This window comes from Passer domesticus, chromosome 3 (assembly GCF_036417665.1).
Source record: "Passer domesticus isolate bPasDom1 chromosome 3, bPasDom1.hap1, whole genome shotgun sequence".
NCBI lineage: Eukaryota > Metazoa > Chordata > Aves > Passeriformes > Passeridae > Passer > Passer domesticus.
Genome location: NC_087476.1, coordinates 53,608,174 through 54,184,889, shown reverse-complemented (window position 1 = coordinate 54,184,889; position 576,716 = coordinate 53,608,174). Strand labels below are relative to the sequence as shown.

At 37.9% G+C, this 576,716-nt stretch overlaps 3 protein-coding genes and 1 long non-coding RNA gene across 18 annotated transcripts in view; all 4 read left to right on the top strand.

Moving 5' to 3' along the window:
- The window catches only part of LOC135298096 (uncharacterized), a 2,814-nt gene extending 1,604 nt beyond the window's left edge, over positions 1-1,210 (top strand). Inside the window, exons 3-4 of one of the 2 annotated variants that reach the window (XR_010360068.1) lie at positions 1-238; positions 1,052-1,210. The exon at positions 1-238 is cut by the window's left edge and continues 114 nt beyond it. This is a non-coding gene — a long non-coding RNA (uncharacterized LOC135298096). Of the gene's footprint in view, positions 239-616; positions 760-1,051 lie in introns of those variants that run through there. The other variant, XR_010360069.1, reaches the window with a different exon arrangement.
- Positions 1,211-36,426: 35,216 nt separating this feature from the next.
- Positions 36,427-44,248, top strand: LOC135298095 (vesicular inhibitory amino acid transporter-like). Its single transcript, XM_064415842.1, has 2 exons — positions 36,427-36,612; positions 43,097-44,248. Exons 1-2 carry the CDS (start codon positions 36,484-36,486, stop codon positions 44,246-44,248), a joined length of 1,281 nt encoding a protein of 426 aa, XP_064271912.1. The 5' UTR covers positions 36,427-36,483.
- A 48,623-nt stretch (positions 44,249-92,871) lies between these two features.
- PTPRK (protein tyrosine phosphatase receptor type K) lies at positions 92,872-475,452 on the top strand. 13 transcript variants are annotated; one of them, XM_064413114.1, is made up of 35 exons: positions 92,872-93,169; positions 175,817-175,939; positions 220,324-220,595; positions 263,789-263,870; positions 265,705-265,820; positions 279,824-279,998; positions 310,936-311,229; positions 383,666-383,968; positions 393,401-393,510; positions 394,687-394,888; positions 397,760-397,865; positions 404,633-404,906; positions 407,762-407,798; positions 439,113-439,248; positions 440,336-440,377; positions 442,533-442,563; positions 446,177-446,345; positions 448,461-448,496; positions 450,939-450,950; positions 452,226-452,410; positions 454,135-454,222; positions 455,041-455,117; positions 455,310-455,327; positions 457,712-457,748; positions 459,550-459,647; positions 460,358-460,474; positions 461,173-461,327; positions 462,444-462,579; positions 464,420-464,569; positions 465,143-465,316; positions 467,872-468,003; positions 468,231-468,356; positions 470,345-470,508; positions 471,722-471,857; positions 474,181-475,452. In XM_064413114.1, the coding sequence occupies exons 1-35, from the start codon at positions 93,058-93,060 to the stop codon at positions 474,232-474,234; spliced, it is 4,479 nt and encodes a 1,492-aa protein (XP_064269184.1). In that variant the 5' UTR covers positions 92,872-93,057; the 3' UTR covers positions 474,235-475,452. The 13 variants fall into 13 exon arrangements, with proteins under 13 accessions (XP_064269184.1, XP_064269185.1, XP_064269183.1 ...); XM_064413115.1 differs by having other exon boundaries at positions 439,110-439,248; positions 442,533-442,562; positions 446,185-446,345; XM_064413113.1 differs by having other exon boundaries at positions 439,110-439,248.
- An 18,535-nt stretch (positions 475,453-493,987) lies between these two features.
- Positions 493,988-570,609, top strand: THEMIS (thymocyte selection associated). Of its 2 annotated transcripts, XM_064413111.1 has the most exons (7): positions 493,988-494,160; positions 507,787-507,945; positions 515,723-516,181; positions 518,934-519,976; positions 555,810-555,960; positions 565,719-565,869; positions 570,056-570,609. In XM_064413111.1, exons 1-7 carry the CDS (start codon positions 494,070-494,072, stop codon positions 570,063-570,065), a joined length of 2,064 nt encoding a protein of 687 aa, XP_064269181.1. In that variant the 5' UTR covers positions 493,988-494,069; the 3' UTR covers positions 570,066-570,609. The 2 variants fall into 2 exon arrangements, with proteins under 2 accessions (XP_064269181.1, XP_064269182.1); XM_064413112.1 differs by lacking the exon at positions 570,056-570,609 and having other exon boundaries at positions 565,719-565,873.
- The last annotated feature ends 6,107 nt before the right edge of the window (positions 570,610-576,716 follow it).

The following is a 576,716-nucleotide window of genomic DNA, read 5'->3' as shown; positions in this document are numbered from 1 at the left end:
TGGGGAGCCTTCCCCTTATTTTCCAGGCCAGGACATAAACTCAGGCTGTCATCCTGGTTCCATGCCTGAGTCATGCAATTATGATTGCTCATGCCTCCCTCATTCCACCTCCAATCCACACACTTGCCTTTCTGACCTGGTCCCTGACCTGTCTGAGCACTATGGACTGGACTAGCAATCTGAGGCCATGTCCAACCATTGTTCCAGTCACCAGACCTGATCTGCTTTCCCCATTCAGGTACTTGGTTCTTTTCATCAGGGCTGCTGCCTTCCCTGCCTTGGTGTTGTCCTGAGGTTCAGGTTTGCCTCTGCTTGCAGAGCAGCCCCCTCCTGCTGCTCCAGACACTGACAGGAGTTTATAGGGATTCCAGTGCTGCCTGCAGCAGGAAAGTGACCTGAGTAGGCTCAGCCCACTGTGGCTCTCCAGGGATGTCCCAGGAAGACTTGTACCACCAAGTCAGGGACTGAGAGCAGGTTGTAACCCCCTTCCATGGGTGGAAGGCCCATGTTGTTGAAATGCAGGAGACAATGAGTCAGTTCTTGAATCACAGTGCTCTCTCTCTTGCCACTCTGTCCTGCTGGAAAGGATGTAGATCCTTGTTACAAAGGACCTGAATCATGAACAATATACATACAAACCCCTTTGTATTACTTGGCATAGAGGGTGTTTTCCAGCATGGTGATCGAAGGCAATGCAATAAAAAGTACAGCTTTAAGGAGAGACAGCCTTGACCTGGTAGACCTTATAAACAAAAAAGGGTAAGATCAGCAGGGTTAAGATAAGCAGTGGGTAGGAAAAAGAGAAGGAAATAAAAGACCTGAATTTTGGCAGAGCAGATTAACAGCTGAGATTTTTGAAGTATTTTTAAATAAATGTGTTTGCTACTATAGTAGTTTATTCCAAAATATATTGTCTGTTTTTGCCAAATGCTGTCAATATCCAGTTCTGTACTCATCTAGTGCAGCCTATCCTAGCTTTAACTCTCAGTAAGTGCTCTTCAGGCAGCCTAAACATTAAGTATCAAAATATTCTCTTTTTTTGTCTATGAAGGTTCACTTCCTGGAGGCACCTGGTTTCCTGTGAATATCAACTTCCTTTTCAAACAAAATGACAATTTACAGGCATATTTATTGCAGAGGGAAACTTGATCTAAGTGCTTGATTTGAAAGAATAAAGAAAAATTAAATAAAATAATACATTTAAAACATATTGCATTCTTATAAATTTGAGATTTATTGGTAAATGCTGGGTGTTTATAATTTTCAGTACCAAGTTCAGCCTTTTTTTCAGTTAAAATATATTTGGGTTAGTTGCCTGAATTGTTGCTAAAACAGATGAAAGCAAATCAGAATGAAATTAGCACTGTCAACCATTGAGGGAATGGGTCTTTTTTATCCCTGTGCTGCATGTGAACCTGATTCTGAAAAACAAATTCTTTTGGCAGGATTAGCGTGAACAACATTGAAGATCATAATCAGAATGAATGAAATAATGATTTTTTTTCTCTTACCTCATAAATGGAAATGAAAAAATGTAATTTAGAAAGTACATTTATGGAAGTTTAGTCTTCTGAGTAGCAAGCAAGGATTACTTTGGCAAGCTGTGTAGGCATTTATATCTGAAAAGCAAATGGAATTTAATTATTTTGACAAATCACTGTGGTTTTCAAGATTCATCACTCATGAAGAAAAATTAATATGCTTAATAAGTGATCATTCTTGTTCCAGACTAGCAATTCCAAACTTTTAAATGCTCTTTTCTTAATTCTAGTTAGCACATTAAGCATGGAATTAAATTTAAATGTTTTAAATACATAATTTGAACTATAGAGGTTTATGTAGGAAATGTGTTGCAGTACTGGTCCAAGCAAAGACTGCTTCATCTCTACTACCAAGTATTATTTTGCACTGTCTCAGCTGTGTTTCCAAGCAACATGAATTCCCTCTTTTTGATGCATTTCATCTCAGTTTCTGTCACACTGAGCTCTTACCTCACCTTCCACTGTGACACAGTCTGCTGTTGGAACTTCCCAAAAGTTCTTGACTGAGTGCTGGTGTACTTCATAACTAGATTGGGGCATTTGAACAACAGCAGCACACAGATCCATACCTACATTACAGTGTTCTCCTGGATCTGCTCAAATGGCTGCCCTAACAAGAATATTTTTGGGACATCACAGCATCAGTCATATCCATACTTTTTCTGGGGCATCTCTGAATATCATACCTCGTGTGACTTCACAGTCATGGCTGAGAGGAACTCAAGCATTAATGTTTACTGATAGTACAGTTTCCTCCTCCAGATTCTGAGATGATCCACAGTAAGCTATCACTTTCAATGTATCGAAGTCTCTCTTCCAGGACTTAACACTAGGTGTGGATATTTCTGGTCCATTGAAACCTAAGACAACATTATCAGGTTCCAGAGGGAAAAATGCCCAGCTGTTCTCGGCTTTAAGCAGATACACATTCCTTCCAACATCCGTGGAAAAAAATCCCTGGCTTATATAAGGAACTGATAGAAGAGACAGCTGCTCACAATACTTTAGTTTCTCTCAGTCACATCTTATCAGCATTAGACACTTCAACCATGTTTATGATACCCAATATTTTTGAAATGCCAAACAGACTATCTTACTGCATTGATACGCATTGCATCTACCTCCACTGATACATATTTGCCATTGCTGAATGTTTACAATGTTAAGGTCCACCAGGGCTGCATGTGATACTGGTTTGATGATGTGTGCCCTTTGTAACCTAGATAAAGCAAATGAGGAATCTCACTCACATAGTTGTGGTAAGAATTAACATTTCCTAGATCTTTGCCCACCTCATGCTGTGTTAATAGCCTTATGGATCTGGTTCCATGAGAAAAATATCAACTATTGTAGCATCTGTAGCTACAAAGTTTCCACTTGTCCTGATGTAAAGAGTCCTCCTCTTTATATATTTTTCCTTGGTCTGTTCAGCCTGGAGAAGAGGAGACTGAGAGGCGACCTTATGGCATTTACAACTTCCTGCTGTGGGGAAGAGGAGGGACAGACACTGATCTCTTCCCTCTGGTGTCCAGTGACAGGACTAGAGGGAATGGCCTGAAGTTGTGTCAGGAGAGGTTTAGGTTGGCTATTAGGAAAAGGTTCTTCACCCAGAGGGTGTTTGGGCACTGGAAAAGGGTCCCCAGGGAAGTGGTCACAGCCTGACAGAGCTCAAGAAGTGCTTGAACAATGCTCTGAGGCACATGGTGTGACTCTTGGGGTGTCCTGTGTGGGACCAGGAGTTGGGCTGGATGATCCTGATGGGTCCCTTTTAACTTGGCATGTTTTATGGTTTGGTGATTCAGTGACTCAGGGACTCCTATCCTTTCTTCTGTTCTTTATAATTTCTTTATTTCTCCTCCTTATTACAGGCAGAAAATTGGCTTAGCTGGCTAGAGTAGGGAAAGAACATTTCTTGTATCCCAAATGGTAACTTTCTGCTTTACTCTCACTTGTAAAATAAGCTCACAGCACCAAGCCCAAAGCCCCTCTCCCATCCGTATGTAGCATCCTGCTGTTGTGTATGCCCAGTCCTTTTAAAGAAGCCCAGGTCCTGTGAGAGCTGGATGAAAAACGTCATTTTGTTCAGTGCATAACATAAGGCATGGTGGGTGGCTGCCCACAAATGCAACAAGTACAAAAATCTGTCTGCAGGCTGCTTCCCACACATTTCCCAATCTTTCCTTGCTCCCCTGATACCATCCTGAACCTGGAGCCTAGAGTCAGGACATACTTCCCCACCTTTTATTCTTTTATCATCTTCTCTGAGGTCTCTACTTCTAGACTAAATACTACTAGAAAGTGCAGAAAGCTGTGGAAGACCTCTCTTGTTGCAGGGACAGCAAGGAGAAAGGAGAGACAGAGAGGTGGGCTTTGAGGTATCAGTGCGTCAAGAACAGGTTTATGTTCTCATTCCCCCTTCAAATGTTTTGTCTTGTAGTACCTCTCTACATAAGAACAGAACAGAATCTTTTTTGTAAACTTGTTTGCTGAGAAGAACCAGCCAATTTTCATACCAGTCTAGTCATGTGATTTGGAAAAAGAGACTGCAGCTCAAGATGCAGTAGTGGTGCCTGTCTCTAAGGGGCCCATTGATGGACTGAGAAGATTTACCTGCCTGAAAGCTCAATTTCAGGCTGGTGGCACTTGTCCTTAATGGGTATTAGCAGAGCAGCAATGCTGGAAACAGGATTTTTGGCTGTCAATTTGACAGTGAATTACTTCTGGTGACTGAAGGCCTGAGGAATTCAGTCCCTTGCTCCTCTACACTTTCTTTTGACTGCTTTCTGGGATGGTCTGACACTCTTGCACAGCATGCCAAGAAGGTCTCCTACTTGACAAAGAAAGAAATGGGTTGAAGAAATAGAGGGTTCCAAGACAGAAAACAGCTCCATTGAGGACTGTTAAAAAAGGTCAGAAACAGGGGCCTAGCTGTGTGGGGACAGGCTGTGTCTAAATAGGGGATTCAGATTTCTGCAGATGCAGGTCAACAATAGGTGTCATGCTTGTGGGGTGGTATTTTAAGCAAAAATCAGTAGTGAGTTTTTTCTACTCTGGGATAGAAATACAGCTCTACATTAGCCTGTGTAGAGTTGATGCCTTAAGTTTTAGCTTTCATGTTTTTCAGATTCTGTACTGCCTCAGTGTGTGACTCTGAACTTCACATAAAGTGTTATCAAGTCTTCACAGTTTAGTAAGACAAAACAATCCTTTTCCATCCTGAGAACCAAGGACACCATTGCAGCTTCTGGTCCAAAAAGTGTAAACTACAGCAAATTGAAGAAAGCAAACAGGGAGGATGGGACTCCATAACCTGAAGCTGTAATTGGACAATTAACCCCAACATGTAAATGGACCAAAACTTATGAAAGTGTGAAAACTCGTGACCACTCGTCCATCTTGCATCCATCTTGGGTAGAACCACAGCCAGGCTCTTGTAATGCCCAAGGTATATTCTTTGAAGGCCTTTAATAAATTCCTACTTTATTCCTTTAACTCTGTCTAAACTCTGTTCCATAGTAGCCTCTTTAGGCATTTAGCTCATATAATTTGTTCAGGAAAAAGAAAATCAGCTCATTTTGTGAAATAAGAAAATCTCAGTGGGAAAACAATGAGCAGTCACAAACCAGTTATATATAAGAATATTACTTTTAAACTAACTTTCATATTGTTTTCATGTGTTGAATGACCTGAATCATTCTAGGATTTGTTTACTATGATCCAGTTTTCTTTAGATATAGTACTGTAAAGGGAATAGTGATCCTTCTTTAAAAAGAAAAGTTCCTAGCCCTTTTATTTGTAAGGAAAGGATTTTAAAAATGTGTAAGTGTACTTACACTAGATTTAAGGAAATGAGCAACTGAACTGTACTTCTGTATCATGATACAATGAGCTTTACCTTTGTGCAAGCTGCAATATACACAACATTGTGTGAAGTTAGAAATATCTCTGGACACATCTTATTGCTAACCCCTAGCTCACTCTGAAGACCTTTAGTCAGGTCTGTTCATAACGAGTGCTATAGGTGCACAAGACTTGCAAAGAGGTGAATAGTGAGAGCAGAACACACAGAGATTGATAGAGAGGGGAAAAAATTTTGGTTTACAATCCCTCTCGGAAGGCCAAAATTGACTCTAAAGTAAACAGACTAGCTTTGTATTAGCTATACCAACAGAACCATTTTTAGCACAAATAAATATTTTGCTGGTCTCTGCCTAGGAAATAAAAGTTGGGTTGTGTTTTCAGCATTCAAAAGTCAGTCCTTTTGATAGCTTATTGTGAAAAAACATGATACAGATAATAGTGCTAGTTACATTACACTGTGGATGCATTACCTTAAATCAACAGCAATTTAACAACTTTTTGTTACAGATTTTCTGCATATGCCAATAATTGTTATTACAAATCTGAGAAACTGAGAGTATCTTCCAGGTAAAACAACCACATCAATAGGTATTTTTTGCCATTCCTCTGGCTAACATGGAACATTGTGTGAAACCGAATATTGGTTTTCAACCTTTTTTCAACCCCCCTCTCAGTTGCAGCTAACAATCTCTGGTTGGGAAAAGTGATGAAAATAACTTTTAAAGGTATCATAAAATTGCAGGTGTTCATTGGTCCTTAATTTTTCTCTTCTCTTCTCTTCTCTTCTCTTCTCTTCTCTTCTCTTCTCTTCTCTTCTCTTCTCTTCTCTTCTCTTCTCTTCTCTTCTCTTCTCTTCTCTTCTCTTCTCTTCTCCCTCTCCCTCTCTCCTCTCCTCTCCTCTCCTCTCCTCTCCTCTCCTCTCCTCTCCTCTCCTCTCCTCTCCTCTCCTCTCCTCTCCTCTCCTCTCCTCTCCTCTCCTCTCCTCTCCTCTCCTCTCCTCTCCTCTCCTCTCCTCTCCTCTCCTCTCCTCTCCTCTCCTCTCCTCTCCTCTCCTCTCCTCTCCTCTCCTCTCCTCTCCTCTCCTCTCCTCTCCTCTCCTCTCCTCTCCTCTCCTCTCCTCTCCTCTCCTCTCCTCTCCTCTCCTCTCCTCTCCTCTCCTCTCCTCTCCTCTCCTCTCCTCTCCTCTCCTCTCCTCTCCTCTCCTCTTTTCTCTTCTCTTCCCTTCTCTTTTCTTCCTTTCCTCTTCTTTTTTTTTAGCATGCATTTCTTATTGTTTAACTTTGCCTATCTCTATCAGCAAACACACTGTATGTGGGAGGAACACAACACACAAATTCAGTGCTGCTCTAACTGCAGTGTTAACAGTTGGAGTTCTTTATGGTCTTGGCATACATAAGTCAGTGGATGCCCATGGAATGCACCCATGATGCCCAGGGAATTGGCTGATGTCATTGCACAACATCTCTGGATAAACTTTGATCAATCATGGCAACTGCAAGAAGTGCCTGAAGACTGCAGGAAAAGGAAATGTTACTCCTATCTTGAAGAAGGGCAAGGAGGATCCTGGGAATTCATGCCAATCAGCCTCACCTTGATGCCTGGAAAGGCAGTGGAGTAGCCAGTCCTGGAAACTGTTTCCAAGCACATGAACAAGAAAATCATATGGAATGGCCAGCATGACTTCACCAAGTTAAATTCATGTTTCACCAAATTTATACCGTTTTACAGTGAAATTTCTGGCCAAGTAGATGAGGGGAGAGCAGTGGGTATTGTCTGCCTGGACTAAAGGTATCCTCAGCTGTGTTAGATGAGGTATTGACCTCAGGTCAAGGAATGTGATCCTTCTCCTTTACTCAGCATTTGTGAGGCCAAACCTGGAAAGCTGGGACTGCTTAACCCAGAGAAGAGAAGGGTGAGGTGGGCTCTTATTAATATATGAAGGCAAGGTGCAAAGTCAGTGGATCCTGACCCTTTTCAGTGGTGCCCAATGGCAGGACCAGAGGAAATGGGCACAAACTGAAACACAAAAGGTTCTGTGAATATATCAGAAAACACTTTTTTACTCTGTGAATGACCAAGCATTGGCACAAATTGCCCAGGTGGATGTGGAGTCTCCATCTTTTTATTCAGAAACTGTCTGGACATGATCCGGGCCAAGCAGCCCTAAGTGATTCTGCCCGAGCAGAGGGGTTGGAACTAGAAGAATTCCATAGGTCCATTCCAACATCAACCATTCTATAATTCAGTGGTTCTTCTCATAGGAGTAATTTAGACTAGAAACCATGGAAGCTTAAAATAAAACTTGATAAGTGTAAGAAACAAATTACTAATGAGAAATTTGTCCATAGTAGGACAATACTAGAACTGGCGATAGTGCAAGTCTCTCATTCATGTGTGTCCTACTTTAACAAATTCAGTAATACTTTTCATTAAAAATACATACTGATAGAGGTAAAAATGAGATATTTTAAATATTATAAAATTATTTATGTTGTTTAATCATGCAATGATATGTGTGTTATGCATAATTTAGGCTGCTTTTTTTACTTAAAAATAATGAGCTAGGTATTTTACACACACACAGACAAAAAAAAATCTTCCCTATAATCAAACCACTTTGTCAACTCTCTTTATGTTTAATGAGCTGGTTCACTTAGAATATACAGCAATATCCTTTTTTTTATGGCTAGATGTATAATATAAGGGATCTCAATAACAAAGAAAGAGCTGTAGGAGTTGGCCAAATGTGAGCTTCAGCAGAGACTCACAGAAATACTGTTTTTTCCATTCTCATTTCTGACTTCTACTGCTATCCCCTGCTCAGATTCATATTTTCCTCAGCTCCCTTCTATGAAATTGGAGTCAGCAGCTGGATTTTCTACATACCCAACCCCTTCATGAGTCTGAATTATTTTATCATCTTATGGACCGACCCTCAGAAGTGAAAAGTCATGTGCTTGTGACTCAAAGGGAATTGTTCATGAGGGTCTGTGATTTGGCAAGAAGTGCTCAGTAATTCTGTGTTTAAAATATGAATGACTTCTTTATACACAATTTTAGAAGTAACAATAAATCTATTGTATTGCTATTCCAGTGTGTTGTAACACAGCCTGTGCACCAGCTGTTCTTGTTTACAACATGAGAAAAACCTACATCATAAGGCTCTTGTTTAAACAGAAAGCATATATTCTGATCATGCTATAAGCATGTAATTCTTATGAAAAATTATATGGTCTAATCATATTAATTGATGATTATTTAGATCTAATTAGCTTGAGGTTGAGTGATTCTTGATCTTTCATCTTATATTTTCCATATATGTCTGCACATGGGGATATTTATACCGATTTAACTTAGAAATAACATGTTTATTATTATGCTTGCTCTACTAAACAGGTAGTAAGGTGCTAATGTAGAATAAATTGGTTTGGTTTAATTGAGTTAATTTGCACCTTCTACTGTCTTCTCAAAATCGGCCTATTTTTTAATCTAAAAGACTGTGTCGACATATGCAATATGTAGAGTGCCCTTCTATTTATGTAATACTGATAATAAGCCACCACACAATTCCTCTTAAACTCTCAGTAATGAAGTGCTGGCATGTGTCTGATTTTTCTCCACATGGTTTTAACGAAGAGCTTTTCAGTTTTACTAGTACATAATTAGAATATATGCATAAATCCCACTCTATTGCTCCAATGTAATTAAAGATCTTTCTTCAAGAAGAAAATTATAAAGCTTTTCTAAGCAGGGTTGCTGAAACCTGAAATCCTTGACTAAATGCATTTTTATGCATGAATCAATCTTCTGAAATAGTTGTGAAAACAATTAATAATGGTCTGCTTAAGAGAAAGCATCTTAGTTGTTTAATGTGGGAGAGAAGTTTCTCAACATTTCCTTCTGCACAACTTTCATCGCAGTGTTCAGAAAAGCAGAATGTTCAGGCATTCTGCTCATGTAGAAGGTACAAAACTCCTTTGTGCTAATTAGCTTTAAATAAAACTCCTTTCAGGTAAAGACGTTTGCATTTTTTTGATGTCTTATAGTATACACACCAGTAAAGTATATAGCAGAAGACACACTCTTACTCCAAAAATAGACATTATAGAGCTATATTAAGTAATGCTAATTTGTTTAAACTTTACCTCCTTTTGCCCAGGGTGCAGCAGAGGCAGCTAACAGCCATAACACTTTGCACATCTATTTCTGGGCTTCTTTTCTTGCCTGGGTTGGTTGGAGAACTTCCAGGAATTTGTCTAAGAATTTTGAGATGCCGCCTGCTGCTGGAAAAGTGTGAGTACTAGAGCTTTGGCATCTAGCAAACTCAGTTTATAAAAGTATCTGTTAGTCTTTCCTGCTCAAAAGATGCTTAGAGCTTTTGTCTGCAACTGACTCCTGGTTATGGAGTGTCAAACTCCCACAGGGCTACAGCTATCAAGAGACCTACCACATCTAGGGTGCATCAAGTAGTAACTAATGACACATTGTTTTGTGCAGAAGGGTGCTGAAAAGCTGCTTAAAACAGCATGGATCTGGAAGATAAGCCTGGGCATGTGCCACAAGACATGGATCCTGTCATCAGCTCGAGCAGCTAGTGGTGCAGCAGCGGCCTTGGCTCAGAGCTCTGAAGGGCAGCTGTGCCATCCAGGTCTCTGGGGCTTCAGGCAGCACCTGGTGCTTCTCCCTGGGCCAGAGCAGGAGAAGATGGTCTTTGCCTGCAGGGGATGTGCTGTGGCTCAGAACCTACCTTGCCAACGGGAGAAGGCAAGCAGAATGAGTGGTGTCAGAGAGTGGGAAAAAGATTAACAGGATCTTCACAATGATTCTGCAGAGACAAAGGCTCAAATCATCTGCTGCACAAGAGAAGCAGAAGCTGGAAATTTTCTTTAGTCTTCCTTTTATCACTAAAATTACAGAAACTTTTATTTTCTATAAAAGCTGTCCTGGACATCCCTGACTGGATTTATTTATGTCAGAACTTTAACTTTCCTAACCAGATCCCTGGCAGTTTGGACAATCTCTCTGTCCAGGTCACCTTGCTTGTACCTCTGTAGGCTTCCTTTCTATGTTTGATTTTGTCCAGGACCTTCTTGGTCATCCATTAAGGCCTCCTGGTGTTTTTTCCTGGCTTTCTCTTTCTTGGGATGATTCCAAGCTTGGAGGAGGTGATCTTTGAAGATTAACCAGATTTATTGGGCTCCTCCTCCCTCTAGGGTTTTATCCCATGATGCTCTACCAAGCAGATCTCTGAAGAGGCCAGTCTGCTCTCCTGAAATCCAGGGTAGTGAGCTTGCTGTGTGCACTGCCCCAAGGACCTTGAATTCCACCATTTTGTGGTCTCTGTGGCCAAGGCTTCAGACTTCCTACTTTCTGATGCCTCCACAATGCCAGTAAGATCATTGCCCTGCAGATGTATGCACAACTCTAACTCCTCTTGTTTATGCCCCATATTACGTGCCTTTGCATAGCTCATGAGGCTGACTTGGCAGCTGGAGTAGCTGAAATTCCTTTGTGATGCTTTTCAGGGGCTCTCATGCTGGTTTGATCTCTCTGCAGATGCTGGACATCTCTTACTGGTACTGGCATCACACTGGTAGAAATGGAATTGACTGACATTCCTCTTCCCTGGAAATTTTAAAGTTATTCTAAAATTTAGTTTTATGTAGTTAATTTCAGTTTTAATTACTGTATGATCCTATTATGATCATTCCTATCCTATTTCCTCTCTCATGTTCCCTTACCAGCAGCTGCACAAAATGTGAAAATATCTTGAAGATTTCATGTAGTTACTCTTCAACTCAGCACAAGTCTCAGCACAGAGACTTGAATGATCCCACATTTGGTATTTATTTTTAATCAGAAATGCATTTTGGAATTGGACACTTCCCAAAGCAACAGTGGTTTAAAAAAAATCATTAAGACAAAAAAGAGACAAAAAGAAATAGAATGCCTTGTTTTTTAATTGAGTTCTTGAGGAAAGATCATTGCTAAAGGGAAAAGCAGTAGAGATAAACTGCCTATGAAGAAGCTCAATGCATTTCTAACCTAGGGAGAAGAGCACAGCAGTTTTATAGTCAGGAACAGCAGAGGTTCTATTCATCTGTTTTCTGCCTTTTTTGTTTTCCCTGCTTATTCTCATTTAACCACCTGTAAAAGTTTCTATAATTTTGATTTAATTACTCCATACTGCTTATTCTAATCTGGGTAAGTGCTAATATTTAATTTCAGTTGCATAATACAAGCGAGTTAACATCTCAGAGCATGTCTTTAACTGTCACAGCAAAGGACAACAATTTGCTTTGCAGTTTTTCCTTTTTTTTTCATTGATGGATGTCTGTATTGTGAACCTATGCTATTTCACTATTTATCCACATATCTGAACTTTGTCTTAAAAGTCCCAAATCATCCTTCAAAGTCTAAAATGTGTCTCATCAAGAATGAGAGTAAAATATTTGGTTTCCAAATGACTGTAAGCATCACAACACTAAGTAATCATCTCTATAATTTCAACTGCTCCTAAAAATTATGATTTTATGGATAACACTAAATGAAATGCACAGACAGATGACAATAATGCCATACATATACGTTACACCTGTGTCTTCCCCTATTGATTCCTTGAAGAAAATACCTATCATGAAGACATAAAATAAGTGACGAAACTCTTCCTGTAAAGAATGAATACTTGAATGCAGACGCTATAGATGAGCACTGAGGGAGCAGGACTTGCTGATGAAGCAATACAGTTGGACCTGGGAGACTACAAATAAATACAAAATATTTCAGCTCTGGTGGAAACACATTTGCTTTCCTGAAAGAAAAGTAAAAAATCTGTTATGCTCTGGAACATACGTACAAAAATATCTAACATGGTTTTCACGTTGTACATCTCAGTTATTTCTGAAGTGGAAATAATTTTATGTGCTATGTAAAGAATTGCTCCTGACTGCTGCTCTTCATTGTCACGGCAATTTTATTTCTCAACAACTTTCTCAACTTGAATCGTAGCCATCAACTTCACCTGTTATTTGTAGATGGGTTTTATTGCTTTCCTATCCTTCTCCCTTAAGTGGCAGATTGCTTCATCTGAACGTTACATTTCCTGGTAGCAAACTCTTGATCTTCACATCTTCACAGTTCATTTCACAAGGAAGGAGAGGAGGATGTAAGTATCCACCATCCACTCCCCACTTACCTACATCATGGGACTTTTTCAGACATAACAGACTATGTATTAGTTGTAGTGTGTGCTGTTAATATATGGCTTGCTGGATTAAAGGGCAATAAGGTGTGACTGATAGTTCTTTTACCATACCCTCTAAAATTAGACTATAAATACATCTTTATTTCTGTAAAGCTATCATTTAAATTCAGCAGAACAAGAACAAAACTGAATTAACATACCTTCTGTTGTCACTTAAGTTTAAATTCATATTATTTCATCAGTCCAGTAAAAGAATTATGCCATTGAATCTCTGTATACGTACAGTTTCTAACAGTGCTCTGTGACACATAGATATTTCCCATAACCTGAGATCCTTTCCCAGTTCTGTGAAACAGGTGCACCACTACAGAAGGGTGTATCTGTTTTAAAAGTGAACCTAAAACACAGTGCTGAAGAGCTGTAAATGTTATTTATGATTTGCTATTGTAATCCTAATTTAGCTCCTTTATGCATCATTACAATAGTAATTTACCACATAATCACATATTTTCACCCCATCTTATCCTGTGCTGAAGGGATAGTCTCCTCGTAGCAGAAAGTTATTCAGAATCACTTTTTAGTCCACATTCTTGCACTCAAGAACCATGAAATTTCTTCTCTCTATAAGATGATAAGGTGACAATTTAAGAAACATAAGCATTCAACTTCCTAAATCAATGAGAGCAAATTACTTCCAAATAAGTTAGGTTTCAAATATTGTGCTTATTGCTTTGGAAAATTAGTGAATCTTTTTCTACTATAGCATTTAGCAATAGGGTGAATTATTTTAATTTAAATACATTTATTTACATGTCTGAGGAAATTATTAGCACAGATTATTGGCAAAAAATGCCAAAACTATTGATAAGTTGTAATGTTAAATTTAATCAGTATCTGGTGAGAGCAGTAAAATGGGCTACATTGTAGCAGCAGTTTCGAATTTAAATAATCATTCCAGAAATGCATAGTATGGGGGTTCACTTTACCTGCCTTCACATGACTACAGTGCAGACAGGTATAGAACTCAAAGCCAGTAATTCAGGATTTCCCTTATATACAGAGGGAGAAAATGGCCAATTTCATGCCAGTGACCTATGGCATCCAACCTGCTTGAAGTACCAACTTTAAGCCTAGACAAACAATTCCTTAGAAGCATCTATTTATTCTACTGATTATAACAAAGGGGCCTAAATGGGTAGCTCAGAAAATTTCTCTGCTTTTCAGAGGAATACCATCCACATTAATTTATGTAAAAACTGTGATGCAACTCATCAAATTGTAACTTAAGTGCTGCAGACAGAGAGAAAATACACTTCTCCATGAGCTGTAAGACTGCCTTCTCTTTTCTGGATATCATCAGCCGTCTTAGCCCCATAATGCTAATCCTTTCCTAGATAATGGTGATTTCTCTTCAGTGAGCTAGCCAATGGGAAAATATAAACCTCTAGACATTTAAGGACTACACCATGATACATATGGACAAATGGCCTGAGTAAAGGTCAATGCTTACTTCTAGCATGTACATCTCTTGAGAGCTTGATTTGTAGTACAAATGTTCCTAGAGGGTCATCCCTGGGATATGCATAAATAGCTACTCATGATAAAGTATCTTTCTGTCTTTTTACTTGGCATTTTCTCTGATCCTCGCAAATTGCATTTCTTTTTCCAGCAGAATATCCTTAACTGTGAAAATTGCCAGAACTGGTTCTCTTTCCCGCTAATGCAAGAAATAGAAAGAATATTAGTGTGTAGGAACTTTGAGAAACCCAGAGAAGAATCCACAATTCTGGTTACCTACGAAGATTTTGTGGCATGTCTTAGAAAATATTCCATGTAAAGTAACAAAAATCTTCATACTATGTAATCCTGTCCTTGAACACTTGATCTTTCCAGTTTCCTTTCTGTCTCCATGCATGGTCTCAACTTCTCTTACACCATGAAGACCTATGTTTCTAACAATCTTCATTCCTACTATTTTCTTATGGGCTTAATTCTTTCCATGTCCTTTAGGCTTTGAATAGTGCCTTCTCTTTCTCTAACAAGAAAGATCCTCTTCAAATTCTGGTTCATGATCAAATTCTTTCAAGAAGCTTTCAAGTACTCATCTGTTAAGTGTAACCACTCCATTCTTTCCCTTTTCTTTTAAGTTGGTATCACAATAATTCTTTTCTCTCTGGATTACAGTTTATCTTCATAGGACAGGGAGGTTATCTTTCATGTTCCTCTAAAGTGCCACATGCATTTACACTCATATACTTATATATATTCACAGGCTTGAACATAATTTTGAATAACTATTTAAAGAGTTGCCAGAGTAATATGCAAAGAGCACTCCACAATACAAAAAAAAATCTTTACAAAAGCCAACAAATAAACGTAAGTGAATGTGAAGAAACCTTTTCAAGCACATGCAATCGATTCCTAATGTTAGCTTTCATCATGTGCTGTGCATTTTCTGCATCTGCTTTTCAAATTTGTATACGTGGCAGAAACAGCTGGAGATGAATTTTGCTAAGAAACCTGAGCATTCAAAGAAGCATCAGTTAAAAGTGTGAAAAAAACCTGTTGCAAATACTTATGTTATGGACCCACAGTACTAAAAATATAAATCTTTATTTCACTACCAAAAAATTTCCCCATCTCAGCCATTATTAACCTTCACCACTCAAAGGCTGGATGGATAGTCTGTAATTTTTTTCTGGATATATTTGTCAAACTGAACAACCTTTTGTTTCAGATACCTTTTCATTTTGCACTGTCATCTCTATTTTAGTTTAAAGTCATTCAGGCATCACCAAAAGCTGGATTAATACATCTAAAAAGTTTCTTTACCAAAAAGGACCCTATTGAGTTTCTGGGATAGTCAGGGTGCACCTAAACTGTGTAACACAGACCCTCAGCAGTGCACCTCCATTCCTGGTTGCTCCATCATAAAGCTTTGGAGTTCCATGGGAAGACACCATAGGTATAGCTTTGCCTAAGACTATCATGTTCTCAGACCCAAACTTATACATAGGCCTTGTGCATATTGGCATGAAAAGACTGAAAAAGCCCTTTAGTTGCCAGCTGATTCCACTATGGGAAGTAATAGCAGTATGTATCCTCTGAACATTTATTTATTTATTTTTCTAGATAAAATATCGCACATACCTGGAAGTTCTGTGTTTGCCCCAGCTACCCTCAGGACTAACAGTGGTGACTATTAAGGATTCCTTTTTTGTGGAGAACTTTTCTCCCTTGTGAAACAATGTTGCTAAGTAGCAACAATAATCTTACTACTCCAATACTTGAACCAGACCTATCTCCCACAGCATAAGTGAGCTTATAAAGATTCAACATTAAATAAATGCATTGCTATGTAGGATAAAAGCATACGAGGCTGATAAACTGTTATGTTGGCCTACTTTTTATTATGGTTCTGAAATACTCTTCTTGATGAGTATAAGTAAGGGTTCTACAGTCAAACAAATATTGAATAAAACCATGGCCAACACAAATGGCAGCTCTGAAGACCCTATTTCCTTGGGCATAAGCAACTGCACTACGAAGTTCTGCTGACCAAGAAGGATGTGTTTCCCAAGCCTATTCATGTGCTCCTCCTGCTCCTGAAATTCAGCCCTGTCAAGCTTATGATTCACAGTGACAGTCTGCTGCTTTCCAAGAAAATTTGAATCTTAGGTTAGGTACCGAAATAGAAATAGGTGAATAGGTGCCAAGGACAATGATAACCACACTTATGGGCCTACCATAAATCAGGAAGTTTTTCCTAAGATGAGAGATAATTTTTAATTAAACTTAAAATACTGACTTGTGTGGATAAAGAACATCTGTAGAAAGAATGTCTAGCAGAATTACTGCATGGGAAAAGTAAAGAACCATTCAACTGAGTCCAGTTCTCACTTGTTGCTTTTACTGCTTATTTTTGATGGCTTGGAAGTAGCACAATAAATATGAAATTTACTCTACTCATCCAGACAGCAGCTTTTAATGCAATAATAAAACTGGTTTTGATATATCTTCCTTTGTTCATTATTTATGTCAGTGAAAGAACCAGTAAATGTACAGTGATGTAACTAAGAGCATAATTTTCCCTATTGGCTGGAAAAGTCAAAGCTGCAGGGAATGAAATATAGGATGAAAAGCCTGTGCCCAGCAGAGGAAGAAGAATAGACTCCCAGATTTTCATGTCTCTCTTCACTTGTTAAACTGTATCCCTTTCATAAAAAAGCTGTCTCCTAGTAGTTGATTTTAAGACACTTAATCCAAAGGTGGCTGCTAGGATCTCTAAGCAGCATTAAACAGAGATAATCATAAATATTGTACAATGATGAGTGAAGTTGTCCTGTGCTATGCTGTATGTAAGAAATAAATAATGACATTTCTTTGATATAAGTAATCCAAAAAGTATACCAAGTTTGGGATAGCTAATATAAATATTTTATTACAATTCAGATAGTTCTGGAAAACTTTTAGACTTACTTGACTTTGTTTTGGTCAGTAGGGAAGCAGTGAACTTAAACCAACTAAAAGCTATTTTTAAAGAGATTTTACGTTACTTTTGAAGTTCTGTGTAACCATGATAAAACAATTTTAACTATTATTTAATTTTTCTGACTTCTGGATGTGATGCATCTGGCAGATGAGAGATCTGAAAATGGGATTCCTTCCAGTGCTGTAGGAGGGCCTTGGATAAAACTGGATAATTAATCTCTAAGCCTGTGCAGCCAAAATAAATGGTTCTATACCTAGAGATATCTCTGTTTCTAAACTTGCTTACACTTTCCTTGATTTAGATAGCTGCATGAAATCCTAACTAACCTACAAGGAAAAACAAACAAACAAAAAATTAAATAAAATAAAGACTAAAACTAAAACAAAGAAAAACAAATACCCGCCAAAGAGCTGACTCAATAATTCTTTTGAATAGAAAATAAAGATCCTACTAACACCAGATAAACAATGCAATTTCTTAGGTAATAGTTCATTTGTAGCAATCATCATTTACATTTGATGGAATTCAATTTCTCAGGATGTTAAAATGGTTCTTATCTCCATTTAATTGATAAAAATATCTTTTAAAATGCTAATTTTCTGCTCCATGACAATGTGCCTTTTGCATTAGATAAAGCCAATGACAACAAAATGGTCCTTTCCAGAAATGTAAACATCCATTTACATTTTTGGTCCTTTCCAATAATGTAAATAGAAGTAATGCTTCAGAACAGACTGAAAAATATGTAATAATGGTTACCACTTCCCAGGATTCCATTTGTGCATCTTAGACCATTCTATATATATTAGGAAAGTTACCATTGTGATTTTTTTCTATTTCTATTTGCACTATTTTTTTCACATTATACATACTGTTGCTAGGTTTACTTAATTTGTAAAAGACAGATCAGTGAAGGCTGTCTCCATGTTTATTTAATCCTGAGCACATAAAAAAAGGAGACAACAAGGCCTTCATGATTCCTTTTGGAAATGGTCAAGTCCTGAGAGCTGCTAATGAGACTGCAGTTCATAAACAGATACAGTATGGCAGAAAAGTCCCAGATTTAGAATTCTTGTTCAGAAATATAAAGTCCTAAAATTGTTTTGAGAATTCCTGTAATTTCTTCTAATGGGAAGGACATGCTAGGGCACACAAGGACTGCTACTACCCTCCCATGCTCCAAGGTCCCCATGCTGACCTTTTAAAAGTGAACACTTTTTTCAGCATGGTCAGCAGTGTTGTACCAGTTACTCAGCTGTTAATTTAGAAAAGCTTAGCTGTTAAAACCCAGTGGTCTTTAGAAAGGAGGAGAGAAGGGGAATGTAGGGCAGGTATAGCAAATAACTAGAGTGGGTACAAATAAACCTACAACAGTGTAACCCAATTCTCTCAATATTTACCTATCTTCACAAATTCCATGGGCCATGCCAAGAAGGAAGAGGATACTTTTGTAAATATTATTTTTAGGATTTTACAGTGTGAATAATTGCAATATATCATTCACATTCATAAAGTAAGTGAATCATAATACCTCTAAGTCTTTTCGCTAAATGTTCCTGGTAACAACTAGAGTTGCAAACAAGCCACTTTTCTTTTTCATGCTACTTAAGCTCCATTAAGAACATTTTTAAAGTTCTACTGACCTCTGTAGACACTAAACCGCAGCAGAAAATCTCACGTCTGGAAAAGCAAACTTGTTTACATGCATATTCTTAGTCAGTCCATCAGCTCTAGATTTTAATGAAGCATTTTTTTCCCCCTTCTGGCAGAACTATTTATTTGTATTAGAAACATGCATAATTTCCGGGAAAATATTCTTGCAGCCACCTGTAGACACTTCATGAATGACTGATCTACATAGATGCCATAGGTAAAAAGAAAAATAAATTGAATTGTAAATCGAAGCTTGCAGACTACTAAATCTTGCTGTGTGCTACTCTGGGCAGTATGTTGAAGACCCTGGAGATATTTCTTTAGCTGCCATTTGAAACAGGCACAAATAAATGAACCAAAGACAGCCAAGTCCATTAATCACAGCTACACTATCAAGTCTAACCTACCAAAAGGACTGACAACGTACAACTGCCAAAAGAAATAAAGACATGTAATGAAAGATTTTACTTTTATACTTGGTATTGAGGATGGCTCACCTGAAACAGACTTTTTCATCTCTTTTCAAGTGCTTTAGAGAAGCACCATCTCTCTTTTTGGGACTGGTGAGGTGGGACAGCTGCCTAGACACCGATGAAGAGCACATGAATTTTGCTAAAAGCGATGAACTGAACAGAGCTCACAGCGAGAACAGAGAGGAACCAGATGGACCCCTGAAATTTGAGCTTGATATTTGTCACCAGGATCCAGAATACAAGTCCCCAGCTCCCTTGCCACATGCCCAGGTCAAACTGATCACCAGCTGGGAAGCAGGATGGAATGTAACAAATGCCATTCAGGTAACCTTTTATTTCCACTCATAATTTGAAACACCTGGTCATCTCTTAGCCTGCTGCATTTCACTTAGCTGTACCATCATTTTGCGTATTCTAAAAGGTTTCTGTGAATTTATTACTCACATATTTGAATCTTTCTGCATAAGATTAGCACTCTGATAAAATAGAGTTCCAAAGGGAAAAAACTATACATATGTTATCCAAAGTTTAAAAGTGTTTAAATTAGGTAAAATTGAAAAGGTGGTGATTGCACCTGTTTTGGCAGTGCCGCCATTATCTTTAATAAGCATATTTGAATTCAGTGACAGAGATGTTTGATAGAAATGTGAGGTAAACATCTAATAAAAAGAGGATGGTAAGAGCCAGACTGACGTCAGACATAAATTTACTGACATGTAAATTAAACTAGAAATAAATTGAAGCACGAAGCACAAGAAGTGTAATAATACTTGTCAGTGTCAAAGAAAATAGGTTGAATAGACTTAAAGTATTTGGTCTCAGCATTCTGTGTGGAATTTGAGTATCTTTCCAAATCCTTAAATTTAGCATTAAATATTTCAGAATCTTTTTCTCACTTTTCATGATTCATTTCCTTACATAATTCTATCATTACCACTAACTTTCTGTCTGACATAGTAAGAAGAAAGCAGCATCCACAGACACATTTAAGTCCCAGTAACTGTTGCTTAAACACTTTTTTATGCCACTTCAATTATAGAAAAATAATCCTTCCAGCATCACACAAGTTTGATTGTGCCGATGAACATTTGTTTACATATCCAGTTCATCCCTCAGCTCTGCAAAGGAGGAGAAAAAGGACGTATTTCTAATCCTGGTGTATTTTCAAACATGAGCACCACCACATGAGAGCCAGTGCAGTAACACGGCACTGTAGCATATCATACTGTGAAAGTGTTCAGCTGTGAATAAAAGTGTGAAAGTACTAAAATACCCCAACTGCATTCTAGTAACTCATTTTATCTTCAATATCCCTCAGCAGCATCTAGCCAGGACAGGAGTCTGGGATGAGAGCCCATTGTCTCTGTGAGTTTTGCATTTGATTTCACCAAAGCCAAGATTTCATTCTGGAAGTCAGTTTTGTCAATATTTTCTGTATGACCTATGACCATTGTTCTCCTTTCTGAAAAAACAAAAAATAATAATGATTCTGTAAATACATGGAAGTTCCAAAAATCCTAAATATTGTTGTGTACAAAATTACTGTTAATTATTAATAATATAGGTTTCAGTTAAAAAATAGACTAATAACACATTTTAAAACACAATCAAATATGCAGTTGCTAATTAAAATCACAAGAAATTCAAGCTAAATTATCCAGATCAGTAGCTATGGTCCTCAAACTCAAAACTCTCAGTATGCTGAGTGTTGCCTGCTATGGCTCTCTCATTGGTAAAATATTTTCAAAATTAGCATTAAAAGCAGTTGGCTACAGCTGTATTGAGGTTTCCTCCTAAGGTAGGCTGAAGGTTGCAAAGCCTGGAAACTGCAGTTTCATTAATAATATATCCAAAGTGCCCTAATTACACATCATTAAACTGTGTGCATGTGCAACCATGTATGTGAATCTATGTACACATATTTGTATCATTTCTATTTCCTAATACCTGGGAAACAAATCAGACAAAGGGAAGGGGAAAGTAAGGAGAGGAGAGAGGGGAGAATATTGAATGGGCCTCTGTCAGTAGAAAACAACAGTTTAAAGACATTTCTATGAATAGCTTTGAAAAGAATAGTCAGAGCTGTGAACAGAATGATTAATACAATCCAAACCTTCTTGACTGGTGAAGACAATCTTTGATAAAATGACAGTTGTTTTGCCCTACACAGAGGAAAGGGCAGAAGTGTTTTGCATGGCAATTAGAGGTAAACATTTCAGCAGAATTTTGAAACATTCTGAGCAGTTATTCCAGTGAATACAATTAGTCTAAAAATGAAAATATTTTGCAATCCAGATTTATTATGGGAACAATTAAATATTTGATCTCTGAAATGAAATACAAGGTATTCCTCACAGTGTTTTAAATACGTCTTTTCAAACAAAGAAGAGATTTTTATTTTGTTCTTAACTTGAACTGAAAAAATATGCACTTTTGGTGCTGATACTGTATGTGTAAATGATTGCTTCAGACATTTAAGTTTCCAGGGAAACATGTTTCATATTCCAGCCCTGCACAGGCAAATCAAAACCTGTGTTTGGTTAATCTGGGTGAGGACAGAGACCATAAAGCTCAGTTAATTCAAATGGGAAAATGTACAGCATCATCTGGCAGAGGGATGCAAGTTGCATTTGTTTGTATGTAGCAGTAAAAGGCCAAAATTATTTGTAAGACTTGTACAGTGGTGCTGGATAGATAAGCAAAGCAATAGTCACAAAGAAGAAGGTAGTTAAATTCTAATGGTACAGTATTTCACAGCAGAACCAAAGGACAATAAAGACTATTTATTTGCCAGTCACATCCAGTAAGGTTTTTGCAAACACTATGGAGAAAGCCAAACTAAAAGAAAAAGGCATTCATTGTATTGTGTCGTGAAGGGGCACAGGAGAATGGAGGAAAAGCTAGAGAGAAGGAGAAGTGAAATAATGGAAAGAAGTGAAACAATGTTAATCTCACCTACAATTTATACTGTGTAATTTATAGCTGTAGTTGATACCATTGTGAGTCAATCTCCACTTAGGTCTCAGGTGGATCTAACACTGAAAAAAGTCAACCACTTTACCAGGAAGTTTCAAGTGACTTCCTGTACTATGATGTCTGAACAGTCTTTAAAATACAAGCTAATATAATTACACAGTTTTTCTCTGAGTGTTTGTTAAAACATAATGTATCAAATCTGAAAAGCAGCCCAGCAGAAAAGGACCAAGGGGGCTGATCAACAGCAGCTGAACATGAGCCAGCTGTGCCCAGGTGGCCAAGAAAGCCAATGATCTTCTGGGCTGTATAAGCAATAGTGTGGCCAGTAGGATCAGGACAGTGATTGTCCCTCTGTTCTCAGCACGGAGGAGCCACACCTCAAATCCTGTGTTCAGTTTTGGGGGCCTCACTACAAGACAGACATTGAGGTGCTGGAGAGTGTCCAGAGAAGGGCAACAGAGCCAGGGAAGGGTCTGGAGCACAAGTTCTGTGAGAAGCAGCTGAGGGAGCTGGGGGTGTTTTTCCTGGAGAAAAGGAGGCTCAGATGAGGCCTTGTGTCTTTCTACACTTACCTGAAAGTCAGTTGTAGCCATGTGGAGCTACCCAGCCAAGCAGGGGCAGAATGAGAGTACAGAGCCTCAAGCTGTGCCAGGGGAGGTTCAGACTGAGTGTTAGGAATTATTTCTTCACTGCAAGAATTGATAAGCATTAGAAGAGACTGCCCAGTGAGATGATAGACTCACCATCCCTGAAGGTGTTCCAGAAACAACTGGACATGGCACTTAGTGTCACGGTCTTGGTGAAAAGGTGGCAATGGGTCAAAGACTGGACTTGTTGATCTTGGAGTCATTTCCAACTAAAATCATACTGTGAAATCATACTGAACATTCTCTTTGATTTGATGCATCTGACACCTAATGTTTCCAGCATTCATATCTTTCCTTTTGCAAAAAATTATGTTGTAAAAATATTAGAAATACCTGGAGCAGGCAAAATTTTCTTATTCTATGATCAGAGAAACACAATAGAGTGCTTGACTACTATAAGTGCTTCTAGGAGTAACAATACTTAAATTAGCACTATTAATCATTATTTTTCAATGTGTCAATAATAAATTACCAATTATTGCAGTAGTAATCATAACTATTCTCATTATATTTCTATTCTGTATATTAGTTTAGGAAAGACTCAAGACTTCAATAATCTTAATTTTAAAGCCTGAATATCCATATATCTTTCACTTCATGACTTTATAACCATATTTCTGTACTGAGTTCCAATTTAGTTCATTTTAACTTCAGTAACTCCTAATATAGCTCCTAAATACTTAACTGGAAAACACATTGATGCTGAAGAACAAAATTAGCAGACATGACTCTAAAGATATAAAGGCAAGCATCTGAGGGATGTCTAAACACCCCTCACATTAAGCTTTACTGACACAAAATTTGAGCATTTTCTAAACATAAATTTGTACATACTTGTGCGCTTAGAAAGCAGGTCATTAGATGTATAATGATATAAATCCTCTCGTCCCGAACCTTAAATAATTTAGTCATGTTTGGATAAATAGCCACTTGGATTTTAACTGCAGAACTTGATCTTAAGTATTTATTTTCCAGACATGAGAACAGGGGTCAATCTTTTCTTGAGCACAAAGCAGTAACTTCCTTGAATTATACATTATATATTGAAGCTGAAGGTATATGCATTGAAGCTAAAGTCATGCTCTGAACTGAATTATAGACATCTGAGAGAAACTAACTTCTGCATTTCCTATCAAGATGTGGTACTGAGAATTGAAGGGAGATGCCCAATGCTGATATCTAAACTAAGACCAGAAAGCAATTCAAGTTTCCAAATGAAACGTCAAAAAATGACAGCACAAAGTAAAATTTCAAGATACTAGGACTATTGTGGTGCACATAAAAATTCCAGATAATGAGTATTATTTTAGCTGAAATGAACTGGCAGTACTCGCAAATTTATTTTTCCAAGGTTTGCAACCACAAACTCTTATAGCCAGAACTGCAGACCCCAAAAAATCCTGGTGAGAGCCATCTAAATTCAGATCTGTTTTTTCTATGATAGAATGCACCATTATGCAATGCAATTGATAAAAGATATATTTTAGGGGAGAAGACTCTGTAACTAATGTTTGTGCCCTGGTTTTCCCTTCTGATTTTCCCTTGAGGGGAAAAAAGATTCCAGACATACGTCACTACTTTGTATAATGCTTTATTTCAGCTCAGACCCTGTGGTAGGCTTCTTTTGTGCATATATTCATATAGTGCAGAGAAGGCTGCATTCAGGATATATATCTTCTTTATTCCCAACCCTATTTCATATCACAAGAGCTCTTTATCAAAAATGTGTTATCCTGCAACAAAAAATAACATCTAATTCAGTGAAATTTCTTTATTTGACATGTAAGCCCAGTGCAGCAGACTGGTTTTGAGTTAACTAACTGCCATTTCCATAAATCACATTAGACAATGCACTTCATCAGTCTGCTTTTTCCTTGGTCAGCTGCAAACACTAAAAAATGTTATGAAGACAGAACTCCCAAACATAGAGAGGTGGCTCACTGAAAATTGTTCCAGGAATAAATATTTGGATAATTCTCATGTGATATAAGCCGCTGTTTTGTAGGTTTTGACTTTTATGGTGTCATGTTTGGGCAATGACCAGGTGTGAGGGAGGGACTGTTGCGTGGATTTATATCAGCATAATCTACTGTAGCTATTATGGAAACTTTAGGAGTGTCAGATTGGTTTTCTTAAGCCACTCCATATCAGATTTTCTCTCAAGTAGAAACTGTGATATAACAGTTCACAAAATCATTCCTTGTACATACAGATAGCCCCAACATAAGAACTACTGGGTAAGAAAGAACTATACTAACTCTTGAAGCACCCCCCCCAAAAAAAAAAAAAGCATGGGTTACACTAGCAACAGAACAAAGAATTGTAATTCTTTAAGCCTTCTAGGTGTTAAAATGATATATTAAAATATCTTTAGAAGTTAAAGCAGTACTTAGATCATGCTTATCCTCACCATGTGTTCAAAATTGCATTTCTTAACAGATGAGTCACAAGAGAGTTACAGGAGGTGTCTCTCTGTGTCTTCTTCATAAATTATTCTAATAGTGTCAGTATTTTGCTTATGACTGATATACTTTATTATATAATTTATTATATGATCTATTTAAGCTAATTAGCATATGTGATTTTTATGTCATATGAAATGAGAGGGAAACAGTCTAAAGTATAATACTCAAAAAACCCACGGTATTTAATATGCAACCTCAGTCTTACATCTGAATACTGTGATTCCACTGAGTTTAAGATAGATATATTTTAAATATTTATTATAACCAATACCTTATTTTATATCTTTAACAGGTTTTTACCTGAGTTTTACAGACATACCTGTCTAGTGCTTCATTATTTTGATAACAGTAACCAGAAGCACTGCTGAGCTTAAAGAATATGAATAATTCTGTTCAAAACCTCAAATTATAACCTTACATTTCAAGAAAGTATATATTTGGCACTTGATTTTTAGCAATGTCAATTATCTATCATTTCCAACAACTTTAGCAGAAACTCTTCTTTCTTTGTAGTTTTCAAATCTGTGTATTTCAGCATCTAAATTTCAAAGCCACTCTATTATCTTCAGTTTACTCCTAACAGCAATTAAGTCACTTCAATGCATAGTATACTTATCTGGGGGTTCAGTTTGTCACAGTCTGGTAAAGAAAGTGCTGGAGAGTTTGCAAGTGGCTATTTCTTGTAAGTGAAGATTCTCATTGACTGCTTTCAGTTGTCATATAAATTTAAAAATTGTTTCATCTGGAAAATCTACTACTATGAATATTTTAGAACAGTTATTTTATAGATGTCAGTCCTCCTACATGAAGCAGCTGTTAATAAAATTGTGTGCATATAAAAGGACAAAAGAACTAGGAAATAAGCATACAGTAGTGTGGCAAGTAAACTGGGAGAGATTAGCTCAACTCTTTTCCTTGTAGTGGTACTTTCCAACAAGTAAGAACATGAACTTTTGCATTAATTGGAATTTGCAAGATGTTTTAGCATGCTGCCAAATTCAGCTTGCCAACAGATGTCCCTAGTGAGGACATCCAGTCCTAGAATAACGGAAGATCCTGACATGAAGAAGAGCCATAAGGACCCATCCTTGGGTCCAACATCTTGCTCCAGTGCAAGGTGCAGTACTGCCTCCAGCACTGGCAGAATTCCCTGGGTGGATGCACTGGAAGAGTCTGCCTGTATTTGTACTATTTTATATCTCACTCAGCTTAAGTGCTTATCCATCTAAGAGCTTTAAATCCTACCATTATTCAAAGGCCAACTACTATCAGTGGTGTTCCTAGAGCTTAACAGACAGTCTGTCAAGTGACAGAGTATGATTTACACGCTCATTTACATATATTAGCAAAAAGAATGTGTTCATTTCTGTTTGTCCCATAACACATATGAAATAAATGGTACATGTAAGTACCTAGAAACCTGGACATTTTGCCTCCTGCTCCCAGGCCTCTTTTTTTAAATTTTCATTTCATTATTAGGGAACCTCCAACCACCTGGAGATAGCCAGCTCTGCTGGTGTTAATGCCTAAAAAAGCTTTGCATTGGTGCATAGATAACTTAGAAGCACACACATACACGCTACACCATTCTTTTTACTTTTCACTGAAACAATTTTTTATAAGGAAAAGTCTTACATGAATTAATACATAGGATCACAACCAGCTTCCTCTTCTCTGTACTGCTGTCCCTAACAGGGCACACAGCTAATGCTGGCAGTCTCTCCTGAATGTCTGCCTTGTGCCTTCCTCCCTGAGGTCATTGCTTGCACCAGACTCAGGCTCTTGGGGCTCTGCAGACAGAGGTGATAGACTTCACATCCTTCTCCACCTGTGAGACTGTGGGACTGAAGCAGAGCAGTGTTTTCCTGGGCGAGTTCGAGTTCACATCTTATTTAGATCTCGCTGCTGCATGCATAAAATACTGGTCTGCCTTTCCAGCAGCCAAGCATCTGAACAGAGCTCCTTGTCTTCTATCCAGTGTTTGCCCACATCAGAATTCCTTTACTGCCTAAGTCCTTGTCCTTGCTACCATGCAGACCTATCATCTGGCATCATCTTTCAAGCCTCTTTCTACATCCTCACACTCAGACTAGATCCATGTCCTGCTTATTTTTACTGTAAAGCCAAACTAGTACACAGTCTGGTTTATCAATCCAAAAGGCCAAAACTGATTTTAGCACTTAAAATATGGGCCACAGTAATGCACTTTTCCCTAACCTTTTCAAGCTCACTCCATGCATACCCACCTGGAAAGCTGATGCAGTTCCATACCTCATGAGACCACTAGCTCTTGCAAGAAAATCTTCACCAATCAATTCAAATGTAAGTTGCTCATCTTTTCTATAATAATCTACCATTATTCTTCCCGCATCTATTGACTTTGATCTCTCTTCTTCCAGTTACAATTTTCAATTTGGTAAATACTTAAACAAGCATTCCTCTGAACTTATACGAAAATATTCCTCTGATACTTTTACAAATGCCCTTTTGATGAAAATTGCACAGTTACAAGCTACACTGAAACTGCCATTTGCTCTCTTGACTCACAGTATATGGTATTGACTCAAGATTTCCTTGACTCCCCTCTTTGCCTGTATTTGTGTCCTGGTTTAGGGCAAATCTGTTAGGAAACTCCCTAAAGGATCCCTTTAGAAAGCAGATTCAATCGACCCCTTCCCTATCTGCTTTGGGAAAAGATTTCCTTGAAGAAAAGTGGGAAAAAACCTGTTAATACACAGGGAAAGTATATGTTAATAACTAGCAAAGTATTCACAAGCATTAAAAATTAATAATATTAAAAAATAAAACCTGTCACTGTTCTGAAGGGATGGAAAATTCAGAAAATCCTTGTTGTGGGCTGTAGCTTGGCTCACTCGATCTGTCATCAGCTCCTCCTGTGCTGGACAATGCCATGTCCTGGGCCCTGGTGGGCCACAGGTGAGTTCCCAGTGTTTTTCTGGGGTTTTTTGGTCCAAAGCAGGTCTGAACAGTTCCAACAAAAAGAAAACCCACAATCAGTGGAACTTCTCTGCCTCAGCTAGCTAAAAAAAAAACCCCAAAAAAACAACCAACTAAGAAGTAAAGGAGAGCTCTCTCCTGCAGTCCAGAAGGATGGGGGGAGCAAGTTCAGTTTCTGCAAACAAACTGTGCACTTCTTTTCCCCCCTTTGCCCTCAGAACCAGTCTTAAAGGTGCAGAACTTAATATCCAGCATAAACAGAACATGAAGGTTGGGGATACAAGCATCATGAAGTCACCCTAGGACGACTCGTTTCTTGTTATCTTACCCCTGTATTTTAAGTACTTTGGAGAAGGCATCTTTTTGTGCTTTGTTTGCACATTGCTTTACACAATGGGATTACTTTCAAGGACTTCCAGGTGCTCCAATAATGCAAGCAATTTTAAAAGTGAGTCTCAAAATGTTTCCTATTTTACAGAAACTCTTTACAAAATAATGATTGTTTAAATGTAGCCTGTGATAAATCAGCTTGACATTTGATTCAGTTTCCTCTCTTTTCTCTATAAGGAATTGATTCTCCTAGCTATTGAGGCTCATTGTAAGGGCTGAGGACAAGATAAATCAGCAAAAGAATGTGATAAGTATAACTTTAGAATACTCAGATATTAAAATGGGCATTCCATCTTAAAAATCCAGATGGCCAAGAAAGAAAATGACAGAAATATGATATCAAAGATAAATGGATAGTGGCATTATGAAAATTATACCCTTTGAAACAATAAATGTTAGCGAAAACAAAGGATCAAGTAACTGTCAGCTGCTTGAAAGCAAGGATCCCTTTATCCCATGGAAGAACCCAATGTGCCACAACTTGTTGCAGAACAAGGATCTCTGGCTCCCTCAGGTGAAGGGAATAGCTGATGTACTTTGCCACTATACTAAAATCAAATTAATCTACCATACTCTTTGGTGTCATCAATCCCTGCAAGCATTTTTAACAAGTTGAATTAAAACAGATGGTGTATTTTTCCTTCTCTTTTTTAAATTCATGGCAGGTCACATGGTATTTAAATACACTGTTATTGGGCAACTTTGAATTTCTGTATCTATTTGGCTAGTTCATTGTTGTGATGTTGCATTTGACAATTAACTTTCAAAACAAAGTCTAAATTACCTCTTACAAGTATTCACCAGCTTTCTGTGGTTGAGATAATTTGTATACTTGTTCCTCTCTATAGCATATGCCATTGACCAACTATCACAATTGGAAAACATTCTTCTTAAAAATGTTGTTTCTGCCCCTATTCTTAAACTTGTGATGTATGCAACCTCAGCAAATTTGCGTTAATAAACTATATTGGGTCAAGTAACTGCTCCCAGCATAACAGTCCTCCCAACAGCAGGAACATATTTTGTCATATGGTATTCCTTTCCTGTTTTTTTCTAAGCTTCCTTCACTTCCATTAGCAAATTTGCAGAAGGGAACTTATTTTTTTATGAAGTGAAGGAGTGATCCATAGGGTTCATCAAGAAATAAAAGTTGACAAGCTCAGCCCTTGTAAGTGCATATGGGAATTTAAGGCTAAAAGAAAAGGACATCTGATTTATTATAATGTGCTGGTAGAATCGGAAATAGTGATGTTTCTCTAGCAGACTTTCCACATGGCAAAACTTCTTCTACACAATCCATAGAAGGTTAATCTACAGTTTACTTCAGTGTATATAATTCCTGACAGCAGTAGATTGAAATGAGCAAATGGAGTTATTTGAGAAGATAAAATATCTTAAGCACAGTATTGAATATGATCTATTGTAATCTAATTTTAGCACAGTAAGCTGTATAAAACATTTTGTCCCCAAAGCTTAATAAAAGAAATTTTCTTCTATTTGTGTGTCTTCTTCCTCTTCTCCCCACATACACCATGTTTCTTGGAAGGCAATGTTTCTCTGTATTCTTGGCCTGTGGCACTAGTTTTGCCATATGTACAATGTTTTGTTACTAAATAGCTAGCAAAAAAAAAGAAATTTAATATTTACTTCTCAAAAATGTAAATATATGAGTCAAAGTGAGGAAACATTCACTTCAGTTCGTACACACAGACTGCTATCCATTTCAGTTTCTCTCAGTCCATTTCTTGAATTGACACAAAAAACAACACCAATAGATAATATTTTGTAGTCTCTACAATAAACATTTTTTATTGTTTTATGTTATGAGTAGCAATGGTCATTTCAGGCCTTTTTCTTTACTCTACATAGATATTTCTATTCATGATGGGTTTTGTTGCTGTTTTCAGCTCCAGAATCATGTTTGATTCAGGCTAGTTCCTCCCTGATAAGCAGAGAACTTTTTCTTTTTGGTTTTAAAACCATTTTACTTTAATTATTTCAGACTAAATCTGGATATTTCAGAAATTGTGAGTAGTTCTACTGAAGCTTGAAAAAATATGGATTGAGAATAAGAATTACATGCAATATAGACTCAATTTTTATAGGGAAATTGTTTATTTTGTTTATAAGAAGTTTTGGGTTTTTTTCTGTTACAAAGCGTGTTATTGCTCTCATTTTACTGTCAGTCTAGAAGCTGGCACTGAAGTTTATTCTATCTCACTACATTTGGAACCCCTGCTCTTGTCTCATTGTCTGCATGATTTCTGCAACTCCAAATGACATCTCCTCAGCCACCTTCCCTTGAGGGACTTGAAAATCTCCCTCTAAGATTTAATTGGAATCTGGAGTTTAAAATGAGTTCTCCACTCCTGCCCCTGTTGCCTTTACTTTCCTGCTGATTTCTTTCACTTTGGCTGGAAAACCAACTGCTCTCAGACAAAGCTCTTCTTTTTGTACTTTTTGTTGTTGTCATCTCAGGCTAAAAATAAAATACCTTTAGAAAGCTGTAGGCTTCCCTGTGCTCCGTGGATGGGATTTCAGAGACTCTTTACTATCTCCTAAGTTGTGAGGAGCTGCCATTCCACCCCTGAAGGTTTCTTTTCCTAATCAGAAAGCTGCATAATGCATGCTTTCCCTCTAGCTTTCTCCTTATTCCTGTCTTATGCTTAGAGTTAGGTTTTTTTCATACCCAGTCATTTTTCCTCACAGCCTCTTGCCCATCATATTCTCCTACTCCTTGTTTCTACCTCATATGGTTCACAGTCTTATGTTCTAAAATTCTGCACTTTGCCAAACAGCCTTTTATTGCCCTCTTCCTGCTGCTTCCCTTGGTGCAATCATGTTACCAAACTATCCAGCCTCTTACACCATCTCATGGCCTTTGTAAAGGAATTCACCTGACTCTCAAGATGACAGAGTGACATCTGTCACACCTCTGGTGGAAATTCCCAAACCAAAAAGTGCCCTACACTGTGGGAACAAGTAGCCACCTTTTGATCCTTATTTCTATCCATTCTTTCTGGAGTTGCCAGATCCCTTCCAACTCAGATATTCTGTGATTCTGTGATTAGCTTAACTTTTTGCTTTGTTTAGGAAGGAAAAGTTAGGAATCCTCTTCCTAGTAAGAGTGCATCAAAGCAAGGAAAATTTGTCATGTGTGTCTCTTCTACTGCTGTGTGCACTCATTCATTGAACGTCTGTTTAAGACAGAAGTTGGGTGAGATTAGCCCAATTCATAGATGCTAAGAAGTGATAATTGCCTTGGGTACCAAAGACAGTATAGAAGGTAGTCACTTCAGTAACTTCAATTATAGCCACTGAGTTTTCACCTAAAATTCATTAATTACACCTTGTGAATAAATTCTGATTTTGCTAAAATTTTGAATGTAAGAAATTAATGTCATTTAGGAGAAAGGAACAGAAACTAAATTCAGCCTTGAAATCAATTTCTCAAATATGAAATCACTACAGATCTCAGCACCAAAATATGAACAAAAGAGAGATCCAATAGAGCTGGGAAGTTTTCTCTGCACTATCAGAATGATTCAAGTTAAGGAAAAAATACAAAGGTCTTTTTTATATACAAGCTTTTACAGCAAATACTTAGCTATCTTTCTTTTTTTTTTTCTTTTTCTTTTTTTTTTTTTTTTAATAATGAAAGGAATGTTTTTATTTCATCCCATACAGGCAGCTGTTGTATGTGAAAGTTAAGAATAAACCTGAGGTCCTCATCAAGTGTCAAAAACAATCAAGGTCCCCAGTTTGTTCCCTCAACTTTTGTCTTTCCAGTGCAACTGCAGACTAAGAAGATAAATGAAAAAAAAAAAAAAAAAGAGAATAAAATAAAACAAAACAGACACAGAAAAGGAATATTAGTTATTTTTTAACTCCAGTCCTTTTTTCATGTGTCAGTAGAGGTCAAGGACCTCTATCACACTTTGCGCAACAGAATGAGAAATACCTCTGCACGTAGTGATACTTCAAGTATTTTACATCTAGAGACCTTAAAAAGATGTTTTCAATGTGTATTTTGTATGTCATGTGCCCAGTTTCACAATCCAGAACTGTATTACTTTTTTTCTTTTTATTGAAATGAGAGTTTACCTGTCTTTGCTTTTATGATTTTTACTCATAGCATGCCATAAAACCCACTCTTTTCTGACCATTTCTTTTCTGACCATTATTTTTTTTCTTTGTTATTAATCATGCCTGCTTGGGAATGTTTGTCTAATCTACTTGAAATTAGGAGAATTATTCTACTTTGTTAAACATAAGGAATTATGTCATTGTAGGACAGAGACACCTCCATTATGTGGATTCATTTGCAACCTCAGCTTTATCTGTATCTGTTCATGATGAATTATCAGGCAGTAAAATCAGCTGCTGCTTCTTTTAGCCTAAAGGTAAAAGCCTTCATGGGTGCCACTGAAGTTTAAGTGAGCTTAAGAGAGGAAAAGCAGTAGAAATTTGTTGTGTATACACAGCCTAATGGTAAACCAGGATTTCTTTCTCATGTGTTCCAGAGGAATACAGTATGATACTCTGTATCATTTTACTGATTCCTGGAGACCAAACATAATTGTATACCACTGTCTTTCATCCAGAGTATTAACTATATTCTCCCCAGGCTGTGCTCTAAGACGAATTTCCCCTTTATATACTGAACTCTAGAAGTCATTATAGCTTGACTAAGAATCCACCTAAATTTGGTGGTTAGGTCTGTGCAGAAGAAAGAACAGGATAATATCATCCAGGGGAGAATTCAGTCACTTTTTATTCACAAGAAATCCTATGCCAATGTTCAGAAAATATAATTCAGCTTCTAGTAGATGTAACCTGGCTTCCTTTTCAACTCTCAGAGGTGAGTAAGGTTTGTTCCAAATGTAAAATGCTTTGTAGTATGGAGTTGTTTTCTTCCATTTCTTCTTCAGCGTTGCTGAACTGTGGCTTTTCCCATCAAGGCAGCATTCAAGAAAACTCCTAATGAGCCAAATTCTTTCTCACAGCCTGAGTTTGAACTTTCTATGCACTTTAATTCTTCCTTTTGTTATGTCAGTGAACACTCAAATATAGTTATTTGACTCCCCACTGCTTTGCTTTGCTTGTAGTCTCCCAAAACCCCCCTCTGCTTCCCCTCAAGCTCTTTTGACCATATATTCATGGAACTCAGTTGCATGTTGCTGTACTGGATGTTTGGATCACTTGCCAACCTTCAGGTGAAATCCTGGTCTATAATGAGAAAAATAAGTAAGCAGCCAGGGAGTCCATGTTGCTCACCACAACCGACTTTCAGAATAATGTTTATTTTAGTTTTAACTGCCTCACTTTTTTAATCTCTTTTTCCTCTTTGATACATAACACATAATAAGAACCCTCATTCTTTTTTTGAAAGCCTTCTTTCTCCTTTGGGAGAAAGCAAAATAATGTTTTCTTAAAAGGTAATTTGCTTGGGAAATTTTCTTTGTGTGATTCAGTTCATTCTTGCAGAGAGCTCTGGATTTATGCAAACTAACATTTTCCATCAAACCATGAGGAATTAAGCATCAAGCATACCTCAGGTTTGGAACAAATATTTAAACCAATAGCAAAGCCTATGGGAGCACCTGTCACATTTAATAGCAGCAACTTCTCCCCCTTATTTTTCAAGACATTTTCTTTCCTCTGTCCACTTATCTTTAGGAGATTCTTAAGAGTAATATGTCCACTAAAAAGAGAAAGAAATCAGTGGCTTCTGTCAGTCAAATGGACACATGCATTTTGCTGTGCAGACCGCAGCTTCTTTACCTGCTTACCTTATCACAGTATCTCATGAGCAGCCTGTATCTGCCTTATCATCTACTTATGGTACCTGAAGGATTGACAGGTAAGCACTTCTAAAGTTTCTGTCAGTATATAAGGGAATTGAAGGCATTAATCACAGAATAAACACCTTAGTCACTGTCCTCTCTGCAGGTGAAACAGGCTGGCACTAGCAGAGAGAAAGAATAAGAAAAATCAGGAAAAACAAGATTTCTGAGGTCTAATTCAACCATCCCTAAAGTTAAAGGAAGATTTTTAACTGACATTAGAAAAGATGGATCTGCTGCTAAGGTCAGACAGGCCATATTTGAAGTTTTCCACAGAACAGCTCATAGTATTTTTGAATTCAAACTCAGCTGATCTGTGAAGAAACTGTGAACCGAGAGGGAAAGTAGATGAATTCTTTTCCTGACATCTGTAGAGCAGTACCAGGAGTTTGGATAGCCAGTCAGAGAAATGGAAATTCTTACTGCAGAGAAGAAACAGGATATATATATTGCAAATACATGATGATCTATGCAGCCAGAATTTAAAAAATAATTACATAAAACATGTTTACCTAAAAAGAACAGGCAAAAGAAATGAGGGTGGCACTCTATATTAGAGAGATTATCTGTATTAGAGCTATTGTCTGGAAAGAAAAATGGTACTGTTCTTGGAGACTTCAGTTTTAAAGACCCCTGGTAGACATTGTATGCAGTATGTAGTAAAACATCATTGAAGTTTCTAAGAATTATAGATGATAATTATCTAACACAAAAGGTATTGAACCTAGTATAAGATAATTCTCTTTTGGGCCTCATTAAATTGGATAAAGAGGAACAAATTGGAGGATCTAATTACATTAATTATGGGAAAACAGGGGACACTAATATATCTACTTGGTACTTCAAAAGTGAATTTTTCAAACCTGGAGAAAATTATGAGAGATAATTGATTAGGAAGAATAAATACAGACAGCCCATTGGGAAAGAAACTTTTAAGCTGTTTAAAAAGAATTTATGTGATGTCCAGAAGCCACATCTCATAATTAAGAAACAGTATACCAATGTGTCAATACCCCTCCTACTTCAGGAGTAAAGTGGATGTATCAAATAATTTTTTTTACAAAATATATGTATAGCAAAAGGGAGAAATAAAAGGTGAGCATAATAATTATATGTTATGAATAGTAACAAAGAGAGGAAGTAATGCATTTCCCAGTGATTAGGACAATAAGAAAACAATTTTTAGGAATCAGGAAAAAAAAAGACGTTGTGTTTAGTGTAAAAATTTTAGAACAGAGATACTAAGCATGTCAAAAATTAAGTATAAATGGAAGTGTGTGTCTATGTGACTGTGTATGTTTGTCTGAAAGCACTAGCAATAACAGCAGAACAAAGTAAAAAGGGAAGGTATGTGTTAACTGCTAGGGAGCAGCACAGAAGTGATTTCATTTAAAAGGAGATGTAGAAAACTCACCTATAGATAAGTGTTAAGGGAACCAAGCAGAACATAGTATTTATAAAACATGCATATAAGGTAAACATCACTTCTGTTAAAATTAAGGAATTTTGCTACATATTTATGAGGGATGAGACAAAATAATGAGGCAAAATATATAAAACTGCATGGGTTCCAGAAGAGTATAGAAGGTAAATCAAAAGTCTGCTTGTCATCACTATCCAAGATGAGCACCAGAGACATAATGAGCACTGGACTGATGGCATCCCTTCTCCCGCTTGGTGCACAAAAATGATCCTGGCTGAGTCACTGAGATACAGACACCAGAATATGTGGATGTAAGAATGGGGAAAATTAACTTAGAGCTTTTCTACTGTAAGATCACCTTCTTCTTCTCTGAGATCTCTCACTGAATTTTCCAACACTGATTTCCTACATTACTTGAAGAAGGTTCTAAGGATCTTCCTAATTCTGAAAAGTAGATGCAGCTGTTCATAAGTAGTTCCTGGAGAGAACCAGGAGGACATGCTCATAACACAGGAGAAGAGTGCGGTATTCTGTAGCTTTTCAGGATAAGCATTATGCTATTTTGCATAAGACATGTTGAAAAGTTAAGTCTCAGAGTTTCTACAGTGTATGCACACTTCATTCTCAGCATAGACATTTCTGAAAGGAAATTCATCTCTGCTCCACTAACTACCTATCTTAAGGTAGGTCTGAATTTTAAATTGATGTGCCTAATTTTTCCAAGCTTAGACTTGGACAATTAACTATTAGATAACCACATTTAAAATGGATGTTAAAATGTATCTCAGTAGAATTTTGAAGGTAGAATGCCCAGCAAGTTTTCACTTAGGAGACATAACAAAGACACATCTGGCCAGGTAATATTCTTGTTCAATGCTTGGTGCTACATGTGAAATTTTCAGGAGATTGTGGATATCATCCCAATATTTTAAAAACTATAGAAATCCTGACTAGTGAAACTGGCAACAATGCTGAGAAAAAGAATGTAATTGTTACTACATGTTTTAATTGATTGAGAATAAGAAGCTAAAAATATAATTAGTGCCAATCATTATGTTTCTAGAGAAAGAGTTCTTACAGTCCTTATTAAACACACTTCAAATAATTCTTTTATGACATTGTAATTTAGGCAGTGAAAGATAAATAATATATTTACACTTTTAAAAGGAATTTTGACACATTAATACACAACATGCTGATTTAAAAATTAGTGCAACCACAGAGTACATCTTAAATGGATTAACAACTGCCTAAGTGACAGGTTCCCAAAAAGTAACTGTCAATATGTATGTATTGTCAGAGGAATGAGTTTCCAGTAGTGTTTAGGAGGTTACCTGGGGGTATTACCCCAGGTATACCTGGTCCAGTATTATTCAATGTAGTCAACAGTGGTTTGGAAGAGGATACAAAATCACTGGTGATCATGGTGATGTCTGAGTAAGGAAGAAGACCACGGAGGTCAACAAGCAAGTAACTTTCTTATCACGGCATGAGAGTAAGGGATTTGCAGTGGTTTTTAATTTATCACTAACAAAGCTCTTTTTCTGTATAAATACCACAGCCACTAAGGCTTGCATCTGTTTGGGAAAGTTATTTATTTCAAAGAGCAACAAATGTTAAACAACATAATTAATTATTGAGTGGAATTGTACTGAGAAGCAGGGATCTTGAATTTAACTTGCTGCTCTTCCAAGAAGATTCAGGTAGGACAATCTCTGGTATAGTTTCTATGTCCAACCCATGTTCCTGTAAGGAATAAAATGCATAGCTGGAGAAAATAGTCAGAGTCAAATGAACCATTCCAGTGGAGTAACTACAGATGGTGAGAAAGGCAATCAGAGCTAATTTGGCAGTCTGGCATATCAGCGTGTATTCTGCATATAAGAGGATTGTCCTAACGGCATAATTCTCAGTTAAGTTCTTCTTCATTTCTTAATTTATTTTTCCATATGATTAAGTCTTAAAGTGAAATAATTTCCTTTATCCTTTTTATTTAGCATTACTTTTCACCCCATTTAATTTCATTGTCTTTTGGCATGCCTCAACTCTGACCATGATTTGATCTTCTTTACTTTTTAATTGTCTTTCAATTTGCTTTGTTTTTTCAAAATGTCATATTTCAGGCTAAAACAGCCTATGAAACAGAATATTTTACTTGGATCTAAAAGCATTAAAACTGAATATTAAGGAATTTTGATATTTTTCTCTGGCTGCCTGTCCATGCTCACTTTTCAATTTTTTTAAACACATCTTATTCCTTGGGGACGTGCTTGTCCTGAGGCAAAGGAGTATGACATAATATCTTATAATGTCATATCAATCATATCATATTGCTATAATAATAACAGAAAGCTCATTTTTTGCATTCAGCACTGGTCCAGATATCACAAATATCAGGTATTTTCAAATGAGCAGCCAGCCTTGCTGGTGTGGGATACACACGTGTAGTTTAAGAATTGTAGTCAAACAATCAGCAAAGTTTCATGTGTAGTTGAAATTTGGAATTCCTGTTCTTGTTTTTTTTTTTTTGCAAAATCAATTGTAAGTGGGTTGGTGACTCCTGGTGACACCTGTCATGCCTGGATACTTCTGCTTGGGGGTATTCTGACAAGGCAAGGAGCTACTAGCTGATTCTGACTTTTTCTTTCATGCCCTTTCTTCTCTTCTCGTTATTTCTTCAAAGGCTGGTCACCAGCTGAGCCCTCAGTCCTTTCTCCTGCATTGGCCCAGCTGCCTACAGCTAAGTCTGCTCTGGGTGTTTGACAAGGACCTCCACCCAGACACACTCATTGACAAAGAGCAGTGCACTTCCATCCTCAGTCTAGGCTGAAAATACCCAAGTCTTGCAAAATTGGCTTGCGACACAAGGGAAGATGCAGCCTCTTGGGCAAGTTTGGGCTTCTTTCCCACCCAGGGTGAATGGAGTGATGGTAAATAACACAACCACTCAGGATGCTCCACTGCAGAGGATTGTTTCAAAAACTCCATCTCCTCTGTCCCCATATGTGTGAGTGCTTTTCCCCTCTGATAGTCTGTTCCATAAACAGATCACCTTAAAAGAGCATATTTAAAGCTAACACATTTGACTTTCCTCAGTTGGAGATAAAAGCACTCAGACTAGAACACTTCTCAGACAGAATACTGAATCTAAAAGTTATGAGGCAATTTAGGGAACTGTTCCTTTTGCTGCCCATTTTTAACTGATGCCTCACAGCTAAGGCAGTCTGTGTCATAATTTGGACATGAGAACACAGGATCAGAAAATTAAATAAGTGCAAGTGCCAGGATCAGGCTGAACAATATGTGCAACGACAAGTGGTGCAAGAATTACTTGAGTCCCTTTTCCACTAGCAAGGAATCAGCAAAATTTTGCCATGCTCTATCTGCACTCTCTGTGCACTCATTTCTTGTGAAAGGGGCACAAAAGGCACCTTCATCAACATCCATGAAAGGATTTTAGGAGAATCTCAAAGGAGAATACTATGGAAGAGGAATTTTCCACATAAAAGTCACTTTTAGTAATGCTCTAAAGTTGCTGAACAGCTGCAAGCCAGAGAATACAGACTGATGACTGTACCTGTTATACTACATTGACAGTAAAATAATTTATTAAAGATATATATTTTTTTAGATAAACTATTTAAACTTGATAATGTTCGGGAAATTGTCCTAATAAAAAGTACTGCTTTGGAAAGGTAAGAACAGGACAGCAGATACAAAATGAGTTTTTAGGTCTAGAAAAGTTACATTTGTTCTTTGTAAATGAGTTCTTTGTACATGAGTTCTTGTAACCATAAACAATATTTTTGGTTATTTTGTAGAATTTTGTTATTAGTATTTTTTATTTCAAATAGAAAATAATTCCTGGAAAGGTAGAAGAAGCACGGTCCTTCTACTCCAGACATAGTTGCTGTACTGGCATAGTCAGTGTTCTCTCCTTTCTCTTCACTAACCATACTCTGTATCCAAAAAGCTGCAAAACCACTTATGTCCACAATGTTTGTTTTCATTAGTAATTGAGAGCTGAGGTTTACAAACTCTGAAAAAAAAATATGTCAAAGACATCAGCTGCAAGAAAAACTTAGAGTTTCTGTAGAAATGTTCAATTTAGAAATTCTAGACAACCACTGCTCCATAATTTTAAGACAAAAATGTATATAGGGAAAAATGGGTTTGTTTAATAAGGTCTGAACTCACAAAGTGAAAATAAATCAAGCCAAAACCCCCCACATCTATCAACCTGTGGTCTGTGTTAGGTACTGAATTATTTAGTACAAACAACAGCAAGGAGATGTTAGAGGTCAAAATTATGTTATGCTCTGATTAAACTAACAATTAAGCATGGAAAAGCAGGCACCTGTGTGGAGGGCTGTACATGGCTGTGATAACATCTCTCAAAGTCTTCTGCTTTGGTTGAGGCTGGGGCTGTCTGTCCTTAACAGGACTGAATTCAGCAGGGGAGAAGCCACTGTGGGTAAGGCCTGTGCTGGCACTCACCTGCAGCTTAATTATACAATGACCCTTAGGGTCAACAGATACTGTTTGAACTGCCAGTTGCTGATTAGACAGCAAAATAATAACACTGTGAGTCGGGAACAAATGAGATAAGCTTGGTAGGAACTGCACTGAATGAAAAAACCTCATTGTTCTTATGTCAATATGGAAGATGACTCTGTAGCTTCATCTTCTTGAATTTTTCATATACTTGGTTTATTTGTGATGCTTTTAAACTCAATCTGTTATGCAAATGTTCTCCAAGGATTGTTTTCATAGGAAAGAAACCAAAATCTTTTCTTTAGGCAGCTATCTAACTTTCCAGTCAGTGAAAGCTGTGATTAAAAATGGCATCATATCAAAAGCTACTGTTACATATGTGATACCTGCAGCCTGAATGCAGCCAGATATCTAATCTTTTTGAGAAAATAGACTGCTTGATGGCAAAAAATGGTAGAATTTTGAACAGTTATGTGAAGTTCCTGTACAAAACAAATGCTAATTACACTGCAAGGTAATTGGGTGATGAGACCTGTATTAGAATGAAGACATTGAGTGGAGAGATTTGGGTGACTAAGTACCACAAGCTGTGTAGTTGAACGTGCCAGCTCCTAAATGAAACGGCATCTGTGACTTATAAAAAACCAATGTTGTAAATGAAGTCATGGAAAACAACCAAAAGAAGTATCTGGTAAATTACTTTATTAATATTTCAGTAATAATAACTGAAGTACTTCTGTTTCAACACATAAAAGCATAAACCTTTCTAACTGAAATATTTTAGTGTATGTATTTAATTCTTCCAGCTCTAATTCAATTGAAAGCTGAATATACCTGCTTCTAGAGTGAAGCCTGGTGAATTAGGCAATGCTGCTCTTTCATATAATAGGTACTCTGTTTTTCTCATTGGCTTAGAGAAAAAAACACTTCTCTAATTTAAAGACTTCTTTCTTTCATGATTGATGCTCACCCCACAATCTGCCCAAAAAAGAATGGCAATTTTGTGGCTAGAAGAGGAGAATACTTTTTATATGTCAATGGTTATTTAGTGCTTTAAAAAAGGCCTGTCTTCAGAGCCCTCCTTATAGAGGAGACTTGGGAATACTTGAATCACTTAGAAGTGGGATGCTAGGTATAAGCCCTACAAAGCTGAGACAGGCACCTGCCCTCTTGATGAGCTCCATCAGAGATGGGCTCCTAGACTGTCATCGCAGAAATTTCTGATAGGCATAAAACCTGAGGGAGTTGATGGAAAACACGAAAGGCAGAAGCATGTCTGAAACTCTGCTTCCCCATGGCCCCTCATGGCCTCATGATCATGATTGTGGATGGTGAAGTGTAAGATTAAGATTTATACCATTAAGCTCACCTCTTCTGCTTTGACTCCTGAAGGTCAACAGCACAACCCACTTGGGAAGTGAGAGAAGAGTGGGCCACCCCTTCTGTGGGGAGGGGTTTCTCTTGGGGGTTCATAGGTTTAGCAGAGCAAATAGGGTTGCTCAGGTTTGGTTAGAAATAAAACCTAAGCGTGTGGTCCAAATCAACTCCTTCTGTCAGGCCAGAATAAAACACATGAACAAACTTACATCATGTCATGGGTGCAGTAAGAAATGTTGAAGAAAAATTTCTGCAGAACTGCTTGCATTTCTGCATAACTGTGTTTTGTTTCCTCCTTACTTTTCTTCAGTTGTCATGAATAAAAATGCCTGACCAATCTGACTCATGTGCAATTCCTAATTTCAGGTTTGTAACACAAAAAGAGAAATGTCACAAAAGCATCTTTCTTAAATCGGATGTTTTTATTAATAACTACTCTTCAAGGCTTTTGTTGGTTTTTGCTGATGGAAATGAAACCACATAGAAGTGTAATTTGTCCCTTAACATAGAGAAGAAAGGAAAAAGACACAGAAGTGCCCATAATGTCCTGTGAAAGTAAAATTCCTTCTTTATTTTACTAGATAAAACAAATAAAACTATGATTTTTTCAAAAACTGCTTAGTAAAAAAATGTTTTGCATGTATTTTTAAACACCTGAATAAGTTTGCACAGTCTAGAATCTCAGCAGTTAGAAAAATCACTTTATCAGAGGACTTAGCAAAAGCAAAGCCTATGTGAGGCAGACAGAAACTATGGAGGAAGCACAAGCATAGTCTGATGCACTCTAATGCCATCTTCTCTCCAGAGGTCTGTTAAAAATTTTTAGACTGAAGGGAATTGTCATTACTGAATCCATCTACACTGCTATTTTTAATTGGAGTGAAACTTGTACAGATGATGCTACAGATGCTTAATTTTACTGATACTGAACCTGTTTCATTAATATGCATGTTGACTGAATAACTAACTACGAACCTTCTAAACTGTGCTTCTAATCACATCAGCGTTAAATATTAACTAGAAAGCCGACTCTATCATTCAGTCACATTCTCATTTTCCCAGCTTATCATTATATGTGTGTTGATAGAAGTAGTTACTTTTGCTGGTAATTTCATTTATCATAAATAAACACATTTCTCATGGTTGTTACTTACTCAGCAGAATGGAGCAGTACTTGTACCATGCAGGTGGGTGAAAGCAATATTCAGAGGAGGATGGGTTTGGGAGTGCAACTTCTCGGAAATGTTTTGCCCGAGGGATTTTGTGCTATCTTTTCTCTCTCTTCTTCCTCTTCAGGGAATATTTGTCCTAGGATTGCCGTATGCTCTCCTCCACAGTGGATACAGTGGTCTACTTCTTATTGTCTTGGCTGCAGCATTATGCTGTTACACAGGCAAAATTCTAATTGCTTGCTTGTATGAAGAGAATGAAGATGGGCAAGTGACAAGAGTGAGAGACACATACGAAGATATTGCAAATGCCTGCTGCAAAAAGCTGTCTCCCAGTCTAGGTGGCGTAGTTGTCAATGTGACCCAAGTGGTGGAACTGATCATGACATGTATTTTGTATCTGATTGCTAGTGGGAACTTGCTGTCACACAGTTTCCCGTATGTACCCGTGACTGAGAAAACTTGGTCTGTAATTGCATTTGTTACTCTGTTGCCTTGTATATTTATCAGAACTCTCAAAATTGTTTCCAAACTCAGCCAGCTTTGCTCTTTGGTTCATTTTGTTATCATCTTTGTAGTGATAACTTACTGTCTCACACAAATACATCAGTGGTCCTGGGCAAAATTCAGACTCTCCCTTGAATTTGAGGACTTCTTGGTCTCTGTAGGGGTGATCATTTTCAGTTACACTTCACAAATATTTCTTCCCACACTTGAAGGTAATATGAAAAACCCAGGGGAATTTAGGTGTATGCTAAATTGGACTCATTTTTTTGCCTGTATCTTGAAAACAACCTTTGCACTTACTGCTTTCTTGACCTGGGGTGAAAAGACAAAGGAAGTTATTACTGACAACCTGCCATCATTTCTTGAAACCCTAGTGAATTTATGTCTCTTAACCAAGGCTCTTCTTTCTTACCCTTTGCCCTTTTTTGCAGCCACAGAAATTGTGTATTCTTGTATTTCTAAAGACAACCATTCCAATTATAGATCTCCACTACTTGCTCTGACTGTAAGAGGCTCATTTCTCTTGTTAACTCTGTTGATGGCCATGTTCACACCACATTTTGCCCTGTTGATGGGTTTGTCAGGCAGCGTAACAGGTGCTGCTATGACTTTTCTTCTTCCTTCTCTCTTCCATTTAAAACTTAAATGGAAAAAACTGTCCTTCTTAGAGAAATGTGCAGATATCTCTGTTTTTATTTTGGGCTTCCTTTGTAGCCTTGCAGGCATAGTTTGCTCAATAAAAGGGCTGCTTGAAGTATTTGGAGGAGTATAAAGATTTCCTGAAAGACAAATAAGGAGTAAATCTTATAAATGCTCTTACCGTGTTAGTCAGTATATATGAGATTTTGTCACTAGGTAGAATTAAGCATCTGTGTAAATGTTTGCAGATTCAAGTCTTTAACTGGAAAATTATCTCCAAGCAAACTGGAAAATAACATTCAAAAAATTACAAAATTAGGCCTCTTTAAATCATTAGAAAGAAAGGTTGGAGATGGTTTAATATGAACATGACTGTAAATAATTCTACATGGTTTTAGTCATACATGGCACTCACATCCTGAAATTACTATGGCAAGTGATTTCACCAATTTAACCAGAATTCTTCATAGGTTTAGATACTGTTCAGTCTCAAAGCTATCACAATTAGCTTACAGGATGTGAGTGAGAGATCATTGAATCACAGAATTCTATTGTTAGATCTATTATTGAAAATGGTTGAAATATTATTTCACTTCGTTGGCAGACTGCAATTCAACATGTGAACAGAACAAATCAGTGAATTTTGGTTTTTATGTAAGACAAATTCTACTACTTGTTTTGTAAATGAATAGGCAAAAACAGAGCTCAGTTTAGAGCAGCTTTGAAAGCCTGCTTTTATCATGACTTCAAATGGGAATATAGTCAGAGTAAAGAGGGCATTCTAACAGTTCAAAGTCATGGAAAAGAGATTTTTTTCTGAAATAAGCTATAGCCAGTGACTGCAGCACTTTGGCAAGTCTAACCCCTAAGATTCATGTCTCTGCAATGCAACTGCTCTATTGGTTGCATTACTAGAAGTCTTGCTGGTAGCATGAAAAAGTTATACAGTTCACTTTCCCTCTTAGGCAGGAAATTTCTTTGATCTGTTAAAAGCTCAATGGAGTAAATCAAGTTCAATAAACAGACACACAGTTAACTTCCTGTACAATTTGGTAACTCTTTAGCTTTAAAAGATATCGGTTAATAAAAAATCAGCACTGCAATGTATTTCGCATTAGTGACAAAGCATTATGACGAGAAGCAATCTAATCAGAGTTCTCTAATGAATACATGTTATCTCATCATACTAAATCTCTGTTATAATACTTAATTAAAGTAATTATTTCAAAGAAGAAAGTGTGCTTTTTTGTTATCAACAATTTCACACAACCTTGTACTGCGTCATATGGAAATGTCTTTGAACGTCAGAGTAAAACTGGGTGATGAGGAGCCCAGCAGTATCTGCTTAACTGAGCTATTTTTGCTATGTAGTTTCTCAGCATTAATGCTTCTATCCTGCATGAGCAACAGTTGCCTCTCAAGGCTGATTTGCTGAATGATAAAAGAATAAAGAGAGGAGTTCTGGAAAGCTTTGTGTGCCACCCTGCTCCTTCCCTGTCTGCTAGTGTACACATGTCATATGTAAAAGTGATGAAAAGTTTATTAAAACAGATTAATTGCATTGCTACAACATTATCAAAACCCTGAAAATAACTAGTATCTCAGAATTTTATTACTTCTTCCTGCAATATGTCAAATGCTGCGCTCAAATCCACAACAATCTGAATGATATTAAAATTTGTGCTGGAACAAATAGGAGACTTTTTATCTTCATGTAAAATGCCAAAAATACATTGCCCATTGAAAGAGTTGAAAGCTTATTATTACTGTGATGACATAGTCAGAAAGATATTAATACTTGGATGATATTAATCAAAGGATTTCATTACTTTTTGTGTGGAGAAGTTTCATAGATTAAAAAACGCATAGGAGCAGTATTTGTTCTGTTTATCCTGTATAAATCTCTGAGGACAGAGGAGGTTTTCCAAAGAGTTTTGTAAAAATTCTTTCTGTTACTTTGCTTAGGAACTCTCAAAAAAAATCTCTTTTCCCATTTCCTATTTTTATGTAATGTCTTTTGTCTCTAACTCTTCAAAAAGTCTTGGGATTGCCTCAGTGCATTTGCTGTTGTGGAAAGCTTGAAAACCAGGATAAGCAATTTATTTTGTGGCAGTTTTAGGAATTCCCTAACTCATCACTGTGATTCAAAATTGGCTTTAGTTGTACTTTCTTCTCTTAGCCTTTTCAAGATGTCAGTGCCCACTCCTTTCAAGCCAAAGATGATCACTCCCCACCTAAACATTCTCCCTCCTATGTAAGGTCTTTCCTACAAGGATAAATGTTTCCTGCTTTATAAAATATGTTCTATTATTGTCCTTATTTAATAATTTATGTAATTTCTGTTAACATCAGGAAAACAGCAAGGGCTATGATTAACAAGTCAATACAACTGTAAATGCACAAAAATGAAAGTCATCCAAGTGCAAGACCTGAAGAAGTCACTTACAAAAGGCACCAGATTTAGAGGAAAAGCATAAAAGTTCAAGATTTTTTGTGGTCACCTCTCAGCAATTTTGAAGTGTGCCATTGTTGTGGGATACAGAAGATACATGAGTTTGCTTTAAAGCCATGCCCAGACATCTTGGTGGGAAGCTGTCTCCTGGGCTCAAGATAAAGTGAACCTCCCAGCCTGGAAAGGCAGAGATGCATACACATACACTACAGACTAAGCCTGTCTGTGGTGCTCGGCACATGATAAATACAAATATTCCTGTTGTAAGACTAACTCACTGGATTTAATTTCCTAAAACACACAATTACATATTTTTAGATATAAACTTATTTCTGAACATTTGCCAGTGGCAAAATTCTATTAATAGGATATGTAAAATATTTGCAGCTTTCTATATTAGACATTAAAACATGATCTATAGAATATGTTTAGTGAATCTGGAAAGTTGATGTTACCATAAATTATGAACCAAGAGGATCTGCATTAATCTAAGTAATGACTACTTAGAAATTTTGTCACTGAATTTATGCTACCTATCATTATAATCACTGAAGCTAGGAAAGTAAAAGACTGACTAAATATGAATGTATTATTTTGGCCACTCCTGGATTATTAATTGTAATATGATAGTGCTTTATCAAAATTAATTTTAAAAGCAAAAAACTGACAGTTGTGAACACAAAGAAAATGCTACGGAGAAAAAATATGTGCTGAAATAAAACATTTTCAAACACTCTTGCTGCATTTCTTCTGCAAGTAGAAGTATGAATAAAGGAACCTGCTTCATTTCAGCAGCAACAATACAGGCATTGCCCAAAATGCTTCTCCCATTCTGTAGGGAATACCAATCACAATTCCTGCTTCTGACAGTAGTAATGTAGATTTAAGTCAATCAGATTACCCTAAAATGAAAATATAGGGTCAGTTAAGTTATTGTAGGAACTTCAGGTGTTTATTTATGAAGGCTTTTCAAAGTTGAAATCTGAAATTAGACTGAAAACCTCACTCTACTGACTCACTGGGAGAAAAATAATTTACTTAAGTGGAACAATGTTCTACTACCCTTGCAGTCCATTAACAATACTTAATTTGCTTTTACACCAAAGTTTAGTTATCACTTTACTTCCTTACCATAGTTTCTTTTCCACATTATTCCATCTCTTCTCTTTTTCCAGCAGTGAGATAAATATTTTTCCTGCCGTTACACTAAAATGTTACAGAGATGTCAGAAGAGCTACTGAAAAAATTCTTGAGGCTAACACTATTTCATTAACTCTTCATCCTTGATTGCTCACTTTAATTTTTTTGTGAATTCTGTACTTCATGTAAAAAATGCATGTCACAGTAACTGGTTATTGTGAAAAATTGATTGTATAAAAATGGAACAAATAAGGTGTCCTGCAAATACTTCATTAAACCAAGTTATAATTTTCAGTACTTTTTTTCAGAACTACCATATTTTAAAAACTGATAGCTGATTTCTAGGAATCATTTATCCAGTTCTTCTCCATTATTAATAATTATCCAGATGATATACTGGTCTTAGAAAATATTCATCTTCAAAAATGAAGTAGAAAAAGAAATCTATCTCAAAAATATTTTTATAGTATTCCGAGATTTAGTTGTCCCAAGGATTCATATGGGATATAAAATGTCAGAAAATTTATTGTGCTGTTTAGTTGCTGAAAATGAATGTAAAAATACACAGTCTAAAATCTACCTAAATATTTTTGTTCTCAGCATAAGTATTTGTTAAGCTGTTGACACGCTGAGGTTAACAGTTCTTCATTCCCCCTCAGCATCATTACCTTTATGTGGTCACCCCTCAGATGTCTAATATATTTCTGTTCACACTGTCTCTTAGAAGGGTGAGAGTTATAAGGTCTTCATTTTACAGTTTTGAAATGAATTCTCAGAGCAGAGATGAACCCAAGAGGGAACCCCAAGGAATCTCTAGGTTAATACTTGTTATTATACAATCCCTTCATGGTGATTCTGACAGTCAACATTGCTCATCCTTTATTTTGTCTCCTTTGTTGGTTTGTGCCGGTATAACATGAAGGTATATAGCACAGCAAGCAGCCCATTATGCAGCATAAATATTTAACTGAAAGCTGCCTTTCTCAGTTTTTTGTTTTTTGTTTTTTTTTTTAAGACAGAAACATACAATTATATAGGTAAATAATTATATATAGAGGGATGCAGCACATGGGAGAGGAATTAAAGGCAGAGTAAATACAACACAAAAAGCAAGAGGGGAGATGACAGGAAAATGTGGTGATAGACCAGAAGAGGAAAACTGAAAACTGGAAAAAGTTTGAGAAGAAGTAAAAAGGAAAAGAAACATTACAGAAATTAAAAAACGTGGAAGGAGAAAAGGGTAAGGCAAAGTGAGAGAATTCATTTAAAGTATTATTTAATATAGTCTATAAAAATTTTCTACAGTTTTGCACAAGCAGTGATTCAAACTATTCCAGTTAATATAAGTCAATATATTCTGTGTGTGTGAGCAGTTTTCCTTTCTTTCACTTCCTCAAACCTCTTATGAATTCAAAACATTTAAAATAAAAATCATTCTCATTTGTGTGGACTTATCTCTATGTTTAATGTTTTCTGTTACCCAAAGGAAACTCGAAAACATGTTAAATAAATAGTATTATAAACAAATTCTTTTTTCTCTGTGTGTCTTTATCTATTCCTCCTCTTGTCCTCTTCTACAGCAATGATTCAGAGGTATGCACCGCTTCCAGGCAGCTATTGCCTTGCAGGCCCAAAACCAGTGCAAAAAAAATCTTAAAATGGGTAAAAAATATTTCACAATGACCACCACAGAGGCTTTTTAGCACTTGGGCCAGAAACACAGCTAATATCCCCATAGAAATCCCTGTCTGGAAATGGCTTAGATTGATTTAGGTGTCTGTTAGCAAACTCCAGCAAGGTGGGAGTTAGGAAAGCTAACACTGAGATGTCATTGTACTGTACCCCTGTTGCTCCTCAGGTGACTCAACATGTAAAATGGCAAATTGTACCAGCATATAAAATAAAGTATCCTCTTGAGCTCCTTCATGCTCACAATGGGACCTATTTAGACCATTCCCCAAAATCAGCAATGTGTGGGAGCAAGATCCAGTTTCCTCCAGAGAGTATGTAATAGGTCAGTAGGAAATCAGGCTGCCTTTGGATGCAGCATGACTACTGATCCAAATTCTGCACGGATGCTTCAATGCAAAGTTTTTGCTCCTAGATTAAAAGGAGTTTTACTATATGCTTTCTGTGCTAAGATAACATGCTAATGATGGTACAAAGAATTGTAAGAAAGCAAGGATTTATTAAATTAAATTAAAAGTAACAAATTAAACTGGAACTATAAAGTGAATCTGAACTTCACTGTGTGCAAAATTGAACATAATTTAAATCATAGATAAAATTGAAAGATTTCATCAAGGTTATCCTTTACCCTGATCTTCTGGCTTTGGTGATAGATACAAAGGGATTGTGCTCAATAATGAATGTTCTTGTGTCATAGGCTATCATCTACAGTGCCATTTACTCTTCCAACATAAGCCATAAAAATGATCTTACTCAGGGTGGAAAACAAAGCAAAAAAACCCAAAAACAAAACAAAAAAAAAACCAAAAAAAACCAAAAAAAACCCCAAACAACAAAACAAAACAAAAACAAAACAAAAACAAAACAAAACAAAACAAAAACAAAAACAAACAAAAAAAACACAAAAAAAACCAAACAAAAACCTAACTAAACCAAACCAAAACAAAACCAAACCAAAAAAAAACCTAAAAAAAAACAACCAAAAAAAAAAAAAACCAAAACCAAAAGACAAAGAAAAGTAAAAATTAGCAATAAATGCTGAGTGTAACCTACCTTAGGCCAAGAGCCCAGAGAACAAGGGATGTAGAGCTAAGTCAACAGGTGACCATATTGCTAGCACTTTAACAATGACAATAATTTGCAATAATAATGTAATGAACAAAGATGGGGTGAAGGCAGAAGGATTAAAGGGGAGCACACAGCACACATAAGCCATGCTACATCTAGCAAATTCCCAGTGCAGCTGCTTCAGGGATATTAAGCCTCCTGCAGACAGCTGCATCCCCCTGTTGCCATCTGTGGCTTGCATCCCTGGTGCTGCTGCTGCCGACGACTTGCACAGTTGCAAAGGCCTAACCCTCCATCAGCAGAAAATATCCACTCCCACACCTTCTTGCAGGGAGCATGGCTGCCACCTGATCCATAGGATACAAGGGCTTTCCTGAGATTTAATCAGCTGTTAATTAATCCTAGGACTGATGGCTAGAGAGAGGAATGCCTTGCCAGCTGAGACGTCAGATGGGAACATAGGGTAGGCATTAAGTTATCAGTTTTATTAGACGCACTAATCTCATTGGTACTGACTTGCTAATCACACTTCAGGAGAAAGTTTTATTACAAATGGTCTGAGAGGAATCTGAAATGGGTCACATTTCAAACTTGGGCCAATGTAAAACAATCCAAATCAAAGTGGATCAACTGACTTCTGAACAACTTCCAAATGCACATAGTGAAACAGATCAGAAACACATGATTTTTAAACATTTTTCCCCTTTCTTCAGTCTCACCCTCAGTCCCTTAGGACTTGCAGTCAGAGACTTATTGTGCCATTGTTACCCCTTGCTACCTAGAAAAAGGCTTTCCCATCATAGTTAAGGCCCAATGTGGTGTCTGCTCCCTGTTCTTCTTGAATAGATCCTCATTCTCCACTTGTGTGCCTCTCTAACTCACACATCACAAACAGCTCACCTCTGTGTGTTTTCAATACCTTTTAGGAAACAAACCACTTCCCTAAACCTCTGTGGGCTGCTCTTGGCCTGGTGTAGCAGCCAAGGCAAGGGAAACACAAGCAGGCAGCCTTCTCTCTTAAATCAGTGGTGCTGGTTCAATGTGCTGCTTTTGCATGGTAATCCACAAACAGGTATCTAAACTCATGGGCTGGCTAACTGGCTAACACGGATGGTCATTTGAATCTAAAAAAAAAAAAAAAGGGATTTTCCCATAGTCTTTCTAATTGTATCAGCCACACAGCTTGCTGTTATGGGCCCAACCACCATACTGTAGAAATAGAAGCCATGCAAAACAAGGTACTACCAAATAAAATATGTATGCTTTACTTACTGTGCATAAACCAAATCTGAGCTTGATAGTTTACATGACACAGTGCACATGCACACTCTGTGCATGAAACATGTGAGACCATCAGGCCCTAAGACACCAATTCAAATAAATTAAGCACTGTGCTCTGAAAAATCTGTGACCCAACGAAATAAAAATTTTAAAAATCAACATCATGGAAGTCTTATTTTTAAACCTGCCATAATACAGCCATACAGAGTGCTCCAGGCCAGAGTGCATTGTATCAGTTTGGTCTCGAGTACAGCACTGCTGTTTTCAGAGCCCTGGAGCAGCACCAAACAGGGCAAGAGGATACAAATTGCAGGAGGTTTGAGAGTCGTTAAGCCCACGGATCTCAACGTGTGAAAGGCTGGATCAGAAGTCCTAAAGAAGTCTTATACTCCTAGGATGGACAATATGAGCAGCTCTGAAGGACACTTCTTAAATAAATGTCTAATGCAAAGCATAATCCCTGCTGTTTTCCATCCAGGCTTAACTTCAAGATCCAACACCTCAATTATGCCTCAAGGCTACAGTGTAAGACTTGCTTGCAGGCCTAACCTGTTTACTGTCCCTGGGAACAAAAAGATGACCTTGATTTTAAATTACTCTTCTGTTTTAACTCCAGAAGCTGGAAACGTGTTTATTTGGCAAGAACTGCAGATGCAGCAAATGCAACACCTTACTTGCTGTTCAGCTTTTCCTTCTATGCAGCATTTTAGCCTAAGGCCTGATTAGGATTCTTTTAGGGTGATTGGATATGGTAAGCTCCTGGAATAGCACTAAGCCAGTATAATTGGAAGAGGTCTTAGAAGAGATACAGCTTCTTAATGACATATGGTCAAAAGGTTGCTTTGAAAACAAGAGGTCTTTCTGACTTCAGTTTTCAGGTCTACAATTTCTTCTGGACTCAACCTGTGGTTCGGAAACTTTCTTCTAAAGGATCAATAAAGGAAACAAAGCTTTTGAATACTTACTTTATGTGATAGAATAGTGTATTGGAGCACTGAAAATAACATTTTAATGCCTGGGACCACTGTATTTTACTGCTTAATGTTATTAAAACTACTGATAAAAGATTTTTTTATATCAGTCATTAATTTCTGATACATAATATCTTATATATACGAACCACAATTTACCACTGAACTGAAATAATCCTGTAATATACAAGATAAAGCACAAAATGAAATTGGATAAGAAAAAATAGGTTAAGAAAAAATAATTTTATATGTTTCTGAAGACAGATGCCATTGATGTTACAGGGAGAGGTAGTTGTAAATGAGAATTACTAATATCGATCACATTTAAAGGTATGATTCAATCACAATATGGTCAGAATCTTACTTTTATGCAACAATGGATATGTACAGTATAACTTATTTAGAAATAATAGACCAAAGTTATATTTATTTCGCTGAAGATTTCTCCCCCAAATCAAATAGCAGAAGCAGAGAGCTCTGGAGAGAGATAGGTACAACAAATCCACAAACAAAGACAGGGGTCTTTGATAAAATATGGATTTTCCCTGACTATAGTATAAATCATAGTCTTTGAAAACCTTAGCTTTATGGAAAAATGCTATTGCATTTCATTTCATATAGGAAGCCTATAATATATTCTCCTTTAAAGTTTTTGACAAAAAACAGTTGACAAAATCATCCAGGGCTCTTTTATGATGCAGCCTAATACATGAAAGGCAAAACAGAGAGCAATCTGCTGTTTTAATTACATGCTTGAAGCAAACGCAATATCTGCAGCTTTAGCAAACATTGACCCTTTAACTGAATGTGCCCTACTAACACATTAATGCCCATCTGGGAAATAATCCAATGAAATAATCCAATCATACCAACAGAGAACGACTGTTGGCTTGGCAAGTAAGGGCTCATACACTTTGGTCAGTAGTAGGATGTTCTCAATTATCTTGTTGCCAGAGCTAATAAAATTCCATAGAATTCTTCATCTTCATAAGCAAATTGAAAATCCAACAGAGAGGAAAATTTTCTCCCTGTTACCACACCAAAGTTTACTGCCACCAGTTATGCCTAAACTACAATGAAAGATTCAAAACTTTCCAATTTTGATGTTATGATGGCTAACAAAGCCATAGAACTGGCTAGTGTCTCACAGAGAAGTAAAAGGTCTCTGAAACAGGGAGATCCAGCCAACTGATATTGATTATTACATTAATTTAGAGCCACTGCATCCTGGTAGTAATCAGGAAATTTCAAAGTGCAGAGAAGGAGGTACATTGCTGTAAAATACACTTGCTGGCATAAATACAAAGCTGGCAGACAAATAAAAAGAGAGGAGCAGGTGAGTGAGAGATTGGCCATAGATTGTCCCAAGATTGGAGAAAGCAAGCTTGTCTTTCTGTTTCCTACCCAGATATTCTATTCATTCTGCCTAAAATGTCATGATTTAAAATTGCATATATAGGTCCCTACCTATTGGTCAGTTCAACTGGGTTTTTTTAGAAATTGATTGTCTCCAAACAAAAAAATGTGAGATCACATTCCAACTATTTGGTTCATAGGTCCTGCTAGCAAAATCTCCATTCATGGTAGGCTTATGGTTTGTTTGAATTTTGATTCTAGAAACCAAGAAAACATTTAGTTAATTCCTCTAAGGTCTTCAGCAACCAACAGAAGATAATAGCTTGTATTTATTTTAACCTTAAAAAGCAAGGGTTTTCATGAAACTCAAGCTCTCATCAGTAAAGTGCAAATGATAAAGTAGCTTTTTATTCCTACTACCTTCATCAGAAACTGTAGAAAGTGGCCACACTGAAGATACGAGACCTTCTTTGCAATTAAAAATCCAATTTGGCAACAGAATTGCATAGATAAATCAAGAATTCATAGCTGTGTAATATTTACAGTTCCTAAGCATTAAAGGAAACCGAATTTTGCTGTATATTAAAACACCAAGCAACTATAGAAAAGCTTTAAAAATTTTCATTTTTAAAAATTTTTCACCCACCCTCACTCAAATGATTCCTTTAGGATATTTTGAAATATTTTATTTTTGCACTATCCTGATTACACAGAATCTCACACACAACTTCCTTAGAGGCATACTGTTGTGTGCAATTATGACAAATCAGTAATTCATTACAGACCAACACTTAATTTTTTTTTTTTTTTAAATTTCCTCAAGATCTGATGAAGTAGTTTGTATTCTTGGGAGACCAAATATTAGCAGTAGCCATGCCACTCCCTTCATACCTAAAATCTAGCCACATTTAAGCCTAAGACAAAGAGAAGGTAGATTTTGAATGAGAGTCTGCATAAATAAACAGGCACGAGAGACTTCAGAAATTAACCTTGATAGCCCTTATAATTTTGTATGAAACATTCCCATGCAAATGAGGGACTGTAACTGCAGCTCATAGCATGAGATCAAAAGTCCATCCAGAAGTGTAACACCCCTTTGTCAGTGACCAAATACAGATATCTTGGTAACGGTATAAAAACAAATCCAGAATATGCCAACACTTATCCACAGTACTTTTTCAATCACCAGTGGTTAGTGGTTCAGCAAATTCCTGAAGGAGAGATATTATCGTTATTGGAGTATTATCTGGTGAATTTTTCTTGTGTTAATTAGCTTTCTGAACAGCTGTACAATTTTAATATCAAAATACCCTGTGGGGAAGAGTTCCACAGTATAACTAATTTTGTTAATTTTCAACCTACGTCTCAAAAATATCATTGGAACTCTCACTTGCTTTTGTAGCAGAAAAAAAAATATTACTGACTGTCTTGTCCAGGCCATGATGACTGTACAAAATTAAGTTGTCTCTCCTGGGCTGAACATTCCTAAACGATTTTGTTGCTCCTCTTATGGAAGCTATCACTGCTATTGTCCTTCCTTGAACCTTTTTCAGCTCTGCCCTGTCCCTTCTGGGCATGAGAGATAGGAGGGAAGATCAGAAACCTAACATGGTATTTTGAAAGTGTACATAACCTGACATGCTGTTTTGTTCTCTATTTGTGTAGTAATCATTTCCTGCTCTTTTATTGGTAGCATTGTTCCTGCTGTGGTGGCCCAAGGACATACCAAAGCAAGCAACTAGGAAAAGGAGGTAATATGTTTATCAAAACAAACAAAAAGAAAAAAAAAGATACTTTTGGCATGTGTTTCACAAAAGGGATCATATGATGAAGAACAAGTGCAATACCTAAAAATTGTTTTATTTTATACTTGTTCCTCTGACTTTTACTGAACATAAAACTGACATTTTCACAGAATTATGTTACATACCCAAGACCTTTTTTTGTTGAGCTGCAGTATGAAGTACAGAGTTTATGACCCTACATAATTTTTTCCACATTGTGTCTTACTTTCCAGAAATCAAAACCATAGAATGACAGAATCATAAAATATGCTGAGTTGAAAGGGACCTCTCAGGATCATTGAATCCAGCTCCTGGCCCTGCACAGGACACTCCAGGAGTCATATCATGTTTCTGAGGGCATTGTCCAAATGCTTCCTGAATCCTGTCAGGGTCTTTCCACCTTTGAGGGATTCTATGGCTTCTCACAATTTAGTGTCCTCAGCAAATTTACTTAGTACTCCTTTGACAATAACTGGTCCTCAGTCTCAGAATCCCTAACTGAAATGATTGCAAAAAGTTATTGTCACAGTCACCATCTTCTGTATCTTTCGTATAGAGGTGATTTTCAGGAAGATAGTTCAGCTATATTTCATCCTCAATTTCCTTTAGATCTCCATGGTAAATACCACACGGTCCTGGCAGTTTGCTCCCTGGGGACAGCATAGTGCTGACTCGCCAGCTGGGGTTAAACCACCACAATTTGTTTTACAACCTCCTCCACTGACAGTTCAGTTTAAATGAGATCTTCAGACTCGTCCTAGTAAACATGACTTTTGGAGTGTGATTTCTTGGATCTTCCACACTGAGGAAATGTGCAAGAATTCCTTTGGATTTTGTGCTGTAACTCCTCCTCTCACTGATATGTCAATTGACCTTGATGACTCCAACAGACGATCCCCATGCTACAGGACTTTGAGGAAGAGTTTCCTTTTAGTTTTATGCATTCAGCAAATAGTCCCTAAAACATTAATTGCTGGCCTGTGATTTATGTCACAATATTTAAATTGCTAATTTTCAGGTTTTATTCCTTTTTGCTTGCTTGGCTATCCGTGAGTTTTTTGAAGGATATTTTCTTACTTCTTTCAGCACTTCTTTTACTCATTTTCCATCAAAATCAAAACTCTAAAATGACACATTTAGGTGAGAAAAACAGAGAAGTTCCCTTTGTGTATAATTATTTTTAAGCCCCACCCCCCCCATATTGCTATTTCTTTTATTGTCTTTATTCACTACTTTTTTAAGACTGTTTATTAGTTTTGACATGTCATATATTCACAGTAATTTAGTTTATTTTTCTGCTCATCCTTTCCTGCCCTCTGAAAATTTCCTGCTCTTAATTTGGTATAAATTGCTGCATTTCTTTGCTCTCTGGCTTTTTTATCTTCTGTTGGCTGGAATCCACGAAGCACATTTTTAGGTTCAACTATGTCAAATGCTAATTGCAAATGCTTCAAGTCAGATAATTGTGATTAACATGCAACCATTAATGCATCAGAAACAGAATGTGTCATGTAAGTAAGAATTTTTCTGAACTGCTGCACACAAAGTATATGCTGCAATCTACACACTTAAATGAAAATCAAGAAATAGCTATGAAGTGAAAATACCTCGGGGAGACTCAGGTTCTATTGAGAGCATTCTCCTGGGGGACTGCAAACATTTCAGGCACAAAAAAAAGCCATTGATTGAGATCTGAAGAGAAACAGAATTCTAAAAGTTCCCTTTAGGAGTCTTATTCTCCTGTATCCTTAGCACCCTACAGATAAGCATCAGGTAAGTTTAATGTCTTCCTTCAATTGGCTCAGCCACAGAGAAGAAGCACTGTTCTAAGAGAACATGTATGAAATGCCCAGCATAAGATGACTCACATACTAAGAAGACCTCAAGATCTTGCCTTTATCAGAGACACAGAAAACAAATTTTCAAAGGATGGAGTGTCTGAGATGACTAATGTAATGAATTACCTAATCAATTTTCTGCTGAAGGACTAGGCAATTTCCTGTCTAGACTATATTGTAGAAGTGCTTGATACTAATTTTCAGCAAGCGAAAGAATAGCTGTCTGTGGCTATTTTCTGTTCACACAAAACTTGCATAAAACGCTGCAAGTTTCTAGTAGTACTGAGCTGACTAAAAGGCAGGATACACAATAAAACATAGCATCTTGCTCTCCTCATGTTTCTGTTGAGAGCAGGCAGTGTTTCTTTCTGACTTACCAATTGAAAAAATTGTGATACTAAAGCCAACTTTGCCTCAGGTCCTCTCTTACAATCTCAAGGATGCACGATTGAGCTGTGATACTCTCCCATCTGTTATACCAAATTAATAGAACTATTTGTGAAACAAAATGCCTTTTGAAAGTAAAGGTATCACAATTTGACTGATAAGCTGCTTCCTTTGCTCAGCCATGTTTGTGCCTATTATTAAACTAGAATTCAAAGAACAAATTAAAACAATTATTTTTGTTTCTGTACTGGATTTATCTCTTTAGTAATATACTATTACTTTGCAAACAATTCCATTTCTTTATTTGTCACACACTTGTTGCCACTATATATGTTCTACTGGGTACTTGCTAGATCTCTGTTACAGGAGAATCACTTCTTCAATGTTAGTGTTAGTTAATTGAAACAATTAATTCTTGAATTGCGGCACTTCCATGTGTTTTTCCTCCATTACATATATTTGGCTAATGCCATAACAGAAAAAAAAAAGGCTTCAAAATTACAAAGTTGACTTAGGAGCACTGTGATCTTGCTGAAGAATATTTGTCATGGTTTCACAATATTTTATTCTGACATCAGAAGCTGATTTCCAATACAATAAGAAAATTTTCAGAGGAAAATCCAAAAGAGAAATATTTGACATCAGTTCAAGGCTGAAGGACTGAATGGTAGAAGTGCTCTGAAATTTATTTTAAATGTTGAGAGTATTCAATAAATAGAAAGAGATGCTAAATGCTTTTCAAATGAATCCCACTACAAGTAGGTTAGAGGTTTTTTGAGGGTGAGGAGGAAGGGGTATTGGGTTGGTTTTTTGCAGAATTTTTGAAATAAATACATAAGGACATGAACAACCTAGGCTGGAAGGGACATGTGGGGATCATTTTGTCCAATCTCCTGCTCAAAGCAGATCCAACTCACAAGTCAGGTCCAAAGTGGATCTGCCTTTGTCTTCTCTGCATCCTGAGGCTGAGGACTCAGATCTTCACTGCATCTGCCCTTCTGGCCTCTCAGCTTGGTCACCTGAAGGCAGAATCTGGGGCAGTGAAACACTGAGCTGAGCTGGGGATCATTACTGGAGGAAGAAGGATCAGACAGGATGGCAGATCCCATACAATCTAGGTACCACAATCTTTGTCTCAGGAGCCAAGGATACCTGCTCCAGAGCTGCCTCAGAGCTGTGATGGACAACTTCCCTACAACCTGAAAGGTGGTAACAAGGTCGTTTCACTGTTTTAGAGATCTTTTTTCCTAGCATATTACTTAGCAGAGTGTTGGATATCCTTTGAAAAGTGAACATCACATGAGATAAAGTGATAGGTTTATAATTTCTGAGCTGCATTTCCATAGGAGGTTTCCTTTTGGTAATTCAGTAGGTTGTACATTTCAACTTGTATTTCCTTGTCTTTGCAATAGTTTAATTTCACAGTTACAAAAAAGGAATTTTTTACATCATTTTAGGACCAGGAAAAGAAAAGAAATTAGAAAGAAAAGGTCACTTGTTAACAATGGTTTTGTAATCTTATCCTGAAATTATGGTTATTGTTATGACCTTACAGAATATCTGAAAGCGTTTTGCACCACAAAATGTGGAGCTATTTGAGTTAGTCTGCAGACAGTAGACTCTGAGAGAGAAACAGTAACACACTTAACAGAATTGAATGCATTTTTGACAATATGCAACTACAGATCTTTTTCCTGACATATCTAATCAGTCCTATTCAGAAAAAAAACCCAAAACTTTAGCTTTAGGGATAACCATGCTAGAATAAAAAATGTGTGGACTTCATGGTTTAAGCCTGTGTTAATGAACAGATTAAATATTCACTTCAGAGCCATTGGGAGCCATTTAGAACAAAGCTGTAAGACAGGTAGCTCTCTACTATCTCAGCACAAGCAAAGAAAGTGTATTTCTGACTGTAAAAGTATTTTCAGCAGCTCTAAAGATCAAGCTAAAAGAGTATTTGAGATTTTTCAAACTTAATTACTATGTTTTGTGATGACAGAAGGAGTAACATAGGCTGTCAGCATACATCTTGAAATTAAATCTCCATGCTATGTAAAATAATACTCTTCCACTTCCATGGCACTACTGTGGACTTGCTGAAATGAGATACAAAGGAATAGCACAGTTAATCATATTCTGGTGTCAGAATATTATTAACTTATTTTTCAGAAGAAGAGGTGAGTTTAAGAATCAAACTTTCAACACCACTTTCCTAGTGAAAATTGATTCCCAGTTATAACCTTCCTGCTAAAGAGTCAGATTACATTAAAGGAGCACCTATACACATCTTGCTCTTGTATCACAGGAGCAGGAACTGTGGTTGCTTGATGCCAGAATGAGTGTGACTGCAAGTACCAGTGGAACCAAAGCTGAGCTATGGTCAACTGGTACATCTCAGATTTCTACCCATCTTCAGACCAAATCTACTCAGGGTGAATTAATTTCAAATTTTAGAGTTTGTTTGCTTGCAAGTCTCTCAAATACTATATCAAAATACCTGCCTACTAATGCAGGGGTGACACAGCCACTTTAAATATGTGCAAGAATACGCTATACACACTGAATAGTGGCAGAAGTGTTAAAAATATGGTGTTGTGTATGTGTATGCATGAGGCAAATTGATTGGCAAACCAGTGTCAGTGTCAATGCTATCTTTGCATTAAGCACATCCACACCTTGACTGGGCTTGGAAGCAGTGCGAGGGCAGCTCCAGCATACCAGTGGCAATATATATTTCACAGCTTTGGACCATAAGAAAAGGTTAAATTCTCCTTTGACTTGTGCACTATGCAGTCATTTAAATCTGATGGATTGAGCACAAACAGGAATCAGAGAAGCAGTGGGGCAAGTAAAAACAGTTATGCTGGAGCTGGGCAGTGGGTAAGTTTACATCAGCTGAATCACCTCAAGAAGCTGTCTCCTCTTCCTCTCCAGGTGCTTGGTCCCAACCCCTTGACTCTCCCAGCACCGTGCTGGTATGAGTACTTCTTCAGCCATTCATAGATCCAGCACAGATTCCAACTGAAAAAACTGTCCTTTGATGGTGGGGTGGGATTATTTGTTTGGGTTTTTTTGATCCAGGTCAGTCCCCCTTATGGTTCCCATGCAGAGCCATGCAAACCTGAGAGTTGGCACAGGAGCAGAGGCAGCAACATCACTGCTGCCGACACCAAATCACCGCCTGAGGGAGTGTCTTGTTCCAGCAAAAGGTGTGTCCAATAGCCAAATACCAGTTGCAGAGAAACCTGTCAAAACTGGAATTACATATGGCATTTCCCATAACAGCAGAGAAAATTACTGGAATCTCTCATCCCAGGCAGTAATGTGGTTGATATCACTGGACTCCACAGCCCCAGGCCTGCATTTCTGCAGGCTGGCATCATTGAACTTACGTCCACAGGTGGAAGTCTTGTAAAACTATCTTAGGAGAATAGGCATGCATGCACACATTACACACATACACACACACACACTCTTGTGCATGCTTTCCACAAGAGAAAAAATCTATACAAAACCTCTTTGAGGTCTGTGAAGCTCTCTAAGGAAGTTGACAAAATGTTTCAAAATAAGCCTCTGACACTTTAGCCTTCACATTCTAACTGACTGGTTGCAAATTTTTGGATTGCTAAAGGAGCAAAAGTATAGCAATTTTTGTTGCCAAAAACCATTGCAATGATCACACTTGACTGCCATTTCCCTGACTGCATCATGTTTTATATGCTCTGTGCATGAAACAGTAGCAGTTCATTAGGTACATTACAAAAACATCTGCCTTCAGTAAGAGAGAGAATGCTCTTGTACTGCATAGGAAAAGTCTATGAATGAAGCTGATATAATTAACATCCAGTTTGAAGACACCACTTACTAAAGAAACAAAACCAGAAACTATATAGTAGCCAGTGCATTACTCTGTATATAGATATTTTTCAGCCATCAGTATCCATTTTATTCTGGACTTGTTATTTTTCTCTTCTAAGTTAGCACAGTTCTTTTCCAGACACAAAGCTATATGCAGACATGTACATTTCATCCTGGTGCCAGTATAGATGATACTAGATGATACCAGTATAGATAGCAGTAGATGATATCTCTGGAGCAGATCAGAAGCTGAAGGAAATTGGCTTCAATGTATCCCTGACAGTTTATACCAGCTGAGAGACAAGATTGCTCTCTCTATGTGAAATGGAGTTTCAAAGACACATCAGAGCACTTTTATAAAATGGCCTCAGTTTCTTCAGCAAAGAATTATCGTTATACTCCCCATCTCTCCAATATGTGATTTTCTACTTTTTCTTTCATTTCTTCTAACAGTTAATTTTGGGGTTTTTTTAACTCTTCAATTTTCTGTGATATGAAGTTGAATTTGACTTGCCTTGTTAAGGTTTGTTTGGCCGCTTAGATATAAAAATTTATTTAGGCCAATGCAAATAATGCATATGCACCTAGAATGTACACACATGCTCCCTATAGCCTACAGGATCATTATACACCCCAAATGGTTAATAAGAGCTGTCATACATTGAACATGCAATTACTTAAACCCCACTGAATACATGAAACATTCACTTCTCTGATGTTCAGGATCTAATCAGGACTTACAGTCTCAAAACCTCCACAGATTAAGCACTTACCTGTTGGGGATGGACATATTTGATTCCACACCTCCTCGGTCACAGTTTCCAGACCTCCATCTCCCACACTCAGGCAAATATTCTGACCAGGCTAGAGAGCCTGGAAGGTGCAGCTGTGATGGCTGTGTCGCCTGCACTGCTGATGGAAGTGGGGCACTGTGCAAAGAAACACTTGGTTCCTCTGGGGCTGGAGCACATTCCTCTGCAGCTGAGAGGTAAAGACATGCAGTGGCAGGAGAAGATCCAGGGCAGTTTCCTCCCTTCTGAATCAGTGGGAGATTGTGCATTTTGAGGGAGACTCTCAGCCTGCCAGAGCTACCTTAAGGCAGCCTCTGACCTGGAGCCTGGCTCACTCTGCATGGCACAGGTCACGGGTGCTCCAGAGCAGATGTACAGGACTCCACACTATTTCCAGCTCTGACACGAACATAGAAAGGCGCACTATTTCACAGACCTTAGAGACTAAGATGCAGTCTGCACAGGAATTTTTCTGAAACAAGATTTTGAACTCTAACTTTCTCATTATTAATTTTCCATAGTTATCTCCATCCATTATCCAGACAGCTCCATGTAACAGGAATCTGAAAGGCTTGTTTTATGGTATAGATTCAAGATTATTCTTTGTCCATCACACAGAAGTTTACTGTACTCGGTACTCCTTGATTTCTAAAACAATTTTTTTTTTTTTTTTTTTACTTTTTATTGACCTGTGTTGGTTACATGAACCTTTTATTCAAATACAATACTTATCCAAATCTTTCTGATTTCTGGATTCCTGACAAAATATTTTAAATTCCTTAAAATATGAAAGTACACCAAAGTAGCTGAGCACACACTGAACCTTAAGCATTCTCTCAAGGCAACCTCTCTTCAGAGGGACTCTTAAGAAACATGGTTTAAGTACATGTTAACAATTGGTTTGCTCACTAGAGGATGTACTGCAATAGATCCCATCCTGCTTTGGTTGAAGCCAGTATAAAAGGATATTGTCTAAAGCGGTGACTATTGAATTAGTCTGTTATTCTCTCTGCTTTGAGACTAATCTGGGAAAAATTCTGCTGTGCTTAATTTCACCATAACTCTTCAGAAACTCATAAAACTTTTTCCTTACACGTTAAAATACAAAGTATCATATAATGAAAATATTTTGTACCTCCATTTTCTTGAATGCAATTTCATTTAAAAAAAAGACCCAAAACCAAACCAACAACGTACAAGGAAGCTTCCTTCCCTTAGGAGGTCTTAAAATAACTAATAATATGAATTTATATCATCTTTGTTGAGCAAATATATTAGAACAAACTTTGTACCATGACCTGTTTGGAACAGAATGATTAATCCCAGGTACACTGGCTGAGATCACCAATGCAAACTACTCTGATGGTACAACACCACCTATGACTTGAGTATGTTTAAAGTCTCCTGATAAAGAAATGGGGTGTTAGACTAATTAATACTTATGAAGTGCCCTGACTGCCTAGGATGAAATCTGTCAAAAGAGTACATGCTTTTTTCTTATTATTTTGAACAATGAAAAGCAAAGAAATTTACAGAATTACAAATAAGTGCTTGTTAATCAAGAGCTTTAATTAATGAAAAATAACAGGAATTTTCTGCACTATGTCTGTAAATATCTGCAGAAGAAACAAATATTTAGGGTTTTTTGCACAGTTATTGATCTCTACCAGAAGTGTCATGGAATCCTTAACTCTCACCTTTCCTCAGCTACAGCCTATTTTTGATAGCAGGTGTAAGAGATTCTAATTCTGGTCTATTAAAATTAAAGAGACTGATATTCATACATTAATGTTCTCCTTTCACTACTGTGAATATATATCTGTTTAATGTATAGAACATAGAGTCATTCAATATTTGTTTAATGGCCATGTCAAAAGATCTCTTTACTAGTTGGTTCAATGCATTCTGTTCTAATTTATAAAAAAATTGGGTCTTCTCTGCAGAACTTGTATTCCCATGCTCATTTTCCCTTTCCCCACATGCTCATTTCGAGATTCAGACATTAGGCTTCACCTGACAGTGACAACTGTGCACACCCTTCTATTGAAAGCTAATGGACCATCACATCCTATTGTGTAATTTTCTCACCATTCTTTGAATTCTTCAGGATGAAGGTGAGGATGGCTCTGTAGCAGGCTGCCTGTAAAACTTCAGTCAAAATGGACCATCTGTGCACCTGGATTTGGAGACAAATGCTTTTATTTTCTTTTTGTAAATTCTTCTAAACTATGTTGGAGACCTAGCACTAAAACTTCAGTGCTGGCATTCTGTGATCTACACCAAATGCTTTTTGGAAACCTGTCCCTGATACCACATATCACTGATGTGATCTCTCATGTGTTTCTTCACCATGATATGTATGAGATGTAATACAGGGGTTTACCCAAGAGAAAGCAAACCTTGCTTCTGTCCACCACTACTATGCATGTTTTTTAAAAAATGACGCAGGTTATTACACTGAGTTTAAACTCTGAGAGATTTTTTTTTCTAGAATTTAGACAGCAAACAGCTGGCCAGTGCAGTCTACAAGACAATACACCGTTTTCCTACTTTGGACACAATCTACCTCCTAACTGCAACAGTCCGAGAAAGATCCAAATAGAGGTACCTGACATTCACTGCAGAGGGAGAAAAGTTGTACAACTGCTACAACTCAAAATACCACAGATACCTTTTTATCTCATTTTATCTCAGTTAAGAAGAGGGAAGAATCTGGCAAACTAATGTGCAATGGCCTGCAAAGTATTTACTGCCTGCACAAAAAATTTCCCATTGGGAAAGTTCAGGCTTTCAAGAAGAAATCCTGCAGGAAATAGCTCCTTATCCAGCCACAAACACCACTCACACAATGCAGCTCTGTTGCTAAAGGGATCCAACATTACAGAGAAATTTATCTGTTACAGAGGTTTTCTTGCCTCTTACTGTTTTCTGCAGATCTGTGCAGTTTTTAGTGTATCTGTGAGTTAAAGGAATCTTGGGCACTTGCTGTATCAACATCCCAACTCTCAAGCTTCAGCTCTCTTATCTAAAACCCATTTTCTAACTGTAAACTTACTATTTATATATATATTGATCCTATATAGGGAAAAAAATGGCCAGTGCAGTTTCAAGTGGCACAAGTGCTCCTTTCTTTGATAGATTAGTGAACGGAATAATAGATTGCAATGTAGGATTTTTCCCCCACTGAGTTTAATTTCACTCGGTTGTGTTCAATATTATTAGAATTTTTACCACTGCACCTGATATATGGCCTGTGATATCTCACTAACAGAGTGCCTATCATGTGTGTATGTGTGCATGAACACTGGCTATTTTATCTACTGTTTCACATAAGCTTAAAAAAATACAGGCGAAGCATTGCTTCCTCTGCAGCTGCATAGACCACAGACTCTTAATTAGTCCTGAAATATTTGGAAAGGCAAAGGCAGCTTTAACCGTCTGAATTTAAGATTCTTGATTTCACAGGCCTTTTGCTTATTAACTTGGTTTGAAACATATAAGATTGTGCTCTTAACTGTACGGCAATGCTGCAGTTGAGGTTACATGAGGGTTTGGTAAGCATAAGACTTGTCCGAAAAATCTTTCAGCAGTCTCTGGCTCTGGTTAGACAGAGTAGGTTTAGAGTGACTTTCCACCATTATATTGGAAGCAGGCTCTCTCTTGTGTGTTTTATTAAAATAATTTGCAACTAAAATTAGCTTCACAGACAGAACTCCATTGCCACCTTGCTCATGCCTTCTCTTGCCAGCCCTTGTTTTTCTTCACACTACTGGAACACATTTCTTATGTTTTTTCAACAGTTTGAGTGCTTACGAGATGAGATGTACTTCAGATTTTAAGTGGGAAATTAGTTAATTATGGATATTTTGCTTTTTTGGAATAAACACTGCTTTTTAATCTGTTTTTATGTCCAGGTTTTAAACCTTCTTCTCCCTTGTAATCTATTGATTAAGGCTGCCAGTTTTGTTCAACTAAGGATGCCCAAGGATACCAGTTTAGGCATTAAGATCACTTACATTCTCTCAAACTGTCCACTTAAAATCTTTGGCAAAACTCTTTTGTTTTCCACAACACCAAGCAGAACCTGAAAGTTAGGTGTTCCCTTTCCCTAATGATGACTTTTACAAATAATGTTTCTTTTCTGGAACTGTGTCTAATGCATGTAAAAGGCAAAGAAGAGACAGAGTGATCCCTCTAATTACATCATTAGCACCGTCAGAGTGCTTATCTGGAAGGTAGACACAGGCCTGGGGACAATCTTGATCTGCATGGAGAACTGGCAGCTATGACTGCGCTTGGCAATACCAGGATATACACCACACCCCTGGCAGCAAGAGAAGAAGCTGTTTCCCACTAGTAGCTCCTTCTCTTACAGCCCAGTAAGTCAACGTGCTTAATAGGCACAGGGACCTTTCATTCATGATTGGCGGTTGGTCTCTTAATTTATCACCAAATATATTTCTCACTAGGTTATAGGGGTTTGGGTGTCTCCTGCTCTCTTCTTTGAAGATTTTCTCTTGTGCACAGAAATGGATATATGGTGAATCAGAGAGCATTTTGCCTAATAATGTGCCCATAGACCTCGTAGTCTTGGGAGGCTTCTTGGTTGCCCTATAGCCTGTGGTTAACACATTTATTTGAGAAACAGAAACCACTTTCAAATTCCTGCTTCAGCTCAGGTAAAGGGCTGATCTGTACTTTGCTGGATGCCCCCATGATCTGTGTTCCTCAAGTCCCTCTGTGAGCAGGGCTCTCAATCTCTCAATTCTCTGCTGTGTTAAAAGTCACTGAAAATTACAGGCTTCAAATTTCTCCAGGAAGTTAGGAAACATTTTGGATGTCATGTTGCTCATCACAAGCAAAACCTTTGGGACCCAAAACAGAGTAGCAATAAAAAAGACATTTTATGTTCCACACTCTCCAATAAAGACAAGGTAATATCTGCTTTGGAAGGAAGGGCTCAGAGGAGTAACCTGAGACCCTTTGCACAGGACAACAGAGACATGCTGCTATTTGGTAAGGTCCAATTTAAGCCTCCATAGCAGTCTCACCCTGCAGCAGTTCCCAGTGTGAATAAGCTTCCTGACAGAGGATGAGTGAAGCCACAAGAATAACCATCTGCTGTCTCTCCACAAGCCAGTTCACAAATTCTTTGGGGATCCTGGACTCCATGAAGGTGCACTACACTCCTCCTGACCTGGGGAAAATGTCATTGGAATTATTTGAGTCATGACTGCACTAAATTTCTCTCAGTTGCTTTCACTGTATGATTTTGTCTCAAATATAATTATTGAGAAAATGACCTATACTCCTTCTCCCTTCTGTATGTCTGGGATAATATCCAGGCTTATTTCCTTTAGCAAATAACTTTACAGAGGGAGTTCAACTTCCTGGTTTTCCAGATTAACTCAGGTTAATTAATAACAAATTCTTAGTCATTAAATTGTGGATAATTCATTTGGGAAAAATCCCCTTTTGTTTCATCTCATTCTTTCATCATTGTCCAAAGAGAATTTTCATTTCATAATGACAAAACTGAAACAATTCTCTTTTGATTAAAATCAAAAAGTCATGTCATACTTATTTTCATGCATTCCTGCAAAGCTCTGCAGGTACCAAACCCCACGCCTAAATCAGCCTCAGTCCCAACAAACAAACTGAAATTTGTCCCTTTCACCTCCCCCTTCTGTTTCCACAGACTGAGGACTGCTTTTATGTGACTTTTTGGAGCAACTTGTGAGTCAAGCATTGAGAGATCTGAATCTAGATCCTCTACTCAGAAACAACCAGTTATGGGAACCAGAAAATTTACTTTCAAAACATATATTTTGCATTACAGTACTTTTGGAGGACCCCAGTTAAGGAATACTTGTGGAATACTTCAAGTGAGTAGAAGTGTCCCAAGTTGTTTATTTGTGGTTTCACTTCAATGGATTTAGTGACATTTTGGCAGTGACTGACAATTTAAGTATTAAACCTGTCTAGATATAGCACAGACAAGGTTATATTAATCAGCAAGGTAAACAGTGAATTTGACGTACTTGAGGCGCTGCAAAAATATTAATGACTAAAAGATGGCACTCTCAATTCAAGTAACTCCAGTTCCAGGAATCTCCAGTAACAGGGATATGTGTACATGTGATGGGTAAAACTCTGTTTGTGAAGGAGGATCATAAATCTTATGTTAAAGCAGTCTCTTTCCACCACAGTATACCTTAATGTTCATGCGAAACAGAACCCTGTTCCTAATGGCTCTATCCACAAAAAAAATTCAATCACTTTGTGTTGATTGCTTCCTCTGGATACCAAAATTCCCTTTAAAGAGAGGCTGTTAAATCTTTCGACTTTTGTGTTTCCTGTCAAGGCACTGAGGGAGGTTTGGGACTGCAAATACTTTCAACTGTCTCAAAGCTTGTTACATAGGAAGTGAGACAATTCACGGGACAGAATACTTTGTACTCCTGGCAGCAATATCTTTCCTTGTTTAAAGCTGCCTTGTTTGCAGAAGGGCCGCGCATGGGTGTACATGAAAGCAACTAAAGCTGCTGTTCACAAGGTTCCCTAAATACATTAACCTTGCCTTGGAATGGGGCAGGGATTTACTTTAATGGTTACTGCAGGAGCAATGACATTCTTGAATTGAACTCTCGCTTACATCAATATTTAACTTTGAGGAAGGTTAGAATTCAGAGAGATATTGCTTTCCCCCCCCCTTATCTTAATTGGTATCATCCTCCTCTCCTGAGATACTTGAAGGTTTTCACGAGAAATATTTAGATCCCTCTTTCCATATTCATTGAATATACTGATATTATATTTTATTAAAGAGTCTCAAATAGCTTACATCCTCTTCTTAATAACCCTATGCTTTACAAGCTTCTGTTTCCTCAAGCTACAGACAAATCCTATTACAGGGAGTAGATTAAACTGGGCCTTGACAGATCTTTGCAATTCACTGACAAAAAAGGACAAGTTGTCTTACTAATAAGACGACATCATGATCACACTAATATTATGCATCTCAGTGCTCTCAGATGCAAAAACTTTTATGCAAAACCCCTCCAGCAGGCACATTACCCAAATAGAACCTAAGCAATTTTCTTCTAACAATAAGCTAAACTATCTAGTAGAAAGAATTACTTCAGTTTCATATTGTACACGAAGGAGCCATCAGTCAACAGCTGCATGCTTGATCATGCCCTCTGGCTCCACATCCACAAGGGACCCAGCTCATCCAGATTTTCTTTTGCCACTATGAATGATGTGTATACTTTTGTGTACAAACATGAGCTCTCAACAGAGGGCAGAGACAGGGCTACAGAGAGAGAGCACAAAGAAGCGTTTTGTTCTATTTTCTCTTAGGCTCCACAGTGTAGCAGAGGATAGACAGAGGTGGTGAATGCAAGGGAAGAGAATCACAGTGTGCAGAAAAGAGTTGTACCCTTTAAAACACTCTGAGCTCTCTAGTAATCCCTAATTCACAAGGATTTCAACCAAGATTTTTTTAATCAACTAAGCCAAGTGATTGGGTTCATGCATTCAGATATTAAAAGGGGACATGTGATTTCTTCAAATTATTTTGTTGTGTTCAAGGATAAAGGAAACCGATGGCATCACCAAGAGAGTAGCAGACCAGCTTTCAGGGCACCAGTCTGAGAAGAACCTCTTGCAGCAATCCTGTTATCCAGGATTTCACACTCCTGGAGAACACCCATGACAATTAGTGATCTTTGATTCCTTGGATGTCACTGTAGAAAAACAAATAAATTATTATGGTTAATAAAACCATAAATAGGATAGGCTTCTGAGATTCTGCTCAGACTTTCTTCATGTTGCTCTTAACTGAATAGGGCATAAAATTCACATGGAGTTATTTCAGGCAGGGATTATGGCTGGATGGAAATTAGAAGCATGGTAATGAACCTTCTCCATCAATATAAGCCCCTTCCTTTGGAAAGATTTGAGATAAGTTATAAGTCTCAGGTACTTTTTCTGTGGAGCCCCCAGGAAACCCAAGAAATCTCATCTCTCCAGGCAGTCTGAATGTGCAGCTGGAAGAAGAATATATTCCTTATCGAGCAACACGTTTGAAATCTCTATTAACTTATCTAGTGTAGTATCTTTACCTTTCTAGAGTTATAAAATGGTACAGTTGTCATAATGCTTTCTTCACAGACTCCTGTGTAGACTGTGCAATGAAGGCAGGTAGCATAGAATGGCTTCAGGATAAATACGAGAGAGAAAAACAAAATTAACACATATTAAAAAATCAACTTTTTACATGTCTGAGTCTCCACACAGGAGTGTAATTCATTTTTTCTGTTCCTTTTGATAGATATGTATTTTTGTTTTGCAACAGACTGGCAGAAAAATTATCCTTTTCAAGTGATAGTTCAATAAAATTTGGGCCAGATATATAAAATTTGAAACATATATATGCAGCAGTATAGGATTCTATTGCCAGATCCATTTAGTTGTATTCAGCCTCATCATGTTTAGTCTATTTTAGTTACATTTACTGTTTAAGACTGGCAGTGACTTAGGTTTGTTATTTTCCCCCTCATGCTAGTCATACTTTACTACTGGCTTGAGTTTTGTCCAATATTTTTTGCCCATGATCTTTCTGTAGACTTTTTTTTTAATAAAACATTGTATAAAAAATTCAGGAATTCAAAGTCATGGTTCCCATGGCAACATTAAGTCCTTCACATTGTATTGTACATGCACTAAAAATAAGCATGTAATAAAGTACTGTATTTTGTATGACAAGGGGAGCAACTGAATGAGGCCAAGTGTAAAGTCCTGAATGTGGGCCAGGGCAATCCCAAATGCAGGCTGGGCACAGAATGGATTAGAAAGAAGTTCTGAGGAGGACTTTGGATGTTGGTTAATGAGAAGCTCAACATGAGCTAGCAATGAGTTTGCAGCTCCTAAAGCCAATCATATCCTGGACTGCATCAAAACAAGTGTGAAAGGAGGTGATTTTCCCACTCTACTCTGCCCTCCTTGGACCTCACATGGAGTACTGCATCCAGCTCTGGGGCTCACAACACTAGAACGTGGACCTGTTGGAGCAGGTTTAGAGGAGGGCCATAAAGATGATCTGAAGATGAAGCATGCCTCCTCTGAAGACAGACTGAAAGAGTCAGGGTTGCTCAGCCTGGAGAAGAGAAGACTTTCGGGAGACCTTACAGCAGCCTTCCACTAGCTACAAGAGAGCTGAAGAACAATTTACAAGGGCATGTAGTGATAGGACAAGGAATAATGGCTTCAAACTAAAAAAGAGTAGATTTGGATTAGATATTAGGAAGAATGTGAGGCTGGTGAGGCAATGGAACAGGTTGCCCAGGGAAGTTTTGGATGCCCCATCCTTGGAAGTGCTCAAGGTCAGGTTGGATGGAAAGGAGTAACCTGGTGTAGCGGGAGATGTCCCTGGTCATGTCAGGGGGATTGGAATTAGATGATCCCTAAGGTCTATTTCAACTAAAGCCATTCTATGATACTGTGAAGTAACTGAAGCTTTCATTTTACTTGCCTGGGTTTTACAGATTGAAGCTCCCAGTCCCAGCATTGCAGAAATGTGATTTTACACTGACACAGATCTATAACTTGCAGCATCTATTTACAGCGAGCACATACAATCTGCCACATGGGCAGCACTCATTTTCACCAGCTGAGCTTGGGACCATCTGCGCCTGTACATTTGGGGGGTGTGCTGAGTCTGCAAAGGGGTAGGGACAGCACGTTCCTGTGCAACACATAGGCATGCTGGGGAGTTCCCTTACAGCTTCAGCAGTGCCAGAAAGAGGGGGCAGGAGCACTGCAGACCTCGCCCAACCTGTCATTGGCTTATCATCACAAATACCAACAGGAGCATCAATACACTGATAGGCCAACCTGCTTTTCTCTGCAATTTGCAGCCCCTTGGCAGTTGGAAGATATTTCTAAATGGAAAAATATTTTTTAAAAGTAACTATAAATTCCACAAAAATCAAGATCTACAGTGTCTGGAAGGGCAAAATAAGGAATAGCAGCATAAGCAAAGATCTCCCCTTCATATTGGGAAAGGAAGAAGCATTTTATATATACTTCTTGTCTTCAAAAGGACTTAAATATAATCAAGAACTTGTGGGCAGAGAAATAGATTCTGTGATAATTTTTCTCTCCAGAAATTGTAGAAACCAGAACCCAAAGTCCATAAGCAGTTTCAGTATTTCTTTTATATGCCAGGCACTATACATCTTATATAAAGGTATCCTCAAAATCATCCAGGTATCTGATGTTCAGTCACTGAGACACAATTTCCTTTTATCTCCAGAACATGTTCATTCATGTTTGGTGTCCTTCATTTTGGACCATCTCATCTTTAAAGGAGGTGTTGTTTTCTCATGCACTGAAGATGCAGCCTGAAATACCACATGGTTCTAACTGATGACAAGGCTCTGAGATGCTGTAGGGCTACTAATGCATTCCATAAACCACACTAATACAGTTTTGTTCAACCTGCAGTTACTAAATAAATATTATCTCTTGCATTGCTCCATTTAAAATAAATGGATATCTGAAGAGTAATTGTGGCATGAGGTGAGTTTAGCTTAAAAACAAACAGCTCTTTGGGTTTCAGGTTGGTTTTTGTTTGTTTGCTTGCTCGTTTTGTTTTGAATGGTTCTAAAAACCATTATTATTCAGAGAAAGACATAAAAACATACATGGTGTAAATGGTTACAATAAGGATCACAGGCAGCAGGCAGAAAAACAGGATATATTTGTTTCTGGAAGAGGACAGCGAGACACTATCTCTACTACAGCAATTTTTCACGTGTTTTTAAAAGAGGCAATCCATACCTACCCTTAACTTTCCTAATACTTATGTTTTATGAAATGAGTTTAATGTAATTACTGTATCTTCAAAATATTATTCCTGTCCTACAGGGCAGCAGCACTTTCTGAACATTTCCATGTGACTGGTATGATGTTTGGATTTAGTGAAGTACATTTTGACTCTGAAACTAGGTTTGACTCCATTTGCTACACCTCTAACATGAAACAAGGGACATCTCCTACATGTTTAATGTCCAGATTATTTAGAGGCCTCTGAATTTGTGAATTTGTGAATGTGTGAAATTCATGAATGCGTGAAATGTTTTGCTATGAGTCATCAGAAAAGAGAACTGACTTTAGAGCTCTTCGTGATGTGTCTTTATGCTAATGATGATGGGCGAACTTCTCTCAAAACCCTGTGTAAAAATGACACACTTGTGAAACAACATATATCAACAGAAAAATAAAACCCTGAAGTGCTGTGACCAGCCCAGCTTCTCACCTTCTTCTACAGTAATTCTAACACTACTTCCTGTAATACAGTAATTCTTAGCATAAACTCCTCAGTTTTGGAGAGTTCATTTCTTTTCACAGTCTTTGTCAGTTAATTTACTTAAGAATTTTCTCCCATCTATGAAAACACTGAATGCACTGGCCAGGTTTATGCAACTGTAAATATTCATTGAAAGGTGTATATGTATGTTGGGGGGCATATCTATTACTTCTATACATAAGGTATAAAAAATTAGGGGTTTTTTTCCACAGAACAAATATTTCAAGTAGTGGTATTCTATGTAACAGGCTCTGCTGATATATCAGAAGTTTTACTGATGATTGGCATAAGTTTTCAGGAAACATAATGCTAGACCGGCTCCCCTGGAGTGTGTACCTCAAATGAACTCAGATGTAGAAACATTTTCCCTTTTCCAAAGAGAAAACTGTGATGGCAGCTGGATAGCAGGCCTGTTTCACACAGATGTTATTGAAAGCAGTGTTTGCATCCTAAATGCAAATCAACATATGGCATACTAGGTATAATTTTATTTTTCTATCTTTGCCGCTACTGTCTAAAGTTGTTTGTAGCTGGCAAGGCTGAAAAAGGAGCAAGCTGGAAAATATTCCAGAGCAACTGCTGTGTAGGACACAGGGATACACTCTCTTACAAATGGATGAAGTATTTTAAGACACTCGTGGTGTTCTACAAGCCTAGTGGCATGGATCACAAGTTCACACCTCACCTGCTTCCCTGCAAACTTGGTCTGCTTCAGGTAACTGTCAGATAAGTCTTACCTGCATGTACTAAGAGGACACTCAGTCATCTTCTGTTCCTGTTTGGTAGCAGACAGTGAGAAGCAGTGATATCTTTCTGCTCCAGTTAGCTATGTCCTGACAGAGATCCATGCTAGCTGCCACTTAAGGAAAATAAAATCAAAAGAACATTAGAATATTTTCTCCTTGTCTGTTGGATTTTTTTAACTGTACAGCTCCTATCAGACTAAATGTAACTGTAAATTCAGTGTAATTACATGAATTTTAACCTTTGTCATGTAAAGCTTTTATCCCATTGGACCAAGGATATGCTCAGCAGGGATAGCTTTATCACAAAAGCCTATGGAGTTAGGATGGTTAAGGCAGTGCAAACACTTAACATACAGAGCCAGGTATCTGACAGGACTAGTCAGTGAGAACTTGGCTAGTGATTCCCTTAATCAATCATAAACAAAATACCATTTTAGCAAATTTACATAGTGCTTTGCAAGGGAAATTCTCCATCTGGTACTCCTCCATCTCTACAGTATTGACCTCAGCTACAGGACATTCACACTTTCCACATGTTCTGCTCCACTCCTAAAGGACTCTATCATAAGATGTCTTTTCAGTCATTTACCAGGTGAACTTCTCCAGACTTTGCCCCTTGGGAGGTATCTCATCACTCTCTTTGCTCTGAGGCCCACAGTCCTTACTGGACATCCAGCTCCAGTATAGAAAAAAGCAAGAGGCTGTTGCTCTGCACCCTTCCTGCTCAGCTTCCTGCACCCTTTCCAGCTTCTGCTCTTTGCTGCCATTGCATTTTCTTCCAACACTCTGGAAAACCTGGTAAGCTTTTTTCTCTTCTTTTGATTCTTTTTTTGTAGTTTCCCATCTATTTATGTCCTCTGGGAGACTCTTGCAAATATCTCAGTTTCTTACTCCCAAGTGCCTTACAATTCCTTATAAGAAAATGTGGGTATGATAACATATTAATTCACTGATGCTTGTGCACTTTTAATTCTTCTGTATGTTTAATTCTTTCTTTCTGTATATTGATCTCTCGTTTCTCTGTAGTTCCAGGGGAATATCATGAGATCCATGCCAAGAGCTACTTTTTTTAGTTCAGATCATCTGATTCTTGTTAATTACTTAGGGGAAAATGATCATGTAAGAAACACCTGGAAAGATGTACAGATGAACTACTGGACCTCAAATGAATATTTCAAAATATTATAATTGAGCAACATACATTTGTGACCTATCATTTCTAGTAATTATGTAAGTGCCAAAGTGAGATCCTTTTATGTAAAAAGGGCTACTACAAACGTCATACTTGTTTCATTTGAAAGTACTAGAGGAAATACATGTTATTTGAGTCAAAGAATGAGAAACTTCTGAGGAAGAGGTAAGTTACAGAAACAAAACTCCAGTGTTGAGAATTACCTACTGCTACAGAGATTCAAACTGCAGTAATGAGGTCATTAATTTAATCTTTAATTTCTATGCTTTGCGGGTTTAGTTTTTGTACATATTTGCACAATACCACACTATAAGTGGGTGCTTCTATAATACAGTTCACAGTTAATAATGGATATCTGAAGTGAGGCTAATGCAGAGAGAAGAAATTACAAACAACTCAAGCAGCTAATATGTTGACCATTAATTAACAGGAGTGATTCATTCAGTGTTGTAGCCAGACATAAAACTAGACTGGAAGATGAAAGGGCAATTTAGAAAAAGACTATAACTTACACAGTTATCAGCTGCAATATCTGAGACCTTGAATACTGGCCTAATTACAGCTCATCTGAAAGGTATCAGGGCCTTATCCTCTACAGGAAGTATTAATAGAAAATTACTTGCCTTTCAAAGCCAGTAAGCCCATCTGCAGGTCCTACATCAGCTCCTGCTACACATATATCATTTTACACATGGGTGGTCTGTCATATGATGATTGACTCAATCTTGTCAAGAAAAGGGATAGAAAAAATAATCACTTTGTGTAGAAAAGACCACTTGTGACTTTGGCAGGTGAATCAGTACATATTGCCCAACACCAACTTAATTGCAAAAGATAATATTTTCCTCAGTTCTTTCATTTTCATAAGCATCAGCCAACATGCTTATCCTTTCTGTGTTAAGTAATCCCCTCTCAGATTATGATTCCTCCATATTTTGCCCACTGGGACCAACCATAGGCAACACTAATATTCAGTGGCACAGTCCTTTGCATAGCAAAGTACTGAGTAGCACTCTGCCACATGCCTGCAGCTACTTGCAGCTGAGGTATTTTTCGTTGTCAGCAAGATCATCACATTTCCACCCTTTTAGTAGGGCCATATGTATGTGTGTTCAAAGGCAAATGAAGAGCTCTTCTGCCAGGATATTGGCACCCTGGATTATGAGCAGAAACAGTGATGAGCAGGTGGTTTGAATACTAAGACTTTACCAAGCTTAAAAAAATAAAAGGGCTTTTGCCCAGGATTAGGATATTAACAAAATGGTGTAGGATGATAGTCTCTCAGACCATGGCCAGGATATTCAAATTTCATCCAACTGTAATTTTGATATTTTTTCCTCCCCAAAGGCTGAACACTGACCATATGATTGAGGTACCCAGTTGAGGTGTAGTAGCTGGTCACAAGGACTATTTCTAAACTTGCTCATCTTAATTCTCTTGCAAAGGAAAAAAAATCTCTGTTCTAGCCTCTCAGAATTCATCTGAAACAAAAAGTAGGAGGTACTACTACACCTAATGGGGCCAATGCCTACTCACATTAATTTACAAAACAGATGCTTTCCAAAAATAAGGCACACGAAGGAACACAAACACCTAGTTTCAAGATCAATGTCAAGGCTATGTTTTAAAATAACCTTTCAGTGTACCTAAATGTCACCAAAGCAGAAAAAAAAAAATAATCAAAGAATCAATGACTACAACCTTACTTGAATAGTAAAGAACTGGCAGATATGAAATCTGAATATTATAACTACTAAGAAGAAACAGTAAGTCTCTCAGTGCGGGACACTTTTTTGTTTGTGTTAATTATATTAATTAGAATTAGAACTTCCACCACTCCAATTTCTAGCAGCTGTGTTTGTTAGCACTCTATTGTTAGCACTCACGAAAAATATTCCAATAGAGGGCACCAAGAAAATGACTTACAATCTGAACACCCACACAATCCTGTCACATTGGAAAGACTGCAGACAGCATAACTAATAAAGTTATTGTGCTATTTTGAAAGAATAATAGCATGTTTGAAGAGACCACATTAACCCTGTTGTAAAGTATTGATTGCACTCTATAGTAAAGGAAATGAAACAACAAAGACATAGTGCTTTAATTCTTTTCCTGTTTGCTCTTGCTAGTTTTACTCTTTTTCAATTTACACCTATATTTGAGACTACAGAGACACTTTTTCAGCAGCTTGATGTTTTTAGGATTACAGTTCAATTCAAGCACGTAGTTGTGAATATGAAAGAAATTCCCATCTAAATTTGTCTGAATCCTGTTTATCGTGTTTCTTTCCCTTAAAAAAAAAAAAAGTCAATTAAAATGTCAAAATATGTCAGCTGATTGGTTCTGGGCATTTCAGTTTAGACATGTTATCAAAAAAAGGTATAATTATCATTTCAGTCTCTAAGAAAATGCTCTAATTTTGTATTAGTACATTACAAACAAGCAAAGCAAGTAGTGCCTCCTGCAACAATTTGCTGCTGTTTTGAAAGCACATCTCCTTGCTTATATCTAAAATACAATGCCACAGTATAAAACTAATACAGATTAGTCTGAGGCAAACATTCAGGATGATTTTAAAATTTAACATTTTCACAGCATTTAAAGCACTGGTCCTCTCATTAAAATATTCAGATTCAGTTACTTCTACTAGGTTTGTTTAAATCTGATAAAAGCTACTTTCTTATTCTGTGCTAAACAGTGAAATTTAAAGAGGAAAATTGAATTAGCAGAGAATGATGGACAATACGAGCACCACCTTTCATAAACACCAATACATAAAAATCGGTTATCACTGTCATATTGTGAATGAACAAAATTTGTAACCAGTCTCTGAGGTGATTTCATATATACAAAATCACCTCACCTTTTTTTTATCTCCTCGAATGGTTCTTTTAAGAGCACGATTCCTGTAATTGCATTTCCTTCCCTTTCTATGAGAGTATCTGTAAAGACATTTGGCATCTCATCAGCAAAAACAGCAGATGGAGAAAGGCCTTCCTACGTGCTCTGTCAAGGGAATTGCAAGTTTAGGTGGGGTTTTAATAGACATCAAGGATTTAGTGACATGCCAAAGATTGCATGCCTTCACTGTGCTTATTATTTGTGCCTTTCTCTTTTAATAGAAATGAAAACAATTACTGTGCAGAAAACATTTAGCTTCTTTCTGAGAGTATCATACCATATGGTATGGGGGATGTATAGCTGACAAAATGAATGTAAAAATGAAGCACATACACTTCAGATGATGCTAGTTGAACTAAATTTATGCTTGAAATTTTAACTGAACTGATAGAAAAGTTTACAAATAGCAAAAAACTTCCTATGTAAAAAGCACTTCAAATAAAACATTAAAATACTTTTTAGTGAGTTTGACTTTATTTAAAAATGGCCTTGGGGACCAAAGAACATTTAAACAGACAACTAAGTAAGCACTGTAATTATAAGAATGAAAATCAGCAGAGTTTTTTCCAAATAACAGTTTTGTTATCACATGATAGCACATGAAATTGCAAACAGAGCACATACTTTTCTCAGTTACTGGGAAAAGAGATTTTCCTGATAGGACATGAAGTTCATAGATGAGGCATGAAGATATCTGTACTGGCCATTCAAGGACAAGGGAAAAATACTTTTTGTAGGAGACAAAATTCACAGCTTATATCTTGCATATTTCTCAGGGAGACATTAAAAACCCCTTTATCTGATGACTTAAACCCTCACAAAATTTACCAAAAAAACCCCCAAACTATCCTGAATTTGCACTTTCTCTGAGTAAATAAATGTGGCCCCAGAAAGTTCATTAATGTTTTCAAAATCCTACAGGACCTGAAATTGGTGTCAAAATTCTCCATCAAGCATAGATGTGAAATGCTTGGGCTGGTACAGATTCTGGAGCTGGATGAAAAGATTTTGTAAAGGGCTTTCAACAGCCTAGTCTCTTTCAATCTTTCATGGTACAGGTTCCCTTTTTGTCTCGTAGAGCAGAGAATTTCTGTCACACTCTAGAATTCAGTGAGGAAATACAGGAATAAGAGAACTCAGCATTAGGCAGACCTTCATTGACATGGTGACAACATTCACATCCTTGCAGCAAATGTTTTTTGTAGAAAGTGAGAAAACAGAAAGAAAAAAAAAAAAAGAAGATTAAATAAGATTTTGGGACTTTGGGAATAGCGTAGCATTGAAATATTATTTACAGTGTTATAAAAGCACAGGGGAGTTGTACCAAGAACACTGCAGCTGCAGGAAGATCTCTTGAATTAGGTTTCAGACAGCTCAGTATCTGGGTGCACAGGGGAGAAACACAAGCTATTAATTGCAATATTAATCATACATTATCACTGTAGTATTGCAAGGAAGTATGTCACCTCATGTCCAAGACCAAATGTCAGTAATTTCTGCAACTGCTTAATTCCTTGCACCAAACTGATGCAGAACCTTATCTTCAGGGGGGAAAAAAGGAAAAGGTGTATTTCAATTGGGCTGCCTGAGCAGATCCCCAACCAAAATTCACAGCAGTCACAGAGTTGTATACTCACCAGGCCTAGAGCACAAAGAAAGGTCTTGAGGAGTTTCTCTGGTAACCATTCCTACGTATGTTTTTTCCTGACTTCTCTTTATCTTTGATTCCAAGATTAGCTACCCTCGGTATCATTCTCTCCCTCACCGATGCCTGCCGTCCAAGGGCAGCGGCATGCCCAGACAATGTTCTCCTTTTACTGTCCTCACACCAGAATGATGATTTAATTTTGCCTTCCTTGAAATAGGAATGTACAAAGAAACAAATAATTTACGTTTCTGGTGTACCACTTCCCAAAATGATACTAAAGCATTTTATGATCTGTAAACCTCCTAATCTACACCTCTGAAAATCTTTTGCAATGGTCAGTCTGCAAACATACTCATGTGCTCAGGATGCTCTGCCCACTACTCCTGAACTCACTGAATTTTGTAGCCATACAAGAAGAGTCATAAAAACCTCATGGCACATCCCCATCCATTTCAAAGAGGCACCAAAGCACAGAAATGAATGTGATCAGTCCCATGTGTCATCAGCCAAGATTGCTTTCCCCATACAAAAAAATGCAGAAAATAACCTTTTTCTTTTCCTTTCAAACAGGGGATACTCAGAGTAGCTGAAAGGCTTAGGTGTTTGGGTAAAAGCTATTGAGGCATTTGTCTATGAAATACAGTTGAAATTCAGACCAGAAAGCTGATGCTCTCAGACATCCAGATCACAGAAACTGCCATTGCTGTGGTGGGTAGCTTTGGCAAAGACAAAGGACTGTACAACCTGAATAAGTAAGCCTCTACCATCCTGTATGTTACTCTGGCCATGCAGAAATACATTGGTAGAGATCTCATGGAAAGTTGCATTTTTGTTAGTTGTGCTGTATCTGTACTGGGGATAAACAGAGGGCTTTCAGTCTCCCAGGGCTGTCAATCTGTCGTCTTACACACACAGAGAGAACAGGTTTTGCCTTTTAAAGAAAGAACACTGTGAACAGAAACTCATCATTAATCAAGGCTTATTTCTCTGTGTGAAGGAAAAAAAAGGCAAAGTCAAGTCACCATCTCCACATTTGGAGCTCTATTCCACTTCACAAGCTGTGGGTAAAGAATATAAAGTAGAACCAGAAAGTTTGTCCTTAGAGAGAGGAAAAAGAAACACTTAGGTCTCTGTGTGGGATATTGCTGGTCTGTGGAAGCTGAATAAACTTGTACAATGCACAATGCGATGACTCACAGTGCTTGATGGAGGAGCACTGTATGCTATCCATCAAACATTTGCTTCAAGACAATCCTTGAAACTTTGAACACAGCAGGATGAGTAGATCACAAACCTCTCTGTAATCCCTGCATGCTGCTAGGCACTCTACCTGCCTTATAGCAACAGTGGTTATAAAAAACCCTCCATGTGCTAACCTGAAATAAGCTAGTGGCACTGCTTATTATTTATGCCTGGATAGGTAGGCTTCCACTTTGTGGTCCCAAAGACTTGTTGGAGTACTCATTGGAAGCATAAGCCAACAGAATAACCTATCTGCTCCAGGTGTTAGAAATGCAGATTTCATTGTAAATCAGGCATGATTCAAATCCCTGACAGTTCATGATTAAAAAATTACAGTAAAATAATTTTAACTTAAGTGCTTGCTAACAATATATTCTTAATAATTTTATTACTGACAACCCTCTCTGAGATCTGTAGTATGTAGATAAAACAGTAATTAGTGTAGGCAAAAGCAAAGACTAATCTGGAGAGATATTAGCAAAAGCAATTTTTGGAACTTAAAGGTTGAAACATTTTCAAAATTAAGTTGATTAGTCATTGAAACCCGTTATGAGGCAAAGTATTGGTTAAAGACTTAGATTCTACAAAAAATAAAGACTAGAATCTTCTTCAGGCCTCTAATTTAGCTGAACACAAGGGTGGTCATTTAAAAGAGAATATTGTTGGATGACACTACTATTGGTGCTGTTACACATAAAGCACACAAATGGTCCATTCTAGTGGCCTTAAAAGGTAAATTTTGAAATCTCAATATTTTCACCATTTTGAGTGATTTAATAAGTATTTTTCTCTTCCACAGAGTTTGAAAATGCCCTCAGAAAAGGTGCAGGGGAAAGCAGGGAGGTAGGACAGGGAGTTATGAGATCTGGCCCAATCTAGAAAACTATTATCATCAGTCATGATGAATGAGGCTCTGGTTTCAGTGGGACTGTTCACAGTACCACATGAAGAACCTCTGTTGCTGGACAGAGCTTTCATTGCTTATATAACAACCAAATAACCAGACCTGAATCTCTGCAAAATGCATCATCTGAGTGCATTGAAAAACAGAGGGAACATATATACTCTAATCTATATATGTGTGGATGTTACTTGTAACTTCAAATGCAAAATTATAGAGAGATGTGAGATTTTAAGAAGACTATACTCCTTAATAAATGAAATATTTAGCACTCTGGAATTAACAATTCTAATCATAAATGCCAGGAACCACTTTTGAACTGCTACCATAGCTAATTACTCCGGTGGGAAAGGAAACAGCAGAAAGGGCATTTCAGCTGTGCAAGGACAGGTTCTCTCTGAATTTATATTTTGTCCAAATAAAACCTGTAGTTAGATGGAGTTCATGGGAATCTTAACCCTTTCTTCTTAGGAACTGAAGTGTTTCTGATAATTGTATTTTTCTTCCTATTGAATAAGCTAGTGATTTTATCCAAGACTAACATAATTTATATTTATCGTTTTCTTTTTTAGTTTATAATTTTTTTCCTCTGGGAAAATGCTATAATGATATTTTTGTCTTAGTGGTGTTATAACCAGTGCTGTCATTATAGTGGTGCCACACAGTGAGTAGTCATTAAGTGCTGGCACTCAGGTGGGCACTGGAAATGGAGTAAACAACAAGCTACCTCTTCTCACTGGGACACTAAATGAGACAAACATGCCAAATTATTGTGAACAGGACCCAAGAGGTATTATGGCATTTCCTGGAGGCTGAAATATTCCTGACTGAGAAAACCTGAGGATCAAGTCCACTACAAGTTACTATGAAACATTTTTGGGGGCTCAGATTCATTCATAATACTACCTTTGAGGTATCTGAGATTAAAAGACAGCCCTGCTCTTCTTTGGAGTATGAGCAGCTGAGAATGGGGAGGAATAGACTACAATGTGGAGAAAACCAGACTGAGATCCTACGCATTGCCCCAGGTCTCCTGGACCAGTTTTGAGTTAGGAAGATAATAAACCACCCAAACCCAAGCTGAAGCTGAAAAATGGCCAATCCTTCATATAGAAACACCACCTTACAAACTATATCAGTGTTACTACTGCCATCAGTACTATAAAGATGTAAGATTCCTTTTTGTATCCTAAAAGTCCCTGCCTAGAAGAGTTGGCAGTTCAAGAATAGGATGGGATAATGCGGAGTGCAACAGTAAAATGTCTTGATCCAGTTGTCGAACCTGTAGGAATTACCTTCTAATAGGCCAAGGGAAGATCTATAAGCACATTTCAATCTGCAAATATTGCTGAGAACCTGAGGACTGTGGTTTGTTTGAAGCAAGTGGCATCTGGAAGGAGTTAGGCAAAACAAAGGATGTGAGCTTATTTATAACACATAAGATGATGGTAATGTACAGTATATTTGTTACAGATTATGCAGCTTGACATTGCATTTGCTATAGGTATTCTTGAACTGTTCTACTGTCCTCTAGTCTGTCACTGTCAAGATAAAACAGACTAATACAACTCAGCTGAGTAAGCAAAAGTCATAAAAATAAATAATCATCCCAGCACAGACAGAAAAAAGAAATCAAGTTCATTATTATATCTTTCAGACAATTCTACATAAAATGTAAAGTAATTTTGCTTTTATCTTTATTGAAAGGAAGAGAGTTTCAGAATCCAGAGATACTTTTTAAAACTAAAATAAACAATTGGGGCAGGTGAAACAATTCTCTCACATAAATGCCTGAATTAACATTTTTTTCAAGATACAAAAAATTCTCTAACAAACTTCCAGGTAAACCCCACTAATTCTGATCTACAAAGTTTTTACTTTTCAACACTCTCCAGACTCAAATAAAATTGTAGTTAAATGTATTACAGTATCCTGTTTCAGGTAGCATTGTCTTCCACAATATTTTTTGCTCCAACTTTTCTGATTTGTTCCTATGAAGTTATTCTAGGGAAGGAAGAAATCCTCCAGGTATTACACAACTAAAACTGGATAGAAAAAAATTAAATTTTAAATTTAGAACTATAAAAGAAAATAAAAAAAGGAAAAAAGAGAGAAGAATAGAACAACTTTACACACTGCTTCAACATCCTGAAATAAAGTAATTCAGAGTGAGTCACTCAGTTTCCATCCAGCAAAGAGAGAGTATGGTAATTCAACTGCCAATAAACTCTTTGGGCAGAAGGTAGCCTACTTTGGATAAGATAAATACACATCTATTCCTGGAGTAGGTACCTTTTCCACTACAGTAGCTTATTTTAAAAACTGAGAATTGAAAACTTCAGCTCTAAAATGAAGGAACATAAAAGCAGAAACTTAGGGTGTTATGGTAGATATCTGAAAGTCACACTGAGATCTTGGAGTTAAAGTACTCAAAAATGAGGTAGTAATATTCTAAGAACAACCACAATATAGCTGTCAGACCCCAGAGACAAAGTCTTTATGAGTCTGTAAGATTTACCTGATGAGACTTTCCACTTTTGAAGAGAAGTTTAGTAGCAGACTTATGAAAGACTGCTCTAATAGAGAAAGCTTTTGTGGAGTGACATGAGCAATCACTATACCAGACATCAGTTATGACTTGTGAGTCTGCTGAGTATGTATTAATATGTCTTGATTAATTTCCCTTGGGAATGAAATCTTCCTAAAACTGTAGACAAGATGGCAACCATGATTTTTTAGCAATTGTTTCTGCAAAAGTATTTTCAGAGCATTAACAATTCCTCAGGCTTGTATGAGATGGAGAAATAATTCAATATCTATTCCTCCTTCTTTGAGAGGTCATACATCCCTACCCCAGCTGAAAAATTTACGTCACAGGCTGAAGAAGACAGGGCTATATTTTGTTTAGCATCTTTCCCTGCCCAGATCTCCTTTTCTCTCTGGGTAGCATCAGAAAACCTCTGACAGGTGTGAACTTTCCTTTTCTGGCAGGCTGTCACTGATCAGCAGTATAGCCACAGATATGAAGTGCACATAGATGGGACCCAGTTTTGCTTTCAGTTGGAAGCCAGTGATATTGAAAAAATAAATATGAGTATAGTCCTGGACTTAAAATATCTTTAATCATATTCCTGTTCCCTTGAGTATGGACTGATTGATTGCAGATTCCAATTTTTATTCCAGGCTATCATTAAAACTTGTGAGGGTACGGTTGAATCATATACTATGCTTCTTCAGCCTCTTTCTTATTCAAATCATAGCCATCTCTTGGTTAACAGGAAGAACCTGAATTAATGCCTTTATAATGTCTAAATGTGCCAGAGTATTGGCTAATGTTTTTTATATTGTCACTTACTCATGTTTGTTTATGCTCAGGGTTGCTTTCTTTAGACCATTTTATATTCAGGCAGACTTCTCAACACCCTCATATATATCAATTTCCAATTAACAAGAAGAGGTGGAAAGAAAAATTTGGATCTCACAGAAATTTGGAACATGCCACTATAAAACCAACAGTTATTACAGGGAGACTAATTGCTCTCCTTCAAGCCAAGCCTAGCTTTCTTTCATTTTGGTAACAGGTTTTACAGTAACCTGTATAGGACATTTATGCCTGGATAAGCCAAAAAAAGTAACTACCTATCCCATCAGACCTTCTTAATACTACAGAGTTCTGCATTACATAAAAGTCGTTTATGATTGATAGGTTTTACTTATTTCACTTCAAGGTTTTCTGATATATGTCTTTCAGATAGATCAACAATGTGCTGTTGAGGATCTAATGGTAATCTCAAGAATGGTATATCCATTAAGGCAAGGAAGACTGAATTCTCAATTTATTGTACTTTTAAATAATTAATTTGCCTCCAAGCCCCCTTAATAAACTAATCACTGAATGTAGCACAACTGGACATATCAGTGCTGTGAGAGGCCTTGAGGCTACGGATTACTTGTATGCCTTTACTCTCCCTAGATAAATCACACCATTCAAATGAAGTTGTTGAACTTTTTTTTGCCAGTAAAGAGTCCCATGGTTTGACATTTACAAATGCATTTCAGGTGTCTCTTTCTATAAGATGCCTCCTCTACAACCTCCAAATCTCTTAACCTTTGGGGGAAACAACAAATCAACAAACCCTGGATAAAGAGATATCATAGAATCATAGGAAGGATCTTAAAGATCGTCCAGTTCTAACGCCCCTCCCATGTGCAGGGATGCCATCCACCATACTAGGTTCATCAGGGTCCCACCCAACCTGGCCTTGAACACTTCAGGGATGATTTCTCTGGACAACCTGCTCCAGTGCCACACCACTATCACAGTAAAGAACTTCTTCATAGTATTTAATTTAAACCTACTTTCTTATAATTTGAAGCCATTTCCCCTGTCCTGTCTCTACATACTCTTGTAAGTAGTCTCTCTTCATCTTTCATGTATACTATCCTCTAGTAAAGGAAGGCCACAATTAGGTCACTTCAAAGCCTTCTCTTTTCCAGGCTGAAAAAGCCAGATTTTCTTAGCCTGTCCTCATAGGAGAGGTTCTCTCTTGGTGAGAATCTTAGTGTCCTTTCTCTGGACTTGCTCTAATGTCCATGTCCTTCCTGCGCCAGGGACCCCAGAGCTGGATGCATGTTCCAGGTGGGGTCTCACCAGGGAGGAGCAGAGTGGCAGAATGCTCTCTCTTGCCCTGCTGCCCACGCTGCTTTGGATGCAGCCCAGGACATGATTGACTTTCTAGGCTGCGAGTACATGTTTCTGGGTTATGTACAGCTCCTCATCCAACAGCACCCCAAAATTATTTTTAAGTGTTTCAATTCACTGGCAATTCACAAACTGCATGCTCCTTAAAGGTTCTCAAGATGAAATTACCCAGTTCTGCATCTCTTTTTTATGCACAAAAATATCTCCATGTTTCTTGCATTAATCACAACATGTTAAGCCTGGGTTAAAGGTGGATGAAAAATGCAACTTTATTTTGCATCATGCTGATTTTAAGTTTGGTTTTTTTTTATCTATTAACTTTTTACAAACATTTTATTAACTGAATTTTAAACGTGTATGTTTACTCAAGCTACAAGTATATGCAGGTTTACCTAATAAGGAAACAGAAGTGTGATTTATCCTCCTGATCACAGACAACTATTTAGCCCCAAAAGCTGCTGCTAAAATTATAGGCTCTAGAAAACCTATCTATATATTTTCCTTTTATATTCATTTTTCTACCATCTTCTTGTTTTCACTGCATCAGATTAACACCTGCAAGACCTCATCCAACTCAACCACTCTCTACTGTAGTATATCTTTGTCTACTGCACTTCAGTGGCAACAAATGCTCTAAGGTCACCTCTCCATTTTTCTTCATGGTTTCTCACGAATCTGTGTGCAGAGCACATTGAGTATCGTTCTGGAGCTGTTCCAAGACCTGAGTGAACAACTTCAACAGAGTTCAAGCTCAGCTTTAGTGTTGTGGACTTTAAAGCTCTTCATGCTTTCAAACCACTGCAAGCAGCAGGTACAGGTGCAATAATATTAAAAAATTGGGCAACCAGTATAGCAGTGCAATGTACCTTTGTGAGTCCTCAGAAACTTCTAAAGTCTTTCTGGTGTCTTTTCCAATGGCAAAAAACAATGTTTCCTCCTATGTTCCTAATGAAGAATATGAGCATGAAGCTGTGATGAAAGGCATAAGGGTAGAAGTCAACTGGTAAAAGGCTTATAGGCAATGTGGAAAGGCAGATTTGCTTAAACACATACATACAGAAAACGTGTTGCAAGGACTTGTTTAAAACCAAGTGGTTCTGCGAAATTTAATGCCTTCATAATCACTGGTCGATGAATCACTCAGATATTCTGAGTTTCAGCTATTATCTGTCTTCCAAACACCAGCTCTCAGTGTCCTTTGCTTTAGCCAAATAGTGTCTTACAGAACAAGACCCTACTAAAACAGAGACTTGTACAGAACTTTTTCTTTGATATTTGGACAAACTCAGGAACCAGCTTCTTTCTGGGCTGGACCCTAGCATGAGGAATGAAGAGTACGATGTAATTTTGAAGGGATAGAATTCAGTGAAACAATTTATTTCAGGACAAGACCATGCCTCGCTCCTTCTTGAAGGCTATTACCATGCTATGTTTCAGCTGTCAACTATTTTGTCTGCTCTAAGGAAAAATAAGACAGTATTTGGTCAATAACAGGGAATGTGCTCTTTTTTAAAAAATCACAGGCTGTTTAATCAAAACTGCAGAAATGACAAGCAGACCCAAGCAATATCCCAGCTCTGGATGGGTGATGGAAACTTCTACCCTGAAAGGTGAAGATTGCCGAAAATGGTAGTCAAGTGAGAATGGGAGGCTCAGGATGGGAAATTATAGAATGATAGAATAGAACAATAGAATCTTTAAGGTTAGAAAAGAGTTCCAAAATCACTGAGCCCAGTCTTTGACGGAGCAAAATGCCACACAGCAGTCTCTGTAGTCACACAAGCTTATCACTATCTTTAATGACAGGCAGCTGAAGAATGTGAGCAAGAGTTGCAGAGATACCCTTGCCACTGGGCAGTTCACCTGTCGTGTGTCCTGGTACCATGTATGTGTGTGGTTCATGTACCACAAGTAGCTGGGTGAATATGGGATGCTTCTAATTGGAAGGTATTATTCAGGTCCACCTGTGCACACTGATAGATCAATGAATCTCCATACTTTTTAGATCTTCTGACTGCCCCACATTTAATTCCAAAAACCAGCTGCGTGAGGGGAGGCTGTTGCAAGGAGTCCGTAAGGCTCTCAGCATGGCCTCTTCCTCTTCAGTCCAGATATTAATGGTTTCTTAAGACAAGTGTTGGCTGCTGATTCTCTGTCAAATTAGCATGTTCTCAAAAAGGCTCTGTGAGTACTAGGTTTTAAAATAACACATTTAATTGAAATTTGAAGTATATTTCATAGAGGTATTCTTTTCAGAAGTCAAAATGCCATTAAACACCTGCCATGGGCATTGTTGTATAACACCAAGAAAACCTCGATCAATACAATTCTCAATATTCTTTAGGATCCCCAACCTCGAAGAGCCAGAACTTCAAGGCCTGGGTTCCTGCTAAGGCTCACGAAATAAATGAGCAGATTTTCTCAAAGGAAGCAAATGTGCAGAGAGGTGGAAAGTTGGATGGGAGCAGCAGGATAATGAGAATACTTGACTATCTTTTTTTAAAAAATTTCATTTAAATCTCTCCAAATCTTGTTGCGCTCTAGGACAATGGTTAAAGGTTCCCAAAAAAGAAAAGAAGGAAGAAGGAAATATTTTTCCTGGTTAGGAATATGTAATTTACTATAACATATCTAGATTTTACATATTGTTCAAATACCAAAGAAAACGTAGATTCTATCACATAGCTCTGAAATATTGCTAATTTAAGATATTTTGCTGTGAAATGATATATTGTGCTAGACATCTGTCAGTCACTACAGATATAATTAAGTGATAGCCTGTGTTAAAAAAATATGTTATGACAGGCTTAGCAACACCCAAAACTATAATGGGAAAGTTTTAACTGGGAATGCAAAGAGGATAGAGGCATCTAGTAGAGTTTCAGAACCAGTTTCTTGAAACTGACAGAGATTTATTTGGCACTTTATTTAGATGTTGCAATTATTAAGATAAAGACCGTACCTTCCTTACGTTCCAAATAGCCCTCAGGCTGGAGGGAAAGATTTTACTGTGGGGTGTCTCCATCTTTCTGCTTTGTATTAGACTTGCATTTAACATAAAGTTTGTTAGCTCAGACACTTTTTAAAAGACACGCAACAGGTAATATAGATTTGCTTGCTCTTAATTGAAAATGTGAAAACTGTAAAATATTTAGAGCTCCAAAAATATAAAAGCTGGAGTAAAAATAAATTCATTAATGTCATATAGCATAAAAAATATCTCAAACCTGAAGTGCAAGTACTTGTCAGGATGCCAAGTACAGTAGAAGGACACACACAGTGAACTACAGATGCACACACACCTAAGGGAAAAGTGGAGTCACGTGCATACCTTACCCCTACCTCTCAAGCCTGAACTCTCTAGTCAAGGAAAGAGTAGCAATCAAAATACTTTTTGTTGCTTTTTAATAGTAATGGAATAATGGGAAAGGATGAAATCTCAAGAGACTCTTACTGGAATGTATGTAAGCTGTCTGGATGTAGCCCAGATGATTGTACATCATCAGTGGGTTCTATCACCACAGAGCAGTGAAATAAACAACAACCTGGAGCTGCACATTCACCATCACCTAACAACCTCTCCCCCACTCCAGATGTGGCAATCTGCAGTGCTGCTCACCAGATAGCTGCAAGCCTGTCATGGAGGTAAAGGGGAAGGAGACATTAGTCTTCCTCTCCTCTGCCCTCCCAAACAACTCACAAGTTATCTGGCTTGAAGCCACTTTTACAGTGTTAGCTGTATAGCTCCCAGCATGAAGGCAGGCATCAGATACCCACGTACTCCCTCACACCAGTATGATTTGGTACATCTTTTTCATTAGCAACAGAAATGGTCATGTATCCTCAGGCATCAGAAGCTGTGCTGGCACACTTCTTTTTTTTACCTTGCTCAGAAAAATTTCCCATCTGGTACATGGCCCATCCTTCCTGAAATACTGGGTGTCATGAGATCATCTCACACAGCTCCCATTCTTCTTGAAGTTCCAACAAAGAGTCGGTGTTCACCGAAGCACATCATTTTACAGCTCAGGGTAAGCTTGCAATTGGTTTTCAGCCGCTCCACCCAAAGGAAGGACAGGGTTTTCCAGGTGTAGAGTTTTTTTAGTGCTGGGCGTGTGTGAACTACATGGTATTTTGTATAACACTTGTGATTCACTTTATTTCTGCTGTGAAAATCTAAGGGCTTGTGGGGCTTAAAGGGAAACCTATCAATTGCCAGACAATGGCTGGAAAGGATTTTGAATCACAGCAAACCTTGATGAACCTGGATTGAATTTTGAATTTGCAATAAAACCTGTATCTTTCCAGTGGTTTCAGTTTCAGGTGAAATCATTATACAACCACTCTAATTACAAGTTGTCATGTGAAAAATAAAATCTAATAATAAAAAGGTTAAAATAACGTGAGGAGATTATGTTTATTTAAAGATAAATTCCAGCACTGGTGACTTTTTCTGTTATTCCAAATGCTTTTTGGAGTCCTAAGCTCTGGAGGCGTAAGGACCTGCAGTGCTTTTAGAAACAGAGAACAAGGCCTTTATTGCAGGGCATACCTGAGGTCTGGATCAGGAGAGAGTATCCTTTGTCACAACCCACGGGTGTCAGAGTCGCACAGCTGCACACAGACCTGTCTGAAAGGTCAGATAGCGATCACGCGTGGAAAGGATAGGATAATGGCAATACTGTTTATTGCCATTCCAACTGAGAACAATGAGCCTTTACTGGCGTTAGGAGCCAGACAAGTGTTGCCAAAGAAAGCAAAACCACGAACCCTGACTCGAGGATACAGCCAGGCTGTTTGATGCGCGCTGATAATAATACCACGCTTGCCACTCGATCCATATCGCGTTTCCAAGAACGGGATGAGCCAACAGATCCCACCCGAGGCGTGGGGACCGTCCCCCGAAACCAGCGCCCGAGACCCGCCGCCCCCGGCCGCGCTCCCTGCCCCGACCTCCCTCCCCTCCGGCTCAGCCGGCGCCCTCTCCCTTCCGCCCCTCTCCTCCTTCTCCTCCAGAAGCAGCAGGTTTCCCTCAGGAGGGAGGCTGAGAGCGGGGGGCTCGCACAACCGCCTGTAGCTGCTCCTGTGCCGCGCTGAGCCGAGCCGAGCCGAGCGGAGCCGCGCTGAGCCAGGCGCGCCGTGCCGGAGAGGGCGGAGAAGAGCCGAGCCGAACCGCTCCAGGGGAAGCCGATCCGAGCGGAGCGGAGGCGATCCGGGCAGCGCCGATCCGAGCCGGTGCTGCCCCGGTGCCTGCAGCAGGAGGCGCTGCCGGGCGCCGCTGCGCCCGCGCCGGGCTGCGGGCCGGAGTCCCACATTCCCCGTGCCAAGTGCCGGGGAGCGGGGGTTGGACGTGCGCGCTCGGCTCCTCCCTCCCGCCCCACTCGCCCAGCAGCAAAGTAACTCCGGAGTACGAGGGGAATCGGTGCCACCGCCGCCGCGCTCGTCGCGCCGCAGACGGCTGCCCCAGCGGGCGGCCCCGGGGCCAGCGGGCGCCCCTCGGCGCGGGGGGCTCCTGGCGAGGCGCCGCGGCCAGGGGGGCGGGCGAGGTGCGCTCCGCCCGCCGCCGCGGGCCGGGGCAGCACCGGCCTCTTTCAGAAACTTCTCCGCAAGTCGGCATGGGCAGGGGGGCCGGCGCCGCCGCCTCGCTGCCGCTGCTGGCGGCGCTCGCCCTGCTGGCCGGCCGCTCGCCCGCCCTGCTCGGGGCGGCCCGGGCCCAGCTCTCGGCAGGTGAGTTCTTGCTCGGCGCCCAGGTACGGGCGGGCGGCGCGGCGGGGTCGAGCCGTGCCCGGGCTGCCTGCCGGGAAAGGGAGGGGAAGGAAGGGGAGAGAGTTGGGAAGGGTCGCGCTGCTCCGGGACCCGACTCTTGCCCCACACCCCCAAGCCCTCCGCTCTACGGGGCGCGGTGGGAGACCCACGCGTGTGCGCAGGCTGCCGGCGCGGGGCTCGCAGGGGCGGACAGAACGCGGGCTTCGGGCACCTTACAAACTCCCCTTCCTCACCTCCTCCTCCTTCCCTCCCCAGGCCAGCCTCCCAGGTGCCAGCGGGGTTGGAGCTGTTGTCGCCCCTTCCCCCGCTCAAACTTTTCCCGGCGTTTCCCTGCCTGGCGCGGAGAGCGCAGCCCGGCCGCTCCCCTCGCCCCGAGGCGTCGGGCAGGGAGACAGAGGTGCCGCCGGCCACCGGGATCCCCCCTCCCAGCATTAAAAAAGAGTGGTGGGTGAGAAACGGGAGGGAAAGCTCCGATAGGGTCGGCGTCTGTTTTGTGTGAAAGCCGCGAATTTCTCGCCCCTTCCTCCCTGGCCGCCCAACGCCGGGGGTTTTGCGGAATTAAAGCCCGCGGGGCCGGGCGGTGGGAGCTGCGGCCGGCGCGGTGCTGAGTTGTTGGTCCCGGCGGAGCCTCGGGGCAGAGAGCCTGGGGCTGGAGCGGCCACTCCTGGAAGAGGGGGCAGCATCTCCCGTGCTGTGCCGGGGTGATGCGGGGGACACTGGGGACTCGTGTGCCGGACCGTCACCCCCACCTGCTCCGCTGTAGTTTGTGAAGCACCCTTCGTTTGCTTGGGTGAAGCTTTATTATGAACGTGCTCTTGTTGTTTGCGGTGAAGTATTACACCAAGGACTAACTGACTGGCTGAAATAGACTTAAGACTCTCGTTTTTCTTTCTTTCCTCTCCCCCTCGTTTGAATAGTACTTGCATCGGGTGCATCGGTTGAACAGGCATTTGAGATCTTTATCATACGATACTGATTTGAAAACTGCTATTAATGAAAGTATCTACACTCTTGAGACTTTAAAGGACTGATGTGTAGTCGGGGGCTTTTCTTCCTTTCCTCCCGGTCCTCCTATAAATTAGTTTTTAATTGAGACATTTGAAATGTCATCGATTACGAAATATGCTGAAGGAGTGCTGATCTGAGCAGCTTACATCCATCCCTGTGTCTGAGTTTGGTGTGTATAATTTAATGTCTCTGTATCAGAATTGTGAAATTACGTAAGCATCTACGAGCCCTTTACCAGGGGAAGGGAAATGTACCATCCACACAGCTGGTATGTTGTAGGAACAACTAAAATAAAACATTCCCATGCGTAATATCTTTGCATTCAAAATCATAGTTAAGTTAGACTAGTGATTTTTGCTTTACTCCTAACTCATCAGGCTAGTGTTAACACCAAAGGTAACACTTACATAAAGATTTTTCATAAGCTTGTTCACTGGTGTAAGGAGAGTAGGAAGTTCTAATAACTTATATGATCTGTGGTATTTTGTGCTGAAAATGTGGCATGCAGCCCATTTTGAATTGCAAGTACAAGCAGTCAGGTTGGTACTGTGGTGTATGTGTTAGGTAAGTGGAAAAGAATGTTCAATATCCTTCTGACCAGAGTAGGTGAAGCTTGTCAAGGAGTTGAACAATTGTATCTAGGAAACACAAGATTAATTTTTTTTTGGTGTGTATAGCATGTCAGCAGCTAGAGACTTTAGTTTCTATTGCCAAGGATCAAGAATACTGATGTGTTGCACCAATCAGATGTTTGTTAATCAGAGACACTCAGACCTTTTTGAAGGTTTAGTGAAATACAGTTGCTAGTAGCTGGTTCTGTCATTGTGCTTGGTTTAAGGTATGGTTCTTGCTCTCTTATTAAGCACATTTGATATCCACAAGTAGAGATATGCCCTACTGAATTTAATAACTGCCCCAAAGTTTGTTTCATTACTTATTCTAAGCCAGTCCCAGGAGTGTGTGTGTGTGTTTGTGATTCTGTTGATGAAACTTCTTTATTTTGGTGTTGGTGGATGCACACACAAAAGTTTGAGCTCACTTGTCCCAGTCACAGCCTTTCTATAGCCTGAGAAGTTTCTCTGTTTGTTGCACACTGGAGCATCTGTTTTATACCTAGGCATCTCCATTGTTTAACATGAGTACTGTTTTGCAGTCATCTTTCTTTGACTGCCTTCCACCATCCTCACCCTAATATGTGAGGTGAGGATGCACAGCACGCCTTGGAAAAGCCTGTGCTTTTCCAAGTTAAACTAAACCTAGCTGATTCTCAGCTCCCTTTTTATTAATATTCTTCTCATCGGAATTGCAAGAATTGAAAACTGTTAATTTTCCTTTGTCATTAATGAAGGTATTAAGTCAGTCTGGACCTTTTACAAATCTCTATCTCATTGTAATTTGATTTTTATTTTCTTTTTATGATGCTCTGTACTACTCCTGAGCATGAGCGATAGCAAAATCTAGAGCTCTTCATTAAATTCTTCATAAAAACTTTGACATGTTTATTAAGGGTCTAATCAAATTACAGAGTATGAATTTTTTGAAAGTTGGCCTTCTTCGGGAACCGTGTGTGATAGTTTGCCGTCTGTTCTTCCTTCTAATGTATTCCGTGAAAGCAAATGAGAAGGAGCTGCAGAAACTTGGGAAAAAGAACAAGATACATTTTATAATTTGTTGCTGTCTTAGAAATTGTGCTTGTATATCTTCTCCGCCCCCCCTTCTCACATAATCGAGACATTGTATCTTTTGTTTTTCTCCTCAGATTTCAAATGAAAAAAACCCCAAGCAAACAAAACTCCAAGCAGCTTCTCTCTGCCCTCCTCCCCTGCCCCCTTCCCCCCAGCCGCAGCCCTAATCCGCAGTGTAATGTTTTCTGGTCTCTGTAGATTGTTTCTTTACACCGCTGCTTTCCATGACCCTTCAACTTGGGTGCGTGCCTGTCAGAATCTAGGCCAAAATGTTTTGGCAGTGTGTTCTCTGTTGAAGTCTAGCTATTCCTTATATAGCACCTCCTTTCATCTGCAACTCCTACAGTTCGATAAAGAACAAGTTCGGCTTGTTTTCACAACTCAATCACTTTAAACTTATATTTTTTTAAAATTTTATTTTTAGCAATTTGCATATTTTCAATTTTGAAGGAAAAAAAGGAATATTTAAAAAAATTTGAAGAATGCTGCTGGCTTGTCAACTGCTGATAGAAATATGCATTGCACTGCCTCTGATGGTGTCTGTGCAAGAGTGTGAGGTTTATAACTACTAAATAAAAGATATGAGGATAGAAACTCTAGATGCATCTGCTTACCTGAAATTATTTAACTGTGATATTTCAGACCATGGGGACAGTCAAGCATAAAAACCACAGTATGTTTTATGATTTCAGATAATTTATTAGAATAGTTAGACTTTTGTGTGCATAGTTAATGTCACAAATTAACATGCAAGGGTAAATATTTCTAAGTTAATATTTTCCCCTTCCCCTGATAAAATAGTTATAATCTGTTTTTGGGAGTGAATCTAACTCAGAAATTTGATATGATAAATTAGAAGATATTATTTGTTTTATAGATTTTTTCCATTAAATATACTTACTGAGAAATATATGAAAATTTTAACCAGCATATCTATTGTTTGTAATCGTGTAGTATAAGAAACTGAGAGCTCTTTGAAAACATTTAAAAATACTTTAAAGTAATTAAACTCAAATTAGCACTTTGCTGCCAGAACAGCAAAAGATGCTTCAGTCATATTTTTCCTTGAATGTACTACAATTTCCATATATGCAAGATATACAGGAGACACTGGTGGAGGTAGGCATGCATGCATAAGAAACTTATCAGCTGCTTTTTTATTTCCCACCAAGCTGTTCAAATGTATCGACAAATTACACGGAAAATGAGTGAAATTAGAAGTGAAATTATTTTCCTGTTTTCATCACTTGCTTCTCAAATCTTTTCTTCTCTTTTGTACGTTAATCTCCTTCCATAGCACTGTGGGTTCACAGATCACTTGCCTATCTGTATTTTCAGGTGCCATATTATAGTTATACAATAGATATAAATTTTCTAATTGGAACTGAACAGATTCATGTGAAATTGAAAGCACCCAGAACACAATGACCCCGGAAATCCCTATTAGGCCCTTTTGTCTGAGAATCACTGTACTGCCTGATTAGTGTGGTAGTGATATACACAGTGCACCTTAAACCAAGGAAGGTGTCTTGCTCCTATTTAGGATCTACTTAGAATAATAAATAAAAATTAAAAAATCCCAAGGGCAGGGGTGAGGTAAGAAATTTGCACATGATTGGGTGAGAGGTCCACCTGTCCAGTATCCAGTCTCTGATGCTGGGCACTTGGGGAGAGGGATTTTTGGCAAGGTGAGTGACTTCCTCTGAGTACTGTCTGTCACTCACAGTGACAGAGTGCTGGTATTTTATACCCTAAGTGAACTATGTAACCGTGATTGTGCCGAATGACATTTTCAGCCTGTATTGCTTTTATTTAACTTGCTTTGTGGTAAGGAATCTATAAGTTGTGTGGAAAAAGCTACATACAAGCTTTGTTTTTTGAAATAGCTTGTTGTATTTCATATATCCTAGCTCTTGTATGAAAAGATGAATAATAATTTCTCCCATTTTACCTTCTTCATGCCACACAGGGTTTTTCCACTCTTATCTCAACTATTCCTTTTCTAGTCAGAAAAGTCCAGCTGTAGCCACCTTCTGTGAAGCTATCATTCCATATCTTCTTATCAGCCTTCTCTTTCTGTTCCAGTTCTACATTGCTCAGAGCATCCATGAGACAGCTGCCTGATGGATTTATATAGTGCTTAATAATGATTTCTGTTCCCTATCCTTAGTGTGATCATTCCTGTCATTTGCTTGGCTTTTTTGACCATTTGTCTCACGCCTGGTTGTGAGCTGACACTTTTATGGAAGTATTTCATTACTGAAGAGGTGAGATATTGCATTAAATGCAATAGTCTGCGGAGTGGCTGTGCCAGTGGACAGCAGGACTCTTGGGAAGGAGAGAGTCTTTAACCAGCCCTTTTGGAGGAAGGAGAGGTTTTGAGCCAGGCTCTTGAAGGACCTGTGACCTCATGCTGAATGTTTGGGACAGTTTAATGCTTACCACTATGGTTTGCCTCTTTCTCTTCTTGATATGCTCTTGTTAATACAGTGAGTTTAAAGGAGTTTACATGTAAAGATTGGCAGTATCTGGATTAACATGCAAAGATATCTTCAGTACTGCTGTAGTGTTGCTTCTTGGTCTCGAGTCTTTATGATCTCTATCCAGTCATCCAGTCCTCCAGGTCATCTCACCTCTCAGGAGCTGGTATGTGACCGAGTGTCTGCAACTGTTTTGGTGAAATCTCTACTCTTCCTTTTGCAACACAGATTATGTTAAATGTGTATAGGAAGCTTCCAAAAAAAACTACTTCAATTCTCTTAGCTGAGTCAATTAGGACATAACTTGTGTTTTCAGGTGCTGATGGAATCCCATCTGCCACAGCTTATCATTGTCATGAAAAATGCTTTTGTAGTGCTGCTCCCAGAAGGGTGCACTCTGATTTGGAGCTTCGTTTGCAATCTGCCTATGCTATTAAGCTAATTTAAATTACTGCTGCCATGAGGGGGGCATTTCTATCACTTGAGTGGCTCTCGGGTCTTTGGCTATGCTAGGTCTGGCCACCAAGTGGCCTGTGGATGAGCTGGTCTAGCTTTCTGTGAATTTCCTTGAAGGGAGGATGGGGCTTGGGATTAGTTTCCTATTAGTTCACTGGCAGATGTGCAGCCACCTAAACCTGACACAAGGGAGGATGCGGGTTGGTGGTGGGAAGGCTGGGTTTGACAGCTGCGATCGCAGTGCAGCTCATGTGAGGTGAACCTGGCACTGGTCTGAGTCACAGTGGATCTATGCTCTGCTCACCGGGCCAGCACTTCATCCACCCAAGGAAGTACAAAGAACAGGCAGGAGGACATGGACTGAGGGGAAAAAGAGGCCTGGTGCTCATTCTGGAGGGAAGGTGTTTGAAGGTGTGCTCTGGCTGACTGCACACCAACTGATGGCAGCGTCATGCTAGTGTTTCTGACATGCAGCTTTGAGTAAACTGGGCTTAAATGTGTTCTTTCGTTGTGATACATAGCTAAAGTGTTTATTATATAATTGTGTAAACAAGGAGTGGCCTATTCATAGTACTTAGTAGAGAGCAGTTGTGATGTCAGGTAATAGAGGACTTGGTGGAGGAGTGACACCTAGATAGCAGCTAGAATTAGAGGATGTTGTGACACCCAGTTTGGGGCACAGCAGGAACTGGTTTAAAGCTGGTTTCTGTGATTTCACATCTTTCCATGCATGATCTGTCCTTGGCCATCCTCTGGGGTATTTAAATAGGATTGCTCATGAGATGTGAATGTGGGTTGAAGAAGAAAAATGGCCATGGTTTCTAAAGGCCAGAGTGAGCCAGCTGGGCAGTGGCAAATGGCGTTGGTGACAATTCCATATCATTAGGCTGAGCATAAAATCCTTCTACACATAATTTTGTAGGTCAGAAAGGTCATTACCTTGTGCTGCTTCCTGGTAAGCCTTGACTACAGATGGCTTTAAACCACTAGTTTAAAACTATGCAAACTACCCAGCTGAAGTTACCTATAGTGCATACCAACTTTGTAGTTTTGAGTCACTTAGTCTGCTCTAACTAGGAAGCCATATAGTTGAAAGTTGTGTTTGCATTTTAAGTAAGAGATTTGAGGGATTTAATTTCTGGAGGATTGGTGCTGTGAAAAAATTCAATTCTTTGCCTGGTACTAAGGTGATATGAGGTTATTTTTGTTAGCTAGTGTATGAAAGATTAGACCTTTCAGTTTGTCAGAAAGTCATTTACTTCTGTTGCCACTTACTACAAACATGTGATTATGTTTATTAATTGAGTAGCAAAAGAGGCCATTTCTCAACTATCATGTCATGAAATTAATTCTACTGACTTATGAGACACTGTTGAATACTTTAAATCCAAGTTCTGTTGCAATTAAGTTATGGTATGTTCATTCTAATTATTACACACTGGTTACTCAATTTATTTTGAGGTGGAGTTGTATGCTTTCTTTTGTGTGTAAACACTTGCTCTGTAACAGTAAAAATGACTGATGAATAATAACCAGAAGAGAAAAATACTGTGAAGAATAGTTGTGGCTGTAGTTCAAATGAGTTCAAAACTGCTCAGAGTTAAATTTTTGACTGGATAACTGACTTACTGAACTATTTTTTGTATTACTATTTCCAAATAGAAGTTGTGTTTCTTTGTGAGTCCTATAGTATGGTTTATAATATTTGCTGGTTTTAAATGATTTATGATTTGAAGTAAAAAAGAAAAGTCTATTGAAGCACTGAAATTTTAGACTACTTTTGTCTTTTTCACTACAGTGAAAAATTAAAATTACAAGACCTGGAAGAGAGTTGACCTGTTGCTATTAATTAGAAAAATGCTTTGATTTTATATTTTGACACTCCATTATATCTGTATGGTATCTCTGTGGTGTTAGGCTGGAGTAAGATCAAAGTGGTATCCCTTGTCTTGGTTCTCCCAGTGTCATCCTATTTGCCTGTTCTTTGTAAATGTGAAAGCACTTATCAGCCATGAGAGTGCTGAAGAAATGTGACTGAGTTCTTGACTAAATTATCAGTGCTGACTGCCATCACTCTATTTAAAATACTTTAAAGGGATGATTTCTTATAAAAATACCAAAGGCAGTCTTATATTTTGTTCAACTTCTGATTCCTTAGAAGAAAAGCACTTTTACAGTTGTACAATATACTTTTTTCAGTCATCTCTCCAATTAGTATCCTCAAGTCTGAGTATCATGCATTTTAAGTAGACAGTACATACCAAAGCATTATTGTGTTAACTTCAGTGCTATTTGTCATAAGTTTTCCAGAGAAGATAATGGTGTTGATTTAAAGATAATGTTAAATAAACAAAAACCCCCAGTCCAGTCTCGAAATTACCAAACGGTCAGTCCCGTAATCCCTTCCCCCATACCTGAAGAAAGAAGTGGATTGTCATTTCCCCCACTGTTCTTGAACTCCTTGTCCCATGGTGGCTCATCCTCCTCCCGCCCCCCCCACCCTGGCCCCAGAAGGGTGAATCTTTAAGTGACCTTAAACATGCAGCCCCCTCCAGCTCCTTTTAAAAATCTCCTTGGCTCTCCTTGGTTTTTGTTGGAAGAGTTCAGTGTTAGAGTTTCATGCCATAAGTGAAGGAAGGTAGATGAGATTCCTTTCTCAGAATGGTTAAGTATAAACAGTATATAGAAATAGTTGACTATAAATATCACTTTTCATGAAGTTTTTGTGTGTTCCTTTGGTTAGCTATATCTGTCTTTTGTTGATGTGATAACGTTGTTTGGTGCATTCCATGTTCACTTTTCAGGCTGGTCAATTTCCAGTTAAAAAAGGCTTTCCACTCTCTCACAGCAGAAGTGTAATAAAATGGTCTTTTCCTTAGAATATTTGTTTGGCTTTTCTGAATTGACTTTTTGCAGTTTTTACCAGCAATCAGTCCCGACTCAATTTGTGAATATACTAGAAATTGCAAACTCATTCCACAGGCTTGCCAGCTCTTCAACATATGAATACTTTGTGTGTGTGGTCTTGTTTAGTGCAAAAGGTCTATTTATATTAAGTTTTTTTCATTTGTAAATCTCTGCGGGGTTGGCTTTCCTTTTTTTCCTACCTTTCCTTTCAGACAGCATGACAAACTATTCAGAACCCCCACCACAAACAAAATCCTTCATGTTCTTGCTCTACTTACTTATAAGAGTGTAAGTAGATATGTAAGGGTGGAAAGACATTTTCCAGGTGAGAGCAAAACCCTTGGCATGTAATGGTTTGGATTTCTGAATCAGTTGAAACGAAGCTTGGTAATGAAAGGGATTATAATTTTCCTGGTAGACACAGGCTAAATAGATGGGTGTAATGTCATAGCATGTAAAGATTTAAAGGTGGGGTTTTTTTCTGACTGAGGTGGCTGAAACCTGAAAGTGAGAAGTTGTTAATCAAATTGGGGTTTTTTTTAACTTTTAACATTTTTAAACCACTTCTGTTAGTAGTTACTTACTCTATATGCTGTTATTAGCCGATGTGGTTGACTTTTTCCTTTGATAAAGTTAGTTTAATGGTTTAGTGCTTTGATTCTTCTTACATAAGTGGGAAAGTGTTGCATTCCTAGGTGGTGTGTTATTCACAGTAGTTTTTTCCTTCCCTCCCTTTTTTCCCCCCCTTCTTTCTCCTTTCATTTGAAATACCTGCATGCTGACTTCGTTAAGTACTGTATCATTGGTTAACAGCTCCTTCTGAGTCATGTTGAAGGTATGAAGTGCTTCCAGGTCTGCAGTTCTTTCCAGGGATGAGAGAGTTCCTGGCTAGTTTGTGTATCCTGTTGTCTGCACAGCAGCAAACTACCAGAGTCAGTTTATAGGTTGTTTTAAAGGCATTGAAATGGATATACTAAACAGCTTTTTTGGGGGGTGGTGGTTGTTCCCTCTGGCTCACTTACCTGTATTTTTTTGGGTTTATACTCCAAATGCTCAATCCTTTTGGTGATTTATTGGTGTTTCTGTCAAATGTTTATCAAGGAGCTGAGTTAAATCACCAGCATTTTGGAAGGGCAAGATTATGCTCTCGTTTAGAGAGACTGCACAGATGTTCTTTATGACCATTCAGAAGAGGGGAGTCGGTACATTACTTTCAGATTGACAGAAACCATGTATTTTAAAATCCTTGGTCTGAGCTTTATGGGCTATGTGACGAGGCTGTGAACCTGAAAGAGTAGCATGTGTGATTAATAATGACATTTGCAGACCCTAGGAATACTGGAATAATCTGTTGGATTGCTTTGCTTGCATAGTGATAGTATCCAGATGCTAAGCGTAAACATCTCTCTCTGTTTGCTTAAGCATGGAAATGGGAATGAAAACAAGCACTAGATAATTTGAGTTTCTGGGAAATAATTTTGACCATCCATCTCTTTAAACAGCTATTAAGTAAAAAGCAGCCTTAAATAATTAATGGGCCAGTCTTATTCTGTGATGAAGAAGTTGAAAGAATTAGAAAATTGTTTTGTAGCGGAAGTGCATATGTGATTAAAAAACAACAAAAAGACTCCCATTGCACTTGGATGTGAAGCATTTGCATTGTGAACCTAAACGTAAAAAACCCCCAGCATTAGCAAGTGGAAGCAAAAGCCAAAGAAAATGCTCAAATTTACTAAGTTTGTATATTAGGCAGTCCCCAGAGAATACACAAGTGAATGAAGTTGGTAAATATTTATTTATTTCCCTAATAAAATAGCAATTTTATTCACTTTTGAAGTGCACAGCAGTACTGATGTTGATTACCTAATAGACAGTTTGTTAAGTTCTGACCAAGTGCTGTTTCCTGGGCACTGCTTGTGTACTGCTTGCAACAAAGCTGTAGTGGAAAGTAGTTTTGGAGAATTTCTTGCCTTGAATAATACTTTGAAATTGGGAAAACAACATAATCTTACTTTGATTTGTGAAATATAAGGGAGGCATTAGTGCACTACTCCTTTGTCCTTAAAGGAAAAGCAACTGCTCTCGTATTTGTTGGAGGACAACATTAAGTATTGGGCTCACAATTTTGTAATAAATAAGTCCTCAAACCATACAGATCCCAAGTCCTCGTACATGTTCTTCCACATCAGTTACTGTCTTGTGGTTGAGAATTGAATCCAGTGATGGTGGCAGCATTTCAGCTGTGCAAACAAAATAGATATGAAGAAGAAAGTGTAAAATTAAGAAGGGACAAAAGGGATTTGTGAATCCATTGCAGAAATCTTGAAGTTGATGTGTTTCTTCAGTACTCTGCTATGAATGAGCAGGATGCCTTTTTTTTTCCTCTATTAGACACAAAATGTGAACTGAGTATGAAAGGACAATAAGCCCATCCTTGTTGCTGCTCTCCAACTTTTGGTACTTTAGGAATAACTCCTACTTTATCATTATCTTGTTACACTAACAGGTTTGTGGGCAGTAATACATAAAATACTAAACAGCTCTGCTCATACTGTATGTTGAGTGTTTTGCCAGGTGAAAGAGGTCAGGAAAAGAAATCAGCCTACCTGCCTGTGCGATGACTGAGTTATGGCTAGGCAGGGGCTTTTGGCGACTTTCTTGAACATTCTCCAGTTTCTTCCACATGTCTGCTTAGCTTTTGTTTTATTGCTGTGGGGTTTTTTAAACTCCTAGATCAGGCACCTTTATCTTCCTGTTTACTATATTAAAAAGGCCCTGTCAAGCAGGAATCCAGGTAAAACTGGTTTCTTTTTATTTCCTAATCCGTTTTTGAGACATTCTGCATCCAAGATGACTGTGTATTGTTTATCATAGTATTCTCCTGTCCTTCTTTTACATTCTCTCTTATCTGCTTGTTTACTATATCTCAACTACAGTAATTAGGCATCTGAATAAATTTGCATTTCTTTGGATAAGAATTAAGAAAGAGCAGGCAGTATGTGGTCTCAGTACTTAAGCAAAATGGGTCCTTCTATAAAAGATTGCTTTTTCTATGTTTAGGCCCAGAGAAGTTGCTATTTCCTTATACTTTTGCAGTTCAGAACACAATTTAGAAAAAGAGTGGGATTCTGTAATCTGTCAGGGGAAAAAGTAGAGAAAGTGTAACAACATTAAGAACATTAGAGTTGCACATATTAAAAACTTCTGGCTAAATAAGTTGTAATTAAGAGGATTTGCCTTTAGCAGTATAAAAGATAAACTACCAATGATTGTATCTTCTATGTAAATGTTCAGTAATTGATGTATAGCTTATAAATGGACCCAGTGGCTGTTTGATGAATGTGTTTATGCATGGTAAAATATATAAATACATCTAGGTCCCTGGAGTATTTTTGGTTTCTTTCATATATGATTGATCAGTTTACCTAAGAGACAGACTAGTTTGTTCTCAGACACAATTTACGGATTCTGGCATGATGAAATGTTATAATAGCAGGAGATAAAATGCATGGGCAAAGAAGATATTCTTAATGGGGGACTGTAATCAGTGTTTGAAAACTGGGTAATGGACTGCAGAAGACGGCAGCCTAACAGACAGACAACAATAACAACCATTTATGAAAATGCAAATGCATGGTAAAATTAAACTAAGTCAAAGCATGGATAAATGTTCTGAAGTGTATTTCAGTTTGCTTTCCAAAAACTTTGGAATGAAAGACTTGAACAGCTAGCAAGTAATCCTTTTTTAATTCAAGCTTTTAATTTTAATGTCTGTGAATACAAACAGTAAAAAAAAATGATTTCCAAAAGCAAAGTAAGGCTATGTTTCAGTAAAGTTATCTGCACTGTATTTTGCTCTTGGAATCTTCTTATGAGCTGCTTCAGCAAGAAGTTAGAAGGATCTTGCCAGTTTTATCTGTGACACTAGTACCTGTCAGGGCAATTCTGCTTTGCTGTGTCTTAGACAGACTATGGCTGTATCTGCATTGACAAGCAATTTAGTGCAATAGATGCTGGTTGCTGAATCAAAGCCTTAGAGATAGTGAGACACTTCGAACCATTGCATGTTGTATAGGCAGGCAGGGTTACCTCAGATTTCATGGTCTTCTGTAGGCTCATTTTTTCTTGTGTGTTGGGTTCCTCATAGCAGACTATGTATCTCATGGTACATAGTCTGCTAACTTTGAATCAAGCTTCCCTGAGAATTGTTGGAGCATTTCAGATGTGGAGCTACTGGCGTGCTTGTTTCTGTCTGTGGTGGTGAAGTTCACATGTACAAGAACCGTGCTGAGAAAAAAATTAATGGTAAATGAGGCAATCAAGGCATTTATTTTCCGTCTCTTTTGAACCAAATTCCCAATACAGATACAGCGTATTAAAAAAAAAGAATAAGACTAGACAGGTCTTCTGCTAGAGAGTGTATAAAAATCAGTGGGACAAAAAATCGAAGAGCATGCTCTGAAAAAGTAGCAATATTTTTGAAATTGCATCAACCTTTTCATAAACATGCCTCTGTTGTGGTTTTTAAATGTTTGGCTAGTAGGTTTCTCAAGTGGTGAACAAATAAGAGATGAAGATGATGATGATGTGTTAATTTAGTGATGAGTGTTTTCAAGACTGAGAAGCTAACCTGGCAGGGAAAACTGAAAGCATGTTTAGATAGTGAAATTAAATACTGTATTCAAACAATGCTTTATATTTGCTAGGAAGAGCAAAGATTGGTCTCAAAACGTTTGAGGCAGATATCATGCAGGCTAAAGATCTCTGGTTCTGTTTTCCTCTCTGAGATTGTGTTGCCCATTATGATGCTAATATTTGAGAGACCTGAAATACTTTTGCCTCATGATGTTCCTGTGATTTCTGTTGTCATGCAACCCCCATTTAGGACAGAGACGTGACTGTCAATTGGAGAATTTACAATAAGGCATTATGCTTTAATTTCTTATGTTCTACCTTATATTCCAGTTTGTTACCTAGATGTGGGGTTATCCCATCCTGCAACAGGTGAAATTTTATATGAAGCAAGGCTAGACAAAATTATACCCCACTGAGAGAACTAGTCCTTAATAAGGCAAGCATTGTCACTGTGTTTGCAAGTAGCATTGAAGGTAATGACACCAATAACATCTCAACCTGGTAATAACATCACAATGATTTTGAGGGAAATGGTTAGTGAAAGGGACCAAAAGCGTAGTTTTTCCTGTGAAAAATCTCTGAAAAGAGGTGTAGGGGAGGGGAGAGAGAGAGAGAGAGAGAAGACTTCTTGATAAAAATGAAGCAGAATATATTAAACTTGAAAATGGAATATAAATCATAGGAAATTAGAGTTAAAATAACAATTGGCCACAAAGGGGGAAGCTGTGTGCTAAGGCCAGTTGAGATGTCTACCCCTATAGAGTTTAATATCTCACTATGTGTGAAGAGTGCAACCTGGAAATGAGATTAAAACAGGAATTGACCAGAACCAGGAGATGAACCATTGCACCTTCCTGGAGGTGTCCACCCCCATGGAGATTAATAACACACAGACTAAGGAAAATGTGTTTTGCAAAGAAGATAAACATTCATTCTCCATATCAAGCAGATCATCTCATAGGACTTGGATAGGAAATAGCCTTGACTTTCTATCAGAGACTTATGCTCTGTTGTCAGATTCTTCCAAGGCCATTTGAACATTTTACTTTAGCAGACTTGGCAACAAAACTATTATTTAATGTTTTATTAATGTTGCAAAGCATATTGTGGCAAGTTCACCCTTCTTATATTTAATCTTCCTTACATGATATCTAATAAGCAGATCAGATTTCTGATTAAGCAATGGGGGATTGAAGTCATTATTGACATACAAGGCAGTTTTTTTCCCTACCTCTGTTAGTGCAACATCTCCCAAAAGCATGGAGTTTGAGATGAGATTGCCCTTTAGAAGGAGAGAAGTGCAATCTTTTCATAGTTTATCTGTTAGAAAACAGTGGAATTTTTTTTTGTTTGTTTAACAGTTCAGTTAAATACAGTATTTAACACTTGACTTTCCCCCTTTTTTAATTTTTTGAGTTCTAGTGACTTTTTTCAAAGAAGTCAGGGAAGTGGAAGTACCTTAAACTAGTCATCTCAAAATACAAATCCAGATGAGGTATATTTGGTTGCACACTGGGTATATCTGATGATGAGGACAAATTTTCAAATCTTTGCCAGCATCCCCAGTTTTTAGCACCACATCTTTCAGGCATATAGGTTTGCTTTGTCTAGAAGTCATGTGGTTGTCAGCTATCACAGGTGTGTGTTTCACCAGGCACTCAAAAGAAAAGCGTAATTGTAATTAATGTTATAGCAATACCTACACTACCATTTTTCAATTTTCAATATAGCAATACCTACACTACCATTTTTTCAATTTTCAATGTCACTTTTTTAATGGAGGGTGACCAGTGCTCCAGTTTCTGTTTGGGGCTGTCTGTTGTTGAAATGGCACAATTTATAAAGTGAGTCCTGGTGTCTCTTTCTTCTGCTGTGGTAATCAGGACACCTGGGATATTTCTGCAAGCCAGAATAGTTTTGGATTGATGATTTAATTTTGAATAGACTTGTGAAGGCCATCTGGACCAAGAATATCAGTATATCAGTGCATGGGCCAATCTTGGCCGCAGGAATACCTGTGGGTACAGGCTGGATAGTGGCTGGATGATGTCCTGCAAGGAAGGGATTTGTGGTTGATAGCTGGCGGGGTATACGTGTGGGCTTTTTTTTTTTCTGTCATTGTTTGTTTTGTTTGCTTCTGTGGGGCTTTTAGTAAAGTTTTTGTTTTTCTAAGCAAAGTGAAAGGCATACTGGACTGCAGTGAGAGGATTGTAGCCAGCAGATGGTGGCAAGATGCTGTGCCCCACTACTCAGTGCTGGTGAGGTAAGATTGTAGTATTTTGTTGTTAATTGTACCTCTTGACTTCTCCCAGGTCCTGAAGGATGTGGAGAAGCTGAAGGCTCTTGGGAAGTTACTGAGGTTGGGGCCTGGATGGTGTGACCTAGATGGTGTGATCTCCAAGGGGCACCTGAAGGGAGCTGGGCTTGTTTAGTCTCAAGATGAAGAAGAGTAAGGGGATAAGCTTGCAAGAACTTGAAGGGTGTTTATGAAGATGACAGAGATGATCTCTTTGATAGCAGCAAGTAATCAGCAAGGGGCAGTAGACACAAATTGCAGCTTGGGAGGCTCAGCTTGAATCTTATAAAACTTTGCTCGTGTGTAGGAGGGTGGTGGAGCAGAACAGACTGCCCAGGGCAACCCCAGTCCACTGGGGCTTTCAGTCCTCAGCTAGACAAAGCTGTGACTGATGTTATAGTCTTGGTGATAATTCTACTTTGAAGGGGGTATTTGGCCAAGGATGGCCTCCAGAGGTGTCTTGCAAGCAACACTTTGATTCTAGTAGAAGTGTAGCCTGCAATTTCATGGGGTGTGGGAACAGGTTGATGCAGGTTGAAAGTGCTCCAGCCTGGCAAAATGGCTGGTTGGTCTCTGCTCCAGAGACATTTTCATAACCTTTGCTTCTTCTCTCAGCAGTCAGACTGGACTTTTATTTCTTTTGTGAAATGATACATTCACAAATAACCCAGGAATAGCTTTGCAGAAATACATGGAATTATTTGCCTTTTTTTACTTTCTCCCCCACCTGTAACTCCATGAGTTGGGCAAGATTTATGCTTCTGCGTGCAAACTCATTTATAAACTTGATTCACCCTGCAAGTCTAGCATGAAGACAGCAAAGCTTTGGCGTTTAAATTCTTGTTACTGTTGTTTGGAAAGTACATCTCTCCTAGTAAGAGGATGTCTGGAAGTTTTTCCATGTGATTTCCATTGTTCCACAAAAGAAGCATCTTGCAGTTGTATTCAATGCTTGCTGAGGTAAAGCCCCTCAAGCCTGTTTGACCCTTGGCTTCTTGAAGAAGGTGGTGAAATGAAACTTTCCAGCATGGAGAACATCTTATGTGAATTTTTATGCCTGTCACAGAAATGTTTCTAGATAAATTTCTCTCTGTTGTCAGACCGTTTCTCAAAGCATGTGTGAAGGTGATGTGTCCATATGTGACAATAAGGTCAAATCAAATAAATTCAAATTAAAAATTAATTTAAAACAGTTTAGTTAAATCATGTTAAAATTCTGTGTGGGTTGCTTTCATTCAGTATTAAAATGTCGTATTAAAATTCAGTTTAGTATAATTCACCTTAGGAATGGATTACAGTAAATTGGATTAAAGTAGACTAATTCTGGGGAAAGAGGCTACACAAGTTTTTCAAAGTGAAATAAAATGAATTTAGAGATAATTTAGACTAATTTTCATTGTTGCAATGTGTCATCCTATGGTACATAAACACTCTTTTGTCAAGATTAAAATAAAGTAGGTACATGATTCAGCCCTTCCTTGCTCTGCTGGGAAAAACATCAAATCTGTATTTTAATCTTGAGCCCCCGTTTTATCCTTCTCTTTTTGGAAGTCTCTGAAGGCCCTGTTAAACTTTTCTCCTCAGTATATCAGGGAGATACATTTTTCATGTTCTCCAATGAAGTTACTTGAGAAGAAGTATGTACTCAGATGATATATTGTGCTTATTCAAGTTGAGCTGTGTAGACTGTATAGCTTTTAGTACAAGGCTATTTTTAAAGTTATCAAAAAGGAGGTGTGTATGAAGGGGTGTCCCCAGCAAACACCAGTCACTTAACTAAAGGTATGGCATTAAGGTCTGCCAGCAAGAATGATTTATCATTTGTGTAGTGCTTCCTTTGAGAAGCCTTGGCTTTAGCCTCCGAGATACTTCAGATAGCTAAGGTCCCCAAGGCATCTAGTGATCTGTTTTGGGGTGGTTTAAGGAATGGTTATCCATGACTGTCTGCTCCAATACTCCAGGTGAGAGCTTGAAACCAACATGTAGATCGTGGAGAGGGAAGTGTGTTTAGTCCCTTGTGACCACAGTGGAAGTACAGTGGATGGCTGTACTTCTGCCAAGGTGGCTGTGCTTCTGCATAGCAAAGGGGGGATTTAACTCCTTCAGCTGCTTTAACCAATCCTGAGGGAGTTCAGGCAGCGAGCACGCTGTGTCGGCAGATTCTGAAAGGGATTAGTTTAAGTCTACTTGAAGCTGTGTGATCTGAAGTTGTTACAGGCAACCTTCTGATGGTTAAAAATCAAGAAACAAGCTTCTGCTTACCAAGGAAAACATGCCCCCTCTCCCAAACCCTCAAACTCAAACAACCCACAGAATAACACCTTTGTGCATAGTGTGTTTGATGTGATGTATATTGGTATTTGTGAAACACGCTTAATTCATATTGCCAAAACTTTTTGAGCTAATATATTCAGTCTATTGGGTATTTGGGAAAAGTAGTTACCTGTTTATATTTGTTTTAACATATGATACATTGAGTGATGAATTTCGTGAATTCAGAATTTGAAATGGAAGCAGTTTTTCATTCCAGAAATATAGATGCTTTTGTTTCGTAGAAGATCAGTGCAAAATTTTGTAGTAATTTTCTGTAGGTTCAGTGTAAAATATTAATATCAAAGTAAGTACTTTTGATTGGCTATTGTGTTTCTTAGTGCCTAACTACAAAATTAAAAGAGCGGATTGAGCTCTCTTTCACTTAGCTAGCACAGAATTCTTCAGCAATTTTCTGTGGACGAGGTGCCTTCTGTTCTGGGATGCATGCTACATGTACAGATCATCCAGTGTCAATTAGTTAATATTGCTTTTACTACATTTGAAGGAACAGTCCCTCATTTAAAGTGTTTTCAGTTCAGGGCTTACATTACACTAACCTTTGAGACAGCTATGATAGTGGGATTTTACTTCCACTTCTATATCTCATGTGTACATTATTGTGTACTGTCCTGCTTTGTCACTTTCTGTTCCTCTTTTGTATACCATATTTCCATTCTGATGAAGAGTTTGATGCACACTCTGGAAAACTGTAGAAGACTAGCAACCTGTTGTCATGAAAATATATGCTGAGGGCAAATATGCAGATAATCACAAAATGTTTGCTTTAAAGTTCTGCTTTGAGAAAGATCAGGAGCTTAAATTGCTTTTAGGTCGGGGGGGAAACTCTCTCTCCCATTGGTTGCTAGTAACATTTCTCATTGAAAGTTATCTGTTGACCCAGATATGTTTTATTTTTTATTTTTTCTGTACAATACATTATTGATGATCACTTCTTGCCATTCAAAAATTCAGGAAAAATGATGATTCGGGTGCTTTTTTAAATAGGAAACTCCACAATATTAATGAAAATGAGGACAGTATGAGAAGCCAACAAACAACTGAAGCACCAAAACTAGGAGATTGTGTTTAGTAGAATGGCTGTTTTCATTTTTCTTATTATTATTCTGTATTTTTCCCTGCTCTCTGTGATTTAAAAGAAGTAGAAAAAAAATGTTAAAACACTACTTATTGGCCTAGACCTTTGAATCCCATTCTTAAATACTGGCAGTGTTACATCTTATTGAACATCCTTGAAACTTTCAGTTACCTGGAATTTCTGAGGAAATCATTCAACTCTAGAGGGTTTTTCTTGATTATTCTTTTTAAACTGAGTGTGCTTAGGAAGGTTAAGCAACCCATTCAGTGACTACTTCAGGACTACACAAACCAATTAGCATGAACTTTGTGGTTTCCAGTTAAAACTTCTCATTCACAAGAATAATCTATCCCATTTTTGGCTTGCTATTTTGAATAAAAGAAAAAACTTCAAGGTTTCAAAACTGAATTTGTAAAATAATTCCGAATATGGTGTGTAGGCTTCCAAATTGCTAGCTGAAGACTGGTTTGTTTAGAATGATGTCAAAACGAATTAAATTTAAATTCCATTTGGTTTCATGTATTGGAGGTTGTTCTTTTTACAATCTTGAGCTGTCCTAGGATTCTGTAGTAGTAGTGCATGCTGCTTGAATGAGTTAACACTGCTGGCAGTTCAAGTAGAAAGAAAAACCTGAGGAGAAATTATGTTCAAGTGGGTAGCCACTTGCAATATGATACCAGTCTTGAAATTCCTAGAGCCAGATTAGTATGATCTGCTTTATTCCTACAAATATGGACCTTGGGGCTTTCTTCATTGTCAAGTGAGTATTTTGAACTCACAGTTCACTGTAGAGCCATGTGTGTTATGGATATTACATACTTCTTAGCTTGAGCAAGGAGGGAAAGAAATGAGAAGTCAGAATGTTTTTGTTTTCAGGCTGGCCTCTAATGTAGAGAGAGAGGCAATTTGATAGAGCATTTGACATTGTTAGAAGAAAAAAATAATAAAAAAAAATCTGCTTACATTCAGGAAGGTTGGTATTTTATTTCTCCTTCTGTTTCTAGGAGCATCTTAATTAAACAAGAAATCTTTCAAGCATTGCTGAAGCAATGCTGCAAAATTGTTATACCTGTTTTCTCTGAAACTATAATTGCCTGTAGCAAATTTGTGAATTAAAAATTATTCACTCTCCAGTTTTTACATGAGACAAGGAACATTTTAAAAGTTGTCAATAAGGTGCACATAAGCATCCCTATGTAATTTTTACTTCTCTGCATATTAGTTTGTTATTATTACTCCTGCTCTGTTTTGTCTTCTAATTATTGAGCACTCATTCAAGTTGCTTTCACTAACGCAAACAGAAGGGAAACCAGGAGAGAAACCATGAGTCAACTGAAATGATTACTTTTCATGCTGGCAAGTTAAAATTGATTTATTCAGGTGCTATGTTTCTGCATTTTTCTAGGATCATCATCTGCAAGTTTGATTCCATCCTGGGGCTGTAGATTTGTCTGGCCTAATGTATAATTTGGAGCTGATTTTACAGTGTATTTTTGGGATTTGTTGGAGTACCAGACTGCCCTGACACCACGGATTTGTGCTTTTGCCTGTCTTCTTTGGTATTTCTGTGGCCTTTCTGCTCAGCCACCTCTCAGGGTGGTAACCAACTTCCCTGTGAAGACACTGGAAAGAAAGTGGGAAGAGACTGGCTGAAGCTTGACTTGTGAGCTGTGGAAGGTGGTGTTACTCATGGTAGCTTTAGGCTGTCATGAGACTTTGGGCTGAACTTTACATACAGGTTTAGTGCTCTGGAATGTACATGGTTATGGTAATTGTGTCTTCAATCCTACTTCATTGCTACAAATGGAATGTGGAAGTAAGGGGTTTTTAAACTTCTCCTCAAGCTTGAGTAGATTTTGACTGCTGTCTAAGTAACTCAAACATGTGAATGCATCTGGTTTAACATGACAAGCAGTTTTTCTTTTTCTGGTTTTCCTTGAGATGAGGTTAGGACTAGGTTCCTTGGCAGATGACCTGAACTGGCGCTTCTCTTGGTGTCTCTCTCTTCCCCTTTCCTTGGCATGAACCTTACTGTTCCTGGTTTGCCAGTCCAGCCTGATAATCCAGCAGGAACCCATTGCTTGAGGTGCCACTTAGGTGGAAGGGAGGGCCAGGAGCGATGCTGTTGCCCTCTGATGCTGTTGCCAGGGCCAGCGGCGATCCTGGCAGTGCAGGGCTGTTTCCCGACCTGGGAGAGCTCCAGATCCTTGGCTTTGTGGCTCAGGTGAGCAGGAGTACTACACAAAGGGTGAAGGCCTTGGTGTGCCACTAGGTAAGGGCGATGAATATTAAATCATGCCCCTAGGTTTTCCCTTCATCTGTTATCCAGTTTACTGACAGCCCTTTCAATTTTTTCCCCATCAGACACGTCTGGGTAGCTTTGTAGGGCTCCAGAGTTAAGGCTGTGTGTTTGCTTTAACTTGGGTTGACTGCTTGCTGTTGGATGGAAAGGATCAAGTGCCCACTCCATTTTTCTGGGCACCCTGCAGTTACAGCTGCAGCTAAAAGGTTGGAAAATCTCCAGAATTCTCTATCCACTTCTGGGGGAAGGATGCAATTTATTTCATTCTGAAACACTGTGCAATGCTTGTTGCCAGAAGTCCTAGAAGAAAACCAATAAATTGTGCTCTGTCATATTCAGCCATATGCTGGTTTAACCAACTCAAATGCCAGTATTCTCTGTAAGCCTCTATGTAAACCTCCTCCTGTGTTATGTCTCCTGTGGTTTCTTTGACACTTTGTTAATATCTGTTTTCAACTGCTCTAAAAGGTTACAGTGTTACTTTAAAGGGTTTTGCATGCTTGTACTGGTGACGTTATTTTTCTTCTGTGATTTCAAGTGGTAAAAGGTCAGAATTGGTAATCAAATCTACATTCCTCACTGAAGTAAACTTAAAATGTGTGCTTCCCCTTTCACCAATTATTTTGTATCAGTCTGTTTGTAACTTTCCTTGGATAGCATGTGGAAACCTTTTATAAGCACGAGCATGCTAGAATTAGTGTGCCAGCATGCTGGAAACATTTTTCCTATTGGATATTTTTTTCCGAAGTAGTCGTTCTTTAGGGTTAGGCAAATAGGGAAGCAGACTGTTAATGATGTTACTAATTTTGTGCTGAAATACTTGAAAAGGACAGGCTAATGAAAGAGTTGAAGTGAAACTCTTTTTATTTTTTTTTTTATTCAAGGTAACTTTGAGATCCTTCTGGATGACATTAGTCCTGTCTGAAGGTTTCTGTAGTGATTCATAAATTTGAGACCAGGTAGTATTTTTTATAAAAGGAAATCTGTTCTTTGGCATTGTAGCTTAATAAGTCCTTTTCTATAAAAGACTGAAAGTGCTACCTCTTCTGGATGAATCACCCTAATTATATCTTTCCACTGTAATTGCACGTGTAGTATTATTAGGTGGTATTAAAGATGTAAATGATAAACATTGCAGATTTATTCTTCAGGATGTGGTTTCAGGGCTCTGTTTTCTGATTTCTTGGTCTTGACAATGTTGCATGGAGGTAAAGTCTGCTGCTTCTAATCACACTTTTGAGTTCCATGTGCCATTTGGTGCAAACCAGGTTGTAACTGCAATGCTTTGCACAGATTTGTACTTTTCTTGGAGCAGTCGAGGAGGGATAGTGTTATGGAACTCAAACCCCGGAGTTTATTAACTGAACAGTTCAGAAGTTGTGACTCTGTCTAGGATTTTTATCTGTGGCATTCTGGGTTTTTGAAGGTGTCTGAAGTAGGCAAGTAATAGTAATTAATTTTGATAGTCTGATTGACAGAGATATGTGGTCAGGGCCTGCTCTGTACAGCCATTCTGTGTTACCAGCACTGATGTTACCATTAACATGTTACCACATATGCATTTCCTAGAGCTGAAAGTCTTTTTATTCTTAGTGATTCTATTTATTTATTTATTAAGTAAAAAAGTCTTGCCAGGGCTGCTGCAGTCTTAAATGATTACTTTGTAGAAAATTAGACAGGAAACATGTGTCATATTCAGTACTGACCTTGAGGACATAAATACACAAGCATCTGATTTTGACAGGCTGCTCTTAGAAAACGCTACTTTTAGAAAATATCTTTTCCTGGCTTAATCGCCTGAATTTTTAACATTGTGTTCTATGCCTAAACTTTGAGTCAGATTTTGTAGTTGAACAGCATTTAGAACAGAATCCCTCTATTGAAATGTCATGGTGATCACACTGTGAACAGAAACTGGATTTGAACACACAGATTTGAAACTCCTGGCTTTTTCTGGTTGTGTTTGAGAAGGATTGGATATATCTAGGAGAAACAACAGAAAGCTTTGTATTATTGTTCACTATTGTGCAGGCAAAGTAGAATCTGTGCTGTTAACTTATTCTTATGGTTGTCACTTGTGTCCAGTTTGGGAAATAAAGGGGTTTTCTGTTCTCTGGGAAGAGACAAGCCTAGCTTGGAGAGGTTGCTGTACTTGTCAGTACAGTCTGGATTTTGGTTCTCTTTATGGGAGAGACAGAAAAAATTGTGACGTATCTGAGAGGTGTTTGTTGAGTTTGTGACAACCTAATCAATATTGGCAATATTCATTAATGTTAAATTTTGTTGTTAAATACCAAAGTTCATTTTATTGTTAAATATCAAAATTCACTAATGTTAAATGTGTAATGGCAAATATTGTTTTGCCCATAATTGTTCAAAGACAACTTTTTTTTTTTTTTTAGTCCTCATAATATGCACTGGAGACTAAATCAGAGTAAGTTAGCTCAGTGTTAAATGGAGCATTAACTGTTCTACCACTCAGACTCCTAAAAACTGGGATCTCTGGTCCTCAGCAGTGGATGTAAAGGGTCTGTGAAGAAGGTGAGGGTAGTGTCTGGGTGGATATAGTAGCATGCTTTTTGAATATGGCATAATTTTGCTACAAAATTCCTTCTAGAGTTACAGTTTTAGACTGTCCTCATCTGTTTGGAAGATTAAAGCTGGTTCTACATCTTTTAAGAGACAGGTTTTACAATATTGTCTGCTAGTGCTAAGTAAGGCATTATTTTAATGCTTCTGGGCATTTTCTCATCTTTCCTATTTAATTAATTTTAGTTGGTCATTAATTCTATGTTGATCCCTTTGTTCAAATCACGGAAGGAGGATGAGACCAGTAGAATTTATTTAAACTACTTATAATGTTCCCATTGTCATCAATATAATAGCTGTATGCTTTATAAAAGCTATGAAATTTGATGCAATAGCTTTCCTGTTTTTTAAAGAAAGTGTGTGGGATATAATAATTTCTCTCAGACAATATCTGCAAATGAGTAGCAGAATGCATGACAGAAGAAGCGAAAAAGTGTTGAGAATAATGCAGAGAAATGCATTTTGAAATCTCTTGTGTTACAAATGCAAAGTGTCTTTTGGAGGTAACAGAAAACATGAAATTGTAAGTGCTTACAAGCTGTGGTTGCAAACTTTGAAATTTAGGAGAATGGCAATTTTTTTTTTTTTAAACAGTCACTTCAAAATACCTGATTCTGATTAATGGGTGGGTACTGTGCTTCACTGCAGACAGTTATTCTTTCTTTTGGGTCTGCAGTGGGAAAACCTCTAACTGGGAGCAGTGAAGAAGTAATCTTCCTCTTCACTGACTGCTACACTTTATCTATGGAAGAAACCCTTTGGGAACTTGCTTTTATATGTTACTCTTGATTTTTCCTTTCACTCTTCCATTTGGCTTTTGTTCTTGCAGGCAGTGGAGTAAAGTTTGGAAGTTACCAAGTTTCATAACTTTTGAGCACTGGTACAAAGTCTGAGGACTTCTACTGTGAGCGGTGGTCAAAGTAAAGATAAAGAGAGAACCTTAACTATGTAACTACTAAGTTTTGTCACAGATTGAAACCTGGAACTTGTCTAAACTTTCAAATACTTCTAAAAAAGCAATTTGGGAGGGAGTTTGTGTGCATGCTTTTGTTGTTTCTGTAGAGTTGTAAGTGTGAATGGCATTTCCTACAAAAAAAAAAAGTGTCTGATTTGCCTTCTCTAAAAAGCTTATGAACTGAAACACAAGAGAAGCTCTGGAGCAGTAGCTTAAATCAAGGAGATAAAAGAGCAAGCAGGAAAACAGGTATAATCTGCATCTGAGTTGAGATGAAATTCCTTATTTTATTCTCAGATTTTAAAGGTAATTTTAATCAAAGCTTAGTAGAAAACCTGCCTATTTTAAGTAGCAATTTTTATGGGAAACAGGATAGCTGAACATAGAGCAGGCTATGAGCACATAATTTGTTATTCAATGTGCAAGCACCTATGAATGGACTAACTTAAATTAGTAGAGGAGGCAAAAGTGCCATTTTTCATAGAGATTGAATTTCCAGGACAGCATTAACATTGTAAACATTTTAGCAGAGGTCAGTGTTAGCCGAACAGTGATTTATAGGGAATGGCATAATTTTCTTTTTGGTCAACATACAAAGTAAGGTTTAATTTCCATCTGTATTTGCTTATTACTTGTAAGTTATTCTAGTGTTTCTAGCTAGTGTTTCTTCCACTCCCTCCTGGTCCCTCACCCCTCCCCCCACCCTACAAGCATTCCAAAGATAGCCCAGAAATACTCTTGGGTAAAATCAACTTGAAGGCTCTGGAGCGCTTGTTGTAAGGAAGAGATTAGATTTGTTTGGACAGGAATGTAGAGTTGAGTTGCTCATAGCGTGGTGTCACGCAAGTGCATGTAAATTGTTCTAACAAACAAAGTTGGACACATTTTATTTTACATGTGATGTTGTTACAAGGTCTCTTTCTATAAGTAGCCTATGTTTGTAATAGCGGAAAGCATCAATTTCAGATGCTTGTAAGTTTACACTTGTAAATTACAGAAGTGGGTGGCTTATTTGTATGTTTGTTTTCTTTTGGGTTCTGTTTCCTTTATATTTTTGTTATGAGACATGGTTAATTTTTTTTACGAAAAAAAATTGTGTAATTATATGTGTGCTATATATAAATGCAGCATTAACCTGATGTTTAACCACCAAATCAATATGTTTTTCCAGATGTTAAAGAAGTATTATTTTTTCAGGCATTGCACATGTGAGTACTATCTTTTTTTTTGTTGAGATAGTCTGAGGTGGTAGTCTTAGGTACAATTAGGTACAACCACAAGAAATGAACAAAACCCAAGAAAATAATTTTTCTGATACAAACACATGCATTTTCATATACTAGTTTTTTGACTGAACTTTAATTTGTCTTGGAATTTCAAGCTTCATATACACAAAAATTTTCTTTAAAGCTGGGTCCAGCTTATTTGCAGAAGCAAATCCCTTCTGTAACCAGTAACCAGGAAGTAAAATGAGAAAAAAAAAATCATCGGAGACGAAGCTTTAAGAAAAGACTTGAGATGAGTGCTTTGCTTCTCCCTGCCTTGCACAAAAGTGTCTTTTTCTTCTCAAGCAATTTAATTGTGGGCATAAAGGGATTTTTGGTGTTCCCAAATTGTGTTTTCCTAACTAGCTGGGACTTATGTGAATGACGGATGGGGAAGGCCTTGCCTGCTGCTGAGGGGTTTAAACTTTTTGCTGGAAGAGCTCATGCAGCCAGGAAGCTGAGTGAAAGCTGTAGGTGTTGGCAGTGGAAGGTATTTCCTTCTGGTACTGCATCCTGTTCTCTAGGGATGCCTTCAGGAAGGCAGGGGACAAGAAGAGCTAGTGGATGCATAAATATCCAGGTGGCCTCTCCTCAGCTTGCAGGCTCTCAGGCTTGCTGTGGAGCAGGCATTTTGTAGATACCTGCTGAATTATTTTTTGACACAGAAAATGCTGCTTCGTTTTTTCCCATTTCACTAGAAACTAATAGTGAAGTCTGGAAGCTGCTGAAGCTGCTGTTGGAAGCTCAGTTGGCTTGAGCTTGTCATACTCTGTTTTCATGTCTCCTCAGTTTTTTGGTTTTTCTTCTGCCTTGATCCACCTTTCTTTCCTCTTTTGGTTGTTGGAAGGAAAAGAAGCTTTAGAAACAAAAAAGAAAAAAAAAAAGGAAAAGCTCTCATCTCCTATATTTCTCCAGTTTGCTTTTTGTAGTTTGTTTGGATATTTTTGTTTACTTGTTTACTTTTGTTCGGGTTTTTCCTGCCAGCGAGTTTCTCTCGAGACCACCTCTATCAGCCGCCCGTCTCCCGGCTTTCCCAGCATCTCCGGGAGGCGTTCGGGGCTCCGCGGGCCCAGGAGGTGGCGGCAGAGAACTCGCCGGAGCCGCGGGCTGGCGCGGCCCGGGCCCCGCGCCCGCGGAGCTGCGGCCGGAGCGCCGAGCCCGGCACAGGGGCCGTGCCCTCCCGCCCCTCCGGGAGCCCGTGAGCACGCTGCGTGTAACGGCAGGTTTTTGTTTGGCTGGCTTTTTGTTTGTTTCTTTTTTAATTTTTTTTTTATTTTTTTTTATTTTTTTTTTTTTAGGTTCAGATTTTACTAGCACAAACTAGGGAGAAGAGAGGCAGCACAGCAATAGGTGCATCTCCGTGTTAATAAACGTATTCCTCCTAACCCAGAGTACAGCGTAGACAAACAGTGATGGATAGCTTATTTAAGGTTTGGTGAACTTTTCCTGTCCTAAATTCCCGAGCTGTTCTCATCTGTTCCTCGTCTTGCAAAATTGGAATGGCTTGAATTTTGTTTAACCAGCCATCCTCTTTTCCCGCAGGTTTGTAGAAATTCATGAGTTGGAGGTGTGAAACTGGAGAAATGTTAAAAGTTAAGGAAAACCCATTAGTTTTATTGGAAAGCTGAAACAGTTGGGAGTTTGAATGAGCAATCGTAGCAGTGAAGTACCTCCTCTCCTCCCACTTCTGTCTTCATGCTGTCATGAAAATGTAAATTTTATTTGACCAATTTAGCAGCCTATGCAAGCAACTTGTGCCGGATGAGTACTAGTTCTCACAGCCTGTCTTTCCCAAGCACACAGCCTGTTTGGGAAAGGCCGTTCTGCACACTGGTACAGATTAAGATCCCTTGGCTGGTACATCAGTTGTGTGCCTGGTAACTGAGAGCACCATGCTCTGTTTTTGAATTCTGTCTAGAGATGGGCACAGGGAAGGAGATGTTAGTGGTGTAGGGCTGCTGCTGTCTGCAGACAGGACGTCCCCAGCCTTTGCAAGGGCCAGTGACTTAGGTGTGTCCCCTTACACCTCCAAAATGTGGGGGAGGCTGGAGCTGACCTCCTCAGCCTTTGGTGGGTGAACTGCAAGGGGATCCCCTCTGACTGTCCAGATATTTTTTCATTATCTTCACTCTATGGGGCTATCTACACTAATTTTTAGGGCATTTTACTTATCAGATTGAATGATTTAGTATTTTGCAATCTATTAAAGAAACAGTGTAAACAAACAGTATCTTCAGTGCTAACTTGAATATAAGTGTTAGTTGTATATGCTGAGCCATTTTCTGTTTGACTTCTAGGACTTTAAAAATAATTTCCTGTTCAAAGTTATAATTTGCATAACTTGTTATTTAATAATTGTGATGTCTTATGTTTTCTGTCATCTGTGTCTAGTGTTGAATTGCTTCCACAGAAGAACAAAGTAGTTCAGTTTTTGTAGTTTCCCTTTTCTGCTCTCTTCCCTCCATTTTGAAGTTTTGAAATGCTCTAAAAGGCTCTCCTGGAAAATCAATTTGCTGTTTGTGTTGGTTTAATGCTTAACACTCACTGTGTGTCCTTTGTACCCACAGCTGTGGAATGCTCTGCTGCAGTTGAATTTGTGCATTTTCTGACATGCAAAATACAGTGAGAAACTTCCTTATGAGAGGAAGTGATTTAGGTTTGTTTTCAGTGTTTAATATTTTTGAAAGTATGTTTCAGGATTAACAAAGATTCGTGTCCAATCTTGTACAACTGTTCTGATGTTGCAGTTTGATAATTAATTTTATATTCCACTTAGTAAACCTGCAACCACTTTGGATTTTAGAACAGAAGTGCTACTACATTTATATCACTACCTGCCACCTCTGTTAAGGGGAAGCCTGAGGTAGGAAGGAATAGAAGTTGGGGTGTGCTAAGCATTATAAAAATTGAGTGATATAGTTTATTTTCTTGATTGTTATTTCTGTTGGTTTTTTTTCCATGCTGTAGGGAGGGGTGAGCTATCATTCCAGGATCACGTTAATTAATGCTTCTTATACTTTGTGTGGTACAGCAAGACTGACAGGTCTGTTTGTGAACTTGCTGTTTGTCTCTGTTATGTCTTTTCAGGTGACTTGCTCATGTAGAATCTGCTTTGTCAGAAGAAGAAAAGGAAGCTCAGGGAGGCAGTGGGAATATTGCATAGATATTTCGAGCTGCAGTCACTATTTAGGATAAAAAAATTTTATAAGATTTTTTAGGGGTTTATCCCCCTACATTAAACTTGTTTCAAAAAGCAGGAATACCATCTAACAGCTAACTTTTTTTTTTACTGTAGTTTCCAAACTTCCAAGTTTCTAGCAGTTTCTGAATATGAATATTGCTGATAATTTCACAAGGTCCATCAATTACTTTGAAGTAGTTACTGTCCTTTTACAGTTACCAAAAATAGCAATAAGCCAGGAGACAACAGGAGAAGGAAACCTGGTAGTTTTTTGCATGTATCTTGGGACTAGCTGAGAATGTAACTGTGAGGAACAAATGCCTAGTGGCGAGGCTTTGAAGAATATTGTAAGAGACGTTAGTTAATTTAAATTGGAATTTAATTTGGCAATAGATAAGGGATATTTGCAACATGTTTATAAAGAAGACAATCTTTCTTTACAGGTATGCCAAATTTCAAGTGGGGAAATTAAAATTAGTTTTAATAAAAGTGAAAAAATCTAAATACTAACTGTGGCTCTAGTTGTAAATCCTTTAAGGGACTTAGTGAAATTGCTAAAAATGGGAGTTGTGCATTTAAGCTGCTGGAAAGAATTCTGTGGGTCTGAGAGTCTTGAGTGCTCCTAGGCTACATGAAACGTACAGGGTAGAAGAAAAGTCCATGGTGCCAATGCTGCCCCATAGAGAAGTCTCAGCAGTAACAAATTTTGAACTGAGGGCAGTTGTCAGTGGCTGGTAACAAAAAGGAAGAGTTTACTTTTGAGATAAGACTGGGAAATTTACAAAAACTCAAGGTGTGGAAGTGTGTGCTTGTGTATAAATGTACTGCAGACATTAGTTGGTTTTGGTACCAGCTGTTGTCATTGAAATGGGCAACTTCTGAAACTTTTTTTTTTCCTCTCTTGATGCTGGTACTTACTGTCTTTTTCAAGGGTTATATCAGGAGAGGATTTCACCCAGTGCATGCAAGAGGTCATAGGGTATAAACAGTACAAATGTGTGATATTGAGACACAGAGCTGCATGCTAATAAGGACAAGCCTGGACTTTGAAGGACTGTGTTTGTGACCTCTGATGTGCCTGCAGGGAGACACTACACAGACTTGTGCATTGTTTCCAACTAATCAGGTCTGTGCAATAATACCTCTAAAGCATTACAGTGTTGGAGTGAGCCTGCCTGGATGTTTCAGTCCACAAATACCTCGTCAGCATTGTCTAGTGGTGCTCTGGAGAAAAACAGGTTCAGGCTGACAGCAATTATAATACAGTTAACGAGGAGGGTGCAGCTTAAACTCAGACCTTGAGGGTAGAGTCCACTGTAATAGGATTTTCAAAGTATGTCAGAAGATATGAGATAAAAAGATATGCTATTGATAGAGGCTTTCATAGCAGCTAATCAAAGGAGGTAGTTATCATGAAGAGCAGCTGCTTATACAGAGTGCTTTCAAAGACAAATGAAGAGGTTGAACTGTGCAGTGAAGGGCAGTGCTGCACTATCCTTTAAGAGGGGAAGGTGACTCTTTAATACATTAACCAACCTTCTGGAGTCAGAGAGTGAAGAAAAAGTATTAAACCAAAGATGGCCTACTTTAGTAATTTTCACTATATTCACATGTACTTCTGAGACTTTGATGTCTATTGGCTGTGGACTGCTAGAGAGCTGGGTAGCGTTGTACTGGAGACGTACTCTACAGATTGCAATGAGCAAAATATTTACCATTTTTTCATTTATTAAGATTTGGAATACCCTTAGAAGTGCTTTGATAATATAGGGAGAGGAGTGAAGCAATAACTCAGGTTATCTTTGTGTATTCAATGGTTTTATATTTTTGGCATGACTTGAATAACATTTTTGTTTTGCCCCTTTTTTTTTTTTTAAGAGGTTTTACAGTATGTCCCACCTTTTTTATTCCTGAAAACCGAGTTGCTGGAGTCTCTTCTTATCACTCTGGTATGAATCTTAGTCTTACGACTGAACATGAGAAAGTTTTTTTTTCCATAAACCTGGGGATAGTATGTAGTTAGTAGCCTCACACATCTGTGTGTTTCAAAGCCTTAACAGCAAAGTGACTGACTTCAAGGAGGGGAACACTGCAAGACTTTTAATCCCTGCAGGGAGTTTCATGGCAGCATTTGCTGTACTGCTAGTCCAGCTGTGGTCAACAGTGCTATCTTCAAGTCTGCTGAAAACAGGTTGCACTAATTTTAATGAGACATAAGTTAAATGGACCAAAGTTATACCTGAAACCAGTTGTGGAACACTTGGAGACCTGTGTCCAGTCTCCTAGAAAATAAGATTTACGTTATTTGTAGAGGACGCTTTTTCTGTGGTGCCTGCAGTCCCAAGAAGTCATAATTCAGTTACATATTTAAGTGAAATATGGCTGCAGATCTTGTTGGAGTTCAGCTGTGCAGCAACAATGAGAAGCAGCAATTGGTGATAGTGTCTGCTCAGAGCAGTGATAACTTGACACCTCTGAGGAGAAGGCCCAGAGCAGGGTGATGCAGTGCAGTTCTAGAAGAGTTACCCTTTGTACATTTGGTGGCAACATGTGCATGTGACTGTCACTTCAACAACTCTTTCAGTGCAAAAAATAGTTTGTTGTTTTTGAGAAAATATTTTCAACCTAGCTATAAAATTATTGCCACTAGGGTGAAAACCCTGACTGCCTAAAGCTGACTTTCATTTTTGGGTTACCTACTGTTTTACTTGCCAAATATATCCAAAAGTGTGTACATTGAAGTTTATAATGCAGTCTCTGTAATGCAGAATTACTCTATTCTATGGTTGGTTGTTTTGTGTTTTTCTGTAGTTAGGATAGTGTCTGCATTTGTGGAGTGTGCTGTCTGGTTGGTTTTCTTCAAAGGAGAAGAAATCAATGGAATTAATAAGGAAATGGTAGCCACCTTCAGATAAGAATTTCTTAGAAGAAATTTTTTCAGATGCTTGTTGCATGTAGCAGAAGATGTAAACAGGTGGAAATACCAGGCCCATTTCAATGTTGGCTGATAGCATGCATAAGTATAAGAAGGAATTATTGAAATTCTTCTGCTGGTCACTGTGAATTTATAAAAAAATTGATGCTTAGTAGCCAAGCAACATAAATTTGACCTTCTGTTATTTGTACTTTGACCTGTTACATAAACTATTTGATTGTACTAGGAAATGAAGCAAAGTTTTTTTAAAAATTAATCCCAGACACACCAGACATGTTCCAAAGACAATCTTTAAGGATTGTCAGCAATATTTGTTTTTGTCACCTGATATTGGAAGCAATATAATGAAATAGCTGAAAACTCTATATCTTTTCTGTGATCTGCTATGTCTCAGACCATGGAAATAACAAGAGATTAGTGTTAATGTTACTACACTTTGAAAAGGGCAAGTGATCAACTTAAATTTAAAACATAGGCAGCCAACAATATTTTTGAACTTGGACCAAGAATCATGTGTAGTTGACACTGTAATGCATAGGAGACACTTTCCTGTCTACAAAGTAATGGAAACAGGAATTACTGTTTGTTTTTTGTTGGGTTTTTTTTTTTCCCCAGAAAATAAAAATTGTACCACACAGTACAGGAAAACATGTTATAGAGTAGGAAACATTTCATTGTGGTATACAGGAGATGATTTTTTTGGGGTCAATTTTAAGTATATGTAAATATAGAGGTGTGTAATAAGTTGTTTGCATCCTGGAATTGAAAGACTTTTATTAGACAGTTCAGACATACCAGTTACTTTTGCAATTGAGAGGAGACCTTCCTTTTAATGATATTTTAAAATGCAAGTGAAATGGGAATTAGTAAAAAATTTGATGATTGACCAAATACTACTTCATAATATTATAATGTGCTAATGTTAGGATCTTAAGTGTTCAGTTTTTGAGTGCTCTCTAAAAAGCTCATTTTACTTGGGAAAATTTTTGTCTTGGGAAATACTTTATTCTCTATTTGAATACTAGTTTTTATAACTTGTCATGTACTTTTCCACTCTGAATGCATCAGTCAAATACTTTTGTAATACATTGGAACAGACTGCAGCATTTTTTTATCTATAGATTAAGGCTGAGCTTTAAATTGTTGATTTAAGTTATATCTCTGAACAGATTTTTTTTCATCTTTAGAATAAAACAAAAAGCCCGAAAATGAATATGAATTGAAACACCTCAACAGTTATGTTTATCACTGTAGACTGTTCATCTTCAGCATCTTCAGATATGTAGGTGTTAAGAAAATGGCATTCCCTTTGTACCTTCATTTAGTAAAATCCCCTTTAGTAAAATCCTTTTTTCTCTCATGTTTACCTTTGCCCCTCACTCAGCCCCTTCCCCCAGGTTGAATATATTCATTAATATAATGTGTGGAATTAATCACTGTGTAAAGATTTGCAAAGAGCATTCTAATTGTGATGAAGCAGTTGACATTCTTCATGTAGAAAAAAATGAAGACACCTCAAAAAAAATCACTTACAGTTTTAAAATCAAGTTTTATATTTCAGTCATCTTCAAACTGGGTTGAGGTTATTAATTGTTCTCTCTGAATTTTATTTAATTATGTTAATCAAGGAATAGCTGAAGAGTAGCTAACTATTAAGCTATTCCTAATGGCTATTCTATTAATAGCTAAGGGCTAACATAACAGTTAAGCTCACTGCTTTCTTTTTTCCTTGCCAAACTGTGTCTCTTTTCCCTTGCTTCTCTTGCACTATATACAGCTGATCCCACTGACTGAAGATGCTAACAGAGAGTAAAGCATTTCCCACCAGTTATTCATAACACTGGTATAATGATATATTTGTTTTATGCAATATGCTTCTAGCTATGTTTAACTTTCCCCTATTTCTAGAGATAGTGTTTAGAACTTTTTAAATGAGCTTAGAATCAAGTTTCTTCCTCCAACATAGTATGACTGAACCATTTAAAATTAGCAAAATATGTTCCAATAAACTGAAACACCTGTGGCAATTGCCTGAGTGTGTAGATATAATTCTCTTCTTCTAACTACAAAAAGATATAGGTCAGAAATGTACTTAAATACACCATGTCCATGATTCATGTGTCTCATAGAAAATGGAGAAAACCTAAACTGAAAAATGTTGTTGATTGTCCTATCAAAGAATTAATTTTGTTGTATTTTTCAGTCATTTGTTTAGTGAGTTGTTTGGTAAGTCAGATTCCTTTTTTCTGCTCAGGCTAAAAGCTTAAGAGGTTGAAGAATAATCTCTCAGTATACCATTAATGGGCTTGTCCTTGGTATGGATGCTTTAAAAATGCATTTTTAAAATTCATGGAATCTTTAATACAGCACCACTGCTGTTGAACCCATCATTTAACAGGAGTTGGGGAACTTCACACATTCTGTCACCCATGCAGTTAAACCTTTTGATATTTGGCTTATCTGAGCCAGGAAGTTGTCTGTTTTAATTTGTAAAATATCTGTGACTAAAGGTGGTCTTTTGGGGAAAGGTTAAAAGTTCCTTGCATTAGGAAGTGTGGCATCCTTCCACACAGATGTAATATTTGCTGAAAGGAATTAATATATGCTTCTGGTGGAATCCTCAGCTAGGCTGAAGGCTACCTATTCTCAAGATGGATTAAAAAAGAGCCAGGGAGAGTATTCTGTCTGCTACTTATCACAGTTGGGTGAATACAATCTCCAGCTGTTAGTTCCACCTTCCAACTCTCAAATCCTTTAGTTTTACCTGTCTGCTCTTTCACTAAGCCTATGAAATATAGATTTTAAAAAAATAGTTAACCTGTTTTGTTTTTTGAGAAGAAAATCTGGCATAGGGAACACTCACACTTCTGTTGCTCTTGTGGCATAGATTAGGAAGTGGGATTTAAATGATTTCCTAGCAGTGAGGCAAAGGCCAGTGATGAAAGGATGGCCAGTCTGCAGTGCAGGTGTATGGGGAGACAGGTATGCTGGAGTTAGACCACCTTCCTCACTGTCTCTTCCTGGAGACATCTACTCCCAGTGATTATATTTTGGATTATTTTACTGTTCTGTACTTGTCTGTCCAGGACTTCTGTTTTTTTCCTTAATAAAGAGCATGAAAGAACTTGTAGGGCTACAAAAGGAAAGATTTATATAGTTTGTAAGTAGATCTTTCCTCTTTATAATGGCAACAACCCCAACACAGGAAGTTTTATGGGAGTAGGAAATTTACTGGGGACATGGTGGTACTGGTGGAGGAGGATCCTGAAGGATGTTTGCAGTTCTTGTTGTGCAATGAAAACTTGTTGTTTGTACATACTGTATGTATTGCTGCCAGAAGGGGAGGGTTTTGACTTCTGTTCTACTTGTTTGTGTTGTTTCTCTGATGCCAGTGGCAGGATGAGTGGCTCTGTCCTCAGAGTTTTTCAGGGACAGTGCCTCCTTATGCTCACTGGCCTCACCAGAACTAATGCAGCTTTAGCATAGATCTTGACAGGCTTGAATGCTTGTCAGTGTTGTTTTCCTTTTATTCAAATTTGGCATCTAATGCATTCAAAGACATGCTGGCAGATCACCTAATTGAGAGTTTTGTATTTGCTTGGTTAGAAAGATTTGCTGAAATAGGATATGCTTGACAGATTGGTTGCAGGCCTCCTAGGGGGAGAGATGCCATTATCAGTGGTTTAAATGCCAAATTGTATGAGTGTACAGCATAGTTGTAAATATGGATATATTTTCATCACATCTCAGATTAAAAAGGATTTAAACTGTGGTCTCAGTCAGAAAATAAAAAATAAGATATTGGCACTTTTCTGATAAAATGGGCTGTGTAATTATTTAGATCTGTAGCCATTGTTAAGTTTAACCCATCTTATTTCCATTGGCCATTTTGTGCTCTAGATAAGTATTGTGAATGGGAAATCAGAAGTTGTAGATACAGGGATTTTAATGCATTTATTCATTGTCTGGTGGCACACAAATAGTGTCTAAATTTATCTGATTGTTTCTCAGTTTTGTGGCTTCAAGGAAGTTGGGGAATTGATTGAGGAGTAAGACAAGTACTCCGGAAAAGAATCTTTGTAAGGCAAACCCGCTGTTGTTGCAGACTGCAGGTTTTTCACTTTTGCTACATAGTCTCAAAGGAGAATTGGTGTGTGATGCTCAGCTTGACAGCCAATTCTGTGCTCTTGTGGGATTGCTAAGTGAAATTGGCTAATTGATAATGAGGCTACTTATTCTTTCTTGTACTTTACAGGTTTTTTTGTAATAACTATTGCAAGAGGTTTGGGACATGTCATAGTCTTAATGAATGTAGATAAATAAAAAGGTACTTGCAGTCTTGTTTTGGCTTCAGAAAGTAATTTTTCAGTAATCATGGTTGTAGAAACAGGGTGTCGAAAGTTATTTTGTAGAAGTCTGAGACTTATTTTTAATAAACAAAAACAACTAGACAAAACTATTCTGAATTTCTGTGAAATTTACTTGCAGTAAACTATCATGAAGGCTTTATTTCTGTGATTCAGGTAATGGGATATTGGGCTTTTTAATTTGAGATCACAAGTGCTTATGTGGTCTGGTTTAGTAGTGAAAACGGTTACACATGATAGGGGAAATGAGATGACACAACATCCCAGAATGGTTAATCCAAATTACCATTCAATTGCAGAGGAATGGAAGAACAAATATACATAGAGAGGATGAATCATTATCTTGCTTTTCTAAATAACTCTTTCCCAGAAGTGGTATTAGCATGGTCACACATGAGGTTTTGTCTTGGAGTTCCCATGTAGGTTTAGATTTTAAGGGATAAAAGAATGAATCTGGCTGTCACCCTCTTGACTGGGGGTACTAAATTATAAATAAAAATGCTGCTTTCCTAAACAAAACCATTTGGATGCTTGTGGATAATGAGATGTCCAACTTCATAATAAACTTTCATAATAAAAATAAATCAGTATTCAAATACATATTAGATTTTTCCTATGCCACATACCATGAACTAACAAAACCTGATGGTTTTCCTGTAGTCTTCTCCTTTTTGAGCCCAGAAGGAGGAAACAATTAATGATCATGTGGTGTCAAAAAGTCCAAGGCAGTTGTGGAACAGTTATCTGTGAACATATTTGGAGAGTGAAAAGTAGCTAGTGTTGACTCAGATAGCACAATTGCCTCACACACAGCATAATTTCTCTTTCTTTTTTTATTCCCTCAGGCCTTGCAAAATTGTTTTGTATCTTGAAACATGTTTAATGGAGCTATTAAGAATCAATGTGTTATGTTTTGGAGCTGCACTGCTATCATGGGATACCACCAATGAACCAAATCACTGAGATCATAGTACAGACCTAAATATTTAAAAACAACTTCTAATGGCATTTTTTTTTATTGAGATGATTTAATATACAGAAAATCTTATTGTGATGAAATGTCAGTTTGAGACTTTCTGGATTAATTTAGCCTGTTGAAATCACAGGTTTTTAAAAAATTTTAAAGTAGTCTGGCTGTTGAATTAATATGTCAGCTATTACAGGTGGTTAGATCTAATAAACTGCTGGTAGTACTAGATAAAGTGTTCTTTATCATTGATGTCATTTTGGAAAATGGAAAGAAATTCTGAATGTTTATGTTTAAAGAAAATAAGGCTAGTGTGGGATACATTTGATGTGTAACTCTAGACATGACACAATATGAGCAGGTTGGGCTCTCTCCAGTCTGTTTAAATGTTCATGGTGATTTCTGTTTTGGTGGGTTCGTGTTGTCCTGGCTGACTTTGCTTTCAGTACCCAGGCAGGGAAGCACAGATCAACAGAGTTTTTCTTGATAAGTAGGCTTGGATGAAAAGCGTGTAAGGCTTTCTACCCATTTTTTTTGGTGGTCCGAAGGGCTGAGAGGTGGTGCAATGGGAGAAGGCAGCATCTGCCATGGGCCTCCATTCTCTTATGCTTTCCTCAGATGAAATGAATAGTAAAATTAGGGGTTATATCCTCTTCCTTCTTAGCAGCAGTTTGTGTCCAACTTCCCTGTGTAGATAAAGCTGTAGGTGTTTGAGCAAGTTGTCACAGGCTGAGGTAGGGCATGAACTTCAAGCATGCCAACAACTATATACCCTTGTGTATCCTCTGGTGCTTGTGGAAAGAACCTAGTGCCTAAGTTATGTTGAAACGGGATTTAAGGGATAGTCAAGGAAGCAGGAAGAGAAGAACTGGGAACTGTTTCTTTCCTTTTAATGTTGCACAAGGTTGAAGCAGAGCTACTGAGTAACTGCAGCAAGGAATGAGAGACTGTCCTTGTTCCTGATTCTGAGTAGGGGTAGTATTTTTACCCCCAATTACTTCTGCTGTGAAAGGAATGTTATTTCAATCAGCAGGATTAAAAGCAGGACACTTCGTCCTCTTCCATAAACAAATACAAAATTATATTGTCTTTGCAGTCTATGAAGAAAATGGTTTGGAGGTTTGTAAGGCAGAATAACCCAGATAAAATATCTTTAAAGTTCTCTGGGATGCATTGAATATAGGGGGAGAAAAATAGTTTGAGTTTGTGATAGCTATAGGTGTCTATAGAAAGACTTATGACTGTGTTCTTGTACTGAAAATATGCAGGCATGAGATGCTTTTTAGGATGCAAAACTGGATCATAGAACACTGAGAAAAGAATTTAGTGATCCTAAGCACTTGTTGCTCCTGGATGCCTGTAATCTGCCCTGTAACTGGGCAGTGTGCTAGGATAAACTGACTCTAGGAGTTCTGCTTCCTTATTTCTTCTTTGCAAAGAAAATGCAAACTGTGGAGAAATAAGTGTGGTGGTGGTGGCAGAAATGTGTGACTTAAAAAAGAAAAATCAGACTCATGAGCAACCTGTAACATATATGAAAAATTTGGTGTTAGTGTCTTGGTGTAGCTATATCTGTGATGTAAATTTAAGCCTCTCAGAACATAATTTAAACTGCCTTGTATCTGGACAGTATTTCATTTCAGGATCTGCTTTAAGAGTATAAATTCAAATATTTTTGTCATGATTCTCATGTTATTTTTCCATCAGGCTATTGAAAGGTGATTTTGACTGTTTCTTGGAAGAGTCTACACTGTGCTTAGCTGTCATGAATTTTTTTTTCTTATTTTGTTTTGTTATCCCTCCAATTAACAGTTTAAACATTCAGAACAGTTAAAGACAAAATTTTCAGGGGGCCTTTCTGAGCCAGGATGCATTACTAGATTAGTTTAACTGACATCAGGTTACCAAATCTGTTTTGCTAGGGTGTGTGCATTTGTGTGTTGCAAGAAAAGTCAGTTTTATTCTCTTCAGAAGGTCTTTTAATACTTAGGATTTATGGTACTGCTGCCAGTGGGATAAGTTTAGAAAACTTTTTCTGCATAGAAACTTAACCTAACCTCAGAGAGTGGTAGCAAATTGAATGATTTTTCATTGCTGTTTGTTAACAATGCCATCCTTCCTTTCTTCCAGTCAATTTTATATTGCTTATATGAAGTTGGTGCCTTCTGCTTTGTCTTAGTTGATACTTTACTGAAACTACTGACTAGTACCTAAGATCACTGTTGTTTTTCAGATATGAAAATGGGTAGGCATTTGTATAATAGGTGTTTGAATTCTCTTAAGGACTTGTGATATTTGGAGAGTGTTCCCTTGTGTTTTGCCTTGAACCCTACAGTTAATTATGGTACCCTTTGTGAAAAAAATATTTCTGAATGATTTGGGGATATGCTAGCAGGTAGATAGTGAAAATTTGCCACTGAAATGGTCAGAAATTTAGTTTATATGCAGGATCTTGAAAAGCATCAAGTCTTATAATACTTTGACTGCTGGTATACTCCAGATTTCTGTTTTCTGGTTCTTTACAGTGTTTATGTACAGTTGAAATATTTTCCTGCTTTAAGAGTTTACAGTTCTGCTTTAAATAACTTCAAATGTTAGTGGATGCTTTGATACTTCAGAAGAGAAAGATTAAGTGCTGTGTGTGATACAATGGTACTGTGTGCCAGGGAAGTAATGAAATACTAAAGAGGTGCTCAGCATTCCATGTGTACTTGCCTAATCTGACTGTGTGACTGCCAGATGTTTCAAGGGACACATCTTTCTGAAGTCTGACTCCTCCAGTGAGCTTCTGGGGTGAGGGAAATGGTCTATGTCATTAACCTTTGATTGTATGTATAGCACTTGACACAACAAGGCAATTAAGTTTTTGACAATGCTTTTTTAATGTCAAAGTTGTATGCCACTCAGAAACAATCCCCTTTCTTTGGGGATATAGATATGTTTCTTTGCAAGCCAGTTCAAGACTGGCAGTGCACAGATCTATTCTGTCTGTCAGAATTTAGGGAAATTCTGGAGGGTGCACGCTGGCATTATACTGCACTTGGCCAACAGGAGGTAAATAACAGTTAGAAGCAAGAGCGGTTTTATAGTCATAAAAAGCAGTGGTGGTAATTTTCATGCTATGTGTAACAGAAGGTGTTTAATTAGGTTGCAAGTTTGCAGTGGGGTTTTTTGGCAATTTGTTTCTCATCAAGTCATAAATCCCTTTCTTCATATAAAACTAAAGCTATTTTTGTTTGTGGTTTAATGAGCTACAGTTTATGCAATGACGAACCCATCATTGTTCACTTATATCTGAATGACAATATAGAATTTTTCCCCTCCACCCTGCATTACCAGTATTGGGATACCTGATTTATATCATGTATATATTGAAGTACAGGAGTTGTGTGTGGACTGTTTGTGTAAGCAGATAAGCAGTATGTATGGGAAAGGTGCATTGTTGCAGGGACCTGCCTTTTAAGCAAACACAGCTCTTACTTTGATAGTAAAATTCAAATATTTTGTTTAAACTCACATCTTAAGAATAGAGATATGTGTTTTAAATAAAGCTAAGGGAAAGTGATAGGTTGGTTAGTAGAATTTCTCTTATGTTGTGGAATGCATTTATTTTTGCAAAGTTTATTTTCTTTCAAGTGAGGCTTGTCTGGCAAAAATTTCAGGAAAGCGACTTTGGAAAGAAATTGATAAATTACTTTTCTGCAGATTGTACTTTCTGCCCTATGATTTACGTTAATGGATTACCTGGTTAATAAAGTTACCTAGTGACCTATCCTGGCCTTGCTGTTGACTGTGGGTGGGAAGGGAACATGTTAAGTGGCAGCCGTCGTGCGAGATCTTTTGCTCCATGGGTGCTGATGTTTGGTACTTTTCCATTAGCTGGAAGCCCAGATATGGCTGTCATAGCACTCAATGCTTGACTCTAAATTTTTATCTCCATGATAGTAAAGTGCCTCAGAGAATAGAAACAAGTACAGTGCTCATGAAGTGTGTCTTGCACAGTGTATGCCTGACCTTATTGTGTAGGAGTCCATGAATCTGAGCCAGCCCACTCCTCAGATGGTTTCCCTGAGCTGTGGCTGTACTAAGGCTTGCTCTGTACAGGCAGGATTGGTGTAAGGCACTACTGAATTGTAGGATGAAACCTGTATGGTTTTGACCAAGAGCTTACCATTTCTCTACTCACAATTACCTAATTTAAGTAGCTTCTTTTTCTTTTCAGTTTTTTCCCCTTTTTATTTTTTAATTTTTTTTTCTTCCTCCTTTTCTGAGTAGCTTTGTCACTGAAAAGGTCAGGAGAAATACAGTGATGAAAATTTTCTAATTTCTGTATGCAATATGAAGAATAGCTGTGTGCTCTGTTTCTAAGTTTGAAATGATATGCAAAGATAAAAGCACAGTATTTTACAAAAGAAAGGATATGGTGGTTTTAGCTTGCTGCCTATCCCATCCACATCTTCTGGTGTTAATTTTCATTGTGAGCCAAGGGCAGAGATATTGACTGTAATCAATTCACCTTCTCTTATTTCTCCTCCTCTGTGTCACAATTTTTTCCCTGTGACCTGTGCCCTTGCTGTTCTATAGATGGATAGAAGTGTCTTATTGAGCAATCTGTAAGATGAAGCATTCCCTTATTTCTGTCTCTTTCCTCTACAGCTTCCACCCTGCCTTGTTTAAGGAAAAAAAAAAAAGAAAAGAAAAAGATAAAGCCTGTGACACAGAGCAAAAACATGAATCTATAAATAACTATTAAAAATGTCTGTGGCTGAGCAATGCAAAATTATGTTAAATGTCAAAGGATTTTTCCTTTCACCTTTGGTGAATCTTAGTGGTTATCAGTACCAGTATTTTTTCCTATTGAAAACAGTTTCTAAACTGGAACATGTCAGTTTACAGGAGCTTTGTATCACCTCATTAGAAAAACAGGAATGCTTCTAAGAGGGAAAGGAAATATGAAGAATCCCAGATGCAATCAAAGCTAGGAACAAGTTTTCTAACTTTAAGAGATAAAGAGAGTTCTTACAATTTGCAAGGATGCAGAGAAGTGTTCCCTTCCTGCTGAAGCTGTTCTTGATGAAGAGTCTGATCTATGTAGCTGCTTGTAATTGCTGCCATGCAGAGGTGACTGCCCTCGTGCCTTCTGCCTCCCCTTGCTACACATTTGCTCTTGCCCACTTGTCCAAATCAGTTGTGTAAACAGGGTTTGTCCCCCAAAGTTTTATTGTCCCCCACTGTTTTATTTTTAGTCGGTAACTAACATATGTAAAGAATTCCAAATGGCATTTTTTCATAAATGGTCTGCCTTATTTAAAGGGCTGGGGGAAAGAAGAAAAAGAGAAGGATTTATGGATCTTATGATGATATTTCCCAGCACGTCAGCATGAGTGGTCCATACTGGGTAGTGTGGGGTACAGCTGCCAGTTAGTGTGCTGTCTCTAGTCCTGTTGGATGGGACAGGATGTGATTGCTTTAGAGAGGTGGAGGGGGTGTTGTTCTATTTTTCGAATATTAGAGAAATCCTTCTTTTTAGTGCGAGACTGTGTATCTCCTGGTTTCCCAAGGAAGGCTCTAACTTGAAATTCGGTGACCTCTGACCACTGTGAAGAGAGGCAGCTTGCTTGATACCACTAGGAGTAGATGCATAGATTCTTCCTCCTCTTTTGTGTGTGCGCCTGTGATTGATGTTTTTCATTGCTGATCCTGACAAGTGGCACTATTGTACTGAGGTGAGGTAGAGAGAAATTGTCAGATTGCTTAAATCCCTGTGAAGGCTGACAGCAGAACTGTGGTGGAGGAAGAGGGAATACAAATAACTGTGAGGCTGATTTCCACCTCCCTCCCCCCTTCGTTCTGCCCAGCCCATGTCTTTTTGAGTGTGAGGGTAACACAAGGCAGTTCCATGTGGGAAAGTTAAGGAATTAATGTGCCATGTCTCAGTGTTACTGTACTGGGGCTAAACAGATGGTGTAATTAGCCTACAGCGGTGAAGAGCTATTTTTCTGATAAGATAAAAGGAAGTAGTTGTAGGTGGTAGAAGAAGAGTCTCTTAAATTGGCAGGGCTTAGAATGTTTTAATACAAATGTATGAAGTGTATGGGTCTTATAGTTCCTTCCCAATTGCAGTTATTTTTTCTTTATATTTTTGTTTGTTGTGTGGTTTATAAGGGGAAAAATATTTTGTTGGATTATTTTTCAACAATTTTACCAAGCTGATATGGAAGAGTGAAGGAATAAAAATCAGACATCCTCTTTGCTTGGTTAATGGTGATCGTATCTCTTTGGAGCAAGCTGGGGGGGGGAGAATCTTCCTTCCTTGATGAGCACTTGGGAGGCTGTTGGAGGACGATGTGGGTCTGTAGGAGGTCTGTTCTTGACTGACCTCCACATGTTCTGGGTTTTGAACTTGTTTGCTTTTTATCTCTGTTTCTGGCTTATTTTTGGTTGGGATATTTTAAAAAGGCAGGAGCAATTATAAATAAAAGTTAGAAGAAATAAACAAGATTAAATATGGCTTGAACAGTTTGAAAAAGAAAGCATCTAAATGAGAACAGTGGAAAAATGAAGGAATGGCATCAGGAAGAGAGGAAAAATGTTTATATTGGGAGAAAATACATCCACAACTGGATCAAGATTCAGTTCTTGCTCATTAGTTTGTAAGTCCTTTAAATTGCTTTTGCTTGCTTAAGAAAAGATAACACGCATAATTGCTTTTTAATCCCAGGTCTTCATGTTTTGACCCTAAATTAGTAGGATCTCATCTATCAATGACTTATTCTGATTTCAGTATAGTTTGGTTAAAAATGGCTTCTTAGATATATTTGATAAAGGACCTGGTGTTGGTGAGTAGGAAATGTGGCCAAAGCATTTGCATTGAGGTTTTTTCTTTCTGATATTTTTCTTTCTTTTTTTCCCAGGAAGCAGTTAGGTTTGGTACATTGGTTTTATTTGCCTTTGATGATAGAGGCTGCTTTCTGTTGTGCAGTTGTAGCTTCTGCCTGTGTTCAGAGCATCTAATTTATCTGTTTACTTGAAGGAGAGAGTATATAAAGTCTCCCAATACGCTGTGATTTTTTTTCCTTTTCATCAAAAAGATCCCAAATATCCCTCAAATTGAAATTTGAGCCTTATTTCACAAATCTTGTTTTTATGTCCTCTTTCCTGGGAGAGGTGGTGGTTGGGGAGGGCTGTGTTTTGATGGTGATCTGTATTAAAATACTGCTTCAAGAATATCCACAGAATTCTGACCCCCACTACTCTCCCTCTGCACCACCACTCTTGCGCATCTTGTAGTCTGAAGGATACCAGAAGGTAGTGATAACCTACAAGGTGACTTCCATGCTTCCTTCAAAGAACATACCTACATCCAAAGGGAAAGAGAGCAGGAGGGGGAGGATAAAAATAATAAAGGAATGCAAGAGGCTTATCCTAAACATTGTTTAGTTGTTAATGAAACCATTAAGGCACTAGTTTGTACAGCGTGGCTTTTGGTTGTTTGTTTTGTTTGGTTGGCTTTTTTTTGGGGGGTGGGTGTGTTGGTTGCTTTTTCCAAAAAGATTTATTAGACTTTCCATTAAAAATGGTTGAGGAAACATGGTAATAAATTATTTTAATGAAATCCCTACATTATGAACATCAATTTGGTGTCCATTATGTGAATGAAGGTCATAACTTCTTTTAGGCAGCTGTCATTGTTACAAAACTTCCCACCATCACAACCTCATTTCCTCTTACAGCCATGGGGAATGAGGAATGAGCACACCCAAGTGGATACAACCTCTGGGCACCACTTACTAAGAGTATTGCATCTAGTTCTGGGTACTCCTGAACAGGCAGAGGGGCCAAAGGATCCCAGGAGCAGCCTTTGGGTTGAACTGCAGCTCCTTGCTCTTGCTGATGCTGGCTGCCTACTCCCCTTGGCTTGGCTGTGCTCCCTGGGCACCTTGTTCCTGGGCAGGTGTGGCAGGTCAGAGCTCTCAAAGGTAATGGGAGAAAATTTTTGAATTTACCACTTGTCTGCACTTTGACTCCATTATTTCTTCAAAAAGGACTATGGATTAAACAAATTAAGGAGGAGGAAAAGGGATAAGAATGGTATTTCAGGAGAGAAAAAAAGCACATTTGCAAGGAATTATATATAAGGTAATAATACGTTATGGATATTTTTGAAAGTTCACTTAATTCCTGCCTTTCAAAAAGGTTTTAACACCGTAGCTGACATTTAGGTACCTAGTTTTAATCAAAGAGAGAGATGGTTGGATTTAGGTTAAATATCATTCCTGTCAGCTCCTCTTTTGGTTTAACAAGAGTCCACTTGTGTGCATCAATACATATGTAGATGCATATCTATTTTTAAAATATACATACTTGTACTCTATGTAGTATACATATAAAAATAATTTTATGTAAATACAAATCATGTGTGGGAGGATGTAAATTTCTTTTGCCTTTCGTGAGGATAAAAGCTTGAGAAATAGTGATTATGTTCACTTTTATTTGTAAGAAATCTATTGGAAAATTAAAAGATATTTATTGCATCTTCTTCTGGCATTGAGAAGGATGAAGAGCAGAGTTGTTCCCTGTCCAGGTAGTATCCTAACAAGTTATGGTGAATCTCAGGGAGGTTACTTGTGCCCCTCACTTCATCAGTATGGCATACAGTCTGTTATTAAGCTACAGAATAAATTCAGAATGCCTATCTTTTTACTAGATATATATGAATTTATAAAAATTTGTGTTCCTCTTTCAGCTGTTGAATTTTATTTTCTACTGCCCTAATGTGTGTAATTTTTCAACTGAAGATTTTCATGAATACTTTTAGTTGATAAGACTGTCAGTTTAGGATCCCTGTTAGATGGGGGAAAAAAGGTATTTTTGAGCTTGAATTCTCCAATATTCAGATGTACAGGAGGATGCTTAGTGGCATTACTTTTCCTGCTTGACAGTGTATGGACTAAAGGCTTATCTTGTCACAGATACAAATACTTTGTGGACCAGAGTGGGTTCTCTGCATCTGTGCAACACTTCTGCTTTTGAATTATGGTGTTTTCTCCACCACTGCTTGTTGAACAAGGCTGAATAAGGTTATGGAAGTTGTTTTATGCTTTAAGTTAATGAGCTCAGTGAGAGGCAAAATGCAAAGGCTGAAGAGGTCAGAATCAATCCTTGGCTATTGATTAAACACACCTTGCAAACTCATCTGAGCTTAATTGAATCTCTTGATTTAAACATTATATAACTGTGGTATTTTTTTTAGTTCACTGAAAGACCCAGATGTCTGCTTTGACAGGCTGAAAAAAATTTAGGCAAATTTTCAAGGTTGAAATGCTGTCCTGAAGTTGATCTGTTCTGCATTTTGTCATGCCATGCTCTTTGCCCTGGCACAAACGTGAAACCAACTGTCAGCTTGTGCGGAACAAACACCCAGGCTGTCTTTTGAAAAAGACAAATGCATCACTTGTAAATAATACAATATAACAAGAGTTTAGAGATACTGAAGGGCAATTCCAGAGTCACTTTTATTTAATGTCTTTTTTATCTTTAAATACAGGGATTATTTTGGGGAGTGTGTGTATGTGAGATAACTACTGGAAACATTCACTGTAGCTGTGTATTAGCCCATTGCTGAACACAATGCATTTCATTTTTAGTAACCATTGCTTGCTCTTAAATTTGTGTACAAGCTAGTTTGGAGCAAATATTTCTGTTTAATTACTTTTGATACATTTACCTTGCTTAACTTCTCTACTTACTGAGTCTTCCTCCTCTCTCCTCTTAATGTGAGGACAAAATTGCAGTCATGATGGCAACTTTCTAGATAAATTTATGTGCCTGTGGAGGAAGTGATTTAAACTACACTTGGTGTAGTTCACAGAAATTGCTGTGTCCCTGTGCAGCTTTGCTCAGGTTACCTGAGAGGTGTTGTGAGGCCAGGGCAGCCCCAGAAAGTTGGAGGTCATCTACTGCAGCTGGCAGGTTTGGACATGCTTCTGCTAGTGTTATATAGCATCCTTACATCAATATATGGAGAGCTGAAACATTTAGGAGCTTTTACATATGTCCTCATTCTAGAAATCCACCAGAATTACCTACTTTGGCGGAAATTCCTCAATAGACTGGGAATAACTGCACAAGAGATTATTTAAGGTGTTTTTAAGAGACTTGCAATAAATCTCTCATGTCTTTAAAATGTGGTTCAGATTTAAAGTGAATGCTGGCTTTTTTTAGGGGTAGATACCTTATGTTCTCATTTACTATTAAAGGTGTATCTCAAAAGAAATAACAGGGAAGTGTTGCTGTTATTATGTCCCAAATAGGCTGTAGACTCTGCCTTCTGTTGTCTCCTGTAAGAATTTTGAGTAGTCAACTTTGATTCACTCAATACACTGTGCTAGTAAACTTCTGGGACTATTGTATTTCAAAAGGATGACAGGGATGGTGGTGTGTTAATCTGGAACCACCCCTTTTATCTAAAGCAATCCAGTAGCTCTCATTTTGGGGAGCTGTCAATGCTATGTGCTGTTCTCTTTTCTGGGGACCTGGAACAGTGCAAGAGAATGGGAAAGGGTAAAAGAGTTGCAAAAATGTGTAAGAAACCAGATGCTTGTTATTTTAGGTAGAGGTCTGAAAAAATCTACAAGGTCCAAATAGGCAGAGCCATCTGATTTGTCCTGGTTTTAAAACACAAAATATGTTTAGGAAGTTGATTTTTTTTTCCTTCTGTTTTAGAACAAAGTCATGTTTTCTACATAAGGCATTTTTTTCATCCAAACCCCCTCTTCTGTAGTAATTTTGAGGCATCAGGGGAAAATCAAAACCAGAAGGCCAGACCAGGTGTGTTGATGCCCTTCTTTTGTCCTTGACATTGGCACATTGTATGGTACACAAACGTGACATAGCCTTTGAATGCAACACCTGGCCTGGTTTAAACATGTGTAATTGGTCAGCTGTAGGGTAAAGAAATTAATTTTTAAAGTTTAAAAACATCTTAATTACGATGATGATGATGATGTGGTTTTTTATCTCTGCATGTGCTGAAAGTAGTTGGGAGTGATTTTGTTCTTCATGGGTCTGTTGAACTCTTCTTTCAACCCCCATTGCTTTGTGGGTGACGTTGAGAAACACTGCTGAAGGAGTGGGCTGGAGTGAATGGTTGTGTCACAGGACACTTGCTTATCCCAATTCTACCTTTTAATTAGGTTTTAAAGTGCTCATAAATTTAATTTCATAAGAACAACTGATGGGTGACAAGAAAAGTATGTGATGAGGTAGCACATGTACTTTTTTGTGCCCTAAGGAAATGGAGTGGGATTATGACATTTTGGGCAGATCCCAGCCAGATTTGTGGACAACTGGGGCAACAAAATTTTTTGAGACAGAAATAGAAAGAGGGCGATTCATAGGCAATGGTGTCTGGAATAGAGAACAAAGAAGGATGAATCAGCAGGGAAAAGAAAAGCGATGAGGTTTACAGAGATCACAGCTTTACAGTGAATGTGAAAGGGATTACAAAGAAGTTTGGGCTGGGAGACAGAAGTCATATAAAAGTGTCAAGTATATAGCATTGGTTTTGCCAAGAGAAACTGTAAGAAAACAATCTGGTCTTGCAAGATCTCGGGGTAAAGTATTGCCCAGTTTTCTAATACAGAAAAGTAAGTAAGCATTTCCTACCACCTCCTTCTCTTGTTCCCCTCACTGCCCCTGCTCCCTTTGCATGCTGAGTTTCCAGTCATCCTTAGTCACTGGCAGGATGTCAGGATTTCCTTAGGAGCTTTAACAGCGATTTCATGGTGTCTTAAAAGTGGGTATATCTATTTATGGAAATCTTAAAATATTCTCAGGACTTGACAAAGGGAAGTTTGTAATTTAATTTATGTGTGTTAGCTTCAGGCTGAACAAACAATGAAGTTCTTTAACCTTGCATGTGCTCACTTGGTATTAATAGGCTTTCTTAAACAAATGTTTAATGTGTGAACCAAGGCCACTTTAAACCTGTGGAAGTATCTGTGCAGATTAAAGTTGTTTAAGATTTGTCTTTGGAATTATACATGCCATTTTCCAGATATTTTGTGTTGGAGCAGCTTGATGGGTGGGTAGAGTAGAGTAATCATGATTTGAATGGCTGTAGTTTACAGTGATGTTCTTGCTATTTTTGGCCAGAGGCAGATTTCTCTAACAGTGGCTTAAAAGCACAACATTGCACATGTTCACATTTTGAAGGCTTTTTGCATTTTTCATATGCTTTTTATATCATCTCCTATCATGCAAAACCAAATGCTTTTGCCCTTTTCCAGAGTACGTAGAAAAACTATTTTTAAAAGTTCTTTTCCATCTGTTGGTTTCACTTATTAGCAGAGAAGAAAGACAGTGAAGGAGGTGGAAAGGAATACAGCAGTGCAAGCTGGTATTTAATTCAGCTCAACAAACAAGCACATTTTTAATTATCTTTATGTAGCTGTTTCATTCAAAATTCTCTTAAAGAAAATCTTCCTTCTGTTTTGAAGGGTCTAAAATTGTCTAAACATGTCAGTGCAGTCTTCTTGACTTACATTAGTGTTTGTTAAAATTAGAAGTGAGACTGCCCTGCTGGTGATTCTTTCTTCCCCTCTCCCTCTCTGTGAGGAACATGGAAACAAAACTGTTCCTAACTATTCAGGATTTTTCTTCTTTAAAAAACCTGTTTTTAGACAACATCTCACAACAATTTAAATTGAATTAATAGCAAACATGCCAAATGTTCATCTATATGTATTTCCTGGCAGAATTTCAGAGGGCTCTTTAGAACCAGCAGGGAAGTAAGTCACTAAACCTTTCCAGTTAGAATTGGTTCACAGTGATTTCTCCACCTCTTAAGCCAACATATGTGGTCACATAAGGAGGAAGCAGTATTTACATTTTCACTAGTTCTCTGCAGTGATGGACTTCATTAAGTGACTCAAATTTCAGTGAGTTGTGGAACATTCAGCCACTTCAGCATTTCTTTAGATTTGAGTTGATGATGGAAAAAGGGATTGCATGCTTACTGCTGTATGCTTGTTTTCTCTGTGCCCCACCAACAGTTTTTCTTATCATTTACGCTAGTCTGCTGATTTTGTCTCCCTGGGGGAGAAACAGCCTTCTTGACTACCTGGTTACCACTGTTTCCTGATATATTTGTGAGTCAATATGTTTGCTTATTTTTAGAGAAGTGGAAGGAAACAGGGGAGGCCAAGGATGACAGGAACTGAGAGGAAGATGGTTTGCAGCTAGAGTTTCACCTTTCCTGTGGTGGGTGGCAGTGGGTCAGGCTTTTCCCTGTCTCTCCTGCAGGGTTCAATGGCAGGAATTGGATTGCTTGCTTTTGAACTGCTCTAGACAAGGGGTATTATTTGGAGGCACCATGATGACTGAGGAAAACTGTGTGTGGAGATGGGGTAGGATGGTGTTGGGTTAAACAGCTTTGGATCTAGCCAGGCCTTTTGTCTCTGGTTACTGAAAGCTTGTTTGTGTATGTGTGTGTATCTCAGCATATCTGTGATGTGTTGCTAGTCAAGTAGCATATATGAATTCCAATCCTTAAATTAAGGCAACAAAACAATTATACATTTCATAATAAATATTGCTAAATGGTAGGATTTGGGAAATTCTATTCTAGAGTCACCTAAAAATCATAATGTCTTTTTGCTCTTGAGTAATGCCTGGGAACCTTATAAGGAGGTGGCAAGTGTTGGGTGTGCAGTTGAACATCTTATCTTTCTTTTCCCCTAGTACTGTAAATTTAGTGAAAATATTTCTGAGAAACGTTGCATTTAAAATTACATGGCTCTCTCCAAACTGATAAAGAAACATTTACATGTGCTGCTATCAGGAGCATATATAATTTTAATTATATTTCCTGCCCACCCTCAATTTTGAATAGCACATCTGGGAGGTAACTGGGAAGAGGGCAGATGAGAGGAAGATGATTGTGTCAGAGAAGTTTATAAGGACTCTGTCTTGGAAACTCTTTTGTAGAATTCTTCACTTTGATAGAAGCAGTTGAAGACTTTTCTCGTGTTTGAGATCCCACATCCTTTATCCTTCCTGTGGTAATGGAGAACAGATTCATGGCTGAGGGAAATTGTTTGCTAGGCAATGGCTTCTTCCATGTTTAACTGTGTGCTCCCAGATATTCCTGCTCTAAGGGGTATCCATTCTGGCACCAGTCTAATCTCTACCCTAACAGAACTCTCTTCAGGCACTGCCAGAACCGTGTCTGTTTTGTTGGGACAAAGCTTCTTGATCTTCCTTGATCTTGATCTAATGCAATTCAGATGCCTTCATCTGGATTCTGAATTACTGTCTGCTCAACTCAGTCCTTGGTGATAGGCCAAAAGAGTGTATTTTGCCACACTGGAAAGATAATTTTATGAAATGATGAAGTCAAATGTCTTCATGCCAATTCCATGCCCTCAATACAAGTTTTGTTTCACACTTCCTCTTTCACATGTGTTTTTGAAAACAAAGTTTAAAGAAAGGACCAGGAGAGATGAGGTTCATGGAGTAGCAATATAGAAACTGTGGAGAAGGACCCATCCAGCTGAGGTCATGGTTTGCAATATCGATTATGGAAGCAGAGTGAATCTATGCTTGAGACTCTGTGCTCTCACAAACTTCAGGTTAGCATGATAATTCACTAAAAGTGGACATGTGATCATTCCTTTCATTTACAATATAGTATAGCATTTTTTTGCATAGAACATAATTCTGATAGGGTGAACAAGCTGAGAGACTAGTGTTCAGTGAAGAGGAAGGTTATGAAACACCTGCTCTCCTCTCCCAGCCCTCTTGATGCTTTTCATGTCATTTGATCCATTCTCTGTGGCCTAAGAGAGCTCTTATAGAACTGTTTAGAAAGCATTTGCATCACACAGTTTCCTCTTACACAGTAAGTAAACTTGAAGTAAAAATCTGTGTGACTGTGGAAGGTGGAATGGGCAAACCTAGTCATTTGAAGTGATGTGGAAAATCTTCTACCAAATTTGTGTGACTCAGATTCTACAATCTGAATGTAGAATAGGCTCCTGTATGTTAAGTAAAACAAGGCTTCTCTGAAAGATCTTACTGGGCTTCTCTAGGTTTGCCTTTGGTCATTTACAAGTTGAGTCAGGTATTACAGGTGATGAGAATAAGTGACGGCATAACTTGAGGATCATGAAATGTGGTTAATTTCAAACCACATAATTCAGCCGGAATTGAAACTTAACCGCATTTAAATAGATGGGCTGCCAATTTATTTTCTAATGCAGACATACCAGCCTTCTGCTACTTATTGTCTGTATTAAAGCCTTCTCAATGTTTGTGTTTGTCAGATTGCATGTGACTGGCATAGTGCAACATTGCATGGTTACAGCCTCTCTTCTTGCTTGCAGCTTTGTAAAGTATAGGCAGGTTCAGTAACTTGGAATTTGGGCTTCTCTAGGATTAATTATGATAGATAAAATCTAGGCCTGCACATGATTTGCTTTCTCTACCAGTTACTGTGGGGTGGCAGTCCCTTGTGGAGGAAAGTTTGCAGGCTGCACATGGATGGTGGAGGGAGTGGCTGAGGATAGGCCAGGGGGATGTTGTGCACTCACAGCTGCCTTCCCTGGCACAGAGGCATCTAGAAGGCCTTTAGGAAGCCCAGGTTGAGGACTGGTATTAGAGCAGCAGAAAAGGCTGTAATAAAAATCTGTTGAAACCTCCTGGCTTGTTTTTTTTTTTTGGGTAGTTAGGAATTGTGGATTCTCCTTCTCAGCTCCAGTCTGGTCTGGTCACCTGATGAGACTATAGAAGGCTCTGCAGCTGCATTTCTGCATGAGTTTTTACTGGCAGTGCTTACAACCTTAGACCAGGGTGTCTCCCCTAAAATGGTATTAAAAATTACAGGTGTCCAGTGTGTATTGGCACTCATCCTAGTGGAGCTCCACAGTGTTTGGGAAGGAAATGTGAAGCAAAACACTGCCCTAGATCATACTGAGGTAGTAGAAACTTGCTATAGGGGAAGGAGTGGTTCTTCATGCCGAGAAACAGTGTTTCTGTTTCTCGAACAGCCAAGAGGCTTAGGTATCAAGTACTGTTCATCCTTCAGGATGAACAGGTCTACATCCTCCCTTAAATGTAATCTCTTACTTTGTGAGGACAAATGGGAGGGCACTTTCAGAACAAAGGTGATTTGCTAAATGAAGAAATATGCTATTTCAATTTCTTAGTATAGGAAAAAAAATTATTTTCTTGTACTTAATATTTTCTCAACAACACCTACCTATTGCTCTTTGCTGTTCCTGTTCCTTCTAGCTGGTTTTTGGATTAAAAAAATATATCTTCAGATATATTAAAAATCATGAAAGTTTTTATGCCTGCTAGCTTAATATTTAAGTTTGCTGGAAGGGTGAAAATTTTCTTTGTTGCCTCAGTGTTACACACTGTATGCTTGCAGTATTTTCTAATAGACATGAAACTATGGTGAGGTTTTAAAATAATTTTGAGTGGCAAAATGCAAAGGTTCAGGTGTACCCTGTTGGCATGAATGTTCTGAGTATTGCTTTTTCTCCACCCATCCAAAGGATGCCGTCTTTGGACTTGACTTGTGACTTCCAAGATGCATATTAGATGTGTGGGTTTTTTTGGTTTTTGGTTTTTTTTCAGTTCAGCATTTTAAAGCAGACTTGAACTAAACAGCAGTCCCGATTTTATACGGACTGAAAATCTCTGACTTCCACCATCCACCCCCTGCCTTTTTCTCTCCTTTTGTTCACATTGGCAGTAATGGCTTTACTCTGTTCTTTGTTACAAAGGTAGTATTTTTTATACTTTGTGCTCTTTCCCTGTATTTCCTCCTGTTGCCTTCAGAAATGTATAGTTTTTTCTGCCCCTTACTACTTTATCAGATTATCATCTCTGCTTGTCTATTCCTATACTATTATATACTCGAGTAGCAACTTCTTATACTTCTCTCTTTTTGTCAATTCTAAGTGAAATACATTGTGCTACATAGTTACACTTGTAATTTATTATGGGTTATTTTATATATATATATATATATATATATATATGCAAAGAAAAACACTCCAAGGAGTCTTCTGTTTGTTTGGATCGTGAGGACATAGCCCTTGCCACGGGTGCGCTCATTTAGGGTTTATGACTTGACCCTTCTAACTTGAAAGACTTTCTTCTTGGGTTTGAATATGTGTAGGTGTTTAATGAATGTTAATCCTGTGCAAATGAAAGATGAAGAAATGTGCATGATGATATGAGCCTTTAATTCAAATTTCAGCTTAGTAAAGCTTTGTATAGGCCCTTGAGAAATTTGTTACTCCCTATTATGCCTGATGAAAGTACAACAGATTTTAAATAGCTTGCATTGTTTGCTCTTCCATGACCTGCTCACTGCGATATGGAAAGCAGATACATAGCTGTCCAAATCTGATTTGGAGTTAATCATATCTATCTTAATTTCATCCTGAGTCTTAAAAAGATAGGACTCTTTGTTTAACAGTCAGGTGGACTCAGTTGTCTAACTGGAAAAGGTAGTCTGTCATGTCTTGTGTCTTTTACCAGTGAGTTAAGGATGATGTTTTTCTAGGTGTGCTTCTAGTTCCTCTTTGCTTTTGTCAGCTGGAGAATAGCTTTTCTTCCCTAGTTAAAACTTCTTTAATTGAGAATCATGGAGCTTTCTTCAGTAAGCAAGGCAGCCGTTGTTATTAAGCCTTTTTTTTCTCCAATAGTAAGCTCTCTCTTAATTGTTTTTATAATTTATTTTTTAATGATTCTTACTGGGTGAAGTCCTTTGATGGGGCTCTTTTCTTGTTTATTGCAGAGACAGTCTAACCTGTGAGAACTTGAACAGAACAGAAATTGTTGGGAAGGTCTTCATGCTTTTAAGGGGATGTGAACTTCTAATTGACAGTAAATATTCTTAGATACAATAGTCTGGCTTAAATGCACCTTCGTTTTTCTGCATTGCTCTTCAGAACTAAATGTAAATGCTGAGTGTTGATTATTCAACTGCAGAAACAAATGAAGTGGTTGATCGGTTTCCAGGTGCAGTTGCTGTTATCAGGCTCCTTTGAGTGCATGTGAGGTGTTGTTGTGTGGCCACAATGGTGTCTTTGAGGTTAGAGTATTCCACAATGGTAATACCATGTATGCTGCTGAGCTGCTGGGTGAGGAAGTAATAGAAGTTGAGCTGAACACGTGACACAGGTATCCTTGAGGCTGTGGTAGGAAGCCCTGCAAGGATTCTTCTGTGGTTTTTTTTCTCTATTTTCCATTCTAATGTAGTCTTCAGGCCCTGCACACAGCAAACCACCACTGGGACCATATGTATACTGCCTGTACTTGGCTTCAGGGCTTTTTCCAGAGAGGTGGACAGCAAGCATCCCTTACCCCCAACTGTGGTGTTCCTTGGGCCCAAAAGAGGAAGAGCACAATCACAGGCAGGGGCCTGAGGGGCAGTGGTTTGAGAAAGTGGTGCTGTATGCAGCTGTGCAGTGCTGCAAATCCTCATTATCCTCTACCTCCTGAATCACACTGCTACCGTGGTATTGATGTATAATCACCCATAGTGCGGGAAACAGTGTTAATGTTTATTGGCTTTGTCTTTACTCTGCTTGTTCGTGCCAATTCTCATCTATAATGCAGATTGCACAAAGACACATCAATGTGTAATGAATACTGAACATCTGTACGGGATACTGTTGAGCACTTTTTTGGTAAAAGTGTTTGGCATGCTGGCTGACTATTTAAATACCCACAAAGGAATCTTGTGATCTTGCTGTGTTTTACAAAACTTGCCCTAAATATTTAAAGACAATTTTGGGCTTTCAAAAATAGCTTTATTGGGCGTTAGCACAACTCTTGAGTTTGAATTGTACTTTTTCAGTAGGCATGTGTTTAAAAGAGAAAAGTAACCCCAAATTATTATATCCTAAACTGTATGTGATAAAATATACCTCGACTATGTAACATGTTCAGTATTCTTCTTGTTGATGCTCACTTGAATTTCAATGCCATGCACAAAAGATCTTTTTTCCTGTTTTTAAAATTCCAATTAGCCATTAGTCTTACAGATCGTTATTTAATGGGTAGTGTATTAATGGACTTCCCACCCTAATTACTAAAATGAATGCATCACAAATGCACTAGTCAATCAATGCACTAGTCATTGACATCAATCAATGACTGAATGTGTCTGTTGGATCTTGAACTCTCTTCTTTTTCACTGAATTGTCTCAGATATCCTGAGAGTTCGTCTTCTGTTTTTTTTGTCACACCTCAATAATATTTAGAGAGACAAGTTGTAAACATTTTGTCATTGAACTCAATGCTGTTCTTGACTTGTTACCATTAACTGTTCTTTTTTATCATAATTGGAGTTGGTGATTTTATTGGATGAGTAGAACCTTGTTTGGTTCTGCCCCATAGCTCTTAAAGCTCTATTAATGATGGTAAGGTGTGAGTTTGAAATACGTGAATGTGTGTATCAGTGTGAATAGCTGATACCCATCTGTCAATTAGATACATATAAAGGCACTTATATATAGGCTTATGTATATTTAAAGCTCTGGCCTTTATTGTTCTTATTCTGCTTTAAAGTCGTTACTTTAGACTTGAGATATGAAATTCAGCAATAATGCACTGGATTTATATCAAGGTTCAAGCTGGACAAAAGTTGTTGTAGCTATTTTACTGAAACCAGTCAAAAGATGCATACTATGAGCAGTAGCAGGAAGACATGATAAGGGCTGGTTCTCTATGTGCAGTTTTCCTCCTAAATACTTAGGATATATTTCAAAGACCAGACTAAAAACCATCTTCTAGGAATTGAAGCAAGAATATGGAATCTCATTGAAGAAACTGAAATTCAGTAAGAGGATTAGTACTGTGGCTTGTAAACAAGAATAACAACAACAAAAAAAAACAAGCTACTTAAGCAACCTGTGCCATTTGACTCTGTGAACCAAAGCTGTTTTCTTTTTCCAGGTGCATGCTAAGGTGTGGGCAGTGGGAGGTGGTTGCTTGCACTTTGCCTGCTGTGAGCCTATTTGGCTCATTTATCTTCTAGGTCAGGTGTCTGCCTGGAAAACCCCAGAGTACTGAGCTGGATCAAAGAAAAAAAAAATCTGTTTTAAGTTGAAACCATTCAGTGCTAGAAGACTGTGAATATAATAAACTTGCTCTTGAAAATACAGGGAGCTGGTAAAGCCTAGTTTTTACCTGGATCCTAACTGCTGAGCCAGTGGCCACATGGGCAGCTAAAGAGGTTTTGTGTGGAGGGTTGCACGTTAGGTTGCTGAGCACTTTTTTTTTTTTTTTTTTTTTTTTTTTTTTTTTTTTTTTTTTTGTCATTGCTAAGAACGTTATGAATTGTTGCTAAGAGTTACCAAAAAATCTTCAACAATTCCAGGTCAAATAGACTTGAAAGAAGATCACTGGCTATCGTACAAGGCTCGAGTGACAATAGTGCAATAAGGCAGCATAATCCTAGCTTTCAAAAGACATCCATTTTCTTCCCCTCTCATGTGGATTGTTCTGGAAGTGCTGAATAGCTTCTTAATGAGTCATAGGTTGTAACCCAGTCTGTGCTGTGTGTGTAACCCTCTTTCCCCCTTTGGTCAGTTATCACAGAGCTGACACAACACGACTCTTTCAACATAGCTTCCAGTCAATTATTTTGAGGCCTTGGAGTCAGCCTGTATCAAGAGCTGCTGATAAGAGTGCAGGTTTTGCAAAAATGTTAATGGAAGATAGGGAATGTATTTTTATCCCTCCAGGCAACCTGTCTCCTTGAACCATTGCTATCCCCTGCTAAGAAGAGAAAATGACCTTCATAGTATAGCAGCTTTTTGTTACTAAAGTTATATTTCTATATTTCACTTTTCAGAGGAGCCTTTGAATTTAGAAGTAAGCATTCTGATGTTTCACAAGCAGGCTTCATAGAAATGAGGTTTTTCCAATGTTTGCATCTTCTGAATGAATCATTGAGTTTATTCTCTAAAATGAGAATAAATGTTTTACTCTGGCCCAGCCATAGATAGACTAGATGCATCTATCAACAACTCATGATTTTTTTTTTTTTTGAGGAAGATATTAAGGTAGATGTGTCACTGGCTTTTTTTGTGTGTTCTTAGGTGTTATTTTTAGAGTGGCAATATCTACCAATAGCACTGGAGACAGTACTTGCTATCTCTTAATATTACTGAGAAGTTACATCTCTGTATCCCTAAATAAATGTGATAACCATTTTCAGTGACTTAGGCTAGTTAAAAAAAGCATGTTATGTTACACACTAAGGAGATGATGCATATAGCTACACACCCCAAATAAGTGTGAAAGGAACATATCAGTGTTGTAGCAAGCAATCAGTTATTGGTTCCCTGGCTTCTTGTGGTTTCAAAATCCATAGTTTGTGTATATGAACCTAGTAGATCAGCATTGAGGAGTTGAAATTGTTGTACAATCCACTTGGCATTTTGAAAAATCTGTCAGAGAAAATACCTAGTAGGTCAAATTTTTGGACTTGATGTGAATGTTCTTTTTCACTTAAATGATATGAAACATGGATATAGGTTTGAAAGCATTTCTGTATATATAAAGCAAGCAGGTTTATTCAAGCTGGATTTTGTCTGAGGAGATAAACTTTTGATGTGAATACAGAGAATGATGTCTGGATGAAGCAGAGTTCGATAAAGCTGTAGTAAAAACCTGTTGTGATTCCAGGTTGGACTCTTTTTTTTTTTTTTTTTTTGTAAATCTTTTTGCATGGCTGGTATAACCGTGCTGTAATTTTGCTTCTGCTCAAGTGTTGTTTGTGATACTGGCAATGCTGTTTTATGATCATTTAACTCTGAACTCCTCCAGCTGCTTTTGGAAGTAGTTTTATATACCACCATATAGTAGATGTTAATCATGCAGACAGTGCACAGAGCTAAAACATAGAGACGTGCCATGCTAAAGTGATTATTGTTTCAGATTATTGTTTCAATAATCAGTTGATTATTGTTTATTTAACCTCTGAGGGTTGCCTTTCATAACATTTTTCATGGCTTTATCTGAATCTTTTTCATCTGATTCCTTCACTTATGCAGAAATGGAAACGGTAAGGAAGGGTTTCAACCTAGTGGAATGCAATGTAATTTCATTTAGAAAGGTTTAGCCACATAAGTATGTAGACAAAGATGTAGTGGACCTTGATTATGGCCTAATGCACTAATTAAATATTTGAAGTGTGCTTTGATTTTCTGCATTTTTTTTTCTCTGTATCCTTCAAGTAATGTCATGGCCATAGAAATACTATAGGTTTCTGAAATTTGATTAGCTGCTGTAAAAGTATTCTTTGCTTTGAAACAATCTCCTGTGAGATGCGTAGTGACAGTAAGCTGAGGAACAGACTGTGAACTGTGCAGACTCCACTCTAATAACTGTTTCTTAGGTGCTGCAGTTCTAGACATGTCATTTAAGTAACACCAGAAAAAGTATGGAATGGCAGGTTTTTTAAACCATGGAAAAGTCCAAAAATTGTATGCTTCAGAATTTTCTGTTGTCAGCAGGGCATTATTCATCTGTTAATTGAATATTTCAGAGTAAAGAGCTGTCAGTCATATCCTGCCTTATTCCCCCCCCGTCCCACATCACCACAGATAAACTCTTATTTTCACACATAGAAGTTACATTTACTTTTTAAAAATGAAATATATTTTTCAGGTGTTCAGGTACTGTTTTATTTCTCTATGGTCAATCTGCTTTATGGTAACTTTTCCACTAAACTTTTGGAGGTTCATTAATTTTGTCATTGTTGGTCATTGTCTCTTTATATTCATGACATGAATCCAACAGGGCTGGATTTGGGAATATCTGGCTGGTGACAATAGAAGCAGCAGTTTGAATATTACTGTTTAGTTTCCTCTGAAAATGGACCATGTTGCCTTTGGGGCTCTGTGCATTGGAAATATTCTAACCAGTTATAAAACTGGTTGGAACACTTGTGTAGATCATGGTCTCTTCAAGCAATGCTGGTTTGCCTGACCTGTTTTCTCTTGAAATTGCTCAATAAAATGACCCCAGACTGCAGTGTTAATATGCTGCTTATTGCTCTTCAAACACATTGGGAATCTCTTGTTCCACGTAGAACTGTTCCTATACAGTTCTAGATTTGAAATCGCTTTGCCTTTATTTCTTCTTGTTTCAGTACAATATGTTGTCAAGCTTGTCTTCTAAAAGGTCAAGAGGATTTGTAGGCGTGAGCAAAAATGTGAGCCTGCTAATTAGGGAAACCAATGTAGAATGTACCTATTTAAGGCTTTTATCTGTTACTAAATTGAGTTTGAGTTGTCTTGATTTTCATGTAAATTTAGGTCAGACCTGCAAAACTGTTCTGACCAAAGATTTGTTCATAAATCTGGTATTTAGCTGATAGCACAGTACTCTATATTAGGAGGTCAGGGTTCACTTCACTGTTATTACTGCTAATGTAAATCTGGCCATTTCTCTGTGTTATGTTGGCTTTTTGAGGCTTTATTTTTTATTTTGATGTGGCAAACCACATAGGAATGCTTTATGACTTTGAGCAAAATATTTTAAGGTTTTTTCCCCTGCTTATATGGGGGAAAACTAACCATTAAGTCCTCATGGCAAGGAAGCATCACAACTTTTTGTTTGAGGCTTCTTCTCCACTTCTCCATGGAAAACAAATCCCAAAAAGTCACCACAGATGGAAGGAAACATTTTTGGCTGGGCTGTGGTATAAAAGTATTATTGTTTACTGGCTTTACAGTTATACCTTATGCACTGAAAGTTGTCTTGTTTTGATAGGAGTATTTAACATATTGAATCCCAACTGATCTTTTTTTCCTGCTGTAATTCCTAGTGTAAGCTGTTATGGCCATTTTCCAGAAGTGATGACAGCTCTCTGCTGCATTTTCTTCCACACAGATGACTCATCCTGGGTATGCCTGTAGAGTGTTTTGCATCAGATATGGCTGAGCATGCTCCAAGCCTGAGGAACATCACGTCAGCTTCTATCCAGGGGCTGTGCTGACCCAGTGCAGAGCTCATTCCAAGCTAATATGATTTTTTTTTCCAGTCTGGGCTTTTTAGCTCAGGTTGGCCACCATGTTAAAACAGTGGCTTAGACTGCTGGCAGGGCAAGCTTGCTTTTGGTGTTGAACCAGGGCAGAGCAACTCCCTGTCTGCCCAGTGTGGATGTGCTGGCTGTATTTAGTGAGCCTGAAAATCACTGCTTTCCATAACCTGATGTTCTATGGTTGCACCAGATGGCAGACCTTGGAGGAGCACATGCAGGGAGGCCTTAGGGCTGTGGGCACATGGCTGAAGTGGCAGTTTCATCCCTTTAGTAGGTAGTTAGTGAGGAGCTCACCTACTTTTGGAGAAGCATAGATTAATTTTGTGTGTGTTACTTAGGAAGCTGTAACTGCAACACTTACTTGATAATGGGAACACAGTTTTTCTTATTAGAAAACAGAATCTTTTATGTTTGTGCTCATTAATAGAGATTTCACTGTTCTTCCTGGACTTGGCTTTGTCTCTTCAATAAAAAAGACTCTGGATTTCGGTAATTAGTGGGATTTGCACTTGAGAATAGATGGTATTCAGGTGGTGGTGACAAGTCTTTAGTTGCATATGCATTTTTATTAATAAAGGACATAATTAGGCTTGGTGTACTTTACTCCGTTAGCAAAGTTCCTAGCCTTAGAAATCAAGACGGCTAAGCTTTTCAGACTGTCTTGTTCTCTAATCATTGACTGTCAGATACAAAATATTTTAAGCCATAGCTACAATTCTTGTATTGGACACTTTTATTCTTGTTGCCTTTACATTTAAAATGTTAAGTTTTTTTTCTGTCAATTTTTTACAGCAACCCCTCCTTTCCTGCAAGCAACACCAAAAAAAATCCCCACTCTACTAAAACTCTAAAGCTGTTATACTTTACTTTTCCAGTTGTAACATGTAACAGTACTAACATGATATTGCTGAAAGACAGAACTTGGTTTTCATCACAGGATAAAACACAGAAATATCTCCTCTTTTAGATGAGGAATAAACATGGGCAAACGCTTTTATAGTTCACAAGGAATCTTAAAAACATGATGTAGATAAGATCTCATTTTTTTGTCATACATGAGAACACTTTCTTGAATATTGCTATGCTTTAGCACTAAGTCAGTCTCCTTCACTTCTTCACTTCTAGGCTGAATCTATACTGACCTTTTAATCAAAAGCTAACACTGCTGGTAATGTCCTCTAGGATGAAAAACTGCTGTTCTGTGTGCCCACATTTTGCTTGTAGGACAGAACACACCACTGATATTTTCTATTTTGTAATTTTTACATTTAAGTTGCTGCTATTTAAGATGAATTCTAGAAATAAAATTACAATTCTTAGTATGCAGACAGGTAAAATGGAAGACAATCACAAGTGCTACATTTGGAAGAAAAGTCAGATTGAAGAGAAATCTGTGAGAGGGTTTTGTATGCTATCAAAGCAATTTTTCCCTGTCAGCTCACGCATTATGGAGGAAAAATTGTGGAACCCTGATAGAAAGTAATTCTTACTCTCTGTAGCATACTTCCTTTCCCTTCCAAATTTTTTGCTTTCCTCTCTCTGCTTAGTAAGCAAGAAGGAAGTGCTAAATGTAGAGTAAATTGAGTTGGAGTCATTTAATGACCATTCAGTTGCTTTCACTTACTAACCAGGAGAGTGGGTGGTCAAGTAGGTGGTTCTATCAAATCTCCTGTATGTAGTGGAAGCTTCATGTTCTCTCTCACTTTCTTCCAGGAAAGTTTTGTACTTGTGACACAATAATGAAGTATCTACAACATATAAATAAATTTTGTATAGTTTGATGAAAGTTTCAACAACAACAAAAAAATGCAAAAAAATGTTTTATTTTCTATCAATTTAGAACTCTCTGCTGCTCTTTTCTCAGCAAGTTGTGAAGCTATAATCAGTGACTGATACATAGCCAAAAGCATGGTAGAGACCATAATCTCTGGAAGTTTCATATTCTGACACTCCAGAAAAGCTAATTAGGAACAGCAGTGGCCCAGCAAGGAGCTGTTGCAGTAGTTTGTCATCAAACCTCAGGATGTATTGTAGGCTTTGAGATGAACTGAAACAAAACTGATTGTTTAGGAATTGTTAATCCACCCTGTCTTTAGAAATTCCTCTAAAGCAGATACTACCTACTAATCTCTCAAGAGATAATTTGAAAACAAATGAATATATAAGAATAACTTTGGATTTTTTAAACCTTATGTTATATTATTGAAGAAATACAAGTGTAGTACAGGTAGTTCTTAATAAAAGCTGTGACTGTGCTAGTTTTTAGAGGACTTGGTTCTCACAAAAATAAAACAGAATAGGAATAATTAGAACAGAGTATTTCAAATACGGTAGGTGAAAATCTACAAGCCTTTTACAATGAAGCTATATTGAGTAATGGTCTGTTGAACCAAAGCAGTAACTGCCTCTGATCATCAGCCCTCTGTCAGTGCAAGGGGAGTGAAACACCAAGAAAAAGTGTCTTATTGACAGTGCCCTGGGTAAATTCCATTTTATTAAGAATGTTAGTTGTAAGTATATATTTTTGTTCATTCTAATATTAAGTATTTGATTAAAAATAGAAATGCAGAAATTTTACCACTATTTGATCCTTGCTTATATTAGGAGGATAGGAGGATATATAAAGCATTTTTTTTTTCTGCAGAACAGTATCTGAAGTCTTCCTTTTATAAATGAGTAGGCCTAAAGTTGACTAAAGCTACTTGTTACTTTTGTAATTGGTGTCTTTAGGCACTGACTGACTTAAGACTTGCTCATTTAATTGGGAGTTTGACATTTATTGTGATAATTCGTCATGAAGTAATTAACAAGAGTGATTCTAACTAGAAATATTTTTATTGATTTTTTCCAAGTATTCATTCTGTTTGATTTGTGTTGATGACTTATATAAAAAGAATTTGATGTCAAGTCTTTACTTGGAAAAAATAAAGTATAGCATCTAATGCTTATTCACTTCATTATCCTTCTCTTGCACATTTTAATACTTTCTTTTTCCTTTCACCTTATCCATTTAAATTAAGATACTGCTGATAAAGAGGAGCACCTCTCCTCCTACCCATTCCCTTCTATTTTTGACAGCCTGAGCTGAAGAAGGCTGCTGCATTTGAAGCATTGCCATGTGTGTAAATAGCCCCTGTATGCATAACATCTCAACTCAAATATCTGTGTTAAAAAGTTCTTGTAATTTTAGCATCAATCTGCACTTATGTATTCCTACTATATTTAATACTGAGTAACAACTAAGGCTTACTTCACATTGATTATACATATTTCAGGCAGAGCTGACGAGAGGACTCTTTGGCAGGGTTATGTCCTAGGGCAGAACTGTGTCACTCCAGTGCTGCTCCTCATCTTCTTTCTCTTCTTGAACTGACACTTTCTTGTTCTTGAGTTCTTTACATCAGCAGCAATGTTCACTGCCCCCACCCATAGGCCAACTAGTATATTTGTACATCCAGTATATTCAAAACTCTGACTACTTTCTGTCAGCTGGTTGCTTGCAGATTAAAGCACCAGTGTTTGCATCTTATAGAAATGTAAGAGCATTTAATTTTCATTATTTTCCTCTTCAGAGGAAAGAAAGATGAATATGAAGCAATTAGTCTAGCATATGAATTGGTAGCAGGAGGTTTAAAGGTGACCTGAAAATGTTGATTGAATAAACTTAATTCATTTATGACTGTATAATTTAAAACTAATTCAAATTAGATCCTCCTCTGCTGACTTTCTGAAATTAAGAGTTGTGAATTTCTGGTTTGCAAGACCTAAAAGAAGCAACAAAGAATTAAATTACTGTATCAAAGAATGAAGATGTCCACTTGTTCATGACAGCAAAAAAGACAACCCTCTTCAAAGTAGCATTCATATAAAAACTTCCTAGCCTAAGAAAAAAGGTCTTTAGTTTTTTTTTGTCTTCTGCCATCTGAACTGCTTCTAATAGTCTTTCACTATTTCTAAACAAGTATGATTGGATTTGGTGGTATATAGTTCATATATTCTTCTATATTTCCTCTCTATAATGTACAGATTTAAAGATGATGGGGTGAGCTGAGGAAATGGCCTCACTTTATCAGTATGGTGAAAGTTTCTGTTCTTAAACCCCGCTGTATCCTGACAGTGCTATTCCTACTCTGGCAAAGGAGATTTGAGGATTAGGTGGGATCCTGTCTTTTTGTGGTTTTTATTTGCTAATTGATTCAGAGTTAGTGAAGATTCTGTCTTCTGTTGTTTTTAGAAGTATTAATTGCAAACCTGTCATGTGGGGGATATTCATATGTCTTGAATAATATCTGAGAACACTTATCTTGCCTAACAATTTCTGCACAAAATATGAGAATGGATTTGGACCTGTATGCCTTTTTGCAACTGAATGCTGAAGCAAGGAAAATATTTTCTGACAGTCAGTCTCCTTCATGTTGGGTTGCCTGTTATCTAACAAATTAATTTATTTCTAGCACTTTAGCTTTTTAATATTTTCTAATGCTCTAATTTATGGATTGAATGTAGTAGTATTGAGTGGGTTGAAGTAGATGGATTACAAGGTTGGTAGCAACCAACCAAATATTTCTGGCAATCAGCTTTCAAATTTCGTTACTGCTGCTGTTGATGTGTGTATAAAAACCAAACCACAGCATTTTTTGGAAATGAAATTTCTTGCATTAGCCTGTGACTGCTCTGGGTTGAAGCCTGTGCTGAGTTTGTTGCTGGCCATATCTGTGTACAGCTGTGCTACACTCAGCTGCAATGCAGCTGGGTCCCAGGCTGCCTGTGTGCACTGAGGGCCTCTCTGGCCAGCATGCAGGTGCTTTGGAAGCATCCTGAAATAGTGAGGCTGAGTAAAACCTCATTTCTGTGTTGTTTCTTATCCTTTTCTAGTGAATTGCCACTGACCGTCTGTGACGTGACAAAGCTGGCAGTAAGTAAGAAAAAAACCCATGATGTTTGATACCAAAACAGATCTGGGTACAATAAGTCAGATGAGCTTTCAATCTCTGTGACTGTTTGAGCAAATGTGTATTCAAAGTGAGCAAATGGCAGAGCAGTGTGACTCAGCAGTGGCATCTGGGGTAGGGATGCCATCTGTAGTCTGAAATGACATTCAGAGTAGTGTGGAGTTGCACGACAGCTACACGTAAGGTAGGTGGGCCCAGACTGATGCAGGATATTCAGTCTGTGGAGTAGCAGCACTGAGGAGCAGATGTCCAGAGAGTATGAGGGATCCCTGGGTAGATCCAATATCGCTGCTGTGTAGGCTATTATTGTGATTTTTGGGCTTAGAGGGAGGGTGCCGCATCCAATTTTATCAGGTGGCCATAGTAAGTCAGAGACCTACTGAGAGCGTTGCTGAAAGAGAACAGATGTGGATTGTTTTTTTAGAGCTCTTTTTTTGAAATGCTCTGCTACTGATTTGCAAAAGCATTACTAGAGATGGAAAATATGCCAATTGCAGTAAGAGCACGCTGTAACTGCCAGTTTGCAATTCCTGCTTCCCTCAGGTTTTAAAACATATTAACAATAGTTATCCAGACAGAAGATAACTGCTGTGTGGATTGAAGGGTAACACCAATTAGAGCTTTGAAAATGTGGAGCGTGAATCCTCATACCCACTCTTATGGGGTCTGTTCTGTTGAGCTATTCTTGCAGAGACTGAAAACAGTTGCTGGTATTGCAGAGTAGGAATTTAGGGGTTATTCTGAATAGATTTGTTAGTGGACTGTCTCAGGGTACCTTCTAAATGGCATCAGTCATCAGCATTTTCTGATATGTCTGCAAAATGGTGTGTCAAATTTAGGACCTCAGAACACAGGCAGTGCTAAAAATTAGTTATGCCATGTTGACTAGTCTATGAGATGGATTATTAGAGAATCTTGCAGCAAATTCTGAGGGGTAATTTTGTTCTAGAAATGTAACTCACCTTCATATAACTGATCTGGGTGTCCCTGAAAATGAATTTTTACATACTTTTTTGTTTTGTTTCTTAGTTCAAAGGGAAATGTTTAGAGAATGGAGCTAGGCTCTTCTCAATAGTATTTATCTCAGCTGAGCAATACAACTAATATCATAAACTGATTCACAGGAAGTTCCACCCGAAAATGAGGATGAACTTCTTTATGGTGTAGGTTACCATGCACTGGAACAAGTTGCCCAGAAAGGCTGTAGATTCTCCTTCACTGGAGATATGCAATAACCATCTGGACAGCATTCTGAGTAACATGTGGTAGGCTGACCTGCTTGAGCAGGGGGATGGCCAGATGATCCACTGTGGTCCCTTCCAATCTGACCCATTCTGTGATTTATCCTGATTTGAATGTGATTGTTTCTGCCATCAGAAGGTGATAGTTTGCTTTAGTGAGAGCACTGTGGACAAGAAAGATGTTGAGCGGATGGGATCAAAATGGTGTTGGCATGCCTCAATTTTCCCCTAACCCCTGCAACATATCTCCCTGGATCACAAAAATGAAGGCTGTCTCTAAGAGCTTGCAGCTGTAATTACGTGTTGGTGTCTACCAAGTTAACTCTAGCTGGTACTAATCTGGGCTGGAAGATGAGGAACTGTTTTCGATATAACTGGTCTGTATAAAAATCAAGGCAAAAGCCTAATGGTGTGTGGGTCACTAGTCACTACAAAGAAGGTCCCTCTTTTCTTTGGATAATAAAGGATGTGCTGGCAAAGTCAGTAATTTTCAATTCTCCTTGCTCTGTAGGTGGTATGAGATGCAAGCGGTGTAAGACTGAAGAATAATGCTGTTGGCCTCTCAGTCTGGCTCTCAGCTTGGAGCTGTACTTGCACTTCATTCTCAACTTCAGAGATGGTATCAGGGCAGCTATGACTAAAATACCTTCAAAAAAGTCTGAAACGTTGCATTTTGTTAGCTACCCACAACACTTGTGCCTTTGCCAGGTTGACCATTCTGACTCTTAAACAAATGTTGTTGGCAACTAAGATGAGTTGTACAGTAAGATTTCCCCTTCTCCACATAGGTATCCAATGGGCAATTAAAAGGAAGAAGCATATACAACCAAAGGGTTTGCTTTCCCTATCCTCTGTGCTTTATCATCTCCCTCTAAACACATCTGCCTTATTTCTTATTCTAGCAATGAGTCTTGTAATCTCTCTTTTTGCTTTTTGGGCTTATTTAACCCCTCGTTCCCTCTTCCCCTCTGTTTTGTTTTAACTGTATGAACCATAGGAAAGCAAATCCAACAACAGCAACAGAGGAATAGGTTTCTGCCAGTTGCTGCCATGAGTTTTGTTGAGTTGAATTGGCTGGCTTTCTTTAAGTGGGCATAAACAGTGAAAGGTAACAAAAATAAAGTTTGTTCTTTGAAAATGGAGAGAGAGGAAGTGAAAGTGGAATGCAGCCAAAGTGATGGGCTGTAAAAAGAGTCTTTTCAGCAGTGCTGTGAATAGATAAATGTGGGAGAAGACTCACTTGTCAAGGGCAGAGAAGAGATGCCAAAGTGATCAGGTTAAGGGGAGATGAAAGCTGGAAGAGAGTGTGTCTCAGAGAAGCTTTTTAGTTCTCCTTCGAAAACTGGGTATAGCAGGAGTGAAGGAAACATGAAGAGGCTTGAAGGAACATGTCAATGTTGAATGACGGTACCTGTGATACTTGAGAAAAGAAGTGCTGACCTGAGATCAAGTGTGGAGTGAAAGAGTAAAAGGGTGGTTGTAACTTGTGCTGCTCTTCTCTAAGATTGTCAGAAAGGCAGGCTGAGGTTCAGTTTAGACAGAAGGAGACCACTTTAGATGAGGGGTTTGAAACAGAAAAAGGGTTTGCAAATATATTTGTACATGAGGACACCCAAAGATGAGATGCAAACAAAAAGACCATGAGTCTGTCTTTGTTCCTTCAAAGTGTATGCAAGGAGGGGACAGAACCTCAATTTTCAGTACTTGTCACTTCTTTTTTCTTAACAAATTGTGGTATGAACAAAACATAGTTGTTTTTCCATTGTCTGATATTGTTTTGGGGTGGATTGTGATATGGCAAAAAATGAGGGAGGAAACTTTTGGTCACACTTTACTTATATCCCTCTGGTACTGAAGTGTTTCATATCAAAATCAGCAAAATTTTTATTATGCTTGTTACTTCATTCATTGCATCCAGATTATGTGTTGACTATTAAGTATTGATTTTTATATTGTATTAAAAATTTTTATGCTGTTCTTGGGTTTTGGTCTCTGTGATGTATTATGTTCTGTATTTTAACTTTTAAATGATAACTTGGTACTGCAGAGCCAATTTTGAGCTTTAAATTATAATAGAGAAAAATTAAGAAACAGAGAAGAATTCAGCTTTTGTGGAGAGGCTAGTGTTTTTATTTTAATTTTTAGTTTCTAAAAAAATTACTTATAGTGACAAGTGATACAAGCATTAGGACACACATTGTCCACTGAAACAGTTCACATTTTTTTCTTCTGGCTTTAAAAAACCAACACAAGCCCCAGATGTGAAGCTCTTTGAATTGTTATCTCCTTCTATGAGGTTTTCATTGTCAGATGAGATATATTAGGAATTTAAAACATTATACTTTTTAGCAGCTTATCCTGCTGCAGCCTTTCTTTCCTTTCCCCAGAAAATTGCATGCTGTTTTAGGTAATGGCATACCAAAAAATGCTTTGTCATATACACCTTTGTGAATATACTACCAAAGGATAACTGAAAATATATTTTGAAAGCATGGGCATGTAATACTTGTACAAGTTCTAGTTGAATATGTAAATGCCTTGTCTAATTTGAAAAAAGAGGAGTTAGTCCGATGGGGAAGTGTGAGATTTGTTTTCCTCTTTTTTCTTTACAAATGTTCTCTAAGCCTTTATTATTTCTATTATAACCCTGAGGAGATAGAAAACTAGAACGACACAAGAATTCTGGATGTGGCTTATAATTTTGTGAAGAAATGTTCAGTATTCTTTTCTAAATTTTCTATTTTCACTCTTGAATTATCTTAACTTAGCTATTATTCAGCATCAAGCTCATGTTTTCCTGAAAATATTTAATTCAGCCTTAAAATCTAAAGACTGAGTGGCACATTTATGCTCTGACTAGTACTGGCAGTGTCTATCAGTGTCTACCAGGACAGTTTTCAGTCGTAGTTTTTCTTGCACTTAGCTTCTGTGCAATGGCAATATGAAGAGGGATATGGTTTCACTTGTGTGCTGAAGTGGTAAGATTGTCAGAATAGTGTTTCTCTGTTCTCCTTGCTGTGCTTTAGGCACTGTGCCTTCAGGACACGCACAGATGATTGTCTTCAAAAGCTACGACTTCATTGCACTGTCTAAAGTAGATCTAACCTTCAGGCTGACACTGTTTTAAAAAGCCAACCCAGTGAGAATGCTTTTCCCTTTAAGAAGTGGAGAGATTAAATACAACTTGTACCTGCTTCAAAAATACTATAATACAGTTAAGTATTCTTGTAATAGTTTTATTGAAACTCAAGTGGAGATTTGCAGATAAAACCACAAGTTTAAAGTACTTGAGCTCAACTCCCTGAGAAGCCATAAAATAACATTACATTTATTTGTTAAATTGTAGTATTTCTACTATTCTGATTGTAAATATTTCTACCCTAAAATAGTGATTTCTTGCTAGAAGTTTGTGTCTATTGCAATTTCTTTGTCGAGAGGGTTTTTTTAATTGCACACGTAAAGCTAAGTTTGATGGCAGATCAGTAAGTTTTGTCCAAAATGGTGTGATGATTTTGCTGTCTGTTCATCAGAGGACTTGCTGAGGACCAAATCTGGTGAGAGAAGTGGCACATTATTTGCTACATGCAGAATTTTTATTCTGCATGTAAGCAAATAATATGTAAGTTATAATGAGTTCAACAGCAAGTAGTGATTTGGCTACAAGATATAAAGGAAGAAAGTGAGTTGTTACCACCGTGTACATTTCTCTGAGTGTGTTAAAGAGCTTTGCTGTCAGATTACTCTCTCCCAGTGTAATCTACCTAAAATATTTTCCCTACAGTTAGGAAGTATTTTGATAAATTTTACTTTGCTGAAGAATGAAGTAACAACTAATACAAAGTAATGCGTGAAATGAACCATTCATTTGATTCTGTAGGACACCTGTAAAGGAAGACTCAGATTTGTAAGTCTAAAGAGGAAAGGTAGAAGACAGAAGATAAAGGACAAATCTGTTTCTTTGTGTTGGCTGTTCTCAGCTTGTTTATTATGAAAAGTTTACATATAATTCTGGTTTTTATCTTAGATTTTCCGTGATACTTTAGTCCATCTTTTAGCATAACATTGCAGAAGGCAATGTTATAGTTGTTTTTGTGATTGAATAAAAGTTGTTGAAGCCAATAAGGAAATGCAGAGCTTCAATTTGACACTAGGGAAAGTATGAAGCATTGCTGAGTGTCTTAGGTTGCAATTTCAAACCAAGACACTGAGAAAAGTTTAAGATAAGACATCATTTTAGTAGGAGATTGTGCAAGGGGGACACAGGAAAAGTTAGCTGCTCCATTTAACCTTGATTCTGGGAAGGTGATAGAACAGCTCATACTTGAAGCCATTTCCAGATCTCTGAGGGACATCAGTAAATACTCTCTGCTTAGACATCAGTGAGGTTGTCAACGATGTCTTACAAACAGGGAGAGTGCCACAGAGCACCAGGAAATACTTATAAACACTTAAAATTTTTTTGTTGTTCTTTTGTTTTATTTGGGGTTTGTTTGGATTGCTTTTTCTTTTAACTTTGTGGGTTTCTGCACACTGGCACAGTTTGCTCAGGAAAACTGTGGACTCTCCACCCTTGGGGATATTGTCTGGACATGGTCATAGGCTACTGTCTCCATCTAGATGGCTTTGCTTGAGCAGAGGGGTTGGACCCCAGATGGCCTGCAGTAGTACCTTCCACACTCAACTATTCCCTGATTTTGTAGACTGGGGCCTGTTATATCTTGAATTTGTTATTTGTTGGTCTGTATATCATTGGATCTTTCACTATATTTGGAAGCTTGGCTGATTCCCACGGGTATAGAAAACTTTACTGCTTTCAAAATGCATTCAAATACATTCAAAATACACTGTTGTTCTTTCTAACCTTCCTTTCATCTTGCTGGATTCCATGAAAAGATATGCCTCATATTAAAGTACCTACCACTTTTCTTACTACAAAATAAGAAACTAGAGCAGTGTCTTCACTTCTGGCTTTTAGTTTGGCAGTGCCTGAGTGTGTGAAGGTATATTTTTAAACTCAGTATTGCTCATTGCCCCTCCTATTCATGTGCCCAAGTTTTATGATTGATTCACTGCTAGCTTAATTCTTTATGTACCTAGATGTTGTTTCTCAAAAGATCTCTTCTGAGAGGGTCTTGTCATCCTTTTTAGACTCTGGATTTATACGATGACCGAACTCTTCCATCATCTCTCTACCTTCTTGGACTTTCCTCCTTTTGAGACTTAAGAAATGACCTTTTGTAAATCTTCTGTCATTTTCAATGTCAGAGCTCTTCCATTTCCTTGCATTTAATTTGATCTTCCTTTTTGCATGGCAATTTAATATTTTATACACAGTCTTATGCTCACCTCCCCTTAGGAAGTCCCCAGCTTTCATGTTGTCCACATAAATTTTGAGCTCTGTACCCTATCTGTTCCTTGAGCTCCTTTTAAACTTCAGTCTGTATAACTTATGTACTCTTCTCTCATTTACTCATTTGTCTGGTTTCTGCACTGATGCTGTGGTAACTAGTGTTTGTTGTGCTCAAAGAGGAGACTTTTTTTTTTGTTGAATACTTGCTCCTATGTCTAGTTGGAAGCTTTTGCTTTTGTCTGTTGAAGAACTTTTAATAACTAATATTAAAAGAGATGGGTAATAGAACAAACTTTAAATAACTTGTATTGTCACACTATTTTATGGCTACACTGTCAAAGTTTTAATAGGGTGGGATGAGGTGTTAAAAACCAGTGCCATGGAAAGGGATCTGGGGGTCCTAGTTGGCAGAAGGTTGAACACGAGTCAGAAGTGCCCTGGCAGCCAGGAGGGCCAAGCATGTCCTGGGGTGCATCAGGCACAGCATTGCAGCTGGGCAAGGGAGGAGATTGTCCTGCTCTGCTCTGCACTGGGGCGGCCTCACCTCAAGTGCTGGGGGCAGTTTCAGATGCCACAGTATAAAAAAGGAGATTAAATTATTACAGAGTGTCCACAGGAGAGCAACAAAGATGGTGAAGAGCATTGAGGGGAAGCTGTATGGGGAGTGGCTGAGGTCACTTGGTCTGTTCTGCCTGGAGAAGGAGAGACTGAGGGGAAACTTCATTGTAGTTTTCAATATCCTTGTAAGGGCAAGAGGAGGGGCAGGCACTGATCTCTTCTCCGTGGTGACCAGTGACAGGACCCAAGGGAATGGCCTGGGGTTGTGTGGGGAGGTTTAGGTTGGATCTTCAGGGTTTTCACCCAGAGGGTGTTTGGGCAGTGGAACAGGCTCCCCTGGGAAGTGGTCACAGCACCAAACATGCCAGTTCAGGAAGTGTTTGGACAATCCTCTCAGGCACAGGGTGTGGCTCTTGGGGATGGTGCTCTGCAGGGCCAGGCATTGAGCTCAATGACCCTGATGGGTCTCTTCCAACTCAGTTTATTCAGTGATGTGTAGCTGTTAGGCCTGTTTTTGTGGTTGAGTTGGTGGCATGATTAGTAGAGATAGAGATAGAAGTTGAAATGTGAACTTATTTCTTCCTTGTTTTAGCTTTTTTTTTTTTCCCTTGGACAGTAAGTTACAAAATAATCTAACACTGAATGTAGAAAATTCTGTGATTTAATGTACTGTTTGTAGGGCTGTCTTCATTTAGCACTCCTCTTGAATTTAATCTTGTTCTTATCCATTGCTTTTTAAAACTATATTGTGCAAGTGTTTAGGAGAAATGCCAGAGACTGTGATATCTACATTAGATTTTCTATAGATAAGCACTTGCAATGTTTTGGTAAAGGTGGGGTTTTCAGAAGCAGCATGTAAGATCACATAACGGTTAAAACATTGAAGTGAATAATTTATTTTTGGAACTCCCAATTGTGTTCTTGAAGAGAACAGAACTTGTTTGCTGGCGTTTTACTGTTGCTAATGTTTTGAAAATATGTATTAACTTTAATGATTTCACCCCTCAAACCCCCAGTTTTTTATATTATGATGGTATAATTTCTTGTCACCAGTGTAATTGGTCAGAATTTTGCTCAGCGTACCGCAGGAATACTGAAGCTTGCAGCCTGTAAACTGAAATGTGAAATAGCTTTGTTGTTCTGTGGATGTTTTAACTTGTATATTGATGAAAATCTGTACATCATTTCATGAAACTGTAAATTCCTCTCATGGTTTCAGAAATATCTTGTGAACTGAAATGGAAACTGTCTTGATAACTTCAGTTATATAGAAGTGATCTGCATATGGTTGTTTGCTCTCTGCTGCCTTGGACATGTCAAGGAAGGATGAAAAAGACATTAAGCATTTGTGACTTCTCACAGGTACCTGTTGTCACCTCTCCAGTAAAGAACAGAAGAACTCCTTTTCCCTGGCAAAAGGAAATTTAAAGACACTTTTGTTTAGATTATATTTTGCTTAGTTTGGAAACTGAAAGACAGAGAGTGTAATAGAGACTGTTCTTTTCTCCCCTTCGTCTCTTTTGTTTTTTTCCATTCTGTTCACTGCTGGTAAACTATGGAAAAGATTCCTCTTGGCAGTGAATATGAAGCTTTTTGAAATCAGAGATGTACAAGCCTTTTCCAGCCTAGATATAAAGAGTGACAGAGACTAATTTAATAGAAGAAATCGAATAAATGGCATGGTCAGGTAGACCACATCTAATTGTGAATCTTCATACTCATCCAATATTTGAGGCTAGGATAAATGCTGGCATTAATAGTGAAATCTTACCCTGAAGAGTACAGGAAAGAATGTCCACCTGAGGCTTCATGCATTCTCCATAATTTGCACCTAATAATTATCCAGTTCCTATCTTTCCATTCTAAAATTAATTGTTAAATTAGCTATTCATTAATAAGGAATGTGGAAGACAGACAATGAAAAGGAATATGTATAGATCATACTAGATTGTGAGCTGTTTAGCATTTTGTCCCCTACTGTTCTCCTTGGTTGTGGCACTACTTAATGACTTTTGGAGGGTGGGATTTGTTTTAATTTCACAGTGATTTATAGCGAACAGTGATATAGGAGAGGTTTATCCACTTTCTTGTTAGAAAAATTTATACTTGTAGAGATGCTTAGATTATTTGACTGTTAAAACAACACCAAAAAAGCCCTACACCTAAAATATAATATTGTTAATTTAGGAATAATTTGCCATATTTCCTATTTTGCTGTTGGTGTTTACATTCTTGAGACTTGAAGTTCCATGTTGAAGTTCCTAAGATAAGAGGTGATTAAAACTTCCTGATTTAAGAATAGGTCTAGAAAAATCTGAAAAAAACATTTGCAGGTAGTTGAGTTTAGTTGATTTTTATTGCTATTACCTGAAATCAGCTGTTTTATGTGATGAATTTTAGTACTACAAAATAAGATATCACTCTAAGAAAGATAAATATTCTTAGTATTTAGTGTGACTTCTCCCTGTAGTGGAGAATCTGTAATTCTCCTTAAATGCAGCTCTTTTCTTGTTTGTTTTTAAACATTAAATAGTGCTGCTGATCTTCTGCCTTTTTAGATGCCATAGGTTAATTAAAGTTGTTTCAGTGTCACATTTCAGTAGGTAATACTTAATATAAGCTTTTTAACATAAGTCATTAAGATTTATTCTCAAACTGCATTAACATCAATTCTTAGTATAGGCTTAACAGGTGTCTGAATGCTCTACAGTCAAGGTGTTTTAAAATGCTCATAACAGAAATTATGTAGTGCCTTTAGATGATGAAAACATCCTGTGCCTCAAGGTGTACTTTAATATAAACAGGTAAATGATTGTGGTATGTGCGTGATTTTTAAAAGCAGAACTTCTACCTGGATGTATATGACAGAAAAGACACCTGCTATAGCACCTTTATCTTCAACCTTTGAATTCACCACTCAGTGTGAGAAGGGAAAAAAATTCACAGGACTTTTGCCTGACATCACAGATCAGCACAATTTTTTACTGGGTTTTTGCCATGGAGCTATCTACTTTGATAGATTTAGAGCTATTCATTATGCTTTTACAGCAGGTGGTGGAGAAAAATAAAAGCATGCTCTTGAATAAAATGAGCACGTTGTTCCAAGTAGTCAGTTGAGCTGAATGAGAAGAGTATTTTAATCCCTACTGTGACCCCTTCATACATGGAAGTTCCAAAAGAAATCATTGGTAACTGAGCCCTGTGCACAGGAGAAGTTGTGCTGGCAGAATATTTTTGTGTGCCTCTAGTACAATGCTTCTCTCGTGCTCTTGTTTGTTGTTTTTTGTCCTCCTGTGTTGGTGATCTGCCTGGTCCTAGTGGACAAACTTCTGGGCTTGCAACCAGCTCCTTAAAATGGAGGAGCAGGAACTTTAAGATATTACTATTGTGTTTTGCATTTTGCATAACACCAGAAGTGGTCAGATGCAAAAACAGATCTCAGAACTAAACGGTAAAGCTGGATGCTTTCAAGTGTCTTTCTGCACATGCCATTCTGAGGCTGAAAAAAATCCTTTGCCATGTTGATAGGCTAGAGAACGAAGCAATGAAGGACACTTCTAATATCTAAATATTGAAATGGGCATACAGACTTTTTGCATGCTATTAGGGAATAGTATCTTTTACCTGGAAGTCAGTAGATCTCCACTGACTAGTAGTGCACCATCCCTATAATGCTATTCATAATACATGTTATGAGTATCTTTAATTTAATTTAATGTTGTTGTGCAACTGAATGTTTCTATTCTAAATAGTAGAAGTGACATAATCTTTAGGGAGTGCAGTGGGAACTTGGGAATTGTTAGATAAAGATCAGTTATTCAAATTCTCAATCAGTTTTTCTTTTTAGCCCGAGCTGATGAGCTGGGAGTCCACAGTAAAGTTGTAATGGACATCAATTTATCAGTGGCAGTTATTGACACATGCTTCTTCTAGTCTTAAGCTTATTTATGTTCTAACCACATGGAGAAAAGATCTGTTTAGCTCTTCTTTCCTGGGTTGTTATAAAAGGAGGTAGGATAAATCAAAATCATAGGGCAATGTCAGTACTAAGTGTTGCTGCTAAAGAATTATTATTATAATTTAAAAAAATATGCAATTTCTCTTTAAATGTAAATAAATCAATAATTTGAAATAGCTTTTTATGGCTATTTTGGGTTTGTGTGGCAAAGTTTTGGTGGCTAGGGGGTTCTGTGAAGACAAGGGTAGCTTCTTTAAAGAACTGCCAGAAACTTCCCCTGTGTTTGATAGAGCCAATGCCAGGCTCCAAGAAAGACTCTGGCTGAGCCCGTCAGAGATGGTGGTAGTGCCTCTGGGATAACAGATTTAAGGAGAAAAGTTTTTTGTGACAAAAGGTTTTTTAAGATTTAATGTTATTTTTCATTACACTGCTTGAATTTGATTGGTGATAAATTAAGTTGGATGTGGTTTGCCCACAATGGTAATTGGTAAGTGACCCAAAGGTCCTTCAAAATATTTTTCTCTCCCCTGATGGGGGGGGACTGATAGAGCAGCTTTGGTGGGCACACGGTGTTGTGCCAGGGTCATGCCCCCTCAATAAATGATGTGTAAATTCTTGACTAAATGATCTTTATTAAATCTTCATTAAATTTTGGTTAATTTGGGGGATTTTATGATTAATTTTGAGATTAAATTTAGGTTAATCTTGATGACCTTGTTATTAAGCAGAGCTTTAATTTATTTTCTGAGAGTTCAGTGTGGGATATTAATCTTTCTTTTTATAATGAACATTTAAGATTCTTTATCTTTCGTGAATGAAAATGGACATGTAGGCAGGAAATTTTTTTGAGGCTAGTCTGATTTATCATTTATCTTTTAGAAGGACGTTGAAGGGGGGTGTGTGAGTTCTCGGTCTGTTTAAGCTGAAGTTGATAACCTAGTGCAGCTTATGAGAAAAGATAATGGATACAGTGAATCATTGTTTTGCTTGATTTCCGTCAAATGTAAATGTTTCCCAAGTACTTCACAAGCAACTGAACAAATTTGATTGATCCAAAATAAAATTAGTAGTTTGACAAAATAATCGCAGCCACTGAAAATTCTGTCTTCTTAGTTTTCTATTTCAGTTGTTGGTGGGGTGTTTGTTTCTGATGGACAACCCGCATTTTCTTTTGGTTTGTCTTTGATTGTTGAGGGTGATTGATGGCTGCTGCCATCACTGCAGGTGTGGCAGTCCTTGGCTCTGGCTGATGCTGTCCCATCTAGCTCTTTTGGGCTATGTCCTGATGGCAGTGTTGGAAAGGAGGAGATAGTACTGACTGCCTTGCATCCCAGTCCTTTGGTCCTCATCAGGTCGCTGAGGTCAGACCGGTCTGGTGTATTACTCTTGATCACTGCTGCTGCTGCCATTTTTTTCAGAAGCGTAATAGAAATCTAAGGTAAATGTGGATTTAGGTAGTGCAAGATCCAAAAGCATTTGAATGTCAGCGCTGTGCTTCCAGCCCAGAGATTGAGCAGAAGTGTACAAATCACTGTGGCAGGATATGTGTATCGGTAGGTGTGGACAAATTCCAGTAGTGGGGTAGTATTGAAGAAAAATTTTAAGTTATACATCAGTGGTAGCTAAAGGAATGTGGTGGCCATAGGTAATGGGGCAGTGGTTTATAGTTTTGTTGAGTTTTGGGGGAGATTACAAATGGCTTAGTAGGAGATTTATGATTTGTAATTTGTAGGATATTAGCAGACTGTTGTCAAAATGTTAGTCAACAAATATGAATGGGTACTTGAGTTCAGCTGCTGAACTTCATTGGAAGGTAGTGCATGTTCATCAAGCTGATCCACTATCTTCTCTGAGCAATGCTTTACGTTATTGTGGACAGTGGCCCAGTAGCTGAATTAGGGTGCTAATAAGTCCTGATCTATTGTGTACTTTTGTCAGATGTTTGTTATGTTTGAGTGGTTTAAGATTTGATTTTAAAATGTAGACAGTTTTGAACACATGGCTAGCAAAAAATTCATCACTTCAGGTTTCACCCACCCACCACTTCTTCTCCTTGTGTTTTCCACACAGCTTGTTCCACTAGGTTTGTCTCTTACTGCCTGGAGTTATTGAAATAGCATGCAGGCAATTGACTGTTAAAACAGAGAAGGTGAGGTCTGAATTTGCTCATGTTTTAAGTCTTAAGGAGTAGTCTGCAGGGGGTTTGAAATGCTTGGCCTGTCTTGTGTTGTGCTAGATGCAACATTACAGCATTTGTTGTTTACTTGCCTTGAAATGTCTCGGTATGTTGGTAAGAGATAAGGTGGCAGTGTGATCCATGAGGGGAAGCCATTGGTTCAAGCAATTGTTACAGGGTTGAATTGGTAGTGGGTTGTTAATCTATCCTGAAAAACTTTGCTCATGTGCACATGATAAATGCACATTTGCTTGTTCTGTGGGTGCAGCCATGATGTGCACACAAGGAGGTTGGGATTGCTTGCTGTGTATTAACAGGTGCGTTGTTATTGCTAATCAGAACTCTGATAACTGAAATTAATAGTGGGTACAAAGACAAGCAATTAAGGACATTCATCTTCCAAATGAGTCTAAAAGATTCATTGGTAGTTTAAATTTATATACTGAGGGCACTCAAACCATTAAAAAGGGTAATGGGTGCCCTGCAGGCATGTGCTTCAAAGCCATATGTCATTTCGGTGCTGGGACAGCAGACTGATAACTTCCCTTTAAGGGAAACTGCTATTCATTTATCAGTAAAATGTTGAAGGAAATGTACATTTTTTTGCTGTAGAGCGATCATAGAAGTGTAAGTTAAATCAAAGTGCAAGATTTATGTTGTAAGTCTTTTTGGCTTTATCATAATAGATGTTAATTAGAAAAGTCTCTCACTGGTAACAGAGGGCACTGGAGTTGGAACATTGAAAAGTCTCTGACACACAAATATTTCTCTCGTGCCTTGCAGTCTTTGACACTGATGTAGTAACCAGCTTAGTACAGGGAATAAAATGTTGTGGTGCTTTTGTTGCTGCTGTTGATGCTCTGCTTATGTTGCCAGAGGGTGATGTTTGAACAAGTGTTGTTAATACAGAGATGCATATGAAGTTTTAGGGGTTTGCAGTACAAGGATTTAGCACAAATTTTACTCCAGTGTAGAATTTTCTTTCTGTCCTGGTGTTGTTCTTTCCAGCTGAAACATTGGGTAAAAGGTAATTCCGGGAGTACCTGGGTACCCATCTGGCAATGGGTTTTGGTGATGTAGGATTTTCTAAAACTTGGTTTTGTCAGTCATTCAAAATGACAAATACTTTTACAGATTTGTGGGAGCTATTTGAGTTATCCCTAACTGAAGATGCAACATGATCTCTTGGTGTGGGACAGCATCAGATTTGCTTATGGAATTTAGCAAAAGGAACCTTCTCTTCCCTAGATATGAGCTCTGTTCGTGCAAACTTTGTCTATTAAGGTGATACTGGAATATGCTGTTTTGGGTGGGTTAAAACCATTTTCATTCTCAATTTGGTGACATACATGCACATTTTTCCTTTCCTTTTTATCTGGCCTTTCTGAGTTCCACCCTATGCATGTCTTGTACAGAGGGCAAGAATGAGCACAGGCTGTAGCTCTCGATGGTCCTCAATCTCCCCTTTTCCACCTCCACCCGTTCATCTCCTGAGTGCAGTGTGAGCTGGTGAGACTCTGGCAGGCTGGGAAGGGTGTTGGCTCTTTGTGCTAAGGTGGTGACTCATCATAGGCAACACTGGAATCTATTGTAATAAGGGGTTTTTGTTTGTTCTCAAAGTGCTTGTACCATATTTTGTATTTAAAAAGACAGACAACAAAGTCGATACAAATGCCCCAGTTTTTCTAGAAGCATCTTAGTAAAAGGAGCTTTTGTTGTGATGAGTGTTGTTATTTGGATTGATGTGCCCAGGTTCCAGAGAACAGGGGGAAGAGCATGCAAGAAATATCTCTCATGACTTTCAAAAATTTTCTGCAAGTCAAGTCTTATATAACTTATCTGGATTAAAAAATACCACCTAAGTAGTGATGAATGCACTGTTTTCTCTTTCAGTCTCTCCTGCTATTGCCTTTTGTTTTTGAGTAGGAGGAGCAAATTCTGGGGCTGTGTGCCATGCATAGAGATAACAGCTGCTGCAGAATTGCATGCATGACATCTGTATTTTCTTGCCTTTGCGCACTGCTTTTTCTTTGACCAGGCTCTTTTGATTCCTTTGTTTCTTCATTCTCAAACCTTGATCTTTTTCTGAGATTGTCATGCTTTCTTCTCTTTTCCCAACCTACTTAATGGCCTTGAGTTAAGAATGGAATAAAAAACTTACTGAATGAGACAGGGCAGACATTATTGTGCTACATGGGAATTCTGTCTTTTTTTTCCCCTCCAATAATTTGCATTCCTTCCATTCTTCTTTCCCTCTGTCACTTCTCACAACTTTTGTTGTAAGGTTTTCATGTCAGTTGTTTGTGTGACCCTGAAAAAATGCCTTGCTATGTTATGCTAGATTGATTTAGTAAATCAAGATTACCCAATTCATTCTTCAGCAATTATTTATTTTCCAAGTAATTTTAATTAATTTTTCTGACTGTCTTGGGCACAGTATTTATCCTTGTTGTTAGTGTTCGGACTGCTTTTGCTTTCAGAGTTTTTGTTTTTCATCTTTGATCTTGGTCTATTATTTTCAGTTTCCCTTGTGGTTTAGATAGCATGTTGCTTTTTGTCACACAGACTCTGAGATAGGTTTCACTTGAATTGGTGACTTCAGGCTATGATTTGCTCTGACAGAAGGTGCTCTTGGGGGAAATTGGTTGTGTGGAGTAGTAACGTTTTTACCAAAGAGAGGGCAACACTGATGGGTGAGTTGTTTGCAGGTGTTAGCTTTGTAAATGCAGGCCTGTGAACTGTGGTACAAAGCTGCGTGGGCACTGCAGTTGTGGTGGGCCCCAGAGAAACAGCTCTGATTGACTCTTGGAAGGTCTCCTCTGCTTTCAAATAAACTAATAACAAATTTCTTCTCTAGGAGGATGCACGTTCGATGATGGTCCTGGGCCCTGTGACTACCACCAAGACCTGTATGATGATTTCGACTGGGTGCATGTCAGTGCTCAAGAGCCTCACTATTTGCCACCTGAAATGCCTCAAGGTGAGAAACCTCACAGATACTGAAGGATAACTTTCTTTACAAACTTGAAGCCTCATTGAATATAACTTCAAGGTCATGATCTGAGATCCCCACTTCAACCTTTGTGATGGAGATCATATAAAGGAACAAAAATAATAAATATAGCAATCTTGGTAATTGAGAAGCCTTCTTAGACCAAATACCCCTTTAAAGCTGGGGTGAGGCATAGAGAAGGGTGAAGGGAAGCCATAATTTCCTCTTTATTCTGTGTGGAATTCCTGTTGACTTGACGTAAAATTCTATGTTTTATATGACAGCCAACATATCGATTCAATTATTCAGGTAGGCACTAGAAGAAATGGTGAAAAAAGGGATACATGCAAAAACCCATACACTGATTCCTTCTTTCCCTTCCCACCCCCCCCCCCCCCCCCCCCACCTCCTATCATCTGAAGGTAATCAGAAAAGCTTGATTTATGGAAATATTGCTGTTGTTAATTACTGTTTAGGACAGGTAATGAATAACTGAAGAGGCACAGCCTACATGACCTTGCCTGCTCACCTTTGATGAACAGCTTAATCGGCGCTTCCCAGACAGCATGATATGCTGAGAGAATGAAAGCATTTGAAATTCAGCTACATTTTCCAATTAATAATACATTAAGTAATTAATCATGCAGAGGAGGAAAAAAGGTCATGGCTATTTTATTTGTATCTAAAAGGTTTTGTGAAGTGAGGGATGTGTGGAGAAGGAGTGAGAAATGTTGCCACACAGAACTAACCTCACCTCTGCACCATTCCTTCCCCTGCATTTTGTGTACTGTTGTGAATTATTAATGGTGGCTGATCTATATAATTTTACTTCTTAACTGCTACCTAGTAGGTTCCCCCTGCTTTGGAGTCACTGATATGATCAGGTGTTACTATGCTCAATAACTTGCAAAATAGGTTAACTAAGCAAGACCCACACTTTAATGGACTTTTTGGTGCTTCAGTTTTGCATAAGGAAGAATAAACTTTAAAACCTCAACATTTGTGAAGGTCTTCTATTAAAAAAAGTTGAAAACAATATCTCCCCTAGTAAGGCCAAAATTAGTTACTATTCAGTTTACATTTTCAGAATGTACATGTTTTTTATAAAAGTTGGAGGTATCTTAATTGTGATGGAAAGACCATTCTGGGGAAAATTTGGTAATTTGGTATTTTTAGACCTTTGGCACACCTTGTACAGAAAGAAGAACAAATTGAGGAATTGTATTTTGAATGAATCTAAATGATACGATCACTTCATGCTTATTCCAAATAACATACCTGTCATCCTTAGGCAGTTGTCAGAGTTAAATGACACAGTGTTCTCTGGCATGTGATTTCTTTTCAGTTCTGTTATAGACTCATTTTTCTCTGAGCATAGCACATGGATTCTTTCAGAGCAAGTTTTTTGGGGTTTTTTTGCATCTGTATGCGAAACTGTGGCTGCTCAATAAAATCTATCAGAATAAAGGAATTTTTCAGAGATAGACCAAAAGAGATACAGAAAAGAGATACTCTTGGTTAGAATGCTAGACTTCTTGTGTTTGGTGACAAGCTTGATGTTTGGTGACTGAGATGTGGGCTAAAACTAAGCCTCAAATCTGTTCTGGTCTGATGAGCTTCCCCTTAAGAAGTTCAGAGTCTTCAGATTCTGAAGATGCATGCCATACATAAATATTCAAGTTCATTTGTGTTTGAAATAGCATGGTTTTAAATTAAGTCTGAAAAGGTAACATGGGTCTAGAATGAGTGCCGAATTCTTCTGGTAGATGTGCAGGAAATGGAACAGCAAGAGGTTCAGGCAAAAGCAGAAGGGAATTAACTGTGTGCAGTCATCTGCTGTGCAGTGTTTTATCATTGGTGGTCCTGATTACTGCTCATAAAGAAGTTACCCAAGGTAGAATTAGATGTGGTAATGAAAGTATAGGTCAAATACTACTGCAGTTTTCACTATGAAAAATGCTGTGTTGTATAATGTGTAGAAGAAGCTAGGAATCTCTTAGGGACCACTTTTTTTCTCTTCTGTCAGTGACAGCAGAGAAGGGAAGGAGTATCCAGAAAAACTAAGCAGCTAAGAAACTGAAGTCCTAGAGTAGGGGCTGCTTTCTTTCCATCTCTTCTCAGGCTCTGTAGTCCTTCACCTAGGTACAAAGCTCTGATCAACACCTCCTTTACATGGACACATTTTTGTAGTGTTTGTCTTTTACATCTCTTTGGAATGCAGTAAAGTGGGGCTCCAGGTATGGGTTTGTCTTAGGAGGAGCGCTCTTTTACCACTGCGATAACAAGAGAATACCCTTACAGTGAGTATGCAGCTTTCAGGGCTCTAACTTCACCACATTCACAGAGAATCATTGCAGTTATAGAGGATTATACTCAATTTTCAAATGACAATTTTCAGCCTTCAATACCTTCAGAAAGACCTATTACAAAAAACCCCAAACAACAAAACTCCCCAAAATAAAGCATAGAAGAGAGGCTAGGATGTGTAAAAAATAGTAAAAGGGGGAAAACTGATAATTGCTAATGTTATAGCAAGTGCTAAATTGATAAGTGCCAATGTTTTACTTTTGATTCAAGGCGGGTGGTAGTTGAGATCGGTGCTGTGCTTTGGACAGTGATGATGAATCATGGGAAATTTCAGACCTAATGGCACGTGCTTCAGAGTGCTAGGAAAATATGAAAACTTCTCCTAATGGAAAACATTATATTAGTGTAGCAATAGTAAATGTTATTTGTAAAGCAAGTGTAATTACCTCTGAGTAATTAATGCAACTTCAGATTTTTTTTTTTTAGACTGACCTACATTGGATTTCTCAAGCTTTGAGCAGAGGCAAAAGCCACTTATCTTCTGTTATGGGAAAAATAAATGCAGTACATAATGATTATTTAAAAATAAAGTGACCACCTAAAGCAGGGACTCGAGTACAGATTTCAATACCTACTTGTAAACTGTCCGAACTGCAATGTATGTGATAAAATCTTTGGATTACTTATTAAGACATAGGAAAACACCTGGGAAAAATCCAAAAATTTCCAGTATTAGCTTTCTGAAAGCACATAAAAGTGACTATGCTAGATCAAGCTAAAGATCTGCTGATTTTGAGTGTAGCCATTAGCAGTTGCCTAGGCAAGAAGTTGTGACAAAAAGGTGCTGATCCATGCCCTGAGTGCTCTCCTACTTTCCAGTTGTTTGGCATTTAGAAATGTTCTCAACTAGAAACAGTCTTTATTTATAATGTTCTCAAGGAGGCTATGGTTTTGCCCTGTCAGTCTTATTTTACTGTGTATGGGCCCCTTGAAGGCTTCTAGTATCTGCTTTGGGCTAAAAGACAGTGTCAGATTTTGTTGTGGCACATGGGAAAATGCAGCTCTTTTTTTTTTTGGGCTTGTACATGACTTCCCCTTTAAACATGTTTGTCTTACGTACAGAAAATATGCAAAGCTGAGTACTAATGGTCTCCCACACTTCAATTTTTTTAAAATACCTCTTAAATAAAACACAGACTTTTCTCCAGACCATCATTCTAGGTCAAATAGTCCAAGACTACTGAGATGTTCCGTAAGTGAACATGGTTCTGCAACTGTACATTTGTGCTTTGTGGGAAGCAGGGCTGATAAACAAGTGTTGTATTTTTGTAGACACGGTGACAAAAAATGAAGTCCAAATATTTGACTTGTGGTCTTGGTCCATCTAAAGAAAGACATTTTCTAGATGTTCAAAAAAACCCTTTAGAGCATGTATTCTGTTTTCATATGTGTTGTTTTTATACATTATGTTATACAAGATAGAAATTGGAGAATGCTTTTAAGCAGAAATCCAATTTTGTCAATGGATATTTTCCAGTTATTTTAGGGGATTATTCATTGTGTATGGATAACTTAATTTTGCGGTTAACAGAGTAAATAACAGTGCTTTCTTATACCACTGGAGATGTGCAAAGGGGGATTTTGTATGTATTAATAATACATTTACTGATGGTTTTACCCCTAGATAGAGAAGATAGTTTATTTACCCTGTTTGCTTTGCCTGTTAAAAGCAATATTACTCTGAGGCTATGCAAGGTCAGGGCATGAGAGCTTGTAATGGGCTGTGTGATGGGAGCCACTTAATGAAGGACTTTTTTAATGTGAGGGCTGTTACCCTCCTGGTTACAGTTGCGTTTTGAAGAATGTCTAAATTATAGTGGACAGTACTGATGTGCTGAGATGGACATCTTATTTCTGATCTCTCAGATGGATAATGTGCCTGTATTGGATGTGTGCTAATGTTTTAAAACTGATTTTATAGAAATCTAAGTAAACTAAATTAACAGCTGTGAGGGAAGTCTTAGTTGCACTTGTCATCTAACATGACTAAAAAAACCCCAGATTAAATCTTTAAAAGTGTTCCTTAGTATTACAGAGTTTTGCAAATACCAACTTTGTTACAATAAGAGTATTGCAGAAATAATTTTTTCACTTTACAGAAATTGTATATAGCCTTTTATGCCTCCCCACTGAAGAACAAAGCTAAATTCGCTACTCTGAAAAAAAAAAGAAAAGAAACAAAACAATTCTGAAAAGTAAAACACCAGCACATTCTGGTTTAGGCTGGTATTCTGGGGGAAGCCTAAACACCTGTTTCAGAAAGGAGTGTGTATATGGTGAAAGGTATTGGAGATGGGAGGAAATGCGCTGACAAAAAGGCTGTACTTCCATGATAATTTCTTTTTTATGGTTTTTAGGTAGAATATCTGACTGCTCATTGCCACATCCTGTTGTACCCAGAAGCATTCTCTTGTTTCTGCCTTCTCCCAGTTGTTTTGATATACATATGGTTGTGTGCTTGTGTGGATTGTACATTTAAAAAAAAGTGTGCAGCATGGGTCAGGTAGTTCATTGTGCATCTGAGATTTGCTATGCTCATGTAGCTGATGAGGACCACGTTAGGTGGTGGCTTGAGCACCTGAAAGAAATATGAAAATGACATCCTTAGATTTGTGCGAAACTTAAATGTTTCTGTACAAATAATGTTGAGTATTTGTTGTGATCTGAAAGGTCAGTTGTGCTCTATTTGAGTTCTGCCTTGTACAGAAAGGAAATAACTTTTGTGTCACCTGCATGACGCAAAATGAATTTCAGCACAGGAAGCATTTATGAAATGTATAACTGAGAGAGGGTAGACAAAGGTCATGAAATTTGTGTTTTAATATAGATTTCATATGGATTTAGCTCAGGAAGGAAAGCTGTAATGTAAATGTCATATAGATGAGACTTCTGGCCTTTCACTTCACTTAAACCTGAATTTTTCTCCTGTAAAATGAATCCACAAACCCATGAATAAATTTAAATTATGTGGATGTGTTAGGGTATAGTCAGACAAAAGCCAACTGTGAAGCAGTGCCTAGTGAAAAAAAGTGTGCTTCTTGAGGCGTGGATAGGAGAGCTCAGCAGCAGAACTCTCACCATGTCCTGGGTTACTGAGCTCTGCTGCCCCACACGTATCATGGCAGCTTGCTGTTTTGTGCTACAGAAGGGTGAAGTTCAAGCAGGGTCTTTTTCTGGATCCCTTTATTTTTATAGACAGGCAGACAAAGTTTACTAGTCCATTGAGCAGCTGAGAACTGAATTTTCAATATTTTGTTGCTCTGTGACTTGCATTGTTGGTGTAAAGATCAGAGAAACTATGAGCAAGAGAATTTGTTGACTAGTTCATAGATTGGCAAATGCAATCCAGGAATGTAATGGTTTTAAATTTTGATAATTGTATGTTTACCTGGATCATTACATTATAAAACAAATGCAAAATCTTGGGTCTGTGTTTGGGGCTGCTAAATAATTCTGATTGTCTTTCTCCCTTTTACATTTCTTTATGTGATAGAATATATATATTTTATTTAAGGTGGCTTTATTCTTTTTGGCTTGGACACTTAAGTCTTCATATTCTCCTTTACCCCAAAAGTTGACTGATATTTATCTCCTGTTTAACTTGTCAATGCACTGTGGAGCTGAATTTATTTAAAGTACTTCCTTGATCAGAAAAACATATTTTCCTGCCTTCCTTGTTCAGTAAGCTTTGTGCTTGCTTTTTTGTCTGTTAGTAGCATCTGTAACAGAAAGAAACCTACCTTGTTAGTCCAGTGCAATTAATGTCTGCCTAAAGAACACGTGTAAACATCCTGATCCTATTTGGCTCATTGAATACAGTGCACTATCCATCTATTGACCAATTTCAAGAATTCCCTGTTGTTCTCAAATACTCGGCATAAAGTGAACGGTGGAGGGGCACAGGGAAAGATTTACAGATATTGCACAGTGTATCAGTGCTTTTGTACATTTAGATAAGACATTTTTTCATCAAAAAATTTAGGCATGAGTTTACGAAAAGTAGAGTTTTTGTAATAATAGTAATAACTTTTGCATAGGAGTAATAAATGTCTTGGGTTTTCATTCATTGACACAGATTTCTTGCTGAATTTACACAAAATCGCTTGACCTTCAAGGCCAGTTACTATATCCGCATATCTACACTGATTTGGTTGGTTTTGCTTTTTTTTTTCCCCCTCTTCTAAGTTATAATACTGTTTTGTTCAGCCTTCCAATTCCATCCAGTGTATAAAATGCAGCCTTCTGAGAAACTGCTCCTTCTTTTTCCTCGTTCTTTTTTTTTTCTAGTCCAATATTGGAAATATATTAGGATGTGGCTCTGAATCTGGACTACTAAATTAAAACAAGCGGAAAAATCTGCTTGTTACAGATAGAGTTTCAAAGTAGTAGGTCAATCTTGGACAAATCCACCTTTGTTACCATCAGAGCATTTGTAGCTGTCTTCCTGCTTGTTACACAGCCTTCTGTTGAGTGCTGCAGCTTTCTAGCTTCTGGTATCTGCATCTCAAGGAGTTCAGATGGGATTGTTCAGCACTGTGAGCAGGGAGACATGACCAATTCTGGTTGACTTGCCACTCTTGGTCAGAAGCCTGGGCTGTAAGGGAGGTGTTTCATTGCTTGTATAAAGTCAGCTGCTGCTTCGGTATTTGTGGATGTCAGTAAGGGGCTTTACCTGGAACTGCTGTTTTGGTAGCATTGTGAAGGGTGAACAAAAAGAAAAATGTTGCTGTGCTAGCCTTTCAGAATTGAAGGAAAAACACGGTTGCATGGCACCTTGGTAGCCTGGAAGGTGCTACAGGTTATTTGAAGCATTTAGAGGCATTCAGAGCTTGCAAAGCTAGAAGTCCAAAGCACAGCAAGAAGTGCTTATTTGGTTTCTCACAGCTTACCTGCATGGAAAGGAGCAAGCCCTGCTTTTGCTCCTCTTTTGTGTCACCTGCATGACAGGCAACTGTGTCTGCCTGTTGTACCACTGTGCTACCATCATTTTCACTCTCAGCCTGCTCATGTGTGTGTATATATGTATTTATTTTTTCTCCTGAAGATAGCAGTTGCCTCACCTTCAAATATTCTGGGCTGTTTTGGAGTGCAGTGGAGGGTCAGACCCAAGCTGAAGTACTGCTGCTTCTCACATGGCATCATTTAGTCCAGAGCACGGGCGGAGTGTGTGTGCTTCTGCTTACAGAGGAAGGAATGGGGTCTGCACATCGGGTAACCTTGAACCCTCTGTTTGGCACCCTTTGGCTGGACCCTCTCATAGACAAGATAAAAGGCAGGCAACTAGTGTATGTGAAGTTATTTTATGTTTACATGGCTGCTTCAGTTTGCTGTAAGTGTAGGTGGCATCCTTCGCTGTCCCTGTCTATGTCTGCTCCTGTACTTTAGCTTTAACATTTCTGTAGGTTGCCCTGACTGGAAACCTTATTGCTCTGCATTCTGCTCCCACTCATTTGTATGCAATTTTTAGCAGTAATATAACCACATCTTGACTTATAGGAGATGGAGAAGAAGCCAGATTGGAAGTAGAGGAAAAAAGTAAAATAATTTTACTATTTGGAAGACGATAAGTAAAAGCAGCACCTAGGAACTATTTGGAAAGGAGAGTGAAGGACTTGATGTCTGAAAAAGACTGCTGTTCAGACAAGACAGAAAAAAGCCCTGTGATAGAATGAGTAATGTACAGTGGTTGCTAATGCAGATTATTACTTCTGAAGCAGTAAACTTCAGAAAGAAATGCCATGTATTTCTGCTGCTAGGGTGCTGTGATAACCCTTTGTATATGGGTACCTCCCCTTCCCTGGGCTAACTTCTGACTTTGGTCACAGTAGATATGAAGGCCCTTCATGGAAGGGAAGCTGTGAGATTCTTTGAATTCAGACAAGAATTCACTGCAGAGTAAGAGCATTCCCAATTTAGTACAGGATCTCTATTATGCAACTGTAAACTAATATCTGAATTACCTACAAATCTAGAACCTGAGGAATGGCAACCCCAACAACAGAAGAAGCAATGCCTATAAAAACAAACAAAACCCTGGATATAAGAGGAGATAAAATTCAGTAAGCCAAATAATAGCAAAAAAACCCCAACAAAACAAAACAAAAAAAAAAAAAAACAAAGGGAAGTGATGCTTTACTTAATGTTTTCCATGTACAGTGCCTGAAATATTCCTGTCTGCTTAAATATTGATTTCTGAGCTCCAACACTTTTACTGCTCAGCAAGTAATTTATGTTCCCTTGTGCTTTTGCTGCAGGTCCATGCTGATGCAGCAGTCATTGATGTTTGTTAATAGTGACTACAACTGCAGTATTAATAATATTATTATTATTTTACTGAACAGATTTTGAGTTAACAGAGAAGGTTCAAATTTTTCTTAGGTTGTAGTGAGCAAATAAAAAAATTACTATTAGAAAACTGTAAAATATTTAATATTTAATTTGTGCTTTCTGTCATTGCCATAGATACTTGTTCAGTTTGGTTTTTTGAGCTAGTTTGTAAAGTTTGTTTAATCTCTTTTTCCTTTTTTTTTCCCCCCTTCTTTTTTATTTTCTTCTCTGTCACTCTCCCCCACACCAGAGTCACTTTGCTGGGATTATTTTTTCCCTTTCCCACCTTGCTACACAGAAACACCTTGAAAAGGAAAGTCTGTTTTATGACAGTTACACAAATCTCATTTCTGAGCATGTAGGCTGTGAAAAAGCAATTGCTGAGATGGTGCTTATTAGGGAAGGAGTAGGTTTGTGTCAGGTACGGGAGCAGATTCAGCTGTGTTGCTTTGCTTTGCCTTGTATGTGATGTTTGTGTTTGTTTCTGAATCTTGTTTAATCATTAGCATATGTAATGTTGCTTCCACACACGCAGTGACATTCAAAGATGTCTTTTTTATTTTTTGTCTCATCTCCTCCTGGGCTTGAAAGTCACCTTATTTAAGTATGTTTTAGAGTAAATTTTAGAATATTATTAAGAAATTAAATCCATTATGAACATGGCCCACTAGAAAAATATTACTTTTAATATGCAATACATTATTTCATTCCAAACCAAAACTTCTGTCCAAAGAAGGGTGGACTTTTATCAGATTTAAGCTGTAGTTAAAATCAGCAAGCAGGAAAACTTGAATTAGATCATACATTTTTAATTTGTTTGGCATTTTACATACTGTCTATCTTGTAGAGGAAAAAAGCATATTTTCCCCATCCCCTCTAGCTCCCCCCATCACCTCAGCAGACTTGGAAAAATGCCTATCTTCTATCAGAACCCTACTTTTATCCAGACCCTTCTAGGCTGGAGAGCTATAATTAAATAATATTCTGACCCCGTGAAAGCTCAAGGGTGGGGTTTTTTGGTGGTGATTGTGCTTCTTATTTATTGAAAAAAAGAAGCATTTGATTCTTATTTGTTTCAGAGGAAACAGCTTTTAAAGCTCCCAGTCTATTGTACAGCTTCGGGGAAAAAAATGAGAAAAAACGTGGAACTCAGAGGTGTGCTTACAATGTATAGTGCTGCACTATCCCAAGGTATTCCAGTTAGTCTTGTGTTCCTAAGGTGGGAGAATGACCCAGCTCTCCACCTGTTGCTGAGTTAGCAAAACTCCCAAACTTCCTTGTTTTGTTCTGCCTTTTTAAAGAACAGTTCTGAGGATTTGACAGCTATTTAGTCTGTTTGGGATCCAACTATCTTTAGCTTCAAAAACCTAGCCTTGTATAAACATGAATCAGACATACTGTACTCTCTTAGAGAAAGTCAACAAGCAGCATGAACTAAGCATCTTTCTCATGCATTTGTGTTCTCTGAACTTATTTCCGTGAATGAGTGATCTGTAAGCACATGGCATACAAACAGAAGAAGCTGTTGTCATTAATTTTTCCTCTTTGTATAGCTGACATCTGCTAACATAGCCTTTACCTTCTTTCAGCTTCTCCATTGTGTGTGCCAGGCTTAAGGCTGGCTTTGAAATCTCCCGTCTTGTAGACTTTCTTGAAAGAAATAAAGAAAATATGCAGCTGAGTGACATTTGCAGTGACATTAGCAAGTAGCCCTTGTACTAGCAGTAGAGATGGCTTCCTGTGCCTGCTGGTTACAGTGCATGGGAGCAGGTTGCCTTGGCTCCAGGCTTTGTAGGTGGTCTCTTATCACTTTCCTCCAGACTGGCAGTAAGAGCTCTGCTTTCCAATTAGACTGCAGTTGAAGGTAGATATTAAGCCAGTGTAAGTTTCCAATTAGGCTGCAGCTTCACAGGTCACAGTGAGCCATCCTAATACCTTGCTGTTGAGTAAAGGGATTATTCTGCTCATCCTTACTCCCTCTCCTCCCTTGCCTTCATATTTCAGCTAGCTCCCTCAGCTAGCTTTACTGGTCAGAGCTCACAGAGAGCTGATACAACTCATTATCTCTGAGAAAATGTTGTTGTTTTTCTGGATTCATCTGGCTTAGTGAATTGACTTGACTCAAGTCTGACAAGCATCACAGCCAGCAGCACAAGGGAATGAAGGAGCTGAAAGGATGAGTGGCATAAAAACAAGAGGAGAGGCAGACACAGGGAGTTGTTATATCATGTCACCTGTAAGCTGTAAACAGCAGTTTGTGTTTTGAATGTTGTGATGAATATAAGCTTAATTTCCACCTTGTCAGCCCCAAGGTTTTCCTTGCATGGTCCTGCTGATGCCTTTGTATTGGATCTTGTCTGGAACCAAGAGAGAGTCTGTTCATCTTATGACTAAGACAATGGATATTCACAGTTGTGTGTAAGCAGTCTCTCCAAATGTGGAGAACCATGTAAGCAGCTTTTTGGAGGATTCAGACAAGTACATGCTTTTGAGTATGTTGATTGCACATTGTTGGAAAACCTTCTCCACTGGAATTCATTAAATGTATAAGGAAGAGGAGGAGATTACCACCAAGTGAGACATATTGGTCACCTGGGAGCAGATGACTGCACAAAGACAGGTGCTGTATCAAGCCTATTCAACAGGGAGATATTTGTGCAATGGCTTAAAGAAAACATGGGTAAAAGTGTAAAATGAACTTCTTATATAAAAATGTCTGATGATTCCCTCTAGACTAAATAAATTTTGCAACCCAACCAGCTGACCTAGTATGAAAAAACCTTCTTAAAATTAGTATGTAAATTTACTTACATTGTATGAAATTCATGTTACTCACAAGGTACACAATTTATTTTGCATATATAATTTATATTTATATAAAATTATAGTAATGTAATATTCATGTGGAATTTATATGAAGATTTTGATTAAGGAGTGTGAAAGAAGCAAAGCTGCAAAACAGTGTATGTAGCTTATGGGTAAGGATCAGAGAATAAATCAGCAAGAGGAGATTTTGCTGTGAATGTCTGCTATAATCTATCAAGACACGGAAACAGATGAAGCCCTCTTTATGCAGTTGGTGAAAGCCTCACAGTCAGTGACTCCAAGAGATGCTACCTTCACCAACAGGGAAGAGCTGTTTGAGTATGTTTAAGGGCAGCATCAGCTGAAATGATCATGAGCCTTGAGTTTGAGAAGAGTCCCCAGGGCTAACAGCAGAATTACAGACTTGAATTTTGAAGAGCAGATTTTGACCTCTTCAGGGACTTGCTTTGCAAGATCCCATTGGGAGGCACCCTGAAGGGCCAAGGGGTTCAAGAGAGCTGGTTGATCAAGAACATCTTCTTGAAGCACCGGGAAGGACTGTTGCCTTGCAGAGAGTTAAACAGGCATGTCAGAATGGTATTATGGATGAACAGAGCTTGTGCACCAGGAGTTCACAGAGACATAAGCAGGGAGAGACCACTTTGAAGGATATGGAAACATTGCCTGCTCATAATAGAGATGGAGTCAGGAAAGACAAAGCTCATCTGGAATTCAAGCTGGAAAGGGATCTGGAGTACAACAGGAAAGCTTTCCTCCATAGGTACACTAGTAAAAAGAGGGAGGCTAAGGAGAGTGTAGACCCATTGTTTAGTGAGATTAGGGACCTAGGGACAAAGGAAAGAGGATGTTCTTGATGCCTTTGTTGCTTCAGTTTTCAGAGATAAGGACTTCTCACCAAACTTTTCAGGGTCTTTGAGCATGAGACTGTACCTGGGGAGATATGGACAGATCACTTAACCACTTGGACATTCACTAGTCTGTGGCACCAGTTGGAATGCAACCAAGGGTAGGCAGATATTTTGAGGCAGCTTTCTCTTATCTTCAAAAGTTCATGGCACTTGTGGGAAGCTTTGCAGGACTGGGAAAAGATAGTGTCACATCAGTTCTTAAAATGGATTAGCAAAAAGACAGGTAACTACAGATCGTTATAGAAACAGTTTCCAAACACATGAAAGGCAAGGAAGGGATTGGTGGGAGCAGCCATCATGGGTGTGAAAAGGACAAATCATACCTGATGAATCCTACTGCTTTCTGTAATATGAGATGAACCAAGTAGCATGTCTCCCATATCTTGGCTTTAGTAGGTCTGTAACACAGTCTTTTGTAGTTTACTTTTCTCTGAACTGGGTATATATGAGCTCTGCAAATAGATGTTATGAGTGCAAAATTGGCTGAACTCCCAGATTCAAGGCTGTGATCAGGGGTGCAAAGTCCTGCTGGTGGTCAGTTTAATGTCTTTAGTGCACTGGAGGGCAGGGCTGTGCTTCAAGGGTCATGGACAGGTTGAAGAAATAGACTGCCAGCGACTTAATGAAGATTAACAATGGGAGATGGAAGGTCTTGGCCCCGGGGAGGACCAGCAGCCACATGCAGTAGTACAGGCTGGAACCAGGTAGCTGAACAGTGGCTTTGCAGAACCTGGGAGTTCTGGTGGAGCTTGCACCAGCAGGGCATCTTTGCAACAAGAATGGCTAACAGCCTCCTGAGGCTGCTGGAGGCAGTCCTTCCCTCCTGCTCAGCACTGGTGAGACACGTCTGAGGTGATGTGCCTGGTTATGGGCTCTCCATGACAAGAAAGGCATGGACATGCTGGAATGAGTCCAAAAGGCTACAAAGCTGATCAAAGACTGGATCACAGGGCATTCAAGAAGAGACTGAGAGGGCTATGTATGCTCAGCCTGGAGGAGAAAAGGCTTGGAGGAGACCTTATTTGTGGTCAAGAAATGCCTCATTGGAAGATACAGGAAAGGTAGAGCCGTATGCTTTTCTCATGGTGGCGGGGTGAGGGCCAGTGGACACAAGTCAGAATATGGAAAATTTTGGTTTGTTCTTTATAATGAGTGGTAAAATCAGAGCAGATGCCCAGAGGTGTGGTAGGCAAGCTATATAGTGTAGTCTGATCTGAGCAGGGTGTTGAATTAGAATGGCCTCCAGAGGTGCCTTCTGACCTGAACCACTCTATGACTTCCTGAAAACGGGTATATAAGCATATTGATTATGAATTTATATAAATCAGGGACTAGGAAATTAAGGTGGTGAAAACTAAATAGGAAAAATAGACTAGTGAGTTGAACAAGATGGAAAATGGTGTGGTTTTTGCCTGCCACAAATTGGTATTAGGCAGTAGTAGTAGGAGCTGAAAGTTCTGCTCAGGAATAGAAACTGTGCAGTAGTCCTTATTCTAACAAGTATGTATTTGCTTTGGGTAATAATGTATTTTCTTTTCCCACGAGTAATTGGGATACCAAATGACAAGTGCTGAAAAAGAAATACATGCTATATTGGTAGGACAGGGCAATATCCATGCAGAACCTTTTGAATGAAACACTTGATTTGAGATTTTTTTAAAGTCATTTAAGATGACCTAATTTTCTTTTTCTACAGACTATTCTACAGGTTATTCCAAGTTTTTGTGATTTTCTTGTTTCAATGTGATGGTAAGCTTGTTGATGTGATGTTGTCATTTTATAAGCTAGGATTTTTTTTGAAAAGCAGAAACTATCCAAAACTTCTGGTTATTTTTAAGATAATCTTCTTGGGAAGCAGTTGATATGATATTGACAGTAGAGTAATATCAAGGGATGAATGAGGCTTGAAGGTGGTAGGGTAAGTAGATTTTGTTATTGTTTTATTAAGGTAGTGTTTTATTCATAGAGTAATTTTTGTTTTGGTATCTGTACTCAGCCATTTATGACTAAGTCTGTGGGACTGCAGGCTGCAAAACAATGACTCAAAAGGTCTCAGGAGTGACAGGGGATTTTACAACTGTAAACGAATGTAATACAGTTGGAGTATAAATTGTTGGTGGGCAGATGTAATTGCATCTGTAGAGAGCATTTGCCCTTGTGATGTTGTCTATTTCAAAATCAGATGCTGAGAAATGGCAAACAACAGAGAATAGAGCAGTCAACAATGTGAAGGATTTGGAAAGTGCCTTTTGTTGAGACTGAAGAGGGAGTCTGTTGAGTCAGCCTGGAAGAAATTTCAGCTCTTGTGAGAAGGGCCTGAGTGGCTGCATGAAAAAAAGATTTACTTGGTGATGACGATTGTACCCAGCCACCAAAGACACTGTGTCTAGCAACTGCAAGCAGAAGTCATGTAAAATCTTCTCTGCCCTATTTTAAACATTTCTCTCTAATCGAAGCTAACATTAAAACAATTTGGGTTACTTTAGATTTTTTTGTTGGTTGTTTTGTCATTTTTTAGTTTTCAGTGACTGTAATTGGCCTACTTCAGATCTTGGTTTTGTAGCTTTTTTATGTATTTATTAGTTTCCACAAGTGAAACTGAAAAAAGAACTATATATTCAGTCTGAAGTGGAGAAGTGATTGCATGGATGTGTGTTATGAAGGTGCAAAATGTGTAATGATCTGGAATACAAACCCCTGAAGGCAGTTAGGCCTGTCTCTTGGGAAGAATGTATCTTATTCAGCCACAAAGTTGCTCAGTGGAAAGATTTATTTGCTTATTAATTTTTATATTTTTAGACTATGGCAGCATTTTAAAGTTTGTACCATGGATTGCCAAAATTTTCAGATTTGTAAATTGGGAAATTGTGGTGTGGTCAAGAGTTCAGCACCATGTCCCTAGATCAGGATGATCCTTCACCAACCCAGAGCTCCTCCAGTCTGCTAACCTGTCCTTCCCGTCTTCCAAAACCAACTACCTTCTCTGTGTTTTTCCCCCACTTCCTTGAGACAGGTTCCTTTTGCTCTAAGGCTCACTCAGGTCTGCGATCTCAGGGGCTGACCCCACCTGCTCTGTGCAGCAGCAAGCAGGTCTGAAGAGCAGAGGTGGGACCTGGTGCCATGGCTGTGGTCACTCTTGAAACCATACATATCTTGAAATTTTATTCTTCTTTTGCCTTTCTCCTTGATCCATTGTGTTGGTAGGTGGGTCCATTGATCCATTGCAGGTGCGGTCTCCAGATGTGAGAGGTCTCAGCACTGCTGGAGAGTCATATGAATGCCTCCTTGAGGGATCTGCAGTATGTGTATATTGTTACATATTTTTAATATAACATTCATACATTTAAAGAAGGCTTCAATAAGGCTGTCATAAATAAACATCACACACAAAGCTGCCCAAGCTGTATCTTCAGCTTCTTGGTTGTGGAACGTTGTGTGCTATTTAAAGCTTGTTTTAGAGGTAGCAATATTTTACATTTTCAGTGTTTTCAGACAGAGAGCAAGAGAGTGTTTTCTTTGTCATCATGACAGCTGTGCAGGTATGTATTTGGTGAACAGGCCCTTGTTAAGCCAGGGATTTGAACAGATACCTCAGGTAAGGTTCCTGATGTCAGCTAATTGGTTACAAGTTAACAAGTGAAAATTAGGAATTAATGAATATTTTAACTTTTTCGTGACTAAATCAGAAATAGTGGTGTCATGGGGGGACAATGGGACAATATATCCAAACACTGAATTCAATGTATTCTGCTTAACTTCAGCACCAAGCTGTCTTACCAAGAGGAGGGAAGCAGGATTCTTTCAGATCTGTGCTGCTTCCTATCGACTTCTGAGAAGGCAACTGGGAAAAAAAAATCTTTGCTGCTCTTTTTTGAGTAATGTGCTGTTTCTGGATTGCTTGCAGACTTTAGCTGACTTTGCTGCTAGGAGAAACTTTCAAATATATCTGACTTAAATAGATGAACATTCATCTTCCATGTGCTTTGATAGCTTCTCCTAAAACATTTCCTGTTAACAAAGATATTTGCATGTAAATGTTTATCTCTTGCATTCCATCTGCTCCGTCTCTTTCATCCTTAACTCAAATCCTAATTATGATAGCATTTATGATTTTTCCCCAAGGAAACTGTGATAGCACTTATATAGGATCTAACATTTCTACAGCAATATTTGAAAAGGTAAATTTGAAATTTTGGTTGATTTTTTTCTTAATAAGTGTTTGCTCTGTACAGGGAATCAAATTTCATGGTTAAGAGTGTAAAAGGGGGAATCAGAAAGTATTTTTCACCTTTCCTTTAGTTCAGTAAAACACTTTTGATTGAGATGTAACACAATTGGTGCTTGCCATAGTGTGTAGGTACTGAGTTTAACAGATAAATGATGCTTATTTACTATAAATCTCAATGTTATTCAAGTATAGAGTAGGTTATATTGTTTTTTTTTTTTTAATTTTATTCAGGTGTCCTGCATTTAACTTTTACTTACACAGTTAAATAAAGTAGAAAAAAAGTATTTGTTGCAAAAATAATGCAGAAAATAATTAGTGTCTTGGACTAAATCAACTTATGCATGCTGCAATATTGGGGAACTAAGACATATAATACATTTGGAATATTCTAGAAAATTCCTCTTTAATGATTTGTGTAAAACTTTTATAATTTACCTACCCGTCGTCCTGTAGATAAGTGCTCAGGATGCTTCAGCATGTTTGCAGGAGGGATCATTATAGAGTATAATTCACTGTGTTAGTCCAGTTGCAGATAGCTGAACCATCCCTGAGTTGTAAAACAGCTGCTGTGGGGGTGTGGAGAGTGCCACATCCCCATCACCTGTTTGTCTTCCTTCCCTTTGAGACTCAGTGTGACTCGTTAGAAATGTACTGAAATCTTTTGTGGGTAGTTGAGCGTTACAATCGAGAAAATTGACTTAATGGAAAAGAAAGAACTGTAACTGTCAGCTGAAAATAAGATCTGTTGTGTCCTTCCATCCCTTCCTCCAAATATAAACTGTAAACTGGGACTACAGACTCTTTGTCTCATGATTCGCTTCTCTTTAAAATTCTACAATTGTACAGAGGAAAACAAAATCCACTGTTAATATAAAACTGAAAGTTGTAGTCAAGGAGGTTTATTGACAAAAGTATAAGATCATAAGCTAAGGGACTGAATGTTTAAATTATTTGGCAGGTTTCATAAATATTTTATGATTTTGTCTAAATGTTCATATTTTAAAGTAAAGTTTGAGAAATGAAACAAAAGCATGATCTAATATAAAATGCAAGTTTTTTTTAAATGTAGACTACTATACCAGTCTGCTTTCAGATAATTTAAAAATATTATGGAATGTTGTATGCGAAACGTAAACCTAATGTTGCTGCTAATTCATCATTTACCACAGCAAAGTCTTTGTTCTGCAGTATCATGAGCATATTAGTTCCCTGTAAGATCTAAACCACTATAGATCTTGGAAAAACAAACTTTGATCAAAGGTCTGAACTTGAAATACATGTATTAATTCTTCCCTTAGCCTTGATAGGATAATGAATATTTTTTGTGTTAAATAAGAAAGTTAATTTTAGTATTTTTAAAAACATACAGTAATTTGCATGCTTCCCTGATGCCTTTGTACTTGATTGAAATTTATCATAGAAAGAAAAATTACACATAATGGTATTTGTCTTTGACCTTCCATGTTAATTAGAACTACAGATACCATTTTTTTATTTCATTGCCTAACATGATGAAAACGTTGATTTTTTACTTTGCCATTTCATAGTCATCCCTTCCCCTTTTTGCTCTGACTTATCTCCATCCCTCTCCCACTGTCCTTAAATACTTTTAGCTACCCGTGCATAGGTAGGCACAAGATCATAAAATAAAAGTACATCTGAAGCTGCAGCCACATGACTTGGGTGTTTCACAATCGGTTTATTTGCTTCCATTAATGCATATGCACAAGATCCTAAGGATTCTGGTATTTCTTTTGTTTCTCTCCCTTCCTAAAGTACCTTCCTATGTGCTAAATGAGACTAAGTGATGCACTAAGGAAGCCTGAGGCAAGAGAACTAGCATTTTTCATACATATTTGCACTGCTTATCAAAAAAAATTAATGACTCGAGTTTTAATCTTCTCTCAATTTGATGAGATGCGAGCTGTTTTCAGAATTCTTAATTGACCTTTGAAATATAATCAAGGAGTTATTCATGAAATTAATTCTTCTGAAAAGAAGTCCTGAAGGCTGAATCCTCTATAGTTGGTGGGTATGTTGGAACACAGTGTAAACAAGGAGTATGTAAAATGACCTAGGGTTTACAGGATGATTTGTTTGCTTTTTATTTACTGAAGGCTGACTTAACATATAATGTTTAGGAAATTGTTCTCATTGCTTTATAATCCAGAGAATATAGAGAGTTATCATTGCCATAGTAAATGGCAAAATTTAGGTCAAATGTATTTGAGGAGGAATTTGAAGTTCTGTCATAATGAGGGAGTAGAGAAAGTGAATGGCTTTGACTCACATTTGGTTAGGGTAAAATTGGTGGGATGAAGACCAAGTTATTGATTCTTTGAGCATCATAAAATGACAGCCAATCTTCTACTTCTGACAGAAATGAAGTGCTATATCTCCAATGAGAATGATTAGATGTTTTTGTGGAAAGCCGATATTTTAGGGGCTCCTTTGCCCAAGTGTTTTCTATTGAAGACCTGCTTAAATACACAGGTCTTACAGGATGCTTCATTTTCACTTGTGAGCTTGCTTTCATCCTGTAGGCTCCGTAGCTGTCACTAGCACAATGGCTCTTCTAAATCTGAGCAAATGTACAGTCTTGCACACCAAAACTAGGATACTGGGGAATCTTAGCAGTGTATTTAAATACCTGTAGAGAGAGCATAATGAAGACTGAGCCAGGCTTTTTAAGAGCCAGTGGGCACAAACTGAAACAAAGGAGATTCCTTCTGAACATCTGGAAACTCTGCTTTACTGTGAGGATCACTGAGCACTAGCACAGATTGCTTGGGGAACTTGCAGAGTCTCCCTCCTTGGAGATACTCAGAAACTGCTGGACACATTGTCGTGGGCCAGCACCTGTAGGTGACCCACAGCAGGAAGTTTGAGCCAGATGACCTCCACAGGTCCCTTCCAACCTTAATCTTTTCTTTTTCTGTGAAATCTTTGAATTTTGTTTTCTTATTTTCTGTACCTGTAGGATAATTTTATTAAGATTTAATGCTTCTGAACAGCAAGACAAAGGAGCTTTCCAGCTCTGAAAGTATTGTCCATCTCTTTAACTGTTGTGTTCTGTACATTTGAAAGCAGATTTGATTTTTTTCCTCAGTTCTATTAGGAACAAACTGGAGGTTCATTGGAAAAAACATTTCCTTTTCAAGTGTTGCACAGCTGTTATGGTTCCTGTGCTACTTTTTCTATCTGATGCTGGCACTGGCTCTCAGAGTAAGTTTAACTTTGGCAGAACTTCATCTTATGCCACTTTATTTTTTTTTTATAAAAACAATTTTAGCTTGATTTTTCTGATGGATTTCTCATGTTGTCAGTGTTAATTTATATACAGTTTCCTGGGGCAACACTGACAGTTTTATTACTGTTATGGCTTTTCATTATATTGAAAATTCTACAAATAAATAGCATGCCTGACAATGTTAGAGATTTATGAGGGAGAGAGGAGGCAAGTGTAGATTTGTTCAAATTTTCTTCAAACTTTGCCTAAGTTTGCTTTTTTCAATCAAAATATAGCTGTAAAATAAATGATTTCTAAAGACTTAATCTCCTCAGAGACAGTACAAGTTTGTAAAATTGAGGAAGGTAGTTTATAAATTTAATGTTTTTCAAGTTTGAGGTTTATGACTTGCCATATGTTATTAAGTGCGCGCATAAATTGCAGTGCATTGTGCCCTTAACTGGCATGATATAGTAGTTACAATTCTTTAAGCACTCTATTAAGGGATCTAGATTTTTGAGATTTTTTTTGCTATCCAAAAGAAGAGAGCATAATTAAAGGAGGTGTAAACCCACATTTATAAGATATGTGGCACATCTGGCAGCTTGTGTGAAGATAATATGTTTGTTTGGCAGTGGGAATGCCTGCAATTTTATCTGCCAATCTGACACAGTAGGAGTTTAGGTAATGAGGTTGCTTAGCAAAAAGTGCATCAGGAGGAAGTCAGGGTTAAAAATAAGCATACATATGAAGAGAGAGCAAAAGATTTATAATGAATATAGAACTGTTCCAAGTTGTTATGGCAACTAACATTTTAGACCTATAATTATCTATTAACAATGCTGCCAATCCTACATAGATTGCATTTTTGTTACATGTTTTTCTTCAATATTTTTTTAAGTCTTGAAATATTGCCTAAAATATTCAGTCTTTGAAAGACTGTCATTTATAATGGAAAGTCTACATATTTTCATTCTTTTTTGTACAACTATGCTGAATATAACTCCAAAACTTAATCAAATAAACCTTAAAAAAAGGGGGGAAAACTGTGTCTGATTTTGTTACTGAAGCAATTTTCCCCCGCTAAAATCTGAAGAACAGATATAAAGATATAAATCCTAGTATTACTTGTTAGTTTAAACTTAAATCATGGACTTTTCAAACTTTTTAAAATCAATGTAATAGTTCTGGATTCTTTCCTCTATGAAAATTGTAGGCATACCATTGAAAATATATAGAAATAATCAATTGCTAACCAGAAGGCATGATTTAATTATTTGCCCTAACTGTCCCACAAAGGAGAATAAATTAAATTTGTTCTCCCCACCCCTTGAAACCAAGTTTTTTCAGAAAGCCTATGTAATAGATGTTATGACAAATAAGATATAATAAACTTAAAGGTTGAAGCTCTTCCAAGAGATAAGAAGAATTTTAAGTATGGGATTTTTTTCTTGGCACTCTTGTCTTGTTTGGAGGACTTAACTATGCCAAAGCACTGTTTTAAGATCTTGTATAAACATAAGTTTTTCCAAATCAAAGTAAATTTATAGTGATAAACACATTCACTAATTACAAGCTACCTTGGAGTGGTCATAATGTGACCTGTAGTCTGCCTTGAGATTGGTCTCATTTTAGGCTTGTTTTTTAAATTTGAAGAGACAGAAGTCTACCTTTTTTTTTATCCTTTCCTGGTGTTATTACTTCCTGCATCATCTGTGCAAGAGGGATGAGACAAATACAAGGAGATAGCTGTAATTTAGGAATTGGAATTTTTCTAATCAAGTTGGCTAGAGTAACTTCAGTTATTTGAAAAAAGTGTGAAATTTTGAAGACAACTCAAGGAAAGTAGACTTCTCCAAAGATGTGTTTAGGTACAGCTTTCTAAGTTTCTTTCAGATGGAGGTGTGGCAAGGCACTGGATATTTAAGGAATGTGTTATTCTGTCCATCTCAAAAACTGAAGTGGTCTTCTCAACTTAATTCTTTTGTGAGCACCGCCTTGCTCACCGGCTGACAAGTTTTTCTTGACTAAGAAACAAGTTATGCAGGTATAGCTAATTTCTCTTCCAGATCAGATAACTCCTTGGAGGTGTGTCTTTAGCCCTGTAACCCTTCGGTTTTTTACATGTGTGGAAAGACTGGCTTGTTTAGGTAGCTTGGAAAACCAGTGTACCTTAAATTGCTTTATGCCATAAAGTTCTTGTAGTGTTCTTGTTGGGTTGTGTTCTTCTATGATTTGTGAAGGTCATTACTAATGTCACTGAAGGGTTGGGTTTGCGTTCATTCCTACCATGACAAAGATGAGCAATTGCTTAACACTCCTGAGTTCAGGTGTGTAAGTAATATTTAGTCTAATGTACCTCTTTCTTCTTGTCCCTTTTTAGTAGGGGCATTTTTAAAATAAAATGAAGACAATTGCTGTTGGTGAGTGTGGTGTTTGATATACTGTAGGTATGTGTGCATAAAGTGCTGGCATCATGTTTTCTGGCTGTTTGGGAAGTGGGGAATTAAGCTGGAAAGAGAGCTGGCAGCCTGAGTTGTGAATTCAAGCTTTGTTAGCCGTAATGAAAGAATGAGGTTCCCAGAAATGCTCAAGATCTTATTTCTTTATCAGATGTATTGGAAGTGTGAGCTATGTATCAACGAGGAAAACAGGAAAGAATACAAAGCCTGGAATATTAAATGCAATTCTGAAAAAATGTCTGTCCGTGACAGAATTTTAGTAGGAACTTGCTAAAAGCTTAGAATTTAATTGAGACCCCAACTTTTTTGTGAGAAGCTTTTGATGTTAGAAGCTCAGTGCTTGGAGGAGTCTGTTGAGGGCAACAGATACTGAAAGATTAAAAAGAAAATTCCAGGTAATCTTATTACAGGGAAGCTGAACATGTTATTTTAAATGCATGTACACAGTAGAGGAATTTTTGTATAAGAATATCCATGGCTGTGTTTACAGGAAGCCCTTGGGGACTGTCCACTGCAAGGAATCACTAGCAGCAGTGAATCATGTTCTGGGGATTCAGAAGAAACTGAAACTGTGAAATTGTGGAAGTATTAGTCTGACCACTGCTGACACTTCAAAGTGTAAAGCCTGGTGCCATCCAGGGCTGGAGTAGGAACATGGAAAAACAGCCAGTCATCACAGTGAGAAAAGCTCTCAGTAAGATTTCTACAATCTCCTCACCTTTGCTGTTCCACATCAGAAATGTTTTGTGAAAGGAGTTAAGTTCTCAGACTAAAAGGTTTCCATGTAAAATAAAATTATTTAGGAGGATTAAACTTGCATCATATTCCAGAGAGCTGCAGAAAAATGTTATTGAGTGGCTGGATGATATCAAAATATTAAAGTGTGTGAAGCACAAAACACCAGTTGTGCTGCAATTTACTTATTCAAACTTTGTAGTAAGTCTTTGCTTACTGCAAGAAGTGCCTGGCAAATAGTCAAATATTGAGTTACTGTGAAAGCTGTTGAATGGGAAAATGGAAAGCCTTTGTAGGCTGTAGGAAAATTGCAGTCTTGCATGTGGATGCAACAGAGAGAGACTGCATTTATTAGGGCCTGCTTTGCTAAAATGGAAGGGGAAAACCCCAATACTTACTAATCCTTCCTTGTCCTAGGCAATTTTGGGTAGTTCTTGTATTCAAACAGCCTGTCAGTGGTTGATGTTTGTGCAGGGGACACAATCTTCTGGTCCAACTCAGTTTTAGTAGCATTACTTCTGCAGACCTACATGCCGTGCTGGTACAAATCTGTTCAATCTGTTTTCACTAACTTGAAGTGCTACTGTAAGCATGCAGGAGATGTGTTGTGTCACTAAGGAAAGTGTGTTCAGGTGGTGGGCTTGGGTTGATGGAATCTTCTTTACCAATGGTGCTTTCATGCTTTCACATGATCAGGATTGGGTTGGGTATTCTCTAAAAGGATATAGAAAACCTAAAAAGATAAAGCAGCACAATAAAGAATGAAAAAGGGATAAAGAATGGTGGCTTTGTTTTTACCTCTATTTGAAGATGATGAATTTTGAAAAACAGCATGAAATGTAGGGGAACTTGAGCAAGAGAAGTTAGAAAGCAAAGCATATGTGCTTTCAGACATTTCATACAACCATAAACCAAACAGTGTATATGAATACAGAATAGTTTTTCTTAGAGTACCGTTTCAGTAGGGTGAGACCATAAAACAAACAGTACAACATAATGAAGGATGATACATATGTTTGAGTGCAATACATTTTTTGGGCAGGTGAACGTGCTCTATGAACTAATGAATGCTAGGAATTATAGCATGAGAATTTGGTTATGTGCAGTGGCTTATGATGTTTCTGTCTTGCTTGTTGGAAGAATGAACATGGGAGAAAATTAGACTTTTTCTTGTGCTGTTCCGTAAATATCCCAAATGGCCAGGGTCATAAATATTATTTTTTTATGAAATAATGTAAGAGATTATTTCAGGAGCTCCTGCCTAGTGCTTTTTCCAGCTCTATTCTGGCATGTCTTGGAGAGAAAGTGGTTATTCACTGCCTTTGGGAAGCAGGGACATTGGTATGACAACTTAGTATTCAAATTTTGAAGGAAGTGAACCTGGTTTGAAGTGGTCCACAAGTAGATCCAAGGGTAAGAAAGATGGTTTTAAAGTGGCTTGTGAAGTTGCCCTTCTAAGTACCTTCTTGAAAGTCTGACCCTTTTCCAAAAAATAGGGCTGAAAATTATTGTAAAACTCTGATTGTTTCTGTGGTGGGTAATAACAGGAGCTGAATAATAACAGTTTCATGCTGCAAGATTTAGTGGCAGCTGGAAGAGGTGTGCTGGGAACTAACTTGTAGTTGTAGATATTGCTTAAAATATTGGCTCTTACATGTAGGCAAGGAGAATTTATTCATATTCTGCTCTTTTGAGAAAACATGATTTATTGCAGCACTGTTGTTATTTGGTTACACTTTCTGAAAGATGTGGGGCCTTTTGGCATTTGGTGATTCTTTAATTTATATAACACCTTCAGCATCTTAGATTTGGGATTCTTAAAGTGGAGGTAGCTCAGGAGGCGCTTTGAGTCTGCATTCATTTGATGTTAGGTACAGCTTTCAAAAAAAACAACCTGTTTTGGTTTTTTTTTGAGTGGTAAGTTATGTAATTCTGTGGTGTCTTGAAGCTGGACAAATACTTGTTGAGTAATGGAAAAGGTATGAATCGCTAATTAACTTATTTATATAGTCAAGAATACTGTTTTCTGCCTAGAAGTGAATGAAAATATACTTTTATAAAATATATTTTATATTTTATGAAAATATACTTTATACACGGCATAATTTAAGCAAATGATAAATAATTTTACAAGCATTTTCGTTTTGCCTTTACTTCCTCTTTCTGTGCTGGAAAGCATGAAAGCAGCATTCAGCTTTGGTTTTCATTCATTTAAGGTGTGAATGGTGGTTCAGATAAAAATATTCTATAAAGAAATAACCCAAACAAAAGTGTTGACAAGCTGTGAACAGACAACTGGACCAACCATGTTTTCACATTCCTTTCTACTACACAGAAGATTTGATTTGATAACCTCAGTTTATGCAGGGAAAATTCTGGAGTTTGTTTTTTGCTCATATCTTCTTATTCCTGTTGAAAATTTAGACAGCAACAGACAGCTCCTGAAATTGGAATGCCAGAGGGGGATGCATCTTCAGTCTCACCATTGCTAGTGATGGAGTGGTAGCAAGGGAGAGGAGTCTGGTAGCCAGTTTCTAGGAAGCTGTGCATGGCGGTTGGCTCATTTATATATCCTAGGCATCTGCCTTTAGAAGCTTCCAAAATTGGTTAGGTATTTTGTGTATATACTACTTATTCTTTTGCACTGAGAAAATAAACAAAGAAGCAAAAACAGGTGTCTCTCTAAACAACATTTTATCTCTTTGCTTTATCTCTTTGTTCTTTGATCATGTTTTTTTTCCTTATTATGCTTCTCCCAAAATCTAAAGTGTAGAACTAGCAAGCTGCATGTAACTCACTGGAGATGATTCTCTAGTAGGTCTCTGCAGGAACATCTAAGTTCAAGCAGCTTTTAGATGTGAGCATATGTGTTGAAGGACATTTTTCATTTCTTAAGTTATTAAAATGCATTAGTCAATGGGAAGTATTAAATTGTATGAAAAAGTGAATTTAAAAAAAACTTCATCACTTTTTGCATTCAGTGAGTACTTGAAAAACTTAAACATTACCGTTCCTTGCCATTTATAGTAGTCTGGAGGGTGTTCATGCTAGACAAGAATTGGTTTTTTACAAGTGTTCATTTCACAGGTTCTTAGTTTTTGCTGTTTTTGCAAGAAGATTTTATCCAGTAATAAAGTTAAGTGGTAATCTGTTCTTCTATTAGATTCAAAGGTTTTATAGACTTGATCAATGGTGAGTGTCATGAAATAAACACTGAAATTGTTTTCAGTGCATTGTTGCCAGCCCCTGTTGGTGTAGTTATGCTCCCACATCATAGGTAGATGAAATTTCTTAGATATTCTTGAGATTAGTAAGTTCTTAACTATTTTCCAGAAGTACTTGGAATTCAGAGGGGAGTCCAGGTTTGGCAAAACAGCTTAGTTTAATGTAAGAAATCTTTCATTAATTATGTGGCTAGGATGGACAAGAGCTAATAATTTTTTAGTTTTCTGTGACACATTTTTCCAGAAATTTTAATAATTTGATTTATTTGAGGTTAACACCTAGGACCCATTTTAGTGCTATGTTGCATTTCCCACCTAAGGGAAGCACTGTATTAAGCAGGCTATATTAGGGTAGCAGTGTGCATGGACAAAATGTTTCTGGGGGAGACCCAGAATTCATATAAGCCAGAAAGGAGCTGTCATCACACAGAAGCATACCATTTTCTTTATATCATTCACTTAACACTGCACATTACTGCTGCATCAAATGTGTGAGAAAAGGTGGTTTTGCTGGTCTTATTATCCAGTCGCACTTAGTCTTTCTGAAACCTCAGAATTATTATTAATTCCCCTAAAACTCAGAAATATTTTTGAATGAAGTAACAATTTATCTTCAACCATCCTGTTAACTCTTGTTCTCTCCCCTCTCTTCTAGCCTGTTCTACTTCCAGGACATAATTTCTTTTCTCTGCCCCTTCTTCATTTTGGACTTAGTTTTATTTTGTATGATTATCATATATTAGTAAGAGAAGTAAGACACTTAGGAGTATTATTGTGGTTTTGCTTCCACAATTTTAAACCCTTTATACCTTCTCTACTCCTTTGAAAAATAACCATACCATCATTCATTTTTATATTCTCTTTAGAATCATAGAATGATAGAATGGTTTTGAGTTGGAAAAGACTTTAATGATCATCTAGTTCCAAACTCCCCTGCCATGGGCAGGATCACCTTCGCTAGACCAGGTTCTTCAAAGCCCTGTGCAAACTGGCCTCAAGCAGTTCCAGGAATGGAGCATCCACAGCTTCTCTGGGAAGTTTGTTTCAGTGTCTCACCAGAGCTGAACCCTTTTAACACATACAGATATACGTGTGTGTGTGTATAATATGTATACACACATACCTATATATACACACATATATGCATATATAAATAGCATCATCAATTAATATGAAAGATGGAAAATTATTTGGACTTTTTCCCTAAAATGGAGCTAGAAGTGGAATAAATAATAAAATTTTTGTTTGCACTTGTGCCTCTGAAATAAATCTACATGGATGTTGCAGCCTTTACTTGTCTGCACCTGAACAAGCACATCAGAGAAAGAAAAAAAATCTTCAAATGAGATGTTTCAAAGCAGCCCTCTAGTAGTTGCTTCCACAGCCTTTCTGCAAAGACTTGGAGAGGGACAGAGCTTCAGAAAACCTGCATCAGTCTCAATGTGTGCATTCTGCTTCATTCAGCCCTTCCTTGGGGAAGGTTGAGGAGAGCCCTGAGCAGGCTTTGTTTGGGTCTTTTAAGACTGTTTTTATTAGTCACAAAATATTTGAAGCTTTTTGTAGTCTGGAAGCCCAATTATCTCGTTATCCACAGACAGGGACTGCAACAGTTCCAGTTTAGGCTTCTCTGTTCCTTGTGTGCCTACTTGAGTGAAACAAAACCCTTAAGTACTTTGTTTTTACTGCTTGTTCATAATGCTGTTTATGAAATTCAAGTAATAGAGAGGTTTGTGTGAGGCAGATACTGGCCTTAAGTATGTTGAAGTCACTAAATTCAAGCTATCCACTAAAGAGCTGTCTTACCAGATATTTACTAGGAAAATATATTTTTAATTGGTATTCTAAAAATGGAAGGTTTTACTTTTTAAACATGGACAAGACCTGTGGCATATCCTGGAACTCTTGAAATACAATATTACAAGGTTTTGTTTTGGGAACAATATCCTCCACAGGTTTAATGTATAAAATAATTTAGTTAAAGCTCTATTTTAACCAGACATTAGGAGGCTCATTTTTCATATAGTGCCTATACTGTGCTGCTGGACTTGGTCAAGTTGCACACTGCTTTTCTTTATTTAGCCTATTGCTGTCTTTCTTTTGAACCCCTCTCCTCCTGCTTCTCTGTCTTTTCACATATCAAAGTCTTGCATCTCAAGTCTTAAATTTGTGACATTTTGTGTGTTACAACTGTATTTCAACCTTTATTCTCTTTTTGTTTAATACACCGTTGTTTGTAATGCTCTTGTTCTCCATTACTTTGAGATGTCTCACTGCCTTATACCTCAAGATGTCTTGCAGAATATTACTGCTTTTTTGCACTGTGATGTATTCTAGAGTTGGTCCCGTGGAACTCTGTTGTTAACCTCCCTGCAGCCCCGTGGCTGCCTTTTAACAAATGTTTATGTGTGTGGGTTTTTTTTGTTTGTTTGTTGTTTTTTCTTTGGTGTGTGTGTGTCTAGCTATGCTTTCCTTTCACTTATATTAATTTTCATCTCTTCTATTCCATCTGGTTTTTTGATACTTTTTTTACCAGCATATTTGGTGTTATTTTTTAATGTAGTTTCAAGGTGATCCATATTTATATGTTATATTCTATTGAATTTCCCCTTTGGGTTTTTTGTTTTTGTTTTGTTTAGGTGTTTTTTTTTTTTGGTTTTGCTTTTTTAAACTTTCTTCCTTCTTATATTTAGGTTTTTTTCTGGGCAATAAGGTTCTTGACATAGGAGTGTGAATTAGCTAGCAGTATAGAGCTTCAATGTGAAGAAGAATGTTTTTGCCTACTTATCTCCTTGTGATGAGTAGTTTTGAGTAGAAATTAATAAACCTAACAGAGAATTGTGTACTATTAAATTTGTTTATTGGCTAACTTTCAGAAATAGTTCACAGCAATATTGAAGTTTATTGTGCTTATGTTTGCATGTTATTGTCTTGTCCCTTTCTCAGCTTAATTATACACTGCCCAAAATGATTCATGAAAGGCAAAGATGGTTTCTGTTGAATTCAATGGAAAAATTACATGTCTGGAGGTGGTGCAGGATTACTCCAGTGCTTTTCAATACTTTGGGTACCATGGGTTCATGTGTGTTCAGTTTAAAATGAAATGGCAAGAGGAAGAGCCTTGTTATGACTCAGATCAAATGGAAATTTTCCAGTATGTTGCTTAAAGTGAGTCTCTCTGGCAACACAGCACTTTCAATAGTGTAATGATTTATCAGTATAGAATTCTCTTTTCATACCAATGTGATGCTCCTGTCACTTTGTAATCCAATTTTTAAGGCTCTGAATGGAGGTGAACCTTCATAACCACCCCTTCTTTGAAGGCAGGAGCAATGTTTCTAATTGTTAGGAATGATTAATAGCTGTCCAAGTAATTGTGCCTTATAAAGACAGTGAGGCACTGATCACTCATAGTAGCAAATGTGCTTGCTGACCTTTGAATTAAAAGAGAAATTGTGGCAGATATTAAAAATTATGGCCTGTCAGTAGTTTTATTTCCCAAAAGTTATACCTGTCTGTGATTTTAAACTTCAGCAGCATAGTTTACATAATATTATCATTCCACTTTTTCATGGAAACTATTGATTCATTGGATGTCATGTAGTATGAAAGCATTAGCATTCTCAAGCAAATGCTCATTTGCAAAAAATTAATATATATTCTGAATATAAATTGCAAAAATAAACTGACAATTCGTTGCTATGATACAGAACTAAGTTCTGGCAAAAGAGAAGTGCGAAATTAAGGGCAGAGTTTGGAGTAATTGTTTTAAATAGGCTACAGGTGTCTGGTATCACATAGGTGTAAATATTATGTGTATTCGATATATGCTTTCATTTAATTCTCTTGGCTGCACCCGCCTATATCCCTGCAAACCCACAATGTCTGAAGGTGCCTTTTGTGTAGAACAATTGAACCTTGCAGGAGAGAGGCATTTCTCCTGATAATTCCAATAATATGCATCATTTTATATGCTGATTTTATCACACATTGTTCAAATTAGTTCATTAAAATTAAACATCACTGAATACTTCCATAGCCACCTGCACTGCTTTAGTTCCTGTTTTGCTAAATGACTGAGCCATATGGTTGCTTCAAGCCTTGCCTTGCCCTTGCTGTGTTGAGTGTTACAAAAATGCTTGATAATATTAAAGGAAAATACTGCTTCTTTCAAAATACATCTTACATCTCTCAAGGTATTATTTTTATTCTGTTAAGTTTCTCAGTAAATTTCCAACTATAAACATAATTTGTACCTGGCATTAAAAGAAATTAATGGGTTTTATTAGCTGTATAAACCTTAAAATTATTTTCATCTTTTGAAGGTATTTATTTGGTTTTTGTTTTGCTTTTTCTTCAGACGAAGCAGCAGCCTACTTCTTCCTGTGTGTCCTGTGAATCCATTTCTTTATGTGTTTCTGTATCTTTTATGTAATAATGAGAACATTGGAGGAGGGAATGTGAGATGGCAGCTGTATTGAGCCAGAATGCCTTCTTGCATTGAGAGCTGATGGATTTCTTTTCCACCTCACCACAGTCTGCAATCATGCACTTGGTTACTCACAGCTTTCCCAAAACCAGCAAATCCCAAACTCCACAACCCAAACAGCTGATTCCTATGTAATTACATGAACACATTTCTATTGTTAGTATCTAATTTTTGCTTGATGAATTAACACTCTAAATGGAAATTGCTGTGTCATGGGTAACTTTTTCCTAATAGGGACAAAACATTTCTAGGGCTGTGGGTTTCCTTGCTTCCACACCACTGTAGCTCAAGAAGGTGTACTTTATGCCAAAGCCCTTGGGATGCAGTCCTGGACACTGCTTGGCTGCCAGCCCTGGTTCTATGTCTGCCAGTTAGTGCCTTGTGTTATCCACCAGTGTCCCATCGTGTCTTCTCCTTCCCGAAGTCTAGCCTGAGGTAGCCATCAATAGCCTTGGCATTACACTGCAGAAGCTTCTGCCTTGCCCCTCCTTTCCCACTTCCATTATTTTGAGCTAAGAAAGACCCAGGAGGGGCATGGGAAAGGACTGTTTCAGAGCTGTGGGTGACACACAGGACTCAGGGCTGCAGAGGCTGCCTAGCTGTTCTGGGTGGCCTGAATGGGGTTACCTGTGAGTGTCCTGTCCTCTCTGATACCTGTGGGCCAGGGAATAGCTGCTCTTGGGCAGCTTAGGAGCAGCCATTGGAATGAAGTGTCTTTTGTCCACAGAACTGATGATCTTCAGCTCCATAACCTTGTCTTGACAGTATATTTAAAGTGGTAGCGAGCTAAGGTACAGATACAGGAGAGTAGCAAGAAAGAAGTTCTATAATATTTAATGAAGAGCAAATTTATTTTTCTAAATATACAAGGAGAAGAAAGGAAAGCAGTAGATACCAATTTCTTCATTGAGCTTACAGAAGAAACGTCTTGATGAAACTGAAAAGGCTTTTTGACAGGTGAAAAGCTGCTTGGAAAACACTGACAGCATCCAGTCTTAGTGTTTTTGTTAGTGCTGTGGATGGTGGAATAACACATTTTCTTTGGCTGAGGCTATTCAGGTTACCTGTGAGCCAATTTGAGGGTAATCTGGGGTTCAGAAATGATTATGATGTAGTGGGGCAGTACTCATCAAGAAGAATCGACAAATAATGAAGAAGAAATTATTTGGTGAAACTGCTCAGGCTTATTGCGCTGTTGTGAAAAAGGCAGACGGAATTGGTTTGTAAATGATGTTCTGTGTAAATATACATTTAATAATATTTTCAGTTTGGGTTTTTTTTTTTTGTGAGAGAAGTTAGAAGAATATGTACTTTTATTCAGTTTGTACTATGAAAGAAGAATGCCTGTTCTGGAAAATCTCAAAGGAAAGCAGCGGAAATGACAGCGGGCTAAACAGCAGCATTTCCTCTGTGCAAAGTCTGAGGAAAATTAGGATTGTCTCTTACAGGACAGAAAAAGAAAATTAAAATTTTCAAGAAGTTAAAGGCTGGTGCAAAAAAGGGGGTAACTAAACTTATTGTTGGCTGGTGATAGGTTAAACAGTAATAATCTTAAAATGCAGTAAGAGAGATTCAGGTTGATGATTAGATAAAATGTTAATTGAATTCTGGGATTGAGTGCTTAATAACTGTCTCTTACCAGATTCAGAAGTGTTCTGCTGTTGACTGTCACAGTCTTTTGTCCTGAAATGTTTCTATCTGCATAAAAGCCAGGAACAGTTGTGTCTTCAGTTTGTGAGAAAAGAATGTACTCAGAATCTATTGCCTATTTTTATCTATTTCAGTTGGAAAGAATAAAAATTCCTTTTCTTTCCTGTAATTGCTGTGCATTTCCATTCTATTCACAGGGAAATTCTGGTTAGTTCTTGGTCAGTCTTAAGAAGGTTGGTAGGTAAAACACAGGAGGAAAAAATATTTGATCTTTTTAAAAAAAAACAACTTTTTCAGTAACTTATCTGTCATGATTAACACCTGGGCTTATTTTCTAACTTTGTTTGATATTCCCTTCACAGAGATTTTTAAAGTTTAATGTTAAAAGACAATGCTATAAGATTAATGTCTCTTCTTTTTCTGAGATGCTACTCGATTCCTGAGTATCTTATTTGGGCATTTAAAACATTTGAAAGCAGCATTATGATTCATGGTCGTGAACAACTTCAGTTTTCCTTTATGGTTTCAGCAAATTCTAATTTTGAAAGAAAAGTTTGAGTCTGAAATTATATTCTTAGTTCAGGATAAGTTATGCATTCCCTTAGGAAGTACAACTGCAAAGCCTTTCTTTAAAAGCCTAATTACATCTTAAAAAATAAAAGAAAATAGCTTTGGATGACTGGGTACTCTGATATCTGTACAGTGTCACTGGAGAAAACAGAAGTGGGAAATAAATCACAGAAGATACTTGCATTAAATTACCTCTGGAACATGGCTTCAATGTTCTAATAGCCCCAAGAATTAAGTAGAGTGTTTGACTAATGAATATTGGTGTTAAAAGTTCACCAATTGCCTGAAATGGAGGGAAGGCTCTCATCCTTCATATGGTACATATTTGGGCAGATTTACCAGTGGAGCATTTTCTTGGCACCAACTAATGTGTTTAACAAAAAAATTTTGTATTTTTCAGAAGTTTAGGTTAAACACATTAGTTGGTGCCAATAAAATGCTCCACTGCATGAAGTTACCAGCTATATATTATGGTCTTGGATGAATATGTCTGGTATTTTGTTGGCATTGTGAACTTCAGTATTCAAAATAGAGGAGGATTTAAATAGCATTAGCCTATATAAACTAGTTATTTGGAAAAATAGCTGTTTCAAAACTTATGAATTGGAAGGTGTGGTGTCAGGAGGAAAGATGTGAATCTTCATAAACCAAGTTGTATCCTGAGATGAAAACTAAAGTCCCCAAAACAACAAGACTAGCCTAGCCATTCATAGCTGTTGAACTTCAAGTTTTCTCCGAAACAGCACTCCTAGTTTATCTGCAGTCTTTCTCCTTGTTGTTCTCCTATTGCTGGACACTGACATAAATTATTTCTTTCAAAACACTATAAGAAATTCTAGTATGCTGGCATGAGTGATTTTTATAATAGATAGGGTTGTTTCTATCAACAGGAGTATTTCCCTGTGGAAGAAAGGCAGTGTGTACTAGAGTGTAAAACCAGTTGAGCTGCTAATATGACTTGAGAGGCAAGGGTTTTGTAAGGAAAGCTTATTTATCTGTTTGTTTTAAAACAACTAATTTAGATGAAAATGTGATGACCTCTCAGGCATCCTCACCTCCATTGTGACTGATGGAGATGCAGCAGGCATCCAGCTAGGTGCAGGTTGCAGCCTTTACTCTGGATGTAACGTGTTAATGCTAATCAGTTGAAGTGTTTGGGAGAGAAGAGTAGTTTGATGTCTGTGGAGCAGAGCGCTGTTACCAAGATGTGAAGCATGATGACGAGAGTTGTCACACACCATAAACCCCGTGTCTTTGTTTTAACTGCAAGCTCCAGCGTCTAGGAGAGCAAGGAACTCTGAACTTAAGGTTTTAATCTATTTTGTAAGCCTTCCTAGGTATCAAGACAAATGTTTTAACTGTGTTTTGGCTTGGGTTTTTTGTCCGTTATTTTTATTGTCTGTATGAATTCTTTCTGTTGTGCAATGTGTATTTAGAGTTTTTAATCTGTTTCTGTGGTAATTAATTTAGTGGTGTATGAATCCTCATACTCTTGGGTAGTGCATTCCTCAGTGCATTTTTTGCATATGTATGATTCATGGATTTTGAGTGTTCTCTTTAGGTGTTGTTAAATTATTTATTACAATTCTCATAGAGATATGCATTAGGGGACTGCTTGCACTTGCGAGATCAACATTACCATCAGTAACTGGAAAATCAAAATAATTTCAGAAGAAACTTTCTGTATATGATCTTTTTTTAGCCTCTTCCTTTCCATCTATGTAATATTCAGCTCTTTATGGGGCATTCAGTGTCAATATACCACGCTTGCTGAATTGCTCATGATTTTATTTAACAAATATGCATAACCATGTGTTGATGGTCGAGAAGACAGATGGAAGACTTCCTCAGAACTTAATAAATTTCAAGGTTTCCAGCTTTTTTTTTTCCTTAAGCAAGTACTTCAGTTCACTAGAGAGTACTGCTGTTGTATTGACAAAGGCTTGACTTAATGGTTGTGCTCAACTGGAGTGTGAGTCACTACAAAGTGAGGTATGTACTTCAGAGGGGAGGCCACATGATATTTTGAAGAACAGCAAACAAATCTGTCTTCCAAATGCATAGGATGAATATTATTTCCACTATTTAAATATTGTTTTAAATGGTTTTTCAAAACTCCTATCAGTGGTAATCCTTCTCAGCAGCTGGTTCTTAACTCATGTTCTGCATGTCATCAAGGAATACAGAACTCCTTTAGTGTAGGTCCTACACCTGTAAAAGCAACAAAGCCTGGAAATAGAGATTCTTCAAGTCACTGTTGCATAAAGCAATGTTCTGAGAAAATTTGATTTCATAACAGGAAATATTACGATTTGGTGCAGAGAAAAAGTGATTGAAAATAAAGGAATGAACGGTCTTCCTATTAACAAAAAGCCCCTACATAACCCAGTGAAAATGTTTCATGAACTTCCCGTGCTTTAAATAAATTCTAAGACTACTATAAAAAATATAGGACATTTAATTTCCTCTTCTGAAAGGTCTGTAATAGCAGTTGTGATCTGCTGTCACGTCTGGTAATGAGCCTTTATTTAACTATTGGTCATACTTGGGAGTAGTATTCTCAGCAGATTGTTGATTCTTATTTTCTCCTGTCACATGCTTATCTAGGGAATGACCAGTTTAGTTTCTGTTTCCAGTTTCAGTGTTTTAAGCTGATAAGAGTAAGTATCTTCTCAATGCACTTTTAATATTGCTTTTGGAAGAATGACTAGTGTGTTAAAGCAACTCTAAGTATAATGTACATTCAAAAATTATATTTTTTTCCCATTCAGTTAGAATCTAAATGCCACTTAGTACTTAGGAGGGAAATAAAGCCTAGAGTGTTTGCAGAGTATTTTTTATCTGACAACAACAACAAAGACAAAAAGATACATTTTGATCTGCCTTTTTCTAAATACTTTCAAAATAATTGAAAGAAGCTACTTGGAAATATGTTTTTTAATGGGGAAAATTCCACTTGTCTTCAGTTTCCTCTCTTATCTTGATGTGGCTCTGGTTCTTGTTGGACTTTTCCAGGAGTCAGTTCATTTCCCTCACCTACAAAGAAACCAAACATTTCTGTCTCCTTGCCTCTCTCAAGAGGAAGGTACAGGAGATCTAGGTCTTTTATTATGGGATTTGTGTGTTGCTTTGCAAGGGTCTGATGAGCATAGATGGAGGAGGGCACAGGGTAGGAGTAAAAGTCCTGTGAATTTCACTGGATGTGAGCTTTCAGGTCACCTTGGCTGACATTTGTGAATTCTCTGCGAACTTGCTTTTGTGCACTGCAGCAAACACACAGCAGCACACCAAAGACTTAAGCAAGTGCTCAGCACTGACTTTTTCTATAAGACTGTCTGCCCTAGACTACTCTTCTAAATATTTTCATATTTCACTTTAATTTCTACCCAAATAAATAATATCCACAGAAACAGATAATTTGATTCCCATCTGTTGTAACATCCTCAGTAATGTATGTCTCTTTTGTCAGCATCTGAAACATTTAAATGCTGAATGTTCAGTGGTGGTGGTGATACAGTGGCATCCCAGACCTGTAGGTGGATACAGAAGGGCCGGCACTGGTCTTTCATCCTGGGGGTCTGTCACAAAAATGGGTGGAACAAACTTAAAACAGAGGGAGATGTCTGTGCATTACTGCTCACCTTATCCAGTCAAGTAATATCAGAGCAGCTAACAGGAATGGTGAAGCAAAATGGGTTTAAACTCTTCTCTGCACCAGTTTTTCATGCAGTGAAGTTGTTGCAAGTGTTTGTAGGTGTTGGTGTCTTCATGGGACTGAAATTTTCCCTGGAGGTGCAGGAGTGCCTTGGAGTTTGGCAACTTTAGCTGCTGCTCTGGGAACAGTTTAAGATTAAAACATCTTTAGGCTTTAGGCTGGGCAGGCACAAATGGAACCCAGTTGTTTGCTATCCCAACTGGATAGCTTCATCCCGAGTTGATGTTAATCTAGAATTGGGAGTTTCTTGGAAATTTTGCATAGAAAAGACATTTTCTTCCAGACAGAAAGCTGGTCAATGTCTGCTGCTCTTTAGGCAGCCAGAGCACACCGTGGGTGACTGAGAAGCATCCTGAAGTCACTAAGCCATGCTCCGTGGGGTATTTTATGGGTTTGCAGCACAAATTCAGAGAGTTCAGAACTGTTGTTACTTTTGTCTTAGCCATCCATTCATGGACACTGATGTTAAAAAATTCATGGCAGAGTACCTTGCTTAATCCCTAAAGGAATGTGGAACTATTGTATGTGCCTTTTGCTTACTGAAATGCAGCTTACTGTTCAGTAACACTCTCCTTTCATAAGCCAGCCTGATGCACCCTATCAAACGTCATTTTCTGAATGTTTTTCTGGAAGAGGCGATTCAAAGGAGCACGATGCAAGATAAATGCTCTCTTGTACAGACAACTACAAGCTTCCAATGCAAATTTCAGTTGCTGAAATTATTCTGTCTCAGGTTTTGGAGTTCCTAAAGTCTATGTATTAGCTAAAGGTCCATCACGTGAAAAGAAGAGGGAGAAAATTACTGTACCTCAGAAACTGTTATGTCATCATGGTCTATTTTCTCTGCATCAGTACAAACAAGTCCACAGGATTTTGGTGTTTTGCATGAGAAAACTGCAAATTACAACACTTCCAGAGTGATATATTTTTCATATTTATTAATTTCAAAAATGTTAGTATGGAGAACAAAACTTTTGTAGCTACATCCAGCCCAAGAAACAATTTTTGGACAAAAGTTCATCATGCACTTTGTTGCAAGTATTGCATGTCTTTGAAACGTGAGGTTTTTCAATTCCCCTTTTCCCTTTCAATTGCGAACATTTTCTTGTTCTCATGGAATTGAACTAATGATGAGTGATATTAGTATCAAGCCAGTAGTATGATAGTTGTAAACACTGGTAAATGTTATGCTGCCCATGATATTAATTCTTTGGCCGATTTGATGCTGTTTTTATTTGCCTTGCCTGGATCAGTGTTGTCAGGCTGTGTCCCTGTTGCTTGACCTCCGTGGGTGTGGTTAATGGGGGAATCCCAGTTGCATGACCTTGCTGTAGAGCAGGGCTTTTGGCATCAACAAGTACAGCCTGGAGGGCAGGACACCTTTTCTCCTCCTGTGAAATTGCAATGTCAGTGAGAAATTGATGAATTGATGAGCTCTTGCAGTCCATGAGGCTAAGTTTCTGCTCAAACTGAATGAGTGCTCTGCTTTTATTTCTACAGTGTAGCTTAATAACCTGCTTTGGGTTGGTTCTTTTAATAAATCTCATTTTTCTGTTGGAAGTAGGAAACCCCCTGAAAGATTTGCATTTCCCAGAAAAATTTCCTATGTCTGTAATGTGTATTTTTGTTGATATATTTAATCTCTGTGGGAAATTCAGAATCTTGACTTGCATTTGAGTTGTGGTGCCTTGGAACTGAGCTAGGCAGTGAAGTTGAAATTCATGATCCTGATTCACCCCACTTTCACGTTGACAATCTGTAAAGAACTTGAAACAAGCCTTCAACAGTTTGAGTCTTGTATGGGGAATGATATTGTAAACAAGTGAAGTAAGTGGAAAGATACCTTGGAATTGTAGCCATCTAAAGAAATTTTGGAGAAATCTTTTGTTGTTTACAGCAATAACAAGATTTTTGAATGTTTTAGAATGAAAGAAGGTAAAACCAGGATATAACTATATTGAATATTTTGTGTATCAAATAATGTATCTTAAGTGATATTATAGTGTTACAAAATAACATTTTTCTCTAGACACATTCCATAAGGGGTATCCTTAACTGATGGTGCAGTGCACTAAAATTAAAAACCTTAACAATGTGTCTAGTTTTTCTAAATAATTTCTTTAGAGTTTTTTCCTTTTTTTTTTCCTTTTTTTTTTCTTTTTTTTTTTTTTTTTTTCCTCTGTCCTAGGATTGTAGACCTTTACTATATGTTGGGTAATGGAGGGCAAAAGGCTATAATGGTTTGAGGTTTTATTAAACTCAAGCACATGGGGGTTTACCTGGAGTATATTTAAAGGATTGATAGGCTTTGGTTTTTTTCTTTTGAAACTAATATCCTCCCTGCAAGAAGAGAAATGTAAGGGCTTTTGACTTTTTATAATTAGCCTTTATTTTTTGCTTTCTTGCACATTACAGAAACAGAAGCAAAAGGCTGTCTCAAACTGTCATAGAGAAGGCATTATTTGAAGAACAAAACAGGCATGAATACTACTGTATGTGAAATATAATTTTCTGTGAATTAATATAGATGTTTCTGAACTTTTCTTTGCAGTCTGCTTCCGGTTGCAAGTCTATTTCTCTATTTCAGTGTCTGTTCTTTGCCTGCAGTCTCTCATAAATGTTGCTCAAAATGTAATCAGGGACTATGTCACATGGTCATTATTAAAAGATAAAAAGGTCACATAGTCTTGAGCTTTAGGACAAAGCACACGAGTGCCTGGACCCTCCCGTTTGTGAAATTGACATTGCCATTCACAGGCAGAGAAATTACCGCAGTATGTCTCAAAAATGGAGATGGTTTGATAGTTAGTTCTTGTCTGGAGGAAAGAGGATTTGCAGGAGCTGAAGATGAGCCTGCTGAAAATTACAAGTTTCACACTTCAAATACAAACCCGTTTTTCAGAAAGCAAGGAAGTGAGAGAAAATAATTTGATCGGGAAACCGCTTTGTCACATTGGTACCTTACAGTGGGCACATTTTATTTTATGTAAGGACTTCTTTTTCAATCTTAGCATGATTTCTTAGCTTCGATTAACTGCTAGGTGATAAGAGAGCTTGGTTTTCAGTAGGGGATAAAACCGAAGAGTTTTCACAACTAATTGGTTAAAGAATTCATTTATTCTGAAATGATCTGTCCTTGCCACTGAACTAGGACATCAAGTTTAATGATTATCAAAGTAAATACAAGGCAGTTAAAACTATGAGGTATGTACAGCTATGTTTAATAATATGGTTCAGGGAAAGTCTAGTGGCTCTTACTCCACAGCTGTGTAGACACCCTTTAGCAAGTTCATGACTTAAATGCCAAGTAGGCATCAAAATCTTCCTGAAAGACTGATCCTAAAGTTGAATTGTATGCATAGCTTGGTCAAAACTTAGGAGGCAGTGCCATTTATCTGTTTCATAGTCTGATGTTTCTGTTTTGTGTAGGAGAGAATTGGATTGACCTTTTACATCAGGAATAACATTAGAAGCTATTAACTGGCAAATAGAGAGAAGGCACTTCAGAGAAGAAAAGCTAAATGAGAGGACAGAGTTTGATTTGGAGAAATCTAAACTACATTTAAGTAAAAAAAATTAACACAAGCTTCTTGGGGGAAAGAGAACATATTTATGAATTTTGAAGATTGTAAAATCACAAGAATGGAGAATATTCTTCTGGGAATTACTGAAAGAAGGATGAAACATCATCACTGTCAAACTACAAGAAAAATTTTCGAGAAAAATGTTACTGATGAGTTGAGTGCATTTTGTAGCTGCACCAACTGCCAGAGTAACTGAAGATATCATGCTAGAGCATAGTGAAAAATAGGGAGTGAAAGGAATATTTAAGAGCAATGGATCTTTGTCCAGGCACAAATGATGACTTTAGATACTTTTCTTCTTTCATTTCTTTGTGGCATAATCTGAATATGAAATTTGCCCTTTCTGTCTTTTAAGAAGAAAAAATGAACTTCTGCTCTTTCATGTTAAGTTTTTCTTTCTCCATTGCCCCAAATATGTATACTTAGTTTTTGTTTTTTCTTTTTTAAAAATAATTTAATTTATTTTTTTCTTTTTTACCATTTTGGGATTTAATGTAGTAACTCACTTGCAATTGACTTCGTCTTGTAAAATCTTAGGGGAAACAACATAGGTTAGTGTGTTTTTTCTTCCTTGTTTTCAAGGGAAGTAGATGTACACAGTATTATATATTTGCCTGTGCCTGACCTTGTTAGACCAGCAACAATGGGAAAAAATCATGGAGCCTGGCTCTACTAGGATTTAATAAAGCACTTAGTACTAGTGTTAGCCAGCACTAACTGCTGCTCTTTACCTTTCTGGCCACTGCATTGTGTTGACCTAGGCCAGCCCATCACCCTGCCTTTTTTGGTCCTTTCCTCAGCAGTACAAGGGGAAAAATAGTGTGGGTAAGCTCGTGGAGTGAGACAAAGACAAGGACATCACTTATTTTATAAATCACCAGTTACTGTCAAAGACAAAACAGGTTCATCTTGGGGAAAAATTAACCAAAATTCCACCCCAGCACAGCGGGGTGGAAACTGGAGGCTGCAGTCATTCCATTGCACTTGGTGTCTGCTGCTCCTTCCTCCTCACCCTGTGTCCCTGCTCCAGGCTGGAGCACCACTGTGAATAGTTAGCTGTAACACTTGCTCTAACCTCTCACTGAAAATCTCAAGCAGTTAGGTAATCTTGGGAATTAATGAGATTGTGAGCCATTCCCTTGTTTATTTCTGCCAAGTCCAATAATATCTTAAGATATTATAAAGATTTGCAATAATATAATTATTAATAACTAATATTAAGATATTGCAGGCATATATAAATGGGGGATAACTCCTAACTCTTTCAATCCTATTGTATTTCTTTACAAGTAAAGAATGACTTTCTTATGAAAGGTGTAAGAAAATATTTTGTATGTTTTCCAAAGATATAATTTTGCTGTATAGTTTACTCTGGCATTGACTTCTGATGTTCTTGGAGTAGGTAGATGTTTGAGGAGGGAGCAGAGTTCTGTACATTTGTAGACTACAGCTGTTAAAGTTTAAAAAAAGGAGGAGAAGGGAAGTAGTTTCCAAGAAGCTGAACAGATGCTTTGGCTTTGTGATAAATGGTCTATGAATACTGTCTGGAGAATTTCATGAAGTGCTGTAGGACTAGCATGTAGATAGATGAATGCAAATTCACTGCTAAGTATTTTTAAATAATGAAAAATGAGGTTGCGAAAGTGGAGTACTATAAAATATGTTGATATGTTAAAAATGTATGTTGGAGCTTCCAAAGGCTATAGCTGATTCTCTTACTATAGAAACAGGATCTTTAATACTTCTAGTTTATTTGTTACAATTTGAAGAGTTTGGTTTTCTTTTCCTTCCAGTGGTTTTATCTTGAGAGAAGTTGAGAGAAACATTTTAAAAAATCTGCAAAAGTTGATTGTTATATTCTATTTCTTCCTTTTCCCCCTTCACCCCCAAAATTCACTTTCAGAAAATGTTGGAAGGTTTATCTTCTTCTGTATCCTACCTTTAGAAATACTAGAAAATTTTTTTTTTTTTTTTTTTTTGCTTTTTTTGATTTTTTTTTTCTGGAAAGACTGAGCTTTTTTTTGTTTATTGCTTAAAAATATTTGCAAGATACAAGTAACAAAGGCAAAGAGGCAATTTAGATGGACATGGACAATTAGTGCTAACTGTGGGAAGCAGTCTGTAGTTTTTTGCTCAACCTTTTCAGTTTTCCAACTCTAATGTGGAAGGAAAAACCTCAAATTTCTGATGTACAGCCTCCCCCTGCCACATGTGTAGTATTCAGTAAAAAAAACTTCTGAAAATCTTATTCTCTAGTCTGATGATCAGGTGCTTATGAGAATGTATGTATTACTAAAATGAAGAATACAAACAAGCATATTATTATGTTTATTCTAGAGTCAAGGGGCATGAAAATTGCACAGCAATGGATGTAGTTTACAAAACTTTCTCAGATTGCCATCAACCGATGCTACTTTAAAGATTTAAAGTACCAGCAAACCTAAATAGTATAAAAATATTTCTTTTTTATTTTAAAAATGGCTATTAATGATGAAGAAATCACCAGGAATTGCTACTTTGCCAAATTCTTCAATAGAAAATAAATAATGGATTCTGCATATAATTCTAAATATGAACTGGTTGCTTATGTTACATTGTAGTAGTTTTCTTTAAACCCTCTTTTAAAGACCACTACTAAAATATAGATTTCAATCGACTCTGCTTTGATAAGAACAGTTTTCATTCTATAGTATTTCTTTCTCTCTTTTTTTTCTGAAGTTTTTTAACAGAGACTTACTTTACAGGCTAGTAAATTAGCATCTAACAGAGATGACTTAATCCATGTGCATAAATTTTCATTTCCTGAGCAACAGCTTGTGAACAATTTCCAGAATGCCTAATACAACTGTTTAGGACATAATAGAACATGATAGTTTCTTGTTTTCTAAAAATTAAAGGATAAAATTTGACATACAAAATCACTTATATAAACATATTTCATAGAAGATTTTTCACCAGTATTCATGTACGTACTCCCAGGGCTTCTGTGAGACTACTCATCTGGGCAAATGTTTACAAATCCTTTTTTTTTTTTTTTAGTTTAGGTTAATTTTTTTTCTCTATTTTTGGTAGTTTTAACCTGAACTTTTCTCACAAGAAAAGGCCCTTTATTGTGATGCCCTTTAGGACTGAAAGTAAAAGGAAAATCTATCAACAGGAAGATTCTGGAATCATTAGGCAGATGGGTAAATTTAGGGTGGGAAACTGTCCTGTATCAATGATTCATTGTATGTTGAGTTGGGTAGTACCTGGTGTGGAGCTGTCACTCTTGAAGCAATGGATCAGCTCCGGGCTAGGTTAGATGGCAGCCTGCCTTTACCATCCATTCTGCAGGACAGCAGGACAGACTGATTCATCATTAGTGCCTGTACAACATATTGAAACATATGATTTCCACTTTCTGCCTTTGTAGCTACACAGGCACAGCCTGTTTTGTCTTATGTATATTTGTCATGTTCATTTACAAGATGGACACTCTTCTAGCTGTAGAAACTTCTGTTATCCCCTTAAATCCATTGGCAAATGGAGCAGCAAACAAAACTTTCCCAAAGAAATTTGTCTTGGTGTCCTAAGTCAGCTATTTCCATTGCTAATATATCTCAAATTAAAGTCTGGCTCTTCTTGGGTGGAAAAGGGTGTGATAAAGCTGCCTTGAGGAATGTGGACCTTACTTTTTGTTTTGTTCTCAGAAAAATCTGCTGAGCAAGTTGAGAGAATTTTGACCTCAGTGACCTCAAAATAATGATGATCCTTTATTTCTTTTGTTATTTTTTTCCCAGCTGTGATGTGGTTTCCAATTATCTGATCCTAAAACAAGAGAAGGAAAATTTTGTAGGTGGAGACATCTAGAAAGGTCCTCAGAGATATGTGATATCTTCTGTAGGTACTACTTCAGTCATGTGTCTGGCCATTTTATAGCTTGTTAGATTTCATCCACTTGAATTTTGAGGTTTCTGGGATAAGAAAACCTATGCATTTCATCCTTTTTCACAGTGAACAATCAGTTTCTTAGTAGTTATCTTTTTCCTTAATACTTTCCACTTTTTTTTTTTTTTCCTTAGGATCATATATGGTAGTGATTTCATCAGACCATGACCCTGGAGAAAAGACTCGACTTCAGCTTCCAACAATGAAAGAAAATGATACTCACTGCATTGATTTCAGCTACCTCCTGTACAGCAAGAATGGAGGAAACCCAGGCACTCTGAACATCCTTGTTAGGGTGAACAAAGGACCACTGGCTAATCCCATCTGGAATGTCACTGGTTCCACTGGCAAAGACTGGCTTCGAGCAGAGTTGGCTGTCAGCACTTTCTGGCCCAATGAGTATCAGGTAAGCCTGCAATAAATTCACAGCACTTTATAATATTTACTGCAAGGTCCTACTCACTGTGTTGTTTTGATCTGTTCTAATGGATTATTCTCCCAGTGTCCTCAAGTGAAGTGTTCCATTCAGTATAAATAATTGTATGGGAATGGATATTTTTCTATAGCAGGTGATTGTCCAAAGTTATCTGTTATTGTATAATAGGGGGAAAAATAGATGGAAAATAGCCTAGTTAAAAGAAATGGTAAGGTTAAAGTCCAGGAACATCAAAAATTATAAACTCCCAGAAATAAATTGCCTGTGCAATTGTAATTTGTACTTGTCTTCCCTCCTCTTTTGTCTATGCCTGTGTTACCATGTCTAATTACATGACCGTAACTGTGGTTTTTTCCACATGACATTTGCTTCATTTGCTGTGCAGGCAGAATGGTGCTCACCTAATGAGCAGCTGTTCAGGATGTGTTTTTTTCCTGTTTGCTTACTATGGGACAAAACCACCTGCAGCGTAGACCTGTTGTTTGGAGGGAAAAATTGTTTTGTTATTACTGGATGCTGTTATTTCATTTGTTTGTTTAACCTGAGAAAGTACCTGCAGCTGTTTTGCTCAGTGGGTATTTGGTGTGAAGGATGAATCTCATACATGGGCATTTTTGTTCTGGCATCTAGGAGGGGGAAGAGTTGGATTACATGTGCTCACCTGAATTGTTACACCATGAGCTTACAGGCCCCCATCTGAATATTTGTCATTAGTGCTCTTGCAAACAGATTGGATATCTGGAGTAATTATTAAATGAAAGAAAGTGGCTGCTTTATTAATGGTTTTGTTGAATAGTGGTATTGTAGGAATGTATCTTAAAAGTGCCTTTATCTATAGTTTGTTGCACTATTAAAATAACGCCCACAAACAAGCTTCATTACAAGTAGCCTTGAATATATGGTGAAAATTATGTAATTTGCTATCATTTTGGTGGGGTTTTTTTGGGTTTTGTTTCCCAGGTTTTAATGTTTTTATTTCTAAAGAAGTTTCATCTACCAGTGGCATTGAAACTGGGTAAAATTTGACTTAAAGTTCTGAAGCCTGGTTCCAAAAAGCTTGGCTTTTGAGGAGGTGTTTTATTAACCCTTTTTATGTTGCTAGAAAAGACCATTTGGTGTCCTTAAACAAACCTTGGGAGCCTTTTATAACAGAACAGTAGTGATCAAGTATAGCAGCATTATATGCAGTAAATCAGGTTTCTGCTGACAGATGGCCAGGCTTGACAATGAGATTGGTGGTTGGAGCCTTATCTTAGCAACGTGGCCATTTTTCACTTATGTTATAACCTTCACATTATCTCTCCATAGACTCTGCTTAAATTCATTCTTTCCCTTGCTTGGTCGTCCAACAGAATATTGAAATCATGTGTAACCCAGTTTGTTTAAATTAAACATAAGCCTGGAGTAGAACAGGAGGACTGCTAATGCAACCTGCTGTGATTTGTGGCCAACTTGCACAATTGCTTTTATGAACAGGAGGGGAAATCTGTGTCCTATCTATGCACAACTGCTTGTTTGCACAAAAAGGGTGGGAATTTTTGTGATTTTGGTTCTTTCAGCTCTCAAGGTTCTGGTTTAACATTGCTCTTAGTAGATTTTAGGGTTTTTTTAGGTTTGTTTTTTGTTTTTTGGTTTTTTTTTTTAGTTTGGTTTTTTTCCCCCATAGTTTTCCGTTGAGTTATCCTTTGGAATGGAAATATTTTTTTCATTTTTCTCATATGAGTTCCATGCTGTACGCTTGTAGCTTGTGATCTTGGCACTTTGGTCTACCTGTTGGTCAATGAGTTTAGCTAGCACTGAGGAAAATAAGCACTGGTTTCTATAACAAGAATTGGAATTGGATCCTTGCCTGTACAAGCAAGGTCACTTTTAAAGATCACTGCTGAGCACAATTGTTTCCATGTACTTTGTTACAATCAGGTAACCTTCACTACTGTTTCCGTCACTTTTAAGTGAGGGAGGAGAGTAGAGATTATCAGGGACTGAATAGCCCAGGTTGCACTCTAAGGAAGTCTCATGTGGTGACTTGGAGTTAGTAGCACGGCCAAGCAGGTTGTAATAACAAGAGTGTTGCACCTTGGCTAATTAGCTTCTAAACAGCATTTCTGTACTCTGCTGTGCTCTGTTGAAACATTACTGCTTCCTGTTCAAAACTAGCACAGTGTTTTTGCATGTCACTCTAGTTTATTCGGTTTATACATTTTTGGAACAATTTAACACTTCCTTTTATTCACGGGAATATATTATTCAAATAATCCGTTTCCTTAATTTTCTTTAACTGTATTCTGCTGGACAATTATTTATATATTTATTTTCTGACAAAACATAGTATGTATTATTGGTTTATTATTATAATAGTACATATGATTATATTATTATAAAAGTACATATTATTATTATATTACTATAGTAGCTTTACTGGATAAAAGTTTTTACCTAGTTTAGTACCTTATCTCTGTGGGCAGATAGCAGTGGAACCTTGTAGAAGTGTTCAGGAACAGGACAAACGCATGGTCGTACCTTCCCCAGAATACACTTCCAGCCTTGAGCGTATATGTGGCTCAAGAACTTTGAGCTTAAGAACCTAGTAGTGCCTTTCTGTATTCCTGATATTTATTTTTTGCAATGATTTAAGCTTCTGGTGTCTACAGTGTAGATGACAAAGAATTCTGATGTAAATTCCATGTTAGGACTGTTCCTGGGGGTTTCTGCAAGCCTGGGGCCGGTAATTCTTCAGTTGTCATATTTTGCACTTGGGGAGTTTCAGAAGTCCTGTAATGATGCAATCTGTCTCCTGTCCCCTGCTAGCATGGCATCTGCAACCACTGTTCTGCTTGTTTAACATGCGGATGAACTCTCGAAGGAAAGGGTTTGATTACACAATCCCTTGGGATGAAGGTTGATTTGATTTTGGTACTTGTTAGTTCTGGAATCTTTTTCTTATCACTATTGGAAATATGCTACCTTTGACCTGCCTCAAGTTGTCTTCAAAAGAAAACTATTTTGGGATTTTTGATGTTTAAACTTTTATATGACTAGGAGTTTTGTCTCATTGTTTTCTCTGTTGGTTATTACAGTAATTAATTTACTTTAGTTGAGATGTTTATTCCTGTCTGAATGAATTGCTCTGTGTTTTGTCTAATACTTCTGTTCATTTCCCCAAGTTCTCTCCTGCTTTGCACAGTAGGGATTATCTCACTACTGAGGGCTGTCTCTTCCCTTCTTCTGTCAAAGTCATTTTTCCACTTCCCTTGCTACCTATGTCATCCCTTTTCGTTTTGGTTTGTTTGATTTTTTTTTTTAAACACTGTCTCCCACAAGTTCCTGTTTGCTATTGTTTGCATGGTCTCCCCCTCACCCTCCGCAGATTTGTTTTGTTTCCACAGAATCACGTGTGGTCACTCACATATGAGGTCCACATTGAAATGTGAACCATGGGCTATTCAGTTTTGGTTTTATATATTAGGTATCTGATGTTTATACTAGAAACTGGTAAATAAACTCTTGAATTGGATCCATAAATTTCAAACTTGTAAACCACCAATTACTTTGTTTCTTTAAAAATTCACTGTACAGTAGTGGTGCTCTGTAGTTTAGCAAATGTGCTTGCTGGGATACTGGCTTCATAGCAGTGATGTTGCACCTGGAAGTATGGCAACCAAAGTAAAAACACTGAGCTGCACTGAGCAGGTCTTTAATCAGTACAGAAATTCTGCAGCAAAATTCTGGAAAGCCAAATAATTTTCTTGCAGAATTGTGAATCCTGATTTGGATAATTAATTTGTTCTTTATTATAATACTGATGATTTATTGGATTTACAAAAGCTTAAATTACTCAAAGATCTTGGAAAATTACTTTTCTTTATGATCTTTAAAGGTCTTGGAACTGTAATAGAAGCATAACAGGAGGATGGTAGACTGAGGGTTGTGTAATGGTGTGTACAGTTGGGCCATATGCCACGTAAGGTAGGAAACAGATTTCTTGTGAAATACGAGTGTTTGTTGCCTTTTTGGATATCAGATCACTGTTCTGAACTTGTAGACATGTGAGACTCTAAACAAGCTGCATGCAGAAAAAATTAAGAAGACAGGCTCAGATGTGATTTAGTCATTTGTAACTAAGGAAGGAAAGCCAATAGTGAAATGGAAAATACCTGTGTAGAACTGAGTTATGGGCTAACTTTGGAAGAAACCCACCCTCCCAAACTGCAACTTCCTATTTATAAAGTAAAAGTCCTTTTTTTGTATATGTGCTTTACCCTTGAAATACTATCTAACATCGAGAAAATGCAAAAATATATTAAAAAACCCAGCAACATTCCAAAGGACTGATATTTTCATAGACCTTTATTTAAAATATTTTGGCATACAGAAAATTACTGGTAATAATACCAAAGACACACTTTATTTATAAAACTTGGAGTTAGTGTAAGTTTTTTGACCAGTTTAATGTAAGAGTGTAAAATGGAAAGTGCTTTTCCTGAAAATTTTAAGCAGCACTGATAAGCAGCCAACCAGTAATGTTACAACTCTCTGTATAACAGTCTTGGATGCTCAGTAGCAAGACAGTGCAAATTGTCTGATGGAAATCTCATGACAAGGAGGAGTTCAGGGGCAGAGGAGAGTGATCTGTAACAGTGTGTGAGAGGCAATGCTGAAGTAGGCTAAGTTATCTGGCCTGGGAAAGACCCAGTTTAGAGGAATGTGATAGAATTATGCAAACCCCTCACTAATATGAAGGGGAATCCTCCTCCAGATCAAGAATTAGGGGCCTTTTTTGGTCTGGTGGGTAAACCAGACTGAAAAAATGTGAATGGAGGTTGGTCACACTACAGATTTCATGAATGTGCCCATGAATGTGCCTGACAGAAATAGCTGTTGTGGATGCCCGGCCTTCTCCACCCTCCAAGTTGATGTGTGCTTAACTTTTTTCTGGATTCCTAAATGTAATTAATTTTTTTATTCAGTGGTTATTTAAACCAGTTTGGTCATATTTTGTGTAAATTTTTGTCTGGCTGTAGAAATAAGACCTAACTTTGTCTGCCACTACCACCCATTCCTCTTGACTCTTTTCCCCTTACCATTTCCTTTCAATTTCACTTGGGATAGCATAATATTTTAGACTTTTTAAAACTGAAGTTTAAAATTAAACCTTTCAAATTATTCAAGTTTCTAAGGATTCTCAGAAATAAAGTATGAATTAGAACTTTTTGGAGGAGTGGTTGATGTTTCATTCTACCAGAGATATAAAAATTGTTTCTTAAAAGGTCTTGGTGAAGGATGGGTTAGCTGTATAATTACAGAAATCCAAGGTAATACTTAATAAACTGAGAGGGTTTTTTTTTTTTTCCTTAAACTTGGAACAGCTTATGTTTGCAGGTAGTATAAGTCACTGAAATGTTCCTTGTGTAGGTGCATCATTCTTTAGCACTCTTTTTTGGGGAGTAACTCCATTGAGAATGCTTTGTGGTTTTTAAGAATTTAAGAAGACTTTCACTAAACTATTTTGTTTCTAGTTCATTATTGCACAGTGGAATGGCTTATACATTTGTTTCCTTTGTCTTCCTTCTTTCCTTCATAGTTTTCACCAGATGAAAGCACTTTTAACTGCCTCACTACTTACCACTATCTCTAATGTTTGAAAATATCTCCAAAGAGGAATGATGCTTTCTCATCAGAAACACTTTCTAAACCTCTAAGTGTTCTCCTGACTATTACTTGCAAGGCAGCACTTAATCAGAAGACTTCTTTATACAGTTAATTGAAGAGTTAGTTGGAGAAAGTTCATTATTTTAAAAGTCTTTCTTATTGCTTTTCCAAGCCTTGCCAGTACAAACAAAACACCAGCTTTTTAAACTGCTAGGATAAACATGAATGCGTGCAAGCATATCTGTCACATTTCTCTCTCAGTTCTTCCTAGATATTTATTGATTTGGTGATGACAAAAAACCCACATAATTTCTAATAGAGTGATTACCAGAACCATTTTAATAATTTAGTTCTGCAGATCACAAAGCACTCACAGGTCTCAAAGGACTTGTACAAGTACTGACTTATTCCAGTTTTCAGACTGGGAAACCATAGTGCAGGGAGTGAAAGTGAGCATTGCCCAAACAAGCCTTGTCACAGCTGAAGTGCCAGCATCTGGGTTTTCAGTAACACCATTGGAGACTTCTTGGAAACTCTTTATTTTTTCTTAGAGACAACAAGCAGGCTTTGACTGTTAGCTCAGGTCTGTGGCATTGTTTCAGCAGGGGATGTTCTGCAGGCCAGCCACAACGTACTTTCCTTCCAGAGTTAGCTCATTTATGGGCACAGGAACTTCCTGAGGGATAGGCAAATGGTGGTGGTGGAAAAGCAGGTAAATAATGATGATATATGCTGTTGGCCTTTCCCCCACATATTGTGTTGTCTCCTCCTGCCCACCACCTTTCTTTTTTTTATTTAAGAACTTTAAAATTGTCTTAAAGCGATGTATATAATAACTTTCCTGGCTTGGTGGGTTTGACTTTTGCTAGCCTATTTTGAGACCTAATTTATTCTGGGGTCTGCTGCATTAAAAAAGGCCAAGCTGATTAATTAGTATCAAAGTATTATTGCATTTAAAAATAGCAGAAATTATTGTTACTCAGGTAAAATATTTCAGCTGTGTCTAAGTCAGTGATCCAAGCTGTACTTCACCATTGCAAGATGGCTCTGCCTGCACAAAAGACCTAGAACTCGATTCCAGCAGGGGGGTAGAAGAAATTACTTTGGATGCCTTCATTTTTACAGACTAACCATAGAATCTGAGCAATTGCTTCTGTTGCTCTATTCTTAGTCCTACAGAAAAACTGAATTCATAGAATTTAGAAGCTCTGAAGAGTTTGTATTCTGAAAAACAAGATGTCAGCAGTTTACTCCTTCCCTTTTCCTTTGTTCAAAATTTTAAATATTATCTTTTCCACTGCTTCTTTTTGTTATATTACAATTTGTGAGGAGCTTTCTTTTGTTCTGCTGTGCTCTAGGTTTTCTTTGCTATATGTATTATCTGCACTTAAAGAAGAGTAGCAATATTATACTTGAAGTACTGAAGTATTGTAGGGAATTGCATAGCTCTACATACAAGACTCTTCAATTATCTTTCCATCAAATAATGTAGTGCCAATGAGATTGATGAAGATTTTGACCTTTTTTCACTGTTCCCTGCAAAACAGTGATTATCTTCAGGGTGAAGTAATAAAAATTTAATAGATGCTTTGTGTTTTCCACGGCAGTGAAATATTTGGAGGTTAGTATGCTATATGAATCTGTTTTATCAATTACCTTAATAATTATCTAAAAATCTTAAGTGGAACACTACTGGCTGTAAACTCATTTGGACTTACTTTGAGATAAATATGTAACATTTTTAGCTGGTGCTTAATTTCTGAGCAGATATATGTGACTTTAACTTCAGCGCTCTTCCAGGAAGCATTCCTTGCATCTGCAAAGTGGTATGCAAATTTTATATTAACCTTGATTACCAAGATTATGAAAAGCCTGTAGCATTCTCCTCCCTGTCATACTGCAAGCACTGTCAGGCCATGAAGTGGAAAACACAGTATTGCTAATCAGACATCTCAGAGTGCCTAATTCTTTTTTTTTTTTTTTTTTAATACAAGATTGACTTAAATCATGGTTTGTAAATAAAGAAGTTCTGGATATGGTTCCTTTTGTAGAGATTATTCTTTTTTAGGATTTTAGTCTGCAGTTGAAAAACATAATTACTTGTTACATAAGAAGCTCAGATTTTGTCATATTTTTATCAGCTTCTGCAAGATCCTATCCCTTTCTAAGAAAAATTGTGAATATCACACTATCAAGGAGCTGGCGATGATATACTCTTCCACTTGGCTCTTTTATTCACATGAAAAGTGAAATGAATGAAAGAGGATTATGGCAGAAATCAGTGATATATGCTTGAAGTAGATGGTTAAAAGAAAGTAGAAATTGATAATACTTTCATTTCATTATATGGGTTCTGAAAAGATTGAGTAATGAATTGTGCTCTGCTAGGGGTTTTTGGACTACCCCTAAGTGAAAGAGAATAAAAGGAAAAATATAATAGTGCAGTATTGAATCATTATCAGAAAGTTCACTAAAATCTCTGTACTTCAAAGTTGGAAACCCGTCAGTCTCCAAATTCACGGTCCTTGAAAGAGTCAGGGTTTTCAGTTTAAAAGTCTGAACTCCTCAATTCAACACTGATAGGATATATTTTAGGTAATTTTTGCTGTGAAGCATTGCATGCTGCCAGTAGTCTGTATTTTCCCTGACCATCCCCAGCCCCCAGGGCCTCTTTGGTGTTGTGGGTTAACCCCAGCTGACAATGAAGCCCCACACATTCCCTTCCTCACTTCCTTCCACCTTCCTAGTGGGATGCAAAGAGAACTGGAAGGGCAAAACCAAGAAAACTTGTATGTTGAGCTAAAGACAGATTAATAGGTAAAGCCAAAGCTGTGAGTGCAAGTAAAGCAAAACAAGGAGTTAATTCACCATTTCCCATGGGCAGGCAGGTGTTCAGCCAGGAAAGCAGAGCTCCATCACATGTAACAGGACTTGGGAAGACAAATGGTGTCAGTCTGAATGTCCCCTCCTTTTTCCTTCTTCTCCCATCTTTATATGCTGAGTATGATGCCATGTGGTGTGGGGTGCCCCTTTGGTCACTTGTGTGTGTGGGGAGTCAGATGTTCGGGCTGTGCCCCCTCCCAAGCTGTGCACCCCCAGCCTACTCACTGCAGGGGTGGTGTGAAAAGCAGAAAGGGCCTTGGCTCTGTGCAACCACTGCTCAACAGTAACTAAAACATCCCTGTGTTATCAACACTGTTTCCAGAATAAATCAAAAACATTGCCATGTTATGAAAAACGAGCTACTACGAAAGAATGAGCTCTATCCCAGCCAAAACCTGTACAGTTGGAAATAAAAGAAAAACAACAAAAAAAACAACCCTGAGAATTATGCAGCTACTTAACTTTCTTTTGTCCTTTTCTGACTTTTGTTATTCAGGGCAAGATGAAATGCTCAAGAAGAATTTTTTGAGTATGTACTCACCATACTATAATGTATTGGTTGTTTTGATGGTTTAATTTAAAATATTTTCTCTTTCTCTAATGCTAAATTGTGAACAAGCCTGAGGCTTGGAGTAAAGTCAAAAGGTATTCTTCATCCAGAGTAGTATGCATTAGGAATCCCATGTTGACTGGTGATATGACCTCCTCAGAGAGAAATAAGTACCTCATACCTTTATAATTCTCTCTACCCTGCATGTGCTTATTTTCTGAAGTTTAGACTTTGTTTGAGGTGACATTGGAAAAAAAACAGCTGAGATAGTTGCTCTGAAGGAGAAAATAATCAAAATTCAAAGATGGGGGGAAGTGTATCAATTTATTTGTGCTAGAATCACATTCTGATCAAATGTACAAGGTCCATCTATTTAAGCAAACTGGTATTGAATTTTCTGCTTTGTCCAAAAGATATTACAAAGCATTTTAAAGTCACTCTCACCCTCCTTGCCCCTCTTACCAGAGTGAAGTACATGATACCTCTGTTCTGGAAGTTCTGAAACACCATCTGAAGTAGAACAACTTTCTGTCCCTAAGATAGTGATGGGGAGTTTGCAAACAGGCAATTGCCCTGTGGGAGATGGAGCAATGGCACAGTCAGACAGATAGTTTTCCAGGCTCCAAGCCAGGAATGATTGCATTGGTGCCTTTTCAGACATGCTATTTTCCTCTTAGAGAGCTCTTCCCCATCTTCCTAGTCAGTTATGGAGCTCCTTCACTCTTTTCTTTAAATATCTTTATGTGCAATTGCCAGAAGACATAAAGAATTGGTATAAAACTTTTTGGAGTGGATTCCTTCAGTGAAGTATCCTGACTACCTAAAAGTGTAACTTAAGCTTCTTTCTTCCTGGTGGTTTTTGGTTTATTTATTTTGGTTTTTCATGGCCTCAGTGTCTTCTGAAGCCATTTGTATGCCATCCATGAGACTTTTTCATGTACTATTCATTTGCTGGAGTGGGTCCTGTAGCTGGAAACCATTGTGGTTTTGTTGATGCATTTGCCAGGATTACTGCATCTCTCCTTGTGTCACAGACAAGCAACAGCAAATGGAAGCCTAACAGTGCTGTTAGTGTTGGACAACTGGAAGGAAGAGCAAAGACATGTTTTCCATGCTCGTGAAAGGTACAGATTGTGTGGGCACCCCTGCTAATGCAGAGCAGAGGAAATAATGGGGTTGTTGCAGTGCTACTTTACTGACTTGCTGTCGTGTGCACATCATATTTACTGGGGGTGGTTGTGTGTGGCTGTTTTGCGCTTGTGTGTGACTTACCTTTACAAATTTCATAAAGTAAATTTTTAGTCTAGAGTCAGCTTTTCAGCTTGGGTTACTTTTTTTCCCATAATTGTCAGTTTTGCTGTCTTTGCTATCTTCTCCAGGCAATGAAAGTATCTCACAGGTTGTGCATTATTTGTTAGGTGGTGTCTGTTGGAAGAAAATAACTCTCACCTGGAAGTGGTAGTAACAGTTTGCTGCTCTTTATGGAATGAAATTACTTACAAGCAAGGAAAGCGTATTTGTTCAATGTGAATGACCATGATAAGCCTTTAAAAAATTAAATTATACAAGTCCTCTAATTCTGGTCTTCCAGAATTGTTGAGTTACTGAAAGATAAATCAAATATTAGATAGTTTGTGGTAGTACTCAACTGGTGGTGGCCTTAAGGCATCATACAGAATAAGAGAATTTTGTAACTCAGTGGGTTTCTGGGGTTTTCATCCTGCCACTGATTTTTGTGGACAGAAAAAGAAACAGTAGTTGTGCCAGATTCAACAGCAGACACCTAAAGTATCTTAGGGCTTAGGGCATGCTTAAGGCATTACCAGTGCACCTTGCAATAGAAAACAAGATGATACTGCATATTCCAGTTGTCAAACTTCAGCAGTGAAACACTTTTTATCTAGTGTATGTGGCTGCCCTTTGGATGAGCATTTTGCTCATGCCATGTAACTTTGGTGGGTTTGATCATTAGTTGATTTGGTTGGACTAGATTAACTTCACGTGTTGCAGTTGACTGGTTCATTTCACAAGTAGATTTCATCTGAAAATGAAAAAAGCCCCCAGGAAACAAAGAAACAAACCCAACGTCCAAACAGATCAAAAATGAAAGTCTTCTGTCTTTGTGGACTTCTAGGCATGAATGGAGAAAGATAGTCTTCATTTAGTCTGATTTCTTTTTTCTTCTTTCTTTGTGAGAATTTAAAGATGTACATGCTCAGGTCCACACTCTCTCATGTGAGTTGATTCCCTCTTTCTGACCCTTTTCTTTTCCACCATGCTTAAGCAATTACTGTAAACTTTCGAACCTCCAGTAAATTAATTAAGAAGCAGTTACAACCTGCATCATCTGTCTTCCCCCTGCCTTTCTTTGTTTTGTGTTACTTTTTATATTCAATATAATCACTTTGTGTCTGCACTGGAACTGGTTCTCCCCTTCAGAGGTTTAGTGGTTAAAAGAAAATCAGCCACTGATATGCCCGAATTGCCATTTTTTAATTTTGATGAACAGAACATTGGTATTTCTCTAATTCTATTCCCTGCTTCTCTCTCCTGCTATACCCACAGCTGTAGGCAAGCAGCAAAAAAAACACCCTTAACCAAGCCCTTCCCTTTTTCCATAATGGTTAGCCAAGGGGATGACAAGTTCTTGTTACTATATTTCTAATGTTTTTTAAGGTAAAACTTAAATGCAGAGTAACAATCTGGGGGTTTTTTTCGTGGGAGAGAGATGGGCCCTTCACATTGATCTCTATATGAACTGGATTTTTAAACTATTTGTAACGTCGTGAAAGATGTGGTAAGTTTTCAAAATATGATTATGCTTTTTTGATACAGGTTAAAATATCAAGCAGCTTGCAATGCATTTCCAGGTTGCTAAACAATGTTTTTTGTCATAGCTAGAGGATCAGTTGTCATGTGACTTAACAGAGAAATCAGAACAAAGCTGACATTTGTTTGGTTGGCAGGTTTCTCTTTTAACTAAAAATGATACACGTGATGGGATTTGTGTGTATATGAGCAAGCATATGTTTGCATGTGCTTAGGTTTGTTCCTTTGCTTTTATAAGGATGAAAATGAGCCTTAAAGTATAGCTTTATCTTTGTCCCTACACTTAATTATGAGGTCTTAACAGCATATATTTGAACAATGAAATAGAAATTAGCAGCAGCTGTCTGGTTTTCCAAAAAGAGCTGGAACATCAGATGTACTTATCTTGGTAGCATTGAATTCAATCTGAATTACAGTTCTGGATGTTGATTTACTACTATTTGCCCAAAGTATAATATGTAGCATAACCAATATTTTTTAAAACACTCTGCAAGTAGTTTCAGTTTTGTCTTGTTTCAGAAATTCTACTGAAATGGAACATGGCATGCATTTTAATGTATTATTTGTTTACATATGTTAGATAAATGTGGCATAGCGCATTGAAACAGAAAAATGTGTTAAGTGGGTATTTTGTCACAACAAAACAGTTTAATCACACACAAGCTTTCTTTGGCTGTAGCATTACAGAACCATTGGTTAGATTCAACACATTTGAATAAAGAACTGCACCCCAAATTAAAACTGTTTTCCCCCCTGCCCCCTTTTTTTTTTCCCTTCCAAAATTTTAAGAGTATGGAATTCACCTCCCACCCACCCCCTTCTTTTTTTCTTTCTTGCCCTCCTCTTTCTTTCTCCCACCCCCACCCCCTCACTCCCCTTGTCATGGGTATTGTGTGTGAGAAGATAGTACTGGAAAGTGTGGCAGCTTCAGAACCTTCTTGGCTGTGGTCAGATCTGCAATGGCAAAGTCTGCTGAAATACAGGTGTCTTCACTTCTGAACTTGAAAGAGTTTTATTTTGAGCTAGTGTTATGTCTTATTCTGAAAAAGAAGTGACAGGATCTGTAGTAGAGACAATAAATGTAGTTTCTTTTACAGATATTCTTAATAATCATGTAGAGGGTTGTAATTTTACTCAGAAGTAAAATCATAACAAAGGTAAGTAATCTTCTTCTCCATCTTAGTTAGATTGTTAATTCAATTGGGGAAACTAGTTTCTCCATTTTAAAATCCAGAATAGTCCAGCAAGTCTACTGTAAAATTAAAACTGGTTCTGCAAGTCCTGTGTATGGCTGAGATCCAAGAGCAGTTTCCCTGCTGTGAAAAACCTTCAACCAAAACTCTGCAGAAAACACCTTGCTAGCAAATGTATTCCAAATTCTTGTACTTTTTCAACAATCTTTTCTGATAAATTTAAGGGAAGACAACTTTAATTTGGGCCATGATGGCAGCAAAGCATAGCACATGAAAAAAATAAGTTAATTGCATTATTTTGCAAATGCAGCCTTCTTGATGCAGTTCGACTTCCTTTCTGAGCAGGTTCATGCTGTATCTGTAAAAAAATTAAATAAATTACATAATAAAAAGTTGCAAGCTCTGCAAAGCAAAGCCTAACTTCACCACACAGCAAAAAACAAGTCTTTGCATTCTAGGCTGGTAAGTAGCCTAAGTTTGCTGAAGAGTGTGATGCTTCCCTGCTGCGTGTAATAGGCAGGGTTGCATAGCCAGAGGAGTGGTTTGGGGATCAGGAGGCTCCTACACTTTTTAGCTTATGGGTCTGCACAGTGCTGCTTTTGATGCCGAGACCTCTGTTTGCTTAACCTGGACTGTGTCAAAACTATCTGGGACTTCTAACTCAATGCCGCACTCAGCAAACCAGTCCTTATTGATTTTTGGGAAACAAAAGGCTGTATTTCCATTTAAGATCAGGGAGGTTGTTTTCTCAGGGCTGACTAAGACAAAAGCTTGCTCCCGTGTTGTTAGGAGACTTGGCTTTACTTTAGCTGGGTTTGTAGCCTTTGTGTTTGGGAAAGGAAGTCTGAACCCATGAAAAATGCAAAATACATGTAGGGCTTTATTTTATTTCGGAAAGCTGCAGCTGATCACAAAGGGGTATGTTGCTGGGAAGGCTCCAAATACAGAGCACAAGCTGCTGGAACAGTCAGCAGCAGAAGGTAAAGGTGGGGAGGACAATAGAAATTTGTCACTTTAGCTGCAACTTCCTGGAACTGGGATATCAGTACAAGGCAAAAGGTGTTTCTGGAGGCATAATTTAATGGCCAGTTAAGTTGCCTCTGGAGAGCCAATGTTGGCAAGAAGTGAATACCAGGAGTATTTTTAGGGAGGGTTTATTTTTGGCAAAAAATATTAATGATTAAATATTTGCTTTCAGAAAACACATATCAAAGTGAGAATCGAATCTCCTTCCTTAAGTGGAAGGAGGTTTAGTGTGTTTATTTGCAAAACAAAACAAACTCCAAAGGAATTAATTTCTTTTGAAATTGCAAGCAAAAAAATCAAGGGCAGTTTTTGTAAAAATGTAAAACCAGATCAATTTCAAACCATATCAACTGTGTGAACCGTAGTAATTGCAGTATTGTTTGGTCAAGTCAATTAATTCCAGAGCGAGAATAGGGCTAGATGCTTGATGCTTCCAAAGATCACACAGGGGAGGTGTGCAGCTGCAAATGGAACTCATTTGTGTAGAAGCGCTAAAGGAAGCTAACTCTGAACTTCTGAAAAATGATCCAGGAAAATTTGTCAATCACAGAAATCAGACTTCTGATTTTCCATTGGTATAATTCATATAGTTTCAAATCAGATTAGTTTAATAAAGAAAATGGTTGTGTTTATGCTAAAATATGATTTCATTTGACTGCTTCACTTTTATCAGTTCAATTACTGTAATTTTAAATGCAGTAATTTTTCATGGTGTATAAAGGAGCCTTATTGCAGATCTTAATTGCTTTTCTAAATTCTTCAATTCCATGTAAATATTTTGAATTTGCGTTGATAAGTAATTTATACCCATGTTATTTAAAGTTGAAGTTCTCACAGGTATGTCCTCCTCTAGTTCCAGAATGATGATATTTAATATATAATTAAACTTCAACATTTAGAGCTATAGAAGTTTCTGTATTTCCACTCTAATACAATTACAAAGTTAAATTGGTTATGTAGAGAATAAGAATAAAATTTGGTTGCAAAACTGATGAAGATTACCTGCAGAAATATGCTAAGTATTCAGGAAAGAATATTTTCTAGAGGGTTTGTTTTTGGGTGGTTTTTTTGTTTGTTTCTTTTTGGGGTTTTTTTGGGTTTTTTTTGTATACAACATATAAAAGAATGGTAAATAATTTTGTATTCTAGATGCTATGATTTATACTGTGGTATAAATTTTTTCAGTAAGGGATTGATTGTTGTGAAATTTTCCAGGGAGAATTTTCACACACCCTAGCTGAAATAAAACTTAGATCTGTGGGTTTTACTGGTGATTCCAGAAGTGGTTATTAGTGGACTTTAATATGTTTTTGCTTATTGTTGTTTCTTTTGGTAGCTAATATACCTAAGCTTTGATTTTCTTAGTATTAAGATGTATCGGGTGGCTGCCATTGGAGGCAAGTTCCCACATAAAAGTGGGAATAGTGTTTCCTCTTGCTCTTATTACCGTGGCAGATAGCAGTAATTAAAGGCAGCTTTAAATATGTGTTTTAGTTTCTCCTTCAGGTTTTCTTTCCCAAGCCAATTAAAATGAAAAATACCTTTCTATCCTCCATCCCCTGATTGTGTGTTGTTGTGATCCCTTCATTTCCACTGAGTTCATTGGTAGCTTCATATAGGTAGCATAAAGCAACAACCTAAGATTCAAACCTCTGGCAGCTTTTTTTCTACCTGGTCTTCCATCATCACCTTCTACCTAATTTGAAAATTCATCACCCATATTACAGCATTCAGTATTTTAATTTTGTAAATGAATCTTTGCTATTTTTCTCAAAGGAGTAATTTGCTCCTTCATGGTTGTTTCCTTTCCTGTAAACGAGTTGTTGGTATTGTGCTGGCTGTAAGCTGCCTTTTCTAAGGATGATTGATGCTGAGCCGGCATGCTAAAGCATGGTGCAGGCCAAGGGAAACATTGGTCCTGAAAACAAGTAACAACTCAGTTTGAGCATGAATTGCTCCGTCTCTTCTGATTAGCAGCAGCATCTCAGGACATGCATTTCCTGAAGTGGAATGTAAACAGTTTTTAAGAACTGGTCCTTGATAACTGATACAGATATTTTGTGCACCACTAATCTTTGTCATGTCTTGCAGGCATGTATCCGTCACCAAAATCAGCCTGTTTAGAGTTTTTGGTAACTCACATTCAGTATCTATGAGTCACTGTGGCAGCTCTAGGTTGTCAATGTTATACAGAAAAGAGGTTGAGGTCAGTTAACTGAGCATCTTTAATTATAGTTAAATATGACTTCCATGGGGTGTGTTAACAAATGGTCTACTGGTTCATTTCCAGTGAAATTAAAGTGGACAACTTAGGTGTACAGAAGCCCAAATCAGCACTAAAACACAGCCAGAATGCAGTACAGTGTGATTGCTGACAGACAACTAATGCTGTGCGGGGGAACTACAAGTTCAAGAAATCCCCAGGGAAGCTCCACTGTAGTAACTGGCTTCAGCCTCTCCCATTCTAATTTGTAACACAATCACCAGGTTCAGTTTGCCTGGCATTGCAGTGGAGATGGAGACACACTCCACGCTGAGCCCATCTTAGTCCTTCCAAGGACACAAATAGAGATGAAGTGAGAGCAATGAGCAGCTGGAGAATAAAACAATTATTCATTTTGCAAAGGATGTCTGCATGAAGAGGATTTGTGATGGACACAGTGTTAGCTTAGCATGCATTTCATACAGTAAGCATTGAGAATTAATGAGATATCCTACTTGAAAATAACATGATGACTATTATTTTGTATATTTAGCTTCTGTATGGGTCTGGAGCTGAGGAACAACGCCAGTACTGCTGTATCTAATGTCAGCTAGCAGTGATGAAGCTTAACTTTTTTTGGTGTCTTCAGTGGTTATTTCTAATTACAAGGATTAAAAAAAAAAAAGTTCAATTATATATGTTTGTGTTAATCTACTACTAGTAGTAAGTCCCCCAGTTATGAACATTGGAGACAAATTTTATTCACACTTAGCAGGTATAGGCTGTAAACCAACCTGTAACCTCATATTCCCATGTGGCTTTTGAACATGCACAGGTTGAAAACAGCCTCCTGGTCCAGGTAAGGCAATTCTGGGCTGCTTTCAGAAGAAGCTGACTGTGAGTCAGGCCCATATTGATTTGCTTCTGCTTGTGACAAGTCTGCCTTAGCAGTGCCCTGTGTCTTGTAGATTTTGTTGTTCTTGCAGGACAGTTCTATTTCAGGGGAAGACTGAAAACCAGACAATTTCAGGGGAAAACTGAAAAATTCTCACAAGGCTGCAATTGCCCTCTGTGTAGTTACTATCATGTCATCTTAGTTCAGGTTATTTTCACTTCAGGAGGCCAAGGTGGGAAAGATCTGAGATGACAGTGGTGCTAAGCTGAGCTCATCAAAACTGCAAAGTTTTTACATTTTGTGTGCCAAAGAGGCAACTGAACTGCAGTGAAAAAGCAATTAAATTTCTCAAGATAAAAGAACCTTTTGATGGATGTGTGCTTTAATTCAAATTCCTAAATAATAGGAAACATAGCAGTAAAAAGCTTCTGCATCTGTCCATGTAACTACACTTCTTCAACATGAAATTTCTTCCTCTCCCTCTGATTTCTGAAGGACAAGGCCATGCTGGTGGATTCTGCATTGTGTAGATAATGGTGTAGGTAAGTAGACACTGTTGTGATGAATTGTGGGAATTGCTTTATATTTAGTTATTTGTAAGCACCTGCTATTGAATAGATCTTTATTTAGCTATTCTTGTTTCGAAATATTACATTTCTGCTCACTCTTAGTTACTGGTTCTGCCAGAATGCCCTCACCTTGGACTTGTTCATGAACAGCTGTACTGAGTATCTGCATGTAGACAAGACTGCAATCTTTCCTGATGAGTACAAACACATATTTATCCAAGTAGCTGAAACTGTTAACAGATGGCAGATGGAAGTAAAAACATATTGAGTGCGCTGCTCCTTCTTTCTGTGCTCTTCCCCCTCCTCTATTTGGGGAAACCAAAGAGAGAATTATCATGTGTTCTTGAAAAGTGGATGTAACTACTCTGCCAATGAACTTTCAAACACTCTGCTTCCAACAAAAGACTTTTAATGTTCTCATGCCTTTGCAGAGCTGAAAAATGTTAAATAACAGTTCTGCAAAAAACATCAGAGCAACTCCTTGTCATCTCTTTAGAGCAGAAACAGATATTTGCAAGAGAGAATGTCATTCAGGATTTGAAGTGGGTTTTTTTGTCCATTTGAATAGAGAAACACTGGGTTCTGCTGATGTTATAAAATCTTAAAATACTTAACTTACTGTTCAGAACACTGGTTTTCAATATGATTTTCAGGGACTTAAAGAATCTTGAACCCCTAATTATTTTTTGTAAGAAGAGGAAACCTTTCTTTCTTGAAGTGTATTGAGCAATATGAGTTCTCCTTAGTCACACTAATCAAAGGGTCACTTTTTTCTGTACCTCGCAGCAGTAAAATTAAATCCTCTGCAATTTTGAATACTTGCTTGTCCTTTTTATTTTTCCCTTGTCATATGTATCCCAGAAAAGAACTAGGGAGATATTTTTATGTTTTTTGAAGTCTGTCTAAGGTCATTGGTCATTTGGAAGTGTTAGTTCTTTTTTAATAAGAAACATTTGGAAGGGACTGATGGTGACAGGAAATTGAAAGGACAAATAGTTCTGATGTTTATTGCCATCTTGTTAAGTTAAAGTGCAGTTAATCAGCATGCACGGGTTAGCTCTCAGAAGTGAAGTTTGAGAACCCTGTAGCTTCCATGTAGTTTTTGTTTTTCTATTACACTGGGGGATTTGTTTGCTTTCTCTGAAGTATTTCAGTTTTATATTACCTTGTTATTGTCTCTCCATAACTTTTAACTGTGGGTTTATGATATGATACTGGATAAAAATGGTAGGCAACATTCAGTGATTTCTCTGATCAGCTTGTTGCCTGAATTACAGCACCTTCGGAGGACTGACTATTTTTTCCATTGGAAGACTTCATTCACCCACTTTCCCAGTCTAAAGAGCAGGAATCCTGGTGGGCAGGTTTTACAAGCAAGCAGTACAGACAGATTAAAACTGTCACAAGACTGACATTTGAAAATTTGAGGAACTGCAGTTTGAACTGGGAGCTTTACTTACTGAAGGCATAGGAACATCCTTGGGGCATGATTGTAAAATGAGGCTGTTAAGTCTGGCTGCATTTTCACATGAGATTAGGAACATATTTATTTCCCTCCCCACTATTCCCAGCATGGGTCAGCCAGCATCGGCTTGGCCCCACACAGCTTCCCAGGGTTTAGTAGGGGAAGCACTACCTGGCCACAGGAAAGCATGAGGCTGCTTCATCTGTGATTTCAGTTTTGTTACTGCCCAGAAAAGCTGTTACAATTCAAATTTATTGAACTTCATTTTTTCCTTCCTGTTTGAGGCTATTCAGGGCCACTCCCCCCACTCTGTGTGCTTTAGCCCAACCCACTGGTTTAACCACTGAGCCTGGCAGAGAAACCTAACCCTTCAATAGAAGTCAGCAGAGTTTCTTTGCCTTGTGGAAGGAAGGATGAGCTTTGATGCTGTTACAAGGCAGCATGGGGTAGGCAGGAGCAGTTGAGACTTAAGAAGGAAACCAGCCTTGCTAATAGGAAAGTGCTAAAAGTGTCAGCTGCTTGTTAAAGTGTTGTCAAAACTATCCAAATTTCAGAAAAATAATATTTTTTTCATCCATGAAGTTTTTGTGTTTGTAAGTTAATAGCTTATTTAAAATACTTATGTTTACATATCTGTAAATCCCCAGTGTTTCTTATTATCAAAAGCTGGAAATTACAAATTGCTGCAATACTGGGGATCTGAAAGTAATCCTGTGAATATGGTCTCTTGATTTCAGCATTTTTTTACCCTTGTTTTCTGAACAAGCAGGGATATATTATTGAGGCTGTGAAATAAAAAGAAATTTTTATGGATTTATGTATTAAAACTGAGCATTCTGCATTACCTTTAGGAAAAAAGTCACCTATTATATATGCTGTGTTACAGAGATCCCTTTCATGATTCAGTGTCAGTCACTATTTATCTCACAGTTCTCACTTTTAATATTTAGCACACAGTTGAAATGGGCTTTATAAAGCAGTGTAGTTACTTAAAAAATTAATTTAAATCTGCTGGGTCAAATGTTACCAAATTGTATTTATTGGTCTGAAAACGTAATTTTTGCTATAGGTTTCTAAACATAGTCTTCAGTTTCCACTTTGATACTCAAATTATCATTATCTTCTAGTAACTACTCTAATAATAACCATCACTATCTAAAGACGGTTATTAAAAAAATTATGTATGTAAAATTATTTTTAAGAACCTGAAAACCCTTAAAAGCATTTCAAAGTAGCACTTACAATATAGTAAAGATGGGAAGGTTGATATGGAATAAGCTATAATTAACAGCTGCTTCTGTTTTCAAAAGACAGCTTTAAGTATGTTTTTCATATTAGAATTTGAAGAGAGACAACTCCCACTGCTTAAGCCAATTTGTTAAGTATGGGGAAATTGCATTCCTGCCCTTTGAAGGATACTGGAAGGATTGAAAACCAGAGTTTTGCACTAGACAGCTGTTTTGTCTGGCTTATGGTAGATGAGATATCCAGTCCATACTTCAGCTTAAGCTTCACTTGTGATTCAAGGAATGTTAGAGAATACAGAAACTGAAAAGAAGCTTCTCTTGGGACCTTTCAGAGCAGCAAATGATTATTAGCTACAGTATCTAATGACCTTTTCTCATTGTGGCCTGTTATACCTTCTCCTGTGCACAGCAGTTTTTATTTTGCTTCCAATCATATTAATTATAATAATTTTTGCCATAGCAACCAAACCTTACAATGTTTTGCTGCTAAGGTGTTTGTTTAAATGAAGACAAAATATACTTAATTGGGGATTTTTTTATTGTTAAAATGAGAACAAAGTACACTTAATTGGGCATTTTAAAAAAAAGTTAGTGTGACTTTAAATGAGTGGGGTTTTTTTCCCCCGAGTCTTCCGATGAGCTTGGAATCTTCTATTCTGCTGAATATGTAGGTTCATTATTATTTTTTATTTCCTTTAATAAAGGGTAAGATATGCAGAAGAAAAAAAATTTAAATTCTTTAAGAAATACTCTACTATTCTCTCTGTCATTATGGAGGTTTTAGAATCTTTTGCTCCTAAGCAAAGAGCTCATTTAAGGAGTCTCTTCAAAATTGAGTCAGCTCCATTAAAAAAAATGAAAAATGTGATTTTTTGGCAAAAGCTTGTGAAAAAGTGGAATAATGTGAACAGTTATGACTAATAGAACTGTCCTACAAGTGTTATCCTGGAACTATGTTCCCAACCTTGCTGTGATGATTACTGTTATGGGATATACTAAGCCAGTAATACGGTTTTGGTAGGGTAAATGTTAAGATGCAATGTGGAGAGTAAGGTTTCACTTCTATGAATGGTTATTTCTCTAGGCAACGAGTTAGGAACCTTAACTAAAGGGAAACCTCTGTCTAGCCTTGGAAAAAATAAAATTATAATGATGACTATTTTTTTTTTTTTTTGAGAGCTATTTCATAGGAGTGATCCTGTTACTTTCCATAGGAGCAGTCTCACAGGAGTGAGATTTTTTTATGGCAAAACAAAAAAGTACATAAAAAGGAACAGCTGAAAGGTTAAAGCAATTTCAGCTAACATGGACCTACCATCCTGTGTAAGAGGGGTCTGGAAGGATAAGAGTAAGAGGGTCAAGAGTATCCCAACACCACTGAACCCAAAAGCTGCTGTGATTTAAGAACAGAGCAATGGTGATTTTTACAAGGAGGAGATCTTTTAAACAGTGCAAGCCATACCCTAATGACAGTAATAAAAAAGGGAGTGAGAATGTAAAACACTAACACACCAGGCCTAAAGCATTAATGACTGAAATAAAAATAAAATCACTTCCCTCTACCCCCATTCTGTCTCCCCCCACCCTGTTCTCGCCTTTCCTCCTTATTTCCTCCAGCTTTTATTGCTGAGCACAATGCAATATGACATGGGGTGTCCCTTTGGCCAGCTGGGGTACAGCCATCCTGCTCCTGCCCCCTCTAAACCTGCTGCTACCTGCAGCCTCCTCGCTGGTGGGGCAGCAAGAAGATCATGATGCTATGCAAACACTGCTCAGCAATAACTAAAACATCCCTGTGGTTTCAGCACTGTTTTGGTCAAAGCCAAACTGCAGCATCATATGAATAAAATTAACTTCATCCTCTCTAAAACCAGCACACAAATAAATGTACAAAAATTGAGTATAGGATATCTTCATTCTCTTCATGAGAATAAATTGTTCCTCTTACACCTCTGAGTTCATGGAAAAGAATTATGTGAGGACAAGTGTAAGGATTATTCAGTTGATACTTTTTGAGATTCAATGAGAAAAGTTTTGAGTAAAGGTTCTTTGTCAAGGCCTGAATTTTCTTGTGAAAAAATATGTAAAAAGACAATGTGCAGTTCATTTGCCTATAAAAAAATATGGGTAGGAGTAAAATTTGTGGTCATAGATCAGGAAGGTGAGGGAAAACCCAATAATGGAATTTCAAAAAATCTTCTGGAAGCTCTGCACTTCAGCATCCTCAAAAATGAATTCAAAAATTGATGGTTAAGTAAGAGGTAATTTTTTTTCACATCGTTCACAATTGTTTTGGATAGTCAAAGCTTAAATTGCCTTTGAAAGGATTAGAAAGGGATGCTCACAAGACTGAGCCAAATAAATTTAATGATAAAAATATTACAGAATAAATTGTGTGTTTGAGGAGAAATACTACTACTAAATTCCTACTACTAGTGTTGGTCATGGACGATGGCAAAGGAACTTGCCAGGAAAAAAAAAGCTGTTAGAGCGATTGTGGAATATCATTGCTCGAAAAGATAATCATAAATAAAAATAGAACATTAAAAATTTCAAAAAGAGAATTAATACAGAAATAATGAAGCAGAAAGCTTTTTGGGATTGGTTCTAATAGCATCAGGTTTTGGCTGTTCTGAAATGGTGCCTGCCATACAGCTAGGTAAACTGTGGTTAAATAAAAGAAAAACGCAGTTTAAAAAAGAAAAAAAACCACTCCCTAAACTTTCAGGGTAGGAAAAGGGTCTTCAAGAGCAGGGAAAACGGTGAATATGTGCTTTCATTACATGTATTTCACAACAAGTGGAGAAAAGGGTATTTTCTTGCCATTTATGGTATGTCAGGTAAATACTCTTGTAAGTATTTTTTGGTGCAGTATTATACAATACAGAACAATTTGATTCGAGTTTTTTCTGTCTGTATGATATTTGTTAACTTCTCAGAAATTGATTCATATGTTCATGAAAATTTGAAAAGTTGGTCAAAGTGTGAAGAGTAATTTTAGAGTTATATTTAATTTTGGAATTCACATTTTGACAGGAAAACATATATTTTGTGTCAAGTAAAAAGTATAAGAATCTTGGAGCTTCTGCTGTGGAGAGGACCTAATAGGATACCTGAATAAACCTCTGTCATTCTTACAGAGGCCAGAGAGATCCATGCTGTAGGTAGTAAAATGATACAATAGTTTAGTGTACTTTTTTTGGCTTTAAGCCAAAAAACAACTTTTAGAGGAAAGGCAAAGTTGTCTACTCTCAACCTATTCAGCTTCATATACTTCAGAATAAGTTCTAATCTAAAGGATTCTTCAGATATGAAATGCTGTTCGTTTTGCTAAGTGTCACCCTTACTTCCTTTAGTACATTAAAGAAGATGTCTTCTTGAGTCCTGTAGTTTTTGAGTCTTCCATTTTAACCATCTTTCATCCTAAAAGGGCAAACAATAAAATGGGAGTTCTTATTATTTAGTGTCCTGTAAGTAATCATTTCCAAAAAGGAAAAAAAATTTATAGTTACCATCATCTTTCTCATTGTCCTCTTGTTGACAGCATTTTCTGACTAAGAAAACCTACATCTCATTAGCTAGGAGATGGAAATCACTGAACTGCTGCTTAAAATGGCACACAGTATTAAAGAAATTTTAGAGCCTGAGACCTCTCCTTCTAATAATCAGAAATCTCTGCATGGTTTCCTTTTTTTCTGTGGGTAGAATAACATTCTCATCCATTGCTCTGCTTTCTGTGCTTTCTCTGGCATTTTTTCATATGTGTATTTGAATAAACATATAGATATGCAACCTATTTTTCAAAAGAATGTAGAAAAGCAAGCTGCAAGCTAAATAGATGAAACTATCTAAGTTCCTAGCGTTGACCTTGAATCTACTGCCTGGAAGATGTTCAAGAGAATACAGAACTGAATTCTTCTGAGGGATGCACAGCAAGTAGTTAAGAGGCAGCAGTTACAAGTCTGACTGGATGTACAGAAAAAATGAGTATTTAAACACCAGTGTTACCATTCATGCCAACATGTGTATATTTAGCTTTATTAATTTCTCTGTCTGCACTTTGCATACCATCCTGACTCTGGATGGAGCACATCACTGGTACGTATTTCACAAGCACAGCTTGTCCTGTGAAATCAAGAGCCAACTCTTGACACCTGGGCAAAACCAGCCACATTTCATTGCAGAGAAAAGACCTGGAGCTTTTGAGGAAAAAGGAATGAATGTGTTCCTCACTGGCACAATGGACTGGAACATAGGCAGGAGGAAAATGATGAAGGCAAAACCCCTCTCTGTGTATGGAATGAAAATTTGGAAAAGAGGCAAGTGCAAAGCACTTCCTGACTCCTGAGAAGCAGAAGTTCACAACAAATATGTTTGAATTGCTCACCATAGGAGGTTGCAGAGTATAAGCTGTGTGTTCTTCATGGGTGGGCTGAAAACATAACTGCTAGATAGTGCTCTTTGCAGTCATTGACATATGATGGGTCTTTGATTTGTACAAAATAGATTTATATTTTATTGATTCATAGCAAGCACATTTTTATAGCAGCAAGCAGCTTATTTACAAAGGGAAAATGTGTAATGTAAATGACAGTGAGTCAAAAGAATAATTTCAGAAATGTGAGCAGTCTGAAATGCCAGTAAAATAAACGTTTATATGTTTGTTTTCAGTATGTGCTGAAGCATATGCATTGAACCTTCTTAGGTAAGGGGAAATAACTCTAGGTGGGTGGTAATTCAGACAGGTTATGAACTACTGTTTCAAGAAAGAATCAAAACCAAAAACCAAACAGACTTCAGTCACTTAACTGATAATGTAGTCATTAATACTCATATGTATATTTATAGCACCGTAAAAAGTAGATCACTTATAGGTATAGGTAAATGTTACCAGGTAAAATAATTGCTCTCTTAGATACAGGCATTTTGAATTAATTTGTGATAAAAATACTCTTTGTTTTCAAGAATAATTATGTACTTTTGGTAAGGTTTCATGGTACATGAATACAACAAGTTCCATGTAGATTCTCTATGTCTGTTAGCAAAGATCAGACCTACTCCTTTAGCAAGTCCTGCCCCATCTATCAGCAGCAGTGTATGAGGCTGCATTTTCAGACCTTAGCCTGGCAAACTGCTTCCTGTCCTGCTGAAACAGATTTCAGACCTCTCTTAAGAAGCATTATCACCTTTGTTGTATATGAGCATGAAAAACGGATGCAAAATCTGAACAGGTAGAAAAGCCCTATATGTACAAAACTGTGTAGTTCCAGAAGGCAGGACTAGAAAACAAACCAGTGATGGTTGCAAATTTATCCCAGACATGGGCAAAGGATCCTAAGGTTTGACATGTAAATGGATAAGTAGATAAGTGACTGTGGAACACTGAGGAGGCAGGGGAGAACCTGACCATTTTTGTGTCATGTCAACAGGTGACACACAACAGGCAGTGTAAAAGAAGGGGAAAACATGGTTTCGAATCCTTTGAGACTTTGCCATAGTTGGACAAGATTTTTATGCTTAGCAAGAAACTTCTATTAACAGCATAGGGAAATGGCCAAGAAATGCTTGCCTGCTGTTCAGAAACACTGTGTGAACACAGCTTTTTGTTTCACATATATTTTATTTTGTCTCTTAGAAATTAATTTAGTGCTTTGTTCTTAGAGAAGTATGTAATTGCTGGATTTGCTAAAGTCAGTTTGTAAATTGGTCAAATTTGCCCTAGTAAACACTGAAGACTTTTTGTTTCAGTGGAGTATTTAGCCACATGTGTTTTTGAAAAGTGGCTTTCAGGTAAATTGGTCTTGCTGGTTGGATCAAAGTAAGCGTATGCTTTGCTGGCAGGGGCAACTGTGAAATGAGCTAAGAGTATTTCCCACCTCCCGGGGAGAAAATAGTGTATGGTGGTTAAGAAGCAAGATTTCAGGCTTTTTTTTCTAGCTCATATGCTTAACTTTTATACACATGCTCCTGCATGAGTGAATTAAAAGGACATTAAGAGGTATTTTCAGATAAGCATGCGAATAAAGAATGGTTGGAGTTGATCTCAAGGTCTTTTCAATCTTAAATGATTCTATGATTCTATTAATTTATTTTTGCTTTAAGTAATTTAAACTTCTGTTCCAGACTTGTGCTGCCAGCTATGGGACACTTTCAACTTCTGACTTTATTTTTACTGCACTACCTCATTAATGAATATATTGTTTATGAAGGAAGCTTTCAGGTATCTGTTTGAAAAATATATTAATACCCTTGAATAGAAGCTTCATGGCTTTTCATGAATGAAGTGGAGCACTTTAAATGAAAGGAATCAAATTACTACCATCGAAACTCCTTTTGGAGGATAGCAAAATCCTTTTATCTTTTGCAGAGAGGGCAAGAAACAGTGAAATAGGAAATGGTCAGGAAGACTGGAGGGGGGAAAAAAGGAAATTATGGTTTGGGAAATAATATTTTCTTGAAAAAAAAAATTCACATCTCTTTTTATGTGTACTCTTACTTGATAAACTGACCAAACTTATGAACGAAGACATCTTCTTGAATACAGTGGTTACAGTTCTTTTTTTATGGAATGTCTTTTTCATTAAGTGACTTACTACAACTGGTTTGTCTGACAATCTGTGAAAAAGGATACTACCCTTTTGGTTTGACAGTGAAAAGCATTTTGACTCATTTTATTGTCAAATCTATTCATTAATGGCCTAGGTGGGGAGGTTTGGGTTGGTTTGGGTTTTTTTACCTTCTTTAGTGTTACTGATCGAAAAGGCAGCTAAGTCAAAAGAGATAACCAATTAAGAATGATGTGAATTCAGCATAAAAATGTTCATTTTTAAGTCTGTTAAATTTTATTAAATTTTAGAAGAAATTTTAGTAATTACTTTCATGTAATTTAGTTTAAGTATAAAATTATTTGTATCGACCTGTCAAGGTAGCCCTTGTTATAAACTGGGCTATTAAAATGGTGTCTTTCCCAGCTTTTACCTAGAAAAGTTTGTGTATGAAGTACGGCATGTGTTCATCTGGCTACTCTTGTCTCACATCTCAGTAAATCTTAGTCACATGTAAATATTGGAATACAGTCCTCATTGGTTAGTTTTAGGAGAGGACATGAAAATTTCTATAGGTATAATATTGCATTCCTTATTTTCATTTTCCTCAAGCTACATGCACAAAAAACTTAATTTCAGCTAACTGCTGTGAGCTTAATTTCACATTGCATCAATTTTAGGAACTTTTGCTGTAGTGACAATTTTTATCTATTTTTTTAAAATGGAAATACATAAAACCAAACTCAAATCTTGATTATTTCTTTCTGTCTTATCCTTTGATTAGCTTCCCCACTATTCATTGGGTAGAAAAAGAGTTTGAAACTAAATAAGAATTTAACAGCTGAGACTACATAGCAAATATTTACAGTTTTTGACATATGGATGTATAAGAGCATGGAGGACGTGCATCAAAGAGCATCTTCAGAAGGAAGGAGCTGGTTTTTGTGCGGTAGTTAATGATTTATGTCAGACCTCTGTAGGCTGGTGGAATCATGAGGTGCTATAGTGACTTAATCACACAGAGATGCAAGGGTCTTCTGAAGATAACTGTCTGAAAATAAGCACCCTGTGTCAGTGTCAAAAGCATTCCCTTTAATTTTACTTCTGGATTTTCCACCTTGGAAATTAAAATGTTTGATAATTAAAAAGTAGTTGTTTTTGTATGTCATATATATTTCCATTTCAGTTAAGGACTATTCTACCATCACAAGTTTGTGGTAAGGATATGTTTGGTTATTTCTTTCAAAATTACCTAAAATAGCCTTTTAACATATGTCCAGCTTATCTATTTTTGTATTTGTTTAACTCACAATAGTAGCAGGAGGGTATTTGAGGCATAGTAAGAGATGCTGCTGAATTTCTGGGTTTTGCACTTCATAGAATTGTGCTTTAAAGCCCTGGAGCCTAATAACTTTTTTTGTTAATAATTGTGCACCTCAGTCTTCTGGAGGTCACCAAAAGTTTGCTTTACATACAAGACAAAGTTTTTTCTAGGTTGAAATCAGACATGTCTCAATGTCTAAACAATAAATTATTCAGCTTGAATATTATAAACATCTGTTCATGTTTCCTTATACTCAAGGTAAATTGTCATGGTAATAATATACTTCCTTTTCTACTCTTTTCTACTACTATGTAGTGTGTGAATGGAGTTTCTACAGCAAACAGAAGTTTTTATTGAAGCTCTCTTACAGTGTCTTGAAATCTTTTATGTTGCTAGAGAGAGTGGCAACTGAGACAGTAAGGGGAAAAAATCCTATGTGCACATGCAGGTGTGTGTTAATACCCTGACATGTCCATAATAAATTGCTTAGCTCACAATGAAAGCATTTTGTCCTTAGAAGTCCATTTTGGATGTAAGATTTGAGGCATTCAATACCTTACAGTGAAATGTAAGGAGGAAAAAAAAGCAAGACTGTTAGTAAGGGATTGTTCTCCATATCTCTCAGGCACAAGATGAATAGCCCCCAAGTTCCCTAGATATTCTGGCATCCACTGAATTTATTGTTCTACAAATACCTTGAATTTTTTCACATCCAGAGACCTGTTTACAGCACAGAGATGGATCACACAGGTTTTTTTCTTTAGTTTGTATTGTCCTTATTTATCACTTTCTTTTGTCAGGACCATGATGTTTGACTTTTGTTCTGTGCACAGGATTGACTAAGCTTAAGCCAAGGATAGCCAGATATGCCAAAGGACAAAATGACTATTACTCAATTTGTCGTATCTGCCATTATTAAACAGTAATCACTGTAAGAGAGGGGAACAGAAATGCTTTGAATAGCCCTATCCTATCACTCTTTACCTTGATCGAAATGGAAGTCTGCTTTGCCAAGGTACACTGTTTATTTCCCATTCCGATTACAGAGGAGAAGCCATCCACTGGGATATCAGTCATTGTAGCTATCAGCAAATGCTGGTAAATTAAAGGTGATCTTTGAATATTTTGTAGTGTTTTGGTGTGTTAGTTAGTGAAAGGTTTTCTCTTTGCTGTCTATAAAGGAGCTGGCTATAAAAGTTACTGAATCATATTTATGGTTCTTTAAGCAAGATGTGCAAAAGTAATTTTAGCAAATGTTATGAAGTAAATTAAAAAGGATAGGTTTTGTGTGGTGTTTTAAAATAATTAAATCTGGGTAGAGCTTCTGTGCTCAAATGTCAGGAGTTGAGGTCTTAAGTAAACATGGCCATTGAGTTAAAACTACTGTTCAGGTTTGCAGTTTCAGCTTGCTTTTTACAAGTAATAGTCATGCTGCTTTAGGTGGCAAATGATTAACTGAACCTCTCTGGGGCATTACACCACCATGATACAAGATCTAATCACACCAATTTTCTTAAATATCAGAAATGCTTCTTAGTGAATATTTTATAAGTATTTGGTTACAGTTCGTGTTATTTATTATGCATCCTTGGCCAAAGTATAACTTACCTGACTGAGCAATTAAATACAAAATTTAATGGTTGTCATTTCAGGCCAGGATAGCTGAGGAGAAAGTGCAGTGGAGGAGACAGCATGTTTTTTGTGTGAGTGTGTATGTTCTGGTATCTAGTTTCCAATAATGGAGACTTTGTCAACTTTCTGCAATTGACACACCTCAAGCTTTGGTTAATGACAGGACAGGGATTGCCTGAACGCGGCCGACACACTCCACTGAGAGAATATAATTGTTGGTGCTGTATGAACACTGTGGGGAGATTAGATCTGTTTAGAATTCTGGAATCCAAAGAGCTGGTTGTTGTAACTGGAAAGCCTTGAAACCTCAGGCAGAGGTTTGGCTGACATGGTCGGCATATCTGGCTTGAAACTGCAAGAAGAGGGTCTGAAATGCATGGCTGAGGTACTTGGAAGCAAAGTGAAATCCTGTTTATGAAATTGTTTTTACATATTTCTCTGTCATGTTAAGTTTTGGCATCACAGACATAGTGTCTGTTCATATCAAGCAAGAGTAGAATTTTCCTCTGTGTGTGTGAGCACTATTTATATCTGTGGATGAAGTGGGCAAAATAACTTAGAAAAGTACTATCAGCTGAGAAAGTGTTAGAGAAGCACCAGCAAAAGAAAGTACAGCATTCCAGTTTCCAAACTGATTAGAGACAAATTATTGGAAGAAAATCGGAAGAATGTGCACAATACAAACAACTCATGAAATCTATTTTATTTCCAAAATTCTTTAGGCACTGGCTCTTGTATTACTAGGTATTTTGGAAGTGAGAAAAAATCTAGGACTACCTGTAGTGTTGTCTAGGGGCATTATATGTGTGGGTTTTCCTCCCTGTTTGGTGATGCCCATTTTCATGACAACAGTGGGCACCACCAGACATGCCCATCACACCAGATGTGACAAAGTAATCAGCTGGAGTTTGTGACAATTGAATATTAGTTTGGTGTCTTTGTTGCCTTTTGATGCCTTGATGCTTGTGTTTCCAGTCTCATAATTTAATTTATTTTATTTCTGCACTGGCCTTTCAATCAGCTGTCTTAGATGGAAAAAGTTTGCTTACCTCACCAGAAGTTTCCCCACCATTTTAACTTTGTATTTCAAAAGTATAGAAATAAGTTTTGTTTTTTAACTTTTAGTGTTCAAGACTGTCAGCAGTGAGGAAGCAGAATGAGTCTTAGGCATAGTGTAAAGCTCCTGTGAAGTCCCAGTGCCTACAGGTGCAAGAGAAACCTCAACTGACATCTAAATAGAAGACCTAAAAGAAAATTGTGCTATGGAAGCTAAGTGCACTCAATTTTGGAAGAGAGGACAGTAAGCTTGTCAGATGAGGATAGAAATGAATCTTACTTTTTTTGAGGAATGCAGCTTGGTGATGGTATTTTGCTTTGAAAGATGATCCGAGGAAATGGATCAGTGAAATTATTCTTTTGGACATGCCAACTTTGAAAAGAGAGACAGAGAATTAAGGAAGATGAAGTTACAGTTGCAGGAAGCCTTGTTTTCACATGTGCAAATTGAGTGTATTCTGGGAAGGAGTGAGGGGAGCAAGATACGCGAGGTGGCGAATGAGGAGAGAGTCTGGAACACACAAAGCTGTCCAGAAATGCCTGATAGAAGGGAACATTTTGTTGAGGAGAGGAGAAATGAAGAGAAATGAAGTTTGCATAGGGAGAATGTTACATGTTAATTTTCCCCTGAAATGATTTTTATTTCCTAAGAAGGTTGTTGGAAAGTCTGACATTGAACAAAAACATTGGAAGTTGTTTTATGATTTCCATGTTTGTTTTGGTAGTGTTGCACAAGTTACCTTTGACTTAAGGGAGTGTTTCTTTTGCAGAGTTAAGATGAGCTTACTCAGTCTTGTATGTCATGTGCAGGTATTACACATTGCAATCAGTATTCTCTAGTTCAAAGCTACCGGGAGATGTGGGAAGGAGAACCTTAAAGTCACATGGAAAAGAGCTGGATCTGTTTTACTCAAGGGAAAGCAGAAAGGAATCTGTAACTATGTGGATCAGTGGAACTTATAAAAATATATGAAAATGTTGCTAATTAAAAATGGTATAATGAGTCTGACAGTTTATCAGCAGTCTTTGGATAAATGTAGTTAATATTTGCTGAGACACAGTGCCCTGTTCTTTGTGTGTAATCAATACCTTGTCCAAATTCAAAGTATGTATTGGCTCATGTAAGCACATTCATGCACATGTCTATATCAATTACTAAATGCAGAAATATTTTAATGTGCTAGAAGTGGATGACTTGTTCTTCTCTAGTATCTCTAGTATCTCATTTGGACATTATGTATATATAACCAGATGTCATATATATATGTGTGTATATATATATGTGTCATATATATATGTGTGTTGAACATTGTGCTACGTTTAGGATGGTGGTTTTATTTAAAAGATTTTTGAGAACTGATATCCAGAAGTAGTGAAAGCAGATCAAGGCCTGTAGAGATGGATCAAGGCCATCCAGAGATGGACATCCACAGAGATGGATTTGGAATTATTTTTGTAGCTCATCTTTAAAATTGTGAAAATAAATATTATTGCACATGTATTTAACATGTGAGTGAAAGTAAATGTATATTCTGTGGTGAACTTGCTAATTTAAATCTACATGGATGTTCCACTAGGAAACAAAGGAGAATTTGTGACAGATACTGGCACTGCCTTCTCAATATTTATTGTGGTGGAGCATGTACTCTTGGCTTTTGCCATTTTGGTATTTGTTTGTGGTTGTTAAAGCTGTGTTTTAATGTTGGGAATTTCTTGTGGCCTGTGGTGTTCTGCAAACCTTTGTGAACTGAACATGATGATAATTGGCTGTGACTGCAGAAGCCTCAATCTGGTGAGGAGAGAAATCATCATTCCGATCGCAAACCCTCATTTACTCCCACTTAAGAATTGCCTTTGTCATCTTTTATAAAATGTCATGTAAGTGAAAAGCTCTGTGTTGAACATAATGCAGAGTGCTGTGATACAGATATCAACTGGATCCACTGGTGGGATAATGTCCCTACCCCCTCAGTGGAAAAAAGGGCATTTTAAATATAGGTTATGACTTTCCTTTAATAGCCAGTGGCACAATCTTTATTAACTTACAATGGCTTACAATAATGAACAATGAACCTTGAGAGCAGAGATTCTAAAATGTGTTTGTCTTGGGCTTTAAATTTATCTTAACCTATCTGAAGGTTACTGGTAAGGATGTCCTTCTCTCTTATCTGCTCATTGTAGATAAAAATTGTAATTTTACGAGGTGGAAGGTTAGTACTCATCTATGCAGTCTTTTTCTTTCATTCAATAATCCATCTGTTAGAAAATTATTTTATAGGCATGCTAAAAATATGTGTTTCAAATTAAAAGAAGCTATGGTAAGTTTGCACTGCTCATTATAAAACCTAAGCTATTTCAAGAATAGTAATTGCTATTTTAGTTTCACAGCTATTTTTCTGAACAATTAAAAAAGAAAACCAAGTTGGTGCATTATCCTGAAAAAGTTCAAAGAATGTGATTATGAATGATTCTTGGTTGTTTCTCTCTTTCAGGAGACTATTAACTTGGGAAGTATTTTTGCTTTCCTTTTTCTGTAGAGAAAAATGGTACGTTCAAGTGCAATACCAGAGACCAGAACCATTATTCATTTTGGTAGGCAAAATTGCTGAAATAGCTTATATGGTACACCTATAGAAGAAACAAATAAGGTCTGCTCAATATTAATCTTCACCACTTAAAAATATAAAATGGAATTGTTGTGAGAACAGAGAGACCCTTTTCTCTTGAATTTAGGATTCATCATTCCTTTGTTTGACTTTTCAATTTAGCTTGTTTGTTCAAAGACTAGTTGAAGTATCACATGTCTTTGCAGATTGATAGTAGAGGGAGGGTGGAAAGGAAAACAACTAATAAGACTTCAGTGGATATATTGAAGTTAAAGATTTTAAGGGGCACAGAGGAAATTCTTTGCCCCAAGTCTCTGTCTGGTTAATTTTTATCTTTGTGTGATGTGCCTGACTTGACTTGTCAGTAACTTGTCTTCTCTGCTCTGATTCAGTTTCATTTGTTGAGCTCCTTAGTAGTATGTAACTCCTTCATACTTCTTCCTGCAAACTGAGAGTATAAGCTGAATACCTTTAGCTTTCTACTCCAAATAAATAGAAGAAATGACAACAATTCTGTATTTAATTATATTGCTGTTAATGGTATAATGCCTAAAAGCTCTAAAAATATTCCAGAAAAATATACCTGGAGAATCCCATCTGAGTTGGTTTAAATATTGGTTAAATATTGGTCATTGCCAGTGGTGGGGAAATGTGGATCTAGTATTGTTCCTGGCTGATGTTTATCTACTTAACATCTCAGACAGAGTTCACTGCTATTACCTTTGCTGCTTCATCTTCTTTACTACCTTTTTTTTTTTACCTTTACTGCCCTGAAAAATAAATATTTCACTGTCACAATCTCAAATGCAAGTTTCTGCTCTAACTAGGAATTTAGGGAATTAATTTGACTTGTCTGATTTCATTAAGCAAGGCATGTGATGTCATGTATAACCAAGTAGTAGTGACAGTTTAAATGGTTTCAGTGTTCCTGGTCTAATGCTTTCAGAAGTAGGAAGATAATATTCAGAAAGACTTGTTGAAATTACATCTTAGTATCTGAAGGACTGGCATATCTGGTGTATTTAGAAACCTTTTCAAAGTCTATCTCTTTGTAGCTCTCTAGGTAGTCTAAGTCAAGGTGAAATCACCAAAACTTGGTCCCAAGTGTACACCCTCGATATGAAATATACAAGGATGTCAGTTAATATATTTTGAAAGATTCTGTTAGTTTTGTTTGTTTGGGATTTGTGAGGTGGTTTTGGTTTTGTGTTTAATTTTGGGTTCTGCCTTTTTTTTTTAACTTTACAAAATTTAAAATTTTAGAGTGAAATTTGGGGGTACCATTGCGTATCTGTGGAGATGCATTTTGGTTATGTTTTTAAAGGTGTATCAGTTTATGAAGACGGGGCAAAACTTTAAGCTCTTTCTTCTTCAGGGTCTCAATTTCAAAGTATCACACTCTGAAGAATCGCCTGGTTCTTCTGCTTTTTCATTGACAAATATGAATTTTGTAGGCTTTGCTGTCACTTTACCAACCATGGGGAATTAATTTCTTTCAGTTGTAGTACAGATAAAAAATAAAGGTGTTGAATCAGTTATTAGGTGTGGCTTGGGGTTGTTCTTCTATTCTAACCCTATGTTGAAATTTTTCTGCTTACATTAAAGGTGCAGCCTGTCAAACTGATTTGTTCAAAGCTACTGTGGAACAATAAATAATGGTTAACAAAGTTTAGCTTGCATTCCTTTGCTTCACTGTGACAAAAGCCATTTTATACTTGATTTCTTTGCAGTAATGTGCTTCTGGAGAACTTGCTTGCGTTGCCTTTTCCATGTAATTGTTTTACCTGTAAATTAGGGCCCTATGATTATCCTTGACAAATATATGGATTTTGTGGGTCTGTAGTTACTGCTGATAAACTGTCATCACTAAAAATACTGTAATGACTACCCTCTTAAACTTCTGGTCCATTAAAAGAAAACACAGAAAAGCTTTGAGATGCAAAACAAAGAAAGAAAGAAGAAAGTATCAAAAAAACCATACAAGATAATTTATGGAGTCAGCTTCATAGTCCAGGAGCATGATCATTTAGGCTTGGATTCTTACATGGAAATATGGGAATTAACACAATAGATTTTGTGTTTTGCATGATAAAAAAACTTGCCTATTCGTATGTCAGCATTTGTCAGTGAAGTATCTGTGAGCACCCTCTACAAGTGCTGAGAGTAGGGCAAGGCTGTTGGAAGTACATTGTGTTGTCCCTTGAATGTGTCTCTGCTTCTCTGTGTCTAAAAAATGATTGCTTTTACAACTCCAAACTTTGTTGATGGATGATAATATATTTTACTAGGTTATTAGGGGAAGGGAAAAGCATACCTTTCCAGGTGACTTATTCAAATAGTGCTTCCATCATCCCACAAATGATTAATAGGCAGGAATCATAAAACAGGCAGGTGTTGGTTGGTAGCCAGCATTCTGGCAGAATATATCTAGTAGATATTAAAAGCTGTAAAATGCATACATGAAAAATTTCAATTAACACTTTCTAAAAAGAAAAGGATTATATTTAATCCAACCCTAAGTGAGTATCTGGAAAATAGATAGTCAAAACTGAACTTAAGCCCTTCTGTTTAATGTAAGTGAAATAAAACTATTTTGTAGGACAAGAGTTTCAGAAAATCAGAATGGTTGAAGTTGAAAAGCACCTCTGTGGATTATCAAGTCCTGCTCAAAATTTTTCCACATGATAGGGAATTCCCAAAGGTCATTGGAAGTAAAAAAGGACTGACCTCTGCTCTAGATTTGGAGAAGTGGCATTATGCCAGGCTTGTATTGCTGCATTTTCAGGTAGCTACCCATGTTCCAAAGGACTGCTTGTGTGCTACTGGGAAGAGTTTCCTTAGGGTTTTAGTCTGTCACAAAAATAAGCAAAGCACTGAGTATTTAGTATTTATTCCTAACTTGTCTCTTACTGCTACTCTCCCAATTTTAGCATTTAAATGTCATGATTTACAGTGGTATCAATATTTTGTTGCCTATGGTTAAGAGTCATGCCTTTGTGCATGGCATTACTGTTATTTTAAAATCTCAACCATGCAAGAGCTTTCACTCTTAAACAAATGGTTTGGTTTTTTTGATGATCTGGTGTTTATGGGCTACGTAAGGATGTTTTTTCTTCAAGTTCTTCAGTCAGTCAAGAGCAGGGTGGGAATTTTACAAAGCTGTAAGTATTCCCACATGATAAACCACTACTGCTCCAAAGCCAGAGTAACTGTAACTCATCCATGTGTGGTTCTTCATCCAGACATTTTCTACGAGGAATCTAGAAATATTTGGCATAAGCAACTTGAAAGAAGTAAGCAAAGATATGTGCAGAGATGTGATTTTTTTCTTTTCTTTCTGGTGTTCACTGTGTTGCTAACACAGTGGTTTCCAGGGTCATTGAGTCTAATTGCTAGCTTTTCATGCCATCAGGCAATTGTCATGCAGGTCCTTCCAAAGGCTTATTATGCTTCATATTAATTATCTGTTTTACTGGAACATGTATCTTGTTTGTGAAAGTAAAATATTGTTATTAACTCTCATCATGTTTGAATTGTTTAGCTCAACAAAATCTAACCTATAGTTCTTGCTTTCACATAAAGAGATGATTTTACACTTGAGGTGTGGCTTTTTTTTTTTGTTTGGTTTTTTATTTTTTCCTCAAGGACTGAATAGGTAGCTAGGTCACTTACCACTAATAAATTGTTTAAAAGATCACCCTTTAGGACCCTTTGATGGCATGTTTTTTGTAGGTGATCCTTCACCAGAGAGCATGAACTGAGATGAATCTTGGAGTACCGATTTCCCTATGTCAAGTGAAACTTGAATATAACTTTAGGGATGAGAGGAGTTGTGAATGTCAGGGTTCCTTGTAGGTGACTCTGAGATGGTCGAAGAATCTGAGATAGTCAGCTCAGCTGGATACCAGTGAGAAGATAGCCTTAACTCCTTTGGTTTCCAATGTCAGGAGGTGTGTTATTCAGGAAAAAAAAAGAAGTGATTGGGTGTTAGCTGGCCTGGCAGACTTGAGATTCCAAAGTTTTCACTCAAGTGTTTGATTTGCTGTGCTAAAGTTCTCTTGGGTCGTGTCAGCTGCAAAGGCTGCCTCACAGCATTACTTGAGCATTCAAGTGGAATTAATTATATTTTCTTGATTTCTAAATTAGTTCAGCAAAATTATCTGTAACTTTCACAAGGGAAATGCTTTTTATTATGTCAACAAAATTTTTGTATGTTAGATAGAATTTCTTTAGGTGTTCCTTTTAGCTAGCTTCCATTAAGCGTTTCTTTTGTAACATGACACTGTTTTCATGTTTATATTCATTTTTAGTTTCTTCGTAATTAAAACCTTTGATTCAGTGCTTTAAAATGCCTTTAACACTGTGAAAGCATTGAATAGGGCTAGAAACTTGTCAGTGAATAGGATTTGTTATTGTTTTATATATAATTGGTCTTGCTCTGCATGGCATTTCCTCTGCAGAGAATTATTTTACTGCGAAACAAACTTTCTTCTATGTGCTTTTTAACGTCTATCAATTCTATTGCAAGTACTAGGTATGAGTATATCTGGAATACCCTACTGTGCTGTTACAAAACTGAAAATTAATGAAAGAAAGAGGTGTGTATGAAGTAGAAAAAGAACTTTCAAAGTTTTAAAGTTTTATTTTTATATTCTTATGAAAGATTGAAGTTTCATATCTGATGAGGTTAACATAACACATCTGGTGAAGCTAGTTGATACAACTACTGCTTCTTTTGGTTTGAAGTTTGGTTGGGTTTGTTTGTTTGTTTGTTTTTGTAGTTTGTTTTTTAGTGTTTTTGGTTTGTTTTGGGGTGTTGGTTTTTTTTGTTTGTTTTTTTTTTTTTGTTTTTTTTTTATTCTGTACTCTTGTTTTACTGTGGTTTATCACAGATGTGTTAACTTCTGTCTGTACTACAACTTTCCACCAAGCACTGGAATTCATCCATGTACAAGTTGGATTTCAGATAATCCAGCTACTAGAGGCCCTACTATGCCTGAACAAAACTATGTTGTAGGTTGAATGCTTTATGAAAATTACAGTATCTAAATTCTTTCCTTTTAAAAACTTTCTTATATTTTCATCTCCAATTCTACTTCACCTCTCTTTAATTATAGGTATTAGGGCCTAGCAGGAAAAATTGTCAGTGAAACACTACATTTCTGTTGTAACTAAACCTTTTAATGCTGACTTTTATCTAACTGAGGCATTGCTTTCTGTATATTTGATGTGGCAGGACTGATGTCAAAACTGGGAGATTGTGCCTCTTTCACTACCATGACTGGTCAGAACTAGTCAAGTGGAGAAAGGACAAAGAAGGTCCCCAAATTGTACTTGAAAACACCATTCTTGCTGGTGGTGCATTTCTTACAAGAAAACAGCCTTTACATAACCTAGGAAGAATTGTATTCCTAAGGGTAGGCTTTGGGCTACAAAATTGCTTTCCGTCTTTCCTGGCTACATTAATTTACTAGGTATGCTTTGGGAGTGCTTGTTTTGCTCAGTGCCTCAAATGAGCTACTGATAATGATACATAAACTTTTGGATCCTGACAAGAGTTAAAAATTCAGTGAGGTCAGTCCTTTAGAAGTACATTTCTTATATTCCTGCAAGTGCAGGCTTAGCCTTTGTGATGATTACAGAATGCATTGTTAGGGCTGTGAACAATGTGGAGGCTTAAGTATTTCTTAAGCATTAAACTTCAATAACTAAATGCCTGTAGGAGTTTCTGCTGTAATAATTACTACTTTTTCCATTGCATTCAAACACTGTTGAGTATTTAAATTGGTCAAAATGTTTATTTCTGGAATAATATTAGATAAATAGTGATTGTCATATTTTGGATTTTAGAGCTGGGATATTAAAAGGTATGTGTTGTTTTCCAGTGCCTAAACCAAAACAGCTTTTTTTTTTTTTTTTTTTTTTTTCTTCTCATCATACACCTAATTTTCAGCTTGCACCCCTTTACAGGTTGACAAGTATATAAGAGTTATGTGTTTAACAGAATCTAGATCTAGTTAGATTTCCAAATGTCCCTCTGCACAAACTTATAGTGAAGCCAAGCTGCCATTCTGTGAGATACTTCCTTAGATACAGAATTGTGTCATCATGTTCATATGGGACCAGAGTGGGTGCCAAAAAGCAGTACAAACACAGAAGTTTGTAGGTAAAAGCTACACTGGAATTGCAGGGACAGTATGTAATTAAGAGATCCTGTAGAAGGACTCGCCAACTGAGAGTGATTGAGAAATAAAATGACAGGCACATTTTAGTGTTGATAATGAGATATAAAAAAATGCACACTGCATAAAATCTGAATTTCACACACAGAATGATGGACTCAGTTGAATCTTGCCATTGCCGCTCTGCAGCAAAATCATAGAATTCATAAAAACATCAGCATAGAGCCCAATGATAGTTGAAAGAAGCAAATGAAGTGTTAAGAATGGTTAAAGAAGTCCAGTATAAATTAGGTAATAGTGTTAAGCTGTTGAATAAATATGACCCACCCATATTTTGATTACTGTGTGTCAGCTCTTCTCTCGTTATCTTCAAAGAATATATTGTTGTTAGAAAGAGCTTTAGAGAAAAGAATGAGCATAATCAAAGAAAAGGGAAAGTTTTTTATATGAGATTGGCTGAACAATCTGGGACTCTTCAAATTTGAGACAAAATTACATTTACATTTGAGACATATACTAGAAGTTTACAAAGTTGTGAATAATATAAAAGGCTGGCTGGGATCAATTTGTCACTGATTTGGGTCATTAAATGAAGTCTGGTGTAAACCATACAAGTGGAAATGTCTCTTAATGCTGCCAATAGTAAACCCATGGGTTTTTCCAAATGACACTGTGTTCACTAAAAGCTTGCATGGTTTTAGGGAGAAAATGGCCAGTATATGGATAAGAAATACATTAGGAATGGCTAAATATGTAGAAGTGTGTCCAGTTCAGGGAGCCCTTAATTTGTGTCTGGATCTTAATTTGTGTCTGAATGTAGGTACTTCATAAAAAAGGATATGCAATTTTATTTGGAGAAGTAAATGACTATTTGTGTATCATCTTGGAACTGTGTAGAACATTCTGGGATCAAGTCTGATTCCCTTGAGTAGCATTTGAATTACCTGAAATATTCAGCACTTCCCACTCTCATTCATTGTGTCAGTTCTAGTATAAATGAGACAGGATAGTTGTGTCCATAACCCTGCTCTGTGCCAGCCCAATTCATCCCCTGGAAACAGTTTCTCTCTCTTCTCCATTAAAGAAAGTGAGCATCCCTCAGAAGTGCACTATATGAGCATGCAATTAAATTGTAATAAGTGGAAGGACATTTATGATTGCACAAACAACTAATGTTTTCTGGTGATTGTGATAATCTGAATTATTTTTCAGCTACAACAAAAGTGTTGAAGCTATTCTTTCTAGGACTGTAAACTGAGCAGCAGTGCAGGTGAAGTGTAGGATTTACTCCCAAAGACTTGTGTCTTATTAGGATAAGCCCCCTCTGGGGAAAGCAATGGCTCAATAGTTTATTTTTTTCTCATGAAGTTTGTGGATTTGAGGAAAAGAACAACCTCAGATTCTTGCCTGACTTGTCAGCATTTTGAACTGTTTTCACCTATGTATGCAATTCCCTTTTTCCATTTCCCATTTTAAATGTGAACAGATGTTATCAAATTAAAGCCTGATAATAATTTTTTAAACTGAGAAGCACTTTTTGCTTTATTTCATCTATAGTTATGAATGTTCCATAGTTGTATTTGTACCAATTATGATTATAAAAAAGGATACTATATATATGAAATCTCAGCTGTCTAATATCTGTCTTTTTAATCACTGTGTTTTTCTTTTTCTTATGTTTTAAACCTTGTCCCTTATAACTTTTCATAAACTTCTTGCCTTTCCATGTTTCTCCATGTTTTCTGGGTTTTTTTGTTATTTTTCTTCTTCTCATGGTTCTCCATGTCTTTTATCTTTCTGTTTTCTGTGGATTTCTCCTTTTCTGCTAACTTCCTACTCCTGCTGGGTGAAGATTACTAAAATTAATCTAGCAGAGGGGGAAAAAAAAACCTGAAGTAAATTAATTCCCATCAGTATCCCAAGAATATAGCTTTCTGTCCTCTGACTCCCAGTGTAAGAAGGCATCAACACACAAGAGGACACATTTATATAGGCAGAGCTTTCCTGAGAATTGGATCTAAGTTATTTCCAAGTGAATTCATAATAACCCAGTTAGAATGAGGTGCAAATTTAGTTCCGTTCTTAGCACTGATGCACAGATTGCTTAACTAGATTTTGAGAAACAATGTGCTTTCAGAGTTTGTGTATATTACAGACCTGCATTGTGCTGTAAAGAAACCAGTCTGTCAGAAGGACATTAAATATAATGTTTCTTTCTTATTGAGCTGTCTTCCATACCATGCAACCATTTACATTAAAAAAAAAGAGATAAGAATCCAAATTATTAAAGAATTAAAGATATTTATATTGATGTTCGTTATGGGGAGCAAGTGCCAGCTTTCTGAAAATGCCTGAAGAACGGGTAAGACATTGTCAAACAGTGCTCTGGTCAGAAATGTTAATGGACACTGTGAAAGTAGGACTCTCAGACAATTAATTTCCATCATGCTGTTGTTGGCCAAGGCAGGAGCAAGAGGCAGAGAATGAAGTGGTTCTTGTAACTAAATTCCATTTGGGTGCAAAAAAATTTAGAAGGAAAAAAAAAAAGAAATTGGCTAGAAGTGCAGTTCTAGCAAGAATGTCTGGAGAAATTGGAAGAAGGACTATAGCCCAGTGCTATCAAAATATACATTCCCCACAGGCATGCTCTTTCTGCAGTCAAAGCACAATTTCGGGAACTCTCTGAACCACCACCAAGCAATTTTTGTTATTAACTGCCCGTTTGGGGTGGGACAAGACACTGGATGTGAAGACAGTGTCTTCTTTTTCTTCATGCATAGGAATTTCCTCACTGCCTTGCAAGAAGGAAGAATGAAGTTAATGACTACTGCATAAATCTCATGCTACAACTGTTCATTTTGTTGCCACTGGGGAGTGCCGCACTGTTCTGTCTTTTCCTGTGCAACTGTGCTGCAGAAGGTTACAGGAGACTATATTGTGACCCCTAGGAAGAAAACAAATTTTCTTAAAATTGGTTGATCACTTTTGTGCTGTGATGCCTAACCTGTCTGAAAGTAATGGCATTTTTTTCAGAATTGAATCATGTTTGCACATTTAGCTGAGATAAAGCAGTATGCAGTTAAACATGTTTTTTTCTGGTGTGCTATGAACAGCAAATCCAAAGCAAGCCATGTATATGAATGGTATGGAACTGCACCACACTGAGTAATAAATATTCCATTCAGTTGTCAAACCTTGTAGGAACTCCAACTAAATGAAAAAGGCAATGTGTCTTATATCTACACGCTTGCCACCGGGGGAATTCTGTAGAAATGAGTGTTGTAAACACTTTTTCTTTCATTTTGACAGGTAATATTTGAAGCTGAAGTCTCAGATGGAAGAAATGGCTACATTGCCATTGATGACATCCAGGTCTTGAGTTACCCTTGCGGTAAGTAATGATTAAGAGCTGCATTTTTCTCTGTCTTTTCAGGACATATATGATATTGCTGTGGACTGCTCAGTTTTCATCACTTGATCACTGATATTCTTTGTTCTTTCAATAGTATTTTTTTTTGCAACTTCCAGGAAGAAATGTGATTGCAATAGTGATTTACCTGGGTGAAATCTTTTTCTGCCAGAAGTAAATTATACAGGGATTAAAAAAAAAAAAAAAAAAAAAAAAAAAGCATTCTTCAAAGTCTTTTCAGTCACACACAGTTGGTGTGTATAATCAAAATGGGTTTTAATGTTAATGTATATGCTCACTGATTAAAGACAACTAAATTGGCAGATGCTTGTAGGAGGTTCATCAGATTTTATACCTCTTTTCCTTTCTCTTTTTTTTCTTTTTTTCCTAAACAGACAAAATAGATTTAAAAAAAAGGAAAAAGAAAAGGCTTCTGGCTGTTGAGCTACTGAGAGATTGCATTTTGTTTATTTTTTTGTGGATGGGCTTCAGGCATTTATGTTTGCCTTTCCCTGCTAATCCTGGGAAATAATTGCATACATGCAAACAAAAGTTATAACAATAAGAATATTCTACTAATAAAAGGTTGTGAGGAAGAAATTGTTACTGTGCATTTCTGGCGCTTGTTATCAAAATTTTTTTGCAATTTCTTTCTGTTTAACTTTTCTCATCTTCCCCTAGACATACCCTCTCTAAAATATTATTTCATTCTAATGTACCACATGGCTGATAATTTAATTGCTTTCTGAAATGACCAGGACATAACAATATCCTGCTCCAACTTTGCAAAATGATGCCAAATAATAAAGTTCCAATGGCAACCTCACATCATGTTTTCTTCTACTCCAAACCTTTTAAAATTGTAGCACTTGGGAGCTAGCAAGCTTACTGGATATTTGAGTGAGTTACCTTTTTAATATTTCAGCCACCCCAGCTATCTAATGCCTGTTCTCAGCAAAGCCCTGCTTGGATTCAATATCATATGTATTTTCTTCCTCTTCTTTGTGTTTTGTTTTGAAGTGCCAAAACAAAAGGCACTCGGGTACAGTCATCCCAGCACATTATCAGTATGTTATGGTATTCAGACAAGCTCTTTTTGTTACTAACGTTTAAACCCTGTTTGTTCCAATTTAATGTTTTTTCCCGTGCGTCATGTTTCTTTAGTAAGCACAAAGAAAGAACAGTTCAGCTACTGTTTTCTTTAGTCGTTCTTGAGAAAAGGGTGGGTGAGCTGTGTAATGTGCCCATTCCTCAAATGTTTCTGTTGGCTTTTGTAGGTCTGCTAAATCCTTCAGGTGCTTGAGATTTCCTACAGCCTTTCTCAGTGTGGGAAATAGATTTGTCAGCTGCTGAAATACTATATTCAATACCACAAATGATTTAGTTTTCCAAAACAAGAGCTCTGAGTTGCATTGCAAATAACATGAACAGTATGTATTTGCTTGAGCAGTATGCTGCTAATTGGGTTTTTCTCAGTATGATGGATTTCATACAGTCAAAAGTCTTTGGGATAATTCTTGTCAAGTGCTGCTGACATTTTGGCATCTGATCTCCTTCTTTCAGCTTATATTTAAAAAAAAAAAACCACTTTATTATAACACATGTATAACATAAAGTTAGTAGAATCACCAGGGGAGAAGGGGAAGGACTGAAAGCACTCCTTGAACACAGATGAGACAAATAATATTCTCTTTTCTGTTTCTTTTTTAGCCAAAGATTGCTAAAACATGGAGGTTGAGGGAGATAATAATGTTTCTGACACCTTTATTTTTTTATAATGACTTTTATTTGTAATTTTTGTTTTCCCCCTCTGCAGATAAATCTCCACATTTTTTGAGGCTGGGGGATGTAGAGGTCAATGCAGGGCAGAATGCTACATTTCAGTGCATTGCTACAGGGAGAGATGCAGTGAATAACAAGTTATGGCTCCAGGTAAGGCCAACTCATGCAAGTCTATTTGGCTAGAGGACAAGCTGCTTTCTGAAGATGAAATGTTTAAAATTCAAAGCCTTTTATTCTTCTGCATGTAAAATATGTAGTTTAAATGGAATTTTATATCTGTTCAATGGAGAAACTTGTAATCAGTTTTGCAGTGTTGTAAAGTTTCTTAAAAATTAGAACTGGTGGGTGCTGGAATAAGGTTGGCTCTTAAAGGCATTGTGTGCTTTCTCTTATTGTAAATCAAATTTGTTTAAAAATTTACTATCATTAAATGCAGATAATTGGAATTTAGGATCTAGTAATACACAGATGTAACACAGCTGTCATGAATTTTGAGGACTTTTTAATCATCTGTCCAAGCAGGCTGGAGAGATGTGGCTGTACTTCTGTGTGCATATCAGTTTCATTCAGTAGCATATTAATTGGAAGAGCCTAAAAGGACTACTGCACATCCTTTTTCTCTGTCTCTGTAATAGGAGGAACTTTGACTTTTACCCATGTATAACTGTGAATAGTATGTATGTCAGAATTTAAGAGATGACTATAACCATTTTTTACTATGAGAGAAAAAAAAAAAGAAATGAACACCGCCATTGTCCAAAATACCCAGTCTCCTCTGTATTATGGCAATGGGGTACTTACATTTAAGACCACTGGTTGAGTAAAATGATGGCAAAGTTTCCAGTTGCTCTTAAAAAAAAATAAATTTTACCGCTTAAAAAGAGTTTTAAAAAATCAAGTGGTACGTGTACAACTTCTGTGCATTCTTTATATGTTTATATGTAAATCTTAAGCACCAACATCCCTTTAGAATAGTTTCTGAATATGTTCTCAAAAACTTTATTTTCTTACAATGTGCATTTCTGTTTATTTTCAGAACTAAAATCTATGTAATTTTTGGGAAATGTGCTTTAAATTACCTATAGTCAGAACTTTAAAATATGTATTTTTGGTCAAATGTATTTTGAAGTGAACTATTTTCACTTATTTCAGCTTGATTTCTGTTTTAATAGTGGAGTTAATGGACCTTGGCTAACTGTTGTGTATAGGCATGTGACAAGCTTGAAATTTTAAAGAATTTTTTTTAAAAGATGATTTAAAAATCAGATATGCAAATGGTATTAATAGACAAATATGCTGCAACATTAAAAAGGAACACAAGCAGTAACTGCAATGTATTTAGTGAAAAGGTATCACAGCAGTAGGAATGATTTGTACTCCATGTCTTTGAGTAGTAATTTGTTTAAATTGAGTAAACATGTAATGCATTCATTCAGAAAAAACAGCTTGATTTCAGAAACTTGCCAAACAGAGCACACAAAGCACAAAAAATGAAACTGGCCTGGGTTTTACTGTATCCAAGGCAAGACAATAGCACGAGGAGCATTCCAGCAAACCTGTGAAGCGCCACTTGCAGTTGGTTGTGGGTCAGAAAGACCCAGTAGAGACAGCCAGCTGGAAATCTTCCCTTTCACTCGCTCCTTGGAGGCAGATAACTCTGACAGATAATCCTTTCTAACTTTCACTCCCTGGAGAAGCCCAACTAGCAGCCAGATCAACTCAGAAAACATATGTTTTGTCCCTCCATATGCTTCATGGGTAGTTTATTTTTGTGTGTGTGTATATGGATCACAGATATGATAATTTCTCACAGTGTGATAGATTAAGTACTTCAGATGTTATAACTCTGCTTGCCTGGGCTTATGAAGTGCCCTGATACTCTTGAAGATACCTTGATACTTGAGCTTCTGTTCTCTTTGTTTTTCTCCTGTAAACAGCCATGAATTTTCATCATTTTGAGGGTAACTTTTTTTCACTCATCATTCTGCCTTGCAATCCTACTTTCCCAATATATATGAATTGGCAACCTTCCCTATATGGAAAATTTTCTTTAGGTTGCACTTAAAGTTACTGTTTTTGTACATAGTTAATATTGAATTTACTCTTTTATCCTTAAAAACTGGCATGGTATGTTTGGGCCTCATAAAACACAGGAGTGTAACTTGGAAAAGGTTCGCTTTAACCTTTGACCAAACTCAAGATTTGTAAAGCCCAAATAGACTGAAAGGAAGAACTGGCAGATCAAATCAAATGCCTAAGTAATTGTTTTTGAGAGCCTTGAGCTGAAGCATTCCAGGAATGTATTTTCCTCATAACAAGAAAGGCCATTACAAAAAACAAAATAATAAAAAAAAAAAAAGACAAAGTGCAAAAATGAAAACTAAGTGGATGATGGTGGGGAAGAAGACACTTGCCAAGCACATAGTTTTAGAGAAAATAGCTTTTGGTTATGTCGTTATTGAAAAAGAAAAGCTATTTCCTTAAGGAGGAAGGAAAAGAAGGAAAAAAAATGGCAAAGAATTTGCTATTAAAACACATTCTTTGATAAGCAAAAGTTTGAGGAGCAATCTGGGACATCAGGCTTTTTTGTATCTGAGGAGATCTAAGATTTCATGTGCTTGCATTGAAGTAGTAAATATGTGCAGGCAGAAATTTTGTTGAAGACTCTACCAGTGTTTTCTGCAGTCTTCTGTTTTGAGAAGAATTGAAGTAAATTCAGCAGCACTTAGAAAAAAATAGCAGCCACCCTGCTCTGTGTTCAAAGTCCTGCAGTCCCATGGCTGCTTCAGCGGGGCTCGGTCTGAGCTGCTCTGGGATCAGCTTCACCCTCTTGATCCCTCTCTGCACTGATCTGGAGCTTTTGCAGCTCTCCAGTAAGTCAGTTCAGGAAACTGATCTGACTGAAAAAGATTTTGACTCCAATTGGATCTTTTTTGTTGGGGAGAGGGGGTTGTGGATGTTTGGGTTTTTTTTGGGTTTTGTTGATTTGTTCATGTTTTTTCTTGTTTTGTGATTTTATTTTTGTTTTATTTTAATTTGTCTGCTTTGTTTTTTTTTTTTTTTTTTTTTTTTTTTTTTGTTGTTTTTTCGTGTGTGTCTTTTCCCCCAGCTTGATTCACGTCTAAGTTACCCATATAAATAATGCCAGCAGGTGGCAAAAGATTGGGATGTTTGATTAGAAGCAGGGAAGAGGGAAAGACTATAACCACATAATATGAAAATGGGGATTATGGTAGCGTGTCTCCTTGTAGACCTATGTAAACTTCAATTTTGTTTTAGTTATTGGGCCCTGATTATATACTAGCTGTTCTATCTGCAGGTACATTTCCATCTTATGTTTTTCCCAGTGTATATATAATTAAGTGCACATAGCTTTATGTGCCTAAAAATAAAAATGGACAAAAATAGGCACAGCGTTTCAATGCACAGTTTCCTGTGTGTTTACTGCTGTAATGACAGTATTTTCATCAACACCATTTTCTATAAATGTATGTCTGTAAACATTTCAGACAAATAGGGATTAACACTGAATTGAACTTCTCCTGACTTTCATGGCTGCAGATTCTGCTCTTGTTTGTTTGTTTTTGAATAGTATCTGGTCTCTTGTCCCCTTTGATATCCCTTTCCTGCCAACTCTGTATTTTGCAGCCTCAGTGGACCAATGTTTGGGACAGTCAAAGCTCTGTCATTGAAAGATAAGCAGTAAAGATAACAGAAGTTTTCAAAAGTTGAGGCTGCATTAATACAGAATAAATATTTGGACAGATAAAGAGATTTAACTGATTGAACAAGACGATCTGAAGCACACCTTTGTGACAGTGTGAATAGTAGGTGTGGGAGCAGGACAGAAATGCATCTCAGATTCTTTTGTTCTTCACCTTTTCAACCTGATCTGCTATCAAATCTTTTACAGTTATGTGCTGAAGGAGTCTCTTTATGACCTGCAATTATTAGCAAATTTTGAAAGGCTTTCAAAGTCCTTAGTTTTTGTTTAAATGTTGAACAACATTGATGTTTCTGAAATACATTCAGTCATTTTCAGTGCTTAGTATCCTTTTTACTTGTCATTCCCTTCAGAATTTAATGGTTTTTTTAGTATTTTCCAACTTCTCTTAAAATTTCCACTGTAATATATCACACGCCAACAGCTGTAGTTTGGTCTTACTGCCCACACGGAAGCAGGTGAGTTGTTTGACAGGAGTTCCTAAACCCAAGGTGGTAACCTAGGTTTTTGGTTTTTTTTTTGTTATGCTTTGGTATGCTCTGATTTCTAAGCTTTAGGAATTAGCAGAATTTCTTGCTGAAAAATGCTTTCCTGTAGGTGGTGACCATAAGTGTGTGTGTAAAAAGAAATTAATATAGTGTGCATAGATAGATATAATAATTAATCAGTTTTTGCCCACGTACTGTTGATTTTATTTCTTTCTAAAGCTATTAATTTTCTTTCTTTGAAATGATGCTTAAAGAATAAGGGATTTTTTTTAAATTAACATTTGATGCACCTTGCTGCTTTGTGCACATTGATTTGCTAAATTACTGTAAGAAGACCCCCTGTTTTATTCTATTTATTTGCCTGTGAAATGTCATGCATTCCACTAGAGTTGTGTCAGTAAATAAGCTTGCAAACAAGTCGCTTCTGCATGGTAATCCTATGCTCAGAATGTGTTATGTATTAAATTTTTGAAAGAATGGTGCACACAGGGCATTCTAAACATGAAAATGCAAGAGAGGGATGGGGGCTCTGTTTCCTTATTTCATTTGATGATTTCTGTTTGAAGAAAGCTTAATTTCTTTGCTAAGATAGTAGAGAAATAGAATTGACTGGGGAAATTAAATAACATTTGTGTACACCAAGACTCCAGAAAGCAGTGTATATATTATCCAGCATTTGTTTTGTCAATCTAATTGGGATATCAGAGCAATAGGGTTTTTTGCATAATCAGGCTGTGTTTAACAGCTTCCTGAGCTGGGAACCATTGTGGCTCCCAGAAGGCCAATACGATTTTCAGTGTCTTATCGATGTCCGGTTTAGCTGGACACTCGTACAGTGCAGCGTATAGAGCTTTTTGCTGGAACATCTGTTAAACCATATGTCTTGGCACCTGGTTCAGATGGCGATAACTGCGGCACTAATGAGTCCATCCATCATTGCTGAGCTTTGCATTAACATAGCATTGGATTAGGGAAAGCGGCTTGTTCAGGCTTTGCAGTCAGATGTGCTTTGCCACGCTCTGCGGTGATACCATTTGCCTTGGCGAATCTGAAATTCAAAGGGGTACCGGCTGCATGCGTTTAAAGGTTTAATATGCGCCTTGTAATCCTGGGCAGATTTGCCATCTGAGCGGTGGCGAGCGGGCCAATCTGTCAGCAATATCTGTGGGTGCTGGCTAACCGCCCTCCACTTGGGCTGCCAAGGCTGGCGCAGCAGCCCCGCACTCGCCCATGGAGAGACTCGTCAGCGTTAATATGGTCTGATGCAGCCCTTCTCTCTGCCAGAGGAAAGTGTCTTTCCTCGTGGAATAACAGATAATTAAAGCAATTGCCTGAGAGTAATAATTGAAAAAGTGAAATTAAACAGCATTATGGAAAATAAAATGCAAATTGCTGTAAAAACAATGGAGTCGGGCTGACCTCCCAGCGGTACCAACTGTTACTGGAGGATGAGCGAGCGTCTGTTCAGGCTCAAACAACTGGCTGCATCCCACTCCTTTTGTAGAGGAAACTGCCACAATTCCCAATGCCCTGTTCACCATCCTCTTGGGTTTTGCTGCTGATTGCCAGAGAATGGGATGTGATATTTATCTTAATTTTTTTTGCTAGGTGCTGCATATATATACTTTTTAACAAGTCTTTGGACCAGGCACATGCAGATGGTATCCTGTGATGATGCATTGTGTAAGACCAACAAAGTATTCCAGGAATTTAGATTAGAAAGGCTGTATAAGAATTTATGCCTCTGGCAAAGGGTTGAAGGACAAAACGTTGACTGTTTTGTTTTGCTTTCTGGAAGGGCTGTTTCCTCTCAAAGGAGAGAAGTTATGCAACAGAAGTCCTTTCCTCCTGCTTTTCCCAGGTGAAGACTTGGATTAGTATTCAGCAGGAGGGTTGGAGTGTGGGCCGTGGATCTTTGGGGTAAACCATTTAGCTAACCTAACAGTGAATGCTGGGAGGCTTGCTTTTGGTCTCAGAAAAAAATGCATTTCTAATAGGAGAGTCATGTCCAATTTGACTTTGTTTTACATTATTTGCATGTTGTTTTCTATGAGTTTTCTAATATAACTTTGCCTTTTGAGATACCATTGCGTTTTGATACAGTTAATTAACTGGTTAAGATACCCTTTCTTTAGTTTGATGATAAAACATTTGCTGTTAGAGTGCACTTGTCTATTGACCATGTTCATTACATTGGAAGAATGTTTTTTGTTGGTTTGCACAAATTTTATGATCCCTGAAAGCTAAGGAGAGCTGAGTATACTCTGAATGTTAGAAAAGCTTTGTTATTTTGCTTTTTTTGTTCAGTGCTGCCTAGAGAGAGTTCAGAGAGGATGCCTTGCTAGCATCCGCAGGGTTCAGCCATGGAACTGTGATGGAGAGTTTTGATCCCCTCTTTGGTTTTGGTCAACTGTCAAGTTTGATGCTTTTTGGTTTTGAACTGTAATAAGTCAGTCAGGCCTGCTTGCCCTAAGGAGGAGTGGGAGCTGTGATGCTGTGTGGAGGCTGCAGGAAGAGGGAAGGCCTATGGCTCTGGTTTTGCTCTCCTCCCTGGGTGGCAGTGGGTGAGCCTCTGGGGAGACAGAAGGATTTTTTGGATTATCAGCATCATCTGCCTAAAGCAAGTGCTAATCTGCACAGCAAATTGGGCTGTTTGTGACAAACCTTTTTTCCTCAGCCAGTAAAATCCTGCTCAAATCTACATCATCTTACCTTTATCTTGATTACTGACAGTGGCTAAGCATGATATAAGTTCTTTTTCTTTTTTTTTTTTTTTTCTGTGCTTGAGTCTTGCACAGAATCTTCACTTTCCTCATTTGTTTCATATTGGTTGCTTTTACTTACAGAAAATATGCTTTTGAAAGGAAGACACAGTGTAGGGAGGCATAGAGGACTCTTTTGCAGTTACTTGTCTATTCCACCTTCACTTTCACCTCATCATGTTTACGGTCTGTGATAGACATTCTGTTTTTTTCAAAGTTGTATGAAAAGCTGCCTTGAAGTGATCTGTTAGGCTCCTTATAAATTACTTGACTTGTAGTTTATTCTGTATCACACACTCCTGATTCAGCCATGGTTATACAAAATATTCAACCTGTGAAAATTACAGTATTCATAACTTGTTTCTTTTTTTCCCCCCCTCTGTTTTCTTCCCCCTCTATTCACCTTTGATGCTGTCTATTTAATTTAACCCTGAATGAACCATTCTCCCTCTCTCCTGCCTCAATTTATCAGCTTCATGGATAAATATGGCAGTTTCCCCTAGATGCCCGGTCATCCCAGGTTTCAACAACATGAAATACTGTAATCCTCCTGGTCTTAATTTAATTCTGCCCCAGTTAGCTAAGTCCTCTGGTTTGCATAGCTACTGGTCATTTAGTTTACACAGCAGCCTTTGGAGTTGTCCTCCCTGTAGGTCTTCCCTGGGGTCCTGTGGTGACTGGAGCATCTGGTGCCGGGGGCTGTGCTGCTGATTGTGGCCTCAGTGGTGGCTCCTTCCCCTCCTGCCATTTTGTACTTTACTGGTAGAATGGCTGCCATGGAAGTTTGGTCCTTCTCTGTTGTCCTCAGTCAGCCAGTGGCTGAAGCACCCATCTAAATGAGACATCTGAAATAAAGGTGTGTATACAAAAAGATATAGTTATAAATCCCTTGGCCATTCTGTCCTGGGACTCTTGTCTGTTATTGTCTGCATCCAGGTTGTCTTCTCCTCAGTGGTGTGGTGTGTGGTAGGTAGCTTAATACCCCAGGCCCTAGTTTTACTCAAATAGCTGCAGGACTTCATGAATTACAGAAGAATAAGAGCAGCTGGTAGGCTTGGATGCTTTTAGAAAAGGGTAAAATGGTCTGCTGAGAAATTTTTGAGGAGCTGTCTTGTGGTGTGTTGGCCCTCAGTGGTGGGTTTTTGTGCAACTTGTTTCCTTCCTTCTAACTAAGCAGATTTTTTTAATTTTGTGCTGCAGGATAAATACTGTAGTTCACTATACAGTGCTCGAGGTGACATTGAGCAGTCACCTTAAATCACTGTGTCTGGAATCCATACTTTTGTGAAAAATGTGGTTTTGGTTTCTTGTTGTTATTTTTTTTAATCAAGAACACTGCATTCCAGAACCAAAGCTCTCTGAAAAGCTCCATTTAAAAAAAAAACAAAAAAACAAAACCAAAACAAACAAACAACCACCTTTTTTTTTATTTTTTTAATGTTCAACATATGTTCGATTAGGCTCAAACTGAGAGGCTTTAAAATGCTCAGAGAAAGTGAGTGTGGCTTTTATTTGTGTAGTGGCATGGCCAGGGACACGATACTATGAATTTTGCTAGTTTGCCTCGGGTAGCTCTTATTATAATAAAATAAATTAGAAGTGCTACCTCTAAAGGGCCAGATGGCTCTCAATTAAATTATTTCATCAGAGCCCTTGATTTCTTCAGTAGGAGGGTCAGTGCAGCATGATAGAAATTTGAGCTACTTCAAAGGGGACATATTTGAGTAACAGCAGTGCATGATACCAAGACATTTTAAGTAGTCGTGGATTTTTCTGTACTGCAGTGCAGCATGCAGGATACAGCTTGGCTTGTCACATTTGTTCATGATCTTCAGTGTATGTTTGCATGGGAAAAGTTGTGCAGGTTTTCTTGCTTATAAATGAATACGTAGTTCATTGGAAAGTAGAATCTTCTTCTGGTTTGCTATTCATGTAGGAGACCAGAAAGTCCTACTAATTTCCTACTTTAAAAAATATTTAATGCTTCCCCTTAATAATCAATCAAACAAAATGAATTGTTAGTTCACCTGCTTTTATTCTAAGGAGATAGGACTATTTAAGCATATTAATTAAGCTATATTTCTAATTCATGATCTGCTTGAAAAAAAAGATTTCTTAGTCTAAATTTTGTGCTTATAAATAAAATTGGAAAAATAATACCATTTTGTTCAGTAATTAAATCCGTTGTGGGGAAAAAAATAAAATTTTAATTTCCCACAATAAATATATGTCATGCTTCATTATGTTCCTAGTATGTTAATAAATTTCAAAATGCCTTGAATCTATTGAGACATTTGCGTAAAAGATGAAAATATAACAATAATAATAATATATAAATAATTTTTATTTTTTCTCCATTTGGAAATTGTATCTTAAATGCTCTAAAAGAATATGTATGCCTATGGAAAAGTGGCAGACAAGTGCATATAAAATAAGATTTAAACACTATAGTTATTTTTATCTTTTACTTTCCTTTTTCCTTGTTTTTTTTTTTTTTTTTTTTTTTTTTTTTTTTTTTGAAAACATGATCTGGCAGAGATTGTGCATTATTGCTGGCATTCAAACTATCCACAGTCAACCCTCTTTCTTTTCTTCCCCCATCAAAAAGAGACATTTCTCCCTTTACATAATGAGTAAACCCAGTAATGTTTTGGAACATGTTGTTTACAAATGCCCCTTTGCTCAAGGAAGCAGAGGTCTAATGCCCTGCGCTGATGGGGTTGTCTTTCCAGCCCTTGTGCTGCTGCTGGCGTTCTGATTGCAGCTTTGGGGACTGGGTTGCTCAGACAAACTGTGGACTTGTGCCCTGCTTACCACACATAACTTGCCCTCTCCTCTGTTGCCAGTGGCCATGCAGTGAATCCGATCACAAGCTGATCCATTTGGTGATGATAATATATGGGGAGGGACAGAGTTTTCAGGAAGGTTTTTCATATTCCAGGTTGTTTTTTGTGCATGAGCACAGGAGGGAAGGTGAGGAGGGAGCGAGTGCAGGGCAGCTGACAGGGCACTGCTGCCAGAGTAACGCGGGTGTCACTGCAGCCAAAGCGTTGACATCGGCTGATCTCCGGAGGCATCCTGGCATCCAGCCGAGAGCCCGAGAAGGCAACCAGAGTTGACTGTAATTATTAGCAGTAGAGTGGGCTTATTTTAAGGTGTTTACAGTAAGAAAAGGATGGGGATGTGTAAGGTTGAACTGTCCAGGCTAATAAAAATCACTCGTGTGAAAAAAAGGGTTCTAGAAAATTTAGAGGGACCAATGCTGCAGACAGGTGTCTCATTGCTGTTTAACCAAATAAAAGCCATGCTCACCACTTTTCAACCTGACAAGTTAAGGGAGAAAGGCTGATGAGTTTTTAATTTGTATAAGATATGCACTTAAATTCTACCAATTAAATAAGACTTTCGAGTTTAAATGCTTTTGATTTCTCTCTGGTTCTAAAAGATCAATTAAAATTGCATTTCATATTTACTAAATGTTTGATTTCTTTTGTAAGGCAAAACAGAGATATTTAAGACTAATTGTTAATTTACCTAAGATTGTTTTTAAGCTGCATAGGTTTTGCTGTTGACTTTATTTAAAATATAGATGATCTAATTTCATTGCCTGAAAAATGTTTAGTGAAATCGTGTTCCTATCAAATTAAAAATAACCTTGAAGTCAGAGCGATTTATTTAAGATTGTAATTTTAAATGGCTGGAATGCCAGAATTAAGGAGGTTTTTTCACAGGCTAATATTTCTTTTAATCAAGTGTTTAGAGAGAGTAGTTCTTTGTGAAGCCCAGAGTTATTTTCACAAAAGAGAACTGCCTGGTCGTGACCTCTCTTAAATGAGCAATTCAGGGTTATCAAATCAGACAGCAAGAGACTGGAGGAACCAAGGATCGCAGAGGGTACAGCCATTACCCATTAGTATAACTCCACATTAATTTTAAATTGAATTTTTAAAACTTAATTGAGCAGCATTTTCAAGATCTGTTCAGTGTGAGCAGGACATAAATTGAAACAGTATGTACCAGGAACCCTTAATAAGCAGAGAGCACTGCTGCCTTTCTTTCCTCTCCTTTAAAATCAGTAGTAATGTTCTGACATTAAAAAGAAGAATTTAATTAAGAGATCGTGACAGTGCATCTGAACTCTGACTGGCTAATGGGTTACCAGTGTAAGGAATATGTGCTGAAATGAATGCAGGGTTTTTTCTTTAACATTCATTTTTACATGAGAACTCTCTTCTGTTTGAACTTTTCATAATTTTAATGATGGAGAAATATTCTAATGGGTAATCCATACATGAAGAAGGATTTTGAAAATCTAGTTGTGCAGTTGTTTCCCAAGAAACAAATTCCAATACAGAGAAATTAGAGCAACTGCTCCAAGCCTTGAAAGATAATATGGTAGGAAATCATTGATATAAATAAAAAAAGGAAATCTGAAGTGTTGTTCTAGAACTGTAAAGCTTGCCAAAATTTATTTTAATTCATTTCTCTGGAAGTAAATTAATATTTCATTTTAAGTAGAAGCCAAATTCACTTTGTTTCTCAACTTGAAGCATGCAGATGAGCTTAAGTAAGCAAGTTCTGATCTTCAGAGTGTAAATTATTTTATATAGTGTAGCTTGAATTTGCTTCTCTGCTGCACACTAAGCATTTGGCATTCCAGTTTAAAACACTGGACTTATTGAAATGGAGTCCTTCATTTTAGAGAGCTCCCTAATATGTATTTTTCCCTCACAGCAGAACAAGAATGATTACATTACATGATTTCCTCATCAAGTCTGATATCATATAAGGTTTAAAGATACACCATTGGCTGCTTGGTATTTTTAGCAATCATATGGCAAGTTTGTGTTTAGGGGGGAGTTTGACTTCTATCTGCTGGGTGGCTATGATGTGACAAGGCTATCAGGGCATAGGACAAGCCTGAGAGGAAGAAAGTACTATGAGTTTTGTTTATTTTGGTTATTTCAAGGCACTAGATGCAAGGTTTATATTAAACAAACAAACAAATTAAAAGCAAATTAAATTTATGACAGTCCAAGCCTTTGGTTGATACTGGGGAGGAGAACAGCGCTAAGGGAGGGGCGGAGGGTGAGGAGTGCAAGACTTGAAAATACTAATTTCAAATTTAGTATTTTCTATCAAAAGAAGCTAACTAGCTGGAGGGGAAGGTGCACCTCCCACAAAATATTTCTACTCTTGTTTAAGCATCACTGAAATAAAGCCTTTAACATAATCCCTAATTTTCTTTATATTGAAATTTAATAATTTCATTGATTTCTGAAGTTCAATAAGGCTTTTCATGTGTAGGAGTATTTGCAGGCATCAGAAAACTTCCTTAATTTTTTTTAATCGGAATCAGATACCCACAGAGCTGAGAATGGAGCTTGTGTCTGTCACAGGGTGACTTGGTGGCACTAGTGTTGGTCCAGGTGTCCTAGAGCCCAACATCCATTGCTTTTGCCCTGGGAACACCCCCTCAGAGACCACCCCTGTGATAACCAGGCTTGTGGTTGTTATGAGATGATGTCAGTTTTAGGGAGGAGCAATAAGAGTACCTTATGGAAGTGTCTTGTGTGTCTTTTTGTTCTGGAAATCTGGTTTTGCTCTTGGTATCTTGTGGGTTTTTTGGCCCAGCCCTGCAGACACAGCTCACACCTGAGGAAATGGCAGAGAGGGTGGCTGGGTGAGGGAAACCAGATGGTGTCTTCCTGCAGTGAGAAAATCACACCAATAAACCCATAGCTGGTAAAGATAATGGCAAGGTCTTTGTACTGGAATGTGAGTGAATGAAATCTGCCTGCTTGGTATAAATAGAATTAATCTGTTTAAACATGTTAATAGTTAGAGTGAATGCTTGTTTTGGTGGTGATAAACCCCTGGTTAATCTGCCTCAAAACTGTTTAAAGTGACTAGCCCGTGCTAGGACGACAAAGGGTAGATGTAAAATGTTATGAAGTACTCCTGCCTGTGACACGAGGCTGGCTGATATACACATGCAGCATTAAATCATCTCTTTTTGTGCCCTTTGTGTTTTGCCACAGGCTTTCAGGTTATTAAATTCTGTGGCTCAGCAGTAGTGCTTTCGGTGTTAGAAAGCTTGGCGTTTAAAACCTCAATGAAGTTTCTCATTCCAGGGGTTGATTAGAGCTAAAAACATTCACAGAGGTCACACTTTGCTATATTTTGAGCAGAATGAGTGGTTGCAAGCAAATTCTGCCATCTTTCCAGGGACTGAGCAATGCTGAGTGCTCAGAAACTGTATCCTGATCAAGAAATAACATGCAGTTGATCCATGGGAGAGAGCAGTGATATTGTTTGTTCTCTTTGTGCATGTTTCTGGCTATTTTTTAATGCTGACTTTTGGTGGAGGGTCTGTTTTTCAATGGAAATCAAAATTGAGCATTTCATGTGAATGGTAATAAGGAAAAGAGATCCCACAAGAGCTCAAACTGTTTCTGTCTTCCTGACCTGTCACCTGGCCCCGCAGCTCCAGACAGATTAAATTTTTCTGTGATTTGTGGTAGCTGTGCCTTTTTTTAAGAACTCTCTAAGCTTCTTCCTTTAAATTAGATCTGTGTGATTCCTCTTTTAGTGCCTTCCTGCCCTCCACTTTTTATTTCAGCTAGCTTTAGATGGATAGGTGGTGCTTAGTATAACAAAGCTAAAATTTTAGAAGGTATTGAACTTGGACAGATAAAAGGTAGCATTAAAAAGGAAACATTGGTTGGTTGGTGAAAAAAGAGCTGTTGCAGACCTTTGAAATACCTCAATGCCAGGTTTGTTTAAACATATCTTACAATACACCCAGTGTATGTGTTGTAAATCTCCTTAAAGTTGAATGAATTTTCTTAGGAGTACAACTGCTGCTGCTGGGCTATCCTAGGATGATTCCAGCTCTAAGGCAGTTGCAGTTGAGTATGTCATGGTCTTGTTTTTGTGCCAGTGCAAAATCCTGATGGTACTTTTCGCTGCTAACTCCATTTTGAAATGATATTGAGTACTGTTTGTTTCTTGATGGGACCTCGGTCCTGAGCTCTTCTATCATGGAAATGCATGGTAGCATGGTCTGAGTGCATTTGGGTTGAAGTTTTGTTTTTTGTGTCTTCTTTGTATGACGATAATGGTAAATGTCTTTTATATCTTTTGAGTTAACTCTGCCTTGGTTACTCTTATTTTCAGAGAAGAAATGGGGAAGATATTCCAGTTGCTCAGACTAAAAATATCAATCACAGAAGATTTGCAGCTACCTTTAAGTTGCAAGAGGTGACAAAAACTGACCAGGATTTATATCGCTGTGTAACTCAGTCAGAGAGAGGTTCTGGAGTCTCAAACTTTGCTCAACTTATTGTTCGAGGTAAAGTCTTATTTATTTTCATTTTATCCAGTTAAATGCTTTTAATACCAATGTTTTCTGCTTGCACTTTTTATTTAGCCTACATATGCCTTGATCTGAAACGATCACACAAAGATAGCCCTGTGAAACTCACATGAGATGAAGGACTGGATTGCAAAGCTTAAAACTGCTTTCCATGGAATGCACCTGTGTGAAACCCTGATCCCACAGTGTGTGGAATGTGCCTGCATGCTTTTCTGGGAATGCTGTTTGTTAGATTTCCACCTATACATAGTTACCATTCCCTTTTAAAATCTGTTCCTTTGAGCATACTGGTAGTAGAGCAAATAATACATTGGTCTGTTACCTGGGAGACAGGTAGATTAAAAGAGTTGTAAACTTTCACCTACCCAAGGACTACTGGGAGCATTGTGGAGATGTTCTGTGATGATTTCCAATAGAGAAGTAAATGGAAAGAAAAGAAAACTTGCTTTTCCCCCTTGAAATACTTTTTTGGTTGAAATTAATTCAAAAGCCTGCTGCTGTGCAACCATAGCTGGTTTGTGGTGTGATCAAGTTGGAGGTTTTTTTCTTTTTTGCATTTTTTGCTCTGGAAACATGTAATCTTGACTGGCAGAGGATGTGATTGAACACAGAAGTTCAGTTTTCACTTCCAAAATTGTGTGCTCTGTGGCCTGGAATAAGCTATTGAACCGCTTCTTGCCTAATGATGTTACCTCCAAAACTTCCTGTTTCATTCTTAGCTGTGATGAGGTTTACAGTTTTTTAACTGGGAAGAAAGAAGAGGTGTACAAAATCTGTTTGGGGGGCTGCTGCCTGGCAGAGGGGCTGTTCTGGCCAGGTAGGTGCAGGGGTCTGACACCTTTGGGCTCTTGCTCGGTTCCTTGGTGGAGCAGTGGGATGTTTGCTCAGTTTGGCACCTTGTAGTCAGACCTGCATCGGGAACGGGGACAGGGCAAGCAAGTTTGTCCTCAGCTTGTAGAAATTAAGGCCGTGTAGGAAATGCCCTGACCTATTTTTTGTCTGGTATTTGCTGGCAGAGGTATTTTCCCTGGGAGGCCGGTTGATTGAGGTCAACCAGGTTTTATGGCTGCTATAAAACATCAATAAAAATGTGCCTTGCTGACTATACAAAGATTCAGACAACATGTTAAGAGCTTCTTTTTATTCTGTTAGATGCACCTTTTGTCTAGGAAACTGCAAATGGTCTTCATCCTAATAAATTGAAATAAGTCCTGTTGAGGCATGAAAACAGACTATTGTTGTTAGAAAGGCAGGGCAAATCAATGTATTTATCCAATAAATTAAGTTTTCTACTTTTTTCTAGTATAAAATCACAATAAAATGGTGTTAAGAATACTATTTATCTCAAAAAAAACCCCCAACAAGAATATAAAATTTCATAGTACCATCTTTTAAAATGCTTCATATTGTCCTGCTGAAAAACTTAGGTAATTTCATAGATAACATCATATTTATGGCTATATATATATATATATATATATATATATATATATATATATATATATAATCTATAGAAGTTTTTTTAAGGTTAATTTTACTTTCCGTGTGCTTTTTATTGGAAGTCCAAGAATCTTAATATATTTTTTTAAATACACATATACACACATATATATATGTCTATAAATAAAAAAAATAAAAAACACCCTAAAAAATAAACCTTCCAAAACCATTTTCATCTATTTGACATCATGGTAGAGAACAAAGATATATGTTTTATAGTTGGATTTATTGCTTGCTGATGTATTTGAAAAGCAATATACAGTAATATATTTTCTTGTTTGTCTGGATAACTGCTAAATAAATCTTGTTAGCCAAAAAAGCATACCCATACCCTTAGGGATCAGCTACCCTGGTGTTAAAACTGTGCTGAAAATTAACCATAATGACAGGTCCTATATCTCAGTGGCACTTTAAAGCTGACATCCTGCTACATGGATACAAAAGATGATAATTTTAGAGGAAATTTTTGGGCCACTGATATGAATTGCCTTTAATAAGAGCTGGCATAGTATTGCCCGTTGTCAAAGATGACCCAGGGGGAAGAGTTTATTAGTGGGTTTCCTTCTAAACTGGAAGTGACAGGGCATGCTTGGGGCCCTTTTGTTGCTGTTTGTAACAAATGAAAATTTCACTGCAGAATTCTCATACTGAAGAGTATTGATCTGTGTGTTCTCACAGCCAGAGGAGGGGAAAAAAACGATGAAACACAATTTACTTTGTCATGGCTTTAGTATTGCTTCCAGATAATTCTGAGTAACAATAGGGTTTTTGGTTTGTAGAAGCCAAACTTTATTGACAGCACTGTTTATTAGAGAGAAAGGCATGAGGAACAGGAGTTGTTGCACAGTAACTCAAAACCTTGGTGTTTGCATTCATGGCCAAGATTAGGATATACCATGGGATATATCCCATGTCTATACTGACGTGTGATACCATAATACAGGTCTAGAGGCATCTGCTATTTTCCTGATGAGCAAACTATAAGTTAGTCTTGATTAGCAATGAAAGTTTCCAGTCCTATAATGTACATTATGTTGAAACATCTTTATTTTATTTTGAGCGTTAGCAGAAGAATTACTTTTAGTGGAGTTCTAAACTCTATTACAAATGTACTTACCTGGGAGGGATGGTATACATTTCAAGACCTTGAAAGAGATAACTCAATTACTCTGATTAGTTTTTTGAAGAAAAATTGAACTAGGATAGGATTTGTAATTAAATTATGAAATTTTACCAAAAGTAGTTCCAGTCAATGATTTAATGGCTCACTTTTTTATAGAGCTGGTCTTCAGCTCCCAGCTCAGTGGCTGCACTGTATTGATTTTTTTTTGCATGGTTTCAATGGTGCTGCTATTATTCTGGGATTCATGTAGAAGGAGTTTTCCCTTTCCCCTTTCTTTTACAGGAAGTTTGATGTTGTCATTATTGTTGACCTACCCTCCTGAATACGTCCATCAGATCAATTGTCTATTTATATTTTCTCTGGTAAATTGGCAATTTCTGGGAAGAGAATTTCTTGAAGTCTTCAGGGTTGGCTGCATTAGAGCTTGAGGGAGATGCTGGAGGAAGGAACAGTATTTGTAGTATTTGTGATAGGTAAGAGTGAGCAAGAAGCTGATGGTGTCTTTCTTTTTTACTTGTTTCTTACTTGCTTTTGAGAGCAAGTGTATCTCGAAGTCTCTGCTGCTTAATGTGCAGCTGTAGACTCCTACAGTTGTGCCCAAAAGAAGTGTCCAAAGAGATCACCTGTGCCCCGGCTCATGTGTATATTTGATATATACAACTGTGTAGCCTTTCCAAGTTACAGTATTAATTGTTCTGATCTTCAATCAGTAGAGAACTTTGACCCCCTAATCAGTTCTTGTACTGCTTCATTGTTCTGTGCTCTAAAAAACGTACTGGAATCTTTCTCTGAAGTTGTCAGTATTTTCCAGAAAAGTTGCCTTGTGCATCAAGAAACGAGGTAGTATCCAACACAGCAGCTGTGATCAACTTCTTAGTTGACATGGCATGTTAAAAGTGGCTGTGAGACGGGAATGAAGCTGATGTTACATTCTCATGTGTTTAGCAAAGTAGCTGCACATTGTTAGAAAAATAATTGTAGAAAACTTGATGTTATGCTATTACATGCTGCAAAATCAGCAAGAAATATGGTGCATTTTATCTTATGTAGTGTATCTTGCACATAAGATGTGGAAGAAACTGTTAGAATTAAAGATAAAATAGAAAAACAAAGGATAAAAACCTTGACATGTATGAATCAAATGTAGCATTTGTTAATAATAATAATAATAATTATGTGGAGAGTTCCGATTCTACTGATAAGTTTATAAGTGTTATTTGAGCCATAAATTACAGCAAATTTTATGGGTTTACTACATGATCTTTTATTATTTTTTTTTTGCATTTCTTCATCCAACCAAAACATCTCTTCTGTTCTGGGTCCAAAGCAAAGTCTCTGCCCTGAATTATAGTTTCAATGTGGAATTGTCTTCATGCATCTGGTAAATCCAAGCTAGTAACAGCAGACAAAGGCAGTTTTCCTCTGTTGAAGTTTTCATCTTCTGAATGTTCCTGCAGAAATCCTAAGTTTTGATGAGCTGACCTGTTTCTAGGCATCTCACCTGTTTGTATGAGTTTGTGGATATCATTATTTCTTGTGTTTGATTTGACATTGCAAGCGGACTCACTTCTAAGTCATCAGGTTCAAGTTTTGGAATTTGTGATTATATTTGACTCTTTGTTAGCCTTATTGAGCTAAGTTTGCCATTGGAAGCAGTTCCTGTTATGCAAGCCTGTCAGTGATTTTTCTACCTTTCTTGTCTGAATCTCTTTAGGGATTTTATATAGGAAAACTAGTAATTTGGCTGGTTCCTGGTGATGCTAGAGCACTGTGAAGATGGAGTTTGCCCCTGGCAAGTAATTCTCATGGGAGCATTATTCTTTTTCTCCTACAAGAAAGCTTTGAAATATTTCCATTTGAGAAAGCTGTGTACTGAAATGCACTTTCCAAATTTCACTGGTGCTTGTTTTCTCTGGAAAAATAAGTGAAATTTCTAAGCTTGCTTCAGATGTGTGTATTCAATTTTGTGACTTGGTTTATTTGTTCAGTATAATAACAGACTTAAAAATATGTCAAGGAGAGCACTAGGTGGCAGGTAAAAAGTAAATACATCAGGTAGCCTAAATTTATGTTCCCTGCTTGCAAATGGACTGAAATATTTTTACACCAATTTTACAAAATGCCCCATATTTCTGCCCTCCATTATTAAGTTCTCTGATAAATAGGACATTTGTAAAAAAAATAAATTTTCCCCTCTGGTGATATTACCCACCATCATAAACATTAGACAGTTCAGGTTATTAGAGATGCTTTGTAATGTGTTCAGAAGTTCAGTCTCCAAGAGTCAGTGGCTTTGGACTGTATCTTTGAAAAGTCTGGCGGAAGACCATTGGTGTGTGTTTTTCTGAACTCGCTGAATTTCAGTCCAGAGAGGAAATTGAGGAGAGAGATTTTGCAGTCCAAGTTATTGGAATCTGTGAGCTTGTCATCACTAGCTTGGCTAGGTTTCCTTTTGAATCATCAGCAGACTTCAACAGAGGTATGCAAATATTTTATTTGTGTCAGAAGCCCCCTGTGGCTGTTGTGCTTCATTCATAAGTGCAATTTTTCAATACTTATTTTCAATACTTATTTTCATAAGTATTGATATTAATGCTGGTACTCTTCTGGACACTCAACTCATTTTCAAAATGACTTTATACTCTTAAGTTTCCTAATTAGTTGTAGCCTAGTTCTCTCATGGCTGTATCCCTGCAAGAAGAGCAGATGATAATGTTATAATTACTTTGGAGTAGTTAGAAAAGAAGGAAATTATTTTGTAAAGTTTTTCTAAACCTTGCTAATAAAACACAAATTATATTTTGAGTGTATATTTAGGTATAAGCATTTGTCAGAGAGTCAAGGATCCAATTAACTTGATCTTTTTGTGGTATTCTCTGGTTTTAATTTCTCTATTGTATTAAGATCTTATCCTCTTTAAGTAGGTTTAACATGTGAATCTTCCTATTTTTCAATGCTCTGTTCCTTACAGCAGGTAAAGAGAGGCTTTCACCTTGAAGTCAAATCCTGCCTCCTTTACATAAAAAGAATGAAATGCCTCAGAAAGTCTTTCTGTTCATAATGAATAAATTGAATGAGATAGGAGTCGCGGTTTCATCATTCATCTACATATCAGAAAGAATAGCAGCTTTACTTTCTGCTCAGGCAACTCGTCTGTGGAAGTAACTCTGCTCAGCTCCTTTGCTCAGGCAATATTTATCTCTGGTTTATATAATTAATAGGTGCATTGCTCATTTTCTTCAGGAAGTGTAGGAAAGCTGCTTTTATTGGAGAAGCAGGAGAAAATAGTTTTGACAGAATTTTTCAAGGAAGCCAGAGAGACTGATTCACACAAGGTAACAGAAATGCCAGGTATTTGGCATAGGCTCCATTCTTTCTTTCTGTGTTGAGCAATCTTGGCTGCACAGGTTTACATTTGAAATGAAAATCACAGGACGGCTGAGATTGAAAGGCACCTCTGGAGGTCATCTAAACCAAACTTGCCCTGCTCAAGCAGAATCACCTAGTTGCCCAGGATCATGTCCAGATAGCTTCAGAAAGTCTCCAAGGATGGATATTCTGCAGCCTCCTTGGGCAACCTGTGTCAGTTCTCAAGCACCCTCACATTAAGAAAAAGTGTTTCCTGCTGTCCAGAGAGACCTTCCTCTATTTTTCTTGGTGCCCAGGGCCTCCTGTTCTGTCACTAGGCACCACTGAAAAGCCTGGCTCTCTCCTCTTTGCATGTTCCTTTCAGCTGTTTATGCACATTGGCAATATCCCCCTGAGCCATCTCATCTCCAGCTGACTCTTGAAATTTTTCTTATGTGAGCTGGTGCTTTATTGTAGTTCTGATGTGTTCTTCAGGAACTCCTGAAACATTTAAGGTAAAACACATGTTTTGTTTTTATTTCACAAGACATGAATTTTGTACTGCTTGATATAGGCTAAAGTAATATTCTCATTAGGCAAAAAATAGCAATTTCAGTGTTGATACACATCTTCTTAATATGTTCACTGTTGATACACATCTTCTTAATGTGTTCTCTGAACTTAAAGGTGACTGGTCTGGATCAGAGCAAAAACCCAAGTCCTGTAGCTCTGTCCTGCCCCAATAGCCGGTGATTGGGCAGAGTATCATAGAAAAGTAGATGTAGAAGCATCCTTTGCTGACTTGGAATTTTTCCCAGGGGTCTGTGGTTCAGATGTCATCTAAGTGAAGGGCAATACCATCTTAGCCTGGAGTGTTGTGCCTTAGTTTCTCACTCATAACCATGCAGGAACCAGAACAGATTAATGATTAACTAATTCACTTGGTGCAAGGGCCATTTTCTATTTATACTTTTCATTTCCTGGTGTATGTTTTTTCCTGACATCCATGATGGATGTTGATGCTTTGTGGCACTTTGATTCACGAGTCCAAGCAGCCTGATTTCCTCTTGTATTTTCTTCAAGGCTTCATACTGCCTGCATGAGAGCACATGGGATAGCTTCTGTGGAAGCTCTTCTGTCTTCTGCTTGCTTCTCAGTGGCAAGAAGTATGATGAAAATACTCTTTTCACAGGCTCTGGGTGGAAATCAGAACAAAAGAAAGAAGAGGAGGAGGACGACTAGGAATGCTGACAATTAGCTGGATCGATGTTTGCATGGCTATTTCTGCTCTTTTCTGAGGGCTGCTTTTCTATATGTCAATAGAGTTGCATTTCTAGGCATCTGATCACATCTAGAACTACATATAGCTTTTCTTCTGTCATTCTAATTAGTAGGTGTGACATTTTATTTTGTCTGTCATTTGGCATCACACTACTTTGTTTCCAGGAATGAACATGTAGCAGGCCTGACTGTTTTTTTGATGGCCCTCTTTGACCATGTTACATAAACGTTCAAGCAGGAATGTGCTTTTAAAGCAAATCTCCAGAAAAGCGCCCTTCCCTGCTTGCCAGGCACTGGACTGCTACTTGTTCTTGTAAGCTCTTGTGGAGACCTTGCTATGGCTTGGCAGCAAAATAAATACAGCTGCAGGGTCAATGAAAATCAGTGGGAGCCTGTAATGGGTGGTGACCTGGGATGATCTTGACCCAATAGCTCACAGTTGCAGAGTTAGCTCTGTGCTGTCAGGCTTTGTGCTGGCTTTAGGTAATATTCCTCACAGGTTTCCTGCCTCTGTGGCAGATCAGGTATTATCAGCCCCCTTACAGGCAACATAAACTGGGTATCACCAGCTCTGCCTAATCCAGCAAAGCTGAGAAACAATGCAGCTTCACTCATCCTGATTCAAAATGGTGCTGCCAGTGATATCACAGATGTGATATCATGCATCAGTGAAGGCATGAGTGAGATCTCACTGTTTAGGTGCTCTTCTACACCTCTGCCATGTTCTCATGTGCCTCCTTACTGTGAAATTACTTAAGTGAATCCAAACACCAAATAAAGCATTTGGAAAATTAAAATGTAATCACTTTAAATAGTGGGATTCTTTCTGGCCTATAGGCTTATGGGAGTTGGTGCAAAGGAAAAAAGAGGCAAGGGAAAGGCTTTTGGCAGGCGTCACTTCAGGAAGGAAATAAGAGGATTCTTTGTTTCTTATATCTGTGTTTTATCCAAGTACAGTGACATGAAGATCATTTGCAGTAAAGTAATTTTTCTCATCTTAATTAGAGATGTCTCCAGACTGCCCCACCACAGCACTGCTGTATTTCACTTGGATAATTTCCCTTCCAGTATCTGGTCTGTCTCTACATTTATTTAAATCAAATATTTCATTTAAATACTGCAGCTCAGGATGGTCTTTCTCAGTTTAAATGCCGCTGACATTACCATGGAGGTTAAAATATTTACTTAAGTATAGACAAAGCTCCCTTACTTGCCATCATTTTCCAGTTTCGGGGAGGGGAAAACCCCTCTAGGTTTGACATCTCTGTATTGTGCAGAGTTGTTAAAAAGGGTGCCGATGAGTAGATGCATGGTAATGATGAAAAGGAGTGCATTTGGAATTCAACATAGATGGCAGAAAATGCAGGATGTCAGAGAAGCCATATATTAAAGGGAATTTGAATTGGAAACTGAATCCCAACCTGCCACTGGGGGCATTTTGATCATTTTGATTTATTAAACTTTTATAGCAGCATTCAGACGAAGCTGAATTAAAACGCTTAGTCTTGGGTGGTTTATGGTACACAAGTCATCATGCTAGTGAAGTCTCGCCATGATCAATGTAGAGTTAATTTAAGTTGCTTTTTTAATGCAGGTGCACCTGTGCGCTTTAGTATGTATTTAAAAATCTAACAGTGTTCTAATGCTGAATCACTTAACAAAAATACAAAATGAAGCCACACCGACAGCTGCATTTGGGTGAATCTTGCTATTAAATTGTAGTTGAACTGCAGGAAAACAAACTACATATATATTCCTACACCAATTTTATATATTGGTAAATGTACAAATATTATAAAATAGCTAGCAATGAAAATATAACTATTTCCTTGAAAACAGATTATACTGCTAAAGTCATAGGTGCTTGCATTGTACCATTCTGACCATCTCTCATCCTCAGCAGCTGTACGTAGACACAGTGAGCACTGTCCCTTCAATAAAAAGAAATCAATTACTATTAGAGTGGCACTGCAGGTTAAAGGCATTACAGGTTCACACTCAGTTTTGCAGCAAGGAGATGATACTTCTCTGCAAATGGGGAATGATGCAAAAGATGGATGAGACAGAGTTCAAGGAGCAGTACTGTGAGGGTCTGGCACTATCATTCCAAGCTGTCTCAGAGACATGATGGATGATTCAGTGGCAAGAAGCAATAATACCTGATGATGAGAGATTTGTCTCCAGATCTTAAGCTCACTGCATGCTGTCTACCTGTTGGTGTTCTAGTGGCATAATGATTCCTGATGTGTTATGGAGAGCTAAACTATTGTACTTAAGCAGCTAATTTGGAATGTTGAATTTAGTAACCTAGATTCTTTGCCAGCTTCTAGGAAAGCAAGCAGCATATCAAACACTCCTGCACATGGTGAATTTAATTACCTCTTATTTATGTGTGATACCTGTTGACAGGATCTTGTAAGCTGTGCTAATATGAGAGGTAATTTGTTACCTCCAGAAATCATTTTATATGTGCCCTCTGATCATTATCATGAAACATGATAAATGATCTAGCCCATGAGGTGTAAATAAAAATGAAATGGATAATTTGATTCTATGTCTAAATTGTCGCTGGAAAAGTTGTTGCAATTATAATGGAATTTATCTCATAAAAATATGCTTTGCAATGTGCCAGTGACCTTTAATCATCTTGGCTGGGGAGTTATTTGAAGATAATTTTAAAGAGATTACAAAAAGTTTGCACAGAGTAGTTTGGATAGAAGTTTTTTTCCTTTCCTAAAGAGTTTTAAATATTTGTCTGTTTAATAATTCATATTTCAGGATTTTTCTGCAGTATTGACTGCTGGAATATTTGCAGAATTATATAGAAAGAGGTGAGAAATATATCTGCCTCTCCTGAAGAAGAGGGAAGCTTAGCTACATGCAGAAAGATAGATTTCTTCCTGCTGAGATGCAGTGTTGAATTTGGATGTGCCGGTTTACTAGAGAGCTTGTCATTGAGATTGATATGGAGCTGCTAACAGGCATGTCTTGGAGAACATTTAAGGAGTGTTACAAGAAAAATGAATGTGTTTCTCTCCCCTGTTCTCCAGGTATGTTCACAGTGCTAATGGCAGAGTCTGTTCCTACCTCCTCCATGAGGAAGGATGACACTGTTGCATTAGGACTGGTATTTGAATTTTCATCTCTTCCCTAATTTTTTGGTGGTTTTTATTTTATTTATTTTTAAACTTTTGTTTCGTGGACCTCATCTATAACATGTCATATAGTTATTCTGTGTCCATTTTCTTAGACTTTTGGCATGTCTTGTACTGCTATACACTTTGAGTGTACTATCCCAGTTGATGTCTGTATGTGGTAACAAGTGAAATTTTTCACTTTCCTGAATTCTTTACTATTAAACAAATGAGAAAATTTCTATTGATCGGTTTGGAAACTAAAGAGAGACAATACTCAGTGACCAGTGTTAGGAAAAAGTGAGAGCATCTTTTTAGGAATTAAAAATTGCTTAGATTTGACTTATATTAGAACCCGTACAGACTAATAAGAATGGTCAGTAGGGATGGTAGGGAAAAGCCTCTTAACAGTCAAGTTAATGTTACATTTTTCCTTCAAGAAAGGAGGATGTAAGTACAAAATATCACATAATGATAGGATTTTCAAGGTTGGAAGAGACCTTTAAGACCATCAAGTCCAACCATCAACTCAGCACTACCACTACAACCCCCAAACCATCACCCAGTGCCAGATCCAGACACCTTTTGAACACCTCCAGGGATTGTGACTCCACCTCCTTCCCAGGCCACTTTTTCTAATGCCTGACCATCTGAACAGTGAAAAAGCTTTTTTCTGCTATCTAATATGAATCTCCTCTGTCTCACCTTAAGGTCATTTCCTCTGGTCCTCTAACTACAGGCTCAGCAGGAGAGATCAGTCCCCACCTCAGTGCAAAGTCCTTTCAGGGAGGTTTCCTGTGAGCTCCCTCTTCTCCAGAGGGACTAAACAAACCCAGCTCCCTCAACTGATCCTTGCAAGACATGTTTTCTTGACCTTTCTTGAACCAGGTTGCCCTTCTCTGAGCACACTCCCTAATCAATGTGGTCTGAAAGGTGTTGACATTGCATAGTGTTAGTTCAAGGCTTATAAAGCAGAACAATTTTGAATGAGTTCTAATTTTATTAATAAGGATTGTCCTAACTTTGTGTGAATTGCTTAATTTGAATAAATAAATACCAGGAAAAATACTTTGCTCAATTTAGAGTTTTTCTCTGGAATTTCCATATATAAATGGATAATAAGGTAAATGAATTTGAACTTTATTTGAATGTACCAAGGATCTTATAGTTTATGGAATCTAGATGAATCTTTTATTCAATTTCTTCAATATTTATATTAGCTTTTTGCTCCTTGTGCCTATCTGGATGTAGATCCTGTAAGCCATATGGAACTTTACCTGTTTGTGGACAAAAGGTGGAATACTACAAAGCATCAATGTCATGTGTGTTTTTAGTAAAGCTATCTTACTTTATTAAACTGGCTTACTCATTTCCTGAGAAAATCAATTCTATATTGTATTGTTTACCTGATCTATTTCACAATCCAATCAGGATTAAGTCTAAATTTTTTTTTTTCTGATTTACTTTTTTGCTTGAAGTTGCAGTTCTGAGTTTATGTGAAAAGCTCAGCTTTATTCTTATATTAACATTCCTCATGGTAACATAAGTTGTGCTTTTTAACAGCTGGAGTTATAAAGGCTACCACTTTTGAAGGGAGATAGGCATAAACTAGATGTTTCTCTTTGGCTTAAAAATTGAGATTGAAGCCTCATGACTTTTAATGCTTGCTTTGAACTTTACTCTGACTTTGAATTGTGTTGACAGCAGTTGGAAATGTCTTGACTAATGATTTATTCTTCAACTTTCTGCTTCTCTCAGACTGATGACTTGCATGTCCTAGAAAAAACAAGACCCATTTAGTGTGATCAAGCTTGTGATCTATGGCCTGCATCACCAGCCACTGCAATATTTTCCCCTTCTTTTTATTGGCGATAGAAAGGAGCAGCTGTTTGGCAGTGTATGAAGCACAGCTTCATATTAGCAGCTGGATACTTTCAGTTGTAGGGTGGTTTGTTGTTTTTCTTTGTTTTTTTAATTTTTGATACTGAGGCACACTTTGAATGTATGAGGATGGTACTTGGCCACCTTAGTGCACTGAAGAGGAGAAGACATCTGCAAGTTCTCACAAATATAGCATCCTGCAATCCTCACTTTTGCCGATGCCCTCTCTGGTTTGGGTTTTTTTCCCCCTATTTTGCACCTCTGGACTTTCTGCAATTGATTTAAGTCTGCCATCTTTTGTGCCCTGCATGTTTGTTGCTAGTTCTATCAGTGGAGCAAAGACAATGATGTCAGGTGGAATGTGCCAATAAATGACAATGAGGTAATTGAAAGGTGATAAAATGATCTGTTTTACTAGAAAGAATAGCTCCTTTTCCAAAGGGTTTTGTAAAGGTAATATAATTGGACACTTCAAGAAAAAAAATGTACTGTGTCTGTATTATGGCTGGCTGCAGACATGTTTAACATGTATTTTGAATTTAGGCTTACAGACTTCTCTTCTTTCCTGAGATTTGTCTTTGTGTTACGTGGGAAGCTGCCTCCACCTTTTAATTTTTACTTTTTGTTGCTCAAGTTCTTTATCTTCAGCTGTCTCCTAATGCCATTTTAGGAATCTGTTTGACCTTCTTGCATTTTTCTTTCAACATGGCTGCCTAAAGAAATATTTAATTAGTTTTATTTTTCCTGGGAACACCTCCAATATCTACTTGACCTCTGACTAGGTATGTGGACTATGCAACACAAAGAACTGTGCCCTAGTGACACTTCTTTCCCCTCCAAATTACTGTCATTATCAGTGACATTTTCACAATTAGAAACACAATGATCCTCATTTTTTTTTGCTTTCAATTGTTCCAGGAACAGCTTTAACCTCTTCTTTGAATAATATTATAAGAGGTTAAAGAACTGATAGAGAGAACACAGGATGGCTTTTCATTCAGGCCAAATCAAGTGATGGTTTCATGAAGCTGACCAAGCAACTTTCTGGAGTTGCAGACAGATAAGAGTGGTCTAATTGATCTTTTGTTTTATCCAGATTTTGCTTCCCTTTGCCAAAACAAACCCTGAAGCAGGGATTTAGTGGTGTGTCAATTCTTCCAGGCTGGAACAAAGAATTTTTTAGAAATGCATCATGAACAGAGGACAGCATTCTTGCACTGAAATTGAATGCTTTTTACAGGTGCTATTGCTTACGTTATAAAAAATGGAGGGGACAGGCAGGGGAACGTATGTGCTAAACAGAACATGCAAACAGTCACCTTATTAAGAAGACTATCCCCTAAGACATTTGCATCATTAGGACTTCTGATAATTAAGATGAACTATATTTCAGTAAGAAGACAGCCTTCTGGCCAACTGACTAAGCAGATGCCAAGTGGAAGCAAATGAAGCTAAGTTGAGCTCTCAGGCAATTAACAGAAATTAATGGACCAGGTACCTACAGTCTGTTTCCTGTGGGTGTCAGTTCAGTGTCCTTGCCCTTCCTGCACTTCCAGCTCAGATGACTTTCAGGGGTCTAGCACCTGAGGTTTCCTTATCGAAATTTGCTGGGAATTATCACCTGCGTAGCAGAACCCACAGCATTCCTGTGGTGGATTAAAAATTTCTCAGGATTCTGGAATTTAATTAATTGAGTGGGAATAATTGAAGCAATTCTTCAGTGACAAGAATCCTATTTTGACTCATAGCACAATGTTACAGAAGAAGCCTTCCAGAGGGACTTGCACCGAGTAAAGAGCTGAAACCTGTCACTCACCATTTGGTCTGCTTTCAACCTAATTTCTGAAAAATATATCTCCATATTGCCATAATTTATTGGAGCTTTCTAGTCCATGAAGGAATGTCTTGCATGCCCTGTTTTTGACTGATTCTGTGCCTCATAACCAGATTCATACACCAATTATTTGTTTGTTTATTTGTTGGACCATTCCTTAAAGATATATATGTTGGTATGGGCAATTTCTGCTTATGTGCAACAGCATCTGATGTTACAGCAGAGGCAACAAAAGGTGTGGTCCTACCTCTCTTTTCTCTCTCCTACTTCCCATGACTTGCTATTTCCTCTACCTCAGAAGCATGCTTGGCCCTCTCTCCAGTGAGCTGACTGGGAGCTGAATTTAAAAAAACCCTGACACTGTTGAAAGAAGTGGGTGGTTTTGTGTCAGACAAATTTACAAGTAGTAGAACCACTGGTCTGGAAAAGATGGAAAAACTGGAGAAGAGGTGGTGGTTCACTCCCCACAGTGATGTGGTCATTTTGAGTTAGATATTCTGTTAAACTGCATCCTCAGCCTGCTTTGCAGGTGGATTACACTGTGCTGCAAAAATCTTTGTGCCCACAGGGAATTGTGGCATGGAATGGTTCCTGAGATAAACTGTGTTGTCTTGGGGGTTTTCTTTGGTAGCAGCTTCTTTGTATGAACATGCCTTTAGAGGAGTTGATATAAGAGAAAGGGACTGACAGGAGATACAAGCATGTTCCCTCAAGCCCACATTATCTTGTCATAGCTGATGAGATAACCAGATACCAGAACGATAGGCCTTAATGTAATAGTCCTGAATAGAAAAACCTGCAGTAAACCTCATCTTTGGCTTGTTACGGGAAAAAACAACTGGACTTGGTATGGAAGAGGAAGAAATCAACCAGAAAAAAGAAAGGTAAATAAAAAGGAAAAGAAAGATAAACAAAATATTTCTCTTGAATTGGACATTTAGTATAATTTCACAATGCTAATTAGGCCATTTAAAAGTAAATACAATAACACTTAGAGTGGCTTTTCAACAATATACTAATGAAGTAAGCTATTATGATTTGTATAGGTGTAATTAAAGCATGGAAGAGCAAACATATCAGTGTAGTTGTTTTATCAGCAATATTAAATTAATAATAAGATAGACAGCTATGCACACATCTTTGTGATGCTCTGAAAAGTATTTGGAATTTTCACCCAAAGAAACAAAGCAGAGGCAAAATGTATTATTGTTAAAGGCTATGTTGAATCTAAATTAAAAAAAATATCCTTCCACTGAAGACAAAGTGACTGATTGCAGTATTAGAAGTAATTAAAGTTTCTCAAAAGGACTTTTAAAAGGAGTGAGGCAACCAGAGGGCAATGTAAGTGTTCATAGTTCAGAGAAAAGACAATACAAAGGTAAAAATAGTATACTGAATAGCAAAAGATTATGAACTTGAGTGAGAAAAGTGCCATGAGGACTCATAGCAGGAATAACAGGTGTTTTGTGGCTTTTTAATGATTGATTATTATGTGGTGTAAATGGGGCATGAAGAGAAACGCTTCATTAAATAACTTGAGAAAAATTAGGCAGCATATCAAAGGGAAAATGTTTTGGTCTCTTTAGTGCTTTTAAAGGGTACTTTGAGCTTCAGCAGTGCTACTGGCCTGCTTCCGTTGACCTTTTTTTTTTTGAAGAGAAAGAAATGATAGACTATTCAGGCCAAGAAAAGTATAAACAGCACAGAGTTAGAATACTTACCTGTGGGGGAAGTACAGGTATGTATTCTAACTACTTGTGAAACAAAGGCAGACATCAGGGCAAAACATTTTGCTTTGGCAGGAGAGACTGTGTAGGAAAGTGGTAGTCTTATCTTCTTTTAAGGTATTTTAATGATTGTAAGCCCTAGTATTTCTCATGGATTGGCCTGCAATGAGAAGAATCGAGGGAGTTCAAACAAGCTACTTTGCTTGCTGGCTTTGTTTACCTTTGCTGATCATTTTCCCCACACATTAAAGCAATGATGGGATATGAAAAAAAACTTCATAAGATGTGTGTGGAATGACTTAATGGAGTTACAACATAATTATGGTCTTCTTACTGCATCTATATTATGTTAACCATTCAGAGATGTAAATCAACAGACAATTAATCTGTTTTCAGTTGGTTAGCTTATACTGCTTTGGCTCTACAGAGTAGCTTTTGTTTTAAAACCTAGAGCTCTCCATTCAGGTATCCAAAAAAAAAAAAAAAGAAGGAAACCTTGATAATTTATAATTAAATGTGAGTGAAAAGTGACCATACAGCCATGCACCATCCAGATTGTGAAAGAAGAGGATAGTTGAATCATTAGTAGCTCTGGCTCTATGCAGAGGACACTCATCTATATAGATTACATGGACTGGAGGCTGTGGGTTATTTCCAATATTATCCAATATTCAATGAGTAGCTTGACAATAGCAGCAGTTTCTGGGCTTTTTTTTACTTCTAGAGAACATGATAGTGACTTCAGAAAGCATTGCTGCTGGGCCAACATCTTCTTACTTTAATGTATAGGCTGAGGGAGAGATGTAAGAATGAGAGAGGCACTCCATATATCACTGAGCATCTAGCAATCAATAGCTTAAGATTTATCAAGCCAGAGACTATATCAATGAATCATGTGTGTAATATCCATGACAAACCTACAAATTTGTCAAATAATTTCTGTACTTGTGTTTTTGCTCAGTTGGGAGCAAGGAGTTCCCACAGTTGGCTCCAGTTATTAATGGAAGAATGTACTTCCCTCTGAAGCTGCCGAGTATTTTCACTCCAAGAAACAGCAAGTCATTCCATATTAATCCATTTCATGCCATTTTTCATTTCATAAACGTCTAGCATGTATTCCTTCAATCATGATTCTTTCATGTTGAGTGTTACAGATTGATTAAATGTCTCCACATAGGAAGTGGTCCTAGGTCTCCATTAACTTCTGTTTGGCCTTTTCTGTGTCTTCTCTCCTAGCTCATCTGGCAGGAGATAGGAAGACCAGACCTGTATAATTTTTTTGAGAGAGAACATTGAGTTTACACAGTCACACAAGATCTTATGTTTTCTTTGTGTTCTGTTCCTAATAATCACTGATATCCTATCTTTTTGTCTGAATTGAAGCGACATGGTCTTGAAATTCCCAACAGAAATATTATTCCTGTCTGATTTTACTGATTTAGACTCCATAAGGGATTCATTAGGCTCAATGCACTGCTTTGTATTTATCAGCTTTGACTTTATTTGCCGTTTTATTTCTTAATTCTGCAGTATCTTAAGGAAAACAAGAAAAGCTGGATGTGACTATTCACAAAATACCTGCAGCTATGTAGCACAGCAGATAAGGCTATTGCTGCTTTAATTGGAGCCATCACTAAAACTCCATGTTTTCTTACTGGCATTGTAGGTAGACATATGACTTAGTGAATGTTTAAAGAAATGGTTCAGCCTCAAAAGGAGGGTTGTAGAGACTCGACTGGGAATCTCTGAACCTTTAGGTTAAGGTGCTGTCTTTGGAAATGGAAAAGCTCTGCACAAATTCTGACTCCAGTCAGACAAGAGGAATGGATGTGGAATGTCCTTATGCTGAGAGGTTAAGTGTCTTCTCTACATTCCTGAATTATATTCTGAATGCCCCTTTTTTTTTTAATCTGGTGCCTCACATGCAACCAGGCTGAAAAATCAAAACACCATTTTGGAAATACTAATGTAAATGTTTTTTTCTTGCAGCTATTTTCTGAATTTGGGTGAACTTTTTTATCTTAACCTTCTCACCTTTCATTTTTTTTCACACATACACACACATCCTTTCCACACCATAAAGAAATGCAACCCCTCAGCCTTTCTAGCCCATTTCCTTTCAAATGAGAAAGATTTTTTTTTTTGTGTATATGGAGTTATTATGTTTTTAATTTATAAGTCACTGCACTTAGGAAGGTATAAAATATGTGTGCATGAGGTTGGTTTGTGGTACCTCTATATTCTTGACTGTAACCAAAGTTAACTATAAAATAGGTTTCCTGTACTTTTGTGGCCCTGAGAAAGGGATTATTCGAAGACTGGAAAAAAGTCAGAATCACCTTCATGCTCAGGATTGCCTTGCCCCTGAATTTTCACTGGATGAATGTAGGTACTAAGGAGAAGGATTTTCACCCTGAGAATGTACCTCAGAAGTTGGGAATAGAGGCTGTGCCAAGTGGGGAGAACTTAGAGATACAAATCCTGCTGATCGCGGACTTCTCGGTACTCTAAGAAGTTCTCGAAGAACTTCTTAGAGTAAAACTCCAGTGAATTTTGGAAAGAAAAACACTATGTTAAATGAAAAGGAGAAGGTTTAGGAGATATTTTAAAATGTTAAAATGCTGTGGTTTCTTATGCTTAGAAAAAAAGTTATATGCATCTATTCTGAACATTTCTGTTAGTCCAGCTTCCCTTTCCCATTACAGGTTGGGCAGGAAGGTGAATAGTTGGTGAAGAGACTTTCTTGAGAGCAGGCAAGATGATTGAGAGGCAGAAACCTAAATAGAGTTCAGTGGGGCAGCTTCACCATTCCTCTGACTGAGTTGACAAAACTGCTTTTTTTATGCCCAAAACTCACATTTATCAGAAGGATAGGATAGCAAGTCCAGTGAGAAAAGTTTCCTGGTGCTTGCAGTCCTTTAAAGGAAACAAACCAGCCGAATTCTTCAAAGAACACTCACTCACATTAAAAGTTTCAGGAAGAACTTCAGAATTCAGCTGAAAGAATCGTGACTTTCCTTGTCTTCATCAAAAACAGTATTTAAAATTTCTGAAAAAGCGTTCCCAGCTTTGGGTACTGGGGCCAACAGAGCTTGCTGGTAAAATTGCACAAGTTTTTTTTGCCATGATGGCATGCTTTTGTTACCAACATTTATGTAAAATGTAAAGGCTATTTTAGGTATTACTACTGTCTGTTTAACTGGTAATATGGTGACAACTGATTTATTTGTGTCTCCAAATCTTTGTAATGTCCTCGTAGGTTCTTGGTTCAATACGCAGAACCAACAAAAACCCAGCCTTCGACAAAACGCTCATTATGCATAGGTCATCTAAATGTAATAAACAACATGGGTTACTTGTGCAATCTTTGTAGATTTCACAATGGTGCATATTATTATAAACTATATTATTACCAGTGAATCTTGTATTTGCAGAGAAAAGCTGTACTGTACAATTTTTACCCCAATAATTTTTTTCTCTTGTTATTTCTGTAGAGTTGTTGATTTTGTTTGCCTTTCTTTTGTGAATACACAAGGCTGGTTCCAGAACTTTGTGTGCCAGCCCAGCTTCAGTAGATGTTATTTAGTATCATATTCAAGAATTAAAACATGCAGTAGCAGCATAAGAAGCTGTGTATTACTGTTAACTTTGCTCTTAAAAAAATTGATAAGATAGTTTAGAGTGGTTAAAATAAGAGAACAAAAAAGGATTTTTTAAACTAAATGTTTGTGCCAATTGAAATAAGTTACAAAATTTAGACTCTTTTACTGTATTCAGGGATTTTCTATTCCAGATTAATATTGATACTTTGAACCTTTTTTTTTAACAAAACAAAAATAACAGGCTTTCATCAACTCATATAAAATTATAATATCTCAAAAAGATCTTATTAGCATGAAGAACTGGTGGGTTTTCTGTTCTGATTAATTTTTCTAGAAATTTCTTTCAGAATTTTCATCACACGCAGCATCCATTTGGCAATAGGGTGGGTGGCAGCTGCTTTGTTACTCTCATTTCACAGGGATTTCTTAACATCTGTCCAGGCGCTATGGCAAGGATGATGGTTGATTTTGGCCACATGTATCCCTCTGCCCCTTTCTGAGGCTGGCTTTAATGGTAAAAGCAAATGTAGTAGCAAGCGCCTTCTTAAAAGGTAGTCTCAATCTTTGCCTTCCCTTTTCCTCTCTCTCAAGAAGCTGAACCTGTGTTTCTGTTTCTCTGCTCACACTGGCTTTTGTCTGAAAGCAACTGGAAGTTGCTGGATAAACCTAGGAAAGCAGGGAGCTTCCATGTACAGCCCTGCAAGATAGGTTTTAAACCTAAACCTCTGTGAATGTAGTGTAGAGCAGTGACACTGTAAGCAACACTGATGATGGGAAGCAGAGGAGTAGGGTTGCCCTCTGAGGTACATGTTAGATGATGTGTATTTCACATCTGTGAGGTAAAACTGTGATGTAAAAACCATTTTGGTTTCTGTTGGTTCATTGCATAGATTGAGGGAAGTGTCTCAGTGCCTCCTAAAATTAGTCCCCTTCTCTGTCATTCTAGTGGGCTGCCTTCTGGCATTTTTGGCAAGAAATATTTGGGCATGCTGTAATAAGAAATGTGAAGATGTTGCTGGTGGGAACATCTATATGTGTCTTAGAAAAGATTATGAATAGAAAAAGAGGGATTTGAGCAAGAAAACAGCTCCTCAAAAATAAGTTTGCTCAAAAGTGGTGATGAATTCTGTCATTTCTCCCTGTAGATTTGCATAGGCTGAGTGCACACAAAATCCCTCTACATAATCATTAATGTGTAACCCTTATATTACCTTCCTTTTATGGTAGTATTCAAGTGCTGATAGAAAGCTTTTACCATAAGTGAAATGGGATACCTGAGAAAGAACTTCGCAGAATGCCTTACAAGTTTGAAGGGGAAGGTTTTCTATTCATCTCTGACCCTGTGCAGAGATTTGTAAGGTCTTGCCTTAATAATAAATATGTGACCTTTCCCTCTCCCTTTCCCTTTTCCTTTCCCTTCCCATCTCCCTTTCCCCACTTCTGTACATCAACTATTTAACCCATGGTTTGAGTTGATGGTTACAGTAAAATCAGTCTCATCTCTTAAGTTTCTGTAACTGCTATTAAATACAACTGTAAATGCTTGGAAGCCAAAGCCACATCAGCTATTTCTCTCATCTCCAGGTCTCGAGGTAGTTTAGACCTCAGTACCCTTCTGGTACAAGGACATGTACAGCTCATTGCATTTATGGAGCATGATCCAGTTTTGAATCCTGTCTCATGATGCTACTGTCCCAACAGCACGACATGTTTTTTCTCTGCCATTTAAAAGACATGCAGGAGAGCTGGTGATAAAAATTTGTGGTAGTACTGGCATGTGACTTCCAAAATAAGGTGTACAGGAGAATTCCAGGACAGACAGGAGTGCTGTCTGGGTGAATTTTTTTAGCTTTCAAGTTTTATAGATAGAGCTAGTGAGGTATAAATCTGTGTTAGGGTTTTTTTCCTCCTCTTTTTATTTTTATCTATTTATTAATTTATTTTTGCTTCACTGAATTCTGTTGAAATGCTCTTGTTTTGTTGCAGGTGTTTGAATTTTTTGAGTTTGATTATAAATATGTCACTAACTTGTCTGTCAGAATGTTTTTATATTTGGGTTGTTTAGGCAGTAAACTGAGTGTGTGAGCATGACTACAGCATTCACAGATATAAGAATAACGCTAAAATCTTCACAATCTCAACAGGACCAGTTCAGACTTAAAATTAAATAAAAAATTAAAATAATCCAAGTACTTAGAAAATAAATATGCTCACATCACATGTTGCATCACCATGTAAAGGAAAATTTTGGAGTCTCAAATGATATTTTGTTTTTCTTCAGGCATTCTTTCTATAATCCCTAGTTTTATTCCTTCTCACTATTGACAGCATGTGGATGTGCATGCAATCGCAGTATTGTCAAATTGCAAAGCCTCATAGAGTTGAGAGTAATTCTTTCTTGGGAAGCACCAATTTTGAAGAAGGTATTAAATTTTGTTCTCAACCTGCTGGTTCCTGACAATGAAGCAGATAAAATATTTCTTTCCAACAGTAATCTCAACATTGAGATCTCGAGGGCATTGCTGATACATGTGGATAATGAAGTCATTGTAATCAAGTCTTTGCTGGAGACATTTCTACAACTGAGTCATTTATGCTGACTGATTTTTTTTTTCCTATTTAAAATTTGAATGTCTTCTCATTACAGGCACCTCTTTTTCTTACATTTATTCATTTTTCCTCTAGGAGTGTGCTGCATCTGTGTCTTTACACAATGCAGTCTTTTTGATAAAATGTGTCATAATCTTCTAATTGATTCCCATAGTAACATAGCCTACTATAATTCAAAAAGTAGGCATGTGTCCTGATCATAAATTGTTTCGAGAGATGACATATTCCAATTTTTGGACAGACTTTTTTTTTTTTTAACATATGAGCTGGGCATGTTCTTAACCTTGTTTACACTTTCTGCTGACAGTGCTAAAGCTGCACACTGTTCCTTTATTTTAAAGGAAGATAATAAAAAGAATTTGGTGGTGTTTCAAATCAAGGTGAATAAAATGCCACAGTGATGCATAGGATATAACATCACTATGCAGAAGTTAGCAGTTTTCACTGCTGAAATAATTCCTATTTCAGCACTTTAGGTGGTCACTAACTGCCACGTCACCTAAATTAAATACATTTTAGCTGCATGAGCTTGCAGACTTTGTCGTATCTACAACACAAACTTTATATATTGGGTGCTCAAAGCTAAAACAGTAGCTTGAAGTGAGCTTGTGACATACTATTCCTGTTTGCAGACCCCAAATTAGAGATATTATGTTGAAATATGTCAGTACCCTGCCTAAGCCAGTACTGTGAGCTCACTATTAAATTTGCCATTTCTGTTTGTTGCAGTTTTTTCTCCAGTGACTGATTCTCTAGGTAGTTACCTGAATTTCAGTGTTATAGATATTTATTTTTAATGTTTATTGAAATGGAAAACTGAAAGTATCAATTCTAAAGTAATAAAAGACAATGAAAATGGTCTTGCAAACTCTCTGAAGAGAGTTGGATAAATCACTTGATACCACCTGGTCACTAAGCCATTTCTTAGAATGAGTTCTTTTGTTCCAGACAACTAACTCTCTTAATTAAAATGTAACATTTTGTAGGTATTGTGTCTCAACCTCTGGACTAGCAGCTAGTGCCAAATACTGTGCAGTTGTGATAAATTCTGTTCTAAAGTCACAGAAATAATTTTCTGAAGTCACAGAAATAAAGTCTGCATAAGTGAAATTTGAAAGAAAAAAAGAGTTTGAGGAAAACCCTTATAGCAGAATCGTAGATCATGAGCTGTTTAAGTTTCTCCATGCAGCCACCATCACTTGTGATCACAGGACAGCAGCTAAGTCGGAATTGGTTTTTGGTTTTTTTTGGAGTTTGGTTTTGGCTTTGGGTTTTTTGGGTTTTTTTGTTTTTTGTTTTTTTTTTTTTTTTGGGTTTTTTTTGGTGTTTTTTTTTTTTTTTTTTTTTTTTTTGTTTTGTTTTTTCTTTTTTTTAAATAAAGGCAGGCCTGTAGCTACATGGAACACTTCACTGTAAAAGCCGTCTGATTTCTACATGAAGTCATTCTATGGTGTAATATATCAAAGCTAGTTATTTTTATGAAAAAGTCTGCCTTCTCATCAGTACAGTGCCTTCTCCAAGCTAGCTGTAGAACACAAAGATGGGAGCAATAGAAACATTCCTATCAGAAAAAAAAATTGACAATGTACAATTGCTAACAATGTAGAAAATGGGTTAAAATGAGTAAAACTTGATAGAGAGACATTTTTGTCCACTTAGAGGAAAAAAAGAAAAACAAATTTATTAAGAAAATGGTAAACGAGTTTATGAACAAATCGAAATGCCAACTGATGGCTTGGAGAATTATTAATTAAATGGCCAAGGCTTGTGAGAACTCCAAAAGACTTGCAGTTGGTTGGGATTTTATTGTGTTAATTTCTTAGCAGCATTTAGCCTTGCAGTAGTGGAGGTGATTGTAAAACTTCTCTGAGGTGAGTTATCTTGAAGGTTGCAGATGTTTTAAGAAAGCACGCCTTCCTGCAGCCTCTGCAATGTGCCCTGCCCAGCAGTCAAGCTCATCCTGCTTTTTTCTGACATTTTTCAGATGCATTGTGTCTTTTGGGCAGGAGTAGTCTATGTAGCTGATGTATAGTATGTCTGGCTGAGAATAATCTTGCTCTTGTTCTTCTCCTTTGTCACAAGAATAAGGTGGGCTGCTGAAGTGAGAAAAGCAAGTACCACTGTGTGGTGTTCAGGCAAGAATCCCATGAATTAAGTCCCTCATGGCAGCATTTCTCACCTAAGGCTGGGTGTGTGTCTGCAGGTATGGACTGGGTGGTTTACACTGTCCTGATAAAATTTTGTTTATTGGACTTTCCATGTGAAGTCTGATTAGTGTTAGGTCTTGGAGCAATGTAGACCTAGAGGTGTGTTTTCAATAATGCTGAAAAAGAAAATATACCGCATTCTTGGTTTTTTGGCTTTGGGTTTTTTTTCCAGTCTTTTTGCATTTCGTGATTTTCAGAAGCCAAGGAGACTGCTCATTTCCCATTACTGAACTGTCCTCAATGTGTTGCACAATCTGACGCATATTTGTTATTCAGCAAAACCACTAAGGGCCAAACTACTCATTAAAGATGGAGCTTATAGTGTGATAGACTCAGCTGTGAGTGTAGTCTGTCATGCACAGAAAGAGAAAACTTAAGATCTTGTTGGAAATTTAAAAATAAACTGCAGAGGCTTTCTGTGACTTTAAGGTTCACAATACCTCTGCTGTTCTTCAGGTCTGTGCTTCCAGCTTGGCATCCTTCAGTCCTCTGCATTTAACCTGCTTTTTAACTGAGCAGAAGAATTTCTTATCCGGCTAGTAGTGTTTTCTGTAATGCTTTCCCCTTAGTTGGCAAAGTCCCTTGTTTGTGTTAATATACCTTGTACTGATGCTGAGGGGTGGCAGGTCCTGTCAGGCTGCTATCAGTGTAGATGACAGCCAGGTGTCCTTGCAGATAGGCCAAGTCCAAAATAAACTTATTTGTCTGAAATTCTCCTTCAGAGCAGTACTTCCTTACAGTTTTGGAGAGCTGAATGAAATATTTCTAGTCTGTATTAAATATATGCCACATGCATGTGGCAGTTTCTGAGGTCCCCAGGACAGAGGAGAAATTGATGAATCTGAATCCATGTTCTTAGAAGGTTAATTTATTGTTTTATGATATTTTATTATATTAAAGAATGCTATACTAAAACTATATTAAAGATAGAGAAAGGATACATCAGAAGGCTTAACAAGAATGGTAATGAAAACCCGTGACTGCTTCCAGAGTCTCAACGCAGCTGGACTGTGATTGGTCATTAAGTTAAAACAATTCACATGAAACCAATCAAACAATGACCAGTTGGTAAACAAACTCCAGACCATGTTCCAAAGCAGCAAAACAGGGAGAAGCAATCAGATAATTATTGTTTTCGTTCCTCTCTGAGGCTTCTCAACTTCCCAGGAGAATAAATTCTGGCGAAGGGATTTTTCAGAAAGTATGACAGTGACACATGCAGAATGATTTTTGCAAAAAAAAACCCCAAAAACAACCCAAGTCTTTGGGCTCAAAGCCTCCATGGTTTGTTTTTATTTTCAAACCTTTAATAATTCATTTTGTCACCACCTTCATGACCGCGTAATTTCTTTTAGTTATACTTCTTTGGAGCCTTAGGTATGAGAAACGTCTTCTATTTTCCCCCCAGCCTATAATTAAGAAAATGCAGAATTTCCTACTGTTATTGTTCTTCAGTTACTACTCTCATTGTTCCATTTGTGGCTTAATACTCTATTTAAATTTAAGTTTTCAGTCACTACTTCTTGTTAACTCTTTTTTACTGCTGGATTAACCAGCTTTTAAGACTGAGAATGTTGTTTTCCTGCTAGTACTTGACTGCCATAACTTTCTTCTAAAAGCCATTCATGTTCTCCAAATTTTAAACAAATATTTATACTACTTCTTGTTTTCAATACTTTTTAAAGCACTTGAATCTCTAGAGAAGTATGTAATCTTCCAGTACACAAAGAGTACTAAAGCAGTGTAGCTCTTGGAAGGATTTGGCTGCCTGCTTCCCCATGCCCTTGTGCCCCCATGCCATGGGTCTTCTGATGCGACTTTGCCATGGTGTCTCCATGTGCAATCTGGAGCCCAGTGCAGAGGCATGCTTCTCCACAGGTCCAGCTCCTGGCAAGCAGAGATTTACCCCTTATTCCTCTCTGTCTTGGGTGTTTCAGATTGCCTGGGTGTCTCATGCCTGGGGCCCCTGGTCCCACAGGGCTTCCTATGGCAAAAACTGTGCTCTAATGAGGCATAGCCAGTGTGGGTCAGGCACTGAACCTCAGCTGAATTCAACTAGAAGACCAGAGAGCTTGTAAGAAATGTGCAGGCCTGCTCAAACAGCTTTGCAAGAAATTTCCCTAGAAGAGGAAGTGCGTTAGGTGGGAGCTGAGTCAATCTTGAGTCATTTGTGGAGGCATTTTTGCTGTACTCCTTAGAACATCCAGTATTAGCTGTATTTACATGACTGTTTCTTTGAATTGTGAGAAATTTTAAAGGAACTTTATTTTGTTTGTCCTACTTTCTTGATAGCTTATGGTGTAATTAAAAAATCAATTTTAGTTTCTGGGGAGGTGAGGCTGATATTGGTCTTCTTATAACGAATGAATGCTTTGTTATACTTGTAAAAATTAAACTTTTTGTGGTGACCCTTTTTGTGTGTATTGAGTTAAGCAGGTGATGCTCATCGGTGTACCAAGTGTATGACTTGGTGTGAGATATTTCACAGAGCAAGCTGAACATACTGTCACCAGAGGGAAGGAACAGTGCGTGCATGAGTGGAGGGACTTGCAAGCTATCACTGCCCAGCATCAATGTGTGCAGGTCCTGTACAAGGCACAAGTACAGGATGAGAGTGGATGAAGGTGTTCACCTTCTCTGAGAGTTCGGGCTATGTGCTGTCTAGCAATAGCCTCTTGCCAAGTGGTACATGTTATGCTCAGCAAAACATGACTCTTGTAAATAAGATTTGAAAATAAGATTTTATCAGGCATGCCTCCAGTATCAGCTTTTCCTCCAAAATGGAACAAACAATATGTAGGATTCTGGTTTATTTTTATGTTTTGCTTTGAACTGATCATTAACAGTATATGATTGCCAGTAAGATACAAATGAAAGTACCTTCCTTTATTTTAAAATTAGGAAGTGTTTTATCTTGGAAGGCAATGTACTATAGTGTGCACATATAGCTTGAGAATATTGGAAATATTATGTATAATAGTTACTATACTTGTAACACTAATGACCTTTTCTGGTTGCTTTTTCTGCCTGTGAATACATAATTATTTGTATCCAATGTTTCATATTAAAAATATGACACAACCACTTAACTGTAGGAAGACTGGTAGAGGAGGCTGAAGTTGCATGCTTATTCTAGTCATTGGTGCCTAAATATCACACTACATTTAATATACAATGTCATATACATACTGATGTGAGCATAATGTACTGCTAGTAGCTCAGCAGAATGAGAACTTAGTACTGATGAAATGTCAGTCTTAATTTTTTATTACCTTAGCTGTGGGCATTTTATGTCAAAACCAGAGCTGACCAAATACTGCAACATGCTATGCATGAAAACACTTTCGTTTATTTAATATCTTGTAGATGTACAAGTGGTCTTTTAATATAGTCTTTCTGAGATGTTAGTGGCCGTGAAAACTAGAAGGATTTAATCAGATGTAACACTTTTATACACTGCCTAAAAATATAGACAGAAAATGAGTTGGCAATTAAACTGGTTACATTGGATAAGGAATCTTAAATTTTGTGCTTAGCAAAGAAAGAAATTACACTCACCATTGCAGGGTCTTTGATCAAACTTTTTAGTATCTCTTAAATGCCTATTAAAACTGTGATTCTACTGATGAGTTAAACCATCTATGGATTGAAATATTTTTACATAAGTTATCGTTTAGAACCTTATGGCTTTTCACAGAGAGTTCATGGCTGAGGAAAGGGGAACTGAGCTCAAGGAAAATTGATTGCTGGGAATACTGGGAATACTTAGCTGTACATCCTCATAATAATTGAGGAAGGTTGGTTCTTTTTGGCAGAAATAAAGAGCACAGCTTTCTGGTTGGATTGTAATGACCAAGGCAGGGGGAGGGTGGAGGGACATCACTGTACTGCCTCACCTGGCTTTGGGTCTGGATGACTGGAAGCCACAAAATGCATCTGAGTAGGGTTCACCTGCATTGGAGCACATTGGCAGGGCCAGGCAGCAGGAAAGCTGCTGTGGTGGGTACCTGCTGAGCCTCAACTCCCTGCAACCTCTAATCCAGGCTCTGAACATCTAAGCCATCACCTGGCTGAGCTGAAGCTGAGTTTTTATGTTGTTTATAAGCCAGAACAAACTTCTGAGAGGGTGATTTTCTTTAGGGTGCTTTTTCATGCATCTCCTTTTATTTTTCATGCCTCATGTAAGAGGTTTTTCATTTTTGGCAGACTGTCTTCTCAGGGCACTCTGAAACTGGATTATTTACTACAGGTGGACCCAGATTGCTGGGGTAAAAAAAGCCAGCAACATATACTTCCTCAAAGGATTTAAATTATGTTTTAAAACTCACTGAAAGAAAAGTATTGTTGATATGTGTGGTATTTTATATGGAAGTGGCAACCAAAACATTAATAATGGCTTTGTTCTATCTTTTTTAGCTATCAATGGCAATTTTTAAATTGTAAAAGTTTCGGGTTGCTGTATATACAAAAGGAAATTGTGATTTCTAATTATAATTGGAGATGTGGTTGTAGAATAATGAATGGGAATAATTAATAGAAAGCTAATTGGGTAACATCAGAAAAGTTTATCCTGGTATATTGGGATTGCATGCTTCAGTTGATACTTAGTGTACTTTTGGGATTTCTGCTTGCACCTCACCTCTGGTTCTGATAGTATATTATATTATGAAGAATATTAATAATGCTGCGGAACAATTACTTGTTCATTTGCTAACTGATTAAAATTCATGCATAATTTATTGGAACTGGGAGAGACTTTATAAATAAGTCTCCTTGGCCTCAAGAGCTTAAAAACAAAATGCGTATGCTAATATAAGAATGTGCTTTACTTCTTAACATAAAAACTTAATAGGCAATGGCCTCATTAATGTGAGGTTTTATTTGTGATAATCCAGCTCTTAATCAAAGTGTATACTTCTAAACATAGCCATATGTTTTAGAAGTTTATAACTTAGAGTTGATAGTGCATCATGCTCATCAATGTTTTCTGCTATAATGTATGCTGACCTTCGAACACATTAGTTGGATATTTAATATGTTAGCTCCACAGCAAACAAACTGCCCTCATTATGGCCAGCTGCATTTCTGAGCTTTGATGCAGGTAGGGATCTAAATTAATTCATAAGCACATATATTGCCAAAGAAGGGTAAAAGGTTAATAATTAATTGATGTACTTTTTGTATCCTAAAGCAGAAATGGAAACACCTTGGAGCACTCACCTTTCACTCTGGGAGGAAAAAATTAGCTCCCATTACAGCCACTATGGCATGGCTACAGACTCCCTGGTCTCCAAACTGAGTGGTTTGAGAAGCAGCTAATTTAGAAAAAAGTCCTCAATATATGTGCCAAAATCTGGGAAACTTGGTTGCTTATAAAGCTGGTAAATGTACTGTTTTGAGCAAGCTGTGATACCTGGAAGGGAAGCAGGCAGAACCAGGGGCTGAACTTCATCATGCAGGGAGGATGGGATGTCAAAGGAGGTCCACCACTCCTCACCATGTGTTCTGTCATGGACAGTGGTGGCATCATCCCTGGAAGGCAGAATACGTGCAATGCGTCTGGGTCTTAATTTCTGTTGTGTAGAATGTAAGGGTCCCCTGCTAGGGAAATCTTATGGTCTAGGGTTAAAAGTTTTTTTTTATTGTACTGGCCATGAGATCCCCTTTACCTGTTCAGAGTTGCTGATTTGTTAGTTCTGCATCGCTGCTATAAGAAACCCTGGTGTGCACTGAATTTAGCATTGTTGCCTAATTAACTGAAACAAATTAGCTGAAATATGAACCATCTGGAATGAAAATGAACCTTCCGTGTTTATCAGTGAATTCATTTTATTAGAAAAATACTTGTTGCTTGTGATTGTTTCTTAACATAAATCATGCTGAGGCAATATTTCTATGTTAACATTTCTCAGGGTAGGGGGCACCACCTCTTTCTGTTTGGTCTGTCATTACCTTTTTCACTTTGCAGCTACATTGAAATATGTAGGCAGGCAGAAGCTGATGAGAAGAGGGGATGACAAAAGGCAACACACATCCTATTGTTCAAGTTTCAAAATCAGTAGTAACTTACTAAAGAATAAAATATTGTACGTTTTTGCCATGTCTTTATTTTGTCATTCTCCTGGCAGCTTTGCTCAGTTCTGAGTATTCTGAATGCCTGTATTAGGCATCTGTATCCTTTTCCCTAACTGCATCCAGTGGGTTTCAGATTAACTGCAGTGATACTCATTTTTAAGAATATTCAGTGCAGGGGTAGTGTATCATTTCTTGCAGCTCTTTCTATAAGGAATGTGCAAATGTGGCTTCAGCCAATAAAAGAAAATTTCAAGTTATTGGTCTAGTAAATTATATAAATAATCATAGGGTTTTTTTCAGAAAGAAAATCTCAAGCAGCAGCAATATATAAATCAGACAGGATTTTGTAGTCTCTAGCTGAGATTTTTAGAAGGAAAATATTGCATTGAGCAGATGCCAGTAGTGCACCACTCACTTCCATCAGCTGAAATTTTCCTCAGCTCTTCTTCACTGATGTCAGTTTGAATTTGTTTCTGTGGTTTGGGATCTTTGCTGACCAAACTCTGACAACTTCCTGTGTAGAGAGCCCCCCTCTTAGTGGATTTTCCAGTTTTTGTTTTATCTCTGCCTTATTTTTTGTCTCCCCTGCAGAGCCGCCTCGGCCGATAGCACCCCCGCAGCTGCTGGGCGTCGGGCCCACGTACTTGCTCATCCAGCTGAATGCCAACTCCATCATTGGGGATGGCCCCATTATCCTGAAAGAAGTGGAGTACCGGATGACATCTGGGACTTGGACCGAGACCCACGCTGTCAATGCACCAACTTACAAGCTCTGGCACCTGGACCCTGACACCGAATATGAGATTCGGGTCCTGCTCACCCGCCCGGGCGAAGGTGGCACGGGGCAGCCAGGACCACCACTCATCACCAGGACCAAGTGTGCTGGTGAGTGTTGCCCTGGAAAAATTAACAAAAAACCCAAAATTGTTTACTTCATGGTTGAATTGATTGGCAGGCCTGTTTGCTCCAATTAACTTGTATCAGGATTTCAGGATTCTCTTCACACCCACAGGATCCCCAAGTTTCTGGATCAGTAAGGATTTGCTGTGTCCTCTACTTTGCCTGGTCATTGTCTAGGTTGTTAGGATTGGAGGTAGATGGTTGTTTGGATGGAGGATAGATTAAGAAGTGAGAAATTAGAAATCTAAGAAAATATCTTGCTTCTCATCACGTAAGGAAGGGATCCTCTTGATTTCTGGCTAGTCCTGACCTCCTTGTTTCTTCACCTTCATATTTTCAATTACATTTTAAGCAAACTTGCACATAAAGCAAATTGCATGGGAAAAAAGGATATGTTTAAGAAATTGAATGGTAAAAAAAAAAGTGTACTTCTGCATAATTTGTCTGACAGAATCTCCAAGAACTAAAATACAAATACTAAAATCTCTAGCTATGACTGCTCCTCAGGGAAGTGGTCACAGTAGCAAGCCTGCCAGAGTTCAGGAAGTGTTTGGACAACACTCTCAGGTTCATGGTAACTTTTGGGGCTCTCCTGTGCAGCACTGGGAGTAGGACTCAATGATTATTGTGGGTCCCTTCCAACTCAGGATATTCTATGATTCTCTAAATTGTAGAATACAATTGAAAATACAAATAGAGTGTTTTCTCCATTTTTGACTTCTATTACCAAAATCATGTGTTGCTGAGCCCTGCAGTCTGCTTCCTGTTTCTCAGAGTACTCCTGCGTGGCCAGCACCAAGAAGATTAAGCACTGTCAACTTGTGTTATATGCTGTTCCTTCTAAGCCTACGTAAAATTATTTTAACCTCAGCTTTCACAAGAAAAAAGATAATACCTACATCTCATATTTGCAGGGGAAAAAAATTATAGATTTGAATCTCAGACTGTGAGGAAAATAAGCATAAATTAAATTGTGGGGTTTTCCCTCCTAGTCTCACAACTTCTAGGGCCTGACAGTATTTTAAAGTTGACAAAATATTTGATTTAGCAAAGGGTGCTGATAACCATCTATTCACAATCAAATTAAAGTAATCAGAAGGACAAGCTGGAGTCTCAGGTTTCCATGTGTCATGTGTATATGTGCACATGTGAATCAGAAACATAAATAGTTTTTTTCACAAGTTGAAGACAGATCTCTGGTGGATGAAAACTCACTTTGTTTACTTAAGGAAGAATGTCAGGATCTGGACCAGAAGCCAGGAATTCTAGCAGACTAGGTCAGAGGGTATGAATTCCAGAAAATTAGAGGATCTTTTTTAAAATTGCTCCCAGTATTGTCAGAATCTGATACATGAAGCTGGAGTAAGACCTAGCTGAAGGCACCTTTTGGAGTTTGTGATTGTATTTATAATTTAGTCTGTCTTTCCAGTGAAGTAGAAAGATCTACATGTCTATTTCAGTTAAGGTGTCGGTCTTTGAGATCTAAGTGAGGTTAAAGTATTGGTTTATTGCACTGAATTGGCTTAGACATTTGTCTGAAAAAGTAGGAATTGGAAAACTACTTCTGTTTTAAAGAGGCTGAGGCAAGACTAGCAAATTAAAATGTTCAGGTTGTTTTCCTAACACTTGAAAAAATGTAATTTAATTTACCCAGATTGTGACAGAGTAAAGAATTATAGTGGGAAAGGAGATAATTGTGTGACATATTTTTAGAAACTTGTTAGGGGAAATCTTGTTATTGTGGGTGTGGTTTTATTTTTAGTTGTTTTTTTTTTTAATATAACACTCAAATATAAGGCTCCAAAATCTAGTCTGGCTTGAGGAAAAAAAAAAAAAATCAACTCAATTTAATCCACTATGAAATTAAACAGATCAAAAAAAATACTTGAGAATAAAATTCTGAACTTTCTGTGACAGCGTGCATAATTTTAATAATAATAAAATTTTAAGCGGTTTGCCTTGCAGTGAAACTGATTCTTCCTATTTCATTAAAGTGAAGGCAAATAATTGTTACTACTAGCTAGTTTCAGCTAGAAGATGTGTCAGCAAGGGTTTGTGAAGACTGAAATATTGTGCACATCATCAGGAATGAGTCAGGGATAGAAGCAGATTGAATGCCTTGCTGCCTCCTCACCTGTCTGGAAAATGAGAGAGACCTTGCTTTTCTGCAGTGTTCTCCCAAGGCTTCTGATTGATAGCTCCAGGTCCTCATCAATATAATTCTTTTTGTTGTTGTATATACTTATATTTTACTTTTAAAAGGCAAATTATAAACATCAAAATTAGTTTCTTCCAAAGAGAAGATTTATAAGAAAAGGTAAAGGTAATAATGGAATATCTCACCCTGCAGTATCTGCTGCTGCTGGTATTGTACCAGTGACTGGCAGGTGATTTACTGTGCTATATTAGATGACATCTCTGCAGCAATATCTTCTTTCTGGAGTTTCTTCAATTATTCCTAATTCTCATTTCTGACAAGCTCACTTATTTTTCAGACAGATACTCTCTTTTCTGTCAATGTTCTTCGTCAATTTTTTCTTTCCACTAGTTTTATACGTATTAGTTCAAATTCTAAAACAAGTTAGAATTGATTATCTGCTCAGTATCAGATGGAATGGTGGAAAATAAATTAATTTTTAACATGAAGTTTGACTGCTCTCTAAACAGATTAAAAGGTGTGCATTAGTGAATGTTGATCTGATGAGATTGTAAGGATTAAAGTTTACATTCCAAGCAGCAACAGCAAACTCGCTGAAAAAATAATGAGAATAAGCTATTATTCTGCTTTCTGTTTAATGCTTAAGCAAATATCAGCATTGTTTTCAAATTAAGTTTTAAAATACTTTTTCCCCATAATTCATTCAATATTTATAATTTCATACTATTTCTTAATAACAATAAATTATTGACCAGTTGTCTTCTGCTTTGCTGGAGATGTATTCTACTCCTTAGCGATTTGAATGATTATCATACTTACCTCATTGTCATACGTGCACTTTTATTATTAGGTATTTAGATCATTTTCTGTCTTCCTCGTAGCAAAACTGGAGTGTCTGGTGACTCATTTACTAAATGTTTCCACTGATGCTAAACAAAATTGTTCTTTAATGAAGGGATAATTCTTCCACTAGTTAAGTTCTCTGACAGCCTGTTTGTCTACCCGGCATTTCCCAGGTAATCTTTCCTGTGCTGAAGCTAAAGCATTTTGTTAGATGTGCTGTTTTATCAGTCTGTGATTAAAGATAGTGCTGAGCAGTCAAATATGAAACCACTGAGTGTTTTTAAATGGCTGAAGCCTGAAACATTTGAAGCAAAACACCATTTTCTTACATTAGCCTCTGTATGAGCCAGGTGCGTGCTTTGTTATTTCCTCTTTTAAGCACCACCTATGATGGTATGACCAAGGCATTGTGTTCTCAGCTGCTGATGCTGAGAGGTACTGGCTCCCCCTCAGCAGTCACAGGGCACCTGAGCTTTATTTCATTCTGACTTCACCTCTTGCCTGGAGTCATTACTCAGATTATTCACTTCTCCAGGATTCTAACACCAAAACAAAAGGCAGAGAGTAACACTTTAACCAGAAGTAATCCTTAAGGCTGTTTTCTGTGGCTCTGGGGTGTGCTGTCCTTCCGAGCGTATCCTCTGAGTTGTTTTTGCCTTTCTTCCCTTGAGGGGGTAGGGGGAGAGGGGCAGGGTGTAGGAAATGCGTGATAATCTAAAACTGTCCACTTAGGCTGCTTTTTCAACTCTAAATTAGAAGTTGTTCTCTTAATGTTGGCTGCTGCTTCTGAGTAACAGCTCACAGCTCCGTTTTATGATTAACTGATATTTTGGCGGCAAAGGAGGTCAATAGTTCAGCCTGTCCAGAGCTTAATATATGTACACAGTGGAATTGCTTGCTCCTACTTTACTGAAGTTCAGCACAAGGCATGATTTTTCAGAAAAACATGAAGAATTGTAAAACAGTTGGAGAAAAGAGTGCTGTGTGTTTTCATTTTTTTGGTCTTGATAATGAAATGAGTAAGGACAGGGGGGAAGCTTTATAGTTCTAGCAGAGCTGAGAAAGGAAAAACATTTATCAATGATATTATTATTATTGCTATTGTCATTATTGTTATTTCATTGTTCAAAATCTTTATCTGTCACAGAGACCTGCTATTGGTAACAGTCAGCCTCAAGGCACCAGAGCAGGAGATGCCTCAGCAATGCAATTCTGGCACATGAACACCTGCAATTGAAGGCTTGGGAGCTGAGCTGCTTTCTGCTGCCTTTTCAAGTGCAGAATGTTTGTGTACAGTTTCTACGTGTATTAATTTCAAAAATATACACAGGATACTGCTGAGTTCTCCTCTAACAAAGAAAAAAAAAACCAAAACATGGAAAATTATTGAAAAACAAAAGGAAGCTCAAAGGCTTTTGATCATTGTCTTAGGATTGATAACAGAGGGACCCCAGAGAGGTTGCCATTGAGAAAGTGACCCTACATGGCCATCTGGAGAACTAAAATGTTGTCGTGGTTACATAAAAATTGTAACTTATTTTTAAAATTACTGGAGTGAGAGGGATATTGCAGTATAGAGTCTGGATGTGCTGATGTGGGATGTGCACAGTGCTACTTCACTCCGTGTTTGTTGCCTTTTACTCTTGCAGAGCCAAGACAGAGGGTTCAGGGTGGGGACCTGTTTTTTTAGGCTTTGCAGTGTACTGTACAAGAGAATTTAGGATGTTGGAATATGAGGCAAAATGTTTGTAAAATTGGGTAGAGTCAACATCACAGGAGGCTCCTGGAATATACAGCACTGAACAGATAAGCTGTGTTCTTCATTAGTGTCCCTTGCAGTAGTGCAACTGCAATTGGTTAAAACTTTAAAAGCTAATAAAAATACGGATAAATGCATAATTTTCAACCCCCTTTTTTTTTTTCAATGGTGACAGAGAGAAATTTTTATCTTTACAGAAAAACAGCTGTCTTCATGTTTCAAACAGAATTTTTATCTTATTTCCCTCAAAGTAGGTATTGTTATGGACTTAGACTTCAAGGACAACATGAATACATTTTGAGTGCTTAAATGACATGTTTTTATTGCTAATATTTTTGTTGGTTATGATTTGAATGCATTTTATGGATAAACTAAAGATGAACAACTTGAAACTAAATTAATACGATATTTTAAAAATTATTTTACATTTGTCGTTCCAGAAGAGCCCTCATTACACCAATATTTATAAGTTGCTGTTGTTTTTACAAGTGTGTTTGGCACTTGTGACTGTTTCTGGGCTTTTGGCCAGGTAGCAATTGGAACTATTTAAGATCTTGCTATCAGATTCCAAATGCACCACTCTTGTTCCATATAGGTTTACCAACTGGATTGTATATGGGGAGGTGGAGCAGGGAGGTATTACAACAATGGACAGAGTCTGGACTGAGGAATTTCATCATATTCCCGTTAGGACTAAATACTAGAATTGTTATTGAGAAGGTATCCTGTAGAAGACCCATCTGATTTGGACTATCATCTGGCACCAGCAACCATGCTCTGTTTATTGTGCTGCTTGCCACTGCTGAGATGCCCATACCACATATAGAATCCTAATGATGCTTATATCCATAAGAAAGGACTGTAGTGCATCTGACTTACCTAGCAAGAGACCAGGCAGACTGCCCAGCCAAGTTCTTGTCAGATTGTGTAAATTAAGCATGGTATCATCTTTTTCAAAGGAGTGCAATGCTGATGACTCAGTTGAATTGGCAGTAAACTGCAAGTTCAGACACTGACCTCCCCTAAATTAGTTTTCAACTTCTTTTTGTTTGCTGTATTCAGCCTTGCTTAGTATATTATATGGGACTTGCAGCTGCAAGTTCCCTCTGTACTAACTGGAAACTTTCTTCCTGCAACATTGCAAGTGCTATGTTACATAAGGCGTGGGCTCCCTGAATTCTCTCATGCTTCATTTTTGGGAAGTATTTTGTTCATGGCTAGTTTTTTATAGTATAGTATCACATTCAGCAGTAAATCACTCTGATGCTCTTCACTTAGTATAGCAGACCTGAGTAGGTGGACTCCTGTAGCATGGCCACCCACATTTCAAAGCCTCTGTTGTGTGCAGTGGCCTTTTCTGCCTTCTTTTTGAAGTCTCTAGTAGTGGGCAGGGAGGAACAAGACATGATTGTGGTCATTGGCGCTTGACACACTGGTCAGTCAAGGCTTTGGTACAAAGACTTTGGTTAAAGTTACTGTCTCTCTTTTTGGTGAAGGACACGAGGTCAGAATACCCCTTCACTGCGTGGTAGATGCAGGAGGAGGAAAAGGAGCAGCTATCAACACCACACAGAGCTTCCCTGTCTCAAGCAATTTCTCCATCTCTTGCCTCACCTTGGTTTGTTTGGTGGCTTTTCCCAGAGCAGAGCCTGCCACGGCACACTGAGACAGCCATGATTTATCCAAAGTGCGTGTAACTAGTCAATAGATCACACTTCCGAGAGGAGCACTGTCTGTGGCAAGAAAATATATTGCAGTACATTAATCCACAGTGCCCATTCCAGCTGTAAAAGAATGGATGTGGGCAATAATTCATATTGCAGCACTTGAAAGTGCTGTGGGTGCACCCAAGCCAGATAACTCACAGCCTGATTAGGGCTTCTGCAAAGTTGGGGAACTGATGTTAACAGATTTTCGGTTTATGTTTGTTTCCTTAAAGACATGACTGCAGGTTGAGATAGTCTTTCCCTTTTAGATGACTGCTGCTCTTTTTTTGAAATGGGACTTCTATTTTTAATTTCAGCTGAAATAATTTTATTTTTTTTTTAGAATGATTGATTAGTTTGTTTGATGCTTCAGTTTGGTTTCATAATTAAGGTCTCAACTGTTCAGGAATGCAATATTAATTTTATAGTGTTTGAGAGTTGGTAAGTACCTAAATAAAACAAACTTTTATAGGACTGGCTTTTATTGTATTTTCATTTATCAGTCTATTAAAAATTAATCAGGGAAAATTTTAATAAGGTTTTTTTTTTAAGTTACTCTGATTATTGAAGCCCTAAAGTGTTTTGGAAGCATACTAATTTTGCAGTTATTTTGGCACTTTCGGCAGAGTAGTGTGGATTAGATATCGAGGGCTGTGACTAGCAGGAGTGGAAGGGCAGAAGAGGAAAGCAGTACCAGCAACCTGTGCTGTGGCAGGGGATGTTGATGAGATTTACCAATGCATTCGGTATTTTCCCTCTCCCCCCCCATTCAATATTTTTCCTGTCCCCCCTCTCTCCAAAGCCATTACAAAGAGATACCATGTAATTCTTCCCAAAAGCCCTGGTTCTTACAGACATCAATTCTTTGGGCTTCCTTCTGCTAGATAAATATTTGATTTTTATTTAATTCTTGTTTGCTTTTTAAATTTCTTTTTACATTGTTTCATTTTAATAGTGAGCAGCATAATTCTTTTAACCTAATTTGAACCCAGACTGCATGAAGCAGAACTGAGTGAATTTCACTCACTTCAGTTTATTTTTCAGTAAATCATCCTGCTGGTGCTGAGAGGGAGAATGGACCATGTGATGCTTTTGTATGGAATGATAATTAAATAGCCTCCATTTTAGCAATGAGTTGAGGAGCATATTAAGCAGCAATGATGTCAAGTTACACCTCAGATGATCAGTAGGTCCAGAAACCTAAAAATGCTTTGTCAAGGCTCTTAATGTTACCTGGTTTTGTCTGCTGTTTTCAAATAAAAGTCTGGAGCAGTCCTAGAAAGCTCCGGATAACTTGAAAAACAAACATTAAAAATACTGACATGGAGGCTCAGGTTCGCCTAATTAAAAGCTTGTCATCTTGACTTTAATTCTGAACAGAATAATGGAACAGCCAATACCAAGCTTGATTAATGAAGAATTAAGGAAGTAATATCATTAGTGGCAGTCAACAGATTTATAGAATGCTCTTGTCAGAATAACTTGATTTTTTAAAAATTAAATTACAGATTTCGTTAATAAAGCTGATATTGTTCTTCTCTAATGCATTTAATGTGATATAAGGCATTTTGATTAAGAAACCAGAATAAAATCAACTCAAATGGAGAAGAACTGGCTTATGTATCTAAAACTGGGTTTATGGATTAATTGAATAAACACTTCTGTTTGTGCCCTATTAGGAACAGTTCCATGTAATTTATAAAGAAAATGTAACTATGATAAAGTTGACAAATTACAGAATATTATGAAACTGGTAGATAAAAAGGCCACTTCAAAAAAAGGATGAGTTCTAATTTGCAGTGGTTTGAATTGGCTGAATCTTATCTATGTTTCAAGTACAACATTTGCAGTGCAGTAAAAACAAAGTAGGCTATATGTACAGAGAGGAAAGAGTTCTGAGAGTCATGGACCATTAGGGCTGATACCTAGGCACTGGAACTAGAAGAGATCCTGCAGTCCTTAGCTTGTAAACCAGAGCAAAATCTCTCACTCTTTCCTTAGCATTGGAGAATGTTTTAAAGCTTTTGAAGATGTAATCTTGAAATTGCTTACCAAATTAGTTTTCTTCTGACCCAAGTCTTTTATCCCCATCTCTCCAGTCCCTCTCCAAATCAGGGTAGCATCCTGTTCTATGGAATTAAATGCATGGCATTGTCAAGAGTTTGTTTTCAGAAGGATTAGAAAACCAAAATAAAAAATCTCTGGCAGAAAGTTCAAATCTGGAAACAAAATCTTGTTGTTTATATGTGATGTTACCAGAATTAATACTGAGTTTAGAGATACAGACATGATTTAGGCAGTTATTCCTCAGGGGGTTGAAATTTATTTTCCTTGTTTCACATCTCCAAATCAACTGCATAATCCTTTTATTCCTCTGTATACTAGTATTTTTCATTTCATGTTACCTTTGAAAACTATTTCATTTTATGCATTTTGTTTTTCAGGTCATTAATTGCTAAAAGCTACTTCATTACCCTTGGAAAAGACAACATGCTAAATTATCATTCAGATAATTAAACATTTCAGATACTCTTACAGTACCACAAGTACATATTTTGCAGTTTATTACCTTTATTTTAGAGAAATTGTGCTCAATGATAGGGACTGGAGAAAATATATTTTACACCTTCTTTTTTCTAGAAAATGAACTCTAACAATTAGGCTGAAATGTCAGAGCATGGGCACCCACTGGGAATATGATGTGCTCTATTCACAGTTCACAACCTGTGGTAGCTTAGATGATTGCAAATAAATAATCCAGTTGAGTTGTACCATGGTTCCTTAAAGTAATGACCTTTGAAGGCAGTGCAGAACTGCAATTCAAGAAACCTGCTCTCTGTTTATGGCCTTTGGCATCACCTTTGACAAATAAGTTCACTTTGGTGTCTCATTGCTATTTGGAGAGCAGGGTTGGCTATGAATGTTTCCCCAGCAATTTTTCTCAAATTTATTTACCTCACATGATTTTTTTTTTCAGAACAAGCACTTTTCTTACTTTGTTATGCTAGCTGCAATGAGATCTTGGATTTATCTGTTTGAATGCTAAATATTTTGTAATGAGAATCTTATACAATGAGGATCATATGTAAGGGGTGAAATTTTTATTCATTCAGTGATAAGTTTTATCACTGATGTAGTGTCTGTATTCAGCTTTTAGTGTGACCAAGAGTTTTGTCAGTACTTAGAGAGTTGACTTTTGGTGTTGACTTGATATAATAAGGGGTAGATGGGGAGTGTGGAAAGAATGCAACAAACACACTGTATTGAAATCAGGGGAGATCAATTTATTCCTGAAGTTGTTGTTTTGGTTTTTTTCTGGCTTAGCCCTTGTCTGTTATCAGCTGAATAGCCATAATTAAGGATCATGCAAGTTGAGCATGTTCTTTTTTTCTGTGTGTGTCTGCCACTTCACCTCAAAGACTTCTTAGTTTGCCATTACCAAGTTTTCTTTTTCAGCATTTTGTGTTTCGTTTTTCTTGTTCCTTTTTTAACATGACCATACCTCCCCCTTCAGCCCCAGCTATTCCTTCCCTTCAGCCTTGAAACATAATTTAAAAGTTTAAAGGGAATATGGATGCTTCTGCCTAAACAGTGGATGAGGGAGTGAATAATATGTTGTAGAAATTATTCATATGGCATAATATGCTTATAGGTTTGCAGTTCATATGGTGATGAATATAATATAAGAATCTTTGCAGAAAAGAAACAAGTAAAAATTTTTTTTAGATGTGGCTTTTCTTGCCTAGCAGTACTTGGAAAAGTTGGAGAATGTGTATGTGAAAGACAAGTTAAGATGGTAGACATTTTTCATAGTCACTTAACTGAGGGGCATATTCAGAGCATATACAGATACTTTATACAATACAACAACACAATTGTGTAGAAATCAATAAACTATGATGTTTATGCCTTTCTTTGAATTATTTAGTCCTGAATTTACTAGTTGTCATGTGCATTAAATTAAGGCAGTTCACAAATATAGGGTTTTTTTCTCCTGTGTTAATTTGATCTGGTCCCACAATGGGGAAAAAAGTGCTATCACTCTTCAATATTGCTTTCACAAATCAGCTTACTGTCTCTGTGTTTAAGAAAGTATTTGCAAGTTTAAGGTGGGAATTCTAAGTCTGTACAATAATTTCTGCAATGACTCCAGGTGATTTAAATATCTGTTAGAAATAGATATGCTGTGGGCCCACGGGTGAGGATTCAGCTGGGCTGCTGCATCCCATGGGGTGCAGGTTCTGTGGAAGCCATAATCTTACAGGGCACTCTGAAAGTCTGCCTTGTAGACAGACTTAAACTAGAAAATATCAGATGCTCCTGTTATGCATTTTGTTGTCCTAAAACTAATCTCTTGGACATTTTACATTATTCTGTCCGTAGACACATGTGCCAATGTGTGTTTTATCCATCTCTGAAGAACAGCCATTCTGTTCTGGTAGGTGTGTGTAAAGTGCTCAGGTACAATGAGCAGGCTTCTTTCTGCCTGTCTATACCATAACACAGGCTAGGAAACAAATATGCAGCAATTGTAGTAAAAAACAATAGCTGCAAAAAGAAAAAAACTTATGTAGTATTTGCAAGTTATTTTTTCAGCCCTGAATTGCACAAAATCTGCCTTTAAATATCCTGTTATTCTCACCATCCTTCTTTCTGTGTTTCATGCTATGCCTTACTCCATCTGATGTGGACTTGTATTGGGGGTTAAATATAGAACAAGCAACTCGGGAAGAAACTCTTTTGTCTCTGGTGTTAAAGGTCTGTTTTTTGGAGCAGGGTTTGCTGAGTTGTTTTCTGCACAGAGCAGTTGCTGGTACTGGAAGCACTCCAGCTTCTGTAATAGAAGTTCTTCTTGGTGAACATAATGGTATTTAAAACATATGAAATGCATTGTATATACACTTTGTTGTTTGAACATTTAATAATTCAATCAATTTCTTTGAATTTAGCAACATTAGGAGTAGTCCCCTTTATGACAAACAAGAGCATAAAGCAGGCCTGGGCATACTGAGATGTCTTGATACTGAGATTTGAGCATCCTTGCAGAGAGGCAGCGTTCGGAAGCAGAGCTCTAATCTAGTGTCCAGCCTCTAATATTTTAATTTCTGCAAGTAAAGTGTGACTTTTCATCCTTGGTAAAGTGAGAGTCTAGCTATTTAGCAAGGGACAAAGCATAATGCCATCATTGGAGAGATGTATTGTCAACTTGGACAGGTGATATTTAAGGACCCTGAAGAGAGAAATGACCTGGCAGTGTAACAAGACATATCACAAGTGACTGTCTCAGAAAGAATGAGAACAAGACAGACAATTTCCATTACTGCTCAGTGTTAAGGTACTACCATTATCCCCTAAACAACCACACGCTTCAAGCAATAATCATGCACTGTCTTCTTCTGTACTAATATGAAACTGGAATTCAATCTCTTTGACACATATTGCTTCAGCTTGTCTTGTCAAGTTGTTTCTCTGCTTAAGCTCAGCTGATGTATAGTGAATGGGCTTTGTACACTGACTGAAATGGGGAAATAGTTAACCAGTTCCCTTTGATGCTGGCTGCAGAGGTGCCGAGGATATGCTAGAAGAGAGGGACTTTGTTTCTTGTAGCTTGTAAGTTATTGCCAGATAGGAAATCAGTGAAACCACAAGCAGTTCTTCATGCTGGTTCCTCTTTTGCAGTCCCTTTCCAGTCTGATCCGAGTACCCTGTTAACTGTGTACTACTTCCCATAATACCTTGGAGCAATGTAATCGTTCTTTTTCCACTGTCTTCCCAGGATTGTGGAAATCCAGCACTTGCTGGGTTCTATGGCAGGATTTTGTGCTCCTTTTTGTTGGTTTTTTTTTTGTTTTTTTTTTTTTTTTTTTTTTTTTTGGTTTGGTTGGTTTTTTTCCTCAGTGGGAACCTGTATTTGCAGTAGCTGATAGTCTCTACATCTTTTATATTAATCAGCTCCTGCCTGCCAATTACAATATCCACTGTCATTATGGTATTCTGCAAATTGATAAAATATATTTTATAGTAAACTTATTTTAATTCTGAGTAGATAAATACTATGTTGCACCGGTTAGAATTCTTATAAGGAGAAATTAAGATATCATGTATAAAAATGAGGAAAATAAAGAACATCCTTCATTGTCAGTACCATCCTGGAACCTGCTGATTTTTCTTAATGTGTGGTATAATGGACAACCCACTAATTCCATATCTGAAGTATTTGAAAATTTCAAATACTTGATCTGAGTCAGATATAAGAACATTTTATAAATACTCAATATCTTATGCATATTCATAGAAACTTTTTTAGTAACTCGGTATCTATTTATTATGCTTCTGTTTCTGTTTTTCTAATTTTAAAGCAGTCATGTAAGTTTTTTAGCTGACTGCATCAGTACAGAAAATGATAAATTGCTCTACAGTATTCTGGATCATATGATAGATTATTAAACTCATATTTGGCAAACATGAGTAGCTTACAGGCCAGGAAAACCTTTCAGGATGTTCTCTGATGAATGTCTGGTGGACCATGTGCTTTCATGTACAAAATATGTGGGAGGGCTCGTACAGCAAGACACCAGTGCTGCAGCATTTACTTGTACCTACAGCTGTCAGTAAGGTGTGTTCTTTGATATGTCTTTTGTGATCTATTTTGATTATTTAAAAACTGTATGCAAGTAGTACAGAAATATATATATATTTGTATTTATTGCCTTTTTTTTAGCCTGTGCTACCTATATTAGTTGACATTGTATGACATTTTTATATACAGATTTTTCCATCTTGCATCAAAGAAAATAATAATATAATGCATATGCATAAAGAAATTAAATTAAGGTTGTTACTGATATCTCAAGGGTGACATTTCTTAACTTTTAAATACTTTATTTTGCTCTTTTACTGCAATATAGCTTTTGTGCATATAATTTGCTATAAACAACAACAGTAGACATGAAGACCCTTCAAATTCTTTCACTTGAAAGTTTCTTCTGGCAGTTATAGAAAAAGAAAATTAATAAAAAATGTGTTTTGACATTTAAAAGAGAATTATTTCCCTTAAAATGCATAAAAGATACAAACTCTTAAATTGCTTGAGTTTGCACATTTTGGAGCATTACTGACGTATCTTAAACCTTCATGTGTAGCAGCTTTTTCTGTAGCAAGCTTCACCTTTGTCTCATGAGCTAAATTGCATTAGAAGAAGTAGCCCTTCAACTCTTGAGAAGGCTGCAAAATTTTGTTTGTCATCTAATGTCTTTCCCCTTCTATTTAAGATCTTGGATGTGAAGACAGACATCACCAAGTTGGTTTCCCTGTGCCTTCTTATCTTTAGGGCTTGCACCATCGGTATCCTTTTCATTGATCCCTACATTTTTTTTGTTACTGTTTCTGTGGTGTTCATGGAGCGTCTCTAAATCCATTTAGTTCTAGCATTTTGTAACTTCTGGATTTGTATTTGTGGCACTCCTGTGTGTGTGCCAAGAGTCAGCTGACTTCTTCCTCTCTAGCTGCTGGCCCTCAGGCCTTTTGGTTTTTCTGAAGGATCCTGCTGCTCCCTTGACAGTTGCACACTGACAGAGAAAAATCCCAGAAGTGGTGAAGCCAGCATTTGCTTACCAAAGCCCCTTCACCCCATCCTCTACTACAGAGAAACAGCTTAAGTCCTTGTGCAAGAGGGCAGTATTTCCTATTTGAAAATAAAAAACAGAGGAAAGCAAGAGAAGGCTTGAAATGCTCTCTGCTATCTTAGATTTTCTTAGGAATGAACTAGTTGGTAAACTTTACCACCACAATAGCTACTGACGTTCTCCTCTCCCAGCTGCCTCTAAGCCATCCTATTCAGCTCATGTTGCCTGAAAGTTGGTGCACTCTGTTTCTTCCTCCATGAGGCTGCTAACGTACAGAGGTTCTTCCTGGCTTCCCATGTCCTCCAGGGAAAAATGCATAGTGTGCAGGCTCCTGTGGATTGAAGGGACCAGAAGAGATGAAAGCAGTGAGACACTGATGTAGCAGTTGAGATCTAACATACTGTAAAGCCGGGGAAGAGATTGAGGCATTGCAGGACATGAGAACCAGCCTGTACCTTGCAAACCTCTGCTGCACTTCTGCTGTTGAAAGTCTGGCGTGCAATGCTGTAACTGAGAAGCAGGAGTAGGCAAGGCGTCCTTGAAGGCTGGGGTCAGGGAACAGCATGGAACAATGGGAGATCAGTTTTCTCATCTACCTTTTGCAGTGAAATTTTTCATGGCAGAGATGGAAGAACCAACATCAACAGTTCCTGAATGAGTCATGGTGGAATATGTGCTTCAAAATCAGTCTTTCTTGCTTAGCTGTTTTACAGAGGAAAAAAGCAGAAGGAAAAGAAAAGAAAAAAATGGCAGACTGATATTCTCTGTTGTGTTCAAAGACAGGAAAAGATCTAACTAGTTTGGACTGCAGCACTGAATTGAAATCTTGCAGTCCCTGATTGCTTCCAGAAATTGCTAGCGAATGTGCATCACCACTCATAGGTGTTGCTGGCAGTATTTTCTGAAAAAGTATTTGAAAGAAATAGACAAACCTTCGTTTTGAGATTTAAAACTGTGTATATGCACATAAACACATAGATGTGTTGAAATATATATCAATTTCAGGAAAAATATTCTGATAGCTTTGTAAAGAATAAAATGGTTTCAACATATTGAAGCATTTTTCTGTAAATTGTTCTAGTGTCTTTAATAACCAGGCAGATGGTTAGAAGTATTTTTCTCTCTCCCAGTGTATTACAATAGATACAAAGGTAAAAAAATCCATACTTGTTGTATTTTCTGGTTTTTGAAAAAATAGACAAAACTGTATGTTCCTGCCAGGTATCATTTTCAAAGAAGCAGCCACTTATTTTCAGTACATTTTTCTACATTGACATCATTGTAGTCTTTTTGTCCCAATCAGTCATGTGAGAGGGGTACATAAATGATACCAGCTACCTGGATGTCTGCAGCAACCTGAATTCACCTTACTATTTGGAGTTCCCTGCATTGTAAGGACGGCTTATGGTGAGAGAAAGCACTACTTAGTCTTAAAATTTGTGTCAAGAAATTAAATTAGGAGTAAAGAGAAAATAAAGATAAAAAAGCAATATGAATTATAAATAAATGCAGTTTGAAAGCTGGAAAAAAATAAGCATCCAAGAAGTGGGAAGATTTGGTTTTCCAGTTGAAGATGGAAATTAAACTTGCAGCTTGAATATCCCAACCACTGATATTGAAGAGGTTGGACTTCCTAGTGTGATGCATGCAGTGTAGTAATTTTGTCTGTCAAGATTGCCACTGATCTCTGCGTACCCAAGAGTCCCTGCTCTTTCTTCTCCCTCCAGCACCCTTGGTGCATAATTTGCCTCTTAGGTGTCCTACTTTTAATCCTTCCTGAAAGCATTGGTCACTGACTTTGTGTTTCCATCTGATGTCATAAGAACTAGACCAACCTCGGATCTGTGGTCAGAAGGTCAAACTGTATTTAAGGGTAGACTCAAGTATTCCATCACAGGTATATCTGGCAGCTGAGTGCTTATTGAAAGACACCTGTTTCTCTCTGGAGGGTAAAAGGGTCTAGGCAGGCTAGCAGAGTTTTTCAGTTGTTTCTGTTGCAAGGAATTTCACATTTCCAAGTACATGTTTAATGATGTTTCCCTTGCGAGCAGTGTTTAGTGATCTCAAAACCAAACTCCCACTGAGGCATGGCCAATGAAACCTGACCTTGAAATGATAATGCAAGCTGTGCCGAAAATTAATTGCTGGTAGCGTTCTCTCTGCTGTTTGATTTTTAATGAATAGAGAGTTGCTGCAAATTTTAAAGTTTTTATAGATGGGATGCAAATTTCCCCTTTTAATTTTTTCTTTTTTATTTCAAATTGATAGCACAGTTGCTCTTGGTGCTGTTTATTGAAGGTATCTTTTAAGAACTATTTTGATTTTTAAGATCCCATTATAGAATATAAAGGAAATACAATGATTTAATGGAATTCAGAAGCTTAATTCATTGGTTTAATATTATACTTGCGAAGCACATAATTTAATTTAACAGCGTTAGAAAAAATTGTGTAAGTCTAATTTATGTTGACAAAAGCAATACAAAAGTATTTTGCAATAAGCAAGGCACTAATACAACACGCAAGAAATTGATTTCATATTATGCATTTGTATAATTTAATAGGGTGCTAACTTCAGGTTATTTCTTATGACAGCCTATAAGGCTGCATTTTCTTACACTCTTGCAGTTACTGTTTAAGTTGAAAACCTCATTTAATTTAAAAATGTTTGCTACCAAGCATGCCAGTATAATTGACACTAGAAAAAAATTTATCTTTACATATTTTATTATTAAGTAGAAGTAATTCTGTATAGATTTTGTTTCCTTGTTCTTGTAATTTAAATTACAATATTATGAATATCCTACATTTGAAACATTGCTCAACTTCAGCTGGTCCAAAGGGAAGGGATCTAACATAAAACTATCCATACTTGGTTTCACCATATACTCCTCTCAAACGTTTATATTACCACTCAGCCTTTTCCTCATCCTCAACTGTCATTTTTATTTTAATTGTAGTTTTATTCACTTTGTAAGTTTAGATTTGAGTTTTAGAAGTTACAGAAGTATATCTTTAGGAAGGTCTTTTCTCCAGCTTCCAGTAATTTGTCTCTTTTTTTCTTTAAGATATAAGTTAAGGTGTTTTGTGATGGATGGATTGGTGGATTTTGGAGGGAAATTTTATTTTTACTTTTGTTCAGAAAATGTAAAACATGGCAGAGGATGCAAGGAGATTTTCCTAATCTTCCTTTCAAACATTTTCCCTAGTGCTGATGGCAATGAATTGGATATGCTTTTCCACTTCACTTGTTTTTCTCATCCACTCTTCAACTCCTGGGTGTTCACTTTCCACCTTTCTCTTGTATCTGGATTTCAATTTCCAGATAAGCATCAGATACTGGACCTGGAAATTTAAATTGGTCTGTGCATGTGAACTGCTGTGAATCAAATGAAGGCTGTAGTTCTGTCCTGTAAGCATCAGTGTCTGCTTGTATTCCCCTTGTAGTCATTCTCCATAACACCAATCCCAACTGCTTATGCAATACCTAGACACTTACAGTTTTGGTTTTTTAGTTTCATGTGGGTGTTGTTCTCTGATGACAAGGCAGAAAAAATAAACTATTGGAAGAAGATGGGAAGTCAACTCTTTCATTCTTGTTCATAACATCTTGAATGATGCAAAAGAAACAAGGAAATTAACATATACAAAATGAGACAATGAACAGTGATTTACTGTTTCAGTTTATTATGGAATATTGTAAGGTTATGTCTGATTTTTAAAGGATGTGTTCAGCCCTTGTTGAAACTGAAGAGAAGGGGCTTCCCAAGTCACAAGTTTCTGAGCTTTTGGCAGGATTTTTTATAATTTTTATCCTTTGCTTGAAGCATTTATAGAATGAAACCATATGCTCAGCTTAAAATCTGACACAGACCTGTTAAACACTTTATGCTCTGCAGTGGCCACAGAATTTTTGGTGTAACCAAAGCTCCAGCTAATTGGGATCACCTCAGTGCATAAAAGTGCCATTAGTTATGACCCACTGGTATTTATAAATAAATGTATTTATTTATAAATTTTATATTTATAAATATATTTATTTAGTTTAATTATAATTTAAAATTTAAAGACATTCTCATTTTAATTGGACTAGCTATAAAACTCAGTATTTGGAGAATATTGCATTCCTTAGGTAGAATGTTCAGCTGATGCTTCAAGTTTATTGCTTAGGATACAAAAATGTTCAGCAATTCAGCTTTCAGCATGCAAACCTGAGCTCAGGAAATTGCATAAATTCTCAAAACATACAGTCTGCACCACCAGGAGTATTCTGGAATGGTATTATCCTGTTTTCTGTTAGAAAGAAAACACTCTGTAATGGTATGAATTTTACATCTGTATTGTTTCCATATAAATACTATGAAAAAGCTTGCTTCTGAAAAAACATTGGCTCTGCTGCTTATAATTGTAAAATCTTTGTGTCAAGTTGATAGGTTCCAAAAAGCTAGTTTTGCCTCTCTTAATAGCTCAGTTCACTTAGTTGAAAGAAAATCATAAAGATAGGTGGCTTGTTTTTTCTAAATTTCCTATAGCTACAGCGCAATTCCAACAGAAAATAACTAAAAAAAGAGAATAGAATAACATCAAAGTTCAGATATCTCAGGAAACTAACAGTGCAGATTGATTGAAAGAGAACATATTGAATTGCTATAAATGTGATATCGCTAATAAATGAAAGCAATCATTTCCTGTGAAAGAAATCTACTTTTTGAAAGACTAAGTTTGCTCATTCTACTGAGAAGTGAAAATGGTAAAAATTAAATAGCATCTTTGATTCATACTCCTTTTTTTGTCAAAAATGAAAAAAAATATTATCAAGGATCATAAAAATAAATTAGTTGGAATAATCAACTTGCAAGGTATTACCACTGTGTAAGAAGTAATAATGATATTTGATGTCCTAGAATAAGTGGAAAATCAGTAATAAAATACTGCATGATATTATTGTACCAATGTATCTGATGTCTGAAAATTTAAATACTCTAGTATTCTGAAATTTTTAATCAACAATATTTTCTTTTAATTTTCTCCATTTCCAATTCCAAAGTGCTTTATACGAAGCTTTATGACAGCAGAGTGATCTATGTCACATAAAATGGTCCCTGAGTTTTGTAATGCCAGAAGTAATGTGGGATTTGTCACTGCTTGAGACTGCTTGAGAAAGACTAATGCAGAAGAACAAGAAAATAAAATCATTCTAGATTTTTTCCCCCCGGAAGTCTGAAGGTATATCAATTGTATGGACATAATTAGAATTATCTGTCTTAAGACTTCAGAAAATACCATTGCATTCCTATAAACATTTTTATAGCAGAATATTGTTCCAAGTGCTGGTGAGTTCTTTCCTTAAAACCAACCCAGGTTTTGCATTACTTAGTTCACTTTCCTTCCAATAATTCTACCTAATTTTGTTGGTTTGTGCTGACTGCAAACTTTGCTTTGTGCATAGATGGCTTGAGGCATTACTGTCCTTTGTCTTCTTATCATTGTGTATCTCCTGGATGTTACCCTCTCACCTTCCATTCATCAGGGAGAGCAGAAAAGATCACACAAGACCCCTTTGGCTACTGCCAGACAAAGCCAGCCATGCATATTACTGTGAGTCCCCTTTTTGCCAATTTAATTGGAACTGCTTGACTTTTTCACTGTAGAAAATGAGATCTACTTGTTGTACTGGTGGAGATTTTGGGGGAGAGGATTGCCAACAGACAGTCATTAATTGACTAACTGCTGCACTGCTAACGCTTTCAGGGCCGGACCAGGATTTTGATTGTCTCTCTGTCCTTTCCTTGGGCTTATATATTATCAAAAGTATATTCTGCCTAGATCATTGAATGCGAATATTTTAAGATACCTCTGATCAATGTGTTTAAAGAGAGTGATATATATGATATATCTGCCATAGGTGTCACAAACACTAAAACTGGAACATTTTGTTTCATGCTAAATCCCTCACTAAAGACAGTGATATTGCTGTTGATATAAGGCAGTAGGTCAAACTCTTTCAGAACAATTAACTGCTGTGTTGGGGTCACATCATCATAGTGATGTCAGGCCTCCCACCTTCAAGTAACTGCTAAGTCGTCCCAAGGGAGTTGGCATCTTGACGTGCACTGCAAACCCCAGAAAACTATTTGACTGAGTAAAGAAATGCCATATTTGTGTAATGTCTAATCTGATATGTAATTTAAAGATATCAGGCTCATATCAACCCATCTGATTTAGTCTGTAAAAATAAGCTACTGCCCCCAAACTGTACAAAGTTAATTATTGTTGACAATTATTTTACTGCTAGTTTAAAAATAATGAAGGTACAGTGCTTAGAAACAATCAACTATGTAATACTGAACTTTATTGCTTTCATTTTCTAGCATGTAAGAAATTATTCAGCTTTTTCTTGGGTTGAATTATGCTGTACCATAAAGAACTCTAACAGTACTAATTTGCTTGAAATGTGGTTGAATTTATCGTAGCCAGCATGAGCTTGTATGCAGGTTTTTTTTTCCTGATTTCACAAATAGAAAATAAAATTAAAATTAATTTTCCCTTCTGATCTTGCAGTCCCTACCTCCCCAACCAATATGAGTATGTTCAGAAGACACATCAGTAATACGACTTTAAAGTATTTTGTTCTTGAAAGCACTATACCAAAAATGTGAGGCTGTGTGTGTCTTGTGGGGTTGTTTTGTTTATTTTGTTTAACTATGAGAGAAACTAAAAAAGCATTTTTTGAGTGGGTGTCATGTGAAGAAAGAATGTTGATGAAAGCCAGTGTCCTCAGTGTCTATCTGAGCTGTCTGTGACAGCTACTGTTGTTTAACCATCTAACCTACTTCCCCTTCTCACTGAAAATATTAACCTTATAATCCCAAAGTGTTTAGAAGTTAATGGCCTGTTATACAAGTCTGCTTATGGTGATGGGATATTAAGTTATTAAATGTATTTTGCTATGTAACTAAACCTCGAGTTGTTCTCATAAATAATCGCTTAATTTGTTAGTTTAAATTGAGCGCATCTATTTTTCTGCCTCTGTAGTCCTTGTTATGTTAGGAGCGGTATTAAAATGTGAGTCTGGTAAACATCACCATGAATCTCTTGCCTACCCTGTGACAATAAAAGAAGTGTAGATCATCAGGTTTTTTTTCCCTCGAAAATAGATGTTTCAAAATTAACAGATCAAGAAAGACAAATTCAGTGACAGTATGTTCTGTCAAGACCCTTGCACGTCCCTGACAAGCCTCACTGAATTTCATTTTACATTTTGAAATTTTCGAAGAGTTAAATTTGAATTGAAGCTAATGTTACTGACAAGAGGAAAATAGAAGCAATTGCTTTGCACTAAACAAGTTTGAATGGTTGTTAATGTGAATGACTTTCAGGCAGCAAATGTCAGAGAACAGTAGATTACTTTCTCTACCTCAGGCATTTTAAACCATCTCCTGTGGTAGGCCTGACATAATTTTTTTTTTTTTTCTCTTGAACATGGGAAGCAAAGTAATTGGAGTCTGGTAATTTCAGCCCATGACTGTTGAAGATAAATCATAACGATCTACTAGAATGCACACTGACAGTCCACATAGGGCTGGCTACTAGAACGTGAACTCTCCCTAATGCATTATTCAAATTTTGCTTCCTTCTGCTTCATATTCTCTAGAAGGCACACGAAATTGTTAATTATAAGGCCAACCTCCATTTGTTATGCAGAAATTTTATGCCAGAAATCAATTGCTTCAGAACAATTTCACTTTGTTCCAGTACTTGGGCATCCGAGCATCACATCACTTGCTCGCCACACCGGGGTGGGTGCAGGCTCCTCTTGTTAGTCCATGGGGAAGAAGAACTTATTTTGTTGCAACTTCATGGAGTGAAGTTGCCTTCCATGTGAAATGGAGCTGTTCCTCATGCCAAGTGGTCAAATGGTTGCATCACAGCATTTGTTTCCATTAAGGTGTGGCTGGCTGCCTGCAGAAACTCATCCCATGTGGTGCAGCTGAAGAGCAGCCCTGCTGCATCACCAGGCTTCACCTGGATTCACGTGCTCCCTTGGGGTTAATGCTTGTACCAAGGGAAGGAATGCAAAACTGGGACAGGGATATAGAGATGCAGTTTTAGGCTGGGCTATGCTTCCGGGGATTTGCACACATTATGACTTTGTGCCTTTTCAACCCTTCCTAGCTGACAATCTGCTCCTATCCTTGATCCTCGTGTCTAGTTGGGGCAGTCTTCAGTAGCAGGACCACCCACCCATATGTGATGGCTCTAGCTCTATCCTTCTCTGGGAAGGAAAAGTAGATACATCCCAAATATTTTATCATAAAAACTCTTTATCCTGTTGTTTCAGCAGATCTGTGTGGGGGGACCTATGGGAATGTAATTTTCTCTTTGGCTACTATGTCTCTTGTCCTTGACTGTAAGCAATGGTGTAGTTTGCATCCCACAGCAAATTACCCAGTAGGCAGATTGACTTATTTCTGTGGTCTCAATTGCACTCATGGTAATGCCTGATGAAATTGTTTATGCAAATAGTGTATTAACTGGAAGACACAGTGTGGTATTGATCAAAGCTATTTGCTTGTTTTGATGCAATTCATCCAGTAGTTTCTGCTGGGGAGAAATATTGGGAGCTTAAATATTTCATTTCATAGGTTTCAAAATGAAATGGCTCCTCTTTGATTTTGACACAATGTTTTGTTTTCAAATTGAGCTAAGCTGGTTTGTAAAAAGGATAAAAACTACCTGGCAACAATTATATTGAGGCATCCAGAGAAAGTTTTACTTCAGATTCACTAAACTAATTTTTCCTTTTTCCATCCTTTCATATTTTATTTTTTCTTATCATTCTTATTTTGAACTCAAAATACCTTAGAGCTCTGTATGTAAGCATTCCTTGGGACCATACAAAGAATTGTTTCATTTTACATTTCAGTACCTTGTTTTCTTCTCTTGTGTTTCACAGCCAGGGAACACTTTACTGCCACTGATAATTTTCAGGGGACCTGAAAATACAAAGGAGGAGACCAAGCACTTTTCTCTGGGGGAAGCGATCTCCTCTCATTCAGGACCCAGTCCTCTATGTTTCTGATTGAAGATGTCACCTGACACTTGCTACAAAAAGCCCTACATAGATCAAATGCAGATATTTCTATGAAGCTGGGCTTTTGGGGGTTTTTTGAAAGGAAATGGAGAAATCACCTATTGTGTTTCAAAAAAAGATCTAACGGAATGGTACGCAAGTCTGTTGGCTTTTACCTCAGATTCAACATTTTGCTTGTGCCTGGATAGTTTTGCCATGAGGTCTGTGTGTCCCCAGGAAACCTTGCCAGTGCAGAACAGCTCTTCCAGTTATTTGGCCCCTCTCCAACACCTCTGTTTTGTGGCTGGAAAGTTGAGATCTGGCCTTGAACTTTTGAGCTTGCCTGCAGAGTCACACGATGTTTGACTCTGCTGTTGTGTGCTCCAGGGCACTGCTTGTACCTACATGATACTGAATTTCAATTTTTCTGGTGGGAAAAGAAAGACCCTGGAGCAGCAGGAAGAGGAAATCTTGGGGATTCTGTATCCTAAAAGGTTTTTCAGCACCACAGGCCCTGTGTGCAGGAGGAAGGTGCATACAGATGGAGGCATTCAGCTTATGCATTTAAAATATTACTCAACCAACTCATTTTCCTCATTGTTCTGTTTGTAAACCTTACTGTAGCCCCAGACAATAAATGCAGGCCAGCTCAGGGGAGACGCTCCACCAGTGGCTTCTGACCACCAAAGCACTCTTTACATGATAGTATAAAGCTGGTGCTTCCATGTAGATCTAGTATCTCTTTCTCCATGACAACTGATGGGTAGCATGATCTGACCCCCTCTGAGGATGAAATTTTTATCTGAAATTTTACAACTATAAATTGTTGTGAAGGACTGTTGCCTGTTTGAAAGAAGCTATATTTTTAACGGCTATTATTTTAACAGATAAGAAAAGTTGTATAAGCCAAGAACAGACGAAGCCCATTTTCAGAGTTGTAGTCATCAGAAAGGAAATTTGGATCATAAATCTCAAATCTGCTTTTGCCTAGTCATTGATTTCTTCAAAAATTGCCACTGCATGAAAAAAAAGTCTGTGCTTTTAAGCAGTACGTATCTCCCTATTGACTACTTCTTGATGGGTTCTAAAGGCCTTATAAAAAAGTTCTTTCTAGTATGGTATTTTTAAAGCTTTTTGTTTTGTGAAATTATGAAACTTTGGGGAAATCTGCTTATTATCTAGGAAGACATACATTAATGTGAATTATCATGCCAGGCTCATCAGTCTGTATTGTTTGGTGACTTTGGTGTTTAAGAACAATACAACAGTGAGCACAAAACAAACAAAAAAGGAAGTTAGAAACAGTATTTAACAAACAAACCATCTGTCTCATGTCATTCAGTAAGTAATAGATCTACTTTTTTAATGGTTGATACTAAGCTAAATAATTATAACACACCCCAGTAAGCAATGAGGACACTATATAATTTTAAATAAAAATTCAAATAGTGTTTTAAATTGCTTCCTGCTACAATTATAAAACACATAATTATCTAGCAGGCATACATGAAGAAGTAGGGTGACTGAGAACTGTGAAAAATATTTTTTGCTTGCATTTCTTTACAAACTAGGACTTTCTAAAATATATCATACCAATTGTCAGCCTTCAAAAGAAAGCTTTTATCATAAGACCTACTACTCATGCACACAGAAAAGGAAAATCAGAAGTTGATTAGATTATCATAGCCTTTGTGTTTTTATCCTGTTTTTCCACAATGCAGAATCTGAGTAAGGGGGCTTGTGGATTATTTTTAAATTATTTTTGTGTGGTTTTGTTTGGTTAGGGATTTTTTGAGTACTATCATCTCTTCTACTGTATAAATTTAGCTTGTAATTGAAAATCTTGTGTTTGATCTCTCAATCTATTGCTATGGAAATGAAGGTTATTCCAGAAATTCTTGTTTTATGCATTTGTTGATTGATGCAGAAGGGAGAAATGGTGAACAAAACCCCAAAAAACCAAAAACAAACCCAAAACATCCTAGATGAACTGGGGGGGGGGGGAAGAGATTGTTGAAATTTTGTGTTTAGGATGACTATTTTTAATTCTTAAAAATTTCCTCACATTTAGATGCTACATGTGATTTTTAGTGCTCTGTATAATACCAGTTCTAACTATTTTTAATTATATTCTTAACATGAGCTGATAGACGAATTTCAGCATTAATTCTGGATCCCTTTGTGACTTTTAATACATGATTAAGTACTTTGCTAGTGCATTTGACTGCTATTCAGCATTTGAGTCAGCAGAAATATTAATGGCTTGTAATGATGTTTGGCTTTTAATATAACTAGTAGAACAAGTCATGTTATAAAATGTCATATGTTAGACAGGGCTTCAGTTAAACTTCAGCATTAAATGATGCCTATTTCTCCTGCATTGTTCAAATAGAATGGGAAATATGAATGAACTAATTCAGTGTTAGGAATAGAAGAATTCAAACCTTAAAAGTCCAGCCCAGCTGAAAACTAATGGAAATGGGGACATTTGGGACATTTCCAGCACTTTACCTGCAGCAAAGAATTGTAGGAGAAAATGGTTATAAAAATGCCAAAGAATTATGGAGGAAATATGTGTTTCAGAATTATGAAGTACACAGCACTCACATCAAAAGTGTTGCACCTCCAAAAGAGAGCTCAGGACAGAGGTAAAAACAAGGTAAATTTGGCTGTACTTGGCTGTCTACTTTTTTTTTTTCCCGATGCAAAGGAATGTCACAGGAGGAAAAAGGGCTTTGAATTGAAACCACAGACCATGGAAAGTTTGCACAGATAAATATTACAAGACTTGCAATTAACTACAGATAAAACAGCAAATGTGTCAAACAAAATAGGATACTGTGAGTGGGCCAAAATTTGTGGAATATAAAGCTCTGATGGTGAGTGCTAGGAAAAAAACAAAGTAGTTAAACTCCAGAAGAATAGAGACAGGCAAGCTCTCAAATAGTTGCTGATCATTTCTTCAGGCTACGTCCCCAGTCAGGAATTTCTGGAATAATCTGTATGTTGTGAGAAGCTGTTCTTGGGAGTGATAGCCTCATGAGATGTATGTTGGAACTAACTTCTAAACAGATAAATAAATCTTTATCACCTACCTTCACTGGGATATTAGTATTGTGTAGAAGACATCTGGGTGGTGATTTTTTGGATGCACATATTCCTGAGCCAGCACCTGCTCCCAGGCTGACTTCATTCAGTAAGCTGTTTCATTCCTAGCCAAAGCCTGTCTTGTGCTGATTGTGAGGTCTCTTTCCCTCCCTGTTCTTTTTGTCATTGTGTATCCCTCTTGCTATCCAGACAGGGAATTGCTGTGAGTAAAGGGTCATAAGAGAAGAGAACTTAATTTGCTGTGCCCACAAGAGATGCTCTGTGTAAATAAAGAGAGATAATGGAAAACTACCTTCTGTCCTGAAAAGTTAATCTGAATGAGACATGGGTGGAGGCACAACCAGTATTTGAAGGAGAATTTTGTGACAGTGACTTAACTTTTTCTTGAGTAAGAAGGCAGGATTGCCATACTGATGATGCTGAGGCTCCCTCAGATTATTTTTCTCCTTTCATTTTAATATTTTCTTTTTCTCCTTTATTTCCATTGAGGATTTTGGTTTTGTTTGTTTGTTTGGTGCTTTTTATTTGATTGGTTTTTTCCTTTTAAAATTTTTTCTCATTATTGTTCAGTTTGAAAAGTGAGGAGGACTGAAACATAGCCCTTCTGTAAACTACTGCTACTAGGTCTTGTAAAAGTGCTATTTTAACTATGCTGTTGCTTCTTCTTTCCAAAACTGAATGTATTGGATTTCTGAGCTCTACCCTAAATGTCTGCCCTGAGGAATAAGATGTATGTAGGGAACTTGCTAGGTCAGAGATGATACAGTGTAGAAATCTGCTACCTTTTTTTAGAAATCTCAAGTATGTATTTCCTGCCTCTTCCTTTATTCAGTGAAGATACATAAAGGCTAAATGTAGCAGAAATTGAGCTTCGAGCAAGTTTCTAACATAAAAACACAGACTTATAATAGAACTTGGCAAGTGGATGTTATCTTTCATCCATAGATCACAATCTGCAATGGGTACTTTGGGGATTGCAGCCATGCCTGGCTGGGCAGGGGAATTCAGAGTCCTTTGCGTTTCCTCTTTCTAAAAAAAGTCCTCATGGGTTTGATTGCTTTTGACCAAAGGAAGTGTTTATGAAAACTTTTCCTCATTTGGAAGGGAAAAAAGGCACTCGAAGGTTAGGGACTAGATTAGTTGCATGAGGTGAAGGGGGAGGAGTGGGAGGGTGAGAAGGAAGGAAATTAAATTCACTTGCTGCAAAATATGTATCAGCCAGACATAGAATACACTTTCTATTCTTAGTCCTGCCATGAACATTTGGCACATGGTGTATTTTATGTACATGTGAACAACATATTTGATGTAGCAGCAGCAAGCAGCCATTTTTCACATCAGTTAAGACCAGAGTGCCACTATTAAAATTGTTTTATAGCTGCAGGCACCCCAATTGTTTGCACAAGTGCAATTACTGTAACCCATATATTTGGGGGGGAGGGTGAGGTTGTGCCTTTCCTGTAGTTTAACATTTTTCGTTCTGAGGTTCCCTTGTGGAACTCAGAAGTTTATTAATAAATACCACAGTATACTGAGCATGTGTCATATTTGGAAGGCTGTTGATTTTGAGCTGAGCAAAGGAAAGCTTGTGGTGAGTTTCAGGCTTCCAGCCATAATTTTTTGAAGTGGCTTTACAATTTGTAAATAGGCATGTGCTCTTATCATTCTGAAGTTTTCAGTTTATCTGCTCCCAGCAGATTCCTGAAATGCAAATAATTATTTGAATGGTCTGTTAGGTGTCCCCTCCATGACTAGTTGCCCCCAAAATCCCTGACTTTCAGGAGGAAGACAGCACCTTGCCTAAGCATAAGCCAGGATCAAAGGAATATCAGTTGCTCAGGGTTTCATATGCTTGTCCAAGTGGAATTTGCTTGAGGTCTTCCAGGGCTCATCCCTCCTCTGAGGGGGAAGGGAACCTGCATATTCAGTTGGTTTCTTGTACAGCAGATGAAGTTGTATGAAACTGATTTGTGTTAGTCCTGATAGATCTTTCTCAGGAGCAAATAAAGAATCGGTATTTCACCTATGGTTTATTCTTGTTGTGATGGCTGGTATGTTTCAAGGATTCCATCACCTACTCCAGAAGCAGTGCTCCTGGAGTGGATATGTCCTGGTGCCTTTTTCAGGTGACTAAAGACTTCAAAGTTAAGCTGAACAATGAGCTGTTAGTACATCCCTTCAGAGCAATTATATATTTGCCAAAATGCTCAGTGAAACTGTGTGCAAAACTATTTTCTTTTCTTGTTTTATTCAGAGGTCCTTATTCTGAGAGCAGTGTGATCTTACTTACAAGCACATTTTCAACTGTTGTTGCACTGTTGCTGCTGCTTGATCTCGATTTGCTTAGACATTACTTTTCTTAAGGAAGATGCCAGTGCTATGAAAGCTTAAATCTAAGTTGCAACACACAAAATAATAACTTTACAGCTGAATATAAATTGGTTGAGTTATAATGAACAACTGCTGCTCACTTGTAACAGATGAAACTACGAGGCATAACACTGAGCATACTTCAAGAAGAAAATCCTTTCATCCTTAAAGTTAGACCTATGGAGAAAACACTGGTGTTTTTCCCTGTGTGTGGCATGGTCAGCTGGCCATTTGCTGTTAGAATCACAAAATGATTGCAGGCTAGGACAGAGGAGTTCTCAACCATAAAAATGTGCCAGTACACGCTAAGGTTAACTTTTATCGCCCATAACACTTAATAAAAGGATTACAGGGATCTCAACAGAGAAGATTCTGCCTTTTGTATTGTCTTCAGAAGTGGCCTTGATTTATAAATAAGAACTAATTAAGGATTTATGAGATATGATCGGACACAGTTTCATGCGTCTGTACACCAGAGTGAATATATATATTGTGTGTGCTGAGTGCAGCAGTAGGAAAGCTGTACAAACTGTGATAAGTAACAAGTAAACTGTGGGGGTTTTTTGCTTTGGTTTCTTTTTTGGTTTTTCTTTTCACTGAAATCTATAGTGTTTTTTGACTGCTCAAAAGCTTATGCCTGGCATGTGTTATTGCTTAATTATATCCTGTTGTGTGATTTGCAATACATGCAATCTGATCCTGGAAACAAACGGTCTTTCAAAATTATAATGTATTCTTCATCCTTATTAAGTCTTTGGATTTTATTGGAATGTCAGTATGGGCTGCTTTCTCTCTCCTCAACTTCTCCTTGTAAAAATTAAAAAGTTGTTTTTTACATCCTGTTGATAGATCCTCCCATCAGATTGTCAGCTATTTCAAACCCTGAAAATCCCTGAACAAATTGAATTACAAATCTTTCTGTGGCTGTTCATTTTCTAACAGGCTTCTGTTATCTTTCCATCTGTAACTTTATTAAGGGTGATTGCCCTGTAATTCCTTGCTTGTGGCTCCCCCTCTGGCTGAGCACTCAAACTTTTAGAGGTACAAAAATGTGTAACACCATTCTGTTGAACCTTTTGAAAAATGATGACATTAAATCAGAATGCATAAATAGTTCCTGTTTTAATTTAAAAAATAAAAGAAGGAAAAAGAAATAGAGAGACCCCCACGAAAAAACCCCTCACCAAAACAAAAAAAAAAACCAATCCCCAAAACCCCCTCTTACTTAAGTGTCAATAGTTGTAATGCCTTTAGCAGGATTTTGAATGGGATTTAAATACCTCTTAGTAATTTATTTGGCTGTCATGGGCTACTTCTAAGGCTACTAACAGTGCGGTTTGAGTGTGGTTTGAATGCTTGCTAATATTAGAGAAACTAGGGTAGCTGATATATTCCACAAGCTATTTTCCTTCATGTTTCTTAATTATGAATAGTTAGCTTGAGTGGGTGGTGTTTTTGACAACCTACTGAAGAATATTGCAAAAAAGTCACTGCAAAGCCTCTGTTAGAATGTGATACAGACTACAGGGATATGACATCTCTTTTGTGTTATTTGTTACTGAATATCTCAGCTGTCGCTAACTGATCCTGTTTTTCATGGTGCAGGCAACTTTGATGTGGTCTTTTCATATTAAAAAAAAGTAAAGAATTTAATACAAAAGCTGTAGGATAGCTGAAAAAAAAACCCCTTAGTGACTCCAAAGCCCAAAGTGTCTGAACTGCTTTTGAAATATTTTTTCATGTTTGTCAAAATTTCTCTAGCATTGGCTCTGACAATTCTAAAAATTCAGGTGGCATTAACATTGCATCCTAGCCCTGAAAATAAAAATGTCTGTACTTATTCATTTTAGTAGTCCCTGCAGAATTATGGCAATTTGGCTGAGCTGTATTCACATCCAAGGTTAAGACCAAAGAAACTGAAGATGTTTCTAGTCATGGTGAAGAGAGATTTTTATGTACTGAGGAATGGATTCTGAAAGGGTAAGCCTCCTTTTAGGATCCTGTCAGGGTTGTCTGAATGACAACCCGGATAAAGAAGAAGAAGAAAATATGGACATGCTTAACAAGAGAAAAGAGGAAAGTGTAGATACCAGTAGATAGCTCCTAATCTATTTTTCGTGCTGCAGCATTAGCTTTTTTGTTCTGTTTCTTGGCCACCCCTACATGCCAAACTGACAAGTTTATTCATGGTTCTGCTTTGCACATGAAATGATGACTGAAGTTATTTAAAACAGTGACTAACTGGTATCATCTTCCACGAGATCTGATTTTTGATGCTACTTTCTAACAATCATTACTTCCCTATGACAGTGTGCTGTATTTGAGAGACAGGACAGCCTGCCTCAGAGGGTCAGGAGCAGCCCATTGGAATTTTCCCTTGCATTTCCTTGTACGCTACTACTAATACTAGACAACAGAACACCTCTGCTGAGGTTTTCAAAGGAAAAGGAGATGTGGAGGGGTCTTCTGAGCTTGCCAATATTTTCATGGTATTAATTTCATTACATTTTTCATGGTATTTCAATATAGTCTTTAAATCCTCTAAGAGATAAAATAAAATGTTAAAAGTATAAAAGGTGAGAAATACAATATTATGCTTGGCTTGTCAGAAGTGAATATTAGAGCATGCTTCCTTCTTTCCCCTCTGCCCCAGATTGCATGGTTTGTTGGTGCTTTAAAATATCTTTCGAGCTGTTATTCCTAAATTGGTTGAAGCCCAGGTAAATTTGAAGCATCAATGTCAAGGATTGTACTGAGTGTGGGGTTGGGAGGGAAACTCCCCTCTGGTCTTTTCAGCCTGTCCAGAATCCATTCCATCATGCCTCTTGTCCTTTCCACACTGGATATTTGGAAGAGCTCTGTTGCAGGGCTCCTGCCAGGGACAAGGTGAAACATGCTTCCCCTTCCTCAGCATGCCCTTGGCTTTTTCATAGTTTTGGAGCCTGCTTCTCAGATCCAGCTGGTTTATAGGCTAATGATTCTGTGAAGTGAGAGTCAGGAGAATGAGCAAGCTGCTTCTGTTGTGGCAAGAGGGGAGGAAATAAGACCCAAGGGAAGGCTGAGCTTCCTGTGCTGGAGCCATGCCTGACTTGGGTTACACGTTATAGTTTAACAGTCCTGTAGATCAGGCTTAAGGTCCAGCAGAGTTCAAAAACAGAATGAATTTTCTTGTTAGGGGGTTGGATGATCCATAAAGGATAGAATTGTAGTTTTTCAGACATAAAACCTAAACTACCTTTTTAATGCATACAGTTGTTACTGAATATGCCATTTGGCTGAATTCAGATACCACTGGGTACAGAAAAATACCTTATACAAAGGATTTTAACATTATGTTTTACATTAACTTTCCTGATATGTTTGTTTAAAGAGCAGAAAGAATAATAAGAGGGAAAGAAATATGGAACTTAATGAATATTTAGATTATTTAACCTATTTTGTTGGTTTACTGCTGAGAATTTTGTCTGTCTTAATCAGAGATCCATAATTTGAGCACATCTTCCCTCCTGCATTTGCAGTTTTTTAATACTGTTTGTGGTCATGCTTTGGACTTTGTAGTTGCAAGTAGGTCCTCAGGGAGAATCAGGCATAGTCTTTGTTCAGAAATATTGATGTTTTTCATTATGATTACTGCAATTGCAAAACAGCTGAGATGGGGCAGGCTCTCCTTTTTTTTTTCATTATCCCTTACAAAATACAGCCTTTCCACAGCAGAAGCCTATGTCCTCCTATTCTGTTAAGTTTATAACATTTGGGGAGCAACTAAATCATTTTGTGATGTCTAGTATCTACCATTCTTTCTTTTTCCTTCCTATATTGTAAATTACAATTTTCTATATGGCTGTGTATAAGCAACCTCTGTTAGCCCAGACCACCACACAACCCAGCTTTGGCCGAAGCTTCCATGGTCTGTTGCTGTTGGCCAGCAGAGATTTTCCTCCTCCTTAGTCTCTGCAATGCCTGTCTTGCCTCACTGTCACACCCAGGGCTGGTGACTCTGCTAGTTTTGTGTCACTTGAGCATCAGGTTTGCATTTTAAGTTATTGTATCAATATCTTCTGACTTGGATTCTTGAGGGTAATCAGAAACCACGACTGAGGTTACTTTAGGGAGAATGAGCTGTCACATACAGGCAGCCAGTGCAAAGCAGAGCTTACGGCTTCAAGTAGTATTTGGGATATCCTGACCCCTGTGTAGTGTGTGGAGGTGGGAGTCCAGAGCTGGCCTGTGAAGAAAGGTCATGATGGATGTCTGCTATCAGAAATCAGAGAGAAATGCTGCCAGGTTGTCAACACAGCCCCAGTGACCCTCTGCAGAATACAGGCACCTGCAAGTCATCTGCTTTGCCAAAGGGGTTGGATGTGCTTGCTAAGTGAGCTGCAGAGCTGTTTTCACCATGACTAAAGCTGTTAGTTAAACCAAAATTTAGTACCAAAAAAAAAAAAAAAAAAAAAAAAAAAAAAAAAAAAAAATAGAGCACTGAACTAACTCTGAGAGAGGAGAAAGAATCAGTCTGGATCCAAAGCACAGTATGTGCCCCTATTGATCACAACATATTTCAGGGTAACTTAAGCATCCCCAAACCTGCAGGCTCTCTTAAAAGTATTAACTGTTAAGTAGAGAGAAATTCTTAACCTGCATAGTAAAGGTAACTATAACATGCTAAAATGAATGTTTTGCTAAAGCATGATTAAGTGTATACACACTTGAGTGGAATTCAGGTATTTATTTCCAACTTCCTATTCAGGTTCTGGAAGACATGCAAGTCAGAGGTAAATCTTGCTGAAACATGTGTAAACCTGGTCAAGTTTAAACAAGCTGTCTTAAGCTACTGGTAGGAGCAGAGAGCACTGCAAAAAAAACAACAAAAAAAAATATACTTATATACCTGAACAAGCTCAGATAACCCCTGCCTGCTCTGAGCTCAGTGCTGCTTCATCTCTTGTCCTACATAGGTACCTGTTCTGCTGGCATAAAAACACGGTGTAGCCAAGCAGCATCACATGGCTAACTGTGGGATGGATGTTGTCTGAGCTTTCAAATAAAAACGGGCTGTCATCAATGCTTCATATGGAAACTAGTGAGATAACCTGAGACTCTGAAAGAAATTTTACTATCTTAATCTTCCGTATACAACTGCAAATTCTGAAAGTGTCTTTTCTATAATACTCACTACCATTTTGCTTTCTAATACCAATATTATTAAGGCATTTATTGCTCCTTTTTTCATATTTATTATTTGGCTATTAAATCTTTTAATTGGCTGTTCTTAAGTTAGTGATTTTAATGTTAGAACAGATATTTTTAAATATTATCAGTACCTTTACATTTAATACTATCAGTACCTTTACCATTACATTATATATAATTCAAAGTGGGGAGTTGATGAGTGCAATGAAAATTGTGAATATATGCTAAAACAGAATTACTTCAGAGCTGACAGTCTGAAAACCAAATCTTTCAGTGACCTCCTGGTGTGTTTGCTCATTTGTATGCAAGAGTTAAAATTCAGTTTATGTGGAAAGAATGTAGAAGCTATGTCTCAAAAGTTAACAATGGTACTGACCTAAAGTAAATAATTTGCTAATTACAACAACCCAAGGAGAATGTTTCCATTGTGGCCCCCTGGTGTATGTTTTTTAGGATGTTCATTTGTATTGGAAAAATGTTCATATTTAAAGCAATTGCACATTGTGTGTAGAGTTGGCAAACAAGAAATGAAACCAGTTTCACTGCTCAAGAAAGAATATTGAAGTATTAATTCTACAACTTGTCACTGCCCCAGTACACGCTTGCAAATGGAGCAGTAAAGAAGCACTAGTCTTCTGAGAGTTTGCCCATACGTAGCAAGCCCAAACGAACAAATTAAATGGAACAGAATTACAGCCAATACTAATTTGCGCTCTGGCTCACTTACCATGTAATTTTTTCCTGAAATATATTCCTATTTTCCAAATAGTTTGAGTATCAAAATGCTTTAGAATATTTGCTAATATACTATTAATTACCATGGTGAACAACATTCACTAATGTTTATTCCAAGTAGCTATACACTTTTTTTTCCTTTTAACTCATTTGCTTCCAATGCTAGGAAATTGAAAAATTATCTCCTGTGTGTTGCAGAAAATCATCAATTCCTCTGAAATAGCATAGGGCTCTTCTCTGATAGACCCAGTACATGTCTGAAGGAAAAACAAAAATCAGTCCTTGCTGTAAACAAGTTAGAAGAAAAGATAAGAACAAGAGACTGACATAAAGTAAAAGCTCATAGAAACATAGGGCATTATTGGCTTAGCCACTTTACATTTATGTGTTTGTTTTGTTGGTTTTTGGAATTTTTTGTTTTGTTTTACTGTTTTGGGGTTTTTCTTTGAGACATTGTTGTCCAGAGAGATTCTAGATAAGGAATAAGGAGGAGAGGAAACTGGCCCAAACCCAACAGAAGAAAGCACCAGGAACTTGGGTAACACTATTACTTGCTTCACAGCTGTGGCTCCATCAGAAATGGAGGTGATACATGACAGAGAGTGCATAACCACCTTGAATGTATACATATACAACTCACATGAGTTGCAATAAAGAAGCATTTATTCAAGCAAGAGTGGGATGAGGTATTTTGGTTAGCTTGCAGGAAACTCCTTTTAAAATTTTCCTTATTGCTTCTGATCACTCTTTGTTAACCAAACAGTTGAAGGAGAAAGCTCCCTACCTTCTGCTTTATGTTCACCTAAAAATATAATGTGTATCATGGAAGTTCACTTTACTAAGAACTCCAAGGCACATTTTTGTAAATGTAATATTTACATACTCTTCTAGATATTTATATTCATAACCCTAGCTGAATTTTGTGCTTTGTTTTGCTTGCATGGGTAACAGTTGTGATGGATTTGTTCACCCTAGATGATATTTATTCCTTTTACTTCATTACACATAATCCACCTGTGCTAGATCTTAAGGTATGTGTACACTTTATACTCTACTAGAGAGCTTATCAGCTTCTCTGCAGGCAGCTCAATTTGAATTTTAAAACTGAAAATGAATGAATTTGTGCTGCTTCTTCAGCTTCTCAAAGAGATGCCCTTGCACCCTCCTAGTGGTGTGATAACTGAGGGATATCAAACTTGCAGGGTGTTGTTGATTTTGGCTGAAGGGTTTATGATTTCATTCTGATCAGAAGCTACTTCTACTATTATTACTTCTGCGCTTCTCCACCTCTTTCCGCTTAGGAGAATGTCTGAGATTTGCTGGCTAGGATAAAGACATCAGGGAGAACAAGAGCCTTTGATAATTTTAGATAGAATCAAAATCCAGGCCTAAGTGTACAAATAACGTTCACATAAATGGTTCACCTTCATCATCCTCTGAGACAAAATGTCAACTCACACATGGATGTCAAGGCAGGTAGATGTTTAAGACATTTTTGAATATAATTGAAATTCTTGTTGGAATCCCGGCTTACTCGATTTTCTTTATGATGCACACTTAAGTCTTGATAACATCAGATTTTAAAAATCATGTCTATTTCAATTTATGAATGCATTATTTCTTTTAACTTGTCAATGTACCACAATACATTCAAGCTAATAACCACCAAAACATAGAATCATAGAATTTTTTATATGGGAAAGTTCCTTAAAGTTCACCTGCCATGGGCAGGGACACCTTCCACTACACTGGGTTGCTTGGGGTGCCATCCAGCCTGGCCTTGAACACTTCCAGGGATGGGACATCCACAGCTTCTCTTCTTCTTCTTCTTCATCCTGAGAATGGTGAAGCTAGTGCTTCACCATCCTCAGGAAATTTCTTCCTAGCATCTAATTAAAATTCATCCTCTGTCAGTATAAAGTTGTTATCCCTTGTCCTATCACTGCTCTCCACCCAGCCTGTATTTGTGCTTGGAATTGTCCCAGTCCTAGTGCGGGACCCTGCACTTGGCTGTCTTGAACTCCATGAGGTTCACACAGCCTGCCTCTCAAGGCTGTGAATCCCTTCCCTCCAGTGTGCTGTCTACGTCACTCGGGTTACTGTTAATAACAAACTTTTTGAGGAAGTGCTCAGTCGCAGTGTCCATGTCACAAAGATGTTAAACAGCTCTGATCCCAACACCAACCCCTCAGGAGTGCCACCAGTCACTGGAGTCTATTTGCACTCTTTGAGTGCAACTGTCCAGCCAATTTCTTATCCACCAAGTGGTTCACACATCAGATGTCTCTGATTTGGAGACAAGGGTGTCAAACTGATCGATCTCTAAGGTCTCTTCCAACCCAGTCAGTTCTATGATATGATTCTGTGATACATTGGGTTGATCAGAGCCCTGAGCAGCCTGAACTTGAAGACTTCCAGGGCTGGGGCCACTACAGTTTCTCTGGGAAACATGTGCCATGTGCCAGTGTCTCACCACCCTTTTAATGTCAAAAGTATTTTCAAACTATTGCTCCTCATGTGGACCAGAGGATTACTTTCTTCCTAGAGGAATTATAAGTCACATGAAGCAGGATGATGTTGAAGTAGAAAATTTTCTTTAGCCCATTTTTTGATTTCTCTTGTCACAAAATACACTTTTATAAACTCATTTTAGGGGTTACTTTATGAAACAAGGGGCAAGGGAAAGCAGGGACAATATATACAATGAAAATGTAGTGTGTGTTGTTACCATCCTGTTCTTTTAATGGGGGATTGTAATATCTTGGTGAAATACAGAGGTAGAGATAATTGCTTTTTCATTTAGGTAGAAGTGATTTTTATCTTCAAATATTCTGTCCAGTATGATTTGATTCAAAATTCATGGCTTAATATTTCCAATTTCCTTAAGTAGTGCATCTATGGGTTTTTTATATTACCTGTATTTATTTCTTAACATGGGTAAAGCTCTATTAAATACAGATCTTACTATGACCAGGAGGCAGAAGAAAGGCATTTCTAGACAGTTGTTTAAAATTCTAACACATTGATTTTGTTTCTTGACCCCAGATTTTGTCTATTATGGATGTAGCCTTGGGGTTTCCATCTTAATTTCATATGTTTTCATTCTTTTTCATTGTAGTGCTCAAATTGTATCCCTTTTAGTGATTTAAATTGGTTTGCTGTCATGGATACACTTACATATGATGACCAGTGATGTTCTTATTTTTTTGGTATGTCAAGATGAAAGCAAACACTATTCATGAAATCTTAACTCTTTCAATGGTGCCTTTTTAAGTTTTGCTTCTTGAAAGTTTATGTATATTTCTTGTTGTTTTAACTGGTCCTAATAATATGTTCCAAGGTGTGCTTGGATTTATTTCTTTTCCTTCACATTTGAAACCCATACCATTCAATTTGAGGTGTGAGTAACAGGTATCTTTTGGGTTTTTCTTTTTTATTGCAGAAAGCAAGTAAGAAAGTAAAAAAGACAAAAAAATCATAGTATAGAGATCAGCTGGATTATATTCATGGTAATATCAAAAAGAAACTATGTGTATGGCATCTGTTTCATCTTAGCTGGCTAGGGATTTGTAGCAATCTCCAGTAAGTGAAGGAATTTCATTAGCCATTTGGTGCACCAGTACTGAGTAAAGTGATGGAATACCTTCTCTTCTGTACAGCGTAATTTTGTTGAGGAGATAAATTGCAGGGTGCATTTTGTCGTGTTGTGTTTTCATGTTAGTTGATTGTAATTATTGTTCATGGGGTTACAGAAGTTAATTTCTATATGGGAGAGATATGTAATTTTCCTAGCTATATAATGCAAAACATGTTCAACTGTCACTAATATGTTTAAGTTTCATTAGAGTGAATTGTTTATCCTGATTAGATAGAATTGTAGCATGCCTGAAAGGAAAGTAGAGGTGTTATAGGATTTGCTTATAGCTATGCACTCTGCATTTAAACATGTTTATAAAAGGAAACAAAGGAAACACTCTCCAAAAGTTAAATAAATTAAGTGGGCAGAATTGTGGCTTTTTTTCCCCCCTTCTATTTTTGTTTTGACTGCTGGCTGCTAGTTGCTTCCCATGCCTTACATTAGTAGTAATAAAATGTATTAGGTCTTAATTTCTGAGCTCCGTGTCTTGCACTTTCTAATAGATCTGTAGAATTTGGGGGAAAAATTCCAGAGATGTTTGTGAAATAAATTGGATGTGACACAAGCTGCAGGTAAGATGTCACAGGGTTTTTTCCTTAGACTGAAAAGAATTCTAAAATTCTCTGGCCTTCAAGAAAAAGCAAAAGCACCTTTTTGGGAATACAACATTTTGAGAGAGTGAACTTAAAATCAGTAAACCCAGGCTAGGCATGCTAGTGCCAGATGGCAGCTGCAGGCAGGTGTGTATCATTTGCACAGGCACGACATTCAAAAATCCTGATCAGAGGTCATCTACCCTCTGACCTGCTGTACAACGCTGTGCATATGCCTGGAAAATGAAGGGCCAGGCTGAGTTCTGCCTTTCCCAATGCAGTCATGTTTATCCCCTGAAGGGACAACATGTTTTCTCTTAGGAAAGCGCAAACATGCTTAGATAGCAGGTATTTGAATAAAAAGGGACTGCTTTTGGAACATCTATGTTATGTTAGACTTTTTTAGAAGCTTAGCATTACCTAGATTTTAGAGTTGGCATCGTGATGAGTCAGTTTCGTATTGAGAGAGATTTTCCTGCCTGGTGAGTAGAGTGAGAAGAAAGCTAATAAAGGAAACACTGTTCCTCTCTCTCCATTATCAGGTTTTCACTAAAAAGAACTGGATTTGTATCATTCTATTACAAGACCTTTGAAGGCTGCATTTCACCTTCTCAAAGTGTAGCAGAGCTGTATTTTTTGTTGATACTTTCTGTCAAGAGGGAAAGCTCCACAGGCACTTCAAATGTTGCATGCTAGGCTTGCCTCTTAAACAGCAGGGAGAGGAATGGGGTCAAATCTTAACATCTTTCTTATGACCTGTTGCTTAATATCCCTATATCCTAGCTTTGTGCTATTTTAGTAATAATTCAGTTTTTGGCTGACTGGTGGAACTCCAAGGTGAAAAATTAAATAGCCCCTTAAAAAAAAAAAAAATCTGCCTTTTTTCCTCAAGAATATTGAGGTAATGAATGTCAAGTTCACTCTGGTCAGAATAATTTCAAATACTCTTTTTACATATCCATCATCCCTGGGCTCATTGTACTGCACTGTAAATATTAGCAAGAGGCTTTTCAGGCGTTTCACTGCACATACTTCTTGTGTTGACTGCACATTTTGGAGTCCACATCTAGATTTGTTTCTTCTTCATCAGTCATAAAGTGGTCTGGTGTCAAACATTAACTTGCAGGAAAACCACATTTATGGAGTTTAACCAGGGGTGAATATAAATATTAACCAGCATTCCTCTCTGTCTTTCCTTACCCATACCCAAAACCATGCAGCCATGATTTTAAAAGCCACAGTTTAAGACTGTCAGATGTTAAAGCTCTGTCACATGCATATTTCTTATGTATCCTCATATAGGAGTTTTTATCATAAAACCTTACCTAAAGATACGTTGTGTTTCCTTTTTTTTTTTTTTTTTTTAAATCTCTCAGTGACTGGAAGCTTTTCAACTACAGCTTCCATGAGATGGAAATGCTATTATCTGCTACAGAGTTCACTGTTGGAAGAGCTTTCTAGAGAAAACCAGTGAGTTTCAATGGTGATGGCTAATTAATTCATTTTGTGCATGTAAACGTCTCTCCACCCTGTCCAGGCACAGAGAACAATGCATACCTAATCTGCCAAAGTTTCTTAGTGACCTCCATTAGATCAGGTTTTCTTTTCAAAGCACCCCCATTAGTGGTTCATGTTTAGTTACCAAGGCAAGGAGTTGCTCCTGTCATGCACATCTCAAATTTGGAAAGCTGCCACAATCACAAACACTTACTTGTCTTCCAGTGCTTGACAGAATGCCAGAATTAGAACTGCTTTTAATTATACAAAGGCTGCTGTAATTGCCTCATCCTTTGCATGGCATATCCATTGTAGATTCTACTTTCAAGTATCATGGACTTTCTCCAAAGAGGAGGAGGTCTTACTCATCATTGTATTTCTTAATTTATCCATGCAGAGTAGCAATCTGTCCTTACCTTTGAGCAGAGATTTAATAGAGAATGACTGACATGAAAGTTCCCATTTTTGCAAGATTTTCTGGCTCTTCCAAAATATGCTAAAACTTTGTTAGGAATTTAAAGCTATACTATATCTGTCCAGTGAGAACCGTATATTTTATGATGAATTTCCCCTGCTGTTTCATTATTTTTAGGACCAAATCCCCCAAAATGTAGCTTGAGTGAGTAAGATCCTACTGAGATCCATTTTAGTAAAAGTATAAATGTATTTATTTATACAAGTTTGAAAGAAGCTAAAAAATGAAAGTTACTTTACCATCTATTCTTAAATGCTGCTTCAACCCACAGTCCTGTGAATAACACAGACGTATGAATCTGAGATTATATAAGAGGACAAATATTCATAAATACCTTGTTATTGCTTAAGCATATATTCTCACACTTATGAATTTCTTCCATTCCCTTGCTTCTTGCAGTTTATTCTGACGCTAAATTAAGAAAGTAATTTGTGGGCTAATCCATTCTGCACTTTCTTAAATGGTGATATTGGAAAGTATCTTCCCCCTGATCATATCACACTCAGAAAGAGAAGTGTTCTCAGCTGTGATGTGAGTTAGAGAGAAATGGATCCATAGTGGCAATGAAAAACAGACAGACAAAAAAAGTTTCTATCCTAAATATACTCTAGAAACCTGTTCTGTAAAATTAAGTTAAAAACTTCACTATGATGAAAAATAACACTGAATTGTTGCAAATTCTTACAGTGCAGTTGGTGTCAAGCTATACATTCAGGATTGGTGTGACAGTTTGCTGGGTTTGGAGTTATCTGTTGACACTCAGTAAACCCTTACACATAAAAAGATAGGAAGAAATGCTTCATTGGTTCCTTTGAGTGGTGGTCTTCTCCTCCTTTCAGTGTGTGAACTTTATTAATGTATTTGACTATCTTTTCTTATATCAGAAAACATAAATGCTAAAGGGAAGAGAGGGATGGCTAAAAGAGGTGTAAGAGATTCTTTAAAAAAATCTGACTTTTCTTAGCATTTCAGTTTTTTATTAAAGATAGTTGAATTTAATTTATGATCGCTTTTGGTAATGTCTGTGCCCAAAATGCCAAAAAATCTTGTCAGAACTAGATAAAGCTCAATTTTATAAATTGGAAAAGGAAACTGTTTCCTTAACAAGATTAAGAGTAAAATTGTGGAGGAACAGTTCTGTGGGATTTACTGTGTTTACCAAGCTGACTGCCACTAACCATTAGTTACAGAACTGTTTATGGCTTGCCCTGTTCTCAGTTGCTAGGAGTTTTACTTGTCTTTTGCATGGGAAAAAAAAAAATCAGCCGGAAGACTTCGGAGATTTCTGGATGCAAGGACTAAGTGCTATATGCTTGTTTGCACCAAAAAATACAGAAGAAATATGATATCCCTAAGCTTTCAAGCAAGGACTTGACTCTTCACAAGGAATTTGTGTCAAGGGAGTGGTTTTCCTATTCCTATGACAATCCTGTTGGAGTTGTAAGCCTTTGAAAAAAATCACATCTCAGCAGAGACTTGTTAAGACCTCAAAGTCCAACTCCCATAGATTCTGACTATATTAGAATACAGCTGACCAGTACTGTTAGAGGTTGAGAACATCTTTGCTGCTGTTGCTCCGGATTGACAAAAGTAGTTTCCACCTAGACAACAGAACAGAGTAGGACACAAGTGTGTGTCCTTGTGCTCTTAATAGTCTGGTAAATTCCTGGCACCACATGAAGGGAGTGAAAATAAAGAAAGGAGAGGAGAACCTGCAAAATGGGAAAACAGACAGGAACACAGACAGAAAGTCAGTTCAACAGAGTGTAGATTGAATAGGAAATGGAAAGCAACAGTACAGAAGAGACAAGGATGGAGGCTGGAAGTAACTGGGCAAAAGTCAAGGGGGGCAGGGTCTACTAAAAGAAAAAGGGCTTTTAGAGCTGGGACAGACAGCAAAGATAGGATTAAAAAGGAGAAGCTTATGGGATGACTATTGCCACAAAGACTTACATATCTGCCACAAGAGGAGAGACTGAGAGAGCTGGCACTGTTTAGTCTGGAAAAAAGAAGGTTTAGAGGAAAATTATCCATATGTATCCATATTGAAATCAGAAGAGGCAGTGGGCATAACTGAAATATTTGAAATACATAAGACAATACTATACTGAGAAGATGGTCAAACATTAAATAAGGTTGCCCAGGAGGACTCTGGAGTTGCCCTCAATGGAAGTATTCAGTACCTGACTGGACAGTGCCCTGAGCAGCCTGCTGTAGTTGCTGACCCCACTTTAGCCAGAGAGGTCAGTCTAGATAATCTCCAGAGGAGCCTTCTGACCTCAGCTGTTGTGTGATTCTGTGAATAGGGCAGACTGGAATGCAAGCATTCTAATGAGAAGCCTAGAGACAAAACAAAAGAGTATATGTGAGAAGGAATACTGGCAAGGGGAGTTAAGTAAGGGGGAAATTACATGTGGGTCATGGACAGCCTACTGGATAGATAAGAAAGGATCAGATTTAGAAAAAGCTGAGAAGGGATCCTGAAATGTAGTCTACATCTCACTATTTTTTTAAGTGCCAGCATAAAGCCACAGAAGTGACAACAAAGTCATCCCTGCAAAATGATGTTCCACGTCACTAGGTTGTCAATCCCTCCCTGTTGCCCCATTGCCTCAAAGCTGCAGTTGATTCCGCTGGGGACTTGAAAGCTCACAAGCTATTGATGATTCTGGTAGTTTTCTGCATAATAGCACAAAATATTCAGTGAAGGAGAAGTTCCACACAGGTGTCACAAAGTCAAGCCTTCGTTAGTTAGGGAATGCCAGATTTTGATTACCAGTGCAGTCTCTTATTTGTTCTTCTTCGGAGTGCGTGCTGAGATAATGTGCAATTGTCTCATTAGCAGTAATCTTTAGCTCATTCAGTGAAGAGGATGATTGTGCTCCGAAGTGTCTTGTAAAGAATCAGTTATTTTGTAAAGGGGTTTCTTGGCAGTAAGACCCTTACTGGATTTCCAGAAAGTTGAAACTCATTGTCAAACAAGGCAAAAAAGTTTAAGAAGAGAAAGAAACCTTTTTTGGTGGAAGAAATTGAGCTCCACTCTCAAAACCCTGGATTTTCATGAAATTTTTGAGTGATTCTAGGTAGGTCTTATTAAACAAGTTCTTTCACAAATGGCTATTGCTAGAATTTAATCTGGGCCCCTGCACTAGGGTCCTGGGGAACAACCCACAGAACTGCTTATTTTTTTTAGCTACAACTGGACTGAGTAGTAATTTTGCCCTGCAAAATATTTAGGAATAGTAGCACTGTTGTGTTTGTGACAGGCAATGATATAAGAAGGTAGCTGTATGGGGGGGAAATGATATAATTTATTAGACCCAGTGGTACACCTGAAAAATAAGCAAGCAAACTTTAGGGCATATGGGCTTGTGGTGAGAATGAATGATTCTGTTTGCTGAACAGTCCCTGGACTGTGTTTATAGCTTCCAGGCTGGGTAAGAGGCAGAGCTCAGCCTCTGTGAGGGGCAAGGGAGGCCTCTGCTAGGGAAAAGGGAGGTTTTGACTTAGAAAATGAATAATTTTTGCTCTAGTGTGTTTAATATACTATTGATATGGTTAGTTATATACCTCTGATGTGGTTAAGTTATGTGTGTGTATGACTGGTAAATGTAATAATAATGCATAGTTACCTGCTTTGGCATAGGGAAATAAATAACAGGCAATAAGAAGTTTAACATAAAATTCAGCTATTAATTACCAAGATGTCTAAGCAAAGAATGCAATTCAATTCTAAGTTCAATATCTTTGCCTGAATTCATTTACAGTTTTATTGTCTTTAACAATATGAAAAATTCCTATGGTGATTGATAATGGAAACTTGTCTGCTTGCACTGTAAATGTGTTTATGTAGATTCTTTGGCTCTACCCATGCCAATTTTTCCCTTGAATCTCCAGTTTTGGACTAGTTTATTTTTCTCCTTTTGAATCATAGTTCAGACCATTGCCTTTTTCTCTTTCTCAGCTGCCTCTGAGCATTCATAGTCCTTGGCAGAATGCCCAGCAGTGCTTGTCCTCACCAAATACTATTCACATGCTTTTAAAGTGACACTTGATTAAGAAAAAGGGAAAACTAGTATCAAAATAAATAGCGAGGTCAATACAGGCATAGCTAGAACATCAGACCTGGAGCCCATAGCTTTTTGTGATACATTTGTGAAACCTGATGAAATCCACCTAATTTTTCTAATCCTTGCTAGAAAAAGTCACAGTGTGTGATTTCAATTTATTTCTTATTTCTCTAGAGAAAGTTTGTTCTAGCAAGTTGTCGTCACATAGGGAACCTCTGAGTAGTGGGGAGAGACAACTATGGTCTAGGCTTTGTTTTGTATATTCCTTAAATATTTTTAAGTTATTTCCTGACCTCTTTATTAATTGCAATATTTGAGTTAGCCATAAGTAATTAAAATAAAGCATACTTGATTTTCTCCTGATTTCTATAGACACTTTGTTTGCATATCTGAAGAAGTTTCTGAAGGTGTCTGAGATCTGTATGGTGTATGCAGAAGGATAGGATTTGCATACTTAGGGATCCAAGCTGTGAGGTTCTGTCCAGCCCTCCCCAGAACTTCCCTCCTGCTCCCAGCCCCTAGGTGACCCCCAAACCCCATAATACCCCAAAGTTCTGGGGTTTGTAACCCATTTCTGTTATGTTGTTCCATAAAATAACTCACTGTGGTTTCTCCTGAGGATTCAATAGATTAATTCATTAACCAACAGATATGCAAAGTAGCTGCAAATTAGAGAGCAAATTTCTCTGAATTAATTTATTTGGATTTTGAATTGAATTGTTAGAAAAAGCTACCTTTATGTTATAAGAATATTGCAATTATTTCACTATTTCCAAGTTAGGCAGACTTGCATTTTTGTAGGGTAGACATGACGACAAGTTGCACGTTTCCCAGTGTCTCCCAGGCTTCTGCAGCCAACCAGATTGTATTCCCTGTGCTTGTGCAGTTGCCATCCTGCCATGACTACGGTGGGCTGGAAACATGGTTATAGCTATTTCAACTTGGTCACCAGCAGGGCTCCCCTGTGAGTTCTGGATTAATGTTCTAGCAGCAGAGGAAGTTTTCAGGCAGTTGTAGGAAAGTTTTGAGCAATGTGGAATATAACCAGTGGTGAAGACGGAGAGATAAAATGGAACTGGTTTTATTGTACCAGGTTATAAATTGATTTCTATGAGATGACAGCTATAGTCTTTGAATTTTTAGGCACGAATCTTACCTACTGTTAAAGATATACTGATACAAAGGGGTTTTATTTCAAAAAGTTACATTTCCCTAATTAAAATTCAGAGTTTCTTTCTCCACAATAGAAAGACATGAGGGTATGTCCAGATGTGTGAAAATATTGGCTGTTAAAATAGACATTTAAATATGCAAATGATAAGAACCTTCTTTAACTTTTGATCTTTTTTTTTTTTTTTAACCTGGGGACATCTTTTCTTGTAATGCTGGATTAGCAGCACTGCTTTTTTTTGCATTTTGATGGCTCTGTATTTCCAGCAGAAACTCAGAGAAGTAATCTTGGAGACACTGAAATTTTCATCAAAAGTTTCAGAATAGTTTAGGCTCCTGATCTCCAAAATATGCACGCGCAGCACCATTTAATCCCAACCCTGTTATTAAAGCAATTTCCAAGAAAATTATGCTTCATGTTCCAGTAATTGTTTTACTTTAGTTATTTCACTTTTCCTAGACTCACTGTATCTGGGCAGAAGTTGCTAACGATCAGGTGGCTGCAGCTGCAGGCAGAGTGGAAAGCTGGGTAAAATGTCTGCCAACCTGATGTAATTGTGGAATTACTGTCTTCATTCCCACTTCTGGTTCAACTTTCATCCAAGGCTGAGAGTTTGGGTGGCCTAATGAGGGGAAACTCTTGTCCTTTCTCTCTCCTAGGCTGAGGGAGACAGGTGACAGTCTTATTTTCCTTTCTGATACCCTGCTCATGCTTTTAGTACCACTGGGATTCAGAGGGAGGCAGGATGGAGCTAATTTGAGCTGGGGAACACGTCAGTAAGCTCTAGGAGGGCTAAGGGGAATAGCGCTGACATGTGGGAGATGTTTTCATCAGAGATCACCTCCAAACACCCCCTCCACCATTACAGCAAGGCTAATGTAAGCTGTATGTCCTCTTATCCTCGGAGAATAGTAAATGTCCATTCTGTCTGCAGTTCTGTGATGGTTTCAAGCTACCTTACTGAATGCAGGTACTTTAGGAAGTACTAGTGGAAACAGAGCAAGCTCAGTGCCAAAGCTGTGATGTGGTAGCATGGATTCCTTATCTTTAGAGATTCAGAAGCAGCATTCCTGAGGAACACTTGGGCAGCTTTCTTAGTAAATCAAGTTGTACTGTTGATGCCTCGACATCCAGACCCACCATCTTCCTGCCGTCTTCCCTCAGTCTTCAATCCAACTATTCTTCTTGCTGGAAAACAATGCCCCTGTCTCAAATGGAAATATTCCCCACTGGTCCCTGAGGCTGTTAGCCAGCATGGACAGACTGGGAAAATGCCTGGCACGAGCTACCTTCTCGTCTTGTAGAGCTGCTGCAAAATCTGGTCTTTTGTGTAATGGTGTCGTTTCCTTGTGGGACACATAAATGGTGCCTTAGTTCTGCCTGAGAGCCAGGTTAGCATTTGTGAAAGCTATTAAAAAGTTTGTAGATGTCAAGTAAATGTATATGATTAAATAAGTGATTCAACTAGTATAATTAACAGATGGCAGGAACAATTACATATTCATATTTCAGGCCAACAACATTTGGTAGATATAATTGCCTTACAGGTGTTAACTGCCCTTTATCGTGAAATGAGGTGTCTCTAAACACTGAAGGTACTCAACAAAGTGACTTGTGGTTATGAACTTACAAGGAGGTTAATGGCTCTCCTATTGCACGTGATGTTGTAAAGCTAAATTCACTCCTAAGTCCAATACCAAAACTAAGAAGGTGGAGGGAAGGAGATGAGCAGGTGTTACATAATCTGATTGGTGCAAAAAGTCACTGAGAAATACAGTGGGTTTAAATTCATTTTGATGTTTGAGAAATGCAAAGTCCAAATAGGTGCTCAGGGAGGAAGAGACATCTGCTGGAATAACTCCTTGGGTTTTATTTTGTGGGTTTTTTTTCCCAAATTACTTTCTCTTCCCCTTATGTAGAAGAGTAAATTGCATGTCATTTGGGTTAGATTCTAGTACAGATTGTGATCACTTGTGGCCAGAAGAGCAAAAATTAATAAGTAGTTGGTAAGTTTATGCTAATTTTGTAACTTTTTTTTTAAATAGAATCCAAAAGTGATTATTCACTGTAAGTCTTGTGTAACAAGGTTGCCAAAGATGATAGCTTGCATATATAAAACATAGACACGGTAAATTGTAATTTTTGAAGTTTCTTTGGTTTATGCCTTACATTTAGCATTTGATTTAAACAAAAAGAGCTAAAAGAATTGATGAAAAATTATATAATTTTCATTAGTAGATAAATAGGACTTTAATAAAATTTTACCATTTCTGTAGATGCGGGGGATAAGGTACACAATCAAGACAAAAGGCTGATCCTTAGTTTTCACAGTTTTTGATAATTGGTATTTAGAGCTATCAAAACCTTAGACTTGGTTCAATATTATTATTTCAGCATTGCATTATTTTGATTAAGGCTGTTCAGTTGGTAGCCTAGCTTTTTCCACTCCGGCATCAAAGATTGCTATTTATTAAACCGTTTAGGCAGCTTAAACACTAGCTTCCAATACCACACTTAATACTGAAAGTCCATATTAAAGTCAAATTTATGTACAGTTTATGTACATTTATGTACACTGCATTTATGCTTGTCCTAGTTTTCAGCAGTGTTTGCCATCTTATACAGCAATTGTCCTCTTCAGACAATTCAGAGATGTTAGGGGAGAGGGAGCAGAAATGCTGTGGAACAGGAGAAAGAAATTAGTCTAGAGACTTCTCTCAGACATAAACCTGAAGAGAATGGAAAGCATCAATGTTTGTAAGCACTGCTGCTGGATGCTGAAGCACAGGGTACACACCTTTGAGCTGCATCAAAGCTGCTATGGTGCTTCTAAGAGTTGGGAGGGCTGCAGTGCTCCAGCAATGGGCTCTGCTGCCTGTGCTGGGTTTGGCATGGCTCATGCCCACCTTGATAGGTGCTAAAACCTTGGGACATGAGGCACAAAGAAATACTCCTCATAATTAAAATGTTTATCTCCTTCATAAGTTTTCCTGTATTAAAAATGTCACTCACATTATTCCTGTTATGCAAAATCACAGCAAATGGCAAAAGGTCAACAGTAGCCGTCAAAATTATCAGCCGGTAATTGTAGCAGTTTCATGGCATATCAAATGTGAAGGCTTTTATTTAATAATAGTTCAATGGAGTGGCTGGGAAATAAATATCAAATGCAAAACAAATGCAATGTGAAACGAATGCAAGAGTTTGGGGTTTTTTTCCTGCTTTGTAGGTTTGTTGCTCTTGCTCATTCAATCATTTTGAATCCCTCTATTGCTACAGCAGATGTTTTATCTCCTCCATCTCTGATTATGTATATCTGACAGTTTTGAAGTGTTTGCAAGTATGACTTGATTATATCATAATTTCTTTCTTTTATAACCTTCAAATTTTTTTCAATTTTTATTCTGATGGAAGAATATGGAAATGCACCATTTCAGCAAAAAGAAGTTCTAGACTGAGATGGTTTTACAATGTGACATACTTTGAAACTGAATGTCTGTCCTGAGAATAGAGAATTAGATATTCTTGAAGCAGTTTTGACACATGCTGCTTGGCTTGCCAGTTGTGCATTAGTGACAAACAGGATTGTTGAGAGTTTGCTGTTTTATTTCAGAAGTGTCATATGTGTGAAAATCGCACAATGCTTTAGTAGTGATCCCATATGTTTGAGGGAAGGAATTGTGTGTTATGTGTGGCAAGCTTAAAAGTATGGGGCAATGTTAAAAAGAAGGAAAGACTGAAGAAATTAATTTAAAGCAAAATATATTAGGTGCATTTCAAAGTCCAGGAAAAAAATCCCACCTTTTTCCTCCTTTTTTTTTTTCCAGTTTTCTGTTAGGAGGGTATGAAATTAAATATTAGGATTTTTAAAAATTTATTAATTTATTATCACAAGTGATAATAAACTAAAAGGGAAGGTGGTTCACTATGCAGTGATTACATTGTAGAGCTAACCATTTAAATCTTGGTCTAAACTATTTGGGTTGTTGTGTATTTCAGTGCTAAGTGACAGTTATTTCCCCTAATTTTAATATTGAGTCATTTTGCTGAACCATTTTAAGGGTTAGGAAGGTAATTTTGAGTTCTGTATATACTGAACTGGAGCATATTTCACATATGGACTGTAGTTTTAATTTTTTTTGTACTATTTCCAGTAGGGATTTATTGCAATTTAAAATAACATTCACAGTTTTACTTGTTTGGGTTTATTGGGCTGCTATTAAAAGACAGAGCTGGCTAGCAAAATATAACCAGTTTAGAAATAGTGCATCAGGGTTTTAAAAGTGATTTATTAATTCTGGCACCATTGCAAAGAAATAATTAATTTTCTGTAAAAGTTATTTAATATTAATTGCTGTGTCTATACTGTGCATTGATGATTTTAGCATGCTTTAACCTTGCTTGCCTTTTTGAAAAAAAAATCTATAATTCTTTTTATACCATTTTGCAAAGTATTATTTAGTTCTGTGTGTTTGAGAGGAGAAAAAAGTGATTCTGATATTTTCCTTATTCGCTGAATTACCCTGTGTGTAGCAGAGCTGAGAAGGAAGCAAACTGCATAATAGTTGTACACAAACCAGGGGGGTGATGTTGCCAGTGACATACAAAGTGTGTTGGAAGAGGCTTTCCAGGGCATTTGATAAATGTGACAGGAGACACAGCTGTTAAAAAGCTGAAAATACACATGAAAATACATACCTCAGTTAAACCTAAAAATGTGATAATTAATAAATGTGATATATGGGTTATCTACACAAGAATTATAAGAGCTGCTTTAAGGGTTAGTTGTTTATCAGTGTATCAGTTAATGAAGTTCTAAGGTGGGGGAGAATAAAGTACAAGGAGTAGTTTAAAATACTTGTTTACTGTGTTATGAATAGCCAGAACCATAACTTATGGGACTTTCCCTAAGGTATTTGGAAAGTTTTTAGTGTGCTGTTATTGCAGATGTTGTATTGCTATTTCTGGACTCCAGCTCCTAGAGTAAAGTGAAGGAGGGGGAAAATTCAGGGAATTTTATGACTGTGTTAATTCAATTCAGACTGTGAAATTTCCTCTGCTAGAATTCAGTTTTATTTAAGACTTAGTAAATTCAGCATCTAATGTCTTGACCAAAAAAGAAAAAAAAAATCAATTTAACAGCTTGTTTAGTGATTTACAGTATTCAGCTGCAAGACTGAAGAAAAATGGATAAGGAGGCAATCCACTGCTCCACACAGCATAGGCACAAGCCTGTCTGAACCTAAGATGTTTCCTCGCTGTTAGTGTGACTTGGTTTCGTGTGGAAGAGAGGTGGCAGAGGGGAATGGAAGGCTGGCAGCCCAGGTGTAATTTTTGGTGGTGTTATGTCCCGTCTGTTTTGTCCATACAAAACCTGAGCTCTTCAGAGATGCCCTGTTTAGGTTGAAGCCAAGGAAAAACAGCAAGTAGGACAGGTCCTGGCGCTGCTCCAGAGAAGATTAATCCTGATTTTTAAAATGCTTTTCTGATTTGAAGGCTATAAACACATTTTGTGACACTTTCATGTTCAGAGTTAGTGCCCTAGTTTTATATCTCTTGTTTGCAAGTAATAAATGCAAAATACCTTAGGTTTTTTCCTGGGTGCTGAAAACAAGTACCTGATGTCACTGTATCTGTATTTGGAGTTGGTGATGATATTCTTAGATCAAATAAAAAGCAGAAAAATATTTTTCCAACCTGTGGCAGGAGAATCCAACACACCTGAGGGTTTAAAATAGAGCAGGTCTGGAGTTTAAAGATCTAAGGGAGCTGTGTGGGATGGGGGAAGAAGAATGTCTGTGGAGAAAGCAGAGAGATGTCAGCTCATGAAGCCTCTTGGAGACCCTGGTGAGCTGTCAGATCTGTCAAGAGAGACACTGAGGAGTTCTTGTTCTGTGACAAAAATTCTGGTAAAATAGTTTCCTGAATGAAGACCTTTTTTCATGTTTTATCCAATTTTATGACATAAAAATGCTTGTTTTGCTCTTATTACTTTCTGCTTAAATTTTTCTTTAGAGCTAATTTATGAACTAATTTGGCTGTTTTTTAATAGCTACTGGTGTCAACAAATGTGCCATGCTTCATCCTAAGTCTGAAAAGACACAGTCCTCATTCTTGTACCTATAACCTTGTCTCTACTGGAACATCATGGAAGAACAGTGGAAAAGCAATCAGCTTTCATTTAAACCCACTAAGTAACTAAAATTTCTAATACCTATTTGTGGTTTAAAGACTGTTATGTTGCTAATGCCAGAAGAGAGTATTTTGGAAGGGGAGGAACAATCTGATATTGAGTGGTAAAAGAAGTTATCTGGTTTTATTTTAGTTGTGTTGATACTTGTTCACATATTTGAGTTATATGGTGTTGAAAACACTAAAGAAAAACAAGTAAAACTGACAGTACAATTCCAGTGCTGTGTTTTTCTGACCAGAAGCTGCAGGAACATTTTAAATGGGCAAGAGGATTAGGTTTCAGAGAGGTGTCTTTATGTTTGGCCTTTGACTCTAATTCAAGTTCTCCTTGGGGAATCTTCAGTGACTTTCAGCAAGGCACTGTTTTTTGAGAAAAACTTGTATCATAGTCTTTTGCAGTCAAGCATAACTGCATTTTTGAGGTGTTTATACAGGGAGAAGGCATAGCCCTCTTTCTCCCTGCATTGGCATCCTTTTCTGGTTTTGTTTTCTTTTTCTCTGCAGCTCATAATATGAAATAATTGTAATATTTTAATTCAGACTAAGATGTGTATTCATAGTCTTTATTTTGAGTGATCAGTAAAGTGAATTAGCAAACATGTTTACAGATAAAGTCTATCACCCTTTAACCAGTGGTATTTAACTCTAATTTTTTTGCATCTTTTGATTACAAAATGCAATCAAAATTTTGAGCTGTGAAGTGAAAACCTGCAAAGGCAAGTTATTTCACATTTAAAGTTTATGACATTATACCTAGAATTGTGTGCTTGCTTTGAGATTTAAATTTGAAGCTTCATTTTTACCTTTTTGCCTGCTCTGATACTCTAAAGTATGTCTTTACTATAATAGATAGTATGTCTTACTGTCTACACACAAATGTAAATAAATACATGCATTTGGAAGAGTAGTACTGAAACATAAAAAGAGTTTTGGGAGATGTAGACCAGCAGTCACCAAAAGTTCTTTGTGTTGTGGTATGACTAAAAATCAGGGTCAACACTGGGAGAAAAGATGTGATTTTTTGAGTATGACCAATATTGATAACTGGGTGCACGTCTGGTGTCCATGCTTTCAACACACAGCTGCAGATTTGGGAGGAATGGAGAAAAGTGCCACAGAGTCAGGGCTTAAGATGTAGTCATACAAAAGGTGACTTAAGGATCTCAATCATATATGTCTATCAGAGAGAAGGAGGTAATTATACAGTATTTGTACAGGGGAATAATACTGCATGGTACAAAACACCTCTTTCCTCTAGAAGAGGTAAAATGTGAGAACCTCAAATGGCTGCATGCTGAAGTCAGGCTGATTTAAATTAGAAGTAAGGCACAATTATTTGTCTTTAACAGTGGGCTATTAATCATTGGAACAAATTACTGAGAAAAGTGGTGGGAACAGACAATTGCCATAAATTATAACTTCCTGAGGAATTACCACAGGATTCAGTTATTGGTTTCACCAAAGAGGCATATTATGGAACCCAAATACATTATCTGAAGGAAATTGAACTCAAGAAGTAGCACAGGACACATAAGGCTGGGATATTATCAGCTGTGTAATACCAAAGCAAGGCCATAATTGTAAACATAGCTGCAGCTCCATCATTTGTTTTTACTTTATAACAGTGTCATTAAAGTGATTTGTTATCCTCTTGTCTTTTTTCAAGGAATGTTAAGGAAATGAACGTTTTTGGTTTTTTGTACTCAGATGGAAATGAGGATAACATAAATTCTACAGCTTCACTTACTTTTTGCAAGGAGTTAGTATAATTTTGCTGCCAATATAATTTGGTATCTTTTGGTTTTATTAAATGTCCTTCTCAAATGCCAAATGCTGATTGTTGTAATGAGGCTTGTAAAACAGCAGGTTGCATAAAACTTGGTTTCCAACCATTCTATTAAAGACAAAGCTGAGGTTTTTTTCCTGTGGACTATGTAATTTAAATCAATTTCTTACAAATCTGTAGATAACTTCCTCTTTCAATATTTCATATTTAGGAAGGATCTATTAATTACGTTAAAAAGAATTAAAATCAGCTCAGAGTGTTTTGTGTCCTTTCTAAGAGAGACAGCAATTTTCCTAGCAAGATACTCAGTCATGGCCTGATCAAAGTAGCTAAGCAAGAATGAGGGTTCAGAGCCAGCAACAACAAAGAAATCAACCAGACATTTTAAATAAATTTCCTTGAGAATTTTTGTGTCTAGTAACAAAATATCTGAATTTAAATGGAGAGCAGCTTGGAAAAAGAAAATCTCTTGCCAAGCTCCCCAGCAACTGAAGGAAACTTCATTTCATACACACTGCTTAATTAGGCAGTAGTATTTGTGTCCAAAAGAAGACAAGCAGTCTGTTGTCCTTTGGGTTGAATGCCTAGTGGAGCTGTTACTTGAGGGACACATTCCTCAGGAGCCAAGCTGCAAGTAGAGCATGGATTACATTCTTTGCTTGGAAATTTCTGTGGCTGTAGTGACTTTTTCTCTGAAGCCATTTAGAAGCTGGGCTTGGAATTCTCTCTTTTCAGAGTACATGGCTCCCTTTCTTGCAGACTATGTGTCACTTGGATATGCCAGTCCTGCAGCCCTGGCAGAAACACCCAATAGTAGATATACTTCACTATTAAGTAAACTAGTTCACCCTCTCAGCAAATGGTTTGATTTGAATGCTTAGCTGTGAAAATCATATATTCTGTTGCTCTCTTCAGTCTCTGTACAAAGCCTTTGCTCAAAACCAATTAATAGAGATTAGTCATCTTGTCATAATGTTGAAAAAGCACTGCACTACCATGGTACTATAGCTGTGAGGAGACTGAAAACATAAATTTTATTAATCATACTGGTGATTGCAATGTCAGCACAGCTCGCAAGATGATATTAGCGAATTTCTTACACGACTCTAACATATCTGATTTTTTTCTGGATGTTAAAATGGGCTTCTATGCCCATGTTAATTCATATAACTGTTGGCCTTTTCCATCTTTTTATAATTTGATTAAGAAGTAAAAGCAATGCTCTTACATGCATCACTGCACACTTATGATGATTGACTTCTGTTCCTGCGTTCTATTATAATATTCAGTAGAAGTAGAATCTGACCCAAACCCTTTAAACAAACAAAACAAAACATCCATCAACAAATTTCTAGTAGATATGTATGATAACCTAAGGATTATTAAACATGGTAAGTCCAACTCATTTTGTTTAAATGTCTGCCCCTTACCAAATATATTTAAATAGTGGTGTAAAATAGGCAGATTAAAGTACACTGATTTTCTCTGTTCTCTAGTATAAAATCATAGAATCATTTAGGTTGAAAAACACTTTTAAGCTCTTCAACTCCTACCATAAACCTAACATTGCCAAGTCTACCATAAAAAACACAGCCCTAAGTGCCACATTGACATTATTTGCAAAGAGGAGAACTGAATTTTTCTGTTCAACTTATTTTGTACATTTATCTTAAATACTGCAGTTAAAGATAATATCTTTAATATGAAAAGATGCTTCTGGTATTCTGTGAACTGTAAAGTCGTGTGTCAAACAAAGTGAAACTTGGTGAAATTTGAGTGAAGAACCTTGCCATCTAATAGAAGTCAGTGCCAGATACTGTAAACCAAGAACAAAAAATAAAAAAAATCTGATGCTTTCTTAGGGAATTTGGGAATTCTCTGCTTTTCACCAAATATTTTGAAATCAGCTCAAGCACTGAAGTCACATTTATATCTCCTCTCCATCTGCCATGACTATTGTCCTGAGAGAATGTACAATTTACCTCGTTGGGGATATCCAGGAATAGACTGGACCAGTTTCTGAGCAATCTGATACAATGAGGAGGAGATGGGGTTTTATGACCATCAAAGGTCCCCTCCAAGCTGAACTGTTTATGGTGCCATGATTTAATCTGTCTTCCAGATATCCAAGTCAAAAACAACAAGTGAAGGGCTGCTGGGAAAGGCAAACATGCTTGGAGTATTTTTCATGGTTGGTTTTTTTGACTGTTAGCGCATGTCCTTGTTTCAGCTCAAGTTAATAGTAATATTGTAATTTTGTCTGAATATTAAAGTAGCAAGGGAAATTTTGAAGGCAAGAACAGCCATAACTTCAAGGTTCAAATCAAGAAGAGTCGAAGAAGGTGGTTATGGAAAGTATGGCCAGTAGGAGAATAAGGCTGGCACCACAAGCTGCTATTAATGGAAATGGATATGAACAGAATTAGCTCAAAAAGCAGGGAAAAAACCCCAAAACCTCCATTGCCAATCATAAAAACCTTTAAACATATTCTGAAGAATTTTATATTTTTAGGCATTCTTCTATGTTTAGGCATTCTGTAGATGCTTAATTCTGCAAATTTTTATGGTTGTTGAAAAGGGTTATGAGCTAGTGGCTTGATTGTGGTGACAAGAGGGGATAGTAGTAGATTGCATATGTGCTTGTTATGTCAGTCTTCAAAAGGTTAGCAGTGAGATGAAGTATCAAAAAAAAAAAACAAACCCAAAAACAAACCTGGCAGATACCCAGGGGAATTTTTAAGTCTTTCAGTAATAAGGTGAGAGAAATTGATTGCTCTATTTATTTTTAAACATTTACTAGACTCAGCAATAAATCTGGTTTAAGTGACAGTATAATGCTGGTGTCCAGCAATTAGCCTGCACTTCCAAATTAATACTGCATTTACTTGTGTGGCCTTGACTTGGCTAATTGGCTGCCTTTCATTCTTTGCATTCTGTTGTGAGGATATGATGACAGTGATTCAGCATGTACAACACAGGCATAAAAAAATAATTTAATGCTCCACTTACTCAGCAGGCATGATTGACACTCCCTTGGGTGACTGCTGCAGTAGAGCTGGTTGGGGGAGCACGTTGGCACATGCTTTGCTGTAGCAGTGAAGCCAAGACAACTGTTCTAGTACAATATCTTTTTGAAAGTCAGAATGTGGTAAAATTATTGAATATGACTGACAGCTTGAAGTAGATAGCACTCTAGATGGGTATCTACAGCAAGAAAGCATGTAGTAAATGGTGATAACTCCTGCAAGCAAAGAGCTGATCATTTACATTTGCATGAGTGAAAAGTAGATTTGTTTTGTTTGCATTTAGCAACACTATCAGTTCTTTATAAAGTAAAATAATTTGCTCATTAATTAATAACTTTATAAAATCACCTGATTTTGAAAGCAGGGTAAGTTATCCACAGCATCTAGGATTGTTTTTCATTTGCTGAGTTTGCCACCTTTTTGTATTACAACTCGTCCAGATTTGCTATCAACAGAAAACTCTCCAGGATCATTTTGCATTAACATTTTTGTTAATGAATAAGCCAGAAGTGTTCAGAGGAAGTTTGTAAAAAGGAAATTGTTTCTGAAATGCATTACTTTATTTTACTGTAGGTGAATTATTTTATGTTTTCCAAGTTTCGGCTTAGACAGGAAAGAACAGTTTGGTGGAATACTAAATGGCTGAAAGTGAAGCAATAGGGCAATTTTTTGAGAGTATTTTATGCAGCTAAATGGAAAAGTATTATTTTAATTTCATGGTCTATTTTAGAAAACACTTCTCCAGCTTGCTAGTGCCTCTGTCAGCAAGGCCTTTTCATTGCTTTTGGGTTCTTTTTGCAAGGACCCTCTTTCACAGTGGCTAAGACGGGCTTGTGAGCTCACTTTTGCAGAGCACTGCTTATGTCGAGGCAGCTCCAGGAAAAAAAGGTTTGCAGGATTTGGTCCTATTTCCCAAAATAGCCTTGCAAGCTTTTGCAGCCACATGGTATTAGGAAAGGGAGATGATACCATGTCAATTTTGCCCAGACAGCAAGACAATATGAAAAGCAAATATTCCTTATAATCCTTTCCCTTTATGAAAAGAAAGTTTTGAAAAACTTTTAAGAAAAAAAGGCTCCTCTCTGGAAATGATCAACTTAGGGCTGTATCCTCTAATGAAAATGTCATGACTGTTCCATTAGCAAACCATGGACAGTGCTTTGCCTGCTGATGCAAGAATGCATTTTTTTCTCACTGGTGCATCGCATCAAGGGACAGTTGCATTGAAATTGGGGCACTTAAAATGCACAGAAAGTTGTTTAAAATATCAAATTAAGGTATTAAGAAGATTATTCATACAGGTACAAGTATTAGGTTGTGGTAGTCACTTGGCAGTGATGATTGACCAATAGTTGGACTTTTCTCAGCCATTGGAGTTTTCTTAGTCATGTTTAGTCAAACTTTGGACAGTGACTGTGTGACTTGAGTAAAAAAATTTCATTGAAATTCAAAAGTGGTACCATTTCACTGTAGACAAGTAGCCACTTTAGAAAAGAATTTTCGCAATGGCTCCTTACCAGTATTTTTAGAATTCTACATACCATTGAAAATGGTTTCTGATTTTATTCAAAATTTTATTGTTAGAGCAATTCTTCTTTGTTTCTGTATTTTTCCCCAAAGAAAACAGACTTGCTTTTACTATCACTTGTGTTCTTATATTTGTATGAATACTGAACAGGTGTGGGGCTTTGCTTGTGAGCCACTCAGGAGCAGGAGGTGGAGCTTCCTTGTTCCGGAGTGACCCATTATAGGTAATACTGAACAGGTGTGGGGCTTTGCTTTGTGAGCCACTGAGGAGCAGGAGGTGGAGCTTCCTTGTTCCCGAGTGATCCATTATAGGTAATACTGAACAGGTGTGGGGCTTTGCTTTGTGAGCCACTCAGGAGCAGGAGGTGGAGCTTCCTTGTTCCGGAGTGACCCATTATAGGTAATACTGAACAGGTGTGGGGCTTTGCTTTGTGAGCCACTCAGGAGCAGGAGGTGGAGCTTCCTTGTTCCGGAGTGACCCATTATGGGTAATACTGTACAGGTGTGGGGCTTTGCTTTGTGAGCCACTGAGGAGCAGGAGGTGGAGCTTCCTTGTTCCAGAGTGACCCATTATAAGAGACCTCTGGGGAGCACGGTGACCCGGAGTGCGGCGAACAGGAGCAGGCAAACAGGGTCACAGTAGTTTGCGCAGGCAGGGCAAGCAGGTAGGGCTGCAGGTTCCAGCTAGCTTGGTGAAGTATTGTTTTATTGGTTGATTGATCTTGGGCTTTCTCCTAAGCAATGGTTTTAACCCGGTCAAAATCCGTGGTTGGTACAAGTGTATATGACCAAGTAGAGCCCTCCAAAAAGGATGTGTCCGTACAGACCCATTCCTGCCCGGAGTGTTTGAGCTTATCAGTGGCTTCAGGGGATGTTATGGAGAAGGCCTGCCTGAGGTGTGAACAAGTGAATGACCTCCTTTCGCTAGTGGCTGAGCTTAGGGAAGAAGTCGAAAGGTTAAGGAGTATCAGGGATAGTGAAAAGGAAATAGACTGGTGGCGTTCAGCCCTTACATCTTTAAGGGAGGCCCACCAGGAGTCAGAGGGCTCATATGTCTTTCACTCTCAGGCAATAGAGGGGCACCTGGTAGATGAAGGGGAGTGGAAATGGGTCCCTGCTCGGGGTGGTAATAACAAAAATCCCTCCTGCCCCCCATCCCCTAGCCAGGTGCCACTTCAGAATAGGTATGAGGCACTGGATCTAGACAGCCAGAGAGATGATTTAGAGGAAAATCATCTACCCAGTGAGCCTCCCAATTATGACTTGCCTAAAAAAATGATTACCACCTCTAATGTCAAGAAAAAAAGAAGGGTAATCGTGGTGGGTGATTCCCTTCTGAGGGGGACAGAGGGCCCCATATGTCGACCTGACCCATCCCACAGGGAGGTCTGCTGCCTCCCTGGGGCCCAGGTACGAAACATCACTGAGAAGCTTCCTAGGCTGATTCAGTCCTCTGATTATTACCCACTGCTGATACTCCAAGCTGGCAGTGATGAGATTGAAAAGAGGAGTGTCAAGGTGATTAAAAGGGAGTTTAGGGCACTGGGTCAAGTGGTTGATAGGACAGGTGCACAGGTAGTGTTCTGCTCAGTCCCTTTGGTGGCAGAGAAAAATAATGAAAGGAATAGGAAAACTTATATCATTAATAAATGGCTCAAGGGTTGGTGTTATCGGCAAAATTTTGGATTCTTTGATCATGGAGCAACCTTTATGGCACCTGCTCTATTGGAATCAGATGGGGTACATCTCTCTGTTAAGGGTAGGAGGTTTTTAGCTCATGAACTGGCAGACCTTATTGAGAGGTCTTTAAACTAGGTTTGAAGGGGGAAGGGGATGCAGCTGGGCTGTTTGGAAGCAGGCCCAGGGGTGGTAAGACTGTGTTAGGGGAGAAATCAGCAGCCCAGCTGAGATGCATGTATACCAATGCACGCAGCATGGGTAACAAACAAGAAGAGCTGGAGGCCATGGTGCATCAGCAGGACTATGATGCAGTTGCCATCACAGAAACGTGGTGGGATGACTCACATAGTTGGAGCACTGCACTGGATGGCTACAAGCTCTTCAGAAAAGGGAGAAGAGGTGGAGGGGTGGCCCTTTATATTAGGGAGGTTTTGGATGTCACAGGTATTGAGACTAATGATGATGAAGTTGAGTCCCTATGGGTAAAAATTAAGGGGAAGGCCAACAAGGCTGACATCCTACTGGGAGTCTGCTATCATCTACCCAACCAGGATGAAAAGGTGGACAACTTATTCTATAAACAACTGAACAAAGTCTCAGGATCATCAGCCCTTGTTCTTGTAGGTGACTTCAACCTACCAGACATCTGCTGGGAACTCAATACAGCAAAAAAAACAGCAATCTAGAAGGTTTTTAGAATGTGTGGAGGATAACTTTTTGTCACAACTGGTGGGCAAACCCACCAGGGGAGGAGCTATGTTAGACCTATTGTTTACAAATAGAGATGGACTGGTAGGTGATGTGGAGGTTGTAGGCCGCTTGGGGCATAGTGATCATGAAACTATGGAATTCTCAATAATTGGTGAAATAAGGAGGAATATCAATAAGATCTCTACACTGGACTTCCGGAGGGCAGATTTTGGTCTATTTAAAAGACTTATCCAGAGAATTCCTTGGGAAACAGCCTTTAAAAACAAAGGAGTCCAGGAGAGATGGGTGTGCTTCAAAGCAGAGATCTTGAGGGCACAAGAACAGACTGTCCCTGTGTGCCGAAAGATGAGTAGACGAGGCAAACGTCCAGTCTGGATGAGTAATGAGGTTTTGAAGGAACTTAGAAATAAGAAAAAGATGTATCATCTTTTTAAGGAGGGAGTGATTTCTGAGGAATTATTTAAGGGTGCTGCCAGGGCATGTAGAAAAAAAATTAGGGAGGCCAAAGCTCAGTTTGAACTCAACTTGGCAACTTCTGTTAAAAATAATAAAAAAAGTTTTTACAAATATATTAATGGTAAAAGGAAGGGTATAACCAACCTCGGTTCCTTAATGATGGAGCAGGCAAACTAGTTACTAAAGATGCGGAAAAGGCGGAAGTGCTTAATGTTTTCTTCACCTCAGTCTTTAGTGGTAAGACAGCTTATCCTCATGACAACTGTCCTCAAGGGTTGGTAGGTGGTGCCAGGGATCAGAATGGTCCTCTTATTATCCAAGAGGAGGCAGTCAGAGAACTGCTGGGACACTTGGATATTTATAAATCAATGGGACCAGATGGGATCCACCCTAGGGTGATGAGGGAGCTGGCAGATGAGGTTGCCAAGCCGCTCTCCATCATTTACCAGGAGTCATGGCTCACTGGTGAGGTTCCAGATGATTGGAAACTGGCCAATGTGACACCTGTTTACAAAAAAGGTGGGAAGGAGGATCCTGGTAATTACAGGCCAATTAGCCTGACCTCAGTACCAGGTAAGATAATGGAACGGTTCATACTAAGTGCTATCACTAAGCACTTACAAGATGGCCAGGGTATCAGACCGAGTCAGCACGGGTTTATGAAGGGTAGGTCATGTTTGACCAACCTGGTCTCCTTCTATGACCAGGTAACTCGTCTGATGGATGCAGGAAAGGCTGTGGATGTTGTCTATTTAGACTTCAGCAAGGCCTTTGATACTGTCTCCCACAGCACACTCCTGGAAAAGCTGGCAGCCCGTGGCTTGGATAGGAGCACTCTTCGCTGGGTTAGGAACTGGCTGGATGGCCGGGCCCAGAGAGTGGTTGTGAATGGTGCTGCATCCAGCTGGCGGCCAGTCACCAGTGGTGTCCTTCAGGGGTCTGTACTGGGACCAGTTCTATTTAATATTTTTATAGATGACATGGATGAGGGCATCGAGTCCTTTATTAGTAAATTTGCAGACGACACTAAGCTGGGAGCTTGTGTTGATCTATTGGAAGGAAGGAGGGCTCTGCAGAGAGACTTAGATCGGTTGGATGGATGGGCAGAGTCCAACAGTATGAAGTTTAATAAGTCTAAGTGCCGAGTTCTGCATTTTGGCCACAAAAATCCCCTACAGCGTTACAGGCTGGGGACGGTGTGGCTGGATAGTGTTCAGGCAGAAAGGGACCTGGGGGTGCTGGTTGACAGCCGATTGGATATGAGCCAGCAATGTGCCTTGGTGGCCAAGAAGGCCAACGGCATCCTGGCCTGCATTAGGAATTGTGTGACCAGCAGGAGCAGGGAGGTCGTTCTCCCCCTGTACTCGGCACTGGTGAGGCCACATCTTGAGTACTGTGTCCAGTTCTGGGCCCCTCAATTTAGGAAGGATATTGAGATACTTGAGCGTGTCCAGAGGAGAGCAATGAAGCTGGTGAGGGGCTTGGAAAACAAGCCCTACGAGGAACGTTTGAGGGAGCTGGGGTTGTTTAGCCTGGAGAGGAGGAGGCTTAGAGGTGACCTTATTGCTCTCTACAACTTCCTGAAGGGAGGTTGTAGACAGGTGGGGGTCGGTCTCTTCCACCGGGCAGCAACTGACAGAACAAGGGGACACAGTCTCAAGCTACGTCAGGGAAGGTATAGTTAGATATTAGGAAAAAATTTTTCACTGAAAGAATAATAAAGCACTGGAATTGTCTTCCCAGGGAGGTGGTGGAATCACCATCTCTGGATGTGTTTAAAAAAAGACTGGACATGGCACTTGGTGCTATAGTCCAGTTGAGATGTTAGGGCATAGGTTGGACTTGATGATCTTAGAGGTCTCTTCCAACCTCATGATTCTGTGATTCTGTGAACCAATGAAGAAAATGAAGACAATTCATTAAATAAATTTCCAAATGCTTAGAGAAAACTTTTCTGTACAATAGAAGCTACAGGTGTTGTCATTCAATGTTTAAAAATAAATTACCTGGATTGTTTCACTGATGGGACAAAATATATACAGCAGAGGCATTGTATGCTACTGTGTCACTTCTGGTTTTAAACAATTTAACAAATCTGTTTTTCATCCAAGGTTTATGCATTATATAAAATATCTATATACAATATATACATTGTGTGACATTTAGTCTTGTGTTATTGATTTTGTGTTAGGAGCTAGAGTAAGGTTCAACACAAAGTTGTTATTGGGTTTTGCCACACAAGCACAACATTGTATGTGTTAGTTCTTGGGCTGTGACGAAAGGTAGAAACTCAAGGCTTTGTGGATTGCAGGCAGTAGCATGGAGGACAGGTGATTTCAACCAAGGCTCCAGGGGCAGCAGGAACCAGATGAGGCAAAATGGAAACAGGACACAATAGGATTGAGACCATTTCAGTAGGTGTGAAGAGACAGAGAGGATGAATTTTGATGGATGTTTTATCTGCATGTGGTGCGGTGCAGTGAACATATCTGCCCAGGTCTGTGAATGTATGTGCATACATACAAATGTATATTCAAGTTTTAAGTGGGTGACATAAGTACTGCCTGCAATTTTCAGTTCTTAGTTATCAGAGGTGAATGTGGCCTTTTTCCCCAGTCTAAGTGCTTTGTGCTTACTATTTATTTATTATACACTGCATTCCACATTTTTGCATTTATTTCCTGTGATGGTGTTTATGTTTCCTAACTTGGAGGACTGAAATTTTTCTATACAGGAGAAAGAAACTGAAGCTTTAACACTATCCATAGAAAATTCTTGTTTACCTTATTTACACTGCTCCAACTTAGTAATTTTGCTTAATACTCATTACATCCTAAGCTCCCAAATATATAGTTTGTAAACAAAACCATAAAAAACATGTTTATGAATGTGTATTGGAGAGAAATGAACAATATATCACCTAAGCAATAATGGCAATTTATGTTCAAATAAATGTTTGTAAATGCTTTCTTCACAGCATTGCATAGTTAGGCTCACTGTTGAGGTGGGTAAAAAGTGTATACACGTGTGTAAATACACACTACATATTCTTTATAGTATAAATATTACTGTTTATTCTTCTTTAATGTAACCATGCAGATATTTCTAGTCAAAGGTTCACTTTTTCCCTATCACTAATAGTTTTGTAAATTACTTTACAGAATTAAACTTAAAAATGTAGTCCTGAACAGTCTTCCTAGGCATTTTGTACTGTCAGACTTCCCCTGTGTTTACTCTTGCAGTCTGATGCTTGTTGACATGCTGATTTGTATTTTTTACCATCTGATAAGTTTTGCTCAGTTGGAAGAATGAGATTGAAGAGAACATGCTTTTTCTCTCCCCCCCTAGACCCTATAGTTCCTTTTGATATAAACTCAGATTTAGAAAGAAAAAAAGAAGAAGAAAAAAAAAAAAAGTGGATTTCTGGAGCTAAGCTAAACTGGAGAAGTCAACAGAATTTATTATCAAGGGATGTCTAATCTCTCAAACTAATACAAGACTTCACAGCTATTGATTACATGCTAAGGATGCATAAACTGTTAATCATGCATGGAGGCAACAGAATAAATGTACTATCAAGAGAAAATGAGCAAATAATTGTCAGTAGTGCAGTTATATTTATCTGTTTACTACACCTATGATGCAGGGACAGCTGTGTTTTGCATCCAAAAAGATAGATTCTAAAAATATATTGAATGTCCCCTCATTGCTACTGAAACTAGTGTAGTAGAGCTGATTATCTAAGTAATAATTCAGATGTTTTCTTCAGCTCCCTGAAGTATGTGGTCAATAAGAAATTTGTAAGCTGGCTTAATAAATCAGTCACTAGATGAAGTGAAAGGAGAAAAAACTCATAGATTTTCATGCAATTGCATTATAACCTTTGTTTGCACCAAAATAAATCTGTAATGCTAACACAGTATAAATACCATAGTTTCATTTATTCCGGGTTTATATTTTCATGACAAACAGATGGACATACTAATGCACAAAAAGTTAATTCTTTTTTATGTTTGCATCCATATTTGTTTTGTATTATGTGTGTCACACATATGAAAAGGGAGATGCCCAGCAATCCCTATGATTTTTATTGTGGGAATATGTACCCGTTAATTTTTTTCTTTCTTGTCAGACTGCTGCAGAAAACATTTCAAATTGTACTACTTCTGTCAACTTCATTAACTTCTTCCTTTGGTGTTCACTATTTCTTAATGCTTCTAAGTTTAAAAAGATGGAAGGTCTGAGTTTTCAAATGTGGCTGCCTAAAAGCAGGTGTCTTAAATGCTGATGTGAAACAAGATTTTTCAAAAAACATCAAACCAACAGTAAAAAAAAAAGCCCAAAACAAAATCAGTGTAACCAAACAAAAAACCCTACTACCAAGTACCTCAGTTGGACTTTCCAGCTTGCATTTATCTATGTGACAGATGTCCTGTTTTTTTGTTGATTCTGAGAAAGAGGGAGTTCAGGTACTCCAACAGTGGAACAGTATTTTATTCCAATACCATATGAGAAGGGCATATTGATGCCTTATATCATCCTGCATCAATATTGATCCAGTTGGTAATATTATGTGGTGTGGTTTTGGGTTGGAATACACATCAAGTAGGAAGAAGAGAGTCCCTGACTAAAGATAAGTAGTTCATGAACTATCACTATGTAGTAAGAACTGGGGCCAATACTGATAATTGTTTTATGCCTTTACTTCAAAGCTGTGTTTAATTCTACTTGGAAATGGTCAAAAATCTGCCAGTTACAAGAAACTTGAACAGAATTGGCAAGAAATATTCTGTCATACAGGCTGGTTTATGAAAATCAGACTGAAATTCATGGCATTTTGGGGATGTCTGAAGGATCTTCCTGTATTATCATCATATTGTTAAATAATGGAGTTATTGGGAGTTAATCTGAACTAAATTCTCTTGGACTTGTAGGTTAATAATCCTTGAAACTCAGGGGCTTCATCATTGATATTTTAGTACAGCTCACCTTACGTAAGGATTTTTGTTCGCTTTGTTCATAACATGACTTAATTACAGTTTGCTCCTTTGACAACAGTGTATTCCCCCAGAAGTGCAGAGTGATCACAGTTGATGTGCATAGTTCTTGCTGAGGCTGTGGTTGTGTCTTGAAATATTTAATTCTAGTTTGGTCCTTTTTAATGAGTCATAAACTTCTCTGTTCAGCAGTCCTAACAAAGTTTATGATGTGAGGAGTTTAGTAGCTATATAAAAAAATCATTTCTGCCTGATTCATCATTTACTAATAACAAAAGTAATAATTGAGAGCAATGCAGCCGAAATGAGCAAGCAAGAAACCTTTGTTTACTGTTTTCTTACTGCACTTCTGACAGCTATTCCTATGTGGGTTGTGCTTCCTTCTGCTCTTTTCCCTCTTACCTTTCTTTGAGGTTCTTATCAGGGGTCTTTCAGAATAATTCTTAACAGCAACAGGACCGTAACTTTTTTTTTCCTTTGAGTTTTGGGAACATTTTGGTTTTATAGGACCTTGCATGCACTGAGAAAGGAGCAACAACCATGGTAATATCTTAGAATAATCCTCTTATATTTTCCACATGCCAAGGAAAGAGTTACCCTGAAAAGGTCAGGAGAAGCCAAAGAACAAGGAGGCTCGTGTTTTCATAGAAGAAAAGTCTGGGAAATTCCAGTGGCTGTTCAGACTGAGAATATTGGAAGAAATATAAGGGCTTCTTTCTGTCTTTGTAATTTTTGTTTTACTGATAAAGGCAAGATAATTAAAGGAGTCTTGGTGAGAAACAGTGTGCTTTAAATTATGGGGTTATTACCTGTACTTTTTAAATAATGGTCATAGATTTGCTTTTCTATATGAGAGTTTTCATTTAACATAGGCCTTACGTCTCTCCGTGGTGCACAAATTATTACACCTATCCTCAAATGCACAAATTATCACGCCTTCCAAGTCCAGTTAGTTTTCGCCTTCAGTGTCACCAATGAAGGCTACCTGGGTTGCTTTTAAACTTGATATGAATTTCAGTCGATGTGGTTAAAGCAGAAATTGGAAGTCAGCTCCTCTGTGTAATGACAGACTAGAAAGAGTTCAAGGGGAAGGAGGATCCAAAAACCAACTGCAATTAAAGGATTGAATACACAGACAGTGTATAGACAGGTTATGTTGGTTTTTGAGAAGCACCATCTTTATCTGAAATGTTTGTGCTTTAAAACTTGTCCATTTGTTTTCCATTTAATGTGAACAAATGTGCATTCTGGTTGCTTGTCAGAAGATGTAATTCCCTCACCTCTGCCAGGTATGTGGAAATTAAATTGTCCTGCAGTCAATATTTAGGATTTCTGAGGAAAGGCAGCAAAAGCAGAGCACATGTCACACTTTGCTAGCCTCTTTGTAAAGGATTTTTTTCACAGCTTTTGGGGCACCTGTTTGTCTCTGGCTGACAGCAGGCTAATATGTATTATCATTAAAAAGAGGTTCTGAGGAAATAGATGCTCTCACCTTGCTGCTTCTGCAGTTGTGAAGGCTTTTGTTTTCACTCCCATCTCTGTGCAAGTGAAGATAATCTCTACAAAGAGGCTTGATATTGACCTGTCATATCACGTGTTGCTTATCAAGTACTAAAGAAATTGAATTTCATTTTATCTGTTATCTGGAGAGTCTTATTAAATCATTCTGCAGTTGAGAGGTTGTATGGGGTCAACAGGTTCTGTCTCTTTCACCATGTATCCCTCTATTGTTAACCTTTGGAGAATTACTGAAATGTTCCTTATTTTATCACATAAGGTTGGGTTAAATCTTCTTGATCCAGAAATTGTTGTGATTTGAGTGCCACATGCATGTAATTATTTTGTATGGTTTCTAGATAAAGATTGAGGACTTAGTAATCTGTACAAACGTAGAGATCTCTTGTCATTCTGGTTTTTCTGTTGTTTTGATATTCTCCCAATGTCTCTGTTTTTACATGGTTTGATGAGGCTAAAACCAGTCAGATTGGACAGTAAATCTGAGTCACCAAGCGCTTGGTAGCATTTGTGCCAAGACACGATGTAGGGGTGAGGAGGAGGGGGATAACAGAAATGGGTATTGCCAGGTGTCAAAAGCAAAGAGCAGAGGGAGAAGCTGGCCATAAGTAGAGGTGGAAATGGGATAGAGGTCATAGCAGGAGCCCATGGACAGAGAAGGTCTGGCAGAAGGGAGCCTGTCATCCTTAGAGGTGTTCATAAGAATCTGAAGGTCAACCTTGCCACCACCACCACCACTGTCACCACCAAATCCTCCATTATGCTTCCTTGCTGGGTTTCTCTTCAAAGATCTAACTGGCAGTCAGGATGTTCATATCTAAATGGTTGATGCAGTCACAGGATATTGAATTTCCTGCAACAACAGAAGTCCTGTATACTTTCTGCTGTCACCACAAAAGAACTCCCTCCAGTCTTTTATCTGATAGAGAAAAAGGCTTGAAAAAAATAAATAAATTATGAATATCATCTTCCAAAAAATTTACTTTTTAAATGCAAGATTTAATGCAAAACAAAAAAAAAATGCTGTTTCATTCAAATTTGAAGCTCTGAATTAAGAAATCTTTCTAAAAAAATAAGCCAAATTATTGTTTTTTAAATAACATGTCCTTATGCTGAGATATTAAATTAGTGTCTGAGCACTGTTATGCGTTTTCAAACTTGTTCTAAGAATACCTTTAAAAAAAACTCCACCAAACATCTTTTTAAAAAAGGACTGGAGTGTAGGATTGGAGTTAGACTTTGGGTGGAAGCATTGGCACATACATTGTACCTGAGGTCTATGAATTGCTGTAGCTAGGTGTCTGATGGACACCAGTGACCTGGCACTTGGGTTCAGCTTTCTTGTGGCCCTGGCAGTAATTTGCTTTTTAGCCTTGAACAAGCTATTAACCTTTTTTGTGCCTCTTTCTCTTCACAGAAAAGTTTCAACACCACTTACATGTTCATAGAGGTAATTGGTAAATTAATGTTTGAAAAATATTATGTGCCTTCTGCCAGCATTTTTGACACTCCAGTGGACAGGTTAGGGATTGAGCAGGTATTCTGAGAGCATCTTATTTCTTCTGTCTTTGTCATAGGGTTCCTATTTGACATGGGTAATTCAACAAGTAAGAACTCATGTGCTTGAAAGTCCCTGTATTTTGGATAAAAGTTCTAGACGTGACTTAAAGATGAAAGATGGGAAGAAAACTGGGAAGACAAGACGTGAATTGAATTATTGGGATTCGCAATACTCAAAGAGTATCAAGAAATCAGAAGAGAATGCATTAATTGAAATAAAATCCCTGTAGGACTAAAGAAATGTTTCAGTGAAACACAAACCCTAAATTGTGATGGGAAATGGAAAAAAAAAGGAGATGAACACTATTTGCTCCCATCAAGATCAAAGCTATTCTTAATGAGATGGTTGAGATCTTTGGGAAGCCTACTCAAAAATTCAATAGTGCTTTATCTGAGAAAAGTAATTATTTGAAGATTGCTTTTCACTGAGGTGTTACAGATGGAGGCTTTGTGGTGTGGTAGTTTAAAACAATTGGTCTTTACCTCTAGAGATTCCCAAGATGAACATTGCCCAGAAGAAAGAGTGAAATTGTGTTTTTAAAGCATCGTTTTAGGAGCAGTGGGACAGTTGGCAGAGTTTACTAAAGCTGTTGAGAGACTCTGCAGACTTTAATTACCATCTCAATATTGCAGAAGTTGTTTAATTTCTGCCAAAGAAGGGAATAGTTGTGAGAAAGCGAGATCACACTCTGTCTTTCATTCTTTCCTTTTTGACAGGTGAATAAAGGATGCTTTTCAGTATCTCCTCTGATGCTGTGACACATTTGTAAAATTTGCATAGAATTGTAAAATAATTTTTCTTTAAGTTTAACAAAGCTTTTACTTTTTTTTTTTCTTCTCTCTTTAAAGTGCTGTGCAGCATAGTGTAAAGGCAGTTTAAGTCTTGTCATGAGAGATGCAAGATGAAAATATTTTCTGTTATTGATTGGTTGGCTTCAAACATTAATTGTTTCAGACTTCATGGTCAGACACCAGGTGTTATGTTGTTTTAATTCAAATAAATTTTGAATTCAGGTTTGAATTCCATCTCTAGTGGGAGTGGTTAGAAACACAAACTGTAGTAAGAGAACAAAGAGGAAATGACTAAAATGAGAACAGTCATTCCATTTCAGAAGGAAAACAGCCTAGGACACATTTCCTTGGTGAAGGATATGCTTACTCTTCTAGGCCTCAAACTCTAAAACAGAGTATGTATAACTAAATTTTGCACTGTCATTCATATGAGAAAAGGGTTGATTTTATATATATATATGTATATATATACATAAACATGTATGTATTTGTCTTAACAATTCTCTTCCTTCGTGGCACTCAAGTGAGTTCAGTTTTTCCCCAAGTGCTTGCAGTAGCCAAGGGAATACTCAATCTTTGAAGACCCTTATCAGCTCCTTCAGTAGATCTACCATGTTGCTACTTTTTTTCTTTCGATGACCACCTCACACCTCTCTCTACTTGCTAAGAATCAGGCACTGTTTTCTCTATAAAACCCTGTTTTATTTTCCTTCTCTTCAAGTCTCTTCTCTCTCAAGAACCTTTTCAATGCTATCGTTCAGTTTCAAATGTCTATTGTTCCAGTACACTGTGTATAGAGGGCTACTATCCAGGAAGTCTTCTTATTTAATTGCATTTTTCACTGTATATATGATAAATAAACTTAATGGCAAAGGTAATATATGTGCTTGTTCAAAATGAAGAAAGGATAGATCATGACAACAAATAGGTGTAATTTTTAATCCTTAACATTCATCATGTTGCTAGGAATACCTTTATGTTATATTTAGAATTCTGTTGTTTTGATGTTTGAAACTAAATGTTTGCAGTTTGTCTGGCAAATGGCATGCTGAATACATTACACTGATTCACATTTCCTTATTTCAATATACCATCTGTGCTTTTGGCTGTTTTTTTGCCTTGTTGGAACTCATGCAAGTTACAAAGAACGGTTATACTCAGAAAGAGAAATCCTATATTTCCCTTCTTTGAACAATCTTGACTGTTTTGACCTTAAACCAGCAAGGACACAAGGCTGAAGCTGTATCAACCACAGGCTTTATTTTCTCTGGTGAGGAAGCATGCACAAGCTGGTTGTATTTTCAGTGAAACTCTTGTATATACAGACATGGTCATGATTTTCATTGTGTAATCATTTTAATTAAGTTCAACGATAAAAGTAACTCTTGCATGAGGAACGAATGCACTAGAGAGACAGCGAAAGATTGATGACAGCTTGGGGAGCATCACGTTCTCTGCTGGTGCAAATGCACGTGGGGAGAGCAGCTGAGCTTGGGGACCAGGTCAGAGATTACTTGCTCAGAGTAATCATGGTTTTGGGGTTTTGAAGGAATCAGGATACAATGCGAATATCCCAAAGCACATTTTTGTGCTATTTCCGAGGGGTTTTGCTTGAATGAAGAGCTTCATTACTAAAATAATAAACACTAATTAATATCTGCATCGTTTTTGTAACTGCTAGTTTAGTAAGGTAATTAGTATAATTAGCATACAGTGTTGCTTGGTGGCATGATAAATCATGATGTAGTAAATGTTCACTCTTTTCAATTATGATGTATTATCTAATTTACACAGGTAAAAAAATGGAAAAGGGTAAGGGGGAAATCAAGAAGGGAAGCCAGTAGTGACAGCTGGGTGGCCTTTTGGTCACTCTTCTTGCATCTGTTGCCTGTATTCTCAATTGCTTTGAATTGCTCCACTGATAATTAACTATTCTTTTTCTTACTATTGCTGTCTCCATCATTGATTAAAGCCAGCAAAGACAGGACAAAGAGGAATGAAGTAAAAAAATTTAGGGAGCATTTTCTCCTCCTGTGCAAAGGATGATACTTGCCTGTTTGTTTGGTGCTTCCTTTACTCTCACATTCCTGAATGCACCATCTACCAGCTACAGTTCAGAGCCAGATGAAGAATGTTAACATTGTTTTCTTCATTACATTCTATTTTCTAGAACCTATGAGAACACCGAAAACGCTGAAGATTGCTGAGATCCAGGCCAGACACATTGCTGTGGACTGGGAATCTCTGGGTTACAACATCACTCGTTGCCACACTTTCAATGTCACTATATGCTACCACTACTTCTGTGGGCACAACGAGAGCAAAGCAGACTGCTTGGACATGGACCCCAAAGCACCTCAGCATGTTGTGGATCATTTGCCTCCCTACACAAATGTCAGCCTCAAGATGATCTTAACCAACCCAGAAGGGAGGAAGGAAAGTGAGGAGACCATTATCCAGACAGATGAAGATGGTAAGTTAAATGTTCTTATGGAAATTACATCCAAGTCCAGTCTAGGCAGGTGGAAGGAAATGTTTGTGTGTTACAATATGTGTCATGAAGGGTGGAAGTTCTCTTCTATTAATGTATTAATTAGCCCCAAAATGGCAGCTGTGAAGGTATTTTTATAGCTGTCACCACACATATGTAGCCAAAGCTGTCCATGCAGCACTAGTCAAACTGGATCTCTCTCTCTGTGTTTCTTTCTCTCCAGAAGAAGGGGGATAGTTTCCCAGTCTTTCAAATACTATGTTAATGCAGGTGATGAGAAACACATGGTGGTGTTAGACTGCTTCACAGTATTAGGCGTCGTATTTGAAAATTAATTCTGTATATAATATTTAAATATTGAGGTCAGTGCTTAAAGACTATTCAAGATTTTAAACCTCTATAGAAAATATGTTTGAGAAAAAAATTATGTTGCAGGTCTCAGAATACAGTATCTGTTAACTATTTGAAAGCCCCCTATCAAATTAAATTATTTTTTTGACAACTTGGGAATTAACTCAGTGATCCCTACGGTCCTTTCCAATTTCAGATATTCTGTAATTCCTCTTCAAAATGCTTTCAACAAAATTTCAACAAGTTGAATTTACCTCAGTTGTGAAAAAATAAACAATAGATGTAGACATGTTAATGGTCATTCAGTGGTTAGGCTATGACTTTTGATATCAAAGATGTGAAAATAAAAAGTGATACTTTTCCCTAATAATATAAAAAATGTGATAACAAAAACTATTTTTCTTTTTCTTATGTTTACATTTTGTGAAAATACCGACTACAGTAAAATTAAAATAGATACTTCCATAGGTAACAAAAATAGAATACTTGGACTAATGTAAGACTGTATATAAATAAAAAGGTAAAATTGAAAAAGGCAGTGTGTTTACTTGCCTGCAAAATAAATGAATAGGAAATATAGCTTTATATAACAGTCAGTGTAAGAGTCTGGTAGTGCTGTTTTTTCCATATATTTTCAATTTTATGGTAAATAAAAGAGGAATATATTTACTATTTCAATAAAAAGGAAAAAAAAATTATTAAATAGGTAGAATATGAGAAGTTCTAGAAAACTATAGACACATACATGCATCATATGGAGACTCATTGACAAGTACTGTATGGTTGCCACTTTCCTTGAACCTAAAAAGAGTAGTAGTGATATTGTTAAGTCCATGGAAAATGGATTTCTTTTCTTTTTTACCTGGGTTTTCAAAAAAGGTTGTGGTTTCCAGTGGAAACCTTTGTCTTGTTAGATCTGTGGAGATGACAGATGGTCGCTGTGTCAGTACTTGTCAGGAGCAGAGTCTAATGAAAACTTTGTCTCCCAGTTTTGTTGTGGATTTTTCTTGGAAGAGGGTGCACATAAGACAAGTTTTGGTCACACACTAACATACCAACATGCTGTCATTGAACTTGAGTTGAGCTGGCTTTGGTGTCACAAGTAGCGTAGTGTAGAGGAAACCTCACTCAGTGAACAGGAGTTGCCAGGGTAAACAGTTTGAAGCAGATGTTGTTTTCACAGAGGGACTAATGCATTTTAAAAGGTACCTATATTTAGTTGTGCTGGTGGTAATTATGCTTGTGACCTGAAAATAGCCTCCTGTGAGCTTTACTCTGTGAAAAAATTGAGATTTTATTTTGTGTTACTGATTGATTGAAAATCTATGTCTATTGTGCTATGAATTCAAAGTTTGGGCCTTGCAGATGACATACAATACTGAGAGGTTCACGCCTGAGTCTTTCCTTGAGCTCTCGTAGCAATGGCTAACTAAACCCTGTAGCTGACTGCTCATATGTACAATGCTAATTTAGTTCCAGTCTGAGTGATCAAGTATCTGAAACTATTTCCAAGCACAGTTTGAAGCCTAATGTAGGACTTGGGCTAAGAAGATGAGAAGTCCAATTATGTATGTGATTCTGTGCCCTAGATTTCACATATGGTCAGATGAAGCTGCATTGTCTTCATGGTTTTTGCAGGTTTCTAGAGTAAGCATAATTTTAATAATATTATGGAGGCATTATCAGTGATTCATTTTGGAGAAGGAGTATAGAGGAAATAGTGTTGCTCTGCATTTTTGCAAATAATGTTAGTTAGAAATAGCCCCTGATGACATGATTATCTGAAACTGTGCAGTTGTGTTGTATACTTTTCATAAATAGAAACTTTGAAAACTCCATTTGACAACTGATAATTAAATTTTTGTTAGCTTTTCTGTGGTGTGGGATTCTTTTCAATGCTGTTTTTTGGGATTTTTTTTTTCACAAGGTACTGCTAAACAGGCAAAAATTTCATAGACTCCTGGAGTTTGAGATGCCTATGCCATGTTTTCCTGTCTCTCTTCCTCTCTATCATTTTGCCTTCATCTTCTGTTTTTCATTGTACTTCTTCATGCTTCCAAGCTGTCCCTTTCGTCTCTTCAGTTGTTGTTGTGTTTTAACCTGCCCTCTTATCTTTCATGTCAATTCCTCCCTTCTGCCAGGATCTTTACACTTTTCTGAACTTCTAGGATTTTCTAAAAGCAGAGGACTTTGGACTTTTATGAGACTCTTCTGTGAGACAGGGAGGATCTGTCTTTCACAAAGGCTCACATTTATGAAAGGCTGTGAAGCTGGGCTGAGGGTCTTTCAGAAACAGTCAGACCTATGAGAATGCTGAGTGGTAACTCAGTTGCATATGATACCTGGAACAGAATTAACTCAAGAAACAATTAGTAGAAGAATGAGGTAAGATTCAAAAGCTGTGCTTCAGATCCTCAGAGCCATGGCTGACCAATGAGAAAAGTTTTAATAGCTTGTAATTCAGTATCTGCAAGATAGTCAAGCCCAGGAATACCATGACAGTCTGAAAATAGTCTTTCTATTGACCAGAGCTAGATCTGAATACTTGGTAGTTTCAGTATTTCTATTTAGCATGGGAAGATGGAATTAATCTTTAAAGTATATTTTAGTACTTCCAGGAAGTTTTATTCCATGTAAAAATAAAACCCCTGAACGAAACACTGTTAAACAAGCTTTGCAAAAAAGACGATGAAAACAGGGATATTTGTGTGTGTTTTAAAAGCTAAACATCTTTCACTTTGGAGAGAAACCATACAGCTACTTAGGTTTGGAAGAAGCACTTCTCAGTACACAGGCACATCTGTGCTATGACAGGGACTCAGTGCTTTCCATGGCTTGTACAGAAGATGGACACTGTTTGAAGAATTTGATAAAGGAAGTAGAGGAAGGCTCGTGCAACCTGGGGCCGCATACGTGCTGGGCAAAGACAGCGTTTGGCACTTTGAGACAAAGCACAATAACCAGCAGTGAATTTATCACTCAGCATGAATCACCACCATGCACATGTTCTTGGAGCTGCCTGTTGACCAGAGCGCTGCCAACTCACAGGGAACCCTTTGTAAAAGCAGTGGATGAATGGGATTAAAGCAGATAAATGCTTCCTTAATTTTTAATTGGAAACAGATGCAAAAGGCAGTGGATTAACAGGAGTAGTGGCATTAGCCCTGAGAGAGCAGCTACAGAGAAGCAAATTGTGAAGCTCAAAGTGTTCAAAGGTGATTTTATAACCAGTAAGGGAGTGTCATCTAACAGTAGGCAAACAACTAATTGAAAAGGATCACTTGGAATAGGAGAAGTATCCATTTTGGGGCTTAAAGTATAAGAGAGCTTTGGTCTGGGGCAAAGCATGTGCTCATTGGACACAAATGAGGTCCCCTGATCTTTCAGAGGCTGTGGCTCATTCTGCCCCGTGCAGAGCTATTGAGAGCTATGATGCAGGGTTAAGATACCAACTGTCCAATCATTACTCATGCTCCTGGAAGAGCTCCAGCAGGCTTACCACTCTGGGGAACAGCAGAGGAAGAGGAAATGTTATAATTAGAAGACAAAAAAAATAGGAAGAGTAAAATGCTTTGCATAATATCTAAATGTGTGTCCTGAGTTCAGCTGGGATAATTTTCTCCCTAGTAGCTGGTAGAGTGCTGAAGTTTGGATTTAGGATGAGAATTATGTTGATAAAACACTGATAGTTTACTTGTTCCTAAGTAGTGTTTATATGGAGTTGAAGACTTTTCAGCTTCTCATGCACTGCCAGCAAGGAGGCACAAGAGGCTGGGAGGGGATGCAGCCAGCCACTGACCTAAACAGGCCAAAGTGACATTCCATACCACAGAACATCCCGCTCAGTGTATAAACTGGGGAGAAACCTGGCCAGGGTTCACAGCTGGGAAAACAGCTGGGCATGAGTCTGAGTGGTGAGCAATTGCAATGCACAGAATTTGTTACATATATTCTAATTCTTTTATCATTGCTGTTCTTATTATTTTTTAAATTTTTTTTTGCCCCATCCAGTTGCTGAGGGAGGAGTGAGCAGCTGGCTGGGTGGAACTTATTTGCTGGCTATGGCGCATGTACACCACTGGCAATATAAAATTAGGGTTGTTTCCCAATAACATTCAATGGTATTTTGTTCCTTACTGCAAATAGTCCAGTTTGAGGGATATCCAAAGAAGTAATTTTTGTCACCACCTTTTCTGCAAATGCTGTTATGATAAAGACAAGTAAGAGCACTTCTGGTTTTGTTTTTCCTTTCTAATAGAAAAAATTTGCTTTTATTTAAAACTTAGTTTCCAGCTGTAGTAAAGTGTAAAGTAAAAATGGCAAATCCCTCAGAAACAGAAAATGGAAAGGTGAACAATTTTAGTTTCTGGTAACATTTGAACAGTAGGAGAGATTAACTGTCACCATCTCCTGAAAATGAGCATCTACTTTGTGAGAAATGCTGTAAGATTGCTGCTAATATGCTGCCCTTTTTGATTACAACAAAGGAATTTTTCCCAATATGACCCTCTCTATTTCTGCACATAACTTTTGCCACAGAGCATAGTAATTCTGTGCATGGCTTTCACGGAGTATAATAATAATAAAAATACTCTGTTTACATACACTTTCATTATTTTGTAGCAGGAAAACTGAAACAATATAAATTCATTTTTATAGTGGTTAGTGTCAGTTAATACATTGTTTTTCCAGAAGTAATGTCTTGTAATATAAATTTTCTGTTAAGTCCATGTAGAACAACATTTAAGTGACACTATTTGTGAATAACAATTTATATGTGACTGCGGCATAATTTAATGCAAATATATTGGTCTAAAATGAATTGGTGTGATGTCAGATTGATGGTTTGTACTTTCATTATGCGTAGTATTTATAAAATCCATCATCTCACATGCATATAGAAAAAAGGTTATCAGATATTCACTATATGAATATATAGTTTTATTAAAGGAGCTCTGGAGATGCATGTAAATCATGAAAGAAGAGCTTGTGTTGTTTGCACTATAAAACCTTGCTGAGATTCCCTTTGAATTTGTTTTATCTTAATTTTTCATATATATGCATTTTATGTTTGTATACTTTTTTACTGTTTTATGTTTTGCTTGTTTTGGTTTGTTTTTGCTTAAATTCAAAACCTCTTCTAATATCCATATAATTAAACCCACTTAAATTATTTCACTTCTTCAGAAAAGCGTAAATCCTGACTTGTGGAAGTTTAGCGTAGAATGATGCATCGGAAAGAAAGTGTGTTTACTGTCGCTGTCACTGAGAGATAGCAGGGTCTAACTTCACAAGGTCAGCAGACCAGAATCTTTTTCGAGAGTGGGTGCAGAGGCCAAAAGGTCTGAGTTCTGCTCCTCTAGCAGCTACTTATACTTTTTGGATTTTTCAGATGATTATGTTAAGTAACATACTTGAACTTAACACACTTGTAATAGTCTTGTGTGTTTTGATTTAAGCGTAAACTCTAAGTCCAAAGGAAAGAGTGAGAGCTTGTGTAGGAAAAGAATGGGAGCTGGGTAGTCAGAAAAAATGTGCTGTGGTGAGTGATGGAGCTTCTGGAAATGCTCATACAAGCCTGAAGAAAGCTTTTGCTGCTGTTTGTGAGGAGTTTTCTGAACGTTGTTATCAACACAAGGATGACATTTACCTGGCTAGTTTTGACCCAAGTCCTTGCTAAATATCATACAAAGGTGTGTTGGGTCTGGCTGAGCTGGAGCTCATTTTCCCTCAGCAGCCCTCCCAGTGCTGTGCTTTGCATTGGTACCCAGGAAGGGGCTGATAACACACTGGGGTTCTGGCTGCTGCTGGGCAGGGCTGGCACTGCATCAGCACTGACTCCCAACATTTTCCCCACAACAAGAGGCTGGGAATGGGCTAGATCCTGGGAACAGACACAGCCAGGCAAGCTGACCCAAATTAACCAATGGGCTATTCCATGCCATATCATGTCAGCTTAGATGTAAAAGCTAAGGGAGGGAGAAAGAATGGAGTAAAATTCTTTATTTTACAATTTTTTGCTTTCTGGAGCAACCACTGCACATGCTGAAGTCCTGCTTCCTGAGAAGTGGCAGAACACTGCTCACTGGTGGGAAGTAGAGATTACATGTTCGCCTTTGCTTATGCACATGCAAACTTTTGCTTTTTTGGATTTTTTTTCCCTCATTAGTAATCTACCTTATCTCAGCCCACTAACGGCTTTACATCTCCTCTGTCTGCTGGGGAGTGAGAAAGCTGCTTGATGGGCACTTAGCATCAAGCCAAGGTCAATCGACTACAAAAGGGAAGAGTCTTAACACTCTTTTGGAAAGGTGAAGTTTAAGGCATTTCTGAGGTCCTTGGAGACTTGCTGGGACTTGCAGGGAATAGACAGCAATGGCTGCCTACATGGAGAAATGCAGTTTGAGTCTTCAGGGTAGTGTTACCAGGAGGTTACCTTGCCGTTGTTCTTTTGTTGGTGAGGTTTTTTTGCGGGTTTATGGATTTTTTTACTAATTTTGGCCTTTTAAAAATTTCCGTTTGCAACAAATACTGATCTAATAACAAAGACATAAAAGAACATACGAGGACGATAAGGAATTATTTTAACTAAACTGAAGATATTCTGTTCTTTAAGCAAATTCTCTTACTCCTGCTTTTCTCTCTCTCTCCTCACTCCCTTTACCCTTTTGGTAAAGCAGTGCAACTAAAAGACATTTTTACTATGGCTGAACTGCAAAATGGAAAACAAAAAATAATTTCAGAACATCAAAATGTGTCCTGCAAATTACTATTAATTTATATTCATTTTTCTGGGCATTTGAACTTTTACTTATTTCTTTGTTTTAAATCCAGTTGAGTTCTCAAATTATTTAAGTTTAAATCCCTGACATTAATTTTTATGAATTTGTGGGGATGGATGGGATTTGTGGGCATTAATGTTCTCTTTCTCTAGATGCTTGCCTTCTTTTTCCTTATGACCTTTTTGAACTGAGATTCCAAGCAAGTTGTTCATTGCTGTGATATCTTCTGTTCTTGTACCCTTCCCATGCCAGGGGGAAGGGAAGCATGAAACTAACTGGGATCATGTAATTCCAGTCACTTTAACATTGCTTCTGCTGCCTTAAGCATCAAACTTTGTATAGCAGAAGAAAAGAGTCATGGAATGAGATAAGCCTAGAGGCTTCTCCCACCTTGGTGTTTAAACCAAAGGTGTAGGAGGATTTATGCAACCATCAAATGTAGAGCCCTACACCCAGTTTCAGCTGAATATGAAACATTTCTTTTTTAAAGCACCACACAAAAAGTATTTTGCATGTTTTTGGGTAATCATATCTGTTTTCTTTTAGCCTCACATACTTTGATGTGGTTTAATGTCAAATTTCACAAACTATGTACACGCCCAGGTGGGTACCCATGTTCTTTCCCAAACACAGATGTACATGTACACACAAAAAATCATGTATGCATCTCCCAAGGAAAATGTCACGTGCATTCATACCTCTTTTGAGATGTAAGGAAATACTGTAGGGCATTTTTCCCAGGAAAAATGAAACATTGCCTGCAGGAAGTCTCTCAATGTCACAAACAGCACAGAGGGGCTGTCACTGCATGTCAGCATTCATCCACTGCCTGGTATATCCTGGGACCCTGAAGAAAAGCACCAGCCTGTGATTTTAGTTAACTTCTCCTAAGCCTTCTTATGACAGTTAGATGAATGTGTTCTGCAAAGCTCTCACCTATTTACTTCTGGGCTTTTTTGACTACTTGAATTTATTATTAATATGCCAAATTATGTTGATTGTGTTGAGGGTCAGATCATCATTTATAGTTTGCATGTAAACTGAAATAAATTTCACTGATGTGAGAGACCACTCATTCTTTCCTGCTGCTAGCACAGCACCTGGCACTTCCTTTGATCCACTGGATTTTAATTTATTTTTGCTCTTTGCAAAATTTCAGTCTGCTTTGATAATGAATATCCAAGGAGTGTCATGCATAAGGCTCACTGAAAGTTGCATTGAAGAAAATAGGCTTATTAGAAGGAGACAGAAATATATGGCAATATATTAAATAGAAATGACATTTTAGATCGAAAGACTGCAAATTTGAACAACCTTGTCTCTTTGAGGGGGGAAGGTGTTTCATTGGGTTCAGAGTTTCTCCAGGCAGACCCTGATACTCAGCCCCTCTTTAAGCATGTGTGTGTTCAAATCTAGGTGAGCTACTCTGATAAAAAGGAATTGTATGTGTAGGCAGAAATATCTTGTAAGCTGTAATGGGAGATAACTAAATGCTTTTGCCTGGTGTTGATGGGATTACCGGGTGCTGTGAATCACTTGGGCAAAGAGGCCTGAGGTGACATTTCAGACTTCTTATTACACCAGGGATATTGGTTCCATTTAAAAAAAAGAAAGTAGGGTCATCTTGATGTTGTTCAGTTCAAAGCATTGAAAACATCTCTTATTGGAAAGATTTGAAGTAAGCAGTCTTGATCCTTCTGCACATGAGGAGGTCAAAGGCTGAAAGAAATGGCAGCTAAGCTGGTGTGTTTCCCCATGTTCAGCTCTCTCTTTTAAATGGTGATTTCTTTTAAAACAACAAATCATAAGAAGATGTGATTGAGAACTGTTTTGTAAGAATTTCTCTCCTTTGGAAGAAGCTGTGTAACAGAAACTCTTCCTTGCCTTTGATTTTTTTCCATATAAAAGAATTTTAGAACCGTGTAGTCCTTGTCCTAAGATACGCATATTACAGAGTTCAGTGATGTTCCCTGAAGTTGTAATCTAGCTTGAACTGTTTCCCCTGGCTATACGATGAGACAATTTGACTTTGCATGGAGTTTTGAAAACCGTATGTGGGGATAACGTTAATGTTTCAACTTCATGCTCTCTCTGCACTGCAAATGACAAAATACACTTTGAAGTGCTTTTTCACACACTCTACCATTGCCTTTTGCATGCAAATGAATATTAATAAAAATAGACCCATGCTCACTTTTGGTTTTAATAGGATGTTCTGTCATCTCTTTAGTTTTTCTGTCTCTTGAAATTCCTATTTTTAAAACTTCCATTTTGTTTGTAGTGCCAGGCCCTATACCTGCCAAATCAGTGAAAGGAACTCCTTTTGAAGATAAGATCTTCCTCAACTGGAAGGAACCTGTGGATCCAAATGGCATCATTACTCAGTATGAGGTAATCATTAAACACCTAACAAGCATAAGATGACGCTAGGGAGGTGTGTCAAGAGAGGTGGCTGACAGTAGGTGTTTATGCTCTTTATGCAGCTATTCAATAGTATGCTCCTTTCATTTACTGAATGCATGATTTTCTGTAGCGGTTAGATACTCAAAATTTGTAATTGTGGTGCATATCACTGTCCATCCCTGTCAAGTGCCTCAAATATCTTTTATTGTTACTATATACCGTTCCAAAGCCATGACAGCCATGATCTACAAAATTTTCTTCATTGGAAGCAAAGGTTAAAAGTAGGATGGTTATTAAATTTGGAGTAATGTGGGGTTTTTTTTAGATTTGTTAGATTTTTAGATAATCTCCATATAAATTCTGTTTAAAGTGTATTTGCTTTATGAACTTTCTGGGGACCTCCACAGGACATTAGCAGGTAACACAACCTGATTTGAGCAACAAACACACTTTCCATCACTCTTCTTTTAAAGAAACAAAATATATAATTTGTGTATTAGTGAATTATACGAAGGCAAACCAACAAACCAAACAAAACCCCTTAAAAATTTGTTTGTTTGTTTATTCATTTCATGTAGACTAAATTCACTAGATAGTGTGAGTTAAACCAGGTGGGCAGCTCAACCCCACTCAGCCATTTGCTGACTACCCCTCAGTGGAATGTAACAGTGACATTTTCCATATATAAACTATGCAAAAACAGTTGATGAATGGAATTAAAGCAGATAAATGCTTCCTTAATTTTTAATTGGAAACAGATGTAAAAGGCAGTGGATTAACAGTGACATTAGCCCTGACAGAGCAGCTACAGAGAAATCAAATTGTGAATCTCAAAGTGTTTCATGGTGATTTTGTAACCAACAAGGGAGTGTGTCATCCAACAGCAATGATGAAGGGTGCCTGCACAGCCTTTCAAGTAAGGCAAACTCTTCAACAGCACACATGAAATCCTCATTGGTTTAGTGCTGAACTTGGCATTGTCAGGTTAGTGGTTGGAATCAATGACCTTAAGGATCTTCTCCAACCTAAATGATTCTGTGGTATCCCCAAGCTAAATGGTTAACTAGAAGAGCATGTCTCTTTTGTTTCCTTTCCAGCCAAGCTAGTGTAAATCCCTTGTGCCAAAACTTTTAAGAGTTGTTACAAAAATTATTGTTTCCCCAGGTGAGCTACAGCAGTATACAGTCGTTTGATCCAGCAGTTCCAGTGGCAGGACCTCCACAGACAGTATCCAAGCTGTGGAACAGCACACACCATGTCTTCTCTCACCTGCACCCTGGAACTACTTACCAGTTCTTCATACGAGCAAGCACCATCAAAGGGTTTGGACCAGCAACTACGATCAATGTTACAACCAATATCTCAGGTAAAATCAGACAACAACATAAAGAAAAAACAGGGAAGGGGAGGGGGGAAATGTCTTTTGAATATTTTTTTATGACTTGAGAAATTGTGAAATGCTTAAGAAAACCCCCACAAAAAATCCTGCCATGTTAAGAAATTATGTTGCTAAAAATGTTTCTGGGTGTACTCACCACGGGGTAGCATACGTTCAGGGATAAATCCTTGAATGAGGTGAAAATTGCTCAGCTGTAGTTGTGAACTGTTTTTTCTATGTAATCCAGTACTTTCATCCAAAGATTTTGAAGTGCTATGTAAACCTTAATTAATTAGGCCTGTCAACACTCCACAGGTCACTAAGAACTGCATCTGTTTTGCAGGTTAGTAAAGTCAGGTGCAGAAAATTACTGACTTACTGAAGGTGACACTACTTAGCAGCACACAGCTGTAACAGAGCAAGGGCAGCTGGGACAATGTGTGAATTTTTTTTGTCAGATTCACATAGGTCTGCTTCCTTGTGCCTTTATTAATTTATTGCAGTGCACCAACTTCAACATTATTTGTCTTAATAATGCACTGACTGTTACATCAAATGAAATGTTTTGGTGTTTTTATTTTTTTAAATTTCAATTTTATTCTCAAAAAATAAGATAGTGGCTTATGCAGTTGATAGTGGAAGATGAGTGAATGCTGTATTCAGAGAAACTTGATTTTGTGACATGGTAACTTTAAAGCTTGGCAAAGATCAAAGAAGTCAGCCATTTACAAATTTAAACAACACAAAGCAGGATATTTTCCTCATTATCTGTCATAATGAAACTCAGAGGGTCCTGTAAAGAGAAGTTAATAATGTCACAGAATGCATCTATGATTTTTGTGGGAAACACTTCATGTAGTCTCCTCACAGTACATGAAAACACACACATAAATCAAAATGTGAGAAAAGTCAAGGTAGAGCTCCTTGAATTATGTAGCAAATGAAATGCTGTAGTTATAGTGGCTAACTGGAATAGTTTGTGGAATTCCACCCCAGCACGTAAGCACTAGTACTCCTCATACCCCTGTCCCTTCAAAACAACCCAACCAATGCACGAAAAGCACCAAATGATGTGTTCTGTTCTGTTTATATAGCCATTAGATTGTTTTGAAGTCTGATATTTTACTCAGGTTGTTTTAAGGGTTTCTTCACAACAAATTCTGGTTCATAAATTTTCAGATATTATGGTGGGGTAGTCCTTGCATACTTGTCTTCTCACCTCTTAGTAAAAGGGAAAGAAAAGTGCTGTATATCTTGCTGGCATGTCTGACATTTCAGTATTTTGTGAAAAAAAGTTCCTCAACGTGCTTGGATTTAGGACTACAATGAATTCAGCTTCTTCAGATATGTCCTCTTTTCCCACACAGAAATTTTGGAAGTTTTGTCCAGAATCCAGTATAGCACAACTTTCTAGATAGTGTATGTATCTTGTTAGTTGGCAAGACGTGCTAAATACTAGGAAAGCTCAAAGGCAGGCTATGACACCCCTTGAATCTGAACTTCAGCCTGTTCTTCTTTCTATCTTGCTTTATGCTGAACTGTTGTCTAGTTCTGCTCTGCATGACTGGTACTTTATACAGAGCAATGCATGTTTCAGAAAATGCTGACTTTAGTTTAATGAGGGCTGAAATGATTCCTTTTAACTAAGCTTACAAGTGGTTACTGTGATTCTAATGAACATGGTGTAAGCAGTAATTTTAAAATTAACATTAAATTAACATAAAGTCTATAAAATATTATTTCTTGAAATAAGAGCAGGTTTTGTGTTAATCTAGGATCTAGGCCTAATGAAGCAAGGCATTTAATCTTTCAGAGCTCTTCTATCTATTGATATAGTACTGTAAATCAAATGATTCATGTCCTTTTAGGAAACATCTTTTTTTGAAAGTTCATTTTGGAATACACAGGCTTTCTTTAATGATTTTATAATGATGCAACCACATATATAATTAAAAAAAAACCCACAAACACGCAGATAGTTTTCAAACCTATGAAAAATTAGTAATTATTAAAAATCCATTCTTTTCTAATATGCAGAAAACCCTGTTTCTGTCCTTGCACTGGGAAAGTACCCGGAAGTCAGCAGCAGTATTGCCAGTGAGGACTGTAACAGGCACCAGACTAAGGCTGGATGGTTGAAGTAATTGCCAACAGTAGCCATCCAACTCACAACAAATATTGCTGCCATGAAGGCGTGACAGTCTGACAGCCCATTAGTGAATAAATTCCTGAACTACTTCTGGTTTTGACTTTGATTTTGTTCTTTCATAGTGGTTTTGAAGCTGATTAATGAGCAGCTTGGCCACCCATTGATAGGAATGGGCATGGGAATGGATTCCTGATCCAGTTGTAGCCCACAGATGCATGTCTATATAAGTCCAATTTTCCTGCACACTAGTTGGTATTAGCATTGTTTCCCATGATGTTCAAGAGGAAATATGAAAGGTTCTTAAATTGTTCAAGGAAGATGGTAGATGCTGGGTCTTTGACATAGTGGCTGTATTTATTTGCAGGGTAGAAAAATGCAGGCAAAAAATGTGAAGTTTTTTGTAGTTTAGGGTTACTTGTCAGTCACCTCCTCCCTCTATTTCTCTCCTTCTTGAATAAAACTGTTTCAAGTTGAGAGGTGTCGTGATTTGATCAGAAGTGGTTAGTGATAGTGTTATCAATTTTTCATTAAGTCCCATTCATTCCACAGTAAGAGATTGTGCCTGACTGGAAAAGCTGTTTAAGAATACTCACATGGCTGATAAAGATTGTGTCTTTGTTCTATATCCAAGAGTCACAACCTCATAAAAATTCTAAATGTTTTCATTGATTTGTTTCTTGTTCTTTTCCTTCCTGCTCAACATTAATCAGCTCCCACTTTACCAGACTATGAAGGAGTGGATGCATCTCTCAATGAAACTGCTACTACAATAACTGTACTCTTGAGACCTGCACAGGCCAAAGGTGCACCTATCAGGTAAAAAAAAAAAAAAATCAAGCAGAGTTATTTTTTTAGTTGAATATTTGTTGTGTCACTGTATATAGAGCTGTTCATTTCTGAGTGACATTCATTTAATGTCACTATTTTTTTTTCTTACCTACACCTAGCTTGCCAATAGATATGTAATTAAAAAAATCCTGGGGTTGGCAGGGTTTTTTTTTTAAAGGTAGTCACAACCTGAATCATTCAGCTACCTGACCTGTTTGATATAGGGACCCCAGAACCACCTTCTAGTCATTATAATTTCATTTTACTTTCTCACACTGCCTCTGAAATATGATGCTCAGAGGTGTTTGTGAGAAGGTAGATTTCAAAATAACACTTCCTCTGCAGTGCTTCAAAGTCAGCTACTCTATAGCATGTGTATGATTGGAAAATTGTAAGCTGTGGGGAAATGGGAGAATAATAGTGATGAATACAAACTATTTAACCTTTTTCTTCTGAGAATGCTTCTTACTAGGATTCATGTAGCAAGCTATTAAATTTTATTTGGCATGTCCTCTAATCATATTAAAATGTTTCATTTATGTTAACTTTGAGGGGTCTTTCCCTTTCTGCTCTCTGTTGAGAGATAATTTAATTTTGTTTGCAAAGATTAGTCCACATCCTGATCTTTACTTCTACTTGTTAGTGTAAAAATTTTATGATATTATTTGATTCCATTTGTATTTTACTGATGTGGCTGCATCAGCAATATTCAGGGGCAGGGTTGACTAATTGGGGGTTAATTAGCTGCTGAGCATCAGAAGGTTTTCATGCTATTACCCTTGTGACATTTTAGAGAAACACAGGCTAATGCATTTCATTCTGTGTTACATAAAGTCCGCTATCAAGGCTCAGCTGATGCCAAGTCACATGCCCAAGCCCTAAAAGCAAAGGAAAATTAACTGTTTCTTGAGTTCTATTTCCATTAAGAGGAATGTATGTTTTACATGAGTGTTGTTGGGGATGAGTCACATACCTATATGCATTTTTATGTGCTTATCATATGATCACTCTTATGATTGATATTGTCAAGGTATTTATTTATATTCTGTCATAGATGTGAATCCAGATTCATCCCCTTTATAGGAGATTTTGATCCGTTATATTTAAAATTGAAATCCCATGTATCATTTGTTTCTGAGAAATTGCTCTGGGGCAAACCTAGGATTTTTGGGGAACAGGGCTGCTTTCAGTACGGGACTTGGATTCTTAAAATAGGGATATTTTTAAGTTAATACCATGGAATCCAGACTTGTGGTCTGAAAATGCTCCCAAAGCTGCACGTGCTTAAACTTGCTTCACTATATGCCTTTGTAGGTGCTTTTAAAGACTTCCAAGTGTCCTGTGTTGTCCCTAATGAAAGCTGTTCTTGTATAGGAAATGTGATACCTGTCTCTCACATAATCCATGCCACATCCTTTCAGTCTTTTGTCTGGCCACCTGAGGGAGCTGAGGCAGATTCTTGCCCAGAGCATGCCCGCCGGACAGCTGAGATCCACAGATGGCAGTGGTGCACATCTTCTTTACAGCAGCTGCTCCAGGGCACTCCTGTGCTGACAGCAGCAGGCTTCCACCTTCAATCCCACCACGCATCTTCAGGGGGTCAATGTTGGGTCCTGGGTTTCTCTCCTGGAGGGGTGGTATTTTGTGAACTGGTAGCATGATGGGATGTGGCTAGAGAATTACTCATGTGGCTAGAAAATTACTCACTCTAGCTCAAGAAGTTCTGGTTTCTCTGCTCTGTACTTGCAGACAAGGAACTTGCTGCAGAGTAAACGTGCAGAGTAAACCTCACATTTATTCTGTCAGCTCTCCTCACAGCATCCTCAGTCCAATGGCATGAGCTTGTCACTGTGGCCTATGAAGATGGCAGAAACGACCTGTGTACTAAAAGTTAATAGATGGTTTGATAGTGATAGTTTCACAGAGTATTAATAACTGTGGTTTGACTGTTCTCAAAAAAGCCTAATTCTTCCTTCCTTTCTGTCATCTTCCCTCTCCATATGAGTTAATTTCTAAAACCTAACATCAAGAGACCAAGGAAATAAGTCCTTTACCATAACTGGAGACTTGGGCTTTATTCTTAAAATCAGCCAGGTGTTTTATTCCTTACTTGGAATGAGAGGCATTCTCCAGGGGAATGCAGAAGACATGGTGTTATTGCCTTTTCTGAAGCTATGCATATTGCAGTCAGGTAGTTTTCAGCAGCTTCTTAATAGGGAGATAAATGTAGCACACTGAAATTCTGAATTGATTCAATGCATTTTGCTAAACTTTATGATATATTTTAGTGAAGCTTCACTCCATCCATACTGCAATTTTGTTTCCTCTAGAAGCTGGATTACTGCCATAATGAGTGTTACTAGGTAGGTGGGGAAAAAATGGATCACCGTGCCTGCAGCTGTGATGGAATAGAAGAGACTCAGATGCTGTTCTTTAACCTGACCCTGAGGAATACAGCTGGATTTCTGAAAATTTTTTTTCTACCCAGTCCTGTAATCTCTATAGCTGTAGATGATCATTTTTTTAAATATCAGTAGGTTCATTTAAAAAAAAAAGAAAATAATAGGGAAAGGAAAAAAATAGGGAAAGGAAAAAATTTAGTCTGATACTATTTTGCTATTACAAATGGATTTATGCTATGATCAGATTACCATCATAGCCTCCCCATCAGCACAGGCCCTCAGCAAGCAGATATTCCTTATCTTAAGTATAATCTATATCCTGTATTTCTTTAAGACACTGCCTGGGTGCCCTAGTTGTCACAGTTTTAACATGACTCTAATCATACCTTCACTGTCAGGTTTTATTGTGCAATCCCTAGCATTCTTTATGGCCTCCTGGAGTTTTAAAACAAAATTACAAACTAGAAATGCAAAGGGAGACAAAGCTGGATGGCTCAGACTCACTTTGAAGCATGTATAGTTTCACCATCAATCTTGTGGATGAGATTCCAGTCAGTAGAATCAATGGTGCTTTGGTGATTCATTTGAAGATGTGATTTGTTGCTGTAGTTTTTCCTGAAGGTTTCTAACTGAGTACCAGAAAAACAATTTCTTGTTTTCAAATCCTACTGCAGATGAGAATTACAAAGAGTGTGCATCAGAATCAGAGTAAATTTTTAATGATTAAGTTTATTTTATTTGATTGTTAAAGTGCTTTTCTTGTACTTCCTTAAGAAGAATTAGGTTGTTTTCATTTTGCAGCAAGATTAATTAAGGGGACCATGGCAGGGAGCAACTAAAACAATCATTGTCAATTAGAATTCCAAGAGCTGGGGCTGAAACTTGGGCTCGTCAGTCAGTCTCCTGCTTGTCAAAGGAGAGGAAGATGTATCTCCGCTAGACACATAGAAAGAAATGTCTAGCAGGTATTTAAAGTCTAGTCAAAATAGGGCTAAAGTATGAACAACACTCACCACTGTCATATCTCTTTGGGAGCCTGAATTTTCAGGCAGGGATAAAAAGGAAGATGTTGTCAGAGAATTCCTTCACCTGTTTGCACTTGTCTTGGTCAATACCAAGGTACTGTATGGGTTTTCTTAAATTAACAAAATAAGGTTTTGTCATGAGAAATAATTCCTTCATGAAAAATTTCAGCTGAGGAGCTCTTCAGCTGCTGTATCTTCAAAATTTCTCTGCTAACCTGGCTGTCTCAGACAACTGTTTGGCCTTTATGATCCTGATCACTTATGTACCAGGTTCTGAAATTTTCATTACTCTTCAGAATAGCTCAGAATTTATTTTACTCATCAAGAAGAAGGAATATTGTCATCTAAGCTTTCCACTCCTCTCTTTATTTCCCTATTTTAATCCTTCCTTGCTGCCTGGAAAGACCAGGAAAAATGCTATTGTAGTAATTCCCTTAGCTCCTGTCACAAAAAAAGCTCTTTCAATAACTGAATTCTCACCAGCACAAAAAAAAAAAAAAAAAAAAAAAAAAAAAAAAGGTCAAGGATTAGTTATATGTAAAGACACAGGGATAAGCAGAGTACATAGTTAAATTTTCAGCAATACCTGATATCAAAATGCATTTGCAGCCAGTGAACACCCCACTTTTCAAGTTGCAAATTTAGCTTTGACTTGTTTCATTCCATGTTACAGCAGGGTGTCCTTTCCGAACATTGTTATGTTCACAGACTAACTAACTAACACAGTGCTTCTCTGGAGCCACTGCAGTGTTTTGTAAATGGCTTTAAACAGATGGTATCACAAAGGGCCCAGAGGTGAATTACTGTATTCCTCCATGTCTTGTTAGCCCATAATGCTGCATGAAAAATACTGTCAGATCACCTATCTAAAGAGGATAGGCAAATCTTTTATTTAAATGTACTTAGTGAAACCACATTTTTTTAAAAATCAAAACTAAAGCTTTCTTGAAGACTTAAAACAGTTTCTGTCATTTGCTATTTTTTCTATTCTTTAAGTGTAGATGACTACGATATGTAGTCATATAGTCAATATCTGTGTCTTATTTTCCACATATTGTAGATTTTTGTATGTAGGGGTACAAAAAGCACTTTTGGAATATGTTTTATATAAGTTAATTTATTTGAAAGTTTTTCAGAGCCTTCACATTTTATTGTGGTCTCATGCTTAAAATTTTGCCCTACCTTTTATATCCTATTCAAAAATTAGTTTTCTTTTAAAAAATGCTATAAAAAGACACTTTTAACCCGTTTGATTCTCATGCCTTTCATCTTTGATTTTTTGTTTTGGTCTCCAAAGAGACTTGACCCTTAAAAAGAAGATGTGCCTTAAAACGAAGATACCCCATTTATCCCTTATTCTGTAAAATGGAGGGGGAAAGAGGGGTTGATTTGGTAACTGTGGTGTGTCTCATTTTCGGAGCTGTGTGACAACCAGGCTGTTTAGGGCACTGTTGCCTCCGTCACGTGCCGGCATTGCACTGTCCTTCCCCTGTCCCTGCTGGCTTTCTCCTTTGAAGCTCCCAGGGTGTCACAGACAAGTTTCCTGCTCTTCTGTCACTTCTGAGAGCAGAATTTGTGTCTGTCCCAGACCACTGGCAGCTGATGAGAGAAGACTGCAGAATTCAGGCAGCAGAGACGTGGTGTTTGTGTCCCAGGGCTCTCCAGCTGGTTGTCTGCCCAATTCTGAAATAGTGTTTTTACCCTGCCTGGGTCCAGGGCCAGGCCACGGAGGGAATGAAAATACCAGTAGTCATTTCTAACCTTGGAACATTATAAATAAAAATTTTAAAAATTTTTTTTCATCCTGTCAAATTTTTAAAATATCAATGCTTTTGGGGTTTTTTGCTAGTACAGTTATTTTGAGGAATAAAGAAATATGCTGCATGTACAGGGGTTTTGTGTAAGTGATTTGTTGGTACAGTCCCCATTAACTGGAGATGGTTAATACATAGAGTTTACCAGAGAAGGTGATGTATAACTGAGCTCAGTTCATGGTCAGTTTATAGGTTTAACTTTTTTTTTTTCTTTTTACATTCTTCTTTCTACCTGGACTTTCAAACTGAGATTACTTTCTTGGACACATTGAAATGGAAGAAAGAGGCATTCCTGCCTTAATTTTTACATGCTAGGAAAAGGGGATGCTAACATCTTCTTTCAGCTTAGGAAAGACGTGAAACTAATTTCCTATTTTATTTCTTCTCCTCTTTCTTCCATTCTCCAGTATCATACTTTATCTCTGCCACTGCAGTTATTGGGTTTTCTGGGCAGCAGTAGCAGAGAAAATTGACAAAATAATTTAATGCTGCCGCACAAATTCTGAAAGGAGGAGGATTGTCTTTGCCTTTCAGAGTCCTTGCAGCAATGCAGTGACACTTTGAGGACTTGGTTCAGTTTTACCTTTTCAGTTTAGAAAGCTTTATAACAAGCCCAAGACAGACAAGTCTGCCAGTTTAATTCAAAAGCTTCAGGTTTCTTGTCTACATGCCTTAAAATCCCCAAACCTCCTTTTTTTCTTATAAAATGAAGGATTGCCTTCTGCTCTCACTATGTAAATTCTGTACTTCTGAAAAGCAGAGGAAGCTGATAATGAGTTGGTAACATCCTGCAGTTAGGTAGTTCCTCTAAAGAAGAAAGAAGAATTATAATTACCTGTTCTATTTTGGGCAGGTGATTTTGAAAAGTGACCAAGCTATGTTCCATTTAAACAGAGGTATTGGGAGGTTGAGGTGGTGTTTTTATGGGCTGAATACTCTCAGTTTCAGGAATTCATAGCATTTTATCATTGACAACTGTAAAGGAATGAGGCAGTCTATTTCAGTGGAATGGACAGATTTCTGTCCATCTGTGCTTGTATTACAGCATGTCACTTGTACTTTAGATCTGCATAGCTCTGAGCCAGATAGAAGCCACAGCAAGGTCAAGAGGTGGAGAAGCCTGTCAGCACATTCTGTCTCTAATGATATGACAACTGCAAATTGGTGCTTCAAGCACAGCCTGGAGGCAGCCATTATGTTGGGTCTTGAAGCTCGGCTTTCTCTAATACTGTTTCAAAGGAAAATGCTAACTTCAGATTGCTTCCGATCAGCCAAGAGTTTAATCTGTTGTAGTTTAACACATTTTTTCCTGTGTTTCTTAAAAAAAAAAAAAGTTTTAAGGACAGTAATAATAAGAGGTCATGTATGGATTTGTGTTGTTTTTCGTGAAAAAAAAAGGATGCTGCAGAACCAGCATTCCAACAGCTGAAATAAATAGCTTTGCTGTATTTCCAGCCTTTGTTTCTTCTCTGCATCCATCTCCTGTCTTGTCCTTTTTTCCTCTGTCTCACCAGTGCCTACCAGATTGTTGTTGAAGAGCTGCACCCACACCGAACAAAGCGAGAAACTGGTGCCATGGAGTGCTACCAAATCCCTGTCACCTATCAGACTGCTCTTAGTGGAGGCTCACCATATTACTTTGCTGCTCAGCTGCCCCCAGGAAACCTGCCAGAGCCAGCCCCCTTTACCGTGGGTGACAACAGGACGTACCAAGGTTTCTGGAACCCGCCGCTGGCTCCTCGGAAAGGCTACAACATCTACTTCCAGGCCATGAGCAGCGTCGAGAAGGCAAGTGCTGACAACACCTTTCTCCTGCAAGGAGGCAAAGACATGCCTGTGGTGACAGCTAGGACTGCTGGAGTCAGGCGTGGGAGGTGCTGGCAGTGGCATGGCTGAAATCCCCTTGGTGCTGTGACAGCATGGCAGTGTGCCATTCACATTTCACATCAGCCTCGTGTCATAGAAACTGCTACTAGATGAGAGTTTAATGCATCTCATAGTAATTGTCTGAGGGAAGTAATTTCAGGACTGTGACTGTCTCCTCAGTAAATAACATCCGCAGTGCTTTCCCCAATTCTCAGTACCTGCACTCTTCAGAAGATTAAATTACTGCAGGATAAAGAGAATGTGGGCTGCTCAGTGGGTTAGTAAAACATTGCAAACATTTTAAGACTCTCACACTGGACATCAAATAAAAAGTAAACATTTTCTTGAGAAAAAGTAGCTGCTGGCCCACCATGAGTTTGAGTCTTTCTGAGAAAGTGTACCTCAGGCTTGCAGCACTGCTGTGCAGTAGAATTATGGCTATCATTCACCTTCATTACCTCCTTGGTGTTTCTTTATAACTCTGCTGCTGAGTGCTGCTACTGGCTCTGTGTGCATATGGAAAGAGGAGAAGTGTCAGGGGGAGAGGTTCCGAGGTTCCAGGTGCAAAGAACTGTGGCTCTGCAAGCCCCGGGCTGTAGCTTTTGAATGGTTTCTCCTCTTGTAAATGAAAAATGAGGGAGAGGAAAAGGATTGATGAGAAGGGAAAATGTGGTAGACAGAGAAGCTTTAGATATTTAAAATTTAATATTTGGATATATAGTTTAGAAAACTGAAGTGTACAGGAAGTTCAGACAGGAACTAGAAAGGCTAAACTGATAATCACTGATATCCACCAGAACCACTGGAAAGGAGCAGAAGCAGTGTTTATTCTTCCTTATGTTTGGGTCACTCTGGTGACTAAACAAATCCTTGCTAACAGGCAAAGCCTTGGAGTCATTTGAAGGAAATCTCAACCTTTACCTATGATTATGAAAATTGGATATGCATCAAGCCAGAATGGGTACAAATGTGTTTGAAAACTGGACTTTTTTTTCTCATTCACTAGACCATTCCCTCTTTTCTGTTCCTATTTAAAGATCTATATGAAGTAAACAAAGCAAAACAGAAGGTGACTGCTAGGCACCAATCCATATTTCCCTCACCTGCTAAAAATAATTCCTTTTGTTTTTGTGGATTTCCAGTAGACTGCATTGTAAAGAAATTTGTTTCATTCCCTGAGGTTAAAAAAAAGGAGGGAAAAGTAAAATGAAAGTACAAAATATGTTTAGATATTTATTTTGGCTTTTACATTTTGACAGATAAGTAGAAAATGAGAGAAGAACACAGTATTTTTTGCTTAAACTTGATTTCAGTTTGTGAGAGATTTTAATCCTAAAACTGATTTCTTTGTTATGTTTGAAACTTTGGATCAAATTTTTGTTCCTACAAGGATTTAGGGGGAGGTTTTGAAGGGAACTGCACTACATTCTGCCAGAACAGAGATCTAGTGGTTGTAAGATAACATCTGAACTGCAGAATATTTAAACAGATGCTTTGCTGTAAACCAGTGGGATCATCAAAATAGGCTGAGGCAAGTAAAGTAGGCTCTGAAGTACATGATAGGGTTGAGAGGAGGTTACTCTGTGATCCTTGCAGACATTGAACAGAAACAGACAAGTAAATCCACTAACTAGGGAGAATGGGTAAGATTATGTTAGTAAACTTTGTGGGGTTTTCATTTTGGTTAAAAAATTGTCCTGACTGAGCACCTACAGTGCCTCAACTTAGAGTTTTGCGAGCTCTTTACAAGCTGTGTTTACAAACTGTCATATATGTATTTTACCTGCTGCTTTTGAATCTTCAAGAGGAGACAGATGCCTGGGAATGTATTCAGGGATGGAATGCTGAGGGATGGAGGACTAGAGTAAGCATATTTTATGGAGTGAAACTGTCATTATTATATTTTCAAATTACATGCTAATATTGTTTATAGTAATCTAATACCTTATGCTCATACAACCTTATGCTATTTCAGTATGTTTTCCTTTAAAATGACTGCACATTGTACAGTAAGGTCAAAAACCCCATTTATGACTGACCCTTGTCAGTTCAAGTTGTCCAAATTTTGCACAACCAAGTAATTTCTCTGTTCATTTGTTTTAATTGCTGACCACATTCTGAGGGGAGACAGTAGTAAATTACACAGAGATTGTCTTTGCATGTGCAGCACATCTTCTGAAGCACATTGCTGTCAAGTCACTGTCTCCTGCGCAGACAGTAGAGGTTGTAGCTTAACTGTGTCATATGTGGAGGGATAGCTGAGCTGCATCTATGCTTATTCCTCACCCAGAAGCATGAGGGAGCGTCTTGCTCATGTGCTTCAGGTGACTCTGTAAGATGGTCAGGATTCAGCAAGACATAATTTTGGAGACAGTGCTGAGCAAATGTATCTTCTCTGCTGCCCAGTGCTGTTTCAGGTCAACACAAGCTCTGAATTTTTGTGCTGTGACAAAAATAGAAGCACCACTCCTCCCTTTTCCCCCTGCTTCATCGTCTCTTTGTATTCTTATGACATGATTTCCATTTGATTTGAATAACCTGAAATTTTGCTATATTTGGGCCGTCCTGCACCTTTTCTCCCCATTATTATCCTGGACAGTACAGTCCAATCAAGACAAAATTCCTCAGCCTCCACCCCTGCTAAGCCCAGAGCCCTGAGCCAACTCATTGGGTTGTACCAGCTGACCAGTAGATCTAAGACGGTGAATTTATGGAGCGGGGAGGGCAAGAAAAAGCCCTTGATGTGACTGTTTTCTTTACTTTTCTTTCCTTAACAGGAAACCAAAACTCAGTGTGTTCGAATAGCTACAAAAGGTAAGAGGTTCGTCCCCACATACAAAGTAGCTTTTTAAATGAATCGTGGTGCTGCTATTAAAGGTTCAAAGCAAAGCCAGTACTATCCCTCTATTTTGAAGCACTCAATTGTGTTAAAATGTAATGGTCTGCTGCTTTTTATTCTTTGGTATTGAGCCAAGAGAGTACTGTTCTAGCAATACACAGAATTTTGACAAAATAAGGACACCTCTTTATTCCCCCTTTCTGTCTGTGGCTTTCAAGATCTGCTTTTAGAGTGCTGAAGTATTGCAGGCAGCAGATAGATGGACAGGAGAGAAGAAAGTGCACATGGGTAAACTGTCTGTTAGACTAACAATTATTTTCAAGCAGGGGTGGAAATAATTTAAATGAAGGACATGACAGTTAATTTTCCTAAGTAGGTGCTCCAGTGTTAGCGAGATGTCGGGGAGGGCTGAGTTAAGAAAAGCTTCTCTCTGACAGTGAGTTGCAGGACTAAGGCTGACTGCATAGCTGTGAGAATAATCATGTTGACCCCATATACAGCAGGTTAATCACATACTGCTCACTCAAAAATGTTGTTTCATCTCCAACGAGGACTTAGTTGTTCTGTTTATTGTTATCTCTTGCTTTGGCTGTATTTATAGCCATTTGTTTTGGTGGCTTGATTGTGCCGACTTGAGAGTTGTTTGATAGACACTGGCAGCTAAACAAGCAAGGAGCTTACAAATGCCCAAAGAGTCTTCTGCAGAGGCCCAGCACTTATGTTGTCTCTTTCTAATTGCATATTGATATTCGGCATGAAAACAACTTTAGATATGAGGAATCAGGTATTAAAGTACTGCAGAGGCACATCAGCCCCATTTTTTTCAATAACTTCCCTCAATTTAAATCTTGTTGAAATGAAAAGGTGATGTCTCTAATGAGATGGTAGCAATCAAATGTTTTCTTGAGAAATCAGAAAAAAAATGTACTCCTTAACATGTGTTAGCATTTTCATCAAGTGAGGTAAGCTAATATAAACTGGAAATTAAAACCATGAGCTAAGTCTGCTGTAAAAAGTATATCAGCATTATGTTTCTTATGTTTACCTGGCAATATTAAATGTTTGAATTAAAATATATTTGCATAAACAAATATTTATGTACCACCAGCATGTAGTATTTGGGTCTAGGGAGAGTTTTGAAAGGCTCAGAAATAACTTAAAATATTGCAGGACTGTGGAAGAGGAAAACAATGGTCTCTCTCATCATAGTAATAATAAAACAGGAAGGGAATTCACCTGTCATATGAGGAAATTATTTTTTGCTTAACCACACGCATTCCCCCAATCTCAAAGCAATGTTCGTGGTAGCAAGAGACCCCTTGGTGGTTGCTTGTACACCTTCCTTCCTCTGCTGCAACAGTCACATTCCCCCTGATGGCTGTAGTCTGAAAGAAAGGCAAAATAAGTATGTGGTTTCTTACCTTTGTGCCTTATATATTGCCCTTGACACTCTGATTGAAGACAGGGTTTCCTGAAGTAACTGAGTTGCCTGATATATCAGTGCTAAATTCTTTGAAAGTGGACCTAAAAACCAAAGTGTTTTCTCTGACTTATTTTAATTGCTGGCTGTGATGGGGGAGGCAACATTAGGAACAAATGCTTTCTCTTCCTCTGCAGGAATGCATTTAATAAGGAATCATAATTTCAGAGTCGTATTGTGTACATTGTGTACACATTCTGTGCATTCACATTTCTCAAATGAGTTATACTGGTATTCTAAAGTACTTTTTCAAAGTTCATACTGATTTTTTTTCCCCATGTTTTTGTCATAATAGTAATACCATGGTATGTTTTATTCAAAGAGAAGTATACTTAATGTACTGGTCTATGTATATGCTCATCTGGTTACCCTGATTTGTTTGTTGATTTGTTTGTTTGGGTTTCTGTAGTGTGTAAGATCACATTGAATTGTTGGTGTAGGAGATGTCTGGGTACATCTGTGATACTTTCATAGGGAAAAAGGGAGTGTCTCACCTTACCTAAGGCACTCCAGTTAAGCGAACATGCCTGTTTAAAATCTGGGAAATTGTCCAAACTATGGATTCCATTATAAATGTAGTATGTAGTTCTGTGTCATCTCCTGTGACTTCAAGCAGCCTAGAGGTAGCCAAACTCAATTTTGCCTTGAATGTGTTGAAAAGACATAAAAAATTTTGAAAAGCTGTGGTGGAAGGGAGTAGGGAGGAACAACACAAAAGGTGCATGTTAAGACAAAATCTCCTTGGCAGTGAAGTTCAGTATTACCAGCAAAGTTACTTTCTTATTTCTATCTTGTTCAAGGATCTGATTTATCTACTGTGAATTTTCACACCAATAAGACATAAAGATGGAAAAAATATGACAGCAATGTGCTGGAGAAATTAATCCCTCACTAAATTTTTTGGACAATTCCCTAGCAGCATGTTTTACATGTATTTTAATGCATTATGGGTTTCACCCATATGACTTCCAAGGTTGTCTTTTTACCTTTGGGAATTGATGGAATAGTTTGTTTATTGGTGTTAAACTAATGAAAGCCAACAAATTTAAATTGAAGCATTTGTAGTTTTTTGATCTGTATATTCCAGGTGCAGTGCTGTCATGTGCTCCTGATAACAAATGCACTGAAGTGTAGGGTCATCTAAAAGATGGTGCCAAATTGTGACTGAAGTATGTTGCTGCTCCTTCTTCGTGTGCCTTGAAAAAATGCTTTTGAGTAAACAGAGAGACATACTGGTGCCTGGTTTGTTGAAATACACTGAGTTAATTTTTCATGGTAGAAAATACTGCAGCAGGACCTGTTTAAAAAGTACCTTCCTGAGCAGTTCCTGTGTACTTGCAGCTGAAGGATGAATGCCAGTGATTCTTTGATGGCCCATAATTAGACTAACAGCAGGACTGCCCCCTTTTCTAGGCACCTACTTCCATGGCAGTTGTGGGAGCTTAATGATTAACTTTTGCCCTTCTGCACAGTGGAGTGAATTGGCCAGGCTGAGTTATTAGATATTATGAGGGAGTATGAAAAGTTACAGACATGTACACAGTCTGTTCACATAAGCTTTGATTCTTGAGGAAATCAAGTTGAAACAGTTTTAAAAATAACTCCTTGTACCACAGGTGGTGAGTACAACATACCCAAAGCACCATTTCCAGTTACAGATGTAGCCCAGAAAATATATTAACTGAACAATTTTAATTCCTCGGACACCTTTAACCAATACTGCCTACTTCTGTTAAGCTGAATCCCCTTCTCATCCTGAAACTCTTAGTAATCAATGATCAGTGTATTTTTTTCCCCTAATAACATTAAATTGTTCTATACCTTGTTAATTTTTAAATCTAGATAGTAGGATTACCCAGTCACTAATAATCTGGTTTCTCACACATAGTAAGTGAAGAAGGATATAAAAAAAAAATATATATATTGTTTTCTGAAGAGCAGAGAAGAGTGCAGAGGATGAGATAACAGGTGAGATATTCAATAGGAATGGAAAGATGTAATTAGAAAATCTGTGTTATTTGATTAAAAAAATGTCTGTTATATAACATTTCCTAAAGAAAGGCTTGAACTTCCTAATACTAGCTTAGTAAGGCAGATTTTGACTGTGGAATCATAGAACTGTTAAGGTTGGAAAAGACCCCTAAGATCACCAAGTCCCACCATCAACCTAGCTGCTGTGTTCAACACCAAACCACATCCACAAGTGCCATACCCACATGTTCTTTGAATGCTTCCAGGGATGGTGACTCCACCACTTCCCTGGGCAGCTTGCTCCAGTGCTTTAAAACCCTTTCCATGAAGAAATTTTTCCTAATATCCAATTTAGACCTCCTGTCAAAACTTGAGACCATTGAGTAGTTCATAGCATGCACATAACAGAATGAATGCGTGATAACCAAACCTGCCTAACCAAAGCATTGATAAACTGAAGCAAATAGAAGGTGTGTGCACTTCAGAGTAATAGATGATGTTGGTGACTGATCTGTCATATCCTGGAGCTGAGTTTGACTGTGTGAAACTTTGAATATGTTTCCACTTCCACAAGACATCGGCGTTTCATTTTATGGTCTAAAATGTTATCGACTGCTAAGGGAGTGAAACTGGATTAACATGGTCAGAGAAGAGTGATGCTTCAAATCGTTTAGCATGTAAATATACATTTAAGAGGACAGAAGGAACAGCAGAGCTGTTCTTAAGCGGAGTACATGAAGCTGACATTTTTGACAGTTCTCAGGCTGCCAAGTTTGAGGCTAACACTGATTCATGTGTATTCTTTTGTTTTGCTAGAGAAAAATATTGAAAATTTAATTAGAAGAAATCTACTGTGGCAGTAAATAAAGAAGTAGTGGGCCTGGCAGCTCTATCACAAAGTACTTAGACGAAATAAATGAAGTCCAGTGTTTCTCAGTCCGCATTTAAAACAAGAACTTCATCAATTCCAACATTATTTTCCCTTGTGGATTTCATTTGTGTTATTAGTTCAGACAGTATAGAACCTCTCTATCTCTATGCGTGTTTGGTTCATATAGATGGATGAAAATGCCATTTGAGATGATGCGCATCTGGAAGTAATTGTGAAATGGCAGAAAATTACTTTTTAATCTGATTTGAGGAATAAAGAGGTCTGGGTGGTAACATTTCAACTCCAAGTGTGCATTTAGTCCACCATCATTACTGCTCTGAATTCATTCCCACAGCAGTTGGGGATTGATCCAAAGGCCTTTGATGTCAATGGGAGTCCTTCCACTGACATTAATGTGCTTTGGATTAGGTCTTTAGAAGTCATAAATCTGTCTAGACCATAATTATTTCCTTGAAATTGCTCCTGATGATGTTTCTGCTCTTAGGGAAATTTGTGAAAGTCAAATCACCTCCTGTTGCAGGATGCTCAAAAATGTCTGTTACCAATTAATGCACAAATGAAGGGAATATGTCAGATGCTAAATGTATCTGAAAGGAATTTTCTCTCACTGTTGTTTTTGTGTTTGAATCAATGCTGCTACAATGACTTTGAGCTGTACCATTGCAATAGGAACTGGAGACCCAACTGGCAATAGAAACATAGAGAAGAACGCAGGTGTTTCATAGATCACACCATTTTTTTTCACTCATTCATAGGAAAAGCATTTAATATGTTTAAACTTCAGTGGTCTTTTGCATAATGTCTTTTATCACTCAAAAAGTAGAATTTAGTTGACTTGCTGAGCTTTCCAAAGGTGAATACAGCACATTAGCATGGCATATTTTTATCTTTTGTATATGAAATTGCGGTAGCTCACCAAGCAACCACATCTGCTGGTTCTGATAAGTAATACCTTTGGTTGTAAATAAAAAAAATTTGTGATCCCTTGATGGAATATTTGATGATGGTTATTAAAAAAACAGTTAAGTGAGGGACACCTCCAGACACAAAACCTATAACGTGAGTATTTTCATGTACACACAAAGATCGAAATCTTAGTGACCTTAAAGATTTCCTAAAAAATGAGAATTTTAGAAGTAAGAATTCAGGTATTCTAGTTTATATTTAAATATTAGAGGAAGAATGTTGATACATTACAACAATCAGCATCTTAGCATATATGCTCTTTTATTTTTTCATGCCTGGTTTATTAGGTCTCTTCACCTATTACAAATATTATTTCATGAATCAGAATGTGTACATTGAGTGTTTTGCATCCATTGCAGAGAATATGGAGACATAAAGCTAGAAATTGAGAGTTTTTACAAAGTTCATTAGATTTTTAACTGCAATTGAAAATCCTTCATTCTGCATATAATAGACGTGCATTTAAAAGTACCCTTTGCTAATACTGCTAGGTGCAGGGATACGTTTCAGCTCCTCTTTTCTTACTGTTCTTTCACCATCTCTCATTTGTTTTTTCTAATGTGTTTACCTTCTTTGGGTCATGTAAAATTACAGGTGCTTAGAGAAGGTAAACTATCATCCCCTGATAGGCCTGGTCACATTAACCCCTTTTCACACAGGCAGCCTATGTACACTTTCATTTCCTATCGTGATTAACTCTACCATTGGCTCAAATGGCCTCTTGCAATGCCTCAAGTTGAAGAGTGTGTGAAGCAGATCAGGCAGAGATTGCTGCCACTATCAGCCTGTCACAGGCATCTCATGTGCATGTTCAGCCTCAGAGAGACAAGAATTTGGCTCATGTGTGCTGTAACGAAGAGCAGCCCTTTGAAGGGACAGCATTGTTTTCAAGAAAGGAGAAAGAGGTCTCTAGGAATTATAAATTCAGTTTATATGTACAAGGTACTCTTCAGTCAGAATGACACTTTCTTTTCATTGGCAAGCACAGACAGTATGCAATATCTTACCACAGAGGAAGTAATTTTTGCAATTATTCATTCTTGCATTAACAGCTGCCTAACAGTGAGATATTCTGAATAGAAGACAAAATATATTTGAGCAGTAAGGCTGCTCACTGTGCACCTGGACAGGAAGGACACGGGAACTTTATATCAGAAAAGAATGGTGCACAAAGAATGCAGAAGAAATTCAGCAACATCTAAATCAGAATTGTGCTTATTTACTTTCATGAATACAATTTAAGACCCTGAAATCAGCATCATCGTGTTTCTCTGTACCTAATTGAACACTTTTAACTAAATGGAAAGAAATCCCACCTTTTGTTGTCATTAACTTTACAAAGGCTTATTAAACTATGAGCATGTCATCTCTGCCAGAACTCTAAGTGAAATTCTACAGAAAGTCATCTAGAAACAAGGAGCAGAATTGCCAAGTGTAGTAGCACTTCCTAAACACTCCAATGTGTTGCAGAGTAAGTCAGTATGGTTGATTGGCCCTGCTGCCAAATTATTCGAATACAGAGACTGATGCTTTGTCAGCTGCATAAGGAGATGATGGCTCTGAAGTTCAGGAGTTCATGCCGCTTTCTGCTCTAGTGGGAAGTTGTGTACTAACCAGGAAATTTTTGGAAAGATGCCAGCTGGAAGGGCTTGCAAGTGGATCTTGTAGGCAGGATGATCTTTCTAGAAATAAAGTGGTTATCTCACATCTGTCTGTCACAGCGGGAGGTAGTTACAGGGAGTGTTAAAGCAATTTTTGTGGCCAGGTCAATTCAAAGTATAGGGAACAGAATTACAATCCTGTGTGTGGTTTTAAATGCTGTCAACTTAGGAAGTGTCTGGAGGCTTTTGTGCAAATTCAGCAGTTTGGAAAGGACTGGGAATATACTCCGTGCTGCACAGTGAGGAAGGTTCTTGATCAGGATGTACTTCCAGAACCCTTTACTGTCAAAGAGGTCACAAAATACATTGCATTCTTTGGCACTTCTGTTTAATATCTGCTTTGTTGAGTTAACAGGAAAGATAACCACATTCAGTACCACATAGATGCCAGAATATTTAACCTGAACATTAAATCAGAGGTCCTATATCTCCTAACTTGTGTTACTTGCTCTTTGCTGATGACTGAGTATTGGTTACTCAAACACATGTAAGCAGACTACATATTATTGACTGTTTCAGCCCCTCTGCCAAGAGGCTGGCCAGGCCATTAGTACAGGGGGAAAAGAGGTCCTGCTCTAACCTTGCTGTGGTGGAAATTATCCTGAGGCAGTAGTCTGTGCTGATGCTACACTACTAAAATTTGTGAGAACAGCAATGTTACTTCACCAGCATACTTTTTTCAAAACACCAGAGTTAATAGCAAAGGCATACAGGGAAGAGCAAAAGCCAATAAAATATTTAGGATGTTAAAGCATCATATCTGAAATAAAGAGGCATCTGGGGTTCAAATAAAAGTAAATATCTATTGTACATTAGTTGCCGTCACTCTGTGTATGGCTACAAAACTTGGACATTTTTTCATCTCCACATCTAGTATCCAAACCATTTCTGATGCACTGTTCCCATGCCCTTCCTGCCATAAAACAGTTCAGGATATTGCCCTGAATGATGCTTTCCCAAATTGCTGTCACATTGGCAGCACTGAAGCAAGATTATAGGACATCCAGTTATGCCAGACCTACTTCTTATGTTGGAAAACAGATTGCCCAAAACTGGGCAGTTGAAATGCAGAGTGAAATGAGAAGCTCAGAGGCAGAATAATGAGGTGGCTAAGGCAAATCCTCACTTATGTGACATCATTTTCACAGTGTGGGAAATTAAATCTGAAGATTTCCTGCTCTGGTGAAGAATGGGTACATATGCCATCATAACATTCAAATAAAATGGAAGTGTATGGTAAAAGTGAATATGGTTGCAAAAAGGTTACATCTGCACACTTCACAGTGATCATGAAATGAATCATGAAATCATGAAAATGTGAGTCTTTCTGGGACAATGAAACCAGGTCCTCATGTACTGGTGGAAAACAGGAGTCACAATCACTCTCTCCATTCCTTGTGCTACTGTGTTCCCGAATTTGCCATATCTCCAGGCTCAAGAATGATCCATCCTAATGAATAAGAAATCTGCCAAAGGGAGCAAGAGACCTGCATGGGTGAATAAAGAGCTCCTATCATTATTCAAACATAAGCAGAAAATACACAGGAGATGGAAAAATGGTCAGGCTACTTGGAATGAATATAGAGAGGCTCTCTGAGTAAGTTGAAATGAAACAAGGAAGGCCAAGGCCAAGGAGTTGAATCTGGTCAAGGGTATTAAGGACAACAAAAAGGGCTAGGCCACTCATTATCATCTTTGAAAGGTCGTGAAGATCAGGAGAGGTACCTGAGGACCTGAAAAAAACAAATGTCATCCCCGTCTTCAAAAAGGGCAAGGAGGAGGACCCAAGGAAGTACTGTCTAGTCAGCTTCACCTCAATTCCTGGAAAGGTGATGGAACATCTCATTCTGGAGGCCTCTCCACATGAATGACAAGAAGATGAATGATTCGGAGTAGTAAACATGGATTCACTAAAGGTAAATCATGCTTGACCAACCTTCTACAGTGAAGCAACTACATTTATGGTTAAGGAGAGAGCAGCAGATATTACCTACCTTGACACTGTCTCACTATATACTCAGTGGGAAACTCAGGAAGTGTGGACTGGATGAGTGGACAGTGAAGTGGATTGAGAACTGTCTGAATGGTAGATTCCAGAGGGCTGTAATCAGTGGCACAGGGTTCAGTTGGAGACCCCCAAGGTTCTATAGTGGGCTCGGATTGCACTAGATGACAGTGTCCCTTCCAACCAATACTCTTCTGATATAAAGATATGTATCCTGATTGTGTGCCTTATTCTTGGGATCCTTAGGTAATGACAGAAAAAGCAAATTGTTGACTATTGGCCAGAACTGTTGAAAGAGATATAACTGCTATATCCATGCTTTTAACAACAGATGACCCTTTTTCTATAACAGAGAGAGGAGGGATAGGATTCTACAATTACTGTAATTGGCATTCAAATTGCCTCAACTTATGGAAGGCATTGATCTGCACAAGTACAGGCATTTTTTAATGTGAATCTTAATTTCTATGTACATTAACACCATCTGGATTCTATGAATTTGCTTGTTTGGTTAACCCATTACAATAGAAAACCTGTAGCCAAACAAATCTCAAATTAACCTTTGATCTGTTTCTTATTTCACAGATTTTGCTGCATTGAGTCTGCCTTATTTTTTTTGAAATGATGGTGCTGCATCCCCTAGAATTTTGTAACAAATTTTATAAGGACTAGTTATTCAACATACTGTAGTTATTTTCTACAAATGTAAACAGTTTTTTTCACAGTTCTTTAGTGTTTCTCATTTCTGGTAGTTCATAAAGATTTAATCCTGAAGGGTCTGTTATTATAGTATTATATTATATATATAGTATATATTATAATATTCCAAAATTTCAAAATTCTGTAAGTTAGCTCCCATTCTTCTTGAAATCATTGAACCATAATATTTATACAGGGTTTTACATCCATGTGTTCATCTTTCACAGCATTTCCTTTTGTATGCCTGTGATAAAAAGGGTTATCATTCTTTGTCCTGGTTTAAAGGCTTTTAACGTACTGCACTGTGAAACCTGGGTACTGGGTGCTCAGTGAAACATCTAGAAGGAAGCTCTGTCCTCTATATCTCAAATGGGATCAAAGGTGAAAATTGCTGTATGTGTTGCCTTTCCTACTCACTCATTTACAGAAAATTCTGTTGTACGTATCAGATAAGAAGGTTGATTTTTCAGGTTACTCTTTTGAGGAATATATGTCTAAAGTCCCCATGAATGCAGTCAGACATTAACCATTGTGGTTAGATAGGATTTTTGATCAGTAACCTGAACTGTGGAATGTGCCCTGGCTGCTACCAAATGCTTACCTAGATCATGCTGGACACTGAGAGGGGAAAGGCTACTGGCTATTTGCAGCAGTCACTACATATTTGTAAATCTACCAAGTTCTTATTCTGCTTTTGAACATAATTTAGAAAACTTCCTTCTGTGAGAGGTAATTGGCAGTTTAGTAGCTGAGAGACCAGTCATGTTAAGGTTGTAAAAGATATCTAAGATTTGAACCCACTGAACTGTGTCCCCAGGTGCCATATCTGCAGATTTTTAGAACACTTTCAGGGATGGTGATTCCACCGTTTCCCCCTGGGCATCCAGTTCCAATGTCTGACCAGCTTTTCAGTGAATAAATTTTTCCCAATGCCCAATATAAACCTCCCCTGGCACAAATTGAGGCCATTTTCTGTCATTTTGCCACTTGCTACCTGGGAGAAGAGACAATACCCACCTCATTACAACTTCCTTTTAGGTAGTTGTAGAGAGTGATGGAGTCCCTCTGAGCCTTCTTTTCTGCAGCCTAAAGAACCATAGCTCACTCAGCTGCTGCTCATGGAAAACTGAATATCATTATATGCTTGTCCAAATATGAAAGCTGATAATTTTGTATTAAAAGCCTATTGCTTACTCAGCACAAGTTATATCATCTTAGCCAAATCAAATAGCTTTACTAATACAGATTTAATTCAAACAGAACTGTAGAGTTTTCACAGCCTCAGAAAGTGAGTTTTTCAATTTATTCATTGAGAGTAGAGTACTGAGCAACAGAAATTACAACTTCCTGGATGTGCCTTTAGTAGTGGTGAAATTTAGGCAATGAAATTCTATACCCAGAAAACAGAACTGTATGGAAGTATTTTTCCAAATTGTTTCAGGAAGTACAAATCTTTTTTTTTTTTTTTTTGAGTAACCCTTTCAAGGAACTATTTGGATGAATGCAAACACATACTTAGGTAGAACAATTTTCTTTGCTGGCAGAGGGGTGTGTGGTGCTTGAATAAATCAAAACATAATGTGATCAATGGTAGGTACATAGTGCTGTTGCATTGGACCTGAACCAATGCCTATAGCTTGGAGGAGAAGAAGAACAGCTGGGCAGGTGCTGCTGCTGCCTGAGCTTACAGTGAGAGTCTAGTGCTTTGCCTGCCACCAGCCAGCCCATAGAGGTGGCGAGCTTGTTCAGTAGCATGTTGTGCATGCTGGCCCAACACAGTGAACCTGTCAAGGACCTGACTGCAGGATGTAGCCCATGTCACTGCTGGGGTGGGGTCATACTGCCAGAACAAGAGAGCCAGCCCTGATTCCTACAAAATATCTTACAAATGAGGACATCTCCAACATCTTATGATGAATAAGACACTTGATTAGTTTCTCAAAACTCTAAGATCAAGTGACAGCTGCTTTTTATCTAATGGCAAAATTTCTTCAAATACAATTCCTTCCACATTTGACTTGCTTGCTTGAACTTCTTGTCAAAGCAAAACATATCAACTGTACTGCGCACTACATTCAGCCATGTATGGAAGCTTCTTGAGTCCTACCCAATGCTGAAGTATTTCATCAAGCCAGATTTTGTCATTGTCATAGCTGGAGATGACGTAAGAAGAAATGTAGGATTAGAAAAAATTGTCTTAACATTAGTCAGGCTAAAGGGGAAATACAATCATGCAAAATAAGCTGACTGTAAGTCTTTAATCTTTTTCTCTTCCTTCTCAAGATGTAGCTACTTAAGGTAGTTAGAACCAATTTATACTGTGGTATAAGTGTTTGAGACAGAAGCATAAATAAAACATTCCTAAACTGGAAGCTAAGTAATGATATACATTTCTTTTGTCAGCTTTGAAACTGGCTATTGTGTTTTAAATTCATTTTTTATGAGATCAGATACTCTCAATTATTTTTGTACACTGCTACTGTTTGTGTCACATTCGTGTTGTGAACTTATAATTTTTTTACTCCTTATTAAGTGTCTATCTGTTTTACAGCAAAGAGAAAAAAAATTATCACCCTAATGAACACTATCCAGTCCTCTATCTGTAAGCATGATGGCTGCCTTGTGATATTTACAGTCTCACAACATATTTTTATCTTGGTTAACTTGGAGGATGTTTTTCTGGTTTGGGGTAGGACATTTGCAATAATGCATGTTTTCATGTTTTTGCTGAGGTCTTTCCACTGTCTCTTCCATTTTATTATTATTACTGGCCAGTTTAATGTAAGGTATTTCAACTTTTCTGGTGGAAATTCTCTGTTGAAGAGAAATGTCTAGTTTCCATTGGGGTATACAGCATTGCCTAACCATGCCTGAGCTCTGCACAGTGTATCAGAGCTGCTTTTCTGCAAACAGGGTAATTAATTTCTTAAACTACATACTCACATAAAAATTATTGTAAATTCAGTTTCAGCAAATAAACCATGGTGAATCAAAAAGTGTCAGGAGGCAAAACAAAATATGTGTTCTTGTACCTGAACAATTTGCTGGATTTTTTGAGGTGTCTTCTCAGTTCAAGGCTGGATGTTGGATCTTGCTCCATCTCTCTGTGCAGCCATAGTTTCCTCTCTTGGAACTGGAAGTCTCATTAGGATCAGAGCAAGAGGTCTTTGTGGGGGAATCGTTTTGCTCTGATTTTTTAACTATGGAATAAAGAGAAAGAATACAGATACTTTGTGTAGAGTGAATGTGGTTATTGCAGTCTTGTATATGTTGCACAAAAATTTGCATAATAACAATAACCGACAAATTTTCCTATGCTCTGAGGACTTTTTTTCATTTTAAAGTTTGGCTTTTATTTCACGTACTCAATTTCTCCACTCACATCTAACAATGTAATTATTAGTAAATTCCCGTGAGTAGTATTGAAGAAATATGCTGTCTTAGGGATATTTTAAGTTTTTCAAGACAAAAAGGGCTTGGTATCTGAATTATTATTGATTTCCAGTCACTGTAAAGTACACACACATCGCAATAAAGGTTAACTGCCTAGAAGAATGTAAAAGAGCAGCAACTTTAAGTAAAAAGAAACTCCATCTTAAAAAGAAATCAGACTAAAGTGAATGCAGTGAACTGCTTTCTTTGTGTCTGGAATATTTTCTTCATATGGCTACTGTAAAAGCAATGCTTTTTTTTGTTCTTTTTAATGCAGACAGGAGCACATCAATATTTAATTTGACCATGAGTAATACTTGTATTCCATTTAACCCCAAGTATATTTCGGACTTCGTATGTTTTTATAATGATGATGTGAATTTATAAATCCTTAATGCCCTTAATGCTGCCCATATGTTGTGTTGAAATCCTTAGGAATCTGTAAAAATAAAAGTCGAGATCATTTTGGGCTCCAAAAGCTGAAAACCAACCTAAGCCAGTCTAACAGCTAAAGATTTGTCAGCTGTATCCTAATGCTCCTAAACCTTTGGCAAAACAAATGTTGCCCTTGAGAACTTACCTCATTATATCTGGGCATTTTAAATCACTCTACAGAAATAATAAAAAATAAAATAAAATGTTCTACTTCTAAATAGAAGGCATGATCCTGGCATCTGTGCTTCTGCCCCAAGTGCTGTCCTTCTGTGCCACAATCAGCATGAGCTTTTCTTAGATTTGTGCTTGTGGGCATATGGACAACTGGAAGTCATTTGGAGATGCCAGTTGCCCTCATTATTATCTTTTTCTTTTATCCTTATCCACTGTCAGTTGCTAAGGATAGTACAAGTTTTACTTTGAAGCAGTATGCAGCCAAGATTACTTCATGTACATTTTTGTCTTAGAAGAAAAGGACAAGAAAAGCCATTGTAAGGACTAGCATGAATTTGGTTTTCACCAGCAGAGGATGATGGTGATTCTTCAGCAGGTGGAAAAGCTCTGTCTCAGGTTTTTACACACATTTGCCCAGTACCTGCTAAAGACTAGTCAAGCACTCAGGTGTTCTCATCAGTTTACAAAGTTTTCATACCTATTTGAAACCCAAGACTTCTAAAAGCGACAAGTTATTAGTAGTTTGGAGGCTACCCTGCCCAAGGGACTTAGAATTTCTGCTTGTCATCCTACCTTTTGTTGGTAGCCTTTTGTTAGCCAACAATTGCTTTCTTCTTTTCACACCAGCTATTCATTTTGATATATTTTTTCCCATCCACTCATAGTAAACTGATGAAGCAGGACAGCATTATAATGAATTCCTATTTGGTTAGGCAAAAGTTGGATTGTTGTGAGTAATCGAATTACTCCTCTGGAGACAGGATTTCTAAGTGAAGGGATGAGGTGAGGCGATTACAGCTGTAACCCTTACAAGCATAAAGGATGTGTTATGCTAATCCTTTGTGAATGGGTTGAATTGAAAGTGAGGGAAATAAAAAGGAATGTTCTTGAAAGAAGAAGGGGGGTATGAAAGGACTACTGTGTCATTTATTCCCTTTTCATTCATTCTCACTTGCTATAGAGAAAAAAAAATTGTAGCAAACTGGAGCATTTTACCTTTCAAGTCTGACATTCAAATAATTTAATCTTTAACTGCCTTAAATACTGTGTGAAAAAGATGAGGGGGTGGGAAGAGAGGTATAGCAAAAAAAACAAAAAAAAAAAGGTGTGAAAAAGTGCCAGTTAGTATAGGCTGCTTTTTGATTGAGGTTGTTAAACGTGGTATGACCTTATCTTACCTTGTTGTAAAAGCTTCAGAATGAGGAAGGGGAAAAGAGATGCTGTGGAAAGTAAGAGTTATGCCAAACATTACCTTTATCTGAAAACACTTATAGCTCAAGTGCGAGATCCTTGTTACCCCCAGGCTTGTTTATTTTCTTGTTTCGACTCTTTCAGCTGTTAAATAGGAGTGCTCTGTCTCAAATTAATACCTGAGAGGACTTTTAAAGGTTCAGCTAGAAGGAGAGATGTAATGCCAATTACCGTGTAGTAAATAACTGAATAGAGTATTATAAATATGTCTTGTTAATTGAATAAGAATTAACAACAAGAAGAAGGAATGGCTTATTTTTTTTTTTTTTAGACAACCAACCTGAATATAAATGGACAACAGTATATGTAGGTTTTGGGTTTCACCAATTGAAACAATTTGGTTTGAGCAATTTTCATTGTTGCTCTTTCTTTTTTCCTTTCTGTGTACTTTCTGGAGGATAAAAAATTGACCCCAACCAGCATTTAAGACCCACTCAGCTTCTCTGCTCACCAGCAGGATGGGAAAGAGAATCAGAAGAGGGAAAGTAAGAAGACCTGTGAGCTAAGAATGGTTTAGTAAGTGAAGAAAGGATTATTTTTTTTATTTTAAAAAAGGATACAAAGGCAGTCACTCACTACCTCCCACACTCAGTCCCCTACCCAGACCATCTCCAAGCTTTGGAAAAATGGAATTTGTGTTTTTTTATTTGAGCATGACATCACATGACATGGGATACGCCTTAGAGCAGTGTGAGAAATGAGGAAGCCTCGATGCTGTGCGAGCACTACTCCACACTAGCTAAAACAATGTTATCAATGCTGTTTTAGTCATAAATTGAAAGCGTAACACCCTTACAACTCTAGTGAGGAAGGTTTATGTCAGTGAGACTTATCCTCACTCCATCCTGAGCCAAACAGATTCCTTAGCAATGCTTAGACTTTACAGTCATGCTTTTCAGCATATTATATTTCCACTGAGAATGGAGGAATTTTCTGTAAAATTTCTTGCCTTTTGAAGGATTACAGTGATGATTCAAATTTGGTGTTCTGAAGTCTCATATTAATGAAATTCTTCATTAGCTCTAAATTAGGGAAAAATATACCAATGGGCACAGGGGAATGAACTGCTTATTTTTCCCTGTCAGATACCTGAAACTAACTGGAATTGAAGAACAGGACCTTTATGAGAAAAGGAGAAAAATTGTTATTCCCAGAGTGTGCTACTTCACACTTGCATTTCCCCTAAATTCCTTGAGTTCAGCCTCCCTGAAAAGTCTGTCTTTACTACTCTCTTACTGTTTTGCCTACATCCCTCTTGAAATTTTTAATGTGTCAGGTGAGGTGAAAAGACTTCTTTTAACCTTAGAAATTATTATCAAACCATTTTGAGAATAATTCATTTCATTGTGGTTGGAGCCCTGTTTGAAGAGGGAGGGATAACCCAGCTCTGAACCAAACTCAGCCTAAACTCAGCTGTAATCTTCCCTGATCCAGTGTTGAAGACAGGAATGAAATCCAAGATGACATGTTCTGTTACTAGAGTATTTGATGGGCCAAGCACGTGAGAAAGGTCTCTGCAAAACTCCAAGCAGGAGTTCCTTAGAATTGTTACCCACCTGCAGCAGCACAGGTATAGTGGAAGTGCTATGGGAGAAGGATATTTGGGTCTAATGGGGAAGTACATGACAGCCTTAGAGAGCTATTTCTTCTAGAGTTATGGGATAAGGATTATTTGCCTTTTTCAAAAAAAAAAGTGTTTGAATTCGGCTGTTGCTGTCACTGGGTTTCCAATCAGCATTTGTAATTAAAAGTTCTTGAATATTAATGGTGCTTTTTGTCCATGCCAAAAGTCAAGATTAGTGTAAGATGGTTCAATGTGATGAAACTTTTTTAGAAATCACATTCACTAAGTGAACATTGTTAAGTCAATAAGCTGAGTGAGAATGAAATTTAGTGTATTGTTACTCACTAAAATATTTCATGTTTCTTAAAAGAGACTTTGCAAGTGTTCAATAAACAGTGAAAATTGGTATTATATAAAAATATCTTCTGATGCAAAAACTAATTTAATAAATACCTGCAATGTTTATGAATGTTTAATTAGGCTTTTTTTTTGGTTAGTGGGCACAAATACATTTTGCTGTAAATGTCTGAAAATAAGACTTTTTTGCACATAATTCTGCTGGAAGCTTAGAACAAATACATTTAACTAATTGATGAGAAATGTTTCAGTAAGTATTGCTTTTATGTAAACTGAAAGTCCTTAAATTGGCATCTTTGTTCACCATGTTTCATGAAGGAAAAGACAAAATCTTGAAATAAGGCTTTTCTTTTAGTAGTTTCCATTAAGAGTGATTGAATCACTCCTATGTCCATCCTGGCATAACCACCTTGATTTCGGTAGAAGTCCTGCTCTCAAATGCATATGGAGATGTTTGATTTGCCAGGTCTCAAGAGAGTAACTGAATGTATAGAATATTTAAAATATTTGAAGTAAACTGGAACATTTCTTAGATTAAAAATCGGTTCCCACTAGTTCACAATGGTAGTACATTTTTTTTAAAGTAAACAGGCACTGAAATTTAGTCATTACTTTGCTTATCTTTAGGCTTAATCTGATTTGGATTCTTTCATTTGGTCAGTAGAGGTCACTCTTATAGATAATTTATTTAAGCTTAGGAAAAGGTGTACAGGCTTAAAAACCTTTAAAGAAACATCAAGAGTAAAAGCAGTGCAGTACTTTGGGAGAGTAATTGCTTGATTGTGAAGCAGGGGCAAAGGTAAGGGAAGGTTAAATGACAGCATCATAGTTTATATTTTCTGTTAAGTAGAAGGTAACGCCATTTGCCTCATTTCAGTGATGTTGATTGGTTGTTTCTATCTGCAGAGTAAGAAAGAGGAAGGGATGTACTTGCTCCAGCTAAGGGTGAAGGCTTACTAGCAGTAACCCAGGGTATATATCACATGAAGGCTGATGTGTAAATGACTCCAAGCAGATTTGATAGTGCCTTTCAGTCATGATTCCTTGCACTGTTTACGTTCCTGTTCCACCTATCTCACACAGAGGCAGACAATTTATGCGGAATGAATAGTAGTTTTTTGTGGTAGCAGCATGTGTAGCTGCATCTGGAGTTCCCATTGCTAACCAGCACAAGGAATGGACTTTCTAGAGTGTGTGAAGTAATGTCTGTAGGAGGTCTGGATTCGGAAGGAAGGAAAGAAATAGCTACCCATTTCAGTCACAGAGATCCACATTTGGATTTGCTTCTCTTTTCATTGGCATATATCGCTCAGATTCATGTAGCTAGGGATACAATTCCAGTCCGATTTAAACCGACATTTTACAATCGCAAATCAGTGATTTCATTTACATTTCTTAATTTTCTTTCTCAGCATTTTGTCCTGCTGAAGTATTTCAGTGATAGAAAAGGCCTTTATAGTTTTCTTATGAAGTTTAATGTAGTCCCAAGTTATTTAATATTTGCTTCAGAAATACGTTATTTTTCCTCACTTTCTGTTTCTTAAATGCTTGAAATATGCAAACAGTTTTGTTTTTATTTAATTTCATTTTACTTTTTAAGTATTTGGTATATAACAGACATGATCATATCAGATTGCATTATGTTTTCATGTAGTACTTACTTGACTTATTATTACACCAGAATCAAGCAAGAGAAGGTCTTATCAGATATTGCCATTCCATTTATTGGTTAATATATTTCCCAGGTGTACGTTTATTTTCACATAGTGGTTAAATTATGACAATTCATCTGATTTATGAGAGCTGTTTAAGCAATCTGAAAGTCATCTCCTGTGTTGGTGCTGTCTGAATATATGAGGGTGAATCCATCAACCCAAGTTTGACAGTTTTGTCCATCTGTCTCTAAGAAAGCTGATAGATAACATTACTTGGGTTTTAAGCAAGAAGAAGATGAAGTGAACCATTCATTTAAGTCATATCAAGTTTAGTCAATAAATAAAGCCATTTTTCCCTTCCTTGAAAAAAAGAAAGGCCATTTTTGCCATGAATGGCCAGGAATACCTGCTTATAAATGGGAACTCACAGTGTGGAGTGGCCTTTGTGTTTCAAAATGCTATTCACATTTGTCGAAGGAACAATGTAAATGAGGTATATACAGATGTGTCTTAGCTTGTGTCCTCAACACTAGAGCACATTGTTTTAGTATCCATTGTTTAATACAATCTTTGTTCTCATTTTAAGATGCAAATTTGGTTTTGGTCATTGTTAGACATAGCTCAGGGCCTCAGTATAGATATTTCTGCCACCTCATCTGCAAGAGTTCTTGGCACTCCATCAGTTTAAGGTGATTTTCTCCTCCAAATCAGTCACATTTTAATCAGATCACAACTGACTGAAAACCCTAAAACCAGATTTAAAGCATAAATACCAGAATAGTAATCTTCTTTGCTGATAATCCATTACATAAATCATAATACAATATTTGCATGTTATAGTTGGCTTCGTTTATTTTGACTTGTATGTGAATTTGAAGCTTTTGTTAAATATATGATTGGGATTTTTTCCTTTGATACAATTGTATTTTCCTGGAGAAACTAGCTGAGAAAGCAGCAGCCGAAGGCATATACAATACAGAGCAGGTAATTTCACCTCTGGATAAAAACAACCAAACACTCTATACCCATGTAAAACATTAGCAGCTGAGGGGGTACCAAAGTCATTTTCAAACTGATATATTTTCGTTTTGCATACAGTACAGCCCATTACTACCTTTCCTAAAGCCTCAGTGTATTCTGCCAGAGTGTGCTTTGTGAAATTAAAAATTGCTTTTCCTTTATATGAACCAGTATAACAACAGATATAAAAAGTTCATCTATCTTTAGTCATGGAAGTTCTCTATTACACCTGGTTCCCCATCACAGTCTTCTGTGAATATTTCCTAAAGTAATATAAATAATAAAAAATCTCTTTATTTTTTTCAGATGAGGGAGGTAAATTGGAGTTTAAGATTTGAAGGCAACAAAATTTCAGTATTAAGGGAAAAAATGTGAAAAAGTAGACCCAAAGGTTCAGCAAGTGGCAATACACTTTAAGTCTTTTTTCTTGCATGTATGTTTTGTCCTGTAGTCTGCAGGACTGCCACCTCTTCTTCATGCTCGAAAGTTTCTTTGACATTTTGATAATGTAGGAATATATAGACAGAGAGGCAATGACACAGTATGAAAGGCTTTTAATATCATGACAAGTCCTGATCTGAACTCAATAATCAATGGCAGTCAAGCCAGAGCTGTGATTATTGATGTGTTTTTCACACAGTTGTCATTGCATTAGCTGCATGTTGTTGCAGAGTCATTATGGTTGCATTTCTAGATGTCAAATGTGGTAAACAAGCCTGTGGACAGGCTCTTGACTTCTTGCACAGGGGTTAAGGCTTAGGTAACATATTTGGGTTGGAAATGTTGGTGTAGCAGAAGATGACAAAGCTTTTAGCCAGCTGAAGGCTGTTGCCCTCACATCACAGCTGGTAGACTAGCACAGATAAGCACCACAGCTTTGGATGTTTCAGTCCAAAACCAGGTGGCTGAGCTTAAAGTGCTGACATAAAACCTTTCAGATGTATTTGGATAAGCAGATTTGGGAGCAACTGCATAATTAGGGTAATGGCTGGGATAGTACTTGCAGCCTGCTGTGATGTGCAGCTGGGTGATATGCTCCCACTGGTTTGGAAGAGGATATCTGCCTTTCCCTCATGCTCCCAGCCATCCAGCTGCTTAAGACACCTATTAGTGCTAAAAGTTCCAGAGAACCTCAAGAGTTTTGACCCGTGTAACTTTCTGTGAGTGGATGCTCTTCAGATGGGAAGGTTTTAAAAGGGAAGAAAAGTTTTTCTACCATGGCTGTTGCACTACCAGTGCAGTTGTTTCCCACCCAGCCCAGTGGGCTCCTATAAACACTGCACCATGTCATTAAGGTATTACAGAACTGAATAAGCTGTGCAAAATTTCTCTAAATGGAAGAATATAAGTCTTGTGAAAGAAACCATCTTTTCTTCTTTCAGAAGAAAACATACATATATATATATGTATGTATATATATGTGTGTATATATATATATCTATATGTGCTCTTTCACTCATTTGAAAAAGTACCAAATTTTACAGAAAATAAATACTGAAGCCTGGCAGTCATGACAGTAATAATCTGGGATACTAAGAACAGATGGGTGCTATTAAAGACTGTGTATAAACTATACATGTGTGTATATATATGTGTGTATATATATATATATATATGCTATGTATAAAATTTAATCTATACATGTTTGGAAAAACTAAGACATATGTCCAAAGGAAGAATTAACCACTTGTTTTCTTGGAGGGTTTCAGTTTATTTTCTCACCTTTCATCATTTGGAATGGCAAAGAACAACTGATGGCTGCTACCAAAGGCTAGATTTTGTACTATAGAAGCTTTAATTTGTATGGGTTTGTTTTTTTGTAAAGAATAAAGGAAGGACTATTTCTGTTCTTCATTGCCTCTGTCTTTTGATTCCATCTACAATGTTATTAGCACTGCATTTGATATAGGAAAATTTTTCATCTCATTTTCTGTATTTTGAGCTATCATTCGGGGTGAGAGTTTGCACTTTTCTGGTGGAGAAGAGTTAAGCTGTCCTTACTTCCTTCAGTGTAATTACACAGCTCTGCATTAACTCTGCAACTCCTACACTACCAGTAAATTCTCACTTGCAATTTTATAGTTGCTTAAATTAGCAGAAATTATTCATAGAATGTTTTTTCCAATAAATATAGCAAAATGTAACTTCAGGCATTTGAGAGTAATATTTTTCCACATAAACCATGTCATCTAAGTAATAATGATCATGATATTGTATTTTCTCTGCTAAACTTCTTAAATGCTATCTGGTGGAATGATAAGGCATTTTGTATATCTGTTACCAAATGTTGCTTTTTAAATGTTGCTCTTTTAAGAATTAATTCTGAGCTAACAAGCCATATAGGACTCATTGTCAACACCAGGTAACTTTTCAGTGCAGTGTCTTGCACAGTTGAAATTTTATAACATCAAGAGAAATTTTATCTTTAAAAACACATGTTTTTGAAGGCAGTTTGTTTAGAGTAAAGCTTGAAAGTTGATTGATTTGTAATGTAGCCAAACACTAACATAGCAAATGATCTCATTAGCAAGAGGCTGACTGCTTTTATATGTTCCCAGGAAAAAATGCTGCAACATGTCCAACAACAGGTCCAATATTCTTATTAGGGAAATAATCACCGTGACCTTAAGAAATGGTAGCAGTCCATCCAACAAGGAGATTTTAAATGGCTTGTTGATGAGGTAGATCAGAGGATCATTCTTAGCCAATACCCCTTTCCAAAAAAATCAGAGAGCAATAGTGATTTATATTCCATTGTTTCCATCCAATACTTTACATTATTATATGTGTTATGTATTTCTACATACTTTTTTTTTACATACCCTTTTCAAGGTCTGTTAGTACACATGCCATGAAAAAATTTTGTTTGAATTTTTAGATCTCTACTTCCATATTGGCTACTTAGAGAAACACATCAAGCTGCTCAAGAAAGCCTTATTTTGAATTTTTTTTGGCAAGACACAGACAATTAACCAATTTTAAAAAAAATACCATTAGGTATTTCTTAGAATTTTTTCAATATTTCAAACATGCAGCTGTTACACTATGAAATCTGATGCTTTATAATAAGCATTTCATATGTCCAATAGTTTATATTTTAGAAGATCTATAGGATTCTAAAACCTTATTAGGGTTCACATACAGATTAGGATTTTGTCAGGTAAATCTCCAGCCTTTGCACCGTTGTTCACAATTTTGAAACAATGACCTGAAAGAGGACTTCAAAGATTGAAAAAACACAGTACCAAACCCCTGAAATATGGTATCCTGATTCCTTTCAAATATTTGTTATTTGTTTTGAAGTTAAGGCAGTCCAGAATGGGAGGGGAGAAAATAGTCGTGTCATGGATTTTCAGGTGTCAAGTAGACTAATGAATAGACTCAAATTTATCCACAGGTAAAACTCAACAACATAAGTTGTTCTGAATGTTTTAGAGTTGAAAGTTCCAAAAGCAACTCAGCCACCTGCACTTCTTCATGGGCTGTGATCAGGTGGAGTCTCCACTCTCTTGGGCAATGATGTTGTGAGATGGGGGCAGGCCATGTTCCTCTGACCATGTTTGCTCTTTGCTATGAGAGGTGCCATTTCAGAAGTCTTAGCCTACATGTTTATCTTGTGTCCTGTCCCAGCTGAACTAGAAGCTGACAGTGTAACTTCAGTTTACACCTTCATGTAAAATGCCTTGTCAGTGTTGCCATCTGTATTGGCCCAGAGCTTTTTATGTCCTGAGGGCAGAGTTGCATCACTGAGCCAGCTCCCTTAGAGCTAACTTGGTTTATCTCTGCACAAACAGCTGTTTTCTGGCAGAGGATAGCAGCCTGCAATTCAAAAGCTGTAAAACCTGTGGATTATGACATTCACTGAACATCATAATTCCCCATAACCAAATCCTATCCTTGCCACAGTTTTAAAGATAGTAAGTGCCTGCAAAGTACATGGCTCCAGAAGTATGTCTTAGTGGCAAATGTAATAGAAACACATTGATGGCACTAATTTTCTTTTTCAATGTGACCCATGGACAGCAGGGTAGAGTGTTGCAGGAACATTGTCTCCTCAGCATTGTTCCTGCTCTGGCTCTCCTCATTTGTTCATGTCCAAGGTTTCTCAGCTACTGAGGCAAAGAGATTCAGCACTTTTTTCACTTGATGCTTCTGTATCTATTAAGGTAAACTCTTTGCTAATTGGTCATAAATTCATGGACATTACTGATTTCAGAGCCCTCATTAATTTTCATTTCAGACCATTATAGCAGCAGAGGCTTGGCTCACATGATTCTGTTTTCCTTACAGTTTCCTACCAAAGTAGTATCATCAATTAAGTGATCTGAAAGTCCTGGAGAGTTGTAGAGATGTGTTTGGGTTTTTTTTTAATTGTATATGACTTATCAAAGCAACATTTATCAACTTTTGAGAGGGCTTATCAACAACAGTCAGGAACTGGTCTTTTATACATAAATGTACGTATTATACTGGAATTTCAGGTAGCATTATCATTATTGTAGGACAAGATATGCTGTGCTAGACTGTTTAATTAATTAAAATGTATATAAATATTTATAAGCTACGTGTTCATAATTTTAAAAGTATCCACTAGCATAAGCTCAGGCTATTTTTCTGAATTATCTGAATGCAGGATGTGTAACCTGTTTACTTAATACCATATTTGTATGCATAGCCAACTGTGAGTCTCTCCGTGCCCAGCTTCTACAGTTCCTTACACCATCCCAAATCTGACTAAAGAGAGATTAGCCTGAAGCTGGTGTTTTGGTTTTTTGGATTTTTTTTTCACTTTAACTATCAGAAGGGGCCCATAAACAGTGTCTATCAATTTCTGCAGCAATGAACTTTTATGTGGAGAACATCGTCATATATCATTTTGTCCATTTGAAGGCTCAACTCATAGTACCACAAAGTTTCAGGGCCTTGAAGGCTCCTTCTGTTAGGCTCAGCTGCCAGCATCTGGAGGTGGTGACACCTCTCCCTTTTCCCCAGCAAGGGACACTCATGAGGATATATTTGGCACAGTGTGTTGCAACACAAATGTAAGACAGCAGATTTTATCTAAGCATCACCTCACTACTGTCTCCTTTCAGGACAAGTTCAGAAAAGAGGCTGGTGGTGCCTGGGATCCCCCTTTTCACTGGAAGAGCCTGTTAAAACTCTCTTCCTTGGGACAGTCATGAACCTGGTTACTATGGTGACAGGGATGAATCTGGCACTTCAGAGCACAGCTCAGGGAATCTCAAATTCTGTTCACAGTCATGTACAATTTTTCTTTCTAATAATGCCACCCTAAAAAATCTGTAATTTAGAATCCTGGAAGCAACAGCTTAGGTGGATCCAAACCCCAGTAGATTTCTGGCATGCCTTTACCTCTCAGAAGCTGTAGTCCAAGAAAGAAATTCTTTAGGAGCTTTAAGGAAGGGAGAATTGTGGAGATTCCTTTCCCACTAAATGTATCTTCAGCTTTCGACTTGAGAAAGAAACATCAGTAGTGCTGTACCAAAGTGACCCATGTGAGGATATCTGTAAGACCTCATGAACCATGTACATACTCTGCTTGAACAAGTTGCACATCCTGTCCCCAGATCCCTGCAAATATACATTAAAATGTTTTCAGCAAATAGAATCAGCTCAGGCTTTTTTTAAAACTTAATACAGCTAAAAGTGGTTATGGATCTTCTCTCACTGAACTTGAATTTATTAATTAAATTTCAGACATAAATATTTCTTTAATTGCATGATGATTATCACTGTAGCAAAGCAGTAAAAAAACAAGACTGATGCAGGCAGAACAGTCTTTCTGGGCAGATGATTAAAACACAGGGCAGACCAATCTAAAAAAAAATGTCAGAAAATCTCACCTGGTTTTCAACAAGCCCTTTTCTCAGGTGGTAGACTGACATCTCCAGAGATACCTTCAGTTTCATTTGATGTTATCATGATGTTACCTTGTTGAACTCATTCAGATGTCATTCCTGGATTTAATTAAAAGTTTTTGAATGTCACATAACGAAAGTGCAGAGCAGATTATCTTGAGCAGAGCTATTTTGAATATCAAGCTATGCAGCAATAACACCAGTTTGTGAGAATTCAAAGATCTGCCATAAACAGAAATTAACATTCAAAGAAAATGCAGTGTAATAAAATAGCAGCTTTAATCATGCATAAAATTGAGTTTCTTCCCTCACTCACACAAAAGAAACCCAGAATAAAATGCTGTGAATGTTAAGAGAGTCAAATTGTATGGTGAGAAGGTTAAGTATAAAAATGTTGTTCAAAAATTCTGATTTAAAAGCTGTCATTTGGAAGGCTGGCTGTTCTCTTTGTGGTACCATGCAAACAACCCTGCAAAATCCTACCAGAATTTTCTGCTTGAATAATTGTGTTTGGATGAGCAAGTAGAATATCATTATCTAGATTCCTACACCATCTTCTTGGGAAGGTATAGGCGAATAGATTTTGTGCTGAGTGTCATAAATTCCCTGACAATTTTGCAAGGCTCTGTGTAAATTTTGAACCACAGAAGGAAGGAAAAGACAGGAATAAAATACGTACTGTGACTGGATTCCTTATGCCACAGTATACTTCAAAAATTAAGTGTAAGTAATATGCATATGCTCAATTTAAGGCATGGATATTGGATTTGTTTGTATGTTTGATTAAAAATGTGTTTAAAAAATTTAGAGTAATTAAGTACATCAGGAGATTGTGAGAAGATGGACTCTACCTCACCTGTTTAGAATTTTACTGTCCCTGAGAGAGTTAGCTATACTAGTCTGATTTAGTGCTGTTCACAGTTGAACTTTGTGCTATTAATCATGGAAGTTGACTGATTGAATACTCTCCTCTGATATCTATGAAAACAAGGAGAACAACTTCTTATATAGTGACTGTTACTGGCTATGTGCTTAGTCAGAATCACTGGATCAAGTTATTTTATGAACTTTGTGAGTGGGACTGTGGGATATGATTTTTGTTGCTGTTCATTAGTTCAGAAAAAAGGAAAGTAGATAAATTGCTAAAATCCAGTGTTCACCTCCCAATCTAGCTTATAAATCTTCAATGTAGGCAGCTATTTTTGTACAGGCGGAAAATGTAGTTAGCGCTCTGTTTCAGGCCAGACACTTATTGAAAATTTTATGGAAGATGAGTTTGCGTGGATAGAAAACTGTTGGGTTATCTCTTCTCGATTCACAGGATCAAAATGCAAAAATGCATATATTGATATGCAAGGCAAAGACACAATAAAAATTAACACTTAATTCATGATCTATTAAAGTAAGGCTGGTCAAAGGAATTAGTAGTCAATAGAGAGTCCATTTTTGTATGATCATGATTCTGTTACCTTGTAAGATTCTTTCTCAGATCAATAAATTACCTTTTTATAGAGTCTGATGTTCAAGATATAAGAGAGCATTGCAGGACTACATTACTAAAAATGAGCATTAAAATTAGCAAAGCAAGTGGTTTTGTAAATGAAATAATTTTAGATAATTTTTGCCCTTTTTAGAAATATACAGTAGTTAATTTCAGTTATCAATTTAGAGATCTCCAATCTCTCTCTCTTTCAATTATCTCCAATTTAGAGATTTTGTGTTAGGATGTTGTCATGGACCATGTCAAAGGCTTACAAAAGTCCTGATAGATGACATCTGTAACTCTTCCCTTGCCTGTTTATGTAGTCACTCTTATTATAGAAGTAGTCACTCAGTTGGTTAGGCAAGATTTGTTCCTTGTGAGTCCTTGGTTATTTGAGTTGTTTTGTTTGGCAAAATCAGCAGCTCAGTCTGCAGAAGGGCCACTTCAGAGAGCTAAATCCTGGTTGTCTTGTAGAGGGTACAGAAAGCGAGATCTCAGAGTAAGCAGAAGTTCACTTGCTGCTATAGTCCTTGTGCAATCAGCAGTCAGGAGATATTCACTTACATGTGTAAGTTTAACATGCAGACACAAGATTTCTCTATTTTTCTCTCTGATTTAATATGGGTAAGATCACACATGGTTATTAAAACACACTTTGGGCTATCAAAGTTAAAACACAAGTAATAGGAAATGCTTTCAAAATCATAAGTTTCATTAAATTATTCTACGCTACATTCAATGGTTTCCTCAAAATAATGATTGCATTCAATACACATAGATTACAGTGTGATTTATATCTATGATTACTTTCATATAGTCCCCTAAAGAATGCATATATTTTCTGTTGCTGGAAATATACATGTAATAGTCCTGGCTTCATTTGTTTCAAGCAATTTTTCTGTTGATATTGGCAAGACAAGTATCGTTTTAGCAGATTTTAGCATTTTGGGTACAGCAGGCACATCCATAGATTATACTCTTGGTTAGTGTGTGACTATTCAATGACATTTTCCTCAAATAATTTAGGACTCTTTGGTGCATTTCTAGTGGGCACCAGCTTTATCTCATAAGTAGCCTTAAAGTTCATGGAATGAGTTACTGTCCCATGCTTCAAAATGCTTAATGTAAGGAAACAAGAACAAATGGTCAAGCAGTAGGTATCCTCCTGGCTTGCCACTGTTGCTCAAAAAACAGAGAGCTTGATTTTGAAGTTACTGATGACCCAAACTAACTATTTCCTAGAGTGTATATAATAAAATACCTGTTCCTAAGTTAGCCAAATATGTAAACACCCTCGGCAACTTTCCCTTCAGATTTTCTGACACTTGGATAGTTGTTTTCCTAAAGTAACTTTTCTGAATGAAACAGCTGTGTGTATGGCCATGCAATAGTTTTAAACAAGACTCTGAGAAGCACATACATTGCAGCTTACTCTATCAAGTTGTAAGGGTCCTGTCTTTCTCCAGGGAAGTGTGAAACAGGTCTGTCATTCTTTCCCCTTCAATCTCTCATCACTAATACTCCTTTGAAAATACCACTATCCTGATCTAGGCTCAAAGCCTGTACTGTTGGATGTATTTTTGAGCCTTCAAGTTTTGAAGTGCATCTTCAGGTCAGTCTCTATCATTCATATTTTGGAATCTCTCAGAGACTTGACCTTAAATCTCCATCCACACAAATAAATCTCTCGCTTCAGCCTTAGTTATTTTGCAGATTGAGTAGTTCTTGCCTTTGCTAGGTCAGAGCTGGCCAGCTGCACTCACATTGTACAATTCCAGACACAGCAAATGTCCCATTCCTGCACACTCCCTCTTTACCCTTCCCACTTCCTTGCTGTTTCTCAGTACTTCATGCAACAAACATGACTTTTTTTTCCCATTGGCATATAAAGCCATTTATATTTATCTTAGATTTTGTCCTTTGACTCTACTGATTAGCCTTTTGTCTCTACTGCTTATCAAATGTTCATTCACATTTGTCACATCCAGCCCAGCTAATACTGGACTGGGAGTTGATTCATTTTAAGCATTGAGAATGTTGAATACCTTTATCTTCCAGTTCTGCCTCAAAAGTCATGCCCTTCATTTCCTCTGTTAGACAACCTCATGTGTGCATCCAACATTAATTCTAGCTAAGGTGTGTTGTACATGCACACATCTCCTGTCTGATCCCTACTTTTATCCCTTTACACCTCAAGAACACATATAATACAAAGAAAATATATAGTATTCATTCCTCACAGGTTATGTATGCAAGTGTGCATGCAGGCATGTATTTACATAGAGAAGGAAACATTTAGTATTTCTCAGCAGATAGAGTTCAAGCTGTAGGTGAAAGAGATGATTATAATGATGAATTCTTATGATGATCATTAAGTTTTACGATTAAAGCACTGCCAGACCTCTCACTGTCTGTCTAGTTCTCGTGTGGGTGTCTGGAAGAGAGCACGTTCCTAACTCAGAAGGTTTTTCTGAGGGTAAGTTGTTAGTATATGGTTCAGATACTGCAGGGATGAAGGTTACAAAAATAACTAAGAGTAATTTTAAACAACAGCATTATCTTCCACTCAAAAGGTACTGTGGGTTCCTGCACATGGAATACAAATAGAAATGATCTGTGTAACATGGTTAAACCCAGAAAGCATTAGATACCAATTCTCCCTGATAATGGCTACACTGGCTTTCTGAATGGAGTAGATTTTCAGGAGAGCAGTAATCTTTCTCTCATATGACTTCACCTTGGTTTTTGTTCTGCTGCTTTTTGTGATCTGTTGAGAGGCGTCCTAGTTTCAGACTAAGGGACATTTTCTGTGTAATGACATAAGTATGATAATACCAACAGCTTGTAACTTGTTCCACATGTAGATGCTGTGAGGGGAGAGGTTAAGTGGCATCTGCTGCATGCTGGGTGGAGTGTGAGAGAAGAAGGGCCAGAGGGAGAGCAAGCACACGTACCCATTCACGTCAGTGAGCAGAGGAAAGGCCACAGCCTTAGAAAGCAGGAACTAGAGAACTGGAAAGCCATTTTCTATTCTAGAAGTAACATCTCCAGCGATTTTACCCCTTGCTGAAATGTATTTATATTTTTTATATTTTTACCAGGCTGGAAAAGCTCCTGTTCCTCATCCTTTTTACACCAGGCTGTTATGCAAAGAGGTGCAGACTGTGCACTCTCATGTATATTCTATTTTTCTCTCTACTGTAGCCTCAGCCCACTCAGCTGTGTTACAAACTGGCTTCATCTCTCTGTAGAACAGTGGTTTGTGGGGTCTGTAAACAGAAATAAAACTACTGCTGACTTCAGGCTTGCCTTTGTAGATGACCTTATTTAGAGAATCAAAATTCCCAGTAGAATGCAGATCTCAGACCAGATGCTGTAAGGTGAATTCATGTACAAAGGGGGACTGAAACTGCGTGGAGGACAGAAGTACTGCAGTTTAGGGTTCACATGGGGGCTTGGAAAAAAGTGTTTTACTATTTGTGCATAAATTTTTTATTACTATTCTGTGTTAAATTTTCCATATTTAATATCTGAAAAAAATAACATTAAATGAAATAATGGTGATAAGTTGATAGATTGTCTCTGCTTTGTCTTCTGCTTTTTAATAGAGTAACTTATTTGGAAATCCAGGTACATAAACACTTCTGCCTGTGCGGAGGTGTGTACATATATATATATATATACACATATACACACTTATTTTTTATTCAGCTGTATACATACACATAAACTTGCTGTTGCAAGGAGGGCAACAAAGATGGTGATGGCCTTGAGGGGAAGCTGTATGAGGAGCAGCTGAGGTCACTTGCTCTGTTCAGCCTGGGGAAGAGGAGGCTGAGGGGAGACCTCATTACAGTTACAACTTCCTTGTGAGGGGAAGCAGAGGGGCAGGCACCAATCTCTTCTGTCTCGTGTGCAGTGACAGGATCTGAGGGAATGGCCTGAAGCTGTGTCAGGGGAGGGTTAGGTTGGGTATTAGTAAGAGGTTCTTCTCCCAGAGCATGGCTGGGCCCTGGAATGGGCTCCCCAGAGAAGAGGTCACAGCACCAAGCCTGCCAGAGCTCGAGTGTTAGTACAAAAGCCTCAGGCACATGCTGTGGCTTTTGGGAATGGTTCTGTGCAGGGCAAAGAGTTGGACTCGATGATCCTTGTGGGTGCCTTCTGACTATGCTCATTCTGTTGTTCTGTTAAATTTATAGTGTGTCTACATATGTATGTGTAGGTGTTTAAATACATGATGCCTGTATCTATATTTTGACTACTTTATTAAGACACACACATATTTGAAAATTATCACCAAAAATTATTTCCTTGTCTCTAGTGCTTACACCTTTAAATAATGTCTTTTTTGGATTAATTTAGCAGCAGCAACAGAAGAACCTGAGGTGATTCCGGATCCTGCTAAACAAACAGATCGAGTGGTGAAAATAGCAGGAATAAGTGCTGGAATTCTGGTATTCATCCTACTTCTCCTTGTTGTCATATTGATCGTGAAAAAAAGGTAAGAAAATTATCTATGCTGATTAATCTTTTTTATTCCCCTCCCTATCAAACAATTTAAAGACGATGTTTTTTACAGGTCTTTAGGAAAAAAAAAGTTTTGGGACTGGTATGTCCTTTTGGTCAATTTTTGGATTAGTTCCTTGTGTTTTCTTTTGGTTTTGCTGTGATTCTTTGGATGTCTTTAAAGATACAATTTCTTTATACTTAAGATTCTGATAACTATACATTTTCTCATATTTATTTCTAAGGATTTTAAGTTGGAGATGGAAGAATGTACAGATTGTTATAGTGGGTGGAATTTAAATTCATGGTGCCTTTTTATTTTCTAAAGCTAAGAAAAAATAATAACTTATTGCACTTTTCATGTTTTAACCACTTAATGAATATTATTTTCTTTATGTGGCTCTAATGAGTTATTTGTATTTGTATGTTACCCAACTTGCAAAATAATGTAATTTTATACCTCCATTTATGCTCTTGTAAACCTGGAGTTTTTTTCTTAAAAGTCATAGTGCATCATTGTAAAATTATCTAGTGAGTCCTTAGTGCATGAAATTGTTTAAAAGTGTATTAATTTGAGTGAATTTAAATTTTTTTCAGTGCTTTCTTAGACAGTAAGCAATATCGCCATCTTCTGGCATTGTTCAATGCTATCCCTGCATCCCAATGCTCCTACCTGTAGCAACTTGTGCTACCCTGTTGCTTGGTTAGTGTTTCAAAGCCTAGCCTTCCCAATAGTTGCAACTCTTTTAACCTGGCATAGAAGTCCATAGTATGTCCCTATAATTCCATAGTTATAGTATAGAAACTAATTCTGTGCACTCCCTCCCTGGTGGTTCCCCTTCACGTGGCACAAGCTGATTTCTCTTGGATAGAACGAGCCCTTTGCCTTCCCATGGTGTGTGTGTTGGTTCTCTTGCCTTCTGCAGAAGTTATAATAAAAAGTATTTTTGAGATTGTTGCATATATTCCTCTGAAATGCAGCTTGCTATTATTTTTATTGATTAAGATAATTCTATATGTTATCATTGCTGGTTTGCATTAGATTTTTTTAATTTATTGCCTTTTCACAATTACCCCTGGAGATATATAACTTGGAGAAGGAACGTCTGCATTAGAAACATTAGGTATGCTTATAGTGTTCTGTGTTAGTTAGCTACATATGTGATTTTTCCCAAAAGTGCTTTTACTTTTCTCTGTTGTTTACCTCTGTGGCTGAGAATTTACACATATGCAAAAGGTCCAACTCATCATGTACAAAAAAGACATACAGTCAGCCAGTTTTCTTTACTGACACGACTTTTGAAAAACAAAAGTGAAGTTGTTTTTCAGCTTTTAGGAGGAAATCTCTATATTGTAGCTTCGTAGCATGGTACGTGCTGGGAAGTATCACCCTAGTGTGTGTTACAGTGGTTCCCTTATGTTTAATAGAAAATTCTTTGTGCGTGCACGTGTGTTTGTGTGTGAGAGAGAGACTGTCTAACACTACAGAGTGTCAGTCACTTCCAGATGTGATTGACTAGTTTTGCAAATGACGAACAAACAAACAAGTCCATGTGTACATTTTTCCTATAGTTTTTGCCTCTTTCATTCTTAGTCCTTTTAGGCTCAAATTTTCGCTATTGAATTTTTTGACCAAAGTGAGTTAATTATATCTGTGAAGTGATATTTTTAAGTTTCCCTTTTTCCCCCTTTCCCTCCTCAGAACCTATGAAGGCACTATCCTTTTAGAAATTATCATCATTCTATAGCACATAATATTTCTAAACTCCTGTAGTATTTTGTATTCTAAATAAGTGAGAAATTAACCTGCTTAATGAATCTTTAATGTTTGGCAATTTTCCTTCACGATAGTTTAATTGGTTGTCTATTGCATATGTTGTAGGTGTGCCATTCTTCTCCCCTCCTGCCTTTAGTGAAAATGGGCACTTTTTTTATACCAGCTTTAGTCAAGGTCTCTTACAAAAAACATAGAAAAACTGTGTTCCTGAGTTAAATCAGTCCATCTAGTGAATCAGGGCAATTCATATAATGAAGGCAGAAACAGCTGTAGAAACTCTGACACATTCACACATACAAAAACACACTTCACTTAGTTGTGGCGAGACTGAAAACCAATCCGTCTGAATCATCCTCTGTAGTGTACCTATTTAGTGATCCATTATGTAGTATCCCTTTTGGTACCCGAATTGACCACAGCTTATTAGATGGAAAAGTCAATAAAACAATGGTTTCTGCATTTTTATTGGTTTATTAAGTCGTACGCACAGCCACCAGTATCTCAAATCACTGATTAAACGCAGCATTACATTTTATTGAAAAATGGAGTACTAAGCAGTTTTGTTTATGAGCTTGAGATGTTTTAGGCTTTGCCTGATCATTTTGTACAAATTGGTTTGAAGTTTTCCTGAATGAAGCTCTTAACAGCTTTTAAAGACTTCTACTGGAGTAATCAAACCAGCTAAGAAAAGGGATACTGCATCTTTAACAAGCAATGCCATTTTTATTTTCGAAATCATTGTTGGACTATTTCCAAATGTCCTTCATTTCCTTCCATTTGTTTACCTTCCATGTTTTTAATGCTTAGCATGACTACATCAGCATTTCCAATTGTAAGATTTTCAAATAGAAAGCATATGTTTGCATTCAGGAAATGTGTGGTGGATATGCTAGTACACACATATCTGCTGGAAATGTGCAGCTCTCTTTAAAATGTGTGTACTCATATGGCTACACATAGTACTCATACAAACATATATGTATACAACTGTGTACTGATAAATATGTTAAAGTGAATGACAAGAATTTGTTTTCTGATTAATTGTATTTATTGATGGAATCTTATTTTTGTGACTGAAAAGTAAAAAGCATATCTGCTGCACAAGATTTGTACACAGCTGTTCATTTGTCATGACATCTAGGCAGTAATCATTATATTATGCTGAACTGCATGTTGAAATTACACAATCCATTTAATTTTCAAAATTTTTGGCAATAAATGAAATCGCAGCATGTAATTTCCTCAAGTGATCTTTCTAAAAAACAAATCATTTTTATACGCTAGGGTTTTTTTAATTTTGGTTTTGTTTTCTTTTGTTTTTAATTGCATGGCTAAGTAAGGCTAATTTGTGCATGAGCAAGTTGAAATGCTAACCAAAGAAACATGAATTTTTTCAACTTTTTTTTTAAACACACATTTCTCTGCTTTATTGGATGTGACAGAGTCACGCTTTTCATTCACCATTGCTTCTCTTTTTCCACTGTCTGTGATTTGCTTGCCAGGAGGAGCTACTATTCTTACTCCTACTATCTGTAAGTAGAATACGGGTGACTTACTATTTTATGTGTTTTAAAGATGCAGTATCCCTTTTTAAAAAAGAAAGACAGTCTCTATAATTTTTCCAAAGTTTTATTGATAGTTACCTTTCCTTCTCAGGCTTGAAAAATTGCTTGTATCATTGTTCCTGTTATTCTTACTCTGTTGTTTCTTTTTTTAAAGGGATATTGTATTTCTAACTGTATATTGAGACTTTAGCTTTTCTGCTACAGTTTTTTCCATAACTATCATTTTAGTTTATTATGATCATAATTTAATTTGCATTATGATTCACAGCAACACATCACGCTAAGGAAAAAAAGACCTTTTCCCATTTCCTAGTTAGTGAACTGTGCCAGTAAATCACAAACTGTATGTTCTTAGAGTATCAATTCAGGAGTGATCTTGTGTACCATTTTCCTATGCAGATTGTAGACAGATGCCAAACTTTTGTAAATAGTTTATGGTCTGCCTCCTCTGAGTTTGAGGTGCTTTGCATACACATCTTAAAGTTGGATCTTATTTTATGGCATTGGTTTGTATAAAAGTTTTGCTTCATTGAAGCAAAACTGGCTTTTTTGATACTTGCTGACCAAATTAGTTTTTGTGAGGGCTCTTGACAAATTTGTCTGTGATTGGGCAAGCAGTTACACACATACTTCATTTTAAATAAATGCATAAAGTGCTTGACTTCAGAGGAGTTCTAAGGATGCACTCGAGTGCTTTGATGAACTGGTGGTGTCTGATAATGATGCTCTTCCACATTTTTAAGTAGAATTAGTTTACTTCTTTAAACAAACCTTAACATTAAAATTTTTTTAAAAGGCTGGTTTAGCTATCTGCCATTTTCTGATTTATTGTGACTAATTATAATTTCCTTGTTAAATAGCTGTTGCTTCTACTCAAGATAATTAACCACACAGTTTCACCCAATAATAGAGCACCTTTCCCCTCCAACCACTGTAACACCCACCTGAGCAGATTCATCCAACTGAATCCTTTAGCAGATAATGAGAATCATTTGCGCTTTCTGTCAGCCTCAAGTTCTTTAACCTAATGATTTGCTTAACTGTCACGAAGCATAGATTGCATGTGTGAGTGAGGGAAGGAAAAAAAAAGGAAAGGAAAGGAAAAAGAAGTTGTCAAATCCCAAGGGAGCCCGGAGCTGTTGAACAATAAAGCTGTCCTCCCATTTCCCAGCAGCTTCGGGTTGCAGTGCTACAACACAATAGGCCTTTTTAGGCATTGAAGCAGAGCATAAGAATTAGAAAGTAGCTACTGTAATAAGGTAATAATGTGAAAACCTTAATAGCTGTTGATTTATTTAGCATGGCTAGCAGGTTTTGTTACAAAGTGATGCTTCAAAGAAAAGCTTAATATCATCAAGAGATGAGATGTTATAGTCTTTTTGTTCCATTTCTGAGGTGACGTTAGAAAAAGGTGATCTTCAGTGTATAGAGACTGTTTGAAAGGCTTTGAAACTTAAAAAACTACTTTGAACTAGAAATGCTAGTTTTGTGAAGCCTTTGATAGTATTGGGTACCAGGTATAAAGCTCAAGCAGTTTCGCTCTTGGAAGTTCTTATGGCCTTCATTTGTTCAACCAGAGTATCATTTAAACCGGCTTCTCTTCAGTTGAAATGTGTGGAGTGAATGTATAAAATAAAGCATTTGGGGGGGACATCCAGCAGGTTTTTTATTTTTCGTGTAGCAACTGATACAGAACCCCATCAAACAATAGTTTGATTTAAAAAAAGGTGGGTTTAGAGACCACCTTTGGGGTTTTGTGGTAAGAATGTTACTGAATAGTAGTTTTCCAACTATTCCATCTGTAGATGGAGCAAAAGAGGGGGGGAATCTGACAAAATAAGGACATGAGTCTGATTGGTGGAAGAATCTACTATTCACAGGAGGGTTTTGTCCATCCATATTCTACACTGTGGTACCTCATCATGAACCAAGACCATTAACATAAGAAACAACCCTATAACATTTTCTTAATTATGTGTGAAGTAGTTCTTGCCCTGCAGAACAGTGTAGGTCCTTTCTGGTGAACATTCCCAGGATTCAACAAGTAAGTGGATGGATAATTTATACTAATATTCTTCACAGAATCCCAGAATAGTTTGTGTTGGAAGGAACCCTAAAGATCATCTAGTTCCAAACCCCTGATGTGGGCAGGGACACCTTCCACCAGATCAGATTTCTCAGAGCCCCATCCCACCTGGCCTTGAACATGTCCAGAGAGGGGAGCTTCACAGTCTCTCTGGGCAACTGCTGTCAGTGTCTCACCACCTTGATATTAAAGAATTTCTTCCTAATATTATAATATGTAATAAGTATCTAATATTATCCTTGTCTGTTCTTCGAATGTGCATGGAATATTTAGAGTTGGCCAACATTTTAGTAAAGAGAAATGTAAGACAAACACTGTCTAAACAATTACTGTAACATTTGATGGTATCCTATGCAGAAAAAGCTTATGAAGATGAGCTGTGTTTTAAACATACATTTTCAATATTCAGTATATTCAGGGATGATTGTCTCTCCCATGTGGTGTCACATTTATTCAACTAAGCAGGTTGGCTATCTAACGTATTATAGTCATGGCTTCACCTGAAAACAGGGAGATTTCAGAACAGTTTGATGCATGTTACGGGTTTCTGCAGAACCAAGGCCCACCTCATGCTGCTCTGCATACTTCCTGCTACTTGGGATATATGCTTGAAGTTATAATTAAAATTAATCTGCTAAATCTGCTTCCATCTTCCATCTGACTCCTAGTGCAGTGAAAATCACTTCCACTTCTTTCTCAAAAGGGAAGAATTGAGCAATATTTCTGAAGTGTGCACTTTAAGGGCACTGGCTGTTAATTTAAGGGGCTTAGTTGTACAGATTATGTTGATCTTTAACTGTGATGCAGAGTGTAAGACTGTTAATGTCAAATTGCGACGTTACCAAACTGCATGAAAGGGTAGAATGATAAGGGTGGTTTTGTTTTTCACATAACCAAAGTTAAGTACTAGGACCATAGTGTGGTAGCCTCTCATATCTTGTATATTCAATGAGCAATACAACCTTTTACATAAAATGTAATATAAATATTTAATATAAATATGTATTGAATTATTATGCTTCTTTTGTTACTTCATAGGTTTTTTGACTTACAAAGTAATTTAGACGGTTACATGACTCCTTTTTCCCAACAACGCAAGCAAGGGGAATGAATTATCCATTTATAAAATCAAAATAGATATTTAAATGGAGATGGTTGATAAAACTGCATGCACAGATGCTTCTTATTTGTCATTTCAGTTAAAATGTAATTATATTCTCTAATTTGTGTATATTAGTATAATTACTCCACAGGAAAAAAAAAATGATTGCCAGAGTACAGAAGTAAGCACTTGCATCACAGCATTTGTGTGTGTACAGAAAACACAAGACCATGACTGTTTCATAGCAGGGTGCACAGTTTTATCACACACTGAAAAAATTGCACACAGGGAAATAAGTCAAACTTATCAGTCACTCAGGATTATAGAGAATGATTACCGTAGACACCAACATTCATCAAATATTAAGGTGGTTTACTTTTTTTTTTTTTTTGGCTGGGCAGCAAACTTGCAAAGAAGCGCAAGGATGCCATGGGAACCACCCGTCAGGAGATGACCCACATGGTGAATGCCATGGACAGGAGTTATGCCGACCAGAGCACTCTGCATGCAGAGGATCCCTTGTCAATCACATTTATGGACTCGCATAACTTCAGCCCCAGATGTAAGTAGACAGTGATGGATACTCCAGAGTGTAGGTGACTACAGAAATACAGAAAACAATTCTGCTTTTTAAGAAAAATTGTTTTATGCTCCAGGTTTTCCCAGAATGTTGGTAAATCAAAAGATTGAGTAGGAATGTTTATATGTTGTTCTTATTGGAATGTAGCAAATTATTTAATTAAATATTTGCATATGCTTTCACTATGCAAAAATATTTGTTTTAGGGTAAGTATCATACTTCCAGAATACCTCAGTTAAAACTTGAAATTCAGTTTTCTCTCATGAGGCTATTTAATGCCAGCGTGTAAAATATTACTGCACAACACCATGTCTGTGATGAATAATAATATGAGGTCCAAATTAATTTCTATTTTTTTGGCAGTAAGGACATTACAACAGAAGCAAACATTGACAATTTTCATTGCTGTTTGTGAAGTTTAGGAGCAAGCTTGTTAATATATCTACAAATGTGTTCTATATTTGTATTCATTTTTTGTAGACATGCAAACTGCCTGGTTTGGAAAAAGTTTGAGTTCCTGACTGTTAAGGGTTATAGCTGCCAGTGTTTAGCACTCTTGCCTCCCAACATCTGCACTATACCTTGCCAAAAGCAAGGTACTCCACTTGCAGACTGAATATTTCAAGACTAGTGTATAAATTACAAAGGCATACAATTTTGCCATGGAGCTGGTAGGAACCTGAGCTTCTCACAACTCCATGGACTTGGTGGCTTGGCTTTAAACAGACCTGAGCAGCCTGAGCTGCTTCTGAATTGCTGTCTTTTGGGAATGACACTCCATGTCTCTTCTCGTCTCTCACACTGCTTACCATGCTTGAGAAAAAAACATCCATCAAGGCTCTTAAGCTCTTTCCTGGTTATTGTAAGGAAAATGGGTTTTGGAGGAGAGTTTATGGATTGGTTTGTTGAAGCTACCAAACTGCCAAGTACTAACATTTTAAGTGCCTCATAAAAAATTATAAATGTGAGTATCAGCCTTGTGGTTTTTCTGCAGTTTTGGCTGGAACAGTTTAAAAGGTCTCCAAAGTTTGATGCCTTATTGGCATTGAAATTTGTGGAGGCAGGATTGCACAGACAGTTTGATATGGACTGTGATGGTGCATCCCAGACTAAGAATTTATCAGGAATTTACATGGCTGTTAGTGAGCTGAGGCTGCCAGACACTCAGGCAGCCCTTCAGATGGACTGATGTGATGCCAAGAGCCCATGAGCTCCTGTCACCACAGCTGTCCTGGTTGGTTGGCAAAGAAATTGGACAGCACCGGTTTCTAGCATCCTAGGAATGTGATTTTTTGTGTATTGGAGGATTTGTTTCTTCTGACCATTTTCTGTGCTGAGACAAGTCTTCCAAGATTTCGGGTTCCCTGCTAAGTGACAAACTTTCAGGCAAATTGTTTGAGAACTGGAACTTAATTCTGCTACAGATGCTTTGATGTTACAGTTTTTTGTTCCAGACTGGAACAAAACAAATCCTGGATTCTGTCATTTCTGTCCAAAACAGTGCATTTATCTCTGCATGGTTCTAGTTGTAATAATAAAAGATAAAATTCTGTGAATTTTATTCAGACATCTGCATCTGTGTATCTGTGATTTTCCTATACTCATTATGAGCAATCTCTTTGTTACTGAGCATTAAAAAAGCTATTAACAGTAAAAATGTAATTTTTTAAATTATCTTGAAAACTTTATAGAAATACCATTTTATTTTGAGATTAGCTATTCAAATATTACACGAGAAGATGGTTTTAAAAGGAAAGAAGTTGGTTCTATGAAAGTGAACCTTTATTGTGAAATGAAAAAAACAATAGTGAAGGAGGAACCCTTTCAAAAACTAAATTGCACGTAGTGTCTTCTTTATTTCATTTCAGTAAGGATCTCTTGGCTCTTATCATTACGTTTCTAAAGTCTGAAATCACTGCCTTTCATACCTCTTTTCTTCAGGATGCTTTCTGGAACTATTCATTTTGGTTTTCTCTTGTAACAAAATTAATGGAGTTTAGTTATCACTTGGTCATACTCTGAAGTATATTGTTTCTGTTCTTAAAAATACACAAATTAAGGGTAATGTGTTTTTTCATGGGCTTTGTTTCCCTACAGTGCCCAATGATCCACTTGTGCCGACAGCTGTGTTAGGTGAGGACCCTAGTCCTTCATTATCCATCCCTGCATGATTTCTGTCTCCTTGCATGGCTGAACATTGAAACAGCTTGTTTTATGTAAAACTATGCTGTTACCAGAAAATAATTTTACACTCAGTTCATCAATTCAGAATTAGACTGACAACAATTTTAGAATAAAAATTATTTTATGTCCTCATTAGGAAGTTATTCCTAGTCACTGCTAACTGAAGAGTAAATGAGGAAATATGTAAATGGAAAGTACTAAAATTTTTCTCCCCAGAGCTTTGAAACTGAATTTCAATAAACTGACATGTGAAAGTAGAGCTCTATTAAGAGATCTTTAAAAAAAAAAATCAGGTCCACATTAACATTTTTTGGCTCCCAAAGTTCAATTTTCTACGTAACAAGAATGAAAAGAAAAACAGAAAACGGAAAAATTTTCGGAATATCTAAGAGGAAACAACAACTTTGCATGTCCTGAACAGATACTTCTGTATGCCTATATTAATTATATAATTCAACTGGCATTAACTAGTAAACTTTTTCAGCTTTTTATTTACTTTAAAAAGAAGAACACACAGAAATGGACAGGCTGAATATGTCACTGAATGCAGGCTTTAGAGATCTTTTTCTTTTTTATAAATAAAAAGATAAAAGTATAATTTGTACCCAAGTTCTTGGTTGAATAAACACAATGTGCAGTATTGAGTTTCAGTCAGTTGCTGCAGTTATTTTAGGATAAAAGACAAAAATCAGAAAGTAGATGTGAATATAGACATGTTGAAAACTAGAGTCCTTGAGCAAATCTTAAAGGGACCTGGGGGCAATGAAATCCCTTCTCTCTTTTGAGGAGGGATATTATACATATAATACAGATTCTTTCTGGAAATTGTCTCATTATGTTTAAAAATTTGTAGCAATCAGAATTTTGCTCTTGCAGTAGAATGTTCCAGTGCCTCAGTCCTCCTTAGTAAGAATAAATTCCGATTCATGTTAGTAATATTTGGGATCCAAAGGTCAATTTTCTGAGTATTAATTACTACTAACTGGGTATTACTCCTAAGTACTATTAATGCTCACCCCTAGTTTTTCCTAACTAGGCTAATCTAGAATAAATTTTTATTGATGTGGATTGAGCTACTTTCTTTTGAGAGATTAATAGAAGATATGGAAAATGGCACATTTCTCTCCTTTCAAAACCAACGTTTTCACACTGAAAGGCTCCTGTCCTCAATTATTTCTCTTTTAGTTGAGTTTAACCCAGTTCTTTCACTCATCATCTTGTAGGTAACGTTTTCTGAATTTGTTGTCATTATTTTCCTCTGAATGCTTTCCAGCTTTCCAACTCATAGGTTGAATTTTAAATTACAGTGCCCCAAATCAGGTAACATTCTTGTAAGAAGTCTTAATGCTGAGCTGAGTGGAATGGGTATCCCCATGCCCCACTTTTACTGTTTCTGTTAACTGAACTGAATTTTCTCCGTTTTATTGTGTTCATGTTGCTGACTTGCATTGAGTTGCCTGTTAAAATCACAGTTATCATTTTCCAGTCCATTACTCCATTTTGTAGTTATATATTTGACTTCCCTTTCCAACACTATTGGAAACTGTGCATTCACCATTCAATTCACCTTGTCGATTTTCACATTGTCTCCCAAATAATCAAGATAACTCTGAAATGTGATCCTGTGCTTGTGAAGTGCTCATGGTACCTTCCCACTCAGTGCCATCCTGCCATGGTATTTTCTGCTGTGGCAGACACAGTTACAGACAGCTGTGAATACCGAGGGCAAGGAACTAACTGAAGAACAGCTTAATAGTTCCTGTCTGCTTTTTCATCTACTGGTAATGATATTCTGGACATGATAATTTCTTCATGTGAGCAAACCATTGATAGTTGGAAGAGGTACTAATTTTCATACAGTGGACTGAAATAGTGAAGAGAAATGTACAAGTTTTTGGGTACACCATGTAGTAAAAGCTGGGTATCTGTAACCTTGTTCCTTTGGAACTACATAATTTGGCCTACTCCATTTTTATAGAGCTTTTGCTCGGCCCAGCATGACAAAACAGTTTTCTTCTGCCTTATTTAAAGAAGAGGAGTATTTATGGGTTCTAAATCATAGAAAATGGGGTTTTTTTATGAAACTCTTATTATTTTGTGGCTATACTAGTTTTCTTTTTCTTCATGTATAAGTTATTAATGCTGCTCTCCATTCTGTGTACATTAGCACTAAGTTGGTATGACAATTTTGCTTTTCCTGAGTCCCTATTATTACACTAATAGTATAATAATGTGGCCCTTACAATTTTTTAACAGATTTCATTGTTACCTATTGTGAAGATTTAACAACTTTGAATGTCACTTTCTTTTAGCCATTTTCTAATATAATCCTGAAATAAATTTCTCATGTTCTGTTCACTCATTGTTTTTTGCTGCTTCAATGGGTTAAAGTGCCTATTACTGGTAAGTATTCTGTCAGCAATGGGGACAACTACAAATCCTGAGGTGGTTTGAAATGTGTGTGATTTGGTATGGGTAACACTACAACAAAAAAAGTCACTGCTGCATGCCACTCACCTTGTTAAACAGATTAGTGAATCATAAATTAGGTTCTGAAATTGGCAACTCAGGCGACAGTTCAAAGAGTCAGGTTTTTCAGGAGATTTAATTTCAGAAGACATTAATAGTGTTTATATTTTGGTGTTATTGTACAAAATCCAAACCTTGGGGAGTCCATTTTTTTCTAGAGTGTTTTGCCTCCTAATCTAGATCCTTTGCAAGGAAATTGGTAAACTGATTTCAAGATAATAGTGTTTATATTTTGGTGTTATTGTACAAAATCCAAACCTTGGGGAGTCCATTTTTTTCTAGAGTGTTTTGCCTCCTAATCTAGATCCTTTGCAAGGAAATTGGTAAACTGATTTCAAGACGTTTAGGAGGGGTTGAGTATCCATTTCTCATTTCAGTAGCTACTTAGATTAGAATTTTTCTTCCTCTGTAAATCCATTTGTTCTGATAATTACTAATTTGAATAAAATTAGTACTTCACAGTATTGACAAAATATGATCACCTCATGCAGCTTTGACATTTGGTTTTTATATGAGAATTCTCATATAAAATAGAGCACAGAGAGCATTAGAAGAAACTTCTTTGCTTATACAGGGCAAAAAGTTGTGACTGAAACAGCACACTCAACTCAAGTTGCATTTTTCTACTAAAAGACCTGAGTTAAAATGACCACTCTCTAGTGCTGATTCATCTTCCTAAGTGGAGGTGGTGTTCTGAAGTGATGGTGTAATTGCTTCTTTTTGTTACTGTGTTCTCAATTCACTTTGTTGGCTTTAGACAAATTATGTGCTGATACCACTATGGAATTTTTCTAATTTATTATTTAAGGTGTAATATTGCTATTGATATGTATTAGCCCTTAAAAGGTTACTTTGGTTGATAGAGTCTGGAATTTCCAAGTACATTTATGTCATAAAATTTTGTAGCATCAAATAAAATGCCCCTCAGACATCTTTATTACAGGATGATGGACTGCAAAGTTTTGTATGTGTTTGCTGTTAAATTCTTTTATGTACTTCACAGTATTTATGTGCTGGAGAGTAAGTGCTTTGCTTTCTCAGAAATTAGAGATGTTTTTGAAAAAGAGGTTCAAAATAGATGTTGATATGTATAGCAGCAGGTTTTACTGCCCTGTGGGTACATAATGCACTGATTTCTTGTGAATACAGATGAAAATCACAGTGCAACAGCAGAGTCCAGCCGACTCCTGGATGTCCCTCGTTATCTCTGCGAAGGCACAGAATCCCCGTACCAGACCGGGCAGCTGCACCCTGCCATCAGGGTGGCTGATCTCCTGCAACATATTAACCTAATGAAGACCTCTGACAGCTATGGATTTAAAGAGGAGTATGAGGTGAGATCTCCAGTGGTGGGGCTTTGCTAGGAAAAATCCCTTTGAAATGAGCAGCCTTTTGTTTGCATTGTATTGCAGAAGGATAGAAATAAATGTCATGGGTTTAAGTGAAAAACAGGTTAACAGGCAGAAGATTCTTATATATGTAACCCAAAAGTGAAATACTAAATGGAGTCAAATGGTTTGGGCTTTTACAACTGCCTGGTAGAAAATCCCTGTCTGTTCCCTAGGCTATAAAAAGAATCTTTTTGACATACTGTAAGAAGCTGCCACTCTTTTGTTACTGCTCTTTAGTGGAAATGCTGTAATTAGTTATGTGAGATATTTTTAGTGCAGATCTCCTGGATTAGGTTAAAAAAAAGAATTTAACCTGCCTGGTTTTCCAAGAAACATTGACTGGAAGCACTCTCGTGATTTATTTTAGCATCTCAATAGGGCAATACTGGGGCTTTGCTCCAGTTGAGAAGCAGTAAAAAGATAATAAGGGTAGTAACATCTTGAAGTTCTAATTAAACTTGCCTGAGCATGTCTACTGAAAACTTTAATGGAAGAAAGAAATTCCCAGCCCTGGAGGTAGAAGATGAGTACAGATTCATTTTGCTTCTGATCTCTGAATCTGTTGTGATTCTTTGGGATTAGAATATCAGGCAGGACACATAGTAAAGATGGGAATGGGACTGCCAAGGTTGCTCACAATACAGCTAGGTTTACAATGAGTTTTCTCTGAGTAAGCAATCTCTTCTGACACAGTTTTCAACCTTCTCTCCTTTCTGCAGCTGTCTCTACTGTAAACATAAGAACTGGAATAAATAAATGTGTGGTTTTTAAAAGAATATTATGCTCTTTTCCTCTCTTTTACTTAAACATGCTTTGTTATGCTCTGCCTTACTTCAAGGCTAATACCAAGTGTCAGCCACTACTGGGGGGAGGGTGGTCCCTGATGCCGTATCAGGTGTTTTCCTGCTTGCTTCTTCTTCTGTCTCTGTACATGACATCTATTCCCTGCTTTGGGCTTCTCACTGTGCATTAAAGTTCTGATTCCATGGCTACTGTGTATGTTCTGGAGATAACTTACCCAGGATAAGAGATCATCTGGAAGGAAGGAAGGAATAGCATAGACGTACAACAGCAGTAAAATATCTACAGGCAATGAAGAGAAAGCCACGGAGAAATAAAAACTGCTTCTATCAATACTGAGAGATCAAAGTCTTAAGAGTTTAAAAATGTAGAATAATTTTGCTAGTGACTAGAGGGAGGTATATGAGGAAAGGCAAAAAAACCAATGAACACTGGCAGAGTCCTGGTGTCTCTGTAGGAAGGAAAGGTGTTTTACTAAGTAATAAGTGGAAAGCAATGTAATGCTGTAGTAAACAGGCTTTCTATTACACTGTCTTGTAAGAAGAGTGATCAGTCTCTCTGTGCTTTCTCAGTTTACTGTCATTCCTCCATAGCAAGGATGTATAAGCAAGTTTAGCCTTCTGGCAATTACAGAATTTGAAATCCCTGTGGAGTTCCTCAGTGAGTTGCCCGTTTACCGGTAGCAGTCAGAGGGACAGAGGCTCCCTTCTTCTCTAGATATTTCTGTACCCTGGCACTGCCTGGGTGACCAGGGCAGGCGAGCAAAGCTGAACTTACTTTATGATGGGGCAGTTCTTTTAAACTGTTATTTTTGGAGAAAAAAATAATGGTCAGAATGTTTTCTTTCGGAACATTTTTATTTATAGAGTTTCTTTGAGGGGCAGTCAGCTTCTTGGGATGTCGCTAAGAAGGATCAAAACAGAACAAAGAACCGCTATGGAAACATTATAGCATGTGAGTATCGGTGTCCTCGGTTTGAGCGATAGCTCTACCCGTGTGTTACTCGGGCCGTGCTCTCTCCTCCTTTGCAAGTCTCCGGTGGCACAGCTGCTTAATACCTGCAGCGGAGAAACAGAACAGTGCCTTTCTCAGCTTTTTCTTTTTTGCTGTTGTTGTTGTTGCTCTTCACAGTTCAACTTTCTTCCTTTTATAACTCAGGCTGAATTTCGCATTTTCATCTCTGTTGTGCAAGCTGTGGTAAGCATATATCAGCAATATGCTGGCACTCATTTGGATGTTGATTCTGCTTGTTTGCAATTTGTATTGTTTTACCCATGCAATGGAACACGCAGGAATCACCGTGCCCGAGAAGTCCCTGAATGGGTAGAGTTACCTCTTCATCAATTCCCAAGTGCATTGCAAACTCCTTTGTCTTGATTTCACTAATGTCTCAATATGAACTTGAGCAGGCTTGGGGTGGAAGTGAGGAAACAGTAATCAGCATTTTTGGTTTTCTAGACTACCAACAGTGGAGCTGATGTTGAAAGGGACTTTGAGCAAGTAACCTGGTTTCTTTGTGTCTTTTTGACCACTTGTGACAGTGCCAATACCTTTCAGGTGCACTTAATGAAATGTAGTGAAGGTTTTTGGAAGTAATTGCAGACCTCAGACAAAATGGTTCTTTGTATTTCTGTGTAAACAATCTGTATTTAAGGATTGTAAATTGTGAGGCGCTTATGCCAGCTGATTTTGGTTTTCTAGATGACTTACCGTTAATATCTTTCTTAAAAATCACACTTCAAAAAGGCTCCGTAACCACTTGGTTTTTACAGATGACCACTCCAGGGTGATTTTGCAACCTGTTGAAGATGATCCATCTTCAGATTACATTAATGCCAACTACATAGATGTGAGTGGAATGCTCAGCTTTCTCCCTCTCAATTTGCCAGCTTCTCTATGTGAAATTATTGCATGTTATGCTACAAAATTATTGAAAGCTTTCTTTTATTAAGAACAAATGTACACTTTCCTTGTTCTACGTCCTAGTACTCACTGACATTGTTGTGCTTTCTTTCACATCTGACTTTGGTTTGGGCTGTAGATTTGGCTGTACAGGGATGTAAGTACCACTATATGTGAATAACAGCATCCTATTGTAAATATTTAATATAGATATTGTTATTAATTACTTTCTTCTTCTATTTTTATCAGTTGATAACTATGCATGCCTCATCTAATTTATCTCATCTGTTCCTTTAAAAAATTTATTTTCTGTGTGAATATGTTTTGTACCTGTTTTGAAAATATAATTTAGCCTTTTAGCTTAGCCCTGAATATTATTGGATGTTAGGTAATTCAGGTGAGCTTATCTGTTAAAGAGAATTTGCTGTTCCCATTTTTTAGTGGTCATTTTGGCCACCAACTTTTCTTTTCCCCTTCCCATGTATATATAAGAAGCTAGATAGTATGCTGTGCTGTAGTTGTTTTAAAATATACCTGTGGAGTAATCATAATATGTGTTTAGTGAAAAAAGGAGGGATAACGACATATGTAGGTTGGGGGGATTTTTTGTTTGTTTGTTTTTAACAATGTTTTAGATAAGCAATATTTAGCTGGCATTTGCTTTAAGGTGCTAATTTAGGTATTACAAAGTATATACACAAACACACACACACACATATATATACGTTTTAACACTGAAATTTCCTCACTTCTGCAAAAATCTCTAAAGTTTGAAATGCCATACTTTAATCAGAATACAAATTATTTTATAAACTTTAAAATCTGATCCAAATTTTGCCAGGCAATTTGACTAACACAATATGACTTTTCTCTTCTTAACACCTTAGGAATAAACAAGTTGTTGTATTCAAATTAATTCCAAAGCCATTTGAAAGGTATTGGAATGGCTATGACATGTGTTTTTCAAATACATGGCTTTGATTGCTTTTCTTTATAATTGCAACTTAGTAGTTTTTCCTAACCACTTTTAGTTGATAAGTTATTTAAGACCTTTTTGACTTTCCAGGATATAAAGATTTAGCTCCATATATATTTCTGTCTTTTTTATTTGGACATTTTAACATGGCAGTATCTGTGAAATAATAGGCCTGTGATATTTTGCCTGGGCCTTAAACAAAAAAACTCTTACAGATTTTTAATAATTCCCTGAGGATATTGATTTTCTTATTTAGGAGTGAATTGAATCTCATTAGAAGCAGGCAAGAAAGCTACAAGTTAAAATTGGCATTTTATAATTTTTAAGTGACACTTTTAACTTCTTCTCAAAAACATTACTGAGTGTAAACCTGTCTAGCACAGGTTCTACTTCCATAATTTTAAACTGTGACTTGATAGTAAGGACTTCAGGAGAAATTCTTTCGTCATTTGATGCCATTTTGGTCCCCTATAAAGCCAAGAATAAGATATTCAAATGTTTTTTTTAGAAGTCCCAGAGGAAGGTGCTCTCACTCTAGACAGGATAATGAAGCAGTCTGTGGAAAAGAATATAAACTCCTTGGCTACACTGAAATCCTTCACTTTAGTAGCATCTTGTGAATACTACTAATCAAGGGCTTGTACTCCCCTGTAATGCAATACTTCCAGCAAGTGGCCTAATAAAACTTAACCTAGAGAAAAACTGGCATTATGAACATTTCCACATTGTGAAATTCAGTATTGTCTTCTCACCAGCAACACTAAACTTTCCTTCCTCTTTGTGGCTAAATTGCTGGCACTGATCAAAATATACTCTGAATTATTTCCTCACTCTTTGTCTTGTAGTTTGTATGTGGACAATTAGTGCTGCTAGCATTGGCATAGATCCAGCTATCTGGAAAAGCTTAGTTGTGTAGGATTATCTATTTACCTATATATATATATATATATGTATATGTGTGTGTGTGTGTGTGTAAGACTGTGTATATACTTGTGTGTATCATGCTCACTGTAACTGATGCACACTTTGTGCAGTCAAGCAGATTTCACTGCAGTAGGACCTTGATTCTGTGCACACACCAATGTATTTGTCTCCATTAGTTAGGGCTGAGGCACATACCTCTTTGTGCCTCACAGTGATTCTCTGTTTAAAAGACAAAAGGTGTGTGCTTTTTTGTATTGGGAACATAGATCAGCTGTGAGATAATATGGTAGCAGAGAATTTTTATTAAATTTTACATAAAAGTCCAAATATATATACAGCTAGAGAAATAATGTCAATAGAGGACACATTTTTAGGTGCAAGGGACCAATATAGAGTACTCCTTCCTGGTACACTACAATGTCTGTTCAAGTCAGATGTTCTTATTTTCATTTTATCTGTTGTCATTCAAACGTTTTCAATAATAACTGTTTTTTTAGGTTTTGAGCTTCATGCTGCTCTTAAATATTGGTTTGTTCTGAAAATGTTGTCTAGATATAAGGATTCTGTAGTATCCTTATGCTTTTATTTTCCACTCTCTGTTACTAATGTGGTACTCAAACCAACTTATATTGCTATTTTAGGGATATCAGAGACCAAGTCACTACATTGCAACCCAAGGTAAGGATCTGCCAGCTTTAATCAAATCAAACAATTGTTCTCTGTAGAGTTCCACAGTGTTTTGGTAAAATAGTAGAAGAAAGTAAAGTATACCCAGTATTGTGAGTTGTTATCTTGTCTTATGGTAAATTAACATAGTATGTTCGGGTGGAATGTGAATAAATTCAAAAATTGCACTAATGTATCATGTTAATTAGCTATTGAGCAAATCTGTCAGTGATAAATTCAGCTGATAAAGTCAGAACCTACTACCATGATTTCCAGTTATGAAGATGAGTAGAGAAAAGAGACATGGACAGAGAAGAAAACAGTTTCAACCTGCCTTGAGGCATTTTTCTTTCCATATTACAATGTTTTATTTTGCTGTCTACAACTTAGTCCAGGATGCAGTGCAGATAGTAATGATAAATTAAACTCTTTCAGAAAATCTGGGTAAAGTAATGCCAGAGGACAAAGACTCTTTGTACAAAGGACTGAGGCAAATCTTTATCATATAACACCCTACTAATAAAAAGAGGTGCTAGAGAAAAAAAAAAGAATTCCTATTTTTTTGTTTGTATTCCTGATAGAACTCCTCACAATAAGGAAGACCAAATAGATTAGTCTAAGATTGCACTGGAAATATCAGCAGCTATGATTTAAAGTAAAAATAATTAGGTTTAGTGTGCCATTATTTGGTCTGTCATCATAATCAGATAGCTGTCTGTACATATCTTATTATTTGTCCCTCAGTTGACTGTAAGTACACACAGAAAAGTCAAAGTAAAGACTTATTTTAAAGCAGGATGCTTAGAGTTGCAACCACATTTTTTTTTTATATTTGGGTAAGTGCTGCCTAAATAGGTCTCTACATGGCATTAAGTCTACATTTGTATTTTACTTCTGTTTTACTATGCAAATCATTGCACATTATAGTGTGTAAAGGAGAGAAAAAGTTATTGCTGCTTTTGTGTGCAGCCTTTGATCTAGCATATGAAAGAATGTGTTTGAGTCTTCAAATGTGGCACTTGAGGTTAGTGGTGTGCTTGGCAATGTTAGGTTTATAGTTGGACTTGATAATGTCAAGGGTCTTTTCCAGATAATTCTGTGATTCTATGTCTGTTATATACAGTAATATTTATAGTACTGCTGGACGGTGGTAAAGGAGCTGTTTTGGAGATTATTGCAACAGGGTAAATGCCTCTGTCACTCAACTGAACATGTCTCTGCAGCAGAGCAGGAGACAAAACTTAAACATGTGCTTCTCATTTGCCTCACAGAAACGTACTTAAGTTAGTTTAAATACACTTCAGGGGGAAAAGTCTGGCTCAACGCCTACTTGTGCATCCATGCTTGCCAGGAAGCAGATAGTAAGTGCAGAGTATCTGTACCAGCACCCTCCTGCCTGATACTTCACTCTGGCACAGGCATCTCCTTGGTGAGCACCTGAAGAAACTCATTCTCAACTCATTGTATTTAACAAATGTAAAACAAAACTGGAAGTGTAACTATAGACACAATCACACATTGCTGTGTCGTTGTAGTTCTCAAGCTACTTCTGTCATTTTTCTACATGAAACACCTGCCATTATTTTCTTTCAAGTGGTAATTCAGTTAAATTGAGAATATCCATCACTGGTTAGAAGTAACAATATAATCTGGAAACCAGCACAATGGCATGATGATGTGTTTTTACAAAGTTTTCTTCTCTGAGCAAATGTGCTCACATGCATCAGCTCTGAAACACACTGGATTTTATTCTTAGCATTCACTTTGACTGTTATGTTTTTTGCAGAATATTACCTGGAATTTTTTCTTACAGGTCCAGTTCATGAGACTGTTTATGACTTTTGGAGAATGATTTGGCAGGAGCAGTCAGCTTGTGTTGTGATGGTCACGAATTTAGTGGAAGTTGGAAGAGTAAGTTATTGGGTTTATTTGTTTTTTAATGCTGCAAGTGTAAAGAAAAAAAACTGCTGACAAGACATGCTATGGGCAGAATGTAGAAAGGTCTTGTGAAGGGCAGCCCTGTGTCCTGAGCGGGCAACAGGAAAGAGTCCAGGCAATGTAGTAGTTATGGTATTGTCTAAAAGAAACTTCTGAAAACTGATGCTGTGTTGCTTTCATGCATAGTGGAAAATTTTCTCAATCCAAAATTCACATTTCATCAGAACAGATTTATATAGCAATGTTAATTCATAGCATCACTCAAACGAAAAGAGTAGTAGAGGAAATGTGCTTCTATATCAGTGGCTAGAAATCAGCAAATTATTTACAGTTTAGCAGTAACACATACCTCAGGGAAGTCTATAAAGTATCTGGCATTACTTGCAACAGTTTGATTATGGGTACAAAATGCATCACAATTTAGCATAAGTGGAAATATATTCCACAGCTCAGCACTAAAGAAAATACAAATGCTCATTTAGAATTGAATTGGCACCTAAATGCATCTGTGTAAAGCAGTGGAAACCCCTTGCAGCTAGTGCTTAACTTGACATAACCTCTACTAGCCATGACAAGCTGCATGAATGCATGGCCATTTTGGAAATAAATGTGATATAATGCAGTACAGTATCCTTAAGCTTTTCTTTTCCCTTGGTGTAAAATCATACCCATTTTTTATTTAGGTCAAGTGTTACAAGTACTGGCCTGACGACACTGAAGTTTATGGGGACTTCAAAGTGACTTGTGTAGAGATGGAACCCCTCGCAGAATATGTTGTCAGGACCTTCACGCTGGGAAGGGTGAGCACATTTTGACAAGGTTTAGCAAAATACTGTTTCCTGGTAGCAAGGAGGATGAAAGAGGCTATGCTGATGTTTCTGTGTAATACCAAACCCTTCTGACTTGTTAGCTGGGCCGCAATGTAGGCAGCCTTACCTTACCAGGCATCTCATTGTGGGACTTTGAATTTCCCCAGAAATGTCAGCTGCTGCCATCCCCCTCTGAAAGTCACCTCTTCTCCACAGTCACACTTCTGAGCTAAACTCAAGTACCAGATTATAAGTCATGCCTGCTGTTCATCCTTAGCCCTCTGTTCTGACCGCAGCTGAGTCAATCTCAATCAAAGGACAAATTCTGTGAATACCTCATGTGATACAGTTGTGGTCTTATGCTAAATCATATTTGCCTTTAAATGTAGCAGGCCCTTTCCCTAGTTAGTTTGAAAATCAATGTGAAATGCATCCTAGTCTATTAAAAAAATCTTCAGTGCAGCAAAACTACCATACCTAATGTCTAAAGTAAAAATTACAAACTTCAAAATTAAAATAACCCAGTGACATCTCTAAGCTTCCTATGGATCGTTGCTTTAAATAATTGATGAAATGATGAAAACTGCATGTAGATTCTATCAATCTGTGTGATCATTATTTGAGCCAGATAATATCTAGTCTATGAAATACTTCGAATTTCATAACCTTTTTTTTTTTGCCTTTTACAGAGGGGCTACAATGAAATCCGTGAAGTTAAACAGTTTCATTTCACTGGCTGGCCAGATCATGGCGTTCCTTACAATGCCACAGGACTGCTTTCCTTTATACGGAGAGTCAAATTGTCTAACCCTCCTAGTGCAGGGCCTATTGTTGTCCATTGCAGGTGTGTACCAAAGATGTAGATTTGTATTTTTCACAGCTGTTTATATGGTTATTTACAGCAGTGTCTTCTGAAGCATCTATCATTTTGAAGTGCTCTGTTTTCGTTCTTCTCTTTTTGAATTGCCTAATTCACACTGCAGTAGGATTTGGCTGTCTACAGCAATGTTTGAAAATAACAGGATTCTAGTACTTCTCTAGTACTTTTTTGAAATAGAATAGTCTGAGATTTTCTTTTTCCTGCAACAGCTGCACCAGCTAAATCATGATACTCCAGGCTATCATTTTAGGTAGCCTTCAACAATTTTGTGACAGCATATGAGAATGAGTGTAGATACATCTGCTTTGATACCTTGGTGTTGCATATAATGTCTGAACAGATTATTAATTTAAAGCAAAGTAAGCAAGTAGATGAAGAAAGATGGAATGAGGTTAGTGACAACAAATACAGAATGTTTCTCCTGTGCAGATTTTGCAAGGTTATGTTGTTGAGACACCATCCTTTGACAAACAGAATTTGCTTTCCACAGATGCTTGATTTACCTAAGTATTTTAGTCAAATGTTTAATTACATTTTGTAGATAAAGTTACTCAGCCTTTACTGATTATAATAATTCACTGTGCAAAAATTGTCCATAGCTTTATGTAAAGCCAAAATAAATCTTAAGTGAATCTTCTGGATATTGTTAAATGTGCTGTCTGAAAAACCTTGGATCTTGCCTGGTAAAACATACGCTTGAGTTTCTTATTGTAATAGATCACTTAAAAATTGTTCTTAATCTTATTAAAGGAAAACGAGATCTATAATATTCTGAAGTGCATAAGTTTAATCAATCTTCAGATTTCAGTTAAACTAAGTTTTTATTTAAATATTGATCTGGGTGACAAAATGAAGAAACTTTTTTTTTTTTTGCTGTTACTTAGCATATCAAATGTGATGGAAAAATGTTGTTTTGAACACATCAAAAGATTTAAAGGACATGATGAGGAAAGATAAAAATTAGATAGTGGCTGTGATAAAAAATTGAATGATTTTATAAGAATGCTCTCAATAACGGTTATAAAGTTTTTTGATGTTTTTCTGGGGCTATTCCTAACAGTATTTACTGATTCTTGTCAGTGCTGGTGCTGGACGGACAGGATGTTATATTGTGATTGATATCATGTTGGATATGGCAGAAAGAGAAGGAGTTGTGGATATCTACAACTGTGTCAAAGCTTTGCGGTCCCGGCGCATCAACATGGTACAAACTGAGGTACAGCAGTCTGCTTTGGAAGCACCTGATGCTTTTTGAAACCTTCTAGGTCAGAATTTCACTGTGACTCTGCAAAGTGAGCAGGTGGTGGCCCTGTCAAGGGGGTGCCTCCACTGGGGACAATTGCTGAGTGTAAAAGCATCCAGAATCAGCGTGGTGCAACAAATCTGTCAACTCTTGTAGTCTTCACAGAAACAAGTGTCCTCCTAACTAGGTAGCAAAAGAAAAGAAAGAGGGATTTTTTTCAGGGAAGACCTTAGATTAGGCATGTCTGGGATGTCTCTCCCCAGCTCTAGTATTAGCAATCCCAAGGTCCCAAAGATGCAATTTCAGTAGGCTGATACTTTTTTTAGACAATCTTCAGTCACTTTATCTATAAATTTACTGGTGAACTTTATGTCCATTTCACACTCTCTTTCCAATTCTGTTTTTGTTTGCTTTATTGACCTTGCTGCAAATATTTTCCATATTTTTACTCTTGGTCTTTCAACACACCTTCAGCAGATTCACAATAAAACCATTGCCTTAGGAGTGAAGTTCTAACAGCTCCCACTCTGCCACCAAAGTACCACTGAGCTTCCAAAGAAACACAGATGATTGGTTTATATTGGTAGATTACCTGAAGTGGTTTACCACTTACCTGCCCTCCACAAGGACATGTGCCTGAGATGTTATTTCACCTGTGACCTCATGGAAATCTCTGCAGATGGCAGCCAAACATATCAGTGTAATTTGGTGCAGTTTTTATTCCATGCTGCAACCTATGCCAATTGAACAATAGATGGTCCTGGTCAGCTACTGCTGCTACAGGCCCATTAGCCTTTGGGAAGTTCATGGGATGGAGTGTTTCAGTGTGGCTGCTTTAACCCTCCCAGTTTAATCTGCACTTGCATGTGAATTAACACATCTATTATTACTCCTTTCTCTCCCTTTTGACTGTTACCTATCATCTTCTCTCAGAGGTTCATACTTGCATAGCAAAACAAAGATGTCATTGCATGAAGTGTGATGGTCATACAGTCAACAGTGATGCCAATAGCTCCATAGCTCTATGGGGAAGGCTGTAGAGCCAGAAGATGACTGTGGTCCTTGGACATGTGCTGCTTTTACAGGCACATGTTAAATTTTGTGCTCATAAATTAAGAGCTTTGTTGGTATTCACAATACCTACATGAGGCTGGCACAGTTCTGGAAAAGGTTTACATCTATTACTCTTAGGGTGAGTAAATATAATGGGCATTTTGTGTAAAAATTGACAGGAGGCCTAACTGAAATAGTAATGCAGTTATCTAGGACTCAGGCTCTCTCAAGGCAAGTTAGTAAAAATGGGAAGAACTGGTGCTTCTGTTGGAACACACTGGAATTATTACTGGCCTAGAGCCAAGTATGAGGCAACTGATGCACTAGCTTGCACATGCATAAGGAGAAGGCAGCATGCCAAATACTTGCTAATCACTCTAGTAGTGCTTGAAGTAATTTACACTTTCTGCTAACATCAGAAGATTGAAAGCTATTAAAAAAATTGATAAAGCAAACAAGCCTTTGGCATATGCACAGAAACCCACAAGCAGTACAAGAAAACTGAAAATCTCATCTTAAATAATTTACTATCCCTGTTCTGTTAAGTTTTACTGAATTTAAATTGGTCCTGGAGAAAACATCCTTGTTCACTGCACCCCAATAAGAACAAGACTGTTTGCATTAAAGCACTGTTTAATGTATTGATGGACAGTACTTTGAATGGGTTTAAGAGTGTGCAGTAGGCCTGTTTATCCTAAAAGAAGGAAAGATCTGTTGGTTTAAATAGCTACAATTTTTGTTTCTTTTCCTAATTTGACAGGAGCAGTACATCTTTATTCACGATGCCATTCTAGAAGCTTGCCTGTGTGGAGAAACTGCCATTCCTGTCTGTGAATTCAAAGCTGCTTATTTTGATATGATTAGAATAGACTCTCAGACAAACTCTTCACATCTCAAAGATGAGTTTCAGGTATTCACAGCTTCTACTAACTCTTGATGTGACAACAATTTTTTTGCCTCTAGATACATTTAATTTATTTTAAGGAGAAGGTTTTTCATATGACTTTTATAGCAATTGGTCCCTAACTTTTTGTCCATAAAATAAAGCACCCATGTTTATGTTCTTTGCAAAATTGTTGTAAATACAGAATATTCTCCTTTAAATAAAACTGCAGTAAATATCTGTCTGAAATAAAGACCAGTGAGTAGGAGCCAGAGAGAGTTTTGGCTTTCATTTGCATATGGAAGGCATAGCTTTTTAGAGCTCCAAAGGATCCTCTTTGTTTTATTCCCTTCTGAAGGGATGGTGTCACATGGAATATGTTCAGTAGTACGTGGAGTGCCTTTAATACTTGCAGCTTCACCCCCCTTTGCAAAGCCCACAATGTCCAACAAACAGATAGGAGCTTGAGACATTTACTAATGTCTTCTTGCTAATACCTCATGTTTCCTCATATTGCAATATTTTACAGTAAAACTCAAGGCTCCCAAGTTCCATGTGTGTTAGCTCAGCGTGCTAAAACAACCGTACTCTTTCCCTTAGACTCTGAATTCTGTGACCCCTCGCCTGCAGGCGGAGGACTGCAGCATCGCCTGCTTGCCAAGGAACCACGACAAGAACCGCTTCATGGATATGCTGCCACCTGACAGATGTCTGCCTTTCTTAATTACTATTGATGGGGAGAGCAGCAACTACATCAATGCTGCTCTTATGGACGTAAGAGACTACCTTCTTTGTCTGCATAGCGTGCCATGGAAAGCTCTCTAATGCTGTAATTGCTGGTTTAAGAAAGGGTAATTCTGTTGCTGCAGTGCCCAGTAAAACAGTCCTAATGAAGAAGGGGGAGGGGGAGAAGGTGAGAAGCCCCACCAGCTTATGGTTTTGTTCAGAAGATTAGTTATCTGTAGTCTTTGGCATCCTTGTGGGACCCTCTGGAAATCTCACCTTTTTAACAGCATTATATAAAGCTCTACTGTCCAGACCTCCATATCTCAAATCTCAGCAGGATCTCAAAAATCTACTGTTTCTTAGGAAGTAAATGTTATCTATCTGAACATGAGGTTACTATCACTATTTCATAAAAAAGTCTTTCTATACTGAGTCAGGAGCAACAGAGGAAGAAAAAATGGTTTTCTTGGCATGTTTAAGTAGAGTATAGGATTGGGGAGTTTGTTGTTTATATTTTGAGTTGCAGCTCTTTAAATTTGAAGTCTGAATAACAGAAGTACTGTCAGGGGAACAGGTGATTTATTGGGGAAAATGGAGTTGAACCTGCTTATACATGTCTGATCAATAAAGCAGCTCATGTGCTGCCAGACACCTTCCTGTGCCTCCCATTAGCATTTCCAAAGTTAGGCCCTAAAGCCACTTTTACAGTAAATACTTAAATAAGTGGCCTGATTTCCAGGAGCATCTTCCGTTCTTCAAAAATGAAATGCTATCAGAAACTGCCACGTCAAGAAGAGATGCTGAAATAAAATGGCAAATAGCAGCAGAAATCATCAACACTGAGTTCTGTCTGAGGTAGTGCAGAAAACAAATTGATAGCAAGATACAGCCCCTAATCTCACAACCAGCTTATTGTGCCAAAAAAATAGAGGAGTAGTTTGTGTAAGACCAATGTATTAGGGTGTCACTGGGGGCTGAACAGGTGAATTAGAGCAGTGAACAGGATTCTGGTAACAAAAAATTGTTTAGAATTGCAGTCAAAATGGCATTAAGCACCTGGATAAAATTGATGTGCTGTAAACCACCCAACAGAGCTGCATTGAGGAGTGTGGTTTGGGGTGAAAGAAAGGTAACACAGGCTGTGAGGGGCAGGAGGACTCTTGAGTGTGCAACAGCAGATAGAACATGAACCAAGCAATATATTAATGGATCAGCAATCAGAGGCAAGGCAGAAAAGGCAGAAATGGTAGTAATAAAAAGAAGAACAACAGCAGAAATAAAAGGTATTATATTACAATGAAGGCATATAACAAGGTTATAAGTAAAAGGTTAATATTTTGGGTAACACAACCTATTTTTGCCTTTTCTCTTCTGGCCATTCCTTTTATGACTGATTTATTCAGAGAAGAGGAACTACTCCTGGACAAGAAAAAGGGACTTTCAATAACAAAACAGAAAGAGGAACTTACCCCTTATTTTTCTTTTGAGAAACACAATCAATTATGGGAAAGAGGGTTAGGAAAACATTGGCTAGAACTTGGTTCATTTCTTAAAAGTACAGGGGATGAATCAAAATTGGTTGTCCCGGTGTTGTCCCTGGGCAGTTCTAGGAAGTAGGATATGAGCTGCTACTACCCCAACATCCTTCCTGCATTAGAAAAGGTAACAAAAATCTGTATTAAAAAAGTCAGCAACTTCCTTAATCTCTTGTCAAGCAAGTACTGATGCTAAAACATTAACAAGAAGTTATTTGAAGGTATGTCAATATCAGGCACGAAACAATCCCTTAGATCAATCTTCAAATAAGCAAGCTTCAATAGCAAAAGTGGTTTATCTGCCCTACCAGATCTTTCTCCTTGGTTAATTTACTTTTCTATGGATGGTTACAAATTGCCTGCAAAAGACTTCTGATTTCTCGTCTTCTGCTTGCTACTCATAATACATCTGCAGGAGGAAAGTAGCCCCTCCAGTGTTAGTTGCATCTCAGTTACTGTGCAAGGCTGGGAGTCCCTCTTTGTACCTGCGTATAACATAGCATACAGAAAATGGAACCTGCAGTCATGGCAGGAAATAGGATTTTGCTATTGAACTGAGGCTTTCTGCTGGAAATGGGTCCCAATGATCCCAAAAGTCAGTTCTGTGGGCGTCCCTGTGGCTGTGCACTGTGAAACAGTTTGGGGTTGAGCTTAGTCCCCAGTTCAGTCGTAGAGCTCACATAAAACCTGCTGTGGAGAGGGTGATGATCTGAGACCTCTGCACCCCTCTCTGTATCACTGGGTAAAGGTTCCCTGCTTGGCTCTGGGACACAGTGCCTAGAGCAGAGTTGCCTAAGCCTCAACAGAGCCACAAAGAACATCTGCAGTGCCCGGAGCATATCTGAGTGTAAAAACAGGGCTTGTTCTGTAACCAAGAATAAGGCAGACCTGAGCAGAGTAACCTCTTTGTTCTTATTGGAGATGATAATATGTTTTTAACTTTTACATCCTCAGTGATACATGAAGTAACTGATGTGACCCCTTTGTTACATTTTTATGTTTTGTTCTGTTTCAGTAGAATTTAAGTACTTCTCATACTGGTACTAACAAAATTGTTTGCCTTTACAGAGCTACAGGCAGCCAGCAGCTTTTATCGTCACACAACATCCTTTACCAAACACTGTGAAAGATTTCTGGAGATTAGTGTACGACTATGGCTGTACTTCTCTTGTGATGTTAAATGAAGTCGACTTAGCACAGGTTAGTTTGGAGCTCGAGTTTTCATGTACTGTCACATGCTTTAATCACTCTGGATTTACTGCATGATGAAAATGTAGAGCAGCGCAGTGACTTTACAATTATACTCTGCTTTACAGAAAATCAACACTAGTTGCTCAGTAAAGGTGAGGTGAAATGTCTGCAGTGGAACAAGGAAATGCTCAAGTTGTAATTTACCATTTAACTGTGCCTGTTTTGCTCTGGCACAGGGTTGCCCACAATACTGGCCCGAGGAAGGGATACTGCGGTACGGCCCCATCCAAGTGGAATGCATGTCGTGTTCAATGGACTGCGACGTCATAAACCGAATTTTCAGGATATGCAATCTAACAAGAGTAAGGATTATTCTAACAATATGTGACAGAAAAAATATGTCATTTTTCACGCTCTCTAGGCTCTTGTGCTTTTTAATTTTGAATAATAGTAAAGTACTAATGTTCATAAGACATCACCCAGAAAAGTTAGTCAAGCATCAGTATCTAATACTGATTTCTAGTACTTTTCTACAGCTACAGTACTTTTCTACAACAAGCAGAGAGAGCTTTGAGGTGATTGGATGTTGTTCTGAGGCATTCATCCCTGATGTGTGAGAAGTATTCTGTATTCTGTTTGTTTGGTGTACAGTAAAAGAAATATCCCTGTAATGAACGTGTACTGACAGGTATTTAGTTAGTAGCTTTGGTAAAATGTTTTCTGTGGTGAACACGAACAGCAGCACCGAGTCTGATTATACAACCAGAACCTTCTCAGCCTAAGATGTGAAAACCACAACAGGAAAGGCAGACTGTGGCACCCTGCAAAGCATGGTGTGAAAAAGCCCTGAAAATTCCTCTGCCTCTAATGAGTTCTGCCACCACTGTGCTCAACCTACAGTTATCATCTTTTTCTCAACTTCTGTAGCAGTGCTAGTCTTGCATTCTTGTCAGCTCTTTCATACCTTAGACCATCTTATCTTTTTACTGTCCCATAGTGTTCCACACTCTTGCAACATCTTCTTAAACCCTGCTTGCTATAGTGTGTTTCCTTTTTATCTCACCTCTATGAATTACTTATTTGTATTGCCCACCACAAAGCCTGACAGACGCTTGTCGCTTGTGCCACCAGTCTATGTACAGTTAACCAGCAATCCTTATTTTACTTACCACAACTACTTTTTATCTTCCATCCAATTCTGAACTTATCACAATTTCTTGATTGTATCTTGAGTGTATCTTGAGTATATGTTTAACTCTCATTAATCTTGAAAGATAACTGTGGGGAAAATTAATTACCATGTACACAAAGATCTTTCATGTGTTTTCTTTTATTTTTGTTTTCTTTTATTTTGGTCAGAGTTTCATTTTTCTGAGGGCAAAGATCAGTTTTCATGTGGCTAGTATTTTACTCTTTTTTTTTTTTGTTCTTGCCTATATTCAGAATTACAAAAAACATTTTCAGCTCTTTTTGGAAACTACAGGAAACTAAGGTGTGGGCACACTGGCAAATATTACGCCATAGAGCTTTTTTCTTGTATTTTGAGACTTCCTCTTTTTTTTTTTCTTATTTTATTTTTTTCCATTTCTTCCTTTTTTATGATGCTTTGATTTTTCTACTCTTCTACTTCTCTTTGTCTCCTGTGTCCCTTTGCTCATAAGCCTTGCTTTTAAAAATCTCTCTGCTCTGTTGTTACTTTTCTAAAATCCACATTCCTACTTGTCATCTTCAGCTTCAAGAAAGTAGATAGAGTATTTATTCTTCCTGTTATTGAGGCCTTTCTTGTGACAGTCAGCTTCTATTCAAAGCTCTCCCTGTGTCACATCTAGCACGTGGAAGGCTCAGAGAGTGGCAGCAAGGCTGTCATAATTATCATAATCTTGCACAAAGGGAAGAGTTCAAGGACAGTAGTCATGTTTGTGCACCCGTGTTACTCATTGTTAATTTGTAATGGGGTCAGTTCATGAATAGGAGCCAAATGTATCTCTCTCTATTTCTGCTAGTCTAAGAATTTAATAGTGATGTTTTAAATTGATTAGTGCTGCTAAGCAACCTTGGCCCATAGAATCTGTGGAATCTAGGGTATTTGATGATTTAGAATTCAGGATAGGTTACATTTGTGATTGATAAACTATGATGTGTTGTCCAATACAGTTCCCCTTTTTACCTTTCCTGACATTTTCCTTGAGCTCAGGTGGTAGAAATTTCTGGAGGCCCTACTGTGCAATATACATACGTTAGAATCTCCATAATATAAACACTTAGGTTTTCGTGTTAATTTTATACTTCGGTTTCCTAAACCAAGATGTAAAGGTACCATTTTGACCTAAAGCTCTTTGATTTCCCTCAGCCACAAGAGGGCTATCTGATGGTGCAGCAATTCCAGTATTTGGGATGGGCTTCTCATAGAGATGTACCAGCTTCCAAGAGATCCTTCTTGAAGTTAATTCTCCAGGTTGAAAAATGGCAAGAGGAATGTGAAGAAGGGGAGGGCCGGACCATCATCCATTGCCTGTGAGTAACTTGGAGAAAGTCAATTGCTGTTCTTCAAATGAATCCTTATAAATTAATTCTTGGTTTTAATTTAAGCAGTGGTCTTATGGATACCTTCTTTTGCACCTGTGCCTGTTACTTTTCTAATGAAAAAAAAAAACAGGAGTACCACTGTAGGCTTTTGTTCAACTTTTGGGTTTTTCTGTGTCAGGTCAAGGAACGAGTATTTTGAGTGTGATTCTACAGTGATACTGTGTATACTGTCATCTGTGCATAGTAGCATGATTTTCAGGTGCAAGACATGTACAGATCTTTCTTCTGTCTGGTATCAGTAAGGAAGTCTTTTATACTGAGTGCCAAATAAGGGCTTTTTGTGTCTCTTTTGCACAGAATGTGCTGCATTTTTTCCCAAAAAGAAGACCTACAGTATTTTGAGGGATTTAAACTGAAAACTATGGATATATGAAATCTGAAAAAAGCTCTATTACAGTACATGATACTGAAACTATTCTTGGTAAATGGCTGCTGGCTGCTTACCTGATACTTAAATGGGAGCTGGTTTGGGAGTTTTGAAAAGATGGCATCTTCTTCTCCCTAAGCAGAGAGTAATCAATCTGTCACCTTACTCCGAAAAAAAGACCTCTGTTTAAATGTTCAGAATTAACTACTGACCCATTTCTGCCTACCACTTCAAAATGAATAAGAAGAAATACCGACCTTAATTTCTTTGAAATCAGATTAAAATAGTTCAGAAGTGTCCCCAAAGGTCAGCAAGTTATTAAATCAGTGATGTCTTAGCATATCTGGTTGAATAATCCTCATATCATAAGTTGAGTGTCTTTCCAGAAGTGGAAAAGGTACTTGGCATTGAACTTGTTTTTATTATTTCTAATGTCCTACTTGCCATTGAACTTAAGTTTAGTGGGGGTTTTTTATTTCTAATGTATATGTAATTTAGACTTATAGCACAGTTGGGCAGCATGATGGGCTGTAAGGGCAGAATTCAAAAGCAGCAATTGAGAGGAAGGTCAGAAAAAGCAAATGTCTTAGACCAAACCCACTGGAGCTGCAAAGAGATTGCTAAAGTCTGGTCTCCCTTTGGGACTCAGGAATCACTCATGCTTACAGAGTGAAAGAACTGAAATGAATTCTCTTTTGAAAGAACTGAAATGGGTGTTTTGGATTCTGTCTTAGCCCACAGTGGCACTTAACTCTCTCTTTTCCTTGCATACAGAAACGGCGGTGGCCGGAGCGGGATGTTCTGTGCCATTGGCATCGTGGTTGAGATGGTGAAAAGGCAGAATGTGGTGGACGTTTTCCACGCCGTGAAGACCTTGAGGAACAGTAAGCCCAACATGGTAGAAACTCCGGTAAGCACCAGCCCCACAGGAGCCAGAGGCTGCCTCATTGCAAGAGCTGTGTTTTCAGTCCTGCGCCCCCAAAAACAGTGCAAACCTAACGTGGGCCAGAAGAAGAAAGGACAGCTATTGAGTGTAAATGCAAGTCAGCATAGTGAGAGGACAGGCTTAGCATTTTACACTACCTTTCTTGTCATGGTTGCACGCTTTCCACAGAAAGCATTCTGAGTTAACAGAATGCACTTTAATCTCCAAAAATAACCTGGTCTGTTTGAAAGGAAGTTGCAGCGGGCTGCACTCACACAAGCTGTCTTGAAATTTTACAGAGCAAGGCATTTCTCCTTGGTGGGATTAAGCTGTGAAGTACAGATTCCTAGCGGGATCTGTGAATATTTTGCTCCTTAGTAAAAACTGCTGCTTTGAAAGTTGTATTGAATACTGACAATCTTTGTTACTCAGATTTGTAGTAGTCAAAATGATACCTCAGAACTTTAAAATCAAACATTTGGACCTAGTAAGTTGCAAATGAATATATAAAATCATTTAGGTTGGAAGAGACCCTTAAGATCATTGAATCCAACAGTTAAATAATAAACAGTATAAACAATAAAGTAATACAAACAATATGAGCCTGAATTAGCAAAACTGCAAGACTAAATATCCATATGTACATTGCCAGAACTCAAAATGACCTTAAATGTTCTGGTTAATCTTTATGCATGCAGTATGAGTGCCTATCCATTTGAATGTTTGCCTCTCCAACAAAAAACTGAACATTAAGGACTGGAAGGTCCTTAAAATATTCTTCCACATGGATGTTTTTCCTTTTTGTAGGTGAATGAAAGCAGGTTATATAGTGTTTGGGAGTTCCTGCCATTTGAGTCTCACACTGCCAGCTGCCAGTGTCACTTTTCAGCCAGATGGCTGCCTACAGCATAAAAATCAGGGATGCCAATTGAAATTAAAAACATGTTTTAGTTAACGCATAGTGGAAATTGCTTCTGACCCTGTGAACTTGCATATTGTGCAAAATGGCTGTATCTGCCTCTTCCCATATTCCCCTTTTTTCAGGTGTCAATGTTTGCTTAATATCAAATAGCTTCTCTGGCATGATTCTCTTAATCATAGTGCATCACTTCCATCTCTTGCCAGCATTAAGAAGATGGTTAATATGTTAACAAATAAAACATCCTGTGGCAGCAGTGACACTGGGCTAGGTATCGCTGCTTTTGCTGCAAACGCTTTGCATTCTCCTGTGCCATAGACATCTGAGACACAACATATTGAATTGCTGCCTGGTTTCAGTTCACTGCTGTCAAGAAAACAGGTCAGATCACATGGAAAATTATTTGTGTCTCTGTAAAGGGAGGCCGAGGTAAATTGTGTTTGTTTTTGATAAATGCTCAGCAAACTTATATTGCATTTCAAAAGAGTCCTGAATTCCACTACAGCTTTATGCTAAAGTTGCTATATTTTTTCAGTTATGTATTTGTGCTGTATGGATTTTTATTCAGAGCTCTTGAACAGCAGAAGCTGTTGAGTTGTTAGTTAGAAAACAAACCAGGAAAACCACTATATAGCAGTGTCATGTGCCCTACATTCAGCAACAGGATCAGATAACAACGAGCAGCGCAATAAAGCCTTTACGATATCCCCACAACTTCCTGTTAATGTATCATGCTGTCTTCCTGTGAAAACAAAAATAAATCACACAGGCAGATTTCATTTTTCAAGTCGTAAGGACAATAGACATCAAATTAATTTCCTTGGTTTTATTTCTTCTTCCTCTTCCCCTCTCCTCTCTCCTTCCTCCTCCCTGTTTCCCAGTGTTAGCTCTCAACAGCAGCACTGTTAAGGAGAAATAATAACCACAATGAGGTTTTGAACTTATTTTTTAAGTGTTCATTTGATCTTTTGGATGGCACATCAACATGACTGTAACAATGGGCTGTGGACATGGAGCTTCTTGGGGTCCTGCACCAGTTACTGCTCTATATCAGCTCACTCAAATAGAAGTGGTATACCAGAGTTAAGGTGCTTTCACTGCAAGAATGCTCTGACTGAGAGGAGATCTTTTCATGTTTGATAAACCAGTTCAGAAGCTGAAAAAATTAGAGAAGCACATCATTACTTTCCATGGTCAGGGTCCTTTTCCCTTTCATTGGTTAGGGTGAGTTTTTAAATCAGAGCTGGTAATATACTTGTGTAATAGGGGGGAAAATAGAAAAGTCAAGCCTGTCTAGTTTACTAGTTAGCAAAGAATGTTCTTGGTTATAGATACTGCTGCTAAGGCTTGAGATTTTAATGTAACTTCTGTTTCTGTTCCCCCTTAAAGGAGCAATATCGTTTCTGCTACGATGTTGCACTGGAGTACCTGGAATCCTCTTAGTTGAAAAGGATGTGACGAAGTTCACCAAATATATAAATCTCAATAAGCTGTTTTGACAACAGTTCTTGATCCTGTGAAGAAAGATTTTGGGGGAAGAGGGGGGTGGGAGGGATTTTAAATTTTAAATGCAAAGTATTTTTCTTATGAAGTTGTGTATCTTAATAAAAGAACTCAATCTGTTTCTATGCTTGTATACAGTATCAACATTTAGTGCCACATAAATACTATTTAATGAAAAGCAGAGTCAGAAGAGGTTTGCGCAGATTAGGACCTTCTCGTGTGTGTATATGCAGCCGTCTCTCAGATTCAGTAGAGCGACCATCTGTTGCATGTATCAATATTTCCTATATGGTATTAATTTTTTTTCTTTTGGATACATTGTTAAAGTACAATAACAGTGCAGATTGATAGTAAGGTTCATTCTTTATACGTTTCAAGTGTTGCATATATATATTATATATAGTAAAAGAAAAACTGGCTTATTTTGTTTTAATGTGCAATGATGGCTGGATCATATAAAGATCTTTATAAAGAAACTTAAACATAAGCCAAAGACTCAAGTGTAAATATGTCTATATGGAGAAAGCACATGTATTTATTGTTTACTTGCATTCCTTTTTTGATGGCTGAAAAAAAAGAAGAATCATTTTTCTTGAAGAAAGCTTTTTTTGCTGAAATCAAGTGTAAACAATTTTTGTAGTTTATTTTTTGTATGTTTTAGTGTAAGTAGAAGACATACTTTTTATGCATAGACCAAGAAACATTGGTATAGTGGTTTTGTTGTGTACATGCTTGTGGTTCAAATTCATGTAAACAACTTGATTATAGAAGGTCTTTAAGTACAGGACCAAAATATAAACATTTTCCTGAAAATGTATAGTTTTTCACAGTTGCATTAGTTAAGTACTGATAAAAAAAAATATGTAAGGAAGTGCACACTTTAAAATGGCCTTGCCTATGACTTGCACAGTATTGGAAGAAATTTTTAAGATCCATTAAAAATTGTATAGGAACCAATTGTTTTAAAAATATTGAAGCACAGATCAACAGGAGAACTGTGACACAAATAGATGGGTCTGCATACGCCTTTCAGGGTAAAGAAGTATTTGTTTAGGAAATTGTAAAATTAAGCAATGTTTAATTTGATGTTTACGAACATGTAAGCTTTGCTTCCAAGAAAGCAAAATTTGAATAAACCAATGCCAGATTCTGATTATAGTTGTGGTGTACAAAATATTACTTTGCTTTTACTTAGCTTGCTTCCATTTCTTCACAAAGTTTTCTCTGTGCTACCAGCTAAAATCATTCCAGTCTCTTATTGGTAATTTTTAGAACAGACAGTAAAATGCTATGGTGCTTTTAAACATTCTGTAAAGTAAGAATGAACTAAATTTTTATTTAAAGATTTTTTTTCCCTACTTTGATATCTCTTATTTACTGTCCTCTTTAAGGAGTCATTCTTGTCTGGAAGACCAATATATTTGGATAAGGAAAATCTCAAATGGAAATTGTATTTTTCACCCTGGTGCTTCAGGGAGTATGTCATAAGACTCCATGGCATCTGTACGTCCTAAATTTCTTCCTTCAGATACATGAAATTATCCATTCAATGCTATAAACAGCAGAGAAATATTTAGAGAAACACTGCTTCTCGGATTTTTTAGTGCCTCCATCTGTACTGCATAGCTCCACCTATTTCAAATCTAAACAATTTTTTTTCTTTAGGTTTGGGGGGTTTTCTGGTGTTGTTTTTTGTTCATTTGTTGTTTGTTTGTTTGCTTATTGGGGGGTTGTTTGTTTTGTTTTGGTTTTTTCTTTGTTTAGTTTGGTTGGAGGGTTTTTTTGGTGGTTTGTTTTTTTTGTTTTGTTTTGGGTTGGTTTTTTTGGGTTTTTTTTTTTTTTTTTGTTTGGGTTTTTTTTTTTTGTGTGTGTGACACCCATTGCTAATTCCTAGTTATGAACGGCAAGGTAAATAAATAAGGTTTGAAACATTTACTGGGTTTGGCTTCTTAATGCTCAAATTACCTTTCTTTTTTCTTCTGCCATACTGGAAAGTGGAGTATAAGTTACATGCTTTGCAACATTCTTAGCTTTCCCTGTGAGAAAATGGCAATCAACTAACTTTGGCAGTCAAAGTGCTGGTCTGTTACCTAGAGCAGACTGTCTGGTCACCACATTTTGTGGAAACAACATGCCTGATGCGTCCTGCCTCTTAGATGTCTGTCTGGCACTAAATGATTTTGACTGTGGAAAAAGCTTCCTCTGTTGTCTGAGAGGATGTTGAGAAGACTAGTCTGGAAGTCTAGATTAATTTTGTGACAGAAGAGATGAGTATCTCTTGGTGTTATGGAAGGCAAAAACCACACTCTGCCAGTATATATTTATGTTTTGGGTGGAGTTTTTCTCATGGAGAGCTGCTGTGTCTGAGGTCCATCCCCATCAGAATTTCATTATCCTGGTTAAGACCTTTGAGTCCGGTTTCCCCTGGACATTAAGCATGACTGGTGCAAGTAGCAGTATTAATCCTGGCACTGCAGCATACTAAGCCTGCAAAAGACTCCTTGGGAGCATCTCCCTTGGCTAGAAGAGATTATAGCTGCCACTGGTCATTCTGCAGAGGGGGACTCCGCCAGTGTTCAAGTATCTGAGAGTCGTGATTTCTGTAACTGTTGCTGACTGTGGTGATCTAAAGAGCTTTTGCAATAGCTCATGATTGAAAAAAATTCTGGGAAATTCTTCCTGGCAAGGTCAGGGAAAAGTATGCAGAGGAATATGGTATGTGAGAAGCAGATGACAAATACCATTCTCCAGTAATGATATCTTTTGAAGGTCTCTTAGGCAAAAGATAATATTAGAATGTGATTTTCAGTATAAAGTCAGAAGAGACACATTGTTTCATTGTGCAGCTGTTTCCCCAGTCTCACCCAGTGTAAGCAAATGCCAGCTTTGTTTTCTGAGGGTACTAGCTCTGTTACCCGATAAATGCTGCTCCAGTATCCTTTACTTACACCCATGCAAGACAGAAGAAAGGGAAATGAGGGGATTGAAACCTCACCCAGACAGAAAACAAGTACTTATCACAAAAAGAGGGTGCTGTGGAAGAATAGAAGTATTCCTGATGCTGGGCACTTGAAGAGGGAAATATTTCACTCCCTGAGGTGGTGAAAAGCCACTGGCACCAGTATCACAATGTGCCAGCAGCTCCTAACCTGGAGTGGTCTGTAGGGTTCAAGACTCCTCAAAATCTTTCTGCTTTCTATCATCCTTGCTGAAATACTAGCACAGACTCAATCAAATGGCTAAAGCCTGAGAGTGCATTGTCTCTGCCTTCCTCAGCAGCGTGAAGCAAAGGCTGGACTCACACATGTGGAAAATACAGAAAGCAAATGGGCATCAAGGCAGAGTACAAAGAAGCACAAAAGGCTACATCCATGGAAGTGTAAGTGAGATGATTCAAATTTGAAGTTAATGAAGTGGAAACTGGTTTAATACCACATAGTGAAAGTAACCAAAGGAATGTACAAGTTCCCAAAAACATGGTTGCTATGTGCAAGAGGTTTTTCTTTGCTCTAAAACTGAGAAGTTATGACCCCAGTGTCCTGCTCTGTGTACTTCTTAGTGGAAGGAATTCTGTGAGTCACTTGAATTGGTTAATTCTGGTTAATTTCCTATAGGCCAGTAATCAAAGAGGTAATCGTTGAAATTATCTAAATTTTCCCAGAAAAACAGATCTTAGAATCCAACACTGAAGAACCATAAAAGGCATTAAACACCTTGGAAGTGATTAAAGCAGTGTCATTGAGATGGAATACCTACTAAATATCAGCACCCTGTGTAGTGGGAGGCTTTTTTTCTTTTAGCCTTCTGAATCTGTCTTCCCTGTTCACAGTGATCAAACTCCAGCAGAAGGAAGTGTGAGGAGACTCAGATTTTGACCTTCAATCTGGGTCCTGAGAGATCAGACCCAGCTGGTCGATGAGATCCTAGTATTTACATTTCCTGCTTCCTGGATAAATGATGCCATTGGGGAACAACTTGGAAAGAGGCTTTACTTTCCTGGAAAACAGTCACTGGCATAGGAGTTTGAAGCCTGAAGCTTAGCTTATCTTCACATATGCAAGCAGTTACCAGGATTTATTTAATTGGGAAGTTGCTCAGTTAATATATTTACTTAGTTTATGCTATGTCCTACATACTGCATTAAGAAATAGAATATCACTTCAAGAAACATGAAAGCCAAAGCTACTGCAGGAGTGTGCTCTTTCAAACTGATTAACAATTTCCAAAATCAAAGATCTAAAAAAAGCAGATTGGGGAAGAAACAGTAGGCAAGTACTTTGTCATTGAGCCTGGAGTATGAATTGAAGTTGAAGTACAAGGAAGGGACAGCCTGAGAAAAAACGTTGCAGAATCATTGCATGGCCAGGCCACCTGGACTGACAAATGACTGTATAAAGGGCCTCTTTTAAAATTCACTCTGCTGCAGTGTCAGAAGAAACCCTGAGATCTTGAAATAAATGTAAAAGCTGCTTTTATAGTGCTCTGCTCTGTACTGAAAAGTAACTCATTTTCTGCTGTACTTTCCTGTGTCACGTACAGCTCTGAATTGAGTAAAGTGATCCTAATCTCACAAAAGAACCTTTGTGGTGATTTATTGCTAGTGGTCTTTGTTAAACAGTCAAAGATCTTGTAACCTCTGCAAATCCAGGATAGTCAAGGGTATCTGTGAATATTCACCTATGTCATTACTTTCTAGGGTTGAATAATCTGCTGGGATCAGATAGTGTGTGCTGAGGATGAGACTTTCAGAATATGCAGAGGTTTAGCCCCATAAATTTTCCTTCAACATTATGCAGAAAAACCTTTGGTTATTTTTTAACTGGGGGCTCTGATTGAGCAAATATTGAGATACTGAGAATAGAGAATGTTTCTAAATTATTTTAAGCTTCCTGGATGATTTTCCTTTAAGCCTGACTAAAAGGAGGATGTGAGATTGTGGTGGTTGTTGACAAGCATAAATGTTATTTTGGCCCACGCTTCTCAGAAATTAATTCTTTCCCTGCTGTTGGGTTTAGAGTCCTAATTTATGCAGAGATTGACATGTATGATGACAGGCACAATAGGATGCTTACCTAATAATAATGTTTATTAACTGTGTCTTGGCCAACAAAGAACAGATGTTTTTGTGCCTTGTTGAGATACAACAGCTTGATTTCAATAGTCTTTTGTAATGCCTTTTAGCTTCCATCTGGATCAGAAAATAGTCCCTCACTTCGCAAATTACATCAAGATAAATTTGAAATCTGCATTGCTCAGAGATTTTTTCAAATGTCCTCTAAGTAAAAGAGGAAAAAAAGAAGAAGTCTATGTAAAAAAAAAAAAAAAAACAAAACCAAACCAAAACAGCAAAAAAGTCTGTCTACTGGACATGGAAGCAAAACCTGATCTTTCTTGCAAGCTTTGGAGTATCCTGGAGCTCTTTGGTAATGAGCACGGAAATGGCATCTGGCAAAACACAGTACCTCCAAACTGTGATAATATCTCTGCATTTTCCTGCCAGGTGCAAACCAGTGTGAGCTCTTTCCATTTCTCAGTGCAAAACTTTCATCTTTCTTTTGTGAATTTAATCTTCTAGAGCAGTATCTCAAACAACACAGTATTTTGCAGTCCTGAAATGTTGAAGAAAGTGAATGTCTTTCTGCATTCCGATAACAACATGAAACCAAAGATTATAGTGTCTTTGGGGTTTCTCTCTCAAGATAACCAGAGTGAATTGTTTTTTTTGTAGTAGCCATAAAGTCAAACTAAGTTTCAGAAAAGTTTTGAAATATATTTGTTTTGCTTAAGTCCCAGCAGCTGAAATCATTGTTTGTGATCAAGGACATTAAACTACTTAATATTTTGTTAGTCTTTCTGACCTACTTCCTGTATCAATGAACAGATACAATAAATGGCCCATCTGGACCCATGGTCTGAACTATCTTCCACACAGAACCTGGTGCTGTGGCCCTTTTCCTCACTTTCAGAGTGAAGTTGTTATGAAGCTCGCCGATAATCCAGATTTACATTGCAAAATTGCCTCTGTGTACTAAAAATGCTCGAAACACCCTGCTTAGGGGGCGCATGCAATCATTTTAAGCTAGGTGGAAAATCATAGGAAGCTGTGATTCTGCTGCAACCTTTTCTGTTGCACAAAATCTGTCATTGAAGCTTCGGTTGGTGCGGTTTAAACTGTATAAATAGGCTGCTGCTTGGTTTCATCTCCTGAAATGATCAAGGTTTCCAGCTTACCTTGCAGTTAGAAATACAGCAGCAATTCTCATCGGTCAGACTTCTTCAGGGGTGAGGATAAAATAGAATATAAAAGCACTAGGTACGTTATAGGTTCTTCTAATATTTCTCCTCCAGCCATATGAGGTAGTTCAGCTAGTGTGACAGTGAGCTGTAATTACAACTGTGAGAAAATAACTGTGTGGTTTTGTCTGTGGCAAAGGCTTTTAAAAAATTCTTTTAAAAAACAGGGAAGAAGTGCAGGCTTTGTTTCTACTTCAATGTGCCTTCCTTTCAGGCACTCTGTTTACTCCAAATAATAGCCTTGCTTTACACAGACCCCTTCTAAGATGATAGTCCTTTAAGTAGTCAGAATCACAGCCTGCAGCAGTCTCTGTCCCTAAATACAAGTAAGCTGTTGGTGTGTGGATTAAAGCTAGCAGGGACAGGTATGATGAGTCCTACAGAATATGGGGGGGGGGGGAGGTCTACGATGTACAGGACTAGGCCTTTATCTTTTACACTGGAGGATTTATAAACTTTGTGCAAGAAACAGAGAATAAAATAGTGAGTGAACTGACTGGGATCAGCACAAAGATAGGAATCTTTTTCACCTGTTATTTGGCAACAGCATAGAAAGCACTGACTTTGGATGTAAGAGTAGGGAGGATGGAAAATATAAAAATGTAGACAAGACTGGAACTTCCCAAAAAGCATGCAGTTATGAAACATATGGAATTTCACTGACTGCTTCAGTCAGTGAAAAATTTTCAAATATTGAGTAAATGTCATATTTGTGCTCAAGGAAGGTTGAACAATTGATTTAGGCCACGGAGGATAAAAGATGCTGAGCAAGGGACAGTGCCAAGCAGAAAGAAATGGGCAATTTAAGTGAGCAGATCCTTCAATAAAGGACTTTTCTGCAGAGGTATTGTGAAATATTAAAAAAAAATAATAATACCACTAAAACTGGTTTAGCACAGGAAGAAACTTCAGGTTCTGGTCACATGCCTCATTTGATGACCTATGAACTCCAGTATGTTTCTGAAGTGAGTCTGCCTTGAAGGCCACAAGGTACAATATTTCTGCTGCCATATTGGTTGATGCTGATCAAGAAAAGAGGAACAGTGCTGCAACGTTGAACATGGTCATTCATCTTGGTTCTGAGGACAAGCAAAAAATGAGAAGCGAAGCAAATGTGACAGGAAGTTATAGCTCAGGTAAGAGTTCACAAGGGTGGTCTCAGCCCCTACCTCACTGATAAGTGACAGCCAAATGCTACACTGCAGGCTTCTTTTTGATGCTTGCTTTTTGACACAACTTATATATATATATATATAAAAATTTATATATATATATATAATTTTTATTTCTTAGAAGAAGAAAAATTTTATTGAGACAAGCAATAGGTTGAGACAGAAGAGCATTTTTTGGGAGGGGACTCTGAGAGGCAGATGCTTTACTGTGTCCTGCAAAGAACCACAGTAAAGGAAGATTTCAGAGAGTGAGAGGAATTCTCAGTGTCCTGAAAACAGAAGCCAACTTGATAAATTAATACCTTCAAAATTTACATGATTTGGCATTTGGGAAAAATTACAAAAATTGGCTTGGGGTGGGGCACATGCCTTGCAAGTTGGTCCAGCATAGCAAAATAAAAATTCAATTATCAGATAATCCTAGGAAACACAGAGACTAGAATGTGACAATTATTTTGTTGATATACACATACAAGTCTGCACTTTCCTCATCTTCAATTTAAGACTTTAAGTAACACACCTGCATAGTCATGCAAAGAGCCCTCACAGTACCATGATGTCCTGATCTTGCGCATTACTTTGAGCTTGCCATGAAGTGCCTATTCTGAACTTGTCACAGGCACACAGATATTTAAGGAAGACAGATACTCTTTTCAAGTCCGTGTGCTTTTCCAACTAGATTTTATACTCTTACCTGATCATTCTTCCTCTTCTTCCAGTAGCCTTTGTAAATTGAATGGGATCCAGAAGCAGGACACTGAGCAACATATGTTGCTCAATTTTGTTGTCTTGGTTTGGTTTCTTTTAATTCTTGTTAGTGATGTTTTTTTACTCAGCATAGGCTGAAGCAAACCGAGCATGGATGGAACATGGTAATATCTCTGCAACTCATTTCAACTTTTCAGCAGTATCAATTTCAACAGGTAGTTCCAAATTTATGCTAAATGGCTGAACCAACACCTCCCACCTTCATCTGAGGTCACCTGGCACCTCTGAAATCAAGCCTCTTGCTGGTTGTCATTCAAAATCCATTGAGTGTTTTAAGCAGGATGACAGTGACTTAATTCCAAAATGAAACAACTGCAACTGATCTTTTGTTCCTTCCAGTGCTTGTCTGGAGTGGGGAGGAGGTGAAAAACCCTGCTCCCTTCCAATTCTTTAGAAGTGTCTCCAATTCTTAAAAGGTCAGTGGGCTTTAAAACAACATGAAGCAAAGCAGGAAGAGCTTTGGTAAGCGATGTACTAAGGTGTGTTTAATTTTAAAAAGATTCACCCAGCAATGTATGGGGGCAGGTTGGTTAACTCCACAGAAGATCCGAGGTCTTAAGGGAAATGAAACAAGAATATCTGGGTGCATATACTCCGGCATGTGTGCCCAACTGACTTTCTGTCATGGCAACTCCTGAAATGTGCTACTGTGAAGTGATTTTTAAAGAAAACTTTAAAATTAACTAGTCAAAGGAGCATGGCAAAAATAACTTTCCTTCACCCACCTTCCAATAACAATACTGTTATTAGTGTCCACATGGATGCTGGGACACGTGCTCCTGTCTCTTTGCCATGGGCTGGGTTAGAATACACAGTCTGGGGACAGAAAATAATATTTTATGTATTCAAATTTATTTTAGTATTCAGAAATACAGTGTTCTGGAAAATACTGCCCAAAATGGAGTGATACACCCCAAGTTACAACATCTTTTGAGCTGATTTGTCTTTTTGCTCCTGTCCAAGCCGGGAGAGAGGACGGCCCCAGGGAATAACTCATTATAAGTTCTCATCACAGGGCAGGCTTGGATGGGCAGGAGACTCTGGTTACCTGCTAGTTTTAGGAAGCATTCTCAACTGTGTGTTAAAATCAAAATCAGGAAATTTTCTTTAGCATTATTTTTTCAAGCTTTGGGCTGGCTTGTTTTGGGCTTTGTTATTGTTTTTTGCTTTGCTTTGCTTTGCTTTGGTTCAATGTTTTTTGGGTTTTTGTTTGTTTGTTTTTGGGTTTATTTTGCTGTGACTCTGCTTAGTTTGATTTCATATTATTTTCTCTTCTAGAAGAGTTTAAGTTTTTGGATTGGATGTGGTTTTTTCCTCTTTTTAAAGTACCTTCTTTCATATGATATACTAAATCTTCCCTGGCAAGCTCATCTTCAGCCATATTGCATAGGTGGATTTTGTAGGTGAGCAGAGTGCAGAATTCAGAAAATACATTGTTTTTAAAATGGACTTTAGTTGGATGGGTTTGTAGATTTCATCCTCTAGTCTTGGCAAGCCTGAAACTATTTGCTAACATAATTCTACAAGAACATTTACAGATACTTTGCTCAGAGAGATGTAGAGGGAGATGCAGACTTTTATTTTTCAAAATGTATCTATCTATTCATGCTGGGTGTGTGTTAAATCTCACATGACACTCAGCACAAAAAGGTCCAGGATACTGTAGCACTCCACAGGCTCTCGTCATCCCCTGGCTCAGGGGTCCTTGGCAGTATGGAGAAGGGAAGAAAGAAGGACACAAGGAAGGTCCAACTGCTGTTCTGTATGTTTCAACCAGGAGAACATGTGCTAGGAACACATTGAAGGAGATGCCCAGGGGTCAGAAATGCTCTTGGATGTCAAATAAATGTACATGCAACAAACTGAAATCAAGATGAAAGGCTGGCAGAAGGACTTATACTCCAAATGAGAGCCCCAGGATGTTTCCTTACAGACCATTTGAAATCTTAGATAATTTACATGAAGTTTGTGGAGAAGGGCAAGGTGAAAGGGCCTTGGCTGCATCACAACATATGTTTCATACTGCAAAGCAAAGCTGCCTACATGAAGAAATGGATGCAGTGTGTACTACCTAATAAGTTATCATTTTACATGAGAAGTGATGAGATTTATTTAACTTGGTGGACCTTCACATGGAGAACCTTTTGGATGGAGTACTTTAATAGGATAGACCTAAAATACACACACACACACAAAAGTTAAAATAAATGCTACATATGGGTTCTTCAAGAAAAAAAAGGCTTTTTATAGGTTGTTTTGGAGAAAAACCCCTGTGCTCTTTCCTCCTCCCCAGGAGGAGGCAGTGAAGACAGGTTTATTGACCAATTTGATAATGGAACACATTTGTATTCTAGCAGTTTTCCCAAACAAGTCTCTCATGAATGCTTAGCTTCTCACAGTGTGTGTGACGTGCTCGTCATGGGCTACCACAAGAATGATGACTCTGTAGGACTGGAAAAGGTGTTGGCCAGCAGCCATCCCTTGGGTGAGGTGGAGGATGGAACCTGTGCCACCACTGAGGCCATTAGAGGGGTTTTGGTGACAACGCTATTTATGTTAATAATACCAGGAAGGGCAGACAAAGCAGCATTCTGCTCTTGGAGAAGGAGAAACAGGATTGGAAGACAAAAAGAAGGGGATACTTATGTTTGCTTGTTATGAAGTAGATGTACATTGCTTGTGGTGCTCTCAGATTTTTTTAATGACCAAATGTACTGGATTCTGCATTAATTTAAAAACTAATCTCTGTTTAATTATAATGAGACCCGTCCCCAAAAGAAAAAAAAATCTTTATGGCTGATGAGTAAACAAAAAAAATATGACCAAACATGAAATAAAGAGCTTGTATCCATACTTGTGATGAAATTAAAACAAACCTCATCTCAGCTAGACCAAATACATCCTTCAGTCCCTCATCCTGAGGGATAAGGAGTCATGAGGGCAGACTGAGAACTCCCTGGGCACTTTCTTCTCCCATGGGCTGAAATTCTGGCAGGTGCCAGCCCAAGAGTCTGGCTGCCTCTTCAAATAAAAGGAACCTTGAAACTCTTTATGTCAGATCTGAGTTTTCCTACAGACTTCTTAGACTTTTTCAAATTCCTTCATCTATGTTCAATTTGCCTGTGTATTTAAAAAAAAATTACAAAACAAACAAACTGAAAAGAAAACCCAAAAAAGCTTCCAAGAAAGAAGTCCACCAATCACTGATACCTTTATACTGCTTCTTCTTAAGAAAGAGCTAGGGACACCTGGAACAAGAGCATAGATGCAGAACACTGCATCTAGCAAATACATCGGAATTTTCAAATGGTAAATTATATTGACTACCAAAATGTCTTGCAGTAGGGTAATATCAATGCTTTGGAAAAGGTAGGAAATTATAACAAATTTCACTGATATGCTGGCAAGTGTTAACTGCATTTTATGTTAAGTCTTTTTTCTTTAATGAGACACATTTTTCCAGCAGAAACAATTTGCTTTTAGACTCAACTTCATACACAGAATGGAAGTAATTACATTTAAGTTTGTTCTTCCGCTTTCTAAAGCTGGATGAATAAAATTGTCTGCTTGAGCTTGACAGGCTCCCACTAATGATGAAAAGAAAAAAAATGGAAGGAAGGAAGGAAGGAAGGAAGGAAGGAAGGAAGGAAGGAAGGAAGGAAGGAAGGAAGGAAGGAAGGAAGGAAGGAAGGAAGGAAGGAAGGAAGGAAGGAAGGAAGGAAGGAAGGAAGGAAGGAAGGAAGGAAGGAAGGAAGGAAGGAAGGAAGGAAGGAAGGAAGGAAGGAAGGAAGGAAGGAAGCAAGCTTAGGTTTGTCTGCATTTTAAAATGACAGCTAGTATTTCAGTTTCAATAAAAATGAGCAAATACATTCAGTGCCACCCATTCATCATTAATTTGAAAGTTAGACAACTCTGTATTTTAAGATAAATATTAAGGATGAAAAAACATTGAAGGTAACCATTATTAAATGAAATGTTTTGTTGATGTCTTTTACCAGCTGTTTAGGCTAAACTGTGGTTTTTAATGCTCCCATAAAGAGGAGTTATTAGTGCTCTTTCTTCTGATAGTATAGACATTGGGGAGGTAAGGAGTGTGAGATGCCAGTTTTCATTATAGTTCTATTAAAGCTCTTTGTTGTCAGGAAAAGTCAAACTGTTTTGCTTCCCTTCTGTGGAAAATTGACAGCTTATAGGTGAAACTTCAGAAATAATTAGTGAAAGTAGCTATGTAAATTCCATTGGGGGAATCAATCTTTCACAAATATATTCAAATTAATACAGTGTCCTTTTCTTTGAACAGTGACAGAGTGCAAAAAGATTATTTTGGATTCCTTTAACATCCTCTAGAAATTTACATTGCCTCTTTAAAAATAAATTACAGCCCACCCCACTCAAGAAATCACAAAGGGAGAGAGTGATATTTGAAATTAATTCAAAAATTTCTCCAGCATGTTTCCAGCTGTCAAACATGTATTTCAGATATGCCAAATATATTTCAAAACACTTTCTTCAATTTGAAGATATCTCAAGCAAGTTTTACTGCCAAAATCTTTACTCCATCTTTTTCCTAAAGCTGTAGGATGTCTTTTTACTTAGGTCCCTCCCATCATTTTTCTTTCCCCACCAAAAAAAAAACAAAACAAAACAAAACAAACCACCACCAAAAAAACAACCCAGAACAAACCAACAATCCATAGAAACCAGACAGATAATGAGATTTGCACAGTTTGGGTGTTGACTTGAGAGTTTGAGTTTGACTTTTTTTTTTTTTTAACTGAGAATAAAATATTTTATGTTTTAGAAAGAGTAAAAATTCTTAATGTAGTGAGAGATTCAGGCTGGGCTTTAGGGATCAGGATTCAAGACCATGGCTTTGCCATAGATTTTCCATGTAGCCGTGGTTATGTTGTAAGTTCTCTGCTCCAAGTCTACTCAAGCAAAATAGTACCCTCAAACTGAGTATGGAAAATAGAACCCAAATATATTTAATATCTGCTTAGCCATCGGAGCACTGAGCTTGCCTGAATAGATTTTGTAGTGTGATGCCATGCACAGATCGATAAATATTTCCTCTGGAAGAGTGAGTTCATGTTCTGTGCTGTCAAATAAAAAGTGGTAACCCTGGCTGAGGATCATCTGGATGGCTCATTTTGGCAGGTGCTTCTTTGTATTGGGACTCCTACTGTATTAAACATTTGCATTCTGCTTTATCTTCAAAATGCTTTATAAACACTTCAGTATCAATCATCTTCATAGATTTATAAAGATAGGTAGCATTAATACCTGTCAATAGAGGGGAGAATTTTTTGCTTGAGACTCTATATGCTCAAGGCTATTTTTAGCTTTGAGTCTATACTAGCACAGAGATTAGAAATCTCAAATAGTGTCTTTTTTCTCTGTGGTTGAACAAAGCATTGGTAGAACTGTCTGCCTTCGCAGCACTGGAAGTTTCAGGGAGTTGAGTGTTCAATACTTACATGGTGCTAACGCTTCAAATGCATTCATTGAAACTATGATTCTTATCACACTTACCAACAGCTGGGGAGAGATTTATGGAGATATATTTTCTATAATTTACTGGTGTATACAGAGCTATTAGTCTTTGTTGAAGAAACTTTGGAAAACTTCATGTCAATATTCTTCACAGGACTGTAACTTCAAACGTCGTTATAAGCAAGGTGCTTCTATGTGAAGCCACAACCAGCTGAAAGCCGTAACTCTTTCTTATTAAGAATCTACTCCAACTTCTATTAAAATCAATGAAAAGATCTTTCTGACTCTGGCAGGTACAGAATTGCTCAATAAAATGTTGAAAATACCCACAGGTTATTATTGTTCAGTCCATAAAAAGTCAGCCAAAACCTTACAATTTTTCACAATGTAATGTGTGTACATGTGCTTCAATTGTTTCAAAACCACTGGGGGACCCTGGTTCCTCAATAGACTGTTCATTGGAGTCAAACATTGGCAAAAAACCCGGTGGGCTCAAGAGCTTTTACTAACAACCTTTTGTTCATACCTGCTAAGCCATTTAAATTTCATACGAAGAGCATGTCTAAGATCTCTCTGTTAAACTGTAAGGAAATGTCAAAGAACCCAAAATGTTGCTCCTGAAAATGTAAAGGAAAGCTCAAAATAAAATCACAGGGCACTAAAATGTTCTGAAATTTTAGAGCCAGGAGCCACCACAATTCACAAGGGTGACCACCTGCTTTGTGAAGGTGTTAGGATTTTCATCATGATAATTTTTATACCAAGTGCATAAACTTGGAATGGAGCAAGATTATATTTTTAGAAAGGCAGATTTTATCTCTATCTGTGGACTTCAACTGATGGTAAAGCAGTATAAAATTCTGTGGGTAATGATCCTTGCTTTTTAACAAGGCTCTTAATTTTAATTTCCAGCAAGATCTGCCTCTGCAGATTTGAAAAGTCCTCTACCCGAATTGACTCATCTTAGTGGGAGTGTTATCAGCAGCTGTCCATGGAAGAAAGTATGTTAAAAAAAAAAAAAAAAAAAAAAAAAAAAAAAAAAAAAAAAAAAACCACCAAAAAAACAACACCACCAAAACAGCTTTCTGGGGTCAGTGAAATATTCTGAGCAAAGAGATCTTCATATTTTCAGGTAAAGTTAGAAGCAACTGTTGCAGGTGCTGGAGGATAAGCAACCTAAATGTTTTTTAATAGTTAGGTTTATTTGGATAGAATTATTTCAGTGCTTATGAGCTAATCACCTTTGGCTTTATTGGGAAATAAATCCTATCCTCCTATACGTACTGAAGTGGCAGAAAAAGCTTTTACACAAAAACCCAACTATCATTCTGTAATCCGTGTTACAACAGTTCATGTTTCAGCCAATTCAGCCTCTGTCTCTCTGTGAATAATCCATGTATGCCATCGTAAGGATTAGATTTTTTTCTCACGTTGGGGACAGTTTATTTAAACTGAGACCATCATTTGACATTATAAGGGCCAAGGGAAAGGCACAGCTGTCAGTTCAGTGTTGTGCTTCTTGGGTGGGTTGTGTGAAACCTGATTGATCTTACCAGAATGAGCTGAGGAAGACCACAGCTTCTGGAAGTCTCTGCAGCTTCTTTTAATGCTCAGTTCACCTATGGAATAGTTAAATATAATGCTGTTCACCTGACTTAGATATTGAGACAGTAGATTCCCATAAATGAAGGGTGACAATACAGCTAACTACCCATAGGAATAAATGACCTCTCTCTCTTTCTTTGTCAGAATTGTTCTAGATGGTATCATAGAGTCCTTTATTTTTTCAAGGCTTAAACATTCCAGGACTCCACCGTTCCCTTGGGAGATTATTTCACAGCTCAATGCACCTGTGTTAGGAAGGATTCCTTACAGCTTTGTCTGACTCTATTTTTAATAGAGTCAGACTATTTTAATGACAGGAGAAGAGTCTGCCTTTTTCCTGCTTTTAGCCAGGACAGGGTTCATATTTTTAAAGCAGCCAGTAAGGGCCATGGCTAGGACACCGGGGTTATTCTATAACACCTCATATCATTTCTAGGGGACGGGGAAAAAGGCAACTGCTTCCAAGGAGAAGGGGTTCCTTCTGGTCAAAAAATCATGGTGGGGGGGCATCTGGTGTTGTTTATTGTCCGGGCTCTATGGTAAGAATTTTTACATGTGAATCACTCTCTCTCTCTCTCTTTTGTGTACTTTTATTATTAATTCTGTTGTTGTTACTGTTCATTTTCTTATCTCATTGCTGTTTCCAGTATATTGTTCTTATCTCAGCCTGTGAACCTTGTCTTTTTTGCCTTCAGTTGGAAAGCAGGGAGGGAAGAATCATGTGCTTTTTTTGCTGGGAGTACTAAATTGGAGAATATAATTCCTAAATCATGACAACCTTACATTCAAAAAAATATACAAGTCTATTGAATTTCCTGCAGTATTGTGAATTTGATTCAAAAGATAGTGTAACCATTCCATATGAACCTCAGTCACACCTGTCTCCCAGGTCCTGAGTGTTCTGAGTTTCTCTAAAGCAGTCCCCTCTTTGAAATTACTGCTCCTCCAGCTATATCAAATACATTTCCCTTATGTTTATAAGTTCAATAAATTGTGCATATATTCCTGTAGGCATAATGCTTAGTTTCATATTTATGGTATTGTTTTAAAGTTTCCCTTTTAAAGTTTCAGCCAGCCTAACTAATGGCCACATTTATCTAACAAATGGGCTGAGCTTAAAAAATATTATAAATCTTCACAGGTTTAGAAATTATTTTCTTTTGAAACTTGGAACATTTTTCTGAAAAACAATAATTAAACCCATCAGCAAGGTAGAAAAATATTCCTGGATATAGTTTTCAGACTTCTGTGTTTTGCTTATGTGTCCATCCTTCTGAATTTTTCAGTATTATTTTTCTGAACATTTCAGAATATTTTTCTGTCATATTCCCCTACAGCTGGTTCTTGGCCACCCCCTTGGGGAATAAGCAGGGCTTTTCCACCTGGGGAGACATGGGTCCCTGTTTGTGTGCACCTTCCAGAGCAGCTGGAGCCACGATCACCATGGCTGCATGAGGACTCACGGTCACTTTGGCAGTTGCAGGTTTGGCTGTGCAGCTTGACCTTCACCCTCTTGCTGGCAGTAGAGATGGAGTGGCCAAGCTGATTGTACCTGCAGGTTCCCACAGGGCAGAGGTAACACTGAGGTTCTGATAGGCCCTTTGTGAAGAATGCCATAACTTAGAACTTATTCTGGAGTAAGGAGAAGTTTGTGATCTCTTTCTGTATGGGAAGAATGGGGTCAGATATTGTCTCCTCTCAGTGTAGTACACATAAATTTTTTTCAGCAGCTTGTCCTAATCTTCAATATTGAAACTTGGACAAAACAAAAGAAATTATTCTTAGTCAAGATACTCCTAAGAATTTAGTCTGCAATATGAACACCTCCCCAAATGATCCCTTGTTACCAGCAGTCCATGATGACAATCTGATGATCACTCACTTCTAGACCAAGGATGGTTTGGAGACAGCAATTTTTTTTCTCTGCACTTGGCCTTACATATCAACTGGAAAATCTCTGAGGAGCATTTGGAAGAACAGTTCAGGGACTGTCATTTCCCAGTCTCTGTGTTATCAGATGTGGGAACTCCTCTGATAACAAATGACCAGTTGGTAACATTCCTGATTTAAATTGCAAATTCAGACAAGTGCATTTCTAGTTCCTTCCTTGCAGCTAAGATGGCTGGTTGTTAGGTTATGTGATAAAGGCTGGCTTCTGCACACACATACACACAGAAGCACAGAGGAATAACAGTGGATAGAGGAACTCCAGAGGTATTTCCAGGGTATTCCCAGGCACATTACAGAAGCTCTGAGCTCCAGAGCTGCTTGCACACCCCAGTGGCAGCAGGATCAGAGACCACTGGGTGAACTGTGCCTAAGTTCAGCTGCTGAAAGGATCCCCACTGCATAAATATATATGTGTGTATTTCCCACTAATACATCAATCAGCCAGAGAGGGGACCAGGATGAGGCCATTGGGGCTTGCTGGGGTTTGTCTGGCAGTGCATTTATGTGTATGGGTGCTGTATATGTCTGTGTGTCTGTGCCTATTGGAAACACATGCTGCTTCTTGGCCATGGGAGCAGAGTTGCAGTTGCCTTCTACATGCTGTTGGGCTGCTGGATTCAGCAACATAAACCAGGTTTTGTTCTGAATTTTTATTTTGTGAAATCCATGTCTGTTAGTGTATTTGCTTTGTTGGATTCAAGCAATTTCAAAAACATTTATTAATTTGTGTGCGCATTTGCCATCCATGTTAAATGTTCTTTTGTAGTGTTGTTCCTGGCAGTCTTACTAAAGTGAAGAGCCAAATACAAGTGAATTGAGGAATTGTAGAAATGGCCTTAGGGGCTCTTTATCCACTGATCAAAACGTGTACAGGTAAGGTCCAGCTGCTGGCATTGGCACAATACCTGACAGCTTTGGGAGCAAGAAAGTTGGCTTTGAATTGCTAGAGTTGCACAAAAAAATCATAAAAATACAAAGATGTCCCACTGAAATAACTGAAACCACTCACACATTTTGCTGCTTTGTGCTTATAAGAACCAGGTTTTTGCCATATGGGTCTTTCAGTTACCACTGAATACATGTGATTTCTCCACCTCTCTCTCAAATTACATTTGCATAATTTCAAATAGGTTTCCTTGGGAGGGGAGAATAAATAATGTATTGTATCAAAATAGTTGATGAGCTGTTGGCTGTGCATGTTCTCTAGGCTGGCTTTTACTCCTAGATTCAAAGCCCAGTTCCTCCTCTTCCCTGCAGCACTAATGACCAGCAATGGTGAGTTCTGCGCCTGGAGACTCCCCACTTATAAAATCTATTTCACATCCTCTAGAGAAATATTTGTTAAGACCATGTTAATAAACTTTTCAGACTCCATAGATAGCCCAGTACCTCAAAGGCCAGTGCATCCCCTTTAAGAATGTGACAGTTTTAATTGTAAAGTTTTTAATATGTGAATAATATTGTGTCCTGCAAAATATTATATATAGAGGAAATGAAACTAGCAAGCTTTTTGAAAATAAATGGTTGATTATCTTGCTCACTATTTTGTCACAATGTCATGCTTTCTACTTTCCCTGATCCCCAGAGAGACAGGAGAGCATTGCAAAAAAGCATGAAATCACAGTCAAATCGGTTTTCCTCATGATCTGAGTCTGCTGCTATTTTGATGTGGCCTTGTTCTTCATAAGAGTCCTGCTGAAACAACAGTGCTTGATCAAGTTCGCATTGGCAGAGCTGGGATCAGTACTGGGAGTTTGTCACCAGTGCAGTCTGATTTTCACCTGGTACTGTCTCTTAAAATTTCTTCCTAGCTGAAACACCTCAATATTAAATTCCTACGAATCTTTGGTGGTACAAGAAAATGTTGACTGTTTTGTGTAACAATATTGTGTTTAAATGTCCATTTAGAGGATGAAGTAATTTGTGTTCTATCTGTATATCTTAAATCCAGATAAAATATTTAGGACAGCAGAGTGCTTAATCTCTTTTCTTCAAAGGCTATTTGGTTTTGAAGAGAAAAACCAAACTATTTTGCTGTGTTCCAGGAGGAGGAAAGAAAAACCAACAAACCAACAACACCCCACCCAGATATGGTGGTTTTTTCCCCACTCTAGGCAGGGTTGATGTTCAGTATCTTCTTTTCAAAGGGTCAATAACTATCACTGATAAAATTTTATAACAGATCCCCCTTTCCCCTTTGGAGCCCAGTACCCACAGCAATCTCCCACGTCTCCCAGCCTGGCAGAGAGCCTTGGTGGGTGTGGGTGCCAGAAGCAGCTGAAGGGACCACCAGCTGCCTCACCCCGCTCCAGCTGCACATACAGGAGGAAGCAGCCACAGAGGGAAGGAAGCAGAAGTACCTCCCCATGCCACTCCTCCCCTCTGCTGTGGAACTTCTGAGCACAGCATGAACCAGGGTGAGAGTGTTTCTGCCTTGAGAGCTTTTTCACTGGTCTTTACGTGCCAAACCCACATGCTGCAGTGCTGCGGACCATGGCCTCTACCCTGCAGAAGTTCATTCATTCTCTGGATCTCAGAGCCCTTCCCAGGGTCCTTCAAATCCAGTCAGGCATCTATTGTCAAGGTGAGCATCGAATATTTTCTGGCAGGGCTTCAAAAGCCCTTATTTGACATCAGGTCCCCCTTCAGACTGGAATGTAGAATGTGGGGGAGGTATAGGAAGGATGCTCATGAAGTTGTCTCCTAGTGGTTTCCCACCAGCTGAAGAATGAGTGTTTTATCAATAGCTTTGGAAATGCCTTTGGTGCAGTGTGCATTCGGTCTTCTCACTGGCAGTGAAAAAGAAACTAGTTAGTCCTCATCGTATCTTGGAAAGAGTACTGGAATAAGTCACTAATTTGCTTTGCGCTTACACAGAGCCATAAATCCAGCAACTGCAAATCACCTCACAAATTGATTTATTTAACTCCTCTTGGACTTCTGGGGCTGCCGTGAAGAGGTCTCTTCTGTCTCAGAAATAAAGAACCAGGGAGTCTGGAATATGACCATGAAGGACCATAAGATTTTCCTGAAATTCTGTCCTGTATTTGGGCGCACTTCAAATGTGCAACAATGCAAAGGAGTTGGTTTGAGCTGGACAGGAGCAGCACAGGGGTAATATTTTACCGGGTTTTTCTGGTGCAGATCTATTTTTATGATGTTTTTAGTGCTCTGGTTGTACACAGAACACTCTTGAAAGGTGGTAAAGAGGCTTGCATTAGAGGGAAAAATCTGCTCTTGGTTTGGGCCTGGACTTCGTTCATTGATAGTGAAGATATCATGTCAAGCCCATGTATGAGTCTAGAAAAAGAAAGTTACTTCCATGCCACTGAGAGGGAAGAACATGGGTTCAACTGATAAAACAGAGAGGGTTTCATGAAATGAGCTGATGTCTGCTTCATCTTCAGCCAAACACCCACTTCGGGATCCACAACATCTATCTTTACATCAATCTAAATATTTCCATGCTGCTCCATAGTAGGAGAGAGGAGGTAGCCAGAGTCTGACTGGCAATCAGTAGCTGTGGCCAGAGTGGGCGATTTTTCCCTCCATGACAACAGCCTCTTTGGGCAGAAAGGAAATGGGAAAGGGCATACTGAATTTGTAATGGTAGAGTACTATCCACATGCTCCTGATTGCCTATCCTGGCTGCCCTGGAAACTACCTATGAATAATACTGATATATAGAAAAATGTTCTGGGAAATAAACTTAGCTAAAATTACCAGAAACTTTTGAAAATACTCTTATTCTGAACTTTGCTCTGTGGCCTGTTCAAGCTATATCTTTTAAACTGGTCCTGCAGCTGTGACAAATAGGTTTTTGATAAGAAAATTGCAGCCTAAGTGATGAAGAGTAGAATTAAAACTAAAAAGGGGAAGATCAGGTCCTTAAGCTGGAGTAGCCACAGTATTCATCTCTTTTCCCTGAGCTGGGAAGCAGAAGTGATATGAAAAACAATTTATATGCATTTGTACATGTAGATATGCATACATATACATATATATGCGTATATATGTGTACACTAAATACTATGGGATGTGTGTGTATATATGTGTATATATATATATATATATATATATATATATATATATATATATATATATACACAAAATGCTATGATAAAATGATGGTAGCCCAGCTGTCTGCAGGTTTCTGAGTTCCTACAGTCTGCATCCTACTGCTCATGGATGGTAAAACTTATACTAGTACATTTTTGCAGCCAGAGTATTTCAGTTTGTGATTCTACATGCTGTCTAAACCCTTCAATTTTCCTGAGGAGAAAAACACTGGTGAGTGGGCACACAGACCATTCTGTAGCAATTCCTCACATGTGAAATAAAAAGTCTATTCACTGTTAATTAGCCTTGGGAGGGTGTGGTATGTGCTCCAGAGACCTGAGAATATTAGCATTAAAAAGTGACCTCATACTGCTCTGGTGCTTTTTTGGTCTTCAGCAGCACTACCTCTTCCTGTCCTCTGCTCCTGGTGGCTTCTCAGCTGTTCTCATACGTGTCCCACCAGCGCAGCAGCTGCAGCGCCGACAGCCATGCACAAGTCTCTTGTTTATACAACAAGAAAGACTGATACATTCTGCCTGGCTCCTTGCCCTCAGAGTCATCATATCCCAAAAAATACTTGCAAGTACCTAGGAACACCGATGTTCTGTAGTAGACTTCTGTGGGTTCCTCTTCTTCCTTGCTTCAGAGGAAGATTGAGATGCTCAAGTGCCTGACAGGTTTGCAGGATTTAGGGCTACAAAAGGTCTTCTCAGGCCAGGCCCTCGCTCCCTTTCTCTCCCTCCTTCCCTGAGCTCTCTGTCTGTGTCAGATCTTTCCTGAATATTTTCCTTCCTTCTGTGTCTGGCAGCTGGGGAGAACACATTGTTCTGTGATTGCATTATGATTTATGTTACATTTTCTGTTGAAAGACTAGTGCTTCAAAGAGAGTCTGGAGTTATATTGCTAAACAGGAGAACAGGCCACTTTGAGCACTTCAAGTTTCCATTAGGACAACCACTCTTTAGTCCTTCCTCAGGCAGATGCCTCTGCCCCTGCACCAACCTTTTTGATCTCTCTTACCCCATGCAGTACACCAGCAATCACAGTGTGGGTAATGGCAGGACTATCGGCAGGGAATATGGGTTTATTGCTCTGGATGCCGGGACCAAATCTGAGCGTTTGTGCACTGATTGTAATAGCTCCCAAATGGCTACACAGTCAGCCTGGTCAGCTAAGTGCTTTTGTGGAATGGGATTTCATAGGAATCTGTAACCACTCTCAACACAACCTGCAGATACTAAGGGAGAAGATCAACTGTTAAAGCATTTCATGTGATCGTTTGAAACTGATCAGTCACCAGGGATACTTAATTTTCCTGTGTAAAAATTTAAAATAGGAAGAATTTTTATATATGTAAATGTTAATGTATATTTCCCTCTTCAGAATCCCCCCCAAAAAGGGCAAGATTTCTTAACATAGTATCAGCAGGTACATAGAATGGCTAACGGAGGAAATAATGGTCTATTACATGCATTAGAGCTGTCACCTCAAAGCTGTAGCAGCCAACCAAAAAAGGCTACAGCAAAATACTTGATAATAAGACAACAGAGTGTAATTGATTCACTGCTCTTCTCTGGTGCTCTGTGTGCAGTGGGGATTAAATTCTCCATTTACTCTGTTGGAAGCAGCATTTTCCACACCCGGCACTTAGGTCTTATGACTTTGTGAATATAGGACTTGCAAACTGGCCTTACAGTTCCTGACAGATTTTCAGTACCTCTGGAAGCATAAGGAAAGTTTAATGTTTTGTGAGGATGGATGTTTTCCACGTGGTGAGGTATTTTTATTAGAAGCTGCGAAGTCAAGCTCCAGGGAGAGAGTGGGAATTTACTTGCCTTTGGCAAGATAACATCTCTGAAAGAATCCATTCTGCTTCTTTATCCACGTTACACCAAATACAATCCAAGTCTCTCCTTTCAGACCCAAGCCTGCCTGCTACTGTTCCCAGTGGAGAGCAAGTAGAAAACATATGCTGTGTGCACTCATTCTACCATTAGTCTCTCTACTGGCCTATAAAAAAAAAATTATGTTTCTGCTGATACCACTGGAATGTGATGTATTTAACTGTAGTTCCCCAAACTGCAAATGGACATAACTTTATAGACCCTGCTTCCATGTGGAATACTTTGAGCTAGAAAAGCTCTGGGCAGTTGAACTTTTGCTGTTGGTAGTGAACACTATGTTTTAGACACTTTTCTTAGGAAGTTCTGTTGCTGTTTACCTCTCTGTTCTGGGCATGAAGAAGAAGAAAGTGTTTTCCTTGAATTATATCAGTGATTTTCATGCTACACTTGGACTTTGGGGTTGGTTGAAGCCTTACCAGTTTGCCTCCAGGCAGAATAGTCAAGGCTGGAGGTGCTTGTTCACACTCCCATGTTTCTGTTCCACTTTGGCTCCAGCTGTCTGGGGCTGCATAGTCAGAGACACAACCTGCAGCCATCACCTACCACTGTCTGACGCTTTGCAGAGTCAGACACGTGGGGTATTAGTAAGAGCCCTGAGTTCCTCCAAAATGCTTTTCATCATCATATTCAAAAGTCCACACAGAAGCAGAGAAATTATTGTCATCCCTGGTTTGAAAACAGAAACACAGATGAAAGGAGATGCTGGTTCTGCAAATGCCAGGGATGCCTCTCAGGGCAGTTGCTTTGGACTCTGCAGTTGTAATGTCCTTGCTATAGAAACTGGACTGTTCTGTTGAATCTCTGAAGGGAATAGGAAAGATGATTGTAAAATGAAAGCAAGTCTGCCAGATACAAATAACTTGGTAATCAGCACTGATTAGAAAGGAACTACAGTGCAGACTGAGGTACATGATAATTTAATAGCTCATTAAAATATGTTATTAAAAAATTAAATTGCTGAAACTCCATTGGGAACTGATTTGATTGATCAAATATCTTTCTTTGAACATTTTAGTAAATATTGATACTTAGTGAGGTAAGAACTGTCTGACCACTGATTTTAACAGATAGCATGCAAGTATAGGCTTTCATTTTTATGTTGCAAAAATTATGTCTGTTTTAATACTAATATAATTATTTTATAGGTAATTGAATTTAATATTTTCCAGGCTTAATTTATCCAATGGCAAAACAGTAAAAAGTGCCAACTTTAATTGTAAAAAATTAAGAACCTCTCAAGGCACCTCTTCTGTTGGTGTTTGTTATTAGCTCACCCACAGTCTTGCCATTCTTGCCCCACCTAAACATATACACCAGTAATGGTATTCCCCCATTTCTTCAGGGGTTGGGACTTCCCAGAATATGGGGAAAGTTTGTAGCTCTGCTCTGTGGTTCAGTTATTTGAAAACAGCATCTGTGTTGTGTAAAATGAAATTCCAGGACATACCCTCTTTTACAACAGGCCTGTGAAACACATCAGGAAATTCTGTGCTCCTTCTCTGAGGAGAAGGGAGCCAACAGCCTCTGCCTCTGCAGGCTGGGTATGCAGGGAAGCAGTGTGCTGTAGCTGTGGTACTCCAGTCTCTGGGGTTCAGGAAAGTGCCAGATCTGTGCAGGGAGAAAATATAGGGAAGAGGCAACTGTGGGACCCCACATGTACGTCCTTGGTTAATGTCCTTCCAGACCCAAGGGATCTAAAGATTCTTAGAATTGACAGGTTGGGATTCCTCCTCTGGGCAGATGCTTGGTGTTTTCTGACATCTGCATGAGAGACAATGCCAAACAAAACCCTTTGGGTGAATAGTTCCATTTCAAGACTCATTTTTGGTCAACCCTAAACAACATGACTCATGGTTCCTCTTGCTGACTGTGTATCCACATTCGCTCGCTGTCTCTGCAGTTTCGGTTTCATTCTCTCTGCTTTGCTGACTGGAAAATGGCATCTTTCCAGCATGCATTTCTGCAAGCCTTTCAGGGAAGTGATGGGCTCTGCTGACCATCAACAGAGTTCAAAGATCTTTTTAACCCTCTTATTGTAGCTAGGCAAACTGAATGCAAAAGGAATCCTTATCGATCCCAACTCAGCTGCCCCGAGTCCTAATTTAGACAAGAAATATCTCTCAACACTAACAGTTCAAAAATGATCATGTAGGGTAGAAATTTTTTTACTGTTTCTAAGCCAACCTAGAGAACAAATCCTTCTCCCTTGTCAAGTATGGTAAGCCAATGAGTTGATGAAGGCTAGGATATGCAGTCTGTAATACGTAAAATAAAACAAGCAAACTGCCTCTTCAGGATTAATAAAACTACTTTTTCTTACAAAAAGCAACAAATAATTTAAACAGAGGCTGAGCATAAGACAGCTTTGATGAAGATAAATAAGGCAGTATTTCTTAGAGGTGAAATACCATTAAAAATTATTATAATTCTCTGCATTTGCTGGGTGGATTCTCAGTGGAGTGCATGCCAAGGGAGAACTGCACGTGAAATTTGTGAAACTTGTGGTACAGTGCTTTCACTTGCTAATTTGTGTCCTTTTTTTTTAAGATAGAGAAGATTTTTAAAAGATAGATGAACATATCAAAAAGTGGAAGGGTGGTTTCCTTTGAATACAGTTGTTTCTGTTCCTCTTGATTGAGCAAGTAGGAGCAAGAGCCTTAAGTACAGCCAACAGTAAAAAATAGTTTGGATTCTTTTTTGTGGTCAGTAGTTGGAGCATATTAGTAAATTTTCTCTATTAATACAAACCACTGAAACTCTCCTGCACTTGTTCAAGCTGCTTCAAATGCCTGTTTTATTCTAAACAAGAATGAAAGTGTTCTTCAGTGGATGTGAGAACAAACCCTGACTTTTTTGGGTCAAACATTGCTCATTTTATTAATACTGCTGCCCTCAATGGAATGACTCATCCAGACACAGTGAGAAAAATCTGACCCTGGGTAGCTGGCACTCAGGGTGAAACTGATTTCAGGATTTCCTTTGAGGAGATTTTCTTTCTGTGACATTCACTTTTGGGCCTCCCCATAGCACAGGAGGAAGGAAGAATACCCAAATTGCCTGGTTTGTCTCAGTGGTCAGCTCCTTGTCTTGTCTTGCTGAAGCTCCCTCAATGTGCAGAGAGGTGTCCTGTAGCAGAGAGCCCCCCAGCTGTCATTGCACTTGGGCTCCAGGGATGTGAGGAGGAGGTCTGCAGCAGGAGGGGCCCTGTTTCCCTTCCCACAAACCTCTAAAAAGCCTACAAAAGTACTAAGATAATTTTCACAAACTCAGGCTCTGGAAAGACAAAGGAACAACTATGTTAAATTGCACAGGAGAGAAGATCCTGGGGTAAACATCCCACAATACACAAACTCATGACCACACACTGTTTCTGAGCTACAGGGATTTTGAGACACAACTTTTTTTCAAGTACCTGGTGATGTGTTCATGAAGGAATATGGCTTTGTCCAAGTCCACTATTTCTGCTTAGTTCCCTTGGACACACAGAAATGGCACATGGGGCATCATGCTCTGACATCAGTAGGGAAGATGCTTGAACAAGTTTCCAGTTCTGGACTGCATCTGTGAAGTGCTCAACACTCTGATCTGATCCTGCAACTCAGTTGCAGCAGCCTTCCTAAACCTTGTCCAACAAAATGTAGTTTTCTGTTGAACATATATGTGAATAATATTAAATTCAAAGGAATTAATGTTGTAAAGAAAATGAATGAAACTAAATAAATCATGAACAGCTATAACAGTGACTAATGCTGTTCAAAATCAGGTTTGGGCATTGTCTTCATTGCTGTAGTTATTCTGACTCATTTGGGTAAACCCAAATAAAAGGTCAAAGGTATTTCATTGGGCGTTGTGGTTTTACTTGCTCTTTCCATTATAGTGGGTGCTGCATGCATAAAGCTCTGCTGCCACATGCAGTGTGTGAGCCTCTAGATAGAAGAGAATCAGAAGAATGCTCTTACAAAAAAAAAAAAGAGGCCATAAACTTATCAGGAAAGTAATAAATCGGAAACCTCAGAAGCAATTTTTTAAAGTCCATGATGATTGAAGTGCCTTAAAGCACTTGACATTTAAAGTTTGACTTTATATGGCAAAAGATAAATCTTAACGGCTTTTGTTTTTTGATGGTTTCGTGCCCACAAAAATCAGACCCTTCACAGCCTACGTAGGTAAGATCTAGTTAAGATGCATCTTTGCATCTTTTGGAAGGTTTGTGTCCTAAAATTATCAAACCAAAAGATTTTTTTTGCTTAGGACATGCTAAAGAGAGAAGAGTTTTTTGAAAGCCCAATAAGTTGTTCTGTCACTTGACAAAGGACCTTCCACTCAAACTCACATTGCCTTCATGACTCTGCCACCCTCGGGCATCTGGAGCACCGTGTGGGCACTGGGGAGCTGGGCTCACCTGCTCTCAGTGTGGGCACCTTCTGGGGTTAGGGAGGGAGGGCTGGATAAAAGCCATACAGGTATTCTATCCTGTTTGCAGCCACTCTCATAGCCTGGGGTTAGAGAGAGAAGCTGGAGCATGCTTCCTTCTTTGCCTGTCATAGTGCATGTTTTCCAGCCTCTTCCCCACAAGGCACTAGATTATTTGAGTTTAGTGGGGGAAATCCAGCAGACTGCTGAGCATCTTTGGTGCTCAGGAGGTATTTGACTGGAAAAAATACCACCTAATTTCTCCCCATCAGAAATTGTTTGCTTTTCCTTCTGCTTAATCAGAGTATAAAATTATTTAAATGATTAAGCAAAACTCTCCTCCTTAAAACTTTAACATAGATGTCTTTTCTTGCCAAAGAGCATAAACTCCGAACAATTGGCTAGCCCTCAAATAATGCCCATAAAGAATGATACCTTTTTTTATTGACACTAATTATAGATCCATTATGCCCTTCGTATTACTTTGAGAGCCTGCAGCAGCCTTAATAAAACTGTGATTTCAGCTGAGCTGTGTTGTAGTGGAGAATGAGCTATTGTAATTCTGGCTGAATGGCTGCACCAGGGCATGAAGCCTTTACGTGAAAGCAGAACCATTTCACCAGCCCCTGAAACAGAGTCACCTCTGATAGTGAAGACAGCACCTATATGGGCAACTGATGACAACTTAATAGTGGAGAAAAGAGCACTGGGAAAAGGACACTGGGACAAAGTTCTACTCTTTCAGGAGATGTAGGGGGATCTTTCATCTCCCCACCTAGCAGCCAGGTTCCTGGTTCTTTGGATCTCCTTTCAAAGACTGTTCAGCCTGCCAGCTGCAATGAATTCAGTGAGTGTTACTGAGACATGAAAGAGAAGATATTTTCCTTCAAAGATTCAAACTCATGGGACTAGGCAGTCAATGCCTAGTGTTTGGCTTCCAAAGTAATTTGGTTTTGTTAAGAAAGAAGCTTGGTCTTTGTTTAAAAAAAAAAAAAAGAAAAAGAAAAAGAAAAGGAAAAAAAGGGAGGGTGGGATACTTGGAAGTGCTTAGCAGCACCCTGGATTAGACAGGCTGTGAGACTGGGAGTCAGCCAGCCTGGGCTTGAGCTTCACCCCTGCTGAATAATCCTCTGTGCCACCTTAGTCAAATCTTTTGTCTCGTTTGCATCGCTCTCCCTGGCCCTTCGTGCTAAACTGCCCGGAGGCATTCGGCAGAAAGGAGTTCCATCCCGGTGATGTATTACTGCTGTTTACTCCCTGCCCTGATTGTCAGCCGTTTCTATCAGCATCAGTGAGGCGTTCACTCCGAGAGCAGTCACCAATGGAGCTCCAAGCTGCTGGGAAGAAAAAGGAACATATTACTGAGATATTTTATTGTTTCACCTTGTATTAGAAAATATTTATCTCAGTGGTACTGTCAGATGCTCTGACATTAAGAATGATATCCTCCATATCAGGCGTTCACTGTATTTATATTTTATATTGCTGTTTTTAATACAGAAGTGTTCTTCTTGTAGCTATAATGAGAAATAAATCAAATAAAGGGCTTATGTTAGGGAGGATGGTGGTGTGGCTGCTTAACATTTTAGGAAAGATGGAGGGAAAAGATATTGAACCAAATGTGATGCTTACTTTGATCTGATCACGGTGGTTGATAACACAGATTGTCAAACTGGAGATGAGCTTATGAAAGGATATAAATGTGGTTTTTATTGAACAAAGTAACATTTCAGAAAAGGTTCTTTCAAAGGCAACAAGCTCTTTAATTACAGCCTTCGGGGGCATTGTTTGATCACTGTAAATAAGCTGCTTTATTCTGGGTTCTGCTAAAATGTTGGTTTGGGGGGGATTTTGCATTCTATTGCATACCTCTTTCTCAAATCAAAAGATTCTCTTCTCAAGGTTATTTGATTTACATTTTCAAATAGTTACATTTTCTTTGTGACTCGAGTGGGAAAAACAAAGTTATTGTTGTGCAACAACAAATAAATGTTAAAAAAGTGCATTTTAATTAAAATTTTATTTTTCAATATATTGTGTGAGGGGGTCTGCATTACACAGCTGAAGTAAAATCTCTCAGGGTCACATTGTCACAAAGTAGGAATTTTCAAAATATTTTAAGATTAATTATCATGGCTTCTAAAGGAAAAAGTACTTTCATTATCCTTTTTGAAAGCGATGCAGTTTCCTTGGCTCCCTTTTACCAGCACAAATATTTGCTGCAAGTGCCTAGGTAACATTTTTCTTGTCTGAATGTAATCTTCATTGTATTATTCCAGGCAAACTGCCAAGCAAGGGCTAAAATCAGGGCCAAAGCAATCTAGTTGCAGACAAATATGTAATTAAAATCAATACTGTATGCGCAATCGTAGCCCCAAAAAATGTGGATGGCAGATTTTAATTTTTAATTTTTTTTCTAAATCCTATTATTGATAAAAATTAGGCTTCTGCTGTCATGGTCTCAGTCAGTTAGGAACCATCAACCCAACCTCTCACCCTCATAATCTTTCAACCTCTTGGCGTCTTTCAAACAAATCTGGTAATATGTGTTTTACTATTGATAAGCTGTTGAAAGTTGGTCTCTGATATCTTGGATGGAAAATGTGGTGGCATGCCTCCATTATTCCATGATTATATGACCCATCCATCCAACTTCTCTTCTGCAAAAAAAAAGTACTATCCTATGGTCCTTACAGAAGTGTTCTTCTTGTAGCTATAATGAGAAATAAATCAAATAAAGGACTTATGTTAGGGAGGATGGTGGCTGCTTAACATTTTAGGAAAGATGGAGGAAAAGATATTGAACCTATGGTCCTTATTGGTGATATTGCAAAGCATTTTGTTTGCAGTGGATTATGTTCCCATGTTAATTCTTCTATGGTAGGACAGTGACCTCCCTTGATTTTAATTTTATTGGCGGGTTTTGTGGAATCACTCTGTTGCAAATATAAACTGAAATAGTCATTAAATATTCTTCAACATCAGTTTTTTGAGAGCTTTAGTGCCTTAACTACTTCATTTAGTGGATGAGGGAAAGGCTGTGGAGTGGATGTTGCCTACTCAGATTTCAGGAAAGCTTTTGGCACCGTCTCCCACAGAATTCTCTTGGGAAAGCTGCCAGCCCACAGCTTGGACAAGTGTACTCATCACTGGCTATAAAACTGGCTGGATGGCCAAGCCCAGAAAGGGGGTGAAAGAATGACAGGAAAGACATTGAGGTTCTGGAACATGCCCTGAGAAGTAAAACAGAGCTGTGGAGGGGATTGAACATAAATCCTGTGAGGACCAGCTGAGGGAGCTGGGGAATTTAAACTTGTAGAAAATAAGGCTGAGGAGAACTTATCACTCCCTAAAACTAAAAGGAGGTTGTGTTGAGGTGAGGGTTGTTCTCTTCCCCCAGGCAACCAGTCACATAACAAGGGAAAATGACCTCAAGTTGTAGCAGGGGAGGCTCATCTCAAATACTGGGAAAAAAATGTTCACTGAAAGAGTGAACTGGAGAGAAGCACTGGAACGGGCTGCCCAGGGAAATGGCAGAGTCACCATACCTGGAGTATTAAAAAAGTGAGCAGACATGGCACTTCATGATCTTATTAGCAGCAGCCAGCCTCCTCATAGGAGCTGTAGCAATTTCCACAGAGACAGCTGAGTTAGTCTGTGTTGAATTGCTAAGGGACTAACAGAGCAAACAGCTATGCACTATTTTTACAATAAGAAAACCAGACGGTTCTTTTTTGTTAAAGAGCAGCAGTTCTCTTGGTCTTCTTCTCAGTACCAGAATTGTTGAAAGCATGCATAAATAGCATGTTTCTTCACCTGGCATTGGTTGATATTTGTGTGGCACTATAACCCAGAATACCTCTGGGTTAGTCATCATCCTGGTGTGCATCAGGAAGCCTGCTGGGTGAGTTTGGAATCTAAGCAGATTAGGGACCTTAAGCCTGTATAGGGTCCTCAGCAAGGGAAGCCAGGGGATGTTGTCCCATCCAGCCTGTGAAAGGCATTTTCCAGATGTTTTTATACTTTATTTTTTTCAATCAAAATTCCTTCTCCAGAGCATTAAAAAGGATTTTCTCATGTCCATCTCAATTGTTGAGAGCATTGCATCTATTCACAAAAGAGCACAAGTACCCAGTTGTTCAGCTTTACTCTCCATCATTCTTCTGTTGTTTTGTGGTGCTCTGTTGAGGCTTTGGGTAGGTTTAGGCTAAAACAAAAATAAGTTATGCTCAGGCTGGGCTCCCAGTGACTTTTTTTTGAGGTCTAGGAGATAGTCAAGCACTGGTCATTTGCAGGTGCTGCAGCACAGTTAATAAATAGATCTCAGACTCAGTAAGAGATGCTTGTCAGTGCAGGTTATATTCAGGACTGGAATTGTTCTTGAATGAAAACCAGGAAGATCAGTCAGCTAATAGTTGGGAGCTTTTGGAGCTGGGTGGAAAAGGAAAAAAGATAAGCTGGTTTTTTTCTCTTTTCTCCCTACCATCCCCACCCATTACAAGGAGAGATGCAAAGAGTGTTGCTCTTCAAGGAAGGGAGTTCTGCCAGCAAAAATGATATTTCAGTACTGGCCTTCTCAATTATTGATTGAAACTATGTAGCCAGAGGTCAGTTTTTAAATATTTCTCATTGCCTGATACCATTCTGCTTACCTAGGTTAAAAAAAAATTTAAAAAGTAAAAAGACAAGACTTTAAACTGAACAAGATATAACTAAGGGCTTAGAGCAAGCCCTTTCCTTGTGTGAAGGAAAATCTGTCTTCTCAGAGGAGATAAATCAAAGGGCAAAATTAACCCTGAGAACCCTTTGGGGAAGGGAAAAATGGAAATGAGAAAGAAAGTATTTTAAGTAGCTGAACAATATTAGTAGGAGAGCAAATAAATACACTCATCAATGCATTGGGAGTGGAAATGAGAACAATGTTTCTCACCACAAGGGAAATGAAATTTTGAGATGAGATTTCAAGACAGGAATGTGCACATTGCTTCAGGACATATCTTGGTTAGTTCTTGGGAGGAAATGCACAGAAGAATGGGAGCTAGTATTAAAGTCAACATTTCTGATGTTCTGTGTTCAATGCAATTCTATCTACAAATGGAACACTATGTGTTCACTGTATTGCCTTTATATATAATTAATTGATGCCATGCCCCAAAGCTTCTGCTAATCTCCTGCATAGACCAGGAGAAATTTTCCTTCTTCTTCATAACTTGACTTTTGGGTTTTTTGGTTTTTTTCTTCTCCCTGTACATCAGCTTCTGAAACAGTGATGGTTGACCACAACTAGAATGGAGAAGGGAAGGAGGACTGGTTTTGGTGGGACAAGATACAGTTCCAGGTTTTGCTGAGGAAGTGCTGAAACACTCAGCTGGGTTGCTTTGTTCCTTTTCTCAAAGTTCTGAACGTGACAGACAGAAAAGGAATTTTTCCCTGCCAGGTCTGAATCAATATGCTCATTTCAACATGGGACAGGTGTTGCCATTGTTAATTTGCCAGACTTCCAATTTCTAGTACTTTCTTCAGGTCTTCTGTCACCACAGGAAGCTCAGATGCTGGTTGCACTTGGATGTCTCCTGTCATCTCCCGGGGTACCTTCAAGGGTCTGTGGGTTTTTGTCTCCTGTTGTAGTTTGTTGTTTCCTATGGTATATGCTGTGCCTTGTGCTGTGCAGAGGCACCTTTAGTGTCTGAGCTAATTAGGCTAATTATCACAAGATAAGTATTATTTCTTATATTTTAAGTATTATTTTTGTTTTCACTCATAGAGGTAAAGACACATGAAAAAGTAAGAAAAAGCTAAATAATGTTTTTCTTTCCTTTTGCATTTTTTTTCAGACTCCGTCTATGAGATGTTTGGAAATGAATTCTCCCTCTCAACAGAAGACGTCATTAAAGTTATTGGCTTCAAAATTAATAAACTCATAGCAAGTATCTGTGAGAATAATGAAGTCAGCCAGTTTTCAGCCAAAGTGGAATTACCACTAAATTTTCCTGGTATAGTATTTCATGAATACATGTTTTTGAGAAATTATAGCCCTGAGTAATCACCTTTGTTCATTTTATTGATTTGCTATCTTGATTGATATTTGAGGTTACAACTCAGCTGTCAAGAATACAGTTTTATCAGATGATAAAGAAACAGTCCAAGTAGTTTTTAAATTTCAACTCCTACAGTCCTTTCTCAAACCTGGATAGAAGTCATTAATATTATAAAGTTTTGTGGTAAAGCTTTCTACACTTGGAGTCCCTTGGTGTAAGAATTACAACAAAAATCTTTTCGTTTACTTATGACTTTGCCAAACCTTGTCTGAGCTGAAATCTTCCTTGTTGTGTTCTTAAACTATAATGTATTTACCATTACTACATCTGTATTTTATTATTATGGGTACAAAATATTTTCAATACTTTGTTTTCAATACTGCTTTTGTTTTAATGGTTTATTCTATGATGGCCAGAGTGGCTGCTCCATGCTTGGAAAGAGGATTAGAGGGGGAATGGATGTGTTTTTCTGCTTAAAAAGTCTTTAACTGTTCTGTAGAGAAATCCAAATGTATTCATATTTTGGAGGATAGACGTGAAATTTGGCATGTGGCACTGATTTGTTACTTGAACCATATCTTCCCCTCTCCATGTTGCCTTGTTAAGGAGAGCTGGTCAAGTACTGAACCCAGTACTAGTTCATCATGTGTCATATTTATTGATTTCTGAATTTGGCTCTCATCTCAGTTCCTCTACCGTTAGGACCCAGCAGCACTGAACAGGGAAGTAATTAAAGCACAGAGGGAGAAGTGTGTATCCCATATGAGTATCCCAAGTGTGGGAAGTGGAGGAGACAAACTGTGTTGGGAAAATGGTAGACAACGTTTTGACCCCAGAGCAGGACAGAAGGATGAAGATTTTTTATGCAAAGATCAGAGACTGAAGGCAGGTGCAGGTGGTTTCAGCAGCACAGGAAGACCCCACCCATCCACAAGTTTGCAAGTAGGGCATTTCTTATGCTGGGAGTGTTGCAGACAGCAGAGGTAATGGGAGCCCCTTGGTGAGAGGAGATAAGCAAGCTGGAAAACTGCATGAGGAGGGCAGTGGGGGTGAAGCTTTGGGACACCTGCATAAAGGAAACACTGGTACAGAGCACACACAGAACACAACAGACTTCAAGAGTCTGAGATCACGTCCAGGACTGGACTCACTTTGGCCATCAGTCTAGCTAATGGACTGAATGAGGCCACAGTTTTGTACAAAAGAAAAAAAAACACCCTAAATATTTAATTAGCACTGTATTGTACTGAAAGCACATGGGAAATTAAATTGATGCTGCATTGGGAACATAATATGAGTCTTTTCTAGTGTTTGAGTTCTTGACTTAATAACCTCATTGATGCTCTTCTAAAGTCTTGCTGAGTATGCCAGAGTGTGCACGTGCATGTATAGGGTTTAGGTTGTGCCAGTTTCCAAGCTGGGACGTGTTTTTTTTGCAGAGGGAGACAAGACATACTTATTGAAACAAATAAAATGTAAAAGTCTATGGGAATGAAATATTTCTCTGAATTCAATTGAAAAATATCTTTTGCTATGCCTTTATTTGCCATCTCTAAAATATATATTTCTTTCTGAAATAGCTGTATATATATAACTTCCCCCCCCGCCCCTGCAATGGATCCTCAATTTACTTTCATGTTTTTCTTATCCTGTGAATCAGAATGGTTTCTATGACCACTTATTAAAAGACTTTTTTGGAATACCATTTTCAAGCACTAGTAGGGCCCAGACGTAGAGATCAAAGACCTTTTAATTATCTGTGGCTATCTAAAGATATTGAAATATCACTCTCCTGTGAACTCTCAAGATACTTGGTATTTTTCTTGTAATCCAAGTTTCTCTGATATTATTAAAATTTCTTCTATCTCTAAAATACATACACCAATAGAAATATATTCTAAATCTTGATTGGCAGATGAGGTTGAACATTTGAATCCTAAAATATCCAACACAACAGAGTGATAAAAGTAATCCTAAATTTATTAATATTGAAGGTCCTGATTGTTAGAACAGAAAGACTTGTGATTTCAAATGCTTGAACCTGGTGAATCGGGATTTATTTGCATTCAAGTGATCAGTTTTACAACCTGGCATTTGGATGCTGTTGCCCTGCTGAGCACATTTTCAAATTCGATCTAATCACTACAATTTTCATGCATAGTTATGAACTCTCCCAAACAGTGTTCTAGAAAACTGGGTTATTTCACTTGAAAAATAAATTCAGAGTTCATTTTGCTGAAATTTATCATTATTATCCTCCACATGATGGGTATTACTGAACAGCAGCACTGAAGAGGGGCATAATGACACTTCTTATTAGCCCAACAGGGAGCACCTCTTTCCTCTTTTTCTCTGTATATGTACTCTTAAGCATTCAAGAGCTATTTGGTAAGACGTAAATTTGTCATTTCTCTAGTTTAGTTCTTAGCTGATGAATGATTCTGCTCTGCAGAGTCAAGACTGCAGAGTCTCTTGCTCTTTCTTGACCTTTTTCCTTTTCACTTTATTACATACATGTGCTAAGATCTAACTGAAACCTTGTACATGAAACATGGCTTGCCCCGTCTCTTGAATGAAGCATGGAACTGAATTGCAAATAACTTTTTTCAAGCTGCCTTTGACTTAATTCTATAAAAATATCCACAGGTCTCCAGGAGGCTGACCCTGTATTTACATTGTATGTACAATGCTGTCTTGCCAGCGTTGATGCAAAGAAATCTATTTCTTTGATGCTCTTTTCCATTTCCTTTTCCATGAGCTCTTTTGCATGCCATAGGCTCATGTATTCTTTCACTGCATGCATGCTGGCACAAATGAGCAATGCTCCTATTTAGTTTACTCTAGGGATAGCAGCTCTGAGAGTGAAGAACTGGGCTCATTGGCTTTAAATGAGCCCTACACTTTGTCTTTCTTAACATATTTGCAGTCTTCAGAACTCATTTTTTTCTTCTCTGGCAAATCAGATCCTTGATAAAGGCCTAATCTGCCCTTTGCATTAGAGAAACCGCTGCAACCGCAAGTTCACTATCTGTGTTATTTCATTTTATCCTCATTCTAATTTGTTCTTCTTCATGCCTCAGAGGACTGGGCTATTCTTTCTGTGCTCATACACTGGATAAAATAATAGAAGTCTGCTGTTACTCTAGACACTTCAATGACTACATCTAACCACAATTTGAACTACAATTTTCACAACTAGCAAATTAGCAAATAGGTAATTTGCACAACAGCTGAATTGTTTGCCAGCACAAATGATTACATTTTATTCTATTGTATTCCTTCTTCAAAAAAAAACATCACTGGACTGCCCCTGTTCTCATGAGATCCCTGGCTGTTGCTGCTGCTCATTCCTATGTGGTCTGACAGACACATAGCTGAGCATGACTGCCCTTTTTAGTACTCATCTGCAAGTCAAAAGACAGGAGACTTGGCAGTGACCACACAACACATCTGTGGAAGAACGGAGGTTAGGCATCAAAAGGCTCCTCTCAGTATTAGGTGAGGAAGAGCTGGACTTTGGGACAGGATGAGAGGAAGGGGATGCTGAAGCAGAAGAGGTAGTGAGTGGGTGTTGGAGGTGTGAGAAAAGAGGAATAGCAATTAAGTAGTCTCCAGAGAAGGTAGAAACTGTGCCCTTCCCAACCTTACTTTGGGAACAGAAACTGCTACTCTGGGATGGATGATTTGTTCTGCTGTTCTTTTTTCTTGAAAGCTGCTTGCTACTCTAGTAGGCAAGCCAAACTATTGGTTTTCTCAGCTTTCTGTGGCAGAAAGAGAGTAAAATACTCCCTTCCTTCAGGACTCTAATTAAGATTGAAAATAGGAAGTCCATAAAGCTCCAGGCTGGTACATTTTACACTACAGCCAGTAAAGGAGAGCTGTGTATACTCTTCTGTAAAAATGTAGTAAAAATATCCTTCTATCAAAACATACTTTCCCATAGCACATTCAGTCTTGTGATCCACTGGCTATGTTTTTTCTCCTATACCAGTGAAATAATTTTCTCAGATTCTCAAACTCTCTCTGTGTCAACTTGTTGAAAAGATGGGCCGATGGTGTTTGGGGCTTACTAATCATTGTATTATGTCTAGGCAGATACTTCAGCTAGTGAAATGTCACTAGGTATAGAGGCTTAATGGAGTGGAATGGTTACATTTTCCCGTAGTATTATTATATATGTGTATAGTTCTACTTATATGATTTTTTTATTTTCCCTCACACCATTGGACATCAGTACAGTTTGGTTATAGACCAGATTGCATTTAGAAAGTAGGAGCTATAGGAGCAATACTGCCAGATCTTGATAAACCAGATGGACTTTCTTCCAAATTTGTTATTACCATCTGTCTTTCCCCCTTACAGTTCACCAAGATCTCTTGGGAAAGTCTAAGTGAATTTGATTCAGTAGTTTTGTGGTTTATGAAAAAGTAGAAAAATACTTTTGTTTGACCTCAAAATGTCCAAATTTTAGCATCTCAAACTTACCATATGTCTCCTTCTCCTGGAGGTTTCCTTGTTATCTTAGATTTGGAAAACATTTGTTTTTGCAATTAGATTCACAGTGATTTTAATAAGGCTCTGAATTGTTCCAGAGACTATTGTTTGTTGTTTTTGTGGTTTTGTTTTGGTTTTTACATATATACAGTATCAAGGAGAGCATTTAAGAGAGGATATCATGGCAGAATATGGCAGTGACTTCTACCCAACATACCAAAATAACCTTTTCTATATTTACCTGTTGTGTGTAGAGAGAAACATATGGAACTTTGCACGTTCATAGCCACTCAGAGGTGGCTCTTAGGACATGTCAGGAGTGTTATCAATACAGTAGTTAAGTACTCAAGGCCACATGGCTCTTCTCTTGCCTAAGCAAGCATTCTATCACCAAAATTATGAAAATCACTAGAACAGAAGGCAAACATTCTTCTGCTCCCATCCTTGACAAAGCCAGTTTGCCTGAGCCAAGGGGTTAATCAGGTGTCTAGTTTTGAATGAAATCTGATAATTATGCTTCCATATGACACCTGCTGTCCAACCTGGGATGTTCATCGGTTTCTTGCTGAAATAGTTGCCTTCCAAATAACTTTGTAGTCCCAGCAAAACTAGCAGCCTCAGACTATTGTCAAACCCATAGAAGAGAAGAATGTTCCTCATATCCATACCTTGCCAAATACTTTCAACTGGAAGTTTTTTACACAGTCTATGGAGGCTTTTCAATGTAATTCGGGAGAATTTGTGGGAAGCATACGCTTACTCCTATATCACAGATGGGTAAGCATAGTTACTGCCTTTGGGACACACCTTAAGTATTTTGAATATCCTTTTTAATGAAGAATGGTCCTATTTTTTTCTTCCAGCACTTCCAGGAGGTGATACCCATCTTGTGCTTGCAAAACATGATGCTAGAACACTGTTTGTCTTTTCCACAGTTTCAGTTTGTCACTGGTGCCTTGTCACAGTGATACTTTCTAAATGCTGATGAACCTGTTTGTGTTGAACTGCACTGACACAGTCCAGTGGTGGTTAGGACTGTGGTAGATAACTTCCTCACTAATAATTGTGCTAAAAATGGCAGTGAGAAACATAGCAAATATCAGTGGGAGAGAAAAGTGTGTTCAAGTTGTACTTTGTACATTCATGCATGTGCCTTCCTTGCAGTCCAGGGACAAGTCTGGAGGTTTTCCTGCAGGTTTTCCTGCAGTGAGGACATATATGTAGAGGATGCACTGACACAGGGGTGCTGACTTCACACAGGAAAAGCTGGCTGTCATACAGACAATTGTGAAGGCACAGAACTACTGAAATAGGTGACATTGGTGCAACTGATCACTACTTCTGCAGTAGATCAAAGAGGCTATTACTGCTTAGGCTGCTGACAGGCCCTCAGAGATGTTAGTTCCCAGAGTAACTAGTGGCCACATGGGACACACATAAGCAAATAAGCCCAATCTTTTGATGAATTCAGTTAAAAGCTACTTAACAGACAGATTCTTAATTATGTCTCCTTTAACAAGAATGATGCTAAAGTTACAAAGTGAAACTACAGGGTTTTGCTACTGTAAAGAGCCACAGCAATCCTGTAACCAGAACCACACCCTCCCCCCCCAAAAAAAAAAAATTTAGAAGGCTGTTGTGATAGAAGTAATTATTTGATACATCCATTTAAAGAAATACAACCTTAGGGACACCCTGATACCATGCAGGGCCCTGGTTGTGTTGATTATGGTCAGTAATGAAAGTCAGTAAGGGAAAAAGTTTTGAAGAAAATAAGCACCTTGCTTATTTTTAAGAGAAGCAATATCCCATGATCCAATTTGTTAAACAATCCCACAATCAGAGGAGGTCTAGCAAAGGAAATTAATGTCTTCCCAAGATCCAGCAGCAACTGTGTGTTCTGGCAGCATCTCACCCTACTGAAATCCAGGTATCTGCTGGGACATCCTGCACTTGGCTGAGGACAATTAGGTAGGATATTTAAAACCTTTCAGATATAAAGCTTAAACTACTCATAGGATTTGAAGATGCTATAAAAGTGTCTTTAGTGGTACCAACCAGGCTCCTTGATACCCTATCCCATGTGTCCTCCTTGATGGTCAAAATGGGAGTGTACCTTTACCACACAGAGCCCTCTCTGCAGTCCAGAGGAGTCAATAGCATGGAGGAGCGAGGCCATAGGATTTTTGTTGGTTGGCTTTTGCAGACAAAGGGAGAAAAGGCAGTGTCTCCCAGGGAGTTTGGCTTCTTTGTCACTGTAGCTGTAGCTATTGTTTTATTTGTGACTAGCAAACTTGGCCTGGAAATAACCTCTATTTTCGCTTATATTCACTCGAAAGCAAGTCTTTGTCAATGTCTGTCTCAGGAAGCTGCGCTGCAATTCCATAAGGCAGCATTCACAATGCTGCCACGCCTCGTGAGGAAGACAGATGAATCACACAGTTCAGCTAAGACCTGCTTTTTAGTCCTCTCAACCCCCCAGCTCATATTCCTTTATGAAAACCCTCACGCAAATATAGAAATGTACACATTTTCTTGCAATGGAAGCTCCTAATGAGACAGATCCAAAGGGCATGATTAACATGAAGTAATAATGTCCCTAGGAGATAGGGAAGCTCAGATACAACTTCTGCCTTGCAGAACTTCAGCATTTTAATTGCCTCGTGATGGCTGGAGTGCTACAACACCCAGACTTTGAATTAATCCAGCTGGTGGACTGGGCTGTCAGATATGCTAAAATCTATTTGCTCTTTCTTATCTGTAGGTGCTACTCTTTCGTTTGGGATGTATCTTTAAACACACTTGGTCTAAGAATTCCCAGTCTGCATGTGGAAGGTTACATAGTACTGATGTTTAGACAAGAAACTTATCCTGTATGAACTGATCACATTGATGTTGTGTTTCCTCATACCACATCTGCATTTCAGTCTCAAAGGCTGGTTTCCTGAGAAGACAGAGAGGAATTTTTCTTTTTTCTGTGGCAAAGAAAATATGTACTGTGGATTAAGAATGCTGGATGTCAGAAATTAGATACACATCAGAAAGCACTAATTCCAGCTGTCTATACATTGTACCAGCTGATATTACCTCTACAGAGTTGTATTTTTAGCAATTGAGCTATCATCTGTGAATTATTTTATGTGCTTTGCTCCCCATTTTCATAACATTCACAGTCTAAAATCTAGCATAACTTTCTTTGTGTATTTCCCTTTTTATAATGCAAGTTTTCTGTTTTTAGGTCTTTATAAGGTTGTGGCAGATAAGACTCCATATGTCAGCATTGAAGAAATTGCAAGAACAGTCTCTATTGGGCCAACAAGGTTTGGCCATCCTTCTTTCTACAGTGCCAAGGATATAAAATTGGAAAATTTCACTATCAAACATGATGAGCAGATCACCTTCAACTCAGTGGAAGAGGTCCATGGGATGATGGCTGTGAACTGTGTCATGGTCAGAAATAATCAGTCTTATTCCTTTACTTTGCCCCTTTCACAAGAAGGAGAATTCTATGAGTGTGAAGATGACCAGATGTACACCCTAAAAGAGATTGCAGAATGGAAAATCCCTAAGGGTAGAAACCGGATTGTTAAACTTTCCAATACTTTACATAAGTGGGACTCCTCCAGTCCACTTCCTGAGAATTTTGATGGCTGTTTGATTCTCATGCCTGTCTATGAGGTGCAGGCAGTAATGAAATGTAAGTAGGTATTAAAGTCAGTGTTCTGTTAAACTTGGTGTAGCAAAGTACAAAAGTACCCTTAAATACACAACATTTTCTTAAAATAACCATGAAAGATTCAGTTTGTTAAAAATTCATTATCCATATTTGCCACTAATGTTAGTTCCAAGAGGAAGAAAGATAAAAAATATATTTTGTTTAGTGTTTCTTTATCATCTGCTTGTTCAGATTATTACCTTGCATTTCTTTCTGTTGCCATTTTGTTGATCACTACAATTAAATCCTCACTGAAAATATATTGCATAGTAAATTCCTAAGCTCAGCTTTGTAAAAAGGTTGAGCTTAGGAATTCTGTCCAGTTCCCAGATTCTCTTTCTTTGTGTCTTAGACTTTGGGCATGGAGAAGCCACTTGATCATTTATGGCTATATCTAGGAGGTAGAAAAAGAAAAGGAAAAAAAAAAACCAATTGCACATGTTACAATACACTTAGTTACCATTTAGTTTTCAGAATGAGGATGTCAGAGAAAGGAAAATCATATTATTTCATTCTGTTGCAGAAACAAATATCAACTGAATATAAACACAAAAAACTCATTGATAATTTCTGAAGCCTGTGGGTTTGAGGAAACAGAAAGATTATAAAACCAGTATCTTTAAGAGTTTGTGCTCTGAGTTTTTATTTTAAAAAATTCCAAAATATTTATGACACTATTTGTTCTAGTTGTTCCACCAAAACCTTGATACAGCTGAGTTCTGATTGAAGGATAGTAGCTTAGCTTTTGGGAAGTTTTTGCTGCTTGTTGCATTTACTAGAAGCAAACCAACAAGCTCTGTAGAAATTGAATCTTAACAGAAGTATGACATTCATGAGGATATTAAGTGAGAAATCTTTTCACAATTGAGCATTTCTCTGTTGAATTATGTAAGTAAATGGACAAAAGAGAAAGAAAGAAAAACAGGCAGAAACTGCTAACACAACATACCATAGTTGCTATATGCTTATCATAAGACATTCAGCTGTGCTTGCTATATGATTTAATGTGTGAGTTTGGAAAATATAACGTCACAAAATAAGGTAACTATAATGTAAATGTAAAATGTTAAAGTAATGTTTGCTGTAACTCTAGCTAGATTCAGGGATCTCACTCATCTCCTGAAACTCAATTAACTCAGGTTTATTGCTATATCCTTAGATATATGTGCAGAATCAATAGGAATTTAATGCCCCTGAAAACCTTCAGAAGATTCAGAAATATTTGTTATTCACTTGTCTTCCGGTCAGTTATTCCAGTAAGGATTGTATTTGTTGTTTTTATTTTAAGTTTCATGATGTCCTCAACATTTAAGAAGCATTGCATATGTCCTAAATAACTATTTAATACAAACTTGAAAAGTAGGCTTCATGGTACATGAATAACTACTTTCTTGTGGACCATGAAGAATGGATTTTCACCATTTTTAGAAGATCTATAAATAGGCACAAGATAAAGTAGGAGAATTACTACCCACTATAAAAAAAAAAAGATTCCTGATAACTCGGATAACTGATCACATTTTCACAGGCTGTGAGCAGGAATCCTCTATAAGTCTCATTATTAATAATGAACAAGTTGTGTGTGTGGAACTCTCACAAATGCTCATAGAAAGTTTCATTTTCACCAGTCATTTTCCTTTGTTTTCTTTCCCTTGTGGTGCTCAGAATATTTATCACCTCAAGGTGTCAATGTGACAAAAGAAGAGTTGGAACAAACAGACCCTGAATCACTGTCATAGAACTCTGTCATATAAAATAAATCCGATACCAACTTTTCAGTATAAAATATTGGTATGTCCTGCTACAAGGAAGTGTGAATCCAGAATATACTATCCCTTTGTGTAGGTCTATGCAGAATAAATCTTATTGAAGAGAGTAATTAAATATTATTTGCTTGTTAAATTTTACTGCCTTGGTCAGCGATCTGTGGTGTCACTGACTTGGAGCCAAATTCTTAAACGAGCCTTAATTACATAGTCAGCTTTGTTCTTGGAAGTTTTGTATTCAAAATTTTGCAAGTTCAGTTGTGGTTCAAGAGCTGTTGTTCCCCATCAGGATGTTAAATTCACTGGCTCAGTTCTGATAGTGAATAAAAGCAGGTGATGCAGAAAAATTTGCAACAGTTCCAGAGAGGAAAATAATATTAAAATGTCTTAATTCATAAAAATCATTTACTCTTAGTTATACAAAGGCTTTACCATTTTGTTAAGTGATATGATTTCCTAATAATTATAGATGTTTTAATTATTTTTATGAATATAAAAATACCTTTTCTCCCAGCCTGGCTATAGCAGCAATATATTGTTAATGGATCCAAATGCTATTTATTTATTAAAAATGTTTCCCCAGTCATTTCTTTAGAGAAACCCTAAACTGCTATGAAGTAAAAGAATAAAAATACATCTTGCACCCAAGAGTTTGAGAAGATAAACAACTGATTAAACTTGGAGATGTTGTGGGGGAAATAATGAACTAGACTTTTCTTTTTCTTCAATTTTGTGTTCACTTGCACACCTTATTGTCTCTCTTCATTTGTGTGGTCTCATGCATATCTGTTAACCATATCTTTCAAATTACCACAGTCAGACTTTGGCTGGCCTAGTTAGTGGTGCACATTTACACATGGACATGCACACCTCAGGGAAGGTACTTTTAGTATCTGGCCAACAGGATGTACATTTTATTTCAGTGTCAGTTTAAAAACAAAACTCAATATATTTATTTTTCTTTTCAGTTCGAAAGGACATCATTCATATCCTCTCAGATCTGGATGTTGAGGTCAAGGATGTAACAGACCATTATGATATTAGCTCTTTCCTTCAGCCACTTTCTTTGGAAGATATATTTGAGAGAACAAGCAAAGAATTTCCTATGGTTGCTGAGATAATGGAAGGGCCTTCGGGAAACCAAAAACCTTATAACTTATTGTCTGCAGGGAAAGAGATTGTCATTTACAAAAAGTACCAGGCAGCAAGAGTCCTAGCCTCTGAGATGAGAAGTGATTCCTCCAAAAGACATTATTTAATCCCTATGAGCTACAAAGGAAAGTTCAAGAGAAGACCTCGGGAGTTTCCAACTGCCTATGACTTAGAGATAGTGAGAAATGAAAAAGAACAACTTCATGTTGTAGCAACTAAAGCCTTTACTTCCCCGCATAAAGAGTTTTTTTCTGTTTCAGTTGGAGATCAATTTCTAGTTCAGCAATGCCAGACTAGTGAAGTTCTGTATGAGGGAGGAGAGAAACTCATAGATGTTTTAGCTTGTGAGCAAATACTAAGTGATTCATATAAAAAAGTGCTCCTCCCTATGTACATGGAAGGTGGCTTTGTAGAAGTGATTCATGACAAGAAACAGTACCACCTCTCTGAGATTTGCAAAGAATTCCATTTGCCTTTTAATGTCAAAGTGTCCGTGAGGGACCTTTCCATCGAGAAAGATGTCTTGGCTGCTGCTCCTGGTCTGCAGTTTGAAGAAGAAATCACAGACTCTTACTTGCTGATCAGTAGTTCCAGCAGTCCAGAGGAGAGCTGGGAGATTCCTGTGTATCGCTTAAACATGTTGGTCCATTTGCTCAGCAAAGATGTCCAGACACTTACACCACCTGTGACTAGGACAACAGTGGAAGAAGTCAGCAAAGAGGAATACTATATGTTGAGAAGATATGAAAACCTAACCCTCCATCCACCACCCAGGCCTCCCAAAAAGCCAACAACAGCACCACCACCTACTTTTGCAGTGTCTAAGCAAGGTGTGTCTGATGTACTACAAGCTCCAAAGGTAGGGTGTCCCATCTTGTCTTTGAATGTCCTACAACCGCAGGTCATGTTCTGTGGGTTTAAAGTCTTCATTTCACTGTTGCATCCTTATGCCAGGTACACAGATGGCTCTCAGCTCCCTGTAATGGGCAAATTAGCAATTACAGACAGGAATGGCTAAAATCTCCAGTGTGTGTTAATTGATCCATGAAAAACAACGGAACCATGCCGACTCACAGCAGAAATCTTGGCTGTATAATTTTACATGGATAATCCTTTACTGCACCATTGTAAAAGTGAAGGGAGGGATTTGAACTGCCTGTATTTAAATCTTTATTAAGGGGAAGCATATGTTTTCACAATGTAAGGATAATTTTGCTCAGCTGGAAATTGTGGAATTAAGTTCACAGAGAGACAGGTTGTATTGAAATTTTTGAATTCATTGTTTTTCACTCACCCAAGTGGGAAATAGGTTTGGAAAAAAAAATTTAAAAAGCAGTCCTTTTAGAATAGAAGTTGATGTTAAAAAAAGAAGTGTCCCTTCTAGGACAATTTTCTTGATGTTTAATTAACTAAGACAATGCATTTGTTCATTAGTCTTTGTGAGGCTGAGGTGCAGTTGATTTTCTTCACACCAGTCTGTAAAGTATTTTTATTTAATCTGGATTGATAACACACAAATATTTTGGCTGTTTTACAGCCAAATATTTACAAATATTTTGGCCATGCATCCACAATGTCAAGATCTTCTCGATTTCCCAGGCTTCCCCAAGGAAGTTCGCTGGGGTTGGGCAAGAGGCTAGGAGAGGACACAGGTGGGGGAGCTGACCCCAGCTGAACAAAGGGATATTCCATGACACATAATACTGTGTTTAGCAATAAAAACTGAGTGATTTGACTAGGAAGGCAGCCATAACTCAGAGACAGGTCAGACAGCAATCTGCTTGTGGAAGGTGGTGAGGGACTGCCTTTGCATCACTGTTTTGGGGTTTTTTTCCCCCTCTTTCCTTCATTTATTAAGCCGTCTGTATCTGAACCCACAAGTTTTCCTACTCTTGCTCTTACTGTTGTCTCTCCTGATGAGATCATCATCTTGATGTCAGGGTGAACTGAGCACGCTGTGTGACTGCTATGCTTTAAATACAATGTAACTCATGTTATTATATTTTGGGGGATTCAGATGGAATTATTTTTTTTGTGTGTTGGTATGAAACTGAAGTTCAATTATAGCCTCTGAAAGGGCAGCGTTTGTGAGCACCTCTTTGCCTGCTGGAGGTTTCCTTCTCTCTTTCCTCAGTTCCAAGACCACATTCAGATCCAAAGCTCCACATAGAACCTGGGAGATGTTTCCAACAGTCTATAGGAGAATTGAATGGATAAGGTGGCTCCCTAAGATAAGGGTACTACCAAAAAAAGATGTGACATTTTCTCCTGCCTTTACTACAGGCAGGTCTTTCTTCTAATTTTTACAATGAACATTGAGCAGCTTAAATAAGAAATCCAGTTGTGCAAGGAAGGATACATGAGAAACTTTTCTATGGAGCTCACAGGAAAGCAATCACCCTGGTACTGGTCAGGGGTAAAGAACTGGGGGAAAATTCCCTAAAACACTGTTTCTGGTCAATCTGTACCCTTGTCAGGAGGATTCAAACCTCCTGCAGTTGCTGATGGCTGTGTGTGCAGAAAAGCAGTTGTATGCTGACTCCTGATCAGGCTCATGCAGAAGATAATGTTTTCCTAATGTGAGAAGAGAGCAGTAAGGGTAAAGGAGGGATGAGCTGAGGTTCCTTTGCACATTCATAAGTGAGAGCAACCTTAGACTGCAGCTGTCCAGACAAAGGAGATAATTTAAACACTGTTTCAGAAGATTCTTTTTAATTTTTTGAGGGGCAGGTGCCTGTTATAAATAAATAATAAACTGTAGTCAGAATGCTTGGAGTTATGCATATTGTAAATCTCCTCCCCTGGGAAGGTGAAACAAGTAGAGATCCTTTATTCACTAGATTAAACATCCTGAGCTGTAACATATTGTGTTCAAAGTCACATAGAATACATTATCTTTTCTACCCTGAGCACCATGAGTCCTCTGAGAAGATGTGAATGGTAGCAGCTAGGCTCTGCCTTGGCCCCTCTGCAGCACTAGGGGACGTTGTGTTTTCTTTTTAAATCTATCAGGAATGTCTGAGGGTTCAGGAAGTCAGAAACTGTGCCAAACTGATAAATAGCCATATTTGCATATTTTGTGACTATGCATAGGCTTATTTGCATAAATAACAGATGAGCGTTCTAATGAGCTGAACTTAAGCCTGACAGGGTGGCAGCCTGGGATAAGCTTTAGTGCTGCGTGAGTTGCCACGCTCCTCCTGCAGGCAGCTCCCTGCCTGGTGCTTGGGGAGTTCTGGCTGCTTGCTAGAGAGTGGTGAATGGTTTCCTTGCACACCGTTTGGGAAGCTCTGCTTGGTTTGGAGCTTCAGGATAAAATGCTGCTGCTGCATGGGTCCACAGAAGACTAAGATCTGCCTGGTTTTTGCCAATACCTGAGGATTATCTGTAAGCATGGGTCACCTTCAGCTACAGCTTGTGCTTGCTTTGATGGCCTCAGCTTGCAGCAAGACTGTGAGGGCAGAGAGGCTCCAGCTGTCTCTTCCTGCTGTTCTCTGACCTTGATAAGGAAAGTCTGGGCCCAAGAGCAGAACTGCATGCATCACTGCATAGTTTTGGTCATGTGAGTCCCTGGACTGTTTGAGAATGGCATCCAGTGTGGACTGGAACCTCAGACGAGTGTGAGAACAGCCTCTGCTTGTGTGCAAGGTGCAATGTGAACTGTGCATGCATGTCTGCACAGTTCAGAAAAGTCCAGAGACAGCAGATGAATTCTCAAACATGATACAGCTGCACTAACTAAGTACTCTGCCCAATCCCTTCACAGGGTTAATTAAGTTGGCTCAGCTCCTGCTGATAAAGCTTTCACTTCACAACCTGGGATCTTTCCTCTCTGCTCTACAGAACTGTATAGACTTTCCCTTTCCCCTCTCATATCAACCTTTTGTTTGTGTAAGAAACATCTAGACCGCATATGTTTGCAATTTTGTGTTACTTGCTAATTGATTTTAAAAAGACAAACCCCAAGAAAATGTATGTAAACTAAACAAATTTAAAAAATAGCCTGTATTGAATGATGAAAATAATATATACTTCATATAGCAGATATTTACCTGATATTACTAGTTTATAGCAGGTCCAATAGCCAATACCTCCACACACAAGCATCCCTAGCTGAGGACAGGAATGACATAACAACTTGTTTCCTTTGTCTCATGGTAAAATGTATTATAAAATTCAGCAGAAATCTACATTCTTTTTGCTAGAATCATTGGAATGAATTTAAGAGAGGGTTTTAATTGACATGTAGAATTAAATGGTCATTCAGTTCCTGGTTTGTGAGCTTATCTAGAAAGCAAGAATGACCCAATAAAACCCTAGAAGTTAATGCTACAGATTCAACAATAGAACATTTCACCCTTTTGCCAAGTGGTTCCTGGAGAGAAGTTCCTGTGGGAGTACTCAGTCAGTATTCAGTGTACTCACTCAGTACTCACTCAGTACTCACTTTCTAGAAATGAAAATTCATATAAAGGGAACAACCCAGATGTGTCTGTTTTTTCCACGCATTAGAAACTTCACTGCAAATATGACAAACCAAGTTTTCACCTAATAACTTCCTTGAAAACAATTTTCTAAAATTTCCTTTTTCACCTGCTCGGGAACCTACTCTTTCCTCCCCTTCAAGAGTATTCAAGAAGCAAAAGTTTTCTAGCTTTCTTTTTGCCTATCAGTTCAAGCAGTAAATATCCGACACATTTAAGAAGATGTTAATCTATGTCCCTCTAGTGTTTTTGTATTAAATAGAAACAAAGTGTCCACAGCAAACATTGCTAAATACAATCTTAATCAATGCATGGAAAGCCACAATTTAGCCTTGTGTTCCTAAATCCATAAGGGCACTGCTTAAAGGACAAAAAAGGCAGTATTACACTCCTGATAAGGAGTAAGAGGGGTAGCTCCATACAATGCTATTATCAATGGTCTGTTTAGTCATGTATCTAACCTGAGCCAAAGTAAAATCAGTAAAATATCCACTAGCTGGATTGCTGCTAAATAACTTTATGAATGTGGAACTGGAAAAGTCAGTCACAAGCAGTAATCTGCTCATCTCTGGCAAGAAAGCTGAGAGAATTCCAGCCAAGGAAACCGGAATTTAATAAAATAGGAGCATCAGGGCATGATAGTTAATCGTCATTTTGTGCTAAGGTCCATTATCCTTTCAAAAGTCATTACAGTGCTAAGATACCGAGAACTTTCTTGCTTTCTTGCTTTTTATTTCAAAATTAAAATGAAAGAAAAATTATCACTTCCATCTGGCTTTGCAGTTCTACAAACTGAGCTATCGAAATCTGCCATTAACATATTTATCACATCTGTCTTCACAGCAAAATGAAGACTTATCTGGAATTAAGATAAGACATAAGCTGCATTTCTCAGCAAATGAGTTTTCCTGCAGTGTCTCCTTTCCTTCGTCATAAGTATTTCTTTTCTGCTTCCAGAGCATTTTTCACATTTTTGGCTCCTTATAGAGTAGATTTAATGCAAATATTTCAGCTGTGTAGCAAGAAACTAACCTTCCTAAACAAAAGCATACTAGAAATGCACACTGGACAGCCAGGAAAGAGTAGGCAAGAGCAGACTTCAGGAATTAACAATCTTTTGGCTCTTGAAATGAGGAAGAAAAGAGAGGTTAATTAGTGCATACAGAAATGTGCATATGCAAACATAAGGACAGGGTTTCTCTCTCACAGGTGCAGAACTGTGGTTGCTGATGCTGCACCTGTGCTTCCTCTTCCTCTCTTTTTTCCTGTCCCCACAGAAGAGGATGCTTCCCACTCCCTGGAATCTCACCTTCCACTCTCTCTTTCCCCCTTGTTCCCCACATCCTATCTATTCTTTCTCCTTGCCATTTTCCAGTTGCTTTGTAAATAACGTGTGAAGGCTAGAAGTAAAGCTCTAAAAATTGAGGATTACCCCATACTGTCATTGTGGCCAATTTCCTGAAGTGTCTCAAAATCCTATCCTGACCACAACCTCACCTGGTGAATCAGGCCCCAATTCCCTCCAAGTCCTTGTGTTGCAGCTTTTTACTTCTCCAAGAACTGTCTGCACTGTGCTGTGGGTTCCTTTCTCTCCTAAAACCCATCCTGTGACATACATGCCTGATTTCCCCCAGACCCAAATGTTTGGGTGCCCCCATGCTGCACTTTTCATGTGCCCTTTACCCCACCCCTAACCTATAAGATATTGGTTCCCCAGTCCCCTGTAGAGCTTTCAACAGGCTTGCCTTTTCCTGTTCCTCGCTTCTTCCCAACACGTCTCCTCTTCTTGCTCTTCTGTCATGCAGTGAGCTGAGGCCAGGGTCACAGGCATAAAGGAGTGGGAGCTGCAGGGACTCTGCAGCTCCCACATGCTGCTGGGGAAGGCAACAAAAGCCTGTGTGTATCTTGAGACAAGATACACACAGGCTTTTGTTGCCTTCCCCAGCAGCATGTGTGCCAAACCTCAGCACAGGTCCTCAGCAGATCTCCTGCTAGGATCTTAGGGGAAAGCAGTGTGTAGGTGCTGACAAGTGTCAAGCACTTTTTGATTTTCTTGTTGGCTGGACAGTCCAAGCTGAAGGATTTTATATTGATGTAGAGATCCTTGTTGCTGTGTTTGGATCTGGGGGCCTGTGACCATTTTCTGGAAAGCCTATCCACATCCTTATACTATGCTGGGCTGCAGTCTACACATGCGCCATCCCACTTCACCTCCTGGGGTTTTCTGCAGAAGAAACCAAGCAATGCTGGCTGGAGACCAGGACTGCTGGGTACCCTATGGACTCTGAATGAACCAACTGGAAAGGGTTAGAGGAACTGGAAACCTTAAAGCCCAAGCTAATGAAGGACTGGAGTTTTCCTGATATTCTCAGTACTCTCTTTTCCTTTTAAAAAATACTGAAAGCTTAACATTTCTACAGAGATTTGTCAAGTCTGCAGTAGGCACTTACTGTGGTTTGATGTCAGTCTCAAATCTGAAATACAGTAGAGAAGATATCAGTTTGCCTGCCAGAAGGACAGACAGTACATAATTGCCTGAAGAAACAGCACGGCAATCTGAGGTGTAAGTCTCATTGCAGAAAGGCATTAGTGATACAGGAAATGCTGATATAGTACATGGAATTAAGGAAGGTACAGATGAACATTTGGATATGCTGACTGATGAAAATGCCAACTGGTTAAAAGCAAATTGCTTAATTTAGAGCTAAAAATGAATTACTTGGAGAACAAAGAGAAAAGAAATATAAAAATAAAGAGGATGCCCAGAAGAAATAAAAAATTGAACTACATGAAAATATGGAACCCTTGATAAGAAGGAAAATCCTGAACAGAGTGTGTGAGCCAAAAGCCATTGATGTCAGTAAGGAAAGAACTGGCTGGCACAATTTTTTTCCTGCCTCACAGAAAACACATAACATAATAAAACATACAGCATAACAAAATCATATAACTATGTATAATTCTGAAGCAGGACCAAAAAAGAGTAGAATAATAAATCTAAAATTCGAGGAACCACTGCAGCAGAATAACTCTCCAAAAATAGAATTTGGGCAGTGGGGGCACAGAAATGTCTTTTTTTTTCAACTTGGGTTCCAAGAAATCTGACTTCACGCAAAGCTGATCTGCAGGCTCCATTTTACTGTTTGTCCTTCTCACAGCAAGAAAATTGGAAAATTACATTTGTGAATAGCTAGCTGTTGATGCACTAGCTGTTATGGACTGTGTTTTAGACTCCTGTTTGGAATCACTAAAGAGATTTCCACTTTAAAATGGCCAGAGATAATCTAAAGCCCAGCAAATTTCCAGCAGGAAGCACAGTCCCTGTACTCCTGCAATGCCGTCTGCAGCAGTGGCAGTGACCAGCCAGGCAGCTGCCACAGAACCAGCTGCCCGGGCTCTTCTGGGCAGCTCCCAGGCTCTCTGACTCCATCCCTGCTCAAATACCTTCAGGAACTTCTCTGGGCTCTGAAGGCCAGCTGACCTGATGTGGCTGGTGTCCCTGCTAGTAACCCTTTGGACTCCTTGTTTGTGGGAATGGGCCATGGGGTGCTTTAACCACCCGATTAGGCCTGGGAATTGTGTGGAAAGAGATAGTTGGCACAGGTTGAAATGAAGTACAGAGATGTTTTCCAGGTACAGTGTAATCAACTAGTGGTGATAAAGCCACTGCTATAAAACTATGGGGAAAAAAAAGGAAAAAATGGAGCTTCACTAAAGTCACTTAAGTGTTCTATGTGGTCAGTGTAAGGGACAGCACTGACATTGCCCACTCACATTATGCATTCTTTCATGAAATTCAGGATTTGGCAGTACTGTCAGCTGGGCATTCTGGAAATGAAAGCATTCCAAAAGGTTGGGATCATGCTCTGAAATATATGCCCCATTACAAGAAATGAGAAAGTTGCTGTCAGTGTGACAGCAGGGTCACATCCTAAAACACCTGTAGCCATGGTTCACATTTTTCAGAGTCCTTGCAGTGAGGAATTGAGTGATTATCAAGAAACAGAAAGTGCTGTGGAGGGACTCATCAAATCCATTAAAATTTGTAATGACTGTCTAAGCCCTGGGCTTTCCTTTACTTTTTGAATGTGTTAGTCCATAGATACAGCATGAAAAAAATATAATGAGGGAGCTTTTAAAGGCTAAAAAAATAATGTATTTATTGTCTCTACCAGAAAATTTTTTCCCCTTATGTATGAAGGTGTATCATTTACACCAAACATTTTCAAGGCATTTAACAATATTTTGGTCTTGTTTTGCCTCAGAACACAAAACAATTTTATTAGTAAATAGATGTCATGGCAGTATGTTGTGACATAGTGGTTCAGATTTTCTTTTCTTTTTTTTCTTTTTTTCTTCTTTTTTTTTTTTTTTTTTAATACAGAATAACAAGAGGAGTAAAAATGCACAGAGTATTCAAGTCTGTTGTGATTCCTGTAGTGCCACTGAAAAACCAGAGCAGTGATCCCGGGCTTGCAATGACTGTAGGCAGCAGCTTGTATCAATGGTCCACCTGAACTAGCTTGATGGAGTCTAAGTGGAGGGTCACTTAAGAAGAGCCCCTGGGAAAAAAAAGAAAAAAAAAAAAAAAAAAAAAAGAAAATAAGAAAATGAAGAAAGCTTTTTGCTAGTGTGTCTCATGTCATGGATCACCTTGATGGAAAACACTGGTTATGAGCTCTGCTTAGACCCTGCTTTAGTTTGGACTCTAAATTACTTAGAGTTGAAACTTGATTAATAAACCAGGATAAAGTTATTCCCAAAGCATCACTTTTAAACTTTAAGAGTCTTTGAAAAAGTAAATAATATTTTATGTGTGAAATGAAGAAACCATATCTGGAAGCTACTTTAAGGGATCCATCTGTTTTGCATAAGTGGTAAATGCATGTTCTGAAGTATTAATGAGGAAAAAGTGGTTCAGTTTGCTTGTGAATTACTGTCATTTGAAGGGAAATGTGCCAAGCAATTGAACAGTAGCTCTACAAGAAATTTCTGGCTGTGTGAGGAGAGGGGTTCACAGGATTTCAGTAGGTCTGGTTTACATTGCCACTTCTGTAAATGCTGCTTCAGTGACCACAGGCAAATCACAAAAATATCATTACCTCCAGATACATGAAGAAACTGCCAGGTGTGAAGAGGATTTGTGGATTTACAGCTCATTAGTTACTTTATATGGATGCTTAAAGCTCAGGTAAATGCAAGATACATTGCCTCTTTTTCAGTAAGGGTCAGAGCTACCTCGCATTTACTCTGGAGCAGTAACCACACAGACAGTTGCCATGGAGTATTAAATGAGCTGTAAATCCATGCTCATTTACTAGGTGGCAACTTGTTCATGTAGCTGTCTCTTCTGCCTGTGAAATGGGACACGATACTTCATTTTCACATCTTGGTTATTTGTATAGACAAGAATTATTTCTTTTAGGTATGCAGAATGTTGTACATTGGCTACTGCAATAGCAACAGCAGTATTATCATAAAAATAATATCAACAATGGAATTACTGGAGATTAGTACATTTTAGCCTTATTTGAAGTTTTTAGCGGAAGTTAATCTACAAAAGAGGTGAAGAAAACAAGTGACAGTTGTCTAGGACAGATGGATTCTGAAGTGTGTGTATTTGAAAGAAGAAGAAACAAGAAAGAATAACTTATTGAAGAACTTATACCATAGCAAGGTGTTAATCCTGAAGCTCACTAACATCTTTGAGGGATCAGTCTTTTGTTAACCACTTCACAGTTTATTCTACTAGACACAGGTCTTTGTGTCTGTCTTCTGCATCTGCTGTGGTCTGCCTAGTGTCTTTAGCCTTGTCCTCACCTGTTGGCTTGCAGAAGGTAGCAGTTAGTTTCAAGAGAAGGAGAGTTATGGATGGAAAGTCAGATGTCTCTTATAATGCCTCTATAAATTTCCCCAGCTTGTAGAACTTTGGCAGATGATAACATTAAACTAAAAGTTTCATGTTAGAGGTTAGTCTGTGCAAGTACGAAAGGTGTCAGCAAGGGAAGAAAATGAGGAAAGAGATAGCTACAGCACAGGTTAAATCTATCTAGCTGTCTAGCTCTCTATATATCTGTACATCTGTATAATATATTGATAAATCATATGTGTATAACAAGTAATCAGACATAACTGATGATGCATAAATAAATGCTGGGCTAAAAGGTTATTTTTTGAAGTCAACCTGACGCATCACTTATACTATTTGCAGTGATGGAGCAGCACCTCCATTTGGGTTGAAGAACGGTTTAAGGAGCTAAGCTAGGAAAGTGAAATTGAGAACTAGTGAAACAGAAAAACAGAACATCCAGTTACATTCTATCAAACTGTGAAATGGGATGGGAAATCAGTATTTATGTAGGATGGAGGGAATTGCATTTTTGTTACAAGAAGGTTAAGGGTGAGCACTTCTCTTTCTAAAATGTTCTTTTCCCCTTGTGAATATCTTAATTCATATCAATCCTGCCCTCATTGTCTCTCATATAAAAGTAAAAAACAGTGTTATGTAAAAAAAATCTACTCTGTTTGACACAGCTGAATGCATACATACATGGTGGCTAACATGAAATATCAGCTCTTTATCTGTTCTTTGCACCTCACTGAGCACACAGACCAGAGAGGTCTTGGTTTGCCTCATACTTTTACTCTGTATCACCAACATTTGATGCTGTGAACACCCAGGGTATCTGTTCTCATGGTTCAAGCAATAGGAATATGGATGCAAAAACATGGGAGCTAGAAGGAAAACAGAAACTAAATCCTCAAACAGCAGGCTTGGATTTTGCATAAGGTTTTTCATTAGTTTGCATCTTCAGGAAAAATATAGAGATAAAATCATCTCATGAAATATTGAAACCACTTCTGCCCATACGAATAGCTGCATGTGAAACATCTCAGTCTAGGCTCTGAAAAAGAAAATAAACCTTCTTATGAATGCTATGAGTTATTGAATAATAATATGGCAGTAGTCTAATGCTGCTATTGTTGAACCTAAATGAAAACCCTTATTAATCATGGATTTGACAGCTCATTCAGTTATAATAATGTTTCCTGTCAATCCAAGCTCTCATTATAATTGGATCTTACTTAGAAAGGAAGATGCTCCATTGACTGCTCAGATGGAGAAAAATACAGGTTTGAAAATGAAAATATCAGCCTGAATTCTGTTTCCAGAGAGCCTGCTTATGCATTTACAAGTTGGATAACAGTTTAATCCTTGCTGCATGTCACATTTGGATGTTACTATAATAAGATTCTCTCACTGACTAGACACCAGCTCTACAGTCATGACAGTGAAAGTGAAAGCAGGAAGAGCAAATGAAACTTTTTCTCAGGGATGCTGGTGTATCATCACCACGACCTAATTGCAAAGAAATAACTGAAATAGATGGCTTTTCTACAGAAAGTAGTGTGATCAGCTGTGAATTCACAGCTAATTTGGTTTCCTGCTTGCCCTTTTTTGTGGTCACTCAGTTTGCAGAAAATATTAGATATTTCATGTGGCATTGAGAGGAGATTAAGTTGCCTCAAACTGAGGCAATACAGTGTGCTGTAAGGGTGATTACAGAGAGAGTTAGTGGAAAGGAGCTGTAAATTCATTCCCTAACTTACTGCACAATATCTTTATAAACAAGGCCAGAGACAGAACAAGCAAAACATCCAAGGTGGTTATCAAAGCAGAAGAATATTCAGGGTGAGGCTGAAAACACTAGGAAAAGCATTTCAGATAAATGTCATTTGGAAGACACTCTGTGGGCTAAATCTGTAAATTGCATATTGGATGCCCCAATTTTGTGGGTGTAACAGAGGAAGTTAGGGCAATCTGTGCAGGTCACAATTCGTTGAAGACACAGAAAACACAGACTAAGTAAAACTTAGACTCAAATTTAAAAAAGAAAAGTTGTCTAGAAAATCTCTTTTCTAGGACAGCTGAAACAAGAACTCCCACAAGGTGTTCTTGTTCTTGTTCATTGCTAAACTGGTGTAATTACAATAAATCGGAATTTAGAGTAATTTTCTAATGAGTAATGTACTACTAACCAGCATAGAGACACCAGACTGTTTTCACTGCCTTGCAGGACAAGGAGTAAAAGTCTGGTGACCTCAGGAATTCTTTGCATGAGTATAAGGGCTCAGTGCTTGTGTGCTTGATCCTACAGCAGACATGCACACTGAAAAGCAATTAAGTAATATTTTCTCCTTCCATGGCTCAACCAGAAGAGGTACAGATGGGAAAATAGGCTATAATCCACACCAGAATTTAGTAGCTGCATTGGGACAATATACTTCTTCTGTTATTTGTCTTCAATCACTGCAGCTTAACTCTATCTTTTATTTTGCTTTGTGCCAAGTGAAGACAACTCAGGTCCTCACTGAGATTGTAGTGCTTGAGAGAAATAAGGGCAAGGCTAAGAATGAAAGTGTTACAAATGTGAACAGGAATAAAAATCCAAGGGAAAGTGGAAACTGCTTGTTTTGGTTTTGTTGTTATGCATTCCTATTTTATTCACAATAGCTAACTGATTTCTCATCCCTGAATGAATAAATAGAAGTTAAGATTTGTTTCAGGTGAAGAGTTGATGCCAGAGGGGATTTCTTGTATTGTTACAGTGCAAAGATCACCATGTTACAGACAATCATATGCCTCTACAACCACTCATGCAGTGTGAGTTCATGGGGGTTATGCAATGGTTTACAAAGTGCCTATTAGCATAAAATGCCTACAAAATTTATTGTGGAACTGTGTAATTTGAATGGTGGAATAATAATTCAAAGAATACTTTTCAAAATATATAACTTGATCAGCAGCTCTTGAATCCATAAAATAAATATTTATATTCATGGAATAGTTCTGAAAAGGTCAAGTAGGAGACATTTTAATCCATGTTTTCAATTTGTTGCTATATGTTTAGAGTAATAAATCATAGCAGCTTTCAAAAATAACAAAGGCAACAGTAACATATGGCTCTCAAATGTCTGTGGACTGTAGATTAAACTAATTTGTTTTTCCTGAGCACCTAAACACAATTTCATTATTTGTTCGTTGTGATCTCTTCTGTAATTACAAAAGGAGATTTGATACCTAATGGCATAAACCATTATGCTAACAACTTCAAATTAATGGGCTCTTCCAGCTTATTTCAAAAGACGCATTGCCAAGTGCTCCCATCATATTTTTCATAACTTTATCAAATGTAAATATATTTTCAGATGTACAAATGCAATTTGTATTTGCAATTTTCAAATGTAAATGCAGCTTCTCACCCTGTTTGCAGGTACAGCACAATTGTAATAACATGACAGTCTGAGACACTAATTTGTTGATTTAAAAAATACTTTACAAATGTTTTATGTGCATATACATTGTATGCACCCCTAGCCAAAATGCCGTGCTTGGTTTTCTTTCAACACGTTGTGTCATTCAGATGTAACCACAAAACCTCCTCTGGTATGAAGACTCCTGACAGAGCTGACTTCAGTCCTTAGGCAGTGCTAAGTAGTTTCCTTTCTGAAACCCATGCTATAAGAACACTTTTGTCTGCTCTTGTGTTTGCCCAGCTCCTCTGCTGTGTATACGTTTTGATGCCTGTGTCCTGTCTTAAAATGTCTGGACTGGGATAGATGGACCTCGTGGGATGTGTGCAGGCATGGTTTGAGGAAATACAGCTCCATTTGCTTTAATGGAATTGAAACTCCTTCCAAGAAGTGTGAAATTGGAATATTTGTTTGGGAAGAGCAAAATGGCATGAGTTTCTCTTCAAAGCTGGGCCAGCATGCTGCAGTGATGGATGGCCTGGTACAGCAGAGCCACAGAGAGGGGTGCTTTTCTTAGGTAGTCACATGTTAGAGATATGAGCTACACCACTGTGTGTACATTTCTACTCCTGTCTCTACTCTCAGTGGTGCCTAGAGAGCCAAGTAGACACTTTGTGTTTAGCTGGATGCAGTTCTTAACTGAATTTTTTCAGTTTTTCAGGAAACTGAAGTTTCCTGACTGTAATCAGAGCAGGACATGTGAAACATGCAGATGGATACATGTAGTTATGTACATTTTTGTTCCTTGATCTGGAGCTGAACTCCACCGGTGGCACAGGAGTTAACCCAAAGTGAATGATAGACCAGTTTTTCACAATGAGGCTGTGATTAGTGCCTTGTGTAGGGAAAGGGTCACCATGTTATGGCTGCCAGTACACACTACGCCCACCAGCATCTCCAGTGAAACCCTGGGGCCATGGATATGTTGACCTGGACTCTGCAAAATTGTGCAGGTACAAGGTCTGAGGGATGAGGTGCAGCCCTGGTTCAGAAGGAAATGCTCTGGCAAGGAAGACTGAGGCTTAGGTGTCAGCCAGAAACCTACAGCTTAGAGGAAAACGAACATTGTTATACAACTGTTTTCACCGCTAGCCTACAAGCTGCTCAGGTGTTTGCCTTTTTGGGTTCCCCAGGTATGTAGCAAGTGTCAGTTTCTCGCCTTGTTCAGGAATCTCATGGGGTCTGGAAATTTGGCCATATGCATATAAAGGATGAAGTTAATTCCTTCATAGAAATGGTCATAAACACAATTTAATTTACAAATTAATCCCCAAGATAAAGGTCTGGGGATCCATATTTTCTGTTGTGCACATTTCATTCCTACTGAAGTAAAAATATGTTCAGGGAAAAAAAAAGTATAAATAAACATTTAATGAAATTACTTAGTATGGCTGGGAAAATTTTGTTTTTCTGCAATTTGTTTTTCTCAGTAAAACTAGATATTGCCATGCAAATTCTTTCTGGACAAAGAGACAGGGTAAAAATTCAAGTGCAAGCTAGTCCTCCTGTTTCCACAGCTCTTGCAGTGCCGGTAATTGAAGGGCACGCTCACCCTGAGACACTAATTTGTTGATTTAAAAAATACATTACAAATGTTTTCATCCACCACTTTACTTTTGTAGCATTTTTTGTAACAGGAACCAGAGGCACAGGTGAGAAGATCCATACGTGTTTCAGAGACATAAGAAACACTGACCTGTCAAAGGCAACAGTCACAGTTTTTTCTTCGAAACTTTATTTAAAAAAGGTTGTGCTTGGTTAGAGGTTGATTCTTTGTTTGATGTCTTGAAATTGTGGAAGGCTGTCCTTTGCCCTCTGCAAACATGCACACACACAATAAGTCACAAAAATAAAAACTGTTTATTCTGACAGTCTAATCCCAGAGCACGCCCCATGCTTTTCTTACAACAAGATGAAAAATGGGGATTTCTGAAGTCTTCATCTCTACTGCTGATGAAGCGGTAAAGTATTGATTTAAAAAAAAAAAAAAAATTAAACAATTGCAGTAAGTTTTTAATACCTTTGTTGTGAAAAAGAAAACTTTATTTACATTTGCATGTGGAAAATCCATATACATTGGCAGAAAAGCATAAGACTTGTAGTTCTGAAATAAATTTTGATTCCTACATACTGAAACACTGCACACTTGAATGTGTCTGTTCAGCTTCTGTTCCAGGTAAGAAAACAGATACATGTGTTGTGGTTTTCCTTTCCTTACTGGTACATAAACTATAAAAATGTGCTAAATCCTACCCCACACATACAAGGTTGCTTCATCATATAGATCCTCTCCGTCTCCCTCTCCATCTTCCTCTCCCTTTCCCTTTCCCTCTCCCTCCACACTGTATATTGGTAATGTAGCATGACAGAAGCACACAATTTTTTAGCTTTCCTCCTCTTTTTGAATTTTATGAATCCATTTTATTCACGCTTATTACACAAGCATCTCACTGTATTAAACTTTTGTCCTAGATAATTTTCAATGGCAGATAAATGAAATCATCCACAGAATAATTTTGTTCTAAAATTCTTTTTATTTCATCTGTATTTAATAAATGTGTCCCCACCTACTAATCTCACAGGGTTCATATTTTCATTAATAGTTGCAATAAAGTAAATTTATTTCTCTTTCATTTTACTTTTTGATTTTTATTTCACTAACATTTGTCTTCCATCTGGCAGATATGTGTGAATAGATTGAATTTATAGAGAATTATGTTTTAAAATACACTATACCAATATTGATGGCCCTTTCCCGAAACATAATAAATGTCTTTCTTCCAATAATTTACCTGATATAATCATAGTTTAAAGACAGATAATCTTGGACAAGAAAAATTTGTTTGAAATCTACTGATATACAACCACTAAGATAATTTTTGTGCATCTATTTTCATTACATTTAAAAGCTTGTTTAGTTGAGGAAAGATGCCAACCCTACTCTTTCAAAGAGAGAAACCAAACCCATAAGAAGCACAGCTTTGCACATTACAATTTTGTTTACTACTGCCTAGCCTAATAATAAATGCCATATTTGTCTTATTCATCTGTAATTTTTTTAACCACTTAGGTTATGTTCTACACTTTATAATAAAAGGGGTGATATACCATTCCCATTTAATAAATTCAACATTCTTGATAAACATTGCTGTGATTCTAGGGGCAGGACATAGGTAATGAGTAAAATGTTCTAGTGAAGCATATTCAGTCGCAGTTCAGAGGACAAAGCCCTTGTTTTGCCTCTGTTCAGAGCCTAGTCTCCTACTATCACACATCTTTTTTCTTCTTAAATAGTTTAATGTGTATTTTAGCACCACCTTTATCTTGTTTATTTGCTTTTTGGGGGTCCATTTGGATAGAGTCTTTGAGAAGAGCATATGCATCAGCACTACTTTGAAATAAATGTGATTAGAGTCGTGAAAATAGGAGCACAATTGTTGGCTTTCCAACATTCCCAAGGAACATTTCACAACAGTCTTGATGCACACCAGCAGGTAAAAGTACCATTACCTAATGTCTCCTGAGAGGAAAAAGAAAGGGAAAAAAACCCCTAAACCTACAAAACAGTATTGTGTCACCATCAATGTACCACAGAAGGATGAATAGCCCAGTGGTAGTCCCTCTGTTTGAAGGGATCTCAGCCAGTTGTAGCAAAGTACAAATGCCTTGCCTCCCAGGCAATGCTGAACACAGCCATGTGACTGAGTCCAGAGATCTCGGGTTCTCTTCTCTGAGAGTTCAGAGTTCAGAGGCATGATTTCTTCCGCCTGCAAATTGTGTGATTTATTTTTTTTTTTTTTTGGATAAGGATTTAAATCTTCTTATTAAAAAAAAAGTTGGATTTTTGCTACTGTTTTGTGACTCATACACATTATTGCAGAAGATTATATCCCATATGTGAATACCAGTGGCACATACCAGCGGCGTGAGGAACTTGCTCCACTGCTTGCCCCTTTCTCTTTAGAAAGATTTAAGTTCTCCACCATGGGAACTGAAAGTTCAGAGAACACACTGGCTCTGATAATAATTTATAGTAAAGGAATTTTTTTCTCTAAATGTGAGAATATCTATTTTTTACAACCCTTTTCCCTGTTGGCAATTGTGTCCTTTAAAGCCAAAATTGCAGAAGTTTTACATAAGCCACCTAGAAACCTTGGTTGTAGATTTCTCCTGTCCTACATGGTTCAGCCCTGTGCTTCATCTTTTTGAGAGCTTAAAGGCTTGTCCTATCAGTTCATGTATCTATATATGCATTCTCCAGATCTACAAAAGTTGTAAAATCTATTCACTGGAGATGCCCAGAGGATTAATAATTTAAATAAAAACAATCAGGACTGAGCTAGTGTTTTATAGTCAAAAAATGTCTTTTCCCTATACTATTTCCCCTTCTAGTGCATAAATAATTCCTCTAGCATTAGTGGAGCTATGCTAATTTATACCCACAGAGGACTTGGTCTCAAAAGCCTAATTTAGATGACAAGACTGAAGTGCAAAGACTTGCCATTTTTATTTGTATGTAAAGCACCAGCACTCAAGTAGTTGCATGTCATTAAATTATTTCTAGAAAATAAATTGCCATTTGGAAGGTTTGCTCTTGGGTGAAATTACATCTTTTTGTATGACTTTAGACAGATGCAATGAGTTAATTTGAACAGCTGCTCTTCAGTTCCCTAATTTTGTTCTATCTCCCATTTCTCCATTACTGAGCATGCCCTCTTCACTACATCTGACTGAAATGAATACATCCTTGGACAGTAGCTCCTGCACTTCATTGCAATGTTTCCTCTGTTCTGAAGGGTCTTGGTAAAAAATGGGGTGGTAGGGCAAAAAGCAGTTCGATGCCAGCTATACCTCCTGGGACAACTGAAAGTTGGATGTTTTAACCATCAAAGCTCCTTCTTCCTCAGTTGTAATTTTTTTTGTTGCGCAGCACAGAATTTCACCCTGGGGTTTTGACTGAATAGTGATGGATTTGATAACAGTCTCACCTGCACACTGGACATGTAGCCATTAATGGGGCACTTAATTTCAGAGGAACCATGAGATTAAGACAGGTCACATTCTCCTACTTTTCAAGCCTCCTGTTGGTACTTTCATAAAGACTGTGTTCTGTATTCAGCAGTCAATTTTCTCTGCATTAATTGCTGTAGTATTTGCCTTAGTGGTACCTGAGGCATGTTTCCATGTAGCTCTCCTCCAGCTCTGAAGTCACACATTAGCTTTTCCTTGCAACAAAATTATTTTGAAGTCAGCGGGACAGCCGCAAACATACATAAGTGTTTTTAAACATGAGAGGGTTGTCTTGTTTGCAAACAGTGAAGAAGAGAGGAATCTTGCTCAAAGATCTTGCCATCTGGGGAGGAAAAAAATAGACCTGCCAAAATAGCATGTATCAAGGTTAAGGCTTGTGTTGCATTTGATGTAACTGAAACAGAAAACTTATGAGGCCTGAAAAGACACTATGGGTAGTGAGGCAAGCTATGAACTGATCCCATTGCTTACTAGCATTTGCTTTTGTGCCTGTCATTTAATCTCAATATTCATCTATGCTTACCTGCCTCATGGCCCTGTGGAGTGCACTGTACTGCATTCTGCTTCCTATTTTGTGCAAGGCAGGTCCCCTTGGTGACTCAGATAACGCTGTGAGTGGCTCGGTAATTGTTGTTGTGGTGACCCAAATACAGGGTGAACCTTCACTAAACACAGCTCTTTGTTTTGAGGAATCAGGTTTACATTTTTTCCAGTGGGTTTAGGATATTGGGGTTCTGATGAGAACATTTATGTAAGGATACCTTTTTTTTTTTTTATAAACAAGTTGGTTATTGGAGATGATTTTCTTTATTAGCTGAGTATATGGAAATCAATTGAACTTCGCACCCTTAATCATAACTTCAGGGAAGTTTTCTGACCTCAGACCTCTGCTTCATTTACAATAGTTCCATCATTCTGTTCAAAATATATTTTATAAATATATCAATATTTGTGATGTGTGCATGGGTCAGTTTTGTCAAGGCTAAGGCAAGCTGTAGTTTTTTCCACATTTTCATGTTGCTATTGGCTGTACAAGAGAACTATATAAGGGTAATATGAAAAGGGATGGGAACAAAAGGCTGCTCCTAGCTATAAGAATCCTGGGGAGGTATTTAATACTTGCAGTTCTCCACAGCTTCAGTTTCTAGGCAGCAGGAGAGCTTCTCACACCTGGGGACTTGCCTTAGCTGATCACTGAAAATAAGAGTAGGATATTTGGATGAGATAAAATTCCACTAGGAAACGGTGTGATGGTAAAAATCCATTTCACAGATATTTATAGTCATCACATCACCTACAGGGTCGTATGGAATGAGGGTCTTGAGGTCTCTGAGCCCTGCAGAAACACGCAGTGAGTGGCAATCCCAGCAGATATCCTTATGTTCTAAATAGGTGGAGAACGCATGTCAGAGGGAATAGACAGCAGACAACTTGCCTGCAGTCACTCAGCAGGTTAGTGGTGAGGCTTCGTGGCTAGCAGACCTGTTTTGTCCTGAACTAAATCTCTCAGCAGAACTTTTTCTCTGTAGTTTTCAACCAAAAAAAAAAATAGAATGAGATTCCAGATACAAAGTTTGTCAGTCAGCCTACAAAATGAATTCACAACAACCACAGTATTTTTTAAGGGTGTAGTTGTCATGAGTTTGTAAAGTGTCCCTACACATCTCCATCAAGTCTTAGGAAGAAGTTCTGTGATAAAATAGCCTTGTGAGATAGTGTTAGGTATGAGTTTTGCAAAATAATTCTGAAGCAGTTGGAGATTATCACCAGGCAGCTCTTTCTTGAATGACACCCACTTTTGTACTGACAACCAGAATAAATTTGCCACCTTACACTCCAGGAATTCCCTCCTCTTCCTCCCTTTATAGTGGAAAAATGAAATTTATGCAGGCAAAAAGAAATGCTATGGCACTTGACTGCTGTACTTAGCTCTCCTCTGGAACAAAATCCTTGAGACTATTTTGTGCCAAAATGTGTTACTGTTTCCCTGGCCCAAAACATTGAATTCTACCATGACCACGAGAGAACTGAATTCAGAGGACTGCCTGAAGTGGAGAATTTTGGTCAGGTGTGAAATAAATGCTTTCAAAGAGGCAATTTTGAAAGGAAGAAATTTGAGATGGACAAAAGGAGCTGTTTTAACAAAAAATAAATCCTACTCTTCTGTACTACTGCTCTGAACCTTTAAATTACTTTGCAACTATTGATAAATTGATTTTCATTGATAAACTATCTTTCACAGTAGTGAAAATGTGTGTGGTTCCACTCTTGCATGCATGAACTGCTAAAATCTGATCAATTGTTTAAGACTGGGATTTGATTTGGCCTCTTCATTTTATGCCTCTGTAAAGATAGCATGCTCAGTAAAGTAACACCTGCCTACCTCAGAAATCTACTACAGACCTTCGGTTTAGCTTTGTCTTCCACTTAGGGCTGTGACCTAAAAATTACTAAGCAAAATAAAGATACATCTTGATTTTATTTAATGTCCTTGTGATATATGTCTAGCAAATAATAAATAACTAAATAAGCCTTTTGGTCCATAAGAGGAAAAGCAACATACACCCTGATATATTTACTTGAACCTGGGCTGACTTCCCTACTTTTATCACAAGCAAGACAAAAGTAACCATTGGGAGTAAGAGATGTGCAAGACTGTAAGAAAACAGAGTATATTAATGAAAAGTACTCAGCAGAGAGCCTATTACAGTATCTGTCCTCTCTCCTGTGCCACTGCAGAGCTAAAAGTGATTGATAATAACCTTGTAGTTACTGTACAATTTTCCTACAATTTTATCGTTGCAGTCATGGCATTGATCTACAGTTAAATGAGATAATTCCTGTGTGCTATCTTGCCAGTCTGCCAGGAGCAATGTACCAATTGTACCTGTAAAGTCACAAAAAAAAAAAAAAAAAGAATACCTGCTTGAATCCAGGGCTTAATATAGAAGTTTTAGATAGCTACATTATGGAATTGCTATAAAGAATATTTTTAAGTTTGTAAGAGAAATGTGATGAGGACTATTCAAACCTAGAAATTTCTATCAGTAATACTGCTTTTATCAGAAAAATATTTAATAGTCTCTGCTTTTTTCCTTTCACTATATGAATGTTGCAAAGCCTCTTTTTTTTTCTGGGGGGGGAGGTATGAAAAATTGTAACTGCAGTCTTACTTATATTAAGTTCTAAGATATGAGAAAATGTTTATGCTACAAAACTGCAAAAGATAGACTATTAAAAAAAACCAAAATGAAGTGACTCAAAATACAAGATCTTTTATTTTTGCTTTATTTCTGATGGATCAAAATTCAAGCTCTTAGAAATTTTACTGGAAAATTCTAAAGAAAGCCTACTTTAGACTAGAAACCATTCAGTTCAGTGAAAACTTTATGAGGCTTTCAGAGAGATGTGTGAATCTTTCACCCACATTTCTTCTCAAATGTCTTCTTTCACCCAACCCCCTAAACTTAAAATGAAACTTTTGGGTCACAAAACCACACAGACCACCTCCTGCAAAGGCTTGCTAAAACCAGAACACAGTAAAACTCACTGACTTCAAAAAGCTCTGCACTGTAAGTGTGGCTTCCTACTCCTCCCTGGGTCTAGCTCTCACTTGCATTAAAGCTTCTTTTTAGTTCTGCAGTGCAAAATGGGGCCTCAAAAGTTACTGTCACATGAGATGTGTTTCCCTGTTGCTAACACGCTGGCTACAGAGGTGGCCAAATGGTCTAGGAGGAGTCAGAAGTTGCTGACCCAATAAATTCTGTCTTCAAATGATGCATCGGGGGTGCCCTCAGGTTGCCTATGACACAGCTTTTTAATTCACAGTAGGATTCAATAATTTGGGAGTTTATGTCTTTGGAAATGAATAGTGCTGAAGGGAAGGCTTCTGCTGGCAAACAAGACTGTGGCATCCACAAATGTTGCTGCCTCACAGATGCTCTTTGATGATCCATGTGAAATTAATGAGAGATTTCAGTCCAGCTCCAGGTAGATTTGAGAATTTTCTCCCTAGAGCCATTGTCACATGCAGTGTCACCTGCTGTTGATCTTATTAGTTATCTAGGAAGCTGAAGTAAGTGTTGGATGGTGAGACTAACCTGAAACCTGCATTACTTTTACAAGGTTTCAAATGTCACAGGCGCCTGGAAAACATAGATGGATTTGTTAGTTCTGAAGTTTTCTACACCTAAGTAAATAAAAGACTATTAAACCAGAGAATTAATGACAGCAAACAGTATATTCTTTTATTCTTGTCAGTCTTCTTATATATTCACAAAGAAGCAAATAAATAAATTATGTCAATTTATTTTCTCTGGTTTTTATTTGAATTTTGGTAGCACCCACAATATGTTAAGAACTGTCCTCATCTGTGGAAACATACAGTTTGTTCCCAGAATACCTTTTGGTTTAAGATGTACAAGATTTATATATCTGACAGATTATTCATCTTCCTTTGTCCCTGAAAACACATACTGCTGTAGAAAACATTGTTTCCAAGGTCCTGACTTCACCAGCTGTTAGGCTTGTAAAAGACCATGGTGAGATTTTCCACTTACCAAAGGGGATTATTCACCATAATAAACTTCAGTATGTGTGAATGTGTGGGTCTCTGAGGCTCTGCTCCTGTAAACAATAAAACATGTGCATAGCTGTACTCACCCAAAGATGCACACTGATTTTAATAGACTGATTTCTTCAGCTGGTTATTGCATTAATCTTTTTCTCACTGGGTCAAGAAGACACCAACAGCCAAAACCAGCCAAATGAATTTGAGAATTTGTCTTGCCTTCACTAAACTCTCAACAAGCCATTTTTCAACCAGCTTGAAACAAGTACCAGCCACTTCCTCTTTCTGCAGCTTGGCCAGGCTCATTACAGGTTTGCCATTTTGATTCAGCTGGGACAACCTCACTTCTGCCACATGCCTCCCTGCTTGCACGTTCCACAGCACTCCTGGCATGCTCATGGCTGGCTGGAGGCACAGCTGGGAGGCAGCCTTGTTTTCCAGGAGCTAAAACATTTTGCATCTGCTCAATGCTGTGTCCCTGTGCAGCACTCTATTTCAACAAGCTGTGGTTTTTGTAAAATCACACAAAAGAACAGCTCTGAAGAGAGAAATGTCTTCTCACATCCGGCTTCTTTCTTCCCCAAGCCCTTTGTTTCTGGTTGGCAGTGCCAGGCAGTTTCCTGAAGCAACGACCAACTCCTGCCATTGCAACCAAAAGCCCAGCCTCTTCCTCTCCTACCTGCCCTCATTTTGCAAACCAAATGAAGGGAATTATAGAAGGTTGGAGGTCAGCAGTCATTTCAGTGAGGAACAAAGTCCTGCTGTTGCCAAAGCTGCCGGTTTGATCGGACACATTTGCCTTTTTTCTCCGGAGCCAAAGCACGAGAGCCAAGTTGATAGATCTGAAAGAGCAATGTTGTTTGCAAACTTTTCTGAAATATGGATCATAATCATCTCTTGATAATCTGACATATAACGCATGTTGTTGAGGGGAGGCCTAGCCTGCATGTTTGGGCTATTTACTGTTAGGAAGAGTGAGAAAATTTTCTTTCCTGTGCAATTAATAGAACTGCCAATATTACCTCTCAAAACTGGCATAAGATTGATGTAATAATAATCTCTTTTAAAACCTCATGTGAACTCATTTATAGTCATCTCAGTTTCCAAGTCCTGAGAAGAAAATATTCACATCTGAAAAAAGACCCAGCTGACCATCTGAATGTTGAACACAAAACTTCAGGAGAAGACAGCATTGTTTTTAAAGGCTGGCTGCTGAACTGAAAAGCAAGTGTACAGTTAAGTTTGGCTCAAAGACTGACCGAGAGGAAATTTTAGGCTGCAGAAATAAAATCTTTTCTAAATCCCCAAGGTAATTCAGTGGGCTGATGAAACCAAAGCTGTCTTATGGATGAAAATCAAGGGAGTTACACAAGTTACAAGCCTTGTGTCAGTAGTTTGAAGACTTGTCCACCAAGCAAGTATTTATTTGCTCAAAGAATCTTCTGTCTAGTGTATATGTGTATATGTGGTCATTGTGAAAAAGCCCTGTGAAAATGTTTGTGGATGCCCTAACAGGGCAGAATTTCACAGCATAACTCTCCATGCCAACAGCTGTTTAATGCTTCAGTCAGCTGCTGTAGTGCTTAAAGCCCCACCAACCTGGATGTCTTCTTGGGTTCTGTAAATGTGTAAATGCAGAGAATTATTTACTTCATTATTTTGTTTAGGAAATGTAGATACTTACAATTTAGAATGTCTTCTGCACACAGAATCTTTCTGCAAGGTTTTGAACAGCAGGTTCAAAAGGACAGGTTTGGTACATTAAACTACCTGCCATGTTCAGATACTGTTTCATGAATCTGGACATATGTTGAACATGAATGAACATGAACTGGGGGAGAGCAATCTCCACTTTCAAGGTTGTGCAATCCTTAGTGTCATCTACAGAATGGTGGAACTAACCACCAAGGTATATCTTAGGTATGAAGAAAAATTACTGAATGTTCACCTTCGTCTGCTATTTGACATTTCCTAGCATATGAGCAAAGCACCACCATCAGTGTTTTCCATGCTGCTTCTTAGATTGACTTTCCAGTTGCCTTTTTTTTTTTTTTTTGGTAAGCTAGGAAATAATGGGTTGATATCCTCTCTTTTCAGCAGATTATTTCTGAATAGGCTTAAAAGGCCTTCTAAATGCCACTGAGGCATAACTCTGAACACTGTTGGAGTGCCAGGCCTGTCCTACAAAGCCAGCTCTCAGGAGAGACCCTGGAAAGGGAGTGGATGCAACAAAAGCAATGGAAAACAGTTATGAGCACAGAGGGATATTCAATTCTCATTCTCACAGCTTGGTGTTGGGGATGATTGGGCTACAGCCTCTCTCTGGGAGAGAACCCAGACCTCCAGTGGAGTCAGTGCCTAGGAGGGAGGGTGATTCAAGCCAGGGTTTGGAGCTGGAGGCAGAAGTGGGCACATGGTATCACACAGTTTCATTTTGATACCCGGGAGTAAATGGTTTTGAAAGCCTTTCTTTCCCTTAATGTTAGCTCCCTGTAATGAGTTGAGAAAATTCTAAATCTAAAATGCCAACAGCCAGAAACAGACCAAAAACACTTATTTTAACACTTTTGGTAAGTATTTGTAATCAGAAGTGAATTTTTTTTCTGGTGGGTAGGTACTTCCCAATTTGCCAAAAGTATCAGGATGTGAACATCCTTTCTGATGAGGAAAAATCCAGATCCTTTACAGGCTGTGATTCAGTGTTGCCAACAAACCAAAGACCCCTGTGACTTGGCTGGGTTTGCTCACCACTGGTGTGCAGTTCAGCACAGCTGCAAGGGAATTAATTGTCAGGACTTTGAAATTATGTCAGAAAATAAAGAATAAAAAAGGAAGTGAAAAATGGGGCAGAACAGTTTCTTTCTGACAAAACAGGCTGGCTTCTAGTGGGCAAGTTGAAATATTTATATACTCATATCTCTGTGTACATTTATATGTGCGTATGTGTGTGTGAAAGCAAAATTCTTGAAGGAATTGAAATGTTGCAGAAATACCTGTTAGAATAGCAATGCATTTTGCTAATAAAATAACCCATTTTCCTTTCACTCCTGCTGTTACATTCCCTGCTGTGGCCTGGAAACCAGATGATTTTGAAAAACAAGAAGCCTGATGCTGAATTCAGCCATGACTGAGCAAATCCAGAATAATGCTTTCAAATTACAGGGAATGAGTGCAGATTTGCACCCAGGGTCTGAGGACCAAATCCAGTCTGAAGTAATTAATTCCTACCAACTCAGTGTCCTGCTGCTTTCCCCAGGCTGATGTCTGCTGCACACAGCATTTTTTGTCAAGCAGGAAGAGGAAGTAGAGGGTGAGTTCTGCAGCTGGACTTGCAGACTCGTGCTAGGAAGGCCAGCACAACAGTAAGAACTTCAAAGGAATTTATTTTAAAATCTCACTCCTCCATTCTCCCCCCACCCCCACACACACACACTCATACCCCACCTCACCCCCAGTCTCTGTAGGACCACAGTTAGAGGAAATGGGGCAGGATACATTCAGACTAAGGGGAGTCAGAACAAGGCTGGAAGCAGATCAGGAGCTCAAGGGGAGACTGGACAAATACTTGGAAGAGACACCCTTTGAGTGTTACTAAGACATAAACCATGTCAAACTCAGGAAATTCCCTGAGCTGAAAATAGTAAGAGGTTGAGAGTGTATTTGGGTGTAATAGATCCTGACTTGCTCTGTTCTTACTCTTCCTTGGTTCTGCTTAAGGCAATGGGGAAGCAAAAATACTCTGTGAGATGCATTTTGACCTTAACCAGTGTGGATGTTATTTAAATATCCAGGGGCAGTGAAGATCTGAGGACTGAGGGAAAGACAGATGGAACAACAGTGCAGTGTGGGCTACCTCCTTTGGAGTCCTGTGTCAGGACTTACAGGAAATTTCATTCTTCTTTTCATTTAGTTTCAATTCAATTTTCCACACACTAAACTGCACTTACATTCACATCATTTTCAGCCTTCAGATTTCAATCTGTTGAGTATATTCCATCTCCAATTTGGCAAACCTGCAGCTAATTATCTGTCCCTTGTAATTATATTTTCAGTTAATGTTCCATTAAAGACAAATGAAAAGGATCTGCATTAAGTGGTGATAGCACAAAATACAGCATTTCATAGTCTTTGAACAAACAAGCAGTTTCATTTGCCAAGGTGAGGTGCATTTGTAATACAGAAGTAGACCTCATTTATTTAGGTCTTCAGGTGTATACTTTTTTCCTCCCAAGAACTTCACTGTTTACTGGCTGGCTAGCCCAGGAGAAAAGCAAAGCCAGCCTTGGGGTAAAGCATCATACTGACTATGAAACTATGGGATCCTTTTCTTGCTTCCTTTCAGGACTGTTGTGAGTGCCATGGAAACCAGGATTTCCACAGGCTAATACTAACTGAGTTTCATTGCCCAATCTGAAACAGCCCATGCCTAATTTTTTAGCTGAGTGCTCACAAGTGTGGCTGCAATTTCTGTGCCTGATGGCAGGGAAGGCAGGCTGGTGAAGAGCTCAGGGTGTGTAGAAAGGTGACAGCTGGTGGCATCTCACCAGTTCCTACCCACTTTTTGAAGCAATGTGGAAAAGAATACATTTTGACTTGCCAGCATGTAAAATGCAGAAAACAATACTTTTCTTTCACTGCATGGTGTGTTAAAGAGACAAAGTGCTGTTTAAGACTAAGTACTCAGAAAAAAAGCCAAACCTTAACATAAAGACATCACTGCAAAAATAAATGTAATATTATCATCCACATTATAGTAAAGATGAAAAAACTATTCTGTACTCTGAGGCAGTGGGGATCAAGCACTCCCCCCTTTATGTATTTAGCAGGGAGAGAAAAGGGAAGAGATGGAGCTGGGAGAGCATTATGCAGCTCTGTATTTTGCATTTGAACTATTGCTAAAAGATTTTTAAATAGCCTTTTTGATTTCTAACACTAAACCCAAGGTGTAAGCCTGATGATTTTGTGCAGGTTAATACAGCATTGCTTCATCCCAGGCCACTCAAGGGTGCCCAAAATAATTTTCTCTTCTCTTGCTTGTTCACACACAGAGCAGGAAAACTATCTGGGAAAAGGGGCTTCCAGTTTTAGTTACCCAGAGATATAAAAGACCTTTGGTAGCAAAACTTAATTCTAAAGTCTCTTGACACACAATTGGTATTATTCTGGGAAAATCTGGGGGGGAGAAAAAGATCTCATTCAACAAATGATTAAATAAACTCTATGAGCAGTGAATGAGTACATGAAAGTCATTGGATTAAGAACTAAAATCTTGGGACTCTGAATTTTCAGAGCAAGCAAAGAATTTCTGTAGGATGCAATAGAAATACACTCTAGTGTAGCTTTTTATTGATTACATAATGCAATTTATTTTGTTTCCATTCACTGCAGAAAATTTACCTGAACTGTGGGGACTTTCAGTGAAGAGTGGCAGCATTTCCTTACCTCCTTAAAGCCCTCACAAAATTTCCTAAAAAAACATGTACTGTTCAGGTACAACAGCCCTTTCTAAAGGCCATCCTGCCAGCTGGATCCCGTTTTTCCCTCTGTTTATTATTCCCCGCCTCCCCCACCACAATTATTAAACTCCAGCCTGTTACAAGATCTTAACGTTTCACTACATCGCATCCCAAAAAATCATCAAATCTGATCAAGCCTTGTTTCATCTCTCTCTGTAGTCCCAGGAACTATTGTGTGTCGTTTCAAATGGGGAGAGAGGGGTGGACCAGAAGGAGAAATCTTTGCCGGAGGAGAGGTGGGATGCCAGGCTTTCCAGTTTCACGGCTGAGCCGCGGTCCCCGGTTCCGCGGGGAGCGCTCGGCCGAGCTGCGGGATGCGCCGGGATGCGCCGGGATGCGCCGGGATGCGCCGGGATGCGGAGCCCCCTAGCGGTGCCCGCCGCCTGCTTCCCCGCTTATTCCTTTTGTCGTGGGTTTTTTTGTCATTCCTTCTATACCATCGGTTGTCCCAACTCACAGACAAATCGCGTGTCGGGCACAGCGCGGTGTCGCTGGTTTCTCCAAGACCAATCGGCTTGGTACATTATTTTCTTTTATTTTTGTCGGAATGGATCTGGCTGGAACACGGCTTTCTTCTCTGGTTTGTTTTGGTTTTAAATTCAAGTATTCTTGTTGAAACTCTGAACAGGGATTGACTAATCCTGTCCCTACTATTAGGAAAATGTAAGAGTTTAAATACACTGTTTGAACCCTTAGAATGTGTCTACAGTAGCATTAGCCTACAATCAAGAATGATTTTATTTATATTTTTCTGCTTTTTAACCTTTGGGAAAGGAACCAGGGGCAACCTGGTCTAGTGGAAGGTGTTCCTGCCCATGGCAGTGTGGGTGGAACTAGATGGTCCTTAAGGTCTTTTCCAGCCCAAATCATTCTACGATTCTGTGATAAAACCCAGATTACTGACAATGAAAGACAAATTAACTGAGATATTGTTGGTATGTAGAGAAAGTACCTTGTGAGGAAGACATTTATTAAACACCTGAATCTAGATCACAAAATTTAATTTGTTCATGTGGTTTTTGCCTCTTTTAGGCAGATAATAACTCACAAATGAACATAATCTTGTTTCTGTCTTTGAAATTATATAACCTTGATCCCTTCTTTGTCAAAATTGTTAATCTGCATTTTATAGTACCTTATGAGTCCTGCAGGCAAATAATAATTCTCCAAAGTGCTCTCATCCTGTATATTAATAAGACTAAATGAGGACCCTCTTTATTGCCCATGGCCTTTCTGAAGTATCTTCTAACTAGCTCTTCTCCTTTTCCACACTCCAGTGGACTGTGGAAAATGAAGACTTGATACCATGTACTGGAATCAGTGCAATGGGAAAGACTGTTAAAATTCTTTACTACAAACTCATAGACCCTTGTCAGTACTCTTTGCTATGGGTACACTGTGCCCTTGCAAAAATTACCTGCATGTGCAAGGTAAGTTGGCTTGCCAATAGATCATGCAAGACGGCTACCTTGGGATACAAGTGAATAATAATCCAAAGGTAATTGTTTCTTTTCATGTGGAATGAATCAATCTTAATTGTCTGCCATAATAATGTAGATTTTGAGACATGTCAGCAGTTCCCATGTGTGTGTTCCCATTATTCAAATTTGTGTTTCCCATCTGTTAGGTAAGAGCACCCATTCAGATTTTTAGTCAGACAGTAGGTGAAATATATTTTCATAAAATCATAGAATGGTTTAGGTTGGAAGGGGCCTTGAAGGTCACCTTGTTCCAACCCCCTGCCATGGGCTGGGACACCTTATCTTGGATCAGGTTGCTCAAAGCCCCATTCCAACCTGGCCTTGAACACTTCTAGGGATGGGGCATCCACAGTTTCCCTAGGCAGCCTGTGCCAGTACCTCACACCCTCACAGAAAATAATTTCTTCCTAAAATCTAATCTAAACCTACTGACTTTCAACTTAAAACAACTCCTTTTGTCCTATCACTATGCTACCTGATAAAAAGCCCCTCTCTTCTTTACTGTAAACGCACTTTAGGTACTGGAAAGCTGCCAGAAGGTGTCCCCGGAGCCTTCTCTTCTTCAGGCTGAACAATCCCAGTTCTCTCAGCCTATTTTCATATCAAATGTGCTCCAGATCATGTTTGTGGCCCTCCTTTGGACCCACTCCAGCAGATCAATGTTTTTCTTGTGTTGGGTGCCCCAGAGTTAGATGCAGTACTCTGGGTGGGGTTCCAGCAGAGTGGAATGTAGGGGGATCACCTGATGATGAGCATTGGTGTAAATCCGACCACTGTAGTTACCGCAGAATGTACTCCAACATATGCTCTTCCAGCCCAAAAGTAATTCAGATCTGTGACTCAGGATGGTCTAAGGCTCTGAATGTGATGGTATTTACTCTGGCTGATACATGGGAAACAAAATCTGAGATTATTTTCTAACCCACTGTAATTCCAAACTGTCCCTGCAGAAAATCACGCAGATAAAATGACTGTGGGAGCAAAATTAGATAGGTAGGTTGTAATTCTGTAGGTTCTGAAGCTCATGAAGTCTTCTTTATAAATCAACGACTATGAATACTGATATGTCTCTCTCTACCACCCTCTCTCAATTTCCTTGAAATACTCTGCAAAATATTTAAAACTAAAACTTCATGCAGCCTGGTTTGGGCTTTCTGGTGAATACAGTGCTGTGTGACCTTCTTACAGAAATGTCGTACGCAGCTTGTGGGGATAAATTGTCTTTTTTGTCTGTGTTTGGATAGTGAAATCATTCATCACACTTTCATTCTATGTATACATCTTTTTATTCTGGTGGAAAGGTGCATGCAGCAATTAAGCATTTTAGAGATAAATATACCCATGCAGTTTATGCTAAAGCAATAAATATGTATCTGGAGATTTGGCTTGGGTTTCTGATGGCTGTAAATACTGCCACTCCAAGCTGTTTTTAAAGATTGCAGTAAAAGGTTTATGTTCTGTATCTACCAGCATGGGTGACTTATAATAATGTACTCCAAAGGTGTAGTGCCATGTCCTGCACTGATTGCTCCAGCAATGAGTACTCCTCTTCACTAGAGCCACTTGTAATCACGTAACAGCTTGACTTTCAGCCTGGAAAAGCATCCTTTTGTCAGATTGGATTATGGCACTGTGTCTCCCACCACATTTTCAGAGGTTATGACAGCTGTTGGTTTCATATTTGCTTCCAAATTTTTCTGTACTTAAAACAAATGTTTTCTTCTTTACTCTGAATGTTCTAGATGATGTTGAGGTGTTCTTTACTTTAATAAAAAGTCAACCAAACAATAATGTGAATTATGAACATGAATTATTTTGGTTTTTGTAACTAGAGTTAAAAGACTTTTTTTTTACTTGCTCTAAGAGCTTCTCCTTCTTCTGTTTTATCTCAGTGGTTACAATAATTTTGGTGGACACCTCCAGAGTTGGAGAAGGATGAGGGTTGTTGTTTGTTTGTTTTATGGTTTTGTTATTGCTGGTTTTGTGGGGGTTTTTGGTGGGTTTTTTTTTTTTTTGGTTGACTGGGGATTTGGGGTGTTTTTTGTAAGAACTTCTGTGCTATTTTATGGGCCAATTGAGTATTTGTGACCAAATACTGGTGTCTGAAGCATTTGTGGGGTAGGGATTGCCTTCAGTATTTTTGGGTTGTATCTTGCAAAGGAGAAGGAATTTCCAGAGTCAGTGCATCATGAGTTATAATTGGACTCCTGGAAGGGGAAAGATTAAAGACCAGAAACTATTTTACCTAAAGAAGAGGTGACTCAAGAAAAAGAGTAAAAATCTGAATGATGGGAGAAAAATAATGAAATTAAGAGTTAGGGAAGTAAAAAGAAACCTTGTAACCCAGAGCAGAAATAAACTCTGGAACTCATTGCCACATGATATTGATAACAGAAATGTAAATGAGTTCAAAAAACAATTTGACACAGTAATGAAAAAATATTCATATGGATACAATTGTTGATAGCCCAGATTTTTACAATTGTTGATAGCCCAAATTTTTACAATTGTTGATAGCCCAAATTTTTTAAGTCAGAGGAGAACACAGCTGGAACTGTGAGAGGAGGATGAGAGCAAACACTTATGTTGTAAGGGATATCAGCATTTTGGGGACAGGTTTTGTGCAACTGTGGTTGTAGATAGGGAAAACATTACTATTTGGCCAGTGCCACTGATAAGAGCTATTGTCAAGATTTCACAGCTTCTGGAGCCGACAAGCAGAGGGAAGCCTTGCAGAAGAGAGTTCATGTACACACACACACAGATGCAGTGCATTAAACTCGTCAGGTGATGGAGGAAAAAAAGGGAAACTAATTCAAACCCCTCACTCTGAAACTCAGTTTGTTTCTGCAGTGTCTTCAGTTTGTGCACCTTTGACAAACACTGCACTCATTTACGGCTTCTGCTGAATTCTGACACTTCTGTTCTTGCTAAAGTGATGCATCTCCAGTCTTTTTGTTCTCACTTTAGCTCTCACAGTTTTTTTGTGTTTATCCTTTTCAATGTAACACCTCTTGTTTCCTGAGAAGGACTGTGCATATTTAGACTCATTTACCTTTACAGATTTGTGTTTTGACTCCTGAGTTGTTCCTGGACCACAAGCAAACCGGAAGATGTAATGGGAAATTCTTAGTCATCGCTGTAAAATTTTTAGTTTATGCACCTGTAGATGTTGGTTTTATTTTCCAAATGCTGAGATTTGGGGTTTCCTCATGAGTAGTCTTTTATAACAAATGACTGCAGCTCAGATTATAAGTTTTTAATTGAATTAATGTTTTTTTTTTTCTCTGGCAGTAGCTATTGAAAATCATGGCTGATATCCTGACTTCTTTAAATTAGTAGAACAATGACTCTGCCTAGATAGAAACTCTGTGCTGTTAAGTTTGCCAAGTATTTGAAAGACAGCTGTAAGACTTTTCTGTTACATAGTTTTAAAAAAGAAACTTATCTTTGTTGGTCTCTAGTATAATTGCTATCTATAGTGCTATTAAGGATGCTAAAATGCTATCAGATTTCAGCATAAAGTGATGTGACAGTTCATTTTCTGTAATCCTATTTGTTTTTAAATGTTTAAGTTTTGCATATTTTAATTTGTTTACAAGGTGCCCCAGGTAACAATTTTTCACAGCATGTGGTTTTGCTGATGAATTATAAGATTAGCACAAATTCCAGATACATTTTTCTTAATGAGGGTATCTTTCTATTTTGATACCAAGGCCTGTTTTTAATTAGTTAAGGCAATGCAAAATAAATAAACTCAACATGCTCATACATCACATTGATTGCTAGTATTAATAGGGTAAATAAGGAGCTGACTAGAAAATAAGAGAATTCACACTTTCAAAAAAAAAAAATTCTTTTTTTTGTGTCTGCGGTTTAAATTAAGGCTCCATCCTTCCCTGAAAGCTGACCACTAAGTGAAACCTTCCTGTGTGCTTAGTATGCCAAACAACTGGAACACAGGAATAATCTGCCTATGAATAATAGTTACCCTGCCCTTCCCATTACCTTTGATTTGTGATAAAGAGGTATGACTTGTGGAAACCCAGAGCACTGGGAATATTTCTCTGCCTGCTCTGGGTTTTCTGACCTGCAGGGGAGCACTGACTTTGACCCTCATTCATGAAGAAAGTTTCCAGGTTTCAAGATAAACTAGAATCCACAAACATGGATTATAGACTATAGAGAGTAGTATAGGTGTATCACTTGGTGAGAAATTTAGGTTTGGGATTTTTAGTATTTTGTGGATGGAAGCAAGATGGAGGGCACAGGGTGTCATCCTGGGTTTCTTCTTCATGCTTCTTCTTCCTTCTTCTTCACGGGTTTGGGTGGCATTTTGTAATTGGGCAGAAAAGTCCGCATTGCGTGCTCCCAGGGATCAGCTATTGAGTTAAAAGGGAAAATAATCTAGGTGTCAGTTCTTAATTGGATACTTTAGTCTTAAAAAACAAGAGATAGTTAGCCATTTTGTGCCTTCTAATGAAAAGCTGCCGAACTCACAGTAGTGAGACTCTTTTACTGATAAGAAATAATAAACACCTGAATCCAAACATGAACTGTTGTCTCAAGTGCCTTCAATCCGGACCTAGAGAAACCAACAACTGGTACCCCAAAAACAACTGATACCAAGGATGGGACTCATTTAGTGGCAGCTCTGAAACATGGTTATTTAAGCATATATTTTCCCCAAGCAGAAGGTGGACCTTTTTCAATAACTGCTTATAAAATGAGTGGTCATATAATTGGGAGAGTCTGGCAACAAACAGGTGGGGTATACAGGCATGTTTAGGTGTTGAAGGTCAAGAAAAGGAGATGGAAGAAAGGCCATGCCCTTGTGGTGAAAGAAAGTTAAGCTCTCTGCTGTGAAGAATTTCTTCTGACATTTCTATCCTCTTGGCAAAGTATTTCTTAGCTGAATTTATCTTTCACAAAGCCCTGAGTTTTTTTGTGAATTACATCACTGCTTACAGCTTTGCTGGGCCTCAGAGATTCTTTTGCGACCAAGGCTAGCGCTCCTCATCCTTGTGCTCTACAAACTGTAGAGCACAAACATGCATTGAATACTGTAACTCAAATGACTCCTGTAGATAGATCCTGTGGGATTTTGTTAAGAAAAAGGAGAAAAGTAGCAGAGATTCCTCTATTTGAAAAATAAGGGTCTTCCATTTCTGCAGTGTTGTGACCCACCCACTGGGCAAAATCATCCCTGTGTTTTATGGATTTCAACCTAATCTGTTTTGCCTAATATACTCTTCCAAATTTTCTATTTTGATTACCAGAAACTTCTTTCTTTGCTAGCTGATATCTTTTTCCAAACAGGGCTAATCTTTTGTAAAACGTGGGCTTGTGTTGCGCCTTCGCAAATTGTGGGTTGATTCTGAAAAGATCAGATCCTGTCACTGTGTAGCTACTGTCAGATTTACCAACTTGACCTTATCTCTCTGAATAGGATGGGCTTTGTCATAGCTAAGGAAAAAATCTGCATTTGATTTTGAATGGAAAAATCTATACTGATTATTTTCTAAAATATATACTCTGGTCTGATGATTGCAATTGGTCTGTACCTACACTGCAGCTACTGTAGAGCTTCACCAAAGATATATTTTTGACACTTTTAATTGACTGTTACTTACACAGCTAAAAATATGTATTTGACTAAAAGTATTTATGACATAAATACCTCAAAATTAAAAATAAAACAACATAATTATGGAAAGGTGTGTATGAAGCTTGAATTTCAAGGGATGCAAATATTACAGCCATCTAACTTACTTTTTCCAATGTAATAAAACTATAACTAATAATGCCATAATTGTATGTTCCCATCATCTAACTATACTATGCTGTGAATGCTACTGGGTAAATGTAATTGAAATGTCAGACTTTATATGAGTTTATGATGTAATATATAACAGAACACATTAAATGACAATCGATACAATAAAAATAGTTAATCAGAAAGTAATCTGAATCAACCAAAAGGGATACTTAAATCTCCTTTTGTTTGTGTGACACCATATAGCCAAAAATAAAAAGGAAAAGAAAGACTGCAGATGTGTTTTAGAGGTAATGTCTTCACCTAGAGTGCCTCCTGGTCATGTTGTTTTGTGATGTACACGCCTGAAAGACAACCTCTGTGGTAAATGTCGTTGATGACTTTGACAAACAGAAAATTCACAGAAATTCACAGTTAAAATTCACAGAAATAACCCAAAGAATATTGCTCTTGCATGTCACATTAGTTTGGAATAACAATTTACATGGAAAGTTAATGTGCTACTCTATCTAATTTCAGAATTTCTACGTAGACACCACCAAGAAATTGTGCTCAGATCGAGATGCTGCTGTTTTGGAATTGCAAGTTAGTTGTCAAAATGATTTGGTGCATTGTGAGAATAAGGACATGACTGGCAAAGCTGCACTAGTGGAAACCACTGTGACTAAAGGTCAGTTGAGTTTTATGGTTTGAACTATTAATATAACAAAGATTGACCCCAGCCCTAATGAAAATCTGTAATACAGGAGTATCTTGTGTGATTTCACTTGGAATCTGTGGCTTCGTCAAAGATGGAGGAAAAGGGAACTTTTCTGGTTTTCCTCCATAAATGCCATAAGGAAAATTCATCCAAGCTCTTAATAGCAGCATGGTATTAAACTCTGTCTGACACTGCAGCATGAATATTCAGTGGCTTTTAGGAAAAGACAACTGAAAAACATGTGCTGTCCTTTTGCTTTACAGTGACACTTACACATAATCTGTTATTAAAAAAATACCTATCCCAAAGTGTTATAAGATGAAAAAGCCATTTACATTAAAGGTATAAAGATGCCTTCAACTCATAATTTTGTATTTTGAAGAACAAAATAATACTGAGCAAATTACTTGACCAATAATTGTTTTAACATTTTTTCTCTATTTGTTTGTATTTCCCATAATTTTTATAGATGGCTAGTATTTCTAGTGATCTTTCAAGTTTTTTCTTTTTCAGAAATGAACCATACTGAAGCTGAAAAGCTAGATCATAAGAGGACAAATCCAAATTTATTTTATATATTTCAACTTTGCAGTTAATATAAAAATTTTTTTCATTGATCTCTTGGTCACAGGTTATATTTGAAATACGAAAAAAATCACATTTATTACAACACTGGAACATTTTGAAGTCTAAAGCAAGAATATTCATCCTCACAGCATTTGTTAATTGATAATTGATATCAATAGAAGAACTTCTTATAAAGTTTCTCCTTTTTCCTTGTCATTCAGTGTGTAAGACTCTTAAAAAGAATTGTCTATTTGAACTATGTGTATTGAAACTTCTAAAAGCTACATAAACCACTTTTCTGGAGAAGAATTACAGTGTCATGTTGAATATTCACTAATCCTTATTGCTGTGGAAATTGATTATTTGTGGACTGACTATTGAAAGTGATGTGGTTTAACCCCTGTCAGCAACCAAACCTCACACAGCTGCTTGCTCACTCCCCCACCAGCAGCACAGGGGGAGAATTGGAAGGGAAAAAGCCAGAAAACTTGTGGCTTGAGATAAAGACAGGGAAAGCAAAAACCACTCACACAAATAAAGAAAAAGAAGGAATTAATTCATGGCTTCCCATGGGCAGACAGGTGTTCAGCCATCTCCAGGACAGCAGGGCCTCATCCTGTATAACAGTGATTTGGGAAGACAACGAGATCACTCCAAATGTCCCCCCTTCCTGCTCCTATCCCTTTGGTCAGTTTGGGTCACCTGTTCCAAAGTCCAACTTCTCTTGCGAGCCATAGCAGTATGAGAAGCAGAAAAACCCTTGGCTCTGTGCAAGCCCTGCTCATATAAAAAGCCCTTGCACATAAAAAAAAATCTCTATATTGTCAACCCTGTGTTCAGCACAAAACCAGCCTATGCTAGTCATTGTGAATACAATTAATTCTGCCACAGCCAAAACCAATGTGATATTTTGGTATCTGGCACCTTTGAAATAAAATTCCAGGTTTGTTATTTTGTGGCTTTGAAAAATCTCTTTTCAGGTTCTGTTTTGCCACTGTTTAATGATTTGATTAGATTTTATAGTGGTAAATGGTGAAGCTTACATGTCAGCCAGGTACAAAAGACAGTATCTTCCATTTAAACCCCACAAAAAGAAAAGGAATACCAACATAGGTTAACATGGTGCTCATTTTTTGTTAAGGGCACTTCCTGTAAATCACTGAGGCTTGACTTTGAAAGCCATTGTCCATGCTACAGGGATTAATTGGATCATTTGCCTGGGTTAGTCTCTGTGGGGTGAGGCAGACATGGGAAGCAGAGGGAACACACCTGAAGAAAATGTGACCAATGCCTCTTTGAGGAAGAAGACAGATGTAAAATTTATGCTGAGGACTGGCTCATTCATAAGCACAAAAGTCAGTGCTTAAGTAGGTGCTTAACTCTATTGGCCTAGACTCCTCACAGACAAGAAACGTGACACAGGCTGAAGTCTCAAAGTGCTTTTACAGTGAAAAGTCTTTGAATATTTTTCTGAATGCAGCTTCTCAGTTTGTGCAAAAGTGAAGTCATAGAGTCACTTCCTGTGCCTGTTACAGGAACTGTACAGCAGTTTCCAAGCTGAGCTCCATGGGCTGAGAAAAGCAGAATGGAGCCACTGTTACTAAAGCTTCAGCTCAATAACAGGACTGGGAGACTTGGTCTTTCCATTTTTCCACTGTGAAGGTATTTGTTTCTGCTTGTGTTTCTTTTGTAACTGGGCACCACTGAGAAGTGTCTGCCTCCTTCTTATCTTCCCATCAGGTACTGATGTCCAGTGGTAAGATCCTTCCTGAGCCTTCTCTTCACCAGGCTGAACAGCCTCAGCCCTCTCAGCCCCTTTTTCTATTTCAGGTGCTTCAGGCACTTGATTGCCTTCATGACCCTCTACTGGACTTGCTCCAGAACATCCATGTCCCTCTTGTACTGGGAGCTCAGACCTGGACCCAACACTCTAGATATGCTTTTACCAGTGTTGATCAAGGGAAAAAGGATCTCTGCTGGCACCACTTTCCCTAATGCAACCCAGGAGGTGTTGGACAACTTTGCCACAAGGATACATTGCTGGTGCATGGTCAGCTTGTCTTGAAGACCCCAATGTTTTCCTTGGAAAAACTCTTTTCCAGTCACTCTTCCCAGGCCTTGCATTTTCCTTCACTGAACTTCATGAAAGTCCTCTCTGCCCAGTTCTCCAGGTTGTTCAGGTCCCTTTGGATGGCTGCACAACCATCTCAGCTGCTCCTCCAATAGCAAACCTGCTAAGGAAAGCTCGTTCCCACTGACTGCTCTGTTATTAAATCACTGTGTCTGTAGCAGGCACCCTCAGCATCACTCATACTGGTCTCTCCATTAAATCCTGACCCAGAAACTCTCAGGGGGCTCTTCAGGCAGAGACCTGGAACCAGCAAGATTTCTTCCTTTTCCTTCATGCTGATTGTTAGCTCATGCAGTTCATGGTTCTGGACACCAGAAAACAGATTTGGACATTTTGCAACAGTTCCAGGTTTGGACCTTTTGCTGAACATGTTTCAGCACCATGGTGAAATGATGCAATATCGTTGACTTTCCCATCTGCCCTGCTTGAAATCTGTCCACCTTCTCTCTCTTTATTCATCCAGAGATAATAGCATTAGTCTTTTGTCCACCCCATTAAGCCTTATTTATATGTCATTGATAACCCTTTTTCACAGTCTCAAAAAGTACTTGATTTTTATTGTGATTTTTCAGTTTCTAGCACCGGTCTACTTTTCTTAGCCAATTCTTCATTTGTTTTTAATTCTGAAAATATCTGATTGAGAAGAGTGTTTTTTCTTCTCATTTAGATCCCCGGCCTTTTCCGGGTTTGAAAATATCTTTTCTCAATTGTTCTTGATCTATTTCCCTTGGCCCTCATTCCATCAAGATCCTAATATTTGCTGTGACACCCCTTCTGAGAAAACAGAGTTTACTTTTCTTTTGGTGAAGACCCATATATCAGTAGTCATAGTAGACTGATGACTTAACTGCTCCTGCTTCTAGTAGAATTTTTTTTTTAAACTTTAGCTATCAGTCAGGCTTATTTTTTCTGATGTATTTCCACGAGTTTGTGGCTGGAGACCTGTGCTTTGCAGGTAGCTTTTGGTGTATAACCAAGAGTGTTAGAGAAAAAAAATAGTGTTAGGACTGCTGGAGGCTTGCATGACTCTGGTACTGCAAACATTTACAGCACTAACTCTTCCCATGCATGTGAGTTCTTAGCCATGTATCTGATTCAAAAGCCCATCAATCACAGGTCTCCTGCCTCATTTCCCATGAAAATTGCAATTAGTTCATTTGAAGTTCATCATATTCACTCTTTGGGCTTAGGCCATCTACAGAACACCAGATAAAGGATAGATTTTGTTACTGAGGATTCCAAGCAAACTCCTAGTACCTCTCTTAGTACACACACTGAAAATCATTAAGTAGTATCATAATGATACTTCTTTTGCAAGACTGGGAAATTGCTTCTTATTTAATTGCCTTGGAGTATATCCCTTTATCCCTTTACCAACTCTGTCCAAATTAGAATACAGTGTGAGTTTGAGCTAGGCAGATGTAATCCAGTCCAAAGAATAGTGATGGATTGTATGCTGACATACCCAAATCAAAGCTAAAGTTTTTCCTGAAAGTTCTATCTTAGTATAGTCCAAAATTATTTGGCTTGATTAAAAGATAATTGCAGAATTATACAGGAGGGCGGATTAGATTATGGAACTGTTCTTCCTGGCCAGCCAAGGAATCCCCATGAGTCCACTGCTGTGTATAGCAAGCTTGCCTGTTCCAGAGGGTGTACTCTGCTCTGCTAATTCAAGAGATAATGAATTAGAAAATATGTCAAGACTAATAACACAGACACACTCCTGTAGGTTTTGAGTGGGAGGAAATGCACCATTCACTGACTAATCTTTAAACTTCTACTGATGAATGTTAAGCTACCCTCCAAAACACCAACCTGTTTCAAATTCCTAATAAGGATGTTGAATCTGTGCTCTCAAAATCCCCCCTAGTTACAGAAACAATTTCTATTTCTTACCAAAGGCCAGATAGTTCCGAAAAGAAAAACATGTTTTTTCCTCCATTTTAAAGCCTCTATTGTCTTTCCTTACAGAGTTCATGTTAATAAAGATAGGATTTATTATCCTTGATTCTAAGAAATGGAACATTCTTCCTCTGTTTCCTTTAAACCTGAATAGGCCATTAAAGATATTATCTTATTTTCTTATATTTGACTGAGTTTGAATTAATTAAAAATGGTAGCAATATCTGCAGGATAATAACTCTCATCAGAAATCTACTGTATTAATTTTTCTTTATCTTTCAAATTTATTCTAAGTGGAGTTTCTATAATATTACATAATCTTCTTGTTCACAGCTTAGGTTTCTGGAATAGTTATAGTCTGCAACAAAACAGTGTTTATGTTGATTTTGTTCATTGATGTCAGGATATTTTAGAGAAGGTATTTATATATTCTGTCTTTAGGCACTTGATTTAGGAGGCTAGTAGGCTGGAGAAAGAAAAAGAGGATTAGGCCTTCCATTTGTGTTTTAGGATGCGCATATATCTACTGAATTTTCAAAGATGGTTTCAGAAATTTCTGCTCCTGTAGCTTGCTGTCCCATTAGTTAAGACAATACATTTGACTATGGCACTGTGCTCGAAAACTAATATTAAAATAAACTAAACATAAAAACTCCAAAAACTTAAAGCAAAATGTAGAATTCTGAATTATTTAAAAAAAAATAAAAGCTGCTATTTTTTGATGACATCACAGTGATTTTGTATTAGTGTTCTAAACTGGGTGGATGGGAATAAGCAATATGAATTAGGAATTCTTTCCTGTATGTGTATGTGACAACTCCCTCCAGCTTCCCCACTCAGCTCAGTCTTTGATTAGGGAAAAACTGATATTAGATTATTTGGCTCCCATGGTCTTGTAATTTTCTTTTTAAAAAAGAAAACAAAAAACTTTTTGTGTTTTCATCTCTAAACACAAAATTTATCCTTGGCTGACACAGCTTCTGAGGTAAGTTTAAAAAAAGGCAAAAAAATTACTTAAAATATGGAGATCATACTATTTTATAGGATGTGACTACACTTTAGTTAACGACATTGAAATGTTTTCAATCTGCTTTGCTCTCAACCAAACTCTAACTTGTTTTATGTCAGAGATAGAAAGCACAGGCTCTGAATCCTTCTAATTTCACTGGTTTATTAGATATGACTTATTTAAATGTGACAATATTCAGAGATTTCAGGCAGGAGATAGGTGGTTGCAAGGAGGAGGTGTGACAGTGTTATATGTAGTTAAACCAAAGGGTATTTCACCTTCATGTCACTCTGGCAGCACTGCTGGCTGTGCTCCCCCAGTCCTGTGCAGAACAGCACTTGAACATCTCTGATGGTGCCCTGAGCCCCAGTCTGCATCCTCTTGCAGGACCTTATGATGAGACAAGAAATATGAGACTGTTTAAAACTTGTGGCAACCATTCCTCATCTGCAAGAGCTGTTGTTACACTGGGGATTTATTTTATATGAGGCAGTATTGAAACGGTGGAAACTAGGTCTCAAAAAGTTCAGTAAAACCAGCAAAACAGACCAGAAAAAAAAACTGACAAAGAAAAACATTTTAAAGTAAAAGGACAGTGAAAAGTGTCAACAGTTTTCTATTTCAGGAAATTTAAGATTCTTTTAAAGAAATTCAGACTAATCTTTTCCAAACATTAGTTTAGGAGATCCCAGAGGAAGATAAATATTACCCATACCTTAAATGCAACCCTACAGTTTATGTGAAATATTTTGATTGTGGCACATAACAGTTTTTAAAGATATGCTACATCATCACATGAAGTAATGGTTGATGGATATCAGCTCAAGGAACAGTCCATTAGTTTTATGGGCTCTGATTCTTCTATCACTGATCAGCTTTCAGCAGCACTCCCTAAAGAATTAGTTTTCATTAGCACTGAGGAGCATAAGAACGAGGCTCACAGCAAATAAAATGCTGCTGCTCATAAAAATGCTTGGTGTGTGCATATACCTTTGGTTCTGTGCATTTTTACTTAAGTGATGTGCAGAAATAAGGATGTGGTTCTACCATGTTGAGTTCATAACATTATTATGTAGAATATTTCACAACTGTTTTTTTCAAGTTGGGCATAAATAAACAATAAATGCTGTGTGATTGGGTGTTAATTTATGCAGAGTTAAAACTGACCTGAAATATTTACCACAGCTATAAAACTATGTTATGGTCACACAGCTAGAGGCATTCAGGCGTGCAGAGTTGTACATGAGCCTCTAGCTCTTGTTTCTTTCAAGCAAGGGTATTGATGAGTTGGGTCACTTCTGTTGCCTACCTTTTGAAGAAGGGCAAAATGAAGACTTATAACAACTATTTCTGACCTTGAAATTTGTGTAAATCAGCAAGCATATTCCAAGAAAAAGCCAATACATCCTCCTTACTCAAAGATACAAGTGAAATTAATGGAAATTTTTAGTCTGCAGAGCACTAGCCTTCCACTATAAAGGCAAATATAATTACACAAATTGTTCCAGGAAGAGCAGAATTAATGAAATTTTATTTAATAAGTATTCAGGACTGTTGTCCCCTACTGCTCCTCTCTGTCTTTCCTGATAATAACCAAAACTCTCCTTGCAGTGTTCCTATCAAAAGAAAAAGAGCAGGTCTGGAGCTATGTGTGTGTTGAGTGGCCAACCAATATGCACAGACTGATTTATCCTGCTGTCTGCTGCCAAATGGAGTGGATAACAGCTGTGTTCTGCACACTTCTCTTTCAATAGAGGAACTAATTCAGCTCTAGCTTTAGTAACCACTGTGAGACTTCTGTCCCCTTTTCAAATCTGACTGAAATTGGCAGAAATAAACTTGTAAAAGTACTGAGGAGATTGATGGATGGATGGACAGCATGATGACATAAGCCTTGTTTTTTTGGCAGACTGAGATAGCCTATCTGATTCAGTAATTCAGTGTTGAGGCTAATAGATTTTTTTTCAAACAGGGAAGAAAACTGCATTGATTTCAGTGTTCAGAATTCCCTTGGACTGTTCAGCTTATCTCATTAATTGCTTAATGCTTTATTGAAGTGTAAATATATACATTTGAAAAGGAACTCTGAACAGGTTTGGGACTGGGGACAGCTGTGATTTATTCTGGCCTGATGACATCAACGTTCTTTCTCCTTGAGCTCTCTTGCTTAAAAGTGTATCAATTTGTTTACATGTGTTTGGGAAAGAAGAAAGCCTGGCTATGCCATCCATGAGCAATCTGTACCTTATATCCGTATTAGCAAGTCTAAGTGCACAAACAACATTTCCCTCGCTGAATCACAGGGATTAGCTTATTCTTTCAGTGCCTGTTTTATTCATTAGTTTGTTTTTACTGATATCAAGCACAGCCAAATTGCAAATGAACTACAAACCAGGAAATGTTTATTAACAAGATAGTGGCCACATGTGAGATATTCCATGCTCTTCTAATCAAATGTTTGGGGCTTTGTTTTGGTATTCTTTTTCCTTTTGATGCCTAGATCTGGAAATACTTTGCTAATTCAGTAGTGAGGGACTCATGGCTATATAGGTCTGTGATAAACTCTGCACAGGTATGGCCAGACAGATACTTGATTAACCTCGTATTTATTTCCAGCCTTTGAATACCTATAGAAGAAAGGATCACACCTTAAAAAAGAAATTACTCTTACCCAGTTTTCAGTCTCAGTCAGCCTGACTGACTCTCTCAGTCATGGCGAGTCTCAGGAGGAACACAAGTGGGATTTGGAGACTGCTGGGAAATTATAGTTATTCTCTTGTTGAAGGGACACATGGTTGTTGCAAGTGTAAGACTAGGAGGATTCTTAATAGAGGAGTTTGGTTTCATTTGACAAACATAGCTTGCTGGGAGATCAGATAGTACACTACGGTAAGTTGTTTCAGGTTGTGCCCTAGAAAATTAATCAGCCAGGAATAGCTGTACCCACAACAGTGTTGCACACTGGTTTGCAACTTCAAGTGAAATTTTTGGCTTTGAAAACACAGTATCCTCTCAGCTCCATGACCTCCATGAGACGTCCTGATAAACTCTGATGATTTGCCTTGGCAGGAGATCTGTGATGATATCACTACCATCATCTCAGTTCTAGCTGGTCCTGCTGCCACCACAGGCTGGGCTAAGGGATGGGGGTGGCTCTGAGGGGTGAAATGGAGCACTCAGTGACTGATCCTTGTGGAGTTTAGTTCCATGAGTTCAGTGGTCCCACATGTCTTGTAGAGCCTCCTCTAGCTTCAGGTGGACCTCCCAAGCAGGGGATGAGACCCTGGGGCCTCCTGGCAGCAGCCAGAGCCACTGTGACCTGTAAAGTGAAGTTGTTACAGTACCCAGATGCAGAGTAGAGCCTGCCACAGTGCTGGAGCCACTAAGAGGATCTCTGCTCTTGTGGGAAAACAATGCTGTTTTCTGAAAGGTTTCTTCTCAGTGATGCTTCAGACCAGTCTAGGTGGATGTAAAGAAATGCACTTCAAAACCTGTCATTTTAACCTCACGCCATTCTCAACTCCATGTCTCTGTTATATCACCTTCTAAATGAGAAGCAACTGGGGGGTTCTGTCTGTAGGAAACCCCAAGGTAACACTGTGGTTCCCTAGCTGCAGGGCTCCTCTTGTCAGGCAGTGGAACACAAAAGCATGGGAGCGCATCTGTGACAAGGATGGGACATGCAACTCATGGCAGGTGGACTGCTCTTCTCTTGAAGAAGATGGTCAGATAATTTTATCTGCCTGCTTTTATGCTGTTAGTGATTACACCAGCTAAACTTCTCAATAAACTTTAAAGTTATTCATGCATAGATAGCAGGGAATGGTCAACTTAGAAGTACTTAGAAGTACAAGCAAGTACATGCAAAAACTGAAATAGGAATTCTTGAGTGAAGACACTCTTGTAAAGTGCTCAGCTCATTTTCGTTCTTGTTCTGTTACAGATATTGTTCAGGAAATTGAGCAAACCATTTAGGATCTCTGAAAAATATGAAAGTGAAGAGAACATTGTTTTCTTTGTTTTTATGGTTGTCTTTTTGCTTTATACAATTTTTCTTCTCCAGGCCAAGGGCAGAGTCTTCCATTTCCTTAGAGTTATTTTTTGCTGATTTTTCAGGCCTAGCAAGAAACTATGAGGCAGAAGAGGAAGAGGAAGAGGAAGAAGAGCATGACTACAGCTATATTGATGAAAACATAATTGAAAACATAAGAAAAGTATTTCATGGCAGCAGCATTAGGAATGACCATACACTCTCCAAAGGAAGAAGGTGAGTGTAAGCTGGGATCACTTGTGGATGCAAACAAGTTCAGGCAGAGTGATTTTTCAGACTGGCTGGTAATCCTCACTTCCCAAAACAAGAGAGGTTTCCCCTGGGAACTTCCACTGTTGCTGCAAATGTCCTGTGAATAAGGCAGAAAAGGCTTCTCTGAGCTGCCACCTGTGACCTCTTAGCCATGTCACCTTTGTTAAAGGAGTACCTATCATTGTTCTGGGGATAGAAGGCCTTTTTTCTGGTTTGTGTCAATTTGCTCTGAAATTATAGTGCTCTGAATGCAGCCCTTTCCCTCTTTCTGGAAGTGGATGCCTTGTTGTGCATGACTGTTTTGATGCTTTAATAGCTTTTGGGCATTATCTGTGCTTTCATTAAATCTGCAAGGTTCTGCTCTGGCAGTCTGCAGTGACTTTATGTGCCAGTGAAGACGGTCTTTCTTTCTAAAAATCTCCGGGTGTCATTTCCAGCTAAGTACAGATGAAAATTTTTCTAAATATGAGTGAAACTGTGGTCAGAGTTCTTTTCACTCGTAGCTGAACCTTCTACGAATTTTGCTTTTGAATTTGGCTGAACTGCTTCTTTTGCAAGAAACCCTTGAAAACTCAGGAAAAACTTGAAATATTGCATTTCAGAGATTTAATATGAAGTATTTAATTTCAAAATATACTTTGTATTTATATTTAAATTATGTGCAACATTCATACTGTGTTTAAATTAAGCAACATAGTGAATATGAAGTAAGGTGGGTTTTTTTCTGCAGTGCTCAACTGCAGAACATCCAGGACAGTGTGTGGCCATATCTTCCCCTACTCACAGACGGAGAGACTCCAAAGTTACAGAAAAGACTAAAAATGGAACTTAGTAGGATATTTCACATAACACATTTCTTCCTCAGTCCATGTGCTATTGAGGTTCTGTCATGTAAAGAAGTTGAGAAAGAGAGAATTAAACTCTCTTCTAACTAAAATATCCCTTCTGACCATAGGCATTAAGGGGAAAGCATACTTTCAAGAAGCAACACCAGCCTAGAGGATCAGCATCTGTTTATACCACTTACTGTTGTGGCATCATCTCTTCAAAATCTTTATCCATTTGCCCTTTAAATTCCCTGTTAATGGAAGCAAGGTTTCACTTTATTAGTTGTCCTCTTTGAGGATACTAGCAAAACATGAAAGAAGAGGACCTTTGCTGCTGAGAGGGAGATGACTCTCTTTCGATAATCTTTGGTTTATAAAGCAATCCCAAAAAATTTTGTCCTTAATGGCTGAGAGATATACCCACTCTCTGAAATCATTAGGCAGCCAAGGAGCATGCGGCTTCTCCAGCCGGCTGCTCTCCCCCAGACATCAGAAATCTGTGCTATGGCTTTTTTCTAGCACATTAAGTTTCTATCAAGATTCCACACTTGCACTTGTGAGCATTTTGGGAAATAAGATTTGACGACGGCATATGCAATTAATCTTTAATACAAGCAAAAGTCTTAAAAAATATGTAGACAGATAAAATAACCAAGTTGGCTGATTTAGGCTTATATACAGGATAATAATGCACCAAAATATGTTGTCTCTTTCTATCAAATGGGTCAAATATCTAATATCTAATCGTAATAGTTCTTGAAGAATTAATCAGTTAACCATTTCCCACCTACGGTGCCTCTTTTCCTCAGGACATTTATGCCATTTATTAATATCTACTTTTAGTTATTTGGTATATATGATTTATCAAAATTAAGTCAATTGATCTAAAATACTTTTAAATAGAATTGTTAGGAGGAAAAATAGTTTTGATGAAATACAGAAGTAAGCCTCAGCAGTTAGGTCTACACTTAAAGAAATCAGTATATAGTATTTGCAGGGTTCCACTAGTGACCCTCTCAAAATCTTTCCATGATCAGGGCTGAAACATGCCAAGGTGATACTAGTAAAAAGTTAGTCCTCATCCCAAGCAGGAGGGAAAAAGAACAGAGAGTTGCCTCAGGTCATTGCTATGTTAATTTTGATGAATAAATGTGCCCAGAAAGTCAATGATGTTAACATGACCTCATCACTCCAGAACAACAAACAATTAAGCAAGAGACTTCACTACAGATGCCTGAGTTTGCTATAGCAACAACCATCATTAACATATTTTAACCTTTCATAAAATATTCAAGCGAAAGTAAAAAAAAAAAAAAACCCACACCAACCCGAAGCATTTAAAATGTGTGGCTTTCTTTTCAGCATGACAAGTTTCTCTCCTTTGCTGCCATGAGTTGTTTCTTCTTTTTTAAGGAGGAAAGCCCGCAGCTTGACAGTCTTTTGGACGGTATTACAAATATCAACAGTGGCTTTTCTGGTGTGAGAAAATGGGAAGATAGAAGGTCCATTGCAATCATTGAACTGGAATAACTCTGGTGCTGCTGTAATGTCTCCTTCTATGTCCCTGACACCAAAAATGAGATGGAGGCATGCAGGAACAGGAACAGCAACAACCACAAAAAATTCAGCAGCAAAACTAGCAAAAGGCAGAGTCTGTCTCCAGTGCTGATAGCTGCATGGCTGGAAAAGGACAGAAACAATGTGGTTCAGACACCTGGAGAGCTGAAAATGAGTGCTGCTGTCAGGCTATTTCAGGAGGTTGCTTTCTGGACTTGAACTGCACACAAGTGCCAGAAAAGGAATGGTCTCAGCTAACTAAGCTTCTGTGTTTATTGAATAGGATACAAAATAGGAAAAGTAGAAAAGAAAGGGAAATGCAGTAAGGAATGAAAAAGCTACACAGCTGTGTTTTTCTGTTCTCATGAACTCAACAGCTGAGGTGGTTTTGTTTGGAAAAATAGTTTTCTTTATTTTCAATTTGTACCAATTTTTTAAAATGAATTGTATGAAACAGATTAAGGTGCAATTTTTTTCTTTATTTTTTTACCTTGTTTGTGCTGAGATGCAGGTTACCTCATATTTGAAATCTAAAGACAGTGCTACAAATGAAAATCGCCCTTTCTGACCCCAGTGCATCTTGATTAATCCTTTTTTACTGTTTTTCTAGGACATTTCTCTGGAGCTGTCATACCACTGACCCTCTGAGCAAGCTGTTTCTTTCATAGAAAAGCCTCTGGGCTTTTCTATGGTTGAGGCAGATTTTGCAGGTTTTGTAGCCTTGGGTACACTGGAGTGAGGAACCCAAACCCATGACTGTAGTGTGTTCTCGGCAGTTTTGAAAGTCCCCTTCCTAAGTAACATTCAATGCAGATTTGCGGGCATCATCTACCTTGCTAATTTTCATGGCTAGATAATTTTTCAGCTGCCTACTGTTTTCACTTCTCTCTAATATGAGAAGTGAAGCTTTTTTCCAGGTTGCAATCAATGGTGATTACAGAGAGAAGAGTCAAGAGGGGGCAAATAAGCAGTGTGTTGCTCTAAGAGCTGCAAATCTTAGCTTTGACTCAGGCAGGACTTCAAAGAACCTGTCTCAAAGTAGCTGAAGGTTCATAGACCCTCAGGGCAGGGAAGACTACCATGATTATGTAGATGTTCTAGACGGTCTTCCTTCTCAAACAAGCCCTACCATTCCCCCACAGGCATATTCAAACATGTTTTTATAGTTGGCAGAGCTGGGAACACAGCCTACTGGTGAAATCTGGCACACTGGCATATTGCCATTAAATATTAATTAAATTATTAATTAACTTCCCTCCAGGCCTGCAGTTCTGTTGCATCAGTCACAGAACTTAGGAAAGCCTGTCCCCAAGAGGAAGGTATCTCTTCTACTATGTCTGCCAGACCAAAATATGACACAGGGGACACCATGGTTGTAATCACACTGGAGATACACTAGGAAAACTTTTTGATGGAGTCACAGTTTATACTGACTAAATGAGCTCTTTCGTCCTGTGAAGGTTAAATATTTCCCTAAACTGCACAAGGTACACCAGTAAAAGAAAAATTTAATGGTAAGATTTTCACATACTTAAGCAAAGTTTCTGGCATAGCTGTGTTGGAGTCATATATTAGCTTTATTTTTGTTGTAGTCTTTGGATTGCTGTGTAATTGTACTGACAAACAATTTCATGGTACAGACAAGCCCCAACTTGCAGCCATTAATTTGTCTCAAGAGCTCATTCACCTGTGCTCCCTGTGCAATTTTTAAATCCAAATATAAAATTTCCTGTTTCACCCTGTCATTATGTTTTGTTTGTTTTCAGAGACATCTGAAGGAAAATAATTCTGAAATTAACTGGAAACAAGTAGGAAGCTGTGTCCTTTGCACATCAAGATTGACCACAGCTGTAAGAAAAATCTGCTCATGAAAGTGTCCTTCTTGACTCAAGGAGAGCATACAAGGCTGTAATTTAGCTATAATAATCCCCTGTGAAATTAAACTGCTTACTTGTCCTAAATAAGAAGTCAAGCTAGCTAATGTCTCATGACCCTTTGAAGGGACAAAACTCTTCTGTACATATTTATTAGTGAATTCAGAGAACGATGCCAAGTCCAATCCTTCATTCTTATTGTGCCTGAAATTCCGGTTATTTCCTGAACCTCTGTAGGGCGTATGCAAAAGGAACATCCTTTACTGAAACAACTGCATGATTGCTTCTTTTGGGTTTTGGCTTTGGGGTTTTTTTTGAGAAGGAAAGGGTAATAAAGGATTGTCTAAGGTGGACATACATTTCTTTAGCCAGTCTTACGTGCTTCAGGTTAAGGATCAAAACTGGAAATGGCCAGATTCTGCCACTTTTTTACATAATGAACAAAGCACAGTTAGTACCATTGCACAACATGTAATCTGCCCTGGAAAGCAAAGCCACTCCTCTTACAAGGCCTGGGAGTGACTAAATTATGTAGCATTGCCATCTTCATAACCCCTTGTACCACTAATATCTAGAATCACACTAAAGCCATTATATTCAGCAATTTACTGAAAATACAGCCACAATGGAAGACAGAAGCTGGAGCTGAAGTATTAGGGTCCATGCCATCCCTATGCACCTAGGATAGGTCCAAAACCCTGTGGCAGTGATTTGAAGTTCAGGGAAAACTATCAAGAACCAATATATAAATACACAGTTGATGTGCCAGGGGTTTCCAGAGTCAACAGAAGATTGAACAGAGTGGCATATCCAGAAATCAGCAGGGTGGAGAAAGGGAATGTGTTTAGAAAGCCTGGACATACCCTTTTTCTAGTTCTGCTGAGGAGTTAAAAAGCAAAAACTCCAAAAATGCTTTAGTATACTTTAAAGCAAAAGTCTTTTCAATCAGACAGTAAAGTATCTTCAGACTTGTCTATTAAAATTCTACTGAATGATTAATTTTCACTAATGCAAATTAATTTAGGATTTCTTAATATTGTCTCATGTTAATTTATTCAATATAAATGTTCATCCTCATTAAAATCAGTTACAATTTAAGTATTAAGAATATCGCTTAGAGTACTTTGATTCCATGCATATGTAGCATACAATGTTTTGCATATCACTGGTTAATACGGCTTGCAGGTGTGTACAAAAGTGGCTGTCACATCACTTGTGGGTATTTTAAGTACATATTAAGCATTTTTAAAATCTATATGTCTATTTTGGCAGCTCAAAACCATGCCATTTGTTTCAACAGCCTGGTATGTGAATAAAATAAATTTTTTGTATTCTACTGATTTTTTTTCTTTTTTTCACTTTACTGCTGAATGCGATGTTGTCATCTGCTGGATTTCTGAAAGGTATGATATGTTACTACCATGATTTCCTTCAGGAAAGCACCAGGTTTCTACAGAAGCAGAGGAAAGCCAACAGCCTTCTGGGCTGTGGTGGCAGGATGTGCCAGCAGGCAGAGGGAGGTCATTCTTCTCTCTGCTCACTACTGGTGAAGCCACTGGACTGCTGTGTCAGTTCTGGGCTCCCTGGTGCAAGAAAGATACAGACATACTGCAGTGAGTCCTACAAAAGCCCATGAGAATAGTTGAGGACATGGAGAGTCTGACATACAAGGAGAGGCTGAGATAACCTGGAAAAAACAAGGTGTCCTCTAGTTGCTGTAAGTGTTAGGATGGATGTGAACAAAATGGGATGCAGTTACTTTCCCAACAAACCTAAGATTCTTTTGGATATCCTGCATCAGCATTTGGGATCTAGTGAAAAACCCAAAGGCTTACCAACCCTTTCTGGAAATTCTTCCCTTCAAAATGCTTCCAAAGAAACAATTTTTCTTCTTTGCATAGATCCTTTCACATAAGGAGCCTGGTTCTGTCACCCTTGCCATGTGATGGAAATTCTGTCTTGTATATTCAGCCTCACAGAATCAAATGAGTTTCATTGTTCTGAGGAAAGGTGGCAGTTTAATGAACTCTGTAAGCATATAAGTAGCAGAGATGTCTCCCACATCTTTTCCTCAGGCACGTGAACCAACACCATGTCCTACGACAGAAATGGGAGCTGTCCTGGCTGGTCAGTTTACATGACACAGTGGGACAATGCCATTTGCATTCAGTTCTGGATGAAAGAGAGAACATGGTGCTGCCTTGTGCTGTGAAGAAAGGACATCCCATCTTGTTGGGGAAAGCAGAGGGGAGGAAGGAGACATGAAGAAAGATCCTAATAAAAGGCTTGTGTTCGATATTAAAGACTTAATAAGTATTGTGGTTCCCTTATGGCATACAGATGGCCACGGTGATTTCATACTGTTTGCTAATACATGTTTGACAAAGCTATAATGTCATGGCAATCCTTGAGGGACATGGTTATCACTCTCAGACATTAAGGCTCAAGAAGACTGCATTCAGGAAGGGAGAGCCATTTTTAGTTGAACACAGACCACAATTGCTATGCCTGAAGAGAATACAAGTGTATTTAAATAATAAGATATTTGCTTTGCAAAAGATTGGCATAAGCTTTTGCACAGACTTGTTAGCTTAAAGGCTTATCTCTTTTAATGCTAAGAAGTATTTCCAGTGAGTTCTCACTGAGGACCTGATCAGAAGCAGCTGTTTCCACAGCATTCCATGTGTGCATAAGCCCTTCGTGAGACAGAATTTTCTGTTTGGATGATCAACACACACTTTTTTTTATATATATCCAGCCTTTGTGCCTGGGAAGATAAGAAGAATCTTCTCCCTGCATTCTTCTTTAAACTCCAAAACTCTTTTGTTTAAATTACACTTGTCACAGGAACACTTATCTACCACAATGTTCCCAATAAGAAGCCACTGTTTATTCACTTAACATATATTATATCTTTCCAAACCCTTCTAAGACTGTCCAGGTGTTTTCCTTACATTTTTATTCTTTGGTGCACTTTTACTGTATAAACTTTCAACTTCCTGACACCATGTTAAAACTGATAGTCTCTGAAGAGAATATTCTCTTGCTTCTACTTCATGTATGTGTGGCAGGTTTTGCTGTTTGTTTGTTTTTAGTTTTCCTCCTTTGTTTTCTTAATGTATCTGTGTGCTGGGAGTGTTGTTGTGCTTTGCAATAATAAATCTCTTTGATAAACTTACTTTGTATCTTTTCTTGGGTTTTTGTATTTTCTAAGATAACCATTCACAACTCTTTTTCTCTGGGACTGATAAACCGTGTGGGTTTGATGTAAGTGCAGACTGCCAGCTGCTGGCAGGCTGAGAGGAGAGATTACCCTGCCTTTGCCTTGCATTTGCTGCTCTTGCCCCAGTCCACTGCTGCCAGCTCTGTCCAGAGTGGGGGTACCAGGATGGATAGCTCAGTCTGACTATTTAATTTTCTCATGCAACTTTAAATCCCTAATATTTGTTAACATTGGGGAAGATGTGGGAACATATATGGTGTGTCAAGGGGCTGATTCCACCAGGATCTGAGAAATGCTGGTACATCCACGTGCCTTATCCCCATGTCTCTGTGACATTGTCTCTGAGGCTCTAGATGAAGCAGTGCTGGCAACCAGAGGCTCAGGCCAGCCTCAGAAAGCAGTACCTCTTCCCAGGGCAACCTCAGATGTTATGATCTTCCTTTCTTGTAAATACCCCACCCTTCTGTAATTCCTCTGGTCCACATGGTGCAGAGGAAGGATCTGAGCAGGGCTCAGGATTGCCCCACGTGGGGCACTGCAGCTACCTTGTCAACAAAAAGAGTCTTTTCCTTTTTCCCTCTTATTTCAGTTGCCTGCTCTCTTAGGTTCAGTGGTCACATCTGTTAGTATATTGGGACCTAATGACACACAAAAGGAGAGCTAAAAAGAGCCTTTCATTCTGAAATTACTTTACTAGTGCAGAAGCCTGGTTTATACTGCCACTATCTGTCCACCTTACCTGCTGCAGCCCTTTCCTGCAAACACACACACAAACAGTTCATGCACATTTTCCCACAGCTACTAACAGTTTGCAGAAGGAAGTGAGAGACATTAAGGATTTTATTTTATTGCTCTTTCTGTCCTGGAGAGTTTGATTAGGCATTAATAAGTTAAAAACCATTTTTACATTATCATGTTTTTTCTACCCTTGTTTTAAGTAGGTATACCTGTCTTCTAACAAATTTTTACGTGATTCTGCCTCCATTCCTCATCCTCTGAACCCCATTTTGAGCCTTTGCCAATGCTTCCCAACCAAGCAGCCCTTTCCAGCTGGTGCAGTTAGGCAGGTCTGCAGCCCCAAGCTCCCTAACACCCTCCAAGGGATCCTTGACAGCCCCTGCCTGCAGCAGTTTGTGCCATGCACATTGTTCTTAAAACACCTCATGGCCATTGTGTCTCATTGTAAAAAAAGAGAATTAAATCCATAATAAGCTTAGACTCAGATCTACAAGCATATTCATATTTTTAAATTATATCAAAACCAGAGAGGAAACATACTCCTCCTGAGGTCACTGAGGTTAAGGTGATGGAAATGTTATAACAGGTCTCCAGCATCTTGAATCTCACTGCCTTTGGTAGCAGCAACTGAAGGTCCACAGCCTCCAAACCCTGCTGAGAGGGGCAGATAAAATGCCTTGGTTAGAGAAAGTAACTGAACAATTTGGGTTTGAGAAATGAAGAAGGTATTTAATGCTGTGCACAACACTTAGAATACTTAGATTAGATTGGTTTTGTTTCTATCTGTCAGAGTCCAAATCTACATCTGCTTCCCTGCAAAACCTCTTATCTGCCACATTAGAGGCTGCCTGGGGCAAGAATGCTCTTCCCTCCACACTTGCCAGGTGCGATTTTTCCCATCAGAAAAAAAGTGTGCTTTATTATTCATTAGTGAGCGTAGGCTGGAAGGGAACGCCCAATTCTCCACAGATTAGGATCATAGGGAAGGGAAAACCTAGAAGTCCAATTCCTACTTGAAAGAAAAAAGAGGTTTTTGACATCTTTGCTAATGACTTTCTTGGGTGTTTGCCCTGTAAACTCCATGTCTTGATGCCTAAAAAAGTAAAAGAAGTGCCTGCTGACACCTATCTGCTATTCTGTGAAGGCACAGGCACCTTTTCTAGAGAAGGACTAGGAAAGTTGCTATTCCCCTTATGGAAGAATTGGTGGAGACTTAAGCCCCTATGTATTTCTGTGATGTAAGTTTAGGACAGTATTTAGGAAGGCACAGCAGCTGTGTTGCAAATATAGGGACAAGAATCTCACTTCTGACCATTCCTCAGAAACTGATCGCTCAGTAGCAAAGGCACTGAAAACTGCACAGCACTCAGAAGTAAGGAGCTGACTGACTAATGTGAGCTGTGGAGAGGGTGCTGCACAGTATTCAGCACTACTGCCCAAGTTTTGAGGATGGACAGGCTCTTCTCTGGTGTGTTTTTGTTTTCCCAAGTTCTTCCTTTATCATGTACCAATTTAATTTCTAAATTTCCCTTCTTCACTCCCAAACTGTTTGTTCCAATCCCCTTAGGCTTGCTATTTGCTAGTGTGTACAGAAGTTTAACCCACTGTCTTTCTGAAGCCAGCTGTGGCTTTGCTTTTTTTAAATACCACCTCTATCAAATAAGAAGTAGCCCTACTTAATGCCAGCCATTCCTTAGTAGAGAGACCACAGGTGTAAAAGGCATGAGAAGAGAGCAGCAAACCGCAAACTAATGGGGAGCAACAAAAACCTTTATGCTTTGGGAACCCTTCTCATTGGGCAAACCCCAGCTTAGGGGGGCGTCACCTTTTGTTGGCTCTTATTAGCAAGCAGGCTCTTTCAGTGCTCTCCTATTCCTCTCCAAAGCCATCCTACCACACCTCTACAGCTTTCTCTTTACGCTTTTTTCTCTGTTTAGTTTCTGATACTCTGAAGTTTTCCTGTGAGTATGCATCTATTCTATTTCAAGATATCTGTCTCTACTCTGCTTGTAAGGATCCCCCATCTCATATTTTGTCTAAACTTATTGCTGGCCAATTTCTAAAGTCTTTGCCTGACTGGTTGTCTTGTTGGATTAGGACAAAGTGTATGAAATACATAAATGCTTGATGCTGTTTTAAGAAAGAAGACTTTTTCAAAATTCAGAAATATTTCCTAATGTTTCATAAATTCAGGTAAGGAGTAATTTGCTTTTTTAAAATGTGTTTTATAAATACTCCCTCAAGTGCAGCAGTTTGCAGTTTAAAAGTTTGTATTAATGACTCTTTTTGTTTTCTCAAAGCGTACCTTAAGTTCAATCTAAATTAACCACAGAAAAGGTCAAAAAATTTTTTCCAACTTTTCTGGAGCACAACTAACCTAATATTTAGCAGCTGGCAGCTGTGGTGATTACTTTTGGATTATATCTAAATTCTGCTGGAATCTAATTACTGTGATCTATGAACCAGGTAATTAAGGTAAAAACTCCCACATTTTCTTACACCTCATTAATGTATTTCCTTTGAAAATTGTTAGCTAATGATGGTACATTAAGAGTTTATCCATTACATGACAATGAATAATTAACACCTTTG

What these genes read in the sequence shown, in the direction of transcription:
- PTPRK (XM_064413113.1), top strand. Translation starts at nt 93,058, where the DNA reads ATGGGCAGGGGGGCCGGCGCCGCCGCCTCGCTGCCGCTGCTGGCGGCG. An exon ending in CACCAGGACCAAGTGTGCTG is followed by an intron (nt 311,230 to 383,665) that starts GTGAGTGTTGCC and finishes TCTATTTTCTAG; the next exon opens with AACCTATGAGAACACCGAAA. An exon ending in TCACTACATTGCAACCCAAG is followed by an intron (nt 457,749 to 459,549) that starts GTAAGGATCTGC and finishes TTTTTCTTACAG; the next exon opens with GTCCAGTTCATGAGACTGTT.
- LOC135298095 (XM_064415842.1), top strand. Translation starts at nt 36,484, where the DNA reads ATGCTATTTTGCATAAGACATGTTGAAAAGTTAAGTCTCAGAGTTTCT. An exon ending in CACTAACTACCTATCTTAAG is followed by an intron (nt 36,613 to 43,096) that starts GTAGGTCTGAAT and finishes CTTCCTCTTCAG; the next exon opens with GGAATATTTGTCCTAGGATT.
- THEMIS (XM_064413111.1), top strand. Translation starts at nt 494,070, where the DNA reads ATGGCCTCTACCCTGCAGAAGTTCATTCATTCTCTGGATCTCAGAGCC. An exon ending in ATTACCACTAAATTTTCCTG is followed by an intron (nt 507,946 to 515,722) that starts GTATAGTATTTC and finishes TTCTGTTTTTAG; the next exon opens with GTCTTTATAAGGTTGTGGCA. An exon ending in ATGTACTACAAGCTCCAAAG is followed by an intron (nt 519,977 to 555,809) that starts GTAGGGTGTCCC and finishes ATCTAATTTCAG; the next exon opens with AATTTCTACGTAGACACCAC.